The 536,664-nt window shown below is 41.3% G+C and overlaps 4 protein-coding genes and 2 non-coding genes across 6 annotated transcripts; 2 read left to right on the top strand and 4 right to left on the bottom strand.

Annotated features, from left to right (window-relative positions):
* Nucleotides 1-20,863: 20,863 nt before the first annotated feature.
* On the bottom strand, nt 20,864-20,938 carry Trnas-cga (transfer RNA serine (anticodon CGA)). The gene has a single exon. It is a non-coding gene; the product is annotated as a tRNA-Ser (tRNA).
* An 8,411-nt stretch (nt 20,939-29,349) lies between these two features.
* LOC126253355 (striatin-interacting protein 1) lies at nt 29,350-33,052 on the bottom strand. Its single transcript, XM_049954627.1, has one exon. The coding sequence runs from the start codon at nt 32,977-32,979 to the stop codon at nt 30,595-30,597; it is 2,385 nt and encodes a 794-aa protein (XP_049810584.1). The 5' UTR covers nt 32,980-33,052; the 3' UTR covers nt 29,350-30,594.
* Nucleotides 33,053-93,510: 60,458 nt separating this feature from the next.
* On the top strand, nt 93,511-384,526 carry LOC126251913 (galactoside alpha-(1,2)-fucosyltransferase 2-like). Its single transcript, XM_049952645.1, has 7 exons — nt 93,511-93,578; nt 219,222-219,372; nt 222,985-223,313; nt 236,926-237,079; nt 293,805-294,029; nt 382,830-383,078; nt 383,291-384,526. Exons 2-6 carry the CDS (start codon nt 219,223-219,225, stop codon nt 383,064-383,066), a joined length of 1,095 nt encoding a protein of 364 aa, XP_049808602.1. The 5' UTR covers nt 93,511-93,578; nt 219,222; the 3' UTR covers nt 383,067-383,078; nt 383,291-384,526.
* On the bottom strand, nt 208,846-208,918 carry Trnaa-cgc (transfer RNA alanine (anticodon CGC)). The gene has a single exon. It is a non-coding gene; the product is annotated as a tRNA-Ala (tRNA).
* A 22,376-nt stretch (nt 384,527-406,902) lies between the features above and the next one.
* LOC126253354 (palmitoyl-protein thioesterase 1) lies at nt 406,903-453,185 on the top strand. The gene is made up of 6 exons (XM_049954626.1): nt 406,903-407,066; nt 407,156-407,265; nt 407,351-407,478; nt 423,131-423,289; nt 437,721-437,997; nt 452,345-453,185. The coding sequence occupies exons 1-6, from the start codon at nt 406,937-406,939 to the stop codon at nt 452,468-452,470; spliced, it is 930 nt and encodes a 309-aa protein (XP_049810583.1). The 5' UTR covers nt 406,903-406,936; the 3' UTR covers nt 452,471-453,185.
* Nucleotides 453,186-462,626: 9,441 nt separating this feature from the next.
* On the bottom strand, nt 462,627-521,995 carry LOC126253353 (kelch-like protein 12). The gene is made up of 13 exons (XM_049954625.1): nt 521,896-521,995; nt 521,585-521,814; nt 521,377-521,499; nt 517,013-517,314; nt 504,915-505,086; nt 489,748-489,945; nt 489,047-489,159; nt 485,239-485,393; nt 484,166-484,342; nt 481,213-481,359; nt 478,638-478,745; nt 474,349-474,509; nt 462,627-463,051 (listed from the first exon to the last, which is right to left on the bottom strand). The coding sequence occupies exons 2-13, from the start codon at nt 521,768-521,770 to the stop codon at nt 463,016-463,018; spliced, it is 1,878 nt and encodes a 625-aa protein (XP_049810582.1). The 5' UTR covers nt 521,771-521,814; nt 521,896-521,995; the 3' UTR covers nt 462,627-463,015.
* Nucleotides 521,996-536,664: the final 14,669 nt, after the last annotated feature.

Here is a 536,664-nt window from a genome sequence, read left to right as displayed (position 1 = left end):
TCAGTACATCATTCAAAAGTTTAAAAACTTCTCATCATAGAGAGAGCTTATTTTAAATGTCTCAGTGGCTATGCTCCAACTAAGTAAAATTCATGTCATCTCTAACATGTCAGGAGTTCCATTTCTCAGAAAAGTCCATAGTCATGACATGCATAAATGAATTGTGCCTATATTGGGTAGTGAGGATTGTGGTCTGGTTTGAGATACAGCCTCAGTTACCATATCAGTTGAGCCACATCACTGATGATTATCCCTTACTTAAGTGGCTGACAATACTGGAACATTATTATTAAAATGTAGCATTTAACAGATAGCATACATTGACACCATGTTATTCAGATAAATAGGGAATCTCACTAAATAACCACAGAAATTTACCCAAGAAGGGGCAACATTGTCCAGTTGTAATTTTTGATATAGTTGATTCAGTGAGTATGGAAACATGTTAATCCCTAACAGTGAAATTTGACAGGAAGCACAGAAAAAGTTATAGTGTGTCAAAAGATGAATAGTGAATCATTCAATAAATTTGAGGTAGATTATTTTCATACATAAACGGAAAAGACTTTTGCTATTTGAAGAAGCCTCTGTGTGAGTTGTGGTGGAGATACTGATGTGGAGGGGGTATTTATGTGACCACTGGTATAGGAACTAGGCCTAAGCACAATGAGAAACTCAGACAGGAGAGTACTGCAAATGTTAGAATAAGGAAAGGTTCTCATAAAAGTATAATTAAAAATAATGTAAGTATATTTCATCAAAATATTGGGAGTTTAAAGAATAAAATAGACGAGCTTCTGCTTTGTTTAGAAGATTTAGAAGCTGAGGATGAAATAGATATACTATGTCTGTCTGAGCATCACATTGTTACTGATATGGAAAAGGTAAATGTAAGTGGATATAAGCTCTCTGCACATGTAATGAGAGAAAATATGGAGAAAGGAGGAGTTGCCATATATGTCAAAAGTTATCATTGTGCAAAAAGTATAGAAACAAAAAAGTTTTGTGTAGAGAAACATATAGAAGCATGTGCCTGTAAGCTTAAATTAAAGAAAGGCACATTTATAATTGTAACTGTATATAGGTCCACATCAGGAAATTTTCATCTATTTCTGAAAAAATTGGACTCCTTGTTGTGCTATCTGTCAGACAGGGGGAAGCATATTATTATTTGTGGGGACTTCAATGTAGATTCTCTGAAAGAGGGTAATAGGAAAAATGACCTTGAAGTATTACTCGGTTCTTTCAATTTGACACCTGTTATTGATTTTCCTACTTGGGTGGTAAAGGATAGCAGCTCACTGATAGATAACTTCTTTATAGACCAAGATAAGTTTAACCAGATAAATGCTCAGCCTGTTGAGAATGGTCTTTCTGATCATGGTGCACAGCTAGTTACAATATATGACATAGCTCCATTCAGCAATACTAAACAGTCCTCCAAAGTAGTACGTTCAGTCAACGATTTAACAATTGCAAATTTCAGGGAAAACCTACAGCAGTTAGACTGGGATGAGGTGTACCGTGAACCTGATGCCAATTTAAAATATAATTTATTTCATGACATTTTTGTAAATGCATTTGAAAACTGCTTCCCCAAGAAAATAGTTAAATATACTCGTAAGAAACCTTGTAACAAACCATGGCTTACTAAAGGTATAAAAATATCTTGTAACCGGAAAAGGGAAATGTATCTGACAGCAAGAAAGAGTAGTGACCCAGAAACTATCAAACATTATAAAAACTACTGTGTTATATTAAGAAAAGTTATTAAAAAATCCAGGAGTATGTGTATCATGTCTGAAATCAGCAACTCTGATAATAAAATTAAAACAATTTGGAATATTATTAAAAGAGAAACAGGTCAACCAAGAGCACAGGAAGACAGTATTACCATCAAATTGAATGAAAACTTTACGAACAAAAAGTCAGAAGTTGACAATATTTTTAATAATCATTTTCTAAATGTTGTGGATATAGTAGGATCCAGGTGTTCATTAGAAGATGCTAGGCTGTTAATGGAAGAGGCCATACCTATGCAATTTGATACAATTGAAATCTCACCCACTTCTCCCTCTGAAATTAGGAAAATAATAAACTTGCTTAAAAGCAAAAACTCACATGGAATTGATGGCATTTCCAGCAAAATACTAAAAGCTTATTCTCAACAGATAAGTAAGATTCTCAGCCACCTGTGTAATAGCTCTCTGGAACTGGGCATTTTCCCTGATAGACTGAATTATGCTATTGTTATACCTTTGCATAAAAAGGGGGATAGATCTGATGTCAACAATTACCGTCCAATCTCCCTTCTAACAGCTTTATCCAATTCAAAAGTAATAGCAGTGTGCATAACTACAATACTAGGAGAAAGGATGATCTTCACTATTCAAGATTAAATCTAACTTTGGCACAGAAATGGGTGAATTATACTGGCACTAAAGTCTTTGGTCACTTACCAAATAGTATCAAAAGTCTGACAGATAACCAACAAGTATTTAAGAAGAAATTAAAAGAATTTCTGAATGACAACTCCTTCTACTCCATAGAGGAATTTTTAGATATAAATTAAGAAAAAAAAAATATTTAAAATATAATAAATAAATAAATAAACATAAAAAATAAAAAAGTTGTTATATTAACTTAAGTATGTTGTTAAATTAACTTAATTATGTCATGTATTGGAAAATTTGACTCGTTCCACATCATTACGAAATATCGTATTCATGATCCATGGAACTAGTATTAATCTAATCTAATCTAATCAATAGTGGTGTATGTGCCATTTTCAGTAGGTGCAAAGGCTTGGCTAACTGAGCATCATACATCTGTTGTGAAGGAGTGTATTTGTAATGGTGATTCTGTGATTACTACTCAGTGAGCATTTCGCATTAGGTTCGAACTTGGCTGACATGATTCTGTTCTCTATAGAAAAGCAATTTCAGTTTGAATATCAGACTTTAGAGTATCAGGTTCTGCACTGAAAAGAAAATCTGCTGGCTGACCTCAGACTATAACAACACCAGAAAATGTGATGCATGTGATAGCTTCCATCCAGCAATCTCCAAAGTGTTCAGCACTTAAACATGCAGCTGTCCTGCGATTGTCTGACAGGAGTGTAAGGAGAATCCTGCACAGAGATCTTCATATCCATCTGTACAGAATGACAGTTACCCATGAATTAAATGTGAGATAGTTTGAAACTCACAGAACTGTGTGTGGGGACATTCTTCAGAACATTCCCTGTCACACTGTTTTGATTTTTTCTGATCGGGCCCTCTTCCAGTTGTAAGGTACTGTAAATAAACAAAATACCCACTACTGGGTAGCAGAAAACCCTCAGGAACATCACCACTGACCACTTCACATGCATTGTGTGACAGTTTGGTGCACCAATACTTAATTTGGTGTGTGGGGTCCGTATTTTTTTGAAGAAGATGGTGTAGTGGTTAATTCAAATCACTACTGTCATATGATAGAGACCTCCCTCTGACCTAAGTTAGCCAGTTTATTGGGGATGATGAGGAGGGAGAAATTTGGTTCCAACAAGGTGGAGCCACATGTCACACTTCTCGATGTTCTTGAGAAATTTTGAGAAAGTTGTTAACTGAATGCCTTCTCCCTTCATGGGGAGACATCGCCTGCCTCCCTCCCCCCAAGATCACCCAATTTATCACCTCATGATGTTTATTCTTTGGGGGCACATAGAGGCTCAAGCGTACAAATATCACTTCGCTACCCTGTCTGCACTTAAGTAGGCAATCACCCAGATAGTGGCTGGTGTTCCAGAAATAACATGAAGAACTGTGGAAAACTTCCAGGAAATGCTTTGACAGGGTGTCAAAGGGACACCATTTACTGGACATAATTTTTTACAACCAGCTAGTGTAAAATGATGTAGTGTTCATTGTTCACAAATAAATGTAAATTCTCTGTATCTTTCTTTGTTTCTTTCTAACCACCTTTTGACATTCAGTAGGTCTTTTTGCCAGACACTCTATATGATGCTAGTGCAAGTGAAGTACATGTTTTTATATTAATAATATGATTATACATGAATACTTTTTGAGTTAATTATGTGTCATATGATTAAATACAGTTATATGCACCAAGTTCAGAAATAAAACGAGAAAATATTTTTAAAAAACTGTGTGTTGTTGTCTTCAGTCAGAAGACTGGCTTGATGCAGCTCTCCATGCTACTGTATCCTGTGCACGTCTGTTCATCTCCAAATGAGTACTGTAACTTACACTCTTCTTTATCTGCTTATTGTATTCATTTCTTGGTCTCCCTGTCCAATTTTTACCCCCCCCCTTACCCCACCCCCCACTTTCTTCCCTCCAGTACATAATTTGTGCCCTCTTGATGTCTCGGAATGTGTCCTATCAACCAATCAAGTTGTGCCACAAATTTCCTGTCTCCCCAATTCCATTCAGTGCCTCTTCATTAGTTATGCAATCTACCCATCTAATTTTCAGCATTCTTTTGTAGCACCACATTTCAAAAGTTTCTCTTCTCTCCAGACAAAAACCTTCAGAAAAGACTTTCTAGCACTTAATTCTATATTCGATGATAATTATCTTCTTTAGAAATGCTTTTCTTGTAATTTACAGTCTACATTTTATATTCTCTCTACTTCGGCCATCATAAGTTATTTTGCTGCCCAAATAACTAAACTCAGCTACTACTTTATGTGTTTCATTTCTTAATCTAATTCCCTTAGCATCACCTGATTTAATGTGACTACATTCCATTATCCTTGTTTTGTGTTTGTTGCTGTTCATCTTACATGTCCTATCAAGACACTGTTCAATTCATTCAACTGCTCTTCCAAGTCCTGACAGAATTACAATGTCATTGGCAAACCTCAAAGTTTTTATTTCTTCTGCCTGGATGTTAACTCCTACTCCAAATTTTTCTTTGGTTTCATTTACTGCTAGCTCAATGTATGTATCGAATAACTTCAGGGATAGGCTACAACCCTGTCTCACTCCCTTCTCAACCACTGCTTCCATTTCATGCCCTACAACTTATAAGTGCCGTCTGGTTTCTGTATACGTTGAAATAGCCTTTTGCTATGTGCATTTTACCCATGCTACAGACAGAATTTTGAAATATAGTGTTCCAGTCAATGTTGTCAAAACCTTTCTCTAAGTCCACAAATGCTATTAACGTAGGTTTGCCTCAACCTATCTTCTGAGGTAAGTCGTAGGGTCAGTATAGCTCTTTGCATGTTCCTACATTCCTCCAGAATCCAAACTGATCTTCCTTGAGATCAGCATCTAGCAGTTCTCCCAATCTCCTGTAAAAAATTCGAGTTTATATTTTGCAACCATGATTTATCAAACTGATTGCTCGGTAATATTTGCGCCTGTCAGCATCTAGTTTCTTTAGAATTCTAATTATTACATTCTTCTTGAAGTCTGAGGGTATTTCACCTGTCTCATACATCTTGCACACCATACAGAAGAGTTGTGTCATGGCTGCCTCTCCCAAGGCTATCACTAGTTCTGACAGAATGCCGTCTACTCCCAAGGCCATGTTTCAACTTAGGTCTTTCAGCACTCTGTTGGATTCTTATCGCAGTATCATATCTCCCATATCATCTTCATCTATGCCCTCTTCAAGTTCTATAATATTACCATCAAGTTCATCTCCCTTGTATAGACTCTCTATATACTCCTTCCACCTTTCGGCTTCCCCTTCTTTGCTTAGCACTGGTTTTCCACCTGATCTCTTGATCTCTGAGCTGTGTCTCTTTCCTCCAAAGGTATCTTTAATTTTCCTGTAGGTAATATCTACCTTTCATGTAGTGAAACATGCTTCTAAATCCTTAAATTTGCGCTCTAGCCATTCCTCCTTAGCCATTTTGGACTTCCTGTCAATCACATTTTGTACATGTTTGCTTTCAATTTCACCTGCTTCATATGCTGAATTGTTATATTTTCTCCTTTCAGAATTTAAATTCCATATCTCCTGTGTTATCCAAGGATTTTTACTAGGTCTTGTACATTTACGTATTAGATCTTGTGCTGCCTTCACTGTTTCATCTCTTGGAGCTACCCATTCATCTTCTATTGTACTCCTTTCCCCTGTTCTAGTCAACTGTTGCCTAATGCTCTCTCTGAAACTCCCAACAATATCTTGTTCTTTCAACTTATCCAGATCCCATCTCCTTAATTTCCTATCTTTTTGTAATTTATTTAGTTTTAATCTCCAGTTCATAACCAATAAATTGTGGACAGAGTCCACATCTGCCCCTGGCAATGTCTTGCAGTTTAAAATCTGGTTCCGGTATCTCTGCATCAAAAGAAAATTTCACTCAAGAAACTTATAAAGTAATGACAGAATTTCTGATAGCTACTTACCTTCAAGAGGCTGAATTTCAGTTCTGCTGATTACCAAATACTAAAATACATGACACCATCCTAGCTTTCGAAACCTCTGGGATTGGAGTGACCTGCCCCTCCTTTTTAAACTTCCCCCAACCTACCCTCCTGTCCTCCCCGAGGAATGAACTATTAGTTCCAAACTACTGATAGTATTTAAATTTTGCCTTCTGAAGGTAAGTAATGGCTAGAAATGCTATCTGAATATTTTTAAATTTTCACAAAGTATGTTTTATTCATATATCCATAATGTTAGAATAACACTGAAAATAAATATCTGAAATGGGGAAAATCAGAGCTGAGAAAATTGTTATGGATATCAACCAAAATAATCAGCATGAAATGTCGAGAATGAGGAAATTAACTTGTGAACACTTTTTCAACTTTGATGGTGTTGTAACACTTTTCTACATAAAAAGCTCCATATGTAATCATGTTACTGGATTTATTGAATAGTTTCTTCCCTTGTCTTTTTTAAAGATGACTGGAATAATGCAAATTGAAAAATGTGTGTACAGTGTAACCTAGGCCCAATATCTGACTAGATGAATATTGGAAACAACCCTCAAATTAGTCAATAGAGCTGGCACTTGAACAGCATAGAACTGAAACCAAGATGGGCCTCACTACCCCAGTTCGATACTTCATTATGCAGTGATGCTAACTGAATATGCAACTTTGTTTACTCTATACCTCCATGTTGCACACTCTGACAACTGAACAAAGCTCCAGGGCCCCATGGAATGCCTGTCAGATTCTGTACTGAATTTGCAGTTGAGTTAGCCCCTCTTGCAATTATAATCTATTGTAGATCCCTCAAAAAACCATGTCCAATAATTGGAAGAAAGCACAGGTCACAGTCATCTACAAGAAGGATAGTAGACATGGTCCACAAAACTACCATCCAGTACCCTTGACACTGATTTGCTGTAGAATCTTAGAACTTATTCTGACTCCAAACATAATCAGGTATCTCAAACAGAGTGATTTCCTGCATGTTAACCTGCACTGATTCTGAAAAAATCTATCATCCAAAACCCAACCACACTTTTCTCACATGACATACTGAAAGCTTTGGATCAAGGCAGTCAGGTAGGTGCAATGTTCCTTGATTGCTGAAAACCATTTGACTCAGTACCACTATCTATGCGTATTGTCAAAATTACAAGATTTGTGACTGGATTGAGGATTTTTTGGTAGGGAGGATGCAGCACATTATTTTGGATGGAGAATCATTGTCAGGTGTAGAAGTAATTTCAAGGGTGTCCCAGGGATGTTTGTTGGGACCCTTGCTGCTCGTTCACAACAGTATCCTGTCACATTTGGAATCAACCAACTCATACAAATACCTGACTGTGACAGCTTGTAGGGATATGAAATGGAATGATCACATAGGCTTTGTTAGGAGTAGAGCAGGCAGTGAAGTGCCATGTATTGGTAGAATACTGGGGAAATGCATCAGTCAACAAAGGAGATTGCTTAAAAATCACTTGTGCAACCGATTCTAGAAAACTGTTTAAGTGTGTGGGATCCACACCAAATAGAGCTAACTGGGGATATTGAATGTATACAGAGAAGGTCAGCCTGAATGTTCACAAGTTTGTTTGATCTGCAGAAGAGTGTCACAGATATGCTGAAGAAAATGAACTGGCAGACTCCTGAAGGTAGGTGTAAACTATCCCAAGAAAGCTTATTTAACAAAGTTTCAAGAGCCATCTTTAAATGATGACTCTAGGAATATATTACAACCTCCTTTGTGTTGCTCACATGGGGATTGTGAGGATAAGGTTAGATTAATTATGGTACACACAAGGAATTTAAACAACCATTCTTTGCACACTCCATACATGAGTGAAATGGGGCGGAAATCCTAATAACCAGTACAGTGGGATGTACCCTCCGCCATGCACTTCAGCTGTCTGCAGAGTATAGATATAGCTGTAAGGAGTGAAAAGATGCCGATAGCTGGAGAGGATGTCTTTTCAACCACAAAATTTCACACTTTTTTTTGTTCTAAATAAAAATGGCATTTTCTTTTTCTGAATGATGCACTTGGGTCCAAAAATATAGCTTAGTTGACTGCAAGTACAGAGTAAATTGATCACTTTCTTCAGGTTTAGCTACAAGCAGTTTATGAATAAAACTGAATGTGGTCAAGTGAGCCACCACAATCATTGCGTCTCCACAGACAAAAGGTAAGCTCCAGTGTTGATTAAGCTGTGCAACATGGAGAGGAGGTATCCTTGAGTAAACTGAGGCTGGGTGATGGTTAAGTAAATTGCCGCCATTTACTTGTGTTACTGAGGGAACACAAAAATGTCACAGAATTTCTGACCAACTCTGCACAACAGTGTATTGGATTGATCCTTCACTGTAGCTCATGCACTGTCCAGGAAGGGATCTTGGTAGAAAGTTTGGGAAAAGTTATGAAAATTCTTTCTCCCCTTCATCATCTGCTACCAGTCCTACCATGTGAACATGAATTCTCATTAGTTATTCTTGTTCTTTTATTCAGTGTTTTACATTCACTGGTTGTTCTGGAAAGTAGTTCTGAAAAAAGTGCTAATTTTGATGTGTTTTACTTGTGGTAATGTGTTGCAGGATGATGGTGGGTTGAAGAGTGGAAGTAAAGTGACAAAACTGAAAAAAAATTTTGGAAGCATGTTATAAAGTAAGTTAAAAGAGGGGTTAACAGTGCTCACCTAAGAAGTCAACATTAGCAACAGTATACAACAAAATTCACAATCAACATATCAATGAAAAGTAGATTATACTGCAAATGTAAAAGGGATTCACCCAAGAGATTAGGGCCAACAGTTCTGCTCATCTATATCTGATATTGCAGTCAACACTAGCTTTTGTGTAGTTCGGCAATAATACTGCAGTTTCTGGATGATCAGAGTCAGCTCCATACGGTTAAAAGTGATTTAATGTATAGTGTTTGGAAAATGAAAGTGTAGAATAACATACTGGAACAAGTGTTGCACAGCAGATCCAATTCCCAGGTGCACATACAGCAAAGAATCAGATCCGGTCCATACCATGTGACAATCAATATGTGGGGCACAAAAAGAATGCCACTGTCAAAGAAGGCAGGGTGCTGCTCGTGACATATTACGACACCAAGCTGATCCATAATCAAGGAATGCAAATTGTGCAGTATGACAGTACCTAATATACCATTCTGTGAGCCTTGCAATTCAGAGCCATAACATGTAGCATCCAAACTCACCTGTCCCACAGCATTCTAGCAATGACAGGAAATGTGAAGGCAAGGGGAGCACTACAGTGGGTAAAAGCCCAGGATGACATTACATCCAGCTTGATTACCCCCATTTCAAAAGCTTCAGTCTCAGTGTCTGGTCATCCCATCTGCATCTCTGCTTCCAACAGAATGACAGCTTTGCTAGTTACACGATAATGTGGCTGGCGAATCGTGATGTGCTGCCTGTTCCAAAGAAAAGACTTCACCTCTGAACACACAGCCAGCTGCCTGTGATAGAACTTAGCCACTTCAAGTTGCCACTGCTGTTTGGTCACCTCTGTGACTCATAGAAAATGTGGACCCATGGTTAAGAGCCATACCAAGTGACCCAAACTACCACCTAGAACCTGTTGGGTGAGACATGTTTGTACCGTCTCCCCTGCTGAAAATAGTACCACCACCTTGGCTGTACGCTGTGTCATTGACTGGGATCCTGGACTTACACCTTCAAGACGCCTGCCATCTGCAATATACTGTCGGCACCTGCTTAAGTGCACATCTGTCTTTGAGAGTGCTGGGGCAGGTCACACGAGTTATTGCTGAGCCATGGAAGGCTTGCACCTACAGACTCCTTTTGAGAGAGTATGAGATTTTATGCTATTTTATCAGTAAGAATTAAAAAAAAAAGCCATTTTATTAATAGAAAAATTCCGTACTAGCTTGATGTATGAGGGTTAGTTATTCAGGAACTAAGATCCAAATCGCTATACCTATAGTTAATGGATTGTGGTATCAACATTCAAACACAGATGTGGACAGACTCCCAGCATGCCTTGCCCACGAAACAACACTAATTTCACTGGTATGTCACAGCATGCTGTTTACAGTGTCAGTTGAAAATCTTTGAAACAACTGACTAGCCCACCAACTGTGAAATACAGTCAGTGATTACGTTTTTGACAGCAAGGAACGTTGCAGCACCAGAAATTCCTACAGATAAGTGAGATGTATGATCCCAATGTGATGAGTACAGCAAACTGCTTATAAGCTTCCAAGGATGGATGGGAAATGTCAATGATGAAATGCAATCAGGCCAACCACCAGTAACCTCAGAAGATTCGGTCAAAGCAATGGACGAAAAGATTTGTGAAGACCGGTGATTCACAGTTTCAACTTTAGTGCTGGAATTTCTCAATCTGGTAGAACAACTTTGTGTAAAAGTGTTTCTGAAAAGTTGTAATTTCGCAAATTATCAGCATGGTGGGTTCCCAGGCTGCTTACTGAGAGACATAAAATGTAAACAATGGCTTGTGCTCTTGATCTTTTAGACTGATATCATAAGGAAGAGGATAAATTTTTAGAGAACATTGTCACAGGGGATGACAGTGCATTTCTCACATGACTTCAGAGTGTAAACACCACTCAGTGGAATGCTGCCACATGACTCACCGTCAGTTTCACGGCCAAGCACACAATCTCAACAAACAAGGTAATGGCAGCCATGTTTTGGGATAGACATGGCGTCTTGTTAGTCAATTTTATACAGCAAGGGACAACAATAAATGCAACTGCTTACAACACAACCCTGACTAAACTTTGATGTTCAATACAGAATAAGCGACATGGCCTTCTGACATCTGGAGTTTTGTTGCTGCATGACAATGCCAGACGCTGTTCTGCCATTCACACCCAAAATCTGATCTGATCTACTAGATGGGAATAGACTGTCCCCAACCGTACAGTTCAGACTTGGTGCTGAGTGATTTTCACTTGTTCTACTACCTAAAGCAATTTCTCAGCAGCAAGTGCTTCGCAACAGATGTCGAGGCAAAAAAAAAGCAGTTAAAAGACTGGTTATCCTCACAGGCTGCAGATGTCTATGACTTGGGGTATAGAAGCTTGTACAATGTTATGGTAAATGTTTAAACAAATATGGAAACTATGTCAAGAAATAGAGAAACATGTAAGAAATTAAATTAAAATAGTTTTTTGAAAAAATCTGTGGTAGTTTATATTTTATAATAAATCAGACCGTATTATCCGAATAACACTAGTATAAATGGAGAAGTGTACATTGTTGTCCATTTTGGGGAAGCTGAACAGACAGGTCATTTTGATGGTTAGAACTATATTTATTATATACAAAGTTTCGTCATGGAGCACTTTCTGTTGTGGTTGTTCTATTAATTTGCCTAAGGTATTCCTCATGGGCTTTGTGTGACACGAGAGCTGTAGTGCTGCACTTGACATCATTGCAAGTGCTGCAAAGCAACTGCTGTGCCATATGCAGCTCCAGGGAGTACCAGTGACTGAAACATGATATATTGCAATAATGTCAATATACAGGGTGTTCGGAAATTCCCATTACAAACTTCTAGGTCTTATAGAGGGGAATGAATACATTAAATTTTGAATAGGAACCCATGACCAGAAACAGTTTCCATTCTACAATGGTTGCAATTCAGATTTTTAACTCATCCACCCCCTCCTGAGAAACTGAATTAGACATTATGCAGTACAATTATTAGGTAACAAATTGAAAGCAAACATAACAAAATAATGTTGGTGGTCACCATGTCAAGGTGCTGTTGTAATGCATCAGTACTGTTCTGTACTTACAGTGTGCTGGGTTCTTTTTTTGTTTTGAAATAATGTAAACAAATAATGTTTAAGAGTTAATACAAACAAATGAGCTTAAGTAATGGATGTTTTGTTATGTTTCCTTCTGAATTGTTACCTAATAATTGTACTGTGTCATGCCTAATTCAGTTCCTCAAACAGAACTGGATGAGTTAAACATCTGAATTCAAACCATCATAGAACAGAAATGGTACATTTCCAGACATGGGTTCCTATTCAAAATATTATGTACTCATTCCCCTCTACAAGTCCTAGATGTTTCTAATGGGAATTTCTGAACACCCTGTATATTGAATCTTTTTGTGATAGCATTTAACTTACTTGGTGGAACATCTGAGTCTGAACTGGAACATGAAGACAGAGAGGCTAGTGACTAATCTCTTGTTTGATGTATAGTGAATATATAATAAATTCTGACTGTAACTCCATGTTGTTGGAATGCGGATTTAGTAGATGTCGGTATTGAATCAAGATTTAAAAAGATTTTATTTAGTCAGGAGTTTGACAATTATTACAGAGCAGATGTTTACTAGTGACACACATATTGACTGAACTCTTGCATGTGGTGACCCACAAGGCTGCAGCTGACAAAGTGCTGTGTTGACATTCCTTATCGACATTCCCTATTGAGTGTGCGAATCAGCACGCCTTCTGCCACACTGAAGAAGGCAATCCATATTCGACATAAAAGTTTTCTGGGTTTGGTACCGCGTCATAATGTAAAAACTACTGCTGCTATAGAAAAGCCAACGTTTCGGCCACGATTGCAGCGGCCTTCTTCTTGGTCTAATGGTGCGTTCTAGCTACGCAGTGTCCTTTATATTTTGTTGTTAATGTTCACTGCGCATGCCATTACGTCATAATTTTAAAAAGGTAGATAGTTTATTGGTCACTTAAGGAAGAAGGAGAGGGAACTTTATTTTAATAGGTTATTGCGGTGGAGGGAGAACATGACCTCTGTTGTCCATTGGCTCTTGTGTTATGTGCCATGATTGGTGGCCATAGTCGAATGAGAAGTTTGCTGTTGTTTACCAACTGCTGGACGTCGGCTGCGCGGCGGCAGTTACTCGCCGGTAGTGCTCGTGCCTCATGTTGACAGTGCGGTCTGTTGGGCTCTGATTGCTGGCAGCCAAGATGGGGCAAGCCTGAGTCCATCCTCCCTGTTCATGTTGTTAGGGTGTTTGAGTATTTTGATGGTCTCTCTGATTTTGCGTTTCGTCATAATTGGCTGCTTGGCCAACACACAGGCTTCGCTGAATTTTATTTCTTTTCCGCAGTCATGGTGATGTTCTGCCACTGCGGATTTATTGTGTTGCCCTAGACGAATGTGATGCTCGTGCTCCCGAATGCGCGTTGCTATTGGCCTACCAGTCTCGCTGATGTATGCCTCTCCACATTCGCATTCCACCTTGTAAACGCCTGCAGTGTGTAATGCATCCACCTTGTCCTTGGAGGAGCCTAGCACATCCTGGATCCTACGACCACTATAGAAGACAGGCTGCACTCCAACGTGGCGAAGGTGTTTGCCTATTCGGTCAGTGACGTTTTTCACATACGGTAAGCGTACTGTTGGCTGCAGTTTGTCTATTTCCTGCTTATCTTTCTTGCTTGTGTTGGTGGACAAGGCTGTGTTTATCGACTTATGGCTGTAGCCATTGGCTAAAAACGTTGGCCTCATGGTGAAACGGAGCTACACAAGTTCCACGAATATCTGAACAGTATGCACGGGAAGATACAGTTCACGCTGGAAGTAGAAAAGAATGGTACTATCCCGTTTCCAGACGTCGAAGTGTACAGGAGAACGGAGGGCACACTGGGGCACAGAGTATATCGTAAGCCTACACATACTGACAGGTATCTGCACGCCCAATCCTACCACCACCCAGCGCAGAAGAACTCTGTCATCCGCTCTTTGGCAATCCGTGCTCAGCGCCTAAGTGATGCTCAAAACATCACACCTGAGCTCAAAAGGTTACGCACAATGTTTTTAGCCAATGGCTACAGCCATGAGTTGATAAACACAGCCTTGTCCACCAACACAAGCAAGAAAGATAAGCAGGAAATAGACAAACTGCAGCCAACAGTACGCTTACCGTATGTGAAAAACGTCACTGACCGAATAGGTAAACACCTTCGCCACGTTGGAGTGCAGCCTGTCTTCTATAGTGGTCATAGGATCCAGGACGTGCTAGGCTCCACCAAGGACAAGGTGGATGCATTACACACTGCAGGCGTTTACAAGGTGGAATGCGAATGTGGAGAGCCATACATCGGCGAGACTGGTAGGCCAATAGCAACGCGCATTCGGGAGCACGAGCATTACATTCGTCTAGGGCAACACAATAAATCCGCAGTGGCAGAACATCACCATGACTGCGGAAAAGAAATAAAATTCAGCGAAGCCTGTGTGTTGGCCTAGCAGCCAATTATGACGAAACGCAAAATCAGAGAGACCATCGAAATACTCAAACACCCTAACAACATGAACAGGGAGGATGGACTCAGGCTTGCCCCATCTTGGCTGCCAACAATCAGAGCCCAACAGACCGCACTGTCAACACGAGGCACGAGCACTACCGGCGAGTAACTGCCGCCGCGCAGCCGACGTCCAGCAGTTGGTAAACAACAGCAAACTTCTCATTCGACTATGGCCACCAATCATGGCACATAACACAAGAGCCAATGGACAACAGAGGTCATGTTCTCCCTCCACCGCAATAACCTATTAAAATAAAGTTCCCTCTCCTTCTTCCTTAAGTGACCAATAAACTATCTACCTTTTTTAAAATTATGACGTAATGGCATGCGCAGTGAACACTAACAACAAAAGATAAAGGACACTGCGTAGCTAGAACGCACCATTAGACCCAGAAGAAAGCCGCTGCAATCGTGGCCGAAACGTTGGCTTTTCTATAGCAGCAGTAGTTTTTACATTATGACGCAGTACCAAACCCAGAAAACTTTTATGTCGACTGACTCTGGCCGCGGAAGCCTACGCAATTATACAATCCATATTGTAAAAGCACAAGTAATAAATATATTTGCGGACAACACTGTTTCACTGATGTCTTAGGGTGCATGACAGCCACCTGCACCAGGTCCTGAGATCGGCTTCCTGCACCTGCAGTATGACCACCTCACCTGCTCAGCCTCCAAGCTCACTAAAAATCCTGACCCAAGGGGTGGCCATAACAGGTGAGTTTAGACGAGCCATAATACATGTTAACCTGTTTGGATGTTTATAGAATCAAATGGGAAGTATTATTTTTGGAAAAAAAGCCTTTATAGTCAAATACAGGGTAAAGAGAGAAAAGAAACTAGACCTCTTGGAAATGAAACTGAAGCAGATATTAATTTTTCTTCTCTCAAAAACAATGACAAAAGTGTTAATTATCATTGGACAAACAGATGGGCACAATTAAAGAAGACCTTCATCCATGCATAAAAACTTTGAAAGCTCAGATTCATAAAAAGTGTGAAAATAACATACTGGAATCCAAAAGTTGAACAAAACTATCAGTTGAATTCCTGGTACCAGGAAAAATCTTCATGTCAGTTCAGAAGGCATCTGAGACTATTGTTCAAGACACAGTCTCACATTTTCACTCACAAACAATATCCACTATGTGATCATTATTTTAGTACACAGGGAGGATGTTCTTGGCATTCTTTGATACTGTTGTACAAAAGAAAAAGCATAGGGACATCGACAAATTCAATCACTGTTCAATGCAGGTTTATGCATGATATGAAAATTCATTTCCTTCTTTGGATTTTGTTCAACTTACAATAAAGTTTTATGCTTTGAGCCATCAGCTACCATAAGTCAATCTCTGCAAGTTCAAAGGCAAAAACTTCTCTCAATTTGTGTACAGTAGTGTGGCCTATCACAACAAAGTATGATTAAATCAACCAGTGGCTTCAGCTGCCAGAGGCTGCAGCAGTCATGTGTGTGAGTGTGTGTGTGTGTGTGTGTGTGTGTGTGTGTGTGTGTGTGTGTGTGTGTGTGTGTATGTGTGTGTGTGTGTGTTTTCACCAAAGGCCTTATTGGCCAAAAGCTTGTATTGTGACGGTCTTTTGGTTGTACCTATCTGCGACTCAGCATCTCCGCTATATGGTGAGTAGCAAATTTCCTTTTCATAATATTGTTACATTCCATCCTGGATTTTCCATTGTTTGAAAAATCAAGATACATTCATAGGATGTGTTGACATGAAAAAAACATTCAACAGTGTAAAGTGGTGCAAGATGTTCGAAATCCTGAGTAAAATAGGGGTAAACTATAGGGAGAGACGGGTAATATACAATATGTACAAGAGTCATAATTGGCTGCTTGGCCAACACACAGGCTTCGCTGAATTTTATTTCTTTTCCGCAATCATGGTGATGTTCTGCCACTGCGGATTTATTGTGTTGCCCTAGACGAATGTAATGCTCGTGCTCCCGACAGTGTAAAGTGGTGCAAGATGTTCGAAATCCTGAGTAAAATAGGGGTAAACTATAGGGAGAGACGGGTAATATACAATATGTACAAGAGTGGACGACCAAGAACGAAGTGCTCGGATTAAAAATGGTGTTCAATCTGTACATCGAAGAAGCAATGATAGAAATAAAAGAAAGGTTCAGGAGGGGAATTAAAATTCAATGTGAAAGGATATCAATGACAAGATTCGCTGATGACATTGCTATCCTGAGTGAAAGTGATGAAGAATCGCATGATCTGCTGAATAGAATGAACAGTCTAATGAGTACTTCTGCACATCAGGTTGGACTAAGCAGTGACAACATAAATAAATGTATAAAAAATAATTGAAAAACCCCTCAGCACTTAACAGTGTTACTGAAACTTGTGCCTTTCCAGCTGTACTAAACATAGCCCAGCGAATCTCAGTTCTTAAGACAGCTGCCACACAGGGAATAGAAATTTCAGGCTGATCTTCAATCTTATCCAATATAACAGAAAAGGTGATCCGCAATATAACGAAAATTTTCTGAACCACCAGTTTTTTCCTTTAAAACAAAATAGCTTGTAAACTATTATGTCCATCAGTGTAGCAGCTGTAAAGGGAAAAAGTTACAACAGGACTTGGAGCCAGCAATGGAGTGCCAGGTCACTGTGGAGTCAATCCACTCCAGAAAGCAACACTCATGCTGAACGGATCAACATCTCTTTCACGTTACAGTATTCTGTGTCATAAGACCGAGCCAGTCACCAGGATGAACGACAGCTGACCCGCTGCCAGTTACAACCTTGTCTCTTTTCAAGATAATTTGGTGTGACACACAATCACCATGACTAAACCCTGCCAAAACCAACCTGTCGACATTCAAATAGCTGAGCTGTTATGAGATGCTAAGCCTGTGCTGTTCAGCGATATGTCGATCATGCAGATGCATTTACCTCTGCCAGCAAGCGAACTGCTGTCTGCCGCCTAAACCTCTGGATGCCTGGGCGGCCCTGCACTTTGTCGCTGCCCCGGGAGTATGATGTGGGTGTCCAGCCAACCCTGCCCTCGCCAGATATTGACAGAAGACTTCCACACTCTGGATACTGGAGTATGATGCAGCCAGAACTTCTGGCAGCAACCACAGCCGGTCAAAATGTGGCTCCAACAATGCATCAGCATCAGCAGGGTGTGTGGTCAGCAGCCGGGCACCAATGCTTTGGGAAAATCCATGATATTCAGTTTGCTCGCTATTGTTACTGGCAGTTCTGAGCCAACGATTGTAAACAAACTGCAATAAAGGAGATATTGTAACTTTGACTGAAACTTCTTTGGCTGCATACACCATCCTTCCTCAGCAGAGAACGTCAGCCCACAACTAGCCATCCTGGAAACCCCACTGTAACTGATGGTGCAGGAGCCAACCACCCTCAGCACTGTTATAGTGTTTAGTTCCTTAAGAAGTGAAAAGTGCTATGGAAAATGAGGAACATGTCATAGATATACAACAGATAAATTATGAAATATTGGGTTTAGAGGTACTGTTGCGACTTAATAAAATATTGCCTAGTTAATAGGATAGTATGTAGTTCTCAAAACTGAAATTGACTTATATGGATCTGATACCACTAACTTTAAACATGATAGGCCTTAACACCTGATACTGAGACATGCCGCTTTCTTATTTTGCTACCATGTTATTCAAGGCTGTTGTAATTTTCAAAACAACTTTGCATTAAGACAGTATGTCTGCTGTTTGCAAATACAAATACAATGACTTACGAAATCTGCAGTTTGTGTTGTAAGTCAAACAGAACAGTACTTTACTGAAAGCCATACCAGAGTACACAGCAACCTCTTATCTTGAACTTAAAAATAAAAACACACAAAGGCACTGTGAGGAAGTATACATAGGCAGTGGAATTATACTAAAGGAATAGAGTGTAAAATTTACGGGAATAACTACTTAAGACAACCTGAAGTATGACCTGCTGGAAGATTCTTTGACAGAAAACTATCTGAGAGCATATATTTTTTTAATAACTACATTATGTAAATAGAGTAAAGCCTCTGTTATACTTAAGACTGCATGTTATTCTCTTCATTTTTCTCAAGTTATAATTAGAAGACAGAACACAAATACTTTGTAGGCTACAACAAACTGTGATAACTTAAATATAGCACTGGTTCTCCAAAAAAAGAGCTATGAGAATTATCAGTGGAGTGGAACCCAAAGAGTTTTGCCAAAGTTTATTCTTGGAAACTGATATTTCCACAGTAATAAACATGAACATACACTGTAACACAAAAGAAAAAAAAATGATGCACCATGAAGGATTCATCCAAATGGGACATAAATCAGTAGATGTCATGTACATGTACAGACAGAAATGATACAGTTTCAGAAAAAAATGGATGGTTTGTTCAAGAGAAACAGCCTCACAAATTGAGCAAGTCAATAATGTGCTAGTCCACCTCTGGCCCTCATGTAAGCAGTTATTTGGTTGTTACTGATTGATAGAGTTGTTGGACGTCATCAAGAGGCATATCATGCCAAATTCTGTCCACTTGACATTTTAGATCATCAAGATCCGGAACTGATCTGAGGGCCCTGCCCGTAATGCTCCAAACATTCTCAATTGACAAGAGATCCAGCGATCTTGCTGACCAAGGTTGGCTTTGGCAAGCATGAAGACAACCAGTAAAAACTCTCACAGAGTGCAGGCAGACATTACCTTACTGAAATGGAACCCCAGGGTGGCCTGCCGTGCAGAATATTGTTGACTTACTGCTGTGATGTAATGGTGCCGTGGATGAAAATCGGTCATGCTAGGAAAAGAAATAGGACCTCACATCATTACTCATGGCTGTCAGGCCATATGACCAGTGACAGTGAGGTTGGTATTCTACAGCTGTCCAAGGCATCTGCACACACATCTTTGGCCTGGAGTTTCATTTACTGGAATAGAATTGTCTTCAGCGATGAGCCCCACGTTGAACTGTGACCAGATGACCACTAAACACATATCTGGAGATGCCCCAGACAACAGTGGGATACCATGCTGACTGTCACCTGCCATATGGCCCGACAATCAGGAGTGGTGAGCTGGGGTATCATTTCTTTTCACAGCAAGACCCCTTTAGTTGTCATCCACAGCAACCTTACAGCACAGTGGTACATCCATGATAGTCTATGTGCCGTTTTAGTGCCCTTCACAGCAAGCCATCCTGGGCTCACATTTCAGTAAGATAATAGCCTCCCACACACAGTGAGAGTTTCTACTCCCTGTCTTCATGCTGGACAAACCCTACCTTGGCCAGCAAGATCACCAGATTTCTCCCCAACTGATAATGTTTGGAGCTTTATGGGCAGGGGCCTAGAACTATCTCAAGATTTTGAGACAATACCAGAGAAGGAAAGTTGCTACTTACCATATAGCGGAGATGCTGAGACGCGATAGGCACAACAAAAAGATTCACACAATTATAGCTTTCGGCCATTAAGGCCAAGAATTTAACATGCCAATTGGACAGAATTTGGTATGATACCCCATCAGGCGGGCATCCAACAACTCTGTCAATCAATGCCAAGCAAAACAGCTGCTTTCATAAGAGCCAGAGGTGGATCAATGCGTTACTGACTAGCTCAGTTTGTTCAGCTTTTTCTCTTGAATAAATCATCCAATTTTGTCTGAAATTGCAATCATTCATTTCTCAGAACATGTACATTATCACATCTACCAATTTCTGTCCCATTTCGATAAAATGTTAACTCCAGTCTACACCAACATTACCTTATAATATTAAGTTGGTTGGTTGGTTTTTGGGGGAAGAGACCAAACAGCGAGGTCATCGGTCTCATCGGATTAGGGAAGGAAGTCGGCCGTGCCCTTTCAGAGGAACTATCCCGGCATTTGCCTGGAGCGATTTAGGGAAATCACGGAAAACCTAAATCAGGATGGCCGGACGCGGGATTGAACCATCGTCCTCCCGAATGCGAGTCCAGTGTGCTAACCACTGCGCCACCTCACTCGGTCTATAATATTAAGTGCCTTATTAATAGTACAGGACAGCACTGCAAAATTAGAATAGCAAATATACAACAATAGAAATACTCCAGAATGAGATTTTCACTCTGCAGCGGAGTGTGCGCTGGTATGAAATTTCCTGGCAGATTAAAACTGTGCGCCCGACCGAGACTCGAACTCGGGACCTTTGCCTTTCGCGGGCAAGTGCTCTACCAACTGAGCTACCGAAGCACGACTCACGCCCGGTACTCACAGCTTTACTTCTGCCAGTACCTCGTCTCCTACCTTCCAAACTTTACAGAAGCTCTCCCCAATAGAAATACTATTTATCAGTGAACCTTTTTACCCTATTGACAAGTATTATTATTTAATTCACAGTAAATAAAAGTATCTTACGAAGTAAAATGTGTCATTTTATTACAACAATAAAAAATAACAATAAGTCGTACATATATGAAATAAATTAAAAGAGAAATTTTAAGTAAATTAAAAATAACACTTTTAAGAAATGTACTGGTATTTAGAAAAGCAGCTTCTAATGTGTGTGTTTTAATGTGTCCATCATATTTTCTGCTTTTGGGCATAATCAGATACATTATTTGTTTAATAAAGCATTATTATTATTATTTATTATTATTATTTCTTTCTTTTCTCAGGCGTTATGTCTGGTCAAAAATGGAAAGTGGCGCGGACCTTGATCAAGCGTAACATCCTTTTAACTGTACGGTATATGTTATATTGCATTTAGGAACTTTCGGGTAATTGAACAAGTGTCAATAATTACGGATTTCTGTAGTTGTATATATAAGTTTGGATGTAGCTGTATTGCGATGATGTACTGGTGGATATTTTGTGTGGTATGACTCCTGTAGTTGATAGTATAATTGGTATAATGTCAACTTTATCCTGATGCCACATGTCCTTGACTTCCTCAGCCAGTTGGATGTATTTTTCAATTTTTTCTCCTGTTTTCTTTTGTATATTTGTTGTATTGGGTATGGATATTTCGATTAGTTGTGTTAATTTCTTCTTTTTATTGGTGAGTATGATGTCAGGTTTGTTATGTGGCGTTGTTTTATCTGTTATAATGGTTCTGTTCCAGTATAATTTGTATTCATCATTCTCCAGTACATTTTGTGGTGCATACTTGTATGTGGGAACGTGTTGTTTTATAAGTTTGTATTCTGTATTTGCTAGTATTGTACATCTGCTTGTGATGTGATCTACTGTTTCTATTTGTTGTTTGCAAAGTCTGCATTTATCTGTTGTGGTATTGGGATCTTTAATAATATGCTTGCTGTAATATCTGGTGTTTATTGTTTGATCCTGTATTGCAATCATGAATCCTTCCGTCTCACTATATATATTGCCTTTTCTTAGCCATGTGTTGGATGCGTCTTGATCGATGTGTGGCTGTGTTAGATGATACGGGTGCTTGCCATGTAGTGTTTTCTTTTTCCAATTTACTTTCTTCGTTATCTGTTGATGTTATGTGATCTAAAGGGTTGTAGAAGTGGTTATGATATTGCAGTGGTGTAGCCGATGTATTTATATGAGTCATTGCTTTGTGTATTTTGCTAGTTTCTGCTCGTTCTAGAAAGAATTTTCTTAAATTGTCTACCTGTCCATAATGTAGGTTTTTTATGCTGATAAATCCCCTTCCTCCTTTCTTTCTGCTTAATGTGAATCTTTCTGTTGCTGAATGTATGTGATGTATTCTATATTTGTGGCATTGTGATCGTGTAAGTGTATTGAGTGCTTCTAGGTCTGTGTTACTCCATTTCACTACTCCAAATGAGTAGGTCAATATTGGTATAGCATAAGTATTTATAGCTTTTGTCTTGTTTCTTGCTGTCAATTCTATTTTCAGTATTTTTGTTAGTCTCTGTCTATATTTTTCTTTTAGTTCTTCTTTAATATTTGTATTATCTATTCCTATTTTTTGTCTGTATCCTAGATATTTATAGGCACCTGTTTTTTCCATCGCTTCTATGCAGTCGCTGTGGTTATCCAATATGTACTCTTCTTGTTTAGTGTGTTTTCCCTTGACTATGCTATTTTTCTTACATTTGTCACATTTGTCTGTTCCAAAAGCCATATTTATATCTTTTGGAACAGATATTATTATTATTATTATTATTACTATCAACATCATCACAATGATTATTGTTATATGACTGTTATTGTGGGGAAAATAAATTTGCAGATTCCAAAGTAATCTCTTGCTAATGGTACAAACACACATGCACACTTTATCTCACTAACACCCAACATAATCACTGGCAACAAAAACACAGCTGATCAACAATGTTCACAACTTGAGAGTTTAGTATTTTTTGCATCACGTTGTACTCCAGGTTATGTTAGAATGTTATGATGTTAGGAGAAAAGTTCATCAATTATTCATTTCTTGCCTAGACAACAGAAAATACAAAGCAGTGGTTCAGGATCAACAAATGAGGGACTAATTAGATTTGTAGATATGCCCCTTTGATATCATGGGATGAAATTTAAATGATTAAGGAAATGAGCTGGAGGGAATACAGTAAACAGATTAGCACTGAATTGCAACAGCAACATATGCTATTTTTCATAAAAAAAAACTCTTATAAAAACAACATATTACTATTATAAGTTGATCATAATCTGTGAATTTAAGTATTTTAAATTCCTGATCATGTGGATAACTGGAAAACATCCCTGCACCTAAAATGTTCTGAGTCATGGACAGAAACCAAGTGCTTCACCAAAAAATTATCTCCTCTAGCACAGGTGCTGATACCTAAAAATTAAAGGTAGAATTCAATAACACATCTAGGATGAGATAATAAGAGATTGTGGCCCATAGAACTTTTGTGGACAAAAAAAGGGTTCAAATGGCTCTGAGCACTATGGGACTTAACATCTGAGGTCATCAGTCCCATAGAACTTAGAACTACTTAAACCTAACTAACCTAAGGACATCACACACATCCATGCCTGAGGCAGGATTCGAACCTGCGACCGTAGCGGTCGCGCGGTTCCAGACTGAAGCGCTTAGAACCGCTCGGCCACACCGGCCGGCTTTTGTGGACAGAGATTGCATGTGGCGAAGCCACTCAGAATGCTCTTTCAACCAAACAAAGAATGTGAGTGGAATAAAATTAATACAGTAAATCCAGTTACGAAGTTCATAATGCTGACGAGGTGATGAATTTATTGGTACTGAGCTCCAAGCTGCTAACTGCATAATTAAATATCTCACACCAATTAAATCAATCAATTTGAGTATCAAAACTAATCTGCTTCAGCCAACGAATGCCTGTTAGGTAGACTATCAGCTGGAGGGGGATAATCATTGTTCAGGTTCACCATTCAATCAATATTAATATCACTCAAGATGGCAAAGTTTCTTAAAGTTGGAGCCATTACTTTCAAATCGAGCATACAGGTGCTTAAGGGCACCAACTGTCCATGAGTTGGAAGAATTGGTGCCCAGACTAACTTCAAATGGCCGAGCCACTCTGCCGGTCTGGGGCGACAAGAATCATTAGTGCCTCCTCTCCAAGTTATTTTGGCATCAGGCACCTCTTTGCCTCTCACAGAAGTATACTGAGAGGCGGCACCCGAAGTAACAAAAGAACTAAGAACCATTCTCCGGGTCTCAGTTGTATGCAGTTGCTAGAAGATGTAGGACACATCTCTCCGTTAAGTAGCCACAATGTGGAAGTTACTGCTACCTGAACATGACTGTCTCTCCGTAGCCTTGGAAGCAGCAATGTGTGTGGAGCAACTAGCAGCCTGGTAACAATGTAGGTGCTCAGGAACTTTAGTAACTACAGTAAAGCAGTGAGCTCCAACATGCTGCCCCTGTTTCTGGTATCTTGATTCCCGTGGTTTACACTTCTCATTTTCAAGATTCAACTCTTGACGTAACATCTCTCTCTCTCTCTCTCTCTCTCTCTCTCTCTCTCTAGGTATTGATTTTCAATTTCATTGAACTTTGAAGTTTTATTTTCCATTGGGCTTGCAGCATAGTATATGTTAGTGTACAACATAATGTAAAGGAAAGCTCCAAAACTAGCTGCAATAAGGGAATATTTTTTTGGCCTGTTTCAGCCATTGTTAAGTCAAATATTATTCTTACAAAGATTTGACAGAAAAAATTACTATAAATGCAATATGCTCATCATTTCCAATTAGACGTAAGTACCAATGCAAATGTAAACATAAAACAGCCACCATCTATGTGTGGATAACCTTACCAATGTTATTTTCGCAGGTCACTTGATAGTGGCAATTAGCCAAAACGGGCCTGTCATGTAAAATATTAAAAATATATTACCTTATTGCAGCTGCTTTTGGAGCTTTCATTTTCAACCTATGATCTGTTAGTCTGATGTACTACCTGGTCTACAGTAGGGAGACACCTCACCTAACATGGTAAATGCTAGTAGGCAAGTATAGATGTGTGACAGGGCAACCTCTATTTGTCTTTTTTTGTGTTTACAATACACTTTCATGATGATGATTTTGGTTTGTTGGATGCTCAACGGCATGATTATCAGTGCCCGTACAAATTCCCAATCTTTTCACTGTCCAGTCTTGCCATTTTCCTGAACCCCACATGAAAACCTAGTCATTTGACTTAAGCTGTTGGAAATTATGAGCATATCATCAAAATTATGTCCTTTGATTAGCTATTGATGTCTTATACCACTAGGCCTCACTGCAACAAGTCGAGTTCATCAAGTGAAGCTATGGAACTGATTTAAAAGGCTCTTGGGCTAGGTGTAGGATTGTGTATGTCTGCAATTATCAGGCTCTAATGCAAAGGAATGGCACAAACTTTTGCAAATTATCGTTCAGACTCTTTTGTGGATATGTAACCACACCAATAAGATTGTTTCTAATATGTCAGTTAGAGAATGTTCACCTGTGTCTAGGTTTCACTCAGTATCCTGCAATACATGTTCACATGCAGTTTATGACCTGTTGAAAGAACTATCAATACTAGCTAAAGCTGTCATGTCATTCCTTAAGGCAAGCTGTTATTTTAAGCAGAATCCCAAGCTTTGACAAGATTAAAGCCCAAATCCTGCTAAAAAACGATATCCACATTACATATTTCAACATCTTCAAAAAATAACCTCACAATGTTTTGGTTTATTCCAGAGTTCTAGTTCTATTACATTCTACTGTATGATCCACTTGCATTGTAAAAGCAACATTACTGTCCCACCATGTGCCTATGCATCCCTGAATGTGTTTGAACAGTAATGTGTAGCAGCTCAACAGTTATGTCACCATCTGATAATGGCAGATAGATGATCCTGTGAAATATTGAGCAGTGTTTACAACAAAATCCTAGGTTTAACCAAGAACCTTTATATAACTGGTTCATCAGGAAGAATTACAACCAATAAAAACACGAGTAGGTATTATTACAATACAAATTTCAATCCCATGGTGTCCTAAATGTAAGATTTATTTCCACTCAAGACGAGGCAGCATTTGATTGAAATTCTTTGTTCATTTACTAAATCTCTGCAGATTGTGGGATGTTATTTGCACCTGACCATGCACACTAGTGTGCCTTGTATGTGTGTGTCTCCCCCCCCCCCCCCCACACACACAAGCACTAAATTAGAATAAATTTCCTTTATTTCTGTCAATGATCACAAAACATTTGGTCCTTACACTACCAGTTTTGGTCAGCAGTGACCATCTTCAGATCTGCAGCAAAACATCAGAAATGAAATACAACTGGTGGACAAATTACATCTTAAAACAATGAAGTATATCATAATAAAAAATTATTACTTTCATGGGGGTGGAAAATTGGATAAAATAAACAAAATAGTTACACATAACATCAAAATGTACTGTAATGGCACAATAAATTAATTATTTTAGATTTTGCTTTATGAGCAGTGGTGGTTTTTGCTTCAAGTATGGTGTACTTCACTTAAAAGAACCAGTGATCTAATAAGAATGCCCCTAGGGATTTTTGAAACAATGAAAAGTAGGAAATAACTTTTAGGTTATGTGACAAATCATTGTACATTTGTATGGCACTATCCGTAATGGAGGTTTTAAAGCTGTTGTCCTTACTGACTGGACATAGAGTTCCTCTCTTTGTCTGGTACCATGCTCATGAGGCTTCTGAAAGAGAGGCCTGCAGGAATCTGTCTGTCATGCATGGTGCATTGCTCTTTCTTGGTTCAAGATGATGACTGAGCTAGCAGTTGTTCTAGCCCAGCATACAATACCATACTACAGAATGATGTGGAAATGTGCAAAGCCTGCAGTTCCAACACTATGGAAGCTTGCTTTGTGTGCAGGTTAATGTACCCTGTAGCATACTTTCTTCAGTGTTGCATTTGTTTTTGAAATGTGTGTCTGCCATTCAAAATCATGTTGAAGTCATATGCCTAAAAATTGTTTCCAGTCAGGCTGCTAATAATGCTGCACTTTATTGTCATGGAGATGTTGGAGGCTTCCCCCTTTAAACAGAATTTTAGAGAACTTTTCTCGGATTATTTATTACTAGCTTATTTCCTTCAACCAGTCATTTAGCTGGTCTGTAGCTTTATTTACCTCTGCTTGTAGTTGTCCTGAGGTTCTCCCTGTACGAAGGATGCTCTTGTCACCTGCAAAAAAAGTATTTATTTGTGACTCAGTTCTTAGATCTTGGTTGATCACGTACAGGAGGAAAATAATATGCTGAACAATGGATCCTTGAGGGACTCCACTTTTTATTATTCCTGAATCTGAAAAAAAGGTTCTAGTGCTATCATTTAGTTCATGTGTTATTACTACTTTCTGTTTCTGATTTGTTAAGTATGAAGAGGTCCATGTTAATGCAGTGTCTTAAATGCCATACTTTTGGAGCTTTTCCAAGAGGGTTCTGTAGTACAAGATGTCAAACGCTTTGCTTAGATTTTGTCCACTGCTTCTATAGCATTTTGAAAATTGTAGATGGCACAAGTCAGATTTATTTTTCTAGAAACTATCAGTGAGGATTTTGCTCTTGGCCAGGAATTTCATTAATCTGCTGCACATGACTCCTTCAGTATTTTGGCAAAACCTGATAATAAAGTGACTGATCTATAGTTTTTTAACTTTGCTTTTCACCTTTTTTATGAACAGGGATCACTCTGGCAAATTTAAAACAGTCTGGAAAGGTTCCTGTTGAAAAGAATGCAATGTGTTTTGTAATATTTATAATTATTTCTTTATGATGAAGTTTGAATACCACCCATTCACCATTTACTACTTTAACCAATAATTCTGGATGAAGAACTTTCCCTTCAACATGTATGATTCATAAGACAATAAAACAAAGAGCAATGTAAGTTGTGCTGCTTTAATGCTTGTCAATAAATTAAATCTCAATCTTACAAATATATTACAATCTTGAATACAACAGTTACAATTACTTCAGTAACATGGGATTCCATCTATACATATAAAACATCATTACAAGGATTACAGTTAGGATCTCAGATTATTTTCTATAGTTCTCCATGGTGTAAATTTTAGCTTATTTCAGCTGATTTTTTTAAAAGTGAAAAGTAAAATTTTTCCACAAATTTAAGATTTTATATAATAGGAGAAATTTTATAACAGAGAAATTTAGAAAACATTACGAAACTGATACGTTTGCCCCTGCAGGTATGGTGGACACATCCTTACATCCTTTAAAAATACTTTTTTGCTCACCAGTGAGCTACTGTGTTTTGTCTATGATACACTTAAAAAATCATATAAGCAATGAAGAAGTCTACATATGCTATCTGCAAATGTTTGTTGATTTAAAGAGTAAAACAGACGGTTTGTATATGGTCCTTCAAGAGTGTAAGATATTAATTTCCATGTGCATGAAAGTGTTGGTCTTAACAATGTTTATTAAATGTATTTTGTACTCTATTTTTTGCATACTTTCTAATGTCATTTATGACCCATATAAAATGGTTTAAATTAGAGTCTACTAAAATGTAAATTCAATTACAACAAATGTGAGGCAATAAACACAGAATCTTGCTTAAAATACAAAGGAACCTGTATTGAAATTTGTATCAAGTACTTTTTTTAACAGAAACAATACATAGTTTTCGTTTTTTACATGTTTTCTAAATAGTGATACTATTAAAAACATACAGCGGTCAATATCTCCTCATACCAGCTGGAGATGTAAAATCAACACAGTCCCACGAAAAAGATAACAGAAAGTTGATAGCGAGTACAGCTTGTGCATTGTGGCTGCTTCACATATGCATTACATCTTCCTGTTTGTTGTTCATTAGCACCCCATCGTTTGACATTCTCACCATTTTGTTATATTTCTTATATGTAGTCTTCCAATCATAATGTCTTCATTCCGAAGATATATCAGTTATAAATGCTGTTGAGGAGGCCTATGTCCCTGCCAGGTACATTCATGAGTATCACTTGTGAGATTTTTGTGCACTTTTGTATTTATATCTGAGAAACAAATGGCTAAATAAAGTAATGCAATAAAGTGAAGAAGTTCCAGGCACATGCTTTACTGCTAGACCACTAGGTCCAACAGAGATCAATATATATATATATATATATATATATATATATATATATATATATATATATATATATATATATATATATATATATATATATATATATATATAAACAGGACACCCAAAAGTAGGACTTAGAAGCTACATTACAGGAATACAGCCACACAAAATGCAGAGAAAAAAATTATTGGCTTGAATGTGGTATAGTTTCACACATCTACACTTTTCTGTTGCCACCAGATAATAAATCATGTTATAGGAAAACTTGCTGTTCAATTACTGCTGTCTGAGACTGTAGTGTACTGAGACTGCAGCGTAAGAAATGGAAAGAGAGAAACATACAACATGTGTTCCACAATTTCATGCGATGAGGTTTTTGTGTGTGTGTGGGGGGGGGGGGGGGGAGGAAGAGTTTCATGTGGCATCATGGTCATCAGGCTACACCTATGTCTGCATTTCACATTATGTTTTGTGGATGTGATCAGAATCAAATCAAACTTGATCCTGCACAAAACAATGACTGACTCAACTTAAAGAGTAGGTCAGAGAGTGAAATATAACTGCTCTAATGATTTTAATATAATCCTTACCATGTTACATGACAGGGTTTAATTCATCATAAAACCACAGTCAGGTAAAATTGCGATAAAGGAAAACAAATACTTCCTTTTGTGGTTAGCCTCAATAGCTATTCGTAAGAAAATATTTATGGTTTCCAAGGGGGGCAATCAATCATCAACTGTTAGGTGGTATTTGGAGAATACTGCATTACAGTATCATGAACGGGTATCTAGAGATCACTGCATGTGTCACTTAGTTAATGTTCACTGATTAATAAAAGTAAAACAGTGTCAGTATTATTTCAGTTTTGTTCACAGTTACATTATCAAAAAAAGTTTCATCTAAATGCACATGTAATGCATCCGAAAGAAAGCTTGGTAGTATGAACTATTGCAAGGAAGTGCCCATGAGTAATAAATTTAATCACTATTATTATTCAATGAATTTCCAATAATATTAAAACATTTTCTGAATCTTCTCCAGATGGCACATGTGAATGAACATGTCGAATGCGAGAGCAGAAGAAACAGATATAACCTACCTGAGAAGCAGTATAACAGACATGGCAAACTTGATATTCATATCAGTGCAATAAGATTACAGATTTTGAAATCCATCACTGGTATTCATTTCCCTCATTTCAAAAAGAAATTTGAAAACTAATTACCATGCTTCTTCCAAACACATAATGACATATGAATGGAAAAATGAATGTATATTTTTTTAACATGATGTTTCAATTTCATTCATTTTGATATTATGATGACACAGAATAATTCTTTGCTGTCAGAAGAAATCTCCAAATGATCTGTCAAAAACTTCACTCTGTAGCCACACTTCGTAATGCTGCTTAAAATAGTCAGTGAGTTCAAAGGGCTGTCCAAGCACACTTGTTACACAGTGATCCATGGGTTCAAATTCAGGGTCACTTGATCCTGAGCCATATCGTCTACTATTAAACCTGTCAACACAAGAGCGTAAAGCACATTCTTCTGCTTGGAAGTCCCAGGGACGTGCATCTTGATCATTCCCATACGCCCAATCATCATTTAACCGATGTCGAACCTTCTGATAAATTGCACTCATTGTTTTCATGTTTGACTTTCTCCACTGTCTACCCAGATATTTTGTTTGCATCTTCAGCAATTTTAAAACATACAGCTGCATCATTGCATGGCGAACTTTTAGGGTACGCCTTAAGATTGGTGCTGATTTAAACACGACAAGCATCATGATACGCGAGTGTTTCCATTTTGTTAGTTTATTAAGTATCCTGAGGAGATTGATGCACGAAAATATATTGCGCCATGAATACTGCTGATTCTCTCCAATTTCAAGACTCTCTATAGTCAATTCTGGTTGGTCGCCAATGACACATGCTGGAAAGTCCAAAATAGGAATTGAATTTCTTGCACTTACATACGCAATAATGTTTTGGTTAAAAAATTTCAATACGAGAGGTATACAGTTGGCAAAAACTAAATGCTGTGACATAAATTCAAACTGGTAGATATGATTGATTTTAAAATGTTTTAATAACAAAAGGAGTACTGCTGAAACAGCTTTCACTATGATCTCTTTGTGTCTACTAACATCCATGCCAAGTTTCATGGATTGCAACACAGTCATTGGCATCTCTTCTGGAAGAACATCTGCTAAAATATTTATAGAGTCAGTTTTGGTTTTTGATGTTGGAGCTGCAGCGAGCAGAATTTTAAGTAATGCAATCATGTACTGGGGCAAATTTGGTAACATTCCTTGATATAACACCTCTGTTGGTGTCATTGGAATAGGGGGTTCCATAGTTGATAAAGGATTTCTTGCAATTTCTTCTTCTTTCTGTATCTGTATCTCCGCCAGCGAAGTATACATGTTATGTTTCAGAACCTCAACACCTTCGTGTATTGGATGGGGCAGTCCAGCTAGTGATTCTCTATCGCCTTGTAATGGGAAACCTACAAATTTAACTCTTGTATTTTCAAGAAACATATCGAGATCCTTCTGCCGAGCTTTTGGTGCCCACGGAAGGCCCTTGTTCTTTGATGGAATTGGTGTGCTCGGTCTTGGGCTTGGTGGTTGTGGAACTTCTCCTGCTTCTTCCATTGCCTGTCTTTCTTCAAAGTCACGTACTTCCTCGTCTGCTTGATATGAGGATTCAAATTCCATCCCAGATATTTCATCAAGTGAACTCTGTTTCATTAGACTCCTGCGGAATGGTCGATTGTTTCTTTTTTGATTCTGTGCTTCCAGCAAGTCTGCAGCACTAGCAGGTGGTGACGATGCTCTCATTGTGCGAACTACTTCCATTGTATCTTGTGTTGCACTTAGGCCAGCCTGCTCACGATACTGCTGTTTAAGTTGCCTTAATGTGTCCATACCACCCAACGAAACTAGTATTGTTTTCCACAGCACCAGGAGTACTTTCTTCATAGGAAAATGTGGTGCAGAGCCACTACAGAAACGTGTCACCATACCAAGAAGTTTTACAACGAGCAGCTCGTCCCCCAGGGGATTTCCCAACTCACCTCTGAATGCTTCACGATTTATTTTCCACTGTTCACAATCGTCATCTTGATCCACACGCATAACTTCTATCATTAAATACAAAACGCTTAGTATAATTCTCAAATCTGTTGAATCCGCTAAACTTACTGTAAGTTTTCTGGAGTCCGTTGCAGCCGAAGTACAGTTTTCTATTTCTATATTTAATAGTTCCACAAACGTGCTTAAAACCCCACATTCATAGAGTAACATGATGTTCTTCAAAGACCACTCTTGCTGTTCAGCGTCTGACTGTAGCTCTGCCCAGCAACCCTGCGCCAAATACAATATACATCGTGCAGCCTTCATACGCAAAGATTTATTTGAAACTTCCAACTGGTCTAGCAATTTCATTACAACAGATCTTTGCTGGACTTCCGATAACTTCTGCCAAAATGGAGCTAACTTATATTCCTTCATTTGATCTTCAAACGCCTTGATATTATGTTGAAATTCAGGTTGTTCTGTGTAGCTGTATAGTTCCGCGATTTCGTTGATCATATTATCCGCATCGTCGTACACAAAATCAAGATCTGGACATTCAGGACCTCCCTCTGAATCTTGCCGTTGTCTATTTAGCAAGTCTCTAAACTTCGTAACTATGCGTTTTCCATTACCGTTTGCATCCATAGCCTCGATTAATACATACAAACAATCACAATCACAATTCAAAACATTAACTTAGGATCTTGACACTCCATAATACTTCAAAACATTGCCAAAGATTTTGACTGTCGAGCAATCGACTTTTCATAAGAGACTTTAAATTTAGAACAGAAATAACGTAAGATATTTAGTAAAATTTTCACCATACCGACGTAAATACTGCTGATTTAATTCAACAGAAAACTGTCAAAACCTATTTAAGTGTACAGCTTCCTTTTTCACAGAAGCGTAGAATTCATTATTATCACAGAAAAATATTTGTGTCGAAAAGTTGTGCAACGGCTAACAATTAATAAATTGATGGCATATTTAAATTGTTTACTGTTCTCTGTCATCACCAAGTTTGAATAAAATTAGGGAACCGTAGATTAATAAGACGAATTACTGGTATTCTGTTGTACGTATTTAAGTGCCATGGCGCCAGTGATGTCTTCCAGTTCTTTACCAGAAACGTTTACGTTTTTGTATAACTTAAAATATGATTTATGTTACATTTATACTGTAACATCTGCTTTTAGCAGCACAGTCACAGTGTAAAATATCAAACTGCATTGTATGTGCAGTTCAAAACTGTAAAAAAAAGCTCACAGTGTCACATGTTTCAACATAAACTGATGACGAGAGAGGCGCTTTTAGTTCTGTGACTGCGCTGGTAAAAAGCAGTTATTACACTGAAAAGGCCAAGTATTACGTAGCGTGATCTGTGGAAAAAATAATTTTCAAGTAGCTTTCACTGACAATAATTCTTCATATTAGTGTACTGCAGCCATTTGATTCCGATAGTCTCGCACAGAACTGGTTTTGGCAAATAACAATATAGTTTTTAAAGATGTCAATACAGTGGCTGATAGTTATTGTACCATATAACCACAGTATCCTCATCATGACTTCCATTGCCAAAATAGACGCATTTGTGTGCACTACATACAGGATCTACAGTATATATGACTCTGCAATTCACAATTAAGTGCCTGGCAGGGGGTTCATCGAACCACTTCCAAGCTACTTCTCTACCGTTCCACTCTCGAAGAACACGTGGGGAGACAAACGTTTATATATTTCTTTGAGAACTCTGATTCCTCTTATTTTATTATACTGATCATTCCTTCTTATGAAAACGGGCGCCAACAAAATATTTTCACACTCTGAAGGGAAAACTGGTGATCGAAATTTCATGAGAAAGTTCTGCCACAACAAAAAACGCCTTTGTTTTAATGATTGTCAAGCCAATTGGCTTATCATATTAGTGGCACTGTCTATGCTGTTTCACGATAGCACAAAACGAGTTGCCTCCCTTTGAACTTTTTTTATGTCCTCTGTCGATCCTAACTGAGGCGGATCCCACACCATACAGCCATACTACACAAGAGGGCGGACAAGCGTAGTGTAAGCAGTCTGTTTAGTGGACCTGTTGCATTTTCTAAGTGTTCTGCTAATGAATTGCAGTCTTCGGTTTGCTTTCCCCCACAACATTACCTATGCGATCGTTCCAATTTAAGTTATTCATAATTGCAGTCCTCAAATATTTAGTTGAATTTACATCCTTTAGTCTGGGAGGTAAAATAGTCCCCCATTCGGATCTCCGGGCGGGGACTACTCAAGAGGATGTCGTTATCAGGAGAAAGAAAACTGGCGTTCTACGGATCGGAGCGTGGAATGTCAGGTCCCTTAATCGGGCAGGTAGGTTAGAAAATTTGAAAAGGGAAATGGATAGGTTAAAGTTAGATATAGTGGGAATTAGTGAAGTTCGGTGGAAGGAGGAACAAGACTTCTGGTCAGGTGACTACAGGGTTATAAACACAAAGTCAAATAGGGGTAATGCAGGAGTAGGTTTAATAATGAATAGGAAAATAGGAACGCGGGTAAGCTACTACAAACAGCTTAGTGAACGCATTATTGTGGCCAAGATAGATACGAAGCCCACACCTACTACAGTAGTACAAGTTTATATGCCAACTAGCTCTGCAGATGACGAAGAAATTGAAGAAATGTATGATGAAATAAAAGAAATTATTCAGATAGTGAAGGGAGACGAAAATTTAATAGTCATGGGTGACTGGAATTCGTCAGTAGGGAAAGGGAGAGAAGGAAACGTAGTAGGTGAATATGGATTGGGGCTAAGAAATGAAAGAGGAAGCCGCCTGGTAGAATTTTGCACAGAGCACAACTTAATCATAGCTAATACTTGGTTTAAGAATCATGATAGAAGGTTGTATACATGGAAGAACCCTGGAGATACTAAAAGGTATCAGATAGATTATATAATGGTAAGACAGAGATATAATCTATCTGATACCTTTTAGTATCTCCAGGGTTCTTCCATGTATACAACCTTCTATCATGATTCTTAAACCAAGTATTAGCTATGATTAAGTTGTGCTCTGTGCAAAATTCTACCAGGCGGCTTCCTCTTTCATTTCTTAGCCCCAATCCATATATATATATATATATATATATATATATATATATATATAATGGTAAGACAGAGATACCCCCCCATGAACCATGGACCTTGCCGTTGGTGGGGAGGCTTGCGTGCCTCAGCGATACAGATGGCCGTACCGTAGGTGCAACCACAACGGAGGGGTATCTGTTGAGAGGCCAGACAAACATGTGGTTCCTGAAGAGGGGCAGCAGCCTTTTCAGTAGTTGCAGGGGCAACAGTCTGGATGATTGACTGATCTGGCCTTGTAACATTAACCAAAACGGCCTTGCTGTGCTGGTACTGCGAACGGCTGAAAGCAAGGGGAAACTACAGCCGTAATTTTTCCCGAGGACATGCAGCTCTACTGTATGATTAAATGATGATGGCGTCCTCTTGGGTAAAATATTCCGGAGGTAAAATAGTCCCCCATTCGGATCTCCGGGCGGGGACTACCCAAGAGGACGTCGTTATCAGGAGAAAGAAAACTGGCGTTCTACGGATCGGAGCGTGGAATGTCAGATCACTTAATCGGGCAGGTAGGTTAGAAAATTTGAAAAGAGAAATGGATAGGTTAAAGTTAGATATAGTGGGAATTAGTGAAGTTCGGTGGCAGGAGGAACAAGACTTTTGGTCAGGTGATTACAGGGTTATAAATACAAAATCAAATAGGGGTAATGCAGGAGTAGGTTTCATAATGAATAAAAAAATAGGAGTGCGGGTTAGCTACTACAAACAGCATAGTGAACGCATTATTGTGGCCAAGATAGACACAAAGCCCATGCCTACTACAGTAGTACAAGTTTATATGCCAACTAGCTCTGCAGATGAAGAAGAAATAGATGAAATGTATGACGAGATAAAAGAAATTATTCAGGTAGTGAAAGGAGACGAAAATTTAATAGTCATGGGTGACTGGAATTCGTCAGTAGGAAAAGGGAGAGAAGGAAACATAGTAGGTGAATATGGATTGGGGGGAAGGAATGAAAGAGGAAGCCGCCTTGTAGAATTTTGCACAGAGCATAACTTAATCATAGCTAACACTTGGTTCAAGAATCATGAAAGGAGGCTGTATACATGGAAGAAGCCAGGAGATACTGACAGGTTTCAGATAGATTATATAATGGTAAGACAGAGATTTAGGAACCAGGTTTTAAATTGTAAGACATTTCCTGGGGCAGATGTGGATTCTGACCACAATCTATTGGTTATGAACTGCAGATTGAAACTGAAGAAACTGCAAAAAGGTGGGAATTTAAGGAGATGGGACCTGGATAAACTGAAAGAACCAGAGGTTGTACAGAGTTTCAGGGAGAGCATAAGGGGACAATTGACAGGAATGGGGGAAAGAAATACAGTAGAAGAAGAATGGGTAGCTCTGAGGGATGAAGTGGTGAAGGCAGCAGACGATCAAGTAGGTAAAAAGACGAGGGCTAATAGAAATCCTTGGGTAACAGAAGAAATATTGAATTTAATTGATGAAAGGAGAAAATATAAAAATGCAGTAAATGAAGCAGGCAAAAAGGAATACAAACGTCTCAAAAATGAAATCGACAGGAAGTGCAAAATGGCTAAGCAGGGATGGCTAGAGGACAAATGTAAGGATGTAGAGATTTGTCTCACTAGGGGTAAGGTAGATACTGCCTACAGGAAAATTAAAGACACCTTTGGAGAGAAGAGAACCACTTGTATGAATATCAAGAGCTCAGATGGAAACCCAGTTCTAAGCAAAGAAGGGAAGGCAGAAAGGTGGAAGGAGTATATAGAGGGTTTATACAAGGGAGATGTACTCGAGGACAATATTATGGAAATGGAAGAGAATGTAGATGAAGACGAAATGGGAGATAAGATACTGCGTGAAGAGTTTGACAGAGCACTGAAAGACCTGAGTCGAAACAAGGCCCCGGGAGTAGACAACATTCCACTAGAACTACTGATGGCCTCGGGAGAGCCAGTCATGACAAAACTCTACCATCTAGTGAGCACGATGTATGAGACAGGCGAAACACCCTCAGACTTCAAGAAGAATATAATAATTCCAATCCCAAAGAAAGCAGGTGTTGACAGATGTGAAAATTACCGAACTATCAGTTTAATAAGTCACAGCTGCAAAATACTAACGCGAATTCTTTACAGACGAATGGTAAAACTGGTAGAAGCCGACCTCGGGGAAGATCAGTTTGGATTCCGTAGAAATGTTGGAACACGTGAGGCAATACTGACCTTACGACTTATCTTGGAAGAAAGATTAAGAAAAGGCAAACCTACGTTTCTAGCATTTGTAGACTTAGAGAAAGCTTTTGACAATGTTGACTGGAATACTCTCTTTCAAATTCTGAAGGTGGCAGGGGTAAAATACAGGGAGCGAAAGGCTATTTACAATTTGTACAGAAACCAGATGGCAGTTATAAGAGTCGAGGGGCATGAAAGGGAAGCAGTGGTTGGGAAAGGAGTGAGACAGGGTTGTAGCCTCTCCCCGATGTTATTCAATCTGTATATTGAGCAAGCAGTAAAGGAAACAAAAGAAAAATTCGGAGTAGGTATTAAAATTCATGGAGAAGAAGTAAAAACTTTGAGGTTCGCCGATGACATTGTAATTCTGTCAGAGACAGCAAAGGACTTGGAAGAGCAGTTGAACGGAATGGACAGTGTCTTGAAAGGAGGATATAAGATGAACATCAACAAAAGCAAAACGAGGATAATGGAATGTAGTCAAATTAAATCGGGTGATGCTGAGGGGATTAGATTAGGAAATGAGACACTTAAAGTAGTAAAGGAGTTTTGCTATTTAGGGAGTAAAATAACCGATGATGGTCGAAGTAGAGAGGATATAAAATGTAGACTGGCAATGGCAAGGAAAGCGTTTCTCAAGAAGAGAAATTTGTTAACATCGAGTATAGATTTAGGTGTCAGGAAGTCGTTTCTGAAAGTATTTGTATGGAGTGTAGCCATGTATGGAAGTGAGACATGGACGATAACTAGTTTGGACAAGAAGAGAATAGAAGCTTTCGAAATGTGGTGCTACAGAAGAATGCTGAAGATAAGGTGGGTAGATCACGTAACTAATGAGGAGGTATTGAATAGGATTGGGGAGAAGAGAAGTTTGTGGCACAACTTGACTAAAAGAAGGGATCGGTTGGTAGGACATGTTTTGAGGCATCAAGGGATCACAAATTTAGCATTGGAGGGCAGCGTGGAGGGTAAAAATCGTAGAGGGAGACCAAGAGATCAATACACTAAGCAGATTCAGAAGGATGTAGGTTGCAGTAGGTACTGGGAGATGAAGAAGCTTGCACAGGATAGAGTAGCATGGAGAGCTGCATCAAACCAGTCTCAGGACTGAAGACCACAACAACAACAAGACAGAGATTTAGGAACCAGGTTTTAAATTGTAAGACATTTCCAGGGGCAGATGTGGACTCTGACCACAATCTATTGGTTATGACCTGTAGATTAAAACTGAAGAAACTGCAAAAAGGTGGGAATTTAAGGAGATGGGACCTGGATAAACTGAAAGAACCAGAGGTTGTACAGAGTTTCAGGGAGAGCATAAGGGAACAATTGACGGGAATGGGGGAAAGAAATACAGTAGAAGAAGAATGGGTAGCTTTGAGGGATGAAGTAGTGAAGGCAGCAGAGGATCAAGTAGGTAAAAAGACGAGGGCTAGTAGAAATCCTTGGGTAACAGAAGAAATATTGAATTTAATTGATGAAAGGAGAAAATATAAAAATGCAGTAAATGAAGCAGGCAAAAAGGAATACAAACGTCTCAAAAATGAGATCGACAGGAAGTGCAAAATGGCTAAGCAGGGATGGCTAGAGGACAAATGTAAGGATGTAGAGGCTTATCTCACTAGGGGTAAGATAGATACTGCCTACAGGAAAATTAAAGAGACCTTTGGAGATAAGAGAACCACTTGTATGAACATCAAGAGCTCAGATGGAAACCCAGTTCTAAGCAAAGAAGGGAAAGCAGAAAGGTGGAAGGAGTATATAGAGGGTCTATACAAGGGCGATGTACTTGAGGACAATATTATGGAAATGGAAGAGGATGTAGATGAAGATGAAATGGGAGATACGATACTGCGTGAAGAATTTGACAGAGCACTGAAAGACCTGAGTCGAAACAAGGCCCCCGGAGTAGACAACATTCCATTGGAACTACTGACGGCTTTGGGAGAGCCAGCCCTGACGAAACTCTACCATCTGGTAAGCAAGATGTATGACACAGGCGAAATACCCTCAGACTTCAAGAAGAATATAATAATTCCAATTCCAAAGAAAGCAGGTGTTGACAGATGTGAGAATTACCGGACAATCAGTTTAATAAGCCACAGCTGCAAAATACTAACACGAATTCTTTACAGACGAATGGAAAAACTAGTAGAAGCCGACCTCGGGGAAGATCAGTTTGGATTCCGTAGAAATACTGGAACACGTGAGGCAATACTGACCTTACGACTTATCTTAGAAGAAAGATTAAGGAAAGGCAAACCTACGTTTCTAGCATTTGTAGACTTAGAGAAGGCTTTTGACAATGTTGACTGGAATACTCTCTTTCAAATTCTAAAGGTGGCAGGGGTAAAATACAGGGAGCGAAAGGCTATTTACAATTTGTACAGAAACCAGATGGCAGTTATAAGAGTCGAGGGGCATGAAAGGGAAGCAGTGGTTGGGAAGGGAGTAAGACAGGGTTGTAGCCTCTCCCCGATGTTATTCAATCTGTATATTGAGCAAGCAGTAAAGGAAACAAAAGAAAAATTCGGAGTAGGTATTAAAATCCATGGAGAAGAAATAAAAACTTTGAGGTTCGCCGATGACATTGTAATTCTGTCAGAGACAGCAAAGGACTTGGAAGAGCAGTTGAACGGAATGGACAGTGTCTTGAAAGGAGGGTATAAGATGAACACCAACAAAAGCAAAACGAGGATAATGGAATGTAGTCGAATTAAGTCGGGTGATGTTGAAGGTATTAGATTAGGAAATTAGACACTTAAAGTAGTAAAGGAGTTTTGCTATTTGGGGAGCAAAATAACTGATGATGGTCGAAGTAGAGAGGATATAAAATGTAGACTGGCAATGGCAAGGAAAGCGTTTCTGAAGAAGAGAAATTTGTTAACATCGAGTATAGATTTAAGTGTCAGGAAGTCTTTTCTGAAAGTATTTGTATGGAGTGTAGCCATGTATGGAAGTGAAACATGGACGATAAATAGTTTGGACAAGAAGAGAATAGAAGCTTTCGAAATGTGGTGCTACAGAAGAATGCTGAAGATTATATGGGTAGATCACATAACTAATGAGGAGGTGCTGAATAGGATTGGGGAGAAGAGGAGTTTGTGGCACAACTTGACCAGAAGAAGGGATCGGTTTGTAGGACATGTTCTGAGGCATCAAGGGATCACCAATTTAGTATTGGAGGGCAGCGTGGAGGGTAAAAATCGTAGGGGGAGACCAAGAGATGCATACACTAAGCAGATTCAGAAGGATGTAGGTTGCAGTAGGTACTGGGAGATGAAGAAGCTTGCACAGGATAGAGTAGCATGGAGAGCTGCATCAAACCAGTCTCAGGACTGAAGACCACAACAACAACAACAGTCTGGGTGATTTATTCTGTAACCGAAATTTAGCTGATTCCCTTTAGTACTCAAGAGGACGACTTCACACTTTTCATTATTTAGAGTCAATTGCCACTTTTCGCACCACACAGATATTTTGTCTGAATCGCTTTGCAATTTGTTTTGATCATCTGATGAATTCATAATACGGCAAATGACAGCATCATCTGCAAACAATCGAAGACAGCTACTCAGATTGTCTACTAACTCGTTTATGTAGATCAGGAATGGCAGAGGGCCAATAACACTTCGATGGAGGACGCCAGATATTACTTGTGTTTTACTTTTCATAAATTACTGTGAACTGTGAGCTTTCTGACAGTAAATCACAAATCCATTCGGACAACAGATATTATACATCATAGGCACAAATTTGATTAGAAGGCGCTTGTAAGGAATGGTGCTAAAAGCCTTCTTGATATCTAAAAATATGCCATCAATTAGACATCTCTTGTCAATAGCACTCATTGCTTTGTGAGAATAAAGAGATAATTGAGTCTGACAAGAATGATATTTTCTGCCAGACACTTAAGTGTGGTTTCCAGAGTATCCATGTAGATACAGATAAACCTATGTTGACTGTTTGTCAATAAATCATTTTCTTCAAAATTATTCACAATGTTTGGGCACAGTATATTTTCCAAATCCTACTGCAGATTAGATTAGATTTACTTTCGTTCCAATTGATCCGTAGTGAGGAGGTACTCCAGGATGTAGAACATGTCAGAAAAATAACAATACATGACAAATATTTACAACAATACATGGCAAATATTTACAACAGCAAATCGACATTAGCGGTAAGGGTCCGTAATTCAGCGAATTACTCCTATTACTTTCCTTCCTGTTGCGCACTGTGCAAGCAGTTGTATATGATTGACAAATATGGAGCTATTGCATCAGTGTATGCTGAAAGGAACCTGAGTGGTATACGACTTGGACTGGAGACCCTGTCTTTATTAAGTGCTTTAAGCTGCTGTAGAGGACAAGGGGTTATTTTTAGGAACTATGGTGAGAAATTGTGATTTAGTGTGTTTCAGTGCACGATGCGCCAGCCTTACGGCAGGCGGCGGACGAAGGCTGGCTGGCGCGTTATGCAGGTGACATAGTTTTGCAACGAGCTTCGGTATGTGTGTACGTGCGCGGCAGCCATCAACAGCCAGAACGCAGCATTAGCAGAATTACGCAAGTGCGGGCCGCGTGTGGCGCGGTTGCGTTAGACAATTCTTCGAGAACCTTCTAATAAATACGGCGCTGCGTAACCGGCGGATTCAGCAGTGGTCTGCACTATTTAAGGGCATCAGAGGTGGGCGTCGGCATTCGGTTCGACCGATTGGGCGTTTGCTCGCTGTTACCTCGTCGTCATCAGTGACGCTGTCCCCGAGCACCGGCCGGCGGAGGGCATTGCCGCCGCTGCACCGGCGACTCCTGGCGTCGTCACGAGCCGCAGCGTCTGGAGGAGGCATGCTAGGCCGGGCCTCATGCTGCTAACGTCCTACCGCCTGTGCAGCCGCTGACCGAGCACGGCGTTGCGTTTCCCGGGCTGCGTGCATCAGCACGTCTGCATCACGACACGAGTGGTGGGGCTGAGCTACCAGAAAATGTATTGGAAGAACCAACAATAAAGAGGAAGATTGCTAAAAACAGCCACCTTCTTCTACCCAGCCATGCCTTACAACCCCGACCACGTCAACCGCTCCGGTCATCCTATTACAAGTGGTGTCACTCGGGCAACCTGCGTATCACACACTCCTGTTACAATTGGTGACAGTAGTGGTCTTCTCCCTGGATTTGGAGTAAATTGTGGCTGGTAATCGACGAGGATATGTGGCACCTGAGAAGGGCGACAATGGATTAGCAACTTCTGCAACATCACACGTAAGTGCCAATTTTTCGTTTGGTGGTTTGTCTGAACCCGTAGCATAGTCCGTCTTCCCTCCCTGTTCTTCTTTCTGGGCTTACTGCAGTCTTGATTCGATAGCTCGTAGTGATGGAACAGTCTGTGTCAGGTGACGTGGCTATTCAACAGCCACTTGAACAAGTGTCAGAATTAGAGATAGAGCTTGCTCGGTCTAAAGAAGCGAGCAAGAAACGGTTTCCTGTTATTGCAGTAATTCTTGACACTAACGCTGCGTCTTTGGTCATCCCTTTCTCGGGAAAAGCTGGGGACGATGTTATGATTTTTTTTTGAGAACCTTAGCACAGCCTCTAAATTGGGAAATTGGGGTGCAGAAACACTTTTGCATGTGACTAAGTTGAAAGCAACTGGGGATGCCAGAGCGTACGTTACATGCCATGAAGAATTGAGGGATGCTCGGACATGTGAAGTATTCAAAAAAGGGTAGCTGGAAAGATATCGGAGGAAAAATACGTCTAGATATTATCAGGAACAACTGAATAGAATGTATCAAAAGAATTCATAAAATTAATGTTAATACCTATGAGCTAACGTATTCCGATAGGGTCAATGAAGTCATTCTGCAGGAAGCTGAGCAGAGGACACTAGACGCATTTTTGCGGGGTATATTACCCAAAACCTCCCGCAAGATTAGGATGGAATTCCCTAAGACTCTCAATGAGGCAGTCGGAATCGCTGTGGCGTTAGAGGAAGTTGAAGCAGTAACAAAGACGCGGGACAGGAAAGCAGGGTTTAATGGAGAAATAAAATGTTTTCAGATGTGTTCGGATGGGACACATTAGACGCGATTGCAAGGAAGTGCAGTGCAGGAAATGCAGACGTTGGGGTCATCGGGAGCGTAATTGCAATGGGTCCTGGCAGAAACATGATAGGAAACCGCAAGGTGGGCCTCACTCCCCTCAGTTAAATGGGGCAGGGGGTGGTGTGTCCACTGTGCAACACCTCCGGTAAGGATTAATGCTAGTGCAGAATCAGTGGCAGACTTTTTTCTGACCGGCTTGGTGAGGGGCAGACCGTGCAAATGTTTTTTGGATACCGGGTCTCAGGTCTCCGTGGCGAGTAGAAATGTACTCGGTAAAGTGGAATTAAAACCACCATGGTGGGCGTTAAGTAGCGTGGGTGGGGGACAGGTGAAGTCACTTGGATCAGCGGTGTTAAACTTCCGAGTGGAAATGAGGAATTTCTAGGTGAAGGTAGAAGTTCTTCCAGTTGTTGGCAGCAGCTATAATTTCATGCTCGGATCGGATATCCTGGTTGCGCATCATGCAAAAGTTAACCTGGAACAGCGTACAGTAGAACTGGACGGAATACAATTTCGCCTAGGTTCTGCGGCCGAAAAACCATTACTGTCGCAAGGAACCGCGCAGACGTCAGGCGGGCCACGTAAACTGTGTACAAGGTCCCTTAGGGTTAACTAGCAGGATGCTATACAGAAGGGTACAGGGAAAATAATCTGGGCAGATGTTGGAGCTAGCGTGCTGGAAAAAGCGTTGTGTGTCGTTGAACCTTTGTCTGAGAATGAGCCGCTGGATAAAATCAAGTGTTTTACGCGCCATAGAGTGTCCTACATGCGGGAGATAAAAGGAAAAAAGGTTGTGCCTGTCAGTATTGATAATTTTGGCCTTGAAGAGGTGCAGTCAGCACGAGGTACCATAATAATAGGGGAAGATGAACTGGATAAGGATTTCGCAGCAGATTACACAATGCCGGGAGAGTCTGTTCAAATGGTTCAAATGGCTCTGAGCACTATGGGACTCAACTGCCGTGGTCATAAGTCCCCTAGAACTTAGAACTAGTTAAACCTAACTAACCTAAGGACAGCACACAACACCCAGCCATCACGAGGCAGAGAAAATCCCTGACCCCGCCGGGAATCGAACCCGGGAACCCGGGCGTGGGAAGCGAGAACGCTACCGCACGACCACGAGATGCGGGCCGGGAGAGTCTGTCAGCTGGTCCGCACTGAGGGGTAAAGTAGCACATTTAGAAGGGCAAGACAGAGAAGTCATGGAGAACCTTGTGATGGAATACAAAGAGTTATTTAATTCTCATGGTCCACCGTCCGCCACACCGTTAGTTCAACATTACATCCCCACTGGGAATGAAGCACCAGTGTATAAATGTCCATATCGTGTTCCAGAAAGTTTACAGCCTGTCATGGAAGAATTTATTAATCAACAGCTTAGGGATGGGATAATAGAAACCAATAGTAGTCCCTGGTCCGCTCCTGTCGTAATAGTGGGTAAAAAATCACCTGATGGGGGCAAGGAATATCGTTTTTGTTGTGATTATCGTTTCCTGAATCAAAAAACTGTATCGAATGCATACCCAATGCCTAATATCACTGAAGCTCTGGATAATTTGGGTCAGTGTCGGCACTTCACGACCTTGGATCTTCGAAGCGGGTACCACCAGTTGGAGCTCGCCCCGGAAGACCGACCGAAGACAGCTTTTTCAACACCTACAGGTCATTTTCAGTATTGGCGAATGCCTCTCGGACTCAAAAATGCTCCGGCAACCTTCCAACGGTTACTAAATAGCGTGTTATGAGGGCTGAAACCTAATCAGTGTATGGTATATTTGGACGACATAATTGTTTTCTCAAAGGAAATGCAAGAACATGTGCGCCGTTTGCTCGAAGTTTTTGATCGTCTGAAAGCAGCGCGGTTAACTCTTCATATGGAAAAATGTCATTTTTTGTTGCAAGAAGTTCGTTATTTAGGTCATATTATAGGACAGGAGGGTGTCTGCACGGATCCAAAACTTGTAGACGCGGTAATGAATTTTCCGACACCTACAAAAGTAAAAGTGTAGCAGTCTTATTTAGGCCTCACCAATTTTTACGGGGGGTATATTCCAAAATTTGCGGAAATTGGAAGGCCCCTCATGCAGTTGTTGAAGAAGGGAGCAAAATTTCACTGGTCAGCAGAATGCAAAGAGGCTTTTCAAAAGTTAAAAAATTTGTTAACATTTAGTCTGGTTTTGGCTTTTCCAGACTTTAGTAAACAGTTTACATTACCTTGTGACTCTAGCAATTTTGCTTTGGTTGTTGTATTATCTCAGGAAATAGATGGGCAGGAACACCCAATAGCATATGTGTCCAGACAGCTAAACAACGCAGACAACAAACACTCAACAACCGAAAAGGAGTTATTGGCATTAATTTTCGGAATAACCTATTTCCGATGTTATTTGTATGGACGACGTTTCGAGGTGATTACTGACCATGGAGCACTTAAGCGGTTGTTAGGGCTTAAAGACCCAACGAGTAGATTAACTAATTGGGCTTTCCATATTAGTGAGAACGATTTTGAAGTGATTCATCGACCGGGTAAATCGCATGGAAACACGGATGGTCTGAGTCGTAAAGTATGCGCCATGGAATGCACAGGAATAAGTGAGAACGAATGGAAGGAGGCACAAACCGCCGACGCAGATTGTCAATGATTTACCTCGCAGCGACAGTTCGTCGTGGAAGACGGGACATTGTACAGTAAAACTAGGAACGGTCCACGCATAGTCGTACCAGAAATATTGCGAAGCGAAATTTTAAGGCAAGCTCATGATTCAATGTTTTCTGGTCATTTGGGTCGAAGACCAACGGAGAGGAGGGTAGCACAGAGTTATTGGTGGTCAACGTGTAGGCAAGATGTCGATCAGTATGTAAAGAATTGCATTCCATTTGCTCAACGGGCGGAATTGAGTCATCAGAAAATTGTGTTGCAACGACTACCGGAAGCGGAGAGACCTCTCCAATTACTTGGCGTAGATGTCTTGGGACCATTTGTGCAAACACCAGCGGGTGATCGCTATGTTTTAACAATAATAGATAATTTTTCGCGCTATGTGTCTATGACAGCTATTACGGACCTTCAAGCCGAATCAGTGGCTCACGCCATGGTACATCAATGGATATTGAAATTCAGAACACCTGTAACTACAAACTTTATGCCCGATTTGATGAAACAGTTATGCAAGTTGTTGCATGTAAAGAAATTGAGAACGAGCGCGTTACACCAGCAGGCTAATGGTCGGACCAAGAGAGTTCATTGTACAATAGCCAAGATATTAAGTTATGTAAATTCGCAACACTACAATTGGGATACCCTATTGGCGTTTGTAACAGCGGCGTATAACTCAATAGTGCATGAAAGTACAGGGTTATCTCTGTAGGAAGTACTGTTCGGTCAGAAGATGCCATCTCTGTTTGAATTGCTCAAGACCCCCACCAGGAACCGATATTTTGGCTGTTAAGGATTTATCCACAAAGTTGAAAACAATCTGGCGACAGGTGAAAAAAATGAACACTAAAGCATTAGAGAGACAGGACAAAGTTCACAACAGAAAGGCAGCTTTACCGAAATATCATGTAGGACAATGGGTGATGATGACTAATCCGTATGTGCCAAAAAGGGAAAACGAAAAAATTTGTATCCCATTACCAAGGTCCTTTCCAGGTGATCGAGATGACATCGCCGGTGTATGTAAAATTACAGCTTCCAACTCGCCCTACTATTGTGCGTGTGAGCCGAATTAGGCCTTTCAAGGGGAATTTTGAGGAACTTCCTTCATTGTCTGCAGTAACTTCTAGTGGAGAGAAAGATGAATCTAGGAAAAAGAATAAGAAAGGAGTAGATAAACAAGAGAACCAAATTAATTGTGGAAGCGATCAGACATGCTATTATGCTCTTAGGCCACGTGTAAAAAGGAAGAGCTAAAGTGAGTTGTTTTTCTTTTGTTTCTCAGGAGGCGTGACGTTCTGGTAAGACCAGTAGTTCCAGCATCATGGTTTGCGCTGAAGGGGGAAGAGGGAAGGTGTGCACTATCCCTCAGCATAGTTATTCTGTTTTGCTGTTGCAACTTAGCTGAAGCCTTGAAGGTACGTCCAATATGAAGTGGTGTTTTGTTCTCGCGACAAGTGGACGTAATTATGTCCAGACATCAATGGACCTTAAGGGTGGACTGTAATATTTGGGCGGTTGAAGACGAAATCTGTAAATTAGAGGATATATTTAATGAACTTCATTCCAGGATGGCTAATCAGTCAAGGTTTAATGACACACAGGGGGAATATCAGCTACTACGATCAGCTTTTGCACACTTACAAGCTCAGTTGCGGCAAACTGCAGGGTTAATCCCGCATGTCCTTAGGAAAAGAGGATGGTTAGACACAGGTGGCCGTATCCTAAAAACTTTTTTTGGGACTACTGACGCGGAAGATATTAAAAGTATTAATGAAACGCTACGGCAGGTACAGAATAATGTGAATAGCAACCAGGGAATGCTAGATCTTCACACAATCCAGCTAGAGAGTTTGGAGAAAGATGTAGTTAATAATACGCGCCCATTGCGAGCTTTGGCCGCGACCTTGATGTCCCACATTAAGACCACAGCCGGCAACCAATCACGACTTGGGTATAAACAAGTACCGGTTGGATAACATCGATTCACAGCTGGTAATCGCTAAGCTGCTCCGTTTTCTTGCTGATAGTATTACAGAAGCACACATAGAAGCCACGGAACTACAGGAGGCTTTGTTGCACACAATGTGCGGTCACCTAACCATGGTACTGTTACCTTCAGAACAACTTCGGGAAGGATTATGGAAAGTTTAATCGGAACTGCCCGCATCCCTGGAGCTACTGACGACATTAACAAACGACCACTTATCTCTGTACTACAAAATGACCACTGTTACCAGTATACGGATAGGTACCCTGCTGAGAATTCATATAATAATACCATTAACATGTAAGCATTGTAAATTTGAATGTTACTCCTTGCATACGTATCCAGTGAAGTGGGAAATTTTGCAGAAATTCGTACAATTAACTGTATAGGAAATACTGTTAGTGGCACGTAACAGACAAGCTCATGCGTTCTTCACTGCACAAGACTTGCTGCGTTGTCGAACAGGTCCAGTTACCATCTGCCCCGAGAAATTGTTACACACTGTTCCCAAATCTTGTGAGTATTCTCTATTCCGCTCTCAAGAACCAGTCGCGGAATGCCCTAAGGAAATTATAGCAGGCACGGTGCAGTTCTTTCAGCAAGTGGGTCCACATTGTGAATTTTCAGTAATGGAAAACACGGTCGTTATTTGCGTTTATTACGAGCAGGGTAAGCAAGGGAGTACGCAAAGAATAGAATTGCAGGGCAGGGACTGTTATTTAGCGGCACACAGTGTGACATTTCAGGGCCAACTTTCCGTTTACCAGCTGTGATTACTGGAACTACAATCATGAACATAACACGCACATTGATCTACGTACCCGACGAACCGGTGCAATTCGTCACGGAAGAAAACCTTTGAATAGCACATTAAACCCGACTTTGCTCGCCTCTTTGGACTGGATGCTAGCAGCTCAGGATGGACGTATAACTATGGAACATCTCTTTCAACGAGTGCATGAGTACCGTAATGAGCATAAGCAACGCTTACTAGTTATTGCATCATCAACCACCGCCACCTGTATTTTTATCTTTGTCGTATGATTAGTGTACTATAGGCTTAAGAGGAAGGTAGCCCAAATCCCGCCCATTCCAACCTTTAACCTAAGGGTGCAGACAAAATCACTGAACAGTTGTGAGGCACTGCAGCAGAACATTGAGTAATGTTTATGGACAAAGATTAGACTGAGGATAGAAGTGAATGAACACAGTGTAAATAGTGAATCAATCGCATTTTGTGGTGTTTGTGAAGTGAACTGTAGTTGTTTTGACTTTTTGGTTGAATTCGGGGACTCATTCTTTTCGTACGAGGGAGGAATTGTAGAGGACAAGGGGTTATTTTTAGGAAATATGGTGAGAAATTGTGATTTAGTGTGTTTCAATGCGCGATGCGCCAGCCTCGCGGCAGATGGCGGACGAAGGCTGGCCGGCGCGTTATGCAGGTGACACAGTTTTGCAACGAGCGTCGGTATGTGGGTACATGCGCTGCAGCCATCAGAACGCAGCATTAGCAGAATTACGCAGGCGCGGGCCGCGTGTGGCGCGGTTGCGTTAGCCAACTCATCGAGAACCTTCTAATAAACACGCCGCCGCGTAACTGGCGGATTCAGCAGCGGTCTGCACGATTTAACGGCATCAGAGGTGGGCGTCGGCATTCGGTTCGACCGATTGGGCGTTCGGTCCCTGTTACGTCGTCGTCATCAGTGACGCTGTCCCTGAGGATCGGCCGGCGGAGTTCGTTGCCCGCTGCTGCACCGGCGACTCCCGGCGTCGTCAAGAGCCGCAGGGTCTGCGAGCCTGGCCGGGCCTCGTGCCGCTAACCTCCTACCGCCTGCACAGCCGCTGACCGAACGCAGCATCACATTCCCCGGGCTGTGTGCATCAGCACGTCTCCACCACGACACGAGCGGTGGGGCTGAGCTACCGGAAAATGTATTGGAAGAACCAACAATAAAGAGGAAGATTGCCGAAAACAGCCACCTTCTTCTACCCAGCCACGCCCTACAACCCCGACCACATCACCTGCTTCGGTCATCCTATTACACATTTGCAGGAACAAGAAATGTTGGACAGTGCTTCCACACCACCAGCAGCAGCAGTTCAGTGAGAGCCAATCAGAATGCTCCATTCATTCACAATACATCCTTTGCGCTGGAATGTAGGAGCCTGAACATAGTGGTGAGAACGTTTACCGTTTCTGAGACGTATGTTGAAAGCAGGACATTGCAATTTCGAGATAGGGTAGGACGTGCCACATTAGGAGCATAAGCACGAATGCATTTGGCGTTATTCTGGGCTATTTCCGCTAACAGTTTCTGTTAGGACAAGAATTTCCATGCGGACAACCTGCGACATCATGAAAGCTCCTACAAAAGCGACCATTAACTATTTCTGCAACACTTTACAATTTCCGAGAGGTATACCTGGCTGTTATTTACATAGCCACGTGAAGGCAGTATAACATTGAAAACGTTTTATATGCACCTGCGATGGTGAGTCGCTATGTGGACGTTTCACGGTGTTGTGTCAGCCATGTTGGGCAGGTGAATGCGTGCACGGCTAGATGCAAGTCGCATATTCTGTCAGGCTCACTAGGAACAATGCACCCTCTTCTGTCCTGGGAAGCATTGCAACACATTTACATAGCGTGACCTGTGATGTCAGTATAACATTGAGAACCTTTTAGCTGCGTTTGCAAGGGTGAGTTGCTCAGCAATTAAGTCTTCGCTGGACCGCAGGTAGAGAGGCATCGCGACTGCAACGGTAAATACGTGCGCGTCCAGAGGGTTACTTGGCTCTTACTTATATAGACAACTGATGTCAGTATAACACTCAAAGAACTCTAACTGTATAATTAAAAATAGACGTAACTTACACTTGCTGGCTGCAGTCTGCAAAGTGCCTGTGCGATGTTGGCGGAGTCAGCATGTGCACGGGTTGGAGCCTCTGATATGTTGCAGTTGACGATAGTTCGAAAGCGTTTCTTATGTGCATTGAGTGTTTGTGCACAGTATTATTTTCGACTGTTTAAGCATTGTGAGCATGTTTCCAGAGCCTTTTACACACACAATTTTCTGACAATTTACGAGTTATTTGTGTGTCTGTAAATCAGTGTTCTGCATTATTTCGGTGATTTACGAGTAGTTTGCAGGTCTGTAGGGTGTGAAATGCTTTATTTCGGTAATTTACGAGTTGTTTACGTGTCTGCACATCAGTGTATTGCATTATTTCGGTGATTTACGAGTAGTTTTCAGCTCTCTGTACTGTGCATTGTGAACCAAAGCATGTCAGGGCGAGAGTTTTGTATGAGAGTAAAAAATGAACCACGTGAAATCCATCCCTAAATAAATTATTCGAAATTAAACAAAGTACACTCCTTCCTCTCACCAGCAGCCAAGAACACGCCAAGTCCGTTTCCTGCCATTTTTCCTCCAAACCACCATGGGACGACACTGCCCTCTGATGGCAGTACTGTGTACTAGGTCAGTTGTACTCCGGTCCTCATGGTGAACACACTGGATGGAGCTACTGCCTCAAACTGTTTAAATAAAGAGTGCCTGCAAAATAAAGACTTAGGTCCATCATATCTAGCAGCCCAGCACAGGCTGAGTCCTTTTCCCATCAAGGAACTGGTGGCAGGCGGAAGACTTAGGTTAGTGGAGGTAGCCCAAGTGACCTATTTTCCAGCCATTGTCTTAGGTTAGTGGAGGTAGCCCGAGTGACCTTTTTTCCTCCTAAATTTGAACTTCTCGCAATTTTCTGGGGGAGTGGGGAGGGGGAGGAAGGGGGTTAGGATAGTGGAGGTAGCCCAACTGACCTATTTTCCCGCCAAAATGTGAACTTCCCGCCATGACGTCATTGCGACATTGTAATATCTATCGCCGCCATTCTGGATACGCCATCTTGAATAAATGTGGCAACAATGCAGAGGTGGATTTACCGCCCTTGACCCCCCCTTGTGTTCATTTCAATTTTGCGTATTTGTAACTGAAATCCCTAAGTATTTAGTTGAATTTACAGCCTTCAGATTTGTGAGTCATCGTGTAATCGATATTTAGCGGAATTCTTTTAGTACTTATGTGAATAACTTCACATTTTTCTTTATTCAGGGTCAATTTCCACTTTTCCCACGGTACAGATATCTTATCTAAATCGTTTTCCAATTCGTTTTGGCCACCTGATGACTTTAGAAGCCAGTAAATGACAGCATCATATGCAATCAGCCTAAGATGGCTACTGAAATTGTCTCCTATGTCGTCAATAAAGATTAGGAACAATAGAGGGCCTATAAGACGTCCTTGGGGAATGCTGCATGTTACTTCTGTTTTACTCGATGACTTTCCGTCTATTACTACGAACTGTGACCTTTCTGACAGAAAATCACAAATCAAGTCGCACAACTAAGGCGATATTCCATAGGCATGCAGTTTGGTTAGAAGACACATGTGAAGAACAGTGTCGGAAGCCTTCTGGAAATGTAAATATATGGAATCAATTTGATATCCCCTGTCGATAGCACTCATACTTCATGAGTAATTGTGTTTCTCAAGAATGATATTTTCTGAATCTGTGCTGACTATGTGTCAATAAATCGTTTTCTTCAAGGTACTTCATAATGTTCAAATACAGTATATGTTCCAAAACCCTACTGCAAATCAACGTTAGTGATATGAACCCTTAATTCAGCTTCCCTTTTTGGGTATTGGTGTGACTTGAGCAATTTTCCAGTCTTTAGGTACGGAGCGAGTGGTTGTGTATATAAGTGCTAAATATGGAGCTATTGTATCAGCATTCTCTGAATGGAACCTGACAAGTATACAATGTGGACTGGAGGCCTTGCCTTTATGGGTGATTTAAGCTGCTTTACTAAGTCAAGGGTATGTACCTCTATTTTCGTATTTTGGCAATTGTTGTTGATTGGAATTCAGAATTATTTACTTTGTCTTCTTTGGTGAAGGAGTTTTGGAAAACCGTGTTTAATAACTCTGCTTTAATGGCACTGTCATCAGTGACATCACCATTGTTATCGCCCAGTGAAGGTATTGATTGTGTCTTGCCACTGGTGTGCTTTATGGGTTTTCTACCAGATTCAGAGACAGAATCTCGTTGTGTAAATTAATAAAAGCATCTTGCATTGAAGTACACACTACATTTCGAACTTCCGCAAAACTTTGCCAATCTTGGGGATTTTCCGTTCTTTTAAATTTGGCATGCTTTTTTCGTTGCTTCTGCAACAGCAATCTGACCCGTTTTGTGCGCCTTGGGGGATCAGTACTATCACTTATTAAATTATGTGGTATATATCTCTCAACAGCTGTCGATCTATCTCTTTGAAATCATTCCACATCTTTTCTACACTTACATGACCAGATTGGAAGGGGTGAAGACTGTCTCTTTAATAGGCGTTAAGATCATTTGTATCAGCTTTCTTAAACAGATAGACTTTGTGTTTCTTTTTGATGGCTGTAGGTGTTACAGTATTCAGCCTAGCAGCAACTGCCTTGTGGTCGCTAATCCCTGTATTCGTCGGAATACTCCATATTTGTCCAAGATTATTTGTTGCTAAGAGATCAAGTATGTTTTCGCAACCATTTACACTTCGAGTGGACTCATCAGCTAATTGTTCAAAATAACTTTTTGAGAAAGTATTCAGTACAACTTTGGATGACCTTTTATGCCTGCCACCTGTTTTAAATGTATAATTTTTTCAGCATATCGAGGGTAGATTGAAGTCACCACCAACTATAATTGTATGAGTGGGGTACCTATTTGTAATGAGACTCAAGGTTTCTTTGAACTGTAGAGCAACTATCTCTTCTGAGTAGGGGGGGGGCATAAATCAATCCAATTGATAGTTTAGTCTGACTGTCAAGTACAAACTCTACAAATACTATTTTACAGGAGCTATCTACTTCAATTTCACTGCTGCATGGGGTAGCTGCGTTGTCTAAGGCGTCTTATCACGGTCCACGGGGCTACCCCTGTCAGAGGTTCGAGTCCTCTCTCGGGCATGGGTGTGTGTGTGTTGTCTGTAGCGTAAGTTAGTTTAAATAGTGTGTGAGCTTAGGGACTGATGACCAAACTAGTTTGGTCCCATAAGATCTTACCATAAATTAATAAATATCAATTTCACTATAATGTGAAATACTTCTGACAGCACCAGATAAAAAATTATCAATACTATGTAAGTGATCGATACTGAGTTTCATTTTAATTGATCTTGATTTAGTTTTGCCACTAGGTAGTGAAGTATAATCAATGGTGAAGTTATTCATTTATATAGATAAAAACTTTAAAAGGAATAATATTTTTATAGTCACCAACAATTATCATCAACATCTAAACACATACCAAATTTTCCCTTTCCATACATTATGCCTCCAAGTGCATATGGTGCTAATTTTTCTCCAACTGAATTATCAGATGCTTGCATTCTTTCTTTTGCAACTAAATTAAATTCTTGATCTGCTCCATATTTTTTATCTAAATCTTTATTATCTCTATAACCATTATCTCGTTTTTTGCAAGCATCATCAAATGGATTTCTAGCTAATCTTTCTTCTAATGTTATTCCTGGACCACAATAATTATAATCAGGGAGAAGCATTTCTTATATTAATTTATTAATTAAAGTATTAAGTGATACTTTTCAATATTTTTCAGTTTACCAAAACATCTGTGGCAAGTTATTAAAAATCTCATAAAATACTGAATTCCTTTAGGATTGTTTATAATAGAAACACTCTGTGTTATTCCCTCTTTTCCATTATGATAATTTTTTATATTTCCAGCCAGTTTGCCCATGAATAACTGATAATCTACCGACTAAATTTAATGTCATTCATTCAAATATATGCAGCTGGGTTTTCTGTATATTTTTATTCAGCCTACACATCTTTTTTCATCCTCATTTTTGAGTGAGTCAGGTAGATTTCTTTGCCTCAATGCTGGAAAAAATCATCGACGATTTCTTAATCAAATGTTTATATTTGTCACCTTCGCTTGATGTTAATTTATTTGGTGTATTATCAGATTATAATGCCCTGAATGGTACAATATATCATCATTATTTAATAAATCAGTACCAGTAAATCTTGTATTCATGTCATCTACAGTGATCTGTTTTAGTTAAGAGATTCATTATTCATCTGATTTCTTCATATGTCTTATTACAAACTGTTAATTATCTTTATCAATTTTTACTGGCACTTTACCAACAAATATAAAGGCACCAACAGGTCTTAGCCCAAAATCTCTGTTTTCACTGTTGTTGATATATATTAGCATCCTTTCACTTTTATTTATTTTTCTAACATCACCCTGCTTTATTTTCTTAGCAGCACCCTAGCTTGAGTATCTCTTTCTATCTTTAACCTCTTATTCACATCTTGTCAATAAATGTTGCATTTATGATTCTCCTAATGTATAGTCATGTTGAAGACTATCACATTGTTTAATTTGTGGCATATCTCCAAATTCAACTTGATAATGATGAATGTATGGAACAATCTCTTTTTCAGCTTTTCTATTTTCGTCCAAAGCTTTTGGGATATTATCGCCTACTCTTTCAGTTCCTTCTTTAGCTTTTTCAATTGCATCAATAACAGTATGTTCTTGTTTATATTTTTCATATTATGTTATTGATTGTTTTTTTCAAAATGTGAACCTTTCTTTCAATTCTTCAAATTTTTTTCCATTTTGGTTAGCATTTTTACAACCTCTGGATAATATTAACAAAATATTTATTAAAAATAAAAATCATTGATGAAATTTAATTTTTATGTAGGACTTATAAAAATTAATAATTCTACTTTTACACTAATTTAAAAAGTGGCAACCAAAACTATCTGGTCCACATGTAACTTCATCACTAGACCATGAATAATTTGTATTATGTTGACCATACTTGGGTTCAAATATTTCTAATTTTTCATATTTTTTCAAATAATGAAGAGTTTTTTTAAATTTATTTATATGTTGAGGTGAAATACCATCATTCATAGTCTAATAGATTTACAATATCATCTTTTAAAGAACTCATTTAATATAGAAATCTTTTATACAATATCTGTATTTCCCTTCATTAGAATTCCTAGTCATATATGTTGCAAAATATCCAAACTGATCATTCAACATTCACTACAAATTTCTTTAGAATCATCAAGTTTTAAATCACTACCAAGAAAATCATTGTAGGTATGATTTAAATTTGTAACATCTTGTCTAAAAATAGTTAAAAATTTAGATTAACCCTTACTAACTATTTGGTATTTTTGAATATATCTGAGCTCAATAAAACAATTTACTCCTTTATGTCTTCCTCTAGTAAAATATTCACTAACTAGATCTTGATTTTCGAGAGTGAAATCATCGAATACTATAAGTGAATTATCTTGGCATTGGTCTAGTAGTACGATATCATCATTGTTTCCAATAAATCTAATAACCCCCTGATTATTTTTATCTTGAACTTTTTTCACATTTTATACAGTCTTGAAGATTCTTTTGATCTAAACTTTTTCAGTAACATTACAAGTGATTTATTTTCATTCAGTTTAAACATCCTGGAGCTGGAATAACATTGTCAGTCATTAATAATGTTTTTCCACAACCATTTGGACTATTATAGGACATGAAACAGATTTAGTTAAAAGCTTACCATGTTTATTTTTTGTTTATTCTCTGGAATTCTTATTTTTGGTTCCCTTTTTTCACTTTATTAAATAAAATTTTGTTAATAGTAAATCGGTTGCTTATTTCAGTTGAGTGGGAAGTCATCTGTTCTCAAAAAATGACTGTACCTATTGAGAAAGTTTCAATAATGTTGTATGAGTTGGTTTTTATAGATTTCTTACTCCAAATGTTGCACAGAAAATAATAAATTCTATTGTGAGGGAGAAAGGACAGAAATTTCTGCTCATCAATATAGCTGAAAAGGTTGGAAAAATTTATCGATTCAGGAAGGTCAATTCTTGACATTAAAGCAAAGAAAATTTAGTATTGCAGATGCTGTGAACTATATGTGGGCAACTAAGAGCTGTTATTGTATTAATAGCTTTAGTATTGTATTACTTATTGTTCCTGCATATATTCGTTTGGGACCATGGCATTCTGTTGAATGCAATTATTGACACTCGCAAATAATGAAATAGGCATAATATTTTGAAGAAGGACACTAAGTGCCTGAAACCAATGAATTAATTAAATTTCTTTCATGGAACTGGTTGCTTATTATTTTATTATAGTTAAAATTTAAATAGAATTATTATTGATCAGTGATGTTAGGAAAAATGTACTTAATAATGGTAAAGTAAAGAGCAAGTAAGATGAAGTGCTTTATCCACTGAATATGCTTGGTGGTTTCTGTAGGGCCAAAAAGAAATTTTATGGGAAGGGCATCTTACTATAATTTTTACTTGGAATATAAGTGATGGAGATGCTCTTCTTAGATGACCTGACTACGATAATGCTGAAGTTGAAGTAAAAGATACACTTCCAAAAGAAGGTAAAATTGTAGTAGAATGTATGGAAGCTCATGTACCTTTTGTTAAATATGAAGCGAATTGTGAGCATGAAAAACTTGAAAATATACTGAAAAATCGTAAAATTCCATTATTTTTCTATGAACTACAAACAGTTGCAGGTAGCAGGATTAAGAGGGCAGAAAATTTACAGCTAGAAACAAAAAAAAACTGTAATTCACTATTGTTTGATATGCCTTCTTTTATATTTGTTATGTTTCAAACCAATCGAAAAAATAATCAGTTAAGTGGTTCTGCGTGATATAATCATGTTAACTTCAGAATATTTAATTAAAAAGGGAAGGAATGAATATTTCCTCAAGAAATTTGGAATTTCGATCCACCAAATAATTATCTGAAGTTATGTAGTTGAAGGCCCATGTAAATATCACTCTCTTTAATTTTGCAACGAACTATCATATCTGTATGATTAACATGACTTACAGAAAGAATCTTGTTGCTACTAGACGACTACCACGAAATTATAAGCTACATTCAACGATAAAATACTGAAGGACACAACCACCTACATATGGCACATCCAAATACCTATTTCGTCTCAGCATTTCCTGATAGCACGACACTGGATCTCTTATACCACCTTCGTTACAATTTGGCATCATCAATATGCTTTGCTTAACCTGGTCCTGCTTACTTTTCGACCAGACTTCATTTAAAAACTTGTCACAAAATATCTTGTAGCTACTACAGTCTTTAATAACTTCCTGCATTTTCGCTCTAGCCTCGTCCCTCGAATGGTTACACGCAAACTTCATTTTGAGGAGCGGTCCCCACAATGAAGGTAATGAATCTTGAAATTGAGAGAGCCACAGGCATGGATGTTGGTAATTATCAGGGTCCGGAAAACAAGTGTGCGTTTGTACTGACACTAAGTGCCTCCTACATTCTTCTTCCGCATTTATGTTTTCCCACCTTGGACTATACCCAGTTGGGTTTGCCACCTGTTTTATCTGACACAACCGTTCTTCTCTCTGAGTTCGTCTTCCTCTTTCTGCCTATTTTCGTTTTTTGAATTTATCTCACTCTCCCTCTGCAATCTACCTGGTGGTGTGTCACATTCGCTACTGCACGCTAATTGCAACTGTGCTAGATCTTCCCTATGTTTCCTACTTATTTCTAAATGCGCCTCTTTAAGCTGTAATAGTGATTGTATCTCCTCCTGGTCGGCATAAACCTCTCGCTGTGTACTGTCAGAGCCTGTTTCGCCTCTTATACTGATCTTTTCTATGTCTGCGCTAATCGTATTCATTCTGACCACTATCTCCGCAACTTCATCCCTGTGTTTATTTAGCGCCACTTCCTGCCGGGTGACTTGAGCTTCCACGCTTTCTAATGCCCCTTGTTTATCTGCAAGTAAGTCCTCCACTACCTCTTTGATTCGCTCATCCGGCAACACGTCCCTACGTTCTGTAATATCACTCTCTATTGCAATTATTCGTACCTCCAAATTATTGGCTTTTTCTTTCACGGCGTCACATACTTGCTTCAACACACCCAGATTCTTCTCCCCCTTATCTAACCGATTATCAACTGCGGACAGACGCTCATCGATAACTGTGTGTAGCTTCCTCATTGCCTCTTTATTTACCTTATCCATTGCTTCCAATCTTTCCTTATTATCTCTATCCATCCTCTGTAAAAACTGCAGTAGCACATTGTCATTTGCTACTTTCGACGCTCTCACCTCGTTCGCCTGAGAAACCGTAGCTTCGCTAAGGGTAGCTGCACTTTCACTGCATACCTGACCTAGTCCCGGCTCGCCCGCGTCGTCGGGAAAAGCCCCCGATTGTGGACAAAGCCCGCTGCTTAAAGGATCACCTAGCCGCGGTCCACTGAACAATTCAGCCCCTTCCGAGTGTTTGCCGTTCTCGCTCATTAGCCCATGGTCGACACCTACTTCCTGCTGCACTGCTACGTTCACCCCAGAAACACTATTCTCCATGGTGACTACACTTTTTGACTGCGACCTAGTTACTACGGACATTACGCAAAAAAAATTATACAACGATCTTCCAACCTTAGATGACGTAGCAAGCGATTACATAAAAAAAAATAAAAGATCCTCACCAATCCAGGAAGAAATTGCAAACAAAAAAAAATTTTACTTCTTAGCGCTATCACAATACATTCCATAAAAAAATCTTAACAGCAAACCCTAACAGCAAAAAAAATCCTGGCAGAATATCCTGGCAAAAAAATCCTGGCAGGGTCGAAATTATGAGAATCACCCACATGCCTTGCTCATACTGTGGCATCAAGCAGTCAGGCCTGCAAGATGAGTGGTCTGCCAAGCGAGTGGATTCATTCTTGTTTATCGAGTAACATGAACTCTCGTACTTACAATTAAGTTACAAATTATCCTCCTGTATGAATAATACGCAACGGAAACGCACATCTGACTATCAGTAATTTACAGAACTCTGACTGTTCACTACGCACTGGCAATACCACATTTTCTTTTTGTCTTTTATTTAACGGCTTTTATCAACACGTGGCCACCGCACTGAATATGAATGGCGCACACATTATAAATTCGGGACATCATGACAACATACAATTCGAAGGAAAAGTCCACCAATCTTTTTCTTTTCACTATCTTATTTATTCCGATAAATTCTATAACCTAAACACACAAATTCTATAACCTACAACAATAACACATGAGAAATTCCGCCCAGTGGGCATGGCTTCACATTGGTGATTCTCTACCTTATGGTCTCATAATTATTTAACGCTACAGTGCACTTTCTGGCTAGGATGGTGGATCTTTTATTATATCTCACACTTCGACTCTCACAATCATCATCACGAAACTTTCCTCCAGATCGAGCGGTACAGAAGGAACAAGCATAACCCACTAATCTTTTGAAACTACCTTGCTACTCTCCCATGCAAACCACACATACCCAAATTACATGACATACACCACACTACAACATGGAATACAATACAATAAATAGTCACAACACTATCACTTTCAGCTTTCCCACTTCAATTAGTATTTATCCCAGTTTCACACGACACTGCCCCACTTCGTAATTCTACTTTCCTACTATGAACTCTGGAGATATAAGCACGTCTTCCTGTGCAATGCAAGCCAAGTGGCGTTGCTGGATAGACGGCCGACTCACCTTGCTTCTCTCTCAGAGTTTGAATCTAGCGTCACACGGAATCATATCACGCAAAGTAATATTAAGAACATATTCATCACACACACTAGTCCTCAACTGATACCATGGACGAGTACTTCTCTTTATCCTTTGTCTCATACACAGATTGAGACTCACACAGTACTCACCACGTGGAAGTACTCGTCTCTAATTTCAAGTCCTGCACACGCCATTTCTTAAATATTTCAACTTGTGGTACACGCGCTATTTCTTAAATATTTCAACTTATTGTACACACGCTAGTAATTCAGGTTAACTTAAGCACACGGAAGTATTTCAACTTATTGCTACACGTGGTTTCATTGTGACCGTTGGTCACTTCCGAAGATTACTACAATCCCATTAATATTTCCTGCCTGACATTTAATTCTCCCCACAAAAGTTCCTGAAATAGAGAAATTATTATTTCAAACTACTCTTAAATATTCCACATGCATACCATGTCTCCACTCTTTTGTCTTTACGGAGCACACCTAAGACAGGTCTTAACAACACAAGATCCAACGGCAGAGTGCCGAAACATGGCCGTTCTTCAGGTCCTCTCGCACCTCTGCTGAAGTGGGGGAGCACCTTGCTATCGTATTGGTCAGCCACATTTCAGGCGCTCAAAGCTCAGGTAAATTTCATCTCTTTGGTCCCACCAAAGGTGGCCAAAGGATCGTCTCAAAAATTATCATATATTCACATTCACTATCTGCAGTTAGCAGACGACCATACATTCATTCATTTCACAGATCTCACCAAACTGGATGTAGGGATTTATTTTGTGGGAGTGCACATGTGATCAATTAAATAAATAAATTGTCATTCTTTCCTACACTGGTATCCGGCTTCGCTGTATAAATCGAAATTGAGTTATTTTACAAAAAAATGTGTTGTTCTGACGAAAATAATGAAGTATGTTATACCTATTTTCAATGTTGGGAGGTACTGTACCCTTTCAACATGACTGTTTCAAAGTGAAATACTAGATGCTGGCCCTGTGACAAGAAGAGGGGATATGTTTTAATGTATCGCTCTGCATGTTGTTTATATTGCACTTTCGATCGAAAAATGAAATCTGTTCATACATATGGACAATTGCTAACATATTGCCTAATTTTCACAGGATATGTATGTATACACTCCATAATTATGAAACTTTGCCAGGATCCAGCACATGTCTGTATTGTTCAGAAGCATTATTTGCTTTTGTTTAGATGTAACAAATTTGATGTATGGGCAAATATTTTAATCAAATCTAGCATTTACATAAATGTTCAAAAATAATAAACTCAGCAATGACTACCTATTCAATGACCAGATTACACTGAAAAACAAATTTTCCCTTCAGAATTTCGAAGAGTTACACTAGTTCAAAACAGGTAATCAGTCAACCAACTTCCTGCCCCCTTCAATGCTCCCTCCACCACTATCCTTCTCTTCATGTGCTAACTGCACTGACATCAATGTAAATATACTACTACATATTATAAATCCTGTACTATATGTGTAAATGTCCAAGCCCTCGACTGTTAAAATAAATCACTACTTATACACATTCTGCATTTAGGTGAAATAAACAGAAACTGCTTTTATTAATATTCCAGATCATGTTAACATAAGAACAGAAATAAGTCAGCACTTCATTTGAAGTTTTGTTCTTCTTGTTTTTAAATGTAAAGTTCTTGATCATTGAAACACCTAGAATTCTCTGCAAAAACTATTACTTTACTTTATTTATGGGTATTCATGTTCACGGCAGTTTTGGGTAAAGTCGGTATGGCAGTGCATGTGTTATTCAGAAATACGATGGAAACTTCCTTGGACATGGATGCATGCATGCATGCATCCATGCATGCATGCAATGGAATAACGAAAATGAGAACTCTGCTAGACTGGGACCTGAACCAGGCATTCCGAATATCGCTGGGACTCGAATTAGATATCCCACTTGTCGTCTTAGCATTTGGCGATTTACACTGAGATGCAAACTTCCATGTGTCGTCAACCGTGTGTATATATCCTGTACTCATACACCAATTATGTATATTCTCATACAGGGGAGATGTGTCCTTCAAAAAATATTTCTTGGAAGTCGATTGCCCGGTGTAAGCCGATAAATACGATATTGTAGTCTCTGTGTTATTCAGAAATGCAATGCAAGGTTCCTTCAGACATGCATGGTTGACGACATATGGAAGTTTAATTCCGGCTGTAAATTGTCCTTTGATAGCCAGATGGTAAGCCGACTGTTCGCGATAAACAGGAAATCCGAGTTAGGATCCTGGTCTGGCACAAATTTTCAATGTTGTCATTCCATTGTACAGCTGATGGATATTCATATTTGCAACTGTGAATATATTTTAAGTATTTGGGTAAAGTATTTGCCAATAAACTGACTGTATTATATGTTAATGTAAGAATAGAAATAAGACACCAGATCATTTGCAATGACTTCTTGTAATAATTTGTTTAGATATTTTATTTTTAGGCATTCACGTTAACGCCAATACTGATTAAATTATTTGCCCAAGCGTTGGCTTTATTACATGCAAACAAAACCAAGCAATGTCTCTGAACAAAGTAGGCCTATGTTATTTCTTCGTTTGAAGATCTGTGTAACAAGGAACCATTGGACAGCACATGCTGGATGTGGGCAAAGTTTAGTAACTATGGTGTATTATGATGGAAGCTGAGACATGGATATTAACAACAACAAAGCCGCACATGCTTTTGCACTAAGTAATTCATATTTTGATCCAAATCGCGATATAAACAATACTCATGGCGGTGCATTAAGGAATGTACCATCTTCTTGTCACACAGCCAGCAGCTAGCATTACGCTTCGAAATAGTCGTGTAACCACTTGTGTAACATTTGCAAATGAGCACGATGAGTTTCTTATACCTGATTATGGAATAAATAGCTATTTCGAAAAGTACTGGAGCTGTAAGTTGATGTAGCAGTCTTGTTGGAAGATCCGTTTGAAATCTACACTTAATTTCCATTAGTATTCCATCGTAGAAGACGAGAAGATGGTTTTCTTTTATTTATTTTACACTAGTTCCGTAGGACTAAATTGATGAGCAAATATCCACGGTTATGGAACGAGTCAATAAATGAAATTTAAGCATGAAAGTAATAACAGATAAAGGGTAAGCTGAGAGATCAGTATGTGTGAATGTGAAATTGCAGAATGGTAGTGCGCTCTGTTATGAACAGTCGACAGTTGTATGGTTATAAATCATTCGCCGTAGTTATTGATTGCCAAAAGCGTCTCCCTTATCATAGGATATGTGAAGTTGCTGGCTTGCAGCACCAGTTTTTTGTGATAGCAGCTGATATCTCTCCAGTGGACCAACGCCACTTTCTGCTCGAAGGGCGTAAACGTCGCAACGCTCATTTGGAGGGCTGTGTTTGGAGGGACGTGGCTTGCTTGCGTGGTTCAGCTACCTGGGCTTGCAGTGCTTCCAGAGAAGTCTCTGTTCTGGTGGAGACGGTTGCGACGCTTGTCGATGGAGATGTCTTGAGTATCCGTCAACAATTTGAACATTAGTGTCGAGATCAAACGCGCAAACTGTGAGTATTTTCTGTGCATCTTCAGGAAAGTACGATAGCTGTAGCAGCGTTGAAAAGTATTTTGTAGAAAGCATTAGGTAAAATTACGTAAAGATAAATGTGTAATACGAAAAAACTGCTAGCGGATAATTGAAGAGTGTGTAATTATAATCCATTTGGTACAAAACTACTTTTAGTTAAAACTAAATTATCTTCAAAACAGAAATAACAGATCTTCTGGCTCAAAAATAATTTTTAGGTCTAAGTATGTAAGAATTTAACGAAAATATACTGGAATATAAAGAATAAATCAGTACTTCGTTGCATAACAATGGGCTTTGATCACAGGTGCACATCTTTTTGCACTTAATTCACAAGCTTTCGTGACGAAATGTAGCGTTTCTCAATAATTTTTTTTTAATTTTTCAATTTTTTATTTTACAAGTGTAAGGGCCTTATCGACCATACACCCGCTCTGCAAGCCTCTTCCATTTCCTTCTATTGAGTGCACTGTTCGTCCATTCAGTGTTTGTGTTCATCCAGTTGTGTCCTCCTGGCTGTTATCTCTCCACCTACTTCTGGGTCTTCCTCTTCCTCTCGTTCCATCTATTGTTTTTCTGAATGCTATTTTAAGTAGTCTGTTTTCTGTCATTCTTGCTATATGGCCTGCCAAGTTCAGCCTTCTCTTCTTCAGCACGATGTTGCAGTGTTTATGCAACTCTCTTGATTCTTCATTTTTTCTTATCCTCCATTCCATGTTATCTTCATCATATACTAAACCAAAAATTTTTCTTAGGATTTTTCTTTTATTATATTAACAGTTTTTCTTCGTATTTCTTCCTGAATATTAATGCTTCACATCTGTATATGTTACTGGTATAATGGTCTACTGATGCAAGCGGATTTTGAAGTTAGTACTAAATGATCTTTTCCGTATGATTTTGCTAAAACTAAAGAGCGTTTTGTTCACTGTTGCTAGATGGGCATCTACTTCTATATCAATTCCATTATTGCAACAGAACAAACTCTCCAAGTTCTTGCAGCAGTCAACTGTTTTGAAAGTGAATCCATCTACAGCCAAAGGTGCATCCCCTTTCAATATAATCAAGAACTTTTATCTACTTGTTTCAGTTGTTGTTGAATATAATTTATATAATTCCTCAAAAGCTAATTTTCAAAATTATAAATAATCACTGCAACAATTTTTCCTCTCCTAGTTTAGAACATCCTTTAATTCCTAAATCTTTCACTTTAGCTTTTAGTTCCTTTATATTAGAAGCTGTCTCTGCACAGTGTGCAACCTCCAAATTGTTGATGTTATTTTGGATAAGATCTGTTGTTTGTTGTTTTCCAAATTTAGAGTAACCTCTTATTCCTAATTGTTTTGTTCTAGATTTTAATTCACTTACTTTCAGGCTGATCATTTATAAGAAATATTTTTGTCAGAAAAATATAAGACTGTCTATTTCTTATTTGGGGAAAAATATATTGATTATTAATGATAAACTGTCATTAATTTTACTAAAGAAATATTTGGGAATAGAGTGGAATACAAAATTTAGTTCTAAACAATACATATTTCTTCTTCACTTAGATAGTATAAATAATTCACATTTTAATCAGCTAATTGATCTAGGAATGATGATACACCATCACGAGGATATACAACAGAAACTATGGAAGTGTTACTTTTCTCATTCACATTGTATGATACACTTATATATATAAATAAAAATAAAAATTTTATTAAATATTGTTTTTTATTAAATGGAACAAGTTCCAAATACATCTGCTTCAGCTGTCACACCATTAACGAATACATTTAACAGAATGGTTTATACAATGCAGAAGTGTTTGTGATACCTGACAAAGAGAATAATCCATGGTTTAATGGTAAGGATGCTGCAGAGATATTGGAATATGAAAATCTGCAAAAATATTCTACACCATACTGGAGAAAAACACGTAATATTTATGAAAATTTAAAGGTGAACTATTCGTCCAAATTATCAAATTTGCATCCTCATTCTGTTTTTATTAATGAATCAAGTTTATATTCGTTGATCATGAAATCAAAAATTCAGCAAATTGAGCGGTCCCTCTACATTGGGTAACCTAAGAAATGTGTGTTGAAGAAAAGAAGAGAAGAAACTCAAAGCTTAAGGATACAAAAAGAATTGCTTGTTGAACAAATTATCGAAATGCAGCCAAGTGTCATTGTACCAACTGAGAATACTGATTTGAGAACAATGTTTGTTATTCTACAATTAGTTGGTAATCAATTTGAGTATGCTTACTATGTGATCAGCTGTAAAAGAAGAAAGGTACAGGTTGGATTATACACACATCAAAAAAAGTTTTGCATCACCTAGGTTACGAGAGTTCCAGAACCTGTACAGAAAATTGGAATAGAGATCAACATAAACATCATTTCCACCCTTTTTATTGCTCATGAAAACCACACATTGCATGTTGTACCACCACACAGCGAGACCTTCAGAGGTGGTGGTCAAGAGTGCTGTACACACTGGTACCTGTAATACCCAGTAGCACGTCCTCTTGCATTCATCCATGACTGTATTTGTTGTGGCATACTATCCACAAGTTCAGCAATGCAGTGTTGGTCCACATTGTCCCACACCTCAACTGCGAATCGCCGCACATTACTCAGAGTGGTTGGCGGGTCACGTCGTCCATAAACAGCCATTTTCAAACTATCCCAGGCATGTTCCATAGGGTTCATGTCCGGAGAACGTGCTGGCCACTCTAGTCGAGCGATGTCATTATCCTGAAGGAATCCATTCACAAGATGTGCACAACGGGGCACGATTTGTCGTCCATAAAAACTAATTCCTCACCAGTATGCTGCCAACACGGTTGCACTATCTGTCAGAGGATGGCATTCATGCATCGTACATCCGTTACAACGCCTTCCATGACCACCAACAGAGTATGCCGGCCGCACATAATGCCACCTCAAAACAACAGGCAACCTCCAACTTTCTGCACTCACTGGACAGTGTATCTAAGGCATTCAGCCTAACCGGGTGCCTTCAAACATCTCTTCGGCGATTGTGTGGTTGAAGGCATATGCGACACTCATAGGTGAAGAGAACGTGATGCCAATTCTGAGGGGTCCATTTGGCATATTGTTGGGCCCATCTGTACCGTGAATGGTATTGTGCTTGCAAAGATGGACCTTGCTATGGACGTCGGGCGTGAAGCTGCGCATCATGCAGCCTGTTTGCACAGTTTGGGTAGTAACACGAAATCCTGTGGCTGCACGAAAAGCATTATTCACCATTGTGGCGTTGCTGTCAGGGTTCCTCCGAGCCACAATCCGTAGGTAGCGGTCATACACTGCAGCAGTAGCACAAACAATAATAAATTATATTGTGAGGGAGAAATGGTAGAAATTTCTGTTCATCAATATAGCTGATAAGGTTGAAAAAATTAATTGATTCAAAAAGGTCAAATATTCACATTAAAGCAAAGAAAATTTAGTATTGCAGACGCCGTGAACTACATGTGGGCATCTAAGAACTGTTATTGTATTAATAGCTTCAGTACTGTATTACTTATTGGTCCTGCATATATTTGTTTGGGACCATGGGATTCTGCTGAACTCAATTTATTATTGACACTCGCAAATAATGCAATAGGCATAATATCCTGATGAAGGGCACTAAATGCCTGAAACTAATGTAGAAATTAAAGTTCCTTTTTGCAACTGGTTGCTTATTATTTCATTATATCTAAATTTTGAACAAAATTTTTATTGAGAGTGATATTAAATTATATATGGAAAAAGATAGTATTTCAGGTGCACATCGATTTAGTAACCAAATTATTGAAGCTGAAAAAAGAATTGTTGCTAATGATGTTCCTAAATTTAATCAATTTGAATTAATCAATAAAAATTTTAATCTAGTTGATGGAATGTTTATGAGGCATACTGATAATTTTCATAGACAAACCAATGTTATTGCTTCATTCAAATGTAATGCTGAATTCAGTGGACCGATCATTCGTGAATGATATTATCTTGCATATATTCCAATTGAAGTAATACACAGGAAATAGAAATAACTGTAACTGATGAATATGATAATTTGATTGACTTCAATGGTGTTACTGCGACAGTCGTTTTAGAAATTGTTTAATAAGTTTTATCTTTAATAAATAACAGACAAAATAGAGACCTATCAGTTCTACTCATTCCCTGTGAATGAGAAATCAAAAAATAATCTAAATATTCCTAACAAGGATACAGAAATTAACATTAATATAGGAGATGGATGACTTCCTCCTAATCATGCTCAGTTGTACATGAGTTTCAGTATTATAGGAACTGATGGTACAGTTTATACAACCTATAATGGAAAATATAAGAAAAATTTGTTGATTTACCTGGAAAAACAATTTTATTTCCTTCCACAAACGAGGGAACTACTGTTATATCTAGAACAGAGCATTCTTTCATTTCATCATCAGTTTTGTTGTATTTGACTTCATCTCTTAATCATAAAATTTGTATGGAGGTGCATATACTTAATAATGGTAACGTTAAAAGCAAGAAAAATGAAGTGCTTTATCCATATGAATATTCTTGGTGGTTTCTTTAGGGCCATAAGGTAATTTAACGGGTAGGAAATATTACTACGATTTTTACTTGGAGTATAAGTGATAGAGATGCTCTTCTTAGATGGCCTGATTACAATAACGCTGGAGTTGAAGTAAAAGATACACTTCTAAAAGAAGGTGAAATTGTAGTAGCATCTATAGCAACTCATGCGCCTATTGTTAAACATGAACCGAATTATGAGCTTGAAAATCTAGAAAATTTGCTGAAAAATCATAAAATTTAATTATCTTTCTATGAATTACAAATAGTTGCGGTAGCAGGATTAACAGGGCAGAAAAATTTAGAGCTAGACACCACAAATTACTATAATTCAGTAGTGTTTGATATGCCTCCTTTTATTTTTGTTGGATTCCAAACTAATCGAAAAATAATCAGTAAATTGATTCTTAATTATATGATCATGTTAAGCTTCAGAATACTTAATTAAAATGGGAAAGAATGAATATTTACTCAAGAAATGTATAATTTCGCTCCACAAATTATTTATCTAAAGGCATATAATGCATTTCTTGTTCTTATAGGAGTTTCACAGTTGAAGGGCAATGTGAGTTTCACTCTGTTTAATTTCATAACGAACTACCTATCTATGTGATTAAATGATACAGAAACAATATTGTTGCTGTTAAGAGGACTACTAAGAAATTATGTGCAACATTCGACAATAAAATACCGAAGGACACAATCGGTTAAGTAATTGTGTATGGAAACAAGAATCTCACATTTGATGCACAACACAGAATATTAACTGAGAATTTTTAAATTGAAAAATTGAGTATCTAATGATTTCTGATTTTATTCATTATTATTTTTCTCAATAGCCATAATGGATGTTTAAGAACCAACGACTGTTTTTCCAATATAAATACAGAAAATTGCCACAAGTCATTCTTTCAAATAGTTATTTATTGCATAAACCGGTTTTCGAACCTCTTCAGATGCACCTTCAGTTGGGGCGCTTTAGGTTACATGACTGTTTGAAAGCGAAATGCTAGATACTGACTCTGTGACAAGATAGTGGATCAAACTTCAATGCATCACCATGAGTGTTGCTTATATTGCGATTTGGATCCAAAAATGAATTCGGTACATTCTGTGACAGTATGGGTGGCATGTTGTTAGTACACATCAATCAGCTTCCATTGTGATGGACAGTTGGTAATATATTGCCCACTTTGCACATGATGTATATGTATATACTCCATAGTTATGCCAGCATCCGGCGCATGTCTACTTTGCTCATACTCATTAATTGTTTTTCTTTGCATGTAATAAAGTCAATGTATGGGCAAATATTTTAATCAAATCCGGCGTTTACATGAATGTCCAAAAATAAGAAAACAGCACATGACTACCTACTCGACAATCAGACTAAACTGAGAAACAAATTTTTCCTTCTGAATTTCGAAGAGTTACCAGTTCAAAACAGCTAATCAGTCAACCAACCACCAGCCCCCTCCAATGCTTCCACTCCTCTCACCTCTGTCCCTCTCTTCATTTGCTAATTACACTGACCCCAACATAAATATCCTACAACAGAATAAATCCTGTACTCTATGTCCTACTGTCCAAGCCCTCGACTGTTAACGTTAATGGCAGTTTTGGGTAAAGTCGATATTTCAGAACATGTGTTATACGGAAATACGATACAAAGTTTCTTTGGAGATTCATGCATGCATGTCCAATGGAACAGGCTCTGTGGCCACTACAGCCGTTATGAAATCCGTTAAATGTATTCACGGTTAAAAATATGGACAATAATCAGCTGTACAATGGAATAAAGGCAGTGGAACTCCAACTCGGATTTTCCACTTATTGCTAGGACTTGAACCCGAATCTCCCGCTTATCGCCTAAGCATTTGGTGACTCACACCCAGTTGCAGACTTCCATGTGTCGTCAAACATGTGTCTATATCCTGTACTCGTAATCCCATTATGTATATTTCCATACAGGGGAGACAATTTACTTGGAAGTCGCTTTCCCAGTGTAGGCGGATAAATACGATATTACACAGTCTGTGTTATTTATAAATACGATGCAAAGTTCCTTCGGACATGCATGGTTGACGAAATACGGAAGTTTAATTCCGGCTGCGAGTCGAGCATGAATAGGCAGATGGTAAGGCGACCGCTCGCGATAAACGGGAAATCCAAGTTAGAGTCCAGGTCCACCACAAATTTTCAATGTCGTCACTGCGTTGTACAGCTGATGGATATCCATATTCACAACTGCGAATGCATTTAATTTATTTGGATAAAGTATTTGCCAATAAACGGACTGTATTATATGTTAATGTAAGAATAGAAATAAGACACTAGATCGTTTACAACTATTTCTTGTAGTAACTTGTTAACTTATTTAATTTTTAGGCATTCACATTAACGCCAATATTGATTAAAGTATTTGTCCAAGTGTTGGCTTTATTACATGCAAACAAAACCAAGAAATGTCTCTGAGTAAAGTAGGCCTATGTTATTTCTTCGTTTGAAGATCTGTGTAAGAAGGAATCATTGGACAGCACATGCTGGATGCTGGCAAAGTTTCGTAACTACGGTGTGTGTACATACATATCCAGTGAAAAGTGATGATGTGTTACCAACTTTACATCACAGTGGAAGCTGAGAGACAGATATTAACAAAAACAAAGCCACATATACTTCTGCAGTAAGTAATTCATTTTTTGATAGAAATCGCAATATAAACAATACTCATGGCGATGCATTAAGGAATGTTCCATCTTCTTGTAACATAGCCAGCAGCCAGCATAACGCTTCAAAATAGTGGTGTAACGACTTGTGTGACATCTGAAAATGAGCTTTTCGAAATGTGGTGCTACAGAAGAATGCTGAAGATTAGATGGGTAGATCATATAACTAATGCGGAGGTATTGAATAGGATTGGGGGGAAGAGAAGTTTGTGGCACAACTTGACTAGAAGAAGGGATCAGTTGGTAGGACATGTTCTGAGGCATCAAGGGATCACCAATTTAGTATTGGAGGGCAGGGTGGAGGGTAAAAATTCTAGAGGGAGACCAAGAGATGAATACACTAAGCAGATACAAAAGGATGTAGGTTGCAGTAGGTACTGGGAGATGAAGAAGCTAGCACAGGATAGAGTAGCGTGGAGAGCTGCATCAAACCAGTCTCAGGACTGAAGAACACAACAACAACAACAAGGTTCGTAAACCTGTTTATGGAATAAACAGCTATTTCGGAAAAGTGTCTGGTTGCAGATTATATGTATTTATAAAAGAACTTTAGATGTAAGTTGATGTAGCTGTAAGTCTACATCTACATCTACATCTACATCTACATTGATACTCCGCAAATCACATTTAAGTGCCTGGCAGAGGATTCATCGAACCACCTTCACAATTCTCTATTGTTCCAATCTCGTATAGCGCGTGGAAAGAACGAACACCTATATATTTCCGTAGGAGCTCTAATCTCCCTTATTTTAGCATGGTGATCGTTTCTCCCTATGTAGGTTGGTGTCAACAAAATAGGTGGTGATTGTAATTTTGTGAGAAGTTTCCGCCACAACGAAAAACGCCTTTGTTTTAATGATGTCCACCCCAAATCCTGTGTCATTTCAGTGACACTCTCTTCCCTATTTCGCGATAATACAAAAAGTGCTGCCCTTCTTTGAACTTTTTCGATGTACTCTGTCAATCCTATCTGGTAAGGACCCCACACTGTGCAGCAGTATTCTAAAAGAGGACGGACGAGCGTAGTGTAGGCCGTTCCCCTATAGATCTGTTACATTTTCTAAGTGTTCTACCAATAAAACACAGTCTTTAGTTAGCCTTCCCCACAACATTTTCTATGTGTTCCTTCCAATTTAATTGTTCATAATTGTAATTCCTAGGTATTTAGGTGAATTTATGGCCTTTAAATTTGACTGATTTATCGTGTAACCGAAGTTTAACAGATTCGTTGTAGCACTCATGTTTCACACCAACAGATATATTTTCTAAATCGTTTTGCAATTTGGTTTGATTTTCTGATGACTTTATTAGTCGATGAACGACAGCGTCATCTGCAAACAACATAAGATGGCTGCTCAGATAATCGCCCAAATCGTTTATACAGACAAGGAACAGCAAAGGTCCTATAACACTACCTTGGGGAACGCCAGAAATCACTTCTGTTTCAGTAGATGACTTTCCGTCTATTACTACGAACTGTGACCTCTCCGACAGGAAATCACAAATCCAGTCACATAACTGAGACGGTATTCCAAAAGCACCCAATTTCACAACAAGCTCTTGTGTGGTACAGTGTCAAAGGCCTTCCGGAAATCCAGAAATACGGGATCAGTCTGAAATCCCTTGTCAATAGCACTCAACACTTCATGCGAGTAAAGAGCTAGTTGTGTTTCACAAGAACAATGTTTTCTAAATCCATGTTGACTGTGTGTCAAAAATGTTCAAATGTGTGTGAAATCTTATGGGACTTAACTGCTAAGGTCATCAGTCCCTAAGCTTAAACACTACTTAACCTAAATTATCCTAAGTATAAACACACACACCCATGCCCAAGGGAGGACTCGAACCTCCGGCAGGACCAGCCCCACAGTCCACGACTGCAGCGCCTTAGACCGCTCGGCTGAATGTGTGTCAGTAGACTGTTTTCTTTGAGGTAATATTCATAATGTTCGAACACAATATATGTTCCAAAATCCTGCTGCATATAGACGTTAATGATATGGGCCTGTAATTTAGGGGATTACTCCTACTACCGTTCTTGAATATTGGTGTGACCTGTGCAACTTTCCAGTCTTTGGGTACGGATCTTTCGTCGAGCCAACGGTTGTATATGATTGTTAAGTCTGGAGCTATTGCATCACCATACTCTGAAAGGAAGCTAATTGGTAATACAGTCTGGGCTAGAAGACTTGCTATTATTAAGTAATTTAAGTTGCTTCACTACTCCAAGGATATTTCCTTCTACGTTACTCATGTTGGCAACTGTTCTTGATTCGAATTCTGGATTATTTACTTCGTCTTCTTTTGTGAAGGCATTTTCGGAGGCTATGTTTAGTAATTCTGCTTTGGCAGCACAGTCTTCGATAGTATCTGCATTTCTATCGCGCAGAGAAGTCGTTTATTGTGTCTTGCCGCTAACATACTTCTCATACTACCAGAATCTCTTTGGATTTTTCTGGCAGATTCGAGACAAAGTTTTGTTGTGAAAACTATTATAAGCATCTCGCATTGAAGTCCGCACTAAATTTTGATCTTTTGTGAAAGATCGCCAATCTTGGGGATTTTGCGTCTGTTTAAATTTGGCATGTTGGTTTCGTTGTTTCCGCAACGGTGTTCTGACCCGTTTTGTGTACCAATGAGGATCAGCTCCGTCGTTTGTTAATTTATTTGGTATAAATCTCTCAATTGCTGCCGATACTATTTCTCTGAATTCAAACCACATCTGGTCTACACCTATATTTTTAATTTGGATGGGGTGGAGATTGTCTCTGAGAAAGGCGCCAAGTGAATTTTTAACCGCTTCTTTGAATAGATATATTTTTCGGTTATTTTTGGAGGATATGGGAGTTACAATATTCAATCTCTCTATGACAACGCTGTGTTCACTAAGCCCTGTATCCGTTTTGATGTTCGTTATTAGCTTAGGATTATTTGTTGCTAAGAGATCAAGTGTGTTTTCACAGCCGTTTACTATTCTCGTGGGCTCATAAACTAACTGCTAGAAATAATTTTCAGAGAATGCGTTTAGCACTATTTCGGATGATGTTTTGTGCGTACTTCCGGAATTAAACATGTATTTTCGCCAACATATCGAGCGTAAATTAAAGTTACCACCAACTACACTCCTGGAAATTGAAATAAGAACACCGTGAATTCATTGTCCCAGGAAGGGGAAACTTTATTGACACATTCCTGGGGTCAGATACATCACATGATCACACTGACAGAACCACAGGCACATAGACACAGGCAACAGAGCATGCACAATGTCGGAACTAGTACAGTGTATATCCACCTTTCGCAGCAATGCAGGCTGCTATTCTCCCATGGAGACGATCGTAGAGATGCTGGATGTAGTCCTGTGGAACGGCTTGCCATGCCATTTCCACCTGGCGCCTCAGCTGGACCAGCGTTCGTGCTGGACGTGCAGACCGCGTGAGACGACGCTTCATCCAGTCCCAAACATGCTCAATGGGGGACAGATCCGGAGATCTTGCTGGCCAGGGTAGTTGACTTACACCTTCTAGAGCACGTTGGGTGGCACGGGATACATGCGGACGTGCATTGTCCTGTTGGAACAGCAAGTTCCCTTGCCGGTCTAGGAATGGTAGAACGATGGGTTCGATGACGGTTTGGATGTACCGTGCACTATTCAGTGTCCCCTCGACGATCACCAGTGGTGTACGGCCAGTGTAGGAGATCGCTCCCCACACCATGATGCCGGGTGTTGGCCCTGTGTGCCTCGGTCGTATGCAGTCCTGATTGTGGCGCTCACCTGCACGGCGCCAAACACGCATACGACCATCATTGGCACCAAGGCAGAAGCGACTCTCATCGCTGAAGACGACACGTCTCCATTCGTCCCTCCATTCACGCCTGTCGTGACACCACTGGAGGCGGGCTGCACGATGTTGGGGCGTGAGCGGAAGACGGCCTAATGGTGTGCGGGAACGTAGCCCAGCTTCATGGAGACGGTTGCGAATGGTCCTCGCCGATACCCCAGGAGCAACAGTGTCCCTAATTTGCTGGGAAGTGACGGTGCGGTCCCCTACGGCACTGCGTAGGATCCTACGGTCTTGGCGTGCATCCGTGCGTCGCTGCGGTCCGGTCCCAGGTCGACGGGCACGTGCACCTTCCACCGACCACTGGCGACAACATCGATGTACTGTGGAGACCTCACGCCCCACGTGTTGAGCAATTCGGCGGTACGTCCACCCGGCCTCCCGCATGCCCACTATACGCCCTCGCTCAAAGTCCGTCAACTGCACATACGGTTCACGTCCACGCTGTCGCGGCATGCTACCAGTGTTAAAGACTGCGATGGAGCTCCGTATGCCACGGCAAACTGGCTGACACTGACGGCGGCGGTGCACAAATGCTGCGCAGCTAGCGCCATTCGACGGCCAACACCGCGGTTCCTGGTGTGTCCGCTGTGCCGTGCGTGTGATCATTGCTTGTACAGCCCTCTTGCAGTGTCCGGAGCAAGTATGGTGGGTCTGACACACCGGTGTCAATGTGTTCTTTTTTCCATTTTCAGGAGTGTATAATCGTATGAGTAGGGTACATGTTTGAAATCAGACTCAAGTTTTCTTTGAACCTTTCAGCAACTGTATCATGTGAATTGGGAGGTCGGTAAAAGGATCCAATGATTATTGTATTCTGGTTGCTAACAATGATCTCTGCCCATACTAACTCACAGGATCTATCTATTTGAATTTCGCGACCAAGATAAACCACTTCTGACAGCAACAAACATGCCACCGCCAACTGTGTTTAGCCTATCCTTTCGGTACACCGTTAGGTTCTTCGCAAAAATTTCGGCTGAGCTTAACTCCGGCTTTAGCCAGCTTTCAGTGCCTATAACGATTTGAGCGTCAGTGCTTTCTATTAGTGCTTGGAGCTCTGGTACTTTCCCAAAACAGATACGACAATTTATACCATGATTACTGTATCTACGTTCTTCCTGTGTTCGGCCTGCACCCTTTGTGACTGAAGCCCTTTATGTGTTTCAACGAGACTCTCTAACCTAAAAAACCGCCCAGTCCACGCCACAAAGCCCCTGCCCCCCATGGAATGGACTCCTGACCTATTCAGCGGAACCCAAAACCCAACCACCGTTTGGCGCAAGTCAAGGATTTTTACAGCCTACACTGTCGCAGACCCGTCTGAGCCTCTGATTCAGACCCTCCACTCTGCTCTGTACCAGAGATCCGCAATCAGTCCTGTCGACTATACTGCAAATGGTCAACACTGCTTTCATCTCACAAACAAGACTGGCAGCCTTTACCACTTCTGTTAGCCGCTCGAAACCAGAGAGAATCTCTTCTGATTCAAAGTGACACACATAATTGATACCGATGTGAGTCACCACCTGCAGTTGGCTGCACCATGTGCCCATCATGGCATTTGGGAGGACCCGTTCCACGTCTGGAATGACTCCTCCCGGTATGCATAATGAGTGCACATTGGTTTTCTTAGCCTTCTTGATGAAACATCCATTTTAAATCTACATTTTACTTCCATTAGTATTTCGCCGTGGGAGACGAGGAGAAGGGGAAACTGAGAACTCAGCCACCTGTGTTAGTGAGAAATTGCAGCTCGGTAGTGTGGTCTGCTATAAGCAGTCGACGGTTACGTGGTTATAAATCGTTCGCCTTAGCTGTTAACTGTCGGCAGCATTTCCTTATTACAGGGTAGGCGACGTTGCCGAGTTGCAGCTCCAATTTTTTTTTCTTTTTTTTCTTTGCGACAGCAGCTGATATTCTCCCGCTCTGCTGGAAGGGCGTCGACGTAGCGACGCACACGTGGTCCAGGTGCTTGGGCTTGCAGTGCTTCCATAGAAGTCTCTGTTCTGGCGGAGACAGTTGTCACGCCCTTCGATGTACACATCTGCATTATCCCGTTTGGGGACAAGTGTCGAGATCAAACGCGCAAACTGTGAGTATTTTCTGTGCGTCTTCAGGCAAGCGCGACAGCTGCAGTAGCATTCAAAAGTATTTTGTAGAAAGCATTAGTTGTTGTTGTTGTGGTCTTCAGTCCAGAGACTGGTTTGATGCAGCTCTCCATACTACTCTATCCTGTGCAAGCTTCTTCATCTCCCAGTACCTACTGCAACCTACATCCTTCTGAATCTGCTTAGTGTATTCATCTCTTGGTCTCCCTTTACGATTTTTACCCTCCACGCTGCCTTCCAATACTAAATTGGTGATCCCTTGATGCCTCAGAACATGTCCTACCAACCGATCCTTTCTCTTAGGTTGTACCACAAATTTCTCTTTTCCCCAATTTTCTTCAGTACCTCCTTATTAGTTACGTGATCTCCCTATCTAAACTTCCGCATTCTCCTGTAGCACCACATTTCAAAAGCTTCTATTCTCTTTTTGTCTAAACTGTGTATCGTTCATATTTCACTTCCATACAGGGCTACACTCCATGCAAGCGCTTTCAGAAAGGACTTTCTGACACTTAAATCTATACCCAATGTTAACGAATTTATCTTCTTCAGAAACTCTTTTCTTGCCATTGCCAATGTACATTTTATATCCTCTCTACTTCGCCCATCAGTTATTTTGATTCCCAAATAGCAGAAATCACTTACTACTTTAAGTGTCTCATTTCCTAATCTAATTCTCTCAGCATCACCTGACTTAATTCGACTACATTCCATTCCCTCCTTTCGCTTTTGTTAATGTTCGTCTTACATCCTCCTTTCAGGATACTGTCTATTCTGTTCAACTGCTCTCCCAAGTCCTTTGCTGTCTCTGACAGAATTACAACGTCATCGGCAAACCTGAAAGTTTTTATTTCTTCTCCCAGCATTTTAAATCCAGGCTACAACCCTGTCTCACTCCCTCCTCAACAACTGCTTCCTTTCGTGCCCCTTGACTCTTATAACTGCCATCCGGTTTCTGTACAAATTGTAAATAGCCTTCCGCTTCCTGTGTTTTACCCCTGACACCTTTAGAATTTGAAAGAGAGTATTCCAGTCAACTTTGTCGAAAGCATTTTCTAAGTGCCATAAACGTAGGTTTGCCTTTCCTTAATCTGTCTTCTATGAGAAGTTGTAGGGTCAGTATTGCCTCGCGTGTTTCTGCATTTCTCCAGAATCCAAACTGGTTATTCCCGAGGTTGGCTTCTACCAGGTTTTCCATCCTTCTGTAAAGGATTCGTGTTAGTATTTTGCAGCCGTCACTAATTAAATTGATAGTTCGGTAATTTTCACACCTGTCAGCACCTGCTTTCTTGCCAATTGGAATTATTATATTCTTCTTGAAGTCTGAGGGTAGCAGTTAAAATTAGATAAAGTTAAGGGTGTATAACGGAAAGACTGCCGTGGATAATTGAAAAGTATGCAATTACAATCCATTTGGTAGAAAATTACATTTAGTTTAAACAAAGTTATCTTACATCAAAATAGAAATAACAGACCTTCTTGCTCAAAAGCAGTTTTTAGGTCTGAGTATGTAAGAAAAAACGAAACTATATTGGAACCTAAAGAATAAATCAGTATTTCGTTGCATAACAATGGGTTTTGATCACAGGTGCACATCTGTTTGGCTCTGAATCCACAAGCTTTTGTTACAGTGTGTAGCGTTTCTCAGTTAAAAAAATAATAAAAATAAGAGATAAGATAATTTTTACATAACTATTCTTTGGTTAGATAGATAGAATTAATTAATTAAAATGGAATGTTAATAGATTTTATTTCTGCTAGTAAACATGAGTTTTAAGAAAGCACTGAATAATTAATAAGTACTGGTTGAGAAGACTACATGAATGTTTCTTGCTTTGATGGAAGCAATGCTATTGAAAAGATTAAACATCACACAGACAAATTTTGCCCCCTCTTCTAATTACGTTGAACTCTGCCTTAGAGCATCGCAAGTACAACGAACCAGCGAGTGCGTTGGTAGAAGACATTGTTTGGAGGCCAATGACCGATCTGAATATTATGCCGTTCGCGTAGTGACATTGCCCGGATTTTGAGGGGAAAAAGCTCGATAAAAAATGATCTCAGGGACGTATGAATTATAATCTGATGGACTAAACGGCCGATGAACACTAACAGTTTTCGGCCGTGCCTACCAAACAACGCGCAACGAACTTCTTTTCGATGCAGCTTGAAACTGGACCAAAAAGAGTGCTTCATAAAATCAAATATAACATGAATACCAACAAGGTTACTTAACATCAAATTAACATAATTATTCGATGAAAGAGCACAAATCACACTTACACAGCTCATCTCGATAGCGGAGTACAAAATAGAGAGAGAGAGGGAGGGAGGTAGGGAGACGGAGAGAGAGAGAGAAAGCCAGTTAATCGCATTCCGCTGGCTTACTGCGCTTTGTTTCACAGAGTTTTTTTTTTTTTACACATTTTAACTCAGATACTTTTTCTTATAAAATAACTCATGAATAATTAAAAATACACCCTCTCATTAGTACATTGTTTCTTTCAATTAGCATACGAATTTCTTTTATATACGTAACATTATTTGTAATATTTTCGGGCGTTAATTAAAATTGGGACTACTTTTTATACAGTAACATTTCTAGGCCAAAGCGGGGATTTCGTCTATTCGTCCGATAAGGCAGTAGCAAATTGATCCCTGTTTGAATACTTTCTACTACATTCACGTCGATCTAGTGAGTGCATCCCAGGGATGTTCGGTTGGATTCAGATACGGGCTCTGGCTTGGCCACTTCTGAAGTTTGATATTTTTATCTGAAAAATATTATTTTTAAATAGCCAGCGGTGTGTTTTGGATCTTTATCCTGCTGAAATATCCAGTTACGTGGCATATTCTTTCTCCCATGTGGAACTATATTCTTTTCTAAAATGTCGCTGTACAGATCGATTTGCCTTCTATACACATCAAAAAAAGTTTTGCATCATCCCGGCTCCGAGAACTCCTGAAGATAGACGTTAACTGTGAATATTGTATCACAGACACAGTCCCTTTGACTGTTAAATGACGTCACTCATACCATCCAAAGATGTAAAAAAAACATACATGAGCAGCGCCTATTAGATGGAGTGGGTCCAATAGCCGATCACTTCCAATCATTCCACCAGGAAGGAGGTTCACGGCTCTTGTTGTCTGTAGTTCAACAATGCCTAGACGGTCAACACCGTGGTTCGATCGCGCCCGCATAGTTACTTTGTGTAAGGAAGGGCTCTCAACCAGGGAAGTGTCCAGACGTCTCGGAGCGAAAGAAAGCGATGCTGTTCGGACATGGAGGAGATACAGAGAGACAGGAACTGTCGATGACATGCCTCGCTCAGGCCGCCCAAGTGCTACTACTGTAGTGGATGACCGCTACCTACGCTCGGAGGAAACCTAACAGCAACGTCACCATGTTGAATAATGCTTTTCGTGCAGCCACAGGACGTCGTGTTACGACCCAAACTGGGCGTAATAGGCTGTATGATGCGCAACTTCACTCCCGACGTCCATGGCGAGGTTTATCTTTGCAACCACGACACCACGCAGCACCGTACAGAGGGGCCACACAACATGCCGAATGAACCGCTCAGGATTGGCATCACGTTCTCTTCACCGATGAGTGTCGCATATGCCTTCAACCAGACAATCGTCGGAGACGTGTTTGGTGGCACCCCGGTTACGCTGAACGCCTTAGACACACTGCCCAGCGAGTGCTGCAAGGTGGAGCTTCCCTGTTGTTTTGGGGTGGCATTATGTGGAGCCGACATACGCCGCTGGTAGTCATGGAAGGCGCCGTAACTGCTGTATGATACGTGAATGCCATCCTCCGACAGATAATGCATCCATATCGACAGCATATTGGCGAGGAACTCGTCTTCATGGACGACAAATCGCGCCCCCATCGCGCACCATCTTGTGATGACTTCCTTCAGGATAACGACATCACTCGACTAGAGTGGCCAGCATGTTCTCCAGACAAGAATCCTATCGAACATGCCTGAGATAGATTAAAAAGTTCTGGACGACGTGAGCGACCAACCACTCTGAGGGTTCTGCGCAGGATCGCCATTGAGGAGTGGGACAATGTGGACCAACAGTGCCTTGATGAACTTGTGTATAGTATGCCGCGACGAATTCAGGCATGTATCAATGCAAGAGGACGTGCTACTGGGTATCAGAGGTACGGGTGTGTACAGCAATCTCGACCACCACCTCTGAAGGTCTCGCTGTATGGTGGTGCGACGTGCTAAGTGTGGTTTTCATGAGCAATAAAAAGGGCGGAAATGATGTTTATGTTGATCTCTATTCCAGTTTTCTGTACAGGTTCCGGAACTCTCGGAAGTGAGGTGATGCAAAACTTCTTTTGATGTGTGTATTTGGACTAGAGTACCAGCTTCCCCACACCATCACGCTGTTACTACCGTGTTTGATGGTCTGTACCTAGGATTTTTTGTTGTACCTTTTGGTTTTTTAGTTCACGTGTATGCTACACACCTGGAGAAGAAAATGCATTAAATTTACTTTCATCACTCCATACAACCTTAGACCAATCTGTGGCATTCCAAGTTTGATGTTTCTTCACAAATTCTATCCTGGTTTCCTATCTTTTTAAGTCATGAGTGGTTTATGTGATGGTCGTCTACCATTTAAATCACCTGCTGCTAGTCGACGTTTAACAGTAGATACCTGTAGGTTCAGTCCATAATGGCTACTCCATATCATCCCCAATTTGTCGAGCCGACTTTCATGGATCATCAGCTGGTTGTTTACAAATCATTCCGTCCTCGCACCTTGTTTTTCGAGGGTGACCTCACCTTGCCTTACTGGCTACTGCTCCTTCCTGTTTCTGCCATCGACTCCACACCATTATCAATTGTTGTGGTATGTCACAGTCTCCAGCAACGTTAGACTGCGACTTCCCTTTCTTCAAAGGATACAGAACCGCTTTTCTCACATCAACTGAATATTCTTTGTCGTTTGGCATGTTTGTCGTCATCTCTGCTAACAAACAAACACTGTCTGAAGCCGTAGGTAACAATATTTAATGAATTCCATACCACCTACGCAAATCTGTACGCCTACACAAGTCTTTATTTGCTTAAAGAATGTCAGACGTAGGATATATAAATATAAAAAACTTGCTTTCTTTCACTCTATTATGTCATACGGGTCATATCCTGGGATAACTCATCAAACTGTTCAAAAGTTTTTAGCATGTAATAGGAATCATTTCTGGTGTAAATTCAAGAACATCATGTAGAAACCTGTTCAAGGAACTTGGTATTCTAATCACTGCTTCTCAGTATATTTATTTCGTAATTAAGTTTGTTGCACATAATATATCTTTATTTCCAACCAATAGCTCAATACATAGTATCAATACTAGGAATAAGAACAATCTATATAAAGACTTAAAATCACTTACCTTGGTCCAAAAATGGGTCCAATATTCAGCAACACACAATTTCAATAAATTGCTGGCAACCATTAAAAAGTTGGCTTCAAATAAAACACAGTTTAAACAGAGTTTGAAAGACTTTTTGATAGGCAACTCCTTCTGCTCTGTAGATGAATATCTTATCAGGCTCTGTTAGATCAGTTTAAGTAAAAATGTCTGTTAGATTTTAGTTTTGACAGTACTGCGTTACAACAGTTAAGTTTAGGTATTTTGCGTATGATAAATTTATTAAAAGCGCATAACTATGTTTCATTCTAACAGTGTATTAATTCTTTAAATATTGGCAGTTTCACTTTATTGTATTGAATTCACCTATTTTGACGATCTGACAAATGATCAAGGTAGTGAGTATTACATTCAAATGTTTTACGTTTTTTTTTCTATAGTTTCTGATATGTCCCACGCCCACGAGAATCATCTCATATTTGGGTCTATGGAACGAAAACTGACTCTAATCTAACCAAAGCAAAGGAAATTAGAAAATACTTTTGAGCTCTAGGAATATATACTTTCATTGTTACTGGACGACCTTGCAAGTTTCTTGTGGAGTGACGTAGTTACATGTGTTGCTCTGTTGTGACTGCACGCAACCAGTACTGACGACATTAACATCGCAGCTACTTAATACTTTTGAGCTGTACTGCATATATTCCACAGAATATTGTCATTAATTGCCTGAGAGTGTGCGAAGACGACCAACTAGTTGAAATGGCGTGCGGTCTCAGACTTCCTCAATGCGAAGCAATTTTTCAGGTCGGTTTTCTTCTGTCTGCGACAAACATTTTACAAACCCATGCTCGATAGAGGTGTACTTTTGAGTGGTTGACGGTGAAGCTAAAATGTCTTGTACTTCCGTAGCCATTTGCTCATTAAGTGAATCCAGCGTATAATTATATTTACTTTCGTCTGGGGCTATGTGGGATGAGACAAACTGGCTCTAAAGCTGGGCGAACCACAGTACTGGACTATCCTACCAGAATGGCATGAGTTTCACCGCAGTTACACTAAGGACCACGTTTGCTGCTAGTAAGTCACTGCTTGCAGCATTCTGTACGTTTATTGCGTATTGTGTATTGTGGTAGGCGACGATTACATGGCGCAGTTTTTCACGAATGATTCTACGCTACGCAGAACGGTTGGTGTGCAATTTTACGCAAAGGCGCCTGTACATGATCAACAAATCTTTGCCAAATATCTGAACGCGAAAAGTGCTGTTTGATGTATTCGTCAAACATCAGCGTGTCTGACGACTTTGCCAGAAATTCTGACTGACAGAAAATTCGATAAGATGGTGGACACCGTTTGTATCGATGTTTAGCCGCATCGCCTTCCCTCCAGAGATTCCCATTTCATTTCCCGAAGCAACTCCACAACACTCACGGTTGTTTGAACCTACCGGTAACAAATCTAGTAACCCGCCTCTATATTGTTTCGATATCTTCCTTCAGTCTGATCTGGTACGGATCCCAAACACTCGAGCAGTACTCAAGAATAGGTCGCACCAGCGTGCTAGGTGCGGTCTTCTTTACAGCTGAGCCTCTCCCAATAAACCGAAGTTGACCATTCGCCTTCTCTACCACAGTCCTGAAATACATTTTTCCACATTAAGAACTAGCTGCCATTCATCACACCAACTGGAATTTTTACCGGTAATATGTGAACGTGAGCCGGTCGGAGTGGCCGAGCGGTTCTAGGCGCTACAGTCTGGAACCGCGCGACCGGTACGGTCGCAGGTTCGAATCCTGCCTCGGGCATGGATGTGTGTGCTGTCCTTAGGTTAGTAAGGTTTAAGTAGTTCTAAGTTCTAGGGGACTGATGACCTCAGAAGTTAAGTCCGATAGTGCTCAGAGCCATTTGAACCAATGTGAACGTGAGATAGATATACAGGGTGTTACAAAAAGGTACGGCCAAACTTACAGGAAACATTCCTCACGCACAAATAAAGAAAAGATGTTATGTGGACATGTGTCCGAAAACGCTTAATTTCCATGTTAGAGCTCATTTTAGTTTCGTCAGTATGTACTGTACTTCCTCGATTCACCGCCAGTTGGCCCAATTGAAGGAAGGTAGTGTTGACTTCGGTGCTTGTGTTGACATGCGACTCATAGCTCTACAGTACTAGCATCAAGCACATCAGTACGTAGCATCAACAGGTTAGTGTTCATCACGAACGTGGTTTTGCATTCAGTGCAATGTTTACAAATGCGGAGTTGGCAGATGCCCATTTGATGTATGGATTAGCATGGGGCAATAGCCGTGGCGCGGTACGTTTGTATCGAGACAGATTTCCAGAACGAAGGTGTCCCGACAGGAAGACGTTCGAAGCAATTGATCGGCGTCTTAGGGAGCACGGAACATTCCAGCCTATGACTCGCGACTGGGGAAGACCTAGAACGACGAGGACACCTGCAATGTACGAGGCAATTCTTCGTGCAGTTGACGATAACCCTAATATCAGCGTCAGAGATGTTGCTTCTGTACAAGGTAACGTTGACCACGTCACTGTATGGAGAGTGCTACGGGAGAACCAGTTGTTTCCGCACCATGTACAGCGTATGCAGGCACTATCAGCAGCTGATTGGCCTCCACGGGTACACTTCTGCGAATGGTTCATCCAACAATGTGTCAATCCTCATTTCAGTGCAAATGTCCTCTTTACGGATGAGGCTTCATTCCAACGTGATCAAATTGTAAATTTTCACAATCAATATGTGTGGGCTGACGAGAATCCGCACGCAATTGTGCAATCACGTCATCAACACAGATTTTCTGTGAACGTTTGGGCAGCCATTGCTGGTGATGTCTTGATTGGGCCCCATGTTCTTCCACCTACGCTCAATGGAGCACGTTATCATGATTTCATACGGGATACTCTACCTGTGCTGCTACAACATGTGCCTTTACAAGTACGACACAACATGTGTTCATGCGCGATGGAGCTCCTGCACATTTCAGGCGAAGCGGTCGTAGGCTTCTCAACAACAGATTCGGTGACCGATGGATTGGTAGAGGCGGACCAGTTCCATGGCCTCCACGCTCTCCTGACCTCAACCCTCTTGACTTTCATTTATGGGGGCATTTGAAAGCTCTTGTCTACGCAACCCCGGTACCAAATGTAGAGACTCTTCGTGCTCGTATTGTGGACGGCTGTGATACAATACGCCATTCTCCAGGGCTGCATCAGCGCATCAGGGATTCCATGCGACGGAGGGTGGATGCATGTATCCTCGCTAACGGAGGACATTTTGAACATTTCCTGTAACAAAGTGTTTGAAGTCACGCTGGTACGTTCTGTTGCTGTGTGTTTCCATTCCATGATTAATGTGATTTGAAGAGAAGTAATAAAATGAGCTCCAACATGGAAAGTAAGCGTTTCCGGACACATGTCCACATAAGATATTTTCTTTCTTTGTGTGTGAGGAGTGTTTGCTGAAAGTTTGGCCGTACCTTTTTATAACACCCTGTATATATTTTACAGAAAGTTTCATAACAGCAAAAACTCCGACTGTCTAACTTGTATTTACTTTCTGACACAGACTGGCAGTCACGTTAAGATTTCTGGCGACGGGGAAAACATTCCACTCGTTGGTGTTCCCAAAAAAAACTGCACATTATTTATAACAAACAACATCGGCTTTTGAGACAGTACTTCTATCAAATGAATAAGAAGGACCCAGAATCTTTGAGAAAACAAAAGGTGAAAATGTTGAAAGGAGGCGGACGCGAACCTGCTACCTTCCTCTTCACAGGATACAACCCTATCTTTTTTTTTTATCAAATGTGCTAAGGCTTCAAGACAAGAGCGAGGCTTCCATATACAGGGTGTCCCATTTATCTTTACCACCCTAACTGTTTGTCCAGATGCAAATTACAAAATGTTTCAAGCAAATGTTCTTTAGCCGTCAGGGGGACATCCATCAGCATGATTGCCTTCTTTGTAGTTTTGTTTTTTACAAAGATATGAATAGCGGTATGACTTTTTTAAATGGCACCCTGTATTTTTTATTCGGTAATGTATTTCCTCTTCTAAAGACCTATTCAATAGTGTATCACAGTGTACCATTCATACCTCGCACAAATTGATAAAGAAAACACACCAAATACGTAGTCTAACGCAATTCAATACAGTGTTTTCACGTCCCGTGAGAGGACTGCTTTAGCCCCCAGGATCATATGAACTGAAACCTCTGGATTTTTCTGTCTGGGGTCATCTCAAAAGTGAAGTGTACTGCACATTCACTAATGCGGCTGAAGAACTGGAGGACCGAATTTTATCGCCTAGGAGAGATTTACGAGACAGTCGGAGAGTGCTTTAAGGAATTCATGTAATTCAGTGCGGAGACGAATGAATAATGCATCCAAATGCGAGGGTGACATATCGGACAACTCCTTTAACAGATAGGGCTGTACAGAAAATTATGACGTGTAACCTGCTGAACTAGTAGTGTACTGTATTTCTTGTTGAGGTGGACCGTGAGCAAAATTGAGCCCAATTAGACGTTACTTAATCAATTACATTCACACTAACTGTGACAATATTTCATACTAAAGTCCGTGGTGAGTCTATTGCGGATTCATGTTTACAGAAACGGTAGGATGGGCTACAGATAAAACATACACTGAAGGTGAAAGAAGAAAGTGCGAAAGCTGGTCTAATGCTGAACGTCAAGAAAACGAAAAGTAAGGTAACCACACCAACCCCTTATGGCATATAAGAGAAAAAACAATGGAGGTAGTTTCTATGTTTAGTTATCTCGCCTTCCAGGCTTCTGCTGATGCTGAATGCAGCCACGAAATCAAGAGGGGCTAGTTAGCTGGTGGAAAAGCAATGTCCAACCTTGACAATGTTTTAACCCACGCAATACCAAGGAGGTAGGAGGTACTTTATGCCCACCTTATGAAAATATCGGCACATGCTTGAAAATTGAAATTATAATCTTGTACTCTACATTTTAAAATTTAAAACACGAATTATTGGTTTTAATGATTTCTTATGCCAGATACCGCAATGGTTTTAAATTTTTCACTAAAGCGTGACCCAAAAATTTAAGTCGTATTAGAATCCGATCCACGAAAGACGGCGGTTCGCGCCTGTCGAGGCACCGACGGGGATTGTATTGTTGCCGATTCCAAGCGACAGTTGCGGTACGCGCATGCGCGTGCTTTTCGCTTGAAGAAAGCGTATATCCTGCAAATTACGTTTCTTTCTTCCTTGTGCAGGATTTTTCGATTGCCACCACCATCAGCGATGACAGCTCGCAACATATCGAACAGAAGTTACCTTTAACAACTCGCTACGATCACGTTCAATGCTCGCATTAGCAAACGGCAATCACAGTAGGGCGCTCATAACACTGCTGATCGCTTATTCATTGTCGGAGAATGCGTGACGTAGGTGCACCGAACAAGCCTAACTCGACCGCTATCTTTCGTGACTCCAACTATAGTGACTGCGAGTCTTCGAAACAATTGTCATATTCATATTTTCAGGTGCTTGGGCCCTTCTTACACACCTTTGTATCTTTAAAAAGTATGTAGGGAATAAAAGTATAGGACGATTAACGAAATTTGAATTTTTAAAAAATTGTTTTGATGGTCTTATAGTACCCCTTCCCTCTATACAGGGTGATCGGAGATTCCCGTTACAAACGTTTAGGACATGGAGAGGGTAGTGAGTACATAACGTTTTGAATAGGAACCCATGTCCGGAAACGTATCGTTTCCGTTCTACGACAGTTTCAATGCAGATGATTATCTCATCCACACCCACGTCAGGAATGTACGTAAGCGTGACCCAGTACAATTGTTGCAATCCATTTGAAAAGAATACTGACTCGTTCTGTTATTACTTACGCATTTGCATTACAACTTACACCTTTTGGTTTACATTAGTCGACAACAACAAGAACCCAGCATCTACGGCACCAGCCGCAACGTACCGATGCATTACAGCAGCGGCTCGATGTGGCGACCACCAACGTTGTTACACACGTTGTACCTCCGAAGCATGTTCTGGTACACTCTCTCCATCCCACCTGGTGTCTCTTCAGTGTCTTGTACAGCGGCCAGCACTCGTTCCAGCAGATCTTCCTCTGTCTCTACAGGTGTCTCATAAATTAGGCTCTTCATACGACCCCACAAGAAGTAGTCCGTAGGGGTTAAATCCGGCGATCGTGGCGGCCACGCGGTTGGACCACCACGGCCTAGCCATCTTTCACCATACCGTCTGTTGAGACATCCCCGGACAGCCAGTGAAATGTGAGGTGGTGCTCCATCATGATGAAACCACTTTTCCTGACTGACATTCAATGGCACAACTTCCAAGAACGGGTCCATTACGTGTCGTAGGAAGACTTAGTAGACCCGTGAGCTTGGATGGAAGGAGGTATGGTCCAATCACATGACCGTCCAGAATACCTGCCCACGCGTTAATTCCACACCTGCGTGGCGTGAGGATTTTCGTCCGCCCAGACATGGCTATTTCGAGCATTCATAACACAATCCCTCGTGAATCTACGAGGGCAGTTCAATAAGTAATGCAACACATTTTTTTTCTGAAACAGGGGTTGTTTTATTCAGCATTGAAATACACCAGGTTATTCCCCAATCTTTTAGCTACACAACACTATTTTTCAGCGTAATCTCCATTCAATGCTACGGCCTTACGCCACCTTGAAATGAGGGCCTGTATGCCTGCACGGTACCATTCCACTGGTCGATGTCGGAGCCAACGTCGTACTGCATCAATAACTTCTTCATCATCCGCGTAGTGCCTCCCACGGATTGCGTCCTTCATTGGGCCAAACATATGGAAATCCGACGGTGCGAGATCGGGGCTGTAGGGTGCATGAGGAAGAACAGTCCACTGAAGTTTTGTGAGCTCCTCTCGGGTGCGAAGACTTGTGTGAGGTCTTGCGTTGTCATGAAGAAGGAGAAGTTCGTTCAGATTTTTGTGCCTACGAACACGCTGAAGTCGTTCCTTCAATTTCTGAAGAGTAGCACAATACACTTCAGAGTTGATCGTTTGGCCATGGGGAAGGACATCGAACAGAATAACCCCTTCAGCGTCCCAGAAGACTGTAACCATGACTTTACCGGCTGAGGGTATGGCTTTAAACTTTTTCTTGGTAGGGGAGTGGGTGTGGCGCCACTCCATTGATTGCCGTTTTGTTTCAGGTTCGAAGTGATGAACCCATGTTTCATCGCCTGTAACAATCTTTGACAAGAAATTGTCACCCTCAGCCACATGACGAGCAAGCAATTCCGCACAGATGGTTCTCCTTTGCTCTTTATAGTGTTCGGTTAGACAACGAGGGACCCAGCGGGAACAAACCTTTGAATATCCCAACTGGTGAACAACTGTGACAGCACTACCAACAGAGATGTCAAGTTGAGCACTGAGTTGTTTGATGGTGATCCGTCGATCATCTCGAACGAGTGTGTTCGCACGCTCCGCCATTGCAGGAGTCACAGCTGTGCACGGCCGGCCCGCACGCGGGAGATCAGACAGTCTTGCTTGACCTTGCGGCGATGATGACACACGCTTTGCCCAACGACTCACCGTGCTTTTATCCACTGCCAGATTACCGTAGACATTCTGCAAGCCCCTATGAATATCTGAGATGCCCTGGTTTTCCGCCAAAAGAAACTCGATCACTGCCCGTTGTTTGCAACGCACATCCGTTACAGACGCCATTTTAACAGCTCCGTACAGCGCTGCCACGTGTCGGAAGTCAATGAAACTATACGAGACGAAGCGGGAATGTTTGAAAATATTCCACAAGAAATTTCCGGTTTTTTCAACCAAAATTGGCCGAGAAAAAAAATGTGTTGCATTACTTATTGAACTGCCCTCGTACATTCATCTGTGAAGAGAACTCGACGTGGAAACAGGGCGCGCGTCGATGCAACGGTACAGGAACCATGAGCAGAAGGTGACGCGTTGTGGAAAGTCTGCTGGACCCATAGCGAGTACCCTTTGTAAGTGGTACGGATGTAATTGTTGCTCGTGCAGGACGTCCACAGACGGTACTGTGACTAACAGCCATTGCACACGCAATTGTTCGCGAACTCGTTGACAAGCTATCCTCAATGCGACGCAGTACACCTTCTCCAAATTCGGGAGTGCGTCGTCGCCGTGGAGCACCACAGTTCTGCCTCCTCACGGTGAAGGTACCCGTTTCTCGTAGCCGTTGTGTAACTTGGGCAAACAGTTTGTGCGATGGGGTGTGACGGTGTGGAAAACGTTCGTGATACAGCCGACTAGCAGCTCTTCCGTTACCTCCAGCTTCGCCATACACAAGGAGCATGTCTGTGTATTCCGCTAACGTGTACGGCACCATGTTCCCTCTATCGGTGATGCACAGGTATTGATTTGGTCTCACAGCAAAGCGGACAATAAGTGACATCTGGGGATCGTTTGACGTACTACATGTCATCGTGTCTACCCTGTTGCATACCAGGACAGGGAACTCTTGAGACGTTTCTCTTGCCTTTAGCAGACGTTGACGATGTACACATCTGAATTGAAACTGTCGTAGAATGGAAACGATACGATACCGGACATGGGTTTCTATTCAAAATGTTCTGTACTCACCACCCTCTGCATGTCCTAGAAGTCTATAACGAGAATTTCCGACCACCCTGTGTACATATTACGGAAAATGCCTTCACATTGATAAGATTGTACTAAAAGTATTATTAGGTTCTGAACTCTACGTGTACGTTAGTACCTATTTGAAAAGTATGTTGTCAATAAAAGTTAGCAACAATTACCGTAATTGATTTTTTAACATTTTTGTGATGGGCACAAAGCACTTCCTTTGGTAATACAAGTTATGGCAAATACCTTGTTACGGCTAGAGAGATAACTTTAACAATAAAAAATCCGTTGAGTAAGAGCTATGGTCTTTCCAGTTGTGATGTTGGGACGTGGAAACTGGATCATAAGAAAGGCTAACGTCGTAGAATAGACTCGTCTAAATTTTGGTGCTGGATGAAATTCCGAACAGTTCCATCGACCGCAAAGAGGCCGAATACCTCAGCATTACAGTAAATAAAACTAGATTTCTTCTTGGAAGGTCTGATATTGAAACAAACACTGAACTACTTTTGAATCTTTATGAGGGTATTTTTGTTCCGTCAGTACAACTACAAGAACATGCGTGCTTAACTCACTACACGCGCTTCGTTTTATTGAAGTAAAGAACCATCAGTGATAAGTAATTAAAGATTTGTTTTCTAGATCGAAAATCAGTTCGTTAACAAACTACTGGTTTTTACTTACGGTAATTTCTGCTTGGTTTTTCCTCTACATCAGGAAATGTCGTAGTGCGTTTTTGGTTCCTTTCTACTTTAGACGCTGGTTATTGCGGTCTAATTTTATGCTGCTTTGCAGAACTAGGCATTTTTTAAATTTAACACAGCACAATTTCGTACACAACTGTTTTTAGATCTAGAAAACAAATCAAAATGTCTTTTAAAGGACACCATGTACATCGTTTCACCACGAAAACAGGATGAGATTTCTAATATGAACCTTGCAACCTACTAGTTACACAGTCTATTTAGTGACTGATACACTTTATGCTCGTCGAAAATAATATTGTGATATGCACAGCAAAATGTCTTAGATATAGTGCAAAAAATCCCAGCAGCTGAATTGCTTTTTACCCACATATTTTGATACAGGGACGGTGAAACAGTTGCTGGAACGTTCAGTAGAGGCGCTATTCTGGATTCTCAATTGTGAGTAATTCAGAATTCCATATTTGCAACTGTGCTTAGCCGTTCTCTAAGACATTACCTAGTCCGAAAAGCGTGCGAAGGAAATTAATGTTGTAATGGGCCGACACTTATTAAATTGTCCAACAGGTAGGATGATTAACTCGACATACCGTAGCTGCTTCTGCTCAGATAAGCGCAGCAGAACTGCAGTTCTGCTGGAGGGGTATTTCCGAATTTTGTGATCCACAGTGGTTATCACCGCCCCTCACCACCTTACGTGCCATGACGTAAAATGCGAGCTTATTTGGCGTGAGATATCGCGGTCACGCCGGCCCGCGGTTTTATCAGTCCATCTGACGAGTCGCCAGCGGCCGCTCACGACAGCTGTACACCTGTACACCTCTGCAGCAACTCTTATAGGTGCGTCCCGCCTTCTCTACACCGTACCACTGTTGTTTAATTTCGTAACTAGCTTTGCGTACCCCTCACTTATCCACATCGAACCCTTACTATCTCTATTTTCGAAGAGCACATCTGAAGGTACAGACAATACAGGACCTACATGTACTCCTTAAGCCAGCTTACAGTGTGTTGCGGAGGGTACACTTCGCAACATCATTGTTTCTCCCGCATTTGCCGTGCTGTCTAGGAATGGTGCGTGGGAATATCGACTGTCTGTCAACCGCTGTGTGAGCTGCAGATGTCTGATTCTTCCCGTGGTGGTTATTTCGCGAGATGTATGTGAGGGGGAGTAGTATGTAGACTGTCTCTTCTTGCAACTTACATTCTGGTAATGTTAGCGGCAATCATTCCCATGCTGGGCCATACCTCCACCGTGGAGTTCACGCCACCGCTGTTTGATCAGTCTCTCCCGCTGACTAAACCAGCACTCATGACACGCAAACCTCTTCTTTGGAAATTCTCTGTTTATTTCGTTAGTAGCACCTCACAGAAGCCTCACAGTGATGTACTCAGACGAATGAGGGGTTTCTAAGCTACTGTATTCGTGAGTGGCGTTCTGCAGTTACTCATCGCTAATATCGCAATCGCATGCTATCGCTATCTTTTTCCTTGTAGTGGAACTTATCTCGAATTTATCTACAGGTAAAGAGAACTGCCGCTTATCAGACAAAACGAAAATGATGTCCAACTTTTCCTGTAGTCGCTTCCTACAGTCAACGGTGATATTCGCTCGTAGACAACTGTGTCGTCGTCGCACGTTGTGTATTGGACTACATATTCAAAGTGGTCTCGAATTTTTGCTGTTGCATCTTTCGTTCCCTTCTGGGCAAAACATAGTAGAATTCTTTTTACTTAAATCCCATTGAGATAGTGGTGGTGGAAAGCGGTTCCCCATCGAGGACAGATTACAAGAAAACTCCCGAAATTCGTGATTTAAAGCTGTGAAAGTAATTACCATTATCGTCAGGGATTAAGTTCAGAAGCGATGTGTTCAATTAAACAAAAAAAAATTTGTAAAAATGGTCAAGTCTTTTGCGAAGTATTTGCGCAAAAATAAGAAATAAAATAGATTAGAGAAACATGTAACGTGCCTTTGAATGATGGTCCAAATTACGTACAGCAGATGATGCGTTCATTGAGAATTTAAAGTTCAACGTTTAAAGTGGAATGAAGGCATAGATAATAGAAATAAGTCACGGCCACATAACAGCAAACTGTACTGTCTATACAGGGTGTTCGGAAATTACTGATGCAAACTTCGAAGCTTCATAGAAGGGAGTGAGTACATAATATTTTAAAATAGGAACCCATGTCCGTCAACATACCGTTTCCATGCGATTTAGAATTCTAAGATTTGCAGTTAAACAATCGTCAGCCCATCATGTTTTGTATATCAATTAGAGCATATCTAAAAACCGCATCAAATGCTTCTCTGGCCTATTTTACTTCTTGTTTTCAGACAAATCATGTCACAAAATACCTGACCGCTCTTTTCAGTTTTTTTCAGAAAGAAGAGAGTGAAAAGATAAACTTTTTCGTACCTCACTCGTCTTCCTGATGACAACTGCTCCCGATATGTTCTAAATTTAGTAGCTGGTTCGAAGCAAACCATTTTAAAAATACAATGTCGCAAGAATGAGACTTTATGCACATGAAGTAGCTACGCCTTGAAGAGAGAAACTTTTTCTCGCATCATCTGCTATTTCAGCTTCTTCTGTTTTCAAAATATCCTTAATTTAGGGCTTGATTCTAGGGAAGCAATTTTGATAATTAACTATCAATCCCATGTAACTTCCACGGCAAAAATAGCTAAACGATAAAGACATGAACTATCTGATATTTTGTTAATTACTCTGATTACTTTCATACAATTAAATATTTAGACCTCCTGTGGGTCTACTTTCTTTCTTTCATTCTTATGTTATGCATTTCTTTGTTTCCTTTGTAAAGTGAGAGATTTCTTTCCTGCTTGCGTCTGGAAGTCTTGTTGCGAGAGTGTGTCAATTTTGCAAGGCTGTTATAAAAATTCTGACATTAGATCCGGATTCAAAACAGGTTAATATTGTACATGTAACTGCAAAAAAAATTTTTTGTTGATTGTTGTAGGTTTTCTGAAGAGTTCATTTATTAATTTCTTCATGTATGTATCCACAGCTTCAATGTATCGTCTAATTAATAGAACCACGTAAACCACTGCAGACTGTCATTTAATTTCTGTAATGCACCATGCACATAAATTACATTAGAAGCCAGTTTCCGCATTAGGCCATTTTCGAATGAAACAAGTTTTTTGAATGTGCCACTCAAATCACCAATATCACACGTTTGAAAATAGCCTAAAGCCTTCTAGTTTATATGCATGGTGCATTAAAGGAATAAAACTGACAGCATACAGTGGTTAAAATGGTTCTATCATTTAGACTTCATTTATTATTTCATGTTTTGTTACATCTCTGTTAGGATTGCTTTAATAATCACCATGTGTCGCTTTTTGTTGTTTGTTTGAGTGAGAAGGGGGCAATTTGCATGAAACAGAAACACAAAAGGTCTCAATATTGATCCCCATGGAACACCAGTATTCACTTTTTCCCGCTCAGGAGAAGTTTCACCACGAAAACAGGATGAGATTTCTAATATGAACCTTGAAACCTGTCAGTTACACAGGTAGGGGCACTAAGTATGTACCAGGACACGCTGCATCGTTGCCAAATTTATTCAAGATGGCAGCGATGACGTCATCCAAGATGGCGGCATGTAGACTTCGCAACATCGCATGACGTCTTCCAAGATGGCGGATTTTGGCGGGAAAATAGTCCAATTGTGGTATGTCCACTAACCTAACCTTCAGAAAAAATGGCGGGAAGGTTGAATTTTGGCGGGAAAATAGGTCAATTGTGCTATGTCCACTAACCTAAGCGTGCAGAAGAAAAAATGGCGGGAAGTTTGAATTCCATCAGGATAATGCATGCAAAGACCGTACTTGTCTTTATTATTATTACTGATTATCATTCATTATCATTTATTAACATTCATTATCATTCATTGTCATTCATTATCATTCATTATCGTTTATTATTATTTATTATCATTTATTATTATTTATTATTATTGACCTGCCTCCACCAGCAAATTCCCTCCAAATTCAAATTCCAACATGATAATGGCTGCAAAATCTTACTTTTGTTTATTATTTATTAACATTCATTATCATTCATTGTCATTCATTGTCATTCATTATCATTCAATATCATTCATTATCATTCATTATCATTTATGATCATTCATTATCATTTATTATTATAGGTCTACCTCCACTAGAAAATTGCGCCAAATTCAAATTCCAGCACGATATTCTCTCGAAAACTGTACATCTATGTATTATTATCATTTATTATTTATTCAAGATTTCCGATTTTCTCGGTGAGAAAGCCATTCTCCTTACATCCATAACAAAAATCTGTCACAAGTTCAAATCCCCAACACCATAATTGATCACATGTACGAGCTTTCTCCGTAACTTATCTTTTTTCACTGGTAACCATTCGTAATCGCGTCAAATAATAAACTAAACTTATAGTAATGTGATTCATGTCCTTTGATTTTGCAGGGGGAAAGGACTGAAGACTTTATTTCAAGCAGTACGGTCATCACTTGTTCTCCAACACAGTCAGCACACACATCTTTGATATCGCAGTGCAGTAACCACGACGTCCGCACTCCAACTGAATTAGTTCAAATCTTCACCATCCCCTGGCCAGCATCCGGAGACACTGCCTACACCTGTCACATGAGGCGTCCAGCCTCTTTGCTTAGAAAGTGAGTTTTGACAGAATTGTCGGCGCAACGTGAATGACGACGGGTTCGCTGGCTGGGAGAGACACTGTTTACATGTCGAGTTGGAGATGCAGGGGAGGACAGAGATCTGCGCTATTCAGGAATTCGTCTGTGCAGTGTATGTCGTTAGACAATAGCTGGAGAGCAGGTATAGAGAGAGAGCCCACTACAGCATGCTGGGGCTTAGTGGATGGCTGTTTAGATGGACAGATATGTGGCTTTGACCTGCCGCCGGCGGCGCTTGAATTTCAGGCGAATGGTCAAGACAAGGTCCTGTTGCAGTAACTGAGGTCATTCTGCTTGTAGACAGGCTGCAGAAGGTAACTGATATGTCTTTCTCTGACTTAAATTGCATATATCAGATGCGCAAAGATCTGGAAATGGGATCTGTTGAACGATGTGTAGGGTGTGACTAAAGCCAAGTTGGAATTTTAATGTAGCATGCAGGTTCGGGAAAGGTGACATGTTTCGCGCTGGGTGCAGCTGTCTTGAATAATGGTAATTGCGTAATCAACTTACGTGATGACAGAGCGCTCTGGTGGTTGTCATAGGAGCTAAACACAGTTGAGCTTGGAGCCATTTTTGTTAGGTAACATGATATAAATAATAATAAATAATAAATCATAATAAATAATAATAATTGATCATAAATGATAATAAATAACTGGAGTAGCTGTCCGAATGCAGATACCTGTTGGGGTGTATGGATCTGTAAGAGCGAACTTTGATGTCCTCTAGATGACCGAATAGCGAAGTAATATTATGTGTTGGGCGGCTTTGGTGATCAAGTCAGAATTTGAGAAGATGATTGATTTGGGTTGGAGTGTTATCAGATGGGATGTAGATTGTTCCGTTGACTACTTCTGCACATTTGCTTCCTTTATTTAGCTGAGTGAAGATCGATTTTGGTGTGCTGGATACATGCTTGTCTGTTCTCTAGACCTGGGACAGACCTTAGTTGATGTGTAAATTATAGCCAAGATCTCGAAAATGTTACATGACTGAGACCGGTATTCGAGAGTGGAAATATCATTTTGCGTATGTTTGTTTCTACACTCCTGGCAATGGAAAAAAGAACACATTGACACCGGTGTGTCAGACCCACCATACTTGCTCCGGACACTGCGAGAGGGCTGTACAAGCAATGATCACACGCACGGCACAGCGGACACACCAGGAACCGCGGTGTTGGCCGTCGAATGGCGCTAGCTGCGCAGCATTTGTGCACCGCCGCCGTCAGTATCAGCCAGTTTGCCGTGGCATACGGAGCTCCATCGCAGTCTTTAACACTGGTAGCATGCCGCGACAGCGTGGACGTGAACCGTATGTGCAGTTGACGGACTTTGAGCGAGGGCGTATAGTGGGCATGCGGGAGGCCGGGTGGACGTACCGCCGAATTGCTCAACACGTGGGGCGTGAGGTCTCCACAGTACTTCGATGTTGTCGCCAGTGGTCGGCGGAAGGTGCACGTGCCCGTCGACCTGGGACCGGACCGCAGCGACGCACGGATGCACGCCAAGACCGTAGGATCCTACGCAGTGCCGTAGGGGACCGCACCGCCACTTCCCAGCAAATTAGGGATACTGTTGCTCCTGGGGTATCGGCGAGGACCATTCGCAACCGTCTCCATGAAGCTGGGCTACGGTCCCGCACACCGTTAGGCCGTCTTCCGCTCACGCCCCAACATCGTGCAGCCCGCCTCCAGTGGTGTCGCGACAGGCGTGAATGGAGGGACGAATGGAGACGTGTCGTCTTCAGCGATGAGAGTCGCTTCTGCCTTGGTGCCAATGATGGTCGTATGCGTGTTTGGCGCCGCGCAGGTGAGCGCCACAATCAGGACTGCATACGACCGAGGCACACAGGTCCAACACCCGGCATCATGGTGTGGGGAGCGATCTCCTACACTGGCCGTACACCACTGGTGATCGTCGAGGGGACACTGAATAGTGCACGGTACATCCAAACCGTCATCGAACCCATCGTTCTACCATTCCTAGACCGGCAAGGGAACTTGCTGTTCCAACAGGACAATGCACGTCCGCATGTATCCCGTGCCACCCAACGTGCTCTAGAAGGTGTAAGTCAACTACCCTGGCCAGCAAGATCTCCGGATCTGTCCCCCATTGAGCATGTTTGGGACTGGATGAAGCGTCGTCGCACGCGGTCTGCACGTCCAGCACGAACGCTGGTCCAACTGAGGCGCCAGGTGGAAATGGCATGGCAAGCCGTTCCACAGGACTACATCCAGCATCTCTACGATCGTCTCCATGGGAGAATAGCAGCCTGCATTGCTGCGAAAGGTGGATATACACTGTACTAGTGCCGACATTGTGCATGCTCTGTTGCCTGTGTCTATGTGCCTGTGGTTCTGTCAGTGTGATCATGTGATGTATCTGACCCCAGGAATGTGTCAATAAAGTTTCCCCTTCCTGGGACAATGAATTCACGGTGTTCTTATTTCAATTTCCAGGAGTGTATGTCCGTTCGTCCATCAAATCGTTCAACAGTTATTCTCTGCAAACTTCCCAGATATCTTCACAATACACCGTAACATGTTATTATACAGGCTAGATCTTAATCAGCAGTAATTTCAACTTTCTATACAGCTTCATTTTACTAATTTTCATCCATATAAGCCTATTTACAGTATTCCTAGATAGTGCAATAATCGTCATGGGAACATTGAGACTGATTTGTTGATGGCGTCCATAAAGTTTGTTTATTGTGTCTATTTCTTTTGCCCTGGACGATTATGGTCTTCAGGCCCTCTCATACAGGTTATCAAGCACCCATAGTAAATAAAAAATTATAATATGTGTCGAAAAAAAGGTTCAAATGGCTCTGAGCACTATGCGACTTAACTTCTGAGGTCATCAGTCGCCTACAACTTAAAACTAATTAAACCTAACTAACCTAAGGACATCACACACATCCATGCCCGAGGCAGGATTCGAACCTGCGACCGTAGCGGTCACTCGGTTCCAGACTGTAGCGCCTAGAACCGCACGGCCACTCCGGCCGGCTGTGTCGTAGATAAGTAGTACAAATCAATAACAGTATAGTACACTACTGGCCATTAAAATTGCTACACCACGAAGATGACGTGCTACAGACGCGAAATTTAGCCGACAGGAAGAAGATGCTGTGATATGCAAATGATTAGCTTTTCAGAGCATTCACACAAGGTTGGCGCCGGTGGCGACACCTACAACTTGCTGACATGAGGAAAGTTTCCAACCGATTTCTCATACACAAACAGCAGCTGACCGGCGTTGCCTGGTGAAACGTTGTTCTGACGCCTCGTGTAAGGAGGAGAAATGCGTACCATCACGTTTCGGACTTTGATAAAGGTCGGATTGTAGCCTATCGCGATTGCGGTTTATCGTATCGCGACACTGCTGCTCGCGTTGGTCGAGATCCAATGATTGTTAGCAGAATATGGAATCGGTGGGTTTAGGAAGGTAACGCGGAACGCCGTGCTGAATCCCAACGGCGTCGTATCACTAGCAGTTGAGATGATAGGCATCTTATCCGCATGGCTCTAACGGATCGTGCAGCCACGTCTCGATCCCCGAGTCAACAGAAGGGGGCCTTTGCAAGACAACAACCATCTGCACGAACAGTTCGACGACGTTTGCAGCAGCATGGACTATCAGCCCGGAGACCATGGCTGCGGTTACCCTTAACGCTGCATCACAGACAGGAGCGCCTGCGATGGTGTACTCAACGACGAAGCTGGGTGCACGAATGGCAAAACGTCCATTTTTTCGGGTGAATCCAGATTCTGTTTACAGCATCATGATAGTCGCATCCGTGTTTTTCGACATCGCGGTGAACTCACATTGGAAGCGTGTATTCATCGCCATACTGGCGTATCACCTGGCGTGATGGTATGAGGTGCCACTGGTTACACGTCTCGATCACCTCTTGTTCGCATTGACGGCACTTTGAACAGTGGACGTTACATTGCAGATTTCTTACGATCCGTGGCTCTACCCTTCATTCGATCCCTGCGAAACCCTACATTTAGTCCCACAGTGCTCAGAGCAGTTTGAACCAAACCCTACATTTCAGCAGGATAATGCACGACCACATGTTGCAGGTCCTGTACGGGCCTTTCTGGATGCAGAAAATGTTCGACTGCTGCCCTGGCCAGCACATTCTCCAGATCTCTCACCATTTGAAAACGTCTGGTCAATGGTGGCCGAGCAACTGGCGCGTCACAATACGCCAATCACTACTCTTGATGAACTGTGGTATCGTGTTGAAGATGCATGGGCAGCTGTACCTGTACACGCCATCCAAGCTCTGTTTGACTCAATGCCCAGGCGTATCAAGGCCGTTATTATGGCCAGAGGTGGTTGTTCTAGGTACTGATTTCTCAGGATCTATGCACCCAAATTGCGTGAAAATGTAATCACATGTCAGTTCTAGTATAATATATTTGTCCAATGAATACCCGTTTATCATCTGCGTTTCTTTTTGGTGTAGCAATTTTAATGGCCAGTAGTGTAATAATGATAATGAAAGCAGGTATAGGAATCATAACATTATGCATAGTGTATGAGCTGTACATAACAGTAATAATAGATTTTTTTGAGTCATCAGTGTTCTGACTGGTTTGATGCGGCCAGCCATGAATTCCTCTCCTGTGCTAACCTCTTAATCTCAGAGTAGCACTTGAAACCTATGCCCTCAACTATTTGCTGGATGTGCTCCAATCTCTGTCTTCCTCTACAGTTTTTGCCCTCTGCAGCTCCCTCTAATGCCATGGAAGTCACTTCCCTCTTGTCTTAACTGATGTCCTACCATCCTCTCCCTTCTCCTTATCACTGTTTTCCATATTTTCCTTTCCTCTTCGATTTTGTGCAGAACGTCGTCATTCCTTACCTTATCAGTCCACCTAATTTTCGTCTGTAGCATCACATCTCAAATGCTTCGATTCTCTTCTGTTCTGGTTTTCCCACAGTCCATGTTTCACTGCCATTCGATGCTGTGGTCCAAACGTACATTCTCAGAAATTTCTTCCTTAAATTAAGACCTATCTTTGATTGTAGTAGACTTCTCTTGGCCAGGGATGCCCTTTTTGTCAGTGCTAGTCTGCTTTTGATGTTCTCCTTGCTCCATCGGTCGTTGGTTATTTTGCTGCCTAGGTAGTAGAATTCCTTAACTTCATCTACTTCATGATCAACAATGTTGATGTTAAGTTTCTCCTGTTCTCATTTCTGCTACTTCTTCGTCTTTCTTCGATTAACTCTCAATCCATATTCTGTACTCATTAGACTGTTGCTTCCATTCAGCAGATCATGTAATTCGTCTTTACTTTCACACAGGATATCAATGTCTTCAGTGATATCCCTTCACCTTGAATTTTAATTTCACTCCTGAATCCTCCTGTTGTTTTCATCTTTGTTTCTTTGATGAACAGATTGAACAGCAGGGGCGAAAGACTACATCCCCGTCTTACACACTTTTTAATCCGAGCACTTCGTTCTTGGCCGTGCACACTCTTATTATTCCCTTTTGGCTCTTGTACATATTGTATATCACCCGGCTCGTCCTATAACTTACTCTTATTTTTCTCAGAATTTCGAACATCTTGGACCATTTTACATTGTCGAATGCTTTTTGCAGGTCGACAAATCCTATGAACGTGTCTTGATTTTTCTTTAGTCTTGCTTCCATTATCAACCGCAACGTCAGAATTGCCTCTCAGTTACCTTTATCTTTCCTAAAGCCTAACTGGTCGTCATCTAACACATCCTCAATTTTCTTTTCCATTCTCGTGTATGTTATTCGTGCGAGCAGCTTGGATGCATGAGCTGTTAAGCTGATTGTGCGATAATTCTCACACTTGTCAGCTCTTGCAGTCTTTTGAATTGTGTGTTAAAATTAAAAGCAAGGGTGGTAACATTAAGAGTACAACGGCAATTCCACTGTTAAATGCAAACGAGAGAGCGGATAGGAGTACTGAATACATTGACAGCCTCAGTGAGGGGGAAGACTTGTCTGATGTGATAGAAGACGAAACAGAAGTCGATTCAGAAGAGATAGGGGATTCAGTATTAGAATCAGAATTTAAGAGACCTTTGGAGGACTTAACATCAAATGAGGCAAATGGGATAGGTAACATTCCATCAAAATTTCTAAAATCATTGGGGGAAGTGGCAACAAAACGTCTAGTCATGTTGGTGTGTAGAATGTATGAATCTGACGACATACCATCTGACTTTCGGAAATCATCCACACAATTCCGAATAATAGGTACAGTAATGAATATATGGTATTTCGGAAAACTCATTCTGATTAACAGTGTGTTGAGTGATTTAGGAATTATGATTTTGTCGAGTGTGAATAATGGCATGCAACGGATGTTGTCTGCGGGTATAGACAAAATGGATTATACAGTGTGGAAGTTTGGGGTCTCTTAAAAAGCGTCTGCTAGTTGCATTTTCCGATAAGAGGATAGTAGTGACACTACGGAGGAATTGGCGTTTCAACTATCTTTGTCTTGGACACAGTTACTTTCTTACCGCGTTAAGTTCTCACCCTGTATGCTGTTGCTCCGACAACTGTGATCCTCAACTGAGTAGTGATTAGTCGTCAGCGACCACACATTTCCACGTGCATGTAACGTTCATGAGATCTATTCTAGAAGTAATCGTCCTAACTTACAAGTGCAGGCGTCACAGCATTAACACCTTCACTGGATAATACAATTTCTTCATAAACTGTACAGTTGCAAACAATGCTGGCGAAATAAATGTTGTTTAATTACACGCAGTTGCAAGTGCTCAAGTACTAGCTGGGTCAGCTCATATAAAGTTTAGATTACACAAACTGATTCTAAAATATCAGCATCTCCTCACCCCCTCATAGCCCAAATTCTTTAAGGAATCACACTCTCATGCAAAAGGCAGCGTCGTAGGTCTGGTTACTTTATAGATGACCAAATGTCTTAAATATTAAAAGTTTGTTGGAAATCGTTAAGTGTTGCCATTATCAAAAATGTTAAGGAGAGCTAGTTTTTCACGCATTTCAATGTTTATAGTGTAGTATCTCCTGCATTATATGTTGAACAGAGGTATATTTGATATAATTAAATTTCCCTCGAGACATTTGAGTTTCATCTTTATCTACAATAATGACGAAAGTTGAAGATAGAAATTAAAACTTGAGCCATGGCGAGGAACTGAACCCACTTCTCCTGGCTTACCAAGCAGGCATTCTAGCTAGCACACCACCACAGCACTACAAATGACGTAGCTGCGTAGATTATTGTGCACCAGTGCCCTCAGCTCACATCTTCAGCTTAGTTTACGCTTCCTCGATGGCCGCTGCTGCCGAAGGTCTCCTGCATAGGAATAGCACCCCAGCTTTGGATGTAATGAGAAAATCCTGCCTTTACGGCATGCAGAGGTGATCTATAGATCTGATATAATTAAATTTTCCTCGAGACATTTGAGCCTCATCATTATCTATGACAAGATTAGAATTGGAGTTTTTGTTGCAGAGGCCACTGGTTTAGTGTAGTGCGTGCAGTGCTCTTGGCTATAGTACTGTGTTCGTGTAATGACTAGCATACGTGCCTAATAAGCGAAAAGGCCTGCGAGCAATTTCCAGCTATGACACAAATTTTAACTCATATCTTTATATTACATCATTAATGTAGATAAAGATGAGACCCAAGTGTCTCAAGGACAGTTTAATTATATCGGATCTATAGATCACCAACACTTAAGTTACAGGCAGGATTTCTCCATTGCGTCCAACGTTGGGGTGCTATTCCAATATCAGAGAGCCTTGGCAATAGTGACGACCTAAGAAGAAGGGAAGGAAAGCTGAAGATGTGAATTGAAGTTTGTATTAGAGAGGGGACTAGAATACAGTAGTCTGTGGTGGTGTGATGGGTAGCATCCCTGCGTAGTGAGCAACAAGACCAGCGTTCAATTACTGGCCATGGCAGAAATTTTAATTCGTATCTTCTGCTTCCAACATTATCGTAGATAAAGGTATAATTTCACAGGTACATTCAGTGCTGTATGTGAATACTAACTGCGAAATATGTTGCTAATAGAATCAGTAGTTTAGAAGTAATAAATGCAAACATCATGCCTGGTGTTCATGTTTTACCTGATGAATAGCGAAAACGCAGTAAGCAGTAAACATTTAATTTTGAAGGAGAGAGTGGGAGGGAGGGGGGGGGGGAGGCGGGGGTTGACGAGAAAAAATTCCGGAAAGGTTTGAAATTATGTGTAAAGTTTCTTGGAAGTAGCAAAGTTCCTTTCATTCCCATACACTGGCTGAATATACACCGCGTAACAAAACTAAGGGGCCAACAAACTTCCTCTGTAAGGGTCTTAAAGCGTGGCGCCGTGTGATGCCACCCCTGTGTTCTTCAAACAGAGAGGTTTCAACATAAGCACAAAAAAGACCACAGTTCAGAAGTTCATTGAAGTATAATGCGGGTTAATGACGTCACATTGGCACCAAATTTCACCACAATTCTGAGCAACGCCACCGTGGACATGTCACATGACGGGTAGGTCATCACACCGCCCTCTTACTTACATTTCAGCCCTTGTTTTGACACCTCTGCTAACCACGGCGCCCAGCGATTAAATCGTGTGGCTTTCTTATGGGTGTCCGTTGCCAACTGCTGCTGGTCTCCGATCAACGTTGCGCTATGACACAGGACGTTGCAGGCAGTCCGTTACTTGTACTCAGACGCAAAGGTGTTTCGGCGATCCTCCCTCGTGGTGGTCACACGGGATCGACCGGAATCTCGTCGGCGAGTATGTCTGCCGTCATATTCCTACTATACGACAAGCTGGCCAAATGGAGACCCAGAATGAGGCTCCTTTGGAACTCTGTGCAGTGCTGATAATTCTGCCCGGCACGCGTGTCTAGCATCCCAGTGTAATGATCTTTCAAAATCTGATCCTGTTCGCGCCACTTGTGTATTCCACCACGCCTGGCAACAACACTAAACACTAAAAACACTCCAACATGACACACAGAATTGCAATTCTTATCACTTACATACCCACTGATGGCGCTGTAACATTACCGCCCGCAATAACATGAAATTGACCTTATACAGGGTGTTTCAGGAGGAATGGTAAATATTTTAGGAGGTGGTAGTACAGACGATTTGCATTTTTATTGAGTACAGAGATACAGCTGTTAGTATGTAATGCAAACAAACTTGAAGCAAAGTCAAATGAGGATATTCACAGTTGATTTTCAAAAATTCCACCGCTAACTTCAAAGCACTTTTGACTTCTGATAACATTACGTGTAGCTCTTCTGAGGTCGTCTATGTGCTCTTTTATGAGGGCTGCACTACTCATAATCCGAACGATCAAATCGGCTCTAGTGGTTACTTTTCCTTGGCAGACTTCGGCTTTCAACCATCCTCACAGCCAAAATTCCAAAGGGGTAAGGACTGAGGACCTTGGTGACAAAGAAACGTGTCCATATTACCGATCCATCTTCTGAGGAATGTTAGGTACAGATGGTATGTCACCTCATGATTACAGTGCACAGGGACCCCGTCATGCTGGATAATCATACGCATTCTTGTAACGAAAGGAAACTCTTCCGATAATGCTGGAAGATCATTTTCAAGAAAGTGTAGATAACGGGGTTCTGTAAAACGATGCGGTAACACAGCAGGCCCAGTCAGCTGATTGTCCATCAAATCGCACGACACATTTACAGAGAAGCGTTCTTGAAAATGTGATTCTACAATGGATTTTGGTTTTCTTCAGACTACTGATGTGAATTACCAGTATTACTATTCCGTCACGAATGAAAGTGGCTTCATCAGTGAAGAGTAAAAATGGGATAAGCTGGCGATTTTCAAGTTTCCAATAACAAAATTCCAACAGTCTATCTTCATCTCCGGCTCGAAGGTGTTGAATGAGCTGTAAATGATAAGGATGGAACCCGTGGTTACGTAATGTCCGCCATACTCTTGTTTGATGATCACCGACACGTGAAGAAATTCTACGTGTCCTTGTTGAAGGACTACGTTCTGCCGACTGAATAATATCTTCCACTTCTTACTCAGTCTGATCATTTACATGTTCAGATACAATATGACTCCTGGGCACTGTACCGGCGTCACGGAGTGTATAGAACATACGAGTAAACACTCTCTAATCTAGGAGTTTGCGGTTGGGAAGAAGGATGCCGTATTCTCTACAAGCAGCAGTAGCGTTTCCATTACAAAACCCATACACAAATACCATATCAGCATACTCAGAATATGTTAATGATTGCGGCATGTTTACCCGCTACAGTAGAGTACACTTGGCCAACAAATCACAATGAAAACTTAAATGAAAACTAAAGCACAACTTCACAACGTGAACTTCAACGCTTTATTGCTGTCATTCGATAAATACTCCCATAGCAACTCATAGCAACCGGTGTACCAACACACGAAATGAAAATGCGTTGAACTCAGCCGTATCCTTGTGCTCAATAAAAATTGCACATGTCATATGAATTTTTTTACTGCAGTTCGTCTATCGTACTACCTCCTAAAATATTTACCATTTCTCTTGAAACACACAGTGCTCTGAACCTGATAATCAACAGCATTTACTGTTACCTAAAATTATTTATTGGAACTTTGTCTTTGGCAGTAGCCTTATAAGAAAACTGGCGCCAAATTATATCTTTGGATTAATATCGATTATTTTCGTAGAAGTCAAGACTTGTAGTAATACTGTTAAATTTCATTTACTTCAAAACTGCAAAATAGCTACGGTCCTCAGTTGTCTTGAAAACTATTCGTTTGATATTCTACAGACCATGATAAGAAATGAAGTTTCGTTTCGTAATAATTGCACTCTTAAAAGTTAGCGGTCTTGCTAGAAAAATAAATGTTTGCCGGTTCTAATGAAATTAATGCGCAAATTGTAATTACAGACAAATGACTTTTGAAGTAGTCGCGACCAAACGGAAAGCCTCCGTATTTAATTATATTACTTTCTCCGAATGAAATTATCTTATCTTTTTATCTAAAATGAAAGAAGTTCTTCAAATGACGTAGTAAAAGATATCTTTCACACTTTTGATGAACATTGGATATACAAACACGGGTAAGACTTACAGTAAGTAAAACAGCTCAGTGAAAGCTATTAAGAAAGATCTAGTTCCTAGAGAGACCTAAAAGAAGTAGGTGCAAGAAAGATCTAATCGTAAGAGATATGTGTAATCATAAGAGAGCTTTTTTACACGGGACAATTGTATTTATAATTGTTCTATAGACACTAACTTCTTTGTCATTCACAAGGGATATCAATGATTACACAATTCACATTTCGCCGCCTTTTACAGACGATAAATTGTCAATACATTAAGTATTGTTTTTATTACACTTACTTGATGGTGCCATTATACGAGGGTTGGACCTTTGATAGTGGCAACTATTTATTTACAGCTCTTACAAAATAGACACGAGTTTCAAAGTTTTACTGACCTTAAAAGTAGTCACCAGCATTATGTATAACCCGTTGCCAGAGATGTGGAAGTCGTAGGATACTCTTAGCAGTGCCAGTTGTGTTGACAGTTCGAGCGGCGCGGTCTACTGCCCGACGAATTTGTAGCAGTTCTGAAGCGAATGCCGTGAAGTTATTCCTTCGGCTTAGAAATCGAGTTGAACTCACAAGGGCTTAAGACATGGGAGTGCAGTACGTGGTATAGCACTTAGCAGCCCCATCAGTCAAACAAATCAGTAACAACTTGCACTGTACGTGCTTGAGCATTGTCCTGCAAAATGATGGTCAGGTCCTACAGAAAGTGTCATCACTTCTGACTCTAAGCTGGTCGTAGGTTGTGTTCCAAAAATGAGCAGCATAGAGACAGAAGTGATGACACTTTCTGCAGGACCTGACCATCATTTTACAGGACAGTGCTCAAGCACGTACAGTGCAAGCTGTTACTGTATAGTTTGACTGATGGGGCTGCTTAGTGCTATACCACCTACTGCTCTCCCCTCGTGAGTTCAACTCGTTTCCTAAACTGAAGGAAACACTTCACGGCATTCGCTTCACAACTGCTACAAATTCGTCGGGCAATAGACTGCGCCGCTCGAACTGTCAACACAACTGGCACTGCTAAGAGTATCGAAAGACTTCCATATTGCTGGCAACGGGTTGCTGGTGACTACTTTGAAGGTCAGAAAAAATTTGAAACACATATCTATTTTGTACGAGCTGTAAATAAATAGTTGCCACTATTAAAGTTCCAACCCTCGTATAGTCATCTTAGTAAAAGGGGGAAAATATTTAAATACCGCTGTCACGCCACAGCGCGTACGTGTACGGAGTTACATATGGTACACATCCTATAATGACTTTTGGGTTCTTAAAATTTTTGTCAGACGGCGTAGTGTGGGTAATTTGCGCTTTAATACCTGACTTACTGTGTTAAACCTTGAATATAAGATCACACCTGTTAACGACTAGATTATGGTTTCATTTCAATTTTTTAAATTTGGTCATCAGTTACGAGCACTGAAAATCAAATTTTTGTTGCCCTTGGAAGCGAGTAGGTAGGTAACCTGTAACCAGTATTGGGAGACGATTTCAGCCGTTAAGCGGTGTGTGCTCGGAGTCCTTCGCGGTGGCTGGCCTGCAATAAATCTACTTTGTTTTCAAGCCGCGTTATTTCGAGCAAAATTTTGGAGTTTTCGACAGCTCTAAAAAATGGTGCAAATGGCTCTAAGCACTATGGGACTTAACATCTGCGGTCATCAGTCCCCTAGACTTAGAACTACTTAAACCTAACTCACCTAAGGACATCACACACACCCATGCCTGAGGCAGGATTCGAACTTGAGACCGTAGCAGCAGCGCGGTTCCGGATTGAAGCGCCTAGAACCGCTCGGTCACAGCGGCCGGCTTTCGACAGCTCTCTCCGCCATCGCCGTCAGGAGTAAAAACCTAGTGACTGCCGGGCCAGAGACCGTACTGCGCCACACTAGCGGCTGGAGAATTCCCGAGGAATGCGAGTCGCGGAGGGGACCCCCTGACGTCAGTTGGCGCTAGAGGGAGGTGTGCCGCCGTGCCTGGAACTCTCGCTGCCGCCTCCGTACTAGAGTCAGGCGTCCGTTTTGGCTTCCGCTGAGGATCCAAGACCACGCCGACCCCCTTCCTCTCCTGCCTTATGAAGTCTGTACCCTATCTCGATTAAAACTATAATAGTTAATTCCATTCTTGGATGCCTCTATTATAACGAAGTCCCAGCATGATGCACGAGACAACGTATTTTCAAATTGAGTGTTGTGCCCGTTCTCCGAGCAGTGTCGAGGCGTAGTCGACTTCTCAAGCACCTTTTAGAATGACGAGTCATGTGTGCCCAGCACAATGCTCGACAAATGGTTCAAATGGCTCTGAGCACTATGGGACTTAACGTCTGAGGTCATCAGTCCCCTAGAACTTAGAACTACTTAAACCTAACTAAGCTAAGGACATCACACACATCCAAGGCCCGAGGCAGGATTCGAACCTGCGACCGTAGCGGTCGCGCGGTTCCAGACTGTAGCGCCTAGAACCGCTCGGCCACTCCGACCGGCAATGCTCGACAAAAGCGGCAGTTGTTTGGCCTACATACATGATGCCGCATTCGTAGGGTACACCGCACGTACGTGCTTAAATCCGGACAAATTTCAATTTGAATTTCCCGCCACATCGTAGTTCCCCCGGAGGTCACAATTTGCGGTCTAGAAAGCCATAGGCATGCAGCAGACAGTCAGAACCTCAAAATGGCCGAGATGTTACGGACAAGTGCGGAGTATATCGGAGAGCCACGACTATCGAAAGTCTTCTCTCTGGACGTTCGCCCACTGGAATAGTCCGATTCTTCGGGTACCCGAGATCAACTGTTTACGATGTTGTGGTCAAGTATAATGCTTCGGAGATGTCTGGGGTTTACGTACTAGGTCTTGTGTCCAGGGAAGGTAACATCATGACGCGACTTTTCTTTGAAAAGGGACAAACTGATCTGCAAGTTTCGACGAACGTTGTCACACTGTGGATGCTAACTGTGGCCTCCGGGAGACAACATGTCTTTCAACAGGACGGTGCATCGGCGCATACGAGCCATTTAGCTCAAACCTGGCTCTCGGATAAAGTTTAACGTTCTGGTGAAAGGAGTTCTGGCCCCCGAATAGCCCGGATCTGGACCCTCTCGACTACTGTTTAGAGCGTAGTGGGGAGAGTTACCGATAAGGCGGGCCACCCTAATGTCGCATCTCTCCGCTATCGAAGCAGCATTCGCGAATATGGACAGCATGTGCGGTCGCTTCAGGACAATATTGCAGGAAATCATTGCTGCTGAAGGGGGTTAAATTAATGTTAACCTTGAAAGGTTGTTGTTGTTGTGGTCCTCAGTCCTGAGACTGGTTTGATGCAGCTCTCCATGCTACTCTATCCTGTGCAAGCTTCTTCATCTCCCAGTACCTACTGCTACCTACATCCTTCTGAATCTGCTTAGTGTATTGATCTCTTGGTCTCCCTCTACGATTTTTACCCTCCACGCTGCCCTCCAATGCTAAATTTGTGATCCCTTGATGCCTCAAAACATGTCCTACCAACCGATCCCTTCTTCTAGTCAAGTTGTGCCACAAACTTCTCTTCTCCCCAATCCTATTCAATACCTCCTCATTAGTTACGTGATCTACCCACCTTATCTTCAGCATTCGTCTGTAGCACCACATTTCGAAAGCTTCTATTCTCTTCTTGTCCAAACTGGTTATCGTCCATGTTTCACTTCCATACATGGCTACACTTCATACAAATACTTTCAGAAACGACTTCCTGACATTTAAATCTATACTCGATGTTAACAAATTTCTCTTCTTCAGAAACGATTTCCTTGCCATTGCCAGTCTACATTTTATATCCTCTCTACTTCGACCATCATCAGTTATGTTGCTCCCCAAATAGCAAAACTCCTTTACTACTTTAAGTGTCTCATTTCCTAATCTAATCCCCTCAGCATCACCCGATTTAATTTGACTACATTCCATTATCCTCGTTTTGCTTTTGTTGATGTTCATCTTATATCCTCCTTTCAAGACACTGTCCATTCCGTTCAACTGCTCTTCCAAGTCCTTTGCTGTCTCTGACAGAATTACAATGTCATCGGCGAACCTCAAAGTTTTTACTTCTTCTCCATGAATTTTAATACCTACTCCGAATTTTTCTTTTGTTTCCTTTACTGCTTGCTCAATATACAGATTGAATAACATCGGGGAGAGGCTACAATCCTGTCTCACTCCTTTCCCAACCACTGCTTCCCTTTTATGCCCCTCGACTCTTATAACTGCCATCTGGTTTCTGTACAAATTGTAAATAGCCTTTCGCTCCCTGTATTTTACCCCTGCCACCTTCAGAATTTGAAAGAGAGTATTCCAGTTAACGTTGTCAAAAGCTTTCTCTAAGTCTACAAATGCTAGAAACGTAGGTTTGCCTTTTCTTAATCTTTCTTCTGAGATAAGTCGTAAGGTTAGTATTGCCTCACGTGTTCCAACATTTCTACGGAATCCAAACTGATCTTCCCCGAGGTCGGCTTCTACCAGTTTTTCCATTCGTCTGTAAAGAATTCGCGTTAGTATTTTGCAGCTGTGACTTATTAAACTGATTGTTCGGTAATTTTCACATCTGTCAACACCTGCTTTCTTTGGGATTGGAATTATTATATTCTTCTTGAAGTCTGTGGATATTCCGCCTGTCTCATACATCTTGCTCACCAGATGGTAGAGTTTTGTCATGACTGGCTCTCCCAAGGCCATCAGTAGTTCTAATGGAATGTTGTCTACTCCCGGGGCCTTGTTTCGACTCAGGTCTCTCAGTGCTCTGTCAAACTCCCTTGAAAGGTACCACTACTTATATGTGAAAGGATTTTCATTTGTATTTTGCTGTAATAACTTTTCTTTTTTTAAAAAAAGTTTGACTTGTCAGGATTTAAGTACCGCGCCCTGTATAAACACACACACACACACACGCACACACACATATCTAGCACTCAAAGACCTACGTCGTCTTTAACTGCGCGTAACACATCTAGTATTTTTCAAGCGGGGCAGAGCACTGCTGTCAATCCGTCTCCTTCCCTCAAAATAAACCAGCTAGAAAGCTGACATGATTATAAAATGCTAAAGAGCGTAATTATTGTAACACCATCAAGTTTCTGATGTAGTGAAGTGAGTTTAACATACAGTATCGTAAAAGTTCACCTACACCATTGTTCACACAGTGCAGTACACCACCACCTGAGAAGTCAAATTAACATTAGCGACAAATTTTTCCCTGGCTGCGAATGTGGCCAACTCCAAATCTTGCCTTCAGAATACAAAATCGCTCACAGTATAAGAGTCTCTTGCCTTCGTAAAGTTCATTTCTCCAGAAAATTTCAGATTCCGGCATTCACACGCGCTGGTCTAAGTCTAACAGCGACACTCGTGGAAAACTCTTTACTACGCAGTGATCCTCACAGTGACAGAGATCCACTGTCTGTTTCGGCTTAAATTTTCCCAAGTCCCGATGCTGAAGCTGTTATGCCACTGACACAGTGTGTGCTGCCCCATAAGAGAAGATATTTGTTTTCGTTACGTCCTGTAAGATTAAAATTCTATGCCAGAGTGGGTCTCGAACCAATAACATTGTCCTTTCGCTGGCAACTGTTCTGCCGACTGAGCTATCCATCACGACACACGGCCGGCTTCAGAGTGAGAATTCAGTCCGGAAGCAGTCTCCTGGATTCTGGCTAAGACGTTTCTTGCAGCAGTGCTAGTAGCGAAAGATATGCAGGAGAAATTCTGAGAAGTTCGTAACGTAGTGAAAGAGCTACTGACGAAACTAAAGTTGTGAGGGCGTATCGTGGGTCGTGTTTCGGTAGCTCAGTTCTCAGAGCATTCGCCAGTGAAACGCTAAGCTATCGGGTTCGAATCCCGGTTAGGCACGCAGTTTCATCTCCCAGCACGTTTGAAACTAGTTCACACTTCTCTGCAGAGTGAAAATTCATTCTGGATATTCTGTTTTTGTTGTACATACTTTCATTCCGTATTCCAAAGAGCTGCGCAAGATGTTGTAGAACAAACCTGGGTCTTTTTAGCCAAATATGCCAGGGTATCAGACGGGCTCACAATTGGGAATATTTGCGAGGCGATTTCTAGTTCCAACATTCGTCTGATAATCAAGGGAAATTTCCCGAAAACTGCGGTCCGACAAGGGGAATCGGAGCTATTTTAATTTTTTTCGGGTTAGTGTTTAATGTTGTCACAATCAAAAACTCAAACTGTGTGTGTGTGTGTGTGTGTGTTCAGAGTTTAGAACACGAGATGGGTAATTCGTTTCCGTGAACAGTCTCGCTTCCTCTCCACTACTGGCCTGCTATAATCGACGTGTAAAATTTGTAAAACGGTCATTCATTCAAATTCACACAACCAAGACGAAGGCTACTACAACAGTTTTTCTGCCTTTCCACGGCCGTCATTCTGAGACATTACAGTCAGTTCTACATCTGCCGATTGTCTTTCAATACCAAAAATAGTAAATCTATAAAAATAGTAAAATATAGTACTACAATTTAATGGAGACACCACAATGATCCGTGTATTCTAACTCTCTAAATAGCACAGTCTAGGTCACGACTTTTTGCCATATTTTCGACGACTGGTTTCAACCAGTATAGGCCATCTTCAGATCTAGAAACTCGTCGCAGCGACTGTTGTGCGTCGTCAAGTTCACAGCTGATTGTTGCGCGACGTATTTTTAGGTCTGAAGCGTCCAATACTACCAAAAAACAGTAACCGAAAGTATAGTACAACATCGTGATCTATAAGGGGCGGTCAAAAAGTTCCCACCTGAGGCCGTTGCTGGAGCGTATATGCATCGTGGCCTGACTCCGATGCCTGGTATACAGGGGGTTTCAGAAGTGGTGGTCAGTATATGAGAGGAATGATCATTCGAAACAAAAAAGTCAACTAAACATGGGCGCTAAAACGCATACCTTAAGATCTGTGAGCAATTCTTAATCTTCGATACTGTGAAACAAATCTCTTCTACTGCAAGCTCTTTGCTTTCCACATTTTAGGAAGTGGTAGTGTCGATCAAAACAAGGAAAATATGTCCAGTAAACATGTGCTCTAAAACGCATACCTTGAGAGGTATGAGCACTTGTTCATCCTCGCTACTTTGAAACACAACTCTTCCAATGAATAAGTGCTCATGACTTTTAAGGTATGCGTTTTAGAGCACATGTTTATGGACATTTTTGCTTGTTTTGGTCCATACTACCACTTCCCAAAATATGGAAGGCAAAGAGCTTGCAGTAGAAGAGATTTGTTTAAGGGCATAGAAGATCAAGAATTGCTGATAGCTCTTAATGTATGAGTTTTACAGCCCATGTTTACTTGACTGTTTTGTTTCGAATGATCATTCCTGTCATATCCCCGAACACTGACCACCACTTCTGAAATACGCTGTATTAACATCGAAATCGAGGCAGGAGGTTAGTATAGCATTCTTGTGCTTCCGACGTGCGCGCGGGAAATGTGGAGACGTGAACTGTAGCGACGTTATTAGCAAAGGCTTCCGAGCAGGATTAGCACGATGTTCTTTTCTTGGCTGCCGAAGGGCAAATACCGGCAGACAACCACAGGAGAATGAGACTGTGTATGGGGCAGGATGTCCGTCGAAAACCACCATTGTGAAATGGAGTGCCAAGGAAAGTTGCTGCTTCATGATGACGCATGTCCCCATGTCGCAAATGTCATAAGGCGGATGTTACGCCAGCTATAATGGGAGAAAGATACTCGAGTCCCCGCCCTATAGTACACATCTCTCCCCATGCAAATATTGCGCGTACGGTCCTTTAAAAAAGTCATTGAATGGTCGACGATTCCAGTCGGACCAAGATGTGCAGCGAGCACTTCTTCGTGCATCAGGACACGGTGTCTTACCAAATGGGTATCTTCAAACTGGTGTGTCGATGTGGTGATTGGCTCAAGACTCACAGCGATTTTGCCCGACTGGTATACATTACAGTAAATAGGAACTGCCAATATTTACATAATTAATACACTGTCCGAATGAAAGATACTTACACACATTTAATAATGCTATCATACAAAAAATACCTAATCTTAACTGTTGAGACCAAGTGATGTCCAAACTGAAATCTAACAGACTAACTCAAGCTTGTCTAATAGTACCTGTTAAGATATTCATCCATAGAGTAAACGAAATTGCCTATCAAAAAGTCTTTCAAACTCTGTTTAAATTGTGCTTTATCTGAAGCCAACTTCTGTGCTTGCTGGCAATTGATTGAAAATGTGTGTTCCTGAATATTGGACCGCTTTTTGGAGCAAGGTAAGTGATTTTACGTCTTTATTTAGATTGTTTTTATTCCTAGTATTGATACTATGTATTGAGCTATTAACTGGAAATAGATACATATTATTTGCAACAAATTTCATTAAAGGAGTAAATATATTGAGACGCAGTGGTTACAATACATAATACCTTGAGCAGGTTTCTACATGAAGTTCTTGAATATACACTACAGATGGGTCTTCTTACACGCTTTTGCACGCTAAAAACGTTTTCTCGGTTTTACTAGTTACCCCAAAATATGATCCAGTATGACATAATAGAATGAAAGCAAGCAAAATAAGCAAGTTTTTTTATAACTATATCTCCTAAATCTGACACCATTCTCACTGCAAAAATAAGACTTCTTTAGGCGCTACAGCAATTCCCAACTAAATTTATTATTGAGCTGTAATCCCAGAAATTCAACAGTGTCAACCTCTTCGATCTACACGTCTCCATATGTTATCACATGCTGGAAGGAAATCTCTTAAAGGTACTGAACTGCATATAATAGGTCTTTTAAAAGTTTAATGACAGTGAATTAGCTTCAAACCATTTATCAGTGTCAGTGAAAATTTGATTAGCAGCTATTTCTAAATATTTACTTGACTTGCTACTTATTGCAATGTTTGCATCATTTTAAAACAAAACAAACTTAGCATCTGGCAATATAACAGATGAGAGGTCATTAAGGTACACAAGAAAAGTCAACAGACCCAAGATGGAACCTTGAGGAACACCAAATATAATTAACTCTCAGTCAGATGAAGACTGACTGCTTACTGCACAGTTATTTCGCAGCAACACCCTTTGTTGCCTGTTAGTTGGGTAAGACTCGAACCATTTCACAGCATTGCCGGTGACACCATAATATTCTAATTTACTTAAGAGAATGCTGTGGTTCACACTGTCAAAGGCTTTTGACAGGTCGCAGAAAATGCCAGTAGCCTCTAATTTATTATCTAATGAATTAAGTACATCCTCACTGTAAGTGTAAATAGCTTTCTCTGTAACAGAACCCGTAACAAATCCAAATTGTGACGTGGACAATATACTATTTGCAGTTAGATGCTTTAGGAGACACTTGAACACAACTTTTTCAAACATTTTTTAAAAAAACGGCAAAAGAGAAACTGGTCGATAGTTTGATGATATTCTTTATCCCCCTCTTGTAAAGAGGCTTAACTGCAGCATATTTTAGCCAGTCTGGAAATGGTTCCGCTAATAAGAGACTGAATACACAAATAGCTTAAGACAGAACTCAACCCACATGAGGACTCTTTTATTAACTTCATCGATGTATTATCATACCCACTAGAATACTTGGATTTTAAAGGTTTCATGGTGGATGCTAGTTCTTTGTGAGATGTGAGTATCGTTTCCATTTTACTGTAGTTATTTGTAAAGACTGGTCTCAGATAGTCCATTGCACTATTTAGTGAAACTGATAACCCCAAGCTGGCAGTAACAGAAAGAAAGTACTTGTTTAAGAGGTTTGCAACACTGCATGCACTTGTTACCAATGTCTCATTTATTTTTAGAGCTATTTGTTGCTCTTCCTTTTTGGCCTCACCTGTCTCTGTCTTCACTACATCCCATATAGCTTTTATTTTGTTGCCTGAGGTAATTACCTTTTTCTCATAATAAAACTGATTAGATTTTGGGATTACCTGCTTCAACATTTTGCAGTATTCTTTGTACTGCATTACAATGCTAACATCAGAGCTGTTCATAGATAGTAGATACAGTCTCTTTTTTGTCCCATTTGATATCTTTATTCCTTCTGTAATCCATGGCTTATTTTTAGACTTCTATTTGATTTGAGCTACCTTTAGGGAAACACAATTTCCAAAAGTAGATGTGTCGTATACTCTTTATGCACTTTTATGTCGTCTCGTTGTCTCCATTGAGCTGTACCATGGGACGTTGGTTGGTGGCCGGTATCCTCATTCTATAACACAAACTGCACACAATTAATAACTGGGTTCTTTATTCATAAACAAAGAGCTATTTAACCTTTAGTTTCCATGTACTGTGGCACAAGCTCTCTTTTGTACAGCCCATGTAGCCTCAATGCTGTTGAAGTAGAAGTCCGCTATGTTCACTATAAGGTTGCTATGTGCTGCCTATATCTGTGCTAGATGCTAAGTCTGTGGCTGGAACTCCACTGCATATGGACTCGAACTGACTGACGTAACAGGCTCGAACTATCTGGCTAAACTGACTGGCTAAACAACTGTAAATACTGATGGCTGAGAGGGCGTTGATGGCGCGTTTCCAGCGAGTCTTGTCGTTGGCCTATATCGATACTCTCATAACCTCTATGCTGCATGATGTGCTGGCGCCAGCATACGCCAGCACAAGTAACTTTATTAAGGAATGCTTTGTATTTTCCATTTGAGTCAGAAGTATTGTACACATCTATCCAGTTCATGTCTTTGAGCAATCTCCTAAAATTCTCAGTTTTTGATTGATTTGTTACCTTCCTGTACTCAGGTTTAATAGACTTTTGTATCCTGACCAGTTTGAACATTTAACACAAGATGCTGCATGTCATGTTCAGATAGCCGATTTACTATTGGTTTTGTGGTATGAATCTTTTTCCTAAAGTTATCTACAAAGATATTGTCAATAGCAGTCTCAGAGCACTTACATACTCTAGTTGCAAAGTTACACTGGGCATTAAATTGAATGATAGTGTTACCGATTGCAATAATTGTCCACTTTTATTTTATTTATTTATTCACATGGCTAGGGCCCCCCATTGGGCAGACCGTTCGCTGGGTGCCGGTCTTTCAATCTGACGCCACTTCGGCGACCTGCAGTTGATGAGGATGATGATGAGGACAGCACAACACCCAGTCCCTGGGCGAAGAAAATTCCCCGACCCAGCCAGGAACTGAACCCGGGCTCAGAGGATTGACAATCTGTCATGCTGACCATTCAGCTACCGGGGGCAGACAATTGTTCACTGACAGTGCTTTTCAATAAATCCACATTAAAAACAGCAGCAACTACTATTTCCTTGTTTTTTACTGTGAAGTGGGACAACAGACCTTGCAGATTTTTTATGAGGATGTCAAAGTTTCCTGGAAGTGCTCTGTATATACTTACTACTTTAAAGGACTTTTTATGAAATACTACTTCTGTTGCACAAGCTTCTAAGTGCTGCTCTGAGCAAAATTTATTAATATCAGTAGTCTGGAAATTAAAACAGTTTCCGACAAATGTAGCTACTCCTCTTTTTCCATATTTTCTCTGCAGAAGTAAGAAGCTAACTTGAATCGTACAACATTTAACATACCTATACTAGAGGTCGCATGATGTTAACAGAGGCAGATTACATCAACTGGTTTGCTCAACTCTAATTCTTCAACACAAATAAGCAACTAATTAAGCTTACCCCTTAGTCTTCAGATATTCTGATGCGATAAGGATAACTGATTTTGTGCACTGGCTGAATTACGACTGGATGAACCTAATTTGTCTGTCAGTCTTTTAGTATCTCTAGTTTCAGTCAGAGGCCGTCTGGATGAATTGTATACATTAAAATTTGCTTTCTGGCTGCCTGTTTTATCAATGTGAATGTTATTTTCCGCCTATTTCTGAAAGTATTTTCTTTTCGCCCTCTGTACCCTAAAAAATTGCTGTTCTGTCACAGAGTCAACAGGAACCACTGCGATATACCCTATACCTGATCCAAGCAGCCATTCCATCTCTAAATTAACTCTCCCAACAGAAGAGTTTAAATGAGGCCGGTCATGACGTCTCAGAATAGATATAAGCCCAACATCAGTATATCTCGTTGCTGGAGCTATCGTTACTGGTCACCCACAATTGAATAATTGGAGTCCGTGTCTATGCTGTTGCCTGCCCCATCCACTATTACCATGGTGTCTTCCTTTGTGAAGTCTTTGCAAAGTGGATGTACAACCTCTATTACCTGACCAAGACTTGCACTAGGTTTAAAAAAAAACTTGTGACCTGGTAACCTGACCCTAGTTCATCCTGCAACAGTTGGCAAACACCACTATTATGTGAATTACCTACCAACAAAACTTTCTTCTTCTTCATACGTTTTTCTCACTTCTTACTTCTAAAATACTTTGCATCCGCCAATGGAAGTCGGATGGTGCGAGATCTGGGTTGTAGGGTGGTTGAGGAAGAGCAGTCCAATGAATTTTTGTGGGCTCCTCTCGGGTCTGCAGACTTATGTGATGTCTTGCATTGTCATGGAGAAGGAGAAGTTCGTTTGTATTTTTATCGCGACGAACACACTAAAGTCGTTTCTTCAATTTCCTAAGGGTAGCACAGTACGCTTCAAAGCTGATCGTTGTAGCATGAGGGAAGATATCAGGCAAAATAATCCCTTCATGGACTGACGTTTTGTTGCCGGTTCGAAGTGATGAATCCATGGTTCATCGCCTGTGACAATATTCCACAAAAAATTGTCACAATCAGCTTCGAACGCACAAGCAATTCCGCATAGATGGTCATTCGTTCCTCCTTATGGTCTTCTGTTAAGCGGCGACGAACTCGACGGACACGCATCTTTGAGTACCCTAACTGGTGGACGAGTGTGTCAGTACTACCAACAGAGGCGTCCAGATGTGCAGCGAGATGTTTGGTTATGATCCCCCTGTCACCTCGAAAGCAGGATAATCGGACCCCTTTGCGTGACTTTGTTGCGCGCCCAACGGTTCATCGTACTTTTGTTCAGTGCTAGGTCTCCGTAGACATTACGCAAGCGCTTATAAATATCTGCGACGCTTTGGTTTTCCGCCAAAATGAACTCAGTGACAGCTATCTACTTGGAACACACCTCCGTTATAGACGCCATTTTGAATGCTATGTATAGCGACACCACCTATCGGAATTTCATGAAACTATAGTGGCTAAAACGGAAATATTCCCGGTGTCTCACAACAAATTCCGCGTTTCTTCAACCGAAACTGGCCGAGAAAAAAAAAAGTGTTGCAAGACTTACTGAACTGCAGTCGTAATATCGGCAGTCAATAGACCAGTACTTACTTTACTTTTTCGTGTCCGGAAACTACAATTTGTTTGCCCAATATTGGGCGATGTCCAATGCTTCTTCTTTAGCCAGCCATAGATCGTCGAGGGTGCATCTATGCGGGCAGGCTGGGCATTGTAGGAGATGTTCCATGTCCTGTCGAGTGCCGCAGTCGTATTTGTCGGCATTTTCGTCCAACAAACCCTATTTGATCAGATTAGATTTCACAGGAGCCACCCCAGTTCTGATGCGTTTAAGCATTCTCCAGGTTTTCCAATCACCAGAAACGCCGCTTGGTGGGTCCTCTCTTAGTGGATAGTAGATGGGGGGCTCATCTAAGGCGCAACTTAGGAAACGGCGTCTGGATTTGAGTCTGCTGGGGCCACACTCTAGGCCAAATATTGAGTGACGAGCATCAAGGGTTTGTTTTAGATTCTCGGTATGTTCATGGGCTTTCCTACGTGAGTCAGGGTTTGTGAAACCTGCGGCCCTGTAAAGATTTTCTATGGGGGTAGGTTTCATGCAGCCTGTCACTATCCTGCATGTTTCATTCAAGCTAATATCTACCTTTTTTGCGTGGGCGGATCTGCACCATACCGGGCAGGCATATTCTGCAGTTGAGAAGCACAAAGCTTGGGCTGAAGTTCTGACCACGGTAGGTTTGGCACCCCATTTGCTGTTGGACAGCTTTCTTATTAGGGAATTTCGTGCTTCTACTTTTTTGCGTGTTTTTTCGCAATGACATTTGTATGTCAATGTTCTGTCCAGCACGACGCCAAGGTAGGTGTGAGTATCTGTGTGTTCTAGTAATGTTCCATCCCAGGTAACATTGAGCCTGTACTTTGCCTGCCTCGAGTTCAGATGGAATGCACTCACTTGAGTTTTGGAGGGATTGGGTTTTAGAGAATTCTTTTTGTAGTAGGTTGACATTATAGAAAGGGCGGTTTCTAGTTTCTCCTCGATGGCTTCAAACCTGTTGCCTTGAACTGTTATTGCCAGGTCGTCTGCATATACAAAAGTTTTGGTTTTGTCTGGAGTTGGTTGGTGATTTGTATATATGTTGAATAGGATCGGCGCCAACACGCTCCCTTAGGCGAGCCCATTTTTCTGATTCCGCCATCGACTCTTTTTCCCCTCAAGCATTACGAAGAACTGTCTATTTTGGAGCAGGGATTCGATTATCTTGACTAGGTGGTAGTCTTTCAGGGTCTCGTAGATTTTATGCAGTAGTGTCCGGTGATGTAATAGACCAGTAATATGGAGAGACTGAAGCCTTCACGTTATGAACGTAATGCAGAAGGTGGTTGAGTTACATCAATACTGAAGCTCGACTAACTTGCACTGCATATCACCGCACTACGTCACCCAGCAATACGTGTTCGTGCACCTATTTTCAAAAGGCAGATCGGACTTATTTCCACTTCAATGCATTCGACCACATGCTAATGACGTGTGTGTGGCTCCTGATATATTCCTTACTTTTTTAATCCTGCGTAACCTTCCTTCCTAGTTAGGGAAAGTCTTTAACTCATTCCGCTAATGTGTCGTTCCTAGTTCTGTTCCAAGCAAGTCGCTAATCTCCTTTCTGCTTTTCTGCTTTTTCACCCTTTAGACAAATTCTCTCCGAACTATTCCGTCAGTTACTACCTTCATGTCTCCTAAGTTTTCTCATACCCGGCCAGAGGGGCATTTTACAATCTGGATATAATGGGGAGCTACATTTCCTCTCTGTCCCTTTCAATACTGGTATCGAAGCGCTCCAACACTGTTTCTTCCGCATCCGACGGGAAGTCCTATTTTAGAATGGAACCACGAACTGCGCAAGAAGAACAGCAGTGCAAAGAATAATAGTTTCTCGTAAACTTCTGCTCGGATTGCAGTGAATCAAACGTCATTCAGCTTCTTCCTCTCAGGTCCCATTACTTCTTTCACAATTTGCGACATGGTCGCGAAAGGAACACTGACCCGAAAATGTAGAATAAATTTCTTTTATTTCGCGTCTATGGTTACAAACCTGTAGGTCCTCAGACTGCCGGTTTCGGTCAGCAGTGACTATCTTCAGATCTGTTTTAAAGGAAAACATGTCCTAATGTACTGGAGCCATAGTCGCATCGACATATGCTAAACACAAAATCGGCGCCAACATCGTGATACACATATAAATTATAGTATATGCAAGTCATCTTGTCAGCAGCGCTACTGTTCAAAACAAATTGTAATTTTGAACAGTAGTAGTGCTGACAAGATGACTTGTATATACTAGAATTTATACACTCCTGGAAATTGAAATAAGAACACCGTGAATTCATTGTCCCAGAAAGGGGAAACTTTATTGACACATTCCTGGGGTCAGATACATCACATGATCACACTGACAGAACCACAGGCACATAGACACAGGCAACAGAGCATGCACAATGTCGGCACTAGTACAGTGTATATCCACCTTTCGCAGCAATGCAGGCTGCTATTCTCCCATGGAGACGATCGTAGAGATGCTGGATGTAGTCCTGTGGAACGGCTTGCCATGCCATTTCCACCTGGCGCCTCAGTTGGACCAGCGTTCGTGCTGGACGTGCAGACCGCGTGAGACGACGCTTCATCCGGTCCCAAACATGCTCAATGGGGGACAGATCCGGAGATCTTGCTGGCCAGGGTAGTTGACTTACACCTTCTAGAGCACGTTGGGTGGCACGGGATACATGCGGACGTGCATTGTCCTGTTGGAACAGCAAGTTCCCTTGCCGGTCTAGGAATGGTAGAACGATGGGTTCGATGACGGTTTGGATGTACCGTGCACTATTCAGTGTCCCCTCGACGATCACCAGTGGTGTACGGCCAGTGTAGGAGATCGCTCCCCACACCATGATGCCGGGTGTTGGCCCTGTGTGCCTCGGTCGTATGCAGTCCTGATTGTGGCGCTCACCTGCACGGCGCCAAACACGCATACGACCATCATTGGCACCAAGGCAGAAGCGACTCTCATCGCTGAAGACGACACGTCTCCATTCGTCCCTCCATTCACGCCTGTCGCGACACCACTGGAGGCGGGCTGCACGATGTTGGGGCGTGAGCGGAAGACGGCCTAACGGTGTGCGGGACCGTAGCCCAGCTTCATGGAGACGGTTGCGAATGGTCCTCGCCGATACCCCAGGAGCAACAGTGTCCCTAATTTGCTGGGAAGTGGCGGTGCGGTCCCCTACGGCACTGCGTAGGATTCTACGGTCTTGGCGTGCATCCGTGCGTCGCTGCGGTCCGGTCCCAGGTCGACGGGCACGTGCACCTTCCGCCGACCACTGGCGACAACATCGATGTACTGTGGAGACCTCACGCCCCACGTGTTGAGCAATTCGGCGGTACGTCCACCCGGCCTCCCGCATGCCCACTATACACCCCCGCTCAAAGTCCGTCAACTGCGCATACGGTTCACGTCCACGCTGTCGCGGCATGCTACCAGTGTTAAAGACTGCGATGGAGCTCCGTATGCCACGGCAAACTGGCTGACACTGACGGCGGCCGTGCACAAATGCTGCGCAGCTAGCGCTATTTGACGGCCAACACCGCGGTTCCTGGTGTGTCCGCTGTGCCGTGCGTGTGATCATTGCTTGTACAGCCCTCTGGCAGTGTCCGGAGCAAGTATGGTGGGTCTGACACACCGGTGTCAATGTGTTCTTTTTTCCATTTCCAGGAGTGTATGTGTATCACGATGCTGGCGCCGATTTCGTGTTTAGCATTTGACGATGCCACTATGGCTCCAATATATTAGGACATGTTTTTTTCATAAAACAGATCTGAAGATGGTCACTGCTGACCGAAACCGGCAGAATGAGGACCTACAAGTTCGTGACCATAGACGTGAAATAGAAAAAAAATTATTCTAGAGTCCAAAAATAGGAATTACACAGCCAACCGATTGCAAATAACTGTTTGGTACATTGATCTGGTTTTCGACACCTCTAAGGGTGTCTTCAACAGAATGAAATTTCGAGGAACCGTAAAATTACGCCGGCCGAAGTGGCCGCGCGGTTCTGGCGCTGCAGTCTGGAACCGCGAGACCGCTACGGTCGCAGGTTCGAATCCTGCCTCGGGCATGGATGTGTGTGATGTCCTTAGGTTAGTTAGGTTTAACTAGTTCTAAGTTCTAGGGGACTAATGACCTCAGCAGTTGAGTCCCATAGTGCTCAGAGCCATTCGTAAAATTACATTGCGAAAAAGCAGTGGTCAGAGTTTAGAGAAGCTATGCTAAAATCAAAAATAAAATAAAACACGTTCCAGCCTTTTGACTTGAGCATAGCTGCTCTAAACTCTAACCATTGCTTTCTTGCAATGTAATCTTACGGTTTCTCGAAATTTCATTCCGCGGAAGACACCCTTAGAGGTGTCGAAAGCTGGATCAATGTACCACAGTTATTTGCAACCTGTTGACTGTGTAATTCCTATGTTTGAAAATAACAGTCAGTGTATGTTTGAAAATTACAGTCAGTTCCCCAAGAAAGTGTACAAAATAAAAGACACTATTATAGGTATATGTTTACATGAAAATACATGTTATTACTATTGGGTTAGATAGAGCAGCAATCAGTCGTAGAATTAAGTTGTTTTAATATGACATTTATAGTCACAACGCAGATCAGATTTCGTTGTGACCATAAATGCCATATTAAAGCAACTTCATTCTACAACTGATTGCTGCTCTATCTAACCCAATATAACCACAGTCGTTGCGTGCACCCACCCCATGGAGGGCAACCTGATGTTATTACTAATTTCAAAATTACCTAATAGTTAATCCAATCGCCACCATTATCGATTATAGCTTGCACCTTAGCTCTCTCTTTGGTAAATCGTCTACGTTTCCAACCTCTTATTATCGTTTGACCAACTTCGCAACGAAAGTCTTTGACTTTGTAAGGGTTTTAGCACCAGCTCCATATGAAAGCTTCGGTCCCTTTGGATGATTTACAAGGAACACTGCCTCATGACGCTTCAGATACCTTGCACTCATTTTTAACCGCGACCGACAAAACAAGACATTCAACTCTCACACTGTTGATCTATACACTGTGCAAAAGCACACTGATTACAGATTCGAGAACACTACCAGAGATGTAGCAGCGGACGTTAAATATAAAATCCACAGTTTCTTGTGGAACTGACTGTGTATACGGTTGCTGAGAGACATCCATGCTTAAAACAGTTATTCTACATTACTGCTTCTTCTTTCTTCTTCCGCTTCCTTAATTGTCCATTTGCCTTGGAAGACCATGTACCTTCTCTACATTCTTCATCAATCATTTCTATTCCTGGCTTTCGCTGTCCATTCTCCTTCTCTCAGGCCCGACTCCTCCGTATCACTGTTGACGTCACCCTTCCAGCTTGGATGTAGTCTTACTGGGCCCCTTCTCCCATCCACTGATGCTGAGAATGGTACCCCCTGTAGACTTCCTCCTTCCATTCTGTCCTGCCCGGATCAGTTCTCTTTTCTTCATCCTTCAGTCAATATCAGCTTGAGAGTATAGGTCTGGCAGTTTCTGGTGTTTCGTTGTCCTCCATCCCTGTGACTGGGTGTCCCTCTTGGGTCCAAATATTTCCGTTAATATTTCTCTCGGTGTCTAGCCCTCTTTGTTCGTCTGCTTTCCTTAATGTAATGTCTCAGACCCATACAGAACTACACTCTGCTAGAGTCTGATTTTAAAACTTTTCGAGACTGCTCTATTGCACAACACGTCCAGTAAGCCAAAATATGCTCTATTTTGCAGTTGCGATCCTTGCCTTAAGTCTGTTTTAATTGTACTCCGTTAGCTAAAAATGCTTCCCAGATATTTAATTGTGTCTGCTCTTTTAAAAGTGATTTCATCGTCAGTGGGATTGTGTGCCTTGTTCAACACTGGCTACTCATTATTCTCACTGTTAATTTGTAACTCTGCTTTCCTTGCTATATTTCTCCAAGAACTTGGCATGTGCTGCCAGTCCTCTTTGTTATCACTTTTTAGAACAACATCGTCCGCACATGCAAGCCGATCACCGAGGCTTATACCAGATGGGTTCAATTTTTTGAATTCTCTAAGTCCAAACACTAAGTCAACACAAAATACCCACCCACCATCCCCACACCTACTAATGACCACCCAACAGCACAGCATTTATTTAAGTAACTAATTTAATCACCCTGATAAGGAGACCTCGCTTACCGTGAGGCCATTTTCTAGGATGGCCTACGACTGTGTGTCTGAGAAGGAATACTGGATCTCGGAATACTGGATTCCCTAACGATTTACGAAATGTAACAACGTAACCGACCAGCTCCAACTACAATTCTGCGTTCAGAGTCTTTTAATTCCCATCGTGCGGCGATAATAACGGCGGAAATCTTTTCAGATGAATCAGCCGAGCACAAATGACAGCTCCGCCAGTCCACTGCCCTTTTATACCTTGCGTACGTGATACTACAGCCATCTGTAAATGTGCATATGGCTATCCTACGATTTGTGTCGCCTCGGTGTACGTACCGTATGACGCTCCCGTAGGCACATGAAAATATGCTCGTTTCGGAATGCAACCTTGTGTCAAAATTTCAAAGGAACAGGTGAAAAAGTTTCGGAGATTTAAGATTTTGAACAAATTAACGTAAGATTTTTGTTAACAACGTATCCCATTTACACTGAAGAGCCAAAGAAACTGGTACCATTGCCTAAGATCATGTAGAACCCCCGCGAGCACGAAGAAGTGCCGCAAGAAGACGTGGCATGGACTCCACTAATGTCTGAAGAAGTGCTGGAGGGAACGGACGCCATGAATCCTGCAGGACTGTATTTAAATCCGTAAGAGTACGACGGGGTGGAGATCTCTTCTGAACAGCACGTTGCAACACATCCCATATATCCTCAATAATGTTCATGTCTGGGGAGTTTGGTGGCCAGCGGAAGTATTTAAACTCAGAAGTGTGTTCCTGGAACCACTCTGTAGCAATTCTAGACGTGTGGGATGTCACATTGCCCTGCTGGAATTGCCTAAGTCCGTCGGAATGCACAATGGGCATGAATGGATGCAGGTGATCAGACAGGATGCTTACGTACGTGTTACCTGTCAAAGTTGTTTCTCGACGTATCAGGGGTCTCATATCACTCCAAATTCACACGCCCCGCATCATTACAGAGCCTAAACCAGCTTGAACAGTCCCCTTAAAAAATGGTTCTGAGCACTATGGGACTTAACTGCTGAGGTCATTAGTCCCCTAGAACTTAGAACTACTTCAATCTAACTAACCTAAGGACATTACACACATCCATGCCCGAGGCAGGATTCGAACCTGCGACCGTAGCGGTCGCGCGGTTCCAGATTTTAGTGCCTAGAACCGCTCGGCCACCCCGGCCGGCGAACAGTCCCCTAGCTGGTGTGCAGGGTCAATGGATTCATGAGGTTGTTTCCAGACCCATACAGGTCCATCCGATCGATACACTTTGAAACGAGGCTCGTCCAACCAGGGAAGATGTTTCCAGTCATCAACAGCCCAATGTCGGTTTTGACGGGTCCAGGCGAGGTGTAAAGCTTTGTGCCGTGCAGTCATCAAGGGTACATATGCGGGCCTTCGGCTTCAAAAGCCCATATCGATGATGTTTCGGTGAATGATTCGCAAGTTGACACTTGTTGATGGTGCAACATGGAAATCTGTTCCAATTTGCAGAAGAGTTGCACTTCTGTCACGTTGAACGATTCTCTTCAGTCGTCGTTGCTTCCGTTCTTGCAGGATCTTTTTCCGGCCGCAGCCATGTCGGACATCTGACGTTTTACCGGATTCCTGATAATCACAGTACACTCGTGAAATGGTCGTACGGGAAAATCCCCACTTCATCGCTACCTCGGAGATGCTGTGTCCCATCGCTGGTGCGCCTATTATAACACCACGTTCAAAATCACTTAAATCTTGATAACCTGCCATTGTAGCAACAGTAACCGATCTAACAACTGCAATAGACACTTGTTGTCGTGTATAGCCGTTGCCGACTGCAGTGCTCTATTCTGCCTGTTTACATATATCTGTATTTGAATACGCATGCATATACCAATTTCTTCGACGCTTCATTGTAACTTTATTTCATGCCTTAACACATCTGTGTGGGTCAAACGGTCTCCTGGTAAGGGAAATATATTATACGTCACACATACTTCTATTACGCCATTTCTTTCTTCACTATTTAAGTGCTCAACTCTAAGATTCTCTTTTAACTTACTTGCCCTGAATATTGTCTCTGGTGTTACTCTTTTCACTTGTCTTATTGTAAATTCCTCTGCAGGTGGCGATTCCTCAGGGACCAGTAACGAACACTTCGTGACAGGCTGTCTTCTGCTGCGTCTGAAACTCACATGGAATTGATGGCATTTTCAGCAAAATACTAAAAGCTTGTTCTCAACAGATAAGTGAGATTCTCAGCCACCTGTGTAATAGCTCTCTGGAACAGGGCATTTTCCCTGATAGACTGAAATATGCTATTGTTATACCTTTGCATAAAAAGGGGGATAGATCTGATGTCAACAATTACCGTCCAATCTCCCTTCTAACAGATTTATCCAAAATTTTTGAGAAAGTAATGTATTCAAGAGTAGCTTCACATATCTGTAAAAATGAAGTACTAACAAAATGTCAGTTTGGTTTCCAGAAAGGTTTTTCAACAGAAAATGCCATATATGCTTTCACCAGTCAAATTTTGAATGATCTGAATAACCGAACACCACCCATTGGGATTTTTTGTGATCTCTCAAAGGCTTTTGATTGTGTAAATCATGAAATTCTGCTAGACAAGCTCAAGTATTGTGGCATGAGTGGGACAGTGCACAAATGGTTTAATTCGTACCTAACTGGAAGAGTGCAGAAAGTTGAAATAAGTAGTTCTCGTAACATGCAAAGATCAGCACATTCCTCAAACTGGGGGACTATCAAGAATGGGGTTCCACAAGGGTCAGTCTTGGGTCCTTTGTTGTTCTTATTATACACTCCTGGAAATGGAAAAAAGAACACATTGACACCGGTGTGTCAGACCCACCATACTTGCTCCGGACACTGCGAGAGGGCTGTACAAGCAATGATCACACGCACGGCACAGCGGACACACCAGGAACCGCAGTGTTGGCCGTCGAATGGCGCTAGCTGCGCAGCATTTGTGCACCGCCGCCGTCAGTGTCAGCCAGTTTGCCGTGGCATACGGAGCTCCATCGCAGTCTTTAACACTGGTAGCATGCCGCGACAGCGTGGACGTGAACCGTATGTGCAGTTGACGGACTTTGAGAGAGGGCGTATAGTGGGCATGCGGGAGGCCGGGTGGACGTACCGCCGAATTGCTCAACACGTGGGGCGTGAGGTCTCCACAGTACATCGATGTTGTCGCCAGTGGTCGGCGGAAGGTGCACGTGCCCGTCGACCTGGGACCGGACCGCAGCGACGCACGGATGCACGCCAAGACCGTAGGATCCTACGCAGTGCCGTAGGGGACCGCACCGCCACTTCCCAGCAAATTAGGGACACTGTTGCTCCTGGGGTATCGGCGAGGACCATTCGCAACCGTCTCCATGAAGCTGGGCTACGGTCCCGTACACCGTTAGGCCGTCTTCCGCTCACGCCCCAACATCGTGCAGCCCGCCTCCAGTGGTGTCGCGACAGGCGTGAATGGAGGGACGAATGGAGACGTGTCGTCTTCAGCGATGAGAGTCGCTTCTGCCTTGGTGCCAATGATGGTCGTATGCGTGTTTGGCGCCGTGCAGGTGAGCGCCACAATCAGGACTGCATACGACCGAGGCACACAGGGCCAACACCCGGCATCATGGTGTGGGGAGCGATCTCCTACACTGGCCGTACACCACTGGTGATCGTCGAGGGGACACTGAATAGTGCACGGTACATCCAAACCGTCATCGAACCCATTGTTCTACCATTCCTAGACAGGCAAGGGAACTTGCTGTTCCAACAGGACAATGCACGTCCGCATGTATCCCGTGCCACCCAACGTGCTCTAGAAGGTGTAAGTCAACTACCCTGGCCAGCAAGATCTCCGGATCTGTCCCCCATTGAGCATGTTTGGGACTGGATGAAGCGTCGTCTCACGCGGTCTGCACGTCCAGCACGAACGCTGGTCCAACTGAGGCGCCAGGTGGAAATGGCATGGCAAGCCGTTCCACAGGACTACATCCAGCATCTCTACGATCGTCTCCATGGGAGAATAGCAGCCTGCATTGCTGCGAAAGGTGGATATACACTGTACTAGTGCCGACATTGTGCATGCTCTGTTGCCTGTGTCTATGTGCCTGTGGTTCTGTCAGTGTGATCATGTGATGTATCTGACCCCAGGAATGTGTCAATAAAGTTTCCCCTTCCTGGGACAATGAATTCACGGTGTTCTTATTTCAATTTCCAGGAGTGTATATTAATGACTTGCCATTCTGTATTCATGAAGAGGCAAAGTTAGTTCTCTTTGCTGATGATACAAGTATAGTAATCACACCTCACAAACAAGAATTAACTGATGAAATTGTCAATACTGTCTTTCAGAAAATTACTAAGTGGTTCCTTGTAAACGGACTCTCACTGAATTTTGATAAGACACAGTACATACAGTTCCGTACAGTGAATGGAATGACGCCATTAATAAATATAGACCTTAATCAGAAGCATATAGCTAAGGTAGAATATTGCAAATTTTTAGGTGTGTCCATTGCTGAGAGATTAAATTGGAAGAAACACATTGATGATCTGCTGAAACGTTTGAGTTCAGCTACTTATGCAATAAGGGTCATTGCAAATTTTGGTGATAAACATCTTAGTAAATTAGCTTACTACGCCTATTTTCACTCATTGCTTTCATATGGCATCATATTTTGGGGTAATTCATCACTGAGGAATAAAGTATTTATTGCACAAAAGCGTGTAATCAGAATAATAGCTGGAGTCCACCCAAGATCATCCTGCAGACATTTATTTAAGGATCTAGGGATATTCACAGTAGCTTCTCAGTATATATACTCTCTTATGAAATTTGTTATTAACAACCAAACCCAATTCAAAAGTAATAGCAGTGTGCATAACTACAATACTAGGAGAGAGGATGATGTTCACTATTCAAGATTAAATCTAACTTTGGCACAGAAAGGGGTGAATTATACTGGCACTAAAGTCTTTGGTCACTTACCAAATAGTATCAAAAGTCTGACAGATAACCAACAAGTATTTAAGAAGAAATTAAAAGAATTTCTGAATGACAACTCCTTCTACTCCATAGAGGAATTTTTAGATATAAATTAAGAAAATAAATATTTAAAAAATTAAAAAAAATAAAGAAAAACAAAAAAACACAATAAAATAAAGTTGTTATATTAACTTAAGTATGTTGTTAAATTAACCTAATTATGTCATGTATTGGAAAATTCGACTCGTTCCACATCATTACGAAATATCGTATTCATGATCCATGGAACTAGTATTAATCTAATCTAATCTAATCTAATCTAGCACACTCGTTATTCGTATGCCATCTTCTACTGATACCAGTGCTTCTAGTATATACACTCCTCGTCTAATTTCTTGCTTAGGAATAACCGCTGCTGAAACGTTCCTTATGTCTACATTCACATCAAAAATTCGTTCTTCTCTTGGACCTATTATTATTCTTTGCCCTTTTTTTTCATCTCCCCTCATGCGGATTTTCTCCCGCACTATTTCCCTACTTTCGCCGCTTCAACAGCAATTGAATCATCAGCTTGTTTGGCAGCATCTGCTGTCAAATTACTGGCTCCAGCCGTACTTGATTGCCCTATTCTCTGCCTTGTGGCTCCAACCACAATTGGTCCAACACATTGCTCTATATTGGCTTCAACCACTTCTATGTTGAGTTTTCGTTTTTCCGCTGCTCCTACCGCCCCCATCGTTCAAAAATGGTTCAAATGGCTCTGAGCACTATGGGACTTAACATCTGGGGTCATCAGTCCCCTAGAACTTACAACTACTTAAATCTAACTAACCTAAGGACATCACACACATCCATGCCCGAGGCAGGATTCGAACCTGCGACCGTAGCGGTTGCGCGTTTCCAGACTGAAGAGCCTATAACCGCTCGGTCACACTGGCCGGCACTCCCACCGCCTTCGACACACCTTTCCCTCGCTCTGCGACTCCGACTCTCATCGAACCGGCACCTACCGTGTTCGACACACACCTTTTCATCGTTCTGCAGTTCCGACCACAAACAAACAAACAAACACATCGCCATCTCGCGGCTCCTATCTCGCCTGCACTAAAGTAACTCTTTCTTGTTTACGTTTTTTCTTTGAAATTCTCTCTTTGGGAACCGGTCCCCTGTAGTTCGCACTGTGACGTTCTCCTGCTTTATTCCTTCGTTAACGGTCCTCGGTTTCGACATACTGCGTTGTGATACTGGCTGAAAAAATAGGGGGTGGAAGAGCACTACTGACTACAGTAAATGATGTAGCCGACAGGTGCACAGTTGCGTTTCACAGTTCTTTATTTTCACTGTTCACAACCCCCAGTATCAGTATTACGCAGTTATATGGCCAGTGCACTATTGTTTAACATTCGATAAGCCTCATCAATAGATTGCAGGCAAACATGCACATACTGCTACAATAGCTTACCGTTGAACATCTACCAGCAGTAAAAGCATAACCACACAGTTCACAGTCTTTCAAATAAATTTAACAGACACTGTCATTGTTTTAACACACGGCCTATTTTTGTTACATTTATTCCACGGTTAAGTTGCTGCATTGTTGTTGTTCTAACCAACACAGGTTTCTTGGCTGAAACTCGGCCGTGACTCACTGTCTTGTGACCAAAAACTGGGTCTTATCAGCACAATAATAGGTACTGAAACTACACATTGTTTGACGTTTAATTTACACAAATTACGATTAAAACTTAACTCATTAAATTAACTGAATACATCGAAAAATTTGTTCTTTTAAATAGTTTCTTCTGCTACAAGAGTTAGGCTGAATTATTTGTTTAAATGATGAAATTAACAGATATCGTTACGCAAACAATACTTCTGACAAAACTGATAATTACTTTGGAATTAATTAAGGGCTGGCTTTGCTAACATGTTTTCGAATACAGCCAAATAGTTCCTTTAAGAATACTATCAGTTGCTCCTCCAAATGTTTATAATTAGTACAGAATTTATATTTGTTTATAAGTCAACAATAGAATTTAAGTTACGAAACAATTACTGATTGCACCCTGTAAGAAAAGATACTAACTAGGAATAGCCAAAATAAATTAGAAAATCAATTACATACATAAAACTAAGTAGAAAATTAGATCTGGTGTTATATTCCTTAAAACTGAGGGCCAACCCTTCTCTTTCGTGAAAATGCAGATTATTCTCACGTATGTTAATGGTAATCGTTAAAAGTGAAAGGAGCAGATGGCAAAACAAGAGAGGAAGTGAAAATATCCCAGCTTGCTTCGTTACAGCACCTCCATTCGTTTCCCATGAATCCCAGGCCCGGATCTAGTAGTAAGGGGAGGATGGAGGGGGGGGGGGGGGGTGAACAGGGGTATCTGCCCGGGCGGCAATTTCAGGGGGGCGCCAAACTCATATTCTTCAAGAAAAACAAACCATGTTTCACAAAGCCTCAGTCTGTCGATTGTTCATATGGTTTTGAAACGCATCCCTATTGGTTTTTGAATATTTTTGAACACATTCTAAGTTGATATCTGAACGAACCATAAGCTGATTTTCGAATGCGTGTGTAGTGTATTGAAGCATCTGCCAGGGGAATCCCCGTCGCATCTAGAAATAAAAAGCTTTCCCGCGGACAAAAGGGGACGGGGCTATACGAGCTGAGCCAAATAAACCCGAACGAGTGAATGCCAGTAGCTGTTTATGTGGTTGGTTGAGTGTGCGATTGGTTAGCGTTGTTATCATTACTAGCGAAATCCACAGTTTCAGACCGCAAGAATGGAAATAAATGACTAACAGGAATAACAAGTAAGGAAAGTTACATATTATCTTCTCGGTGTATCCAAGAAAATGAAATTCTGACAGAAAATTTTTGCCAGGTCGTTGCACTACCAAGGGCCAGTCGTTAGAGTCTCCGGTTACACCCATATCGAAGAATCTTACGATTCCAAATTTATATAAAAATTTCGTACTACTGCTACTTTTCAGTCTCATTCTTGAGAAGCTAGAATATATGAACGAAATGTGAAACTATTTTCTAATATCAAAATTTTTGTTTCTCGTAGGCCTAATAGGCATTTGATATTGGTACTTCACGAATTATATCCTGTCATGTTATTTATGTAAATGAGGTAGATAAAAATTACCATTTGTGCCAACACAGTCTCGCTTATTTGGCGTGCGTTACAGTTGCTGCAATATTAGAAAGGCCTGTTTCGTTTTATCTAGTGAACATTTGCAAAACAGATGTAATCAAAAAAAAAAAGTACCAGTCTTGGTTACTATACGTGTTAACAGTTTTCTCAGTATTAAACAACTGTATTTTGATTTCTCATGTAGCAAAACGTTTGACAAACTTTGGTGAAGTAATAGATTCTTTCGCAGAAAGGAAAGCACGCCGTGTAGCAAGATTAAAGAGAGGAAAAAAAACCACTGGGATCTAAGAATCTAACAAATGTGTACTGCCTTATTTGTCTATTGTCTTTACTGTTTTTATGTTTCGTATATTTAATATTACGTCACACGGAGGAGAAAGTTATCAGCTAATGGCCAATAAGGAGTGCCAATTACTAAAGAGTTCTTATTCTCCCCGTCACAAATAATCCCACCCATTATTAACTGTGAGTTTTTTTAAGGGGGTAGGATGTCAAACCGGTTGAGGGGGAGCAGGAGAGACACCACAGGACATTTTAATTTCCACTGTGCTGAATATAGGTTTTGATGGCTTCCATTACAAAATATACACGTTTGAACTCCACAGAGCGAAATACAGTGACGTGCGATGGAAGAATGCTGTGTGAAGAGGCGTGGCACTACACTTGTAGCACACTTAAGACCAAATAACATGTCTTACATTTCCTCGAGCATATATGTTTTTATATCAAACTCTTCAGAAATATGTGTGCTACAAAATGGACCTGTTTTTGAAAAACCGTTTATTTTTAAACTTTTGACATTTTATCTCAAACGCTCGAGGGGAAGGGATGGGGCGCAACCATAAAGTTTTTGCCCGGCTCGGAAATATCGTAGATCTGGGGCTGACGAATTCATACACTTTTCGTATCATAATTTATCACAGCATTTTATCTGATTTAGGAAATCTCTTCCTAGTAGACACTCAAATGGCAAAGCTACCTCTATACCTGTAACATGAACTGTATGGCTTACTAAGAGATCACTTGCGAAGTGTAATTCAATGTCTGTAGTACCTTCCGTCTTAGCAACGGTAATAGCGATCTCTCTGATCTTAATACTTGTCTCTGGATTGCACATTCCAACATTCCATAAATTTTCCTTTTTAACTAAACTGATTTGTGCGCCTCTGTCTATTAAAAACCTCATCGGATTCCGTTTTTCTCTCGTACACCACAATTTTACAAAATCATCCTTATTTGTGCAGTCGACCGTAAACACACTATATGATCAAAAGTATCCGGACACCTAGCTGAAGATGACATACAAGTTCGTTGTGCCCTCCATCGTTAATGCTCGAATTCAATATGGTGTTGGCCTACCCTTAGCCTTGATGACAGCTTCCACTCTCGCAGGCATACGTTCAGTCAGGTGCTGGAAGGTTTCTTGGAGAATGGCAGCCCATTCTTCACGGAGTGCTGCAATGAGGAGAGGTATATTTGTCGGTCGGTGAGACCTGGCACGAAATCGGTGTTCCAAAGCATCCCAAAAGTGTTCTATAGAATTCAGGTAAGGACACTGTGCAGGCAAGTCCATTACAGGGATGTTATTGTCGTGTAACCACTCCACCACAGACCGTGCTTATGAACAGGGACTCGATCGTGTTGAAAGATGTGCTCTTTAACAGTGGGAAGCAAGAACTTGCTTAAAACATCAATGTAGGCCTGTGCTTTCATAGTGACACGCAAAACAACAAGGGGTGCAAGCCCCCTCCATGAAAAATACGACCACACAATAACAGAATCGCCTCCGAATTATAGTGTTGGCACTACACACGCTGGCAGATGATGTTCACCGAGCATTCGCCATACCTAGCCGCATGGGATTAGCCGACCGGTCTCAGGCACTGCAGTCAGGGACTGAGCGGCTGGTCCCGGCGGAGGTTCAAGTTCTCCCTCGGGCATGGGTGTGTGTGTTTGTCCTTAGGATAATTTACGTTAAGTAGTGTGTAAGCTTAGGGACTGATGACATTAGCAGTTAAGTCCCAGAGGATTTCACACACATTTGAACCTTTTTTTTTAAAAAATTTCGCCATACCCACGCCCTGCCATCGGTTCACCACATTGTGTACCGTGATACGTCACTCCACACAACATTTTTCCCTGTTCAGTCGTCCATTGTTTAGGCTCCTTACACCAAGCGAGGCGTCGTTTGGAATTTACCGGCGTGATGTGTGGCTTATGAGCAGCCGCTCGACCATGAAGTTTTCTCACCTCCCGCCTAACAGTCATAGTACTTGCAGTGGATCCTAAAACAGTTCGGAATTCTTGTGTGACGGTCTGGATAGATGTCTGTCTGTTACACATTACGACCCTCTTCTACTGTCGGCGGTCTCTGTCAGTCAACAGATGAGGTCGGCCTGTGAGCTTTTGTGCTGTACGTGTCTCTTCACGTTTTCACTTCACTATCACATCGGAAACAGTGGATCTAGGGATGTTTAGGAGTGTGGAAATCTCGCGTACAGACGTATGACACAAGAGACACCCAATCACCCGACCACGTTCGAAGTCCATGAGTTCTGCAGAGCGCTCCATTCTGCTCTCTCACGATGTCTAATGACTACTGAGATCGCTGATATCGAGTACCTGGCAGTAGGTGGCAGCACAATGTACCTAATATCGAAAACGTATGTTTTTGGGGGTATCCGGATACTTTTGATCACATCTTGCCTGATAAGACGCAATAAGAGTGTCTCATTACGCCTCTTTTTAGTTTTCTGGTCTCTTATTCTTTCTTTTTGCTAATCACCCACATTCATAGAACTGTTTGGTTACACTTTCTGGTTACACTTATAGGATATTAAGTTACTTCATTCTGCACATGAAGAACTGTGTCCCGATAATTTTCACTGAAAACATCTTACTGGCTTTAGACAGTCCGTTTCCCTACAATGCCCTTTCAATTCTAGTTCAGTTTCTGCTGGCGTTTCCGCGTTCTCGTCCTAATTTCGCTAGCCATCCTTGTGTTATCTTTTTGCTTTTGTCTCAGTTACTGTTACACTTTTTGCAGACGACAACTTTTCACTTCGTCACATGGCTTATGGAAAGTCAGGTTTTTCTGTCCTCGGTATCCTAACTACAGTTCTCCCTATCGGCTTTTCCTTAGCTGATGCAATAACACTTTCCTCTGTAGAGGCAATATGGACGGCTACGAGAACGTTACTGTCTCTCCTCTAGCCCTTGTTTCTGTTTTAGTACTTTCATCATACAGTCTTTGTAAGAATACGGCCCTGCCCAATTTCAGAACCAGAGCAAAACTACCAGCTAACTCAGCTTCGGTCATTACACCTGTAACTGCGTCTCTAAAATGGTGCTGCAAAGCATCAATGCGCGAACCCCACTTTACAATAGTTTCTCCACGCTCCTGTCTACTTGCAAACAGTTTACAAGTGTAGTAATCTAAAGTCCGTTTGCAGCAATAGCTTTCCACTAAAAAAACTGAAGAGCCAAAGGATCTGGTACGCCTGCCTAATATCGCGTAGGGCCACGGCGAGCACGCTGAAGTGCCGCAACACGATGTGGCATGGACTCCGCTAATGTCTGAAGCAGCGCTGGAGGGAACTGACACCATGAATCCTGCAGCATTGCCCATAAATCCTGAAACGTCACCTTAGAAAAATTATGAATGCAATTATGTATGCAATTCCTGTGAAGGGGAATGTCTATTTGTGCTCCCTTTTTTTTAAGAAAGTAGATCAGTACAGCTAGAAACTAGATATTAAACAAAATAGGCAAATATAAGTAGTGAAGGCAGCAGAGTATCAAGTAGGTAAAAAGACGAGGGCTAGTAGAACTCCTTGGGTAACAGAAGAAATATTGAATTTAATTGATGAAAGGAGAAAGTATACAAATGCAGTAAATGAAGCAGGCAAAAAGGAATACAAAGGTCTCAAAAATGAGATCGACAGGAAGTGCAAAATGGCTAATCAGGCTTGGCTAGAGGACAAATGTAAGGGTGTAGAGGCTTCTCTCACTAGGGGTAAGATAGATACTGCCTACAGGAAAATTAAAGAGACCTTTGGAGAGAAGAGAACCACTTGTGTGAATATAAAGAGCTCAGATGGAAACTCAGTTCTAAGCAAAGAAAGGAAAGCAGAAAGGTGGAAGGAGTATATAGAGGGTCTATACAAGGGCAATGTACTTGAGGACAATATTATGGAAATGGAAGAGGAGGTAGATGATGATGAAATGGGAGGTATGATACTGCGTGAAGAGTTTGACAGAGCACTGAAAGACCTAAGTCGAAACAAGGCCCTGGGAGTAGACAACATTCCATTAGAACTACTGACAGCCTTGGGGGAGCCAGTCCTGACAAAACTCTACCATCTGGTGAGCAAAATGTATGAACCAGGCGAAATACTCTCAGACTTCAAGAATATAATAATTCCAATCCCAAACAAAGCAGCTGTTGACAGATGTGAAAATTACCGAACTATCAGCTTAATAATTCACGGCTGCAAAATATTAACGCGAATTCTTTACAGACGAATGGAAAAACTGGTAGAAGCCGACCTCGGTGAAGATCAGTTTGGATTCCGTAGAAATATTGGAACACATGAGGCAATACTGACCCTACGACTTATCTTAGAAGAAAGATTAAGGAAGGGCAAACCTACGTTTCTAGAATTTGTAGACTTAGAGAAAGCTTTTGACAATGTTGACTGGAATACTCTCAAATTCTAAAGGTGGCAGGGGTAAAATACAGGGAGGGAAGGGCTATTTACAATTTGTACAGAAACCAGATGGCAGTTATAATAGTCGAGGGGCATGAAAGGGAAGCAGTGGTTTGGAAGGGAGTGAGACAGGGTTGTAGCCTATCCCTGATGTTATTCAATCTGTATATTGAGCAAGCAGTAAAGGAAACAAAAGAAAAATTCAGAGTAGGTATTAAAATCCATGGAGAAGAAACAAAAACTTTAAGGTTCGCCGATGACATTGTAATTCTGTCAGAGACAGCAAAGGACTTGGAAGAGCATTTGAACGGAATGGACAGTGTCTTGAAAGGAGGATATAAGATGAACATCAACAAAAGCAAAACGAGGATAATGGAATGTAGTCGAGTTAACTCGTGTGATGCTGAGGGAATTTGGGGAGCAAAATAACTGATGATGGTCGAAGTAGAGAGGATATAAAATGTAGACTGGCAATGGCAAGGAAAGCGTTCCTGAAGAACAGAAATTTGTTAACATCGAGTATGGATTTAAGTGCCAGGAAGTCGTTTCTGAAATTATTTGTATGGAGTGTAGCCATGTATGGAAGTGAAACATGGACGATTAAATAGTTTGGACAAGAAGAGAATAGGAGCTTTCGAAATGTGGTGCTACAGAAGAATGCTGAAAATTAGATGGGTAGATCACATAACTAATGATGAAGTATTGAACAGAATTGGGGAGAAGAGGAGTATGTGGCACAACTTGACAAAAAGAAGGAACCGGTTAATAGGACATGTTCTGAGGCATCAAGGGATTACAAATTTAGCATTGGGGGGGGGGGGGGGGCATGTGGAGGGTAAAAATCGTAGAGGGAGACCAAGAGATGAATACAGTAAGCAGATTCAGAAGGATGTAGGCTGCAGTAGGTACTGGGAGATAAAGCAGCTTGCACAGGATAGAGTAGCATGGAGAGCTGCATCAAACCAGTCTAAGGACGGAAGACCACAACAACAACAACATAAATAAAGCAAGGTATGAAACATCATTCACTTGTCATATGGCATTTCATAAGGCAGTAAAATATCTCTCAACTACGAAGACAATAGACGTAAAATGTTTCCTATAATTTCATTAGGCATTTCAGTAAATATCAGAAATTACGAGTTCCAAAGTGTAATAATATTTTTTAAGTATGAAAGTGTCGTATTTGCTATGCTTTCTACAAAGACATGTCAACAGCGAGGTTAATGGCCTCTTTTTTCTCCAATGGTTTTTTTCCAAGCGACTGTCGTGCAGATGGGCGCCTACAGTGCATTACGTCAAGGTCACTTACATTCCTTACCAAAATATTTACGAGAGCAGTTTCTGTTACAGTGTCAGTCTCATATAAAAATTTCACAGGTTGAAAATTTACATTAGAATTGTGTAGAAACAAAATCTCATATATAACAGTGTCCAAAAATTTCCGACGGCATTGTGATACATTCTCGCATGTACACACATTTCATAACTCTTCATGTATGATTCTTGGTTTCCAACGTCCTTTTCACAAATCAGAGTCCCTAACTACTACTCATCATTCATATACATATAAACATGTAATCGCATTCCTCATACAGCATCATCTTATTGATCATAAACATATCTCACCAGCAAAATACACATCATTGCACATAATAACATCATCATAACAGATCAATCACATCTCAAAATCGTCACAGCTTCTTTCATAATTTCAAAACCTTCAATAAAGTCATCTACCTCAAACGTACTTCAAAAATCATGATCCCACACCAAATACATCATTCAAAGCTCTCATAGTATCATAATGGTTCCTAAAAAATATGAAGAGTTCACAAAGTACAGACAAAATACAATTTCATAAGTGTGAAGTTATCCAACTGTGTAACTGCGTAAACATCTGTCACTGACACAGTAAAAAAAACGTTTGTTTCTCTGTTAAATGATCAGATAGCTGTGTAATTCTGTATTAGAGAAATATGGTACTGAGGTGTAAAGTTATATAAGCAAATACCATATCAGCTAGGGCTCCTAGCGCTTGCCACACGCTTAGTACACAAAGTAGGCGTGTACCCCCTGAGGATTAATGTAATTAGACCCTCAGGTATTACAGATTACAGTAATGGAACGAAATGTATCATCGAAAACCTTCTTTGTATCTTTGTAATTCAAAAATCTTTAAAAATAAATGTTTTAAGTACAAAAATTAATCATTCAAATGCATGTCCAGTAGCGCTGAACTGTGTGTCTTGCTGTAAGATAATTTTTTTCATTACTTAACGGTAAAAATGTGCCAAGTGTCGTAATTATCGTCGTCTGTAAGCGAAGTTCTGCAGAAGTCAGTGTACTTACCTTGTCATATACAAAAGTGAAATGCTACGCATATAGATATCGTAGTTATTACGTACATTACCGTGACCAATAAAGTACTGTACTGTAACGTATTATTGTGTTACGGAAAAGGCTGTCTCATTGTAGCTATACTAGGGTGACCAAATTATTTTCAGTGAGAACCGGGACACATTCACCCGGGTGCCAATGGACACCTCATTCCACATGTACCCAGGTTTCTTAGTTTTAAATATTAATGTTTTATTGATACACATTGTTAACCCAATTATTATAACTAATAAGAGGATACAAAAGATTGATATAATCTAGATTATCTGTATAATTAATGACATTTAATAAACGTATACAGTAATAAAGAAATGTATTACGATTTTACAAAATTTTACAGCCATTCAACTTTTAATCAATTAATATTAACATGAGCTTTAATATTACTGAGCACTTGTAGATGGAATTGACTGTCCTTGGAGAAAAGGGTATTTTTCACTGCCTTCAGCTTTCTTGATCATGTCTTTGTTCTTTGAGACACAGTGATACAACTCGGCGCAATCCATTTTGTAGTTGTACAGGATCTGCAGGATTGCTTCAAGAGAGTCCACCTCCATTCTGTTTCTTTCATAAGTCCACTGGATATTCATGAAAGAAAATATTCTTTCCACATTGGCATTATGGGCTGGGATTGCAAATAAATATCTTGCAGTTATTACGAACTCAGAGTAATGCTGAAGACAGTCACAGCTTTTAAAAAAAAACTCACCCACTCCTTATGACATTCCAATAGTGGTTTTTTTTCATCATTCCACTTGTGAAGACTTTCTTCAACAAAATTTGTCAGTTAGCCTAACTGATCAAAGAGAATGGAATCATCGATTTCAATCTCTTTACTCTTCAAATAAGAAACTGTGTCTTCAACACTTTCCCATTTTGGCACTCTCTTCAGTAACATCCAATCAGCCACCGGCGATGAGGGTAAATATGAGGCGCTCCACTTGCTGAGATATTCTACTCAAGTGTCATAAAACTTGTTAACTTCTTCTCTAAAACTCCTTTCCGCTGCTTCTGATACTTCTGCTCTTTTAAGGACAGATTTAACATTAAAAGAAATGAACTGCTGTTCTCTCCAAATAGTAACTGTTTCCAGAGTATTTTTCAAAACATCATTTACCTCTATTACACTTTTCGTGCTTCTCTCAATTTCCTTTATCCCATGCTGCAAAGTGCTAAGCTGACTGTGAATGAACCATAAGTAGGCTTCACTTAAAGGGTTACTGGAAAACTGAACCAATATTTTGGGGGCTTTGTCTTCATTTAGGAAAAAATATTTTAACGGTTCAAACAGGCGGATTACTCTTTCAACTGCTGGAAACAGTGATAACCAGCGAGTTTTCGAGTGACACATTACATTCATATATTCAGTTCCCACATAATCACAGAACTCCTTAAGCCTCTCTGTTCTAACAGTATATATGTAAAAGTGTGAGTATACCTTCATGACGATAGTTTCAACAACACAGCTTAAACTGTCAGCAGATGTCTGCACGCTATTGTGTAAAACATGTGCAGGGCACCCTATGCCTTCAATGTTTTCATGCAATGTTGCCTTTAATTTGGTAAATACGTTGCATTTGCCTTGTCTTTTTAAACCACAAAAGTTTGTGTTGGTGTTGTCTCCACAAAATTCCGCACATTTATTTTTCTCAAGATCAAACATTTCGATAGTATTCATACAAAATCTTGAAATTTCGTGAGATGTTTCATTAGGTAGGGAACTCACCTTCAAAAGTTTGGTCTGAATGCCCTGATTAATATCGAAAAACTGAACAACAAACGGAAATTTTTAGTGGCCTTATGATTGCTGGCATCAGTGGATATCCCGTAGAAAGAAGACTTTTTGATGTATCCAAGGCTTTTTTTTTACACTCTGGGGAGCAATAACATCTTTCACTAAGGCTGACACTTTAGTTCTTGCTGAACTAAACTTTTTTGCAATGGAAGAATCATCAAACATAATGCTGTTAAGCTTATTAGTACAACCACTAGATCTATAAGTTTCGTGATGTTTTACCGTGTGGTAGGCTAGTGTAAGCTCGGCTACTCGAACTTTCGTCTCCTCACTTGACTGATGTTTCACAAAATAATTTTGTAGAGTTTTACTGCAGCTCAGTGCACTGTATCTGTTAGTGTTTCTTTGACCTGATGTGATCAACTATGTCGGAACGTCCACCATGACTTATACTAATAAAACAGTTACATATGGAACACTCTGCTTCGTAATCAAAACGACCTTTCTTAATGAAATTCCATTCCTTGGAATAACAGTCACTGAACTTGCAGGCACGTTTCGGCATTGCGTTTCACAGTACTGCAGCGATAATACCACTAATATGAGAAAAAACTATTGCAGTTTGTCTGACAAAACATCAACTACTACACTGTTCTGACAATGAGTGTGTGAGTAAGTGGCGCGACAATCGGACGGTTTCATAGCTCTGTTACATTAATACAACTTACTACTTGTTGGCCAAAAATACCGCTCAAAGTAAATTATTGCCTGAGTGTATCAATACTGATACTGTGATTACTAGTATGGGACAATGGAGGTTTTAGACAAATAAGCAAAAATATATTATTTTCTTGTGTTGTATTTCCTTCAATATAGCGAAATCCCAAAAATTTGAGAAAGTTTCATGAAATGTATTTAAAAACTGAATTCCGGGACGTTTGGTCACCCTAAGCTATACCACAGAAGTTACTAATAAAACATGTTTTACTTTCCAGAAGAATACAGAAAAACTGTGCAGATATAAAACAGATACAGCGCAAAAGCAACAATGTAAATTGTGTTACTCATTAATAGCATCGTGATATAATTGTGTAGCTGTCAAATAAACTAACCACTGTGTCATCTGGTATCTTTCAGAAAGTACTTTAAATCCAGAATGTATTTTCAAGTAAACCAAAATGTTGCATTTAAGTCTCATTAGCAGTATATGTTCTAAGTATGTAAGCCTTATAGTTGTTACGTAATCATGCAACAAACAAGCAAGAATGTACACACAATAACACTGTGTCGTCTGTTCTCTACAAAGATGTATTCGTAATTACTGTTTAAATAAGTTCCCTTGGTTCTTGACTGGATAGTTGACTTCAAAACATTGTTGCGTGTTAAGAGTTTCTAAGAGTGACAAAGTGTACTAGTAATGTGAAGTGAAAAATTTTATGGGAAAGACTAGGTTAAAAAGCAGATTATCTCTCAATTAACGGTTTTACATGTGAAATGTGGTGTAAACCTTTACTCCTCCTAGTACGCAGAGTTTCAACTTGAACGCAATTATCATACGGTATACGTGGGTAAAGAATACTGGAATTTTTCTCGAGGTAAGCTTATGTTATTTTTCTCAAGTCCAGCCAGCGCACATGCCTGCCTGCGGCGCGAGTCATTGTTTACTGCTTCTTTGTTGGCGCGCGTCGTTACTGGGGTTAGGAGACCTAACTTCTACAAATTCACCTTGCCGAGAGGGCCCTGCCCTGTTTGAATCCCGCCAGTTCTGATGATATTCAGGTCTGTCATTATGATTATATCGTCTGTCGTCATGTCGGTAGTTTCTTTAGTTTCTTTCGTGTCGGTTAAGTGGTGGAGATTTTCTCCCTGAATTGTAACTGCACAGTGGACCGTTGCTTCTGAAGTTATTCTGTCTCCCTTGATAATAATTATTTTGGTTCCCATATTGTCTGTTTCTCTGATTGTCTCTGTCATAGTCATTACCACGGAGGGGTGATCTTTCCCTGTAATTATTATTACTCTGCCAACGGTTGTCTTATGGGTGATGTCTGTTTTGGTCACAATTTGCGTTGTAAGAATATCCTTGTTGAGTCCAGTTATTATTTCTGTCGTCACAGTATTGTGACGGATGTGACCTGTAATTGTTGTTCTCCTGGTTTTGCGACCCACGATTGTCAGTGTCAATTTCCAATTCTTATAAAACTCCCGGATAAGCTTCAATGTCGTCTTTGCAACGTCCTGCCAAAATAATATGTCGTAAATTTACAGGCAATTTGGTTAAGCATATGCGGATGAGTTCTGAGGGCTGTATGGGTTTGCCAGGTACTGATTCTTGTGCAACATGTCTTCAAAATATTTGACAAGACTGGAGAATTCATATTGTTCGAAACGTTTCATCATTATGATGCTATGTTTTCCTCAGTCTTGAGTAGCTTGAGACCAATATTCTGAGAGTAAGGGATGATAAAATTCTCCTTCACTGTGACAGTCATGAATGACTGATCGCATTCTTACAGCTGGTCCATTCTCTAAGTAGCGACACGTAAATTCTAATCTGTGCTCTAATGACCAGTTGGGAGGAAAACAATGAGAGAATTGATGAAGCCATACTTGTGGATGAATGTCGTTGCCGGAATTCTTAAATGTTTTGAATTTACATGTAGTAATGACCAGCTTATAGTCAAAATCATCACGACGGCAAGTCGCATATCGGTCATTCTTACGTCATGTCTGCGGTTCCATCTCAAAATTCGGTGCACCTTGCCAATTTCTTTCATAATTTACGAATGCCCTGTGTTATTATTTTGTGGCTTTTACGTATTTCTATGTCCCTCTTCTCTTATTGGAGCGCGAGTGTCCTCTGAAATATGTAATTGTCGTGTTACTTGTGCCAACTGATCTTGTACTTCCCGGATTTCTATTTTGTGTTGCATATTAATTTGATTCTGATTTGGTTTGAATTTCCTAATTTGTTCGTACTCTTCTGTGTCAATGAAGACTACCGGTCTTGCGTCATTCAGATTGTCATCTACCTTCGTAGATAAATTATTTAGCTGATCCGAAAGGTCGACTTCTTTCTCTGATAATGAACTGATTTCCTCCATTTATCTTTCTGAACCAAGTTTCAGAGTATCAACTGTGTCCTTAAAGTTTTCCTGAGTTTTTGCAAATTTCGTAACCGAACCAATAGATGCAACTGAGTCAATTTTAGCCCACAAGGTGTCGTGATTTTCATGCAAAATGGTTTGCAGTTCTTTTATGGCTGCTTCGTGATTCTGTAATGCATTTTTATAGGTTGAAAATGCTCACAAATTTGTGTTTTTACGTCATTACAGACTTTTTGACATTTAGATTCAATGTTATGTTACTCAGTAGTTAAATTTTCATGTGTTTGTTGAAGTGTTTCTTTGTTTCTGATTTTTTTGCATTTGTTGTTGTGACTGTTTTTCATTTTGTTCCTTTGCGTCCAACTTTTGAAACTGTTGTCCCATTTGTTGCATTAATTGTAATAACAATGCACTGGTGTCTGGAACTTGTTCCTTGTGCCTATTGGCAGTGCATTTGCACTGGCAGAATTCGTATTCTGAAAAGCAGAAAATGTGTCTTGAAGTAATTGACAAAAAGGTGAGGATGCAAAACCTGAAGCTACAGTATTTGCAAAATTTTGTTCTGTCATTTAGGATTACTGAGGCGAGCTGTTGCCGATCAACAGTACTACCCTGTTCACTATCTGTTTCACTGTCTTCACCATTATTTAGAGCTTGGTCCATTTCCCTATGCACAATTACCAAATTAGTATGTTGAACATTAGTTAATTCATTACACGGTGGCGCGAACACACTACTTTCGTCTTCACTGTCATTTCTGAGTTTACTTTGGAGCCTAGTATTACGTTTTTCGCACATCATAATTGTCACAATATTTTATACGACAACACAAAAAAGCACAATTTGAAGAGTAAAATAAGAAAACACATTAACATAACACTGAAAATAATATCTAATTAATTGCAAGCACAGCTGCGAAATGTCTGGTGCAAATCTACATGCATGCCACAACTGTTTTACTGTACACCAATGAAAAACTACAACTACAAAAGAGATTCTTTCTACAATTACGCGCTAGCAATAAACAATAACTACACAAACTACAAGAAGAAATCAGAAGCTTCTAGTGAGGTGTCCTCGGCTAAGGGTCGACATATGAAACGTCCCCTTAGAAAAATTATAAATGACTGTGCTGATAAGCCTCTTACGTTATTTGATTTACAAACAGCTGAGCAAAACTCAACGTACTCAAACAGATTCTCTTTACTTATTCTGATCATCACTAAACTGACACACAACAACGCAATCTGACTCTCAATAATCCCTACAAAAGAATGGCCCTGACTAACGATAACCTATATCTTTCATGAATCACGTACCTCACAAAAATCTTCGTTACTCGAACTACTGCAATACTGCTTGCGCCAAACTGCCAGCTACATAAAAGGTTGTAACTACTGAAGGCGCTAACTACTGATAGGCATAGTTAGCAAATGAAAGATTTTGATAGAGAACGAACAATGTATTTACCTTAAAGATGTTCAAAAGTCATCAGATATATATATCTATCAATTTATGACATCCATCTTTACAAATTTGCTTTTTCTGGCGGACGCACGTCCAGATCGTCCGCGTATAGTGACCTCTCCAAACTCTGGCATCTCTCCCTCCACATCCACCACTGATGGCGGCTCACCTCCAATTGCGCAACGCTATGCGCTGTTCCCATCCAACTGCCCAACACTACACAAGCGAATATGCCAACAATGAGTCCAACCAGCCACAGACTGCACACAGCACCGTCAGTGATTTTCATACAGAGCGCCACTTGGCGTTACCAACATAAAAACCTAAACAGCCTACTACTTACAATCCGTAATAACAGCAGCTTGGACGGCATTCCAGATACGCTCAATAATGTTCATGTCTGGGGAGTCTGGTGGCCAGCGGAAGTGTTTAAACTCAGAAGTGTGTTCCTCGAGGCGCTCTGTAGCAATTCTGGACGTGTAGCGTGTCGCATTGTCCTGCTGGAATTTCCAAAGTCCGTTAGAATGCACGATGGACATGAATGGATGCAGATGATCATACAGGATGCTTACGTACGTGTCACACGTCAGAGTCGTATTTACACATGTCAGGGGTCCAGTATTACTCCAACTTCACACGCCTCACACCATTGCAGAGCCTCCACCAGCTCTAACAGTCCCTTGATGACATGCAGGGTCCTTGGATTCACGAGGTCGTCTCCATGCTCGTAAACGTCTATCCGCTCGATACAACTTGAAACGAGTATTCTGCCAGTTTACGTATGCCTATACCAGTTTCTTTGGCGCTTCAGTGTATATACGAGGTCTGTTCAAAAAACTCCGGAACACTGTCCACAAAATATTTCTACACTTACCTTTTACTTATTGTGTATGGTCTCCTTCGAAATATTCTCCTCCACAATTGATACACCTCTCCCTACACCGTTTCCACATCCTGGAGCGATCTTGTTACAACTCACACTGGGTCTGCGATATTTTTTATCTCGTCTATCGCTGCAAATTTTCGTCCTTTCAATGAGGTTTTCAACTCAGAAGAAAAACTCCACAGAGGCCAGGTCTGGAGAAGGCGGAGAACGAGGCAGGCAGCACAGTGATTTCGTTTTTTGTGCAATAACCACGCACCAACCGGGATGAATGCGCGCGTGCCTTGCCGTGATGCAAGAGCCATGGACTGTCTCGCCACATTTCAGGCCGTTTCCTTATCACATTTTCTCGCAGGCGTCGCAACACGCCCCGATAGTACCATCGCTTAACAGTTTATGCCTGTGACACGACTTCTTGATGAGCTAACCCTTCAGAGTCGGTGAAAACTATCAGCACGGCTTTGGCATTTGACCTTACAGCGTATGTGTCGCGAACGAGTAGCGAATGTATAGCTAAGGGGGTAATGCTGCACAAGGTGAGCCGGTAAAGGAGTAACCGAGTGTTAGCTGGGACGCTAGGAAGCAGGAGCGTTTTTGTGGTAAGGGTACCGTGGGCTACATGACCAGCAGCATAGAAGCTTCTGGAAGGAGATAAGGTCAGGAAAACAGCGCGTGATCGTGTGGGAGGCACGTGACCTCTGTCTGCCTCAGACACTGGATTTGAGTTACTCTGCCTCCGGAAGGGGGCATAAGTTTCTCGCGGCACTTACCTGCACAGGGTACATGCAGGATTGCACGGCATAGTCAATGTGTTAGTGCCTCATAGGATTCGACAGTAGTTTCCAATCATACTTTGTTCTTCAGTGCCGGCCGAAGTGGCCGCGCGGTTCTGGCGCTGCAGTCTGGAACCGCGAGACCGCTACGGTCGCAGGTTCGAATCCTGCCTCGGGCATGGATGTGTGTGATGTCCTTAGGTTAGTTAGGTTTAACTAGTTCTAAGTTCTAGGGGAGTAATGACCTCAGCAGTTGAGTCCCATAGTGCTCAGAGCCATTTGAACCATTTTTTTGTTCTTCAGTGTCACTTATTATTCAGAGTTCCTTGTCATTATTCCCACCGAGTTCCATTATCTGAAAATATTCTAGCTCGTATGCTGTGGCATGAAGTCTAGAACATGAACGAGCCACTTCACAACCGGAGATAGCATCAGCTCCCATCCTGATACCGCAGGACACTACATACTAAAACAAATTCAATTTTGGTGCCAGGTGTGGGGTTGGCAAAAATAGGCATTCCTATTCTGTGCTTGTTGGCATACATTAGGCACCCTTTCTCTCAGGTTCTGGTTGCAGATAGCCACTGACTTACTGTGTTCCTGCATAGTACTGGGGTTAGCCAGGCCAGAGATTTGAGAAATACAGGGTGTTTCAAAAAGGACTTTGCAACTTTGAAAATTCATATAAAATAATTCATAGTACCTACAGAGGTGATTGCAGTGTCAATTCGTAGGGAAATATATCAAGTTGTGTCTCGCGTAGTTCGCTAGTGCCGAATCGCACCGTAAATAGCGCTAGCGGCAGCTGCGTTAAACATGGCTGCCTTCATTGGACCCGATCGTGATTGCTGTGTGTTTTGGTTTGAAGAATCGAAGTCGGCCACAGCAGTTGAGCGTAATTTCCGTACCAAGTACGCTAAAGATGCTCCTGGTAGGCATACAAATTTATGAGTGGCATAAATGTTTTGTAGAAACAGGGTGCTCGGTAAGACATGGGAAATCATCACGTCGTCCAAGCACATCTGACGACGTCATACATCGGGTTGTAACCTCCCAACAGTTTACTTCCGCAACCTCGCAATAAAAATGTGACCAACCTCCCAATGAAAATGTGACTCATATATAACCTTTCAATAATTAACTGACTGTGAACCTAAACTGGTAAATCTGGCGGTCAGCAATGCTGCGTCATGGCCCTGAAAAATCATTCTGAATAAATTGAAAATTCTTACCTCCGTGACGTCGCCGGATAACTTGTATATACCTGCACCTATAAGAAATTTTTCTGGCAGAGCCCAGTGCAATGGTGGCCGCTAGATTTGTCATGTATAAAAGAAACAACTGATTTTTCTTTACGATAATCGGGATGACCATGGATAGGAGAAATTAGTAAAATCTTTAAATTCAGATGAATGATTGTCAAAAGTTATTTTTATAAGAAAGATTATTATTAAAAGATTTTTAAAGACCTTTACATGGGACCTGATATAACAATAATACAAAATCAGTTGATACAAATTACATATGCGCACGGCTGTTTTTTCCTTATACTATATCGCTCAGGCACTGCCGTTGCTCTCCACGACCAGCCCCGGCAACTCCACACAGGACACAAGTGCTCTCTGTGAGCTATATAACTCGAAAACTGCTCTCTAAGAGCGACCTGACTCAACCGCCTGACTGCGAGTTACTACTACTACTACTACTGACACTACTCTCTGGTCTGTGATTCTATTGTAGCTTACATATCGCAGGCAGCGCATGAGCAATCCATCGAAGTTTCATCTGCTCAAGTGCGCTAGCAATAAATTCCTTATACGTGGACCTCTTACATAACCCTCCACTGGGGGGTAAAAAATTGGCAGCGATGGTGAGTCAACTGGACTTGCCATGAGCAACACTTTTTTCTATAACCTATTCAGTTTACTAAGTCTACAGTCACAGAATATATATATATATATATATATATATATATATATATATATATATAATATTATTGATAAATAATATAAGTACAGAAAATATTAAGAAATGAAATAGAGTGTACACGCAATAAGTACAGAACATATTAAGAAATGAAAAAAATGAAATAATGTGCACAAGCACTGCAAAAGTCTTTATCATGTTTAGGAGAACTGATCATATTAACAAATGAAATAAAGTCCACATGCACTGTATAAGTCTTCAGCATGTTAAGAGAACTGATCATATTAAGAAATGAAACGAAGTGCACATGCACTGTAAAAGTCTTTAGCATTTTTACAAGAACTGAACACATTAAGAAATGAAATAAAGTACACACGCACTGTATAAGTCTTTAGCATTTTTACAGGAACTGATTATATTAACAAATGCAATGAAGTGCACACGCACTGTATAAGTCTTTAGCGTTTTACAAGAACTGAACACATTGAGTAGTGAAATAAGGTGCACACGCACTGTAAAAGTCTTTAGCGTTTTACAAGAACTGGGAAAGGAATGGGAAGGATAGCATTATGGTTGTAGCACAGTAGGTTGCACATAGCTGCACTAAAAGTCGATATCTTTCTACAGAAGCACAACACCAAGTGAGACAATCTGAAGTTCTCTTCCCTGAAGTATTTATCAGTGTAGCTAAGACACCGAAATGTATGAATATTGTACGTTATCATTTTGGTAGTACATTAGGTGCACCAAACAGTAGGACCATAATAACATCTCTGTCGTTCAAGGTGGTGGACAGCTTGATATGTCAACATCACATTCTTGTAGAATCCATAATCCTATATCAACATAGAATTAGTGCAAAAACCAAATAGAGTGCTCCATGATCATGAGGATGGACAGGACGTAAGGATATCGCAGTAATTGATGGCAATTAGGTCAGAAGTTGAAGGATACATTAAGCCTTATGCTAGTCATCATTCAGAATTACACTAATGTATCATCTCATTTGATTAATTATTGGCAGTCATTGGCCAGTTGCAAAGCATTTATGTAGTTTTACAATACATTATTCATACGTCATCTCATTACAGTAATTATTGGCGCTCATTGGCTAGTTACAAAGCATTTATGTAGTATGCATTATTCAGGAGGCATCATTCAAAACAGGAGTTATTGTGTGTAGCAACAAGCTACTATTGACTATATTTGATATCATGTATATTTAAAATGTAAGACATTGGAACTAGTACTCAAGGTGTTCAGTCCAATAATACATAGACATAATGGAATCAATACATCAGAAAAATCTGCATTATATTTAGGACTATCAATATATCTTAAACTGGTAGCATTATTTAGTTGTATACTGGCAATAGTTAGGGCTAGTAATAATTTTCTTTGTGCTAGCAATGCATTGCGTAGGAATCAGTAGTCAATTGCTGGGGCATGAAAATATTTGCTTTTGACTTATTGGTGGAAATAAGGATCATCAATGCCATTAGTCACGAGTCAGCTGTAGCAAGGTTATCAAACAAGTATAGTATACGTGATCACATTCATGAATGATAGAGACAACTGGTAAAAAATAAATGCAAGTACTAGAACAGGTTTAATAAGTAAGTGCTTGTAGCATATAACATAACGACATATTTCAGAAATCATTTTAATGTCATGTAAAGCTTCTCCTGGAAAAAATACAAACTGGATTATTAAGCTAAAAGAAGAAATATATATTATGTTGAAAAGTAGTAAACTTCTAATTAACAGGTAATGACACATCTGCTTAATATGCATGTACTTTATCTGTCCCTTTAGAAAACATTCAATCATTATACTATGATATATGGCACACCGTCAAATAGAACTACAACAAATACTTAAATAACTACATAAACTTCATCATTAGCTTCATCTGAAAAAAAGAAACAATACTTCATTACTCATTACCATTTTCTTCATAATAACTAAACACCATCATTTATTATCCTCTTCAAAAATAATTCATTATTCATTATCTTATTTATCAGCATCATTCATCAGTGTCATCAGTTCATATATTACTAAGTTTCTTACTTCTAGCATACTTCATCACTAAAATTAACATACACAACTCTGCTGCAATTGCTTCATAATCTGAAAGAAATGTAATTAGACAAGGTTGTTATAACATGGTGTATGTACAATATTTTTGTAATCTTTGTTAATTCTGAACCATTTACTCTTCATGACAAGGTATTGCATTTTCTTTCGTTCATACTTATGGTGAAATTTCCATTTCATAGTAAACCACTGTGGTTGTTTAATTTATTTGTTTTACACGTTATTGCTTTCTGAAAATTATGAATATGGAATAATATCTTGCATTTAAATCATATACCCATTACATAAAAACTTGTTTCTAGTGATATAACTAAGCATACAGCATAGCATGACAGAAAACGTATTAGGTCAAAACCATAGACAATTTTCAAGTGCAAAACTGTACACACAATGTCAGTAGCAGTAGCAAAAAAATGTAAAATAGTCAAGATATTGGGATATCATAAGGCAAAACCATCATACATAAAATAAAAAATAGAAAATGTGCCGGTCTGATATATAACGATAAGAAAAGCGACCTGTTAACCTTACTTTGCCGGGCACTTGCCAAGAAAAAAATATGATCATCATCAATAAGTAGTCACATAGATATAAATGCATAAGTGGTCATATAAATATCAGGAAACGGCATTACAGTGTGATAAATCATAAAGTATGTTCATTCAATAAAGGGTTTAATATTGGAAATATGGTGATTTCCCTTGGTTTTTCTGGTTCACAAAATTACATGTACTACATTGGGGTGAGGAATGCTGCGAATTCTATATGGACCAGCGTATAGAAGCTCAAATTTGCTGCATCTACTCTTTCCTCTGTTGGATAAATAGTGTGTGCGTACTAATATCTTCTGTCCTATGTGAAATTCACGGCGTGTACAAACCTGTTTTTGCTTTCAATATAACAGTCGGAGATAGCATAGTAGATTCATTTGGTATGGAGTTAATTACATCCTGGAATGAAAGTACATGTGTGTCCCAATGAATATGTCTTTTATGATAGTATATTCTATACAGTTTACCAATTTCTTTCATCAATAGTTCAGAAGGGTTCGAAGAAGCGTGATACCTGGATATATAGATCGGAGAAATGTTTCTAGCTCGTAACATATGTGTCCATATCGCAGATCGAAATTGTGGCCCATTGTCGGAAATTACTTTGAAACATCCCCTTTTAACAATTTTTTTACAACTGTGCTTAACCTGACACACAATATTTTTTTTTTTTTTAGCGCAACGCAATCTGACTTTCAAAATCTCTAGAAGAGAATGGCCCTGACTAACATTAAACTATCTCTTTCACAAATCACTTACCTCACAAAAATCTTCGCTGCTCAAGCTACTGCAATACAGCGAGCGCCACTACTGCCAGCTAAATAAAAGATTCAAACTATGGAAGGCACTAACTACTGATAGGGATAGTTAGCAAATGAAAGATATTAATAGAGAACAAACAATGTATTTACCTTGATATCATGACAAATTACAAAACTGCGCCATCTCTCTCCCCACATCCACCACTGCTGGCGGCACACCTCCAACTGCCCAACGCTACGCGCTGTTTACAGCCAGCTGCCTAGCACTACAATGGCGAGTATTACAACAATGCAAAGCAGCCACAGACTGCACACAGCACAGCCAGTGATTTTCATACAGAGGTGGCGTTACCAATAAAAAAACCTAAACAGCCTACTTACAACTTTCAATACATGCCCTACATGAAGTAAAAAATGTTTTACAAATGCATTTGGAACAGATTTAGCAGTAGCTTTGCGTAACGGAGTGAAGGTAAGAAATTTCGAAGTGAGTTCAATAGCGACAAAAATGTACAAAAACTTCTATTAGATCTGGAAATCAGTCCAAAAATATCTACAGCGGCCACATGTCTCAATTTATTAGGTACAGTGGGATGTAACGGAGGAATATGTGAAGTCGTGTGTGATTTAGCTTTCTGGCAGATTTTACATGACGCTGAAACTCGTCGAATACGTTTCTCCATGTTGGCAAAATAACAGTTATGTCTCAGTATAAGAAAACATTTTCTGGGTCCATAATGTGCGTAACTTAAATGAGTATACCAAATTAATTTGTTAACAAGCTCGTCAGGAATACATAATAACCAGTTGTTGCTGTCAGGGTGAGAGCGGCGAAACAGAATGTTGTTGCGTACAGTATAATTGTTTCTAAGTCCGCCCGGTTGGCCGTGCGATCTAACGCAGGGCTTTCCGGGCGGGAAGGAGCGCCTGGTCTCCGACACGAATCCGCCCGGCGGACTTGTGTCGAGGTCCGTTGAGACGGCCAGTCCGTGTTTGCATTTGAAACCGACGATCGTACAAGCAATAAAAGACACTGATAAAATTGCTCGCAAGAAAATCTGTGTGGGTATGTTACATCGATTATATGAGGATGAACATATCTGGGACAAAATCGACTTTTCACTTAAGTGGCAAGGTAAACACATAACTGTAAGATTTGGGGCAGTGAAAATCGACATTAAACATTGCCAAATGTTCGTGATAGCCCCTTTTTTTCGTGAGAGAACCATCAACGGATTAGTGTACCTGGATATGATACAAGAATTTTTGATACCGCAGTTGGATGAGGATGACCAAGAACGAAATGTTTGCTTCATGTAGGATGGTGCACCACCCCACTACCTGGTTGACGTCCGGGATATTCTCAGAGACCGCTTTCCATGTCAATGGATTGGCCGTGATGCGCCAATTGCATGGCCCCCAAGTTCCCCAGACCTGACACCAATCGATTTTTTTAAATTTTTTTATTTTTTATTTTTTTTTTTTTGGTGGGGAATGGAATTCCCTGTATCAATACAATGTTCGGCCACAGCTATCTTGTCTGGCTATGATGAGCGTGTGTATCTACGACGTTCCACATATCTATCATAAACAGTGCGTGTTGTTTGACCTACGTATGACTTCTCAAAATTTCCGCAAGGAATCTAATACACACCCGTCTTACGAAGCAATAGATCGTCCTTTACAGAGCCGAGTAAAGCTGCAATCTTCGTGGGAGGCCGAAAGATCACCTTAACACAGTTTCTCGAGAATACAGCTTATCTTCGAGGAAAGAGCACCCACATAGGGCAAAAACTCATTTGAACTGAAGGAGTTGATATCTTGTTCCCCACCACATACCAGCATCCTAGGTTTTTACACTGAATGCTCTACGAGTTTGTTGCGGAGAAACTCCATTCGATTTAGAAATGCTCTTGAGGTATATCAGCTCTCCTTGCAAATTATCTTTATCGGATATACAGAGCGCCCTATGCACTAAGGTCTTAAGGATAGCTATGGTCTGTGAAGGGCGATAGGGCGATGGCAGCTACTGTCGTGTAGATATAGATTTGTATGTTTAAGTTTACGATATACGGCATGCCATCAACTCTACGGCTAACGACAACATTCAACAAGGGGGAGGCACCGTCTTTTTCTATTTGCATAGCAAATTTGGTACTGACATGGATAGAATTCAAATCCTCAAGAAATCGATGTACTTCATCCATTCCGTGCGGCCATGTACCTCCAGAAGACCGTTGGTTTAAAACTTGCTGAGTCCAGTGCCTTGTCCTCGAAGTCTTCCGTGAATAAATTAGCTACCAGAGGGGAGAGTCGGCTTCCCATAGCAACTCCATCTGCTCATAAAACTCACCATTAAACTGAAAATAAGATGACAAAAGCAAATGTTCAGATGTGTCGAACATCGGAGGTACACACGCTTATCACACCCAGACAAGTCAGCTGTGGCCGAACATTGTACTGATACAGGGTAATCCATGAACTACAGTGCTGTGAAGATTTCAACATCCACCTCTTTCTATTGGGATTCTGTCTTCAAGGATGCTATAGAGATTAGAAATAGAGATAATGGTTTCAATTTGGGCAAAGGGTGGAACCCGGCTCTTGGGATAATTAAACTGAAGAGAAGTCGTCGTTGTGTCACCGCTGCCGAACGCATATCGATGTTGTTGTTGTTGTGGTCTTCAACCCTGAGACTGATTTGATGCAGCTCTCCATGCTACCCTATCCTGTGAAAGCTTCTTCATCTCCCAGTACTTACTGCAACCCACATCCTTCTGAATCTGCTTAGTGTATTCATCTCTTGGTCTCCCTCTACGATTTTTACCCTCCACGCTGCCCTCCAATGCTAAATTTGTAATCCCTTGATGCCTCAGAACATGTCCTATTAACCGGTTCCTTCTTTTTGTCAAGTTGTGCCACATACTCCTCTTCTCCCCAATTCTGTTCAATACTTCATCATTAGTTATGTGATCTACCCATCTAATTTTCAGCATTCTTCTGTAGCACCACATTTCGAAAGCTTCTAATGGCTCTGAGCACTATGGGACTCAACTGCTGAGGTCATTAGTCCCCTAGAACTTAGAACTAGTTAAACTTAACTAACCTAAGGATATTCACAAACATCCATGCCCGAGGCAGGATTCGAACCTGCGACCGTAGCGGTCTTGCGGTTCCAGATTGCAGCGCCTTTAACCGCACAGCCACTTCGGCCGGCCGAAAGCTTCTATTCTCTTCTTGTCCAAACTATTTAATCGTCCATGTTTCACTTCCATACATGGCTACACTCCATGCAAATACTTTCAGAAACGATTTCCTGACACTTAAATCTATACTCGATGTTAACAAATTCCTGTTCTTCGGAAACACTTTCCTTGCCATTGCCAGTCTACATTTTATATCTTCTCTACTTCGACCATCATCAGTTATTTTGCTCCCCAAATAGCAAAACTCCTTTACTACTTCAAGTATCTCATTTCCTAATCTAATCCCCTCAGCATCACACGAGTTAACTCGACTACATTCCATTATCCTCGTTTTGCTTTTGTTGATGTTCATCTTATAACCTTCTTTCAAGACACTGTCCATTCCGTTCAACTGCTCTTCCAAGTCCTTTGCTGACTCTGATAGAATTACAATTTCAGCGACGAAACTCAAAGTTTTTATTTCTTCTCCATGGATTTTAATACCTACTCCGAATTTTTCTTTTGTTTCCTTTACTGCTTGCTCAATATACAGATTGAATAACATCGGGGAGAGGCTACAACCCTGTCTCACGCCCTTCCCAACCACTGCTTCCCTTTCATGCCCCTCGACTCTTATAACTGCCATCTGGTTTCTGTACAAGTTGTAAATAGCCTTTCGCTCCCTGTATTTTACCCCTGCCACCATTATAATTTGAAAGAGAGTATTCCAGTCAACATTGTCAAAAGCTTTCTCTAAGTCTACAAATGATAGAAACGTAGGTTTGCCTTTCCCTAATCTTTCTTCTAAGATCAGTCGTAAGGTCAGTATTGCTTCACGTGTTCCAATATTTCTATGGAATCCAAATTGATCTTCCCCGAGGTCGGCTTCTACCAGTTTTTCCATTTGTCTGTAAAGAATTCGCGTTAGTATTTTGCAGCTGTGACTTATTAAACTGATAGTTCGGTAATTTTCACATCTGTCAACACCTGCTTTCTTTGGGATTGGAATTATTATATTCTTCTTGAAGTCTGAGGGTATTTCGCCTGTCTCATACATCTTGCTCACCAGATGGTAGAGTTTTGTCAGGACTGGCTCTCCCAAGGCCATCAGTAGATCTACGACGTGCATTCAAGTTCTAAGGCCTCCGATTTTTTTTCTAATTAACTACTCACCCGAAATCGATGAAACTGGCGTTACTTCTCGACGGAACCACCCTGCAGACGTACACATTTTTCACAACGCTGACGCCATGATTCCATGGCAGCGGCGAAGGCTTCTTTAGGAGTCTGTTTTGACCACTGGAAAATCGCTGAGGCAACAGCAGCACGGCTGGTGAATGTGCGACCACGGAGAGTGTCTTTCACTGTTGGAAAAAGCCAAGAGTCACTAGGAGCCAGGTCAGGTGAGTAGGGAGCATGAGGAATCACTTCAATGTTGTTATCACGAAGAAACTGTTGCGTAACGTTAGCTCGATGTGCGGGTGCGTGGTCTTGGTGAAACAGCACACGCGCAGCCCTTCCCAGACGTTTTTGTTGCAGTGCAGGAAGGAATATGTTCTTCAAAACATTTTCATAGGATGCACCTGTCACCATAGTGCCCTTTGGAACGCAAAGGGTAAGGATTACGTCCTCGCTGTACCAGAACATGGACACCATCATTTTTTCAGCACTGGCGGTTACCCGAAATTTTTTTGGTGGCAGTGAATCTGTGTGCTTCCATTGAGCTGACTGGCACTTTGTTTCTGGATTGAAAAATGACATCCACGTCTCATCCATTGTCACAACCGACGAAAAGAAAGTCCCATTCGTGCTGTCGTTGCGCGTCAACATTGCTTGGCAACATGCCACACGGGCAGCCATGTGGTCGTCCGTCAGCATTCGTGGCACCCACCTGTATGACACTTTTCGCATTTTCAGGTCGTCATGCAGGATTGTGTGCACAGAACCCACAGAAATGCCAACTCTGGAGGCGATCTGTTCAACAGTCATTCGGCGATCCCCCAAAACAATTCTCTCCACTTTCTCGATCATGTCGTCAGACCGGCTTGTGCGAGCCCGAGATTGTTTCGGTTTGTTGTCACGCGATGTTCTGCTTTCATTTAACTGTCGCACCTATGAACGCACTTTCGACACATCCATAACTCCATCACCACATGTCTCCTTCAACTGTCGATGAATTTCAATTGGTTTCACACCACGCAGATTCAGAAAACGAATGATTGCACGCTGTTCAAGTAAGGAAAACGTCGCCATTTTAAGTATTTAAAGCAGTTCTCATTCCCGCCGCTGGCGGTAAAATTCCATCTGCCGTACGGTGCTGCCATCTCTGGGACGTATTGACAATGAACGCGGCCTCATTTTAAAACAATGTGCATGTTTCTATCTCTTTCCAGTCCGGAGAAAAAAATCGGAGGCCTTAGAACTTGAATGCACCTCGTAATGGAATGTTGTGTACTCCCGGGGCCTTGTTTCGATGCAGGTCTTTCAGTGCTCTGTCAAACTCTTCACGCAATATCGTATCTCCTATTTCATCTTTATCTACATCCTCTTCCATTTCCATAATATTGTCCTCAAGTACATCGCCCTTGTGTAGACCCTCTATATACTTCTTCCATCTTTCTGCTTTCTCTTCTTTGCTTAGAACTGGGTTTCCATCTGAGCTCTTGATATTCATACAAGTGCTTCTCTTTTCTCCAAAGGTCTCTTTAATTTTCCTGTAGGCAGTATCTATCTTACCCCTAGTGAGATAAGCCTCTACATCCTTACATTTGTCCTCTAGCCATGCCTGCTTAGTCATTTTGCACTTCCTGTCGATCTCATTTTTGAGACGTCTGTATTTCTTTTGCCTGCTTCATTTACTGCATTTTTATATTTTCTCCTTTCGTCAATTAAGTTCAACATTTCTTCTGTTACCCAAGGAGTTCTACTAGCCCTCGTCTTTTTACCTACTTGATCCTCTGCTGCCTTCACTACTTCATCCCTCAGAGTTACCCATTCTTCGTCTACTGTACTTCTGTCTCCCATTCCTTATGCTCTCCCTGAAACTCTGTACAACCTCTGGTTTAGTCAATTTATTCAAGTCCCACCTCCTTAAATTCCCACCTTTTTTGCCGTTTCTTCAGTTTTCATAACTATTAGATTGTGGCCAGAGTCCACATCTGCCCCTGGAAATGTCTTACAATTGAAAACCTGGTTCCTAAATTTCTGTCTTACCATTATATAATCTATCTGATACCTTCTAGTATCTCCAGGATTCTTCCATGTATACAACCGTCTTTCATGATTCTTGAACCAAGTGTTAGCTATGGCCGGCCGGAGTGGCCGAGCGGTTAAATGCGCTACAGTCTGGAACCGCACGACCGCTATGGTCGCAGGTTCGAATCCTGCCTCGGTCATGGATTTGTGTGATGTCCTTAGGTTAGTTCGGTTTAAGTAGTTCTAAGTTCTAGGGGACTGATGACCACAGCAGGTAAGTCCCATAGTGCTCAGAGCCATTTTGTTAGCTATGATTAAGTTATGCTCTGTACAAAACTCTACCAGGTGGCTTCCTCTTTCATTTCTTAGCCCCAATCCATATTCACCAACTATGTTTCCTTCTCCCCCTTTTCCTACTCTCGAATTCCAGTCACCCATGACTATTAAATTTTCGTCTCCCTTCACTACCTAAATAATTTCTTTTATCTCATCATACATTTCCTCAATTTCTTCATCATCTGCAGAGCTAGTTGGCATATAAACTTGTAGTACTATAGTAGGCGTGGGCTTCGTGTCTATCTTGGCCACAATAATGCATTCACTATGTTGTTTGTAGTAGCTTACCCGCACACCAATCTTTTTTATTCATTATTAAACCTACTCCTGCATTACCCATATTTGCTTTTGTGTTTATAACCCTGTATTCACCTGACCAAAAGTCTTGTTCCTCCTGCCACCGAACTTCACTAATTCCCACTATATCTAACTTTAACCTATCCATTTCCCTTTTTAAATTTTCTAATCTACCTGCCCGGTTAAGCGATCTGACATTCCACACTCCGATCCGTAGAACGCCAGTTTTCTTTTTCCTGGTAACAACGTCCTTTTGAGTAGTCCCCGCCCGGAGATCCGAATGGAGGACTATTTTACCTCCGGAATATTTTACCCAAGAGGACGCCATCATCATTTATCCATACAGTAAAGCTGCATGCCCTCGGGAAAAATTACGGCGGTAGTTTCCCCTTGCTTTCAGCTGTTCGCAGTACCAGCACAGCAAGGCCGTTTTGGTTAATGTTGCAAGGCCAGGTCAGTCAATCATCCAGACTGTTGCCCCTGCAACTACTGAAAAGGCTACTGCCCCTCTTCCGGAACCACACATTTGTCTGGCCTCTCAACAGATACCCTTCCATTGTGGTTGCACCTACGGTACGGCCATCTGTATCGCTGACTGCACGCAAGCCTCCCCATCAACGGCAAGGTCCATGGTTCATGGGGAAGGCGCATATCGATAAGCAAATCGAATGTCTGTACGCCTTCGCCACAGGCGGCGTTTGTGTAAGCGTATTTCTCTGCTGCGGACCAGCGTCTCTGACTGGCAGTCGCGTACAGCCGCGGCCGAGCATATAACGCCGTGCTTGGCATCAGGTCGTTCGTCTTGTGATTTTCTCTGTAGGTGGGAAACTCATTTGCGGGCGGAACGATAGTGTGATAAACATTGTCCAGAGCGAACGCATGCCCGAAAAGATGAAAGCAGGTGTCAACCTCTGGCGGTATGCAGCCCAATGTCAGAAAACGACTGTCGGCTTTGTGAAACAGAGCCAAGACGAGGTGTAGTAGGCGTGTGAAACAGAGCCAAGACGAGGTGTAGTAGGCGTCTTGAGTCGGAGAAGAAAGAAGAAGACGATTCGGGCAAGTCAGGATGGTCCGTTACGGCGCGAGACGGGGTAAGTTAGTAGCAGGCAAGGGAGAATGCCGTACCAAAGAGGGTGGCGGCATTACTCCATAAATGGGCCAGAGGCGTCCGTCATCTGCAAGGATGGAGATAGCGTAATCGGGGGCGGGTGGCAGCCGGGTATGAGCCGGCAGCGTTAACAGTACGGCTGGGAGGCGACACAGCGAGAGTGAAGCGGCGCAGAAGTCAGCGGGGATTCCAGGAAAAGGAACAGAAAAACCAAGTAAGGTAAGAAAAATTGTTGGCACAGCGTGCAGTCACACGAACAGGCAGAAGTAAGTGGTAGTAATGTCACGCAGTCGTCACCAGTTAGGCAAAACATTAGTTTCAGTCATGCTCTGCCATGATGGTAATAAAGCACAGTTAAATGAATTTCTTGATAATTGGGGCGGTGCATTGGAGTTAGTGGCCCCTGATCAGCTGCCAGTAGTGAATTATTAGTCAGCGATCTGACAAGCACTTGGCCAACCGTATGTGCTACACTGAAACGTCAAGGAAACGGATACATGCATGCGTATTCAAATACAGAGATATGTAAACAGGCAGAATACGGCACTACGGTCGGCAACGCCTATATAAGACAACATGTGTGTGGCGCATTTGTTTGATCGGTTACTGCTGCTACAATTGTTAGGTTATCAAGATTTAAGTGAGTTTGAAAGTGGTGTTATAGTCGACGCACGAGCGATGGGACACAGCATCTCAGAGATAGCGATGAAATGGGGATTTTCAAGTACGACCATTTCACAAGTGTATCGTGAATATCAGGAATCCGTAAAGCATCAAATCTCCGATATCGCTGCGGCAGAAAAAAGATCCTGCAAGAACGGGAGCAACGGCGACTGAAGAGAATCGTTACATAATTCCATTTGTTACATAATACTAATACGGTACACAACAGCACATCTTTTTACATATACTAGACACATACTAAAGCGTATGTAAACAAAAAAATGGTTCAAATCGCTCTGAGCACTATGGGATTTAACATATGTGGTCATCAGTCCCCTAGAACTCAGAACTACTTAAACCTAACTAACCTAAGGACATCACTCACATCCATGCCCGAGGCAGGATTCGAACCTGCGACCGCAGCAGTCGCGCGGTTCCGGACTGAGCGCCTAGAACCGCTAGACCACCGCGGCCGGCGTATGTAAACAGATATGCTACTGTGTTCCGTATTTGCAGCATGTAACAAGCATCTGTTAGCAATATATCTACGGATATGGCCTTTTGGACAAGATGCTGTGTGTTTTTAAATAGTTTAACGCTAACAAACGTTTATAATGTGTTGAGTTTTATCAACTTGACATCTTGTGCACGAGGTCAGCGTAAAATCAACACATTTTGAAACTTCTTTTGTAACACCCCACCTGTCACTTATCTGGTTTTGGCGTGTGTTCGCCCCAGGTAATTGACTAACAGATCAACGGAGAGTGCAAAACTGCCGCAATATCGGATAAGGCAAAGAAAGTAATAAGGCCCTGTGACTCCTGACTGAACTGCGGTGGCAGTGTTGACATTAATTGATTCAGAATTTATCCCTTGTAATTAAAAAGGGGTGCACATTGATGTCATATTCAGCTATTGAACACCAGATGCATATGTTGAACATAAAATTAATTAAGAAAGTGACTTGGGATTTCAACTACTTGATTGAAACCGGATGCGGTCGATTAGCACAAATTTATTTTAACTCACGACCTTCAATCATCACATTACATGACTCTCCTAACAGGCAGTGGTAATAAATTGCGTTTGCGTGGAGTAAAGCACGATAAATCAAAAGTAATTCCTATCGACTGACCCAGGCGTAATGTGAAGTGCGAGAAGAATTCTACAATACATGGCCCATGAAACCCTCGTGCAACCTTTGCCAACGTGATCCAACAAATTAATCAGTGGCCTAACTCAAGCCGGAGCGGGCACAATATCACCGAATTCAAGTGGCGTGGCGTCGTTGTTGTACGGACGTCGGCCGACCTCATGGTGCTGCAAGGCTGCGCTCGTCTATTCACTCCTAGCTATCTTGCTCAGTTCATAGCTGATCGAAAACTTTCTATCTCCAAGCTCAATCGTTCCGTTTGCTAAGTCCTAAACTGCAGAGATGCTCACTCTCTCTCAAGCAAGCTGAGTAAAGAAAGCCACGTCCGCACTCTAGGCAAGCTGGGAAGACCTCTATGGAGACTTCTGCCAGTCTGCTCTTCGCCTCGGTTTTCCCTCCAGCAAAATCACTTACGCCAATTGCAGTGCAAGTCGCGTTAATTATGCATCGCTTCTCAGCGCCAACGAATGCCTGCTCTGGGAAGTGAACAAATTCCCACAAAATTTCCCTTCCTCTCAACTTCTACTATTTAGCTCCTCCCAGGCCACCCATCAAGGTTAGCGTCTGCACAAAACACCAATTTTTCCGGAATTCTGACTCCCAGGAGAGTACTTCAAATTCCTTGGTCGTATCTTCCCATCAGAGGCTGGCGTATTTCATTCTGTCGCTCTTCACCTGATTTACTTCAGACTCTGTGGACCGTAAATTCAGCGTGAAGTTGCTATAGTCACGAACACGCATGTTTTGGCCGCTGTTGACCACTCCACCGTAGCTTTGCGCGGCTTTCTCGCATGTTTCACTGAAAATGGAACGACGGACATTTATCAACAGGTGTACAAGTTCTCTGTCTACTTCCCGGTACACCAGCATTGGGCCAACCACCTCCCCTCACTGTCACTCATCTTAAGGCAGCTGGAGGCCGCACCCCGTTACCACTTTCTCAGAGTTTGAGCCGTCCTAAGCTGCCTACTGTCACTTCCCTTCGCCGCACCCCAGCCTGGCCACAGTCAACTCTGAATACTTCCTTGGGATAAACTAGCCTCCAGTCAATCGACGCATTTCCACAAAGTTTTCATGATGCGTGAATTACTTTAAAACCATCACCCAACATTAATTATTCCAATACGTCCATACTATACCCTCTACAAGATGCATTGTGCCTTGTCAGTCATTTTTGTTCAGCCCTACTGTTCACTCAACGTTCTTGCCACCTTACACTTTATTTAAATGTGTGTGTCTGTACTTAAATTACTGAACGACTGAGAAGATGAAACTTCTACGTTATTTGATTCTGGAACAGCTGAGTAAAACTGAATGTATTGGGCCTATTTTCTCTTTACTTTTCCTTATCACGTCAAGACTGACCCACAATATTCTAGCGCAATGCAATCTGACTGCTCAAAAAAAATTACAACCTAACTTCAAATAATTAATACAAAAGAATGACCCCGAATAAGAAGAAAGCCTTACAATAACCTATACATTTCATTAAGCACTTAACTCACAAAAATCTTCATTACGCGAACTACTGCAGTAGAGCGAGTGTTGATACTGCCAGCTAAATAAAAGATTCAAACTACTAAAGCTACTAACAACTAAAAGGCATGTGGTTAGCAAAGGAGAGGTTTTGTTGCAAACCAAATAATGTACACTCCTGGAAATTTAAATAAGAACACCGTGAATTCATTGTCCCAGGAAGGGGAAACTTTATTGACACATTCCTGGGGTCAGATACATCACATGATCACACTGACAGAACCACAGGCACATAGACACAGGCAACAGAGCATGCACAATGTCGGCACTAGTACAGTGTATATCCACCTTTCGCAGCAATGCAGGCTGCTATTCTCCCATAGAGACGATCGTAGAGATGCTGGATGTAATCCTGTGGAACGGCTTGCCATGCCATTTCCACCTGGCGCCTCAGTTGGACCAGCGTTCGTGCTGGACGTGCAGACCGCGTGAGACGACGCTTCATCCAGTCCCAAACATGCTCAATGGGGGACAGATCCGGAGATCTTGCTGGCCAGGGTAGTTGACTTACACCTTCTAGAGCACGTTGGGTGGCACGGGATACATGCGGACGTGCATTGTCCTGTTGGAACAGCAAGTTCCCTTGCCGGTCTAGGAATGGTAGAACGATGGGTTCGATGACAGTTTGGATGTACCGTGCACTATTCAGTGTCCCCTCGACGATCACCAGTGGTGTACGGCCAGTGTAGGAGATCGCTCCCCACACCATGATGCCGGGTGTTGGCCCTGTGTGCCTCGGTCGTATGCAGTGCTGATTGTGGCGCTCACCTGCACGGCGCCAAACACGCATACGACCATCATTGGCACCAAGGCAGAAGCGACTCTCATCGCTGAAGACGACACGTCTCCATTCGTCCCTCCATTCATGCCTGTCGCGACACCACTGGAGGCGGGCTGCACGATGTTGGGGCGTGAGCGGAAGACGGCCTAACGGTGTGCGGGACCGTAGCCCAGCTTCATGGAGACGGTTGCGAATGGTCCTCGCCGATACCCCAGGAGCAACAGTGTCCCTAATTTGCTGGGAAGTGGCGGTGCGGTCCCCTACGGCACTGCGTAGGATCCTACGGTCTTGGCGTGCATCCGTGCGTCGCTGCGGTCCGGTCCCAGGTCGACGGGCACGTGCACCTTCCGCCGACCACTGGCGACAACATCGATGTACTGTGGAGACCTCACGCCCCACGTGTTGAGCAATTCGGCGGTACGTCCACCCGGCCTCCCGCATGCCCACTATACGCCCTCGCTCAAAGTCCGTCAACTGCACATACGGTTCACATCCATGCTTCGCGGCATGCTACCAATGTTAAAGACTGCGATGGAGCTCCGTATGCCACGGCAAACTGGCTGACACTGACGGCGGCGGTGCACAAATGCTGCGCAGCTAGCGCCATTCGACGGCCAACACCGCGGTTCCTGGTGTGTCCGCTGTGCCGTGCGTGTGATCATTGCTTGTACAGCCCTCTCGCAGTGTCCGGAGCAAGTATGGTGGATCTGACACACCGGTGTCAATGTGTTCTTTTTTCCATTTCCAGGAGTGTATTTTGTTTACCTTAATAATGTGACATCCAGTTGAAACACGAATATAAATCGTCATTGACATCCAGTACAAAGATATATAATCAATAATAATTTTCAATCTCCGCATACTTCCAGTTCGTTAACCTACGCTAACACTTCAGACCTCTACCCTCCATCAATGATAACTTCTTGCATTTAACATCCATCACTGCTGGCTGTTCATCTCCAACTGCACAATAGTACTTCCATTATTGCAGGCGACTAACTTCCAACAGCCCAACACACTAGCAGCGATTAACGTCCAACAAGTCCAACCAGCCACAGAGTCTCTTACAAAAAAGGGCAGTCAGAGATCCAATGCAAAGCGCTACACAGCGCTGCCAACACAGAGGCAGCCCACTTACAATTTTACTGCAGAAACATGTTTAAGACCTGAAGATGACAGCTAAGATGGTTGAAATGGTTGTCTCAATGAAAAAATATTGTGTGCGATCTTTGCTTTTAAATGACTTTTGACAATTAAAACAGATCGCCCTTTAGTACTCTCATAATGAGAAAATTCAGTTGATTTTCAGAGTTTTTAGATGTCCCCCTGAGGGATGTCATGCCACATTCTGCACAATTGGTGCGTTAGATTGTCAAAATCCTGAGCAAGTTGGAGGGCTCAGTTCATAACGTTCCAAACGTTCTCAATTGGGGAGAGATCCGTTGATCTCCCAGGCCAAGGTTGCATTTGACAAGCATGAACAGTAGAAACTCTCGCCATGTGCAGACAGACATTATCTTGCTGAAATGTAGGCCCAGGATTGTTGGCTGTGAAAGGCAACAAAATGGAAAGTAGACTCTCTCCGACATACCGCTCTGCTGTAAGGGTGCTGCAGATGATAACCAAAGCGGTCCTGCTATGAAAAGAAATGGCACCCCAGACCATCCATCACTTCTGGCTGTCAGACAGTGTGGTGGGCGACAGTGAGGTTAGCATCCCACCGCTCTCCGGATCGTCTCCAGACCTGTCTTCATAGGTCAATAGGGCTGTCCGAAGCAGGACTCCTTAGTGACATGTTCCTGGGTCGCTGCTCATCGGGGTTCAATTAGGACAATTAGGCCAGTATTGCACTATCAAATTTCTTTCTCAAAGATTTGATCAAAGATGTGATCAAATATTCGTCAAATATATTTGACAAAGGTCTTTGACGTGGCGCTAAAAAAGGGTATTACACTGTCATCATATTTTTCGTCCAAGTTCAAGATGGCTGACAACAACAACTTGTTATTAACCGCAACAGTTGCATGTACCACAATTGCAATGTGTGCACATGCAGAAGAGAAATGGAGAATAAAAAAGGAAACGTACCTGGGTGAAGCCGAGGTTTTTTGACGACACGATAAAAGCATTCAACAAAACTTGTTACGTGAGCTTACAGTGGAGGATGTCAAGTCGTACATCAATTACTTAAGAATGGATGAGTATACATGTCTGCATGTGCTCAGTGAAGTGTATCCTCATATCATAAAGGACAATACTCACTTAAGAACTGCTATATCTGCAGAAGACAGGCTCACTGTAACACTCCGATTCCTTGCTACAGGAGAGGGTTAGGTTAGGATAGGTTAGGTCAGGTCAGGTCAGGTCAGGTCAGGTCAGGTCAGGTCTCCAATCTTCTTAATCTATTTTTGTATTCAGGGTGCCTCACGTTGTAAAGCTCCTCATCAGCTTCAACATCTCTATTAATTTTGTAGTTGTCAATACACACCAGCCGGCCGCAGTGGTCTCGCGGTTAAGGCGCTCAGTCCGGAACCGCACGACTGCTACGGTCGCAGGTTCGAATCCTGCCTCGGGCATGGATGTGTGTGATGTCCTTAGGTTAGTTAGGTTTAAGTAGTTCTAAGTTCTAGGGGACTGATGACCACAGATGTTAAGTCCCATAGTGCTCAGAGCCATTTGAATCAATACACACCAATTGTATTTTCCAGCAATGTTTATGAAAACACCACAGATGACAGAACGCTGCAGCGATGCTAGCGCTCCACATGGTAACATGTCACATTGCAGTGAACAGAAGACAAGCGACTTCTTTGACCAAATCTACAGCGAGGCCCTAGATTTGATCAAATATTTGACGACATTTGACAAATTCCCCATTACACCATCAAATTTCTTTGACAAAGATATTGGACAAAAATATTTGATAGTGTAATACCAGCCTTAGGAGGAGAACTCTTCAGAATAAGTCATGCTTCGAACTGAGGCCCGATGGCCATCAAAGCTGTGTCTGGAGATGCTCCGGACAGCACTGGATACCAACCTGACTGCCGCTCACCATGCGACCCGACAACCGGAGTGATGGTCTGGGGCACCGTTTCTTTCCATAGCAGGACGTCTTTGGTTATCATTCGCGGCATCTGTACAGCCCGGTGGGACGTCGACGTTATCCTACGCCCTGTTTTGTTGCCCTTCATGGGAAACAACCCTGGGCTTATGTTTCAGCAAGATAAAGCCGGCCCGGACGTGCTCATCAAACCCTACTTCGGTACGCAAGGTCGCCGGATCTCTCCCCAATTGAGAACGTTTGGAGCATTATGGACAGGGTCCCATGTCAATCTAACGGACCAGTTGTGCAGAATATGGCATATCTCTCACGAGGACATCGAACCATCCATTGTTCAATGGCAAGCCAAATAACTGCTTGGCTAAGGGCCAGAAGTGGACCGACGCATTATTGACTTGCTGGATTTGTGACGTCATTCTCTTGAATAATAAATTATCAAACTTTTCTGGAAATGCAAATCATTTGTTTGTCTGTCCACGTACATGAAATTGACAGGTTTCCCTCCCATACCTTCGTGGTGCGTCGTTTTTTGTTTGTCTTAGAGTGTATATACACTCCTGGTAATTGAAATAAGAACACCGTGAATTAATTGTCCCAGGAAGGGGAAACTTCATTGACACATTCCTGGGGTCAGATACATCACATGATCACACTGACAGAACCACAGGCACATAGACACAGGCAACAGAGCATGCACAATGTCGGCACTAGTACAGTGTATATCCACCTTTCGCAGCAATGCAGGCTGCTATTCTCCCATGGAGACGATCGTAGAGATGCTGGATGTAGTCCTGTGGAACGGCTTGCCATGCCATTTCCACCTGGCGCCTCAGTTGGACCAGCGTTCGTGCTGGACGTGCAGACCGCGTGAGACGACGCTTCATCCAGCCCCAAACGTGCTCAATGGGGGACAGATCCGGAGATCTTGCTGGCCAGGGTAGTTGACTTACACCTTCTAGAGCACGTTGGGTGGCACGGGATACATGCGGACGTGCATTGTCCTGTTGGAACAGCAAGTTCCCTTGCCGGTCTAGGAATGGTAGAACGATGGGTTCGATGACAGTTTGGATGTACCGTGCACTATTCAGTGTCCCCTCGACGATCACCAGTGGTGTACGGCCAGTGTAGGAGATCGCTCCCCACACCATTATGCCGGGTGTTGGCCCTGTGTGCCTCGGTCGTATGCAGTCCTGATTGTGGCGCTCACCTGCACGGCGCCAACCCCGCATACGACCATCATTGACACCAAGGCAGAAGCGACTCTCATCGCTGAAGACGACACGTCTCCATTCGTCCCTCCATTCACGCCTGTCGCGACACCACTGGAGGCGGGCTGCACGATGTTGGGGCGTGAGCGGAAGACGGCCTAACGGTGTGCGGGACCGTAGCCCAGCTTCATGGAGACGGTTGCGAATGGTCCTCGCCGATACCCCAGGAGCAACAGTGTCCCTGATTTGCTGGGAAGTGGCGGTGCGGTCCCCTACGGCACTGCGTAGGATCCTACGGTCTTGGCGTGCATCCGTGCGTCGCTGCGGTCCGGTCCCAGGTCGACGGGCACGTGCACCTTCCGCCGACCACTGGCGACAACATCGATGTACTGTGGAGACCTCACGCCCCACGTGTTGAGCAATTCGGCGGTACGTCCACCCGGCCTCCCGCATGCCCACCATACGCCCTCGCTCAAAGTCCGTCAACTGCACATACGGTTCACGTCCACGCTGTCGCGGCATGCTACCAGTGTTAAAGACTGCGATGGAGCTCCGTATGCCACGGCAAACTGGCTGACACTGACGGCGGCGGTGCACAAATGCTGCGCAGCTAGCGCCATTCGACGGCCAACACCGCGGTTCCTGGTGTGTCCGCTGTGCCGTGCGTGTGATCATTGCTTGTACAGCCCTCTCGCAGTGTCCGGAGCAAGTATGGTGGGTCTGACACACCGGTGTCAATGTGTTCTTTTTTCCATTTCCAGGAGTGTAATAGTAAAACGTTGTTGGCAAATGGGACGTTGTATTTAAGGCTTATCGGCTTATGATTAGATGTGAAGTTGCAGTAGCAATAAAAAAGCTCAAAGTCAGAGAGATGGGGGAGCAGGAAACGGCTAACGGTGGGAGTAAATGGACATACAACCGGAAAGGAGGAGATCGACAGAAAGAGAGAGAGAGGCAGGAGGAGATGGAGAGGGATGGGGGGAGGAGAAGATTAGGATGTACATCCAATTTCCGTACATATTACAAACGCGTGCTTTCCTTTTTTTCTTTTTCTTTTTGATTTACCAGAATCAGGCACAGCAACACGTGTCCGTGAACAGCTAGTAAGGAATAAAAACCTTGCACTTCAGATTCCTGCGGGTGGGTTCAAGTGCCCCTCTTTTGTGCCGTGACCGTTGATGTATCTCGATCTATACGAGAATAAATACAACTGTGCGGTAGATTTGGCCACTGTTTCTATGTTTCGATACAGTGTATCGATACGTGGAACTGTTTTAGTGTTTCGGAACGGCTGCGGTTCACTGTTTCGAAACAGTGGTGTTTCATTCCGACCCTGTCTCGGATAACCGCAGCAGATTCGATCTCGAGCCGGACACAGAAACTGTATCGTTGTTTCAAAATAAGGCTGTTTCAGTCCACCTGCGCTTGGAACGGACTAATTGTATCGCAACAGTGATGTTTCATTCCGCTCTGTGTCGTACGAGATTCGGGCTCGGCACAGACACTAAAACACAACATAACACTTAATGAATCACTTTCAAGAGTGGCGAAATATTTTTGACAAGCAATAGAATGAAGCTTAAGATATCCGAAAATAAAGCTTCGTTTCTAGCTGACTGTCCTATTACGAAATGGCGTAACATCTGCTTTACAAACACTAACCAAACAATGAAACAACGCATACTATTCACATTCAAAATAATAAATATGTGAAAATCATTCGGTTAAATTACACTTTTTTTATAACATACGCTTCTCTTTTCATGTACAGTAATCGTATTAAGAAACGCAACATTCTGAATAAAAAAAGGCGTAGAGTGACAGTTATTAGATATATACATAAATTTGATCTAGGTATAATTGCAAGCAATCTGTTTGACATATCACTGATAGTGCAGTGGTGAACGGGGAGGGCTGGGTTCGAAACACGTTGAAAGGCAAAATTTTTTCTGTTATATTTTGTTATTTATTCGAATTATATGGTGTTATCTGTGAGTCTATAGTCACTGTGCCTATTATCCAAAATGGTTCCCTTTATGTGCATGGAAATTAGCAGGATGGGTATATTACCCATACTAACGGAATGTGGGAATCCCAGTAGCATATTCGTTGTTTCTGCAGTTTGCTCCCACCTCCAGTTCCGTTCGTGGTGGTTCTTCTGTCTTCAGCTATGGCTGTCCTCAGCCAATTGAAAAGTATGTATGTCACACAACACGAAAGCAGCGCATTTGCTGCAGGAAATACGAAACTGCCAAGACTCTCAAGTGATAGTTCCATACTTTCTGCGAAATGTATAGCGCTCTCGCACCTCATTTGTGTTTATATGGACATACTTATACAGTAGGCATTCAAGATGATAAAATGTGTAGGTTTATTAGATTAGAAAACACAAACTGTTTCACTGTTTCGAAACACCGTATCGAAACATTACATTGTACTGTTTCATTTGTTTCGAAACAGTTAAGTGTTTCAGTTTGCCCATCTCTACTGTGCGGTGAGCTACAATGCCCGGTTAAGCCTCTCTGCACTCAACAATGGATTTCATGTTTGTCTGGTTTCCAGCGTGCGCGGTTGAAGTATTGCACTGAATTTTACGTTCGCGTGTCGGAAGAATATTGAACAATAATTCGCAAGTAGGGAATGCCGCCCAATATTGGAACATACATGAAAATTGTAGTACTATTCCGATCTCGTGGCTTGATTTTGTCGCTATAATTCTATAATACCTTTCGACTAAGGGCGTAATAAACTAATAATGGCTCACTTTGCTGATAATTTCTCCAATTCTTGCCGCTGACGGATTGTTTCATCGTCAGTATTAATTGATGGTCATTTCCGTGAAGTTCATTAAGCACAATGGACTTAAGAGAAACCTCACGGAGATCCAGGCGAGCATCATATGACGGCGCATCCGAAAGCGACCATCGACTTGTTGTAACGAGAAACGTAAAGCATCCGGCAAGGCGACATCTTTCCATTGATCCATTACTCATTACTTAGGGGAGAAGTAACCAGGCAACGCTAGTGTTGTTACGAAACGGCACGGGATTATTGGTTATGGTAGTGTCAGAGACTGATGTGCCTTCGTTCTCACATCGCTGTCTCCCTCTCCGCGCAGCTACGTCCTTCGTCGCATATCACGTGTCCTGGTTTGTACAGCTGTTTCTATTGTTGCTGAAGATACCGCACACTTTGCGTCTCTGAATTTAAGTGTTCGCAATGCATTCTGCAGCTATTTAGTAGACCTTTCGTGCTTATGTTTACTGTCCGTAACCAGCATGTTTTATTAGTCTTCGTAGCAGCACTTCACAAGTCGCAAGCCATGTTTCTAGGCCACTAGTTAAGTCTTTCCCTGGATATTCTGTGGAATGTTTCCGTCCTCGCTCTGTGTTAATCATACACCCTTTTACTTGAATCCGGGCACAGTATTTGTCCTTCGTGCTGAAAATGGAAATGTTATTTTTTAAGCACAGCAAAGGAGCATTAATAAGGAAAATAGTAAATACCGTTCTTGTTTTCTAAAGTTATTAACCGATTTTGCACTAATGAACTAGCTTTAAATTTTAAATCCACTGTTCATACAATTTTGTGGAGTCAAAAGTACCACATCTCCTATAAATCTTGAAAAATAAAAGCCGCAGAGAGTTATAATTCTTGGATGTGCCATTGATGAAAACTTGAACTCAGAAAAAACGGTTAGTAGGCGCGTCATTACGTTTGTATTCGGTTACTTTTGCCACAAGAATAATGTTGCCAGCCACGCACACTTTCATGTTCGTAAGTTACGTTGCCCCCCCCCCCCCCCCCCCCCATGAACCATGGACCTTGCCGTTGGTGGGGAGGCTTGCGTGCCTCAACGATACAGATGGCCGTACCGGAGGTACAACCACAACGGAGGGGTATCTGTTGAGAGGCCAGACAAACATGTGGTTCCTGAAGAGGGGCAGCAACCATTTCAGTAGTTGCAGGGGCAACAGTCTGGATGATTGACTGATCTGGCCTTGTAACATTAACCAAAACGGCCTTGCTGTGCTGGTACTGCGAACGGCTGAAAGCAAGGGGAAACTACAGCCGTAATTTTTCCTGAGGACATGCAGCTTTACTGTATGATTAAATGATGATGGCGTCCTCTTGGGTAAAATATTCTGGAGGTAAAATAGTCCCCCATTCGGATCTCCGGGCGGGGACTACTCAAGAGGACGTCGTTATCAGGAGAAAGAAAACTGGCATTCTATGGATCGGTGCGTGGAAGGTCAGATCCCTTAATCGGGCAGGTAGGTTAGAAAATTTAAAAAGGGAAATGGATAGGTTAAATTTAGATATAGTGGGAATTAGTGAAGTTCGGTGGCAGGAGGAACAAGACTTTTGGTCAGGTGATTATAGGGTTATAAATACAAAATCAAATAGGGGTAATGCAGGAGTAGGTTTAATAATGAATAAAAAAATAGGAGTGCGGGTTAGCTACTACAAACAGCATAGTGAACGCATTATTGTAGCCAAGATAGACACAAAGCCCATGCCTACTACAGTAGTACAAGTTTATATGCCAACTAGCTCTGCAGATGATGAAGAAATTGATGAAATGTATGACGAGATAAAAGAAATTATTCAGGTAGTGAAGGGAGACGAAAATTTAATAGTCATGGGTGACTGGAATTCGTCAGTAGAAATAGGGAGAGAAGGAAACATAGTAGGTGAATATGGATTGGGGGGAAGAAATGCAAGAGGAAGCCGCCTGGTAGAATTTTGCACAGAGCATAACTTAATCATAGCTAACACTTGGTTCAAGAATCATAAAGGAAGGTTGTATACCAGGAAGAACCCTGGAGATACTAAAAGGTATCAGATAGATTATATAATGGTAAGACAGAAATTTAGGAACCAGGTTTTCAATTGTAAGACATTTCCAGGGGCAGATGTGGATTCTGACCACAATCTATTGGTTATGAACTGCAGATTGAAACTGAAGAAACTGCAAAAAGGTGGGAATTTAAGGAGATGGGACCTGGATAAACTGAAAGAACCAGAGGTTGTAGAGAGTTTCAGGGAGAGCATAAGGCAGCAATTGACAGGAATGGGTGAAAGAAATACAGTAGAAGAAGAATGGGTAGCTCTGAGGGATGAAGTAGTGAAGGCAGCAGAGGATCAAGTAGGTAAAAAGACGAGGGCTAATAGAAATCCTTGGGTAACAGAAGAAATATTGAATTTAATTGATGAAAGGAGAAAATATAAAAATGCAGTAAATGAAGCAGGCAAAAAGGAATACAAACGTCTCAAAAATGAAATCGACAGGAAGTGCAAAATGGCTAAGCAGGGATGGCTAGAGGACAAATGTAAGGATGTAGAGGCTTGTCTCTCTAGGGGTAAGATAGATACTGCCTACAGGAAAATTAAAGAGACCTTTGGTGAAAAGAGAACCACTTGCATGAATATCAAGAGCTCAGATGGCAACCCAGTTCTAAGCAAAGAAGGGAAGGCAGAAAGGTGGAAGGAGTATATAGAGGGTTTATACAAGGGCGATGTACTTGAGGACAATATTATGGAAATGGAAGAGGATGTAGATGAAGATGAAATGGGAGATAAGATACTGCGTGAAGAGTTTGACAGAGCACTGAAAGATCTGAGTCGAAACAAGGCCCCGGGAGTAGACAACATTCCATTAGAACTACTGATGGCCTTGGGAGAGCCAGTCCTGACAAAACTCTACCATCTGGTGAGCAAAATGTATGAACCAAGCGAAATACTCTCAGACTTCAAGAATATAATAATTCCAATCCCAAACAAAGCAGCTGTTGACAGATGTGAAAATTACCGAACTATCAGCTTAATAATTCACGGCTGCAAAATATTAACGCGAATTCTTTACAGACGAATGGAAAAACTGGTAGAAGCCGACCTCGGTGAAGATCAGTTTGGATTCCGTAGAAATATTGGAACACATGAGGCAATACTGACCCTACGACTTATCTTAGAAGAAAGATTAAGGAAGGGCAAACCTACGTTTCTAGAATTTGTAGACTTAGAGAAAGCTTTTGACAATATCGACTGGAATACTCTCAAATTCTAAAGGTGGCAGGGGTAAAATACAGGGAGGGAAGGGCTATTTACAATTTGTACAGAAACCAGATGTCAGTTATAAGAGTCGAGGGGTATGAAAGGGAAGCAGTGGTTGGGAAAGGAGTGAGACAGGGTTGTAGCCTCTCCCCGATGTTATTCAATCTGTATATTGAGCAAGCAGTAAAGGAAACAAAAGAAAAATTCGGAGTAGGTATTAAAATTCATGGAGAAGAAATAAAAACTTCGAGGTTCGCCGATGACATTGTAATTCTGTCAGAGACAGCAAAGGACTTGGAAGAGCAGTTGAACGGAATGGACAGTGTCTTGAAAGGAGGATATAAAATGAACATCAACAAAAGCAAAACGAGGATAATGGAATGTAGTCAAATTAAATCGGGTGATGCTGAGGGGATTAGATTAGGAAATGAGACACTTAAAGTAGTAAAGGAGTTTTGCTATTTAGGGAGCAAAATAACTGATGATGGTCGAAGTAGAGAGGATATAAAATGTAGACTGGCAATGGCAAGGAAATCGTTTCTGAAGAAGAGAAATTTGTTAACATCGAGTATTGATTTAAGTGTTAGGAAGTCGTTTCTGAAAGTATTTGTATGGAGTGTAGCCATGTATGGAAGTGAAACATGGACGATAAATAGTTTAGACGAGAAGAGAATAGAAGCTTTCGAAATGTGGTGCTACAGAAGAATGCTGAAGATAAGGTGGGTAGATCACGTAACTAATGAGGAGGTATTGAATAGGATTGGGGAGAAGAGAAGTTTGTGGCACAACTTGACTAGAAGAAGGGATCGGTTGGTAGGACATGTTTTGAGACATCAAGGGATTACAAATTTAGCATTGGAGGGCAGCGTGGAGGGTACAAATCGTAGAGGGAGACCAAGAGATGAATACACTAAGCAGATTCAGAAGGATGTAGGTTGCAGTAGGTACTGGGAAATGAAGAAGCTTGCACAGGATAGAGTAGCATGGAGAGCTGCATCAAACCAATCTCAGGACTGAAGACCACAACAACAACAAGTTGCTTTGCATATTGCGGTTCACTAATTTACTACGTGAAAATATTCTGGCATAATTTCTCACTTCGGGAAAAAATACTGATTGTACGAAAGAAACCGCTTAGAATTATTGCGTATCGTTTACAAAAGTATATATCTGAAAGAGTACACTGACTGGAAAAAAAATTGAAACACCAAGAAGGAGTTGCGCGTCATAAACGAAAGTTGGTAGGCTTGCTTCTTCATCTGAAATATGATGATTATTCAAATTTCGCGTCAGTTTCATATCAGGACTGCTTTAAATACACGCTGTAATAGTCTTCGGCGAAGGTTACCTTTGAGACAGGGTTTGGTGAGTTAATGTTAGTCACGAATATCTTTCAGGCGACAAAACGCCATTGTCAACAGCTCACTGAGTTTGAACGAGGTCTTGTAATGGCGCTACAAGAAGCTTCCATCATATTACAGAAAGGTTTGGCAGGAATGTACCCAACTTACATGATTTCTGGCAGCCGTGGTCACGAGAATTAGCAAGAAGACCAGGTTCCGTAAGATCACGTGACACTACCGAGAGGGAAGACAATTGTGGTTGGCGTATGGCTCTGGCGCGTCGTACTGTATCTGCAGCAGCAATTTGAACGGCACATGGCACGTAGAATTAGTGCAAAAACCAAATATAGTGCTCCATGATCATGAAGATATACAGGACAAACGGATATTGCAGTAATTCCAGGTAATTAGGTTAGAAGGTGAAGGACATTAAGTCACATACTAGTCTTCATTGAGAATTACACTAGTAATGGGTGGCACTCATTGCCCAGTTATTGAACATTTCTGTACTATGTATGTAGTGTTACAGAATAATGTTCATGAGTAACTTTACAGAGAACATTGGCACTCATTGCCTAATTGTAAACCATCAGAAGTCATTTACAGAGAACATTGGTACTCATTGCCTAATTACAAACCATCAGAAGTCATTTACAGAGAACATTAGCACTCATTGCCTAATTACAAACCATCAGAAGTCATCATAGTATTACAGAATAATGTTTACAAAATAATATTCATTAATTGTTTTTACAGAGAACATTGGCACTCATTGCCTAATTGCAAACCATCATAAGTCATTTACAGAGAACATTAGCACTCATTGCCTAATTACAAACCATCAGAAGTCATCATAGTATTACAGAATAATGTTTACATAATAATATTCATGAATTGTTTTTTACAGAGAACATTGGCACTCATTGTCTAATTGCAAACCATCAGAAGTCATCATAGTATTACAGAATAATGTTTACATAATAATATTCATTAATTGTTTTTACAGAGAACATTGGCACTCATTGTCTAATTGCAAACCATCATAAGTCATTTACAGAGAACATTGGCACTCATTATCTAATTACAAACCATCAGAAGTCGTCATAGTATTACAGAATAATGTTTACATAATAATATTCATGAATTGTTTTTACAGAGAACATTGGCACTCATTGTCTAATTGCAAACCATCAGAAGTCATTTACAGAGAACATTGGCACTCATTGTCTAATTACAAACCATCAGAAGTCATCATAGTATTACAGAATAATGTTTACATAATAATATTCATGAATTGTTTTTTACAGAGAACATTGGCACTCATTGCCTAATTGCAAACCATCAGAAGTGATCATAGTATTACAGAATAATGCACATAATTAATCTAATTAAAGTAATCATTGCCATTAATTTTTTTTTGCTACCAATTCATTGCGTTAGGTAATTACTGGGGAATGAAAATATTTGCTTTTAAATTATTGCTGCAAATGAAGATGTGTAACGTCATTCGTCTTGAGTCAGCTGTAGCAAGATTATGAAACAAGTAGAGTATATGTAATCACATTCATAAATGACATGGGTTTAATGAACAACTGCTTATAGCACATTAATTTCATAAATAATTTCTCCTGCAAAATATACAAAAATGGATTATTAAACTGAAAGAAGAAACGCATTTTATGCTGAAAAGTAGTGAACTTCGAATTAACAGGTAGTAAAATGTGTATAAAAATATGTGTGTTCCCTAGCTGTCCTTTCCAAAACCTTCAGTCATCCTACTATGCAATATAACACATACTGTCAAAACGAACTGCAACAAATACTTAAATAACTACATAGCATAAATACATAAACTTCAACATCACCCTCATCTGTAAAGAAAAAACTTCATTATCCATATTATCATAACTTCATTATTATCATCACCTGTAAAGAAAAACTTCATTATTCATAGTAGCATATTCTTCATCATTATTCATCATCATTCATTATCATCTGCAAAAAAGTACTTCATTATTCATTATACAATTATTCCTTATTTCTATCATATTTCATCGCTAAAACTAAGATGTGAAGTTCTGTCTGACAGCCTGCATCAATCGCTTCGTATTCTGAAAGAAAAAATCAGTTAAGACTGCTATTCTACGATGTGTATAGTATATTCTTGTTAATGCTTGTTAATCTTGATCCATTTACTCTTCTTCATAAGGTTTTTGCATCTTCTTTCGTTCATTCTGAAGGTGAAATTCCCATTTCTGTTTAATTTATTTCTTTTACACGTTATTTCTTTCTGAAAATGATGAACAAAGATTAATGTCTTGCATTTAAATCATATACCCATTAAATAAAAACTGGTTTATAGTAACATAATTGAGCATACAGCATACCATGACAGAAAACGTAATATGTCAAAAATATAGATAGTGTTCAGAGGCAAAAATGTACCCAGTGTATCACAATGTAGCAGCAAAAAAAAAAAGAAGTAAAGTAGTCACGATATTGAGATATCATAAGGCAAAAATGTCAAAGTCAACTGGTGTTTGCTATATCTTAACTAATTCATAGTGCATACAAACAAAACAGGAAAACAATCGTACATACATAAAAAATGATGACAAGAAATGTGACTTTCTTTGTGTTCAGCTTGTATGTTGTGTAGTTGATAGAGGCGAGAATTAAAGACTTTAATGGAGAGAGAATTTAATAAAATTAATATGTCATTAGATAAAATTGAATAATTGTTCATAAGATACGTAAGTTTATCTGGAAAAAATGTGCACGGTCTGATGTGTAACGACAGGAAGAGCGACTTGCTAACCTTACCTTGCCGGGCACTTCCCAAGAAAAATATGACAATCATCAGTAAGTATTCACATGAATATAATTGCATAAGTGGTCATAAAAATTAGGAAATTGCACTAAGCATGTTAAATCATAAAGTATCTTCATTCAATAAAAGGTTTAATATTCAATATGTGGTGGTTTCCTTTGGATTTTCTGGTTGTCGAAGTTTCGACGTGTACAACATTGGGGTGAGGAATGGTGCGAATCCGATATGGACCTGCGCATAGAAGTTCAAATTTACTGCACCTACCTTTTATTTTGTTGGATAAATAGTGTGTACGTACTAATATCTTCCGTCCAACGTGAAAGTCACGGCGTATACAAACCTGTTTTTGCTGTCTTCTCCGGCGCTCTGCGGCACGTTTGATGTTGTTCAGCGCAATGTCAATTATTTCATGGTGTCGTAGTCGACGAGATGTAGGAAATGTTACTAATTCTTTAATTTTGTTAGGTGGTTCAACGTTTTTCAGTATAACAGACGGAGATAGCATAGTAGATTCATTCGGTATGGAATTAATTACATCTTGGAATGAGAGTATGTGTGTGTCCCAATCAATATGTTTTTTATGGCAGTAAATTCTACACAGTTTACCAATTTCTTTCATTAATCGTTCACAGGGGTTCGAAGAAGCATGGTACCTGGATATATATATCAGAGAAATGTTTCTAGCTCGTAACATATGTGTCCATATAGCAGATCGAAACTGTGGTCCATTGTCGGAAATTACTTTCAACACATGCCCTACATGAAATAGAAAATGTTTTACAAATGCTTTCGAAACAGTTTTAGCAGTAGCTTTGCGTAACGGAGTGAAGGTAACAAATTTTGAAGTAAGTTCAACAGCGACAAAGATGTAGCAAAAACCTCTATTAGTTCTGGGAATCGGACCAAAAATGTCTACAGCGGCCATATGTCTTAATTTAACAGGTACAATGGGATGTAATGGAGGAATATGAGAAGTTGTGTCTGACTTAGCTTTCTGGCAGATTTTACATGACGCTAAAACTCGTCGTATACGTTTCTCCATGTTGGCAAAATAACAGTTCTGTCTCAGTATAAGAAAACATTTTCTAGCTCCGTAATGTGCGTAACTTAAATGAGTATACCAGATTAATTTGTTAACAAGTTCATCAGGAATGCATAATAACCAATTGTTGCTGTCAGGATGAGAGCGGCGAAACAGAATATTATTGCGAACAGTGTAATGGTTTCTAATCGTAACATTATTCCTATCTTGCCAGAGGTGTTTAATCTCTTTCCACACGTTGTCTTTACTTTGCTCTTGTGCTATGTCTTGTAATGACGACGAAATGAAATTTTCAAATTGTTGAATGTACATGACGCTGAAATTTGCTTTGCAGAAGTTGGTTGCGATGTCTTGCTGATTGTTGCTAAGAGAACGAGATAGTGCGTCTGCTACAACATTTTGTGTGCCGGGAATGTGAACAATTGCAAAATTAAATTCCTGTAGATAAAGTTTCCATCTGCTTAATCTGTCGTGTGTAAATTTAGCCGAAAGTAACAATTGTATTGCTCTATGGTCTGTGTAGACGGTGGTGTGTCTTCCATAAAGAAAATGCCTAAATCTTGTAAAAGCCCAAACAACACATAATGTTTCCAGTTCTGTAACAGAATAATTTCGTTCAGCAGGTGACAGAGTGCGACTTGCAAATGCGATGTTTTTAATTACTGTAGAGCCATCTTCTTCAATTTCCTGGAAAATATGTACGCCTAAAGCGGTGTTAGAACTGTCGGTGGCAATGGAAAAATTTCTAGTAAGATCTGGGTGCGATAAAAGTGGTGCATTCAACAAAGCATGTTTCAGATAACATTTTCGTGAACAAGATACTGCGTGTCAAAATTGTTGCTTGCGTTACTGGAATATACAACCTGTACTGTATTTAATCAAATTCCATCTGACGTGCTATTATTTTCAGGAGGATGCTGTGGCATTTCCACTATTTGTACTGTTCTGTTAATTCTTCCTGACGTATTACGTTCTGGATGATACCTACTGTCGGGTTCATTCACGAGAATATGTTGTTGCTGATCATTTTGCTGCTGGTAAGACCGACTGTTATTAAACGTATGTTGATAATTGTGCTCATTGTTTTTACGTCTGTCGTGATAGTCATTGCTATACGGCGCATTGCGATAGGAATTGAAGTACTGTGTTTTCTGCACGTAGTTATTTCCTTGCTGCCGTGCGTTACTGTTGGAGCTGAGACTATACGTGCACGCGGCGAAACATTAAAGTTTGGTTGACCTTGTAGACTGCATTGTTGGTTAGGTATGCTAACCGGCTGGCTTTGATGCTATTGCGGAGAAAAACCTCTATTGTTACCAAAATGTGTTTGCTGTTGCTGATAATTTTGTACATACTGATGATTAAAATTTTCTCTGATATTAAAGTTCTCGTAGTTGTCATTTCTGGAGCGTCTAATGAAAAATTGTCACTTTCGGTATAACTTGTCGTATCGGGTTTTCTTGACTCATTTCTTAATCCTAGGTAGAGCAATAGTTAAAGAGCTGTTTTGATAGATATAAAGGATAGTAGAAGAAAAGGCAGCAGTGCAGAAAACTAAAGATGAAACAGCACTACTACAGCTCGGGGCCCTGTGCACGCTACGGCACATACTCATTAAAGCGTAATGAATCCCCTGAGGTCAATTACGCGCTACAAATAAATTTCAGCTTTTGTGTTACAGGCAATGGCGGTAAAAATTCAGAAGCAAATTGCTGTATCTTTGCTAATTCTAGTTTCTGCATTACATGTAATGGCAGTGAAAGTACAAAAATAAATCGACGTATCCAGTTCAAAGTGTGTACTTGTGCTCTGTCATTATTAAATTCCTTAGATTTTCTTACGGATAAAAATTGCTTACAATCTACGTTACCGTCTCTGAATTTGAGAACACGTTCAGGTTTGTGTGAGAATCTGTTTGTCTATGTCTTTTCGGATTTTCAGTCGCTAGCTTTTCGGATTTTAAGTCGCGTACTCTCTGTAAATTATCCAAATTACACTGTCTGTGTGAGTGTGACAAATGCTCGGAACGTGGAGTATGCTGTGACGTGTTAGTGACTGAAACAATTTTCATTTCTGTCACTTTAATACATTCGTCAATTTGGCTGATCTGTTGTTCACATTTCTTATCGACTTCCTTATCCACAGTGTGTGAAAGTTCTGGTGACTTTAAATTAAACTCGTCGCGTAACTGTGTTGCGTTTTCAGAACATTGTTCAGTGACTGCATTAATTTCATCTCTATGTGATTCTGTTGTGGCTGCATGTCTATTACCTAATTCTTGTGCAACAGATCTAGTTTCTTCACTATTGTTCGTAGCACAAGTCTTAATTTCGTCACGTAACTGTTCTTTAGTATCATGACATTGCGCGGCAACGGCTGTAATCTGTTCACTAAGTTGTTTATTCTGTTCGTTAAGGTTGTCGTGTTTTTCGTTCGGCTGTTTAAAACTTTCATTAAATTGTTTGTTCTGTTCCCTAAGTTTTTTGAGAAAGTCGTCTTGTTCTTTAATAACTTGTTTGAAATTTTCATTAAGTTGTTTGTTCTGTTCACTAAGTTGTTTGAAATGGTTTTCCTGTACTTCATTGAATTGTATTAAAAATGCGATAACTTGATCCACAGTAACATTACCTACTCTATTCTCTGTCCTATTTGATGACGTATCTGCAATTGTCACGTTTTGTGTAACCATTTGGTTATTCTGTGATTCTTGAAAAGGTTTGCCAGTCGGATGTGCACTGTTAGTCACTACCTCAGAATCAAATAAATCTGCCGTACTTTGAGTACACTGTTCATTTTCATTAGAAAAATTTATCTGTTTGTCACGTAAAACCTGCAAACCGGGTGTGTCAAGCTGGGCAGCGCTCATTGCAACAGAACGCCCCGCGTCATCAATTGTCGTCAAATTAACAGAGGACACAATTGAATTCGTTTGCTCAACGTTAAGATAAAAATCATTATTAATGGTCGGTACGCACTGATTGTCAGTAAACGGAGGATTGTCATCATTACACTGTGTGTCACAAGTACTATCGTTCAAATTATTAGAATCGGCTATTTTATTCATTACACATCGCGATGTACTGTTAACAGTTTTTCGCGGCATTTTTCTCAAAACAAATTAATCACAAATGAAATAAGCACAATGCAAAAAGCAACAAACACAAATACAACAAAGAGCAACAAATTGCCGATGATCTGTGGAAGAAAGTGACAAAGTTAGTAAAAGCGTTGCGCCAAATGCTAATTATATTAAGTAAATAAGAGCAGATATCTGACTACTTATCAGAAGATTCTCAAAGAAATACGATCCTGGTCCGGATGTCGCCAAGTGTAACCTCCCCGCAGGAAATTAGAAAGTCAATGATTATAAAAAAATGTGCCATATGTTGTCTTCGCACAAAACTGAATAATAAAAATGAGCCAAGCGTAACCTCCTTGCAAAATTAAAAAATAATAATGGCCCAAATGTAAACTCCCCACAAAATTAACGTTAAGGAATGAAGATTGATCACAAACCCACACAATAATATTAATTAAATAATGAACCATATGGGAAATGTTACTTCCTAACAGAAATAATAATGTCTGGTAAATTTTATAAGGGCAGCAGCGCTGACCTTCGGCCCTGTGAAATAATTAAACCTGATAAATTCTTACTTCAGTAAAACTGCCTCTATATCTGCTCTTATTTTTCGGCACAGCTTCGTGCAATGCTGGCGTATATTTAATTCTGATTCTTGGAGGAAATGCATAGGAAATACTCTTTAAATTGAAATGAATGCTTTTTCTTCAAAAGAGTGGAAAAAATTCTTTAAATTGAAATGATTACTTTTCTTTAAAAGATTTACTTTATAAAAAAATTATTATTGGGGCATTTCTTGAACAAATTAATTACAATTACCATACATTAGTAGATGTGCGCAATACTGCTTCATTACCTTCTACAATAATACTCATCGTCCACCACAATCCTGACCAGATTCGGAAGAACAGCACGCCGTCGACGCATGCTGACTCCCGCAGACTAGCACCGACTACTACACCAGACTGCTACTACTCTCCAACTGACTACTCTCTCTGCTCACTCGCCACACACTACTGAACTCTCGCGCGGTCAAGCGCAGACTAGCAACGATAAATAACTCTCTGTTCAGAGATTCTGTCATGCCTCGCCATCGCTGGTAATGAATACATACGTGTTTCAACACACCCATGCCCGAGGGAGGACTCTAACCTCCGCCGGGACCAGCCACACAGTCCAGACTGCAGCGCCTGAGACTGCTCGGCTAATCCCGCAGGCAAGCCGCCTGAGATCGTACGGCTACCCTGCTCAGTGCCAATTGTGTGGTGTGGCTGTGCGTCGAAGTTGTTACCGACAGCAGCAACTGCAGAATGTTGTGGCGACTCGCAACTTCCTGATTATCGGATGCTAGTCCAGCAAAAGTCCTTAAATGAATCAGAATGTGGTGGAGGGAGGCTCCGTCCCGATAAGCCAGCCGAGACGCCTACTCGTCGAACAGTTAAGTGCGCTAACAGCGCCAACACTACTTTTTAGCGCTGCTGAATAAAACGACGACGCTGCAACAGCTAATGCGAGAGGCCATGGAAGCGTTCCAGACCGAAGCCGATCAAACGCAGTTATGCCAGGGATTACATCTACATCTACATACAAACACTCCTGGAAATGGAAAAAGGAACACATTGACACCGGTGTGTCAGATCCACCATACTTGCTCCGGACACTGCGAGAGGGCTGTACAAGCAATGATCACACGCACGGCACAGCGGACACACCAGGAACCGCGGTGTTGGCCGTCGAATGGCGCTAGCTGCGCAGCATTTGTGCACCGCCGCCGTCAGTGTCAGCCAGTTTGCCGTGGCATACGGAGCTCCATCGCAGTCTTTAACACTGGTAGCATGCCGCGACAGCGTGGACGTGAACCGTATGTGCAGTTGACGGACTTTGAGCGAGGGCGTGTAGTGGGCATGCGGGAGGCCGGGTGGACGTACCGCCGAATTGCTCAACACGTGGGGCGTGAGGTCTCCACAGTACATCGATGTTGTCGCCAGTGGTCGGCGGAAGGTGCACGTGCCCGTCGACCTGGGACCGGACCGCAGCGACGCACGGATGCACGCCAAGACCGTAGGATCCTACGCAGTGCCGTAGGGGACCGCACCGCCACTTCCCAGCAAATTAGGGACACTGTTGCTCCTGGGGTATCGGCGAGGACCATTCGCAACCGTCTCCATGAAGCTGGGCTACGGTCCCGCACACCGTTAGGCCGTCTTCCGCTCACGCCCCAACATCGTGCAGCCCGCCTCCAGTGGTGTCGCGACAGGCGTGAATGGAGGGACGAATGGAGACGTGTCGTCTTCAGCGATGAGAGTCGCTTCTGCCTTGGTGCCAATGATGGTCGTATGCGTGTTTGGCGCCGTGCAGGTGAGCGCCACAATCAGGACTGCATACGACCGAGGCACACAGGGCCAACACCCGGCATCATGGTGTGGGGAGCGATCTCCTACACTGGCCGTACACCACTGGTGATCGTCGAGGGGCACTGAATAGTGCACGGTACATCCAAACCGTCATCGAACCCATCGTTCTACCATTCCTAGACCGGCAAGGGAACTTGCTGTTCCAACAGGACAATGCACGTCCGCATGTATCCCGTGCCACCCAACGTGCTCTAGAAGGTGTAAGTCAACTACCCTGGCCCGCAAGATCTCCGGATCTGTCCCTCATTGAGCATGTTTGGGACTGGATGAAGCGTCGTCTCACGCGGTCTCACGTCCAGCACGAACGCTGGTCCAACTGAGGCGCCAGGTGGAAATGGCATGGCAAGCCGTTCCACAGGACTACATCCAGCATCTCTACGATCGTCTCCATGGGAGAATAGCAGCCTGCATTGCTGCGAAAGGTGGATATACACTGTACTAGTGCCGACATTGTGCATGCTCTGTTGCCTGTGTCTATGTGCCTGTGGTTCTGTCAGTGTGATCATGTGATGTATCTGAACCCAGGAATGTGTCAATAAAGTTTCCCCTTCCTGGGACAATGAATTCACGGTGTTCTTATTTCAATTTCCAGGAGTGTATTCCGCAAGCACAGTACGGTGCGTGGCGGAGGGAACACTGCACCACTACCAGCCATTTCCTTTCCTGTTACACTCGCAAACAGAGCGATGGAAAACAACTATTATATGCCTTCGAATGAGCCCTAATTTCTCGTATCTTATCTTCGTGGTCCTTGCGCGAATTGTATGTTGGCGGCAGTAGAATCGTTTTACAGTCAGCTTCAAATGCGGGTTCTCTAAATTTTCTCGGTAGTGTTCCTCGAAAAGAACGTCGCCTTCTCTCCAGGGATTTCCACTTGAGTTCCCGAAGCATCAACGTAATGCGTGCATGTAGTTCGAGCCCACCGCTAAGAAATCATGCAGCCTGCTTCTGAAATACTTCAGTGTCTCTTTTTAATCCGATCTGGTACGGGTCCAAAACACTTAAGCAGTACTCAAGAATAGGTCGCACTAACGACTTCTATGCGGTCGTGTTTACAGGTGAACAACACTTTCCCAAAATGCTCCCGATGAACCGAAGCGGACCATTCGCCTTCCCTACCACAATCCTCACCTGCTCGTTACATTCATATCGCTTTGCGACGTTACAATGAGATATTTAAACGGCGTGACTGCGACAAGTGGGGCACCACTAATGCTGCATCCGAACATTAAGAGTTTGTTTTTCCTACTCATCCACATTATCTCACATTTTTCTACATTTAGAGCTAGCTCCGTTCATCACACCAACTAGAAATGTTGTGTAAGTCATCTTTTATCCTCCAACAGACACCCAACTTCGACACCTTCCTGTCCCTCACAACATCATTAGCAAACATCCGCTGATTGCTGCCCATCCTGTCTGCTAAACCATTTATGTACGCAGAGAGTAGTACCTGCCCTATCACCCCTCCCTGGAGCACTTCTGATGATACCATTCTCTGCTGAACACTCGCCGTCGAGGACAACATCCTGGGTTCTATAACTTCAGAAGTCTTCGAGTCATTCATATATCTGTGACCTTATGATCGTACCTTCGTTAACAGTCTGTAGTGGGGCACCGTGTCAAATACCTTCCGGAAATCTAGAAGTATGGAATCTGCCTGTTCCCCTTCATCCATTTCGCATGTCAGAAAAATGGCAAGCTGAGCTTCGCACGAGCGATGCCTTCTAAAACCATGCTGACTCGTGGTCATAAGCTTCTCGGGATCAAGAAAAACTGTTATTTTCCAACTGAGAATATGTTTAAGGATTCTGCAGCAAACTGATGTAAGGGATATTGGTCTGTAATTCAGCTCTTTAGGCATATTTATATACTGGAGACACCTGCGCTTATTTCTAATCGCTTGGGACTGAGCGCTGGGCAAGACATTCGCGTTAAATGCAAGCAACGTAAGAGGCTAATGCCGTTGAGTACACTTTGTAAAACCGAGCTGGCAACTTATTTATTTTCAATTCTTTCAATCGTTTCTCTTAGCAGGGGATGCTTACTACTATGTCATTCTTACGGGTTCGAAGGTCAAAGGGAGATATGTTAGTACGATTCGTCTCCGTGACCGATTTCTTAAAAGCGATATTTAAAACTTCGGCTTTCGTTTTGCTATCTTCAACTACCACACAAGACTGGTCAACAAGTAACTGCATGAATGCCTTAGACCCGATTAGCGATTTTACATAGGACCAGAATTTTCTCGGGTTCTCCAACTGACGGTGGTAGTTGTATGCTTTGCGCACGAATCTCTACTAATCTACTAACCTCTAATAACCTTTGCTTGTCGTCATTTGCACGTTCTCTTTTGAACCGAGAGTGCAACAGCCTCTGCTTCCTTAGCGTGTTTCGAATTTCGTTTTTAAACCATAACGGGTCTTTTCCGTCCTCAATCCGCTTACAAGGCCCATAATTTGCAGACCACGATTTACAGGGTGTTTCAAAAATGACCGGTATATTTGAAACGGCAATAAAAACTAAACGAGCAGCGATAGAAATACACCGTTTGTTGCAATATGCTTGGGACAACAGTACATTTTCAGGCGGACAAACTTTCGAAATTACAGTAGTTACAATTTTCAACAACAGATGGCGCTGCAAGTGATGTGAAAGATATAGAAGACAACGCAGTCTGTGGGTGCGCCATTCTGTACGTCGTCTTTCTGCTGTAAGCGTGTGCTGTTCACAACATGCAAGTGTGCTGTGGACAACATGGTTTATTCCTTAGAACAGAGGATTTTTCTGGTGTTGGAATTCCACCGCCTAGAACACAGTGTTGTTGCAACAAGACGAAGTTTTCAACGGAGGTTTAATGTAACCAAAGGACCGAAAAGCGATACAATAAAGGATCTGTTTGCCAAATTTCAACGGACTGGGAACGTGACGGATGAACGTGCTGGAAAGGTAGGGCGACCGCGTACGGCAACCACAGAGGGCAACGCGCTGCTAGTGCAGCAGGTGATCCAACAGCGGCCTCGGGTTTCCGTTCGCCGTGTTGCAGCTGCTGTCCAAATGACGCCAACGTCCACGTATCGTCGCATGCGCCAGAGTTTACACCTCTATCCATACAAAATTCAAACGCGGCAACCCCTCAGCACCGGTACCATTGCTGCACGAGAGACATTCGATAACGATATAGTGCACAGGATTGATGACGGTGATATGCATGTGGGCAGCATTTGGTTTACTGACGAAGCTTATTTTTACCTGGACGGCTTCGTCAATAAACAGAACTGGCGCATATGGGGAACCGAAAAGCCCCATGTTGCAGTCCCATCGTCCCTGCATCCTCAAAAAGTACTGGTCTGGGCCGCCATTTCTTCCAAAGGAATCATTGGCCCATTTTTCAGATCCGAAACGATTACTGCATCACGCTATCTGGACATTCTTCGTGAATTTGGCTATCTGGACATTCTTCGTGAATTTGTGGCGGTACAAACTGCCTTAGACGACACTGTGAACACCTCGTAGTTTATGCAAGATGGTGCCTGGCCACATCGCACGGCCGACGTCTTTAATTTCCTGAATGAATATTTCGATGATCGTGTGATTGCTTTGGGCTATCCGAAACATACAGGAGGCGGCGTGGATTGGCCTCCCTATTCGCCAGACAAGAACCCCTGTGACTTCTTTCTGTGGGGACACTTGAAAGACCAGGTGTACCGCCAGAATCCAGAAACAATTGAACAGCTGAAGCAGTACATCTCATCTGCATGTGAAGCCATTCCGCCAGACACGTTGCCAAAGGTTTCGGGTAATTTAATTCAGAGACTACGCCATATTATTGCTACGCATGGTGGATATGTGGAAAATATCGTACTATAGAGTTTCCCAGACCGCAGCGCCATGTGTTGTTGACAATTGTAACTACTGTAATTTCGAAAGTTTGTCTGCCTGAAAATGTACTGTTGTCCCAAGCATATTGCAACAAACGGGTGTATTTCTATCGCTGCTCGTTTAGTTTGTATTGCCGTTTCAAATATATCGGTCATTTTTGAAACACCCTGTACAATCTGCTTTAACTTTGCCCATAATTCTCTACGTCTGTCTTACTGGAACTAAGTTATCTCAGTTCACTGTCTCATTGAGGTGTTAACAATTGCCTATCTGCTCTATCTAGCATAAACACTCTTCTAGCGTTCTTGACTGATTTATTAACTTTCGTATCGATAGTTGCTATAATGACATCATCATCAGTAATCTCCATCTCTACACCGACGCTGCCGTTAAGGTCCGGTCTGTTTGTATCTATAGGGTGATAATTATTGATCTATATGAAATAAAATCTACATCTACATCATGCTCCGCAAGCCACGTAATGGTTTGCGTTAGGACATTCAAACTGCACGGTTGGGCGTGGGGCATGATGGGAATTAGTATGCACTGTTTGGTTGATTTAGCGACGAAGCCCACTTTCATTTGGATAGGTTCGTCAACAAGCAAAATCGGTGCGTTTGGGAGACTGAGAATCCGTATTTTGCGATCTAGAAGTCTCTTCACCTCAACAGGTGACTGCGTGGCGTGCAGTGTCCAGTCACGTAATAATCAGTGTGATATTCCTTGATGGCACGGTAACTACCGAACGGTATGTGGAGGTTTTGGAAGATGATTTCGTCCCCATTATCCAAAGTCACCCTAATTTCGACAAGTTGTGGTTCATGCTAGATGGAGCTGGACCCCATCGAAGCAGGAGGGTGTTTGATGTCCTGGGGGAGCACTCTGGGGACCGCATTCTGGCTCTGGGGTACCCAGAGATGACTGGCACGGGCCTCGATTGGCCGCCATATTTTCTGGATCTGAACAAATGCGCCTCTTTTTGTGGGCTATATTAAAGACAAGGTGTACAGCAGTAATCCGTAAACCATTGCTGAGCTGAAAACAGCCATTCAGGAGGTCGTCGACAGCATCGATGTTCCGACACTTCAGCGGGTCATGCAGAATTTCCCTATTCGTCTGTGCCACATCATCCCCAGTGATGACAGGCATATCGAACATGTCATAACATGTTGTATGCGTATCTATTTTTCCAAGGGTACCTTTGTAATTTTTTATTCCACTTTTTGTAGTAGATGTAGTTTTAAATGTCTACTAAAATATATGAAAGCAAAATAAGTAGAATGTCTCGTTAGATGTAAGAGACGGCCTGATGGCCGTAATCGTGCCAGGTTAAATACGTAAATAAATAAATAATGTAAATCCGAATATACGAGGGCGGTTCAGAAAGTAACCTCCGATTGGTCACAGTGCGGGTTGTGAGGGGAGTAGCGACGCCATCTGTGCGTTCACGCACTCAACACGTCAGTCGGCATCAAGCCGTGGTCGAGTGAACGTCGTACCTGCGCTAGTTTAGTTTTTGTGGCAGTTTGAAATGTGTGCTGCAATAGAAAACCCCGCCAAATGTGAAGTGCATGCTGTCATAAGGTTTTTTACAGCCAAAGGATATTCTGCAGCAGCTATTCATCGTGAGCTTTGTGCCGTGTACGGACCAAGAGTTATGAGTGAAGGAGTTGTCCGTGAATGGGTACGTTTATTTAAAAGTGGACGAGAAAACGTTCATGATGAAGAGAGGAGTGGTAGACCATCATTGGTGACTGACGAACTCGTTCAGACAGTTGTTGAGTCCTTCAAGTGGGACGTTATCAACCATCCACCTTACAGCCCAGACCTGGCGCCAAGTGATTATCACCTCTTCATGCATTTGAAGAAATGGCTCGGGTCACAGCGGTTTGATGACGACGAAGAGCTCAAAGATGCGGTCACAGGCTGGCTCCAGGCACAAGCGGGTGATTTTTATGCAGAAGGAATTTCAAAGCTTGTGAAGAGATACGATAAGTGCCTCAATCGCTATGGAGACTATGTAGAAAAATAGTGCAAAGATGTAGTTGTAAGATGTATATATTAAAATATTTTTATTTAACTTGGTGTATTTTTTTAATCAACCGGAGGTTACTTTCTGAACGGCCCTCGTATATAGTGACGTTTACATGTTGAAAAAGTGTGTACACGCCCTAGTTTGTAACTAAGTTACGTTTTTCTGTACAATTCAATAATTGTCACCATGTACAGGGTCTAAAATATTTCCATTGCGTGTGGACTGCCGAACTAGCTGCTCAAGACAGTTTTCAGGAAACATGTTAAAAAGTACTTCGCACGACTGTCTGTCTGTACCCATCGCAATGAACCCATAGACATCCCAGTCTATACTCGATAGGTTAAAGTAGCCTCCAACTAGTTCTGCGTTACCTGGGTATTTACCCGCTACTGACCGCTGGCCAATGATTCCACAGAAGCTGCTACCATGAAGTCAGGCGATTACCACGTCGCTGGCTAGGCCGAGGGATCAGGTATGTAACAGCTAGGTCCCGGATTTTAATGACAACTCAGTTTTCTTTCTGAACTTCAGGGTGAATTTTACAACAATTTATGCACAAATCCAGGAACCGTAGTGAACCGTAAATTTACTTTTAAAAATCTTTCCTTAAAAAAAATACTTTATTTACTGGCGATTCATCAAGAACATTGACACATTTAATCACACTAGGTGAGCGTGGAAGTAATTGCCAGGAAGTAACTGATGGAAAATTACTTTTAACAAATGTGAATTTTATTCCTAAAAGCTTTATCGAAACAGATTTAAAATTACAAGCAGAAAAGCACCCTCGAAATATCAAGTTACAGTTTTATTTAGAGGCGAAGAACAATATTAACAGTAGGAGCCTTCGGGCTGAGAAGCTTGCCTGCTCCCTTTCAACACGGCTGTAGTCATGACCGCTCACAACAACCTCTGAAAAAGTACACTGGTGCAAATCTGCAACACACCAGATTACTTTAAACAAAAAAATTTTTAACACCTCACACAAACATGTAAACTATGCACCCCGTAAAAGGAATGGAAATGGTACAACCCTCAAATTATTTGCCACCGAAAGAGCAATTTGTTTTTTTTTTTTTTTTTTTTTTAAGGACTCTTACGGTGGAAGGGTGGCAAGCTTATAGCCTAAACTGACTATTTAAATAAAATCCATAAAATGCAATCTTACATAAAATGTACAACATGCTCTACATTACAGATATACCACCTCGCAAGATGATATGCAAGATAGAAACATATTTCAAGAATTCGGCCTTTAAGCAATAAATTCGTTAACACCGAATCCGACAAACATGACAGAGGCAGCTCCGAACGACAGACATATTAGCACTCCGACCGACAATCCGACCGATTTCCAACCGTCAGATCCCACTGCACAAACAACAGAGAATATCGGCCGATGTCGAGTAAACCACTTTCTAACTCGGCCTGACCAAGATCAAGGCATCAAACACCACTCAAGACAAGTTTAAAAGAATACAGAAAACACAAGTCACAACTGTCAAATCACTACGGGAGAAGGCTGCGGGTTCTAGACAGCAACACCCACCAGTTGTTATCACACGCGTGAACTGCTGACGAAACAACAATCCACAAATAACGAACAAGTCGTAACAGTCGAGATTTTAAAAGAAGTCACTAATTACTCAACTTGAGGATCCTGCTTCGGAGGAAAGCGAAGTGTCGTTCTCGCAGCTAGTGCCTCCACATGCAACAGCGCGTGCCCACCGCCAAAAGCCCTGGCCTGGCTTCGCGCTGTGGAGACTACGTCGCTGCTCATTTCCAACGAACCAACAAGGTCCAACCACATCCCGACTCGAAAAATGGTGTTCATCCTGAGGATCCGAGACGTCGTCGACTAAGACGATCGGCCGAGGCAACGACCAACGGCAGACCGCTTTCGCCGACAGTGGTCCCGGCGAATACTAACACCATACGGTTGCGACTGTTGCTGGCTGCCAACTCTTCCCGACTGATCCTGGTGTCAGTGCTCAGCAGACCACACGTTGCCATCCGACGACCAGCCGACCGATAGACCAACGGCCTTCCGTCTGCGTCGACCACGGTCCCGGCGCGTACCTGCACCGTGCCGACCTGCCTGCTGCTGACTGCCAACTCGCCCAACAGCGGAGTAACGACGAACCCGACTCAGTCCACAACCCAACAGCAACTGAGACATAGAGCCGGCCGGCTAACATGACTCTGTCGCCTCACTACACCGACTCCCAGACTGACCGACTGACCAGACTGCCTGAGACTGACAGACTAACCACCGCCGAGTGTTTCTTTTTTCTTTATTGTTATCTTGAAACCTGTATTACAGGCAGGCGTGCAGCAGCATACGACGCCGCTCTTTAGCCGCAGAGAAACACAAATATACAAATGAAGACGTTTAAAGAAAAAACATGGTGGACATATAAACGGAGACAAACACTTTTTAAAATACAAGGTGCCGTTCACGGGCGTAGAGTCAAAGATAAAATTGCTCAGACACTTCGACACAGACAGAGACAAAAATTGTCACACGTGAACGTAGGGGCACAAAACGAATAACACTGAATCACTTAAGCACAAAACGACGGCACACACAGAACACGAGGCGTTGATCTCCGGCGCGCGAATGTTCACTATCCGTGTACGAGTCCGGGGACCTGCCAAGAGAGGAGGACGGGGGGGGGGGGGGGAGAGGGGGGAGAGCAGATGCCATGGGCAGGGGAGATAGGGGGAAGGGAGGAAGGGGGAGGGGAAGCCCGGGGGAAGAGGGAAGGAGGGAGGGGATGGGGAAAAAGGAAAAAGAAGGGAGGGAGGGTGCCTAATAGAAAGGACACAGGATGTGGGGGGGGAGGATCAAAGTTGATAGGAGGGGTAAATGGAGGGGAGGAGGACATCATCAGGGAGGGGGAGCTGGCGGAAGCCACTTTGGGAGAGAGTGAGGAGGGTGGAGAGATGGAGACCGGGTGGGACGTGGGAATACAGGCGCGGCAGTTGGTGGGGATGGGAGAGGATGAGTGAGACAAGCGGATGAGGAGGATCGAGTTTGCGGGAGGTGTACAGGATCCGTATCCTTTCAAGGAAAAGGAGGAGGTGGGGGAAGGGGACGAGATCATACAGAATCCACGTGGGGGAGGGGAGACGGATGCGATAGGCGAGGCGGAGAGAATGGCGTTCAAGGATTTGGAGGGATTTATAAAAGGTAGGGGGGCGGAGATCCAGGCTGGATGGGCGTAACAAAGGATAGGGCGGATGAGGGATTTATAGGTGTGGAGGATGGTGTAGGGGTCCAGACCCCACGTACGGCCGGAAAGGAGCTTGAGGAGACGGAGTCGGGAGCGTGCCTTGGCTTGGATTGTCCGGAGATGGGGAGTCCAGGAGAGGCGACGGTCGAGGTACTTAAGGGTGGGAGTGAGGGCGATAGGACAGCCATAGATGGTGAGATAGAAATCAAGGAGGCGGAAGGAAAGGGTGGTTTTGCCTACAATGATCGCCTGGGTTTTGGAGGGATTGACCTTGAGCAACCACTGGTTGCACCAAGCGGTGAACCGGTCAAGATGGGATTGGAGAAGGTGGTGGGAGCGCTGCAGGACCGCCGAGCTCATAGCGCCCCTTAAATGCAGTTGAACAGGCAACTTTTCCCCTTCCCCACCAGAGGGAGACACCAAAGCTGCGATTGCCACAGCGGCGCAACCGCCAGAAACGGAAGGCGACTGCTTCACACTACACGCTGCAGCGTGCCCTTCAAAACAGCCATTTTTCCACGGTTCACGTAGTGAAGAAAAATGTATTTTTATTGCACCTATAAGTCATAGTTATTTACACCTTTTTTTAGTAATGGGTCGTATTTCGGCCAACTTTTGCCAAATGACGCATGTATTTGTCGTACCTTTACATACACAAGAATAAAAACACGAAAATGTTACTCACATGACAATGTTTCAGGGGATATTGTCACAAATAAACACAACAATTATTCATTAGGACTATAGTAGACAAGCAACGAAACAGACCGGTCGGTTCGCTGACTTAAGACATTGTTGGCTTCGAGAGCGCTTCGTCGACCCTGCGCAACAAAGGGGGCTTTCGACGTAATAAACATCGCACGCTATTCAGTTTGAATACGAACTCAGTCTGGTTCAACATGCCGAAAGTAAAGTATTGCATGAAGTTGCTAGGTTTTGTTCGTGATTTTGTAGAGAAGTTCTTCAGTACTGAGGAGGATGTATTATTTTGTAAACTACGTGAAGTTAAAGTTAGTGCAGAAAAGCTCTTTAATGTACAACACTGCAATACCGCCAAACACAGCAGTTGAGAGAAGTGTCGAAAATGACAGCAGACAAATGCTGTTAGTTGAGCAGACAGGTCCTTCTTCAACAGTGCACTCATTCTTCAAGGACTTGGTTGAGATGATGCTGTTTTACAGCATCCCATGGGAGGAGCTGAAGAATCCATGCTTCAGGCAGTTCGTGGAGAAATACACAACCCAGATGAATCTACAGTGAAAAAGAACTGAATATCCGCGTGCTACAAGGAGGAGCTGAAGAAAAATACAAGTTACTGTTGCTGACGAAAGGGTCTGAGTGGCCATAGGTGAAACCACCGGTGTCTGTGGGCGTTACGTTGGAAATGTTGTTGTTGGTGTTCTAAAGGCTGATGGCCATAAAGAAATGGTCCTCCTAACCTATGGAACACTCGAGAGAGTGAAGAACTTGTCATCTGCCGTTTTGTTGGACAACTCTATGAAGCTGCTGTGGCTGGATGGCGTGAACAGAGATAATGTTTTGCTGCTAGTAACAGATGGTGGTCCATACATTGCTAAAGCAGACAAGGACTTGAGATTCTCTATCCCAGTATGGTTGCCTTGCTCATGCGTTACACAGCCAAAGTGGGTCTGCATAGACCTCGCCACTTTCGAATTTGCTCCTGTGATGTGGAGAGGAGCTTTTCCAGGTATGAAACTATTCTCAGCGATAACCGTAGATCTTTGAAAATAGGAAACCTAAAAATGCACCTTGTGATCTAGTGCAACTCTGCAGAAACTGAAGATTGACAGTACATGTTAACTAATCTGGAATACTTTAAACAAGTGGTATAAAGTAGGCAAAAATGGTTTTATTGTTTGGATATGTGTTATTGTTATCACTATAACTTGTGTTTTTTTAAACATAAGCAGACATTTTTAAACACTACAAAAAGTGAGTACTACACTCACAGTTTGTTCAGAAGAGAATTTTTTATTACATGGTATATAAAAAAATCTACAGGAGTGTTTATTTAATAACTTATACATCGAAGAGCCAAAGAAACTGGTACACCTGCCTAATATCACGTAGGGCCCCCGCGAGCACGCAGAAGTGCCGCAACATGACGTGACATGGACTCACATAATGTCTGAAGTAGTGCTGGAGGGAATTGACACCATGGGTCCTGCAGGGCTGTCACAAATCCGTAAGAGTACGAGGCCGTGGAGATCTCTTCTGAGCAGCACGTTGCAAGGTGTCCCAGATATGCTCAAAAATGTTCATGTCTGAGGAATTTGATGGCCAGCGGAAGTTTTTAAGCTTAGAGGACTGTCCCTGAAGCCGTCCTGTAGCAATTCTAGCCCTGTGGGGTGTCGCATTGTCCTGCTGGAATTGCCCAAGTTCGTCGGAATGCACAATGGACATGAAGAAATGCAGGTGATCAGACAGGATGCTTATGTACGTGTCACCTGTCAGAGTCGTATCTAGACGTATCAGAGGTCCCATATCGCTCAAACCTCACATGCCCCACGCCATTAAAGGGCCTCCACCAGCTCGAACAGTCCCTTGCTGACATGGAGGGTCCATGGATTCATGAGGTTGTCTCCATACCCGTACACGCCCATCCGCTCGATACAATTTGACTCATGCGACCAGCCGACATGTTTCCAGTCATCAACAGTCCAATGTCGGTGTGGACGGGCCCAGGCGAGGCGTAAAGCTTTCTGACGTGCACTCATCAAGGGTTCAAGAGTGTTTATTGAAAGGTTTCCCCGCTGACACTTGTTGCTGGCCCAACACTGAAGTCTGCAGCAATTTGCGAAGGGTTGCACTTCTGTCACGTTGAACGATTCTCTTCAGTCGTAGTTGGTCCCACGCTTGCAAAATCTTTTTCCGGCAGCAGCGATGTCGGACATTTGATGTTTTACCGGATTCCTGATATTCACGGTACACTCGTGAAATACTCGTACGGGAAAATGCCCATTTCACCGCTACCTCGTAGATGCTGTGTCCCATCGCTCGTGCGCCGACTATAACACCACGTTGAAACTCACTTATATCTCGATAACCTGCCGTTGTAGCAGTAGTAACTGATGTAACAACTGCGCCAGACACTTGTTGTCTTACGTAGGCGTTGCCGACAGCAGCCGTCTTCCGCCTGTTTACATATCTCTGTATACCTATACAAGTTTCTTTGGCCTTTCAGTGTATAAAACAATATCCAATTTTTAAGGTCATATTTACATTAGTTTTAGGTCATAACTGCTTGATAATTCGTTGTTCTTCAGGTCATAACGACACACCAGAAAGACAGGGCCAATGTGACACAGTGGTCTGACAAATTCACACCTGAGATCACGCTCTGCTTGGGGCTATTTGACAAGTATACCGCTCATTTTTAGATGGTTGCATGCAGTCCAGCTGCTGCAAGCTCCGAGGAGAAGCCCACACCAGTCTGCAAGTCGGCACAAATCAATAAGATGCCACCACGCGACTTAGCCTCCACTAAAGGCAGGCCTATTGCTGGCTCTGAGTCCGATGTTGTGGACTTAGTACTGCCCTACCTGCAGGTCTGTTTCCATCACCGCCAGCCTCCTAACTTGGAGGTTGGATGTTCGAGGCCAGGACGGTCTACCCGCCCAGTCACCTTTGCCTCTGTGGGCATCTTGTCACTGTCCGATCATCTGACTCTGCTTGCAATGATGGGCACTACTGCTGGGAGCTGTTTTCCACTACAGCGTCCACAGTAGGGTTCCACACCTTCTGATGCGTCCTGACCTAAGCTATGAAGCGCCCATGAGAACTACAGTCGAGACAGCGTAAGAAGATTCCTGGCAGCTGCAGAGGACTGGGTGTGGCAGATTGGCACGCCTACCTCAACCACACGCCTACCTCAACCACTCACGTAACACGATTCTGTAAGTCTCTATGGCAGCGCCGCAGCGTTGTCACGGGTCTACAGAAGGTTGTTGTCTCGCCTGGAGCCGTTTGCACTTCATAACTGAAAGCTGGCAACAGCATACCCAGTTGTCGGCGATCTGCTTACGCCATCTCGATTATAGGACGCCATAGGTACCTCACGTCAGGATTCCCACTGAGCCGCTGGTATCACCATTCTGTGGGGAGGGTGGTGACACAGATAATTGCTGGAGACCACAGGCAGACAATTTAGCTGAGTGCTTCCACACCCACTGTCCTTAGCATACGCCCGGAGGGTGTTGCCACCACAAGGCATCGTTAACGGTAGTTGTAGTGTGTTAACTAATAAAATATATTTTTAATCAATGATGTTTTAAAGTTGATATGTCAGATAGCTACCAGGCTTCTACATCCCGTTCCACTGTTACCCCGCCCCGAATGGTGAACCACTGTTTTCTGACGCTACCACCTCAGTTCCACCACCCATCGTAGTGGCCGCCCACCCCATAGCCATAAAAAATGTGAGTGGCAGGCAAAAAAAATGGTTCAAATGGCTCTGAGCAGTATGGGACTTAACATCTATGGTCATCAGTCCCCTAGAACTTAGAACTACTTAAACCTAACTAACCTAAGGACAGCACACAACACCCAGTCATCACGAGGCAGAGAAAATCCCTGACCCCGCCGGGAATCGAACCCGGGAACCCGGGCGTGGGAAGCGAGAACGCTACCGCACGACCACGAGCTGCGGACAGTGGCAGGCAGTGACCATCGCTGTTGTGAGCCAGGCGTCCCAGGTTCGAGGCCAGGGACCTATGACATAGCTCCATTCAGCAATACTAAACAGTCTTCCAAAGTAGTACGTTCAGTCAACGCTTTAACAATTGCAAATTTCAGGGAAAGCCTACAGCGGTTAGACTGGGATGAGGTGTACCATGAACCTGATGCCAATTTAAAATATAATTTATTTCATGACATTTTTGTAAATGCATTTGAAAACTGCTTCCCCAAGAAAATAGTTAAATATACTCGTAAGAAACCTTGTAACAAACCATGGCTTACTAAGGGTATAAAAATATCTTGTAACCGGAAAAGGGAAATGTATCTGACAGCAAGAAAGAGTAGTGACCCAGAAACTATCAAACATTATAAAAACTACTGTGTTATATTAAGAAAAGTTATTAAAAAATCCAGGAGTATGTGTATCATGTCTGAAATCAGCAACTCTGGTAATAATTTGGAATATTATTAAAAGAGAAACAGGTCAACCAAGAGCAGAGGAAGGCAGTATTACCATCAAATTGAATGAAAACTTTTCGAACAAAAAGTCGGAAGTTGAAAATATTTTTAATAATCATTTTCTAAATGTTGTGGATATAGTAGGATCCAGGTGTTCATTAGAAGATGCTAGGCTGTTAATGGAAGAGGCCATACCTATGCAATTTGATACAATTGAAATCTCACCCACTTCTCCCTCTGAAATTAGGAAAATAATAAACTTGCTTAAAAGCAAAAACTCACATGGAATTGATGGCATTTCCAGCAAAATACTAAAAGCTTGTTCTCAACAGATAAGTAAGATTCTCAGCCACCTGTGTAATAGCTCTCTGGAACAGGGCATTTTCCCTGATAGACTGAAATATGCTATTGTTATACCTTTGCATAAAAAGGGGGATAGATCTGATGTCAACAATTACCGTTCAATCTCCCTTCTAACAGCTTTATCCAAAATTTTTGAGAACGTAATGTATTCAAGAGTAGCTTCACATATCTGTAAAAATGAAGCACTAACAAAATGTCAGTTTGCTTTCCAGAAAGGTTTTTCAACAGAAAATGCCATATATGCTTTCACCAGTCAAATTTTGAATGATCTGAATAACCGAACACCACCCATTGGGATTTTTTGTGATCTCTCAAAGGCTTTTGATTGTGTAAATCATGAAATTCTGCTAGACAAGCTCAAGTATTGTGGCATGAGTGGGACAGTGCACAAATGGTTTAATTCGTACCTAACTGGAAGAGTGCAGAAAGTTGAAATAAGTAGTTCTCATAACATGCAAAGATCAGCACATTCCTCAAACTGGGGAACTATCAAGAATGGGGTTCCACAAAGGTCAGTCTTGGGTCCTTTGTTGTTCTTATTATATATTAATGACTTGCCATTCTATATTCATGAAGAGGCAAAGTTAGTTCTCTTTGCTGATGATACAAGTATAGTAATCACACCTGACAAACAAGAATTAACTGATGAAATTGTCAATACTGTCTTTCAGAAAATTACTAAGTGGTTCCTTGTAAACGGACTCTCACTGAATTTTGATAAGACACAGTACATACAGTTCCGTACAGTGAATGGTATGACGCCATTAATAAATATAGACCTTAATCAGAAGCATACAGCTAAGGTAGAATATTCCAAATTTTTAGGTGTGTCCATTGATGAGAGATTAAATTGCAAGAAACACATTGATGATCTACTGAAACGTTTGAGTTCAGCTACTTATGCAATAAGGGTCATTGCAAATTTTGGTGATAAACATCTTAGTAAATTAGCTTACTACGCCTATTTTCACTCATTGCTTTCATATGGCATCATATTTTGGGGTAATTCATCACTGAGGAATAAAGTATTTATTGCACAAAAGCGTGTAATCAGAATAATAGCTGGAGTCCACCCAAGATCATCCTGCAGACATTTATTTAAGGATCTAGGGATATTCACAGTAGCTTCTCAGTATATACACTCTCTTATGAAATTTGTTATTAACAACCAAACCCAATTCAAAAGTAATAGCAGTGTGCATAACTACAATACTAGGAGAAAGGATGATGTTCACTATTCAAGATTAAATCTAACTTTGGCACAGAAAGGGGTGAATTATACTGGCACTAAAGTCTTTGGTCACTTACCAAATAGTATCAAAAGTCTGACAGATAACCAACAAGTATTTAAGAAGAAATTAAAGGAATTTCTGAATGACAACTCCTTCTACTCCATAGAGGAAATTTTAGATATAAATTAAGAAAAAAAAATATTAAAAAAATAAAAGAAATAAAAATAAAAAATAAAGAAAAACAAAAAACACAAAATATAAAGTTGTTATATTAACTTAAGTATGTTGTTAAATTAACCTAATTATGTCATGTATTGGAAAATTCGACTCGTTCCACATCATTACGAAATATCGTATTCATGATCCATGGAACTAGTATTAATCTAATCTAATCTAATCTAATCTAATCGGATTTCGCAGCAACAGCAGCAAGTTACAGGGTTGTCGCAGTCCAAGAGGTGCAGAGATCAATGCATTACATAGTGCAGCGACACAGCTCAATCCAGTGGAATTTCTAGTTAGTGTGATAAGTACAGCTTGCTTTGAATGCAGAAAAAATATAAGTTATGCAGATGAGTAGGTAGAACAATTTTGTGATGTTCGAATGCAGCATTAGTAATTTGCTGCTTGACATCGTCGCAGTTGGTTGTAGGGAAAGCAAATGGTCGACTTCGTTTTATTGGGGGAATTTTGGAAAGTGTAGTTCATCTATAAAGGAGACGGAATACAGAACTCTAGTTCGACCATTCTTGAAACTGCTCAAGTGTTTGGGATCTCCATCACGTTGGATTAAACGAAGACATTGAAAAAGATCATAAGCGCGGTGCCAAATTTGTTATTGAAGGGTTCAATCAGCATGCAGTATTACGGAGATGCTTCATGAAATCGAATGGGAATCCCTAAAGACGACGTTCTTTTAGCGAGGCACTGGCAAGGAAATTTAGAGAACTGGCATTTGAGACCGACTGCAGCACAATTCAACTGCCGCCAACGTGCATTTTGCGTAAGGACCATGAAGACAAGATAGGAGAAATTAAGTTTCTTACGGAAGCTTATAGACAGTCATTTTTCCCTCACTCTGTTTGCGTGTGGAACACGAAAGGAAACGAGCAGTAGTGGTATGTCGTATCCTCCACGAAGAACTGTAGGGTGCCTCGCGGAGTACATATGTACACGTAGATGAATGCAGCTCAGCGTGACTCGTTTAAAGGCGACACAGTAAGGAGGTAACATAAAAAGTGGTAACCTGACGGAACGCTATTTCGTCTGACCGAAATGGCTCCTAATAGAGAAGTAAGCTCGTCAACAGACGATGAAATTAGTGTTAATGATGTATTGTGTATCATAGCGAAATCTTTTTATGGTAATAAGAGGGCCTTAGAGGTTCTTGATTCCGCATTTGACCTATTGAAGCCGATGGAACACAAAATTTTGTTCAAATTCATAAAGGCAAAAATTGCCTCAGAGGGGAGGGAAGTATTACGACCAGATGAAACTACAATTATCCGAATATAACTATAGGTTCTTTGCTTACTCTGGGAGATGACTCATCGGAATTACAACATATGAAATATTATATATAACTGATTGAAAATTCACACTGTACATAAGGTGTTTAAATACAGGCATTAAAACTATTAAAATATAGAACTGAATGAAAAGTCCAATAGACTGCAGCAGCTGTATTTGTTGAAGTTGATTTAGAGTCCCACGCAACACGTTTCGCAAATTTTCAGTTGCATCTTCTAATGTATATGAATTCTATGTCATATGGTATAAAGAGTTGTTACAGAATGCCACAGAGTAACAGGTGGCGTTTCTAGGCAAAGTTCTCAGCTTCCTCAATTGATGAAAACCATCAACAATGACAAATGTCCAGTCTGTGTTAAAATCACGAACCGACATCGCTTTACCGATTAGAATAGGTTTTTGTCAGCCTGTGTCAAGCTACAGAGAATGTCCCTCGTAAATGTTATCCAGGAAAGTACTGGGCCCGGAAGCCGACACCCTTATGCGTGTTTGTCACCAACAAAATAATAATCGTAGCAGCTAACAACACAATCCTGTGTGTTGTTGGAGCATGTGCGGTGGCTACCATCGGGCTACTGAAATATTATATACGAAATATTAGTTCACTTTATTACAAGAATGATAAAGTAATTTACTTAACTTGATACAATCCTTTGCCAGAGGAGTGCTTGATAGTTTACAACTGCCATCACTTGATGCACTAATTAACAAGTTGTTCTCTTGAAGTACATTACTCAACATTTACAAAGGTACATGTCCATCAGAGGTTTGAGTAACCCTTTAGTCGTACTCGATGATGTTGACTGCTTCAGCTGAGTTCACGAACTTGGAAGGACACTTCCAAGCTCAGCTCCAAATTGACATCCATGCGAGGGTGCTGCAGAGCTCAGAGAGGGCATGCATTCTTCAGCCACTGCCATTCGTCGTTTGCAGATTGCAGCGAGACATCGCTGATTTCTGTGGTACCGACGTGCATTGCAGACTTTGGCGTGGCGCCGCGATCTTTGGACTATACAACAGTAAGGGTTGCAAGTACTGGAATGTACAGGTGCTTGGATTGGAGTGAAACAGATTATTGAGTGAAAAAACGAGACTGTCGAAATGTAAAGAGAAATCAAAGAAGCTGTCCGCAGACTGACAAGCAAGGAGGAGGGGATCAGTGTTTAACGAATGGTTCGAATGGCTCTGAGCACTATGGGACTTAACATCTGTGGTCATTAGTCCCCTAGAACTTAGAACTACTTAAACCTAACTAACCTAAGGACATCACACACATCCATGCCCGGGGCAGGATTAGAACCTACGACCGTAGCGGCCACACGGTTCCAGGCTGAAGCGACTAGAACCGCACGGCCACACCGGCCGGCTCAGTGTTTAACGTCCCGCCGACAATGAGGTCATTAGAGACGGAGTACCAGCTCGGATTAGGGAAGGATGGCAAAGGAAACCGATCGTGCCATTTCAAAGGAAGATTTAGGGAAATCACGGAAAACCTAAGTCAGGATGGCTGGAGACGGGTTTGAACCGTCGTCCTCCCGAATGCGAGTCCAGTGTGCTAACCACTGCACCACCTCGCTCGGTGACAAGCAAGGAGGGTCTAAATGGGCAATGAGATAGTTGACTCTCTAGACCGAGCTTGTTTCGTACAGGGGTTAAGTAACGATGGTGTCCAAATAGTCGTGAGATATTTAGGACATGATTGAGTCGTCGGCTGCAGTGGAACAACAACTACAAGAAGAAAGTGCTTTAGTCCTCCCAATAAAATTTGGGCGTGAGAACGCTAAGATGCAAGTACTCGTATTTTACATGTGGCGTACGAGGGAATTCAAAAAGAATCATCTGATTTCGCAGCTCTGCATCTCTGAAACTAATGAACATATACAATGAATTTTGTTTTTTGATGTATGGAAAACTCAATTTTTATTTTTCATATCTTTTCATAGGTGTTCAATATGCCCCCCTTGAGATGCGGAGTATATGTCAATGTGGTATTCAAATTGTTCCCCCACTGTAGCGAGCATGTCTCGAGTTACAGCTTCCACAGCTGCTGTTATGAGATGTCTCAGTCCATTAATTGTTGTTGGTAACGGAGGCACATAAACAGAGTCTTTTATAAATCTCCACGAGAAATGTAAATGGAAATGAGCGTTATCGTCATTGGCCGTGAGACCCCTTGGGGGTCAGGTCTGGCCGCCTTGGTGCACGTCTTATTACATTCGATGCTACATTGGGCGACCTGCGCTCCGGATGGGAATGAAATGATGATGAAGACAGCACAACACCCAGTCCCTGAGCGCAGGAAATCTCCGACCCAGCCGGGAATCGAACCCGGGCCCGTAGGACGTCAATCCATCACGCTGACCACTCAGCTATCGGGGCGGACACCACATGAAATAATCACACATAGTCAGGTCCGGTGACCTTGGAGGCCAGTAATGTAAGGATGAATCATTTGGTCCAGTGCGACCGATCCATCATTCAGTAATCCTTTGATTTAAAAAATCCCACATTTCCAGACGCCAGTGTGGCGGTGCTCCATCCTGTTTGTAAATGAAGTCGTTCGATTCAGTCTCCAACTGTGGGAAAAGAAAGTTCTCAAGCATATCGAGATATGTGCTTCCTGTAACAGTGTTCTTGGCAACGATAAATGGGTCATATATCATTTCCCGTGAAACTGCACAAAACACATTAAATTTTGGAGAGTCCCTCTCATGTTGTACAACTTCATGTGGTTGTTCCACACCCCATATTCTCACCTTATAACAGTTCACCTTTCCATTTAAATGAAATGTTGCCTCGTCACTAAACACTAAGTGTGGAAGAAAACTGTCATCCTCCATCTTGGAAAGAAAGAAATTACAGAACTCCACACGTTGTTGTTTGTCACCTTCGCGAAGGGCCTGCAGTAGCTGAGCTTTGTATGGTTTCACGTGTAAATGTCGACGCAGTACACGCCAGACGGACATCACGGGGCATGTTGAGCTGTCGAGCTGCACCGCTAAAGGATTTTTGCGGACTCCCTGTAAAACTATGGCGGATGCGTTCGAGGTCTGTGTCAGACACTGGGGGACGGCTCGGCGATTTGCCTTTACACAAACAACCTGTTTCTCGGAATTGTTCACGCCATCTGTGCTGTTGGCGGATCCGCACCATACCTAGTACGAAAGTCACGCTGAACAGTTGTTACAGACCAGCAGTACCCAAAATATAAAACACAAAACGCTTTTTGTTGTTCCGACACCATTTTTACTAGAACTGAAGTTGGCGCACACTGCTGCTACCTAGCGGGAACCATATAAAACTCGAGTGTTTGCTCTTTCCAACAGTACGTGGTTCACGCACGTATCTCAAATAACATAATAGTTATGATTTTTTTTTAAACCGGATGATTCTCGTTGATACACCCTCTATCGTCAGAAAGTGTCGAAGGAATAAACTGGAAGACAGAGTCCACGTACTGACAGCCAGAAAGTTCTCAGATTTTTATCATCGTATGGCAAGATAGGGCACACCGGCGCAGAGCGTAAAGTGATATTAACGGAAGCGACTGGTATTGATCTCAGCACTTTCAAAGGGAACTGTAGGCAGAGCGACGGATAACGGATGGTAACATTCTCCCAGTGCAATCTGCAGACTTATAGTGGAATGTGTATGACAATAACACGTGTCACATGCTTTAAGTGTAAGCGAACAGGGCACCAAGCCAAAGACTGCAACGATGGTACGTGGCATGCACTGAGAAAAACGAAGGTGCCAGTGCCAATCAGAAATGGAAAGAATCAGGGGCAGGTCACATAACTGTGAAGTCGGGCATTTTCGCGTTAAATAAGCTCACGTAAGATAGGGTAACAGACAATGCCACAGGGATATATTAATAATGTACTATATAGAAACAAGGAAGCAACTAAAGCTATTAACAGACAAATTGGCACAGATATGCCTATTAAGGAAGACGAGTATTCCTGTAAATAGTAATGTAACACTAAATCAAGAAGAAGTGCTTCGTCTGACAGTCGTCATCAACTAAGCAGTAAGTTCTACACGTGCAGTGAACACATACCTAAGTGTGGAAGGGGCCGGGAAAGCAGGGCACAAGTTTCTTGTGTAAGGGTCGCGATGAAATATTCCATACGATGGGTTGATCGGTAGAGATTTTTTGACACACTGTAAGGTCAAATTAGACTCTTCGGGTAAAGTATTAAGGACCAAGGGACCCGTGCGAAACTTCGTCACTTTTACCGTGTAAAATACTGATAGTGTTTGGAAGAAGTATGACAGGGGTAGTCGTGGTACCGTTATACATTACCACACTGGCAGTACCGTATACAGTATAATTGGTGTCAATGAAGCCAGTACTCTAGAATCGTAATATGGCAACGAGCGCAAAGGACGTGTAAACAGCTGTTTATTTACTGTTAAAACTGTCGTACGGAATTGAAGAAACTGATGTAACTAAGTTACCTAGTTTTGACACAATGGTCAATACATGCGCCGTGTTTCGCTGTAATTTTTCGTACAGTAGACAGTACTTAAACGGAAAGAAACCTGTCTCAATGCAAGCATAACAAGAAACATCCTATGTACTTTTGCTCTCGTACTGTGACTGAAATGAATGCCGCGCGGTGGCCGGCCGGAGTGGCCGTGCGGTTCTAGGCGCTATAGTCTGGAACCGCATGACCGCTACGGTCGCAGGTTCGAATCCTGCCTCGGGCATGGATGTGGGTGATGTCCTTAGGTTAGTTAGGTTTAAGTGGTTCTAAGTTCTAGGGGACTGATGACCACAGCAGTTAAGTCCCATATTTTTAAAAAAAAACCGCGCGGGATTAGCCGAGCGGTCTTCGGCGCTGCAGTCATGGACTGTGTGGCTGGTCCCGGCGGCGGTTCGAGTCCGCCCTCGGGCATGGGTGTGTGTGAGTGTTTGTCCTTAGGATAATTTAGGTTAAGTAGTGTGTAAGCTTAGGGACTGATGACCTTAGCAGTTAAGTCCCATAATATTCCACATACATTTGAACTGAAATGAAGTCCCATGCTTCTTGACAGAACGTAGGGGAACGATGCGGGAGACCCGCACCGCCGTACTAGGCAAAGTCCAAATGGAGGTGGTTTGCCGTTGCCTTCCCCCGACCGTAATGAATATGAATGATGATGATGAACACGACACCGCAACACCCAGTCATCTCGGGGCAGGTGAAAATCCCCCCCGGGAATCGAAACTGGGACCCCTGTCTCCGGGAACCGATAACACTACCGCACAATCATTAGCGGCGGACTCTCGTACTCTACGTAAGCCTAGATAGTTATCATTAAAGTTTGTCTCATCTCCAATACTGGCAGTGTTTAGATAGTTATTTTATGGTATTTAATAAATCCAGAAAAGACGTAGCTTAATGGTGTGTTTCTAACCAGTTTTGATCAACTTTAGCTTTTCTTCGACTAGTATGCTCGTTGTAAAAGTGCTCCTACGAGTAGAATGTGGTATTTGTTGTTGATAACAAGTGTCCTTATTCATCTAAGCATTCTTACGAAAGCTACAGTCTGTTTCAAATGTGTGTATATGTAACTTGATATTCTCCTCATGACACGATTCTACTATGGGGTGCATTCAACTTCTAAGGCCTCCGATTTTTTTTCTGCGGACTGGAAAGAGATAGAAACATGCGCATTGTTTTAAAATGAGGCCGCGTTCATTGTCAATACGTCCCAGAGATGGCAGCACCATACGGCAGATGGAATTTTACCGCCAGCGGCGAGAATGAGAACTGTTTTAAATACTTAAAATGGCGACGTTTTTCTTACTTGAACAGCGTGCAATCATTCGTTTTCTGAATTTGCGTGGTGTGAAACCAATTGAAATTCATCGACAGTTGAAGGAGACATGTGGTGATGGAGTTATGGATGTGTCAAAAGTGTGTTCGTGGGTGCGACAATTTAAAGAAAGCAGAACATCGTGTGACAACAAACCGAAACAACCTCGGGCTTGCACAAGCCGGTCTGACGACACGATCGAGAAAGTGGAGAGAATTGTTTTGGGGGATCGCCGAATGACTGTTGAACAGATCGCCTCCAGAGTTGGCATTTCTGTGGGTTCTGTGCACACAATCCTGCATGACGACCTGAAAATGCGAAAAGTGTCATACAGGTGGGTGCCACGAATGCTGACGGACGACCACATGGCTGCCCGTGTGGCATGTTGCCAAGCAATGTTGACGCGCAACGACAGCACGAATGGGACTTTCTTTTCGTCGGTTGTGACAATGGATGAGACGTGGATGCCATTTTTCAATCCAGAAACAAAGCGCCAGTCAGCTCAATGGAACCACACAGATTCACCGCCACCAAAAAAATTTCGGGTAACGGCCAGTGCTGAAAAAATGATGGTGTCCATGTTCTGGGACAGCGAGGGCGTAATCCTTACCCACTGCGTTCCAAAGGGCACTACGGTAACAGGTGCATCCTACGTAAATGTTTTGAAGAACAAATTCCTTCCTGCACTGCAACAAAAACGTCTGGGAAGGGCTGCGCGTGTGCTGTTTCACCAAGACAACGCACCCGCACATCGAGCTAACGTTACGCAACAGTTTCTTCGTGATAACAACTTTGAAGTGATTCCTCATGCTCCCTACTCACCTGACCTGGCTCCTAGTGACTTTTGGCTTTTTCCAACAATGAAAGACACTCTCCGTGGCCGCACATTCACCAGCTGTGCTGCTATTGCCTCAGCGATTTTCCAGTGGTCAAAACAGACTCCTAAAGAAGCCTTCGCCGCTGCCATGGAATCATGGCGTCAGCGTTGTGAAAAATGTGTACGTCTGCAGGGCGATTACGTCGAGAAGTAACGCCAGTTTCATCGATTTCGGGTGAGTAGTTAATTAGAAAAAAAATCGGAGGCCTTAGAACTTGAATGCACCTCGTATGTATTGAACTCACTAGTGCACAAATATCTGATTAACTCCAGAACTTGTTTGGACTACCTAGTGAGGCTCATTTCGTTTCAGAAAATCGTAGCAGTACCATACACATACTTCCTGATGCCTCCATCTTACCTCATCAAACGTCATACCTCAGTAGCTAAAAGATGCATCTTTGCCAGTCTAGTAATGTATGTGAGGTGTGGGAATGAAGAGAATACATCGTCGGCAAGTGAAATTACAATGAACTCCAGACCTCTTCGAGAGCTGCAAGATCACCAATGGTATCTGTAAAGATAGTACCTTCATATCTTTGACAAGTGTTTTACACGACAACTGGGCCCATGCTAGACGCTTTCACAGTTCAACCAAGTAAGTTTAAAGTTTACTCACCTGTTAGCGATATTACCCCCGCTACGTTCACGTATTTGAGCTGTAATTATTTCCTTTTTGTTCCACTCTGATGACGCGCTAACCACATTCAACGCCTAGCTGGAATTAACAAGCAATTACATAGCAGGAACAGAGAGACTGTTCATGCATTCAAATTAGTATTTTGTGGTTGGTTGGCTTATTAGAGGGAGGGGACCAAACAGCGAGGTCATCGGTCCCATTGGATTGGGAAAGGATGCAGATGGAAGTCGGCCGTGCCCTTTCAAAGGAACCATCCCGGCATTTGCCCGAAACGATTTAGGCAAATCACGGAAAACCTAAATCAGGATGGCCGGACGCGGGTTTGAATCGTCGTCTTCCCGAATGCGAGCCCACTGTGCTAACTGCTGCGCCACCTCGCTCGGTAGTATTTTGTGCCTTTCACTTATCTGGCGGATTGTGCAGCGGCTTTCTCATTCGGAAATCGCGTTTGAACGTTGTTAGTTAGTGAGAAGATCGTTTTATGACTCGAGCTGCTCGCATTGGTCAGGGTCCTTCAACTACCATGCGAATATGGAATCGATGGGTTCAGGAGACCCATACACAACCACACGCAGAATATCAACGATCCCACGCGACTATCGCCCGAGAGGACAGTGAAATCTCTTTTTTGTCCATAGAGGACGATACAGGAATGGGCTTGTTTGCGGCAAGACTTTGATACAGACAGATGACAGTACGAAGACGTCTGGTGTGTCACAGCTTCCACAGCTGCGGCTTCCCTCTGCTTAGTGGAAGACAGAGGTGCGGCGACAGAGGTCCAATAACGGCAGCTCTGAACACAGGACTCACGTGGCCTTCTCAGGCGAGTACCGGTACTAAGTGAAGCATCCCGATGAACGTACCCAAGCATGCGGGCCCCAGTGACAGTGAACGTTAACAGACTGCGGTTTTTACTGTCACACGGCACCAGCATCGGGCGCGATAGTGTAGAGTATCATGGATACACAGGGCCGTCACCTCTGCTTTGCACAGTCAGTAGTTTGGACAGCAGCTCTTGCGCTTCTGACGTGTTAGGGCCGTTGGCTGTGCCCGATCTTCCAGTTCTTCGTGTCGTTATCCTTCTGGTGTTTCTTCCGTTTGGGTTGTAGGGATATAATTTAAACTGTTTCCACATTCCCAATCCTGAGTGCAAAAGGATAACTCATCTCCGACTCGGGTGAAACTATCCACATCCATTCATAATGGAAGCTGAAAAGGATGGAAAACTTCCGTTTTTAGATGTCTTGGTCTACAAGAGGGATGATGGGACATGATGACCTACTGTTTATCGTAAGCCCACGCATATGGTTCAATATCTTCATGCATGTCATCCATCTCATCAATGCAAAGGGATCCTACGTACATTGGTAAAAAGAGCTTACGCCATCTCGGATGCAGATAGTTCGAAACAAGAACTGCAGCATCTAAAAGCTGTTATACTGACAATCAGATACGTCAATGCTCTACAGACTGGACCTTCGCGCGAACCGACAGAAGAAACAAGCAAATCGGTGGCATTCCTGCCTTTCGCGGGGAGCATATCTTCAAAAATAAGAAGAAATTTAAAGAAATTTGGTATTACAACTATATTCCATCCGCCAGCTAAGACCAGAGCACTGCTGGGATAACTGGAGTTTGAGAAAGCCCGAGGTCTACAAGATTCCCTGCCATTGCGGGGAAGCTTATATTGGACAAACGATTCATACGGTCCAGGATCGTTGCGTGGAGCATCATCGCCACAAGCGTTTATTTCAGCCAGAAAAATATGCAGAAAAATCCTTGTCTTACTGAAGGACGTATGTTATGCGATGAGCCAAAAGTGGTTGCCCCTGCGTCGTGGGACTGGGACTGTGCAGTGAAAGAAGCCATTCAAATCCGGTTGTCTGACAATATTATAAACAGAGATAAGGGGTATCCTTTTAGTAAGAGTTGGAACCTTGTTCTGTTTGACATTAAGAAACAACGGTTCTTGTTTCGGTCATTAAAAACTCTCAGTAGTGTTTGATATTGATTCATCGTTTCCGCGAACTTTCACCAACGGTGCGCTGCTGTGTCTGTCGCTAGAGGGCAGTTATTTTCGCTACGCACTATGTACCCGCGGTCGGTGTATAAGGGAGCCACCGCGTTTGATTTCAGTTCCGGTGCGGGACAGTGCGACGGCCTACTCACATGAAGATGACGGCCAAGTGGGCCACCGAAATATTGTGCCCAGATGAAATGTTCCTGCTGGAGATCAGACATGAATACAACCAATTACTGCGCCGGGAAAGCTTACGGAGCCACAACCAGTAAGGTCATCCGAAGACCAGTATCAGTTGCAAAGCGATTTAGAAAAGATTGCTGTATGGTGTGGCAGGTGGCAGCTGACGCTAAATAACGAAAAGTGTGAGGTGATCCACATGAGTTCCAAAAGAAATACGTTGGAATTTGATTACTCGATAAATAGTACAATTCTCAAGGCTGTCAATTCAACTAAGTACCTGGGTGTAAAAATTACGAACAACTTCAGTTGGAAAGACCACATAGATAATATTGTGGGGAAGGCGAGCCAAAGGTTGCGTTTCATTGGCAGGACACTTAGAAGATGCAACAGTTCCACTAAAGAGAAAGCTTACACTACACTCGTTCGTCCTCTGTTAGAATATTGCTGCGCTGTGTGGGATCCTTACCAGGTGGGATTGACGGAGGACATCGAAAGGGTGCAAAAAAGGGCAGCTCGTTTTGTATTATCACGTAATAGGGGAGAGAGTGTGGCAGATATGATACGCGAGTTGGGATGGAAGTCATTAAAGCAAAGACGTTTTTCGTAGCGGCGACATCTATTTACGAAACTTTCTCTTCCGAACGCGAAAATATTTTGTTGAGTCCAACCTACATAGGTAGGAATGATCACCAAAATAAAATAAGAGTAATCAGAGCTCGAACAGAAAGGTTTAGGTGTTCGTTTTTCCCGCGCGCTGTTCGGGAGTGGAATGGTAGGGAGATAGTATGATTGTGGTTCGATGAATCCTGTGCCAAGCACTTAAATGTGAATTGCGGAGTAATCATGTAGATGTAGATGTAGATGTATGCACGGTTGGTTCTCTGCATGAACTTAAATAACGGCCAACAACACGTGGGCAGACGGTAAACGCCCTCCACGGTGACCAATGGTAGTTACATGCTTAAGCAAAAAATCGTAAATTTTAAAGTTTGTTCCAGTTGTAATATAAAACATAATACATAATAATAATAAATATAGCAGCAGCAGAAGAGCACATGGATTGACAAAAACATGGTGGAGGAATGATTATGGTACGCTGTTACCATAACTTCGAACGCCACACAAAGTTGGTATTACAGCAGACGACTCATACGAAGCGGCTACCATGACGACAGAGTCCCAACCACACAGGCTAGAGGGCGCTTGATATATACTATCGCCCATGCCAACGGCGTCCCTACCACAAAAGATAGGGGGTTCTGCTCTATCCACAAATTATGTGAAAAATGAATGGGACAACAGTTACCTGAATTTTAAATAATTGTAAATTTCTCGAAGTCTAATTAGCTATATTTACTATTATTATTTATCATGTTTTATATTACAACTGGAACAAACTTTAAAATTTACGATTTCTTGCTTGAACATATAACTACCGTTGGTCACCGTGGAGGTGCGTTTACCGTCTGCCCACGTGTTGTTGGCCGTTATTTAAGCTCATGCAGAGAGCCAACTATGCATAGTTACCAACCGTACACAGGCAGGGTGACGACTCCAGCGAGCGACCAAATGGGTATAAAAATCTGTTTATTTATGTAACTTTGTCTAATTGCTAGTAGATTACGTACATGATTACTTACTAATATTATAACTTTACAGTGTAAATTGCCCTGAAGATGACCCCATCGCGGGTTGAAACCGATTGGCGGCAAAATAAATAATGCGATTGTGACTGTCATTTTGAATAATTGATTTATCAGAGGGATTAAAGAAGGTGTATGAATGGTCGGCCTAGGTGAACTATTATATGTTTCAGCATGCTGCCCGTGCTGCCCCGACCTATCTCGATACAGAGTGTGGCCGACATCTGGCCTGGCCTGCATATTCTGCAGATCTTACATCCACTAAAGGCATCTGGTCACGGGTAGTGTAGAGACTAACACTCACATTACGTCAGTCATTATGACTGTCGAACTCTGGCACAGTGTCGAAGCTACATGGAATGACGTACCCGTATCTGTCGTCAAGGCACATTTGGAGTCGATTCCTAACCGAGCTACAGTCATTCTTGTTGCTACAGGTGACAGTTTTATGTACAGAACTGTATATATCCCCAAATCCCGTTCAAATCTAACCATGTATTCTTGCTACTGTTCTGCGCACGCACAATAAGTAGTTTCGTTAGTCGCTTTCAATTATGGTGTTGCAATTTTAACAACCAGCAATGCTCATCACACCAGTCAACATGGTACGCACGTCTGAACACCTGGTGCTTCGTAACAATTTGGAGACAGGTATCCATCCACTTGGAGCTTGCCAGACCAGCGATGCAGGATTTTCCTTGTCTCCTTGCAGGATGCCGCCACCGACCACGTCATATATTCGCCAAGGTTGGTGGCGCGTGCCAGCCGTCTTGATACCTCTGCTGCTACTGTTGATCGTCAGCTACAATTTAGGAGACACCGCACAGACCATCACTGCGTTCGTCAGGTCGCCACAAATAAAGGTCAGTTCCTTTATGTTGCTTCCATACTTCTGCAAATATTAGCGTCAGCTATTAAACATAGTGCTTAGAGCCGTTTGAAAGGGGATGGGCAAAATAATGTGAACAGTGTTAGTAATGGGATGGTTGTGTTTACCGATCAACAACGCAGGTAAGGCACGTGTCGTGCTCGACTGTGCTTGTTCAGTACGGACTAGGCAACAGTGCAGGTTGTTTACGAGTAGTGCACACTTCGTATCCGCATTTAGAAGCCGAGATCGACGTGCAATGAAAGACCTAACTGAGTTCCAAAGAGCGCAGATTGTGGGGACCCCATTAGCTGCAGCATCAGTAATCAAGACGGCCAACTTATTGAATGTTTCAAGAGCAACTGTTTCAACAGTCGTGACAGCCTACACAAAACATGGAAAGACACCATCGTGTAAACGTAATAGTAATAATGACAGAGATAGTCTTATGCTGACACGAATTGTGCCAAAACAACACAAAACCATGGCGGATAAAGTGACTTCAGAGCTCAATATCCATCTTCGAGACTGTATCTGTCGACACTGTTCGCCGAGAACTCCATAAAGCGAATGTTTATGGACGGACTGCTACACCGAAACGATAAGTGGCGACAAACAACGCAAAGAAGCGTAAGACATGGTGTCAGGAGCATAAATCCTGGACGGATGATCAGTGGAAACATGACATATGGTCCGACGAGTCAAGGTTTCCGTTATTTCCAACATCGGGGCGGGTTTACGCCTGGAGAACGCTAAACGAAGCCTACAATCCTGATTGCTTCATTCCACCTGTTAAGCGTGGAGGTGGATGTGTGATAGTGTGGGCAGCCATATGATGGTATACTGCTAGTCACATCATTACTGCCAAAGTTTATGTAAATATTTTAGATGATCAGGCGCACCATATGATGGAAATGTTGTTTCCCAACAATAATCCCATATTTCAGGACGATAATGCACCCATTCACGTAGTCAGGACAGTACAATCGCGGTATGAGGAGCCTGCAACTGAACTGCAGCGACTTCCATGGCCAGCATAGCCCACAGACTCGAAAATTATCCAACCCTTGTGATCGGTATCGGAGCGTAGACTCCGGAACAGATATCCGCCTCCCTTTTCGCTACAGGAGTCAGAAAAGGCTCTGATCGAAGAGTGGCCTAACATTCTATTGGAGACTATACAGTTATTCATTATATGCCAGTATTCCAAGAAGAATTGCAGCTGTATTACGGGAAAATGGAGGTCCAACCCCTTGTTAATAAACCATTCCCAAGTAAGTACAGGTGTTCACATTATTTTGCCTATCCCCTGTAGATCCGATTAATGTAATCCAGAATCGTATGGCGTAGTCACCACACGACTCAGTGAGTCGTGGATGCTGCATTAAAGATACCGGATATACTTGTGGTGCTAGTCATCGATTGCTAACCTAAAGCACTCAAAGAGGAACTCTTTGAGCTTCTAAATCGGTAGCAAGCAGACAAAAAAGGAAGATAACAAGCAGTCCTTATTCTGCATAGTATAAATTCAGTTCCTTCTCGTCCGCAGCTCGTGGTCTCGCAGTAGCGTTCTCGCTTCCCGAGCACGGGGTCCCGGGTTCGATTCCCGGCGGGGTCAGGGATATTCTCTGCCTCGTGATGACTGGGTGTTGTGTGACGTCCTTAGGTTAGTTAGGTTTAAGTAGTTCTAAGTTCTAGGGAACTGATGACCATAGATGTTAAGCGCTCAGAGCCATTTGAACCATTTTTGAAGTTCCTTCTCGTATCTATTTGTGTTCAAAAGGTTGAGTACCCTTTATTTTTTAAACCTTTTTTCACCAGTCCTGTGACTGATTTGAAGTGTCTCACAACGGCTACCTGTCCTACGCAAATCTCGTCAATCAGAGCAGCACCTACGCCGAACATCCTCAATTATTTGTTGGATGTGCTCCAAACGCTTTTCTCCCGTACGTTCTTTACCCTTCTCGAACTCAATCTAGCGCCACGGAAGTTATTCCCTAATATGTTAACACACTGTCGGGCGGCGGGTAACAATCAAATGATCGTTACTTTGTTATGTCATTATGAAAAGACTAAGAGTCTGTGCGTGCTTTCCACGTACCTTCGCCATCTACAAGTGCCTGAAAATTATTTTCGCCGTCAGCCAAAATGCGATGGAGAACATACTGATCATAATTTCCAGTCTGCAAGTCCCCATTACTCTTTGTGTTTACTGAAATACTATATTGCTATTTTCTCAGCGGGATCGTCAGCTATGACTATAAATAAAATTTTTGAGTTTTACCTGATTGATATATTCTGTAAACGTTCACTTGCACAAAATATAAGTCTTAACATTGTAACTAATATCCCTATCGAAAACAGCACTATTAACGGTTCAGAGGTGATCTCTATGGGAAGTTCCAAATAAATTGGTCTATCGCCCTGACTTCTAACCACCAAAAGTTAATTGCTCGCCTTAAAAGTGGAAAATAATCTCGCCACTTGCCACGTGGTTTTGTCAACATAACGGGCGACACACTAAAAGGTACTCCCGTGAAATCAAAGATGGTGCACAGTACTTGCGAGTTCACTTCCTACTTTTACCGAAAACGCATTCAACACTACCCAGCTGCGACGTCATCCGAGGCACAACATACGTGGGCATTTGACTGACGTGGACAATTTGATATCTTGGTGCAAAGCGTCTCCTCGTATTGCATCTCTAGCTGTATTTATATAGGGGTGCAGCGGACCGCCAAATGGAACATCTGCTATCAACTGCCCTAGGTGTAGGTAGAAGTATCTAAATGGCCCCTTTCTTGGAATTAATAACTCTGTCGTTTAACACTTTACAATCTCCTTAATTTTCATTCTGACGACCCATGCATGTGCCACACCACAACATCGGCAACTACGACTGAAATGGGCACGTGATCATAGACACTGGATGTTGGTGCAGTGGCAGGGCGTTGCTTGGTCAGATGAATCCCGATGCTTTTTCATGACGACGATAGGAGGACGCGAATTCGTCGTCTTCCAAGGTGACAGTTCCTCAACATCCGTACAGCAGGACGGAGACAAGCTGGCAGCGGCTCCATTATGCTCTGGGGAACATTCACGTGGGCATCCACGGGTCCAGTAGGCCTTGCATAAGGGGCCACGATGATCGACGAGTATTGTACAGAGGTTGCAGACCACGTACACCCCTTCATGACGATTATGTTTTCTGATGCCAATGGTATGTTCTGACAAGATAATGTGTCATGTCACAGTGGTGAGTTACAATTGATGTGCTGGCCCCACAACTCGCCACATCTGGGTTGTGACTGAATGTGTATTCAAGAGCTGATCGCCTCCCTCTCCCATATTTATGGAAATTGGGCAGCTAGTGTGTGCAGATATGGTGCCAACTCCCTATAGTGACCTACCAAGGCATCATTGCTTCCATGCCACGATTCATCGCTGCTACTATTCGTGCCCATGATGCGGACATACTCACTATTATGTAGGTGGTCTTACTGTTCTTGCTGATCAGTGTACATATGGCCAGTGTCATCACCATTTACAGGCAACCATAATTGCAGTAATATGTCATGTTTAACATCTTATGCTTTATGTATTATAGGAAACAGGAGCCTGCATGGACGGTGTGGTGACAGCGCAGCCTGGTGGCAGACTGGGGAACCTGCTGGTGGAGTATGCGTGCTCCGCCATTTTGGCGAACCGGCACCACCTACGGCTGGCCATGCCTGCCAGGATCCTCGAGCCACTGTCCGCCATCTTCCACAACCTCAGTGCAGAACCGCTGGGCCGAGTTTTGCAGCAGCCGCCATGTGAAGGAAACCACACAGAGGAGGGGTTCCTGGACGACCCGAAGCACCAGCTCCTGACGTGGGAATCTGTAGAGAAGACACTGAGCCACCTGAGGAGCAAACACTTGCCGCTCATTTTCAAGTACGTGAAATAAAGTGCCTTCCTATACAGTGTGGTTCACAGCTATTTATAAGGCTTGCCTCAAGTGTAGGGACTACAATGTATCCCTCGTGAGTTCACCTCTTGTGTAAACTATACTCTTTTCACTCTGACCAGGCAGCTCAAGGTCACGTACCTTTTTGCCCACTCTATACGCTCCCCTCTACTTCCTTGCAAGAACACGGTACAGTCAACAGCTTTTGGTGCATAAGCAAGGTACCAACAAGAATAAGCATCGTCGGTGTGTAGAATTAATTCATTACATTTTAGTGAACTTTGTTTCGCATATTAATAAAGGGAAAGAAAAGGAAAAGTTTAAATTTAACCTATCAATGGAAATCATAGCAGGCAGACATCATCTTCACTGTGTAGTCACTGCAACTGTGGTCACTGTCTTCATGTAGACTTATTACAATCTTCTGATTGCATTCATCTCGAAGTTCTTCCTTCACGAATTCTTCTTCCTGCAGTCGCTCCACACGGGCAATACATTTCTGCCAATCTTCTGTTGTTTCGTGTTTAATGGCGTCCTTCAATAATTTTCTCTCTTCTCCATATTTCAATGCACAATTCTTGTCTGCTACTTCTCACTTTATCTTAGCCCATATCAGTTCAATGAGATTATACTGACAGGAAGCCATATTACTTCAAGTCCCAGTTCTGCAGCTAGATCATCAGACTCATAACTTCTCCCGAACAGGCTATGAAGGCCCAACGGTACAGACCGGCCACCGTGTCATCATCCTCAGTCCACAGGCGTCACTGGATGCAGATATGGAGGGGCATGTGGTCAGTACACCTCTTTCCTGGCCGTATGTCAGTTTCCGAGACCGGAGCCGCTACTTTCAATCAAGTAGCTCCTCAGTTTGCCTCACAAGGGATGAGTGCACCTAGCTTGCCAACAGCACTCGGCAGACTGGATGGTCACCCATCCAAGTGCTAGCCCAGCCCGGCAGCACTTAACTTCGCTGTTCTGACGGGAACCGGTGTTACCAAAGCGGCAAGGCAATGGCTCATCAAGCTCATACCGCCTACAAATGCAGCTGCGATGCCTAACAAGGAAATCAATTCGCCCATCATGTGTGTGGGATCATGGGGTATGCTTTTGCTCTGCAGACATTCCAAAATGTCAGCTTTATTGGAATTTGTGTTGGGAATTTTTTCGTTAACCATGGAACGATAGTTTGCATTGTTCATGACTATCACACACCCTTCTTCCAGGCTTTGAAGGAGATCGGTGAACCATTCCCCAAATACTACATTATTCATCTCTTGATGATAATCAGCACTGCTTTTAGACTGAAACACCAATTCCGCTCCTCTATAAAAAGGTATTTGGCCGATCGGACATGGCAGATTATCAGACATGGTCCTTTACCTAAAAGGACCTTTAGACCACAGTTTCTGTTAGAATCCTGCCAGATAATAGTTTTTTAAGTGTTGGGTATTCACTATTATCATAAAATTCGTGATCTGAGCAATGGATTACGTCTTTCTGGAAATAATCCAACCCTACGACAGGTTTTTGGTGTGCAATGTTTTTTACTTTGCCCTAGGTCATCTTCATTTTCGATTATACTTTTATTGGATTCCTCACAGATACGTTGCACTATTCTTGCCGAGACCTGACATGCTATCTCTCAAAAAACCACAAACCTATTCCTTGGCAGCTTTCCAGCGCTTTGAAGAAATTAAACACATTATGCCCAGTGTCCTTAGACTGGCGCCTAATACCTCTCAGGCTCATCATCATGCACAGTTTGAATGTAAACGCATAGATTCACTCACGCACTTTTGTTGCATAACTGCAGAAGGCATGGTTACTGCACTGGGAGAGAGTGCAAAAGCTACTGTGGAGGGATGGTCGCGTGAGGTGGGGAGAGCGGGACAAATGACCTTGAGCTGCCTGGCCAGATTGAGAAGAGTATAGAGAACACTCACATTACTCATAGTCCACCACGCTCATCGACTGGGAGTTTTAAGGTCTCTGGAAGTATACCCTACTCATGATCTGTTTCTTTTCCTTTTATTATGTCTGTAAAAATGCAAGCATCCTTTCTCAATAATTACGCTTGTTTACTTTCTCAGTAAGAACAATTACTTCTCAACTATTACAATTGAATATTATTTTGATAAAATACTCTCGAGCTGCCAGCGGCGTCAAGTGGTTCAATATCCACGAGCTTCTAGCAGAGTACTCCTCGGCCATTGTCGATTGTCTTTTGGTTTCTATACAGCTGCACTGCCTTCTGTGACGTCACTGGTGCTCGATCCAACGCCATATACAGCAATGTATCCGTTGTCGCTCGCTGCGATCGCTTCAATCTTCCGCCGTGCTTAGCTGCTGAAAGCCACCTTTACTGAGGATGATGTCATAAATTGTTATCTCGATCGCTTCTATTATTACTCAACCTCAGAACCTACTAGTATTTGTCCGTGTAATTACAGGCGTTTCGCCGAGTGTAATACGATTTCCATTTTCTAGAGAGTAATCTGCTACCACTGATTTCTCATGGTACTCAAGGAGAAAATATCTCTCTCGTTCTAGACAACGCTGTTTAATAGAACTCACAGTATGTCCGACATAAAGCTGCCCACACCAACACAGTATTTTACACTGAAGAGCCAAAAAACAGGTATGTCTGAATAATATCGTGTAGCGCCCCCGGGAGCACACTGAGGTGCCGCAACACGACGTAGTATGGACTCGACTAATGTCTGATGTAGTGCTGGAGGGAACTGACACCATGAATCCTGCAGGGCTGTCAATCTGTAAGAGTACGAGGGGGTAGAGATCTCTTCTGAGCAGCACATTGCGAGGCATCCCAGATATGCAAATAATATTCATGTCTGTAAGTGTTTAAACTTAGAAGAGCGTTCCTGGAGCTACTCTGTGGCAACTCTGGACGTGTGGGGTGTCGCATTGTCCTACTGGAATTGCTCAAGTCTGTCAGAATGCGCAATGGACATGAATGGATGCAGGTGACTAGATGGGATGCGTACCTATGTGTCACATGCCAAAGTCGTATCTAGACATATCAGGGGTCTCATATCACTCCAACTGCACATGCCCCACACCTTTACAGAGCCTCCACCAGCTCAAATGGCTTTGAGCACTATGGGACTTAACTTCTGAGGCCATCAGTCCCCTAGAACTTAGAACTACTTAAACCTAACTAACCTAAGAACATCACACACATCCATGCCCGAGGCAGGATTCGAACCTGCGACCATAGCGGTCACGCAGTTCCAGACTGTAGCGCCTAGAACCGCTCGGCCACTCTGGCCGGCCAGCTTGAACAGTCCCCTGCAGACATGCATGGGACTGTTGTCAGTAGGGGAACAAGGTCTGCTCTGGTGCATTTTGTTAGTGTAGGTTGCCTACATCACAGGCAGGTATGCACTCAGGGGCAAACCTTTGATTCACAGGTACTTAACCTATCATTCTCCTTTAATTGACAGGTACGTAACCTATTGTTCTCCTTTGATTGACAGCTCCTTAACCTATTGTTCTACTAAAAGGATCCTTTCTTTTGATTGACAGGCATTTATCCTATTGTTTCTGCACCCCCTCCACTCCCCTCCCCCCTCAAGAAACCTCCCCCCTCGCTGCTACAGGTACACTTTCAGGTCTGAGTTATTGGAATAGCCCTTCTCACTCTTATCAATTTGATTGACTATTTAATTAAATTGATCAGTTAATTAACCTCTCCCCTTCTGGTAAACCACCTCACCTGCCACCCTCCCTCCTAGAAATTGGTGGGAAAAAGACTCATCACACCCTCCCTCCCAGAAGTTGGTGGGAAAAGACTCAGTTGATTGGTCATTTGGAGGGAATTCGATTGTAGTGTATGGAATATTGTTTAAATAATTTAAACAATGTATGGAATATTTTCATTTAAACAATTTATGGGATTCAAAGCAATGTATGAATTATATGGAAAATGGTGGCCCTGTGGTAGAGAGGAAGGGTCTCATAACAGGAAATTCAAGGACATATTGTTTATCTATAAACAATTCAGTTTGCAGAGGTTGGAAATCTATTCCTCTTCATTCTCAGCTGTTTGGAAAGATGTAGATCTCGTAAGAAGTAATTTAATGGGGCAAACATGTTGCATAACCTAATGTTTGGCACTGCACTCTGGGTGCCTTAACCAAATGTTTGGCCATTTGTCAGCACTTAACCTATTGTTCTGTTAACTGGATTTACATGTCACCTCCATAACCTTAAACTATATTACCCCCTTTGATACCATATTAAATTATTAGTTATGTCCTCCCACCATTTTCTTGTACACTTTTCGAATTTCACACACTTTTGAACGCCATTTCTGGCGCACTCTTCTCTGTCACCCACCCCCACCCTCTTAAACTATTGTACTGCATTTTACATAAAAATTATGCAAATTAACCTAGTGGTCTGCACCTAACCTGCTCCTCTGCTCCATGTCAGACAACCACCCACACCCTCCCGTTATGTACCGCTAACACCATGTTGATATAAAAAATTTATACAAATTAATTAACCCTTTCATGGATAAAATTCATTTTTTACAGATTTTTAAAATATTTAGGTGATAACAGTTTCTTTTCAGTCCCATTATTTTATTGTCACCACCAAAATATTTTTTAAGTTCTCCATTTTTTCACAACAGGAAGTGGGACACACATGTCCCATGAACCAACGCAAGATACCTTTTCTGCTGACTGACTGATTTTGTAATTTTATTTTTTTAGCCATAAACAGGATTTTGCCGAGAATAAAATAACTACAAATTCTACATGCATATAATCTTTTTATTTGTGTAGAGCAAGTGTAAAAAATATTCATTACATTTAAGTTTTCATGATACATGATCAATACTTACAAAACTTTACATGCCATGAAACTTGGACAAACATGGTGTGGCACAGAGTGGTACACCACAAGCAGTGCAAACAACTTTTGTTCTCTTCTCTTTAGAGTTTGTGCTGCAGAATCTGCATCGCTTCCTAGTGCCACTGTCTTTCGGTACATGTTCGCCTACGTTCACGGGCCGGAAGTCATCTGGCACACTAGAGACTCCTCTCTTTGCTGGGAAGAAAGTGGGCATTGATCCCCTCTTTTTCCTGGATGAATAGCCATTAATCAATTGTCTTGCTAATCTTTACAAATAATGTCTACTGGGACACATGTGTCCCACTAATTTTATTTCGATTATAGGATAGTACAGTCGCTGAGAAGTACATTCCACACTGTATTTGTACTAAAAAATGATTATTAAGTTAATAATAAGATGAATTACTTACTTCAGACATCGCTGGAAAGTGAGAAATGATGAAAACTGAAGAATGACACAAATAAGTGGCGTTGCAGCGGCCATATATACACGCCAGTCAACAAAAGTAGTCACCGCTTCTCTATTGCTTTGCAGTGCAGTCCCGATCTTTTTCTTAGGTTCAGTATAGTCGTCCCTAGATGGCAGCACCGTGCAGAGCTGGGTAACATATATCCCGACACTCGAACTGGCGCTCAAAGTTAGTGGGACATATATGACCCATCAACCACGAAAGGGTTAAATCGATATCATTCACATGTATGGGGTAGTTTATTAACTCCCGGCATCATACTGGTAGGGGAAATCGATGGAATATAGTTTAAACAAAAGATCGCTACTAAATAACACATCCCCATAACCGACACGCGACGTCGACGTCGACAACGCCGCACACGCTGCCAGGAGTCGGGAGGCACCACGGTTGCTGCGGAGTGATGAACGCTGGAGTGCGAGCAACCGCCCTCACGCCACTATCACCTACAGCCAGCAGGTGAAAGTCACGTCTATTTTCGGATATACAGTTAGAATTCTTCGAGTGTTGTACTGACATCACATCTCTATGTAAATAAGAACCAAGTCATCCTCTGGCTGCTGGGGCAATACCTCTCAACCTGTGGTTAGTGACATCACAGGTCGTGCTATAGAAATCTGTTCCAATGCTTCCTAGAATAGCAGAGGGTGCATTGTTCCTAGCGATCCTAACCGACATGCAAGCTGCGTCTTGCCTTGCACGCATGCTTACTTGCCTAGCGTGGCTGATGCATCGCCGCAAAATGTTCGTCCTGCTGCCAACATGTTGTTGTTGTTGTGGTCTTCAGTCCTGAGACTGGTTTGATGCAGCTCTCCATGCTACTCTATCCTGTGCAAGCTTCTTCATCTCCCAGTATTTACTGCAACCTACATCCTTCTGAATCTGCTTAGTGTATTCATCTATAAGATTTTTAGCGTCCACGCTGCCCTCTAATGCTAAATTTGTAATCCCTTGATGCCTCAGAACATGTCCTAAAAACCGGTCCCTTCTTCTAGTCAAGTTGTGCCACAAACTCCTCTTCTCCCCAATTCTATTCAATACCTCCTCGTTAGTTATGTGATCTACCCATCTAATCTTCAGCATTCTTCTGTAGCACCACATTTCGAAAGCTTCTATTCTCTTCTTGTCCAAACTATTTATCGTCCATGTTTCACTTCCATACATTGCTACACTCCATACAAATACTTTCAGAAAAGACTTCCTGACACTTAAATCTATATTCGATGTTAACAAATTTCTCTTCTTCAGAAACGCTTTCCTTGCCATTGCCAGTCTACATTTTATATCCTCTCTACTTCGACCATCATCAGTTATTTTGCTTCACAAATAGCAAAACTCCTTTACTACTTTAAGTGTCTCATTTCCAAATCTAATTCCCTCAGCATCACCAGACTTAATTCGACTACATTCCATTATCCTCGTTTTGCTTCTGTTGATGTTCATCTTTTATCCTCCTTTCAAGACACTGTCCATTCCGTCCAACTGCTCTTCCAAGTCCTTTGCTGTCTCTGACAGAATTAAAATGTCATCGGCGAACCTCACAGTTTTTATTTCTTCTTCATGGATTTTAATACCTACTCCGAATTTTTCTTTTGTTTCCTTTATTACTTGCTCGATATACAGATTGAATACCATCGGGGAGAGGCTACAACCCTGTCTCACTCCCTTCCCAATCGCTGCTTCCCTTTCATGTCCTTCGATTCTTATAACTGCCATCTGGTTTCTGTACAAATTGTAAATAGCCTTTCGCTCCCCGTATTTTACCCCTGCCACTTTCAGAATTTGAAAGAGAGTATTCCAGTCAACATTGTCAAAAGCTTTCTCTAAGTCTACAAATGCTAGAAATGTAAGTTTGCCCTTCCTTAATCTTTCTTCTAAGACAAGTCGTAAGGTCAGTATTGCCTCACGTGTTCCAACATTTCTACGGAATCCAAACTGATCTTCCCCGAAGTCGGCTTCTACTAGTTTTTCCATTCGTCTGTAAAGAATTCGCGTTAGTATTTTGCAGCTGTGGCTTATTAAACTGATTGTTCGGTAATTATCACATCTGTCAACACCTGCTTTCTTTGAGATTGGAATTATTATATTCTTCTTGAAGTCTGAGGGTAATTCGCCTGTCTCATACATTTTGCTCACCAGATGGTAGAGTTTTGTCAGGACTGGCTCTCCCAAGGCCGTCAGTAGTTCTAATGGAATGTTTTCTACTCATGGGGCCTTGTTTCGACTCAGGTCTTTCAGTGCTCTGTCAAACTCTTCACGCAGTATCGTATCTCCCATTTCGTCTTCATCTACATTCTCTTCTATTTCCAGAATATTGTCCTGAAGTACGTCGCCATTGTACAGACCCTCTATATACTCTTTCCACCTTTCTGCTTTCCCTTCTTTGCTTAGAACTGGGTTTCCATCTGAGCTCTTGATATTCATACAAGTGGTTCTCTTTTCCCCAAAGGTCTCTTTAATTTTCCTGTAGGCATTATCTATCTTACCCCTAGTGAGATAAGTCTCTACATCCTTACATTTGTCCTCTAGCCATCCCTGCTTAGCCATTTTGCACTTCCTGTCGATCTCATTTTTGAGACGTTTATATTCCTTTTTGCCTGCTTCATTTACTGCATTTTTATATTTTCTCCTTTCATCAATTAAATTCAATATTTCTTCTGTTACCCAAGGATTTCTACTAGCCCTCGTCTTTTTACCTACTTGATTCTCTGCTGCCTTCACTACTTCATCCCTTAGAGCTACCCACTCTTCTTCTACTGTATTTCTTTCCCCCATTTGTGACAATTGTTCCCTTATGCTCTCCCTGAAACTCTGTACAACCTCTGGTTTAATCAGTTTGTCCAGGTCCCATCTCCTTAAATTCCCACCTTTTTGCAGTTTCGTCAGTTTTAATCTACAGTTCATAACCAATAGATTGTGGTCAGTGTCCACATCTGCCCCTGGAAATGTCTTACAATTTAAAACCTGTTTCCTAAATCTCTGTCTTACCATTATATAATCTATCTGATACCTTCTAGTAGCCGGCTGGGGTGGTCAAGCGGTTCTAGGCGCTACAGTCTGGAACCGCGCGGCCGCTACGGTCGCAGGTTCGAATCCTGCCTCGGGCATGGATGTGTTTGATGTACTTAGGTTAGTTAGGCGTAAGTAGTTCTAAGTTCTAGGGGACTGATGACCTTAAAAGTTAAGTCCCATAGTGCTCAGAGCCATTTGAACCATTTGAACCTTCTGGTATTTCCAGGATTCTTCCATGTGTACCACCTTCTTTTATGATTCCTGAACCAAGTGTTAGCTATGATTAAGTTGTGCTCTATGTAAAATTCTACCAGATGGCTTCCTCTTTCATTTCTTTCCCCGAATCCATATTCACCTACTATGTTTCCTTCTCTCCCTTTTCCTACTCTCGAATTCCAGTCACCTATCACCATTAAATTTTCGTCTCCCTTCACTACCTGAATAATTTCTTTTATCTCATCATACATTTCATCAATTCTTCATCATCTGCAGAGCTAGTTGGCATATAAACTTGTACTACTGTAGTAGGTATGGGCTTCGTGTCTATCTTGGCCCCAATAATGCGTTCACTATGCTGTTTGTAGTAGCTTACCTGCACTCCTATTTTTTTATTCATTATTAAACCTACTCCTGCATTACCCCTATTTGATTTTGTATTTATAACCCTGTATTCACCTGACCAAAAGTCTTGTTCCTCCTTCCACCGAACTTCACTAATTCCCACTATATCTAACTTTAACCTATCCATCTCCCTTTTTAAGTTTTCTAACCTACCTGCCCGATTAAGGGATCTGACATTCCACGCTCCGATCTGCAGAATGCCAGTTTTCTTTCTCCTGATAATGACGTCCTCTTGAGTAGTCCCCATCCGGAGATCCGAATGGGGGACTATTTTACCTCCGGAATATTGTACCCAAGAGGACGCCATCATCATTTAACCATACAGTAAAGCTGCATGTCCTCGGGAAAAATTATGGCTGTAGTTTCCCCTTGCTTTCAGCCGTTCACAGTACCAGCACAGCAAGGCCGTTTTGGTTAGCGTTACAAGGCCAGATCAGTCAATCATCCAGACTGTTGCCCCTGCAACTACTAAAATGGCTGCTGCCCCTCTTCAGGAGCTGCACCTTTGTCTGGCCTCTCAACAGATACCCCTCCGTTGTGGTTGCACCTACGATACGGCCATCTGTATCACTGAGGCATGCAAGCCTCCCCACCAACGGCAAGGTCCATGGTTCATGGTCAACATACATCTCAGAAACGTTAATCGTTCTCACCACTAAAAGCTTTCATCATGTCTGTGCACGCTCGCAAAAACACCATTAATCATAGAATCATTCTTCTAAGCACAGACAGTGGGAAATCAGAACAATTACGCAAACAGAATTCGAAGGACTGTCTTACAGAAGAGAAAAGTTATGGGAATTTTTTGATATCCTACAGCTACTGGTCTGGAGATGTCCTAATGCCACAGTGGTGGATGAGTGAGGGCATCCCAACCAGAGATGGGTGGTCTGCTTCAACTTGTCTTTGAACACTTGCTTTCTCAGAGTGAGTGTTATCAGTGTAATAAATATACTATGTCAAATCTGTCCCAAATCAAATGGTTCCAAAAATAAATAAAGTACACTCCTTCCTCTCTCCAGCAGCCCAGTGCAGGCTGAGTCCTGTTCCCACCATTTTCCCCTCCAGACCACCATCTTGGATTACATCCCGAGAGGGACGACAGTGCCCTCTGGTGATGGTACTGTGTACTAGGTCAGTTGGACTCCAGACCTCGTGGTTAACACACTTGATGGTGGTACTGCCTCTAAACTGAAAATAGACTTATGTCCATCCTGTCCAGCATAGGCTCAGTCCTTTTTCCGCCAATTCCTAGGAAGAGGTGGCAGTCGGATGAGTTAGTTTAGTGGAGGTAGCCCAAGTGACCTATTTTCCCACCATTTTCTTAGGTTAGTCGAGGTATCCTTGATGTGTTGCATTGTCGTGCTGGAATGTTAACTTCCCGCCATTTTCCAGGGGAGGGGGTTATTTTAGTGGAGGTAGCCCAATTGACCTATTTTCCTGCCAAAATTTGAACTTCCCACCATGACGTCATTGCGACATTGCCACAGTATCGCTGCCATCTTGAATACGCCATTTTGAATAAATTTGCCAACAATGCAATGTGGGGTGGTGCTCTCTTTGTTCTACTACTAAGGTCAGTCCATACACTTTCGAGTATATACCTGTCAATGTTCCCCAGCCCAACAGTGATACGATCTTGAAGTTCAAGCAATATTGTCGGAAAAGGTGGAACGTACACATTGCCTTTCACTTATCCCCAATGAAGAAAACAAACTGTGAGGTTGGGAGACCTTGCGGACTACCTGTTCGGAAGTTCATTGCTCATATGGCGATGCAGTTCTCTATGTCAATGAGGCAGAGCTCCGTCTTGTTGGAATATGAAGTGTGCATTGCAACCACTCTTGTAACATGTGTAGGTGCATCATATCCGTGAAAGGTTTCCCAGGGAAGAAGTAGGGTTCTTAAACGTTGCTACATGACACAGTACAGAAGACATTCGCCTTTGGAGGACCTCTTTCAATCTCCACTGTAACACTGGGATTTTCCGTTCTCCCTGTGAGGACGCCGTGACGATTCACTTTACCGTTTAGGCAGAACATCACCTCACCACTGAACACGTCATCTTCCATTGCTTTCTAGGAACGTTCCTAAAATTCGAATCTAATGGTGCGGTCGTTCGGCCGTAAACGTTGCAGCAGTTGTGCGCGATACGGTTCCTGACGTAATCGCTTCCACAGAATCTCGCACACAGTTGCCTGAGGAATGCCCAGTTCGCGACTTGCTCGCCACGTCGATTCGTTTGGGCTACGACGGAATACATCTCGTGCCCTCTCCACCGTTTACTCTTTGGCAGGTGGTGGCCCAGAGCTTTTCCTTTAACGGAGGCAGTTTGTGTCCTTGAACTGTCGATGCTATCGCAGAATACTTTGTTCGGTCAGTGGCTCTATCTTGTACTGTCTTCAGAATGCACAGATTCTGTTCACACATACTGCAACACAAAAATTGCTTTCTGTTGATATAGTCACCATTTTGCAAGCTATTATCGCCCTGCCATCTGGTGAGTCAAAATGAAACCTGCGATGACATAAACAAAACAATAAAATATGCTCTTTCGATTGGTTATTAGTTATTGGGCATTATACAGGGTGGTCCATTGATCGTGACCGGGCCAGATATCTTACGAAATAAGCGTCAAACGAAAAAACTACAAAGAACGAAACTTGTCTAGCTTGAAGGGGGAAACCAGATGGCGCTATGGTTGGCCCGCTAGGTGGCTCTACCATAGGTCAAACGGATATCAACTGCGTTTTTTTAAAAATAGGAACCCCTATTTTTTTATTACATATTCGTGTAGTACGTAAAGAAATATGAATGTTTTAGTTGGATCACTTTTTTCGCTTTGTGATAGATGGCGCTGTAATAGTCACAATTTTAGACGAACAGTTGGTAACAGGTCGGTTTTTTAAATTAAAATACAGAACTTAGGTACGTTTGAACACTTTATTTCGATTGTTCCAATGTGATACATGTACCTTTGTGAAGTTATCATTTCTGAGAACGCATGCTGTTACTGCGTGATTACCTGTCAATACCACATTAATGCAATAAATGCTCAAAATGATGTCCGTCAACCTCAATGCATTTGGCAATATGTGTAACGACATTCCTCTCAACAGCGAGTATTTCGCCTTCCGTAATGTTCGCACATGCATTGACAATGCGCTGACGCATGTTGTCAGGCGTTGTCGGTGGATCACGATAGCAAATATCCTTCAACTGTCCCAACAGAAAGAAATTCGGGGACGTCAGATCCGTTGAACGTGCGGGCCATGGTATGGTGCTTCGACGGCCAATCCACTTGTCATGAAATATGCTATTCAATACCGCTTCAACAGCACGCGAGCTATGTACCGGACATCCATCATGTTGGAAGTACATCGCCTTTCTGTCATGCAGCATACATTGCACCATTCAGATTGCCATCGATAAAATGGGGGCCAATTAGCCTTCCTCCCATAATGGCGCACCATACATTAATCCGCCAAGGTCGCTGATGTTCCACTTGTCGCAGCCATCGTGGATTTTCCGTTGCCCAATAGTGCATATTATGCCAGTTTACGTTACCGCTGTTGGTGAATGACGCTTCGTCGCTAAATAGAACGCGTGCAATAAATCTGTCATCGTCCCGTAATTTCTCTTGTGCCCAGTGGCAGAACTGTACACGACGTTCAAACTCGTCGCCATGCAATTCCTGGTGCATAGAAATATGATACGGGTGCAATCAATGTGATGTAGCATTCTCAACACCGACGTTTTTGAGATTCCAGATTCTCGCGCAATTTGTCTGCTACTGATGTGCGGATTAACCGCGACAGCAGCTAAAACACCTACTTGGGCATCATCATTTGTTGCAGGTCGTGGTTGACGTTTCACATGTGGCTGAACACTTTCTGTTTCCTTAAATAACGTAACTATCCGGCGAACGGTCCGGACACTTGGATGATATCGTCCAGGATACCGAGCAGCATACATGGCACACGCCCGTTGGGCGTTTTGATCACAATAGCCATACATCAAAACGATGTTGACCTTTTCCGCAATTGGTAAACGGTCCATTTTAACACGGGTAATGTATCAAGAAACAAATACCTTCCGCACTGGCGGAATCGGAATGTTACGTGATACCACGTACTTATACGTTTGTGCCATCTATCACAAAGCGAAAAAAGTGGTCCAACTAAAACGTTCATATTTCTTTACATACTACACGAAAATGTAATAAAAAATATGGGTTCCTATTTTAAATAACGCAGTTGATATCCGTTTGACCTATGGCAGAAACATCTAGCGGGCCAACCATAGCGCCATCTGGTTTCCCCCTTCAAGCTAGACGACTTTCGTTCTTTGTAGTTTTTTCGTTTCATGAGATATTTGACCTGGTCACTATCAATGGACCACCCTGTATATTTGAAACTATGAGATGTCAAAACATTAAAATATTCTCTTTCGATTGCTTGTTAGTACAAATAGGTGGGCATTATATACTCGAAGCTATAAGACGCCAAAATCTGATGAATCACTTGTAATTACGCTGCATTTTGTTATCGGTCGTTTTATGAAAGATGTATGCTACTACTAATACGAATCTTCTTATGCTGTGTTTTTTCAGGAGGTACATGTTTCTACCAGAGTATCTCGCACCCTCCTTGGAATTTTTGCGACAAGAATTCCGTTTTCGGCCGGAATTGCAGAGTGTCGCAAGCGAAAAGTTACACAGGATTAGATTGGAGACAGCGAGCGCCACTGGCACAAACTACACCCAGGTAACTAAGTGTTTGTAAAGGGAACATACATATGATTTTACGGTTGGGTGTCCATTGTTTAGATACATAATACATTATTTTATAATTTTTAGAAACTGAAATCTTCTAAAAAGCTGCTAGTAGCCGCATTAGCTGTTAATAGTTCCTTTATTTATACAATCATAAACGACTCGTTTCCTGATGATTTAATCGTATCCTCAGGTGTGTACATTTATGAAAAATATAATGAGAATTAGAACGTATAATAATGCGAAAAAATAATGCAATTAAAGCAGAAAAACAGGGGAGCAAATGCTCACATAACTAATTTAACTATGGTTCATTGAAGATGCACGGTCTCCTAACGTTTGGATGGTGTTCGTGATCTCCCCTCTCATTCCTAATTTCTGTTATTGCCCACAGTAAGCAAAGCCTTTTATGAAAAATTTGAGAGGAGTGAAGATTATAATAAACTTTCTAGTTTACATAGATTTTCGGTTCGAGATGGCTCCAGTTCTTCTTGTCTAGGGGTCTGATTCTTGAAGCTGAAATTATCACATTTCAGGTCGTCATGGTTGAATTGATCTAAATAAAAAATGGTTTAAATGACTCTAATCACTATGGGACTTAACATCTGAGGTCATCAGTGTCCTAGACTTAGAACAACTTAAACCTAACTAACCTAAAGACATCACACACATCCATGCACGAGGCAGGATTCGAACCTGCGACCGTAGCAGTCGCGCGATTCCGGACTGAAGCGCCTAGAACTGCCCTGCCACAGCGGCCGGTAATCGATCTAAATAAATTTGAAGACTGTTGTTGCAGAATTTTTGTTGTTACGTTAAAATATTTTGTCACGTTTTAGTCTATCACACAGTCTTTTGAATTTTCACATTAACAAAGCCGAAATTACGTTATTCGCCCAAAATACAAAAATACTTCCGATCACATCAAAGTCATGCTTAGTACTGTTCACTCAGCGGAAATAAGGGTTTACAATTTTTCTTGACAAATGAATTTCTGTTAAGTTCGATTATTATTTCATAAACGAATCCAGAAATAAACATAGTAAACAGTACTATATTGCTTAATTAATAATAGAAATCTTAAGTGTGCCAAATAATTCACAATTTCAAATGTTTCTAAGAAATGATTTTAACTGTACATTCAGAGTGTAATACCGAAAAAAAAAGTAATTCTTTTTCTTAAATTTTAGGTTAAAATAGAACATATTGTGTATAAAATTATACGAAAATTTTCAGGAAAGGAGCTGAGGTAATACTGACCTGTCCAAAATTCGAAAAATAATACTGGTATCGACAACTACTGTTGAGGAAAAGTAATGCTAGAGGAGGACATCCAAAATTCCAGTGGGTAACCGCGTACAGTCGTGGACAAAACGAGCGAGACCCCTCGCCTTTTCGTTATGCTGATCCGCACGGCTTTAAAGTCTGCTACACAGCATAACAGGCAAGGCGACGAAGTGCTACCAACATACTATGCGCAGGCGTGAAATTGACAAACTATCTGAACTTTTTTAGACTGTATTCCATAATTTCTAAGACTATATTAATGCTGATTAGTGTGTTAAATACAACACGTAAACATAGGACAGAACTGAAAGAAGAAACGCTAATTTGTATGAAACGGACGAATAAAAATGAATTTCAGCTTATCCAGATAACAGACAAAGAACCCCAGACCGTTACGAATTAGCAAAATATTATCCGCATTCGCCCGCGAAACGGTCTGTGTCAACGTTCAGACCAGTCATACTGGATTACCATTGCTGACCTACCATGAAAGTGTGCAAATTTAGCAATGCGTGAAGATTCATAATGAAATTCACTTAAACATCATTCAGTGCCACACTTAAGTCAATTCCATTATTGACAGAAGCGGAAAAAGGAGGCAGTATCATGTATGAAATTCTACAAGAGTGTCATATTGACATCCACAGAGCGCCAGTACAGAATAAAGGTAGCGATAAATCGTATTGGGTGCGCGAGAATTTCTTAAAATTGCTTTACTGATATTCTACCTGCCTCCATAGAGATTAGAACCGAAAACAAACCAGACCTTCCTTTCACTATGCTAGCAGACAACCTAGGCAAACAGCCCTCTATTATTATCCCAGACATGAACAAGCCGGCAATTTCGCAATAAAAATCTGCAGTTTCTGTTGCATAGAGCTTTCTGGACTCAAAAACATGAATTTTCTTCCTTTATGTCACCACTTATGCGACAATCATTCGGGATGATTATCGAAATAACAAATTACTGTTATTAGAGAGTAAATTTTGTAGGATAATTCTGCACCACCCCAGGAAATAAACGGCTACATAGCTGCCAAACGTATTCTGCATTGTTTCGAATTCTCCACTAGACTCGCCACAGCCAGAAAACGTTCATTAGCAGAAGTGTTTCTTAAGCTAGCTAGCAATGAGAATGTTCGTACTTCTAAAACGCGGTGGCATTAATACTGGGATGTGAATTACCACGTGTATAGGCAAATACATTCTATTTGCATTCCTGTAAACGTGATTTGGATCGAAAACGTAGCTACGACTAATATGCTTATGTATCGACAGCAACTAGAACATTTCGAATAAAGAGTAGCGGGTGTTATTTATGCGGCCCTCATCTTCAGTGTTTTCGTTGTTAGGATTTCGTCACCTAAACCGGTAAAAACGGAACCCTACTAGTCTCACTTTCTTGACCGTCTATCGGTCTACCCAACCCTTAAAACCCGTTTACCTCCAGAACGGGTGGACATAATAAGCGGAAATGTATCGCACTTCTTGCTGTAACCGGTCCCTTGCTGGTGTAAAAAAGTGAGCTTCTATGTCAACGCAATCAAAAGATACGACGGTTTATGTAAAGAAAATTTACGCGAAAGGTCAAAAAATGGCTTCAAGAACTATGCGACCTAACTGCTTAGGTCATCAGCCCCTAGACCTAGAACTACTTAAACCTAGCTAGCCTAAGGGCATCACAGACATCTATGCCCGAGGTAGAATTCCAACCTGCGACTGAAGCAGCCGTGCGGTTCGTCACTGAAGCGCCTGGAACCGCTCGGCCACCGCAACGCGGCGAAACCCTACTCACCTCATGTATAATGATAATATATACTGTCTAGTGAGAATAAACTGTATTCTCCAGCAACTCAGATCGTTTGCTCACGGAACTTTTACGAAGCTACATTCAAACTTTGTCGAAGTCGTCTGCAATATCCATTACAAACACCCTAGGAACTTCGTATGCGATATCCACTTCTGAATACGCTGGCAGATAATGCAGTACTATAACAAGTAGGTGGGAACTTATTGTTATTGGTCCATGCATGACACTTTATTTCAATATCACTTTAACGCGCCTAGGTGTTCGTATATGGCTGAAATTAATGAACAAAAAGTAAATAAACAGTAAACAACTTCGATGTTCAGATCAAGTGAAAGTCACATGTCGTAATTACAACATAATTTCGTTGTTACATCTACATGACTACATCAACAGGATTTCTTTGCAATCCGGACTTACGTGCCTGGCAGAAGGTTCGGATTATTTCTCTACCGTCCCACTCATTAACAGTGTGCGGGAAAAGGGACTACTTAAATCTTTTCTTGCGAGCCTTGAATTACATTATTACTATGGTTTCTTCTTGTGTAAGTACCCTAGGAAATAATGTTTTGGCATTCAGAACATATGGTGGTGATTGAAATTTCGTGAAAAGATCTCGTGGCAACGAAAAACGCATATGTTTTCATGAATGTTACCCCAACTCGATTATCAAATCTGGGATCCTCTCTCCCCTATTTCGTGACATTACAAAGCGTGCTACCGTTCCTGGACGTTTTTGCGTGCACAGTCAATCACGTCTGTCAAGGATATTATAGCAGTGGACGGACAAACGTAGTGTAGGCAGTGTTTTCAGTTGGCCTGTTGCGTATTCTTAGTGTGCGGCCAATAAAACGCAGTCATTCGTTTGCCTTCCCCACAAAAGTATGTTTTCGATCTTTCCAGTTTAAGTTTTACTGGGTACTGAGATGAACTGACAGTGCTTCGACTTGTGTTTTGTCATGTAACCGAAAGTTAATTATTGTTATTGGACGCAGCTTTCGTGTTTAATGTATTCCTCAGTCAACAACAGTAGACTCCTCGTACACCACACATAACTGTTTCAAAGTATTAAATTGTTACTGATCTTACCATGTTGCAGTGGTCATCTTAACTTGCCGTTTTGAAAAAAAGGAAAATATTTTAGCGAAATGTAGCAACTAAGAAGCGGAGTATCCAAACAAACAAACGTTTCCGGTTTAAGTAGTTGCAGTAGGTCTACTACACAGTAACGTAAATTAGGAGCAAAGTCCATAAGTAGATCCTCATCAGGAAAACCAGCCCTCATAATGCAAAGTGCAACTACAACAAAGAAAGTTTCCAAACATGTCAATGAGTAGTCGAGGAAAGTGGACGCATTCTGTCTACTGAATCCCAACGCACGCAATTTACGAGGGGGCACGCCAAGTGTCAGATCCCGATCTTGCTTTTAACTACGCTCATTGAAAGAGGGGACAAAATAAGCTTAAACTCTACCGCTTCTGAGAAAACGACGGTCAAAGTGTTCAATGCGTTGTTGCTATAGTGTAGATACCGCTTAGCGGTTAAGGATTCAACTGAAGCGGTGGCTCTGCGGCTACCATAGCGACTTCGGAACTTTGCGCTGCGAGTTCGAAACCCGGTTTTTCCTTTTTTCCCCCCTCACTCTCTGAATTATCTACGAATGTTTATTCCAATTTATGATGAAACACTGTTGTCGTTATTCGTCAGTTAATTTACTGTGTAAAGAAATAAGTTAAAAAGGGAACACACAGTGCGTAGTGGGGCGATCACTCTGTTGTAGAAATAATTCAGAAGCCAAGATCGCTTAAATACTGTCTACTGGATAACCGGTTTCAACACACTAAAGGTGCCATTATCGGATCTAAATGTAGATTAACATTGATAAACCATTTGGATATAACGATACATGAGGCAGACGAGATGATTTTATATCAGCTTGTCTCATTCGTTTATTATTTTTTTAATTCATTAATTACACATAAAGTTAATTGTCGAGTAATGACAACATTATTTCAACATAAATTAGAAAAAAAACATACGAAGATAATTCTGGTAGAGAGGCAGGAAAATAAAATAATTAAAAAACCCAATATGGTCTCGAACACGGGAATCAATGCTAAGAAGGAACGACGGTAGCCACTGAGCCACCGCTTCAATTGCGTTCTCGGCTGCAGAAGGTATCTACACTAGAGCAACAGCGCGTTGATAACTTTGGCCGTCGTTTTCTCGGAAACGGTCGAGTGTCTGCAGATAAGCCGAAACACAAGTTCGCTTATTTTGTCCTCTCCTTCACTGACAAGGGGAGGCCGCCAATTGTGAAATTCAGATTCGATTCATACTGCGCATAATAAAAGCTCATGGCCAGAGGTGTAATGTGGCAAAGCACCAAGATGCACTTCTCAGCCGTTGTCGAGAAAATCGACAGTTAGAAGAAACCGCTGCGGTGAAATACTCTCTACGATTCATAATTTTCTACAGCGTCGTGGCGCAGCGGTAAGCGCTCGAGTTCGTAATCCGAAGGTCGGCGGATCGAATCTCGTTCCATGCAACTTTTTTTTTTTTTAGTATTTGTATTTTGTAATTCAAATGTGTGTATAAACACACACACACACACACACACACATATATATATATATATATATATATATATATATATATATATAATTCCCGGCAACAGGTTGCAACAATTATGCATATAATAAGTTGTTGAAAGTCGTTTGTCGTGGAAAAACTGGCGACTTCGAACATCATTATGTTTTCCGCAAACAAATTTGTATTTCACAAATGTTATTAATTGTCTTCATAATGTTAACCACGTATAGTTAGCGGAAGACGTAGAAACGATATTCCGAAACGAATACGTATAGCGTAAGTCAAACGTTCGAATTAGAATAGAAACCCCACGAACACAAATTTGCTGTGGCAGGTATGAAATATAAACTCCGTTAATCGCTCGTTACACTTGAAGGACAGATGTTGAATGGGCCGAAACGAGCCGCCGCATAACAGCGTAGTTGCCTGCTAACTTCGAAAGAAGGTAGATGCGGTCCCTAGCACAACTTATAACACCGTCGAAAATCAGTGCGGACGTGAGAGCTTTGGTACACCCTGTTAAACAAACGGTAAAATGGAGGCGGTACAATTGGAGAGCGATCCGCCTTCACCAACACGCATAAGCAATTCATTAATAGTTTATATATATATATATATATATATATATATATATATATATTTGAATTACAAAAAAATAATAATAATAAAAAAATGTTGCATGGCGTGATGGCGTGAGATTCGATCCGGCGACCTTCGGATTACGAACTCGAGCGCTTACCGCTGCGCCACGACGCTGTAGAAAATTATTAATCGTAGAGAGTATTTCACCGCAACGGTTTCTTCTAACTGTCGATTTTCTCGACAACAGCTGAGAAGTGCATCTTGGTGCTTTGCCACATTACACCTCTGGCCATGAGCTTTTATTATGCGCAGTATGAATCGAATCTGAATTTCACTTTTGGCGGCCTCCCCTTGTGAGCAAAGTTTCGGGACAATCAGCCTATGACACTTGGCGAGTTCCCCTCGCTCGTCGAGTCGCTTCTTACGCCCGGCGAGAATTATGTATGCCTCCGAGTAAACTGCGCCACCTGGAAACACGGCGAGCGGGGATAAACACGTTTTCCTTCTTATAAGGCAACCCTCTACAGATAAAATTCATGAAGTGTTCTTCAGGTTGCCTCAGATATTTCAGAAATGTTTCTTGCGTCAGGCCTGCCGCATATGCAAAACGTAAACATTTCATTTCATGTAATATTTATCAGGATAAGACATGACAAGAGTGGACCAGTCCCTTCTGAGAAAAATTAGAGATTTTAAGTTGCTCCACTATGTAATGACACGGGTATGGGCTTGCGATCTCTCTTTTATGCCATCGATTTCCGTGTTACACATACTTGGCCACTGCGTTGTGGCTGCCATCGTGGAGGAGGCAGTCTGTTTCCTGCCAGCGCTGTTTCCGCAGCCAATATTAACCGCGACGAATCATTCAGTCAACGCTAAATGGCCCATCTGGCTGAGGCAGACAAGGGCGCTATAATAGAACTCCATGCAGAGGGATCTTCAAATGCCGACATAGCAAGAACTATGGGTCTTCACAAGTCGACGGTAGCCAGGTGGATCAGACGAAAGGAAGAGAGTGGTAACTTGAATGGGAGGCCTCATGGCCGTCGCCGCAAAACAACAGCAGCTCAGGATCAGCAGATACGCCGTTTCAGTGAGAACCACCCATTTGTCAACGCACGACAAATTCAGCAAACTTTGGGTCTCAATGTTAGCAGTAAGACCGTCACTCCTCGTGTAAGGGAAGGTGGACTGAGAGCAAGAAGCGCTGCTGTGAAAGAGACATTGACTGTTTCCCAAAGAGAAGCTTGCCTTGCTTTTGCTACTGAAAATGGCGACAAACCTCTCCAGTTTTGGAGGCGAGTGATTTTCACGCACCAAAAAGTTTTCTCTACGGCATCATCCGGAAAAGTACTAGTTTACCGGCCTAAATGTGCTAGGTATAATCGAAAATATATTTACAGTTGCCGAAGGAGTGGCAGGTTGTCGGTGCCGGCCGGTGTGGCCGTGCGGTTCGAGGCGCTTCAGTCTGGAACCGCGTGACCGCTACGGTCGCAGGTTCGAATCCTGCCTCGCGCATGGATGTGTGTGATGTCCTTAGGTTAGTTAGGTTTAAGTAGTTCTACGTTCTAGGGGACTGATGACCACAGATGTTAAGTCCAACAGTGCTCACAGCCATTTGTAGTCGGTAACGGTATGGGCGTGGATATCGGCCGAAGGGTGTGGGCTCCTGTGGGAAGTGGAAGGAAGATTCGATGCGCGCAATTACATATCAATTCTGGAGAACGTGATGTTGCCTGCTGTGGCAGCAAGATTTGGCGATGATCAGATCATGTTCCAACAAGATCGCTCGTCTATTCATATGGCACGTGTGGTTAAGAGGCGGGTCGACGACCATAGTAATATTACTGTAACGGAATGGCCACCTAAAGGAGCTGACACGAATCCCATTGAGAATATCTGGGCAGAAATGGTCAGAGTAATACGAGAAAAGGGCAGTCACCGTCGACTCGCCGACAGCTTTCTGATGTGATTCATGACGCTTGGAATGAGTTACTTGAATCTCCTAGTTATGTGGCTCGAGTTGTGGGCTCAATGCCCAACAGACTTCGAGCTGTTGTGGAAGCCAAAGGAGGCTTCACCAATCAGCTGTTTCAAGCTTTGTTTCTTTCTTCTTCGTCTTTTTTTTTTTTTACTTACAGACGTATATTTTATATAATTTCAAGGAAACGCAGTAAATGGAATGTGGACTGATTTTTGAGGCTTCATTTTGTGACGGCTAAACAGTGCTGCATCATGGGACCCGCTATTTGTCCACATGTGGCTGAACATCAGAGGTGTAAAAAATTTTGAGGTGCCGAAGTTCTCTGGAAGAATAACGTCTTTTAGACAAGGAGATGATTTTTAGTTCATTTCATTTTAACCATTCACACTATGATTTGACATTCTAATCTTTGATTTCATTTTATTATTATGTATCTTTTCTCCAGTGAAAGTCAACGGTAGTAAGTTTCAAGATATGAAGAATAACTGGAAGTTTCTAATTTGTGGAAAGCGTATTTAACAGTTAATATTTTCGACAAATCTGTAGTTATAGGACATATTAAGAAGCGAGTCAAAAATGGCATTGTGGAATGATCAGGTTGGTCTCTAAAGGGTAACGACGATAAAATAGCAAATATGAAACTATGGGTAACAACTATTGTTGATGGTGAGGAGCCATAATCGATATGTCACTTTTCCGTAATTGTATTTCTGAAGTTTATCGTCAATCCTAGGACTGACACCGATACTCTGTTTTACGTAAAGAATACAAACTTCAAAATTTATTTAGCAGCGCAGAATATTAAATCACAGTTTATAGATCAGGAACCTAATCCAACTGCCTTTAATTTTATTTTCACGGATGACATTGAGACAGTAAATAACAAGAGAAATAAGAAAACTCTCAGAATCAATATAGAGACTTCAAGTATCATGTGAATTCAAAAGTTTGCTATAATAGCGATTAATTGCTTTTTACAGACCCCTTCATGCCTACGTTTTCCGTCAGACAGACAATGTTTGAAACTAGGACTAACGAGGTAAACAATTTTTCCACAAATTGTCAAATTGGAAGTCGGAGAGCCAGTTACATAAATTACGATGACAACAAACGTTTTTCAAGTAAACTGATCACAGGAGGCATCCAACGCATTTATTGTGAGTTACATGCACAGTATGCAAACTGGCAACGCCACCAACACACAATACCACTAACAAGGGAACATCCCCATCGCACCGCCCTCAGATTTAGTTATAAGTTGATACAGGGGATAGGCCTTGAAAAACTGAACACAGATCAATCGAGAAAACAGGAAGAAGTTGTGTGGAAGTATGAAAAAATAAGCAAAATATACAAACTGAGTAGTCCATGCGCAAGATAGGCAACATCAAGGATAGGGTGAGCTCAGGAGCGCCGTGATCCCGTGGTTAGCGCACGCAGCTGCGGAACAAGAGGTCCTTCCGTCAAATTTTCCCAGGAGTGAAAAGTTTAATTTTTATTTTCAGACAATTATTATCTGTCCGTCCGTCCGTCCGATGCGAGGTAACCGCGCCGTAGTATGATGACGCTACACCTAAAAAACATCGAAAGACATGACGTCAGTCGACTATAGCGCACGGAAGAGAGAGTATTCCTGCTAATGAGGCTCCCTGGCTGGCAGTTAACTGTTCGCTACTTTGGACGAGAGTGCATTAAATACGTGCGATGCATTGCGTGGGCAATATGAATCCAGCAAATATAGCTCGTGACTCCAATAACAATGTCAATGAATATTTTCCGAACTGTAAGGCATCGGAAAGTTCCTTAAGGGATCGAACGATTGTCGAACATTTGTATGATTATTTCCTACATTTGTTGAATAACAGTACGTGTGGTGATGATTGTCTGAAAATAAAAAAAATCAAACAACTAACCCGAGGGAAGACTTAAACCAACGACCTCTCGTTGTGCAGCTCCTCACGCTAACCACGCGACCACTGCGCTCCCGTGCTCAAGCTATCCTTGATGTTGCTTATCATGCACACGGACTACTCAGTTTGTTTGGTTTGAATATTTTTTTCATAGGTCCACACAACTTCTTCCTGTTTTTCGAATGATCTGTGTTCAGTTTTCAAGGCCTATCCACTGTGTCAACTTATAACTAAATCTGAGGAGGGTGCGATGGGGAGGTTCCCTTGTTAGCTATGAAACAACTGTAGCAAAACGGAGCATCCTCGTTATCCATGTGATGGATAAGACGACTAATTCGCAACATAAATGTCAATGTAAGCATCAGTTTCTGTTGGAACGTGCTTCCCGCACCAAATAACATACATTTCCTACGTCTTCAATGCGAATCATGTAGCAAATGTAATTTAAAGGACATAAAAATATCGAGTGAATTTACTAAAATAATTATGAACCACTTGAATTTGCATTCAACAGGCAATGTTCAGAAGTCTGGTGTAGGAGTACTGCATGCTCTAATTCGAAACAACAAAAATCAACAGAGTAACTATTATTGAACGTCATCAGGTCACTCATCGAGCATTCCTATGCAGTACTGTTACTGGTGACGTGTTATGATGCCTTTATCGTTAACTTCCTAAGAAGAAATGAAAGGCTGAGCCCCACCAAAAGACGTAAACTCGAGGAAAGAGTTGCGTGAACATATTATTTTACATCTGATAAATCCAAAAGTGTGTTTTGGGCTACGAATTCTGCCCCCAGGGTGTGTGCAACACAGCTGGAATTTGTTGCCAACAATTGAGACACCTTTCGGTCACAGTGTAAGAAAATCGAGCAACAAAACTACATCACCTGTGCTACTGCATGATAACGCACTATGTTGATTTGAGAAACAAAACTATCCAGGAGATTGATAGGAAAGTCGTCTCTCGGGCACATTTGTATTGATAGGGAAGTCCTCTCTCAAGCACTTGTCCCTCTCGTCATATATTTGTAAAATTTTACCTTTCCCACTCTAGATCGATCAACCGTCAAGGCAATTCATTTCTAGACGAAAATACTTTTAAAACTACTCTGGTTTATTGACATCGTTAGAACAAGTAGGTTTCTACAGGCGTAGAATTTGTAAACAACTTTACCATTGTCATATCGTTTTAGATATCGTGAAAGAAAATTCTGCTGCTAATTAATTTCTCTTTGATAATTACTGTTGCGTTTAGTAAACTAATGGAAAATGCAATTAAAATATTCACTGTACTAATACAAACTAAAGTCAGCTTAATACAGAAACATCACGACGGCAGTCTATCTTAATAAAGCATTAAGTTTCTGTGAGACAATTGGGCTTATTTTAACACGAATTAGTAGGATATTACAGACTTTACACTTAGAAAAGATCTGTATTTATTTCATTTCCTGTACCATTCGTAAGTGTTATGAAAATGGGGCTTTTCATAGATAAAATTATGTATTCACAACAACAAAAAAATGTCGGCAGAAAACAAAAGTGGCATTATGAATCTGGCAGTACCGTAAGGTTTTCACTCTGACACTAAGAGTTACTGAAAGTAGCAAGAAGAATTTTGCTCGAGCGTTGTCTTACGATTCCCTTATTAAGTTTTTATCTGCCTGCTTGTAGCTGTGCTACAAAAGAATTAAAAATCTGGCTTTCAGCAAGTCTCGAAAGGCGAACAAAAGCAGCTTGCACCTGGTTACTAAGCATGTTACCTGGGGTGGTTCAATTGGCAAATGTCAGTCAGACGTGTGACGTTAGTCTAAGCGTTTCGGTGTGTTGAATTTGTACCAATGATTTTTCTACACGTTTTTTCTGTCCCAAATAGAGTTGAAGTCTCCCATTAGTATTTTCACGTCATCTTGGTGAATTTTGCTCATGGTATTTTCGAGTGTGTTCCAGAATTTTTCAACATTGTCGGTGTTTTTCTTATTTTCGATGTTGGTGGGTTCAAATGGCTCTGAGCACTATGGGACTTAACTGCTGTGGTCATCAGTCCCCTAGAACTTAGAACTAGTTAAACCTAACTAACCTAAGGACATCGCACACATCCATGCCCGAGGCAGGATGCGAACCTGCGACCGTAGCGGTCGCGCGGTTCCAGACTGTAGCGCCTAGAACCTCTCGAACACTCCGGCCGTCGATGTTGGTGGGGACACGTGCATTGATGAGTGTATATGTTTTACTGGGGCTCTGAATGACCATAGTCATAAGTCGCTTGTTGACGGGCCAGCCGCGGTGGCCGAGCGGTTCTTGGCTCTTCAGTCCGGAACCGCGCGACTGCTACGGTCGCAGGTTCGAATCCAGCCTTGGGCATGAATTTGTGTGATGTCCTTAGATTAGCTAGGTATAAGTAGTTCTAAGTTCTAGGAGACTGATGACCTCCACTGTTAAGTTCCATAGTGCTCAGAGCCATTGGAACCTTTTGATTGTCGATCGGTGTGATTTCTTTGACAGAGTTGATAGATCGGTGTTCGAGAAATGCAATGCCGAAGATTGGTACGCCTTTCGTTACCTTTTGTTGTATTCTGCTCTTGAAGATGCAATGGTTTCCCTAATGCACGGTTTCATTGTCAGTTAGTCGTGGTTCTTGAAGTGCAAGGATGAGAATTTTTTGTCGGTCCATTTCTTTTGTGAGATTATTTAGTTTTCGTGTTTGGATCAAGGTATCGATGTTTACTTTTAAATGCATGTTTTTTGCTTGTAGGGAAATTTACCAGAGATCTTCGATATTCTCTGTCGTGCTAACCTGGACTCCCCAGAATCCGAAAATCCAACTGCCGCCTGTCGACAGCCGGGTTGTGTACCACCTGGGATAAAGTTGACTTTGCTTGCATAGTTTACGTTTGCTTGTGTTTCATTGGTTGTGCTTGGGTGATACCAGGACCGGACAGGACCAGAGGGTGTTGAAGCCTTTGAAAGCAAATATTTTCAGCCAAGCTCATTGAGCTAACACGGTGACCAGAGTAACGGTGATTTTCACTCAGACGTGTCTGGATTTTGCGTTCAACGGATTGAGTAGCCGTTCAGGATTGTGTTAGTATTTGGTTCACCCCTAGTATTTGATTTCCTCGGTACCACCCATATGGGGGAGGGTTTCCACTATCCGCCACACGCGATTATTATTATTATTATTATTATTGTCATTATGTCTCAGCAAATCCCATATGGTGTATCTTCCCACCACTGAAATAGATGTGTATTGTTCGATTCAGTATTTCCATCACATAAATGTGGTTTATAATTACGTTACATTGCTACTAGTAGACATATTTCTCACTTTTTCTTAGACAGTTGCTACCTGTTACTCCATCATAGGAATTTATGTGCGAAGCATTGTTGAAATACAGACGTTCAAATTATCCGATTTCTGTAATTTCATTTCGATACCAGATCGTTCTAATCGGATTCAGCCAGGTAGTCTTAATGTGGATATCCGACCACGACTGTCATCATATGATAGACTGTGTAAACCACATTCTTTATCGGACTGTTGAATATAGATCACTTATCTATGACAGGACCTGAATTCTTAAACACTGTGGAAAATAATAATCCGATGTGCTTATTACAAATACGTTATTCCAATATAAATATGTGAACTAACGAGATAACAGTTTATTTACAGGAGCAGAACTAATGTTCAAATGTTCAAATGTGTGTGAAATCGTATGGGACTTAACTGCTAAGGTCATCAGTACCTAAGCTTACACACTACTTAACCTAAATCATCCTAAGGACAAACACACACACCCATGCCCGAGGGAGGACTCGAACCTCCGCCGGGATCAGCCACGCAGCTCATGACTGCAGCGCCCCTGACCGCTCGGCTAATCCCGCGCGGCTACTAAAAGTATACTCGTCCACAAAACCCATGTGGACAATTATCTGATAATCGGTCAAGCTTTGCTTTGTCGCAGCTCTTTAGGACAAAAGAATGGACAGCTCCCTGCTTTTTGCGTTTCCGATAGCGCCTACGATAAGAATCTGGTGTCATATTATGTTTCAGAGCCGTAAACTGTTTATTTTTTCACCTCATACTAAAACAAAAGCTATGATATGAGACGAGGAAATGACTTATATGCTTCTCAGGAACTTAAGTTTTTCGCGTTAATTTTCTCACTTCATTCTAAAACAAGGACGTTAATATGAGAAGAGGAAATGAAATATACGCTTCCAAGACATATTATTTCCTTGTGTGCTACTACTGCATACATGAAAGCCCTGCAGTTAATTTTTGTATGTTGGATAAATTTTGATATCACCTCACATTCCTTTGTGAGAAGGTTCCTATTTTCTTAGGATTCAAATAGAGTGGACATTTCATCACTGGTTAATATTCTCATGACTAATGACATGATACCCGTTGCAATTGCTCCATGGCACCTGTGAGTAGAGTCTCACGTTGGTTACTATAAGAACACGCAGGCAGTGATATCCGCTCACTGCAGTCAGAGCCAAGGTGATTTCTTTCTGTTTATGGCGAAGCGTCTGCTGCAGTGTCCACGCTCAGCCAACATAAACAAATCGCGGCGGCATTGGGCAGTGCTGATCGCTGCGCTTGTCGCAGGCCTCGACAACAAGAGCGCACTCTCTGCTAACGATACTATGGAGTTAATACATCTTACTTAACGTAATATGCAGGACGTGGGTTAGGTGAAAATTCAGTTTGTAACTTCCCATCGCATTAACATACTTTACAGTCATATTTGATGCCCGGTTGTCTGTCTGATGTTAATAGTATTGATTCAGATTGTGCATTAACACGAAAACTCACTCACACACACACACACACACACACACACACACACGCACGCAAACACTCATTGATTCCAGTGAGGGTGACAACTACTGTGTGTTGAACAACACATGCACCAGTCAGTTCCTCAGTTGGCGTCGAGTGGATGAGTTTTTTCAATTACCTTGCATTGCAAGAATTGTATGTAAGAGCCTGAAAGTAAATGGACTTGTATCCTAAAGAGCTGCGACAAAGCAAAGCTTGACCGATTATCAGATAATTGTCCACATGGGTTTTGTGGACGAGTATACTTTTAGTAGCCGCGCGGGATTAGCCGAGCGGTCAGGGGCGCTGCAGTCATGAGCTGCGTGGCTGATCCCGGCGGAGGTTCGAGTCCTCCCTCGGGCATGGGTGTGTGTGTTTGTCCTTAGGATGATTTAGGTTAAGTAGTGTGTAAGCTTAGGTACTGATGACCTTAGCAGTTAAGTCCCATACGATTTCACACACATTTGAACATTTGAACATTAGTTCTGCTCCTGTAAATAAACTGTTATCTCGTTAGTTCACATATTTATATTGGAATAACGTATTTGTAATAAGCACATCGGATTATTATTTTCCACAGTGTTTAAGAATTCAGGTCCTGTCATAGATAAGTGATCTATATTCAACAGTCCGATAAAGAATGTGGTTTACACAGTCTATCATATGATGACAGTCGTGGTCGGATATCCACATTAAGACTACCTGGCTGAATCCGATTAGAACGATCTGGTATCGAAATGAAATTACAGAAATCGGATAATTTGAACGTCTGTATTTCAACAATGCTTCGCACATAAATTCCTATGATGGAGTAACAGGTAGCAACTGTCTAAGAAAAAGTGAGAAATATGTCTACTAGTAGCAATGTAACGTAATTATAAACCACATTTATGTGATGGAAATACTGAATCGAACAATACACATCTATTTCAGTGGTGGGAAGATACACCATATGGGATTTGCTGAGACATAATGACAATAATAATAATAATAATAATAATCGCGTGTGGCGGATAGTGGAAACCCTCCCCCATATGGGTGGTACCGAGGAAATCAAATACTAGGGGTGAACCAAATACTAACACAATCCTGAACGGCTACTCAATCCGTTGAACGCAAAATCCAGACACGTCTGAGTGAAAATCACCGTTACTCTGGTCACCGTGTTAGCTCAATGAGCTTGGCTGAAAATATTTGCTTTCAAAGGCTTCAACACCCTCTGGTCCTGTCCGGTCCTGGTATCACCCAAGCACAACCAATGAAACACAAGCAAACGTAAACTATGCAAGCAAAGTCAACTTTATCCCAGGTGGTACACAACCCGGCTGTCGACAGGCGGCAGTTGGATTTTCGGATTCTGGGGAGTCCAGGTTAGCACGACAGAGAATATCGAAGATCTCTGGTAAATTTCCCTACAAGCAAAAAACATGCATTTAAAAGTAAACATCGATACCTTGATCCAAACACGAAAACTAAATAATTTCACAAAAGAAATGGACCGACAAAAAATTCTCATCCTTGCACTTCAAGAACCACGACTAACTGACAATGAAACCGTGTATTAGGGAAACCATTGCATCTTCAAGAGCAGAATACAACAAAAGGTAACGAAAGGCGTACCAATCTTCGGCATTGCATTTCTCGAACACCGATCTATCAACTCTGCCAAAGAATTCACACCGATCGACAATCAAAAGGTTCCAATGGCTCTGAGCACTATGGAACTTAACAGTGGAGGTCATCAGTCTCCTAGAACTTAGAACTACTTATACCTAGCTAATCTAAGGACATCACACAAATTCATGCCCAAGGCTGGATTCGAACCTGCGACCGTAGCAGTCGCGCGGTTCCAGACTGAAGAGCCAAGAACCGCTCGGCCACCGCGGCTGGCCCGTCAACAAGCGACTTATGACTATGGTCATTCAGAGCCCCAGTAAAACATATACACTCATCAATGCACGTGTCCCCACCAACATCGACGGCCGGAGTGTTCGAGAGGTTCTAGGCGCTACAGTCTGGAACCGCGCGACCGCTACGGTCGCAGGTTCGCATCCTGCCTCGGGCATGGATGTGTGCGATGTCCTTAGGTTAGTTAGGTTTAACTAGTTCTAAGTTCTAGGGGACTGATGACCACAGCAGTTAAGTCCCATAGTGCTCAGAGCCATTTGAACCATTTGAACCCACCAACATCGAAAATAAGAAAAACACCGACAATGTTGAAAAATTCTGGAACACACTCGAAAATACCATGAGCAAAATTCACCAAGATGACGTGAAAATACTAATGGGAGACTTCAACTCTATTTGGGACAGAAAAAACGTGTAGAAAAATCATTGGTACAAATTCAACACACCGAAACGCTTAGACTAACGTCACACGTCTGACTGACATTTGCCAATTGAACCACAAAAGGATGTCTTCCCGCTTTAAGAAAAAACCAGTCCCCGGGTAACATGCTTAGTAACCAGGTGCAAGCTGCTTTTGTTCGCCTTTCGAGACTTGCTGAAAGCCAGATTTTTAATTCTTTTGTAGCACAGCTACAAGCAGGCAGATAAAAACTTAATAAGGGAATCGTAAGACAACGCTCGAGCAAAATTCTTCTTGCTACTTTCAGTAACTCTTAGTGTCAGAGTGAAAACCTTACGGTACTGCCAGATTCATAATGCCACTTTTGTTTTCTGCCGACATTTTTTTGTTGTTGTGAATACATAATTTTATCTATGAAAAGCCCCATTTTCATAACACTTACGAATGGTACAGGAAACGAAATAAATACAGATCTTTTCTAAGTGTAAAGTCTGTAATATCCTACTAATTCGTGTTAAAATAAGCCCAATTGTCTCACAGAAACTTAATGCTTTATTAAGATAGACTGCCGTCGTGATGTTTCTGTATTAAGCTGACTTTAGTTTGTATTAGTACAGTGAATATTTTAATTGCATTTTCCATTAGTTTACTAAACGCAACAGTAATTATCAAAGAGAAATTAATTAGCAGCAGAATTTTCTTTCACGATATCTAAAACGATATGACAATGGTAAAGTTGTTTACAAATTCTACGCCTGTAGAAACCTACTTGTTCTAACGATGTCAATAAACCAGAGTAGTTTTAAAAGTATTTTCGTCTAGAAATGAATTGCCTTGACGGTTGATCGATCTAGAGTGGGAAAGGTAAAATTTTACAAATATATGACGAGAGGGACAAGTGCCTGAGAGAGGACTTCCCTATCAATACAAATGTGCCTGAGAGACGACTTTCCTATCAATCTCCTGGATAGTTTTGTTTCTCAAATCAACATAGTGCGTTATCATGCAGTAGCACAGGTGATGTAGTTTTGTTGCTCGATTTTCTTACACTGTGACCGAAAGGTGACTCAGTTGTTGGCAACAAATTCCAGCTGTGTTGCACACACCCTGGGGGCAGAATTCGTAGCCCAAAACACACGTTTGGATTTATCAGATGTAAAATAATATGTTCACGCAACTCTTTCCTCGAGTTTACGTCTTTTGGTGGGGCTCAGCCTTTCATTTCTTCTTAGGAAGTTAACGATAAAGGCATCATAACACGTCACCAGTAACAGTACTGCATAGGAATGCTCGATGAGTGACCTGATGACGTTCAATAATAGTTACTCTGTTGATTTTTGTTGTTTCGAATTAGAGCATGCAGTACTCCTACACCAGACTTCTGAACATTGCCTGTTGAATGCAAATTCAAGTGGTTCATAATTATTTTAGTAAATTCACTCGATATTTTTATGTCCTTTAAATTACATTTGCTACATGATTCGCATTGAAGACGTAGGAAATGTATGTTATTTGGTCCGGGAAGCACGTTCCAACAGAAACTGATGCTTACATTGACATTTATGTTGCGAATTAGTCGTCTTATCCATCACATGGATAACGAGGATGCTCCGTTTTGCTACAGTTGTTTCATAGCTAACAAGGGAACCTCCCCATCGCACCCTCCTCAGATTTAGTTATAAGTTGACACAGTGGATAGGCCTTGAAAACTGAACACAGATCATTCGAAAAACAGGAAGAAGTTGTGTGGACCTATGAAAAAAATATTCAAACCAAACAAACTGAGTAGTCCGTGTGCATGATAAGCAACATCAAGGATAGCTTGAGCACGGGAGCGCAGTGGTCGCGTGGTTAGCGTGAGGAGCTGCACAACGAGAGGTCGTTGGTTTAAGTCTTCCCTCGGGTTAGTTGTTTGATTTTTTTTATTTTCAGACAATCATCACCACACGTACTGTTATTCAACAAATGTAGGAAATAATCATACAAATGTTCGACAATCGTTCGATCCCTTAAGGAACTTTCCGATGCCTTACAGTTCGGAAAATATTCATTGACATTGTTATTGGAGTCACGAGCTATATTTGCTGGATTCATATTGCCCACGCAATGCATCGCACGTATTTAATGCACTCTCGTCCAAAGTAGCGAACAGTTAACTGCCAGCCAGGGAGCCTCATTAGCAGGAATACTCTCTCTTCCGTGCGCTATAGTCGACTGACGTCATGTCTTTCGATGTTTTTTAGGTGTAGCGTCATCATACTACGGCGCGGTTACCTCGCATCGGACAGACGGACGGACAGATAATAATTGTCTGAAAATAAAAATTAAACTTTTCACTCCTGGGAAAATTTGACGGAAGGACCTCTCGTTCCGCAGCTGCGTGCGCTAACCACGGGATCACGGCGCTCCTGAGCTCACCCTATCCTTGATGTTGCCTATCTTGCGCATGGACTACTCAGTTTGTATATTTTGCTTATTTTTTCATACTTCCACACAACTTCTTCCTGTTTTCTCGATTGATCTGTGTTCAGTTTTTCAAGGCCTATCCCCTGTATCAACTTATAACTAAATCTGAGGGCGGTGCGATGGGGATGTTCCCTTGTTAGTGGTATTGTGTGTTGGTGGCGTTGCCAGTTTACATACTGTGCATGTAACTCACAATAAATGCGTTGGATTCCTCCTGTGATCAGTTTACTTGAAAAACGTTTGTTGTCATCGTAATTTGTGTAACTGTCTCTCCGACTTCCAATTTGACAATTTGTGGAAAAATTGTTTACCTTCTTAGTCCTAGTTTCAAACATTGTCTGATAGAAAATGTAGGCATGAAGGAGTCTGTAAAAGCAATTAATCGCTATTATAGCAAACTTTTGAATCCACTGGACACTTGAATTCTATATATTGATTCTGAGAGTTTTGTTATTTCTCTTGTTATTTACTGTCCCAAAGTCATCCGTGAGAATAAAATTAAAGGCAGTTGGATTAGGTTCCTGATCTATAAACTGTGATTTAATATTCTGCGCTGCTAAATAAATTTTGAAGGTTGTATTCTTTACGTAAAACAGAGTATCGATGTCAGTCCTAGGATTGACGATAAACTTCAGAAATACAATTACGGAAAAGTGACATATCGATTACGGCTACTCACCATCAACAATAGTTGTTACCCATTGTTTAGTATTTGCTATTTTACCGTCGTTACCCTTTAGAGGCCAACCTGATCTTTCCACAGTGCCATTTTTACTTGCTTCTTAATATGTCCTATAACTACAGATTTGTTGAAAATATGAACTGTTAAATACGCTATTCCACAAATTAAAAGCTTCCAGTTATTCTTCATATCTTGAAACTTACTACCGTTGACTTTCACTGAAGGAAAGATACGTAATAATAAAATGAAATCAAAGATTAGAATGTCGAAGCATAGTGTGAATGGTTAAAATGAAATGAACTAAAAATCATCTTCTTGTCTAAAACACTTTACTCTTCCAGAGAACTTCGGTACCTCTCAAATTTTTTTCAGCTCTGATGTTTAGCCACATGTGGAAAAATAGCGGGTCTCATGATGCAGCACTGTTTAGCCGTCACAAAATAAAGCCTCAAAAATCAGTAAATAAAACTATTCTTGTACAGTTGCTCCGAATCGCATATACCAACCGCCCTTTGCTGCGACAACTACTCAAAGTCTATTGGGTATTTGATTTTGTTCTGCTTTTTCGGGCCTCCTTACCTCTCCTTCTAGCCCAACCTTTGTTCTGCAATTACGTCTTCATCGGGGAGCTTCTCCTCAACATTTTTATTTTGTGCTGAACTGTTTTGTACCCTTCTTGCATACACACGTGTGTCACGTATTTTATAGAGACTGAATGAATATATAAGGTGAGTATTTCTTCTCTTATCAAATTAAATATTACATATCTTGCTGTGAATTAATTAGTTTGTCCCCATTCCACTTATTGCGTTTCCTTGAAATTATATAAAACATAAGTCTGTAAAAAAAAATCGCGTATAGCCTCCTTTGGCTTCCACAACAGCTGGAAGTCTGTTGGGCATTGAGCCCACAACTCGAGCCACAGAACTAGGAGATTCAAGTAACTCATTCCAAGCTTCATGAATTTGCTGATTTGTCGTGCGTTGACAAATGGGTGGTTCTCACTGAAACGGCGTATCTGCTGATCCTGAGCTTGCGTTGTTTTGCGGCGACGGCCATGAGGCCTCCCATTCAAGTTACCACTCTCTTCCTTTCGTCTGATCCACCTGGCTACCGTCGACTTGTGAAGACCCATAGTTCTCGCTATGTCGGCATTTGAAGATCCCTCTGCATGGAGTATTATAGCGCCCTTGTCTGCCTCAGCCAGATGGGCCATTTAGCGTTGACTGAATGATTCGTCGCGGTTAATATTGGCTGCGGAAACAGCGCTGGCAGGAAACAGACTGCCTCCTCCAAGATGGCAGCCGCAACGCAGTGACCAAGTATGTGTAACACGGAAATCGATGGCATAAAAGACAGATCGCAAGCCCGTGCCCATGTCATTACATAGTGGAGCAACTTAGAATCTCTAATTTTTCTCAGAAGTGACTGGTCCACTCTTGTCATGTCTTATCCTGATAAATATTACATGAAATGAAATGTTTACGTTTTGCATATGCGGCAGGCCTGAGGCAAGAAACATTTCTGAAATATCTGAGGCAACCTGAAGAACACTTCGTGAATATTATCTGTAGAAGGTTGCCTTATAAGAAGGAAAACGTGTTTATCCCCGCTCGCCGTGTTTCCAGGTGGCGCAGTTTACTCGGAGGCATACATAATTCTCGCCGGGCGTAAGAAGCGACTCGACGAGCGAGGGGAACTCGCCAAATGTCATAGGCTGATTGTCCCGAAACTTTGCTCAGTGAAGGAGAGGACAAAATAAGCGAACATGTGTTTCGGCTTATCTGCAGACACTCGACCGTTTCCGAGAAAATGACGGTCAAAGTTATCAACGCGCTGTTGCTCTAGTGTAGATACCTTCTGCAGCCGAGAACGCAATTGAAGCGGTGGCTACCGTCGTTCCTTCTTAACACTGATTCCCGTGTTCGATACCATATTGGGTTTTTTAATTATTTTATTTTCCTGCCTCTCTATCAGAATTATCTACGAATGTTTTTTTCTAAGTTATGTTGAAATAATGTTGTCATTATTCGCCAATTAACTTTATGTGTAATTAATGAATTAAAAAGTAATAAACGAATGAGACAAGCTGATCTAACATCATCTGGGCTGCCTCATGTATCGTTATAACCAAATATTTTATAAATGTTAATCTACATTCAGATCCGATGATGGCACCTTTAGTGTGTTGAAACCGGTTATCCAGTAAACAATATTTAAGCGATCTTGGCTTCTGAATTATTTCTACAACAGAGTGATCGCCCCACTACGCACTGTGTGTTCCCTTTTTAACTTATTTCTTTACACAGTAAATTAACTGACGAATAACGACAACAGTGTTTCAACATAAATTGGAATAAACATTCGTAGATAATTCAAAGAGTGAGGGGAAAAAAAAGGAAAAACCGGGTTTCGAACTCGCAGCGCAAAGTTCAGAAATCGCTATGGTAGCCGCAGAGCCACCGCTCCAGTTGAATGCTTACCCGCTAAGAGGTGTCTACACTATAGTAACAGCGCATTGAAAACTTTGACCGTCGTTTTCTCAAAAGCGGTAGAGTGTAAGCAGATAAGCCGAGACACGTGTTCGCTTATTTTGTCCCCGCTTTCACTGAGCGAAGTTTCAGCAAGATCGGGGTATTTCCTCGGGAACACAGGAAGAAACCATAGTAATAATGTAATTCAAGGCTCGCAAGAAAAGATTTAAGTGGTCCTTTTCCCCAAAAAAATGGTTCAAATGGCTCTGAGCACTATGGGACTCAACTGCTGAGGTCATTAGTCCCCTAGAACTTAGAACTAGTTAAACCTAACTAACCTAAGGACATCACACACATCCATGCCCCAGGCAGGATTCGAACCAGCGACCGTAGCAGTCGCACGGTTCCGGACTGCGCGCCTAGAACCGCGAGACCACCGCGGCCGGCTCGTTTGTTGTTTATTTACTTTTTGTTCAATAGTTTCAGGCATATACAAACACCTAGGCGCGTTAAATTGATATTGAAATAAAGTGTCATGCGTGGACCAATAACAATAAATTCCCACCTACTTGTTATAGTACTGCAGTATCTGCCAGCGTCTTCAGAAGTGGATATCGCATACGAAGTTCCTAGGGTGTTTGTAATGGATATTGCAGACGACTTCGACAAAGTTTGAATGTAGCTTCGTAAAAGTTCCGTGAGCAAACGATCTGAGTTGCTGGCGAATACAGTTTATCCTCACTAGACAGTATATATTATCATTATACATGAGGTGAGTAGGGTTTCGCCGCGTTGCGGTGGCCGAGCGGTTCCAGGCGCTTCAGTGACGAACCGCACGGATGCTTCAGTCGCAGGTTGGAATTCTACCTCGGGCATAGATGTCTGTGATGCCCGCTAGGTTTAAGTAGTTCTAGGTCTAGGGGCTGATGACCTAAGCAGTTAGGTCGCATAGTTCTTGAAGCCATTTTTTGACCTTTCGCGTAAATTTTCTTTACATAAACCGTCGTATCTTTTGATTGCGTTGACATAGAAGCTCACTTTTTTACACCAGCATGGGACCGGTTACAGCAAGAAGTGCGATACATTTCCGCTTATTATGTCCACCCGTTCTGGAGGTAAACGGGTTTTAAGGGTTGGGTAGACCGATAGACGGTCAAGAAAGTGAGACTAGTAGGGTTCCGTTTTTACCGGTTTAGGTGACGAAATCCTAACAACGAAAACACTGAAGATGAGGGCCGCATAAATAACACCCGCTACTCTTTATTCGAAATGTTCTAGTTGCTGTCGATACATAAGCATATTAGTCGTAGCTACGTTTTCGATCCAAATCACGTTTACAGGAATGCAAATAGAATGTATTTGCCTATACACGTGGTAATTTACATGCCAGTATTAATGCCACCGCGTTTTAGAAGTACGAACATTCTCATTGCTAGCTAGCTTAAGAAACACTTCTGCTAATGAACGTTTTCTGGCTGTGGCGAGTCTAGTGGAGAATTCGAAACAATGCAGAATACGTTTGGCAGCTATGTAGCCGTTTATTTCCTGGGGTGGTGCAGAATTATCCTACAAAATTTACTCTCTAATAACAGTAATTTGTTATTTCGATAAACATCCCGAATGATTGTCACATAAGCGGTGACATAAAGGAAGAAAATTCATGTTTTTGAGTCCAGAAAGCTCTATGCAACAGAAACTGCAGATTTTCATTTCGAAATTGCCTGCTTGTTCATGTCTGGGGTAATAATAGAGGGCTGTTTGCCTAGGTTGTCTGCTAGCATAGTGAAAGGAAGGTCTGGTTTGTTTTCGGTTCTAATCTCTATGGAGGCAGGTAGAATATCAGTAAAGCAATTTTAAGAAATTCTCGCGCACCCAATACGTTTTATCGCTACCTTTATTCTGTACTGGCGCCCTGTGCATGTCAATATGACACTCTTGTAGAATTTCATACATGTTACTGCCTACTTCTTCCGCTTCTGTCAATAATGGAATTGACTTAAGCGTGGCACTGAATGATTTTTAACTGAATTTCGTTATGAATCTTCACGCATTGCTAAATTTGCACACTTTCATGGTAGGTCAGCAACGGTAATCCAGTATGACTGGTCTGAACGTTGACACAGACCGTTTCGCGGCCGAATGCGGATAATATTTTGCTACTTCGTAACGATCTGGGGTTCTTTGTCTTACTGAAACAGTTAAGTCATCTTGATAAGTTGAAATTCATTTTTATTTGTCCAGTTCATACCAATTAGCGTTTGTTCTTTCAGTTCTGTCTTATATTTACGTGTTGTATTTAACACACTAATCAGCATTAATATAGTCTTACAAATTATGGAATACAGTCTAAAAAAGTTCAGATAGTTTGTCAATTTCACGCCTGCGCATAGTATGTTGGTAGCACTTCGTCGCCTTGCCTGTTATGCTGTGTAGCAGACTTTAAAGCCGTGCGGATCAGCATAACGAAAAGGCGAGGGGTCTCGCTCGTTTTGTCCACGACTGTACATGATTACTGGAGATGGGGTTACGGATCTAAAAAGGAGTTCAAATAAAATCCCGGAAGAAAACTGTTTGGAATGAACGTGTTTTGGATAGGGGATGGGTTTTGTTGCAATTTTTAATCATTTTTGTAGGTCACCCGGCTAATCTTTTTATATTAGGTGACCTAATATTTGATCGCAGGAAGTTTTTATATTGTACTTTTAATTTTATCTTAGCAGCTCTTAGCGCGAGCCTTGTAATTTCCCTCTACATACTGTTATACCACTCACCGTCTTTCTCTTCCTTAATTTATTTTTTAACGGTCTGCAGCCTTCTGTGGGTACGTAACCGTGATTCTTCTGTCTCCATCTTTGCACCCTCTAGCAGCATATTCCCACATTTCTTAGCCGGCCGCTGTGGCCGAGCGGTTCTAGGCGCTTCAGTCTGGAACCGCGCGAAACGGTCGCAGGTTCGAATCCTGCCTCGGGCATGGATGTGTGTGATGCCCTTAGGTTGGTAAGGTTTAAGTAGTTCTAAGTTCTAGGGGACTGATGACCTCAGATGTTAAGTCCCATAGTGCTCAGAGCCATTTGAACCATTTTGAAACACACTTCTTGTTGGCCACCTCTCTAGGGAAGATGCCACGCTCTGGTAGTTTCGATAACACCACGTGAAGTGGGCTGTTTGGTGGCCCGGCCTTCCTGCTTCACGCAAAGTCACGTCTCCACCAAGTGCCTTTTGCGATCATCTATTAATTTTTCGTCACTGCTGAGTCTTCATATTTTTCTATCCAACGCATGTTCATTCCGTATAGTTTTATTCCGGGGACTTTATTCGGACTTCTTTGTAGGTCACTGCCCGCGACTCACAGTGCTCATGTACCCGCTACCCACCGAAATTTTGGATGTTTCATTTTGTAACCATCCAATTTAAGCGGCTCTGACAATTCGAACCTCATCCAAACGTTGGGAGACCGTTTGTCTTACACTGAAAAGTCAAAGAAACTGGTATTGGCGTGCGTATTCAAATACAAAGTAAACAGCCAGAATACGGCGCTGCCGTCGGCACCGCCTATGTAACACAACAAGTGCCTGGCGCAGTTGTTAGATTGGTTGCTGCTGCAACAATGGCAGGTTATCAAGATTTAAGTGAGTTTGAACGTGGTGTTATAGTCGGCGCACGAGAGATGGGACACAGTATCTCAGAGGGGGACGATGAAGTAGGGATTTTCCTGTACGACCATTTCACGAGTGTACCGTGAATATCAGGAATCCGGTAAAACATTAAATCTCCGACATCGCTGCGGCCGGAGGAAGCTCCTGCAAGAACGGGACCAACGACGAATGAAGAGAATCTTTCAGCGTGACAGAAGTGCAACCCTTCCGCAAATTGCTGCAGATTTCAACGCTGGGTCATCAACAAGTGTCAGTGTGCAAACCATTCAACGAAACATCATCGATATGGGCTTTCGGAGGCGAAGGTCCACCCGTCCACCCTTGATGACTGCACGACTCAAAGCTTTACACCTCGCCTGGGCCCGTCAACACCTAAATTGGACTGTTGATTGCAAACATGTTGCCTGGTCGAACGAGTCTCGTTTCAAATTATATCGAGCGGATGGATGTGTACGGGTATGGGGACAACCTTATGAATCCATGGACCCTGCATGTAGGAGGTGGAGTCTCCGTAATGGTGTGGGGCGTGTACAGTTGGGCTGATATGGGACTGCTGATACGTCTAGATACGAACTCTGACAGATGACACGCAGCATCCTGTCTCATCGCCTGCATCCACTCATGTCCATTGTGCATTTCGACAGACTTGGGTAATTCCAGGAGGACAATGCGACACCCCACACATACATAATTACTACATAGTGGCTCCATGAATACTCTTTTGAGTTTAAACACTTCCGCTGGCCACCAGACTCCCCACATATGAATATTATAGTGCATATCTGGTATGCCTTGGAACGTGCTGTTCAGATGAGATCTCCACTCCTTCGTACTCTTACGGATTTACGGCCAGCCCTGCAGGATTGATGGTGTCAATTCCCTGCAGCAATACTTCAGACATTAATGCCACGCCATGTTGCAGCACTTCTGCGTGCTCGCGGCGGCCCTACACGATATCAGGCAAGTGTACCAGTTTCTCTGGTTCTTCAGTGTCTAACCCGTTGTTAAGTTAGGTCAGTGAGAGTTTGGAATGAAATTTTCACTCTGCGCCGTAGTGTGCGCCGATGTGTTCTACCGACTAAGCTACCCAAGCACGATTCACGACCTGTCCTCACAGCTTTTCATCCGCCAGTACCTCGTCGCCTAGCTTCCATTATCCTTTCTGTCAGGAGTGCTAGTCTTGCAAGGTCCGCAGGAGAACTTCTGTGAAGTTTGGAAGCTTAACGACGAGGTACGTGTGGAAGTGAAGCTGTGACGACAGGTCGTGCGTCATGCTTGGGTAGCTCAGTCGGTAGAGAACTTGTCGGCGAAAGGCACAGGTGTCGAGTACGAATGTCGGTCCAGCACACAGTTTTAATCTGTCAGGAAGTTTCATGTGAGTATTTTTTCCTCCGTTTTTCTGATTTAATTGTCTTATTTTTCCACATTATTATACTTCCTAATTCTGATTACATTTTGCCATAGTTTTTATACCAGAGGGCGCGATTAAATCATGGCGAAACCGGTCGTGTATGACCCTATAATAAAGGAGCTATTAGCAGCTGATGCATCTAGCAGAAGTTTTTTAGAAGATTTCAATAGTTTTTTTAATTTGAATATTTCTGTTATCTGTAACTGACACTTTCTCGCACATTAAAACTGTGTGTGGAACAGGGACCCGAACCTGTGACCTGTGCCTTTCGTGGGCGAGAGCTGTACTGATCAAGCTAACCAAGCGCGACTCACGAACACCCTGTCCGCCCCCCCCCCCCCCTTTCCCCCGACCGGTAACAGTTCTACTTCCGCCTCTCCTCCTGCCTTCCAGGCTTCACAGTTCTTCTGCATGCCTTGAGAGAGTAGCTCTCCTGGAGAAAGGGTACGCTGGAGAAATGACTTGGTCACAGCTTAGATGATTGTTCGCGGAATAAAATTTCACTCTGTATTGTAACTTGCGCTGATTTCATACTCGTTGACAAATTAATGTGTGGAGGGCTGGGGTTATGCGTTTCGCGGGCAAGTGATCTACGCACTGAGCTATCCAAGTACGAGACGTGACCCGCGATCCTCAGAGAAGAAATACACTCCTGGAAATGGAAAAAAGAACACATTGACACCGGTGTGTCAGACCCACCATACTTGCTCCGGACACTGCGAGAGGGCTGTACAAGCAATGATCACACGCACGGCACAGCGGACACACCAGGAACCGCGGTGTTGGCCGTCGAATGGCGCTAGCTGCGCAGCATTTGTGCACCGCCGCCGTCAGTGTCAGCCAGTTTGCCGTGGCATACGGAGCTCCATCGCAGTCTTTAACACTGGTAGCATGCCACGACAGCGTGGACGTGAACCGTATGTGCAGCTGACGGACTTTGAGCGAGGGCGTATAGTGGGCATGCGGGAGGCCGGGTGGACGTACCGCCGAATTGCTCAACACGTGGGGCGTGAGGTCTCCACAGTACATCGATGTTGTCGCCAGTGGTCGGCGGAAGGTGCACGTGCCCGTCGACCTGGGACCGGACCGCAGCGACGCACGGATGCACGCCAAGACCGTAGGATCCTACGCAGTGCCGTAGGGGACCGCACCGCCACTTCCCAGCAAATTAGGGACACTGTTGCTCCTGGGGTATCGGCGAGGACCATTCGCAACCGTCTCCATGAAGCTGGGCTACGGTCCCGCACACCGTTAGGCCGTCTTCCGCTCACGCCCCAACATCGTGCAGCCTGCCTCCAGTGGTGTCGCGACAGGCGTGAATGGAGGGACGAATGGAGACGTGTCGTCTTCAGCGATGAGAGTCGCTTCTGCCAATGATGGTCGTATGCGTGTTTGGCGCCGTGCAGGTGAGCGCCACAATCAGGACTGCATACGACCGAGGCACACAGGGCCAACACCCGGCATGATGGTGTGGGGAGCGATCTCCTACACTGGCCGTACACCACTGGTGATCGTCGAGGGGACACTGAATAGTGCACGGTACATCCAAACCGTCATCGAACCCATCGTTCTACCATTCCTAGACCGGCAAGGGAACTTGCTGTTCCAACAGGACAATGCACGTCCGCATGTATCCCGTGCCACCCAACGTGCTCTAGAAGGTGTAAGTCAACTACCCTGGCCAGCAAGATCTCCGGATCTGTCCCCCATTGAGCATGTTTGGGACTGGATGAAGCGTCGTCTTACGCGGTCTGCACGTCCAGCACGAACGCTGGTCCAACTGAGGCGCCAGGTGGAAATGGCATGGCAAGCCGTTCCACAGGACTACATCCAGCATCTCTACGATCGTCTCCATGGGAGAATAGCAGCCTGCATTGCTGCGAAAGGTGGATATACACTGTACTAGTGCCGACATTGTGCATGCTCTGTTGCCTGTGTCTATGTGCCTGTGGTTCTGTCAGTGTGATCATGTGATGTATCTGACCCCAGGAATGTGTCAATAAAGTTTCCCCTTCCTGGGACAATGAATTCACGGTGTTCTTATTTCAATTTCCAGGAGTGTATAATCGGAAGTAAAGCTGTGAGGGCCGGAAGCGATTCGTGCGTTGATAGCTCAGGCGACAGAGCAACTGCCCGCGAAAGAAACAGGTCACAGGTTAGGGTCCTGGCGCAGGACGCATATCTAATCTACCAGACAGTTTAAACTCAGCGCACAGTCCGCTAGGGAGTGAAAATTCATTCTGGAAAAGCTGTAATTGTTCTATGCCTGCCAGCGTTCCCCGTCGGCAGAAACAGACGTAAGTTTCCTCTTATTAGGCCGATCAGTGACAAACAAAACAGTGCGAACAACTAGCTAAAACAGCACCCAACGGCAAACCGCTTTCGATCTGGCACACAGATGGTGTTGATATCCATGCGGTAGTCTGTTTATATGATTGGAATGTTTACGAACAGGACTCTAGTTGATACTCCAAAGCTGAATAAAAACAGCCTCACCGAGCGAGGCGTCAGTGGTTAGCACACTGGACTCGCATTCGGGAGGACGAGGAATCATACCCACGACCGGCCAGCCTGATTTAGGTTCAAATGGTTCAAATGGCTCTAAGCACTATGGGACTTAACATCTGAGGTCATCAGTCCCCTAGACTTAGAACAACTAAAACCTAACGACATCACACACACCCATGCCCGAGGCAAGATTCGAACCTGCGACCATAGCAGCAGCGCGGTTCCGGACTGTGCCTAGAACCGCTCGGCCACAGCAGCCGGCCTGATTTAGGTTCTCCGTGATTTCCCTGCATCGCTTCAGGCGGATACCGGGATCGTTCTTTTGAAAGGCCATGGCCAACTTCATTCCCAATCCTTCCCCAGTCCGACAAGACCGATAAACTCGCTGTTTGGTCCCCTCCCCAAACCGAAAAAACATCCAACCAACCAAAAACAGCCTCTGGCCACTAAATATTTATTGCTGCATAATGGATTTTAAACGCTGTCGATTCTCCTTCAGGAGCTCTGATTACAGGTATCACATTAGTTTCCAGTTACTGACTGAGTGTTAAAAAAATACTGATATGTAGTGTCTATTGTGCCGGACATGTCCGACAAACCTGTCCCCACTAGTGATACAGCAGCCGTAAAGAAACTGTATTACGAGATATCAGGATTTCAGCCAATTGCAGGCATTGAAATAAATCAATGGCGAAGGTCAGAGATCTGTGTCGAACCGGGACTCGAACCCATATGCTCTGCTTCTCTAGAAAGGTTGCCTTAACCACCTTGACCATCTGTACACAAGATGGTACTCAACTTGTCATACGCCAAGCAGCGTCTCCCTCCTCCCCCCCCCCCCTCCCCCCCTCCCCCCCCCCCCCCCCCCAATCCATTAGGTCCACTGCTCGTAGCGTTTACTGAGTCCCACAGGGGTTCGCAAGACATGGAGCATCCACACTGAAGGTACATAGAGCCGAACTCACTCAAAAATTGCTCAAATGGCTCTGAGCACTATGGGACTTAACATCCATGGTCATCAGTCCACTAGAACTTAGAACTACTTAAACCTAACTAACCTAAGGACATCACACACATCCATGCCCGAGGCACGATTCGAACCTACGACCGTAGCGGTCACACGGTTCCAGACTGAAGCGCCTAGAACCATATGGCCACAACGGCCGGCGCCGAACTCACTCATGTAAAGGGCGTTTGTAAATTCGTTATACAAAAGTAATCTCCAGTTTTGAAAAGGGTAAATAATGTACAGAAATGTATGATACAGCACTGAATGCGGTATATCTTCAAGTTTTATTCCCACCTAACACTGCTTGAAGGTGGAGTAGGGAAGATAGGAAAGGAAACGGAAGGGATCACTGCTGTCAACTGCATCGGGACATGACTCAGAATCGGAGGCGACGAGTTAAAATGTGTACTGGGTCAGGATTCGAACCCGGGATCTCCTGCTTACTAGGCAGGTGCGTTAACCATAGCGCCATCTGGGACACAGTGTGAAACGTCCCCTTAGAAAAATTATACATGACTGTGCTTAAACCGACACACAATATTTTTTAGTGCAACGCAATCTGACTTTCAATAATCCCTACAAAAGAATGGCCCTGACTAACATTAACCTATGCCTTTCACAAATCACTTACCTCACAAAAATCTTCGTTACTCGAACTACTGCAATACAGCGAGCGCCACTACTGCCAGCTAAATAAAAGATTCTAACTACTGAAGGCACTAACTACTGATAGGCATAGTTAGCAAATGAAAGATTTTGATAGAGAACAAACAATGTATTTACCACAATAGTGTTCAAAAGTCATAATGTATATAGCAGTTCATGACATCGTCTTACAAATTTCAAAACTCCGCCATCTCTCTCCCCACATCCACCACTGCTGGCGGCTCACCTCCAACTGCGCAACGCTACGCGCTGTTAACATCCAGCTGCCCAACACTACAATGGCAGACAACAATGCAAACTAGCCACAGACTGCACACAGCACAGCCAGTGATTTTCATACAGAGCGCTACGTGGCGTTACCAATAAGAAAACCTAAACAGCCTACTTACATAGCCCCCATGCTCCCCACAAAAAATTTTACAAATTGTTTTGGGCACTGGCCAATACAGATTTGAAAATTTTTTTCATAATTACAGTAAGAAAGATATCAAATGCACACACTTATTAATACAATGTTGGTCAAAAGCTAAAATTTTCTCAAAGTCCATAAAGACAGTCGTGATCATTCATCACAGTAAAACTGCCGTTTGTTTTCTCAAAGTCTGAGCAGTAAAAGACAATGAACATGGAAGTAGTGGATTTCCATGCAGTCTTGAAGAAGTAGTGTTGTCCTTCCAACGGAAAGACAGTGCTGACTCTTGACATGCTGACAGGTAATGGGCCACAACAGAGCAAACCCACCGCAGAGTCAGTCTTGTTTTGAAGAATTATGGTAGGTAGGTCATCACAGAACAGACCACTGTAGTCTTGTTAGAGATTACAGTATTGGTGGGCCACCAGAGAGGCAGACCCACTGCAGTCCTTGTAGAAATAATGGTGTTGGTGAGACATCAAAGGTGTAGACCCACTGTAGTCCTTGTAGAGATAATGGTGTTGGTGAGTCATCAAAGGTGTAGAGCCACTGTAGTCCTTGTAGAGATGGCTAGCAGCCATCCGTTGCGACTGTGCAGGTGCACAATCACCATAGAAGAGTCTTGTGGACAATATAGCAAGTCCATGAACCACCACTTGTGCACTCACAATTTTTTTTTAAATGTCCTTAGAACCGGCAATGCTGTTATCCAGTCCCTTGCTGAATTATTAACACACGTGCAAACACTATCAGTCCCTACTTCTCACATATTGTCCATATACTATGACCAACAGAAACGTGTGCAGTGAAATGTAATTTACAAGTAACTTAATTTGATGAACTGGTCTCAATTACAATTTTATAACGTAAGAATACAATAACAAAGGTATAAAATACATCATTAAAAACATAATAATACAGATAACATTTGTAGTAATACAGGCTTTACAAAAGAATCGAACTAACATATACATCAGTGTTACAGGAATTATGACATAAGTAAATACATAAAAGATCAGAATTACTTTTGAAACATCAATTTCACACATGAGCATTAAAATAAAACAGAATAAATAATGTCTAAGCATCTTTACAAGGTAAATAACATATTATCAGAAAAATTCTACAACATAAATCTTATTAGCTAAACACATACAGACAGGAAAAACACAAATTCACATAGTGTAATAACACAAAAATACAGGACAGGGTTCGTTTTCAGTGTAACATTTGGTACTGCAGTCCAACCCAAAACTTCATTCCATAGATCTTCCGTCTTATTTCAACATTTGTTTCCACCAAAAAAAATCCTATCCAAGCATGCTTTCTGTATTTATATGTTCACATATTTCTTACCTCATTATTTATTTTCCAGTATCTTACTTCATCATTTATTTCCAAGAAAATCCTATCTACTGTATACCTGCTTTCTGTACTTTCTTCGTATAACTTCTCAAGCATTTCTTCCAATTCATCGCAACTCATTCTCTTATATAGACTACCCCCTCTTAAGCTAACTTAAATCTACTGAGCTCAGATGCTAAACTAAGGGACGAGGCAATGCAGCAGCACAAAACAATTAACACAAACAGCAATGACAAAAAAATGGAAATTGGCAAAGCAAGCAGCAGCAAATTCAATAACTTATATCCAAACATGACAAAGCTCAAGCAGAAAAAATATTACAGTGAAAATGGCCATGTTTAATACCTATGTCACATCTTAACGCTAGGGTGATGCATCTCGAGAACTTATGCTAGCAGATAAGTTACCAAATCGTAAAAAAATTATTTATGCAATTCCTGTGAAGGGAAATGCCTATTTATGTGCCCTCGTTTTCTTGGAAGTAGATCATAAATTTATTATTGACTGGATCTGTAGGCATAAAATAACTATATTAGTACATCTATTAAATTTTATTTTAACCAATGCTGCAGTGCAGCTAGAAACTAGATATTAAAAAAATGAGTAAATAAATACAGGGTTATTACAAATGATTGAAGCGATTTCACAGCTCTACAATAACTTTATTATTTGAGATATTTTCACAATGCTGCACACACATACAAAAACTCAAAAAGTTTTTTTAGGCATTCACAAATGTTCAATATGTGCCCCTTTAGTGATTTGGCAGACATCAAGCCGACAATCAAGTTCCTCCCACACTCGGCGCAGAATGTCCCCAGCAATGAGTTCTAAAGCATCGTTGATGTGAGCTCGCAGTTCTGGCACGTTTCTTGGTAGAGGAGGTTTAAACACTGAATCTTTCACATAACCCCACAGAAAGAAATCACATAGGGTTACGTCGGGAGAGCATGGAGGCCATGACATGAATTGCTGATCATGATCTCCACCACGACCAATCCATCGCTTTTCCAATCTCCTGTTTAAGAAATGCCAAACATGATGATGGAAGTGCGGTGGAGCACCATCCTGTTGAAAGATGAAGTCGGCGCTGTCGGTCTCCAGTTGTGGCATGAGCCAATTTTCCAGCATGTCCAGATACACGTGTCCTGTAACGTTTTTTTTGCAGAAGAAAAAGGGGCCGTAAACTTTAAACTGTGAGATTGCACAAAACACGTTAACTTTTGGTGAACTGCGAATTTCCTGCACGAATGCGTGAGGATTCTCTACCGCCCAGATTCGCACACTGTGTCTGTTCACTTCACCATTAAGAAAAAATGTTGCTTCATCACTGAAAACAAGTTTCACACTGAACGCATCCTCTTCCATGAGCTGTTGCAACCGCGCCGAAGATTCAAAGCGTTTGACTTTGTCATCGGGTGTCAGGGCTTGTAGCAATTGTAAACGGTAAGGCTTCTGCTTTAGCCTTTCCCGTAAGATTTTCCAAACCGTCGGCTGTGGTACGTTTAGCTCCCTGCTTGCTTCATTCATCGACTTCCACGGGCTACGCGTGAGACTAGCCCGCACGCATTCAACCGTTTCTTCGCTCACTGCAGGCCGACCCGTTGATTTCCCCTTACAGAGGCATCCAGAAGCTTTAAACTGCGCATACCATCGCCGAATGGAGTTAGCAGTTGGTGGATCTTTGTTGAACTTCGTCCTGAAGTGTCGTTGCACTGTTATGACTGACTGATGTGAGTGCATTTCAAGCACAACATACGCTTTCTCGGCTCCTGTCGCCATTTTGCCTCACTGCGATCTCGAGCGCTCTGGCGGCAGAAACCTGAAGTGCGGCTTCAGCCGAACAAAACTTTATGAGTTTTTCTATGTATCTGTAGTGTGTCGTGACCATATGTCGATGAATGGAGCTACAGTGAATTTATGAAATCGCTTCAATCATTTGTAATAGCCCTGTACATAAAGCAAGCCATATGGCATTTCTCTCAACTAGCAAGACAATAGCCATGAAATGTTTCTCATCGTTTTATTAGGCATTTTAGTAAATATCATAAATTAAGAGTTCCACATTATAATCATATGTTTTCAAGTTTGAACGTGTCGTATTTGCGATGCTTTCTACAAAGGAATGTCAATAGCGATGATAATGGCCTCTTTTTTTTCTCCACCTGTGCCTCTGAAAGGCACACACTAATGGCTTTTTTCCAGGCGACTGTCATGCAGCAAGGTGCCCACGACGCATTACGTGAAGGTGGTCACTTAACTTTCTTACCGAAATATTTACGACACCAGTTTGCACTACAGTGACAGTCTCATATAAAATTTAACAGGTCGAAAATTTGCGTTACAAATGTGTAGAAACAAAATCCTGTAAATATAACAGTGTCCAAAAAATTTTCGCCAGCATAGTGATACATTCACGCATATACACACATTTCATAACTCTTAAAGTACAATTCTCGGTTTCCAACATCCTTTTTCACAAACCAGAGTCCCTAACCACTACTCACTATTCCTTGCTTTATTACACATATACATATTCGTAGACACTTCTTCAATATTTCATCATAATAAATACGTAGCATAATCAAATTCCTCATATAGCATCAGCTTATTGATCATAAACATACCGCAACAGCGTAACACACATCGTCATCATAACATCATAAAACCTCAGTCAAATCTCAAAATCGTCATAGCTTCCTTCAATAATTTCAAAACCTAAAAAAATTCTCTGCTCATGTCAAAAGTGTCATCTACCTCAAACGTACTTTAAAAATCATGATCCCATACCAAATACATCATTCAAAGTTCTCGTAGTATCACAATGGTTCCAAAAAAATATGAACAGTTCACAAAGTACAGACAAAATTTAGTTTCATAAGTGTGAAGTTATTCAACTGTGTAATTACGTAAACATCTGTCACTGATGTAGTAAAATAAATGTTTGTCTCTTCCAGTTAAATGATTAGATAGCTGTGTGATTTTTGTGTTAGAGAAATATGGTACCGATTTGTAAAGTTGTATAAGCAAATACCATATTAGCTAGGGCTCTTTGTGCTTGCCAGACACATGGTACACAAAGTAGGCGTGTACCCCCTTGAGGATTAATGTAATTATACCCTCAGGTGTTACAGATTACAGCAATGGAATGAAATGTATCACGGAAAACCTTTGTATCTTTGTAATTCAAAAATCTTTAAAAATAAATGTTTTAAGTACAAAATTAATCACTCAAATACGTGTACTGTAGCGCTAAACTGTGCGTCTTGTTGTAAGATAATCTCTGTGGAAGTGTCGTAGTTATCGTCCTCCGAAAGCTAAGTTCTGCAGAAGTCAATGTACTTACCTCATGATAAACAAAAGTGAAATGCTTTGCGTATAGATATCTTAGTTATTACGCTTATTGCTGTGATGAAGAAAGTACTGTGCTGTAACGTATTGTTGTGCTATGGAAAAGGCTGTCTCCTTGTAGCTATACCACAAAAGTTACTATTAAAACATGTTTTACTTCCCAGAATAATTCAGAAAAACTGTGCAGATATAAAACGGAAACACCGCAAAAGCAACGTTGTAAATTGTCACTCATTAGTAGCGTCATGATATAATCGTGTAGCTGTCAAAAAAACCAAATACTAAGTCATATTTAATCTCACAGAAAGTACTTCAAATAAAGAATGTATTTTCAAGTAAACCAAAATGTTGCATTAAAATCTCATTAGCAGTATATGTTCTTAAGCCTGATAGTCGTTACGTAATCGTGCAACTAACAAGCAAGAATGTACACACACAATAACACTGTGTCGTCTGTTCACAATAACAATGCATTCGTAATTTCTGTTTAAATAAGTTCTCTTGGTTCTTGACTGGATATTTAACTTCAAACATTGTTGCATGTCAACAGATTCTAAGTCTGACAAAGCATATTAGTAATGTAAAGTGAAAAATTTTATAGCAAAGACGAAGTTAAAAAGCAGATTATCTCTCAATAAACGGTTTTGCATGTGAAATGTGGTGCAATCTTCCTATTACGCAGAGTTTCAGTTTCAACGCAGTTATCATGTGGTTACGTCGGTAAGGAACACTGGAATTTTTCTCAAGGTTAGCTTATGTTATTTTTCTCAAGCCCTGTCGGCGCACGTGGCTGCCTGCCGGTGCGAGTCATTGTCTATTTCTTTGTTGGCGAGCGTCGTTATTAGGATTAGGAGACCCAACTTCTACAAATTCACCTTGTCGAGAGGGCCCTGCTCTGTTCGAATCCCGCCAGTTCTGATGCAATTCAGGTCTGTCGTTACGATCATATCGTCTGTCGTCATGTCGGTAGATTCCATAGTTTCTTTCTTGTCAGTCACGTGGTGGAGAATTTCTCCCTGAATCGTAACTGCGCGCTGGACCGTTGCATCTAAAGTTATTCTGTATCCCTTGATAATAATTATTTTGGTTCCCATATTATCTGTTTCTCTGATTGTCTCTGTGATAGTCATTACCGCAGAGAGGTGATCTTTCCCTGTAATTATTAATACTCTGCCAACGGTTGTCATACGGGTGGTTTCTGTTTTGGTCACGATTTACGTTGTAAGAATAGCCTTGACGTGTACTATTTCTGTCATCATGGAACTGTGACAGATGTGACCTGTAATTGTTGTGCTCCTGTTGTCGCGTTCCGTGATTGCCAGTGTCAATTTCCAGTTCTTGTAACAGTCCCTGAAAAGCTTCAATGTCGTCTTTGCAACGTCCTGCTAAAATAATATGTCGTAAATGTTCAGGCAATTTGATTAAGCAAATGCGGATGAGTTCTGAGGGGCTGTATGGGTTTGAAAGATACTGATTCTTATGCAACATGTCTTCAAAATATTTCATAAGATTGGAAAATTCATATTGTTCGAAACGTTTCATCATTATGATGTTATGTTTTACTCGGTCTTGTGTAGCTTGAGACCAATACGCATTCTTACAGGTGGTTCATTCTCCAAGTAGCCACACATAAATTCTAACCTGTGCTCCAATGACCAGTTGGGAGGAAAACAATGAGAGAATTGATGAAGCTATGCTTGTGGATGAATGTCGTTGTCAGAATTCTTAAGTGTTTTGAATTTACGTGTAGTAATGAACAGCTTATAGTCAAAATCATCGTGTCGGCGAGTCGCACATCGCTCATTGTTACTTCGTTTCAGCGGTTCCATCTAAAATCCAATGTGCCTTGCCAATTTCTTTCATAATTTCCGAAGTGTCCTGTGTTATTATTTTGTGGTTGTTCCGTATTTCTATGTCCCTCTTCCCGTACTGGAGCGCGAGTGTCCTCTGAAATATGTAATTCTTGTATTACTTGTACCAACTGATCTTGTGCTTCCCGGATTTCTCTTTTGTACTGTCTATCGATTTGATTTTGATTTTGTTTGAATTTTCTAATTTGTTCATACTCTTCAGTGTCCGTGAAGGCTACAGGTCTTGTGTCATTCAGATCATCATCTACCTTTGTAGATAAGTTAGTGAACTGATCCGAAAGTTCGGCTACTTTATCCGATAGTGAAATTATTTCCTCTGTGTGTTTTTCGGAACCAAGTTTCAGAGTGTCCATTTGTGTTGAAATCGTATCTACTGTGTCCTTTAAGTTTTCCTGAGTTTTTGCAAGTTGCGTAACCGAATCGGTAGATGCAACTGAGTCAATTTTAGCTTGCAAGGTGTCGTGATTTTCATGAACAATAGTTTGCAGTTCTTTTATGGTTGCTTCGTGATTCTGTAATGCATTTTCATGACGCGAAAAAATAAGTTGGAAATGTTCACAAATTTGTGTTTTTACGTCATTACAGACTTTTTGACATTTCCATTCAATGTTATGCAACTCAGTAGTTAAATCTTCACGTGTTTGTTCAAGTGTGGTGTGTAACTTCTGAAGATTTTATTCCATTGTGTCTAACTTTTGAAGCTTTTGCTGTGTTTGTCTCTGATTTTGTTCCATTGTGTCTAACTGTTGCTGTGTTTGTCTCTGGTGTTGTTCCATTGTGTCTAACTTTTGAAGATTTTGTTCCATTGTGTCTAACTTTTGAAGATTTTGTCCCATTTGTTTCTGATTTTGTTCAAGCGTTGTGTCTAACTTTTGTAGCCTTTGTCCCATTTGTTGCATTAACTGTAATAACAGTACACTGGTGTCTGAAACATGTTCCTCAATGCTATTCGGCAGTGCATTTGAACCGGCAATATTCGCATTTTGAAAAGCAGAAAATGTGTCTTGATTTATTTGAGAAAACGGTGAGGACGCAAAACCTGAATCTACAGTATTTGCAAGATTGTGTCCTGTTATTTCGGAATCCTGAGGCGAGCAGTAGCCGACCGATCAATCGATAATGCTTCCCTGTTCACTAATTGTTTCACTGCCTACACCATTATTTGCAGCCCGCTCCATTTCCCTATGCACAAGTACCAAATTACTACTTTGAACATTAGTTAATTCATTACATGGTGGCGCTAACACACTGCTTTCGTCTTCACTGTCATTTCTCAGTTTACTTTGGAGCCTAGTATTACGTTTTTCACATGCCATTATTGTCAAAATATTTTACACGACAACACAGAAAAACACAATTTGAAGAGCAAAAATAAGAGAACACATTAACATAGCACTGAAAATAATATCTAGTTAATTGCAAACGCAGCTGCGGAATACTTGGAGCAAATTTACATGCGTGCCACACCTGTTTTACTGTACAACAATGAAAGACTGCAACTACAAAGGAGATTCTCTCTACAATTACGCGCTAGCAATAAACAAAATCTACACTAATTACACAAACTACAAGAAAAAAATCAGAAGATTCCAGTGAGGTATCCTCAGCTAAGGGTCGACATATGAAACGTCCCCTTAGAAAAATTATACATGGCTGTGCTTAAACCGACACACAATATTTTTTAGCGCAACGCAATCTGACTTTCAATAATCCCTACAAAAGATTGGCCCTGACTAACATTAAACTATACCTTTCACAAATCACTTACCTCACAAAAATCTTCGTTACTCGAACTACTGCAATACAGCGAGCGCCACTACTGCCAGCTAAATAAAAGATTCTAACTACTGAAGGCACTAACTACTGATAGGCATAGTTAGCAAATGAAAGATTTTGATAGAGAACAAACAATGTATTTACCTCAATAGTGTTCAAAAGTCATAATGTGTATAGCAGTTCATGACATCCCGTCTTACAAATTTCAAAACTCCGCCATCTCTCCCCACATCCACCACTGCTGGCGGCTCACCTCCAACTGCGCAACGCTACGCGCTGTTAACATCCAGCTGCCCAACACTACAATGGCAGACAACAATGCAAACTAGCCACAGACTGCACACAGCACAGCCAGTGATTTTCATACAGAGCGCTACGTGGCGTTACCAATAAGAAAACCTAAACAGCCTACTTACAAGTGTTACTGCTACTGCGCGGACTATCTCGGCACGCCTCCTGGCTGACCCACATTCCCACCAAGTGCCACCTTCCCGCAGCCCCTGCCCATTTTCTCCATGCTCTCTACTCTGAGATTCCTGCAGGAGGACAGACGTATTTGTGTGTCTGCAGTGAAGAAGGTAGATCCATTGCCTATCAAGACGAATTAATTCTGTGAATGCGTGTTTTCCTCACATGGGCAATGGATCCACCTTCTTCAGAGAGGATGCACAAGTACGTCCGACCTCCTGCAGGAATCTCAAGAGTAGAGAGCATCTACATCACTTCTACATCCATACTCCGCAAGCCACCTGACGGTGTGTGGCGGAGGGTACCTTGAGTACCTCTATCGGATCTCCCTTCTATTCCAGTCTCGTGTTTTTCGTGCAAAGAAAGATTGTTGGTATGCCTCTGTGTGGGCTCTAATCTCTCTGATTTTATCCTCATGGTCTCTTCGCGAGATATACGTAGGAGGGAGCAATATACTGCTTGAATCCTCGGTGAAAGTATGTTCTCGAAACTTCAACAAAAGCCGGTACCGAGCTACTGCGCGTCTCTCTTGCAGAGTCTTCCACTGGAGTTTATCTACCACCTCCGTAACGCTTTCGCGGTTACTAAATGATCCACGAAGAGCTCTGCTCGCCATTGGATCTTCTCTATCTCTTCTATCAACCCTATCTGGTACGGATCCCACACCGGTGAGCAGTATTCAAGCAGTGGGCGAACAAGTGTATTGTAACCTACTTCCTTTGTTTTCGGACTGCATTTCCTTAGGATTCTTCCAGTGAATCTCTGTCTGGCATCTGCTTTATCGACGATTAATTTTATATGGTCATTCCATTTTAAATCACTCCTAATCCCTACTCCCAGATAATTTATGGAATTAACTGCTTCCAGTTGCTGATCTGCTATATTGTAGTTAAATGATAAGGGATATTTTTTATATGTATTCGCAGCACATTACACTTGTCTACATTGAGATTCAATTGCCATTCCCTGCACCATGCGTCAATTCGTTGCAGATCCTCCTGCATTTCAGTACAATTTTCCATTGTTACAATCTCTCGATATACTACAGCATCATCCGAAAACAGCCTCAGTGAACTTCCGATGTTATCCACAAGGCCATTTATATATACTGTGAATAGTCACGGTCCTACGACATTCCCCTGCGGCACACCTGAAATCACTCTTACTTCGTAAGACTTCTCCATTGAGAATGACATGCTGAGTTCTGTTATCTAGGAACTCTTCAATCCAATTACACAATTGGTCTGATAGTCCATATGCTCGTACTTTGTTAATTAAACGACTGTCGGGAACTGTATCGAACGCCTTGCGAAAGTCAAGAAACACGGCATCTACCTTGGAACCCGTGTCTTTGGCCCTCTGAGTCTCGTGGACGAATAGCGCGACCTGGGTTTCACACGACCCTCTTTTTCGAAACCCATGTTGATTCCTACAGAATAGATTTCTAGTCTCCAGGAAAGTCATTATACTCAAACATAATACGTGTTCCAAAATTCTACAACTGATAGACGTTAGAGATACAGGTCTATAGTTCTGCACATCTGTTCGACGTCCCTTCTTGAAAACGGGGACGACCTGTGCCCTTTTCCAATCCTTTGGAACGCTACGCTCTTCTAGAGACCTACGGTACACCGCTGCAAGAAGGGGGGCAAGTTCCGTCGCGTACTCTGTGTAAAATCGAACTGGTATCCCATCAGGTCCAGCGGCCTTTCCTCTTTTGAGAGATTTTAATTGCTTTTCTACCCCTCTGTCATTTATTTCGATATCTCCCATTTTGCCATCTGTGCGACAATCTAGAGAAGGAACTACAGTGCAGTCTTCCTCTGTGAAACAGCTGCAACAGCTGCGCACTGGTTGGATGTAACTGAAGAGAGACTCCAACTAGGCTTGTGGTTAAGGGCGAATCCCAAGCTCATGGCTACGAACAATTCGGAACGGAAAATTAAAGTCGTCAGAGCCTTGCTGAAGGACCATAATATGCGATCGTTAGACCGACTGCAGAAAGCTCAGTTAATAAATACATACATTCGTAGCAAAATATATGTCGCAGCAATCTTACCGATAGCGCACATCACCGCACGAAAAATACTAGCTGCAGCGTGTTGGTATGTGTGGAAACAAAATATCTTCAAGGTATCCTTCCACACGCTAACTTTGCAGAGGAACAACGGGGTCTTGGAATTAAAGACGTTAATCTAGATGTGCCGCACTGTTTCTAACTCGTGTTTTTAAATTAACACATGCCACTAAGACAGGCATTACGAAACTTCTATTCCTCTCATTAGATCATGGGGACAAGAACGCTCCTGTTAATGTAGCACATATCGATGGCAGCCTAGATTACGTCGGAAAGTACTATGTCGATTGGAGCTATGTAAGACTTCCACCAGCACAAACCAACACAAGAACAGTCTATGAATGTTACCAGAAAGCATCCTCACAACCCAATTCAGATAAAATATCGTGCTAAAAACTGGATGAACATTTGGAACAATACCAACAGTGAAATTCTACCCACTAGAGCCAGTGCCGTGTGGTATGACGACGTAAACGAAACCATACCCACAGCGGGACTATGGAAAATCAAATTGAGACCATCTCCATACTGCGACAAATGTCAGCTTGTAGAAACTGTAGCGCACATGTTCTTAAGTGGAAATAAAATCAGAATTTGGAACTGGTCTAGGAAGAAATTAGCGCTTATAACAGAACTGCAGAAAGTCATATACCGATAACTGAAGCAATGCAACCCGACTGGAAATGCTACCCGTCCGCAAAGAATAACAGTTATTCGTGGCTTCTGGGACAGTTAGTGTTTTACATGTTAGCAAACAAAACTTCGAACTTAGAAGAGTGCATGTTCTGTATTGCAGAAGAGCATTTTAAGCTGAAGAAGAATAACAAATATTAGTACTAGTTTCAAAATTTTTTATCTGTTGCTTTATGTGAGCTACAAAGACGACAGCCGGCCGCTGGTGGCCGAGCGGTTCTGGCGCTACAGTCTGGAACCGCGCGACCGCTACGGTCGCAGGTTCGAATCCTGCCTCGGGCATGGATGTGTGTGTTGTCCTTAGGTTAGTTAGGTTTAAGTAGTTCTAAGTTCTAGGGGACTTATGACCTCAGCAGTTGAGTCCCATAGTGCTCAGAGCCATTTGAACCATTTTGAACAAAGACGACAGTTTTATTGATTAGAAGCAGAATACTTATTCTTTCTTCTCTATTATTCCTGGAATCTTTTTGATACGTGTTTCCTTAGTCATACCCCACTTGCACAGTATATCTTAAATACCATAAAAGAGGAAGCGGGATGGAATCATAGTTGGTAGTCACACTTTATAATTAAGACACTTTATTGGCATTGCGCCTTTAAAAAAAATAATTTGAGAATTACAAATTGTGGACAAGCCATTCGATAAAACTTTACAAATAAAATTAGAAACCCAACGTACGCATAACTCAAACAATTCCAAATTGCACCAGTTCGCTTCACCTGCGAAGCCACAAGATAAGAAACGCGGAAAGCAAAGATAGCTTACCTCAACCACAATCGATCTCAACGATATATCAACAAAATAAGACTGGCCCCAGCTTGCCACTGTTCACTTTTTATGTTGGCTCTGAAGTGAGACTGTTCTAATTTGGCAAACCCCTCCGACGTTCTAATTTGGCAAACCCCTCCGACTCCGAATTTACTTTCATTTGATGAAAAATATGTGGCTTCCTTACAGACATCATATGTCTCCAGTGCATAATGTCTTACATTGTGAAATGTTTTTGAATGTTATGGATTTTTCTGTCACCTATTTTCCTCTTAAGAGTTATGTCCTACAAGGTGCTCACGCCATTGGAAGTGGCAATCTGGCATGTGGCCAAGCCTCGGATCTTTGACCCCTGCCCTCGTTGCCTCCGCCTACCTGGTGCTGATAGTCTTCGCATTACACAAAATGTGAGTGGATGACTGGTACGGGGGCTGCATCGTGGCCAGGTTTCAGAATTCTTGACCCCTGCCCTCTTTGCCACCATCTGCCTGGCATGCACTCGAACGCCATTGGAAGTAGCAATCTGATAATTATCTTACCTTCATTATTACTTCCGTTTTGTTCTTTTATTTAAGGTATGTATGGGAATACATGGGAATAATGGAGCTGCTCAGTGACAGGTATTGGTTACCGCATCTGCCTTGTAAGCAGGAGATCCCGGGTTCGAATCCTGGTCCAGTAGAAATTTTAACTCGTTGCCGCCGATTCTGCGTAATGCCCTGATGCAGTTGACAGCGGTGATCTCTTCCGTTTCCTTTCCTATCTTCCCTACTCCACCTTCAATTTAAATATAATGTATCACAGCTACGGATTCCGCGAGGTGTCTGTTCTTTCGGACACGTCCAAAATAATAAACCACGCATTCATATAACTGTTCGTTCCCGACGTTCCCACTGGGTACCATGCGCGAATGAGTCACTCCAAGAGTCTAATGACGTAAAATGGTGTAGAGAGTATGCAGTGTTGTTTATGGTTTCATGACTGTAAATCCGCTACTACAGTTCAGAGGGACTATTCACGATTAATTGTAGCAAACAACCAACTCAAACTGTTATTAAGAGGTACAGATGTTTCACTGAAACTGAGTGTGACTCAAGGCTTTTGATTGTGTAAATCATGGAATACTTCTAGATAAGCTCAAGTACTGCGGTATGAATGAGACAGCGCTCAGATGGTTTAAATCATACCTAACTGGAAGAGTGCAGAAAGTTGAAATAAGCAGTTCACATAATATGCAAAAAACTGGTGATTTCTCAAACTGGGGAACAATCAAGAATGGGGTGCCGCAAGGTTCGGTCTTGGGTCCTCTGCTGCTCTTAATATATTAATGACTTGCCATTCTATATTCACGAAGATGCAAAGCTGGTACTTTTTGCCGATGATACAAGTATAGCTAACACACCCAACAGACAAGAATTAACTGGTGAAATTGTAAACCATGTTTTTCAGAAAATCATTAAGTGGTTCTCTGCAAATAGGCTCTCATTAAACTTTGACAAAACACAGTACATAAGTTCCACACAGTAAATGGAATGACACCATTAATAAATATAGACTTGGATCAGAAATCGGTAGCTAAGGTAGAATATTCAAATTTTCTAGGTGTATGCATTGATGAGGGGTTGAACTGGAAAAAACACACTGAATGCTATTAGGGTCATTGCAAATTTTGGTGATATACTTCTCAGTAAATTAGCTTACTACGCCTATTTTCATTCTCTGCTTTCGTATGGCATCATATTCTGGGGTAACTCATCATTGAGTAAAAGAGTGTTCATTGCACAAAAGCGTGTAATCAGAGTAAGTGCTGGAGCTCATCCAAGATCATCCTGCAGATACTTATTTAAAGAGCTAGAGATCTTCACTGTAGCCTCACAAAATATATATATATATATATATATATATATATATATATATATATATATATATATATATATATATATATATATATATATAAGGTTAAATAACTTTGGCTCGGAAAGGGGTAAATTATGCTGCCACAAAAGTCTTTGCTCACTTACCTAATAGCATCAAAAGTCTGACAGATAGCCACATAGCATTTGAAAGGAAATTAAAAGAATGTCTCAATGGCAACTCCTCCTAATCATTAGATGAATTTTTGGATATAGTAAGTGGGTAATTTCCCCAACACCCACAAAAAAATTTAAAAATTAAAATTATTAAGTGTCATGTAATATTTTGTGTTATGTAATATCTTGTATAGACACCTTTTATTAACCTGACACGTTCCACATCATTACGAAGTGTCGTATCATGCTCTCTGGAACACGTATAATCTAATCTAATCTATGACACTTGGTCAGGGTCGGGCAGCACTCTCTGACTCAGTGGTTGAGCAAGTTTGGCAGTATTACATTCGTGGTCCGGGTAAACCAGCGAGACGTGCCAACTCAAACTTAATTACGCCTAGTGTTACAGTGTGGAAGGCATTACGGAAACGCCTATCTTTCAAACCCTACAAATCGGAACAGTTGCAAACTTTAAGAAAAAGCGACAACGAAAAACGAGCTCAGTTTTGAGTAGAAATGGTTAACAGAATGCAGACTGAAGATATTTTCTTAATAAAATTGTGTTCAGTGATGAAGTCACCTTCCATACCTGCGGCAAAGTGAATCAGCGTAATGTTCGGATATGAACTTAATGGAACCTACGTCACGTAATGCAACATGTACGAACTCGCTTTAGGTTAATGGGTTTTGCGCTGTTAGCCGTAACAAGGTTTACCGTCCTTTCTGTTTGTCGAATCAGCTGTAACTGACCTGTCGTACCTTGATATGCCCGAACATTATCTAATGCCTCGATTACAACAGGATAGGGGCACAGAATTTATTTTCCATCAAGGTGACGCGCCACCACATTATCATCGTAAAACTGACGCGTATCTCCGCCTGAATGTGCCGACTTGGATTGGACGTGATGGAATAATATCCTGGCAACGATGATTAACTGATTTAACCCCAGTGGACTTCTGTGTATGGGGTTATATTAAGACAGGGTGTTTGTTCCTCCATTTCGGGCAAACGTCGAAGAGCTGCGACAGGGATAACACAAGCAGTTGCTGCTATACGTCAAGACTTGTTCCGTAGCATCTGACAGGAAACTGGAACATCTGTCGTGTTCCAAAGTTAGCCAAATCGGAAATTTTTAAATAAAACTTGGAAATATTCTACAAGCAGATTAGAGATGGGTAGTTCCCGAACGAACGGGTGCAAAGGAACGGTTCACCTAGATGAACGAAAGGACCGAGGAACGAATTCCAAGGAACGATCGGTTCATATTTCACTTTGGTCGCGGCGGTCTACTTATAGTTCCCGGGAACGAGGAACGATCGGCTCATAGTTCACTTCGGTCGCGGCTGTCTACTTATAGTTCCCGGGAACGAGGAACGATCTGTTCATAGTTCACTAGCTCACTTCGGTCGCGGCGGTCACTTCGGCAGTTCTCGTTCCAGCCTCGGTCACGTGCTCGTCTCAGTCTCGGTCTCCGTCGGCCGCACTCGTCGTTCTTCGCTTGACCACCTGTCTCAGTTACACTGCCGACTGCTCCTAGTTGGTTCAGTATCCAGTTGTTCGTTTCGTCCACTGCGCTCGCCCATTTTACATGTGTTCCAAACTGTTTTTGCACTTGGGTCTGGCTATTCAGCGTCCACGACCGGTAATCAAAAAGTATTTTATAGCCACTTAAATTACATAAAAATTACGTTGTATGTAACAGGTACGTCTTTTCAGGGAACAAAAGGGCATATCATCTCACTTCATTATATCGATGAACAGCAGAAGACATACTTATAACAAGGCAAGTTTTTTCTTTGCTATTCATATATTTTTTGGTTGCATCGACTTGATTTAGCAACTAACTTTCAATAATTTGCTTAATTTTTAGTGTAAGAAAATTCATATAAAACAATTTTCGTGTATCTTTCATATGCAAAACATTACATTTAGGAAGGCTCTAATTATTTTTAAGTTTAGTTGTTTCCAATTTACATTACCTGCTAGTTTGGTTTCTTTGGGAAAAAAGTGGGTTGTGGGTCATTTTGGCTCAGTAGGAAAAGCGGTGGCTCTCCATTTGAAAAGACAGATTGCCATAAAATCGTATTTACTTATTATCTCAAAAACATTTGTTCAGAAGGAGCTTTCAAACCAAAAACTTTATTACTGCGAACTTAATTATTATTATTATTATTATTGCTGCATTAACTTTAATAATGCAACATAAAAACCTAATTTTTACTAAGCGCGTGACGCAAGTATGATGAGAAAACTACATTTTATTTAATGCTTCCATGCAGTCTACTTCGCCTACGAACTCAGAGACAACGTGAAGTATGTATATTGTTTACAACGCAGCATAGCTATGAAGTGGAAGTCGAAACGAAGAATTTTATACAAGTCACTTGTGGTCTATTAAGTTGGGAAAGCCACCAACAGGTTTACAAGACTACAAGTGGTATAGCCCATGTGCGTCGCGTGACATTTTTATGTTCTCTTCTCCAGCTCTCTACACATCGTCATCGATATTTCGCCATTGTTGCTTGCATTAGCTTGTTATTTCTTCACTGCCGAATTATTACATGTTTGTCTGTTTGTTGTATCTGCTCGTAATGGGCAACACATCGTCTGTAACTGGCGAGCAGTCTGTACTCGGGGCCGGTTTACCGTGCGCCACCCTATATTATTTCCCTGCAATCAGCCACACAACGCTGCAGTTGGCTAAACGAGAGGTTCTGCAGAATCACAGAAATTACTTCTAAAAGTGTTTAAGAATTCCGTAATGAATAAAAACCCTATACTCCAGGGGGGAGGCAAGTGCCCCCTCTTGGTGCCCTCCATCCTTCAGTCACCTACACTACTAGTTTTCAGTTTTACATGAGAACCATATACTAAGCACAAATGAACAGTGAACGAGTAAAAATGAACGGTTCCCAAAAAGGAACGATCAGTAGTGAACTAGTTCCCAAGGATGAACGAGTTTGCCCATCTCAAAAGCAGATATCTAACAGTAACTGCTTAAAGTTGACGAGTAGTACTGTCATTGTAAACATATGAGAACACTGACGGGCCAAAGTACATGTGGCGGTGCTGAACGTTACGGGGCTAGGAAAGTACACTGATCCGCAAAACTTAAGTACCATATACACTGAAACGCCAGAGAAACTGGTATAGGTAGGCAAATACAGAGGTACGTGGACAGGCAGAACATGGCGCTGCGGTCGGGAACGCCTATATAAGACAACAAGCGTCTGGCGCAGTTGTTATATCGATTACTGCTGCTACAATGTTATAGTCGGCGCAGGAGCGATGGGACACAGCATCTCAGAGGTAGCGATGAAGTGGGGATTTTCCCGTACAACTACTTCACGAGTGTACCGTGAATATCAGGAAGCTTTTAAAACATCAAATCTCCGAGATCGCTGCGACCGGAAAAAGATCCTGCAAGAACGAGACCGTGACACTAGTGCAAGCCTTCCGCAAATTGCTGCAGATTTCAATGCTGGGTCATCAACAAGTGTCAGCGCGCGAACTATTCAACGAAACGTAATCGATGTGGGCTTTCGAAGCCGAAGGCCTACTCGTGTACCCTTGATGAGTGCCGACACAAAGCTTTACGCCTCGGCTGCTCCCGTCATGACATTGGACTGTTGATGACTGGAAACATGTTGCCCGGCGGGTCGAGTCTCGTTTCAAATTGTATCGAACGGATAGACGTGTACGGGTATGGAGACAACCTCATGAACCCATGGACCCTGTATGTCAGAGCAGGGAACCGTTCAAGCTGGTGGGCGCGGCTCCCCCCACCCCCCCCACCCCACCGTCGGAGGTTCGAGTCCTCCCTCGGGCATTCAAGATTCAAGGTGGTGGGCGCCCCCCCCCCCCCCCCCCCGTCGGAGGTTCGAGTCCTCCCTCGGGCATGGGCGTGTGTGTTGTCCTTAGCGTAAGTTAGTTTAAGTTCGATTCAGTAGTGTGTAAGCCTAGGGACCGATGACCTCAGCAGTTTGGTCCCATAGTCCTTACCACGAATTTCCAATTTTCAAGCTGGAGGAGGTTCTGTAATTGTGTGGGTCGTGTGCAGTTGTAGTGATATGGGACCCCTGATACGTCTAGATACGACTCTGACGGGTGATACGTACGTAAGCATCCTTCCTGATCATCTGCATCCATTCATGTCCACTGTGCATTCCGACGGACTTGGGCAATTCCAGTAGACAACGCCTGTTTACCCTCCAAGTCAAGAATCATACCTTCTGTACCCTAGCCATCACTTCCACCCGCCAGGCAGCACGTCATGGATATCAAATTGATAGTTAATTAATTAAATTGATCATGGGAGTCACTTCGCATGGCGAGTAATTTTTTTCCAACAGTCGGATTACATTCACCAGATAGCTCAAATGGGAATTCCTGAGGGGCACACGATGTGATTTTTTGAGGAACACTACTGGGAACCGGCATTTGAAGCTGACCGCAGAAGGATTCTACCACTGCCAACACACATTTCGCGTAAGGACTGCGCTATTAAAACACGAATACAACGATTATGTTACCCTGCATAAGAGGCGGTCTTGGTTTACAGGCACACGCAAGAGTCGCTGATAGTGTTATTCTTTCTCGTAGAAATGCTATCTCTGTTTCGGAATCAAGTCTATCCATTCAACCACATACTTGCGTTGGATCCTACGGAGATGTATTTTAATGATTACAACCACTGATGAATATATTCGTGACACGCTCATATCTCGAAACGTGTTACCTTTTTTTTTCGAACTATCTGCTGCACCAAAACTACAGCACTGTTTTTTAGACAGCCCCTCTGGATCTTTTAACTGTTCCTCAGTCTCTGCACTTTTGTCCACGTGATCGTTCCAATTTAAGTCGGAACTGAGCAGAAGTCGGAAAGTGCTATATCCATCACCTTCTGCAACGCGTGAGGGAACAGGATGAGCTGAGTTAATGCAACAGGACTGTGTTTTGACCACTCGATGGAGATAGGAACATGTTGTCGTAGCTCTACCGACCAACAGAGATAAGCTATGAACTATAAAAATTTAGCTATCGCATCCGATAGAGAACTCGGTAACATGCAACCACATCCCTCTCTTCAAAAATATCGGAAATACGTACCGTCTGCATGCAGATGTCGAACATATGTGGCGACTCTGTTAAATATGCAGGTATTGGTTCATTGGAGCAGATGACCAGTGGTCGAAGTCGTTCCACAGAACAGTGTAAAGTTTTGTCACCAGTACTCTATGTTGGGGGTTGGGTTGTTTGGGGGAGGAGACCAAATAGCAAGGTCATTGGTCTCATCGGATTAGGGAAAGAAGTCGGCCGTACCATTTCGAAGGAACCATCCCGGCATTTGCCTGGAGCGATTTATGGAAATCAGAGAAAATCTGTCGCCCGTTGTGGCCGAGCGGTTCTAGGTGCTTCAGTCCGGAACCGCGCTGCTGCTACGGTCGCAGGTTGGAATCCTGCCTCGGGCATGGATGTGTGTGATGTTCTTAGGTTGGTTAGGTTTTAGTTCTAAGCCTAGGGGACTGATGACCTCAAATGTTAAGTCGCATAGTGCTTAAAACCATTTGAACAGAAAATCTAAATCAGGATGAGGGTCAGACGCGGGATTGAACCGTCGTCCTCCTGAATGCGAGTTCAGTGTGCTAACCACTGCGCCACCTCGCTCGGTAGTACTGTAGGAGGATCATATTCCACAAACTATTAATTGCAATAGAGGGTCCCTGTGTTGTCGTCTGATACATATATCTAGCACTTCGATCGTATTGCGTAATTTACGATTACGATTGCCCATCGCTCCCTCACATTCTCGCATTCTTAGGATAAAGTTAGAGGCTGAAAGATCTCCCCACATTGTCCTTGACCAACTCTTCCTGCAACACTGTCACCGATTTAATTTGTCGCTGACCAGAATTAGGAGGCTGCATTCCATGTCTCAGGAAGAAACAGACCGATCCGAGTCTGTAACTGCTGTTCCACACCAATCTTACTCAAGGCACCCATCCAAGTGCACGAGATTTCTCCAGATGTGCGCATGTCGAGGAGGTTAGCACCCCTTATCAGTGTATAGCAGATATGAAAGTTTTGTGATGGTATAGCTGATGGTTAAGAAGAGATACATGTGGCTGTCCAAAGAGGAAATGACCAAGAGTGAGAGCAGATCGAGAATTTATCATCAGAGAGAGCACCAAACGGCCTTGAACTCAGACAAGCTTCTGTCTAAGTTAACACTATAGTTAGTTCTTCAAATGTCAGTACTGCATTGTCAATTACACATCTGAGCTGTGACATCTTATATTTGAGTCCTGCTTCCCACAGTCCACCATAGTTATGGGCATGGTGTGGAGTAAAATCCCAATTGATAACCTCTAAGTTCGAAAAGTTCACCACACCTCCTACTACAGCATCATTAGACAAAAAAGTTGAAGTTCTTTGTGCACACCTCCAAATGTAGTGCCATTATCACTGTACATGTGAGTAGCTTGACAGGTAGCAGATTATACTAGATAAGCTGATCTGTCCAGTTTGCAAGATGCCACTAGATGGTACTAGAAGTGACAAAGAGTTGAATAGCTCAACAATGATGGTATTGTTCATTACAACATGACCAACCAAACGTTTGGATGACTTCACATAGGGGAGAATCATCGGCAAACTGTAGCAAGGACGAAGTGTGAGGAGTGTAGCCCTGCAGTTTTATATTGCACACTCCATTCTTTCATTTGACAGGCTGCGACATCGTCGCGAAAAAACAGTGACCCATATGTGTAATAAGTTTGCTTTAATTTACGTCTATGGTCACAAACTTTTTGTTAACAGATTACCGGTTTCGGTCTTTAATGACCATCATTAGATCTGCAGCAAAAATGGGAAAAACCTAAATACACTCGCAAACTGTATACAGCTTAAGAAGAATACATAGACCATAATGAAAAGGAGTACTGACAAAATTTACATATGTGCGCTTTAAATATGAAACGGGTATGCCTCTTCATATTTAAAGCGCACATTTGTAAATTTTGTCAGCACTCCTTTTCATTATGGTCTATGTATTCTTCTTAAGCTGTATACAGTTTGCGAGTGTATTTAGGTTTTTCCCATTTTTGCTGCAGATCTGATGATGGTCATTAAAGACCGAAACCGGTAATCTGTTAACAAAAAGTTTGTGACCATAGACGTAAATTAAAGGAAACTTATTCTTTCATTTGTGTGGGGAGCATTCTGAACCACAGGCACTGCTGCCTAAAGGCGATACAGTTGTCGACCACAGACATCCACCGCAGAAGATGGCCGCTACATTGTCTAGCAATGAAGAAGGACCCACGTCAAACTGCAGGTGCAGTTGCAACCACATTTAACAGTATTGGAAGGCCTACAATCTCATGCTCCACAGTGACACGGCGACTGCATGAGGGTGGTCTCTTTGCCCGACTACAAGTGCTTTGTTTTCCATTGACACCTGGACATTGCCAGCATGGTATCTGATGATGCCAAGAGCACCAATGAAGAGTGAGGTTGTGTGCTGTTTTTGGATGAGAGTAGGTTCAGTCTGAGTAGTGATTCTGGAAGTACCTTCTTATGACGAGAGGTGAGGACAAGTATTGCCCTCAGGAACTTTGTCAAACAAATGGCTTTGGCAGTGCAGGTGTTATGGCGTGGGGAGGTATAACGTTGTATGGGCACACTGACCTCCAGATTTTTGAATATGGTACGCTCGTAAGTCAAAGTTATTGTGACACTCCACTCCTTCCTCATGAGCGTCTTTTCAGGGGTGCATTCAGCCCTGACTTTTTATGGATGACATTGTGCAACTGCACGGTCAGAGCAGATGAGCAACTCTTGGAATGAGAGGGTACTCAGCGAATGGACTGGCCTGCCCGTTTCCCGAAATTAAATTCCATTGAGGACGTGTGGCTGGCATTGGGAAGATGTATTGCAGCACGTCCATATGCTCCAACGGCCATCCAGTAGATGTCAGCTGCCCTGGTAGAGAATGGAAAGCCCTACCACAAGACTGCTTCTTAAGCTTGTGGCCTGCATGGAAGCAAGTTGCAGAGCATGCATTGTCATCCATGGTGATCACTCATACTATTACGAGCCATATGTGGTCTTATGTAATGCCCTGGGGACCATCATAAATCACGGTGACTTTAGTGTGATCATCGTATTTCTTTCAGTTACCTTCTGTACTATGCTGTAGTAGTTGTTTCTATGTACGATCCAAGTTTCGTCAAGCTATGTTACTTGATGGCATCATGAAAAAGTTACTTTTGTCCTCAAGTTTAGCAAATCAGAGTATTTAAATATCTCAATCTCCCTACCATTTTATGGAAAGTGATGTCGCGAAACGAAGCGTAAAAATATTTGTAATAATAGAAATACAATATCTGAAGGCTATCTCCTTCTTATTTTATATATGAATAAACATAACAGAGTTTTTCTGCTCCATATTACATGTGCATGAATATAAGTTAATGTGGTAGCAATCATACCTGAGTCCACTATTATATCCTCAACCTGTCTGCCATATTTCCAAAACAAGTAATTTTTTACCAAATTAAAAAGAATGAGAATATATATAAAGTGTCTCTTCTCAAAGCAATTTTGTTAATGGTTCCACAACTGCTCTTAGATTTTGTGAGATTGTAATATTTTCAATATTATGGGTGATGTAACATTTCGATTTATATTTTGGTTATATTAATTCAGTTGACGTGTATCGATTACAGTTGTACATGTAAATCATGATGTCTTATCCTCTGGTATCTGCTGACCGAATGTTCCTTTTCAAAATTCAATTAATTGAATATTATGCAACAACTTCCACTTTTGAATTAGCCAAATGAGTTGATTCTTCATGAAACCTGTTATCCTACAATGGTCTCTAGTTACAAACGATCCACAGTTTATGGTAATAAAATGTGGAGTAATGTATTAAAGTCGGTTCAATATACAAACTATGGACTTCTTACAGGAATCCTAAAACACAAATTTTGGAAGGATTGCATTGTATCAATGGAATCAGGAAGCAATTTGTAATATGTGATAAATATATTGGACATATAAAAAAACTCAGCCTCTGGCATAAACTAGACGTAACTTATGAAAATATTTTATCCTTGTGATGCTTATTACAATTTTATGTGGACAAGAGCCTCGACCTGTGGGCATTTACTCTTGAGAATTCATTCTGAAGTATGATATATCTAATCTGGCTGCTATCTAAAGTCATGGCTTCCAATGATTCTCGTTTTGTCAATTTTATTTACGACAAGAGCTGCTCGGCTTCATCTAATCTAATGTACCGCCATTTGATGTAACAAGGCCCACTGCTTGTGAAGAAGGTATTTTTACAAATATCGAAACCTAGGTCAAGGGCTAATAAACCTTTATTTGCTGCTGATTGGCTGATTTTTCAACCTCTTCATATAAAAGAGTGATATAAAATTTTTGTAAGTTCAAAGAGATTGTTTTTAAGTGTCGTGATTGACCTTGCTTCGATAATTGATTATGAAATTATGTCATAGTATTAAATGGTGTTATTGGGTGGGAGAGAGGAAGATATTAGAGTAACAAAAGACAAATGCACAAAAGAGCACACAAAGAAACAAAGGGAACATTTTATTTTCAAATGAAGACACTATTCTTCCACCCAGCTTTCTGTTGTTACACACAATAGGGCGTAAGTGACGTCAGTTCGTGGCAGTAAGCGTGACCTTGTTGGCAGGTATGCACGGTGGGGGTGCATGTACGCAGGACGGACTACAAAGAGTTCATGCAGAACATGTTCCAACTGAAGCAGCCGGCCGGCCTCTCATACTACAAGGCAGCGGCGACCGCCATGTTGACAGACCTGCGCCACGAGTGCGCTGCTGTCGCATTCGCCGTAACGAGCGACGACAACCAGTGGTGCCAACAGAACTTGCTGCCCACTCTCACCAGAAATGCGTCTGTGAGTTTTCTCCACGTTTCATTATTAGGATACTTTGGCAGTACGAACACCTGTGAACAAATAAATACTCTTTATTACCTTCTTTTGGGTAATAAGTTGGTCTTATGGTTTTCTGGGGATTGATTCCACATCTAATCTCGTTTCTCTTTTCTAAAGCATACAGTCTTGTCAAAATGTGGCTTCGCTATAAACCAAGAAACTTGCTAAACACATGTTACTGAAATGAGAAGTAATTTAGCTTTTCAATACAGACAAAGATTTTATTTAACACCTTCTTCTTTCCATCACTTGGGAATCTTGATGAAAGTGCTCACCTTCTTCATCATTGATGTAGCCCAAATTTTCCGAGATAAATCAAAATTACCCTTAAAAAAGTACATTGTGAGGCTCATCGTACAGCATAGATTCTTGAAATTATCCTGTATTTTGGCCGTAACAGAATAATGGGTACTTTTCGTTGCCTAAGAAATTAGCAACAACCGCTTTGTATTGTACTCGTCACTCTATCCCACTCGCAGTCATTTTTTATTGGAATCAGACATCAGTTTTCGAATGTCTGGTTGGAACGTTATGCTTACGTAGGTGAGCTAATTGGCTGCCTAGAATTGGTACGACGTGAGGTGAATCTGTCTGTGGAAACTGGGAGAATCTCATTCGGGGAATTTTGGACAACATGTCTATTGCTTAACAGGGCCAGCTATGCTCCAGCAATAGTGAAGTATCAGACAGGATGAAAGATGGCTTCTTCCAGCTCTTTGAAATTCGGTAATAAAACACAGTCTGTTATTAAATTAAATCTAAATACATCTGTGATCTCAGATAAATGTGGTTCATCAAATGACACAACAATATTTTCAATAGCTTAAAAATTACAAACGTTAATATTTCTCAGTGACTAAATATTTTCGCAATGAACCTCTGAATTAACAACTTCATACAGTTTTAACAATCAATATCTCTGATGATAGCATCGCACTATAGCCATTATCCCCGAAAGCTGCATACCTGTATCTGTTTTAATTATTGACTTATGACATCTTTTATACCTTTTTATTACTCAAATGTCTGTCAGGATACCATACTCTCCACCATAACTCAGCAAATGAATACATCAAGAATACCTCATATTTGGTCATACTTGTGTATTTACTTAATGAATAGTTTACTACTTTGCAAGTGACTTTATTTAAATATAATTATAACTGGTAATACAAAATCATAGTAATTTAAGAAGTGGCCTATTGCTTATGTTAACTGACACCACTATTGAAAAAATTGCTGAACTATGATACTATCAAGCAGACATAAATAATTGTTTCAGCAATATTTAGTGACAATCTACTCTCATTTAACATTAACACACCTCCTCAAAATGGCTCTGAGCACTATGGGACTCAACTGCTGTGGTCATAAGTCCCCTAGAACTTAGAACTACTTAAACGTTACTAACCTAAGGACATCACACACATCCATGCCCGAGGAAGGATTCGAACCTGCGACCGTAGCAGTCGCACGATTCCGGACTGCGCGTCTAGAACCGCGACACCACCGCGGCCGACCACACCTCCTCAAAAAATGCTTATTTACTTATGAAAATACTTTCATTTATATTTATTTTGCATGGTCTGAGCATAACTGAATGTATGTAACATTTCTTAATTTAAATACTGTTATAATATATTATTTTAGTGCAAGAAGTGTTCAAATTGGGTTAAATCAAGTCTGTAGAACTTAAGTATGATACATGTTTGGTGGGGACAGTGTTCAGCCAATTGAAAAGCAGACAGTAGGGGAACTACACTGATTCAAGTGAAGACATTCATTTTTTCAAGTGAAGAGCTCAATGGCGCGATACTGAACACTAGAGGTGGGCCAAACGGTTATTCTGGAGTAACCGTTATCACTGTTCCAGTTATTCTTTAATAACCGTTATCGTTAACGGTTATTAATAGCTGCCAAGTTATTTTTCGCTAGGGAATACCAAATACTCCGAGGGGGCTACAGTTAAATAACGACATAGTTGGAATCCATCAGTTTAGTTATCAGTATAACTGCGAGTAGTGTGAAATGGCAGGAATGTCGTATGAATCGTGTCATAATCTTAGCTTATTAACTCCGGGTACATTTTAGTTGATGTTAGAACGATTATTAGTGTTTCATATTATATGTTTGTAGGTTATCGGTCGCTATTAGAAATATTATCTTCGCAGCTGCGACAGAAAGTACGCGGAACTTTGCCAAAGCACTGTTTAAGTAAAATGTTAGCAATGTGCGTTTTTAAGTATGAAGTAATATGTAAACTGAGTACTGTAGGTTAAATTCGAAGCTTAATTTCTTGTGCTGCTCACATAATAGAATAAAGTGTACAGCCTTATAATACAACAAAAAATATACGTAATGTGACAGATTCGTTTACTCCTGTGCTGTAAAAGCTAGTCCTATTGGGGAAAGTGTGAGTACGCTAATCCAAGTTTTATGTCAGATTTGCAAACTGCTCGATTTCTCCAGCTACAGCATGTTTATAACATATGAAGACATGCAGATCGAAAAGGTTGACAGTGTTACATTTCTGGGACTACAACTCGATAATAAATTCAGTTGGGAAGGGCTTACCACATTTTTTCATTCTATTATTTCATAACGAAGCATATTCTGTGGTAAATTATGAAATGTAGCAAAAGTTTTTCGCATGTAAAAGCGTGTAATAAAAATCGTTTGTGGTATAAATTCAAGAACTTCATGTAGGAACCTGTTCAAGGAACTTTGTATTCTAACCACTGCTTCCTAGTATATTTATTCCTTAATGAAATTTGTTACAAGTATTTCCAACCAATAGCTCAATACATAATATCAGTACTAGAAATGGGAACAGCAATCTACATAAAGACCTAAAATCACTTACCTTGGTCAAAACGGGTCCAATATTCAGGAACATGCATTTTCAATAAACTGCCAGCAAGTCAGCAACCATTAAAAACTTGGTTTCAGATAAAGCACGGTTTACAGTGTGTTTGAAACTATATGATACAGAAGTGTCTGATTCCACCCGTCATCAATATGCCGGAAATGGCTGTTTTAAGTGTGTCTATGACGCCACTACATACACATGGCAACAAACACGAAGATACATATAAATAATACAATAACATTTCCCACCAAAAATACAATCAAACCAACGGGACAACTGCGGGAAGTTGGGGGTTTTAGGGTGAGGACATGCTAGTAAAAAAAACACACCATGATCCCAAAACACAAAATGAAGAACAAAAAGAAAAAAATACAGCATTCTGCTACACCAACAAAAATCTGCAGGAATCGGACACTTCCCTTGACCAATATAGGTCAACTATAGGTGACCATACCAAAACACCATTACCCACAACTAAAAGTACGAAAATTGGAATCGGACATTTCCCTTGACCTACAAAAGTCAAACTCAGATGACGATACTAAAACATCAAGACATACAACTATGAAAATGGGAATCGGTCATTTCCGGTAACCTATATAGGTCCACCACAGCTACTGATGCCAAAAAACCAACACCTACAACTGCGAAAAATAAAACCACAATCCCGAAAGTCCACAAATCAATCATCCCTACATAAATTAAATCACATTCAATACTTCATAAATACACAAAACATCACAGCTAGAAAAAAAATTAATTACCACCAGCAAATTCCGGCACTGCAACCTAGATCGACACCCCCCCCCCACCGAGACACACACACAAAAACCAACTCATAAACACCGTGCCGTAATGACATTCACACACCACAACACCTTTCCATCGAAGCAGACGGGTGGAATCAGACGCTTCCATTGACCCATCCTAATCTGTAGATGAATATCGTAACAGAGACTGATAGACCAGCTTAGGTAAAAATTCTGCTATATTTCAGTTTTGACAGCACTTGGTTGCAACAGTCAAGATCGGGTATTCTGTGTATGATAAATTTATTAAAAGTGCGTAACTGTGTTTTATTCTGACAGTGTATCAATTCTGTAAATATTAGCAGTTACTGTGATATATTCACATGTTTTGACAATCTCCCGACAAATGATGAGGATAATAATGATTATATTCAACTGTATTATGTTATACTTTCTGACATGTTATTTGTCATTCGCGATGGCCAGCAGCTATTTCCGAAGAAGTACGTAAATATTTGTTTGCTCCAGTAACTATCGTCTCTGTAATATCACCAGGGTCTAAGACTGGAGTCACTGTATCAGGAACACAGACACACAGTTATTCCGTTACCAACTTCCACGTTACTTGTAGTAATGGTAGCCCGATAACTGCCAGAGAGCGAGAACTATGAGCCAATAACGATAACTGCCAGAGGAAAATACCGATCTCTGACAGTTATTTCCATAGTCGCTCGAATTCCTTATGGTACCTCTCTTTATACAACCCGTCCAAGCTAAATTGATATACGAGGCGGTGGCTTAAGGGAACGACCGTACTTGTTAATGCCTGTACTGCAGCTCCTATCAGCCACCGCTCGGACATTAACTTTATTTAATTGATTGTCCTAAAAGTAACGAAGGCGCACGATATAGTACACAGTTCTTATCAACAGATGGTGCGCAGTCTCACAGTTATTCCCATGGCCTATAGAACGCCTTCCAAATGGTCTACCCTCTCCTTAGTTCCTAGCCAGATCTCCAATGAGTTGACGGGAAAGCGTAGTACGATCTTCGGTCAACAGATGGCGAGAGGCACTGTTGACATTAGACAGTTATTGAAATAACTGCCTGTATCAGAGGAACGGTTATCGCAGTAACCGTTACTTTTCAGTAACCGGTTATTTCTATCAGTTACGTTATTTTTTGCTACCTCTACTGAACACTTCTACATTTGTTCTTGAAGAAGACAGACCTGCTATTCGTTTTTAAACGGAGTTGTGCATTGCCCAATTATCTAATGAGGGAGCAGCATGAGGTAAAGGCGTATATAGTGCTGGTTAGAGAGCAAGTACTCAGCAAGAGAAAACCGCTACATAGCGTCGCGAGGTACTGCAATCAAACCCTCTTTCGATTTTGATGGAGATACTTCAAGAAACGTCTTGCAGAAGTACTTCAAATATTTTTGTTTCTGGATAAGGTTCCCACAGGCTGTTTCATTATAGCCATGTCCATAGGTGTTAGCAGAATATATTCAGATAAATGAATATAATCTTGCACCTGCAACAGAAATTGCAATGGGAATAAAATGATTGTGTCTAAAACATCTCAATACAACAACAATGCTGCGCTCCATTAAATTATAATGAAATAGTGTATGTTCTTGTGACATTACCTAAAACTTTTCTGCTGAATAATTGCTCTCTAATCTGCATTCCATACAGCCAAATCAATTGCGACTTCTCCTGATGTTGCTCCTACCTTAGGTAATTGGACTATAAACAGCTCTGTTTAGCAGAAAAATAGATCGATAGTGTCTTAAGGTGGAGATGCACACATTTGCTTTCATGCCCAATAGTTAGTTTGTTGCAAATAATAACTTGTAGTTGTGATTCTGCGGTCAAATAGTCTATGCATCAGCTAGAATTGCAAATCAATAAAATAAACAGACATATTAAACAAGGGAATAATTTTAAAAAGGGTTATATTCTAAAGTCTGTACTCGAAGTATATGACAGGGAAATATATTCAATAATGTTTGTTGAAGACAGTACATCTCAAATAAACAGAAAAAGTTCCTATGATATCTAATTACAATACAGACAGAAAATAACCTTATAAAATTGAGTAATGTTGCGTTAAGAACATGGTGAGAATGGTAGCAGAACACCCAAACCAAAAAGTCATCCACGATGCTCGAAAATTAAATCCACTTCGTGATCACAATGCACGAAATATACGCTAGCTCAAAATAATTCCGAATTCTGTATAATTTGCACATAACACATGAGAGACAACGAGCAAAAACACGCACTCTTTCTGTTCTCAGTTCGGTATTGAAACTGGAAAACGTTAGAGTTCTGCACTGGAGCACAATCAGCTGTTGCGTATGATAATTCTCTCCAAAAGTTGAAGTATTGTACTGGCCATTCACCGCCCAACATCCGTCACCCACTCATCCAGAAAACGCACCATCTCACCGGCATGTCTGCCTTCTTCAACAACATACGTAAAATTGCCCAGCATCCCTTGCTCGAGCTCTACAGTAACTTCAGTAATGATGCGTCATTCTCTGCTTCTCCACTGGTTGAAGGCTGTTGCCACCAAAACTCATTGTTCTTAAGTTCTGCAGACATAATTTGACTCAACTTGATTGCTTCCACACTAAACTAATACATTACAGTTATATGTAAGTAAAGAAATGATATCAACATTGTCATACTCAGACCATGCATGAGAAATATAAATAAAGGTTTGTTCGTAAATAAATAAGTTAGCATTATTGCATACGTGCACTCACATTAAATGACAACAGACTGTCCTTAAACATTTTTTAAACAATTACTTACATCTGCTTGTTAGTATTGTCTTCCAGCACTCTTTACAATGGTAGTGTAGGCTAACACATGCGGTTGACTGCTTTTTACATTACCATGATTTTATATTAGCAATTGTAATCAGTCTTTAAATAAATACCTGGCAAAATTAGAAACATATTCATTAAGTAAATATGACACTATGACAAGATATGAAGTGTTCATGCTGCACTAATTTTCTGTGTTATTGTGGAGAAAATGATGCTCTGACAAATATTTGCATAGCAAAAAAGATGTAAAAGCCATCGTATGTCAATAAATAAAATAGATGCAGATACATAGCCTTCAGGGATGGTAGCTATAGTGCAGTGCTATCATATGAGCTATGTTTGTTGAAATCGCATGAAATATTTAAAAGTTGTTAATTGTAAGGTTCATTGTGAAAATGTTTAGTCATTGTAAAATATTAACGTCTGTAGTTTTAAAGGTATTGAAAACATTTTTGTGTCAATGGGTACATCTAATTTTTCTGAGATTCCTGATATGTTCAGTTTTGCTCTATTATTTAACTGTGATTTACTACAGAATTTATAAGAGCTGTAAGTATTTCAGACTGTTTGCTGTTGCTGGTGCATCAGCAGGGATCGATTGCTGTCCAGGTTTTCAGATTTTACTTGCTTCCTGTTACTTGCTTCACGTCCCTGCATCTGAGTCAGACCTTAGCAGTCACTCTGCTGGACTATCCACCAGGCCATGTCAGCCAGCGATCTGCTGCACAAATGAATTCACCTCCTTTCATACCAATTCCAACTGGCCAAATAAATCGCCTACACGCCTGTTACATTACAAACTGTATATCACTATTCCACCAATGACACCTTTTTTTAAAAATGCTGTTTGTTAATTATAAAAGATGGCAGTGGTACATCATTTTTGTTATCATAATAGCATGTGTCTCTCTAAAAAAGCCTTTCATTCAAAAAGATCGTTAGTATCTCTAACACAACCAAGAAAGCACAACTAGGATTTCAGATGTTTCTTAAACTTAAAAAACAATATGCACATTCACTCCTGTGAATAAATCTTTGGTACACCTTAGATACCTGTGAGGCTGATGATGTGCTCTGGATTCCAATTTTACCACCACTCCAATATTCATTGCTGCTCTCTGTTTGCTGTCTTTGACTAAGCAGGAACCAATAGAAGAGAGTAATGGTGGTCACATCTACTAGAACTTAATAGAAACTAATGTATGTGATACAGAATGCAAAAAATTGTTCTTAAAATTCAAACAACTTCGGATGGGCAGAAAATTTCAGGCCCACGGGGTTTAATTTTGGGTCTACTTCTATTGCTTATCTATGTGTATTACCTTCCACTTAAACATTTAACAACCAGGATTGGTACTTTTTACACATGATACTAGCTAGTGCTATAATAAATTCCATTAAAGAGAAAGCCACCAAAGAGCTGTTAACGAGATTTTTAAAGAATTATTAAACGTTTCTCTGAAAATAGACTCTCCCTAGAGTTTGGAAAAACTCACTATGTTCATTTTTTCAATGTTTTTGTGATGTCTTCAGTTGCCATTCCCTCTATTTGACGTATGATTATACAATTTTGGCCTTAGACCGTTTTCAGATATCTGAAATAGAAACATTATACACTGGATACCTTAGTCTCACTTATAAATGTAATACAGGAACAAGTCAAACCCAAGATATACTAGGAGGATTATAACTTACTTTATGAACGATTCTGCACTGGTGTATTATGCCATGTATGTCTTTGCTCTTACGGCTGCATGTAATTGTCATAACATAATTTAGAAATAGTTTTTCGCTATTTTTGGAGCATTTTACTTTTGGGAAGTTGTTGCCAAGCTCGTGTTTATAAGTTTTAACGTACTTGCACTAGGAATATTATAATTATTTTTCAGATTTTTTTTGGTTTCAGTATATATGTCCTTGTCCTCAATTATATTTATTTGTCATTCATCATTGCTGTAAATATGACTGTTATCGTGGGAGCATGTCATTTTTGAATAGCTGCTAGAGTCGATCACAGTATTCTAACGAAACAGTAAAAAAACCACAGAAATCGAGTAAACCTTCATGACCTGCTTTATGGTTGCGTGATCTTTTGCATTACAATCATATTTATTAACCAGTATAGCGATAATTATACATTATATGGCTCTATAGTACTTCGTTATAGAGCTGGTAAAAATTTGTCTAGAAATTTCCCACTTCACAGATCTATTTGTTCATTCAAAACTCTGAACGGTCTTTTAGAAAAACGTAAATTTCAGATTCTTCTATCACATCCATCATTTTACCTTTCTGTAACGTATGCTATATTTGTAGTGATTCACCATTATTAGATATTTTGTGGTTGTGTCTTTTAAGTGTAAAGTGACGGTCGATGAGATATTGCCGCTTATTGTCGTGTGTTCTTCAGATTGTGTGCTAACTTTCTTTCCTGTTCATCCAATATAAAAGTTTGTGTATTCTTCACAGTTAATTTTGTAGATTCCTGATGGGAGAACGGCTCTAATTTCCGTAGTATATGTCTCAATAATCGTTGTAGATTGTTAGTGTACCTGTAGCTAGTGTTAGTTGAAGTAGATGAAAATTTGATTGTTAAGGGGGACTGGAATTCGATAGTAGGAAAAGAAAGAGAGGGTTGGTTGGTTGATGTGGGGGAGCGGAGAGGGGACCAAACAGCGAGGTCATCAGTCCCATCAGATGAGGGAAGGGTGGGGAAGAGAAGGAAAAATACTAAGTGAATGATGACTGGGAGAAAGGAATGAACGAGGAAGCTGCCTGGTAAAATTTCCCACAGAGTATAATTTACTTGTCGCTAACATTTAGGTTAAGAATCGGAAAAGAAGGTTGTATACGTGGAAGAGACCTGGAGACACCAGAAGGTTTCAGATTGATTCTGTAATGCTTAGACCGAGTTTTAGGAACCAGATTTTAAACTGTAAAACATTTCCTAGAGCAGCTGGTTTTTGAGAGTTTCAGAGGGAGTGTTAGGAGACAGTTGACTAAAATAGGGGACAGAAATGCAATAAAGTTGAATGGGTAGTTTTAAGAGACGAAATAGTGAAGGAAGCAGAGGATCAAATAGGTGAAAAGACAACGCCTAGTGAAAATCCTTGGATAATACAAGAGATATTGAATTTAACTGATGAAAGGAAGAAATTTAAAAATGCAGCAAATGAAGCTGGAGAAAGGGAATACAAACGTTTAAAAAATCTGATTGACAGGAAGTGCAGAATTGCTAAGCAGGAATGGCTAGAGGGCAAATGTAAGGATTTAGAAGCATACTTCGCTAGAGAAAAGATAGAGACCGCATACAGGAAAATTAAAAGAGACCTTTGGAGAAAGGAGAAGCAGCTGTATGAATATCAAGAGCTCAGATGGTAAACCTGTCCTAAGCAAAGAAGGGAAAGCTCAAAGCTGGAAGGAGTATGTAGAGTGCCTACACAAGGGAGAACAATTTGAATGCAGTAGGGAAGTGGACGTTGAGGGAGATGAGATGGCAGACATGATATTGCGAGAAGAATCTCACAAAGATCTAAACGATCTAAGTCGAAACAAGACCCCGAGAGTAGACAATATTCCGTCAGAACTAATGATACCTTTGCGAGAGCCAGCTATGAGAAAACTCTTCCACCCAAAATGTATGAGACAAGTGAAATACCCTCAGACTTGAAGAAGAATATAGTAATTCCAATTCCAAATAAATTAGTTGCTGACAGATGTGATAATTACCGAACTATAAGTTTAATAAGTTATGGCTGCAAAATACTTATTTATTTATTTATGCATTTATTTTACCTGGCAAGATTAGGGCCTTCAGGCCCTCTCTTACACCTAACCAGGCATACTCAGATTCAACAAATTTCAGTTTCTACAGAACATTAAGGACATATAACATGTTATACAGTATTTATGTTAAAGAAAAAAAATAGAGATATAAAAGTAGTAAAATGATAATTATAGCAATCAAATAATAATAATAATAATAATAATAGTAATGACTATGTATATGAAAGTAAACATATTTTTCTTTTATGAATGTCAGTCCTATTGCTAGTTGAGAATTTTCTTGTTATATTCTTACAACGTGTGAGTTATTCTCATCAAGCAGAGACATAAGACGATAGAATGGGGTGAAAGAGATATAGAAGAGGTAGACAGGTTAGAGGAAGAGAAATAGAATGGTAAAATTCGAAGCTATGATGGAGAGGAGAAAGAAAAAGATGAGAGGGGCACAACAGTGGTGGCTATACCGTCCCTAATATGTAAGTCTTGAGTTCCCTCTTGAATGTTGAGTGGTTCTGGATAAGACGCAGATCACAGGGGAGCACGTTCCATAGTCGTATGGCTGAGATGGAGAATGACATGGAGAAAGATTTTGTGTTATGTAAAGGTACAGCCAAGATGCTAGACGTATCCGATCTGGTATTGCGGTTGTGGAATGATGATAGGTGTTTAATGTGAGAAGATAAGTATTGGGGGCACCAGTGGCTAAGAAATCGATGAAGTAAGCACATCGTGTGGAGATCGCGTGCCTTATGTGGGCGTATCCAACCTAGCTGGGAGTATGAAGGACTGATATGATCATACAACCGTATATTGCATACGTATCTAACGCAAGCATTCATCACTAGCTCGAGGCATCTCGAATTTTCACTATTTGTGCCGTGTTGAACTACATCACAGTAGTAAAGATTAGGCAAGACTAGTGTTTGGATTAATTTTTGTTTAACATGGGTTGGAAATATTTTTCTAAATTTTTGAATTGCATGTAGGGAGGAGAGCGATTTCTGGCAAGCTGTGACTGTTTGTTCTTCCCAGTTTAGGTGTTCATCCAAGATTATTCCAAGGTCTTTTACTGTTTTTTGGTATGGTAGTTGGGTACCATTGACGAGTATTTGAGGGACTGTTTCGCGAAAGTACCGACTGATTAACTTTGGATGAGATATAAGTATGACCTGGGATTTCTTGGGGTTTAGTTTCAGACCTAGGTTCTGTGCCCATCGAGAAACAGAGCAAAGATCTGCGTTCATACTCGCTACTGCGTCAGCAATGTTCTTGGGGCTTGCTCTTTTGTACAGTTGGATGTCGTCGGCATATAGATGGTAGTTGCAGGAGTGAATCACTGACGAAATATCATTAATGTACAGTGAGAAGAGTAATGGACCAAGGACGGAGCCTTGGGGAACTCCAGAGCGCACGTTTTTCCATGATGACTTTTCCGACCCACAAATGACTTGTTGACTTCTGTTTTTGAGGTAGCTGTCGAACCAGTGTATTGCGCTGTTTGAGAAATTCAGCTGCTTCATTTTAATTAGTAATATATCAAAGTCAACTGTATCAAAAGCCTTGCTAAAGTCAAGCAGTGTTAGGATGGTAGCTTCACGTCTGTCCATAGCATGCTTAATGTCATCAGTTACTTTGATTAATGGAGTTGCTGTACTATGGTGCTTTCGAAAGCCTGACTGATATTTGTCGTGGATGTTCTGAGTTTTGAGGTAATCCATCAGCTGTTCATGGACGATGTATTCTAGGGCTTTAGATATTGCAGGTAGTATGCTGATCGGCCTGTAGTTACCTGGTGACTTAGGGTTGTCAGTCTTGGGTATAGGTTGAATTAAACTTTGCTTCCACTCAGTAGGATATGTACTACTGACAAGAGACAGGTTGAAGATGTCTGTGATAACTGGAGTAATAGTGTCTACGACATTCTTAATCATGCCAATGCTCACTCCATCATTTCCTACTGCCTCGGAAGAGATTCTCATAATTGCCTTGTGTACTGTGCCGGTAGTGACATGTTTTAGGAAAAACTTGTCTCTCGAGAGATTGATATCTTGGGGCTGGTAATTTGTCGCTGCATGGCAGTTTACAGCTGTTGAGAAGAAATCGTTTAATTCTTCTGCAGACGCTTGATAAACAGCGTCAGATCTTCGCTTCCCTATACCGAAACTGCGCAGCTTTTTCCACGGTGCAGCAAGTTTTGATATGCCGCATACGACAGAGCGGGCATGTCTGATTTTGGCATTCCTCACACTTTGCTTGGTTCTATTTCGGAGTTTCCTACAAGCTTCGTACGCCTCCGGAGTTGGGTTACGCTTGAAGGCCCTATGTGCAGCATCACGTTTATTCATTAACTGGCGTAATGCAGTGGTGAGCCACGGAGCGGGAGCTCTCTTTATCTTGACAGTGCGTTTAGGAGCATGTTTATCATACAGTGCATAATTTTGCGACATAATTCCCGAATTTTTCCGTCTAAAGTCGGTTCATTGCTTATATCATGCCAAGGGATGCCTGAGCAATCCTTTTGAAGAGCGTCATAGTTAACATTTTTTAGGTTTCTGTAGGTTACCAGGTGAGATTTTTCTTTGGTATTATGCACTGAGTAATTTAAGAATATCACGTCATGAGAAGACAGTCCTGAAGCGGATGTCTGATTGGCGCGAATTATTTTATCTGGTCGCTTTGTTGCTATTATATCTATGAGTGTGTGGCTGTGTGGCGTGTGATGAGTTGGGTCCAGCGGTGTTAAACTCATATCATGGGGAGTGGAACAGTCTCCTTAGTTTTTCTGCAGAGGGAGATTTTAACTGTAAGTCGATGTTTGTGTTGCCCATAATGATTATGAGTTCATACAGTGTCACGAGCGCTGGAGCGGATGTCTGATTGGCGCGAATTATTTTATCTGGTCGCTTTGTTGCTATTATATCTATGAGTGTGTGGCTGTGTAGCGTGTGATGAGTTGGGTCCAGCGGTGTTAAACTCATATCATTGGAGTGGAACAGTCTCCTTAGTTTTTCTGCAGAGGGAGATTTTGACTGTAAGTCGATGTTTGTGTCGCCCATAATGATTATGAGTTCATACAGTGTCACGAGCGAGGACAGGGCAGACTGAAAGGAGGACATAGCACCGACGTTTGGAGGTTTATAGATTACTCCAATTAGCAGTTTCTGATTTGATGTATTTATTTCGAAAAACAAGAACTCTGCTTCTCCTTCGCCCTTTGCATCCGATGTGCATAGTATAGTACGTCTCAGATCAGAGCAAACATAGGCACCCACACCACCCCCGCGTCGTGTTTCACGATCTGCCCTTAGGAGAGAGTAACCAGTAGAGGTGGCAAAAAAAAACGTAACTGATAGAAATTACCAGTTTCTGAAAAGTAACGGTTACTGCGATAACCGTTCATCTGATACAGGCAGTTATTTCAATAACTGTCTAATGTCAACAGTGCCTCGCGCCATCTGTTGACCGAAGATCATACTACGCTTTCCCGTCAACTCATTGGAGATCTGGCTAGGAACTAAGGAGAGGGTAGACCATTTGGAAGGCGTTCTATAGGCCATGGGAATAACTGTGAGACTGCGCGCCATCTGTTGATAAGAACTGTGTACTATATCATGCGCCTTCGTTACTTTTAGCACAAACAATTAAATAAGGTTAATGTCCGAGTGGTGGCTGATAGGAGCTGCAGTACAGGCATTAACAAGTATGGTCGTTCCCTTAAGCCACCGCCTCATATGTCAATTTAGCTTGGACGGGTTGTATAAAGAGAGGTACCATAAGGAATTCGAGCGACTATGGAAATAACTGTCAGAGATCGGTATTTTCCTCTGGCAGTTATCGTTATTGGCTCACAGTTGTCGCTCTCTGGCAGTTATCGGACTACCATTACAAGTAACCTGGAAGTTGGTAATGGAATAACTGTGTGTCTGTGTTCCTGATACAGTGACTCTGGTCTTAGACCCTGGTGATATTACAGAGACGATAGTTACTGGAGCAAACAAATATTTACGTACTTCTTCAGAAATAGCCGCTTGCCATCGCGAATGACAAATAACATGTCAGAAAGTATAACATAATACAGTGGAATATAATCATTATTATCCTCATCATTTGTCAGGAGATTGTCAAAATATGTGAATATATCACAGTAACTGCTAATATTTACAGAATTGGTACACTGTCAGAATAAAACACAGTTACGTACTTTTAATAAATTTATCGTACACAGAAAACCCGATCTTGACTGTTGCAACCAAGTGCTGTCAAAACTGAAATATAGCAGAATTTTTACCTAAGCTGGTCTATCAGTCTCTGTTACGATATTCATCTACAGATTAGGATGGGTCAATGGAAGCGTCTGATTCCACCCGTCTGCTTCGATGGAAAGGTGTTGTGGTGTGTGAATTTCATTACGGCACGGTGTTTATGAGTTGGTTTTTGTGTGTGTGTCTCGGTGGAGGGGGGGGGGGTGTCGATCTAGGTTGCAGTGCCGGAATTTGCTGGTGGTAATTAATTTTTTTTCTAGCTGTGATGTTTTGTGTATTTATGAAGTATTGAATGTGATTTAATTTATGTAGGGATGATTGATTTGTGGACTTTCGGGATTGTGGTTTTATTTTTCGCAGTTGTAGGTGTTGGTTTTTTGGCATCAGTAGCTGTGGTGGACCTATATAGGTCACCGGAAATGACCGATTACCATTTTCATAGTTGTGTGTGTTGATGTTTTAGTATCGTCATCTGAGGTTGACCTATGTAGGTCAAGGGAAATATCCGATTCCAATTTTCGTACTTTTAGTTGTGGGTAATGGTGTTTTGGTATGGTCACCTATAGTTGACCTATATTGGTCAAGGGAAGTGCCCGATTCCTGCAGATTTTTGTTGGTGTAGCAGAATGCTGTATTTTTTTTTCTTTTTGTTCTTCATTTTGTGTTTTGGGATCATGGTGTGTTTTTTTTTACTAGCATGTCCTCACCCTAAAACCCCCAACTTCCCGCAGTTGTCCCCTTTGGTTTGATTGTATTTTTGGTGGGAAATGTTATTGTATTATTTATATGTATCTTCGTGTTTGTTGCCATGTGTATGTAGTGACGTCATAGACACACTTAAAACAGCCATTTCCGGCATATTGATGACGGGTGGAATCAGACACTTCTGTATCATATAGTTTCAAACACACTGTAAACCGTGCCTTATCTGAAACCAAGTTTTTAATGGTTGCTGACTTGCTGGCAGTTTATTGAAAATGCATGTTCCTGAATATTGGACCCCTATTGGACCAAGGTAAGTGATTTTAGGTCTTTATGTAGATTGCTGTTCCCATTCCTAGTACTGATATTATGTATTAAGCTTTTGGTAGGAAATACTTGTAACAAATTTCATTAAGGAATAAATATACTAGGAAGCAGTGGTTAGAATACAAAGTTCCTTGGACAGGTTCCTACATGATGTTCTTGAATTGATACCACAAACGATTTTTATTACACGCTTTTAAATGCGAAAAACTTTTGCTACGTTTGATAATTTACCACAGAATATGCTCCGTAAGAAATAATAGAATGAAAAAATGTGGTATGCCCTTCCCAACTGAATTTATTATCGAGTTGTAGTCCCAGAAATGTAACACTGTCAACCTTTTCGATCTGCATGTCTTCATATGTTATAAACATGCTGTAGCTGGAGAAATCGAGAAGTTTCCAAATCTGACATAAAACTTGGATTAGCGTACTCACACTTTCCCCAATAGGACTAGCTTTTACAGCACAGGAGTAAACGAATCTGTCACATTACGTATATTTTTTGTTGTATTACAAGGCTGTACACTTTATTCTATTATGTGAGCAGCACAAGAAATTAAGCTTCGAATTTAACCTACAGTACTCAGATTACATATTACTTCATACTTAAAAATGCACATTGTTAATATTTTACTTAAACAATGTTGTGGCTACGTTCCGCGTACTTTCTGTCGCAGCTGCGAAGATAATATTTCTAATAGCGACCGATAACCTACAAACATATATGTAACACTAATAATCGTTCTAAGATCAACTACAATGTACCCGGAGTTAATAAGCTAAGGTTATGACACGATTCATACGACATTCCTGCCATTTCACACTACTCGCAGTTATACTGTAGAGGTGGCAAAAAATAACGTAACTGATAGAAATAACCGGTTACTGAGAAGTAACGGTTACTGCGATAACCGTTCCTCTGATTCTGGCAGTTATTTCAATAACTGTTTAGTGTCAACAGTGCCTCGCGCCATCTGTTGAACGAAGATCGTACTGCGCATTTGGAAGGCGTTCTATAGACCATGGGAATAACTGTGAGACTGCGCGCCATCTGTTGATAAGAACTGTGTACTATTTCGTGGGCCTTCGTTACTTTTAGCATAAACAATTAAACAAAGTTAATGACCAAGCCGTGGCTGATAGGAGCTGCAATACAGGCATTAACAAGTACGGTCGTTCCATTAAGCCACCGCCTTACGTGTTAATTAACTTGGACGGGTAGTACAAGGAAAGTTACTAAGGAATTCGAGCGACTATGGAAATAACTGTCAGAGACCGGTATTCTCCTCTGGCAGTTATCGTTATTGGCTCGTAGTTCTAGTTCTCTGGTAGTTATCGGGCTACCACCACAGATAACCTGGAAGCTGGTAACGGAATAACTGTGTGTCTAGACATTCCTGACTCGGTGACTCCAGTTAAAGGTCGTAGTTCCAGGTGATATTTCCAGAGAGGATAGTAACTGGAGCGAACAAATATTTTCGTACTTCTTCAGAAATAGCCGCTGGCCATCGCGAATGACAAATAACATGTCAGAAAGTATAACATAATACAGTGGAATATAATCATTATTATCCTCATCATTTGTCAGGAGATTGTCAAAATATGTGAATATATCACAGTAACTGCTAATATTTACAGAATTGGTACACTGACAGAATAAAACACAGTTACGTACTTTTAATAAATTTATCGTACACAGAATACCCGATCTTGACTGTTGCAACCAAATGCTGTCAAAACTGAAATATAGCAGAATTTTTACCTAAGCTGGTCTCTGAGTCTCTGTTACGATTTTCATCTACAGATTAGGAGGGGTCAATGGAAGCGTCTGATTCCACCCGTCTGCTTCGATGGAAAGGTGTTGTGGTGTGTGAATGTCATTACGGCACGGTGTTTATGAGTTGGTTTTGTGTGTGTGTGGGGTGTGGGAGGGGGGGCTGTCGATCTAGGTTGCAGTGCCGGAATTTGCTGGTGGTAATTAATTTTTTTTTTCTAGCTGTGATGTTTTGTGTATTTATGAAGTATTGAATGTGATTTAATTTATGTAGGGATGATTGATTTGTGGAATTTTGGGACTGTGGTTTTATTTTTCGCAGTTGTAGGTGTTGGTTTTTTGGCATCAGTAGCTGTGGTGGACCTATATAGGTCACCGGAAATGACCGATTACCATTTTCATAGTTGTGTGTGTTGATGTTTTAGTATCGTCATCTGAGGTTGACCTATGTAGGTCAAGGGAAATGTCCGATTCCAATTTTCGTACTTTTAGTTGTGGGTAATGGTGTTTTGGTATGGTCACCTATAGTTGACCTATATTGGTCAAGGGAAGGGTCCGATTCCTGCAGATTTTTGTTGGTGTAGCAGAATGCTGTATTTTTTTTTCTTTTTGTTCTTCATTTTGTGTTTTGGGATCATGGGGTGTTTTTTTTACTAGCTTGTCCTCACCCTAAAACCCCCAACTTCCTGCAGTTGTCCCCTTTGGTTTGATTGTATTTTTGGTGGGAAATGTTATTGTATTATTTATATGTATCTTCGTATTTGTTGCCATGTGTATGTAGTGACGTCATAGACACACTTAAAATAGCCATTTCCGGCATATTGATGATGGGTGGAATCAGACACTTCTGTATCAAATAGTCTTTCAAACACACTGTAAACCGTGCCTTATCTGAAACCAAGTTTTTAATGGTTTCTGACTTGCTGGCAGTTTATTGAAAATGCATGTTCCTGAATATTGGACCCTTTTTGGACCAAGGTAAGTAATTTTAGGTCTTTATGTAGATTGCTGTTCCCATTTCTAATACTGATATTATGTATTAAGCTATTGGTTGGAAATACTTGTAACAAATTTCATTAAGGAATAAATATACTAGGAAGCAGTGGTTAGAATACAATGTTCCTTGAACAGGTTCCTACATGATGTTCTTGAATTGATACCACAAACGATTTTTACTACACGCTTTTAAATGCGAAAAACTTTTGCTACGTTTGATAAGTTAACACAGAATATGCTCCCTTATGAAATAATAGAATGAAAAATTGTGGTATGCCCTTCCCAACTGAATTTATTATCGAGTTGTAGTCCCAGAAATGTAACACTGTCAACCTTTTCGATCTGCATGTCTTCATATGTTATAAACATGCTGTCGCTGGAGAAATCGAGCAGTTTGCAAATCTGACATAAAACTTGGATTAGCGTACTCACACTTTCCCCAATAGGACTAGCTTTTACAGCACAGGAGTAAACGAATCTGTCACATTACGTATATTTTTTGTTGTATTACAAGGCTGTACACTTTATTCTATTATGTGAGCAGCACAAGAAATTAAGCTTCGAATTTAACCTACAGTACTCAGTTTACATATTACTTCATACTTAAAAATGCACGTTGTTAACATTTTACTTAAACAGTGCTTTGGCGAAGTTCCGCGTACTTTTTGTCGCAGCTGCGAAGATAATATTTCTAATAGCGACCGATAACCTACAAACATATAATATGAAACACTAATAATCGTTCTAACATCAACTAAAATGTACCCGGAGTTAATAAGCTAAGGTTATGACACGATTCATACGACATTCCTGCTATTTCACACTACTCGCAGTTATACTGATAACTAAACTGATGGATTCCAACTATGTCGTTATTTAACTGTCGGAGTATTCGGTATTCGCTAGCGAAAAATAACTTGGCAGTTATTAATAACGGTTAACGATAACGGTTATCAAAGAATAACTGGAACTGTGATAACGGTTACTCCAGAATAACCGTTTGGCCCACCTCTATTATACTGATAACTAAACTGATGGATTCCAACTATGTCGTTATTTAACTGTAGCCCCTCGGAGTATTCGGTATTCCCTAGCGAAAAATAACTTGGCAGTTATTAATAACCGTTAACGATAACGGTTATCAAAGATTAACTGGAACAGTGATAACGGTTACTCCAGAATAATCGTTTGGCCCACCTCTAGTAACCAGTGATTCGGATTGTTTGGTTTCAACCAAGTTTCAGAGACGAGGATAATATGGAACAGCGATTGGCAGAACAGGTAACAGAACTCGTCGAAGTGAGCCGTTAGCGACTTAGCGTTCGCGTGGGCCACAAAGAGCCCGCCGCCGGAACCGGTCCGTCCCATTGTGGCCGCCTGTAGGACCGAGCGCGCTCCGTCTACCTGCTGGCCGGAAGAGTGACAAAAGCTGGATTTCGCGGGGGAAGACATATTTACAGGTGTGTCCAAGGTCGTGACTGACTCAAGCGTCTGTGGGCTAAAGGTGAAAGATAAGCTGGAGGTATCGGAGAAGGGAGCGAAAAGAAAGATGGAAAGTGGCAGTAGTGGTTACGAAACAGATAATAGTAGTAGTAGTGGTAGTGACGAGGATGAAAATAACAGATATAGAAAGGCGGTTTTAAGGACATTCCTGTTAATGGAGAATGTTAATTCCCTTTTGACTGACAAAATGAATATACATGAGCACTTATGATAGACAAATAAAGAAGCAATATTTATGTGAAACAATTGACTGATTTGAAATCGAGTACTTATGGTACTTATAGAAATAACGAAGCAATATTTACGTAAAAAAATGAAAAGAAAGAATAAAAATTAACTTATATTAGACAGAGTACAATATGAGACTTTGTGTCTCGCGAGATTTCGCTCAGTCTTTCAGTTCGGACATGTTTTTAATCACCGTTTTCCTCCCTCCTTCCGTCTTGACTACGGTCCTGCCATCCTGGGTCCATACATTTTGAAGGCTGAACTGTGTGATCGCAGTGTTCAAAACTTTTTGTCTTTCTCGCGTCAGATCTTCCCTCAGGGTACCCCCTCTCTTGGCGAGTTTTCTTTTCTGAGCAAACACTTCAGCTCTTTTCCGGTATGACAAAAATTTAATTATTATGGGCCTGGGTTTGAGGGCACCTGGTATCATGCGCCCAACACGGTGGCTTCTGTCAATATCGGCCACGTCGATCTGCACGCCAAGTTTCTCACGCACGAGGCTAATGGCCAGGTCGTCGGTGTTTTCACGATCGTTTTCAGCTACCCCGAACAAGCGCAAGCTGTTCCTTCGCTGATACTGCTCAATTTCATCGGTGGCCGCAGACAGTTTAGCTTCTAGGTCGGCGGCTTTTTTCTCTTGTGCGGCCAGGGACTTTTTAAGAGACTGGATTTCGGTGCTGTTGCGCCCGACAGACTCTTGCAGTTTGTCCATGACCGCGGCCGTCACAGAGTCCGTGATGGATTGCACGATTACGTCTAGCGTGTCTTTACTGTGCAGCGCCGCACTCACCTGGGACCAGACGAGCTCCCCGATGTCGGGAAGCGGGGCCTCACCTGCCGCCGGAGAGCGGGTGCCCGCGCTGCCTGCGCGCGCCCCTGTAGCCTCGCCTGCTGCCGCTTGCTCGTGCTCTTCCCATTTTTCACTCACTTATCACTTGTGGTAATCAACGGAGAACAACACACCACGGCAAGTAACACTTGTTTAGTCGGATGCACACGTTGTGGACTGCCGCACTTCTCTGTAACACCTTCAATGAGCGGAAAAACTCGCGAGCCAAAGAAACGCGCGTCACTCAGTGGCCGCCATACTAACAAGACTTCTTTACAAAAGGATGGTAACACTGATAGAAGCCGACCTCGGGGATGATCAGTTGGCATTCTAGATAAATGTAGGATCACGCGAGGCAATACTGACCCTACGGCCTATCTTAGAAGATACATTAAGGAAAGGCCCACATATATTCATAGGATTTGTAGACTTACGGAAATCTTTTAACGATGTTGATTGGAACACTCTCGTTGAAAGTCTGGAGGCAGCGGGGGTAAAATACAAGAAGCGAAGGGCTATTTACAAAAAAATGGCTCTGAGCACTATGGGACTCAACTGCTGAGGTCATTAGTCCCCTAGAACTTAGAACTAGTTAAACCTAACTAACCTAAGGACATCACAAACATCCATGCCCGAGGCAGGATTCGAACCTGCGACCGTAGCGGTCTTGCGGTTCCAGACTGCAGCGCCTTTAACCGCACGGCCACTTCGGCCGGCGGCTATTTACAACTTGTACAGAAACCAGATGCAGCTATAAGAGTCGAGGGGCACGAAAGGGAAGGAGTGGTTGAAAAGTGAGTCAGGCAGAGTTCTAGCCTATCCCCAATGTTATTCTACATGTACTTTGAACAAGCAGTAAAGGAAACCGAAGAAATATTTGGAATAAAAATTAAAGTTCAGTGAGAAAAAATAAAAACGTTGAGGTTTGCCGATGACACTGTAATTCTGTCATTTCACCATATCCCACACATTTTCGATTGGCGACAAGGTTGGTGATCTGGCGGTAGAGGGACAAAGGCTGATATCCTGTGACACCAAGAAGGCACGGGTTCATGCAGCAACATGTGGTCGTGTATTTGTCTTGCCGAAAAATGGCGTCTGGGGTGTTGTGCAGAAAGGTTATGGCTACGGGCCACTGGATGTCATTCACATAGGTCACACTGCCCTGGACACACACCAACTGTGATTTGTGGTTGTACCCAGTAGAACCCCATACCATAAGGAATTGAGTTGGCGCTATATGTCTTGTGTAAATGCAGTCACTGTGATACCGCTCCCCATGTCTGCGGCAAAGCAAAGTGGGGCCATCATTTTCAAACAGACGGAACCGGGATTCGTCAGAAAACACTATCTGGTGCCATTCCTATCCCCAGTGACGTCGTTCCATGCACCATTGCCGCGTAGCATGTTTCTGCACATTCTTCAAAGGTAGGTTGAGAAATGGACGACGCGCATGTAACCCATGCCGTAACAAACGGTGACGGATTGTCACCCCTTACAGCGTACGATGTTTTACATTGTTCCACTGTTGCGCCGGAGTCGAGGACATATCCGAAAGAACAGACACCATTGATGTCCTGCACCCATCTAGAACGAAATTAGACTTACATTAATACATTCAGCTGATAACGGGCGTTGATATATATAAACTGGGACAGGTGAAAATGTGTGCCCCGACCGGGACTCGAACCCAGAATCTCCTGCTTACTTGGCAGACGCTCCATCCATCTGAGCCACCGAGCACGCAGAGGATAGCGCGACTGCAGGGACTATCTCGGGCACGCACTCCGAGAGACCCACATTCTCACCTTGTATGTCCACACACTACATTCATAGTGTCCCATCCCAGAACTATATACTTATATGGATATGGTGTCTGTTCTTCCCGACATGTCCGAAAGAACAGACACCATTGATGACCTGCATATAATTGATGACCTTCATATAATTCTAATTCCGTTATAGACGGCTGCAAGTCATCAATGGTGTCTGTTCTTTCGGGACTTGGTAAGAATGTCTTCCATGAGTAATGAGCCCGTTAGCAGCTGAAGGTATTCATATAATTTTAATTTCTCAGGGGATGGTCTGATGATACGACCTGGGCCATCTCGTAGTGTTCTTCGGCCTCCCACGGACCATTCTGTACTCACCCATTTTTCTGCCGAAACGCTTCATCCCACATGAGCAGCAATTACCTGGATGGATGCATCACATTTCCTCATGCCAATAATGTTCCCTATTTCAAACTCACTGATTTTGATGGTACAGTTAGAGCACACCAACAACGAGAGCCGCAGCGCCATTTTACCGACAGCTGGTGTTGCGTTGACCTCGAACCCGTGGGCCGACATGGCTCGAATGCTAATCGTTTAGCAGACCTTACTAATGTTAATGTCCTATGAATACGAGCGTTCTATCTCTAGTCATTCATGGTGTTCTGTTTATTGTGAACATGACTGTAGTTTGCAGAAACTCGGGGTGGGTTGGGATTCTCTATCGGAGTTGGATAGTAAATATAACAACTCACACCTGCCAGTAAGAGGTTATATACTCTTGTACATTTACATACAGAATATGGAGAAAAAGTCAGGAAAATTGAGAAATACGGGGAAAACAGAAAAAATAGAAAATCGTGGAAAATACGGAAAAAATGGCAAAAAAGTGTAAACAAAGGTAAAATCCGGATACAAAATATTCGTAAAGAATATCTATATTTATACGCAGGAAGTAGTTGAAATTTGTGACATAAACAGTACATCAAAGTATCCGGAGGTCTCTCGGACACTTTCCTAGAAGATTATAAGTTTGTAGCAAGGAAGTGAACTATTACAATCACAGCACAATCTGCTCCCAAAATGACAGAGATATGGGCTAAAGATTGAAGAATTTGCAGACCACGTGAAGAACAATGGAGTTTGTCATTTATACAGAGGGAGTAGTCGAAATTTTCTGCATAAACACTAAACATGCAGTCAGTTCCACAGGAAAGTATATGTCGTTATCTGTATGAAATAAAAGACATCGTTATAAATATATGTTTACATGTAAATAGGTGCTATTGCTAATTGCACAATTATGTAATGGTTAATCCAATCGCCGTCATTATCGATTATAGCTCGGCACCTTTTTGGCATGCTTTTCACGAGATTTTCTGCATATGCTCTCGGTAACAATCTCCATATCGTCCTGATTTGATACGACAGTTGCTTCGATTAGATTAGATTAGATTTACTTTCATTCCAATTGGTTCGTAGTGAGGAGGTCCTCCAGGATGTAGAACATGTCAGAAAAACAATAATACATGGCAAATATTTACAACTGAAACAAATATCTTCCACAGGTCCCAAGTGGAATGATCGTCATTTTTTAATAAACACGATATGAAAGAATCATTTTACAAACACTAATGCACTGAATTTAAAATAAAAAAGTTTTTTTATTTATAAGGTAATAAACATGTAATAGAACTACTATAATACTTCTTTACAATGAACATATTACTGCACTGAAATGGTGCAGAAGTTAGATTGTCTTTACACACACACACACACACACACACAAACGCACTTATTTACAATGAACACATTAATGTACTGAAATTGTGCAGAAGTTATATTGTACTTATATATACACACACACACACACAAATCAGTTGGTTCTACTGAGAAATTCATCAATGGAGTAGAAGGAGTTGGTCCCCAATAAATCCTTTAGGCTTCTCTTAAACTGAATTTCATTGGTTGTTAAGCTTTTTATGGCTACTGGCAAGTTATTGAAAATGTGTGTTCCTGAATAGTGCACACCTCTTTGTGCAAGAGTAAGTGACTTTAAATCCTTGTGAAGATTATTCTTGTTTCTAGTATTGATTCCATGAAAATATCGGCTTTCCTTTAAACTTCATGTTAATATACAACAAAACATTTTCGATTGGATTTGCATCCGGAGACATTGCAGGCCAATACATTGTGGACACTCCGTTGTCTTGTTTCCACGCAGTACAGAGGCGGCTGCAATGTTTCGGATCATTATCCTCCTGTAGCACCTAGTTTGCCCGTTCGAACCAAACAGCTTCTTGATGCACCTCACAAGGCATTTTGGATAAATATACAAGTATTAATATAAATAAGTGACGCTTCCGATATAATGCACCCATTTTAAACTGAAACCAACAAAACATTCAACTCTCACACTGTTTATCTATACACTGTGCAAAACCGCACTGATTACAGATTCGAGACCAATACCAGAGATGTCGCTGCAAGCGTTACATTTAAAATCATGGCGCACACTTTCGTATGCAACTGACTGTATGTGGGAAATATGTGACCTCACACAGATACACTTAGAAATAAAAAAAAGCAGCACACAGACAGAGTAATAGGAATGTGTTGTAGAGAGGGACTGTATGTCCTTGATGTAACCACTGGATACAGGAGAGGGAATGGCACTACAAATGCGTTAATAGAGAGAAGACGGTGCCTTCTAGAGAGACATAGTAACAAAACGAAATTGTCATATTCCCAATAGTTCTGTGTGTTTGTGTGTGTGAAGAAACAGTAATATTACCCCCAATCTTCATTACAGCTAAAAAAAACTGTATTTTTAAAAATTACCTGGCAGCATTTTTACAATACATTTCCAGCTACAAGATTCTATTGTGGTGTAAACTGTAGGCATCCATTCGGCCTCTAAACTATTAGCTCTATACATAAGAATATAGCGTGGAAAAAAAATTCTGACGTGCGCCAAGTCTTCTTACCTTCGGTCGTTTTATTACTGTGGAATGTGATTTGTACAGTACCCTTTATTTGCATCCTGAATGGTGCGATATTCTCTCCAAATACATGGGAGCTGCAAGTCACATGTATATGGAATTGTACTGTATTTGGGTGTAGTGTAAAGTCGCATGATTCCCGCAACGCAAAGTGATACACGTGGATCACTTATTGACTCTGGTACAGGTGAAATCACGAGAAGTTCGTTGATAGAGGCAAGCATCGGCAGCATGCATTTTATTTGTGTGACTTAGACTAGCACCCAATACTATTTCTCGGCGTTTGTCTCACGTTTTTAAACCATTTATCTCACTTTTAACGATTCTTTCGATTGCTCCCTTTGTCAGTGTCAGTTGCGGAAAATATGCAGCTCTCAACACATATGTAACTGACTACTTAGGAGGAGGGTTAACAAAGTGGAGAGAGAGAGAGAGAGAGAGAGAGAGAGAGAGAGAGAGAGAAATCTGGAGATACTGTGAGTTCGAGTGCTGACCATGTCTCACCACTAGTGTGTAGAAATCTGGAGATACTGTGAGTTCGAGTGCTGACCATGTCTCACCACTAGTGTGTGGAAGGTTAGGTATGCTACTATTGAATTGACAAGGCCTCTCGATAGCTCAATCTGCCAGTCTACGAATTCCTGTCACAGACCTATGTGTAACATTTCACCATCATTCATCATTAATTTTAAAATAAGCGATTACACTCTTGTTTTAAAGTGGATCGGGCCAACGTTAAATGCTTTTTCTCCCTTAGCATGCATTTTGCTTTGTAAAGTAACTCTATGCATGCAAAAAGAAATCACGTCACACCTAACTTCTGGCCATTTCGCATCCACGTCACAGCACACACACACACACACAATAGCGTAACTGGATTGCAAGTACCGGGTGATCAAAAAGTCAGTATAAATTTGAAAACTGAATAAATCACGGAATAATCTGGATAGAGAGATACAAATTGACACACATGCTTGGAATGACATGGGGTTTTATTAGAACCAAAAAAATACAAAAGTTCAAAAAATGTCCGACAGATGGCACTTCATCTGATCAGAATAGGAATAATTAGCATAACAAAGTAAGACAAAGCAAAGATGATGTTCTTTGCAGGAAATGCTCAATATGTCCACCATCATTCCTCAGCAATAGCTGTGGTCGAGGAATAATGTTGTGAATAGCACTGTAAAGCATGTCCGGAGTTATGGTGAGGCATTGGCGTCGGATGTTGTCTGCGACTTCAGGTAACCCCAAAGCCAATAATCGCACGGACGGAGGTCTTGGGGTCTGGGAGGCCAAGCATGACGAAAGTGGCGGCTGAGCACACGATCATCACCAAGAGACGCGCGCAAGAGATCTTTCACGCGTCTAGCAATATTGGGTGGAGCGCCATCCTGCCTAAACATCGTACGTTCCAGCAGGTGTTTATCAGCCAGGCTGGGGATCATGCGATTCTGTAACATATCGGCGTACCTCTCACCCGTCACGGTAGCAGTTACAAAACCAGAATCACGCATTTCCTCGAAGAAAAAAGGCCCGATAACGGTAGATGTGGTAAATCCAACCCATACCGTGACTTTCTCGTCGTGCAATGGAGTTTCCACGACAATTCTAGGATTTTCGGTAGCCCAAATTCTGCATTTGTGGGCGTTGACAGACCCTCGGAGCGTGAAATGAGCTTCGTCGCTCCACAACACGTTATTCAACCAAACGTCATCTTCCGCCATCTTTTGAAACGGCCACACCGCGAATGCCCTCCGCTTCACTAAATCTTCAGGTAACAGTTCATGATGCCGATGGATTTTGTACAGATAGCAGCACCAGAGGGTACGCCTAAGTGCCAACCAAACAGTAGTGTATGGAATGCCGGTGCGACGTGCGACTGCACGAGCGCTGACTTCCCCGTGCGTAGACGAACCCGCTACAGTCTCCATTTCTTCCTGAACTGTCTCAGCAACATTACGCCTTGTGCTCGGTCGGCCACTACGGAGTCTATCGTCTAAACAACCTGTGGCTTCGAACTTCGAAATCACTCTCGCCACAGCTGCATTTGTCAACGGACCTTTACCCGTTCGAATCTCCTTCCTGTGGCGATAGGATCGTAACGCTGAAATAGCACATTCCCCATTCTGATAATACAGCTTCACTAAAAGCGCCTTTTCAGGTAACGTCAACATGCTGTTGGTGCTGGCGCATCTGGTTCTCTCTCTCGTTACAACTCCTTTTATACACGATTGTCATGCGCAGTCACTGACATTTTGCTGTCCAGCGCCATTTGTCGGACATTTTGTGAACTTTTTTCTGTTCTAATAAAACCCCATGTCATTCCAAGCACGTGTGTCAATTTTTACCTCTCTATCTACATTATTCCGTGGTTTATTAAGTTTTCAAATTTATACTGACTTTTTAATCACCCGGTATATTCACACTTAAAGCGTATGACCACAAGTGCTGCCATCTTGTGTCTTTACTCAGAGGCTTTTCCTACTGGTAAGAATAATCGACTAGACTGCGTTTGACAGGTGGGAGTCTAATGCAAAATGTTATCTCTATGTCTATAATTGTAACTACTCAACGTGAAAATCGATTACACAAACTCGTGCTGTAGGTGTACAGAAAGATTTATGAACACTCCTCGCAGAGTGCTACTGGTACGATATTTGGGTTTTTAACATATTGTGGCATATGCCAGAGGTTACTTACGCATTGATACAGACATGCAGATTTTTTTTCCAAATAGCGAGCAGTGTATACATGCTCTTGGGCGAGCTGTGTGTGAAGCAATTGCCCGCTGTTACTGGACGTTGTGCAGTGGTCTTGTTGGTGTAGTACAAATTATTCCTACCACCTTCCCTTACTATTATTGTGGAAGCAGTGCATACTGTGATAGCTACCAAACTCCGAGCAATACTTGATGCTTACACATGCCATTGATGGCTTCTAAACTAGCAGACATCTGCAAAGACGCATTACTAAAATATGCATGGAATTCTTTGAACAGAGCTGACAGTGCTATCTGAGGCATAGGTGGGACTAGCAGATAATGGCCGAGGCGCACTGCAGGTGTCAGAGCGTTGGCAAAATCTTCTTCTCTTTTGTAACTGGATATGTTGCATTCCACCACTGTCCGTGTGATGGACCAGCGTGCGTGCCTGTCCTGAAATACAATCCTATATTTAAGAACTGTGGTGGAAGTGGGGTAAGATAGTGTCACCTATGCACAGCTGCGAGCTGGTGCCGTCCTGCCTAAAAGCATGTGACTATATTACTATTGGCTGAAATAAACAAAGGAAAACGATTTTCTGCTACAAATGTGTGGTGTTTTGGCCCAAAAAGTAATTCCAGTCTGAGACGTGCCAGGGGCAACATCAAGAGTACTGATGGCTTCAGCAGAGATGAAGTGATATAATGGAAATAGTTATGATGGTGGTTCATCGGCGACTAAAAAGTGAGTCCAGTTTGCGGCCAATGATCCTACAGGTATGTATTTAAGGTGATTTTTTTTCTCCATGCTTGTCTGTTTTCGTTATAGCTTGAATCTGATGGTTCATTTCTTCTTCTTCTCTTCCAGATCTGATGGATGCATGCAGCCAGGTTGCACATGCATCACCTCCTCATGACCTACCATGATGATGATGATGCATCCATTGCCCAATCATGATCTGTTGGAGATGTATTTGCCACACCTACAGACACCACCACAGCCTCATCTGTCATCATCAGCATGGTAAGGACTGGTGACACCAGCTCACTTGCCAACGCAGCCACATTCTCACACTCTGGACTATCTCACAGTCATCATGGACTTTCGTTCCTAAATACATTCCGTGATAATGCTGGTATGGTGTTGACCTGCAGGATAAGATATTACAAGACATCACAGCAAATAACATTGTATTAGAGGCTCGTTGAACTTATTCCGATGCTGCTAATTTCATATGTAACTAAAGAAAGACTACAAATTATTATAGATGGCTGCATATATCTTTTTCATGCACAACAGTTGTCCATTTTTATTTTCTTTGTGGATGTGATGGACATGTGTGGACTCATGCTTGCGCATGCAACAACTACTACATGACCTGACATCATGATGATGCATTCGTCACCTCAGCCCAGTTTGTTGATCGTGTATTTACTGCACTTGGGATCTCCACCACAACCCTGTCCATCGTCATCAACATGGTACGGACTGTTGACACCAGCTCCTTTGATAATACAGCGATACTCTCCACACCCCTGGATCATCTCGCAATCGTCACCATTGGACATCACCATAACACTGCAATGAGTCTAGTGGCAGCAGCCCTGGTGCACGCTCAGTTATGGATCATGAGGTAAATCACACAGCCACATTGGACTAATCTGTGGTTTCTGGTGCTTTTAGGGACGAGATTTCACAAGCTCACATTGACAACACTAATGTTAGGTATTGTGATCTTGCGACTTTCCTCAATGCTCGTGAAGCTGTGTTGTAAAGGGAGCTCCCCACATTGGTCAATGACATACAGTAACCTGCCAAAAAGTGTAAAGCAGTTCGGTATTGCGAACTCATGCACCCCCAAAATAATGTAGTGATGCTGTTGAGGAAAAGAGCATTGTACAAATTTGGCAGGCTAACGGTGTGATATCATGAAATGACTCAATTGCAAAGTGGTTTGGTACTTTTACCATTAGTGTCATATGGGGCCATTCTTCCAAAGTGTAGGAATGAGGGTCTGCTAAGGCGCTCAACCATGTACTCCATCTCAGTGTATACCAATTTGTTTTGATCCACTTAATGGTGTGTCCAGTTTGACCTCTCTTCTGTAAGCTGAAGCCACTAAACAGGGACGTATTAATGTCTGCAACACTGAAGATGATGATTAATTCTGCCTTGCATGGTCGCTTTTGGACTGTGATAGAAATTATAGTGTTCAACCTGAGTGTGCAACTGTATACTACAGACATCAAAATGTCTGTGAGTGTTATAGCTTCAAAGACATCTAATTCCTCATAAAACATCAGGATGTACCAAAATTCGTCAGGTAGAACCTGAATTATTCTGTTCACATATACAGCCTGTATGGTGATGATAACAAGCCAGAAGAAATGACCAGGAGCACACCGTGCAGAAAGAAGTAAAGCACAAAGTAGTTGGATACCTCTACCTTTCAAAAATTAGTTGCTCAGCACCCAAAACATGGAGATTTGTTTATATCTCTGAGGATGTGAAATCTGGATCAAAACCAGAAAGGAACAATGTATTTTGGCTGTAGATGCCTCAACTCTTATACCAAGAGAGAGTATCTTGAAATGCATTCATTGACTGCTCGAGCCAGGAGCCGGTACGTGTTAAATTGTGTACTGAGCATGAAAATACGATGGAAATTCAATAAGTAATGCAACACATTTTTTTCGGAAAGCGGACTGGTTATATTCAGGATTCCAATGCACCATATTATTCCCTAGTCTTTTGGCTACAAACCCCTATTTTCAGCATAATCTCTTTTCAAGGCGACAGCCTTATGCCACCTTAGTGGGACGCCCTGTATGCCCACATTGCACCACTCTGCTGGTGGACTTCAGAGCCAACGAGTTGCTGCATCAATAAGCTCTGCATCATCCAGATAGTGCTTCCCGCAGAGTTTATACCTCATTTGGCAAAACAAATGGAAGTTGGAAGGTGCGATATCTGGATTGTAGGGCGGATGAGGAACAACAATCCAATGAAGTTTTATGACAATTGTTGACAAAAAATGGTCATGATCAACCATGTAAGGCACAAGTAATTCCGCACAAATGGTCAATCATTATTCTTTATGGTCATCTGTTAGGTAGTGCGATGGTACTGGCGATTTACCTGCAGTTACTCGTACTTTAGGCACTTGAGCTATTTAAGGCTCTGTTTAAAAGAATAGCTCGATGTATCGACAGGGTCGAGCTGCTGATGTCTGCTTTCATGCTCCACAGCTAATTCGCTGCAAATAATTACTTGTAGCTGTGATCGTGGAGTCAAACAGTTTATGCATTGGCTAGAACTACGAATCAATAAAATACACTGAAATATAAAATAAAAGATAAATGAAAAATTTACTAAAAATGGTTCTATCCTAACGTCTATAATTGATGTAGACGACAGAGAATTATGTTGAATAACGTTGTTCAAGAAATGTCATCTCAAATAAACGGGAAATGATCCTACAATATTTAGTTAAAATACAGACAGAAAATATGCTTATGAAATGCCGTAAAGTTACATTGAGAGCTTTACAAAATGGTAGCAGAATCCTAAAACTAAATTGTAATTTTGTAATCACAATACACGAAACATTCACCAGCTCACTACAGCTCAGAGTTCAACATGATGATTTACAGATTATCAGACGCAGTGCAAAGAATAGTAACTAATTCCTGTATATTCTCAGTTCCGTAATACAAGCAGAAAAAGTCAGAGTACTACACTGGAGTACATTTAGACCTCTCGAATTATAAAGTTCCTTAACAAGTTTAAAGTACAGAAGTGGCTGTCCACCACTCAGAATCAATCACTTACACAATCGAATACCACTCATTACCACTGGCAGGTCTGCGTCCTCCAAGCACAAACCTAAAACTGTAAAAGTTCCCTCTAAAGTCTCATAGTAGCCATTCACCACCCAAAGCCTACCATTCACTTGATCAAATATCAATCGACACTACAGGGAGGCCCACCTTCTTCCAGAACGATTATCCGAATGTCCAGAATCGGTCTCTTGCGTTCCTCACTCGAAAAGTCCCCATCTCCACTTGACTCCCGTAGTGTTCCGTTACTATCTACTTTTCCATTGGCTGAAGGCCGTCCACAGCAAAAATAATGATGCGTAAGCTGTGCAGACACCAAATGACTCAACACGATCACTTCTCAGACAATATTTAAATAAAGAACTGTCATAAACATTCGGCTGAACACAGATCATTTACAACAAATTTAAGAGTTAGTGGGTTCATAAATAAATAAGCCAGCATCCTTGAGCAAGTGTGGTCGCAATAAATACCAACGAATTGTCGTAAATATGTTAAAACAATTATTGATACTTTTTTGACATAAGTGTCTGTTGGTTCTCATTTCAGTGGTGGAATCCGCTAACACATACAATTGACCACTTTTAAATTAGCGCAGGTTTTTAATAGCACTTTCACTCAATATTTAAATAAAGTTACTTGCAAAATAGTAAACTGTTCATAAAATAACTAAACAACTAGAACAATATTTGAGCAATTCATGACGTATCCGTTAGCTGTGTAACTGTGGAGACTAATGTTCTGACAAACATTTGCGTAATAAAAAATGTATAAACGACGTCGTAATAATAAATAAATATATAAAGATACGTAGCATTCAGAGGTGATAGTTACAGTGCAATACTGTCATCTGAGATAAGGTGTGTTGAAATGGCAGGAAACGTTTAAAAGTTGTTAACCAGAGGTTCACTGTGAAAATGTTGGTCACTGCGAAATACAGGGTGGCGCAGGGGAACGGGAAATTTTGAACGTTACAGTTGGCAGCACTGTAGCGCCGGCAGATGTCCGAAACTTTGCACAATTGATGTGAACTCATTGCCATTTAGTAATCATGGAGAAATGGACTGGTGCGGAACGTGCAGTAGCTGTGAGAGCGTTTTACAAAAATGGTGATAGTGCGACTGCCGCGCAGAGAACATGTCGACAGCATTACCAGCTTGGACGTCATGGACGTGTCCCATCTGCGCATGCGATTACAACATGGGTGCGTAATTTTGAAGAAACAGGATCTGCCTTGAAAAAGAAACCTCCAGGTGGCATTCCAACGGTACGTACCCCAGAGAACATTGCAGCTGCTAGAGCTGCAATCGAGAGAAGCCCTCGCCGCTCCGTTCGACAGCATGCATCTTCGCTAGGGATTAAGCGACGAACGTTACAAAGAATTAGACTTCCATCCCTATAAGTTGCAGATTGTGCAACACTTACATGAACGAGACCCGGCGTCACGTATGGAGTTTAGTAGCCAGATATTGGCTAAAATCAACGAGGACGCGAATTTCCTTGGTAACTTATGGATATCAGACGAAGCCCATTTCCACCTGAACGGATTCGTGAACAAACAGAATTTTCGTTATTGGGCACAAGACAATCCTTGTGAATTTCACCAGCGACCACTACATAGCGCCAAGGTCACAATATGGTGTGCTGTATCATGTCATGGTGTTATCGGCCCTTATTTTTTTGAACGTGAGGATGGTAGTGCAGTGACAGTAACATCCGCTCGATATGTTGAAATGCTTCAAACATTCTTTACACCGAGACTGTACGAGCTTAATCTTAACGTCGAAAACATGAAGTTTCAGCAGGGCGGAGCCACGTCATACACTGCTCGACAATCGATGGCAGCAGTTCGTCAATTGTTTGGAAGACGCATTATTTCACGTAACGGTGACATTGCATGGCCTGCGAGATCCCCTGATCTTAGTGTGTGCGACTTCTTCCTGTGGGGATATCTTAAAGGGTGTACCGTACACGTCCTGCAACAATCCATGAACTGGAGGAGAACATTGAAAACGAAATCACTGCCATTCCCCAAGATTTGCTACACCGCGCATTCCAGAGTTTTCATAACAGGCTGTTAGAGTGTGAACGCCGAATGGGAGCACATCTTTCCGATGTCATCTTTAAAAAGTAAAGAGACACTTTTGGACATTTTGATTGTAAAGACATACTGAATAATGGCATACCGAATGCATTCACTGTATGAATATCAAGAGCTCAGATGGGAAACCAGTACTAAGCAAAGAAGGGAATACTAAATGGTGGAAGGAGTACATATAAGATCTATGCAAGGGAGATAAATTTGAAGGCAGTATTATAGAAAGGGAATTGAACTTAGATGAAAATGAGAAAGGAGATATGATACTGCAAGAGGAATTTGAAAGAGTTCTGAAAGATTTAAATCGAACATGGTGCCGAGAGTAGACGATATTCCGTCAGAAGTACTGATAGCCTAGGGAGAGGCAGCCCTGACAAAACTTTTCCATCTGGTATATAAGATGTATGAAACAGGAAAAACACACTCAGATTTCAAGAAGAATGAAATAATTCCAGTTCCAAAGAAAGCACTTGCTGACATGCTGACATCGAACTCTCAGTTTAATACGTCATGGTTGTAAGGTACTAACACGAATTCTTACAGAAGAATAGAAAAACTGATAGGGATCAGTTTGGATTCCGGAGAAACGTAAGAACACGTGAGGCAATACTAACCCGACGACTTATCTTAGAAGGTAGGTAAAGGAAAGACAAACCTACATTTATAGCATTTGCAGACTTAGGGAAAGCTTTTGGCATTGTTGACTGAACTACTCTCTTTGAAATTCTGAAGACAGCAGAGGTAAAATACAGGGCGAGAAATGCTATTTACAACTTGTACAGAAACTAAACGGCATTAATAAGAGTCGAGGGGTATGCAAGGGAAGCAATGGTTGAGAAGGGAGTGAGACAGGGTTGTAGTCTATCGCAGGCGCTATTTAATCTGTACATTGAAAAGGCAGAAAAGGAAATCAAAGAAAAATTTGGAGTAGAAATTTAAGTTCAGGGAGAAGAAGCAAAAACTTTAAAGTTTGCCGATTACATTGTAATTCAGACAGAGACAGCAAAGGACTTGGAAGACCAGTTTAGCGGAATTGACAGTGTCTTCAAAGGAGAATGTAAGATGAACACCAACAAAAGCAAAACAATGGTAATGGAATGCAGTCGAATTAAATCAGGCGATGCTGAGGGAATTAGTTTAAGTAGTAGATTTGAGTGCTGGAAGTCTGTTTTGAAAGTGTTAGTCTGGAGTGTACCCATGTATGGAAGTGAAACATGGACAATAAATAGTTCAAACAAAAAGAGAATAGAAGCTATCGAAATGTTGTGCCACAGAAAAATGTTCGATATTAGATGGGTGGATGACATAAACAATGAGCAGGTGCCGGAGAGAATGGGGAATCAAGAAATCAGTGGCACAACTGACCAAAAGAATGGATCAGTTACAGTAAGGAGAAGCAGAAGGATGTAGGTTGAAATGGTTATTCGGAGATGAAGAGGCTCACACCGGATAGAGTAACATGGAGAGCTGCATCAAACCAGTCTCAGGACTGACGATCACAACAACAACGATGCTTACTTGCTTGTTGAGCACTTGGGTGATTTTGGCTTGACACTGTTGAGTACATTTCATTTTCCAAGCGAGTCAAGCCAAAAATACTGCTCTGCTTTCGTGATTAGCTACATCTCATGTGCATGGGTTTCTTCAAAAACTTGTTAGTGCGTCAGGAGGATATGCATATCACTGGAGCTGCATATCATTATGATGCTACCGAGCGAGGTGGCGCAGTGGTTAGCACACTGGACTCGCATTCGGGAGGACGATGGTTCAATCCCGAGTCCGGCCATCCTGATTTAGGTTTTCCGTGATTTCCCTAAATCGCCCCAGGCAAATGCCGGGATGGTTCCTTTGAAAGGGCACGGCCGCCTTCCTTCCTCGTCATTCCCTAATCCGATGATGGTTCAAATGGCTCTGAGCACTATGGAACTCAACTGCTGAGGTCATTAGTCCCCTAGAACTTAGAACTAGTTAAACCTAACTAACCTAAGGACATCACACACATCCATGCCCGAGGCAGGATTCGAACCTGCGACCGTAGCGGTCTCGCGGTTCCAGACTGCAGCGCCAGAACCGCGCGGCCACTTCGGCCGGCCTAATCCGATGAGACCGATGACCTCGCAGTCTGGTCTCCTCCTCCTCCAAATAAATAAATAAATAATAAATAAATAAAAAATTATAATGCTAAGTTTCAGCTTGTGATGAATGTCTTTCAATATGAATATCCAGGCACTGTCAATGGATGCAGAGCTTGAACACGTGATGAGTCATTGAAGGAGTTCAGCATTACAAGAGGTGCTTGTTCAAAGGCATTTGGACTGCTCTGCATATGGTGCGCCAGATAGTCTTTCAATTGCAAGATCACAAGGTACATGCTGGACTGCAGCTGAAAGTTAGGCTGTCATCTAATGGTGACACACGGTTCATATGGGAGGACGGGATCCAGACCCTCTCTTACTCACATTATTGATGGAACAATTGACTGTGTGGCTGTGTATTTGTTTATTTGTAAATAGTGGTGATGTGTGCAGAATAGTTGGATGCACCACTTCTCATAGCTGTGTGTTTGAGGCTGCTTACCGGATTGGTTGCTATGTGTATATGTACAAGACTGCACTGTGCACACATGTAAATATTGTATCTATTCGTGTGTGTGAGTAGTTATTCTTCAACTGCTGCTATTGGTACTCTTCTAAGATATACACTGCTTGGCACCGTAAATGCAACACCAAGAAAGACAAGAGGTAGCACAACAAGATTTATTTTGTAGGTAACATGTTGACCAAGTATCAAATGATTACGTTTACAGACGTCTGTGACATGTGGTTCCTGCCAGAATCAGTAGCCAGAGTAGCCGCCATTGTTGGAGGTCACCGCTGCCACACGTCTCGGCATTGAGTCAAAGAGACGTTGGATGTGTTCCTGGGGTACAGCAGCCCAAGCAGCTTCCACACGTTGCCAAAGATCATCTGGTGTGGCAGCTGGGGATGTAATCTGGGTCACTCGTTGAGCAACCATGGACCACATGTTTTCTATCGGCGAAAGATCCGGAGAGCGAGCCGGCCAGGGAAGCAATTCAATCTGGTTATTGACGAAGAAGCTTTGGACAATGCGTGCCACGTGTGGTCGCGCATTATCCTGTTGAAATATGGCTGTGGCCGAGCCCTGAAGGTAAGGAAGGACAACTGGCTCCAGCACCTCGGATATGTAGCGCCGGCTGTTTAAAGTACCGGCAATGCGTACTAGAGGCGTGCGAGAGTAATATCCAATACCGCCCCATACCATAATACCCGGTGCAAGACCAGTGTGGCGGTGCATAATGCAGCTGTCCAGCATCCTCTCTCCACGGTGTCTCCACACTCGAATCCGACCATCGTGGTGCCGCAGACAGAAGCGTGCCTCGTCAGTAAAGACAACATTCCATTCTGCCGTCCACATCCGTCTGTCATCACACCATTGGCGACGGAGACGTCTGTGGTTCTGCGTCAATGGTAGACGAAGCAATGGACGTCTTGCGGACAGACCACTCTGCTGTAAACGGCGTCGAATGGTACGCGCAGACACTGGATGATGCGTTACAGACGCAATGTGCTGTGCTATGGTTCGGGATGTCACTGAGCGATCCGTCACTGCCATGCGCACAATTTGCCTATCAGCACGTGCAGTGGTGCACCGAGGTGAATGCGATCGACCACGTCGGTCCGTCGTACCCTCCTGCATCCAACGGTCACATATCCGCATTACAGTTGTTTGGTTTCGTCCAACACGACTAGCGATTTCTCTGTATGATAATCCACAATCTCGGTAAGCCACTATCCTTCCTCTGTCGAACTCGGATACTTGATCAAAAGATGTTCGCTGTTGTCTACGAGGCATAACTGATCGTCTTGTGAAACAACCACAAGGTAAACACACGTGCCGAACGAACACTCGTCGAAGTCGCCAAGCCTTAAATGGCGCTATGAGGTGGCGCCACAGGCGCGCGTGATGTGCGTCTGCGCTGAAATTCTAATCAGTTGCATATCTCATCGCTGCAAACCCATGGTGTAAATTTCACTTGATTCGGATGCTTCCTTCAGGGTGTTGCATTTACGATGGCCAGCAATGTATATTGTACACAGAAAAACGATTAAAATGTAAATATCGTACGCAAGATGAAGAAAACAATTACTAATTTAATGGGATACGTTTTATTTAAGTTGTTCATTTAAAAAATATTTGTGTACATTTCAAACTATATCCATAAAAGAAAATTATTGCTAATAAAGAATACAAAAAATCAATGTAAGAAAATTGTATTGAAAAAAATTATTAATAAATCTTACGTTCATTTGCTATAGCACTGTTATTGTTTCACGGTCTTTTCAGTACAGACAAATATTGTTGCTAATAAAACTTTGTTTACAAGAAACTGGTCTTCTCGTATGGTGATTAGCAGAAGACTGATGCCACCCATGCTATTAACCTATTTATAAGAGATGAGGAGTGAGAGGAGGAACTTGAAGCTAATTGTTCAAGGGGGGGGGGGAGAGGGAGAGAGAGATTTCCCATCACTTTAATGTGTTCCCATTGATCGAGAGAGATAGGGATTATTCGCCAATTTTTATTCACACAAGGTCCTGGTGACCACATGACTGGTATCAGGTTATGTCTTGTACCATCTCAGGTGCATGGATAGGGCGAGGGTTCCCATGGGTAAACTTGCATGTAACTCACACAATTGCCAGTGCTTTCTCCAGGTGGTGAGGGGAGTGGGGGAGGGGGAAGGATGACCTTGAATATACCGAGCCCAAGACTGTAACCTGGCACCAGAAGTCATTACTAGTGACCTTGAGATAAGATCGTGATCTGTTCAAGAGCATGCCATTTATAAGTACTACTTACCAGTTACAGAGCTGTCTTATCACCGGAAATGATGCATCTCGCAATGTTTAGTTGTCTTCATAGTTGCAGTACATAATTACCGTGAGCTACTGCCATGAATGTCAACGACCAAAGTGCCTGAATTAACTCTGGGGGATCCGATACCAATTCTGCCTGCAGCATCACCATTCCACCAGACTTAATTCGATCTCCTTTGGAGGTCCGTGAAGTCGACAAACGGGAGTCGATAAATAAGTCTGCACTGGCCACCTTACGCAGTGCGATGTCACCAAAGACGTGCCGTGCTGGAAATTACAAGATTACTTGTAGAAGACGTCATTTCGAAGCACGGTGCACTTCCTGTGATGGTCCCAGATCTACTTTCTCAAACAACAGTCTGCAAGCTGTGGTTCGAGCAATATGAAGCAGCAGTTAGCGTAACTGTCTAGTATGCGGCCCGACCCCAGTTCAGAACACCACTGCACTTTGTTTTAACTTGAGACAACTAAAATCTCGAAAACGATGCACCGTATGAAAAAAAATGTACTTGACAATTTAACATAATTAAAGGGGTCATCGGTCTGTACTACAACTGGCCACCTCCTGACCACCCCTCCTGTGTTGGCAGAGTTCAAATGGCTCTGAGCACTATGGGACTTAACTTCTGAGGTCATCAGTCCCCTAGAACGTAGAACTACTTAAACCTAACTAACCTAAGGACATCACACACATCCATGCCCGAGGCAGGATTCCAACTTGCGACCGTAGCAGCAGCGCGGTTCCAGACTGTAGCGCCTAGAACCGCTCGGCTACCCCGGCCAGCTGTTGGCAGGGGTCAACTTCGTATTTTCAAATGGGCAACCCCTCGTTTTTATCACATATTCGGATCCTACGCCAAAATATATGTGCTGGGTGTACAAACCATTGTTTCACATTCCTTGTAGGTGACACTGCAGTCGTCATATAGCAAGTGTGCCTGTTTTAGTAATCAACAACCGAAGCATTGGATTCTACATTTCATTTACAATATAACAGTAAATCTATGAGTTCTAACAGTTGATACTGATGTTCAAATGTTACTTGAATGTTGCAAATGTGATTGTAAAAAAAATGGCTCTGAGCACTATGGGACTCAACTGCTGAGGTCATAAGTCCCCTAGAACTTAGAACTACTTAAACCTAACTAACCTAAGGACAACACACACATCCATGCCCGAGGCAGGATTCGAACCTGCGACCGTAGCGGTCGCGCGGTTCCAGACTGTAGCGCCAGAACCGCTCGGCCACCAGCGGCCGGCAATGTGATTGTACAGTACAATCAATAGATCTACACATCGACAATACTCGAAATAAGCTATTTGTATGATGACGTAGATTTCTGTTCCGTGTGGGGTCGACTGTGGTAAGTCCTCAAACCATTGGAATGCTCGATTTCGGTGGCCGCCCTCGAACATCCCGTCCCTTCTCCATCATTTTGGCGAGCGTTTCCATCCAACAGCTAGGCTAGGCGCAAATTGAGACGCGTATATCATGTGTGACGAGACACGACACTACAGCGCGACACGCAGGTGCCGCACGAGTCGCGCGGGTCCAGCGCATATTGCGACGCGTACACCATACTTCGCACGCGCCGACTGGCGACGCTCTGCGCTGACAGAACCGAAGAGCGCGCAACCTGTTATCTTCCTCAAACGATTTTACAGAAACTATTCGCTGAAAATATTTGATTTTTGCCTTACTTGTAGCGTTATATGTCAGCTTCGTGGCGAAGTGCACATGATCTCGCTAATGATCATTCTTATTGTGATGTACACATTTTAGTAAGACACTACGCAAAACTCAAAAAGTTTGCAACGAAAATTAGGGGTCACTATGATTTTGCGTTTGGTGCGTATTACTCCATATGTTGCTGCGTATGAAATTTAGCTAACATGCTGAATTTTTGTTTAGACTTGGCAGGAGGTCTCTATCGGCCTCCGATCTTGAGAAAATGGATCCCATGTAGCGCGCTCACTTCCAGTCTCACGCCCGCGAAAATGAAATACTCGCGACATCTCTCGTATCCCCTAAACCGCTCGAGACTTGGAAACGAAAGTTTGGCGAATGAGTTATCGACAGCTAGCGAAACAAGAGCTTCCTAGTATGAAAATAAACATGAAATTTCTTCTTTTATGCTACCGCAATCCGACACTGTGAGGTAAGCTATTGAGCTCTGTTGATTGCCAATTACTTGTTTAATGAGGCACTCCGTTTCGAAATTTTGTCTCGATAGCTGCTGTGAGATGAGTTTGGCAAATTACACTGTGACAAACGAAGTACAATTAAACTAGTCACCAAGAGAAATGTGGCCGTTACTCACAAACGGTGATGCTTCTTCGAATGAGAAAAGGTTAACAAATCACACAAAAATAGATTGCCAATTCTGTTGGAATTTTGGTGGAATCCCTGTAACCCATCGTATTTTTAACACTGAGCGACTGGAATGGAGACTTACCAAAGAATTTTATTCCTTCTCTTGATCTGAGCAGTATTAAAATAATGACGAGCGTTCCTTCAGGCGGAATGATAGGCAAATGCCAGATACTCGTTACTCACCTACGACTTGCCAGACTGACAATGTGTGATCGCGGATAAAATAGTTGTTATTGAGAAAAATAAACAATTGATCTGTCGCACAGCACAATGGTCAGTATATTGTCAGCAGTGGAGGATAATGCGCGCGACAGGAACGCACAAGCTAGCCATGTGTGCCTTGTGAGTATCAGTTCGCAAAACATTGTCATGAAAGTAGATCTACTTTTGTCAGCAATACATTTCAACAAATTAAATATATCTAATCATAACACTCATTTAGGATATTCCTACTTTCGTAATAATACCGAGCATTTTCTTCATTCGTGTAGCCTGTTATATAATTAGTTTATTAATGTTGATAATGCGCATGCAACAATTGAAATACTTTTTCTCATCACGGCGAACCAATTAAAACATTGTTATTTGTGACTGCTTTTCGACTGTTTCTAGCTTGTGGAAATGTGATGTTCACATGCATGTAGTACAGTGTGTCGTATTACATTATTACATCCATATCAGAGTAACCACAGTGAGACTTCTATACTTCAGATCGTGGACGCTTTTTACCAGGAGCACAAAGGGATCACATCTGTGGAGATTATCCCTTTCTAAATTTTTGTACCAGATAGTACAGATACGCCAGCATACTAGGCAGCGAGAAGATAACCTTGTTTTACTTTCCTGCCTTCATTCTTAATCACATGATTTTATAATATTCCTTGCTTCCTTATTCACTACCCTCTGTCCCTTCTTGCGGTCTGAAAACATCGCGTAGGCGTATGATAAAATTCCAGCGGCCAGTGGCTCATCAGTTACTGAAGTACGCATTTCTCTTGATAGAAGAAAAACAAAACAAAACAAAACTATACAGATATAAATAACAGAAAAGTATAATGTACTAACGGCCGGCCGCGGTGGTCTCGCGGTTCTAGGCGCGCAGTCCGGAACTGTGCGACTGCTACGGTCGCAGGTTCGAATCCTGCCTCGGGCATGGATGTGTGTGATGTCCTTAGGTTAGTTAGGTTTAAGTAGTTCTAAGTTCTAGGGGACTGATGACTACAGCAGTTGAGTCCCATAGTGCTCAGAGCCATTTTTTTATAATGTACTAACGAAGAAAGTTGGAGCGTTTAAATGGGGAGAAACGAAACACTACCCAAAGGCAATAAAATTTAGTACACAGTAAGACAAAGTTTATCGTATGGGCAATACTACCACTACTCATATGCGCCGTTCCGATGTGAGCATATGGCCGGGCTGCTTTTCCGCCCCCCGCCTCAAATTTCCCACGGTGCTAGCGAGGCACGCGCGGCGCGAGAAACTGTGCCTCAACCACAACGCCGCGCGACCTAGCGCAGGCGCGTGTCGCGTCCCAGTCGCGTCGCGTCGCAATTTGCGCGGTCCCATTTGAACCTGTGATGTTACAAAAACGCGCGCTGCTCTGCGTCGCGCCACACGCGCTATACGCGTCTCAATTTGCGCCTAGCAACTCTTGCGCTGGCCCCTACGTCGGTACCGGCGGAATACGAACCACAACCATGGTAGTAAAGTGATGCACTGAAGAGCCAAAGAAAATGGTACATCAGCCTAATATCGTGTAGGGCCCCCGCGAGCATGCAGAAGTGCCGCAACACGACGTGGTATGGACTCGACTAATGTCTAAAGTAGTGCTGCAGGGAACTGACACCATGAATCCTGCAAGGCTGTCTACACATCCGTAAAAGACTACAACAGGGTGGAACTCTCTTCTGAACAGCACGTTCAAGGCATCCCAGATATGCTCAATAATGTTCATGTCTGGGGAGTTTGGTGGCCATTGGAAGTGTTTAAACTTACAAGAGTGTTCCTGAAAGCGCTCTGTAGCAATTCTGGACTTGTGTGGTGCCGCATTGTTCTGCTGGAAATGCCAAGTCCGTCGAAATACACAATGGACATGAATGGAGGTAGGTGATCAGACAGGACGCTTACATACATATCACCTGTTAGAGTCGTATCTAGACTTATCAGGGGTCCCATATCACTCCAACTGCACACGCCCCACATCATTACAGAGCCTCCGCCAGCTTGAACAGCGCCCTGCTGACATGCAGGGTCTTTGGATTCAGGAGGTTCTCTCCATACCCCCCTACACGTCCACTCGCTCGATACAATTTGACAGAAGACTCGTCCGACCAGGCAACATGTTTCCAGTCATCAACAGTATAATGTCAGTGTTGACGGGCCCAGGCGAGGCGTAAAGCTCTGTGTCGTGCAGACATCAAGGATACACGAGTGGGCCTTTGCTCCGAAAGCCCAAATCGATGATGTTTCGTTGAATGATTCACTCTGACACTTGTTGATGCCCCAGCATTGAAATTTGCAGCAATTTGAGGGAGGGCTGCACTTCTGTCACGTTGAACGATTCTCTTCTGGCCGCAGCGATGTCGGAGATATGATGTTTTACAGATTCCTGATTTCACGGTACACTCGTGAAATCGTTGTACGAGGAAAATCCCCACTCCATCGCTACCTGTAAGATGCTGAGCCCATCGCTTGTGCACCGACTATAACACCGCGTTCAAACTCACTTAAATCTTGATAACCTGCCATGTCGCAGCAGTAACCAATTTAACAACTGCGCCAGACACTTGTTGTCTTACATAGGCTTTGCCAACCGCAGCGCCGTATTCTGCATGGAGGTATAAGGAGGGGAGATGGCACTATGACCGTCTGCTGTACGTCTGTTTGAAGCCGGTGGGCCGCCATGTTTGACTGGTCAAAACAGTGACAGAGCTCTTGTTAGAATTGCGTGTTCTTCATATTTAACGTTATGTCTGCGAAATAATTTCAGATGATGAGTGTTACAATGTTTACATGCATAACACAACGTCAGAATAGCTTTTTCAGGTGTTTTCGTTTTGTTTTTAATGCGTTTTTTGCCCCAGCAATACAACTGATTTGGTCTCGTTAACTTAAGGGGATACGGAATCACCTATCCCCGCAATGTTAATATATGCCTACTATAGGGAACATTTTCTCACAAACTACTGGAGACAGAGAGGTAAAAATTTTACTGTATGTGCATTCATATGTTACAACAATACTGAAACAACAGTTTATTGTCAAAGTATTTTCTTACAGAGATATTGTACATTTATTTTTAAGTAAATTTTTTCCATCGCTTTTTACTAGACTATCACCCCTAAGTCTTTTGTAAATCAAGTAATTAAAAAATCGTTGTTTCAGTATGTAATAGGGACCTATGTCACTACGTCATAAAAATTTCAGACTTCTAGGTTGACCAGTACCTGAGATAATGTTCCTAGATGAAGTAAAAAGTAAACTTACGGGAAACGGAGAAAGAAGATTAAAACATTCCTGATCCGTAGCTAATACCCCCTTCACAGTCTTCATAATCATCTTCAAGTCTTCTTTTGGCACCCCTCTGCACCTGTCTTGCTTTTTTCACTAATGTCTTGATTATATTATCAGCATGCCTTAGTCTGTGCTGATCTAAAAAGAACATAGCACGTACCGTACGGGAACCAACACACATACCCAACTTTTGAAGGACCTGGCATTTAGTTATATTTCCAAGATTGAAGGTTGCCACAGCATCATACACACCAAAATGTAGTGTATTAATTCCGACAAACACTGTTTTTGGGAGACGATGCCATATCACACTATTCAAGCACTCGTTGGGGTTCTGCGTTTTTCCGTGAAGACATTTCATCAGAAGACTTCTGTCAGCCAGATCTCTGAAAATGGGCTTTATTTCTGCCATGATGGCTGATGGTAGACTGTGGTGGTGAATGTATTTCTCTCCTGTTGTTAGTCCCCTATTGTATTTACACCAGCTGTTTTCACCTTTGGGGCACAAACCATGTTGTGGATGCTCATCCGTGGATGCGGTGTGGAAATATAAAGCCCATATAGCTCTCCTCATTTCTTCAAGATTGCCTGTATTTTGCCTGATTGCAAGGCCATAGCAGTTCTGAATGTGGTCTATTATGGAATCAGTCAATCTTCCTCTGCCATCCAAGGTTTTCCCATCATCTAGTTTTTTCCCTTTCATAACTGATTTTAACCTTCTCAGCCTGGCACCCATTCTCTTCTGCACATGTCCTATACATTCAAGTTTGCTTATATTTACACTGTTCCCATATGGTTTGCTTTCCAAAACTTCTTTGAATGCTTTAGAGTCACCATCTCCCAGATATTTGACATAGCGAACATTATACCACTGTGAAGAGCGATGAAAAATTTTCTTCACCCCAGCAACCTCCATGCCACCACTACTACCATAATAATTAGCAATACAGTCATCACTGTGTTCATTTTTCAGCCTGCCTGTGCACCTACAGTATTTAGACATTATTGCAACATCAATAACCTTGCCAGTATCAACACTAGTTGCTGTTACAACACCATTGTTGGAGGTGTGGCCCCTTTTCTGCCACGTGCCATCAAACGCCACTGTGAGGTCACGACTGCCGTCATTTTCTTCCACTGCTTCTTCCACAGCAACCTGCATTGACTTCTGTGCTACATCTTCAACTGCAGATCCTAGTACATAATTGTAAGCTTCAAACTTTGAAGGTGCACTTGGAAGATTTAGAACACCACATAGCATATCACCAGCTGCTTTGCCCTTACCAATTGCTCGCAATCCATAAACTAACCTAATATTTACACTATAAAGTTCAGTTTTCTTGTATCCATTATTTACAGTTACTGAAACCGAACTTGGAAACTTACAGCTGTATTTACAAACACTGCATATTAAATTAAACTGGGCAGCCAGGCCAACATGGGATTCTACTTTCAGAGAAACGTTTCCATGACATTTTTTGCAGCACAAACTGTTTTCAAGAGCTTCACACAATATATTCGTATCAATGAGTTCAAAAACTTCATTCCCTCTATCAAGTAAATTATATTTCTCTTCCAAATCTCTTAGTTTTTTATGAGAAGCACTGTTTTCATTTGGTGTAAGTTCGTTCGGCAAATCAGTAATAAGTGGATTCACATTTTCCAACAGTGATGATGATGAACTGCTTTGCTTTGCTAATGAATCATTATTTCTTTTCTTTTGCCAGTTCACACGCTTTTTAAACACTTTTGCTTTAGCTCTAGGCATTTTCACTGCGAAAAATGAAGCACTAAATACGAAATAACTCAACAACAACTACTTTCTTATATCACACTGTTTACAAAACAGTCCCGCCACAAAGTCAAAGAGTAACTTGAGGAAACCAGAGAGAAACATTTTCGGGCAACTAGTGTATAAATAGTCGCTGGAAACCGGGATATTTGAATTCATGTCACTTTAAAGGTACTGCCAAAAAGTTCATGGTCAGCCACGAGAGACGTGTATAACTAAAGCGCAATACCCGATCTCACAAATATATAAAAATAAAATAGTTATAATTGTAGTAGAGCTATGTATGATACGTCATTTTAAAGAGGAAACATGGCAGAATATAATACGCCAATAAAAAAAAATTCGATTTTTTAACCCAAAATCCGATTCCGTATCCCCTTAATTGTTTCTTTTGGATACGAACTTCGAATGATGAAAAATAACAGTGTACAAAGCTCTTTTCAAACTCAAATCACCTTTTACTGTATTTGTGTCGATGTAAACTGAAAGCAGAACCCGAAAGCTATGCTAGTTTACATACCGGATGATATTTCTTACTCGTTTACACATTTATACAAAATTTCATTTGTAAATACTAACATCGTTTGTGCTTTGTCAAGAAAAATAAGCATATGAACCCACAGAGCCCTACGAGCTCCATTGATCGGAAATCTGAAATAAAATAAGAAGAAAACAGTTTCACAAAACGTAAACAAGGCCGCACATCTCACGAATATAAACGACAATATTTTACGAACGGGGCCACTTACGCATGGAACGTGATTCCTTTTAACTTGGTAGCACTATTCCAACGGTTAGTACACCCGTAAACAACGCAAACCGGCATTTTAAAATGAAAAAACCTTCAGCAGCTCTAGACAGTAGCAGAATCGGAAACGAGTCTTCTGATCAAACTGCAATGGCGGAGCTCGGTTTCTGTCGGCTTCAAGTTTGTGACGTCATGGCATCTCCCCTCCTTATACCTCCATGGTATTCTGCCTTTTTACATATCTCTGTATTTGAATACGCATGCCTATACCAGCTTCTTTGGCGCTTCAGTGTATAAACCTTTAGCACACAAGTTTACATTTACATGCTTTATCTACCACGAATGGGAAACAATGGTTAGGGAAACTTGAAGCACTTTTTGGCCTGGAACCCGAATATGGATAGAAATAAGGTTTCCCATCTGCAAATACACCGTTGACCTCGCCTACGCAGAAGAAGAGGTTAGGAGATAGCCAGTTATAGCACAGACGGATGTCTCCCAACACACTTTTTTTTTTTTCGCGCGATGCGTCGTTTTCGAGATATTTAGTTGTCTTAATTAGCATATTTCACTTCTAGAAGGTTCTCGAAATTTCTTATGTTTGTAATGTATGCATTTTCTGGAGTCTTCAGTGTTTGTTCTTATACTAGCTTTCTGGACTATTCGATGCCTGTATAAATAACTGCAGTCTCCTTGCAGGAGGCAGTTCTATTCTGGCTTCACGTTGGTGTCCGCAATAAAAGTGCCTTCAGTGCTAAGTGTTGCAGTTCACTGATTAACCTGCTTTCGCATTTGCACCTTGATTGTGGTTACGACGTGTCAATATAATTTTCTTTTGATAAATCAAAGTTCGTATGTGACCAGTCAGTCTATTTCTAAACGTTTGGTTCGGAAAGAAGCCCTTGTGTTTATTATACCTTAAATTTTCGCATAGTAGATGTTGGTCTCGATTTGTTGACAATTTGACCACTACACAAAATTGCTTGAAATTATCCTTCCCTTTCCATAGGGATCTTTTCACTTGTATTCACTTATCAGCTTTCTTCAAATCGTTCAAGTTTTCATATTTGTTTTTTCTTCCATAAATTATCCCCACTTACATCTACTGGAAGTTAGAACTACGCAGTGAAGCAATATATTTTGTGCAGGATAGACTCCATGTACTGATTCTCGGCCGTCGCCCGATATCAGAGCACTGTACAACTTACTTTTTAGACAGTTTCTTTGAATAGCATTCTGAAATAAGTTTCTGAAATAGCCGAAGTATCACAGGTGATGTACAAGGTCGAAATACGAGGGTTGCGCAGAAAGTAATGCATCGCATTTTTTTCAACAGTTCTTTATTGAACATTACACACACGAAAGAAGGGTGTTTTATCTACACACCCTATTTTTCCACGTAATCTCCATCCTGTTCTATGGCCTCCCTCCAGCGCGAATTAAGGAGGTGTATGACCTGTCGGTACCAATCCTTGTCCTGGTGGCGGAGCCAGGGCTTCACTGTGTGAATCACCTCCTCATCGTCATCAAAATGTCTTCCACGTAATGAGTCTGCCCTCGCGAATGACAACATCAGCTCGCTGCAACATGCCAGGTGTGACAGACGTGGATGGTCTCTCCGCCAAACCGCCTTCTGATGACCTCACCCTCCGTGCCAAGCGACTAACTATACTTCTGTCGACAACAGATGCTCCATAGACTTTGCACAAGCGTTTTCGAATATTCTCCACAGTTTCTTCCTCTGCAGTGAGAAATTCAATGGCGGTACGTTGCTTGTTACACCACCTACAGACGCCATTTCGAAACTGTCCTGCAGCTATGTTATCGGTGAGAAGTGACGGAAACATGGCGCTCACTCAGGAGACTTCAAACAATACTTACATAACGTTTCGCACGTTGAAACATGGACCTTGCCGTTGGTGGGGAGGCTTGCGTGCCTCAACGATACAGATAGCCGTACCGTAGGTGCAACCACAACGGAGGGGTATCTGTTGAGAGGCCAGACAAACACGTGGTTCCTGAAGCGGGGCAGCAGCCTTTTCAGTAGTTGCAGGGGCAACAGTCTGGATGGTTGACTGATCTGGCCTTGAAACATTAACCAAAACGGCCTTGCTGTGCTGGTACTGCGAACGGTTGAAAGCAAGGGGAAACTACGGCCGTAATTTTTCCCGAGGGCATGCAGCTTTACTGTATGGTTAAATGATGATGGCATCCTCTTGGGTAAAATATTCCGGAGGTAAAATAGTCCCCCATTCGGATCTCCGGGCGGGGACTACTCAGGAGGACGTCGTTATCAGGAGAAAGAAAACTGGCATGCTACGGATCGGAGCGTGGAATGTCAGATCCCTTAATCGGGCAGGTAGGTTAGAAAATTTAAAAAAGGAAATGGATAGGTTAAAGTTAGATATAGTGGGAATTGGTGAAGTTCGGTGGCAGGAGGAACAAGACTTTTGGTCAGGCGAATACAGGGTTATAAATACAAAAGCAGGTGTAGGTTTAATAATGAATTAAAAAAATAGGAATGCGGGTAAGCTACTACAAACAGCATAGTGAACGCATTATTGTGGCCAAGATAGACACGAAGCCCACGCCTACTACGGTAGTACAAGTTTATATGCCAACTAGCTCTGCAGATGACGAAGAAATTGAAGAAATGTATGATGAAATAAAATAAATTATTCAGATAGTGAAGGGAGACGAAAACTTAATAGTCATGGGTGACTGGAATTCGGTAGTAGGAAAAGGGAGAGAAGGAAACGTAGTAGGGGAATATGGATTGGGGGTAAGAAATGAAAGAGGAAGCCGCCTGGTAGAATTTTGTGCAGAGCATAACTTAATCATAGCTAACAGTTGGTTCAAGAATCATGAAAGAAGGTTGTATACATGGAAAAATCCTGGAGATACTAAAAGGTATCAGATAGATTATATAATGGTAAGACAGAGATTTAGGAACCAGGTTTTAAATTGTAAGACATTTCCAGGGGCAGCTGTGGACTCTGACCACAATCTATTGGTTATGAACTGTAGATTAAAACTGAAGAAACTGCAAAAAGGTGGGAATTTAAGGAGATGGAACCTGGATAAACTGAAAGAACCAGAGGTTGTACAGAGTTTCAGGGAGAGCGTAAGGGAACAAATGGCAGGAATGGGCGAAAGGAATACAGTAGAAGAAGAATGGGTAGCTTTGAGGGATGAAGTAGTGAAGGCAGCAGACGATCAAGTAGGTAAAAAGACGAGGGCTAGTAGAAATCCTTGGGTAACAGAAGAAATAGTGAATTTAATCGATGAAAGGAGAAAATATAAAAATGCAGTAAATGAAGTAGGCAAAAAGGAATACAAACGTCTCAAAAATGAGATCGACAGGAAGTGCAAAATGGCTAAGCAGGGATGGCTAGAGGATAAATGTAAGGATGTAGAGGCTTATCTCACTAGGGGTAAGATAGATAATGCCTACAGGAAAATTAAAGAGACCTTTGGTGAAAAGAGAACCACTTGCATGAATATCAAGAGCTCAGATGGAAACCCAGTTCTAAGCAAAGAAGGGAAAGCAGAAAGATGGACGGAGTATATAGTGCGTCTATACAAGGGCGATGTACTTGAGGACAATATTATGGAAATGGAAGTGGATGTAGATGAAGATGAAATGGGAGATATGATACTGCGTGAAGAGTTCGACAGAGCACTGAAAGACCTGAGTCGAAACAAGGCCCCGGGAGTAGACAACATTCCATTAGAACTACTGACGGCCTTGGGAGAGCCAGTCCTGAGAAAACTATACCATCTGGTGAGCAAGATGTATGAGACAGGCGAAATACCAAGAAGAATATAATAATCCCAATCCCAAAGAAAGCAGGTGTTGACAGATGTGAAAATTACCGAACTATCAGTTTAATAAGTCACGGTTGCAAAACACTAACGCGAATTCTTTACAGACGGTTGGAAAAACTAGTAGAAGCTGACCTTGGGGAAGATCAGTTTGGATTCCTTAGAAATATTGGAACACGTGAGGCAATACTGACCCTACGGCTTATCTTAGAAGCTAGATTAAGGAAAGGCAAACCTACGTTTCTAGCATTTGTAGACTTAGAGAAAGGTTTTGACAATGTTGACTGGAATACTCTCTTTCAAATTCTGAAGGTGGCAGGGGTAAAATATAGGGAGCGAAAGGCTATTTACAATTTGTATAGAAATCAAATGGCAGTTATAAGAGTTGAGGGGCATGAAAGGGAAGCAGTGGTTGGAAAGGGAGTGAGACAGGGTTGTAGCCTCTCCCCGATGTTATTCAATCTGTATATTGAGCAAGCAGTGAAGGAAACAAAAGAAAAATTCGGTGTAGATATTAAAATCCATGGAGAAGAAATAAAAACTATGAGGTTCGCTGATGACATTGTAATTCTATCAGAGACAGCAAAGGACTTGGAAGAGCAGTTGAACGGAATGGATGGTGTCTTGAAGGTAGGATATAAGATTAACATCAACAAAAGCAAAACGAGGATAATGGAATGTAGTCGAATAGGGTCGGGTGATGTTGAGGGTATTAGATTAGGAAATGAGACACTTAAAGTAGTAAAGGAGTTTTGCTATTTGGGGAGCAAAATAAGTGATGATGGTCGAAGTAGAGAGGATATAAAATGTAGACTGGCAATGGCAAGGAAAGCGTTTCTGAAGAAGAGAAGTTTGTTAACATCGAGTATAGATTTTAAGTGTCAGGAAGACGTTTCTGAAAGTATTAGTATGGAGTGTAGCCATGTATGGAAGTGAAACATGGACGATAAATAGTTTAGACAAGAAGAGAATAGAAGCTTTCGAAATGTGGTGCTACAGAAGAATGCTGAAGGTTAAATGGGTAGATCACATAACTAATGAGGAGGTGTTGAATAGGATTGGGGAGCAGAGAAGTTTGTGGCACAACTTGACTAGAAGAAGGGATCGGTTTGTAGGACATGTTCTGAGGCATCAAGGGATCACCAATTTAGTATTGAAGGACAGCGTGGAGGGTAAAAATCGTAGAGGGAGACCAAGAGATGAATATATCAAGCAGATTCAGAAGGATGTAGGTTGCAGTAGGTACTGGGAGATGAAGAAGCTTGCACAGGATAGAGTAGCATGGAGAGCTGCATCAAACCAGTCTCAGGACTGAAGACCACCACACACACACGCAACACAACGTTTCGCATTCGCAGCAATGCAATGTTTTTGGCTGAGAATAAAAATGCGGTGTATTACTTTCTGGGCAACCATCATACTTTGACAGAGGGTAATTTGTTTCATCTATAAGGCTATGTGTTAATTAATACTAATGAGCTAAAGTATTGGTAACTTTCCTGGCCAGGAAAATACAAGGTTTGTAATCTATGATTAAAACGCAATATTTTGATATATACACTGCCTGACAAAAAAAAGAAAACAGTGGAGCAGCAGAAGGGGGAGGGGTGGGGAAGGATACGTAATGAAGTGTCGCAGATGGATAGGATGCGTGATGTTATTTCTGTCGTGACAATATCAAACGAAATTGACAAAGGATCCAGCAGTATGACGTTGCACACCCTCTGACCTGTGCACTGATTCGGTTAAGAAGGATGTCATACAACCGTTATTCCCTAGTCTGAGGCAATCTGGCCCACAAATGTTGTAAATGGTCCTTTATGTCCTAGATACTGGTACTGGGACCGAGGTGACATCGGAGCTGGTCCCATACGTGTTCTATCAGGGACAGATCTGGTGTTCTTAATTGCCATGGGACTACCTCAACATCACACAGACAGTTCACAGAGTCAACTGAAAGGTGTCGGCGTGTACTGTCCTGCTGAAGAAAGCACCACGATACTATCAGACAGGAGGTAATACATGAGGTCGCTGGATGTCCGTGACGTACCATTCTGACGTCAGAGTTCGCTCGATCACTACCTTCTGTAGCCTAAAGTCATGCCCAATGGCTCCCTACCCCATGACACCAGCAGTAACACTGTCTCTCCACACTGGAAGAACAGTATCCCATTACTGTTAAGTGGTTAGCCATCTCAACATAATGGGATACTTACTAAATCACAGTTCAGATTTCAAAAATGTTGTCCCACTGAGAGAGCAATGTACAATTTCACTGCTCATGCAATAGAGTCTTTAAGTAGTAAAATATCTGCAGTAGGAATTCTCTGCGATTTATCCAAAGCATTTGATTGTGTGAACCATGACACTACATTACAGAAATTACAAATCTGTGGTATAAATGAAACAGTACATGAGTGGTTTAAGTCATATCTACACAACAGGAAGCAAAGAGTTTCTTTACATGATTTAAGTGATTTAAGGAAGTTTGTCACTTCATGTAAGTGTGGTAAAATTACATTAGGTGTTCCACTGCGTTCGATCATGGGCCCACTTCTTTTCTTGATATATGTGAACGACCACCCTTCTTACCTGATAAAATAAGCTAAACTGACACAGTTTGCTGATGATACTAGCATCATTATTAATCCAGTGAAAGAAACTCCAATAGAAAATGATACAAATAATGACTCTGGAAAAGTTACTAATTGGTTTTCTGCGAATGGGCTTGCTCTGAACTTTGAAAAAACACGGTACATCCAATTTTCTCTCCAAGGGGTACAGTTCCTTCAATAAATATAACACATCAATAGAAATCAATTGCCAGGGTAGGTCATAGTAAGTTTTTGGGTGCACATACAGATGAGAATCTTAATTGGAAAATTCCTATTTTGGATCTCCTAAAGCGACTAGGTTCAGCAACTTTCCCAAATCGGAATAATTGCCAATTTTGAGGATATATAAATTAGCAAGCTAACATACTTAACTTTGCATACTTGTACTCTCTGATGTCATACGGAATAATATTTTGGGGTAACTCAACACTTAGGCAAAAAAATTCACTGCTCAAAAGAAAGTGGTTTGAATAATGTGTGGGGCTCACAATTGCACATCTTGTAGGCATGTGTTTAAAAAGTTACGAATTCTTACAACAGCCTCACAGTACATTTACTCAGTAGTGAAATTTGTTCTCAACAACATGGACCATTTTCAAAGCAACAGTGACGTTCATGATTATAATACCAAATGAAAGAAAGACTTACACCGTCCCCTACTCAACTTATCTTTGGCACAGAAATAGGTAAAATATGCTGCTGTAAAACTTTTCGATAAAATATCAGATGAAATAAAATGTCTGACACACAGCAGTAACAATTTCAAAAATAAATTGAAATCATATCTGCTTGACAACTCATTCTGTACCATAGATGAATAAATCTATAGGTATAATATATGCATTTTGTGCCATTGAAGGGAATAGGGTAGGTAATAAAATTTATAAGCTAAAAATAGAACCTTGATTGATGTGTGCATGCCTTATGCACTTGACACGTCCCACATCATAACCGTTACCATGAGACTGATCAATGGAACACATAACTAACTAACTAAAACTCTTCCCAGGTCACTGTCATACCTACCGACGACAGAAACTCCTCGAAGTTCCGTTTATATCGATGATTATTCAGAAGGTCATCTAGGATAGCTGTAACGTATATGCAGGTAATATGTGACGTTCCTACAACAAACATATACCTATGTTCGTCTGTGAAAATGGACTCGATAAGTAACCTGAGCTATCAGTAATCGGAATCTAACCTGCATAACACTGTGTGCGTGTTGTATGAGTTTCAGTTTCACTCTCATTTAAGCCCTCAACAGATCGTCACGTGAAAAACTTGAAACTAACATTTGGATAAGTTATCTGGCTGCGTATTTGAATATGAAAAACTGCAGGAAGAAATTAACCTGTAACAATTAATACCTAAGCTATCTGATTGCGTTTTTGAACAAAAAGTTACAAGTGATACAGAATCTGACTTGTGCAACGGAATTTACAGTATTAGAGTACATGACATGTTATGGTGTGTCAGCGTCTGTTCTGACGCCTTAAGTTTTGCACTTACCTCTTTAAATGACTGCCTTTTTCCATGTGATCTACAGAAATTTGCAGCAGTAGCGGCTAAAGATTATTGTTACTAAGAATGAATTTACTAAAAAGGAGTTTGCTTGGGTCGTGTTAACTACTAAATAACTTGTAAGAAGGGATTTTATAAATTAAGTCTATTTAAAAACTTCAGAAATCATCATGACCAATAATAGACAATGACAATTACATAAGTATCAATAAAGGCTGAGTGCCAGATTAACAAATTATTTCCATTTCGAAGCTACATTTAAATTTAATATTCACAGCATATTATTTAGATTTTGGAGGATAAGGAGGCTTCTTTAACTGACAAGCAAAACATGGGATTATTGCAAAATCGGACTAACAATCACAGCCTAATCCTACAACTACATTTGCGCTATGCTTGCGAATTTTATCTTAATTCCATCTTCAAGCGTAGTTAAGCCATCTAAATATCTCCTGGCTATATAAATGAAATCAGACCTAGTGTGTAGTAAGATCTGCCATCACCGGCGTGAGGGCAGCATGACACGTCTTCTGTCTCCTGGCTCTCGACCGACACTATATGATGGTGTACAGTCCTCGCGAATTCACTATCCGTTTTTACCGCAAAGTACGCGCTTTGTCACAGTTCGGCTCTGACGTCATCCGAGGCAGAGCGCGTTCTGACGTTTGACAGACGTGGATCTTACAGTAGCTGACTGCGAAGTGAACCTTACTACGGCCTCTCGAGCTTTCAGGAAATATTCCTCACACACAAATAAAGAAAAGATGTTATGTGGACGTGTGTCCGGAAACGCTTAATTTCCATGTTAGAGCTCATTTTAGTTTCGTCAGTATGTACTGTACTTCCTCGATTCACCGCCAGTTGGCCCAATTGAAGGAAGGTAATGTTGACTTCGGTGCTTGTGTTGAAATGCGACTCATAGCTCTACAGTACTAGCATCAAGCACATCAGTACGTAGCATCAACAGGTTAGTGTTCATCACGAACGTGGTTTTGCAGTCAGTGCAATGTTTACAAATGCGGAGTTGGAAGATGCCCATTTGATGTATGGATTAGTAGGGGCAATAGCCGTGGCGCGGTACGTTTGTATCGAGACAGATTTCCAGACCGAAGGTGTCCCGACAGGAAGACGTTCGAAGCAATTGATCGGCGTCTTAGAGCGCACGCAACATTCCGGCCTATGACTCGCGACTGGGGAAGACCTAGAACGACGAGTACACCTGCAATCGACGAGGCAATTCTTCGTGCAGTTGACGATAACCCTAATGTCAGTGTCAGAGAAGTTGCTGCTGTACAAGGTAACGTTGACCGCGTCACTGTATGGAGAGTGCTACGGGAGAACCAGTTGTTTCCGTATCATGTACAGCGTGTGCAGGCACTATCAGCAGCTGATTGGCCTCCACGGGTACACTTCTGCGAATGGTTCATCCAACAATGTGTCAATCCTCATTTCAGTGCAAATGTTCTCTTTACGGATGAGGCTTCATTCCAACGTGATCAAATTGTAAATTTTCACAATCAACCTGTGTGGGCTGACGAGAATCCACACGCAATTGTGCAATCACGTCATCAACACAGATTTTCTGTGAACGTTTGGGCAGGCATTGTTGGTGATGTCTTGATTGGGCCCCATGTTCTTCCACTTACGCTCAATGGAGCACGTTATCATGATTTCATACGGTATACTGTACCTGTGCTGCTAGAACATGTGCCTTTACAAGTACGACACAACATGTGGTTCATGCACGATGGAGCTCCTGCACATTTCAGTCGAAGTGTTCGTACGCTTCTCAACAACAGATTCGGTGACCGATGGATTGGTAGTGGCGGACCAATTCCATGGCCTCCACGCTCTCCTTACCTCAACCTTCTTGACTCTCATTTATGGGGGCATTTGAAAGCTCTTGTCTACGCAACCCCGGTATCAAATGTAGAGACTCTTCGTGCTCGTATTATGGACGGCTGTGATACAATACGCCATATTCCAGGGCTGCATCAGCGCATCAGGGATTCCATGCGACGGAGGGTGGATGCATGTATCCTCGCTAACGGAGGACATTTTGAACATTTCCTGTAACAAAGTGTTTGAAGTCACGCTGGTACGTTCTGTTGCTGTGTGTTTCCATTCCATGATTAATGTGATTTGAAGAGGAGTAATAAAATGAGCTCTACCACGAAAAGTAAGCGTTTCCGGACACATGTCCACATAACATATTTTCTTTCTTTGTGTGCGAGGAATGTTTCCTGAAAGTTTGGCCGTACCTTTTTGTAACACCCTGTATAGGTACGAGAGCGGACGGCCGAGGGAACATCCGTTGTCTACGGCTGTCTGCATACTGCAGCAGCCTCCGAACGACCGCTTTCTCGGGCACATAAACTTTAATAATATTGTTACAAATTACTTCAGAATCTTTTTAATTTTTACTTCTGTACAGTTCAGTTGCTTGAAATCACCGAAAAAGTTTCAGCTCACTAGAATGAAAGCTTCGCCTCGTAGAATTTTTATAGTGGAACTAACGGTAGATCGTTACCTCTGGAACATATTTTTACTAAAACTTACATCGGCTGTTATTAATACTACAACTCTCAAATTTAGTACAGCCCTATCACTTGGTATATATAATCATGCACTTTAACCAAATTTCTCTATCATTAAAATTACAGGTACTTAATCTGCAACAATTGGATAAATTTTAGTTACAAAATTGGTTTTTTACTTAATTACTCAAAAACTATAAGAGGTAGCTTAACGTGGTCTTTCAGTTTTTATTTTTGGGTCAACTGAAGCATAAAACAAATTTTCATGTATCTAAGTCCATTATTTAGCGCCTCTGATTTTCCCTAAAAATGTGGATTCCGGTGTTAATTTTTGTTATATGGTTTTGGGAACCTGCACCACTTATTTATGAGCTTTAGCTGCACGTTCTGACCAAATTCAGGCTTTCTAGCTTCATTATTTAGTGCCACTTATTTTTCTCTTAAAACGGCATTTTTACATCAACTATTAATTCTAGAACATAAAGACTTGGTATTTGGAACATTATAACACTAAACTATATTTTAACGAAGTTTTAAACATAAATTTTGATTTTTAATTTCATACTCCCCCCACGAACCATGGACCTTGCCGTTGGTAGGGAGGCTTGCGTGCCTCAGCGATACAGATAGCCGTACTGTAGGTGCAACCACAACGCAGGGGTATCTGTTGAGAGGCCAGACAAACGCGTGGTTCCTGAAGAGGGGCAGCAGCCTTTTCAGTAGTTGCAGGGGCAACAGTCTGGATGGTTGACTGATCTGGCCTTGCAACATTAACCAAAACGGCCTTGCTGTGCTGGTACTGCGAACGGTTGAAAGCAAGGGGAAACTACAGCCGTAATTTTTCCCGAGGGCATGCAGCTTTACTGTATGGTTAAATGATGATGGCATCCTCTTGGGTAAAATATTCCGGAGGTAAAATAGTCCCCCATTCGGATCTCCGGGCGGGACTACTCAAGAGGACATCGTTATCAGGAGAAAGAAAACCGGCGTTACACGGCTCGGAACGTGGAATGTCAGCTCCCTTAATCGGGCAGGTAGGTTAGAAAATTTAAAAGGGAAATGGATAGGTTAAAGTTAGATATAGTGGGAATTAGTGAAGTTCGGTGGCAGGAGGAACAAGACTTTTGGTCAGGTGAATACACGGTTATAAATACAAAAGCAAATAGGGGTAATGCATGTGTAGGTTTAGTAATGAATAAAAAATAGGAGTACGGGTAAGCTACTACAAACAGCATAGTGAACGCATTATTGTGGCCAAGATAGACACGAAGCCAACGCCTACTAACGTAGTACAATTTTATATGCCAACTAGCTCTGCAGATGACGAAGAAATTGATGAAATGTATGATGAGATAAAAGAAATTATTCAGGTAGTGAAGGGCGACGAAAATTTAATAGTCAGTAGGAAAAGAGAGAGAAGGAAACATAGTAGGTGAATATGGATTGGGGCTAAGAAATGAAAGAGGAAGCCGTAGAATTTTGCGCAGACCATAACTTAATCATGGCTAACACTTGGTTCAAGAATCATGAAAGAAGGTTGTATATATGGAAGAACCCTGGAGATACTAAAAGGTATCAGATAGATTATATAATGGTAAGACAGAGATTTAGGAACCAGGTTTTAAATTGTAAGACATTTCCAGGGGCACATGTGGACTCTGACCACAATCTATCGGTTACGAACTGTAGACCAAAACTGAAGAAACTGCAAAAAGGTGGGAATTTAAGGAGATGGGACCTGGATAAACTGAAAGAACCAGAGGTTGTACAGAGTTTCAGGGAGAGCATAAGGGAACAATTGACAGAAATGGGGGAAAGGAATACAGTAGAAGAAGAATGGGTAGCATTGAGGGATGAAATAGTGAAGGCAGCAGAGGATCAAATGAGCAAAAAGACGAGGGCTAGTAGAAACCCTTGGGTAACAGAAGAAATAGTGAATTTAATTGATGATAGGAGAAAATGTAAAAATGCAGTAAATGAAGCAGGCAAAAAGGAATACAAACGTCTCAAAAATTAGATCGACAGGAAGTGCAAAATGGCTAAGCAGGGATGGCTAGAGGATAAATGTAAGGATGTAGAGGCTTATCTCACTAGGGGTAAATAGATACTGCCTACAGGAAAATTAAAGAGACCTTTGGAGAAAGGAGAACCACTTGCATGAATATTAAGAGCTTTGATGGAAAACCAGTTCTGGGCACAGAAGGGAAGGCAGAAGGGTGGAAGGAGTATATAGAGGGTCTATACAAGGGCGACGTACTTGAGGACAATATTATGGAAATGGAAGAGGATGTAGATGAAGATGAAATGGGAGATATGATACTGCGTAAAGAGTTTAACAGAGCACTGAAAGACCTGAGTCGAAACAAGGCCCCCGGAGTAGACAACATTCCATTAGAACTACTGACAGCCTTGGGAGAGCCAGTCCTGACAAAACTCTACCATCTGGTGAGCAAGATGTATGAGACAGGCGAAATACCCTCAGACTTCAAGAAGAATATAATAATTCCAATCCCAAAGAAAGCAGGTGTTGACAGATGTGAAAATTACCGAACAATCAGTTTAATAAGTCACAGCTGCAAAGTACTAACGCGAATTCTTTACAGACGAATGGAAAAATTGATAGAATCCGATCTCGGCGAAGATCAGTTTGGATTCCGTAGAAATGTTGGAACACGTGAAGCAATACTGACCCTACGACTTATCTTAGAAGAAAGATTAAGGAAAGGGAAACCTACGTTTCTAGCATTTGTAGACATAGAGAAAGCTTTTGACAATGTTGATTGGAATACTCTCTTTCCAATTCTGAATGTGACAGGGGTAAATACCGGGAGCGAAAAGCTATTTACAATTTGTACAGAAACCAGATGTCAGTTATAAGAGTGGAGGGGTATGAAAGGGAAGCAGTGGTTGGGAAGGGAGTGAGCAGGGTTGTAGCCTATCCCCGATGTTGTTCAATCTGTATATTGAGCAAGCAATAAAGGAAACAAAAGAAAAGTACGGAGTAGGTACTAAAATCCATGGAGAAGAAATAAAAACTTTGAAGTTCGCCGATGACATAGTAATTCTCTCAGAGACAGCAAAGGACCTGGAAGAGCAGCTGAACGGAATGGACAGTGTCTTGAAAGGAGGATATAAGATCAACATCAACAAAAGCAAAACGAGGATAATGGAATGTAGTCGGGGGATGCTGAGGGAAGTAATTTGGGAAATGAGACACTTAAAGTAGTAAAGGAGTTTTGCTATTTGGGGAGCAAAATAACTGATGATGGTCGAAGTAGAGAGGATATAAAATGTAGACTGGCAATGGCAAGGAAAGCGTTTCTGAAGAAGAAAAAATTGTTAACATCGAGTATAGATTTAAATGTCAGGAAGTCTGAAAGTATTAGTATGGAGTGTAGCCATGTATGGAAGTGACACATGGACGATAAATAGTTTAGACAAGAAAAGAATAGAAGCTTTCGAAATGTGGTGCTACAGAAGAATGCTGAAGGTTAGATGGGTAGATCACATAACTAATGAGGAGGTATTGAATAGAATTGGGGAGGAGCTTGTGGCACAACTTGACTAGAAGAAGAGATCGGTTGGTAGGATATGTTCTGAGACATCGAGGGATCACCAATTTTGTATTGGAGGGCAGCGTGGAGGGTAAAAATCATAGAGGGAGACCAAGAGATGAATACACTAAGCAGATTCAGAAGGATGTACGTTGCAGTAGGTACTGGGAGATGAAGAAGCTTGCACAGGAGAGAGTAGCATGGAGAGCTGCATCAAACCAGTCTCAGGACTGAAGACCACAACAACAACTTAATTGTTGTACAATACTTCCGCGCTACGCGCAGACGCGTTAACGTGACGTGGAGCTACTAACAGTGAACTGGGGTAAGTCCCAGTACACTCGTTCGCCTCTGTATCTCACACACGATACAGCGCTTGCTTTGCTTCAACTACTACTTCCTCTCTCGCAGACAGACCTCGTCTCACAAAAATGCTTAGAATCGCGTTCCCAAGTTTCGCCCTCAGCTTGTTACTATCGATATTTGAGTGCTTATTTACTTTCAATCATACACAATTCAAAGAGTAGCGTTATGTTGGCTATATTGTCTTCAGTGTAGTGGAGAGTTCTCACACACTCCTTACATAGCGTAGAGCTGCGATTCATCACTGAACACAATGCAACGCCATTCGTCAGCAGTCCGTATTTCCCGGGCACGGCACTGTACAGACACAGCCATCTGTGTTATGGCGTTAACTGCAGCTCACGCGTGGGACAGTAATTCCCTGGTCCAGCTGCTCCTAATCTCAGACCTGTGGTCCGGGATGACACAGAATGCTGCAGATAGTCCATTAGGTGTTCTCGGATGGCAGCTGTAGATGTGAGGAGATTACGATCTGCTTGACGCACAGTACGGCGATCCTCCCTTCTGGTGGATAGAACTTTGAGGATTAGTACGCCTGACGAACAGAGTGCCGCTGTCACATCTGAATCCCTCACAAATCTGAACACTGCGCAATTCGACCAGCCAGCCAATCGCAGATGAGCAACGAGACCCCATTCAGACTCTGTCAGTTGCTGACGATGCTATCTCACAAAAGGCCTGGTGATAATACTACATAAGAATATGTACATCTACATGGATACACTGCAAATCACATTTAAGTGCCTGGCAGAGGGTTCATCGAGCTACCTTCACAACAACTCTCTATCATTTCAATCTCGTACAGCGGGGGAAAAAAAACGAACACGTATATCTTTCCGTGCGAGCTCTGATTTCCATTATTTATTATTTACTTATCAATCATTATTATTATTTTATTATGATGATCGTTTCTCCCTATGTAGGCCGGCGACAACAAAATATTTTCGCATTCGGAGGAGAAAGTTGGTGATCGAAATTTCGTGAGAAGATTCCGCTGCAACGAAAAACGCCTTTGTTTCAATGATGTCCACCCCAAATCCTGTATCATTTCAGTGACACTCTCTCCCCTATTTCGCGATAAAACAAAACGTGCTGCCCTTCTTTGAACTTTTTCGATGTACTCCCCGTCTACCCTATCTGGTAAGGGTCACACCGCGCGGCAGTATTCTAAAAGACGACGGACAAGCGTAGTGTAGGCAGTCTCTTTCGTAGATCCGTTACATTTTCTATGTGTTCCTTCCAATGTAAGTTGTTCGTAACTGTAATTCCTAGGTATTTACTTGCATTTACGGCCTTTAGATTTGACTGATTTACCGTGTAATCGGATTCCTTTTAGCACTCATGTGGATGACCTCACAATTTTCGTTATTTAGGGTCAATTTCCAATTTTTGCGCTATACAGGTATCTTTTCTAAATCATTTGCCAATTTGTTTTGATCTGATGATTTTACTACACAGTAAACAACAGCTTCAACTGCAAACAACCTAAGACGGCTGCTCACATTATCTCCTAACTCGTTTATATAGATAAGGAACACCAAAGGGCTTATTTACAACACTACCTTGGGGTACGCCAGAAATCGCTTCTGTTTTACTCGATGACTTTCCATCAATAACTACGAACTATGACCCCTCTGACAGGAAATCACGAATCCTGTCACATAACTGAGACGATATTCCATAAGCACGCAATTTTACTACAAGCCGCTTTGTGCGGTACAGAGTGAAAAGCCTTTCGGAAATCTAGAAATACGGAATTAATATGAAATCCCTTGACAACAGCACTCAAAACTTCGTGTGAGTAAAGAGCTAGTTGTGTTTCACAAGAACGATGTTTTCTAAATCCGTGTTTACTATGTGTCAATACACCGTTCTAAGAAATGGTTCAAATGGCTCTGAGCACTATGGGACTTAACTTCTGAGGTCATCAGTCCCCTAGAACTTAGAACTACTTAAACCTAACTAACCTAAGGACATCACACATCCATGCCCGAGGCAGGATTCGAACCTGCGACCGTAGCGGTCGTGCGGTTCCAGGTTGTAGCGCCTAGAACCGCTCGGTCACTCCGGCCGGCCGACACCGTTCTCTTCGAGGTAATGCATAATGTTCGAATACAACATAAGTTCCAAAATTCTGCTGCATATCGACGTTAATGATATGAGCCTGTAATATAGTGGATTACTCCTACTACATTTCTTGAATATTGGTGTCACCATACAATAACGCAGTCTGCTGGCAGTCCTATCTGTCACAGAGAATTGCTGCTTTAGTCATTTACATACCCACTGTTTGTGTGTACGTGATGACATCTTACTATGTCTTCTACGTACTTAACTTTTCTGTCAAGTAGTACATACGAACTACACTCCTGGAAATTGAAATAAGAACACCGTGAATTCATTGTCCCAGGAAGGGGAAACTTTATTGAAACATTCCTGGGGTCAGATACATCACATGATCACACTGACAGAACCACAAGCACATAGACACAGGCAACAGAGCATGCACAATGTCGGCACTAGTACAGTGTATATCCACCTTTCGCAGCAATGCAGGCTGCTATTCTCCCATGGAGACGATCGTAGAGATGCTGGATGTAGTCCTGTGGAACGGCTTGCCATGCCATTTCCACCTCGCGCCTCAGTTGGACCAGCGTTCGTGCTGGACGTCCAGACCGCGTGAGACGACGCTTCATCCAGTCCCAAACATGCTCAATGGGGGACAGATCCGGAGATCTTGCTGGCCAGGGTAGTTGACTTACACCTTCTAGAGCACGTTGGGTGGCACGGGATACATGCGGACGTGCATTGTCCTGTTGGACTTACACCTTCTAGAGCACGTTGGGTGGCACGGGATACATGCGGACGTGCATTGTCCTGTTGGAACAGCAAGTTCCCTTGCCGGTCTAGGAATGGTAGAACGATGGGTTCGATGACGGTTTGGATGTACCGTGCACTATTCAGTGTCCCCTCGACGATCACCAGTGGTGTACGGCCAGTGTAGGAGATCGCTCCCCACACCATGATGCCGGGTGTTGGCCCTGTGTGCCTCGGTCGTATGCAGTCCTGATTGTGGCGCTCACCTGCACGGCGCCAAACACGCATACGACCATCATTGGCACCAAGGCAGAAGCGACTCTCATCGCTGAAGACGACACGTCTCCATTCGTCCCTCCATTCACGCCTGTCGCGACACCACTGGAGGCGGGCTGCACGATGTTGGGGCGTGAGCGGAAGACGGCCTAACGGTGTGCGGGACCGTAGCCCAGCTTCATGGAGACGGTTGCGAATGGTCCTCGCCGATACCCCAGGAGCAACAGTGTCCCTAATTTGCTGGGAAGTGGCGGTGCGGTCCCCTACGGCACTGCGTAGGATCCTACGGTCTTGGCGTGCATCCGTGCGTCGCTGCGGTCCGGTCCCAGGTCGACGGGCACGTGCACCTTCCGCCGACCACTGGCGACAACATCGATGTACTGTGGAGACCTCACGCCCCACGTGTTGAGCAATTCGGCGGTACGTCCACCCGGCCTCCCGCATGCCCACTATACGCCCTCGCTCAAAGTCCGTCAACTGCACATACGGTTCACGTCCACGCTGTCGCGGCATGCTACCAGTGTTAAAGACTGCGATGGAGCTCCGTATGCCACGGCAAACTGGCTGACACTGACGGCGGCGGTGCACAAATGCTGCGCAGCTAGCGCCATTCGACGGCCAACACCGCGGTTCCTGGTGTGTCCGCTGTGCCGTGCGTGTGATCATTGCTTGTACAGCCCTCTCGCAGTGTCCGGAGCAAGTATGGTGGGTCTGACACACCGGTGTCAATGTGTTCTTTTTTCCATTTCCAGGAGTGTATATTCTTTTTCTATTGAATTTTTGTTTTTGTATGACTTCGCTTTTCTGTCCCCAAGTTAGCGTGAGTCAATCAATATAACATAAACACGATCTGCATGCAGACAGAACCAGCAATCTGTGAAGATTACTGAATGCTATTTCGATCTACTCAAGCATACAGAAAACTGGCCTTCAATGGCATCGGAAAGTGTAAAAATATTCAGTTGATTTATAAGACAGTAATAATGATGTAGAGCTTGTTTGTTGCCATGGGATCGACGCAACAAGGCGCTGTAATAAAACAAGCAGCCTCCACTCTGAATGTGGGTGATGGTGGACAGGTGTGGAAACTGGTGATTTTACAATTACATTTGCTTAAATATGTTTTTTTCTTTGGTACTGAACAATAGTAAACAAACATCACACAATGTTCTTGTTTGTTACCTATAAAGGTAAGACTACCCCAAACATAAAATGGATCTGTGGACGTGCAACATTGGTGCGAACTAGTGACCACAAGATAAGTATATACACAGAAGCTCTGAATTTGAAAATCTCCTGATGGGGTTCGCTTTTTTATAAACTAAATAACAAAGTACATCCTAAATGGTTCAAATGACTCTGAGCGCTATGGGGCTTAACTTCTGAGGTCATCAGTCCCATAGAACTTAGAACTACTTAAATCTAACTAAGCTAAGGACATCACACACATCCATGCCCGAGGCAGGATTCGAACGTGCGACCGTAGTGGTCGCGCGGTTCCCGACTGTAGCGCCTAGAACCGCTCGGCCACCCCGGCCGACAGTACATCCTAACACACAAAACGACGCACACCAAAGAAACTATCCGAATGAGATGGAAATCGGTAGATGTGACGTACATGTATAGACAAACAAATGACTGCAATTTCAGAAAAATTAGATCATTTATTGAAGAGAAAGAGCTCCACAAATTAAGAAAGTCAACAATGCGTTGGTCCACCTCTGGCCCTTATGCAATCATTTATTCGGCTTCGCATTGATTGGCACAGTTGTTGGATGTCCGCCTGAGGGTATCATGCCAAATTCTGCCCTACTGGCGCGTTAGACCGTCAAAATTCCGAGCTGGTTGAAGGGCCCTGCACATAGTGCTCCAAACGTTCTTCATTGGCGAGAGATCTGGCGCCGTTGCTAGCCAAGGCAGGTGGCGAGCACAAAGACAAGCAGTAGAAATTCTCTCCATGTGTGAGGGGACATTATCTTACTGAAATGTAAGCCCAGGACGGTCTGCCATGAAGGGTAACAAAATGACGCATAGAATATCGTCGTCGAACCACTATGCTCGTAGACATACCCCTGTGCCGCAAGGTTACTCCGGATGACAACCAAGGAGGTCTTGCTGTGAAATGATTGTCGTGCCGTATGGTGGGCAATAGTCAGTTTGGTATCCCGCTGCTGTCCGGGCGTCTCCAGACGTGTCTTGGCTGATAATCAGCGCTCAGTTCCAAGTGGCACTCATCATTAAAGACAGTTCTAGTCCAGTGAGTTTCCAGGCCAAAGATGTGTCTACACCCGGAAGTTTCAGTGTAAGAAGCAAAGGAGTGCCTCCTACAGGCGAGTATTAGAATCATAGCGATTAACTGCTGAAGCCTTGGCAACAAAGTGCAGAGTTTGAAGTAGACCTAAACAGCTGTGGAGCTCACGTCGTACTAGGTACAGAAAGCTGGTTCAAACTCCAAACCAATAGCAGTAGATGTTTGGGGAAAATTTAGGTATGTATCGAAAGACCAGGGTAATGGGAAATAGAAACTGCATACTAGATTGTCTGGGGATGACACAGTATCAAGGGAGGGTATAAATTTATAATCGGATCCATCTTTTTAACCGCCAAACTCACCTCCAGATGAAACAAAAACTTTAGAGAAAACTTCAATTCAGTAAGTTCACTGTCATAATTGGAGCAGATCATTATTATCCAACAACCAGCTGGGAAAATTACAGTATTGTAATTGGTTTGATGTGACATCCTGCAAAAATAACTAAATGCGTTACCTGAAAACTACCACGAACAGATTGTTTGGAAGCCCATTTGTGATGGAAATGTGTTGGATCTGACAGGAACACACAAAAAATGGAAAACAGCAATCAAATGTATGGTGAAATGATTTGCCTAAAAGCAAGAAGTAGAGTATATTACAGAAATACTTGATGTGCATTTCAATAATTCAGTCGGCCGCTGAGGCCGAGCTGTTCTAGGCACTTTAGTCCGGAACCGCGCTGCTGGTACGGTCGCAGGTTCGAATCCTGCCTCGGGTATGGATGTGTGTGATGTCCTTAGGTTAGTTAGGTTTAAGTAGTTCTAAGTCTAGGGGACTGATGACCTCAGATGTGAAGTCCCATAGTCCTTAGAGCCATTTGAACCATTTTTTTCAATAGTTCACGAAATTATGAACAGCAAAAGTGTTGACAACCGAGACTGCCTATTTTGTTTCCTGATACTTGAAGAAATCTCCACTGAAAAATTTTTAGGCTAAAAGATTGTTGGAACTTTTTTACACCCTCCATCAAAGCTAATAGAAATATGACCCAATGGTCTACATAACCCACCAGACAAATATTCTCCAGTACTCTTTTAGAATTACCCGCTCATTAACTGAGCGGTCAGCTTGGCTGGCTGCTACGCAGTTAGATCTGAGTTCGAATCGTGGTACTGCCAAGGATTTCTGATCGGTGGGAGGACTGGAACAAGTTTCATTTAGCCTTGTCTTGGTTACTGAGGAGCTACTTGAAACAGAATTAGCGGCCCCCAGGTCTGTTAAAACTACAACAGCTGGTAGAGCGGTGTGCTGACCCCTGCCTGCCTTTACTGCATCCAGATGAGGCCATTGGCTGAGAATGATACCATGGCTGGCCATTCCATCGGCTCATCTACGGCCAGAATGGCAGTACTGACTCTTTAAAATTCTATGCTTCTCATTCAGAAATTGAACTTTACATGCTTAGTTGGCACCTCATTTGGTGTACATGATTTCGAGCATTACTCAAACGTGCATAAATGTATGTGTTATCTATTTTATTTCTTAATTGTAGAGAAATCATTTCACCACACATTTGACCGTTTTTTCATTTTTATTTTTTATTTTGAAGTTCCATTCTTCAAACACTCCTTCAATGACTGGTGGCTAGAATTGTTTATTCACCAGCAGAATGTTTTCTTCAGTCATGGTTCCATCCTCATCAAAAACAAGTATCTCTGCCTTCAATGTTGCTGGCAGACATTCCACATTTATGAGGCATCTTTGGTGATCGACCAGACTGCCTGAGACATTCTACAGGGTATTTCAAAATGACATCGAAAAACTTTGGGGGGGGGGGGGGGTCATAGAGGGTGTCTTTAGGAACAAATTGAAGGCAGGAATCTGTGCCCTGAGAGGTGGCATGAGCCCCCTCTCATATTTCTATCTTACGATTCTCCTCTCTAGTTGCATGCGGTGGAGGTTCCGTTGCTATTCCTTCACACGCGGACTTCCCATGCAGCGTCTCTCGCCACCCGGGTGGTCCAGTGACAGGCGGGCTCTTCTGACTTTGAAAGGGTAGGCCGACAGGTGTGGGGGGTCGAGTGAATACTCTCCGGACGCCGACATTGTCAGGAGACGCGCCCGCGGGAGCCGGAAGTGGCGGCTGGGCTGGAGGTTCCGGTGCTTCGCAGAAGCTTAGCGAAAACACTTTCTGGCGGGCTACCAGCGAGGCGTGGGAATGACTTATGTACCCAGGCAGCTGTGGCGGGAAAATTCCCGCGCTTTCTGCAAAATAGGAACCGTGATTGGCTTGCTCAGGGCATAGCTCCGTGGCGGAGCAAAATCAGCACAGAAATTGGCGCCAAGAATCTCCATTGGTGGAATGGTAGTGCTCCGGCAATGGAGTGGAATTTCCGCCGGTTTTCGAGTTGCTGATTGGAACGTAACCACGGCCACTGTCGTGGGGGCGGGAATGTTGTGTGTTCGGCCTGTACGGGTGCTCTGAGAGTCGGCAGTCGCCTTTCGGTCGAGGACGTCGAAGCAACCAGCCCTCGCCTGCGGTACGCCAGATCGTGTTCTGGGAGATAAGAAGACCGTTTGGTAATGTACGTCCGCAGCACCGGCAGATAGGGATTTTCCTAGGTGACAATCAGAGCTCAGCAGAGCGCGCCTGTTCATCCTTTTCTAACTTTGTTCTGTTTCGAGTAGCAGCAATTACTGTTGGGTTAGCTGTGTGTCTCTCTTGAGATTTGAGTGGAAAGGAATTGGCTCCACATACCACTTCGTCTTAAACCTCACGATCTAAGTTAGGGACAACTTCACCTTTATAGTGTTTGTATGAATCTCCAATTTTAGCCAATTTGATGTTTTATAAATATTTCCTGTATTTCTTTTACTATTCTGTGTTTAATCTTAATGAATCATATTGTTATTTTGGACAGAACTTTCATTCTGTTAATCGATAGAGCAACCCTATCATTCCTCACTATGCTAATGAAACCTTGGTTTATTTAACTTATTTATCAAATTAAATTATTGCAAGTGCCAAACTCTCTTCTACTCCACTAGCAGGGTTGATTAGAGTCAGTTCGCGTATTTCTTTTATCCTTGTGCAACAGCAAAAGTCGGAGTTAGAATAGGGGGGGCTTAGAGCATGATTTACATATGTGGATTCTAGTAGAACTTAGTGATAAATACACTGCTAGCCCCGGCACCTCGCAGCCCCAAAGCGTCATCCAAAGTTGCTACAGAGTGCCGAATTAATAGGCACCAGCGCCTGCCGCTAGGCCATCCCTTTGGCAGGAAATGTGACTCCATGTAGTGATAGATTAAAGGTGGAATGTCTCGCAATTTACCTGACAGTATTCTGGGTGTTAGATGGAGCTGAACATGTCTACACCTTTTGTAACAACACTGTAGAGACCGCTAACAGCAGTGATGGCATACAGGAAAGACAAATGGTGAGGTGAGCTTAGATGTGCATGCAGCTTTATGCTTCTACTGGCAAAGGTATCCATATAGGCATCAGCCACACTATTCTACATTTGCGGCTGTTCATCGGCGTCAGATAGTTTCAAAGTATGACAAAACGCCAGAGGTGGCATGAGAAGCATGCTCACACTACGATCTGAAGAGGACTTATTAGGCAGATCCAGTGGATCATCCACAAGCATTCGTGCCATGGGGCGTGCATTGCAAAGCGATCACTTAGCGGTTTTCAGGGTTTTGGTGAAGACACAGGTGCTGGTAGCCCATGATTTTGCTTCATGTGTGTAGTTCAGGCAGTGGTTTTTGCATCGTTGTGCCACTCATCCGTATTATGCTGCGTGTTTTCGTTCATAGACAAGGCGTTCTTCAACTGTGGGGGTGTCTTCAACACTTACAACTGTCATATTTGGGCGGAAGACAACTCCACGCCACCTGTAAACGAGCTCATCAAGAAGAATTTACTATATTTTATGGGCTGGCATGGAACACGCTTACTTCATTGGCCCCTACGTGCTTCCTCTTTGCTTCATAGGTGTTAGCTATGCAACGTTTGTTCGAGAAGTGCTGCCAGCACTACTGGAGGAAGTGACACGTACGTGTAGTCCATTGACATACGCAGTTCTAGCACGATAGACCAAACACACACTTGGGTCTAGCTGCCAGAACCCAAATTGGACATCTGTTTGCAGATCGCTGGAGTGATCTAGGTGGCTCTGTAACTTAGCCATCTCGATGGCCCTGCAGGCATTTTAAACATCTTCTCTAATTATATTTAAACTACAGTTAAATTAATACAATGAAATGAATACCCTTAGCTGCAAACAGGCGTTGATATACGTCAACGGGGATAGTTGAAAATGTGTGCCCCAACCGGGACTCGAACCCGGGATCTCCCGATTACGTGGCAGACGCTCTACCCATCTGAGCCACCGAAGACACAGAGGATAGTGCGACTGCAAGCACGCCTCCCATGAGACGCAAATTCCCAGCTTATTGTCCCGCACTATATCCGTAGTGCCCCTACCCATCTTCATATATATATATATATATATATATATATATATATATATATATATGGTATCTGTTCTTTCAGACATGTTCGTTTATTCAGAAGGGGAAGCTCGTTTGTTCAGAAGGGGAAGCCGACAGTGTTTTTCCATCTTTCGGCCCGTCGGTGATCATAGGATCGACGCGCAGGCCGCGGTGGTCTAGCGGTTCTAGGCGCGCAGTCCGGAACCGCGCGACTGCTACGGTCGCAGGTTCGAATCCTGTCTCGGGCATGGATGTGTGTGATGTCCTTAGGTTAGTTAGGTTTAAGTAGTTCTAAGTTCTAGGGGACTGATGACCACAGATGTTAAGTCCCATAGTGCTCAGAGCCATTTGAACCATAGAATCGACGCACACATCCTGTAGTCTTTCTCGAACGATTTTACGGAAACTATTGGGTAAAGAAATTTGATTTTTGGTTACTTATAGCTTTATATGTCGGGTTCATGATAATGTGCCGATCATTTCGTTAATGGTCACAGTTATTGTGATATTTGTATGGAAGTGAGACCCTGCACTAAGTACGAAACAGTTCGCAATGAAAAATAGGATGGCTATAATTTTGCGTTTGGTGCATATTACATAATATGTTGTTGCACCCGAAACTTAGCTAACATTTCGAATTTGTCCTTACACTTGGATGGAGATATCTACACTACTGGCCATTAAAATTGCTACACCAAGAAGAAATGCAGATGATAAACGGGTATTCATTGGACAAATTATTATACTAGAACTGACATGTGATTACATTTTCACGCAATTTGGGTGCATACATCCTGAGAAATCAGTACCCATAACAACCATCTCTGGCCACAATAACAGCCTTGATACTCCTGGGCATTGAGTCAAACAGAGCTTGGATGGCGTGTACAGGTACAGCTGCCCATGCATCATCAACACGATACCACAGTTCATCAAGAGTAGTGACTTGCGTATTGTGACGAGCCAGTTGCTCGGCCACAGTTGACCAGACGTTTTCAACTGATGAGAGATCTGGAGAATGTGCTGGCCAGGGCAGCAGTCGAACATATTCTGTATCCAGAAAGGACCGTATAGACCTGCAACATGCAGTCGAGCATTATCCTGCTGAAATGTAGGGTTTCGCAGGGATCGAATGAAGGGTAGAGCCACGGATCGTAACACATCTGAAATGTAACGTCCACTGTTCAAAATGCCATCAATGCGAACAAGAGGTGTTCCACTTGTCGCAGCCATCGTGGATTTTATGTTGCCCAATAGTGCATATTATGCCGCATTACGTTACTGCTGTTGGTGAATGACGCTTCGTCGCTAAATAGAACGCGTGCCAAAAATCTGTCATCGTCCCGTAATTTCTCTTGTGCCCAGTGGCAGAACTGTACACGACGTTCAGAGTCGTCGCCATGCAATTCCTGGTGCATACAAATATGGTACGGGTGCAATCGATGTTGATGTAGCATTCTCAACCCCGACGTTTTTGAGATCCCAGATTCTCGCGCAATTTGTCTGCTACTATTGTGCGGATTAGCCGCGACAGCAGCTAAAACACCTACTTGGGCATCATCATTTGTTGCAGGTCGTGGTTGACGTTTCACATGTGGCTGAACACTTCCTGTTTCCTTAAATAACGTAAATATCCGGCGAACGGTCCGGACACTTGGATGATGTCGTCCAGGATACCGAGCAGCATACATAGCACACGCCCGTTGGGCATTTTGATCACAATAGCCATACATCAACACGATGTTGACCTTTTCCGCAATTGGTAAACGGTCCATTTTAACACGGGTAATGTATCACGAAGCAAATACCGTCCACACTGGCGGAATGTTACGTGATACCACGTACTTATACGTTTGTGACTATTACAGCACCATCTATCACAAAGCGAAAAAAGTGGTCCAACTAAAACATTCATATTTCTTTACGTTCTACACGAAATGTAATAAAAATGGGGGTTCCTATTTTTTAAAAACGCAGTTGATATCCGTTTGACCTATGGCAGCGCCATCTAGCGGGCCAACCATAGCGCCATCTCGTTTCCCTCTTCAAGCTAGACGAATTTCGGTCTTTGTAGTTGTTTAGTTTGATGCTTATTTCGTGAGATATTTGGCCCGGTCACTATCAATGGACCACCTGTATACTTCCGGAACACCAAAAGCTACAGACGTTTTTTTAGACCGATCGCTGCGTGCACTTCATGTTTTGCCTCTGCTACTACTGTCGCGCTGCACTGTACTGCCCCGGTAATAGCAAAATATTCCTCACAGCGCGACGGAAATCAAGTCGCGCCAATCAACCGCACAATACTGCTCTCGTCTAGGGAAAACTGTAGCACCTACCGACTTTCAGTAAACTGTAGAAATAAATTCAAATCTTTCTGAAATTTCTTCTAGCTTTCATCCTCCAACAAAAAGCGTTAAGGGAAAAAATTTGGCCCACACTACATTTCGGATATTTGTTTGCTAAAAATTCTGCGTCATACGTGAAATTTTAATTCATTACTTCACTCTTACTGACTCTATTGGCCAGAAAGCTAGCACGCGTTAACGACTTATGCCGCTGAAGCCAACTCCAAAATTATGTTGTTGTACGACACATAGTTTAGGAGGTATGGTACTGAGCAGCAAGGAAAACCAACTTTTCTTAAAAGCTTTCTTAAAAGCTTTCTCTATTGCCGTGCGGAATAGCCGTCCGGTCTATGGCGACTTGTCACGGTTCACGCGGCTCCCCCCGTCGGAGGTTCGAGTCCTTTCTCGGGCGTGGGTGTGTGTTGTCCTTAGCGTAAGTTAGTTTAAGTTAGATTATATAGTGTGTAAACTTGGAGACCGGTGACCTCAGCAGTTTTATTCCGTAGGATCTTACCACTAAAAAAAGAAAAAATTCTCTGTTTCAATAGCAAATGGCTCAAATGGCTCAAAGCACTATGGGCCTTAACATCTGAGGTCATCAGTCCCCTAGACTTAGAACTACTTAAATCTAACTATCACACACATCCGTGCCCGAGACAGGATTCGAACCTGCGAGCGTAACAGCAGCGTGGTCCCAGACTGAAGCGCCTAGAACCGCTCGGCCACGAGCGGCCGGCTCCTCTCGGAGGTTGGTCCTACTTATGTATGAGAGATATTATTGCTAAGTTACGTTAAATGAAACTTAAGATATTCTAGTGTATTGGCAGTCATCAACGTATTTCATAATTACGCTTTAGTTATATAGTTTTTATTTAAAAAATCGTGTATAGCCACAGCCTCTGCACTGTTGTGCCCTGATTGTCGCGCTGTTAATACGCAGTATCAAAATGGCTGAGGCTGCTTCCCGTTCCGTAGTGCAACACGCGTGTGGAACACGGCTATAAAATGCCGAGAAATAGGTTGTTCATACCTAAATCTCGTAATTGTAAAATTCATCATAATTTTTTTATGAATAATGCTCATCTTGTTGTTTCTAATGACGTATTGCACGCGACATTCCTGTTTTCATTTAAAACATCTTAATTATCGATATTTTGTGAAAGATTGTTAATAAAGGTTGCTTAAATTAAGAAAATATAAGTTTAATTTTTTAAGGCAAAAATGAGGAACCAAATAGTCTTTATTTGGACTATGTCCATTGTTTAATACCACAGATGTAGATAAGTGTCGTAGAAACATGGGAAACAATCATTTACACAGCATCGAGCACACAAACAGATGCTGCATTTTTACATTTGCCACAGAAGCAATACAACATGAACCCAACAGAACTGATCTGGAGCCAAGTTAAGGGATTTATCCTTAGAAATAACACGACTGTTCAGCTGCCAGATGTACTGGAACTAACGCACACAGCTGTTTCACATGCCACTGCCAAACGCTGGCGGGACATAGAACAGCAAGTACATCATTAAAGAAGAGGAGGAAATGCGGCACCTGGGTGGCTTCTATCGTTGATCGACTAGTTATCAACGTAGCAGATGACTGTTCCAGAACTGAAACGTATTTCTCGGATTCGGATAAGGAAGGAGCTGAGAGATTACCAGACGACTGACTGTAAAACCTCTAGTGGCGTCAGCATTCAACATTCGGTGAAATCCCTGCTGTCTGCTTTTGCATCACACATAGCTCGCTCAGAAAAATTACCCTCTATTTAAGTTAGGAATTTTCTTCACTTTTGTTTGTAATTAGCATACTATAAGGTGAGAACGAGAGCACTTTATACTTTCCGTTTGGTCACCTTAGAAGCGCGCGGTAGTACTGGAGTTTTGCCAAATATTATTTCATTCTTTTTAAAAATTAAATGACACTCGAAGCTATATTGTTTCTTTGTTCGTCTCTTTATATGTCTGAACTGAAACTACTGGCTGGCCAGGGCTGTCAAAATTTAATGCGCCGGTAAAGCTGTTGTCCCGCGTTATCGCTCAGTCTATGTGCGTGTTACACACCATAAAACGTATACCTGTGATCGTACATGGTTATACTGGTCACAGTTTGGCTTCCGCTCCAAGTGAAATTAAATCCAATGAGATTCGAGCAAACGCGGAAGAATACATGTTTACAGCAGGTTTATTCTTATGATGAATATAGGAAAACGTAGCTTCTTTGACGTTTTACAGAGTCGTTGGATGACATTTCTGGACACGGGTTCTTATCCTCACGACACCCTCTACGACCGCTCGACGTTCATCGGTATCGTTTTTATAGCACCCTGTACAATCGAGTCGCCATAACTTGATCCCTGAAAGTTAACGCCACTGTTGCCAAGTTTCAACTCTTAACCCCTCACAGCTGTAGGAGAAACAACATTCATCGATAGAGCTGCGACAACACAGGCATTAGCATAGAGACGTTTACAAATTAGCTATCCTGGTGGTTTCTGTTCTCGAAATGTTCTGAATTTATTACCTGCTACATTTTGAATGTTACATATCACATCAACACAGCTTTTTTACGTACAAAATGGCTATACCTTGAAGAGATGAACTTTTTGACACTTCTTTAACATAGATAATAGCAGCTGTTGGTGAAATATTTCAATTTTCCCTCGAATCGCTAATTATATTTTTCTTAATTATCTAGATTTCTCTCAAACGACTGAATTTCTTTCTGCAGAGCTAGACCTCATGCTGGTCAGTTTGACAACACGATTGTCTATTTCCCACTCTTTGTTTAGCTATGGAAATTCAGACAAATAGTTTCCCTTACGCTAGTTATCTTCAAGCAAATCTAGACTTCAGACTGATCAATCTGATACCCAATTTCTCAGTTTCCCATTCTTCATTTGGCTATGAAAGCTCTGCCAAAAACAAACTGTCTAATGTATAGGAAGTCATGTTTTCGTTACACTGTTACATTTCACCAAAAATGGACTTGATCTCTTTGAGGATGACCGCATAGAAATAGGTACCAGTGACAATGAAGCTACTGTAGCAACAATGATTACGACAGTACAACAGATAATTAAAAAATAGAAGAATTTGCATATTCAACAAAGTAGATGAAGAAGCAGTAGTGTCATATCTCAATAAGGAACTCTTAAACATCCAATGCTGGAGAGTAATATGTAGAAGAACTATGGCTCAGGTCTGGCAGAACCGTTGACTGTGCACTTGATAGGTTAGGGTGACAATTATTCAACTATATGAAACAAAAGCGTCATAGCTTCTGAACGGTATGCGTGAGGACGTTCAAACTGTACCTCTTTAATTCAGAAGAATTTTGCATGAGAACGAAACATGTACTCGACCCCCTCCTTATCTACCAGCTGATTAATTATGCGCACAACGGTAACGGAAGGAAATGATGGTGGAACCTGCTAGTTGGTAAAATATGGAGTGCACAGTCACAATAATTGAATAAAAATAGTAATCTACTCAAAAAAGACAACTGTAACATAATAAACAACAGGAAATGGGATTCTGCATAAATCTACGAAATGATATGCGGATTAAATATTACAGTCAGATTTATTATACATCAGAACATAAATGCACATGATGGTTGACACAAACAGTAGATTAAAGGGTAGGATATACTGAACCATTGTGAGAACAAGAGTTGGGTTGAGAACAAGGGGCTCCCACTCTCTGTGATGCAATAGATTGACGATAATGACTGGAGGTCCTAATGAATCAAATATTAATCTCCCAACTATATAGCAGTATCGCAATTAGTAGTGAGAGCTCAAAAGCGATCACATGGAGAAACACGCAAGGTAGACTTGTAGCAAGGCGAGCGCGCGTGCTGTTGAGGGATTCAATGCAAAATTTATAAGGTCCTACAATGCCGGAGCTGCAAAATACTGTACCAGTACTGAAATCTGCAGCACGTCATCGGAAGGCAGCGTCCTGATGATGTAGGCGCCAACTTCTGCCGTGCAGCAACTATGTGTCAACACCTGGCCTCGAAGGCTGTCCGAGAATTCTAAGTTCTTCCAAAAAAGAGCGACCAAGTCGCAAGACCGTCCGACTCTGACGAATATCAGATCTCGAATCCCCCTGCCCGCGCAAGAGTGAAGCCAACATTGCTCAACTCCCTACTCTCCTCGAAAACCGCAAACCAGCATTCAGTTCTGATTCCAAAATTCCCCCACACTGTCTCAGAACATCATTCGCGCCAACAGCGACCGTTCCCTCTAATTTCGAACAGGGCTTTATGACGTCAACTAGCCTCAGTTTAAGTTGACCAATCATGCCTCTGCTATTCAGCTGAGGACACTGAACATGCCGTTTGACCGGCTATGAAAACAACCTGGCTAGACCACCGGCCATCCGGCACCAGACAGTCGCACCCAGCAGGGCACAGTCCACAAGTATTCTCAGAATCAAGAGGACGATGCAGTCGGTCGGTGCCAGGAATCTTCGTTCCGGACGCGCCGAAACGGTAAACACATGAACTGGGGCGACACTCAGACGTCTCGCAGGTCGTCTCGCCCTGCACACAATAGGCGAAAATCGACTGACGTCAGTCGTTCCGCCAGGCACTTAAGCCCATTGTACGAACCCCTCAGAATTCAGGGAATGCAGTATGCCGCGTCCTCCGATGCTTGCCTCGCACAGGCCACCCAGGGAAGTAACTCAACATGCATAGGAATCAAGTGAAAAGTATTTTTTGAGCTCTCGGTACAAATACTCTCATTACAATAACGTTATTCAGTCTGTTACTAACGTGCAATGACATAGAACATTAATAAAATTGATGAAAATGAGAGGTGACACGCAAAAGAGGGCATGGAACCTCTCACTGTTTGGTTCGGTTTAGCAACGGAGCCCACTTTCATTTGAATTGGTTTGTCAATAAGCAAAACTAGGGCATTTGGGATACTGAGAATCCGCATTTCGCGATCGAGAAATCACTTCACCCTCAGCAGGTGACTGTGGTGCACAATGTCCAGTTACAGAATAATCGGTGCGACATTTCTTGATGGCATGATGACTGCTGACAGCACGTGAAGATTTTGGAAGATGATATCATCCCCTTTATCCAAAGTGATTCTGATTTCGACAAGATGTGTTTTATGCAAGATGAAGCTGGACCCCACTGACGCAGCAGAGTTCGATGTCCTGGAGGAGCACTTTGGGGACCGCATTATGGCTCTGGGGTACCCTGAGACCTCTGGCATGGGCCTCGATTGGCTGCCATATTCTCCAGATCTGAACAAATGGCTCTGAGCACTATGGGACGTAACTTCTGAGGTCATCAGTCCCCTAGAACTTAGAACTACTTAAACCTAACTAACCTATGGACATCACACACATCCATGCCCGAGGCAGGATTCGAACCTGCGACCGTAGCGGTCGCGCGGCTCCAGACTGTAGCGCCTGGAACCGTTCGGCCACTCCGGCCGGCAGATCTGAACAATCTCGACTCCTTTTTGTGTGCTATATTAAAGACAAGATGTACAGCAATAACCCCAAGACCATTGTTGAGCTGAAAACAGCCATTCAGGAGGCATCGACAGCATCGACGTTCCAACACTTTGGTGGTCATGCAGAATTTCGCTATTCGTCTACGACACATTATCGGTAATGATGGCAGGCATATCAAACATGTCGTAACCTAAATCCGATTATTGCACAGACGTTTCCATGTTAACTAAAGTGTAATTTTTGTAATCAATTTACGTTTTTTTACATAGTTCAATAATTGTTATCCTGTATGTACCTAATAGGACAGTTCATGATGGGAGGGGTCCTCCATGGTATACAGTCACTGTAAAGAAGCTTCTAAGGAAACAAGACTACTGTATAACAGGTGTGAAGAAAGGCATAGGGCTATAGATAGGGAGATGCTGAATGAAACGAACTTGGCTCTCGAGAGGACAAAGTGCGGAGTCTTCAAAGATACCGTAGTAGGATGTTATAGAACTATCTCCCACAGAAATTCTTGGTGTGTAAAGGCTGTCAGTGGTACCAAAGATAGTGTCCAGTCACTCATGGACGAGACAGGGACTAATATCGACAGTAGCAAAGTAGAAGCAGAAACGCTGAACTCGGTTTACAAATGTTCGTGTACAAATGAAAATCTAAAGGCATTTTCCCAATTTAATTCTTACTCTGTTGGAAAGATGAGTGATATAAATGTTAATGTCAGCCGGGTTGGGAGGTAGCTGAAATCGCTAAAATAGAACAAAACTCCAGGGCTCGATGGAATCCCTGCCAGATTCTGTATCGAATTCGCGGCTGCGTTACCTCTCTTATACCTCTAATTTCTCGTAGATTCCTTGAACAAGAAACCGTGCACAGTAGTTAGAAGAAAGCACATATCACACCCATTTAGAAGAAGGGTGTTGTTGTTGTTGTGGTCTTCAGTCCTGAGACTGGTTTGATGCAGCTCTCCATGCTACTCTATCCTGTGCAAGGTTCTTCATCTCCCAGTACCTACTGCAACCTACATCCTTCTGAATCTGCTTAGTGTATTCATCTCTTGGTCTCCCTCTACGATTTTTACCCTCCACGCTGCCCTCCAATACTAAATTGGTGATCCCTTGATGCCTCAGAACATGTCCTACCAACCAATCCCTTCTTCTGGTCAAGTTGTGCCACAAACTTCTCTTCTCCCCAATCCTATTCAATACTTCCTCATTAGTTATGTGATCTACCCACCTTATCTTCAGCATTCTTCTGTAGCACCACATTTCGAAAGCTTCTATTCTCTTCTTGTCCAAACTATTTATCGCCCATGTTTCACTTCCATACATGGCTACACTCCATACAAATACTTTCAGAAATGACTTCCTGACATCTAAATCTATTCTCGATGTCAACAAATTTCTCTTCTTCAGAAACGCTTTCCTTGCCATTGCCAGTCTACATTTTATATCCTCTCTACTTCAACCGTCATCAGTTATTTTGCTCCCCAAATAGCAAAACTCCTTTACTACTTTAAGTGTCTCATTTCCTAATCGAATTCCCTCAGCATCACCTGACTTAATTCGACTACATTCCATTATCCTCGTTTTCCTTTTGTTGATGGTTGATGTTCATCTTATATCCTCCTTTCAAGACACTATCCATTTCGTTCAACTGCTCTTCCAAGTCCTTTGCTGTCTCTGACAGAATTACGATGTCATCGGCGAACCTCAAAGTTTTCATTTCTTCTCCATGGATTTTAATACCTGCTCCGAATTTTTCTTTTGTTTCCTTTACTGCTTGCTCAATATACAGATTGAACAACATCGGGGAGAGACTACAACCCTGTCTCACTCCCTTCACAACCACTGCTTCCCTTTCATGTCCCTCGACTCTTATAACTGCCATCTCGTTTCTGTACAAATTGTAAATAGCCTTTCGCTCCCTGTATTTTACCCCTGCCGCCTTCAGAATTTGAAAGAGAGTATTCCAGTCAACATTGTCAAAAGATTTCTCTAAGTCTGCAAATGCTAGAAATGTAGGTTTGCCCTCCCTTAATCTAGCTTCTAAGACAAGTCGGAGGGTCAGTATTGCCTCACGTGTTCCAACATTTCTACGGAATCCAAACTGATCTTCCCCGAGGTCGGCTTCTACTAGTTTTTCCATTCGTCTGTAAAGAATTCGGGTTAGTATTTTGCAGCTGTGACTTATTAAACTGACAGTTCGGTAATTTTCACATCTGTCAACACCTGCTTTCTTTGGGATTGGAATTATTATATTCTACTTGAAGTCTGAGGGTATTTCGCCTGTTTCATACATCTTGCTCACCAGATGGTATAGTTTTGTCAGGACTGACTCTCCCAAGGCCGTCAGTAGTTCCAATGGAATGTTGTCTACTCCGGGGGTCTTGTTTCGACATAGGTCTTTCAGTGCTCTATCAAACTCTTCACGCAGTATCGTATCTCCCATTTCATCTTCATCTACATCCTCTTCCATTTCCATAATATTGTCCTCAAGTACATCGCCCTTTTATAGACCCTCTATATACTCCTTCCACCTTTCTGCTTTCCCTTCTTTGCTTAGAACTGGGTTTCCATCTGAGCTCTTGATGTTCATACAAGTGGTTCTCTTATCTCCAAAGGTCTCTTTAATTTTCCTGTAGGCAGTATCTATCTTACCCCTAGTAAGGTAAGCCTCTACATCCTTACATTTGTCCTCTAGCCATCCCTGCTTAGCCATTTTGCACTTCCTGTCGATCTAATTTTTGAGACGTTTGTATTCCTTTTTGCCTGCTTCATTTACTGCATTTTTATATTTTCTCCCTTCATCAATTAAATTCAATATTTCTTCTGTTACCCAAGGATTTCTACTAGCCCTCGTCTTTTTACCTACTTGATCCTCTGCTGCTTTCACTACTTCATCCCTCAATGCTACCCATTCTTCTTCTACCGTATTTCTTTCCCCCATTCCCGTCAATTGTTCCCTTATGCTCTCCCTGAAACTCTGTACAACCTCTGGTTTAGTCAGTTTATCCAGGTCCCATCTCCTTAAATTCCCACCTTTTTGCAGTTTCTTCAGTTTTAATCTACAGTTCATAACCAATAGATTGTGGTCAGAGTCCACATGTGCCCCTGGAAATGTCTTACAATTTAAAACCTGGTTTCTAAATCTCTGTCTTACCATTATATAATCTATCTGATACCTTTTAGTTTCTCCAGGGTTCGTCCATGTATACAACCTTCTTTCATGATTCTTAAACCAAGTGTTAGCTATGATGATGTTGTGCTCTGCACAAAATTCTACCAGGCGGCTTCCTCTTTCATTTCTTAGCCCCAATCCATATTCACCTACTACGTTTCCTTCTCTCCCTTTTCCTACTGCCGAATTCCAGTCACCCATGAAGAAGGGTAGTAGCATTAATCCACAAAACGACGGTTCAGTATCCTTGACATATATTTGTTGTAGAATTTTAGAACATACTCTGAGCTCAGACGTAATGAGGTATCTCGAACAGAACGGCCTCCTCCACGCCAACCAGCATGGATTCAGAAAACATCGTCCACGGGAAACCCAACTCGCTTTTTTCCATATGACATACTGAAAGTCTTGGATCAAGGCAATTAGGTAGACGCAGTATTTCACGATTTCCTAAAAGTATTTCACACAGTACCGCATCTATGCTTATTATCACAAATACGATCTTACTACGGTATCAAGCGAAATTTGTATTGGATTGAGGATATCTTGATAGAGAGGACATAGCATGTTATCTTGGATGGAGAGTTATCGGCAGATGACGAAGCAACTTTTCTAGTGTGCCACAGGGAAGTGTGGTAGAGCCTTTGTTGTTCATGTTGTGTACTGATGACTTTGCGGACAACTTTATAGTAACCTCAGACTTTTTGCGAATGATATGGTTATCTATAACGAAGTACTGTCTGAAAAAAGCTGGAGTAATAGTCACTCGGATCTTCTGAAGGTTTCATAGTTGTGCAAACGTCGCCAGCTTCTTTTAATTGTTCAGAAGTGTAAAATTGTGCAGTTCACAAAACGAAAAAGCGTTGTATACTACAACTACGTAGCAACATGTCACGGTTGCAATCAGTCGCCTCATATATATATATATATATATATATATATATATATATATATATATATATATATATATATCTGGTTGTAACACCATGTAGAGATACGGAATGGAACGATGACATTGGCTCTCTTGTAGCCAAATCAGGTGCACACTTCGGTTTGTTGCTAGAATCTTTTCATTCGCTTATGACATACGGCGTTATATTCTAGGATAACTCTTCCCTTTCACAAAGGATATTTTTGGCTCAGATACGGACAGTTTGACCAATAAGTGGCATAATTTCTCGATCCTCTTGTCCACTGCTCAGGGCTCTGAGAATCCTGACACTGGCCTCCCAGTATATACACTCCTGGAAATTGAAATAAGAACACCGTGAATTCATTGTCCCAGGAAGGGGAAACTTTATTGACACATTCCTGGGGTCAGATACATCACATGATCACACTGACAGAACCACAGGCACATAGACACAGGCAACAGAGCATGAACAATGTCGGCACTAGTACAGTGTATATCCACCTTTCGCAGCAATGCAGGCTGCTATTCTCCCATGGAGACGATCGTAGAGATGCTGGATGTAGTCCTGTGGAACGGCTTGCCATGCCATTTCCACCTGGCGCCTCAGTTGGACCAGCGTTCGTGCTGGACGTGCAGACCGCGTGAGACGACGCTTCATACAGTCCCAAACATGCTCAATGGGGGACAGATCCGGAGATCTTGCTGGCCAGGCTAGTTGACTTACACCTTCTAGAGCACGTTGGGTGGCACGGGATACATGCGGACGTGCATTGTCCTGTTGGAACAGCAAGTTCCCTTGCCGGTCTAGGAATGGTAGAACGATGGGTTCGATGACGGTTTGGATGTACCGTGCACTATTCAGTGTCCCCTCGACGATCACCAGTGGTGTACGGCCAGTGTAGCAGATCGCTCCCCACACCATGATGCCGGGTGTTGGCCCTGTGTGCCTCGGTCGTATGCAGTCCTGATTGTGGTGCTCACCTGCACGGCGTCAAACACGCATACGACCATCATTGGCACCAAGGCAGAAGCGACTCTCATCGCTGAAGACGACACGTCTCCATTCGTCCCTCCATTCACGCCTGTCGCGACACCACTGGAGGCGGGCTGCACGATGTTGGGGAGTGAGCGGAAGACGGCCTAACGGTGTGCGGGACCGTAGCCCAGCTTCATGGAGACGGTTGCGAATGGTCCTCGCCGATACCCCAGGAGCAACAGTGTCCCTAATTTGCTGGGAAGTGGCGGTGCGGTCCCCTACGGCACTGCGTAGGATCCTACGGTCTTGGCGTGCATCCGTGCGTCGCTGCGGTCCGGTCCCAGGTCGACGGGCACGTGCACCTTCCGCCGACCACTGGCGACAACATCGATGTACTGTGGAGACCTCACGCCCCACGTGTTGAGCAATTCGGCGGTACGTCCACCCGGCCTCCCGCATGCCCACTATACGCCCTCGCTCAAAGTCCGTCAACTGCACATACGGTTCACGTCCACGCTGTCGCGGCATGCTACCAGTGTTAAAGACTGCGATGGAGCTCCGTATGCCACGGCAAACTGGCTGACACTGACGGCGGCGGTGCACAAATGCTGCGCAGCTAGCGCCATTCGACGGCCAACACCGCGGTTCCTGGTGTGTCCGCTGTGCCGTGCGTGTGATCATTGCTTGTACAGCCCTCTCGCAGTGTCCGGAGCAAGTATGGTGGGTCTGACACACCGGTGTCAATGTGTTCTTTTTTCCATTTCCAGGAGTGTATTTGCTCTAATGTTATTTATTGTTTACAGCGTGAACTTATTCCCAAGAATTAGCGGCATTCAATCAGTTAGTACCTGGCAGAAATCAGATCTGCATTTGGATCGCACTTCCTTGATTCATGAGCAGAAAGGTGTGCAGTATTCTGCTGCAACAATTTTCAGTAAGCTAAGTCAAGACTAAAAAAAAAATCTTATCAGTAATTCTCGCACTTTCAAGCCTAAATTGACGAATTTCCTCAAAGCTCACTCCACCTATTCTGTCGAGCAGTTCCTGGAAAAAATTAAGCTATTTCCTGTGTTATATTGTTGATTATAATAATTATACTTGCAGCCTGTCGTCTACATAGGATTTAGGTGAATTTATTGTATTTATTATTAACTGTTCTGGTGTTAATTTCGTGTACTGCCTCGTTTCACGACCATGGAGGTTTACTCCTCATTTTGTAACATTTTAATAAAAGAAAAAAAATACACTACTGGCCATTAAAATTGCTACACCAAGAAGAAATGCAGATGATAAACGGTTATTCATTGGACAAATATGTTATACTAGAACTGACATGTGATTACATTTTCACGCAATTTGGGTGCATAGATCCTAAGAAATCAGTACCCAGAACAACCACATTTGGCCGTAATAACGGCCATGATACGCCTGGGCATTGAGTCAAACAGAGCTTGGGTGGCATGTACAGGTACAGCTGCCCATGCAGCTTCAACACGATACCACAGTTCATCAAGAGTAGTGACTGGCGTATTGTGACGAGCCAGTTGCTCGGCCACCATTGACCAGACGTTTTCAATTGGTGAGAGATCTGGAGAATGTGCTGGCCAGGGCAGCAGTCGAACATTTTCTGTATCCAGAAAGACCCGTACAGGACCTGCAACATGCGGTCGTGCATTATCCTGCTGAAATGTAGGGTTTCGCAGGGATCGAATGAAGGGTAGAGCCATGGGTCGAACACATCTGAAATGTAACATCCACTGTTCATAGTGCCGTCAATGCGAACAGGTGACCGAGACGTGTAACCAATGGCACCCCATACCATCACGCCGGGTGATACGCCAGTATGGCGATGACGAGTACACGCTTCCAATGTGCGTTCATCGCGATGTCGCCAAACACGGATGCGACCATCATGATGCTGTAAACAAAACCTGGATTCATCCGAAAAAATGACGTTTTGCCATTCGTGCAGCCAGGTTCGTCATGGAGTACACCATCGCACGCGCTCCTGTCTGTGATGCAGCGTCACGGGTAACCGCAGCCATGATCTCAGAGCTGACAGTCCATGCTGCTGCAAACGTCGTCGAACTGTTCGTGCAGATGGTTGTTGTCTTGCAAACGTCCTCATCTGCTGACTCAGGGATCGAGACGTGGCTGCATGATCCATTACAGCCATGCGGATAGGATGCCTGTGATCGCCACTGTTAGTGATACGAGGCCGTTGGGATGCAGTACGGCGTTCCGTATTACCCTCCTGAACCCACCGATTCCATTTTCTGCTAACAGTCATTGGATCTCGAGCAGCAGCAATGTCGCGATATGATAAACCGCAATCGCGATAGGCTACAATCCGACCTTTATCAAAGTCGGAAACGTGATGGTACGCATTTCTCCTCCTTACACGAGGCATCACAACAACGTTTCACCAGGCAACGCCGGTCAACTGCTGTTTGTGTATGAGAAATCGGTTGGAAACTAGCCTCATGTCAGCACATGTGAATGCTCTGAAAAGCTAATCATTTGCATATCACAGCATCTTCTTCCTGTCGGTTAAATTTCGCGTCTGTAGCACGTCATCTTCGTGGTGTAGCAATTTTAATGGCCAGTGGTGTACTAGGGAAATGCAGTCAGCTTCATTCGTGCAACCTGTTCTAGAATATTGCTCAAGTGGATGGGACTTGTACCAGATAGGAATAACAGGGGATATCAAACATAATCATATGGAGAAGAGTGGTACGAATGGGCACAGGTTTGTTTGACCTATGGGAGAGTGTCAGAGATATGCTGAAAGAACTGTACTGGCAGACTCTGCAAGATAAACAAGCTATTCCGAGAAAGCCTACTTACAAAGTTCCATAAAACACTATAAATTATGAATCTAGAAATATACTACAACCCCCTACGTATCACTCCCATATGGATCATGAGGACAATATTAGATTAATTACAGTGTGCATGAAAGTATTGATTCATTTATTTTATTTTAATCTGTTACCTGTACTTTAAACACATCCTATACATCAGCATATTGACCACAGACGTATTTAAACAGTCATTCTTCTCGAGCTCCATACATGAGAGGAATGGGAAAAAGCTCTAATAACTGGTACAGTGGGACGCGCCTTCTGCCATGGATTTCACAGTCGTTTGCAGGGTATAGATGTAGATATAGACGCAATATGCTACCAACTTCATAAATTTGTTAGTTGTTAGTCTACCATCAACAATCTGGCCCCCACCAGTCATCAAAACGGCTGATGGGAGAGGAGTTTTTTTAGTGTGTTTCCATTTCCATTCTCTGCTATTTCCATTTCAGTCACATTCCGTTTTGTATCTTGCTATTTCTTTCATTTGTATTATTTTTAAAAAGTGTTTCAATACTGCCGTGAGCTGCTGATAAAGTTATTCTTTATCTACTAACAGCTCAAATCATCTTCAGGTATTACAAAGTTATTTGCATCAGCCTATATAGCAACATTCTTATTGTGGCTTCAAATTAAATAAAAGCCATTTGCCCTCAGTACACTCAATGGTGAAATGTTCTGCTGGAGCTTCAGTAGTAAGTATGTAGAGTGCACTCCACACAAAAGGATGGAACCCGACTTTGATAATACATGAAGATCGGTTAACTCTGTGAGTTCATTTTGCTATTGACTGTATAGTATATTTTACTTTTGATAGTGGTGACCCAGGACTGCTTTCATTTCATTTGTAAGATCATTGCCAGGTAGCCTGCTGTAAATAATTTTATGATAGCTGAAGATGATCAGATGCTCAAAACTGGTAGTTAATGAAGACTTGTTTTATCAGAAGCTCGTGACAGTTTTGAAATTTTCAGATATGAGCTGTGTAGCATCACCTGCACAAAATATATTGTATTGTTTCTATCGATTTTGAATCGTGCCCCAGGTGCACACTCACACACACATTTTAGCGCAGAGCGATGTTAAGAAACCAAGCTGAGACCCATCTCTTTTCAGAAGGACTCGCCAGCCAGTGTGGGGTTCCTGATGACCTCGGACTCTCCAGGAGATGACCTGTGCCTGCTGTCCTCCTGCCAGCACCTCATCATGACCTACGGCACCTTTGGACTGTCAGCCGCCATCTTGTGTGGCGGGAGAACCATCGTATATGATGCGCCCAGCCACGGCGCCAAGGATGGGCCCTCAGCCCACAAGATGGCGACCATGGTGCCTGGATGGCGACTCGTCGCATAACACTGCAGCAACCTACTGCTAGCCGGCCGAAGTGGCCGTGCGGTTAAAGGCGCTGCAGTCTGGAACCGCAAGACCGCTACGGTCGCAGGTTCGAATCCTGCCTCGGGCATGGATGTTTGTGATGTTCTTAGGTTAGTTAGGTTTAACTAGTTCTAAGTTCTAGGGGACTAATGACCTCAGCAGTTGAGTCCCATAGTGCTCAGAGCCATTTGAACCATTTGAACCTACTGCTGAAAGTAGAGCACTCTAGTGGACTGGTATTGTACCTACCTCCTATCTGCGACATTATGCCCAAGTTTTTCTAAAGTTTGAATCCATGTGTTTCAAGGGCAACGTTCATACTGACTGAGCTGTTGAGGCATGGCTCATGGCCAGGCATTACAGCTTCACCACTGACAGTAACTGTTTCAGTGGTGCCCTACAGCAAAAAACGATGGACTATTTTATAGTAAATAAAACTAACAGTGCTTTATAATAACGTAAACAACTTCCTAAGACAATAACTAAATCAGTTTTTTGTGTTATTTGCATCATCCAGTGTCCTCGTATTGCACTGTTGAGTGCTTTCGGTGAGGTACACGTTGCTCCAGATGTCAGGCAACTTTTCACAATATCTGAACTTTTAAAACATAGATAGTGTCGAGCACACACACACACACACACTTTATATTTCAGTCAAGGGATATTTATAAACAAAGATTACTTTATTGTAAGAACCTGTATTTTCACACAGCCAGTCAGAAAAATGCAGGTTTCGACAAAACAGCACTAGGATGATAGTTGAACATCGAGACTAATGCCATGAAATTTAGAATATCAGAAGCTATTAGATGTAAACCAACATTTGCAGATAAACTGGAACAGAAATCATCCAACTTCATAGAAACCACTTTCCTTAAAAAGAAAAACGTTGCTCCTCCACAAACGTTTATATTGGCTATAACAGTTTTTGAACAAATAATACATTCTGGAGTGTGTGTGCTTGTGTGTTTCGTTAATTTATGTCAATATTTAATTAATAATATGTAAATACAGCTTAAAACTTCATGCGATGTGTGAAGAGTGCACGCAAATTTGCACCTAAAAAATGTACCATTTTCGTAAACAGTAGACATGCTCCACAAGGAGACATAATTCACAGACCATGAAAATAGCTGACTACGAAAGTTTCATATTACTTGGCGCTTCTAACCCATCTCTCTGTGTGCACACACATGGGTTTAACACATGTTACCATTTACATAAACTCTATTGCGTAGACTTTTTCGGCGACCTTTACAATCCATTCTCAGAACTGTGTGAAGGAACTATATTGTGCCTGTTACATGAAGTTGTTCGATATTGCTAAGCCAATCAGTATTCTTGTTAATCATAATGTCATTTATTCTTGTTATTATTATTATGTATATGTGTGTTTTATTGTTGGTCCGATCAAAGAGAGGGGCTGGAAGTCTTAATTTGGTCACGTTAAATTAATAATAAATAGACTTTTGTTATCGATTTCATAATTTATTTCCCCAAATGAAACAAAAACAAAAACATAGTGCAGTACTTTCACAACACTTTGATGCCAGTTCCATATACGCGCTTCAAATATTTGGTGACTTTGCCCGAGATGAATGAAACGTAAGATCATGAGTGTGTTATGTGTGTTTAATGGCAAATCCGCTCCACTCCTGCGTGTGCTCCTGCCGCATTGTTGTCGATCCCAAAGTACAGGCCGACGCAGCTAAAAATAGCCTACCTCCCCCTTGAATGCGAATGCAGTGTTTCTCTTCTGAAGTAAACAGCCACAACAATAGGCAGCTTTACGGAATAATCGATTGTTGGCAGTCTTCTGTCAGCATTTCAGTTTATTTCATCGCTGAAGGTTAGACGTTCCTCTTCGCTGTCTGCAAAATGACTTTCTCGATAGAAGGATGAATTGAAACTGTGGAAGCAAGTGTGAAAACGTGTTCTACTGAGGAAACTCGCAAGAATACGGATAAAGGACTACGAACAAAGAGAGCAATACAGAGTCTCTACAAAAATTGGCACACCTACGGATCAGTGCAATGTAAAACGACAAAAAATTCTTCCCGTTCGCACACCAGAAGCTACTGCAGACATTCACCTAAAAATTATTCAGAGTCCAAAGAAGTCTCAAGTAAATTGGCCCAACAGACGCATGTACAGGTAAGTACGAGAAGTTGCCAGCGGATATTGAAACATCGTAATCTGAAGCCATAGCGTGTGATGAGAGGATGACAGTGAGAAACGTGTAGATTACTGAACGTGGCTTTTAAATAACGTCAACGATGGTTTGTTAGACTCTTTCCATTACGTCATGTGTGATAGCACATGGTTTCAGCTTTCCGCTCATGTGAATTCACTGTACACGAGGTAGTGGGTAACGGAGAATCGTAACACTACCTGTCAGCAATCATTCCATTATGAAAAATCGGCATTTGATGCGGTGTAACAGACATACGCATCTTTGAACCAATATTTTTTGGATCTACCCTCAACACGATTGCAAATATGGAAATATTTGATAATTTTTGTGCTCAACTTGAGAGGCACCCACATGCCTTGCTCATACTGTGGCATCAAGCAGTCAGGCCTGCAAGATGAGTGGTCTACCAATCGAGTAATATGAACTCTCGTACTCTCAATTAAGTTACAAATTATCCTCCTGTATGAATAATACGCAACGGAAACGCACATCTGACTATCAGTAATTTACAGAACTCTGACTGTTCACTACACACTGGCAATACCACATTTTCTTTTTGTCTTTTATTTAACGTCTTTTATCAACACGTGTCCACCGCACTGAATATGAATGGCGCACACATTATAAATTCAGGACATCATGACAACATACTATTCGAAGGAAAAGTCCACCAATCTTTTTCTTTTCACTATCTTATTTATTCCGATAAATTCTATAACCTAAACACACAAATTCTATAACCTACAACAATAACACATGAGAAATTCCGCCCAGTGGGCATGGCTTTACATTGGTGATTCTCTACCTTATGGTCTCGTAATTATTTAACGCTACAGTGCACTTTCTGGATAGGATGGTGGATCTTTTATTATATCTCACACTTCGACTCTCACAATCATCATCTCGAAACTTTCCTCCAGACCGAGCGGTACAAAAGGAACACGCATAACCCACTACCTCTGAAACTACCTTGCTACTCTCCCATGCAAACCACGCATACCCAAATTACATGACATACACCACACTACAACATGGAATACAACACAATAAATAGTCACAACACTATCACTTTCAGCTTTCCCACTTCAATTAGTATTTATCCCAGTTTCACACGACACTGCCCCACTTCGTAGTTCTTCTTTCCTACTATGAACTCTGGAGATATATGCACGTCTTCCTGTACAATGCAAGCCAAGTGGCGTTGCTGGATAGACGGCTGACTCACCTTGCTTCTCTCTCAGAGTATTATAGTTTGAATCAAGCGTCACACGGAATCATATCACGCAAAGTAATATTAAGAACATATTCATCACACACACGAGTCCTCAACTGATACCATGGACGAGTACTTCTCTTTATCCTTTGTCTCATACACAGATTGAGACTCACACAGTACTCACCACGTGGAAGTACTCGCCTCTAATTTCAAGTCCTGCACACGCTATTTCTTAAATATTTCAACTTATGGTACACACGCTAGTAATTCAGCTTAACTTAAGCACACGGAAGTATTTCAACTTATTGCTACACGTGGTTTCATTGTGACCGTTGGTCACTTCCGAAGATTACTACGATCCCATTAATATTACCTGCCTGACATTTAATTCTCCCCACAAAAGTTTCTGAAATAGAGAAATTATTATTTCAAACTACTCTTAAATATTCCACATGCATACCATGTCTCCACTCTTTTGTCTTTACGGAGCACAACTCAGACAGGTCTTAACAACACAAGATCCAGCGGCAGAGTCCTGAAACATGGCCGTTCTTCAGGTTCTCTCGCACCTCTGTCGAAGTGGGGGAGCACCTTGCTACCGTATTGGTCAGCCACATTTCAGGCGCTCAAAGCTCAGGTAAATTTCACTCTTTGGTCCCACCAAAGGTGGCCAAAGGATCGTCTCAAAGATGATCATATACTCACATTCACTATCTGCAGTTAGCAGACGACCATACATTCATTCATTTCACAGATCTCACCAAACTGGATGTAGGGATTTATTTTGTGGGAGTGCACATGTGATCAATTAAATAAATAAATTGTCATTCTTTCCCACACTGGTATCCGGCTTCGCTGTATTAATTGAAATTGAGTTATTTTTACCAAAAAGCCGGCCGAAGTGGCCGAGCGGTTCTGGGCGCTACAGTCTGGAACCGTGTGACCGCTACGGTCGCAGGTTCGAATCCTGCTTCGGGCATGGATGTGTGTGATGTCGTTAGGTTAGTTAGGTTTAAGTAGTTCTAAGTTCTAGGGGACTTATGACCTCAGCAGTTGAGTCCCATAGTGCTCAGAGCCATTTGAACCATTTTTTTACCAAAAAAATGTGTTGTTCTGACAAGAATAATGAAGTATGTTGTACCTATTTTCAATGTCGGGTTGTACTGTACCCTTTCAAACTCACGCAACTAAGGTATCCCTGAAACGAATCCATTATATCTTCACTGAGGAACAAGCTGTCAACCAACATTTATGGCCACTACATTCGTCGGATCTAACAACATGTGATTTTTTCCTGTGGGGCACTTGAAGAACAAGGTCTATGAAACAAATCCATACACAATATAGGAACTGAAAGACAGCATCAGTCGTGAAGTTGCCACCATCGAAATCCGAATTTTACCTTGGGTGTATCTGAATATGATCAGATGCGCACAGCTTGATTTTGCAGGGGGTCACTTTCAGCATCTTCTATAAAAGTTTTTTTTCCGCTGTATTTCTCACTGCAGATAAATGGCAGTCCATTTCAGCTTTTCGTTTCTGTAATTTCACTTCATTTCGTTTATACTTACATGGGATACTTCTATTTGCGTCACTGTCTTGAACAGACAGACCATAACAAGCTTTCCTCAAACGGGAAATTTATTTTTCTCTTCTGAGTCATTGCGACTGGACTGTAACGATTCCTGTACTTGCTTCCAAAACAATCATAAAAATGGTAGTACAGCGTTACTGTACTCAATACAGATTTAAATTTGTTCTCACTATTAGTTCTTACACAAACACTCTCTGACAAACAGACATAGCGAGAGAAGTTTCAATGGAAAGTTCACATTCGTGGCCGGCCGCTGTGACCGAGCGGTTCTAGGTGCTTCAGTCCGTAACCGCGCTGCTGCTACAGTCGCAGGTTCGAATCCTGCCTCGGGCATGGATGTGTGTGATGTCCTTAGGTTGGTTAGGTTTAAGTAGTTCTAAGTCTATGGGACTGATGACCTCAGATGTTAAGTCCCATAGTGCTCAGAGCCATTTTTTTGTGACCGGACTCGGTCCTCAACAAAAACCAATTCATAACCCCGTACAGTGAACTGCAATCCACGGCTCGCTGACAAGGGAACCACGATGTCATTTACTTCATTCCTTCCTACCTGCGCACAAATGCTTGGGCGACTCGCTCCAAAATATTTTATTCCTTTACAGATGACACATTCCGAACATGCAATGTTTGCGATGTTTTTCTTTGAGACTCAGTTCCAGAGACTCTCAACTAGCAGCAGCTTGCAGTCATAGCGACAGAATTAACGAATAAACTCGACAATCATCGCTCCTTCATATACTCCAAAGAATGTGATAGAGCCAAGAACCGTATTGAGAACTTCCTAGCAAAGAGTTATGTTCCAGTTGTAACCATATCATAATCTGAATCGTTGAGAAACAATCCCAAACATAAAAAGGAAATACGAACATGCCAAGAATCGAAACTGTGTCAGCATATATATATATATATATATATATATATATATATATATATATATATATATATATATATAATCAGTATTTGTGTATCGCAGGATGGAGCTCTTTCCTGATTTACCTGTAATACTCTCCCCGAATTCAATCGCAAAAACAACGGTCCCAGACTGCCTACAATTTTTTTCACAAATAAGCTAGAATCGCGACGCCGCTACTTTACGCTCTTTCGCTGGTCTGTCCTTACTCTATGCACACAGGGAGCTAGTTCAGACGATGCACTGAGATCTCTGACGGAGATTCTCCGTTTCCGACTCACTATTTTATGAGAGCCACCGCCAAAAAAGATACGTGACACTTGTAATAACTGAAGTGTAAGGGAATGCACATCGTTCCTCAAACTATGTGACTTTCGGTAATATGACTGAATCTTGTCGGTTACACAAACTTGCAGCTCAATTAACTTGTTACTGAGGCTTTTGTAAAGACGTAACTCAGCTGAGAGTTCAAACAGGCCATGCACAGAGATACCTGAAAGACATTCTCCGTTTTCAATTCGCAGTTTTCTTTAGAATCACAACAAAAAAATTACTCTGCACTTGCTTCTGACTAATAACCGAAGTGGAAGGGAATGCACATCCATCCTCAAACTACGTGACCCTATTCTGACTGAATATTGTCGGTAATGTAAACTTGTAGCTCAGCTGACATATCACTGGGGTTTTCATACAGACGTAGTCCAGCCCAGCACTCAAATATATATATAAAATTGCTAACTGAGTATAGTGTACTGAACAACATTACATCAGTATTTGCCTCATTTGCAGACTTATACTCATAGATATTAGCAGTAGTATGTTTCTGGGTTGATTAGTATCTACAAATAAGATGTAGAATAGCAAGCCATTAATGTTTATTTTCTCCTGGCTAGCATGTCAGATGAAGTGTGCTCGCATCGACGTAAAGTGGTTAGTCTATACTGCAGGCGTAGTTCAGTTATGAACGCGCAGAAAATATTAGTACAATTACGAGGGTCGTTCAATATGTAATGCCCCACATTTTTTTCTCAGAACATACGAGGATTGGAACTTAAATAGTGGCAACTATTTATTCACAACCGATACAAAAGAGTTACATGTTTGCACCTGTTACTGTTCTTCAAAGTAGTCACCAGCGTTGTGTAGAACCCGTTGCCAGCGATGTGGGAGGCGTAGTATACCGTTAGCAGAGCCTGTTCTGTTGATGGTGAGAATGGAGCAGTCTACTGCCTGTCGAATCTCTGGAATAGTTCTGAAGCGAATGCCACGAAGTGGTTCCTTCTTCTTCGGAATCAAATCAAAGTCACAAAGACTTAAGTCGGGGGAGTATGATGGATGGTACAGTACTTCCCAGTCCCGTCGACCGAACAGAGCAGCCACAGCTTGCGCTGTCTGCGACCGCGCATTGTCGTGCAAAATGATGGGTGGGTTGCACAGAAAGTGTCGCCGCTTCTTTCGCTAAGCTGGTCGCAGGTGATGCTCCAAAAACGAACAATAATACTGTGAATTGACGATCTGCCGTGGAGGAACGTAATGCGTTAGGATAACACCATCACAGTCGTGCACGAGAATCACCATAACTTTAGACCGCTCCATTCGCGCAAACAACAGAACATGCTCTGCTGACGGTATACTACGCCTTCCACATCGCTGGTAACGGGTTCTACACAATGTTAGTGATTACTTTGAAGGACAGTAACAGGTGCAAACATGTAACTATTTTGTATCGGTTGTGGATAAATAGATGCCACTCTTTAAGTTCCAACCCTCGTATTTATTGTTATGACTAAGAATTTTGTGACAATATATATCACCATGTCCACGTCCTATTTTTCACTCCCTGACTGACACTCTCGTCATCTTCAAAGTATTTTCCCCGTAGAGAATCTTTGAGCAGCCCAAATAGATCGAAGTCCGAGGGTGCCAGGTCTGAACTGTAAGGTAGATGAGGTAATGATGTTCAACCCAATATGGCGATGTGTTTGCGGGTTCTCAGACTTGTGTGTGGGCGTGCATTATCGTGTTGGAACAAGATTACTGCTGGATTCTTATCCGATCTAACACGTCGGAAACGGTTTTCGAGTTTATTCAAAGTCTTCACGTATGACTCTGAATTGATGGTTGACCCTCTTGGCATCATATCCACGAGAATGACGCCATCACAATTCCAGAAGACTGTCATCATGACTTTTCCGGCAGAGGGGGTTGTTTTGAATTTCTTCTTTTGTGGTGAATGAGGATGATGCCACTCCATGGACTGCTTTTTGGTTTCTGGTGCAAAGTGGTGCACCCACCTTTCGTCCCCCGTAACGATCCGTGACAGAAAGGCCCCTCCGTCGGTTTCAAAACGCTCCAACAATTCAGATGAAATGACCTTTCTTTGAATCTTTTGGTCCGCTGTGAGCGTTCGTGGAACCCATCGTGAGCACCTCTTTGAGTCTCGGTCATTGCAGACGCACTTCCATTGTTGACCGACAACTGTAGAGCAAATTGTCGAGTTGTGATGCGCCAGTCGGCACGAATAATGGCATCCGCACGATTCAGCATGTCTGGAGCAGTGACTGCGCCAGTACGTCCAGAGCGTGGCTGATCACAGAGCTCTGTTTCTGCATTTCCCGAGGATGTAACTTTCTTTACCCATCGCCCAGCTGTACTCCTATCAACTGCAGCATCGCCATAAACTGCTCACAAACGTTTATGGATGTTCACCACGGTTTCTTTTTCTGCAGACAAGAATTCAATAACAGCTCGCTGCTTGTAATGTGAGTCGTATGTAGACGCCATTTTGACGCTGTACTACGGCTCTGCCATCTCCCAGGATGGTTCGAAACTTCACCGGTGCACAGAACAAATATCCAACGTGAAGCACCAACAAGGACCTTTGTCTATGTATATGTTTTAAAAAAATATGGGGCGTTACTTACTGAACGACCCTCGAATGTTATGTCTTTGCAGGAAGATTGTTTGATGCAGAGAAAAAACAACCAGCACACTGGTGTGGTACACATTAAGCAACCTCAAACAAAAATATCTGCACTTAAACCAATTACACGAAACACAAGTTACGGCAAATCATCCACAAATCCCACAAATCCATTTGGTCAATTGGATTTCCTACTGATGACACGCAATGACGTGAATTGAAGCGTATCTCAGTGTGTTGTAAACTTCGCAAAAGTATAATACAAGAGTTCCTTAGTATTACTGAATTATTTTTTTTAAATAGCTGATGTAGCCGCTTTACTGGTGTCCCGTAAAGTGTGCCCAGGAAAGGTCGACAAAAGGTTTAGTAATCCACCTGTCCGAACTTGGCTGGCAGGTAGAAAAGTCGAGGGCTCTTATGTGGCGTACTGATGAAGAGGGCTAGAAATGCTAGAACGAGAGTCGTAATGCCAAAATTTTTTCAATCGGAAGTGATCACCATTTATTTTATTTCTGTCTGCCACAGTCGCAAATTTTGTATTTATTAGTGGATGTACACAGCAAATATAAACCAAATTAGAAATACGAATTTTAAAAATCATGTCTCTTTTACCTGGCAAAGCGTACCTTAAAATAAGTATAAAACAGGCCCACACATGAGAATCATCATATGGTGCATATATTGTACATAACATATGCTGTCATACTAACTACACCACATAAGCTATACTCAGCTTCTCCATGCACTTCTAGCTCTACATGGGCGCGTTCTCTATTTGTGACTTCAAAAAAAAAGAAAACAATTTTCCTTGTAATTTGAATTGTGCATATCATTGCCAGTATCGCCAAGTGGGAGGGATATGACCATTATAAAGTTGTATATTAAGAAAGATGTACTTTGAAAGTACAGATGGTTGTCATAAAATAACTTATATTCTTCAAGAAGAATATAATAATTCCAATCCCAAAGAAAGCAGGTGTTGACAGATGTGAAAATTACCGGACAATCGGTTTAATAAGCCACAGCTGCAAAATACTAACACGAATTCTTTACAGACGAATGGAAAAACTAGTAGAAGCTGGCCTCGGGGAAGATCAGTTTGGATTCCGTAGAAATACTGGAACACGTGAGGCAATACTGACCTTACGACTTATCTTAGAAGAAAGATTAAGGAAAGGCAAACTTACGTTTCTAGCATTTGTAGACTTACAGAAAGCTTTTGACAATGTTGACTGGAATACTCTCTTTCAAATTCTAAAGGTGGCAGGGGTAAAATACAGGGAGCGAAAGGCTATTTACATTTTGTACAGAAACCAGATGGCAGTTATAAGAGTCGAGGGACATGAAAGGGAAGCAGTGGTTGGGAAGGGAGTGAGGCAGGGTTGTAGCCTCTCCCCGATGTTATTCAATCTGTATATTGAGCAAGCAGTAAAGGAAACAAAAGAAAAATTCGGAGTAGGTATTAAAATCCATGGAGAAGAAATAAAAACTTTGAGGTTCGCCGATGACATTGTAATTCTGTCAGAGACAGCAAAGGACTTGGAAGAGCAGTTGAACGGAATGGATGGTGTCTTGAAGGGAGGATAATGGAATGTAGTCGAATTAAGTCGGGTGATGTTGAGGGTATTAGATTAGGAAATGAGACACTTAAAGTAGTAAAGGAGTTTTGCTATTTGGGGAGCAAAATAACTGATGATGGTCGAAGTAGAGAGGATATAAAATGTAGACTGGCAATGGCAAGGAAAGCGTTTCTGAAGAAGAGAAATTTGTTAACATCGAGTATAGATTTAAGTTTCAGGAAGTCATTTCTGAAAGTATTTGTATGGAGTGTAGCCATGTATGAAAGTGAAACATGGACGGTAAATAGTTTGGACAAGAACAGAATAGAAGCTTTCGAAATGTGGTGCTACAGAAGAATGCTGAAGATTAGATGGGTAGATCACATAACTAATGAGGAAGTATTGAATAGGATTGGGGAGAAGAGAAGTTTGTGGCACAACTTGACCAGAAGAAGGGATCGGTTGGTAGGACATGTTCTGAGGCATCAAGGGATCACCAATTTAGTATTGGAGGGCAGCGTGGAGGGTAAAAATCGTAGGGGGAGACCAAGACATGAATACACTAAGCAGATTCAGAAGGATGTAGGTTGCAGTAGGTACTGGGAGATGAAGAAGCTTGCACAGGATAGAGTAGCATGGAGAGCTGCATCAAACCAGTCTCAGGACTGAAGACCACAACAACAACAAATGACAAAATATATTTCTTTACGCTGATAATGCATAACAGGATTTTTCGGATTATGGCACAGTACACAATATAAAAGAAGGAACTGCATGCTTTAAACGTTAAAACAACTAGAATCAGAGTAATATTCATATGTAAGAGGGCATATCGTAGAACATCATATCAGCCACTGCCCTGGCACCAAGATGTTTACTACAGGGTGCTGTATATAAAACCAGTACGTCTCACACCCGGGATTCAAGTAGCAATGAGCTAACTGGTAATGTTCTGTTTAAGATCGTCTATTGTGCGAAGAGTGACAGCACACACTTTGTTTTTTAGTGTGCTTCATAAATAAAAATTATACAATGCTGAGGACCTTGTGGGCCAGAAGCCTCTACTGACAAGGCTGTCTTCAGGGAACATGTTAGTGAAGTGGAGCACACTTTAGTTGTATGTGTGAACAGTTGCTCCATCTTGTTGGAATACTGCGTACAGTTTCTCTGCATCTGTTCATTGTGCATGGAAAGAATCAAAGATCTCTAGATATCCGGCACTGTTTAAAGTGCAATTGAAAAATGTGTGGCCAATAATGCTCGTCCTGAACAACACACACCAAATTTCTGTCTTCTGTTAGTGGATAGATTCTTTGTGCACAATATGTAGGTTGTCCTGCGACCAGTATTTGCAATCCTGGGAGTTTACATAACCTGACAAATGGAACCAGCCCTCATCTGACATCAAGTAAAGCAAGGGGGTTAGCAACTGATGTTAACAGCTAGTTACAATAATGTTCTCTTTCTTCGTGATCCTCAGATTTCAACTCTTGCCCCACACTTGTATGATAGGCTTGTAATTTAATATATTTCATTACACGATGACACTATGTACTAGATACATCAACTTGCTCCAGTAACCTCCTTACTGACTGCTCATAATGTCCATGTGAAATCTCTTTATAGTTTCAGGGGTCCTCACGATCAGTCACGTATTCCTCTGCACTTTCTGAACGGTTCCTTAAGTCCTCCATTTCTCAGACAGATCTTGAATAGGCCTGGTCGTGGAGAGTTTCCTAGCAGGATACTTCGCTTGAAACATTTGTTTACATTTCTTGATGGAGCTTGTCTTTATGTAACACTCCACAACATCAATTTGCTGTTATAATGCAGACTACCCCATTTCTGTAACAAATCAACAAAATGAGCTTCGCACAACTGAAGCACGAACACGCAACTGCAATTAACTTTCCAATAAAATGCAGTATAGCCAACTTTCTAGACAGTATTGCTACTTCACAAGCGGTTTTACTAGAGATGATTAACCGGTAAGTGAGGCATAATGGTTTTATGTGGGACACCCTGTATCTGGTCAATTGCAATGCGGCATTAACGCGACTTGGACGAGGCAGCACAGCAACTGAGAGCATACACCAAACCACCCAACTCCAGCAGAAGTGAACCCCAGCACATGGATGAGCTGTGCAGCTATACTGGGGTGGACGCGGTCTTCCAAAGCGCAAATAGGCTATGACTGACAGGGAGCATTCACAGTTGCTGAGGACTGTAGGATGGGCAAAAATTTCACTGGGCACAGTTTTCATATAGCCCCCTTTTCCTCTGTGGCTGCTGGCTGCACAAGTAAATAGGTATGGACGTCTAGTCGCACAGCATCTCTGTAAGGTGCGTGTACAGAAAATGAAACTTGGTTATTTTCTACCAAGTCGGACTTAACATGACACTGTATCAAGACTAAATTATCAGGTTCAAAAACTATATTTTTCCTTTGCTGATCATATCTTTTTTCATCTCTTTTCGTCTAAGTCTCTGCTATGATATCAAATTTTTTTCTCACCTGCTGATCACAGGTCGAGAGGTTAAATCACTGCTCATATTGGAATGTGTATAGTATTATTGAACATCAGCTCAAACGTTCAAACGTGTCTGAAATCTTATGGGACTTAACTGCTAAGGTCATCAGTCCCTAAGCTTTCACTCTACTTAACCTAAATTATCCTAAGGATAAACACACACACCCATGCCCGAGGGAGGACTCGATCGTCCGCCGGGACCAGCCGTACAGTCCATGACTGCAGCGCCTGAGACCGCTCGGCTAATCCCGCGTGGCAGACATCAGCTCTTGCCAGGGTAACCAATAGATAAATGGACTACTGTATTCAAGCCCTCTCGTAACTTCTGAATTGCGGAATGAATTCAGTCCATATGTCATATGTTTATGGGCACACTGCATCTGCTATTCTGAGCTCAAGTACCTTTCGGGGGGTATGTGCTCGAATAGTGACCTCTGCAGGCCGTACTCCCCGTGGGTAATTTCCCTAGGAACAAAACAGCTGGATAGGAGAGGAATACCTCTTACCTGCCATTCCCCACCCATAAGAATGGAGCGTTACACAAATTTGTGTCTCGCTGGACCATCCCTTGTTGTCACGTATGCAGGATTAGAGCAGTGACGTAAGTGTAGCCTCACTCCACCTGTCATATTGAATATCCTAACTGCTCTGTATCGTGGAGTAGTTTGTTGCTCATCGCTTCTTGCCGCGTCATTTCTCCTAACAAGGCAAACAGCTTCATTATTATGCCATGTGCTCCGGTGATCTCTATCAGTTTCGAATTCGTCCAAGGCCAACAGAAGGTCGAGTGACTCTTCCACACACTGTGTAACGTTTGTAGCAAATGGACACAGGACAAATTGAAATGTTTTGCAAAAAAAAGTTGTTATATTAACTTAATTATGTTGTTAAATTAACTTCATTATGTCATGTATCGGAAAATTTGACTCGTTCCACATCATTACGAAATATCGTATTCATGATCCATGGAACTAGTATTAATCTAATCTAATCTAATCTAATCTAATCTGTCTGAAGCCCTACTGTGGGTAGCATATTGCATCATTATTGATCACCTGCTAAGACGCCAATTCACTTGGAGACACCCTCTTGACTTCTCACTGGCTGAGTGTATACACATATATTCCACATGAACAGACCTTGGAAGGCCCAACGGTACCGACCGACCACCGGGTCATCCTCAGGCGATAGGCGTCACTGTATGTGGAATGGAAGGGTATGTAGTCAGCACACTGCTCTTCAGCCATTGTCAGTTTTCGTTGCCAGAGCCACTGCTTCGCAATCAGGTAGCTCCTAAAATGGCCTCAGAAAGGCTGAGTATGTACCACTTGCCATCAGTGCTCAGCAGACCCATCCAAGTGCTATCCAAGCCCAACAGCTCTTAACGTCAGTGATCTGGTGGTAACTGGTGTTACCACTGCACAAAGTCCATTAGCACCTGAGCTTAACATGACCTAATATGGTAGTGTTGATTTTCCAAGTCGCTTATTGGTCAAAACGTACGAGACAGCTACTCCACTGTTGCATATGACAGAGTTATGTGGTGTCCGTCAATGTGAACTATTGTGTGTGTGAGGTCCCAGATGACAATTATTAATAGCATGAGCTGTAGTTGATTCACTACTGCCGGCCGCTGGTGGCCGAGCGGTTCTGGCGCTACAGTCTGGAACCGTGCGACCTCTACGGTCGCAGGTTCGAATCCTGCCTCGGGCATGGATGTGTGTGTTGTCCTTAGGTTAGTTAGGTTTAAGTAGTTCTAAGTTCTAGGGGACTTATGACCTCAGCAGTTGAGTCCCATAGTGCTCAGAGCCATTTGAACCATTTTTTTGATTCACTACTCAAAATATGCTAAATGTGTTATTAAGAAGTAATTGTATTAAGAACTACTGTGGCTGACATAGTAATTAGCGATTTAAGTTTGTGACTTGCTAAGCAGTTAGTCATGGGGAATATAGTGTGACATATCGTGATTGCATTTTTGACAGAGCTGTGGCAAGAACTACAATGTTGAACAAATTAATGTCACCTTTAAATCGAATTTATGTGGTCTTTGCTGGAAAGCAAACCATTTGATAATTTGAGCCACTGTTTCATAAATGTAACCATGGCCATACATGATCTTCTGCAAGGACATCAACTTTAGGAGACACAAGGTGAGCTGTTAGAATCCTGTGGTGTATGCCTGAAAATGCATGCATCCAACAGCAGGCTTCATTGTATTGACAGGCTGTTACAACTAGCTGCCCTAGCACAGCTTTTAGAATTGAGGTGCTCCATCCAGATCAAGACTGTAATTATTTGTCTCTGCACCCAGTCAGGTACTCTATGGCATATTACAGCTGTTAGTGCCTCTGGCTCAAACAGGGGATCTAGGAGACATGCTAATGAGACTAAAAGCCCCATAATTACCATAATTAGCTTTGCAGTCAGGCCCTGTCCTCTGGGAGTTGGCACATTGTTGCTGGCTATACCTACAGTACTGTGCCAAAAATATCTGCTCTGGCTAGGACTCAGTGTTTTCGTGTAATGTCCCACCATACCATAGTTTCGTTTCTCCCATAAGGTGTTGTTGCAACTGCAGATTTTCTGTTGATTGGGTAATGGCATAGTTGTAAACCACTCTTTGAAGTTCTCAACAAACACTATTGGGTATGGGGTATAACGATCCTGTATTACTCCTGGCCCGCTACATTAAGTCACAGTCTCTCCTTACTTTTCCAACAAACTTTCCATACAGCTAATCTCATTAAATAATTCCTCCAGGGATACTATGATGACTGTTTCAAGTGATAACATCAATTGTTAAGGAGTCAAGAATTGTAATGAATTCTAACACTCAGTAAAAATTAACACTTTTGATAACATTGAGCATTTCAATCCACATGCCACAATTTGCTACTGATCCCATCCACACTGAAGCTTAAGCAATGACTGATCATGTCACAGGCATGGTATAAAATCCTTAAGAAGACTGCCGAGCAGTACTGATGAATGCACAATCTAACAGCTGTCCATGATTGTCTGTGGACAGTGGTGCCTTATGGAGTATTGTTGGCATCACCCTACTAAGCCTGTAGACTCTTTGCCATTCCATAAAATATCCAAGGTGTGTGGACCTCGACGTATTCCACAATGTGGACCAGTGTAAGGTGGCTGTAACGGTCGTTTCACTCCTTCAATGCATAGCATGATGTGCATGCACATCTCCATATATGGGGTACATACAATAAGGCGTGTCATGTCGAGAAACTTTCGACGGATGGACTTGTGCAACATGTTCATGAAGCTGGAGCAAGAATTTCAGTTAGTCCTCATTGATATTTAGTGTGTTTGTATCAACAGATTCGCTGGGGAGACGGAATGTTTCTCCATGTACCAGCACTCTGGGTGAGGAATCAGTGTCAGGTTTGTATGTTGTCCTCAGGCCTTACAGAACTAATGGCAAGGCAGTTGTACAAAACATGTTGTGATACATGATTGCTGCTTTCGATGAATGGTGCCAGGACTTCACCACCTCATTACTCACTGTGTGGTAGCTCGGGGTCTTGTGATACCTATAGCCGCAAAACGTGGCTAGTTGATTGAACAGTTCGGATTCGAATTGTCGTCCCCAGCCAGTGGGGACAACTGAATCTCTTTAACCACGTAGAGGCAAATGCAGAGGCTAAACTCTAGGGCGTATTATTGTCTAGAAGAACTGCTTCTGGCCAGTGTGCATACCGATCAATCATCGTGAACAGATATCTGTTCCCGTTTGTGGGCGGCAGTGGTCACACGATGTCCAGATATACAGGTATGTGGGCGAAGCGTGTTGTCATGTCTGAGAACTTACTGATAATGGCATGGACATGACAGGGTATTTTGCTTCTCTGCTTGCCTGCGTAATGTCAGTGGAAGGAATGGACAAGGTCTTCATTTGGAGACATCGCAGTTAGTTTCATCTCTGTCCCAGCGATGTCGGCCAACTACAACTGGAGTGATGAACTGGCGTCTTCTATGAGAGTGTAAAGGTCATCAGCAGTCTGCTGCACCTGCACCAATGCCATAAAATCTATATGGATTTTCACACTGCTGATACATGAAAGGCAGTTTGCTACAATTCTATCTATACCAGATATGTGTCGAATATCTGTGCAGAACTGATGCATGAACTCGAGATGGTTGAAGTGGTGTGCTGAGCAATCTGCGCTGTTCTGTTTGAATATATGGACCGAGGAATTATCATCCAGAAAGAGAGTAAACACGAATCTCGATCTGTGGGCAGAAATACTTAGTGGGCCCATACATTGCTAACAACTCTCAGTCATTAGCACTCCATTTTGTTTGCGATAGTGATAGCTTCCTTGAAAAGAACACTAGCAGCTGCCCAGAGCCTTCTATGTACTGTTGAAGTGCTGTGCCAATAGCAGTCTGATTCGCGTCGATGATCAAAGCTTAGGGCACGTCAAGTTTCGAGTGTGTGAGCAGTTTTGCGTCAGCCATATTCTGTTTGACATTGTCAAAATCAGTGTCATTTCCTCTTTCCATTGTATCGGACAGCTGCCTTTCCTCTTTGGTCCTGCGAGTGCTGCCTTCAGTGGTTCATGAAATTGGGTAGTGTGCAGGAAGTGATGGTGGTAAAAATTTAACATATCTAAAAATCTGCATAATTCTTTGACTGAAGAGAACTTAGGCATGTGCATTATTGTATTTACATTTTCCGTCAGGCGCAGACAACCAGGTGAAGGTATCTTGTCCACAAAAAGTGACTTCTGGCAGTCTGAAAACACACTTTGCTGTGTTAAGAACAATGCCATAATGTTGAAGGCGACTAAATAGGTCTTGCAGGTGTTGGCGGTATGGCTATTTGTCAACCAAGAACACTAGCACATCAGCTAGATACGCGTAGCAGAAAGGAAGGCCTTGAAGGATAGAATCTACAAATCTCTGCCAAGTCTGCCCCGCATTCCTCAAACTGAATGTCGTGAATATACTCTCAAAAAGTCCAAAAGCTCTTATAGTAGTTGTTTTCGGAATGTCCACCTCGGCCAGCCGTATTTGCGCATACGCCTTAGTACAATCCAGGACGCTAAAGATGATTTTGCCTTGCAGAACATGGTTGTAATCTCACAGCAATGGTGTGGGCTATCTATAAGGTACTGTTCTCGCATTTAGTGCATGGTAATCTCTGCAAATACGCCAAACCCCATTATTTTTAGTCACAAGGTGCAAAATGGGGGACCATGGACTGCTAGACAGTCTGATAACGTCTTCGCGCAAAATGATATTAAACTTTGCTTTCAGTATGTCGAGTCGATCAGGTACCAGATGACCTGGCGTGCACGAAATGGGAAGGCATCTGTAGTCTCTATATGGTGTTCCATATTGTGCAACTTCTGTTTTGAAGCGCTTGGCAGCCTGGTTGGATTTCGGTAATCGCAGAGCAGTGTACACACCATCTTCTGTCTGGACTAGCTTCGTACTGTGACAGGTGCTTCTGCAGTAGAACCCAGTGGCAGCAAGCCTGGTGACGCTGTCAACCAGCCAAACGTTTGACGCATCTGGCAGAAGGTTATGTGAGCCAAAAGATCAGCGCCAATGATCGCCTCTGGGACGCCTGCGATGATGAAGTTCCAGGTGACTTGGCGATGTAGTCCTAGATTCAGTTCCAAATTCTTCATACCATACATACATTAATGGCCATTAAAATTGCTACACCACGAAGGTGACATGCTACAGATGCGAAATTTAACCGACAGGAAGAAGATGCTGTGATACGCAAATGATTAGCTTTTCAGTGCATTCACTCAAGGTTGGCGCCAATGGCGACACCTACAACGTCCTGACATGAGGGAAACTTTCCAATCGATTTGTCATACACAAACAGCAGTTGACCACCGTTGCCTGGTGAAACATTGTTGTGATACCTCGTGTAAGGCGGAGAAATGCATACCATCACGTTTCCGACTTTGATAACGGTCGGATTGTAGCCTGTCGCGATTGCGGTTTGTCGTATCGTGACACTGCTGCTCGCGTTGGTCGAGATCCAATGACTGTTAGCAGAATATGGAATTAGTGGGTTCAGGAGAGTAGTACGGAACGCCGTGCTGGATCCCAAAGGCCTCGTATCACTACCAGTCGAGATGACAGGCATCTTATCCGCATGGCTGTAACGGATCGTGCAGCCATGTCTCGATCCCTCTGTCAACAGATGGGGACGTTTGCAAGAGAACAACCATCTGCACGAACAGTTCGACGACGTTTGCAGCAGCATGGACTATCAGCTCAGAGACCATGGCTGCGGTTACCCTTGATGCTGCATCACAGACTGGAGCGCCTGCGATGGTGTACTCAATGACGAACCTGGGTGCACGAATGGCAAAACGTCATTTTTTCGGATGAATCCAGGTTCTGTTTACAGCATCATGATGGTCGCATCCGTGTATGGTGGCATCGTGGTGAACGCACATTGGAAGCGTGTATTAGTCATCGCCATAGTGGCGTATCACCCGGCGTGATGGTATGGGGTGCCAATGGTTACACGTCTCGGTCACCTCTTGTTTGCATTGAAGGCACTTTGAACAATGGACGTTACATTTCAGATGTGTTACAACCCGTGGCTCTACCCTTCATTCGATCCCTGCGAAACCCTACATTTCAGCAGGATAATGCACGACCGCATGTTGCAGGTCCTGTACGGGCCTTTCTGGATACAGAAAATATTCGACTGCTGCTTGGCCAGCACATTCTCCAGATCTCTCACCAATTGAAAATGTCTGGTCAACTGTGGCCGAGCATCTGGCTCGTCACAATACGCAAGTCACTACTCTTGATGAACTGTGGTATCGTGTTGAAGCTGCATGGGCAGCTGTACCTGTACACGCCATCCAAGATCTGTTTGACTCGATGCCCAGGCGTATCAAGGCCGTTATTACGCCCAGAGGTGGTGGTTCTGGGTACTGATTTCTGAGGATCTATGCACCCAAATTGCGTGAAAATGTAATCACATGTCAGTTCTAGTATATTTGTCCAAAGAATACCCGTTTATTATCTGCATTTCTTCTTGGTGTAGCAATTTTAATGGCCAGTAGTGTAGTTGTTGTGTGTCGTTACGCAGAGTACAGTGGATGGCCTGCAGCGATACCTCCAAAATCTTGCGAGAATGCTCAAGTCAGATCCAGTATCAACAAGAAACTTCAAACCAGAATCGCGGTCATTAATAAACAGTCACTTCGATGACAAGCTGCCAGGTATTTCTGGAACTGCCAGTTGCGGGCATTTAGCATAACTGCAGGGAGTTGGGGTACGTTTCCTTGCTTTCTCTCTGAAACGACGATGGTATCAGCACACCAGCCGGTCTCTATGAGTTGACGTGGTACTGCTGGTAGACCGACTCCTAGAACGTCTGTGATAGCGCCTACGATCGTCCTCAGCACTGTTCTGTAACAATTATGTGCTGACCAGCGCGCTTAGTAGTTCCACCTCGGTCATGAGGGCATTATAATAGGTGGGGTTTTGTTACACAATCGATATCACACGAGGTACCGTCATCCTCGAAGACTCCGAAATTGGCAGCACAAGTGCAGCGGCTGTCCACAAACGCTACTGCAATGAGGCGCCACCAGATCTTGAAACTCGAGCGCTTGTAGAGCGCTTGTACAGCGACAATTTCAGTTACTCGCCAGTCACTCCCCATCTAGCCAGTATAGTCCACATCGACACCAACGGAGCCACTTGGCAGTACAGTGACTTACATCGCTATTCAGTGTTTACCCTACATCAGAGACGTTAACTCACAGCTAGAATAGTTAGCTTCATATAACTTTAACCTCAGTCCGGCACAACAGAACTATTGCATGGAGACTTACGACCGTGCATGTCAACGCCATCTATAGGCAAAGAATAGGATACTAGTATTAGCGAAAGAAACCAAGCGACATAAGCAGCAGTGGCATCCTGTACGTCAGTTGAACTATGAAGGTTGTATTCTATTCTTCAGTTGACCTGTAAATGTCAGCTGAAATTCAGAATACAAATTTAAAAACGTTTGTCACTTTTGCCACCTTCACTAGAACTAGTATCCTATTCTTCAGCTGATCTATATATGTCAGCTGAAATAAGTGGTACAAACTTTAGGTTTGTCGCTTTTTTCGCTTTCGCTAGTACTAGTATCCTATTCCTCATCTGACCTATATAGGTCAACTGAAGTACAGGATACAAATTTTACGTTTGTCGCTTTTCACGCCTTTTCTACTACTAGAATCCTGTTCTTCAGTTGATACTAGTACTAGCGAAAAGTCGACAAACATAAAATTTGTAAAGTGTAAACTTTGGTACTCCACGCCATTGTAACGTATATCGCTTTATACTAGAATTTTATACTGTGAAAAAATCGATATGTCACATTATGTTCGAAATGTGGATGTACATAGCATATGATGCATGTCCGCGATCTACTTTCTCTACACTACAATCAATGGTTTCTCAGCATTCGTCTATGCCAAGGTTACTAAATAATAAGGTTGGACGTAAGCGCTCTGCTCTGCCATTGGCTGGCCTAGTGACGTCAGCGTGGAAGCAAGCGCTCACGAGCAGACGACACGGCATGCGCGTTTACGTCAAGTTTTCGGCGGAAGATTTTGTTTATACCAGAATTGAGATGTCTAAACTGCTTTTCTGCTGCTAAAATATTACAGTTAAAACTGATGAGTTATATTCTTTCGCAGATTATGCCTTACACTTCGGTAAAATATCAGATCACAACGACACTGACATATACTTGAAATTCGAAACATCGGCTCAAATAAATCAGAAACTATTCACTTAATCGCATTGAAATGAATTTACTTTAAGAGCTCGAAGTTGCACACACTTGTTTGTAAGAACAGCATTCCTTCTTTCTAATGCCGCTATAGTATTCATCAAAGTAACTTTATCTGTGTCTGAAAAAAAAACTGTCATCTGTACATGTGCTCTTATTATGATGTTTCTTACTTGGTGACAGCTTTTCCAGAGATCTCTTATGTAGTTCTCGTTTCTTATACCGTTTGGTTCTGTCTTCTGTTGCGGGTGACACATTGACAGTCGCACTACTGCACGGCAAATTGCACGAAGGAACTGCATCTGGCTTGAGCATTCTTTTTTGGGGCAAATTAAGCAATTAAAACTGTAAATCCGTTAAGTAATCTGTTTCCGCGAAATGTCGAGAGCATATTTGTGCATGCGCAACATTTACACTGTCTTTCCTACAACATTTCGAAAACCATAGTTTTTGTAATGTTTCATTACGCGGGAAACTGTGATACATTACGTCAGTTCCCTTTGTGCTCCGGTTGTAGGAAAAACAACCCGTAACAGCACAGCCTGGCATTGTAAAAATTATTTGTCCCATTCACTTATAGTTTCTCCAATAAGAATTTCACAGGACGAACCCTAAACTATACAGTTGGCGAACACAATGTTGATCTCGCTGTCCACTATCGCTAACTATTTCAGTTCCGAATCAAATATCAATTACAGCAAAAACCGTAACACTCCCGAATTCCGAATGTTTCCCCTGTTGACTGAGTACCTCAGAAGAAAGAACTCAATCAATAATGCTCCTTCAAACACAACACGACAACAACAATCTCACACAATTCGAACTGTGTACTGTTTGGCACAGCTGCTTCCACTGTGACGTCATGCGCACAACTGAGAAAACACGTTGCTTTCTGCGCATCGATTTCTGCGCCCCCTGGTCTATGCTTTTAAATATTTGCAATGCATCATATGTGGTAACTTGTGATGTCATTGTTCAAAGCAGCTGTATCCCACTCTACAGTATCCCCCAGTTTACACATACCACTCCTTCTTTCACTATTCTTTGGCAACATCAACACTTATCAAGCATTGTAACACAGATTACACACTTAAAATAAAATTACATTTCTTAACACTCTTTACATTACACGAATTTTCGTTATTTACGAGCATCAAAAATGAGGCCTACAGGTCACCGCTTGATGTGTATGATATGACGTAAAAAGTTGTTTACTTTCGCCTCCAATAAGAACTTAGCACTCACTTTACAGCGGTATCCATTAATTAATCACAACAGAATAAAATTTTACCGTACGCAAACTGTATGTAAACCAACGACTATTGCGAAAGTTTCTAAATCAAACAACTTACGATTTACCCTACTTTCCGGAAATATGAACTTAATAGTGAACGGCCAAGCTCAAATTAAATTGTTAGAAAGAAAAACAAGCACTCAAACGGGATTCTCTCAGTTAACTGTGTCAGAACGCACGACTACAATCCGAACATACGATCTTTTGGCGTTTTCTGGACTAATACACAAAGGCAAGTGATACCTTTAATAGTAAACTCAAAAATGCTCTAATACCTAAGTAATTTGTAGTCCACTGTTATTACAATCTAAATACCATATCTTTACCAAAGCGCAAAAACTTGGACATCTCGCCTGGCGCAAGGTTTCTTTGACGTGTATCAACCATTTTAAAATTCAGTGTGCATACAAAGAGGATCAATCTTTTTTTATTGGCTTCTAGCATACAAACTTTTTAGCCACCACAAATAAATGTATTCACACATTTAACAAGGTAAAGGATCAACTCTTGATCGAGCAACAGCTGACTCAGACATTACGCGCAGCAGATTTGCGGCGATCACCGCGGTACACAAAATGCCTGCGCAGATATGATTTGCATCTAGAGACGAGCAATTTGTCTAAATGTTTGCCCATGTATCATAGTGGCGCAAAGCACAGTCCAAACGCTGCAAAGTTTCTGCGCAGATGGTATGTGACGAGATGCTTGGGCAAATAAATCTATGCAGGAGGTCCGACCATTAAAATAAAGCACGTCTCATACGACTTTATTATCTTTGTTAGCGTATGTAATGTTGTTATATCATTGGTCTGAAGCAACCTGCGGTAAATGTTTGTTTTGTTTTTGAAAGCCACAGTGACGCGAATTTTAAATATGTTGCTAATACTAGTAATAGTAGCGTCTTGCAACATTGTGTCTGGCACAACAATAAAACCAATTGTAATGTGGCATGGAATGGGTGAGAATAAATTTTCAGCTATTATTATCGAGCAAAATTAAGATATTTGTATAAATTGACGTTTCCCTTCTTTTGTAATTTTTTTCCAGGTGACAGCTGCTGTAACCCGATTAGCTTAGGGAGAATAAAATTAATAATCGAAGACACGTTTCCAGGTGTCTATGTGAAGAGTATCAAAATTGGGGCCAATATAATTGAGGTATGTTACGGCTTGTGTATTTGACACCTTTATTGTAAACAGATGGTACTTCACGACATTATTAAAATGAACGCTTTATCTCTAGGACACGGAAAACGGATTCTTTTTAAATGCAAATGTGCAAGTTGAAGAAGTGTGCAGTCAGCTAGCAAATGACAGTAAGCTAGCAGACGGATACAATGCGATAGGTTTCTCCCAAGGAGCGCAGTTTTTGTAAGTTATATCTCACCAAGAGCTAAGTTTTACAATTTTGATCGCAAAAAACTCGTTTAAATAATGTTTTAGTACGTAACACTCTTTGAACGATTCGGAAATATTTCTCTTGAGTCACTTCCGCATTGCAATATGTAATGTAATATTGATCACATACTCTTAACTTTGCAGGATAAACGAGAAAATTCAAATTGAATTGGATCATTATTAAAATGAAGACAAGTAAAAGAATCCCACAAGTTATAACGGAATGACTCATCATAAATGATAGCTCATTGGTGCTAGGGATTCCTAGTTCTTGCTCTTCAAAACAAAACCAAATTTACTACAGTCAAATAACCATGCTACATAGCTGGAATATGAAGTAGAATAGTTGACAACAATACTGGTGCTTAACAACTGTGGCCTGTATACTGTCATTTTTCTGGCCTGCACCCAGGATATTATTAATTCTTGTTCCAATATGCTAGTTGACAACCTTTCAGCCATTTCAAAATCTTGCAAGTGACTCACCTTGAGAGTAGTTGAAAAACTGTCGTTCGAAATATCGGAAGAAGAATTAAGAATATCATGGATGAATGCCCACAGGAAAACTTCAAAGTTATGACATGAGCGAAATATTTACCCAATAACTCTTGTTTGTTAAATGTATCTCAGAACTGCCGCAAAATGTAAGTGTAAACGCTTCTGGCGATGCTTTTCATGGTGAGCATTGGGGAGTACAAAGAGGTAAATTTTTTATGTGGTACATCACTGCAGTATAATACATGATTATATGATGAACAACCAAGATGAACAGGCACTTTCTGAGCATTACAGGTAAATTAAATAAAAATTTAGTTTCTACAGGGTATCATATAACTCTCTTGGCAAATGCCTCTGAGATTGTCTGAAATACTCCTCTGTGATAGAGACAAAGAGGAGATTGAGTCAATATTTAAATCACTGCAGACTAAGGACTCTCATGGATATGATTGAGTGCCTAGCATAATGTTAAAGTACCGTGCTGCACATGTTAGCTCTGTATTTAGCCGTATTTGTAATTTTTGCTTTAGGAATGGTCAGTTTCCTAAACGATTAAAGTACTCAGTAGTAAACCCATTTTATAAAAAGGGAGAAACGGATAATGTAGACAATTTTAGATCTACTTCTAGCCATCAGAGTTTGCTAAAGTTATTGAAAAGGCTGTGTATGTAAGGATAATTGATCATTTTATATCACACGATTTGATATCAAATGTACATTTCGGCTTTAGAAGTTGTTTAACAACTGAAAATGTTCGAACTCTATGCATATTTTTTGATTTAATTAAGGTGTTTGATTGTGTTGATCCCAAAATATTGCTCCAGAAGTTGGACCATTACGAAATACGGGGAGTAGCTCACAATTGGTTCATCTCTTACTTTAGCAACAGGCAGCAAAAGGTCGATATTCACAATGTTGAGAATGTCTGTGATGTGGGGTCTGAGTGGGGTATCGTCAAGTGGAGGGTGCCTCAGGGTTCAGTGTTGGGGCCACTCCTGTTCCTTATTTATATAAATGATATGTCCTCTTAGTATTACGGGTAACTCTAAAATATTTGTTTTTGCTGATGACACTAGCTTTGTAGTAAGGGATGTTGTGTGCAACATTTGCTCGGTTTCAAATAGTGCAGTTCATGACATAACTTCATGGCTTGTTGAAAATAAACTAACACTAAGCCACAGTAAGACTCAGTTTATACAGTTTGTAACACACAATTCAACAAAACATAACGTTTTAATTTCACAGAATGGGCATATGATTAGTGAAACTGAACAGTTCAAATTTCTAGGTGTTCAGATAGATTGTAAAGTGTCGTGGAAAGCCCACATTTAGGATCTTGTTCAAAGACTTAATGTTTGCATTTTTACTATTTGAACGGTATCTGAAGTGAGTGATTGTTCGACACGAAAATTAGTCTGCTTTGCTTATTTTCATTTGCTTATGTCGTATGGTATTATATTTTTGGGAAACTCTTCCCATTCTAAAAGTATATTTTTGACTCAGAAAAGGGCAGTTCAGGCAATAAGTGGTGTAAGTTCACGAACCTCTTGTCGACCCCTGTTCACAAGGCTGGGTATTTTGACATTGGCCTCTCTCTCTCTCTCAGTTAATACTCGGAAGTAATCAAACCTGCATTTGGACCGGACTTCCTTAACTCTCATGCAGAAAGATGTGCAGTAAACTTCTGCATCCATTTTCAATGAACTACCACTGGAATTCAAAAATCTTAGCAGTAATCCATGTGCTTTCAAATCGAAACTGATGAGTTTCCTCATGGGTCACTCCTATTCTGTCAAGGAGCTACTTGAAAAATTAAGCAGATTCTTGTTGTATTGTTGATTGCGTTTACTTAAACTTATGGATTGACTTTATTCGGGTTCATAAACATTTTATTTTTATCAGTTATTACTTTTATGTTGTAATTTCATGTACTGACATGTTCCATGAACTTGGAGAGTTGCTCCCAATTTGGTCCTACGAAACTTGACATGTAAATAAATAAATAAATAAATTCTACATTGGTACATATCTATCCAGTGCATGGTCAACTATTCTTTCAAATTTCCTGTCCATGCCCCTGCCTTTTGTTGAAAGCTTCAAGTTCCTCACTCGAGATTTGACATTGCTGATGTTTTATCTAGTGTACTGAACATATATATCTTTCTGCTTAGTTTAGCTGTCTTTTGTACTTTGATAATCATTGTTGCCACAACCATGTCTTGGTCACTGATACCAGTTGTAGTGTGGACATCCTCAAAAAGATCAGGTCTATTTGTTGCCATTAGATCCAATATATTTCCATTGTGAGTGGGGTTCCTAGCTATCTGTTCTAGGTAGTTTTCAGAGATGGCATTTAGTAATGTTCCACAGGATGCCTCATCACGCCCACCACTAACAAAACTGTGATTCTCTCAATTAATTCTTGGATGGTTAAAGTCTCCACCAATGATTGTAGCATGAGTGGGGAACTTACGTACAAGTGAACTGAGGTTTTCTCTAAAGTTTTAGGTTACATCAGGAGATGAGTCTGCTGGGTGATAGAAGGATCCAATTATAATTTTGTGCCTACCCCTCATACTGAGTGTTGCCCAAACAATCTCACTTGCAGCTTCAATTTCTGTCTTGATGGATTTCAGTTTCTTGTCTACTGCAACAAATACATCACCTCCACCTCCCATTTACCTATCCTTTCGATACACACTCAATTTTTACCAAAAATCTCACTGCTGTCAATTTCTGATTTCAACCAGCTTCCTAAGCTAATAGTATGTGAGCTTCACTGTTTTTTATGAGCCCTTCGAACTCTGGCCCTTTGTTGTCAATAGTTCAGCAGTTTACCCTTAGTATTATCATCATCTGGATTGTATGGAGAGTTGCCTAATCTAAAAAAAACTCTTGTGTGCACCCCATGCATAATCAGCTACCTGAGTAGCAGCCTCTTATGTATAGTGCACACCTAGCCTATTTAGGGGGACTCTAAAGTTCTCAACCCTGTGTTGCAAGTCCAGGAAGTTGCAGCCTAGCTTATCCCAGAACCTTTGAAGTCTCTGGTTCAGTCCTTCCACTCGACGCAGAACCAAAGGGTACAGTCAATTCAGGGGACAATGCTGCAAATTGTGAGATTTGTAGAAACTCCTCGCACTAGGTTGGCCTTCTCAACTGACTCTGCCACTCACTGGAATGACCCAAAAATGACCTTGTAGCCCAGACGGCAGGCATCATTTGTTCCATTGTGCCACAATCTGCAGTTGGTTCCACCCTGTTCCCTCAGTGGCTGCCGGAATAGCCTCTTGAATGAGGCCTCCAGGCATACACAGAGTGCACCTGGTGTCATTTCCTGCCCCTTGCTGCCATTTCCCCAAGGGATACCAGCATTCATTGTACATTTGAACTGCTGATGTTTAATAGACTCCTATCTTTTTGTGTTTGCCTTCTGTTGACATCGTACGAAACAGATTTCCCCAAAATAGGTGAAATGAGGCCTACTGGCTCAGTTTCAGTGAAAGACAGACAGATTCTTTCAAAGAAGATTAAAATAGTTGCTTTTAGACATCTAAAAATTGTTATACTGCACCAGTGAAAACTTGAGAAACATACTAAAGTGGTTTAGATAATGAATATGTGTATTCAGATAGTGGAAAGTCAAGGTTGGAGTATCAGCAATCTAAGGATAAGATAGATTGCTTCTTACTTTAAAGATGACACATTAAGTTACAGAAAGGCACAATGAAAAGACATTTACACATTAACCATCTCTGTCAACTCGGACCCACGTCAGAGGTGCATGAGGTGTGCTTGATTGTGTGAATGAATGTGTGTGCATTTCTGATGAAGACTGTGGCTGAAAGGTAATTTGTAAGTGTCTTTTCGTTGTGCCCTTTTACAACTTAACATGTCAGTAAGTGACATACCTAACAACATTCCTACAATATATATATATTGTGAATGTTTTTGTGCAGTAGCAAAATGACTTCTTTATTCCAACCTCATAGTGCAGCTTAAATTCCAAATTCAAGGACAAGTAAATACCACATAGTCACTGTTCCCACCATCACCAGATATTTGAAACCCAAGTTGTGCTATTCGTTGATGAAATCCAGAAACCTTAGGTTGTGGAGCTCATGTTCGTACTGTGTTTCTTGACATCTCGAAAACCTTTGACACAGTTGCACACTGTTGTGTAGTCAACAAAATACATACGTGTGGAATATCTGCACAGAAATGCCATTGGATTGAAGACTTCTGGTGAACAGAACCCAGGCACTGTGAGAATCGAAGGGGATGTCTGGTGCACCTTTAGGTAGTTTATTAGTGTGACTACTGTTCATGGCTTGTAATGCATAAGTACAGGGATATGGCCTGGTGGATAACACCTGTAGCCTTATGAGGTTATTACAGATGATGCAATAGTGTGCAAGGAGGTTATTTCTAATACACATAAAATTAAATAAAAGATTTAATATCATTCACTATGCTGCTGCCGATCATTCACTGTAATCAGGAAAAGTGCACTTATGATGTTGAGAGCTGTTGTTGTGCTGATGTTGGTAACTACTCACGTGGTGAACAATGGGAACTGAATGCAACAAATAGTGAGTTGGTTGTCAATAGTGAATCAGAATGCTCAGCCATAATTTTCTATGGTCGATAAATAAAGGTAGCTACTATTTTGTACTATTTTAAAATTTAATGACATTGTCACAATTTTTGTAAAAATTGAATATAAGACTGACTTGTATGCTACAGCAATGATGAATATTTATCTTGGGCTACACTACGTAGCAATCTGTTACAACAATTATATTGTCATGTTCAGATTTGTTGGCTTTGCCAGCCCACAAGTAGATTGTCACATTCCTACATAACCTAGGTCTCATGCTAACTGTAGGCCAGTCTGTCTGTCTTTCATTCACATTTATTGGCTTCTCCAGCTCATGACCACACTGTTACATTCCCAAACTTGGTCTTCACTACAGGTCAGTTTACAAGCACATCTAGTTGTTTCCATTCACCAAATAATACAAAAATCCGTAACTAGCTACAAAATTCATTATAACCAGATCATCAAAAGTTATTGTGGTGCTCTCCATGTCAAAAACTATCAATTGGGATCTTATGCCAAAAGATTCAGCAATTTTTTATTGCCTATTATGTATTATCGCTCTTTTGACTATGACCATTGTCAGTGAATTACCAACATCCGCAAGCAATGTTTTTGTTGTTGTGGTCTTCAGTCCTGAGACTGGTTTGATGCAGCTCTCCATGCTACTCTATCCTGTGCAAGCATCTTCATCTCCCAGTACCTACTGCAACCTACATCATTCTGAATCTGCTTAGTGTATTGATCTCTTGGTCTCCCTCTACGATTTTTACCCTCCACGCTGCCCTCCAATGCTAAATTTGTGATCCCTTGATGCCTCAAAACATGTCCTACCAACCGATTCCTTCTTCTAGTCAAGTTGTGCCACAAACTTCTTCTCCCCAATCCTATTCAATACCTCCTCATTAGTTATGTGATCTACCCACCTTATCTTCAGCATTCTTCTGTAGCACCACATTTCGAAAGCTTCTATTCTCTTCTTGTCCAAACTATTTATCGTCCATGTTTCACTTCCATACATGGCTACACTCCATACAAATACTTTCAGAAACGACTTCCTGACACTTAAATCTATACTCGATGTTAACCAATTTCTCTTCTTCAGAAACGCTTTCCTTGCCATTGCCAGTCTACATTTTATATCCTCTCTACTTCGACCATCATCAGTTATTTTACTCCCTAAATAGCAAAACTCCTTTACTACTTTAAGTGTCTCATTTCCTAATCTAATCCCCTCAGCATCACCCGATTTAATTTGACTACATTCCATTATCCTCGTTTTGCTTTTGTTGATGTTCATCTTATATCCTCCCCTTTCAAGACACTGTCCATTCCGTTCAACTGCTCTTCCAAGTCCTTTGCTGTCTCTGACAGAATTACAATGTCATCGGCGAACCTCAAAGTTTTTACTTCTTCTCCATGAATATTAATACCTACTCCGAATTTTTCTTTTGTTTCCTTTACTGCTTGCTCAATATACAGATTGAATAACATCGGGGAGAGGCTACAACCCTGTCTCACTCCTTTCCCAACCACTGCTTCCCTTTCATGCCCCTCGACTCTTATAACTGCCATCTGGTTTCTGTAAAAATTGTAAATAGCCTTTCGCTCCTTGTATTTTACCCCTGCCACCTTCAGAATTTGAAAGAGAGTATTCCAGTCAACATTGTCAAAAGCTTTCTCTAAGTCTACAAATGCTAGAAATGTAGGTTTGCCCTTCCTTAATCTAGCTTCTAAGACAAGTCAGAGGGTCAGTATTGCCTCACGTGTTCCAACATTTCTACGGAATCCAAACTGATCTTCCCCGAGGTCGGCTTCTACTAGTTTTTCTCAATCGTCTGTAAAGAATTCGCGTTAGTATTTTGCAGCTGTGACTTATTAAACTGATAGTTCGGTAATTTTCACATCTGTCAACACCTGTTTTCTTTGTGATTGGAATTATTATATTCTTCTTGAAGTGTGAGGGTATTTCGCCTGTCTCATACATCTTGCTCACCAGATGGTAGAGTTTTGTCATGACTGACTCTCCCAAGGCCATCAGTAGTTCTAATGGAATGTTGTCTACTCCCGGGGCCTTGTTTCGACTCAGGTCTTTCAGTGCTCTGTCAAACTCTTCATGTAGTATCTTATCTCCCATTTCATCTTCATCTACATCCTCTTCCATTTCCATAATATTGCCCTCAAGTACATCGCCCTTGTATAAACCCTCTATATACTCCTTCCACCTTTCTGCCTTCCCTTCTTTGCTTAGAACTGGGTTGCCATCTGAGCTCTTGATATTCATACAAGTGGTTCTCTTCTCTCCAAAGGTCTCTTTAATTTTCCTGTAGGCAGTATCTATCTTACCCCTAGTGAGACAAGCCTCTACATCCTTACATTTGTCCTCTAGCCATCCCTGCTTAGCCATTTTGCACTTCCTGCCGATCTCATTTTTGAGACATTTGTATTCCTTTTTGCCTGCTTCATTTACTGCATTTTTATATTTTCTCCTTTCATCAATTAAATTCAATATTTCTTCTGTTACCCAAGGATTTCTATTAGCCCTCGTCTTTTTACCTACTTGATCCTCTGCTGCCTTCACTACTTCATCCCTCAGAGCTACCCATTCTTCTTCTACTGTATTTCTTTCCCCCATTCCTGTCAATTGTTCCCTTATGCTCTCCCTGAAACACTCTACAACCTCTGGTTCTTTCAGTTTATCCAGGTCCCATCTCCTTAAATTCCCACCTTTTTGCAGTTTCTTCAGTTTCAATCTGCAGTTCATAACCAATAGATTGTGGTCAGAATCCACATCTGCCCCTGGAAATGTCTTACAATTTAAAACCTGGTTCCTAAATCTCTGTCTTACCATTATATAATCTATCTGATACCTTTTAGTATCTCCAGGATTCTTCCAGGTATACAACCTTCTTTTATGATTCTTGAACCAAGTGTTAGCTATGATTAAGTTATGCTCTGTGCAAAATTCTACAAGGCGGCTTCCTCTTTCATTTCTTCCCCCCCCCCCCCCCCCCCAATCCATATTCACCTACTATGTTTCCTTCTCTCCCTTTTCTTACTGACGAATTCCAGTCACCCATGACTATTAAATTTTCGTCTCCCTTCACCACCTGAATAATTTCTTTTATCTCGTCATACATTTCATCAATTTCTTCATCATCTGAAGAGCTGGTTGGCATATAAACTTGTACTACTGTAGTAGGCATGGGCTTTGTGTCTATCTTGGCCACAATAATGCGTTCACTATACTGTTTGTAGTAGCTAACCCGCACTCCTATTTTTTTATTCATTATGAAACCTACTCCTGCATTACCCCTATTTGATTTTGTATTTATAAATCTGTAATCACCTGACCAAAAGTCTTGTTCCTCCTGCCACCGAACTTCACTAACTCCCACTATATCTAACTTTAACCTATCCATTTCCCTTTTTAAATTTTCTAACCTACCTGCCCGATTAAGGGCAATGTAAGAGGCACAAACAACATAAGTGCACTTTAGCCACAAGGGGGAACTATCACAAACTTTGGCTGGGAGTGTAATTGCAATTACGATAGATGTTGCTTACAAAATGCTCATTCAACCAATTCTTGACTACTGTTCCTGAGTCAGAGACCCTTAATGAGCTGGATTAATGGGAGATATAGAAAAGATTCCAAAAAGATCTTCACAGTTCATTGCGTGTTTGTCTAATCAGCTCCTATGTCACAGAAATGGTCAGCCTACGCAAGTGGGAAACATTACAAGAAAGACCCTGTGCATCACATCATGCCTTACTAACAAAATTCTGGAAGTTCTCATTCCAAAAATAGCAAAGAAACATATTACTTCCTCTAACATAAGTCTTGCTTTGTGATCACAAATATGAAATTAGAGGAATTTGGTGTGATGCAGAGGTGTACTGTGAATCTTTCTTCCCATGCACCACCCATTCAGTGGAATAGGAAGGAAGAAAGATTATACTGCAACACTTTGTACCCACTGCCCTAAACCATACAACAGCTTGTGGAGTACAGATGTAGACATAAACATAGAACAGTCCTTTGCTGCAGCAGACCCAGAGGATGGAAGTGCTCTTTCCTCATGTGGTAGTACACTCTGCCTTGTTTAATACTTGTTGTGGAGGTTATAATTAAAAAAAAAAGAACCCATCCTCATTGTAATAAAGCTAGGGCTGATAGACATTACCCAGATCTCAAACTTCACCGCTGTTTGTGAAAATCATTACTCCATGGTGGAAGCTTGTAGTAGTAGTAGTAGTAGTAGTAGAAGTAGAAGTAGTAGAAGTAGAAGTAGAAGTAGAAGTAGATTTGAGCTTTCAGTTTTAACCTGTGATGCTTTCAACAATATGGTAATATGTGAACACTATGGTGACTGTCACATGATACAATCACACGTTGAAGCATTGGGACCCCTGCAAGAATGTGGGGGTTTGAACAGGGACATTCTTGTAATTAACGTCTTCAGACATATTGAAAGACCGAGCAAGGTGGCACAGTGGTTAGTACACTGGAGTCGCATTTGGGAGGATGACAGTTCAAACCTGCATCTGGCCATCCTGGTTTAGGTTTTCCGTGATTTCCCTAAATCACTTCAGGCAAATGCCGGGCTAATTCCTTTGAAAGGGCATGGCCAACTTCCTCCCCCATTCTTCCTGCATCCGATGCAGCCTATGACCTCACTGTTTAGTCCCCTTCCCCCAAACCAGCCAACATATTGTTAACTTCGGAAAATACAGGTTTTAGCTGGTACATAAATCCAACTATCAAATGCACAGTGGATGAAAAAAAAAAGTTATTGCCATGACATATTCATTAGATTACCTTCTCACAAGCAAACTATCTAAAGAATCCAACTAACTGAGATGTTATGCTACACTACACATCGGTTGATTACAAAAACCTCCAATAAAAAATTGTACTGTCAATGGTCAAAGGACTATAGCAGTAGTGTAGACTTCACCATACACCATGATAATATATGTATATTACATTCAGAGTTGAGTAAGGTTTGTGAATGGGCAGATGACTAACCTTTATCAATATAATCTGTTGTATTGTGAAATTGCAGTCCATCTGGAGCAAAATGCTGTTACAGTAATGGACATGTGGAAGATATGGAACAAAGAGAACTTCAAGTTGCAAACACAGCAGTGGACTATGGAACATGGCGCGCTCATACCATTGGCAGGTCTAGGACATCATCTTGACAGTTGCCACAACTCCATAGCTCTGCTACAGGTATCATACCACTGAATGAACTTGTATTCTGTTAGTGTCTGCTGCACAAAAGATATCATCTAGAGATTTCTTTGGACAGGGTGCACCTGTTAACAAATCAAAGATAACTTCAATTAAATTGACTCATGAGGACAGCAGAAGGTGTGTTGATTGATAGCAATTATCTTTTCTGGTGGGGCTGTCTAATTTTGTTAACAGTGATTGCCTATTATATGCGAACCACTGTAAAAGTGAAAAACATCTCCAACTGTTCATTACATAGTGTAATTTGAAATCTATGCTTGCCATAAGCTTCTAGTGATCGTGGGTGGTCATGTCTATTAATGTTTGAGTGCTACCAACAGGAAAGATTTGATGTCCAACATGAAGCTAATTCTTCAAAATAGTCACATAGCTTGTTCCAGCAAGATAGTATTTGATATAACACTGTATTCTTCAAAAGAACTTCTCCATTTGTTAATTCACCTGACATGATTGCAATTGAATTTTGCCACTAAGCACGGCAGTATTAGGAAGATTCTCATTAAACGCCAGTGGCAGTGCCCTCACAGAGAGATTTACTGTTGAAATTCTGAAAGTGTGCATTCCAAGATGATTAGGGTACCCTATTGCTTACTTAATTGCACATGCATGCAGGTAACCCCCCCCCCCCCCACACACACACACACACAAAACAAAAAAAAATCCTCACCAAATGACCATGATGGGAAAATGAGAGAAAATAAAACTCATGCAGATGCTTGCCAACAGTCATTCTTGTAATGCACCATTCATAAGTAGAATAGGAACAGTAAAATATAGTTTTGCAGAAGTTAACTCTACTGCACGACATAAGGCAGCGTTTTGAGTACACATGTATGCATGGACTTTGGAGAGGAAGTTACATGTGTCATCCTGTGCTAAGACCATTGCGTAGCAAGAGTGGTGCATTATCAGAAGAGGGTACATGTTTTATGTTTCATGCAGAAACAGTTCTGCTGCAGTACAGATAACAGATGCATCACAGTGTGTGAATGAAATGACATGGCAACTGGAAATTTCCTTCAGAGTTGAAGTACATGCGCAAAACGTCTAACCTGCACGCAGATTCACTATGAAATTCTGGTGGTGTATGGACCAAATGCAATGAAATGTCCAGCTGTAGTGAAGTGCTGCCAACAGTCTGACCTAGTCCAAACAGATATTGGTGATGCTGATTGAGTAGGAAGACTATTGATATTGATCACAGATAACAATGCCTAAACAATAAAGGAACTGATCTGCAGCAATCCAAATGCGACTGTCACAGGCATTGCTCATCAGATGAGCATCTCGATAGGCATTGTTCATTGTACTGTTTGAGATAATCTGCAGTATCGGATTTTATGCTGATGCTGGGTTCCGTGATTACTGTCACCTGGACACAAAAATGCAAGCTTTACACTGTCTGTGGACTTTCTTGAAGATTACTCCAAGGAAGGCAATGATTTCCTAAGCCACATCATTATGGGCAATGAGACCTGTGTCCATCATTTTGTGCTTGCAACAAAGAGTGTACCTGTGGAATGGAGCACCTCTTTGCTTCCACAGAAGAAATGCAAAGTTGTGCGACCTACTTGGAAGGTTATGGCCTCCATTTTCTTCAACAATGAAGGAGTTGTGTACACAGAGTTTATGCCAAAGAAAATAACCATTACTGCCTATTTGTGCTACGCAACATTGGCATTGCAGTGCAGCACCTGAAAGAACAACAGACTTGGAAAATTGAGCAAGGGTAATGTTCTCGTGCAGCGCAATGCAACACCCCCCGTGATGCGTATAGCATTGCCATAGAGTCCAATTCTTGTGCCATGTTGTCCTTTTCAGAAAGGTGAAAGAACATCTGGATAGGAAAGAGATTTTCCAACAATGGCGACGTTCACACAGTGGTTCTGGAATGACTGCATTAGCAAGGAGTGGATTCTAGCATTGAGGAATTGAATGACTGGTAAGACGTTCTGAATGTTGTTTAGAGAGACTGTTGGCTATGTTGAAAAATAATGTCGTGTATCTGTGTCACTTGGAGCTGTAGTGCAGAGTTCAATAAAATTTACTTTGCTTACTATAACGATGTGTAACTTATTTTTTGAAACCCCTCTCAACAGATCTTATGCACAAAATGTTTGTTCAACTGCTTCTTACCTGTAAACAAATTTTCTCTCTTGTGTACTTTATTTGTATTCTGAAATATTAGTTTATGACACACATGATGCTGCAGAACAGCTGATTAGTTCAAATTTTGTCTTCTGATATAACAGTTTTTTTTTAAATGAAGAATCTTGCACTCTGTACAACAGTGTGTGCAGTTCTGAAAGTTCCTGACAGTTTTGAACTGTATGCCTGACCAGAACTTGATGTAAGGACCTTGCCTTTCAGAAAAAAGTTTTTTAACTGATGAAGCTATCCAAGCAGACTCATGAATGCTCTCTCAGCTTCACTTGTGTGAGTATTTGCCACATACTCTCCAAACTTCACAGAAGCTCTGCTGCTGTTTCAAAATGCTGCACACCCCACTGTAGGATGAAAGATTCATTCTGGAAATTAGTTCCTATCCTGTGTCAAAGCCATATCTCCATAATATGCTTTCTTGTTAGAGTACTATTCGTGCAAGGTATACAGGAGAAATTCTGTGAAGTTTGGAAGACAGGAGAAGGTGTACTAGCAGAAGCAAAACAGTGAGGGTGGGTCACAAGTCGTGGCTGGATAACTTAGCCGGTAAGAGCATAGTCCATGAAACGTGAGGCTCCGGGTTCAAGTGTCAGTCCGGCGCACACTATTGATCTGCCAGAAAGTTTCATGACTGCATTTTAACAATTCATGTTTTTTGTGACAAGTTAAAAGTGAGTGCCAGGCCAGGACTAGAACATGCCTGTTGTGAGCAGTGCACTACCGTTAATGCTATTTGACCGTGCCTAGTGGAAGACTCGGAGTGTCAGCTTGCCTTTCATTCATTTCTACACCTTTAATACTCCACAGTTACTCTCCCACAAAACTGACAGAGATAGATACGGCTCTGTGGTCCTATTGGAAGTGATATGCCCGTACGTCTGATTCACTCGCTTGTGATTGTATAATCCACATCATATACAGGCTGAAGAAAAATTCGGACTTCGCAGCATGATTCCTCACGTACTAGCAGTACAAAAATGTCTGTCATAAAATTTTGTCCTGTGCATATTTCAGGCAGTAAATGAACATTAAAAGATCGGCAATCAGGCAACAGTGTAATTACATATATGGTAACTTCCTTTGCCAGGATACAGCAGTATTGATGTGCAGTTGGTGCAGTGGATAGCATTTTGGGTTAGTATGCAGGAGGTCAAGGATTCAATTCTGGGGCATGGATTAGTTATTTTTATTTGCTAAAATAATCTGCATGGTACAGTATCTGGCATCTTAATCGTCATACAACAATTACAGTAGACCTTTTACAAAACATTTGCAGTTGCATATTACGAATACAGAAACAGAAACACAATCGTTTTCGTTGCTCAGGTTTTAAAGAAAGCTTTTGTACCTCATGGGTGTGGATTCTTTTGCATCACTGCATCTACTAGATTCCAACTTATTTTGTGTGTACACTCCCCCAATAGTCCCATCGATTAATGATTAATACTAATTGTTATTATTGCCACGTTCAGGCCCATTACATTTAGGTAGGGTCTTATGTCACCAGTAGGGCTAGCAACATGCTTTCCAAATAATTTTGATGGGACTATTGGGGTAGGGCACACAGATAACAGTTTTGGAATCTAGTAAATGCAGTGGCACGAAGCAGTTCTCGTACACAATGCGCAAAAGGCTTCTTTAAAAGCTGACCAGTGAAAACGATTGTACTTCCATTCCTGTGACGTACTACATAACTGCAAATTTTTTGTTGAAGACGCACTGTATTCACTGTATGACAATTAAGACACCAGATACCATACCACGCAGACTACTTTTAGCAAATAAAAACAAATAAGCCTCAACCCACAATTGAACCCTCAACCTCCAACATGCTAACCCAAAACACTATACACTGCACCTAGCGCACAGCACTGCTCTGTTTGATGACAGAGATGGTTACCGTACATGTGGTTACAGTGGTTCCAGATTGCTAATCATCGACATCCATTTACTGCCCGAAATATGTGCCAGATGACATTTTGTGACATACATTGTAGTATTGCTAGTACGTGTGGAATCGCTCTGTGAAGCTCGAGTGCATGAATTTTTCTTCACCCTGTATAACAACATATGGTGCTTTTCTATTGGAAACTTTGATCTGTATGTTTAAGATAATTTCACAATGTTAACTAAATTCCATTTGTCTTCAATCTCTCTTATTCATGTTCCCTAATACAAGTTTACTAGCCCAATTTGGATTTTGGTGGTTGTCTGCCGTTGTAATGTTTCCTTTATCATTCTAAACAGTTCCTATTTTAGATCACTCCTATCTGTGTATTTTTAACTGTCGTTATTGTTTGTTGGAAAGTAAGCTTGTGTTACGCATAGAGCTACCAGAGACACCGTCAGTTTCATCACCAATAATCATTGACATGGCAGATATAAATTTTTGTTTGAACTTCTTTTTCCTCTCAGAGAAATAGATAATCCCCTGATTAGAATCTGATTTTTCTTTTACAGCAAAAGTAATACTGATTTCATCAAATGTGAAGTCTTGAATGCCTTTCTACCTGGTTCCTGATGCACTAAGATATTCTATTTGATCTTGGAGCAGAATTTCTTTGGAGGACTATGTTAAAAATATGTATCTTTCTCTGTTGTTGTATGTCTGTTAGGACTGATTAAAAGTTTGTGCAAAATGTTTACCTCTTACATATTCAGTTAAAAGGTCATTAATTTGTATATAATGGAATGAGTAAATGTAATGTCTTACCATGTAGTCCAGCTGCAATGCCAATTCAGTGTCATTGGCTGAGATGTGTAGGTGTGTAAGTGTATGATTACTCTGTTTGCTCTGAAGGAAGATTCATCCAAAAGCTCAGCAAAGGTCTCACTCTTTTGTATGTGCCTCTTGATAGTTCAACGATATGGTGAGTTGTTACTCCTTCCATTATGTATATTCCGCTAAGGACTTTCTGTTATTGCATTCATTTACATGCATATCTGCCATGAGAGCTGAATGTAATAAAGAAAGATGTCATTTAAAAAATTTTGTCAGGGTATCTGGTATTTCTTGTTCTTTTTTTATAACATGACTTGCATCAAATACCAGTCCCTGAATAGTTACGAATAATCTTTCTTTTTATGTTCCATGCCAACAGGAGAGCTGTTGCTCAACGCTGCCCATCTCCTCCTATGATTAATCTTGTGTCACTGGGAGGGCAACATCAAGGAGTATATGGTCTTCCAAACTGTGGATACCCAGCACATAAATGGTGTGATTACATAAGGAAAATATTGAATGTAGGGGCATACTGGAGGTAAATTCAGTTTTTGTGGTATTTACAAGAATTGATAAAGGTAAAGGTGGTGTTACCTTTGTTGTTAAGTGATTTGATGCAATTGAAGCTTTCCCTTGCGGAGACAGATTGCAAAACAAGGGAAGTTTCAAATAAAAAGATGAGGACTCTGGAATCTCTTAAGTTCTGCTCTTTAAGGATTTAATATATAAAGGGTTTGTGGAGCTCTTTCAGAGAGGTTTGGGCTCGGGTACTACTGCCATAAGAAGAACTGCCAACTTTGGGAACAAAGAAACCAGTGTGATAACAATTTTGCATATTTTTGTTCACTGATGTCCTACAGGATAACATTCTGGGGCAGCAGCTCACTTAGACAAAACATTTCCATTGCACAAGAAAAGTAGTGACGATTATGTACTGGTTTACACACACAAATATCCTGCAGATATCTACATCCGTACTTTACGGACTGCTCTGAAGTGCATGGCAGAGGGTAATTCCCACTATACCAATTATTAGGGCTTCTTCCCATTCCATTCACACATGGAATGCAGGAAGAATGGGTGGTTAAATGCCTTTGTGCATGCTGTAAGTAATCTAAACTTATGAGAACGTTATGTAGGTGGTTGCAGTGTACTCCTAGAGTGACATTTACAGCTGTTTCTGAAACTTTGTAAGCAGGCTTACTCTGGCTAGTTTGCATCTATGTTCAAGTGTTTGCAAGTTCAGCTTCTTCAGTATCTGTGGGATTCTCTCCCAGGGGTCAAACAAACATGTAACCATTTATCCTACCCATTTCTGTGTATGTTCGATATACCATGCCAGTTCTATATAGTACAGGGACCACACACATGTTCTAGCATAAGTGACTTGAATGATTTGTAAGCAATTTCCTTTTTAAATTGAATGCATTTCCCTCATATTTTACCGATAAACTGAAGTCTGCCAGCTGACTTAACCTACTACTGAGCCTATGTGATTTATTCATCTCATTACGTACAATTTTCAAATCATCATGTCAAGGTTTACAAAAAGAAACTTTTTTCTCTTTTTTAAAGAAATACAAAAGTTTACATTATATTTTACATTTCTAAGTTACAGCTACACAAGTACATAAAATAGTACATGTAAAACAATCCCTGTGTTCAGACTGTGTAGCTGTCTTCAATGAATTCTTTGACAGAATAATAACACTTGTCCACTAGAAGAGTATCCCTACAAATTTTTACACCCAGGTATTTGTATGAGTTGACCTATTCCAGCTGTGACTCATTGATACTGTGGTCATAGGACACTACAGTTTTTCATTTTGTGAAGCTCACAATTTTACATTTTTGAATATTTAAAGCAAGCTGCCAATCTTACACAACTGGGAAATCTTATCAAGATATGACTTCATATTTGTGCAGTTTAATTGGATATATAAAAATTCTACTTACCAAGCAATGGTGGGAGAACACACGCACAAAGGTACAAAAATTTGAAAATTTCTGGATTTCCAGAAAGCATTTGACATGCTGCTCCACTGCAAGCTGTTAACAAAGGTCTGAGCACATGGAATAAGTTCACAGATATGTGAGTGTCTCGAAGGCTTCTAAATAATAGAACCCAGTATGTTGTTCTAGATAGTGAGTATTCCTCAGAGACAAGGGCATCGTCGTGAGTGTCCCAGGGAAGTGTGACAGGACTGCTGTTGTTGTCTATATACATAAATGATTACAGTAATGTGGAGTTGAGTGACTGTAGGAAGATACAAGGGCAACTTAGACAAAATTTCCAGTTGGTGTGATGAGTGGTAGCTAGCCCTAAATGTGGAAAAATGTATGGCAATGCAGATGAGTAAGAAGGAAAAACCTGTAATGTTCAGATACAGTATTAGTAGTGTCCTGCTTGACACAGTCAAGGTGTTTAAATATTTCGGCGTAACATTGCAAGGCAAAGTGAGGTGAAACAAGCGTGTGAAAACTGTAATAAGAAAGGCAAATGATCCCCTTTGGTTTACTGGGAGAATTTTAGGAAAGAGTGGTTCACTTGTAAAGGAGACTGCATATAGGAAATTGGTGTGACCTATTCTTGAGTAGTGCTTGAGTGAGTGTTTGGGATCTGTACCAGATTGGATTGAAGAAAGACATCGAAGCAATTCAAAGGCGGGCAACTTGGTTTGTTACCAGTACGTTCGTGCAACAAATAAGTGTTACCGGGATGCTTCGGAAACTCAAATGGGAATCCCTTGAGGGAAGGAGAAGTTCTTTACGAGAAACACTCTTGAGAAAATTGAGAGAACCAGCATTTGGAGCCGTCTACTGAACGATTGTACTTCCACCAACATAACATTGTGCATAAGGACCATGAAGATAAGATACAAGAAATTAGGACTCATATGGAGGTGTATAGACAGTCGTTTTTCTCTCGCTCTATTTGCGAGTGGAACAGGAGGGGAAATGACAAGTAGTGGTACAGGGTACCCTCCGGTCCGCACTGTATGGGGCTTGTGGAGCATCTCTGTAGATGTAGATGTAGATCCCAATATTCTTCCGTGGACACACTCAAATTTACTTTTACCTTTGTCAATGACTTTCTGTCCAAGGTAACATACTGCATCCTCCCTACCATAAAATTCTCAATCCAGTAACAAATTTCACTTGGTACTCCAGACGATTATGTTTTTGAAAATAAGCATAGATGTGGCACTGAGTCAAGTGCTTTTTGGAAATCGAGATAAGCATTTAGGAATGTTCACCAGAGACTTTCATTCATGCACTTCTGAATAATATACACAGCTGTAATTTGATAATCTGTCCAACATAATAATGTCAAAAATAATCAATTATTATATTGAAACTTCCTGGCAGATTAAAACTGTGTGCTGGACCGAGACTCGAACTTGGAACCTTTGCCTTTCGCGGGCAAGTGCTCTACTGACTGAGCTATCCAAGCACGACTCACGCCCCCTCCCTACAGCTTTACTTGCCAGTACCTCGTCACCTACTTTCCAAACTTTCCAGAAGCTTCTGTAAAGTTTGGAAAGTAGGAGACGAGGTACTGGCAGAAGTAAAGCTGTGAGGACAGGGCGTGAGTCGTGCTTGGGTAGCTCAGTCGGTAGAGCACTTGTCCGCGAAAGGCAAAGGTCCCGAGTTCAAGTCTCGGTCCGGCACACAATTTTAATCTGCCAGGAAGTTTCATATCAGCGCACACTCCGCTGCAGAGTGAAAATCTCATTCTGGAATTATTATATTGATGAGGTGAAATGAAATGTCATGTCCTGTGGCTAGGGCCTCCCATCAGGTAGACCGTTTGCCTGATGCAAGTCTTTTGAGTTGACACCACTTTGGCGACTTGCATGTTGATGAGGATGAGATGATGATGATGATGATGATGATGATGATGATGAAGATGAAGATGAAGATGATTAGGACAACATAATACCCAGTCCCTAAGCGGAGGAAATCTTTGACCCAGCCGGGAATCAAACCCGAACCCCTTGGCATGACATTCCGTCTTGGTGACTACTCAGCTACTGGGGCACACATTGTCAAGTTAATAATGTGCTTGAGAGATAGTAAAAATATTTTCAAATGTTGATTAAAGTTGTTTCTCCATAACAGTTCCTTCTGTGCCATAGACAAATTCTTTAGTAGAAATGAGTAGACTATTATAAATCAGTAAATGGCCAGCATGTAGCCACATAAATTTGTATTTCGTAACTTGTCAATACAGTCATTTCCTTCATCAATTTGATGTGCTTCACATCATAATATTTCTTGTGTTTGTGATCTGTGGAACTTGAAAATAGCTGTATTAACATCAGGAAAGAAGACTGAGATCTAGAAAGTAAGACATCATCAAGTAGATTTCTGAATTTGAATTAACTGTTGAAGATAAATACAGCTCCATATTTGGAGACCAGTTAATGTTGCTGAATATGAACCCAACAAAAGGCTGTTTTCCTGGTAGTTCAGAATGTCCATTTGAGAAAGGAAAACTTGGACAGAATGGATTACAGTTAAATGATTGTAGACATTGAAAAGGAACAGTCACAGAAATTTAAAAAATGTATTTGAATATATAGCTTCACTATTTTTGAAAAATGGACCAGAGTGCATGTGGAAGCAGAGAAAAGAAAGGTGTTCATAGGAAGTCATAGTTATTCCTGTATATGTATATGGAGACACATTAGGTGCATGAAACAATTAGAAAGCAGTAGCAGGAGAACTGTAATAGATTTGGAGGTTGTTCTACTCCTCCTCTTACAATTATAATTATAATAATAATAATAATTATTATTTTTTTTTTTTTACTCATTTATTTTCAGTGGTACAGATACAGAAGAAATGTGTGTAGTTTGCTTCTACCAAAACTGGAGCAGTTGATGTGGGATGAAAGACATCTAGGAAGGAAGGCTAAGCTACATATTCTTAAAAATAATAATAATAATAATAAACTTTTGAACTAAAGTACACATATGGAGTCCACAGCTCTTGAGCTGCATGCTGATTCTAATGATTTCTTTCAGCAGATGTTACATTGATTACATTTGTTTTTTATACGGAGAGCAGAAAGGAAACTAGATGTTCTGGCAGACTGACCCGTAGTGTAGCCCAAGGCCTTGGTTAGGTTGAAAAGTGACAGTTTGGTTGTGAGTTGGCGAAGCCATTGGATGTGAATGGAAGAAAACTAGATGTGCTGGTAGACCGACCCATAGGAAAGCCTGAGCCCTAGGTTAAGTTGGAATGTGACTGTGTGGTTGTGAGATGGCAAAACCAACAAATTTCAACACAAAAATAAAATTGCCATAATAGAGTGATGTGTAACATAGCCTGAGATATACATTTGTCTGTCTTACTCTGATTTTCCAAAAATTTTGACAGCATGGTTAAATAATAACCTAAATAATAGAACCAAATGCCAGCTACCTTTATTTACAAATGATTGAAATTATAAAAGAACATTCTGATTGGCTACCGATAACTGACTCACGATTCATGATTTTCAGCTCCCATTGTTCATCATGTGAGTTTTTACCAGTTTCCACCAGCAATGCAACAGTCGCTGACAACATAAGTGTACTTTTACCAGTTTTTGTGTTTTAATAAGATAAGGTAGATGGCATACTGGTCATTTATAGCATGATTTTTTTGTGTGTTATTTCATTGTGTTTGTTTGAAGGTATTGTAAAATGTGATGTGAATGAGAAGTGCACAAATTGTTATAGGTTATTGAGATGTGGGGTATGTTGCGAACAGTGTATCAACTCATTTCAGTGGGGTGAATGTAGTGAGAAGCTAATGTGAAATCTAGCAATTACTCTCCTGTATCTGCAGGACATGTGGTAGAAATAGATCACTAGCAGTTCAGGAATTGAGAATATTATGCTATACAGGTGTAGTTAGAGGATGCTAGGCAATAATTAGACAGGCTACGGAGGAGACGGTGGCGAAATGGGAACTGACATTCAGCAATGAGGCCTTAGGAAGAGAATGTACTCATAGTTTTCCTTTAGCCAGCTGTCAGTCATGTGGAGAGGAGCTTTCAGTAACTGTCGGGGCAAGTAAAATAAAGGAGATAACTCAGGTTGTTAGAAAACCTAAGTTAAATAGGAACAGTAAGAAGAAGAGGATTCTGCTGGTAGGTAGTTGTCGTAGATGTGGTGTAGACCCACAGTTGCAGGAGACGCTAGGTACGGAATACCAAGTCAGCAGTATTTAAAAGCAAGTTATAGGCTCAATAAGATGACAGAATACTTACAAGCTTTGTGTAAGGATTTTACTAAAGAGAATCAGGTACTGACAGTGTGAGAGTTTGAGAATAGTCTTGGTGGGGACTGGACTTGTGATGTAAGTGGTGAGTTGGACTGGATTGGTACTCAAACCTAGACTCAGTTGAGAGTATCTGTAGATTAGTCTGTAGTAGACAAAGCCTGCACCTGAATGGGACTGGGAAGGGATCATTGATGAAGCTTATTAATGACAGTATGGTAGGTGGATCTGGGGTCAGTGAGGGCCAAGTTATGGTGATAACACATAAAAAGAATTATTATTTATTAGAATGTAGCCAGGTTGGAGATATCTTTGCTTGAGGGAGATTCATTTAATGCTAGAAGTTAGTTAAAAAAGTGAGGAATGCAGATCGGAAGGAGCAGTAAGCTTATTTAATAAAAAAAAACTAGGGCACTTAAAGGTAGAGTAGATGGATTGCTAATAATTATTGACACTGGTATTACTTTTATCTCAGAGCATAATATACATAGTGAAGAAATGCTAAGGTTTCCTTTGTGTTCTATGTAAGGTACTTGTTGCAGAAGAGAGGTGTGCCCATTTATACCAAGTGTAATGTTTGATTCAAAAGTGTTGACATACCAAAATACTGTAAAGAGCAAATATTTGAATGTTGGGCGGAGAGTCTGGATTTTCAGGAAGAAAATTAGTCTTAGTGGCCTCTACAGCTCCCCCACTTCAGACTACGGATTTCCCCTTCAGACTTATGCTGTGCTAGGCTCTGTTCTTAACAAAGACGTAAGGTGGTTTTTATGTATGATTTCAATGTAACGTTTGTGATTGATTCCCCAGGGAAAAAATGTGACTGGATTTGCTTATATCTTACAGCCTAGTACAGACAATATACTTTCCAATTGGAATTCAAGGAAACAGCTGCATGATCATAGACAACATCTTCATAGATTATTCTCTAGTTGATGGGCACAGTGTGAGACAAATTAGTAATGGCCTGTCATATGATGATGCACACCTAGTAACATTTAAAGGAATCAAGGCAGATCCATATCCCAAAGTCATAAACAAAATATTTAGAGATGTGAGTCCTCTTGCACTGCAGACATTTGAAGCCAGTCTTGAAGAAGTAGTCTACATACATAAAAATTATGACAAATATAATACATTTCTTCAAACTTGTATCACTTTCTTTGATGTCTCATTCCCAGGCAGGTAAGCAGTGATAACATTAGCAATTGATTTTGATAAATAACAGCAGTAGACTATTATACAGGAGGAAACAAGAACTGCACCATAATACAAAGGACAGTCAGAGCCCGGTAACAGAATTTCACTTGAGGCAATATTGCAGAATACTGAAGAGTGTCTTGAGACAGGCTAAAACAATGCATTACACTACACCATGAAAGTAGAAAACTCTTGGGACAAAAATATGTGGTCAGTTGTGAAAGAGATATCGGAGCAGAATGTGGGTGCTCTACATGTGAAACCTCTTTTGTGTGAGAATTAAACTTTTACTGATCGACCAGCATCGTGCAAAATATTTAATAATAACTTTATGTAAGTAGTCAGCAGCTTAAATCAAAATTATCTTTGTACAGCTAAATTTGCAAAACTCTTGAAATCTGGTGTTTGGAGACAAATACAGCACATGCACAGGAAACATGCAGAGATGAAAATTGAATCAATTATTAAATCTTTTAAGACAACATTCTCATGAGTATGATAAAATTTTCAAGTAGGGTTATGAAGATCAGTATGCCTTATATTACTTTTGTACTCAGTCATGTGTACAGTGTGTCTTTCACATGTGGTCAGTTTCCTGACAGATTGAAACAGTCATTTATAAAACAGGTGGAAGAAATAATGTAGACTATTGACCAGTTTCTTTGTTGGCAGTGTTTTCAAAAGTTTTTGAGAAAGAATTGTATAACATTGTTGTGGCAAATCTCATAATTTGCTGCTAGACTCAGAGTTTAGCTTCAGGCAGTATACACAGAGATTGCAATTTATTCTTTTGTATGTGAGGCACTAGGAGGGCTGAATGATGTGTCGAGTACAGTAGGTATGTTCTCTGATTTAACAAAAGCATTTGATTGTGTGTGTACCACACAATACTTTTGCTGAGCTGGTTGGAGAGTCCAGCCCATAACTTTCCAAATGTTCTCAGTTGGGGAGAGACACGGCGACCTTACTGGCCAAGGTAGGGTTTGACAGCCACTAGAAACATTCGCTATGTGCGGGCAAGCATTATCTTGCTGAAAATGTAAGCCCAGGATGGGTTGCCATGAAGGATAACAGAATGGGATGTAGAATATCGTTGACATACTGCTGTGCTGTAAGGCTGCCACAGGTGACAACCAAAGAGCTCTTTCTATGAAAAGAAGTAGCACCCCAGACCATCACGCCTGGTTGTCAGACCATATGGTGACAACAATCAGGATGGTATCCCATTGCTGTCCGAGGCGTCCCCAGACAAGTCTTCACTGCCATCAGAGCTCAGTTCGAAGTGGGACTCATCACTGAAGATAACTCTTTTCGAGTCAATGAGATTCCAGGCCGAAGTAAAATGCCGGCACTCCCCGGAAACGTTGCCCAATCGGACAACGGCCAAACCTTCCACCACCGGAAACCAATTATTGTAGTTTCCGGACACGAAAAAGTAAAGTAAGACCAGGCCGAAGATGTAATTGGAGACTCTCTGGACAACAGTGGGATACCGACCTGACAGTCACCTGCCCCACTGCCTGATACCCAGAAATGGATGGTCTGAGGTAGCGTTTGTTTCCGTAGTAGGACCCCTTTGGTTGTCATCTGCGGCTTCCTTACACCACAGCGGTATGTCGACGATATTCTACAACCCATTCTTGCTTGCATACCCTACCTCGGCCAGCAACGTCGTTGGATCTCTTCACAGTTGAGGATTTATATGGAGCATTATGGCCCTCCAACCAGCTCAGGTTTTGACGATCTAACGTGTCAATTGGACAGAATTTGGCACGATATCCTTCAGAATGACATCTAAGAAATCTTATCGATCAATGCCAAGCAGAAAACTGCTTGCATAAAGGCCAAAGGTGGACCAACTTGTTATTGACTTGCTCAGTATGAAGCTCTTTCTGTTGAATAAGTTGTCCAATTTTTCTGAAATTATAATCATTTGTTTGTCTTTACATGTACATCTACCAATTTCCATCCCATTCACATAATTCCTTTGTTGTGAATGATTTTTTTGTGGGTTTTCAGAGAAGAGATTCATGTTTAGCTGCAACAAAACTTAATGCTTTCAGTTTTTGACGTGGAACAGTCATAAAAGTGAAATTTTTTTATCCCAAGGTCGTCAAACAGTCAAAGTCAAGCATTTTCAATTCTTAGGACTGAGGTTAGGCAAAAGGCTTTCTTGGTTGTAAGACATTGAAGATCTTGTGCAGAAACTGGATGCTGTTATCTTCACTGTTAGAATGATCTCCACATGAAGGCTTGTTTACTTTGCTTACTTCCTTCCTGTTATCTTGTACAGTGTTACATTCTGAGGAAACTGTCTTTCTCCAAAAGTACACTCATGCCAAATTAGGGTGGCGAGACTGACCTGCAGTATCATTTCATGAACTTTGTGTAGGTCGTTGTTCAGGTAAGTATCTCAAGATTCTAACTCTGCCCTCCCTGTACATATATTCCATGATGGGATTTATTATTGACAATACTGACTCATACAAAAGAAACTTCAACATTCATTCAGTGAACATAGTGTCAGTTAACATAAAGTGAATCAAAATTAAGTGCAGTAACTGAAGAGTGGAAATGGAAAATGTTCCAAATGCCAAACCTAACATTTGACAGGAGAATGAAAACTGTATATAACCGATTTGTATCCAAAAATTGAGAAGGTATTCTGATACCATAGGATTATGCTGCTCACCACATCACTGCAAAAAATAATGAGACATATTAAAAAAAGTAAATACTGTATCAAGAACAGTCTTAAGTCCCATACCAGGAAACTGTTGCCAATACAATAAAGAAGTTTTTACAAGTTGATTCTTGCAAAGACGAAAGCAGTGACCAACCACTGTTAATAATTCTATATTTACACAGATAGCACTGTTATCACTTTCTAACCACCATGTTCATCTTCAGATGGCATGTCACATTTCTGTTACAGGATGTCAGCAGGTCATCAAAGTCACGAAAAAGTAATGAAAATTAGCGGGTGGTCAGACACGTCCTTATAAAACTTTTGTAAATAATCTCATTTTAAAAGGTGTTAGGTATGATCTGAGTAAAATTGATCTCCTGCTAGCCAAACATTTCCCATCCCACATTAGTAGTACTTGCAAGGTATAACTTAGCACCTGTCAAGTGGAGGAAGTGGGAAGAGTACACAAGTTTGATGCACAGGAAGAGGTGGAGTGCTGGGGGGTGGGACATGCTTTGTGATATAGAAATTGAGGTCACTGTTTGTTTGACATATTTAATAACAAGAAACAGTGGAAACAGCGCAACAAAATATGGATAGTGACAGCACAGTCCAGTGACAAAGCAGATAGCAATGCAACCAACACTGGTTAATAATACACACTTTCTTCTTCTTCTTCTTCTTCTTCTTCTTCTTCTTCTTCTTTATGCCAAATCAGATTTCAGTTTGTTATACCATACAATTAGTATAATAATATTAAGTTATTTTTGGTGTTGTTTACATTAGTTGTTGGCTGTTTTTCTCCGCAACAACTAATGTAAACAACAGTAAATGTAATATAAATGTCAACAGCCATCTGAAGGTGAACCTGTCGGTTGGAAACCGGTGCCGACACTGTTTGTGTAAATAAACAGTATTATTTACAATGGCTGTTTGCTGCATTCTTCTTCACATTAATGAACTTGTATTTTGTGCACAGTCAGTCTCAAAAGTGTCTGTTTGTCACATAATTTTTATTTTTGGTAAAACAAGTACACAAATACAGCATTAAGTTTTATACTGGTACAACTCTAGCTGACAAAAACCACTTCTCATATCTTTTAAATTTTGGAACTCCAGAGGAAAATGTAGCTTGGCACAAAGACTGTTCGCCATCTATCGATAAATATTTGAAATACTTTCCCAATGGTTTGGCACCTGGATCAAGTCTAGAGACATGCAACAGAGTACCGAGAACACAATAGACCTGAAAAACCATCCACAAAACTGGTGCTTGGCTGATCCTGTGACGGTAGGATGTAGCTCCCCCATGGGCCTAGATGCAATCACTGATTGTGTTAGGAAGTGTGTTGTATCATCTGCTACCATGAGTTGGCCCAGAGCTGTTGTAACTGGTCTTCAGTACAATGGATATTGGCTCTGGAATGCGGTTGATCACCAGTTTTGCCCTGCATGTGTTCTGTTGAGGACAAATTGTGGGATCTTGCTGGCCAATGGAATACCCCCACATTGTGTAGCAGTTCGTAAAGACAAGTCATGCGTCAGTGAGTGTTATACTGTGGAAAGATAGCATCAAGATAATGTCTCATGAGAATACAGTATGTGTCATGTACAGTTGTGCCACCATAGTTCCCCAAATATACTACTAACCATTAAAATTGCTACACCACGAAGATGATGTGCTACAGGCGCAAAATTTAACCGACAGGAAGAAGATACTGTGATACGCTAATAGTTAGCTTTTCAGAGCATTCACTCAAGGTTGGCGCCGGTGGTGACACCTACAACGTGCTAACATGAGGAAAGTTTCCAACCAATTTCTCATACACAAACAGCAGTTGACCGGCGTTGCCTGGTGAAACGTTGTTGTGATGCCTCATGTAAGGAGAAGAATTGTGTACCATCACGTTTCCGACTTTGATAAAGGTCGGATTGTAGCCTATCGCAATTGTGGTTTATCGTATCGCGACATTGCTGCTCGTGATGGTCGAGATCCAATGACTGTTAGCAGAATATGGAATCGTTGGGTTCAGGAGGGTAATACGGAACGCCGTGCTGGATCCCAATGGCCTCGTATCACTAGCAGTCGAAGTGACAGGCATCTTATCCACATGGCTGTAACGGATTGTGCAGCCACGTCTCGATCCCTGAGTCAACGGATGGGGACGTTTGCAAGACAACAACCATCTGCACGGACAGTTCAACGACGTTTGCAGCACCATGGACTATCAGCTCGGAGATCATGGCTGCGGTTACCCTTGACGCTGCATCACAGACAGGAGCACCTGCAATGGTGTACTCAATGACAAACCTGGGTGCACAAATGGCAAAACGTCATTTTTTCGGATGAATCCAGGTTCTGTGTACAGCATCATGATGGTCGCATCCGTGTTTGGCGACATTGCGATGAACGCACATTGGAAGCGTGTATTCTTCATCGCCATACTGGCGTATCACCTGGCGTGATGATATGGGGTGCCATTGGTTACACGTCTCGGTCACCTCTTGTTCGCATTGACGGCACTTTGAACAGTGGACGTTACATTTCATATGTGTTACGACCAGTGGCTCCACCCTTCATTCAATCCCTGCGAAACCCTACATTTCAGAAGGATAATGCACGACCGCATGTTGCAGGTCCTGTACGGGCCTTTCTGGATACAGAAAATGTTCGACTGTTGCCCTGGCCAGCACATTGTCCAGATCTCTCACCAACTGAAAACGTCTGGTCAATGGTGGCCTTGCAACTGGCTCGTCACAATACGCCAGTCACTATTCTTGATGAACTGTGGTATCGTGTTGAAGCTGCATGGGTAGCATGTACCTGTACACGCCACCCAAGCTCTGTTTGACTCAATGTCCAGGGATATCAAGGCCATTATTATGGCCAGAGGTGGTCGTTCTGGGTACTGATTTCTCAGGATCTATGCACCCAAATTGCGTGAAAATGTAATCACATGTCAGTTCTAGCATAATATATTTTTCCAATGAATACCCATTTATCATGTGCTTTTCTTTTTGGTTTAGCAATTTTAATGGCCAATAGTATAATTGCCAGCTATGATCTGAACTTATACATGATGGCTTCCCACACTATGACACTAGGGTTAACACTGGCGTGTGTCTCCAAAACATTGGCAGAATGTGTCCCCTCACATCAGGTCACCAATACTTGCAGATGATGGTCATCCAATGTCGTTCAGCACCAAACCAAATGTCATCATGGGAAATGGTGTGACACCACTCTTCAGCTTTTCATGTTTCCCAGATACAGCACCACTTTAAATGACACTATTGTGGCCCCTGGCAAATGGTGCAGGATATCATGGAATTATTATATAAATTCGATTACATGTGCTTGGATGGCTGATGCAGATATGAAGGGGCTGTGAGGCACAAACAATACAGCAATCCTCCTTTGACGGAGTCAGACTTGGATCAACTAGAGTTGTGACAATGCCTGTGATATTCACCACAACTCCATTCAGTCCAATATGAGACCTCTGCACGTGCCACACTCCTGGATATTGTTTAATTTGATCGACTGACTGTATGCAGACACACTATGATGTCCTTTCCATTTCCTGTCCAGTTCTTGTAAGACTGACTCACAAGCTCATGTGGTATCCTCCATGATTCTTAGTATTACTTACTATCTGTCTGATGCAGTGCAAGCCCATTATATACCCTGTTGGGGCGATGACATGGTAAAACAACGGTGCACTCTGGTGGCTGTTTTAGTTGTCATAGATCAATCTATCTCTAATCATTCATATATCTGCTGATGGTATGTATGTGTCTACGTTGGATCATTCCGTTTGGTGCTCAGTGCCTTTGTTAATTAGTTCAGGATGTTTGTGGTGTCTTTTTCCTTCTGGCACTGGTTAAACATATTTCCATCCAGACAATTGGTGGTTACAAAGTATTAAACATTATCATTAATGTTAGGGAATTGTGCTGTATCCTTAGTGGATAAGCAGCACAAAAGTGTGGGTTCAATTCGAGGAAGTTTTCCAGGATGTGAGGATATGCAACACAAAGCAAACAATTAGTAATAACTTGTTTTAAGAGGAATAAACAGATTACATAACTTCTGACATGTTGAGCGAAGTAAAGTACAGGATACAATGTTCATAGATAATTTGTTCTTCTCCACTGGCTAGCTGGTGTACGTCTGCTGTATGGCTCGTCATCTTCTCAGCAGGAAGACTCGTTGCTCTTCTTCTATTGGCTGCCACGTGACGGGGCGCCCTCGTTGCGGCCCGCAGCAACTTTGTTGCCAACCTGCGTTTCTTCTCGTGGCAGATGCAGTATCGCAGCTATCGATATTGCAAAATGAACTATTGCTTTGGCTAATTAAAAATTTGGCGTAGATGATGGAGTAAAATGCCATGCAGAGCAGGATGACAATACTGTGCAGATTTGGAGAGATTTTGAGTGTCTTGTGCACTATCAGTCTATTCAGTAATCATGTGCATGCATTCAGAGCAAAAAATGTTGCTGACTTGTAATTTTCTGGTAAACAATAGATTACTGGGTATTCTAGTATTCAAATATATCTTAATTAGGCATTAATGTGTTTCATCATAGAGTACAAATATATTTTAATTATTTTTTCTAGACAGCAGAGTGGCTAATTAGATCCATTGATGTTATGGACCACTGACATGTTTTCAGAGAATGTTTTGGTAATTGTGCATTAGGTCTGCACTATTTCATAATGCCTTACATTTTTTATGTTGTTAATAATTATTGTTGTCAGAAATATTTACAACATTGATGAGGTAACAATTAAATGTTTTCACAGTTGGGTGCAGCGTGAATTAGTACAGGCAGAATACTGGCATGATCCACTGAACGAAGAAGAGTATCGCCAGAGAAGTATCTTCCTGGCTGACATAAACAATGAACGACAACTGAACGAGACCTACAGAACTAATTTACTGAAGCTAAAGAACCTTATCCTGGTGCGCTTTAACAATGACACAATTGTGGAGCCCCGAGAGACGGAATGGTTTGGCTTCTATCGTCCAGGACAGGCCAAAGAAGTGTACTCATTGAGGGAGAGCCCACTGTACATTGAGGTAAGCCTGATACATGCACTGTTGCGGGATATTACAAAGAGTAAGGATTCAATTTCAGTTGTAACAGGTACACAGTTTTCAACTAAATAGTTTCTGAATTTCATAATTCTCTGGGTCTTACATGTTGTAGTTCTTGTTAAGGCTTTCACGTGAAGCATATGAGAGCAGTTCATAAAGCTCATGTGTTAAAAGACAGAAATTAATGCTAAACCAACTTGGTGTTGTTACTGTTTGTCACCATTTGGCATATAACACTAAAATAAAAATTACAAAATTCATAAGTGAGTTTGGATTTGGCAGCCATTTTATTAAAATGTGTTTCATGATTTTTGTTGAGACAAAATAAGTGCAGTATCATTCAATGATTTATGTTTTGTTTTTGCATGGGAAAACGTGACAAGATGAACGGAAAATTGGAAGCTGTTCATGGTGACACTTTGTCATCAGTGACAACAGTTACATAATGGTTCAACAAGTTTAAACAGAATCGAACATCAGCTTTTGATGAGAATCACACAGAATGTTGAATGTATGAACTGAGAAATAATTGATGTAGTCCATTACAAGATTTTTCCTAATTATTGAACAAGGGTGCACAAAGTAGCGAAAGTCATAGATTTGTTGCCAGGAATGTCAGTTAATAATTTACATGGTAGTTGGCCATGAAAAAATTATGAGCCCGATATGTACTGCTGTTGTTGACTGAACAACAGATATGGCTTTCAATACAAAGGACATTTTGTGTCAAGTTGTCACTGTTTATGATACCTGAATTCATCATTATACCCCACAAACCAACCAGCAATCAAGTCAATGGATTGCGTATGGTGAATCTGCTCCAGAGATGGTGAAGACATTCCCACCAGCTGGACATAATACGTTTGGCAAGGATTTCTTGTGATGTAAATCATGACAGACTAATAAAAGTCCTAGAACAACAAGAAATTATTGGTGAGCAATACTACAACCATTTCATCAGTGAAGTATTCAGTTTAGATGAACACCACACACACACACACACACACACACACACACACACACAGAGCTACACACCTAGAGGTTGTAAACAGTAACTGTTTACAATGTATCACAGAGGTGTTAGGAGAAGTGGAGATGAACAATTTGATGTAAGGCACCTGTGGTCTGTCAAGCTAGGAAACAGCTTCAGACCTAGAAAACTACCTAATTTACAGTGCACATATGCCACACAAGGTTGTTAGTATCATCTCACCCTATTTTCCGCAGCTCATGGTCTAGTGGTTAGCATTGCAGCCTCTGGATCAGGGGTCTCAGGTTTGATTCCCGGCCAGGTCAGGGATTTTCTCTACCTGGGAACTGGGTGTTTGTGTTGTCCTCATCATTCAGGAAAATGGTGAGACTGGGCAATGAAAAGATTGGAAATTTGTAAGGGCGCCAATAACCACACTGTTGAGTGTCCCAAAAATCAAAATCAACTTCTCACCCTACCAGCTGCCAGCTTTTGTTAACATAAATAAGTTAATCTTTCCTGTGAGGGTAATGAAAGTAGAATACTTTTGAACATGTTATGCAAAAACTAATTAGGTTTCAAATTCCATCTAAACTTAACTCTTACAAGCACAGTAGTCTCGTAGTAAGAAGGCAAGAGAAACAAAAGATGTAACTATTAATTTTATGTGCTTAAAATTCACAAAATTGCGAGATACAAAGTTACACCCATCACCAGTTTTACAATTTTAAATACACAACTAAGCCAGAGACATAAAAGGGTGAGAAGACCTTGTAAAATTTCTCCCTTAGGTGGCTTTTTCTGTTCAATTTAAGGATGTTTCTCCAACTTATTAGACCACAAGTGTCTTATATTTAATTGTTCATCTCAGTATCCCCTACACCACTGTGATATGTTGTAAAGTTATTATTTACACCATATATAGGTTTATACAACCAACTAACTTCACTAGAATCTCAGGAAGTCATGGGTCATTTTGAAAGAATGACACTGTTCTGGCCCATTGGTGTACTTGCATTAAAGAAAACTGGTGTTGCATTTCATTTTAATTGGTTGTTGCAAGTGTCACAAATGTCTGGCGGTTAGAAGCAGTTATCTGTGTGTTGGAAAATCAACTGTTATTCCTTAGCAATGGAAAGGACACCTGTGATATTCTATACAAATTATGCATAAGAACTTTCTAATGTTATAGCAACAGTTTATTTTAGGTTGCTGGAACAACAAACAATACTAAGCAATTAGAAAGACGATTCATTCCCATTTTCAGGAATGATTGTAGGACATGTAAACACGATTATAGCCCTATATTACTGACATCTGTCTGTTGTAGAATTTCACACTACATTTTTTGTTTATGTGTTGTGGTCTTGTTGGAGAATGAAAGTCAGCTCTATAGTTATCAACATCGATTCTGTAAAGAGAGATCTTGTGAAACCTGGCTTGCTGTGTTCATCCATGTGATACAGGGTACCTCATAATTGGCACAATGTTTTAGGAACAGTGGCCCTTTTGTTATAATAAATACATACATACCATCTGGATAACAACTTTATTTACTGTCTACCAGTATCAATCTGTGCTGAGGATCGTCTTCAGGTCTCGGTTGGAACAAAAAGGAAGTTACAATGATTTTACATAAGTGCAATATTATGAACACTTGTCTCATAGATAGTACAAATAACACCAAAATATTATGAACTCACACACAGATGGCACCACAAAGTGGAGTTTTGTCAACAGCTGTTTGAAGCTAACTTTAAAAAAAAGTGACAGTGAAAAAAATTTTTATAGTAACATGACATAAGTCGTATAGGAGTATGTTAAAACAGTATAAAACTATATCTTCATGTATAATTAAATAAAAATTAATAAAAATTCAGACTTACAGGAGACATTAATTTAGTACATTTCAGTATAAGTGATGCATCATACTTTAGTACATTAAAAAAAAGTTATAAACATACTAACACCACCCTGTGCATCGTACATTTTTGTTGTTTACATATTTTAAAAAACCAGGGGAAAGTATCTGAGACCAAGAATGTGCCTTCATTTTAATATACAAGGTGAGTCACTAACTATTGCCACAAAAAATAACTCGAAACGTATGATAGGAGCTGAAAAGTTTGTGGGACAGAAGTTGCATGGGACAACGGGGGCCATAATATGACATTGGTTTTTTGTTGCTGGGTGGGGTTGCTTCAGAGATATGAAGGTCAGCTTTGTTTTTTTAAATGGGATGCTATTGAGACGAATCCAATGATGTGTAACAGTAAGGTCTTTGAAGGTCAACGAAGGTCAAAAAGGTGGCATGAACATCCATTTACAGAAGGTGTTTGAAGTGATGACCATTGGTATCAGTGCGGTGCTGCAATCTTCCTATCATGGATTGAGTGGTATTCCGTAGCACATTATGCTCTGACAATTCTCTCTTGTATATATTCAGGTGTAGTTGGATCGTCTTTATAAACAATCTCTTTTACGAAACCCCGCAAGAAAAAGTCCAGAGGCATCAAGTCTGGTGAATGAGCCGGCCACGACACTTCTCCTCTGCGTCCAATCCAAAGATTTGGGAATTGTCTCCGCAACCCATTTGTAGCCATCAGCAAAAAATGTGCTGGACATCCATTGTGTTGATACCACATTCTGTTCCTTGATCCTAAAGGTATTTCTTCCAATAACAGACCTAATGTTTCTTGCAGAAATGTGGTGTACTTCCTACCAATAAGATTTCCTTTGATGAAATAGGGGCCTATAATTCTGTCCTCCAGAATCCCACACCATACATTCATTGACCATGGTTTTTTGTGTGCAACTTGCCGCAGTCAGCATGGATTTTCAGTTGCCCAATAATGCATGTTATGAAAATCAACATTTCTGTGGTTTGTGAATGTAGTCTCATCAGTCTGTGAATGTAGTCTGTCTAAATAAAATCAAATTAATAAATGTTTCATCCCTCTGAATCTGAAGTTGAGCCTATCAGCAGAATTCAATGTGACGCATACACTCCGTACCAGTTAATTCTTGGTGGAGACTGATATGGTAAGGATGATATTTATGGCAATGCAGAAAACAAACAACACTACTCTGGCTCATGCCATATTCCCTTGCGATTTGACACGAACTAACGCGAGGATCTCAAATCACAGCGGCAAGAGTGACAATTACCGTTTCCTCGTTAGTAACTTTCCTTTGCCGGACTTGTTTCCGATGCAATAAAGATCCAGTTGTTCTCGATTTATCATACACATATTTAAATGTACGAAGTGAAAGGTGAGTACATTGATGATATCTTTCAGCGTATAAGTCTCTAGCTCTCACTGAATTTCATTGGCATTCTCCATAAATGAGAAACATATCAACTTGTTCTTCAAAGGAATATATGGAATGCATCATTCACATTCGCTTGATTTAATGATACTAATCTTACCGTTCCTGTTAGTGTTATATTGCAAAACTGTTGAACGGTGTTTACATGTCAATGGCATGTTAGATGGATATGCCGTATTTGGCGAATATTTACTATTTGCACGATATATGAGAGAGAATTGTCAGAGCATGTGCTTTAATAAGTGTTGAAGTGATAAGGAATACCACTGAATCCATGATAAGAAGATTGCAGCACTGCATTGATACCAATGGTCGATCACTGCGAACACCTTCTGTAAATGGATGTTCATGCCACCTTTTTGACCTTCAACGACCTTACTGTTACACATCATTGGATTCGTCACTATGGCCGCTATCAGAAAATAAGTACCAAACTGTAGCATCCCATTAAAAAAAAAAAAAAAAAAAAGTTGACTTTCATATCTATGACGCGACCCGACCTAGCAACAAAAAACCAACGTCATATTATGGCCCCCATTGTCCCATGCAACTTTTGTCCCACAAACAGTTCAGCTACTATCATACCTTTGGAGTTATTCTTGGTGGCAATAGTTAGTGACTTAACCTATATAAGAATAGGAATACACTCAGAACTCTTACTGTGAGGTAAAAAGGGAGGAGGGAGGGGGGAGGAACAATAACTGCATTAATGCAGTACATTTCAGCATGGATGACGCATTAGACAGCACACTGTGTGTTTACTTATTTTAAAAGGCAGTGTAAAATTATGGAAGATATCTGAAACTTTTTGAATTTGCCTTCACTTTATTGAATAAGAACAGAAATGCACAGGACCCTTACTGTAAGTTATAAAAGGGGAAGAAAAAATGTGTTTATGCATGTAACAGACTACAGTCTGTGCCGACCACCTTCTGTAAAGGTCAACTAACATGATGAATACATTCCTGTTTGTGGAACAAGGCAGAACATCAGGCATTATGCATGTACTGGAGGATATCATCATAAATATTCAACTAAACGTTATGAGAAAATTCATTCTGGATTTCCAGCATGCTGGATTAATTGCAGGACAGCAAATTGTGTTAACTAGTTTAATATAGAAACAGCCAAAGTTGCAGTACTAACTTTTTACATAATTGGTAACTACTTTTGGGTTACCTGAATCCATTGTCAAAACATACAAAACAGTATTTTCCAAAATAGCATATAAACCATATCAAGGTTATACACATACATGTAGCAGACTCAAGTTTAACTATGAACAGTGAACAGAGGTATATGTTTGTTCTTGCAGTGCTCATTGTTAAATTTGACTTTGTTATACGTATATGTATAATCTTAACATGGTTGATATGCTATTTTAGAAAATACTGTTTTGTCCGTTTGGATGGTTTGAAAATGGGTTCGTGTGATCCGAAACTAGTTGTCAATTAAATAATAAGTTAATGTTGCCAACTGTAACTGTGTCTGTATCAAGCTGAAAAATTTGTTCTGTTCGTTAATATTCTTGTCGGTTTCTTTTGAAATCGATACTGCCAAGAGAATAGAACTTTACTAGAATGTTAATGGACAGAATGAATATTCCCATTGCACTTACTGTAATATTTATTACGATGTTGTCCAGTAGTTGTATAATGCCTGATGTTCTTCCTTGTTCCATGAACATGAACATATTTATTATGTTATGTGGCTGCAATGGAAGGTGGTCGGCATGGATTGCAGCCTATGACATGCATAAACACACTACTGCATCGCCCCTCCCTGGGCCTGCTTTGGTAGATGGTGCACTCTAGCGGCCACTCACTCCTCAGACTGATATTACTCAGGGTTCATACGTATCTCAAAAGTGCTTAAAGATACTTAATTTTTATACTGTGCTATAAAAGTCCTTATAAATGCCTTATTTTGTCCTTTTTTGAAAAAAATTACTGTCCTTACAAGTTCTTGTTTTTGCCTTGGCAGTTATATTCAAACTTAAAAATCACTTAACGTATCAAACTTAAAAGGAGAAGGAAAAAAAGGCTGCATGTATAGGTCAAAGGCCAAAGCAGTTATGAGGCTTGCTCAAATGCTTGACATGTGGGGTGAGATGGGTAATGCCTCAGGCTTGTAGATTAAAGTGGGTGTATGATTACATGCTCTGGAAGTTTTGGACAACATTTCTCTGTTTGTTGCTTGTAGAAAAGCGGAAAATCACCAAGGCAGTTTCCAATTCCTATAGGGTTGTTTCATCAGCAGTAAAGGATAAGTTACTAAAAATAAAACTTCATTTTTTCACATCTCACAAAGTAAATCATTATCTTCTCAATTTTCATATACTGAAGAATGAGAATGTCAAGAAAATTGATCTCTCAGATAAGCTTGCTACTTATGAAGTGGGGTCATCTTCACTCAGTAGATTTAGGCTCTGTTGGAGACAAAATTTTGTCTAGCATGATTAAGGAGGAAAAGATTACCAAGAAAAATGTTTTAGCCGTAAAACATGAAGCACAGTCATTTAATTTGAAAATGGTTGGAAGTTTTCCTGAAAAATCTCCATTACGATATTACTTTGTACGTAGTTCAGTCTATCTTGGTCCAGAAGTTATTCTTGAAATTAGAGATGCTTGAAAGAAAAAAATGAAATTAATACTGAATAATCTGCTCGAAAGTGGTCATGTTTTGGTGGAAAATTGTGATTCCCTCATATTGAGTTTGGAGATTTTGTACAGAAAATTCTGTATCAAGAATGTAGAGATTTTGACATTAAAATTTCGAGATTAGATGACTTCTTGTACCTTAGAAGAAAGATTAAGGAAAGGCAAACTTACGTTTCTAGCATTTGTAGACTTAGAGAAAGCTTTTGACAATGTTGATTGGAATACTCTCTTTCAAATTCTGAAGGTGGCAGGGGTAAAATACAGGGAGCGAAAGACTATTTACAATTTGTACAGAAACCAGATGGCAGTTATAAGAGTCGAGGGGTATGAAAGAGAAGCAGTGGTTGGGAAGGGAGTGAGACAGGGTCGTAGCCTATCCCCGATGTTATTCAATCTGTATATTGAGCAAGCAATAAAGGAAACAAAAGAAAAGTTTGAAGTAGGTATTAAAATCCATGGAGAAGAAATAAAAACTTTGAGGTTCGCCGATGACATGGTAATTCTGTCAGAGACAGCAAAGGACTTGGAAGAGCAGTTGAATGGAATGGACAGTGTCTTGAAAGGAGGGTATAAGATGAACATCAACAAAAGCAAAAAGAGGATAATGGAATGTAGTCGAATTAAGTTGGGTGATGCTGAGGGAATTAGATTAGGAAACGAGACACTTAAAGTAGTAAAGGAGTTTTGCTATTTGGGGAGCAAAATAACTGATGATGGTCGAAGTAGAGAGGATATAAAATGTAGACTGGCAATGGCAAGGAAAGTGTTTCTGGAGAAGAAAAATTTGTTAACATCAAGTATAGATATTTGTATGGAGTGTAGCCATGTATGGAAGTGAAATGTGGACGATAAATAGTTTAGACAAGAAGAAAATAGAAGCTTTCGAAATGTGGTGCTACAGAAGAATGCTGAAGATTAGATGGGTAGATCACATAGCTAATGAGGAGGTATTGAATAGAATTGGGGAGAAGAGGAGCTTGTGGCACAACTTGACTAGAAGAAGGGATCGGTTGGTAGGACATGTTCTGAGACATCGAGGGATCACCAATTTAGTATTGGAGGGCAGCGTGGAGGGTAAAAATCGTAGAGGGAGACCAAGAGATGAATACACTAAGCAGATTCAGAAGGATGTAGGCTGCAGTAGGTACTGGGAGATGAAGAAGCTTGCACAGGATAGAGTAACATGGAGAGCTGCATTAAACCAGTCTCTCAGGACTGAAGACCACAACAACAACAATGACTTCTTGTACAAGAAATGTAATCAAGATGTTTCAAAGAAATCTTGGAGGTTTGCAAGAATATTTTAATCTGGTCACATGGTCAGGCAACAGTATAGTGTGGATTCTCAATCAACAATGCTCTAGAAGTAAAGAATTTGAAAGAAAGGGCCTCTGTTGCTACGCTGCAAGTTAAAGACCTTTTTAAATTTTGTGGGGAGTGCAGAATGTACAAATTACTAAGGATTGGTTGGCATGTGCATCTTCTGTCAGAAAAAAATATGTGGCTTATCTTGAAGAACAAAAACAAGTGCAGAAGATCAAGACACTATCAGAAAGAAAGCATGGATTGCAAGAGAGTTGGGCTGTTAGAGCAGAATGCACCTCAATTCTAACATTTCTTTATTGCTAAAATCAGCTGATGAACTTTCAGAGGTTGCAGAAAAGACAAGGATCATTTCTCACTACTCACAATCTAATCACTATTTCACAATCTAATGTACTAAGGAAAAAGACTTGTGAAAAGAAAGAAGTGGTTCAAACATTAGACCACCAGATTAAGGAAAAAACAAATGAACTTAAAAACATTATATGATTTACTGTTTTTTTGTCTATACTGTGGCTGTTTTTAATTAATTTATTTTTTAGTTCTTATAAGATTTTCTTATTGATAATTCGTTCTCAGTGTCATTAAAACTCACACACTTGGAATCACTTGTGTGTGTTGTTGCATGATAGAAACTGCAGAGAGGACTATAAAATGTGACATACTTACTTTAATTGCTTTAATAAGAAAAGCATTTATCGAAGATCAAGCAGATGTGTAGTGAAGAATATTGTTGGTAAGGTTTTAAAGAATTTCCCTTATTTCTGTTAAGTTGAGACTGTTCAGCTTTATTATAGTAATGCTATATTGAAAATATCATCTGCTTGTGCATTTTTGTTTTATTCTTGACCTCACTACAGCATGGAGTGCAACTGTTGTCAGTAAAGAAATGGTGCTTAAAAAATTCCATAATTTTTATTTCGTAAGTTCAGTATGTACCCTTTGACACTTAAAACTTTCATTCATTTGTATTAATAGTATGCTAAGAAATAGCTGTGGTTATCTCATAACTAAGTTCCATTTTCATCAGTTTTTCTATGGCTATTTTTTAACTAATTTCATTTATCATTCCCTTTTCTAACTTGCAATAAGAGTCCTCAGTTTATTTCTATTCTTATTCATTTGAATGAAGGCAAATTCATTAGTTTCAGATCCGTTTGTTTATTTTACTGTATTTTAAAATATGTAAACAAGAATGAAAATGTACGATACACAGTGTGCTTGTAACATTTATTTATTATCTATTACGCATCATTCATGCTGAAATCTACCACATTAATGCACTTATATTTTGTAACTAGACTCCTATCCCCCCCCCCCCCTTATTACCTTTTTATAGTAAGAATCATCAGCATATCTCTATTCTTATTCATTAAAATGAAAGTAAATTCTTGGTCTAGGATTTGTACAGTAATTTTGCACTGCCTTTTTAAAATATGTGAACAAAAATGGAAATGTATGACTCAAATTGTGCTGTCAGTTCTTTTAAATTTATTATTGTACAATGCATCCATCATTCATGCTAAAATCCACTACATTAACATGTCCTGCGAGTTTGAATTTATATTAATTTTTCTTTTTTTATTTAATGATATACCACATGGAAAAATAATTTTACACTGTTTTAATGTACTCTACTATGAGTGATGTCATGTAAATATAAGAGAATTTTTCTCCACCACATCCTTATTTTTTACTTTAGTTTTACAAAACTGTTGACAAACTGCACTTTGCAGTATGTGTGAGTTCATATTTTTTATTTATTTCTAATACCCCTGAGACAAATTTTCTTAATATCGTACTTCTGTAAAGCCATTATTGTTAAATTAAAGGTTGTGATTGTGATAGTGTTTGTTTATTTAATACAGAGTATCATAGACAACATTATCCAGTTTGATGCCATCTAACTTGCCTTCCAGAAGCAATTCTATACAGTTCCACACTGTCGTTTAGTGAACAAAATGTTAGCTTACGAGTGCTGGACCAGGTATGGGATTGGATTCAGGACTTCTTAGTTGATAGAAATCACCACATCATTCTTCACAGTAAAAAATCATGAGACATGAAAATAGCTTCAGCTGTACCACAAGGGGGTGTTATATATGACTGTTACTGTTCATGATATAAATAAACGATGTAGTGGATAATGTTTGATTCTCTGTGAAGATGTTCATTTATGATGATGTCATCTACAGGAAGTTCACAATGGCAGACTGTAGTGAACTACAGGAACAAAAGCAGAGGGTTAGCAATTGTTGCTTGGACTGGCAATTAATCCTGACTGTAAATAAACATGACATATTGCTGAGAACCTGTTGACGAGATCCAGTGCTACAACTCAACTGGCAATAAATCAGTGGAAACAGAAACCGTAAAATATCTAGGAGTAATGTCCAGAATGATCTAATAATCCCACAGAACTACTTGTAGAAAATGCAGATGACAGTGTAGATCCACTGGGAAAAACCTTAAGGAAATGAAATCATCTGTGAAAGAAGTGGTTTACAGAACTCTCGTTTCACTGAATCTCCAAACGGTTATCAGTTTGGGTCCCTTACAGATAGGATTAATAATGGAGTGGGGGTTCATCATAGACTTGTTTAATAAATGCAAGAGTGTTAGGGGGATGCTCAACAAACTCCAGGAGCAGGCACTACAAGAGAGATGATGTTCCTTCATGTAGAGGTTTGCTGTTGAAAATCTCAATGTGTACATTCCTACACACACAATGTAAAATGAGTATGACGGGAAAATCAGAGATATTAGAACTCATATATAGATTTAACAACAGTCATCCTTCCCATGCATCATTTGCAAATGGAACAAGAAAATAGGGAAATGATAGTAGTACCCAAATTATCTTCACCACACACTGTATTGGTGGCTTACAGAATGTAGATGTAAATGTAGATGACAGCCATACTGGCAATGAACTTGAAATGAAGGACTTTAATGGAATTACTTTTACTTTTTTTTTTCTTTCTTTCAAATTTGTTATATCGCCTTACGATAAAGGTAACTAGATGAATTGAGAGTGATAGTTACAAATTGTAATTTAATGTAAATTCGTAGTGTAAAAATTGGCTATATTGGTTGAGTGTGTATAGCAATAGAAAGAGATTTGAGTATGGGAGATGTACATGTTGAGAAGACTGGGCAAAATGTTTTGTAACATTATACTAAATATATTTTGTGAAAATATCCTTGCACAGTAGATTACATGACCCATACATGAAGAGAACATTCAGTGCACTGAATTGAAAAGCTGAAGTATATCAGTTTCTAGTATATCTTAAGATAGGAAATGGTAACCGCAGTGTTATGTTAACATCATTGTTTGCTAGAAGGTATATTATTCATTTAAGACTGTCACATAACATTTCATACTTTTGACTGTCCCCTCAGGGTGCCAGAACTATAGATCTATTTCTTTTATGTCAATTCATGATGGAACATTTTTGTGGTTAAAAATTCATTACAAAAAGCAGCATGGAGGAGGGAAACTGTGTAGAGGAGGGTGAGAGTATGGAGTGAGTGAAGTGGGGAACATAGGGAAAGAGGTGGAAGAGGGTGTGGGAGAGGCTAGCAGGCATTGAGGCCAAGAGGATAGTGAGATTGAAGGATGTGTCATGAAGACAATTTCCATCTACATAGTGTGGAGCAGCTGGTATCAGTGGCAAAAATTCAAATGACAAGGTTTGTGAAGCAGCCATTGAAGTAAGCATGTTGTGCTCAGCAGCTTATTCTACCACTGAGTGATCAATTCTGGTCTTGGCCATAATTTGGAGCTTGTCATTAATTCAGATGAACATCTGATTGATAGTCATGTCCATATAGAAGGCCGTGCAAAAGGCAAAAGTTACAGCAGAACTGCTGTATGATATGACTGGTTACACGTGTGTCGCCCCTCCCGTCATAAATGGAATAGGACAGGCTCTGAGGTGGAGCCACCCCAGCATATATTAAAATAAATTTCTCAGTAACATATTGCAGAATTTAAATTATCAAAAGCCATTTTGCATATTTCCCACGTGGATTTAAATAGCGCCAGTCAACATTTTGAGAACTGTTGATATGCGATATCGCACAATGTTTTTTGAACAGGTAGTAGCTAATCTTAGGCTGCACCTAGAAACAGGGCTTAGCTCTGCATGGCATAGGTTTAGGGGGGGGGGGGAGGTGGCTTCCTTAGAGTAAAGGTCTTATGGGTGTGTCCAAGGCTCTGGTATTTCAGTCTAAGGATGTCCTGCCAACCAGCACACCATTTTCACATTCCATTGCTTACATCAGAGTTGCCGAAACTTTGCTATCGAATCCCTGTGTCTTTATATCTCTGTTAGCTGTCATGTGTCATTAATCAATGTTTAGTATTATTGTTTTGATAGTTTTTAGAGAGTTTTTTTTGTTTCTGCCATTGGCTATTAGTTCACAGATGTCTCACCAGAGAATGGCAACATAAGTATCACCACCTTAACGAGAGTTTCACAAATGATTAGGGGAAAAAAAGCGCAAAATATACACCTATTCGAAATACATTGTGTTACTTTAGTTCCCTTCCTAGCTCACTGCAGGTAATGTGTGTTATTAGAAAGTTTCTTTTTGGGAGTGTATTATACATGATTTTAGTCATGTTTTACTTTCTTGCTAATAACAGCAGCATACCATGAATCTGGAAACAATGCAATATAAATCCATTGTGCAAGGTATCAGGTAAAATTTTGAAACTTGTAATTAGGAAGAAAGTGAAGGAACTTGGTTTTCCCAGACCTAATGTAAACATGAATCAAGGACCAAACTAGTGTAAATCCAGGCTAGGGTATACATGCAATTTTAACACAGCAGTGTACAATGCAGCTGGATGGTTGCATGTGCTATGCCACTTAAAATGAATGTTATTGTAATATACGGTGTGTAAATTACAATGGCGAATGCTCCGGTAGCTCATGTCAGCCAGTCACAGCATAAGATCTGCGACGTCACGGAAGCATCCCTAGTCCATCACATGAAATCAAAATGTCATGATTTGACCACACAAAATATTGAAGTTTAGAAATGAAAATACAAGAAACATCAAGCATGCAGCAAAGCTAATATACACCGCATTAAAGATCTCTCCAAAACGCGTCTTTTAGTTCGATTTGTTGGGAAATGTAACGTTGGGGGATAATTTAGCTTCCTATATATTTTATTTTGCATTTAGTTTTTCATGGTATTTAGTAGTTCGTTATGAAACGGAAAAAACATACGGTATGTAAGTGCTTGGCTAGAGTATGATGTTGCTCTCACTCCTCCTGTAATTTTGGTTGTGGTGACAGACTGATTTGTAGCATAGCCCAACATCTAGGTTAGCTCCAGTCGATAAAGGTTGCAACCTCCCCCAGCATGGAAACAATGAGCCACGCCTGGAATAGGACATTCATGTGATAGAACTCTAATATGATGTGCTGCGGCCAAGAGTAGGGTTAACCACTCAGTGATAGAAAATACAGTTGTGCGCAGCATGCTTGACAATGCCTGCTTCAAAACCTTTAGCATTTGCATCCTCATCCTGTATGGAAATTGCTCCTGACCCACACCCAATTCCACTCCTATCCCCAATGAACCATACCCCGCTCCACTCCACTCACTTCTTCCTGTAAAGAAACTACTCCTTTGTTTGCCATTTTACCATCCTTGTCCACTCCTCCATCCGTTTTACATCACATGGAAATTCCACAGCCTACACAAGAGTAAACTCTCTGGTGCTGGAGTCCAGTCCTGTGCACTTGCCTTCCCCTCCCAGATGTTAGCCACTCTTCCCTCCTACCTTTTGTACCTCTCCACACCTCCTTTATCCCCTGAGCCAGTTCACCTGATAAAAGCCCTCATCCCATTCAAGCTTCGTGGCTGGTACAATATAGTCCTGTGGGACTTCTAACTATACAATGAGCTGATGCCTTTACTCGTTTCATTATGTATATTCCACCAAGAACTTTCCCTGATTGATAATAGTTATGTGGAGTAGTGTGTGGGATATAATTTATCACTTGTTTTTAAATTGTTACAGGACCGTATAGGCCTAAAACAGATGGATAAAGAGGGCCGCCTAAAACTGATTGCAATTGATGGTAATCATCTGCAGTTTAGTGAAGAATGGTTTGTTAGTACAATTCTTCATGGTTTTCTGGAATGATACTTTATCATTACTGGGAAATATTGCTGAGCATAGGATATTTTTCCTGCAAGTTTCTGAAAAAGTACAGTAGACTAAAAATATTTGTTTTTGGTTACCAACATTGTTTCCAGCAGAAAAAAGTATGATTTTTAACTGCCAATGAATGCTAGAATGATGAATGTGAGAAATAGTAGACAAAAAACTCAACACATATGCATATCATTTTCTAACAAACTAGTTAACTTAACTGTTCGGTATACTTCATTTTAAAAACAGGAATAATTGTGCAAACTGGGATAGTGTGTGTGTTGTTCTTATTCTTACTTTTCACTTCTGGTATGCATGTTGTATGTATTAATTATCATATTTAATTATGCCCAAATACTGTCTGCTTCAATTCAGAGAATCACCCTCAAAGCAAATATAGTTTTACTTGTACTGTTTTTGGGAACACATCTATCCCCATTATTTATAAGACTTGTTTTCTGAATCCTGGACAAATTTTGTGTGTTAATCTTGGCAGCTAAATGCACACTTTGTATTCATCTTAATTCAGTGTAGACAATATGAAGTCTAATCTCAAGATTTTTGTAATCCTCTGTAATTTTATTATTGGCCCTTCTGGATTCCTTAGTGGCTGTGATATATGACATTCTGAAATCAGATTTTTTTTGTACTTCTGTGACAATGCTCTTTTTGTAATTTGATGAAAATAAAAATAATGTGATGGCAAATATGAAAATGCACTGCTTTATACCTTTGTTTCGGACATTAAAGGCTTAGTGAAATGGAAGAAATGAAGACTGACTAGTGACAGAGCAGAAAAAAAATTAACATCTTTAGATAAGTTTCATGTCACTGATAAGTATATACATGGTTGAATATTCTATACATATGATGTAACAGGCTGGTATACAAATTACTATTTATTGGTTTATTTATTTATGTATTATTTATTTTATTCATTTATTAACAATTGCAGCCCACTATCTAAGAAGCTGTAACAGACTTTGCAACCTGTGTTTTTGCATGTAATAAAAGTGTAGATAATAATTATTACTCTTTAGTAATTACAAATAACATATATAAGTGATTATTTAAGGATGTACAGCAGGTGATTTACTGTATTATTTTTTCTGTGTATGTTACAAAGTAATGCGAGATAACTGGACTTAAAAACTTCTTTCTAGACCCTCTTAATTTCCCTAATTTGGGCCATTTGTGACATCTATTCAGAGAGACATAGGATGATTCGTGTATTCTCAGTCATTGTGTAAAGATATGATTTAAGAGTTATCTTATTTGAGAAATAACTTTTGCTACTTATTTTTCACATATTTTTAAATCTCATTTTTGGTACTTCCAGTCTATCTTACATTTGCATGCAAACATTTAGGTGTAATGTCTTAGTTCACTATTCCTGGATACACATTTTTTTATAGCAGTTCTTACACTATTTTACTGTACATCATCATACTCCACTTTGTAGTGTGCTTTGTCCAAGACAAGCATAATTTCCTGACGTATATGAGAACACGTGGAAACAGAAATGTCGAAATCTGATAGCTTCCTCAAATTATTCACTTCTGTACTTGCAAAACAATTTAGGAGCCTGGCATTTATAAGGTACTTTTGAACAGTCTGGGCATAAATTAACCCTTGTCTTAGACCAGCCTTCATACATTTTACATTATTATTCACTGACTAAAGATCTGTAGTTTGAAAATCACAACTTGGATCCATGGCTTCATGGTGCCTGCGCCACACTCTAACCCTATTGTAAGCTCTTACCAACTGTTTTCCAGTTGTCAAGGGTACAGAGACACTAACATCAGCCATATCCCAATAACGTCAAATTTTGCCACACTGTCCAAATGGATATGTTCATCGTACATCTCACATTGGTTTCTGCAGTTATTTCATTCAGTACTGCTTGTCTGTTAGCACTGACAACTACGCTAATGCCTCTGCTCTCGGTTGTTAAATTTAGGACATCAGCCGTTGCATTGTCTGTCGTGAGAGCTAATACCTGAAATTTGGTATCCTCGGCACACTCCTGACACTGTGGACCTCAGAATATTGAATTCCCTAATGATTTCCTAAATGAAATATCCCATGTTTCTAGCTCCAACTACCATTCTGCATTCAAAGTCTGTTAATTCCCATCGTGCGACCATAATCGTGTCAGACACCTTTTCACATGAATCACCTGAGTACAAATGACAGCTCGACCAATGCACTGCCCTCTTATATCTTGTCTAGGCGATACTGCCACCATCCCTATATGTGCATATTGCTACTCCATCTCAGAGCTAAAATAGGCAATAAATAAAAAGCTGAAAGACAGAAGGAATATATAAATGGACTATACAAGGGAAATGAACTTGAAGGCAAATGGAAGAGGAAGTAGACGAAGATGAGATAGGAAATAAGATACTGCAAGAAGAATTTGACAGGGCACAGAAGACCTAAGGCGAATCACTGCCCCTGGAGTAGATAGACATTCCCTCAGAACTGCTGATGTTCTTGTGAGAGTCAGCCATGACAAAACTCTTCCATCTGCGTCATGATTACAAGATACATATATGAATTATTTACAGAAAAATAAAAGAACTGGTAGAGGCCGACCTCAGGGATGATCAGTCTGGATTCTGGAGAAATGTTAGAACATGTGAAACAATACTGACTCCATGGATTAGCTTTGAAGATTGCTCAAAGAAAGGGAAATCAGTTTACAGCTTTTGTAGGTTTAGAGAAAGCTTTCGACAATGTTGCAGTTCTGAAGGTAGCAGGGGTAAAATACAGGGAGCGAAAGGCTGTATATGACTTGTACACAACCCAGACAGCAATTATAAGACTCTACGGGCATGAAGAGGAAGAAATGGTTGAGAAGAGTGTTAGATGTGGCCAAAGCCTATCCTCAATGTTGTTAAATCTATACACAGGGTAAGGAAACCAAAGAATAGTTTGCAGAAGGAATTAAAGTTCAGGAAGAAGCAATAAAAACTTCAAGGTTTGCAGATGACATTATAATCCTGTCTGAGACAACGAAGGAATTGAAAGAGCAGTTGAATGGAATGGACAGTGTCTTGAAAGGAGGATATAAGATGAACATCAACGAAAGCAAAACAGTACTAATGGAATGTAGTCCAATTACATCAGGCAATATCGAGGGAATTAGATTAGGACATGAGACACTAAAAGGAGTAAATGAGTTTTGCTATTTGGGCTGTAAAATAACTTCTGATGGCTGAAGTAGAGATGGTATAAAAAGTAGGCTGATAATGGCAAGAAAAGTGTTTCTGCAACAGAAATTTGTTAATCTTAAATATAAATTAAGTGCTGAGAATTCTTTTCAGAAGGCATTTGTCTGGAGTGTAGCCTTGAACCAGTGAAATGCGGACAATACACAGTTTGGACAAAAAGGAAACTGAATCTTTTGAAATATGGCGTTACAGAAAAATGCTGAAGATTAGATGGGTACTGAATAGCATTAGGGAGAAAGAAATTTGTGGCGTAACTTGACTAAAAGGAGAGATCAGTAGTTAGGACACATTCTGAGACATCAAGGAATCGTCTGTTTAGTATTGGGGTGAGGAGTGCGGGTGTAAAAATTCCAGGAGGCGGCCAAGAGAAGAGTACAATAAGCAGATTCAAATGAATGTGGGTAATAGAACTTATTTGGAGATGAAAAGGCTTGCACAGGATAGAGCAGTATAGAGAGATGCTTCAAACCAGTCTTCATACTGAAGATCACAGCAGCAGCAGCAACTACTACTACTACTACTACTACTACTGCATTATTCAATCACACAATCAGAATATTTATATTAAAATCATGTTATATTTTTAAGGTAACTTTTAAATTTCAAATAAGATGCCAATTGTACTTGACCAAAAAATGAAAATGTTTCATGAAAGCCTATCGACTTACTGGTTGCACATCTATATCTCCATCTACATTATTACAATTCACAATTAAGTGCGTGAAGAGGGTTCATCAAACCACCTTCAAGCTATTTCTCTACCATTCCACTCTTGAACAGCGTGTGGGAAAAATGAGCTCGTAAATTTTTCTGTGAAAGCTATGATTTTATCATGGTGATCATTTCTCCCTCTGTGTGCAGGCACCAACAGCATATTCTCTCAATCAGAGGAGAAAGTTGGTGACTGAAATTTCACAAGAACTTCCTACCACAATGAAAAACACCTTTTAATTATTGCCACCCCAATTCACATATCACGTCTGTGGTACTTTCTCACATATTTCACGAGCTGTCCTTCTTCGAACTTTTTCAGCATATTCCTTCAGTCCCATCTGATGCGGATCCTACACCACACTGCAATACTCCAGAAGAGGGCAGATGTGTGGTGTAAGCAGTCTCTTTAGTAGACCTGTTGCATTTTCTAAGTGTTCGGAGTTTTGTTTTGCTTTATCCACAGCATTATCTAGTTTAAGTTATTTGTAATTGTAATCACTAAGAGCTTAGTTAAATTTACAGCTTTTAGACTTGTGTGATTTATCATGTGAACAAAATTTAGCAGGTTTCTTTTAGTACTTATGTGAATGACATCACACATTTCATTATTTAGAATCAGTTGCCACTTTTTGCATCATAAAGATATCTTGTCTACTTCAGTTTGCAATTGGTTTTGATAATCTAATAACTTTAAGGAATGGTAAATGACTGTCATCTGCAAACAATCTAAGAGGGCTGCCCAGATTGTCTCCTATGTCGTGTATGTAGATCAGAAAGAGTGGAGGGTCTATAACACTTCCTTGGGGAATGCCAGATATTACTTCTGTTTCACTCAATGATTTTCGATCAGTTACTATGAACTGTGACCTCTGTGAAAGGAACTCATAACTGAGGCGATATTCCATATGCACACAATTTGATTAGAAGACGCTCGTGAGGAATGGTGGCAAAAGCCTTCTGAAAATCTAATAATATGGAATGAATTTGACATCTCCAGTCAATAGCACTCATTACTTCATGAGAATAAAGAGCTAGTTGTGTGTCACAAGCAAAATATTTTTTCAATCTGTGCTGTCTGTTTGTCAATAAATCATTTTCTCCGAGGTAATTCACAATGTTTGAACACAGTATATGTTCCAAACCCACTGCAAATTGATGTTAGTGATATGGGTCTGCAATTCAACAGATTAACTCCCATTTCCTTTCTTGAGTATTGGTATGACTTGAGCAACTTTACAATCTTTAGGTGCTGAACTTTCGGTAAGTGAGCAGTATGAAACTTATGCAAAGTATGAAACTTTTAAAAATTTTGTGGAGTCATGTTGGGTGTCGGATAGCACATTTTTTGTCTGAAAAAATGATCTTGCTGCATCTACAGAGGTAACTGGAGCAAATCTAACACCTTTAACTTCTGTAGGATTCATTTCTGCTGCAATAGAATTGTCACATGGTAGAACTTTTGAGAGTTTTTGAAGTTTGTTACGGAGATGCTAAACAAACTCCACTGGCAGATGTTACAAGAGAGGCGTTGTGCATCACGGAGAGATTTACTACTGAAATTTCGGGACAGCACTTTTCAGTAGTAGTCAGACAACATATTACCCCCCCCCCCCCCCCCCACATACATCTCACGTAATGACCACGAGGAGATGATTTGAGAAATCAGAGCCAATATGGAGGCTTACCAACAATCATTCTTCCCACGCACTATTCGCGAGTGGAACAGGGTTGGAGGGATGAGATAGTGGTATTGAAAGTACCCCCCACCACACACCATTAGGTGGCTTGCAGAGTATGATGTAGATGTAAAGTATACACCATAATAAATATTGAAAAATTTTAATGAGATAGCTTTACATATTGTTGGCAAGTTTATAATAATCTGGAGAGTAATTTGTCAGAGCCAACATTATAGAGTCTGAAACATGAGGATCAATCAATTTATTTATTTATTTTCATGCTAAGTTCATCATTGAAAACACACTCATACCGATAAGTTGATAAAAAAAAATTATTAAAACATATGACACCACTTTCACACTTCTAGGGCTGGGAAATTTCATATAATAATAATAATAGTAGTACTCATTTTACTTGAAATAGTTTCCACATCCACTTTTTGGAAAGATATGGAAGCTAGAACAAGTTCCATTGCCCTGAAATTTGAAAATCCGTTTTCAAACTGTCTCGATTGTTGTAAAGCTGGCCGTTCACTTCTTTGCAGCTTCTTGACCCACTGCTGTTTTTTGAGATCAGACTGTATCAAGGAAACTGTTCCCCATTTAATTTCTGTAATTATGCTATTCAAAGGTCAAGTTTTGCCTGAAACACGTTATAGAAGAAGTAGCTGCTGTAACTACCAAATTGGTGTGTGTGCCACTTCATACTTCGCGTGTGAAGTTTGTGCTCGATTCGGCCACTAGAGGCCAGTCAGCCTGCTAGTACAACAACAGTTGCTTGTGCAGCCTGCTGCCTGTGTCCCCTGTTAGAACTAATGACTATACAGGACGGAGTGCAAGGCTCTGCTAGCCACTTATGTTGTATGTACTTTCTTCCTCATCTATAAATGCTTTCTTCATGTAAAAGTTAGTGTTCTTGGGGTAGAACACTTTGACAATGAGTACAGTATTCGGCTTCATGTGCTCCACTTCAATCATTGGTCCTTTGAGTTTAATTTCCATGAAGGCAGTGCTTCAATCTGCAACAACAGGCACAGACAGTTAATACTTCCCTTTTAATGACCACATTGGCAGAACATGCAGCCGGCTGTCCGGTTCTTCTAATAGCACTCTAAATGTTCTTCTCTGTAGTGATTGCAAGAATTTTGAATTCACAATTTTTGTAAGAATATTCATAACATGTGTTACAGAAGATGTCCACAAAGCATTTGCTTATGCATGATACAATGAAACTTAAAGGCAATAAAGATACGTCGTTCGCACACAATGTGACAAATCCTTTGTGTTTGCCATCAATAGTAATAGATGCAAGTTTCTGAATAGATAAATCATATTCATAAATGAAGGATTTGAATGCATTGTAAACATTCTCTCCTCATGTAGCATTTTTGGAGGTCAAACTGTAAGCAGGTCTTTTACAGTGAAATCCGAAAATATCAACCTTACAAAAACCATAACTTCAGGTGAATCGACTATCTACTGATTCGTCTAACTACAATCTGAAACACAATCTGTTATCAGTTGACGGTTTATTATATTTTCTGCTATTAATCGTACTTTCATTGTCACAGTAGGTCTTGACAGAGAGAAGTCTCTGTTGGCCAATACTATCTCTAATTTGTTTTTCAATGTGGAAAACAAGGACACTCTAGCTGCCAGAAAGCACTCCTTAACAACTGTGCCATTGTCAAATGGTTTTGCACCTGTTCATCAGTACTTCTGCTACACGAAATGATCCTATGTTTGATGAGAGACTTCTTATACAGACTTTACAAAAATACTGCTGCAATTGTAATTTACTTTTAAGGTTAGAAAGTGTCTTCCTTCTCAGCTATCAGCAGCCACTTCCAATTTGAAGTCTTTGTGAACTGTTCTAAATTGACATTCATTATTTCCCTTTTCAGGTATTACATATCAAAGACATACACCTGTCTTTATGCAGCGTATATAAAACTGTTCTTCCCACCCACCACAGAAGTGGCATGTTTCACAAACACCTAGTGAGAACTATAACTTGGCACATGGACTCCTTAGTTTGTATGAGTGGGACTATTAGGTGAATGTGTTGTCAGACATACCACCTACAAATACCATGCGAAACACTCATTGTCAACAAACTGGTATGTCATGAAAACAGTTCATTTCAACAGATTTTGGACATAGGTTTTGAAAGATCTCAAAGCCTTGACAATCTACCAGTTGACCACGATCGATGGGTTGAGCCCCCCTGGTCTATGGAGATACTAAAAAAAATTTCAACAGAGGAAGTGTAAGGTTTATTTACATCATCATATTGACATGTGGTGAAACTGATATTTATACAAGCTGGAAACTGAGCGGTGCAAAACCATCAAAATTGTTTCATTCCCAAAGCACTTCCAAGAAGACAGTGGCTTGTTTCTTTGGTACTCCAGCCATGTGCTTTCGAGAATCAAAGCAATCTATGTGCCCCAAGTCATCAGTGAAATCAGGAAAAGGTAACCAAAAATCATATCGTTCTTTATGTTTACAATGCAAGTTGTCTAAACACATAGAACAATTTATTATTTGACAAAGAAAACAATGAATATATATATGTATTGCCGAATAACTTTTCTGTTTCCTTGAGTGATTTTCGTCACATCAAGAACCTGTCAAACCCTACCAAAACTATGTTTTTGAGATACTAACATTGAAGAGGAAAATGTTTCCAGAATTGTCTTGAACACGTGCAAAAGTGGATAAATGAGACACAAATATTTTGAGAAATAGTAAAATGTTTGTACAAAAGAGAGATTATCTTTCACTGTTTTTGTTAACAACCCTGGAGCATGAAAGTTTGGCTCAACTTTCCACTGCCACAGCTTCTATGGTTCCTTCTAATTTATGTAAATGAAGTTTGAGGTAAAAGATGGATCTGTAGCATTGCACGAGGTCAATGCTAGGTCAGAAGATGAGAGATGTGAGTTGGGGAAGCCAATAGATGTGATGTCATATGAAAAAGTTCAGCTGTTAGTTATTCCACAGGAAAAAAATCTGCTAGTGTTACTGAACAGTTCAAGTAGTGTTGGCTGGTTATCATTTTTATTGCCTCGGCAAAATATACAGTGGGGTACACAAGATGTAGACACTCTTTGATAGTCAATATTAATGGAACAAAGTGACATACCATTACAAATGGCTCTGAGCACTATGGGACTCAACATCTTAGGTCATAAGTCCCCTAGAACTTAGAACTACTTAAACCTAACTAACCTAAGGACATCACACACACCCATGCCCGAGGCAGGATTCGAACCTGCGACCGTAGCAGTCCCGCGGTTCCGGACTGCAGCGCCAGAACCGCTAGACCACCGCGGCCGGCATATACCATTACAATTCTTGCGTGAGCAGAAGATATTTTGTGTGTTCAAAGTGACCCCCCCATTACTGCAGTGGGTAGTGATCTCAGTTGGGGTGGATAGTTAAGGCACAGAAGAGGCAAGGTGGGAGGGACAGCAGGATAAGTGTGGGGAAGTGCTGCCTGTGGGAGTGTGCAGAATATGTCATTACTTATTTTTGAATGACAAAAAAGGTACACAAACAACCACAAAATATGAAACGAAAGTCCAAATGGTGACAAGAAGGCCAGTGTACAAAGTTTTGTGTGCTAAGCTAAAGTTCATAGCAACCAGAAACAAGGGAAAATCAGTGCAGAGTCCTACATTGTCCTGTTGTTTCCATTAGCCCCCACACCAAGTCTTTTAAGTATTTGTGGAGTGCACGTGCAGTAAACCTTTTGTTCACTCGCAGATAATATCAAAATACAATTTCTTAATTTCTCTGTACAATGTGAAGAAAAAAAAAGCACTCCGTCAGGCCAACCGGGACCATCTGACTGCCGTATCATCCTCAGAGGAGGATGCGGATAGGAGGGGCGTAGGGTCAGCACAACGCTCTCCCGGTCGTTGTGATGGTATTCTTGACCGAAGCTGCTACTATTCGGTCGAGTAGCTCCTCAACTGGCATCACAAGGTTGAGTGCACCCCGAAAAATGGCAACAGTGCATGGCGGCTGGATGGTCACCCATCCAAGTGCCGGCCACGCCCAACAGCGCTTAACTTTGGTGATCTCACGGGAACCAGTGTATCCACTGCAGCAAGGCCGTTGCCCTACAATGTGAAGAAACAAACACAGGGGAAAAAAAAGGGCCCCTGAGGGGGGGGGGGGGGGGGGGGCATTTGATACACAAAAGTGGAAATCTTAGATGTTAAAAATTGTGCGTAATATTTATCTCCATACAAAATGATTGAGGTAAATAGATCTAAATATCTCGCTTGAATCATCCAGCATTACAACCTTCCAGGACCTCAGCATTGTCATCTCTCCAATTTTTAATTTGTAAAAGATAGGCAAATTTTCCAGTACAGATTTCATATTTTGGCTCCAACAATTTATTTCCTGAGAGAGAGCCATGTGAAAAGTAACATCAATTATGTATACTACACGGTACAAATGTTTACATAAAAAAGTATGTAACAATCTGATTGCTTGCACATTGCAAACAACACATTGTAGCTTTTGCATTTATTAATACAATCTTTCACAACAGACAAAAACACATAACAAATATAGAAAGAATAAATAGAGCAATGTGTGCATGCACTTTTTCATTCTTACCATTACTGATTCATTTATTCTACTGTGGATACATACTCAATTTCACTTTGGTAACTAATATTCAATCAATATGATGAAAAACGTTAGTAGACTGTATACAGAATACAATGAAATAAATTCAGCAATACTGTATTGAAAGCATTTCAAGTCATCACTGTCAATTTTACACCTGTACTTAGGCAGCAGAGTACAGGCACTTGGGATACAAGACCCAAGGACCTTCATTCACTCTTCAGTCTTATACTAGTCTTCCTCTTCAACACCTGTCAGGATCCATCTTTGACTGGATTATACTTCTTCACCTGCAAACAATAATAATGCACAGTCATCAAGTGATGTGATTGTTCTGTGTCAACATGACTAATGTTCTTAAGCTTGCTCATTCATTGCCCTGAAGTTGCTGTCTACAATGTCAAACAATTAGGCTGTCCCAATTTTGCTTTCCTTAACAATATTTTTTAACCGATTATTGCTTAGTACTGTAATTTTACCACATACTACTAATTAAATATAATTTCCAATGCACTAGTTGCATCTTTTATCCTTCAACACCATTCACCAAACCTTTCAGATAACCTGCACTTATGGAAACATGGCAAAGTGGATATGTGACTGCCAGAATCAGGTCTACATGGATGACCATCTAAGGCAGATGGTTCTGGCAGGCACTGTTTTGTGTACCATTTCCCCTTACAATGAAGGAAACAGTGATCACTCACTATCTTCTTGACAAGTATATTATATCACAGTCTTAAATTTTTTGGTACCAAATCCGAATTCAGAGAACTGTTGGGTTTTGACTGGCTAATAGAAAATAAGGCCTCTTGATTTTTTTCTTTTTTTCCAAACAATACGTTATTCTTGTCAGTCTTCACATAGCAGTAGAAGAAGAAATACAGAAAACTGTATTATAGAATGTAGCCTAAATGCATATAATGACCCCTTATTAGTAGTTAGAAAACAGAATGGAGACACTCATTTGGTTTTAGATGCTATGACTTTGAATAAACAATCTGAGATGGAAAGGGATAGACCTGTCGGTACAAAAGAATTACTGTCCAAGTTTGAATAAGCAAAGTTTTTTAGTTCAGTGGATTTTACAGCTAGATACAAGGCAGGTGCCCCTCCACAAGGGTTCTAGACCCTGCACGACATTCCTGTTTGATGGAAAGTCTTACCAGTAAAGATTACTTCCCTTTGGTTTAAATATATCTGTAGAAGTTTTTAAATGGGGCTAAGAAAAAGCTTTGGGTAATGACTTATTTGATAATCATGTATGTGGGTAATATACTCTCAGTTTCTAAATCACAAAAAGAACATTGCACTCTGTCTATTAAACATTAAAAAGATTGCAGGACAGAGGGCTAATAATAAGACTAAGTAACTCGCATTTTTAGAAGAGAGGAATTAAAGTTTTGTAGGAATAAAAGACACACAACTTGAGCCAGAATGAATTCGGGCAATAAAAGGTTGTCCAGTTCCCCGAAATATAAAACAGTTGAATTCTTTTCTAGGATTAGCTGGCTTCTATTACCAGTTTACAAATGATCATCTATGAACAACCAATGACTTTTGAAGCAATCTCAATGGATCTGGGATGATGGGGAAATGGAAGTGTTAAACAAAATTTTTGTTGTGGTCTTCAGTCCAGAGACTGGTTTGATGCAGCTCTCCATGCTACTCTATCCTGTGCAAGCTTCTTCATCTCCCAGTTCCTACTGCAACCTACATCCTTCTGAATCTGTTTACTGTATTCATCTCTTGGTCTCCCTCTATGATTTTCACCCTCCATGCTGCCCTCCAATACTAAATTGGTGATCCCTTGATGCCTCAGAATATGCACTACCAACTGATCACTTCTAGTCAAGTAGTGCCACAAATTTCTCTTCTCTGCAATTCTATTCAATACATCCTCATTAGTTATGTGGCCTACCCATCTAATCTTCAGCATTCTTCTGTAGCACCACATTTCGAAAGCTTCTATTCTCTTACTGTCCAAACTATTTATCGTCCATGTTTCACTTCCATTCATGGCTACACTCCATAAAAATACTTTCAGAAACGACTTCCTGACACTTAAATCTATACTAGATGTTAACAAATTTCTCTTCTTCAGAAACGCTTTCCTTGCCATTGCCAGTCTACATATTATATCCTCTCTACTTTGACCATCATCAGTTATTTTGCTCCCCAAATAGCAAAACTCCTTTACTACTTTAAGTATTATCCTCATTTTGCTTTTGCTGATGTTCATCTTATATCCTCCTTTCAAGACACTGTCCATTCCGTTCAACTGCTCTTCCAAGTCCTTTGCTGTCTCTGACAGAATTACAATGTCATCGGCGAATCTCAAAGTTTTTATTTCTTCTCCCTGGATTTTAATACCTACTCCAAATTTTTCTTTTTTTTTCCTTTACTGCTTGCGCAATATACACATTGAATAACATTGGGGAGATGCTACAACCCTGTCTCACTCCCTTCCCAACCACTGCTTCCCTTTCATGCCCCTCGACTCTTGTAACTGCCATCTGGTTTCTGTACAAATTGTAAATAGCCTTTCACTCCCTGTATTTTACCCCTGCCACCTTTAGAATTTGAAAGAGAGTATTCCAGTCAACATTGTCAAAAGCTTTCTCTAAGTCTACAAATGCTAGAAACGTAGGTTTGCCTATCCTTAATCTTTCTTCCAAGATAAGTCGTAAGGTCAGTATTGCCTCATGTGTTCCAACATTTCTACAGAATCCCAACTGATCTTACCAAGGTTGGCGTCTACTAGTTTTTCCATTCGTCTGTAAATAATTCGTGTTAGTATTTTGCAGCTGTGACTTATTAAACTGATAGTTCGGTAATTTTCACATCTGTCAACACCTGCTTTCTTTGGGATTGGAATTATTATATTCTTCTTGAAGTCTGAGGGTATTTCGCCTGTCTCGTACATCTTGCTCACCAGATGGTAGAGTTTTGTCAGGACTGGCTCTCCCAAGGCTGTCAGTAGTTCTAATGGAATGTTGTCTACTCCCGTGGCCTTATTTCGACTTAGGTCTTTCAGTGCTCTGTCAAACGCTTCACACAGTATCATATCTCCTATTTCATCTTCATCTACATTCATCTTCATCTACATTCTCTTCCATTTCCATAATATCGTCCTCAAGAACATCGCCCTTGTATAGACCCTCTATATACTCCGAAGCAAGCTTTATTGCAAGCCAAAATTCTGACCCATCCTCTGATGCATCAAACCTTTAAATTGACAAATATGCATCAAAATGTGGACTTGGATGTGGATTTTCAGGGGGAATGGGATACCAATAAAGGAGAAAGTAATACTATATCTTGCACCAGTCAAAGTCTCAATAAACACGAATTAAATGTGCAGCTACAGAAACAGTATTATTATCCATAGTTTGTGGTTTCCAAAACCCTTAGCTGGGAATCACAAACTGAAATATATACAGATAATCAAACTTTATTATTTTAATGGAGAGTAAGACTACTACACAGTAAATTAATGTGATGGATACTTTTTTTTTTACAATCATTTAAATAAAATTAAATTAAATTATGTGAAGAGTTCGTAAAATTTAGTGGCCAATATGCTCTCATGACTACCTGTGGGGATGAATACGGGAGGCCCTGGGAGTATATTTAGAGTAAATTGTTAGCTATAAGTTACGTGAACAACCAAGCAAGGATATCAGCTAAGAAAATACAAAATGAGCTGAAAATGGATATTTTAACAGGGGCAGGGATTAGAATAAAACGTTTTTCCAAGGGGGTACGTTATTTTGAAGACAACATGAATAATCATAGCATTGGAAGTTGTGTATGCCTAAACTACTAGTCCAGTCTAGGATCTGATTTGGTTCGTACACAAGGGATATGGACATTTTGGTATACGAAAGTGCGTCCAACATATTTGAGTAGCAGAGAAATAAAAAGGATGGTCTGTGGTTGTGATCTTAATCAGAAAGTTAAAGAAAATAATGGACAAATAAAATATTCATGATATGATTTTTTTCAGTTCTCTGCCAAAGGGCAGAGGTGATTTTTCTCATTTTTGTTTTGGTAGCATGTTGGCCTAAATATGTAAAGCTATATCCTATTAAACTAGCTTAGATAAACGTATGGAGAAGAAATAAAAACCTTGAGGTTTGCCAATGACATTGTAACTCTGTCAGAGACAGCAAAGGACCCGGAAGAGCAGTTGAACAGAACGGACAGTGTACTGAAAGGAGGATACCAGAAGAAAATAAACAAAAGCAAAACGAGGATAATGGAATGCAGTCAAATTAAATCAGGTGATGCCAAGGGAATTATATTAGGAAATGAGACACTTATAGTAGTAGATGAGTTTTTCTACTTGGGGAGCAAAATTACTGATGGCGGTCGAAATAAAGAGGGTATAAAATGTAGACTGGAAATGGCAAAGAAAGCGTTTCTGAAAAAGAGAATTTGTTAACATCGAGTATAGACGTAAGTGTCAGGAAGTCTTTTCTGAAAGTACACTATGTGACCAAAAGTTTTCAGACACCCCAAAAACATACTATTTTCATATTAGGTGTATTGTGCTGCCAGGTACTCCATATCAGCGACCTCAGTAGTCATTAGACATCGTGAGAGAGCAGAATGGGGTGCTCCGAAGAACTCAGACTTCGAACATGGTCAGGTGATTGGGTGTCGCTTGTGTCATACGTCTGTATGCGAGATTTCCACACTCCTAAACATCCCTAGGTCTACTGTTAGTGAAGTGGAAACGTGAAGGGACACATACAGCACAAAATCGTACAGGCCAACCTCGTCTGTTGACTGACAGACACCACCGACAGTTGAAGAGGGTTGTAATGTGTAATAGGCAGACGTCTATCTAGACCGTCACACAGGAATTCCAAACTGCACCAGGATCCACTGCAAGTACTATGACAGTTAGGCTAGAGGTGACAAAAGTGGATTTCATGGTCGAGCGGCTGCTTATAAGCCACACATCATGCCGGTAAATGCCAAACAACACCTCGCTTGGTGTAAGAAGCATAAACATTCGATGATTGAACAATGGAAAAATGTTGCGTGGAGTGACAAATCACAGTACACAATGTGGAGATCCGATAGCACAATGAATGCCTGGTGAACCGTCATCTGCCAATGGATGTAGTGACAACAGTATAATTCAGAGGCAGTGGTGTTATGGTGAGGTTGTATTTCTCATGGAGGCAGCTTGCACCCCTTGTTGTTTTGCATGGCACTATCAGAGCACAGGTCTACGTTGATATTTTAAGCACCTTCTTGCTTCCCACAGTTGAAGAGCAATTCGAGGGTAGGGACTGTATCTTTCAACACGATCAAGCACCTGCTCATAACACACGGCCTGTGGTGGAGTGGTTACACGACAACAACATCCCTGTAATGGACTGGCCTACAGAGAGTCCTGACCTGAATCCTACAGAACATCTTTGGGATGTTTTCGAAGACCGACTTCGTGCCAGGCCTCACCTACCAACATCGATACCCCTCCTCAGTGCAGCACTCCATGAAGACTGGGCTGCCATTCCCCAAGACACCTTCCAGCCTCTGACTGAACGTAATGTCTGCCAGAGTGGAAGCTGTCATCAAGGCTAAGGGTGGGGCAACACCATACTGAATTCCAGCATTACCGATGGAGGGCACCATGAAATCATTTTCAGCCAGGTGTCTGGATACTTTTGATCACATAGTGTATTTGTATGGAATGTAGCCCTGTATGGAAGTGAAACATGGATAATAAATAGTTTAGTCAAGAAGAGAATATAAGCTTTCGAAATGTGGTGCTACAGAAGAATGCTTAAGATGAGATAGGTAGATAATGTAACTAATGAGGAGGTACTTAATAGAATTGGGGAGAAGAGGAATTTGTGCCACAACTTGACTAGAAGAAGGGATCGGTTGGTAGGACATGTTCTGAGGCACCAAGAAATCACCAATTTAGTATTGGAGAGCAGTGTGGGGGGTACAAATCATAAAGGGAGACTAAGAAATGAATACACTAAGCACATTATGAAGGATGTAGCTTGCAGAAGTTACTTGGAGATGAAGAAGCTTGCACAGGATATAGTAGCATGGAGAGCTGCAACAAACCAGTCTCTGGACTGAAGATGACAACAGTAACCAGTTGCTTATGAGATTATTTTGTGGATGTAAGTAAACCAAATCTCTTACTTACCGATAATGGAACTCAATTTGCAAGTAGCAATTTTAAAGGGTTTTTAGCATGGGAAGGTGTAAAACATGTACTCATTTCAAAATCCAATCCCTCTAAAAGAATTATGCAAGAGCTGTGTGTTTCAAGAAATACACAACTTAGGCATCAATGATTTTGGAGACTTTACCTGGTAGAAATTCTGAATACAAAGTTCATAAGAGAACCACTGTTAAAACTTTTTTCTTGGCCTCAAACAGAAGAATACCAACTAGCAAGGTACAAGAACAGAAAAACGAGATTAAATAGACACACCCAATGTCAAGTACAATATAATTTAAAAGCAAGCGCCCCTAATTTTAAACTATGATATGAGGCTAGTAAAGGTTGTCATCACAGTTCAGAATTAAAGAAAAAAAACAAGCAAGTTTTTCCATTGTTATGAGGGTCCATACAAAATTATAAGAGATTCCACATCAGAAAGATGCTTTCCTAGTAGACCCAGTGAATGGTAAAGAAAAAGGCTTCCATAATATAGATATGATTAAAAAATGTGTGTCTTAAGAAACATCTAGTACAACAAAATTAACAAACTTTAAACGGCAAAGAGACTGCGGAGCCTAGAAGAGTTCTTTCTTTTTCTACTTCGAGCTGGATGTTAGATCCATCACTTTTGAAAGGAGGAAATGAAGGAGGATATGCCCTTAAATATAAGTGTAGACACAACAGGCAAACATTCAGATATTGATTGTTGCACCATCTAATAGGAGTACGTTCATTCTAACACATGAGGACATTCAGAGTTACAGTAGTGAGTATGTAAAGAGGTATAAGACAAATATAGCACCAGAAGATGATTAAAAAACTGGTGTGAATAAGAGTTACGGCACGAGTGTGATACCTGAACATATATGTATCAAAGGAGGAGGTAGAGTTTTAAATGTTATTAACAGGATATTATACCCTAATCTGTATTTATGGTGTGATCGAAAGATAGGTGGACCTAGAGGAAAACAATGACCTTTTCCTGAGAGAAAAGAAAGATGCATAAAAGGGACAGTATCACTGTGGATATTTACATGAGATTAGTGATAATCTATCTGTGGAAAGAGGTGTATCTTTACACTTACTGCACATGTTGGAAGCATCAGTTTCAAAGTTTCTCCAAAGTAGCAAAGTAGGTGAATTTACCCGAGTTGGTCTGTTCCACAAGCTAATTTAAAGATGTCATAATATAGAGACAAATGTCCCAGTTTTGTATGCTATTCTCCACGTTTGGTTAAATAGGAAACCTACTACAGAATGCCTGCTGACAAATCTTTTTCAAGTGTTCAAGACATGTAACTGTTCTGATTCGGTGGCAGTTTATAAAGGGTGTAAATGGTTCTAGAGGGAGCTTTATTTATTTATTTATTTTTTAATTTTTGTTGGAGATAATTAATATGGTTGGGTTTATAAGAATTTTCTGTGGGAGGAATTTGCACACATAAAGGTTATTATTGTGTCATGTTAACTTCTCCACTTGGCGTCAACAGTGATGTCTTAGGACCACTTTTCAGGGCCCATGCGGGTGAAACCGGGGAAGTCTGTTCTGTAGGATATGCTGATCATCATCCTGCTCCCTGGCACAGAACTTGCCAGGAAGGGAATCCTGGGGTGGGTATCAATCTTTGGGGTTCTCCTCTTTACCATATACAATAGTCTGCTGTGGAACCTTTTTTATCTCTGTTTGGATAGTACATACCCAATGATTTCCAATAGTTTTATGAGCTGGGCTAGAAAAGCCTGGATTCTGGAATAAACACACTCAATTACATGATAAATGAACAATTCAACTAAATGGCTTCTGGACTGTACGTCCTAGTAATGAGTGGTGCAAGAGCAAAAACCACAACATTTTGTAAAAAAAAAAAACACCTGTTATTGACCCTTATGGGTAATAAATGTTTGTTACCTGAGATCTCATGTTCATAGTAAGGGTGATTATCTGGTAGAAATGTTATGGAACTTGGTCAAAGTGAACCATGTACCTACGATTAGTAGTTTCCACACTACTGTGGAGTTTTGTGCAGTTAATAAACATGAATAAATAAATTAATTGAAAATGAGATATAATTACAACTATAATAATTTTTAACACTTGTAGTGAAGTTGTAACTTTAATTATTTGTTGTTTAGTTAATGGTTCAAAGTAGTGATGACATCATCCATATAAGGGGAGGAATCTGTAGTGCAATATACCACTTTGATGATATGATGTGTTGCACACTCATTTTTCGAACCAATGAATGGTGCTGCCACTATAAAAAGTCAATTTTCTTAATGTAATAGATAATATATTGTTTGGATGTATGTTTTATTTATGCACATGTATCATGAGATAGATGGGCACAGCCTATCTGCATGCTGAGACGACGATAAGCATTGTACAATGTTCACAGTAACTGCTGGTCAGGCAGCGTATTCCATGTCATCAGTTCCTGCCTTTGAGATATGGTGCAAGCCACAGAGGAAGAGTGGTCTCAAATGCCTGTGACTTCACAGGTTCAAGAAAATACTTATTACACAGAAACATTTTTGGACTGTTCTTATCAATTTTTTTGTGATGTTCAGCATAATGCAACAACTTTGTAAACCACAGTTATTGTAAAGAAGAGTACAATATATGAGAGGCTGTTAATGAGAAACCTCTCATTTATTTTAAGAGCTGCATGATGGATTTGTACTATTAACTTCCAGCAGTAACTGCAGTACTTCAAGAAAAGAAGGTTGAGCCGAAGAGGTTGGTGAGTGTGCTCAAATAATAAAGCGAGCCAGATTAAATAACATGAAGTCTTGGCTCTCTAACATACTTTACTTCACCACCCAATATCACAGTAAAGAACCACCGGACTGTCACACTAACTATATTTCCATTAATACACAAGGCGAGACCAGTTTCACCAAATTTAGTATATCTTCTTGTAACCAATAATAAAAACAGATTTTCTTGGTTTACTTTCAGTTTCTATCTACAAATTGATTTTATTTTCAGTTTTAACTACAAATTTTGCAAAATATGATTACTGGTGAACAGTGAATACTCAATCTGAATACTAGCTGTTAGCAGCCATTTCCTCCACCTTTGTTTCACTCAGGATTTGCAGTCTCTTTTCTTCTTTTCCGTCATTCTCATTTGATTTATTTACCTATTTATTTATTTTTATATGTTGTCTAAATGCTTACTGATTTAACCAACTAAATTGTAGCTTAATATGTTTTAATACTGGATAGTTATTTTATTTGGTTACATCATGTTTTCAATACAATGTTCTCTCGTTCTTAACACCAGCACGATGAAAAATGAATGTTGTTCTGAAACTCTTGATAACTGTCAATCATGTACGACTCATAATAAGTATTATTGGATTCATCATTGGAAATACATAAGAAAGACAAAGATTAATTACGTTATTCATAGTTGTAATTTTCAGCAGCTGCAGTATATATTTCAGAGCAAAATTCGGTCATAAGTTTCTGTAATATACTACTTATACTTCACATAAATGTATAGCCAAGGTCTAAATATTTAAAATATCCCTAATTTTTTAAGCTTCTGAAGATGACAAATTAATTCATCAAAATTGGTAAAATGAAGGAAAAAAACATATTTGCAACTGACAACTGAATTTTATTCTGAAATGAAAGATTAACACTAACATAAATAATCATCTAACGAGTAGAGTAAGTTACTGCAGATATTTTATTACTAGCACTTATTTTGGAGTCATTCAAATAATTAATCATAATGCAACTGTTGTGCCTCAGCGTCTTCCTTTCTTGGAATTTATGGACTAATGTTAATTTCTCGAAAATATCTTGCTCTGTGGACATAGACTTTCAGTTGTCAAACTAATGTATGTGACACTTTTGGGTAGACCAATGTGATGATTGTCTTATCGAGTTTGACTGGCTATCTGGCATATCAGAAGGACCTGGCCACTAGGTGGTTTAGATATGCCAACTCTGAAGGATGACCTCCGCAATGTGGAAAGATTAAAACTTTGATTCTGTGGAAATGTGTATATAATATACATGTCAATTTTACTTTCTTATTAATTAATAGAGGGAAACATTCCACATGGGAAAAATATATCTAAAACCAAAGATGATGTGACTTACCAAACGAAAGCGCTGGCATGTCGATAGACACACAAACAAACACAAACATACACACAAAATTCAAGCTTTCGCAACAAACTGTTGCCTCATCAGGAAAGAGGGAAGGAGAGGGAAAGACGAAAGGATGTGGGTTTTAGGGGAGAGGGTAAGGAGTCATTCCAATCCCGGGAGCGGAAAGACTTACCTTAGGGTCTGCTTGTGAGATGTCTGCTTGTGTCTGTATATGTGTGGATGGATATGTGTGTGTGTGCGCGAGTGTATACCAGTCCTTTTTTCCCCCTAAGGTAAGTCTTTCCACTCCCGGGATTGGAATGACTCCTTACCCTCTCCCTTAAAACCCACATCCTTTCGTCCTTCCCTCTCCTTCCCTCTTTCCTGATGAGGCAACAGTTTGTTGCGAAAGCTTGAATTTTGTGTGTATGTTTGTGTTTGTTTGTGTGTCTATCGACGTGCCAGCGCTTTCGTTTGGTAAGTCACATCATCTTTGTTTTTACTTTCTTATTAATTATTGATATTACATGATCCCCAGAAAGTTTAAACTCTGAACACCCTCTTTTAGGAATCAATTGTTAAATCTTTGCAAAGTGTCATCCTGTCACACTACAACATTTTCCGGTAACGGCACTTTTCATCAAATACCCAATCTTATTCTTCCAGCTGGTGTAGTACGTTCATCCTGTCACATGTTCTACACAAAAAATGACATGTTCATCTCTGAAAATATTATGAAAAGGATAGTTGCTACTTACCATATAGCAGAAATACTGAGTTGCACGTAGTCAGAACAAAGACTGTCAAACAAAGCTTTCAGCCAAAGAGGCCTTCATCAGGACACACACACACACACACACACACACACACACACACACACACACACACACGAGACCACAATCTCTGGCTGCCAAGATGGCATCAAGCACAATGTTCTCACTGCCAAGTTCATGTTAATAAGTTAGTGTTCTTATGTGATCATATAGCTGCTTCTCAGAGATAAAATCATAAATGGCCTTCAAGTAGCATGACACTAGAAGAACTTTTCTACCCATCAAATACCAAGAAAACAATGCATTGAAACTAATGATAAATAAAACAAAGTAACTCAACAAGTTGTATTTTACTCTTTGGAAAGTGGGAAAAAGTCGCTGATAAACATTTGAGTCTCATTGTTACATATAAGGTAGTGTGACAATTTTTCCTTCCAATAGAACACCCAGTTACATCAAAGCATGTGGCCAACAGCTTGTGCGACACACAGTATCTGGCACTAACCTGCAGAGACACACAGCTGAGCCAGGAGCGAGAGGTCGGCATGTCACCAGTCAGCTGCCACGTGTCAGTCACAGCTGAGTAGCATTCTATTGTGTCATGGTAGCGGTCCCAGCCCTCTTCGCCACCCAGGACGTATATGTGCTCATCAATTACAGCAATACCTTTGACAAAATTGTGATATTAGATAAAACACAACACATGCAATTCTGTACTGCGCAAGGCCTGGTCGCACCATCAGGCCCTTGACCTATATAGGTCAACCACAGATGACGACACCAAAACATCAACACCTACACCTACACTATGAAAATGGGAATCGGTCATTTCCGGTGACCTATATAGGTCCACCACAACTACTGATGCCAAAAAACCAACACCTACAACTGCGAAAAATAAAGCCAAAACCACAACCTCAACCTCAAAAATCCACAAATCAAACATCCCTACATAAATTAAAACACATTCAATATTCCATAAATATACAAAACATCACAACTGGGGAGGGGGGGGGGGGGGGGGGGGAGTTACTTACCACCAGCAAATTCCGGCAGTGCAAACTAGATCGGGCAGCCCAACTCCAACTCCCCCCCCCCCCCCACACACACACACACATTAAACGTCTTACCACACTACAAATAACAAACCAATAACACCTAACGGAAACGCCAAACACATAACCAAAAAAACTTGACAATTCATTGAAAAAACTTCCAAATTTTACATTTGGAATTACAATCACTGCTGCCAACGACTTCACACATCCAACACCAAGGCTCAAATAAACCCAGTACAAAACACACACACACACACACACACACACACACACACACACACACACACACACACACACACACCAGCTCGTAAACATCGTGCCGTAATGATATTCACACACCACAACACCTTTACGTCAAATCAGAAGGGTGGAATTGGTCGCTTCCATTGACCACTCCATCTACTCTGTAGATGAATATCTTAGCAGAGACTGTTAGACAGCTTACATAAAAATTCTGCTATATTTCAGTTTTGACAGCACTTGGTCGCAACAGTCAAGATTGGGTATTCTGTGCATGATAAATATATTAAAAGTGCGGAACTGTGTTTTATTCTGACAATGTATCAATTCTGTAAATACTAGCAGTTACTGTAATATATTCACATATTTTGACAATCTACTGGCAAATGATGAGGATGATAATTATTATATTCAATGTTTTATGTTATACTTTCTGACATGTTATTTGTCATTTGCAATGGCCAGCGGCTATTTCCGAAGCAGTACGAAAATATTTGTTCACTCCAGTAACTATCCTCTCCGGAAATATCACAGGAGTCTACGATTCGAGTCACTGAGTAAGGAACACAGACACACAGTTATTCCGTTACCAACTTCCAGGTTACCTGTAGCGGTAGCCTGATAACTGCCAGAGAACGAGAACTGTGGCCAATAACGATAACTGCCAGAGGAAAATACAGAGCTCTGACAGTTATTTCCAGAGTCGCTCGAATTCCTTATGGTAACTCTCTTTATACTACCCCTCCAAGCTAAACTGACATATAACGCTGTGGCTCAAGGAAACAACTGTACTTGTTAATGCCTGTACTGCAGCTCCCATCAGCCACCGCGCTAACAGTAACTTTGTTTAATTGTTTCTGCTAAAAGTAACGAAGGCGCACGAAGTAGTACACAGTTATTATCAACAGATGGCGCACAGTATCACAGTTATTCTCATGATCTATAGAATGCCTTCCAAATGGCCAATCCCTCTCCTTTGTAGCCAGATCTCCGATGAGTTGACGCGAATGTGTAGTACGATATTCGGTCAACAGATGGCGCGAAGCACTGTTGGCAGTTATTGAAATAACTGCCAGTAACAGATCAGCGGTTATCACAGTAACTGTTACTTCTCAGTAACCGGTTATTTCTATCAGTTGCGTTATTTTTTGCCGCCCCTACTCTGCAAGCTATCACACAGTGCATGGAAGGACGTACCTGCTATCACTGCGTGTCATTCACATTCCTGTTCCACTAGCAAAAAGAGAGGGGGGAAAAGCAACTGTCTACATGTCTCCATACAATCCCTAACTTCTCTTGTCTTCGTGGTCTTTACAAGAGATGAACATTGTCGGCAGCAGAATCTTACCGAGGTCAATTGCAAATACTGGTTCTCTAAACTTTGCAATAACGTTATGGAAAAAATTCATCTTCCCTCCAGGGATTTCCATTTGAGTTCATAGTTACCTTAATACTTGCATGTTGATCAAACATTTCACTGTTCTACGTACAATGGCCAACTATATCTTACCAATTTTGGTGGGAGCACTACTCCCTCTACTTATGTAAGTTCTGATATATTATGCTGCTACACCATTATTAGCTAACATCAGTACAGAAACACTGGTTATTGTACATTACTGCATGCATAAATTAATGAGAAAGTAATACATATTTGATAGCATAATATGAGTCCTTAATTTTAGCAGTTATCAACTTTTTCCATGCGAGCTGGTAAGAACAAGCAGCCAGAAGCACCAAAAGACTAAAAGGTCTGCTAATATGTTAACAATAAGATTAATTTCTAAGAAGCACTTTTTGCTCCATGTTCTGAATTTGGTCCACATTCTAGTGTATTATTTTGTTTTTAAATATACCACAATTTTTATTAAAGTCCCACCAGTTGATTTCTCCACATCACTGATAATGTTACTGGAAGAGGAGGAGGAGGAGGAGAAAACGCTGCTTGGTTTACAAATTAATTGAGACAGAAACATCATTTCAATAACCAAAAAGGCCACAGCTGTAACTGGTAGGTATAAGGAGGCAAAAAATAGTTATTGCTACTGTTTCTTAAGTTTTCATGAGAGATCTAATAGTCCATCTTTTGTCAGGAGTGCTCAAAGATGTTATTAATTAATATTTTGGATAACAACCTTTCAGTCATTCTCACATTGTCAATGTGTCGCTAGCTAGACTTTTAAAGCACTTTACCTCTCATTTTCATCTGCACTATCAAAGGAAATATTGGCTGGCATTCCAATGTATGTCGTCCATAATGATCAACCAAATACTTTGTAAGCACTGTGGCTTTGTTGAATTTGCACTTGCACCGATTTACTCTTAGAGGCATCAAGTTTTATCTATGACACTCTTGTTACCAACAGTGTTATCTCTGACATGTGTGTGTTGGCTCCACAGGGTAAAGTGCTTTAAAAATCTTGCTAGCTGCTCACCTTGAGAATGACAAAGGTCGCCAGCTGAAATATTGATACAAGTGTTAATTATATCCCAGCTACATTCCTCAAAATGATATAATGTAGTTATTGCTACTTATCATCCCAGCTCCAGTTTTCCCGAGTGTGCTGTACAAGTGCCTGCCGTCTCCTCCTTCCTTCATAGATCTTCGGTTCCTGGACATCTTCCCACTGGAATCCTCTCTCTCCATGTACGATTTTACTGTATCTGTCCAGTGTTTTCTGGACCTCCCTCACTGTCTTTCATCTAAGATTTATTTTGAAATATTTTCTGCCTGATCTTTTCTCACCCATTCTCTTAACTTGCCCAAACCACTCAGTCTGTGTTTTTTATTACAGTAGTAATAGGTACTCCAATGCTGGATAAATTCCTATTCACCTCAGTTTTTATCTTTATATTTCTAGTAATTTGGTTCATAGCTCTTGTAAATCTCATTTCTGTCATTTGAAGTCTGCTGTAGTCTTTTTTTAGTAGGGTATACATGTATCTCCAAACCAGAAGTATGTGTGGTACATGGTTGGTTTTGCTTATTGTTGTATTTTGTAGGCCCATGAAAGGTTTCTGAACTGACTGTAAAAACTGAATGCTTTTTCTGTCCTGCTTAGTATTCCCTGATTAACAGTGCTATGTTTGGATGTTGTGCATCTGAGGCATTTGAAATGGAAAACTGATTCTAATATAGTTTCTTTCAAATAAAAGTCCAGACTTGTTCCTTTCCTATTGATGGTCATTGCTATAGTCTTTGTCTACCTTAATGACTAAAAAGTGCTGTTGTGGTCATCCTGAAGGAATATGTGTGGCGTATAGATCTTCCTGATAGGTAACTCGGTAAGTAAGGCAATGTCTCTGAAAAGCGAGGTTCTGGGATTGACTCCTAGTCCAGTACACAGTTTCGATTCATCGGCAAGTTTCAAGACAGTACATACTCTGCTGCAGAGTGATTAATTACATGGTTTAGTTGTTTCCTAACATTTTGATAAAACAATATAACGAACAGCATGCAAAAAGCAAAGAAAAATAAGACAAGCTGAGCACTTACCTGGTCTATATCTTCTTTCAATCATCGATGCCTTAAATTCCCAGCAGTTTGCTTGAACATCATACCGCTCGACCTTGTTGGTGTTCTCTGTAGATGCATGCCACCCTCCTGTATAGATCAACATGACTAAATATTGGCAATCACAATATAAACACTACAAAGTCAGTCTCTCTCTCTCTCTCTCTCTCTCTCTCTCTCTCTCTCACTCACACACACACACACACACACACACCAGGGAACACTCACTTGCTCAAATATCTTACACCCTAACATGACAAGATCAAATATTTGATCTTTTTCCCCCTTAATCTATGATCTTATGTTTTTAGATTTAGTACTAGGAAGGGAGAAGGCATACAACTTTAAAAGTAGAACAGCTGAAGTTATGTGATCCAAGTTTGCAACACGGAAATCCATTTCACTTAATGTGTCTTACTGACAAATATGCATGAAACTTTTTATTTTAAATAAAATACCCACAATATACAGCAAAGTGTATCTCCTTCCCATTCTATTTTTGGATGTCACACAGTGTTTAACTACGGATGTTTTAATTATTGTCAAAGTACATCTCTCAATGGAAGTTCATAAGATTTAGTTTCCAATCATGTAGTTTCAACTTCAACTGGATAAGATTTCAGATTAACACTCTGTGGATTGCTGAAATGTGAAATTTAATAAATCATCTTGAAATCTGGAACACACAAAAATTATAATGCAATGGGTATCACATACAGCTTTTATTCAGTGAGTAAGAGGACAGGAATTCTGGAACTACATACATACTCCACAAGCATGCTCAGTGGCAAAGGGTGCTCTTTGTAGCACTACAATTCCCAACACCATCCATTAATGGAACATGAAAGTGGGGAAGAACATGTAATTCCAATTTTACTATTGTGGTCACTTCACAAAATCTGTGTGGCAAGAAGGAATATGTTTTCAGAACGAAATTTTAACTCTGCAGCAGAGTGAGCACTGATATGAAACTTCCTGGCAGATTAAAACTGTGTTCCAGACTGAGACTCTAACTTGGGACTTTTGCCTTTTGTGAGCAAGTGCTCTATTGACGAGCTACCCAAGCATGACTCACAACCCATCCTCACAGCTTTACTTCCGCCAGTATCTCGTCTCCTACCTTCCAAACTTCACAGGAGAACTTCTGTGGAGTTTGGAAGGTAGGAGACAAGGTACTGGCAGAAGTAATGCTGTGAGTCATGCTTGGGTAGCTCAGTGATAGAGCATTTGACCACAAAAGGCAAAGGTCCCGAGTTCGAGTCTCGTCCACCACACTGTTTTAATCTGCCGGAAGTTTCAAGGAATATATTGTTATTTATTTGTTTGTTTGTCTGTTTCTTTCTTCTTGGAGCATCTGCTCTCTGAATTTAACAGTGAACCTTTCCATGATGCACAGTGCCCCAAAGCATCTGCCACTGGAATTTGACAAACATCTCTGTAAAGCTCTACTGTTTATTAAATGAACCCATGATACAACATAGTGCTATTGTTTGGATCTCTCTCTCTCTCTCTCAACTGATCAAGTAAGGGTTTTGTAAGTCACTTATTTTGTGGAAAAATCACATTTCCTTAGGATTCTTCTGTAGAGGACTTGTCATTTGCTAGTTTTACGAGGTTATTCCACTTTGATCTCTCGGGGCACTTACTCCCAGATACTGCAGCTGGACGGAGCACTAGGCACATAATTTTGCCTTTGTGAACAAATTAAAGAGTGATCAAGTTGTACAGCTAAAAGCTTCCATCTGGTTTAATAAGGTCTTCTGCCAAATATATTTCCACTGATCCCAACAGGATCTCACTGAAGCCACAAGTTTTGTTTTTGATGTAAACATTGCGATGCACACTATACACTATAGTGGTGTGTATGGAAGAATAGGCAACATGGTACACTCTGCCAAGAGAGAGAGAGAGAGAGAGAGAGAGAGAGAGAGAGAGAGAGAGAGAGAGTACTTTGTACTTTGCAGCAGCACAAGTGTCCTATGCGTCTGGACCATGTCTAAAGCTCTAGCCGCTGCCTACCCTGCAAGTGGCCATGCCAGGGTAAGCACTACAATGGGCCACTGTTTCTGCTTCTCTCTCTCTCACTAGTGGAATTTATAAGCCCGGAAAACTATCGCTGTCACTTCTTAATGTTGTGTTTTTGTTACACCACACATAATTAACAATCTAGGGGCTATGTAACCTCAGCATGCTTAAACTACCATGAAAATCAATGCTAAATTCTCCATGTGCACCACGGAGAACCAGCTACAGTCAGACACAGCTAAGTGAGGCTATTGGCTGAAACATCACATGGTACACTGCTCCTTGCCACTGCATATTGTCCCCCATCACCCACCTTCTTTAAATTCAACTGAAGATGGCTGCCTGGTTATCAGCAAATATATCAAGACACACGGTCAACATTATCTGGTAGCAATTCTTAAATGGATTATTTAAATGGAATTTCAATGATCTAGGAAACCTTAAAGATATACAGGAATCACACACTACAAAATTATATGAAAATATGTTAATTATTATTAAGGAGAAAAGAAAAATAATATATTTGACGTACCAACAACATATATGTGACCGTCGAGAACACAAGCAGCGGACCCACTGCGAGGAATTAACATAGGTGCAAGTTCTGTCCAAGTGTTTGTCCTTGGGTCGTATCTCTGGACTAACTCAATTCCATCACCATCTTCCAACACAGCTCCACCTAGCAAAGTAAAATGCAAACAAGGTCTAGAGCAACAAAGTTTAACAAAAATATAAATCTATTCTGTTTCTCACAATGCAACTAATTAATTTTCAACACCATCACTGACAAAATTGTCACAGAAGCACGAATGTTACCAGGTTTCACTCTCTGTAAGCAACCTATGCAATCTTTTGTCTCTACTGTTAAATCTGTGAATCACAACGTAATTAAGGAAATAAAAAATTATCTAAAAAATAAAAAAGATCTAAGTATTGAGAAGTAGCCAAAATGAAATTAGCAACGAATTATTGGGGGCTACTGGTAAATAAAGTGAAAGATTTCTGCTGCCTCGAAGACAAATAGTAAATTACTGGCAAATGCGAGGAGGACATAAAAGAACATCAGCACGAGCGAAGAGCACACGCTTGCCAAATGAAGTTTGGAACTATCAAACACAGCTTTTAACTCACTTTTAACTGACTGATGGGTTGCACATAGACACACAGAGTGGAACATGAGCCTACCAATCTGATCCAACCCCACATAACTCCCCGAGCATGTCTTTATGACTTAGTCCGCCTTCCAAGTTCCAAAAACTTACTTCACCCTCTGTGAAACACGCTGCTCATGAACACCCATCCTGCAACAGAGTTGCCAACCTTTCTGCCAAAACTTAAATGAGTGCTGTAGAAGTCTCAGTACCTTTCAGAGGCCTCACCTTTAGCCCAAAACTCAAGTCCAGCTGTGCTCGACTTGTAAAGGATTTTCTTTGTTCATTCTTTTCAGTGGAGACATTTCTTTGTCACACACCCCACTGAAAACAGCCAACCAAAATCTCACATCGAACCTCGTTTAAAACACTTCCAAGCTCCCCCCAAACTGTGACCCTCCTCCCTTTCCACCAAATCATCCCCTGATAATATTTCAAGAATTCCTCACTTCTAACTTGGCCTCACATTCCTTCCCTAAACCCTTCTCCAGAGAGTCCAACATCAGGTCTATGGAACACACTGTTATCCGTACCCTGAAAACCAATCCAGAAATTTTTATCCTCCCTACAGACAAAGGCTCCACTACTATAATCATGTTTTTGCTTTGAAGATCTTAGCAGAATTTTTAAAGAAAAAAAGATAACTTAAGATAATTTTTTGTTGAGAAAGTGTTACTACTGTAAACATGACGACATATTCCCCATCACAGTGAGAGGTGATAACCAGCAACCATCAAACAAGCAAATACATAAAAAGCTCAGCACTACCAGTCATACAATCCTGAACTAAGTAACGCCATTTGTTTTCTTTGGCATCTTCCTATTGACATTTTGTTTTCTCCAACAGCCACTGTCTGCCAACAAAGCAAATGTACTTTCTGAAAGCTCAAGACACGAGTTTGTTTTTTTCCAAATTGGTGATACTGTGGAGATACCAGTATGTGCCAACACGTGACATGACTCAACCATTCAATAGACTTTTCCTACACTTCAAGTACTGCATTGTGATGTCTCTACACCAATGCTAATATTTGCCTCGTGATGCGTAATGCAGAGAGGGATGCATGTGGGCAGTGGCCTTTGTATGCCTTAGCAGGGTGGTGGTACCGGATAGTACATCTATTCACCAATTATTTTTGTTCAGCTTTGAATCAACAAGTAGTCCGCTGCACTTTGTGTGGCTGGTGAATTTGCTGTTAAATTCCATGATAACTAACAATGACCACTGTCATCAACACATCATCAACCACAGCAGGTGACTCTGGCAATGGTGGTTTTCTTCCTGCTGAGGCACTCTTATATCCTTGACATGGGTGCAATGAAAAGCAGTGCTAGCATGATCAATGAGATGGAGTATCCCACGTGCCAGCTATTATCATGATCAAATGCACTTTTATCAAGCAACTTCCCACTCTTTTGCTCTATCACATTGTACAACAGCCAGTACAAGATCTGATGGCTTCCCAAGTGACACACACACACACACACACACACACACACACACACACACACACACATGCAATATTTGTGGCAACAGACCTCTCCTCTCTGTCTAACAAACCAGCTGTCTCCAATTCCAATGCTTATGATTATGCTTATAAACAGAACTGTCTATTTTTAACATAAAACTGGAATCAATTGTGATTTGAAACACAATTACGTTTAGGGAGTTCCATCATGATGTTGGCTTAAGCATCAGCACCAATTACTGACTTCACTGTTTTTACTTTCTATCATGATTTCATTAACACTTAAATTCCTTGTTGACTAGATTTCAATCTGATGGTATCCCAAACTATTCAACAATAAATAATCAAATTTATTACAGGGTTCTCATTCAACAGTTCATGAAGTATCACCACCACCACCACCACCACCACCACCACACACGCCGACTGTTGAATACCCTGTCTCCACAGCACTGTATCTGTCACTAATGCAGCTATGTCCTTCTAGTGGGCTAATAAAAGATGAGAACCCAATATAATACAATTCTAGTACTACTCACAATAGCTGTCTATCACATGGTATATGAGACAATGTCTGCACAGGATGCTTTGATTCAGCAGTTCTTCTTCTTCTTCTTCTTCTTCTTCGCCCCACCCCAATTCTGGCGGCATCATCAGAATCTGCCTGTAGCTTTTTATGGAAGTATGCCTTGCTGGCTTCCATCTGCACCAACTCTGACACTTCTTGCATCATCCTCTGGTAACATTTCCTGCTAACCCATCCACAGGTTTTCTACTGCCAAGTAAAAAGCCATGCCACGACAGCACACACTGCCCCAAAAAGTGAATGAAACAGAGCCCGTGTCAAATAAAATAATACATTTACCTGTGACATACAGCATGCCTTCGTGCGCTACAACAGCTGGACTTGTAACAGCCATCTTCATAGGTGCTATCATCTGCCAGGAATTGCTTTCCGGATCATACCGTTCTACGGAATCGAGGCGGAAGGAACCCTCCCATCCACCGACAGCGTACACACATCCATCGAGCATAGCTAACCCTGTAATGCATTTAAAGTACTGATACATTCTCTTGTCAACACCTTGACCACATCAACAACATGGGATATATTAGTTCAAACCAGTTCATCATAACTGACAAGTGATCACATTGATTACATTATGCTTGCTGAATGGCGACAACTAATCTTTTGAGAACACAATTTACATACTGCTACCTGTTTACTGCTTTCCTCAGCACAACAATAAGTATATAAATTAACAATGTCCTCCACATATGAAGAGGTCGACATGAAAAGTAAAGATCATCAACCTGTAGACATGATGACGACGATGACATTTTATGGGCACTTGCCATCTTTTTGTTTAGCACTTATATTAAATATTTATATCTAAGTTGGTTGAAAAATATAACATCTTTCAATGCAATTACCATAATATATAGTGCACATAATAAACATAGATTGGAGGGTAATGAATGTGTTAATCTGTGGTTTAAGGGCTGTGGATGTGAAAACTTTAGTGTAACAGGTGATTCTGAAACCTTACGGCATCCCACAATTTAAATAATAATAATAATAATAATAATAATAATAATAATATGATCTTGCCAAAAGCCACAAAGCAATTCTTCTTCATGGTATAGCTCCCTGGGGCACCCTAGGATGCTCTGTGTGTGAGGAACCCCTGTGTTACTCAGTAGCTCTGCACTCGTTTGATTTTTATGCCTAAAAGCAGTCTAGGTCCACTACCCACCCCTTCGAATTTAGGCTCTGCACTCCCCCCCCCCCTCCCCCCCACACACACATCGTATCTCACGTCATTCCACGTTCATGTCAACAATCATCAGCATGCTCAATGATCAGCAGTAAATATGTGCCCACGTGTAAGAACATTGTTCTGCTAACTGTCATCATTATTTTAGTCTATGACATACCTAACTCTGAACGTGGCACAAGCATGGGTGCCATTTCTTGCCAGTGGTCAAGAATTGGGTCGTATCTCCACACAGAACGAGATGCATTGCCATCAGGGAATTCTCCACCAGCCAGGTAGAGAGTGTTCTTGCCAGATGCTACCAAACCATGCTTACTGAAACACATTCAATAGCACACACACACACCATAGATAACAATATAAATTTGGCAGTTAAGTCTCTTTACTTAGATGAACAGTTCTATTAAAATTATAAGGAATAATCAACTCACACTGGCATAAGATGAAGGGGGGAAAATGTTATAACTCAGTAAATGCAAAAACATGCAGCATTTAGATGAGGAAACAACAAACTCAGAATCATTTACAGTAACCTTCATAACAACTGAACATCCCCACTGACACTGAATCAGGTCTACAGTATAAATGTAGATTAATGTTGTTGTTGTTGCTGCTGTGTCTTCTTCTTCTTCTTCTTCTTCTTCTTCTTCAGTCCAAAGACTGGTTTGATGCAGCTCTCCATGCTACTCTGTCCTGTGCAAGCCTCCATCTCCAAATAACTACTGCAACCTATATTCTTCTGAATATGCTTATTGTATTCATCTCTTGGTCTCCCTCTATGATTTTTACCCTCCCCCATGCTTCCCTCCAGTACTAAATTGGTGATTCCTTGATGCCTCAGCATGTGTCCTACCAACCAATCCCTTCTTCTACTTAGGTTGTGCCACAAATTTCTCTTCTCTCCAATTCTAATCAGTGCCTCCTCGTTAGTTACGTATCTACACATTTTATCTTGAGCATTCTTTTGCACCACCATATTTCAAAAGCTTCTATTCTCTTCTTTTCTAAACTGTTTATTGTCCATGTTTCACTTCCATACATGACTACACTCCATACAGACACTTTCAGAAAGGACTTCCTGACACTTAAATCAGTACTCGATGTTAACAAATCTCTTCCTTCAGGAAAGTTTTTCTTACCATTACCAGTCTACATTCTATATCCTCCCTACTTCGAGCGTCATCAGTTATTTTGCTTCCCAAATAGCAAAATTCATCTATTACTTTAAGTGTCTCATTTGCTAATCTAATTCCTCAGCATAACCTAATTTAATTTGACTATATTCCAGTATCCTCATTTTCCTTTTGTTGATGGTCATCTTATATCATCTTTTCAAGACACTGCCCATTCTGCTCACTTGCTCTTCCAAGTCCTTGTAAGTCTGACAGAATTACAATGTCACCGGCATACCTCAAAGTTTTTATTGCTTTTCCCTGAATTTTAATCCCCACTCCAAATTTTTCTTTCATTTCCTGTACTGCTTGCTCAATACACAGATTAAATAACCCTGGGGATAGGCTACAACTCTGTCTCACTCTCTTCTCAACCACCACCTCCCTGTGCCATCTGGTTTCTGTACAAATTGTGCTCCCCGTATTTTACCCCTGTCGCCTTCAGAATTTGAAAGAGAGTATTCCAGTCAACATTGTCAAAAGCTTTAAGTCTACAAATGCTATAAACATAGTTTTGTCTTTCCTTAACCTATCTTCTACGAGAAGTCAAAGGGTTACTGTTACCTCGCATGTCCCTATATTTCTCCTGAACCCAAACTCATCTACCCAAAGGTCGGCTTCTACCAGCTTTTTCATTCTTCTGTAAAGGATGTGTGTTTGTATTACACAGCTGTAACTCATTAAACTGATAGTCTGGTAATTTTCACATGTCAGAACCTGCTTTCTTTGAAATTGAAATTATTATATTCTTCTTTAAGTCTAAAGGTATTTCGCGTGTGCCTGTCTCCTACATCTTGCTCACCAGATGGTAGAGTTTTGTCACAGCTGGCTTTCCCAAGGCTATCAGTAGCTGTAACGGAATGTTGTCTACTTCCGGAGCCATGTTTCGACTTAGGTCTTCCAGTGCTTTGTCAAATTCTTCACACAGTATGATATCTCCCATTTCATCTTCATCTATGTCCTCTTCCATTTCCATAATATTGCCCTCAATTACAATGCCCTTGTATAGACCCTCTATATTCTCCTTCCAGCTTTCTGCTTTTCCTTCTTTGCTTAGGACTGGTTTTCCATCTGAGCTCTTAATATTCATACAGGAGGTTCTCTTTTCTCCAAAGGTCTCTAATTTTTTAATTCATTCATTAGTAGGCCTAGATTTTTAGGTGTATAATGTCACTAAAATGGTGCAACATTTTGGGCAAAAAAGGTGCTAATTCTAAATGGGAAACTTTACTATGGAAAGTGTATAAGTCATTAAACCACACACCTGCCAAAAGAATATGGTATTGCAGAGCCTCTGTTGTTCAGAATTACGATGCAATGTACCTTTGGATATGCATGCAAGAATGTACAAGTGCAGGTTGTAGACACATGGTTGATGACTTACGCAGGTTTGGCTCTGGCCATTAGGTGTGCTCAGATAGCCTAATGGTAAATCCGGGTTCGAGTCCCGGTCTGGTACAAATTTTCATTTTCATCATTCGATTATACAGCTGATGGTTGTCCATATTCACAACTACATATACGTTTAATGTCTTCCCAACAGAACTCACTTAAACATTGAAAAATCTAATGAAACACATCACTGGACAAACTGATCTCTTTCAGTCACTCATTGAGTAAAGGGTTCAAACAAATAACAATAAACATTTTGATGTGTTTGAGTGTTTCAATCTGCCATCACTCTGCAAATAGAAACAAACATTCTAAATTAATATCCATGAGAGATGTGCATTTAATTTTCAAACAGTACTCAATATTCATGTTCACTGATATGAAGTGGATCTGTAACTAGACTAGGGCCATGCGATACTTCACTATAGTAATGTTATCGCTTTTTACAAGACTTCATGAAGTGTAAAACTGATAAGAAACAGTGTTGTTTATCATTAGCAAAGTAAAAATTCTTATCAATGATAGAACACTTCCATATGTTATAAATTGTATTTTTGTATCTATGAAGTTATACCACAATTTTTTTAGTCTCCTGTACCCTAATCAAATTACAGGAAAGTGTATGCTATGTGATGAATAAATCACTATTCACAAAAATTTTGGTGACAAATCATCTCCAGCCAATATACATAAAAATAAATATACGATGGCAGAAAATTGGCACCCATTAAACAGCATTTAAAAAAAAAAAAAAATTAAGTTCATCTGAACCGTTGTAATAAACTTCACCACCAATACTGACATACTGGGAGTACGTGCATTTCAGTTTACATTCAAGAAATGGCTGACCACTTGTCTACAGTAAGACGTAGGTTGCAGCAGTCACAGAAAGATTATGAGACTTTTCCAGGACAGACTAGCATGGTGAGTTGCATCAAACCAGTCTTTTGATCTCAAGACCACAAGAAAAACTTTATGCTATTGGGTTTCTTGTCAAATGCTCATATTCTGAAATGTAGGGGAATGACCTCTGTTGTTTATCAATTGATATTTCCAAACAGCTTGCTATGGTTCGTGTCTATTCCCATACAGGGCTTGAGAAGGCTTTTGCTTTCCTTCAACAACTGTTCACACACCATTTCATTTTTGCGCAGCTTCATTTTTATGCTGATGAAATAATTTTATAAAATTAGTGCAAACTAGAAATCAAATTGTATTTTTTATTTGTTGGCTTTAGAATGTCTCTAGAAATCCAGTTTTAGAAATTGACGTGGGTATCCAGCTTTTGTTACTTTTTTTTTTTTTTTTTTTTTTTTTTTTTTTTTTTTTTTTTTTTACAGAATTTATAATAAGAAGAGATCACAAACAGCACTAGGAGGAATGACAGCAGTGGAAGGAACATACCTGACAGCAAAAGGCAAGCACGCCAGTGTGCGCCACTCGTGCGATGCCGGGTTGTAGCATTCCACTGACCTCAAGACAACCTTGTCATCCTCACCACCAACTGCGACAATCACCTGAAGCAAATATCTGACAATGTAGGGCAACAGCATGCCACTTCTTGAATATTCTACAGCAAAATTAGGTAAGATAAAGATAGGAAACAGAGGAAAATGTGATGGTAAAACACACACACACACACACACACACACACACACACAAATTAAAATAGATTTTTCAGCATATTTATTCATTTACACATCATATTCCACAAACCCGATTATGAGAAAAAAAAAAAGACTTTAGCTATGTGGACAGGGTCAAATTATTTATAAATATGCACTAGTAGCTACTTCTGGCAACTTCTGAAAAGTACACTAACAAAAAATTATGACTCGCACTAACCCAGTTGCTACGACAATAAACTTCTCGATTAATTTATTACCATATATACAACAGATTTTTATAAAAGAAGGTCATTTATCTTTTGTACAACATTCTTCTTGTAAATGTCACAAAAATCATTTTATTTTATACATCTAGTTCTGTAGGATCAGTGACTCAGCTTCTCCATTAAGCAGATATTTCAAATCCGAGGAATACAAGAGCCTGAGTTGCATTCATTTACAAAACCGCTTCTTCTGAACAAACTTTACACCTCCTACCTGTACTGTGCCGGCACAAGAGCGGTGTCGTGTGCGAGGTGTCTGCAGCTCGGAGCGGCGGTCGGGTAAGAGATGGAACATTTTGGCTTCTTCGACCAGTGCTCTGCACTCTGGAGACTGCCGCACCACTGGCTGGCTTTCCACACAGTCATGTAGGAAGTAGGGGCTCAAGAGGGGTAGTCGAACGTGTTCCAGAACCTATAAGAGGAATAGCGAAAACCTACAGTCTTGGTGTTCACTAAACTTCAGTCTTACAGCTTATTATATCTACGAAATAATTATTAATCATGTCGCACAATTATAGTTTAAGCAGTTGGCCTCCAATACTTACACAATCTACTTATCTAATCAACATTTTTCTGTAGGACCACATTTCAAAAGCTTTTATTCTCATCTTGTCTAAGCTGTATATCATCCACAATTCACTTCCGTACAAGGCTACACTCCCAAAAAATGCCTTCAGAAAAGATTTCATAGCACTTAAACATATATTAATTTATACTTTTTATATTAACTGAAACTTGTATTAGATGTTAGCAAATTTCTTTCTCAGAAACACTTTCCTTGCCACTTCAGCCACAAGTTATTTTACTGTCAAAATAGCAAAACTCATTTACCACTTTTAGTGTCTTGTTTCCTAATTTAATTCCCTCAGCATTGCCAGATTTAATTTAGCTACATTCCATTATCATTGTTTTGTTTTTGTTTACATTAATCTTATAACATCCTTTCAATACACAAACTATTCTGATAAACACCACTTCCAAGTCCTTTGCTGTCTCTGACAGAATTACAGAGTAATCAGCAAGCCTTAAAGGTTTTACTTGTTCTCTCTGAGCTCTAATTCCCCTTCTAAATTTCTCCTTGATTTCCTGTACTGCCTTCTTAACGTACAGGTATAACAGTATCAGGATAGGCTACAACCTTGTCTCACTCCCTTCTCAACTACTGGTTCACTTTCATGCCCCTTGACTCTTATCACAGCCATCTGATTTCTGCACAAGTTGTAAATAGCCTTTCACTCACAGTATTTTACTCCTGTTTCCTTCACAACTTCAAACAGCGCCCTAGTCAACACTGTCAAAAGCCATAATTTAACATCCATTCTAAGGTAAGGCATAGGGTCATAATTGCCGCTCATGTTCCACCATTTCCCTGGAATTTTAACTGATCTACCTCAAGGTGGCTTCTTCAAGTTTTTCCATTCTTATCAACATAATTCATGCCAGTATTTTACAACCATGATCTGTTAAACTGATAGTTCAGTAATATCACATCTGCTTTCTTTGGAATTAGAATTATTACATTTATTCTGAAGTCTGCAGGGATTTCCGTCTCATACATCTAGTATCTCAGGTGAAATAGTTTTGCCCATGGTTTTGACTCACAAGGATACCAGGAGTTCTGAGAGAACGTTATGAACTCCAGGGGCCTTGTTTCGACTTAGGTCTTTCAGTGCTCTGCCAAATTCTACTCTAGTATTATATTTCCAATCTCGTCTTCATTTACTTTCTCTTCCGTATCAATAAATCTGCCTTCACTTCATATCCCTTGTATAGTCCCTCTAGACATTCCTTTCACTTTTCCCCTGCTTTGCTTAGTAGTGATTTTCCATGTAAGCTCTTGACATTCAAACAGCTTCTTGCTTAAGCATTTTGCACTTCCTGTAAATCTTATTTTTTGGAAGTTTGTATTTCCTTTCACCTGCCTCATTTGCTGCATTTTTATATTTTCTCCTTTCACCAATTAAATTCAATGTCTCCTGTGACATCCAAGGATTTCTACAGGCCTTGTCTTTTTACCTACTTGATACTCTGCAGCCTTCAGTATTTCATCTCTCAAAGCTACCCCATTCTTCTTGTACTGTATTCCTTTCCCCTCCTCTTGTCAATCGTTCCCTAATGCTTCCTCTCAAATGGTCAGTTTATCCAGGTCCCATCTCCTTAATTTGCTACCTCTCCACAATTTCTTCAGTTTTATTCTTAAGTTAATAACCAATAAATTGTCAGAGACCACATCTGCCTTTGGAAATGTCTTAAAATTTAAAATCTGTTTCCGAAATCTTTATCTTACCATTATATAATAAACCTGAAACCTTCTGGTCTCTCCAGGTCTCTTCCGTGTATACAGTCTTCTTCAGGATGCTTAAACCAAGAGTCCGTGATAATCAAATTATGCTCTGTGCAAAATTCTACCAGGCGGCTTCCTCTTTCATTCCTTTCCTCCCCAATTCCATAATCTCCTATCATTTTTCCTTCTCTTCCTACAACCAAATCCCAGTCCCCCATCACAATTACATTTTGCTCTCCCTTAACAATCTGAATAATTTCTTTTATCTCTTCATACATTCTTTCAATCTCTTCATCATTAGTGGAGCTAGTTGGCATATAAACTTTTACTACTATTGTGGGTGCTGGCTTCATTCACTACGCTTCCTATAGTATCTTACCCACTTCCTTATTCATTATTAGACCAACCCCTGCATTACCTCTATATGATTTTGTATTTGTAACCCTGTATTCACCTGACCAGAAATCTTGTTCATCCTTTCACCAAGCTTCACTACCCTCACGATATGCAACTTATTGATTTTACTTTTTATTTTCTAACCTACCTAACCTGTGGTTTGATGGGCAGAAGAGTCACACAAAAAGCTCAAATTCATGTATTATGAAGAGGACTGATTGCTACTCAGCACTGAGTTGCAGAAAAGCACAATGAAAAGACTGCTGCATATTAATAGCTTTGTCACTAAAGCCTTTTCCAAAAAGACTTGTGTCATCTCTCTCTCTCTCTCTCTCTCTCTCTCTCTCTCTCTCTCACACACACACACACACACACACACACACACACACACACACACACACACACACGACTGCTACCACCAGCAGCTCTGACCAGAATGCGACTGTCATGTAAATAACAGTCTGGAATGGGGCAAGGAAGGGGGAGGGATAGTAGGGTACGGATGGGAGGAGGGAAGAGTGCTGTCTAGGGAGGTGTGCAGGGACTAGAGATTACCACCAAGTGCAGTACTGGGAGGAGGTGGGGTGGGGTGGGGTGTGGTGTGGTGTGGTGTGTGTGGAGGGGGGCGGCGGAGGTGGAGAAGGGAAGGAGAAAGAACAGGTGGGTACACTGGCAGAGAGTGGCACACAAAGAGGGTGACGGAATGTGAAACGCGAGGAGGTGATTGGACAAAGGGGTGGAAATTGCTGCATGGAGGGTGTGGGAAGGATAAGTTGCTATAGGCCAAGGCCTTGATAATTTCAGGAGTGGAGAATGTGTTTTAAGGATAGCTCCCATTTGCGGCGTTTGGAAAAACTGGTGGTGGAGGGGAGAATCCAGATGGTCAGGTTTTTGAAGTGGCCATTGAAATCAAGTATGTTATATCCAGCTGCATTTTGTGTCTTGCAATGGTTGCATCAGGGCTGGTACACAACATGGCTCCTTTCACAGGTGGCCCGGCCTTCAATGGGGGTAAGATAAGCCTGTGACAGAACTGGGATAGGAAATGCTGGGTGGGTGGATTGGGCAAGTTTTGCACCTGTGTCATCCACAGGGATATGATCCCTGTAGCACGTGGTTGGGATTGGGGATAACATACAAATGAACTAAGATGATGTGGAGGTTGAGTAGGTGACAGAACATCACTTTAGAAGGTATTGAAAGGATCCTGGTAGGATGTCCCTCATTTCAGGGCATCATGATACATAATCAAACCCCTGATGAAGGATGTGGTTCAACTGTTCCAGTCTGAGGTGGGGTTGGGTGACGTAACGGGCTCTCTTTTGTAGCTGGCTCTTTGGGATAGTGGGAGGATTGTGTGTGTGTGGGGGGGGGGGGGGGGCATAATGGCTTGGGAAGTCTGTTTGCAGACCAGGTCCAGGGCAGGGGACAGTGCCTGTCTGAAGGCTTCGGTGAGACCTCCAGCATACTGGCAAAGATACACGTCATCTCCAGGTGGTGAGGCTGCATGGGAGGGATTTTTTGGGGTTGAATGGACGACAGCTGCCACAATGCAGGTACTGTCGAGTGTTCGGTGGGTTTAATGCAGCCAGGCATGGGGATGGAGCCAGCAGAGAGGAGGTGAACATCTAGGTCGATGGCAAGCAGGGTTGAAGGGAACCCGGTGAAGTGGATGGGGGGGGGGGGGGGGGGAGGATGTTGGGTCTGTGAAGGGATAAGAATAGGGTGTCTTGCCCCTGAGTGCTGATCATGAATATACTATCTATGAACCTGAATCAAAGCAGGGTTTGGGGAGGCTAGCAAGGTTTCCTCTAGATTGCCAACAAACAGGTGGAATAGGAGGGTGCCATGCAGATGCCCATGGCTGAGACATTTTTTGAGTATCTTCCCTTCAAAGAAGAAGTAGTTTTTTTATTTCTTTTTTTAGATATAGGTAGTTAGGTGAATGAGAAATTAAGTAGTGGGTCTGGAGTCTGAAGGACATTGGAAAAGGTAGTATTCAATTGCAGCAAGACCATGGACATTGAAGAGTGTTGGCCTATAGGAAAATGGTGTCAATAGTGACCAGTAGGGAACCAGGAGGTAAAGGGGTGGGGATGGTGGAGAGTCAGTTGGAGACTAGACCACATGTTGGAGGTGTTGGTCAATGAGGACCGAAATTCTTTCAGTGAGGACACAATAACCAACTACAATGGGGTGGCCAGGACTGTTGTGAGTGTGAGTTTTGGGGAACATGTAGAAGGTGGGTAGGAAGGGTGTTGTAAAGGTGAGGAGGGAGACTGATTCAGGGGAGAGGTTCTGGGAAGGGCCTAAGGCTTTAAGCATGGATTGGAGGTTGTGTTGGACCTCTGGGGTGGATAACTCTGGTACAGTTTAGAGGTGGACAGGTCACACAATTGGCAGACGGCTTCTGCCAGGTAGTCTCTGTGATTCATCACAACAGTTGTGGAGCCTTTGTATGCAGGGAGGATGATTATGTGAGGATCGATTTTGAGACTGTATGGCTGTCCTTCCCTCTGATGAAGGTTAGCGTTCTTAGGAAAGAACCTGGGTAATGATGGTGAGGCCAAGTTGGAGATAAGGAAATCATGGAAGGTGACAATGGGGTGGTTACATGGGAGGAGGGGGAGGACCTCAGACCACAGCTGGATGGTACTATGAACTGCCAGGATTCAATGTCGGAAATAGATTGGCCTGGGTTGGAGGGACTGGTGATAAAGAAGTATTTCCATTTCAGGGTTCAGGAGGAGAGTAGGGCTAAAGGTGGGGCTTGTGGATAGGACTGAAACTTCTGTGGCGTTGAGGATTTTGGTGGAAAGGTTCACATTGACGAGGAGGAACACAGAGTAGGACAGGGGAAGGATAGTTGCGCCCCAAGGCAGCAGCAGAATGTCAGCAGGTTCAATAACTTACAGAGAGGGTGACTGACATACTCTTCCAGGTGCTGGAGAGTGAAGGATTCAATTTCGGAGATGTGATGTATGTAGTACAGATTGCAGAGTAGTAGTATCTTGTGGAGGGAGAGATGGTTCTGAGATGCTTGTGCCATGAAAATGTGTTTCTGCAATGCCAGTTTTAAGAGGGACAGGGATTGGTGGAATAAAAAAAGGTGAAGGTCATTGTGAGAGATTGAATGGTTTAGACACAGTATAACTACCAACCAACTGTCCAACGGGATGGACGACCACTGCCAAACTGTGGCCAAGAGCAAAATAGCCCACACGTGGCACAACAAGTAGCTGAAAATAACATGCTTGACTTCAATGGCTGCTTTACAACTGTCTATTTTCCTAATATTGTTGATCTTCCAACCGGGAGTTTCTATCATTTGAAATTCATGTGTGGCATAGATCTCGAGTTTTTCTAGGCACATCAAAACTCTCTTCTCAGTTTTAATTAAAAATGGAGATACACACTTTCCTGATACATGTGAAATTTTCACATCCGAGAATGCTACTTGTGAACTGGCAGGTACCACCTTCTGCATGATGGAAGTGGCAGCAGAGTGGGGGACAGTAAGGGCAGTACTTCAACCTGAGAAATGTCAAATGCCAACTACTCTGATTCAAACTATTCCTTTTGTATATAAATCAAGTCAAGTTTTGTGTAACTCAAGACAAATGTTTAGTGATACATGATGTAAAACAAATATTCATAGCCAGCGTTTCTTTCATACACTGGGTCATTGGCATCTGACTGAGGAAAGCCAGATGAAGTACTGATACTGGAGGATGACCAGCAAGAGAAAGTTCCCAATGGCCCCACTTCGAGCCATTTCTCTGATTAATTTCCAATCCTCTCATGTGCCTTACAATATGAGAGAATGTGACCCCAATCCATCTATTGTAGGGCGATGTTAAGCCTGGCAACACCTTGGTGCTATTTGAGAAGAGCAGGCAGTAAGGGCGCTGAAATTCACTCTCTCTTTTCACCTCATGTACGGCAAGCGAAGCATGCCAGTCATCCACACTTCGTAACAGATTGGAGGACGGCAACGTCAAACCAATTCTACTAGGACCTTGTCCAGGGCAGCAGTACTGGAGTCCCGTATTCGTCTACAACAGCTATTCCCCATGAAGTACGACATATTTACTTAAAAGGTATGGCTGGTACATCCTGCACCTACTCTTGTGATGTTGAACAATGTTCCAAAATATTGATCGTATGAGCACATATGAATAACAATTATGGGGAGCAGCAGTCATCTGTGTGGCCAACACACACACACACACACACACACACACACACACACACACACTACCAGTAACCAGTGCTTATGATGAAAAATCCCTACAACACCATGTGCAACAAATTAACACCAGTGTGGAAAGCAGTTACATGTATTTTATGGCCTATACTCTTTATACAATGTACATTTAGTTCTAGTTTATATTTGCTACTGTTGTAGCAGTCCCGTTTTGTTTTCAAAGAGAGAGAAGTTCTGTTCATACAAGTTCAATTAAGACACTCACATGGTCTTTGTATCAAGTTGTCATATTCTATCTTTGTTTTCCTCAAAATCACTTGATTAGCACAGCAGAGAAGCTGTGAAATAATGCAAACTGTCCTAACTTACCGTTCTGCTTGGAAGTATACCATATCCTGGGAAACATGAGTGAAGGGCAACAGGCAGATTCCATATTTCTAGATTTCTGGAAAACATCTGACATGGTGCCCCACTGCTGACTTAATGAAAATCTGGACATACAGAATAGGTTCCCAGGTACTCGAGTTGCTCAAAGACTTATTACGTAATAGAACACAATACATTGTCCTGAATGGCAAGTGTCCATCAAAGACAAGGGTATTGTCACAAGTGCCCCAGCAATGTGTGACAGGACTGCTCGTTTTCTATGTACGTAATCACTTTGATGGATAGGGCAAGTAACAACCAGCAATTGATTGCTGATGACAGGAAAGCATCATCATTGAGTGACTATAGGGTACTGGATGAAAGATTTATAATTAGTGTGATGAATGGCAGCTTGCTCTAAATGTAAAAAAATACCAGTTAATGCAGATGAGTAGGGAAAACAACCCTGTAATGTTAGAATACAATATTAGTGGTATGCTGCTCGACAGTCTGATCAGTTAGATATCTACCCACGATGTTGCAAAGCAATATCAAATGGAATGGGCATGCAAGGACAGGAGTAGGGAAGGCAAATGGTTGGCTTCAGTTTATTGGGAGATTTTTAGGATTTCTAGCTCATCTGTAAAGAATACCACATAAAGAATACACCCGCAACCACTAGTTGAGTACTGCTTAAGTGTTTAGAATCACACCAAGTCAGATTAATGAAATATGTTGAAGCAATTGAGAGGCATGCCACTAGATTCGTTACTGGTGGATTCAATCGACAAGCAAATGTTACAAGTGTTACACAGATGCTTCACGACTTCAAATGAGAATCCCTGGAGGGAAGATGATCTTTTTGTGAAACACTATTGAGAATATTTGGAGAACAGATATTTGCAGCTAACTGCAGAATAACTCTACTACCACCAACATAAGAGAAATTTTGGCTTGTATGATGTTTTTCTCTCACCCAGTTTGAAAGTGGAAAAGGAAAGGAGATGACTAGTAGAGGTACAGGGTACCCTCTGCCATAAACTATACGAAGGCTTGCAGAGTATGTATGTACATATGTAGATGTGGATGTGACTGAATATTTTAGTTTCTTCAACAACATTCATGTATTATTGGTTGCATTTTCTTATGAGGTACAGAATCACCTTCGGTTTCGTGCAACAGGCAGAGCCAGAGTGGAGATATAAATTTTAGACAATTCATGCAATTACACAACCATTTATTGTACGTTAAAAGGAACCTGTAAATGGGCATTTAACTTACTTTCTGCAGAGAATCTCAATGTAAATGCATGCGTTTATCTTCAACTACTTCAACACGAAACCTTCAAAGAGAGGGACAGTAGCTGCTAAAGTGGTGTAAACTGTGAAATTGACAAAGAGACAGATGAACAGGTTATGATTTACCTTCAGGAGGCATGGCTCCTAGTATAGGGAATAGAAAAACACAAATCAATAACAATATTCAAACTTCAGAACCACAGGGTCTCTTTTAGGCAACAAAAGGGGAGCATACTGCCACCTAACCAGTGTTTGTGTCACCCCATGCAGTATCTCCAGTTCTGGAGGTACGCAGTGCCTGAGCCAGGCAACGTCCAACACAGTGTTCATGCAAGTACTATTTACTAATTAGTAGCAAGCTATTTAAAAGATGAAAGTGGAGTGTACCTTGCATGGCAGTCCAGGGCAAGACAAGCTGGCTCTGCACACTGCAGGTTACTGGTGCAGATAACTCAACTTATGCTGTATATGGGAGGAAGACTAAAACAGAGAGGGGATCAGATGGAGGAGTAGTCCTGTAAATTGCTGACATTTGTATTATGGACATTAGGCTGTTGTCCAAGACATAGCTCTCTACCAAACATTACATATTCCAGTCCTGGAGATATCACTGGATGCTTTAATGACACAGAAAGCGGTTACAGATTCAAACAAGCTCAGCAAGCAGAACTGTTTGTATTAGATTTAGAAATTTAGAGTGGCTTTTTTTTCCTTCCATGAGACCATTCTATATAATATTTATATTAAAATTAAGTTCGGCAGAGAAAGAGACAAAATAGACCAAATTTGGTGTTTTGATATACAGGTACCTAGAAAATGTGCTGCAACTTCAGGACATAATGTTTACAGGAAGACCACTCACAGAGAGATACCTTCACAGAAATTCCAATTAACATACCAAGCAGAGAACAGGAGTGACCAAAACAATGATGGACTGGACCAAATGAATCTGTGAACCACAGTACTTTGAATATGAGCTCAATCACTTACAAACAGCATTCCAAAAAAATTAAAACTCTGACAGAGGTAAATAAGGCACTACACCCTAAAGGGTCTAGAGCTTCTAACAAAAAGGAACCAACTAAAGAGAAAGTTGTCTTCAATTTGTAAAAACTGTCACAGATAGCATCAGCAAAGCATCGGGAACACGCAGTATTGATACAATGCTTAAACCAGTAAGAAAAGTGCACGAACATTTGAACACTGCAAAGGACCTAAACCCGTTGCTTGCCACATTAGTAGTATACAGAGTCCTTTGCACTTGCGGCCAAGTGTACAGAAGGACTACACAAAGAAGTGTTAACACCTGCCTTTAGAAACACGAGAGCAATAGTTGCTTGGGCAAGACGGATAAATCGGCAGTAGCAGATCACGCACTAGCATGGAAAACCGTCAAATTTGTTTCTGTGACACACTGGTTTCAGCAAGATCTAATAGTCACTACACTAAGATGTATAGAGAGGCTGCAGAAACATGAACCTTAAAAACAATTTCAACAGCAAAGAAGAAGGACTGAAATTAGACTAGTTGTGGGCCTTAGTGCTAAAGAAAACAAACAGCACTGACTCTCCCCCACAACAAGCTTCAAAGTACATGTCAGGGCAACTCGGTGATCTTAGGCAGCAGTTGATATCACAAACTGACCGTTGTGTGGACATTTACAGTTTGACTTCGCTTTCAGAGTTGTTAAAGCCTCTGATGCCTCTGGCATTGGAGGATGACACATTAGGCATAAAGCTATGCTTTGGACAATGGCCAAATGCTCATAATACTGGGTGGTTATACTTAAACTGACAGTATACAGAGTGCTGCAGTGCGGGGTACTGAAACATTGTTGTTATGTCCATTAATCGGTGCGCTCAAGGAGTATCCTGGGAGGGGAAAAACAAGGTTCTACTTTCTGCCACCAGGTGAGGATATGGCACTGTAAGCAGACAGGCGGTGTGGATGCAGGAAAAGGGGAGGAACAATCAAACACTTGATAATGGTGGTTACAGCATTTTTTTGGTCACAAGTTACATGTAATCAATACGTGTCTCCTGACTCATCAACATGCTGTGCCCATAACACGGCATTGTTGACAGTTGCGCACAGCATATCCACCGTCATTAGAGAGATATGTTGTCGTACGATAGCCTTCAGATCAAGAAGAGGTGGGATACATCCCTGGTAGACACAATCTTTCAGGTACCCCCACAACCAGAAGTCACTAATTTAGGTCACAGGATCTGGAAGGTCACACATCTTGAAATTGCCTAGATATGACACAATCATTACAAAAGCTTTCTAGAAGCAAATCTTTCACCTCGCAAGCGACGTGTGGCGTCACCCGATCTTGCATGAAAACAGTAGTGTGGACACAGTTGCATTCTTGCAAAGCTGGAATTGTGTGCTGCACAAGACAGTCCTTATATCGTGCAGATGTCACTGTACACCTAACAGGCCTGTGATGTGTCATCTTCGAGAATGAGAGCTTGTGAAAACATACCACACATTCACATAAGCTGAGTGCAGTGGATGTTCCTGCACAACATGTGGCAGAGTGGAACCCCTTTCATAGCCCCATCCAGAGTAAAATGTGACTCTTCTGCCCAAATAATATTCCTCAGCCACATGTTCTCCATTTACATGCACGTCAAAAAATGGGAGGCAAAGTCACAGCATGACAGCCTATTTGGGGCTTCATTTAGTGCACATTTCGAATCTTGTGTAGAGATAACAGTGTAAAATGTGCCACAATATCTTTTGAACTGTTAACTAGGAAAGAGAGAATTCTCATGACATCTCTAGCACTGGCTGCAGGACAAACGTTTGCTGCTCAGTGGCTATAGCTACAGCAGCTTCATCAATAACTGCCATGGGAAATGAGCTGAAGTTCCTCTCTACTGCACCACCTAAGTCACCTGTTTCTTCAACTTTCTTCTTCATATTCTGTAGCTCATTTATTGACATGGGTCTTGTCCACAGCTGTTTCTGTTGACAATATTCCTGCAATTCAGTGCTACTATTGCTCCTCTTCTGACTGCTATTGCTGACATTCTGATAAAACAACTTTACCAGCAGTGCACTGCCTTCTCAATAGCTACTGCATTTCATACAAAACACCTCAACCTTCTTAACCCTTTACACCAATAGTCACTTCACAAAAGAAGTCAAGTGACGAAACAGCATATCGACATGAAAACAGGAAACATTTTACATTTTGACTGATTACAGCATCATATTTTCACCTGGTGGCAGAAACTGAAGGCTACTCTGAGTGCACTGATTAATAAACACACCCATGATGTTTCAGCATCCTGAGATATATACAGCGCACACTGCACTACCCTGTAAACGTATTTCAAATACCTGCTGTGAAAGGCTACCTCCTCCTGTAAATTGTCAGCACTGATATTTGAGGAAAGAATATTTAATTTCATTGTATTTGTAAGTCATTTGATGACATGTAGTTTATTAGATGATGTGATAGTAAATGTATATAGCCTAACAATGACAACTGCTTCAATGTCTGCAACATTAAATTATTTAAATGCAATACTGTTTTAATGGGACAAAACTATAGAAGAATTTTGAACAGATGTTGGAGCATAGAACTGCAAGGAGGCCACAGCCAGACAGCAGGTGCTGGTCAGTGAACTGCGTTATCAGCTCCCATATCATAATACCACCTGTGCTGAAACTGGGTCAAAAGTCACAGACATCAGCTGCAGCCGGCCATCACCCATGCTTGATCAGCATCCTTCAGCAGCAGCACAACTTCCATGACACTGTTCTAGGTATCAGTGTCTCGGGACCAGCTTTTGAGAAGCCACTCCGGCTCAACTGACTTACGCGTCCTCAACGGGCAGACCACGGGCATTACCCTGTTCCAGATGGTTGACAGTGGCCCACAAATGCAGCCCTACTGCAAATTCAGTGCTGAGCACCAGCATTTAAATGGCGGCCCAGGTGACTACGCCACATTCGGCACGGCAGGACCACGCATGACACTTGCCATACGTTGGCTGGGAGTCTCCATAGTGAACTCTGCCACCACCACCTGCCTGTCTACTCAGCCCCGATACCCAACATCAGACCAGCCCCCAGCCCTTGCTCTTCAGCGTCGATCCACACTTTGAATCCAGGCAATGCAATCTCCACGCCACTGGGAGTGCTGCAGCCAGCCGTAGAAATAGAAGACTGCTGCCTGGCCTCGCTCCATGCCACAACCACACTGTGGCTCAAGTAGTGAATGACTGTACTAGATGGATGGGATAATTAAAGACTTTCATTTTCATGGAGAAATTAAGTTGAATAATTGAATAAAGGACTGTGTATATGTTCTCTACTGGTCAGATTGCCACTTCCCCACAACCCTCCCATCTCCCAAAACATCTACAGATGTTACCATATCCACAGGAAGACTAACCTCTCCTAACAAGCAATACCTGCTTGTGTTTCACTCTGGATTTTCAGCAGCTGTTCCTTGGTCCACTACACTGCCAAATGAAAAGTGATTATCAATTTCAAATATTCCAGTAAGCACCAAACAATGGAAACAAATACGATGGAACGAGGACAAATTATGAAAAGGATATATTGCTACTCGCCACCAAGTGGAGAAGTCAAGTTCGCAGACAGGTGCGACAACAAGACTGCTGAACTAGTAGCTTTGAGCCAAATGGCTTTAGGGAGAAAAACAAACACACACACACACACACACACACACACACACACACACACACACACACACAAAAACAACACAAAAACCACTGTATCTGGCTGCCAAGGCCAGACTGCAAAAACCTGTGCAGGATGGAAGAAGCAATCATGGTGATGGAGGTAAGTCTTTTTTACTTATCTCCTTCTCCACTCCCCCCCCCCCCCCCCACCACTTCCCTCTGCCATCCATATAACTTCCCAACTGCACCTAGCTGCCCTACCCTCTCACCACCTCGTACCTGTATTTTCCCCACAAGCAGCACTTACTGTCCCCCACCCTTATCTTGCTATCCCTCCCCATCTGCCCAACACCCAGATTGCTTCTCCCATTACGCACAGCTGCTCCGAGTCTGGCCTCAGCAACCATCTCGTGTGTGTGTGTGTGTGTGTGTGTGTGTGTGTGTGTGTGTGTGTGTGTGTGTGTGTTGTCTAATTCAGAAGAAGACCTTCTGGCCAAAAGTTTACTTGTGCAGCAGTCCTTTTGTTGTGTGTCTGCAACTCAACGTCTCCACCATATGGTGGATAGCCAGTAAGCATCAATGTCTATACAGATACCATTCCTTTACTTCAACATTCATCGTAGAAGACACATGCAATGTAATATGCTCAGCTTAACGCTGGAGGTACTGCAACATCTTTAGTGATTAAGTTGGGTGTTTGTCAAATGCTTATTAAAAAACAAGTGCCATTTAAAACAAATTATATGTCCATCTAATGTGTCCACAATAGAGTTTACCATTGTTTATATTTTGTGACTGCTTATCAAAGATAGGGTGTTATTGGGCAAAGGGACTTTTAGACACACATTTAATGTGTTGTGCAGTGTATGTAGCACACAGGCATCTAATCAATTTTTAACAGAGAAATGTTTTGTAACAAGAGTTATCCAAATTCTAAGAAATTTATCATTGAAATTAGAAACTTATGAGAAAGTTGTCAACACGGAGCTGTTCAAACAGTAAAATTTGAGAAGTAGTGTAGTACTGTGTGGGGCAATATTCATCAATACACAACTGTCAACTTGTCCTTGAAATACACACTTCCTAGGGTGCAGTACAGAGAATGCAGGTGGAACAGCAATTACAACCTTCTCATGTACAATATTTGCTAGCAATGGAACCTAATCATTTTAAATCCAGTGTCCAGTCCCGTTGATGGATTATGTAGTAATACATACGTTAAAACTGATAGTCATCACTGTCAACAGTTGGTATGAGCTTTAGTTGTTGCCATAAAGTGCAAGCTGTTTATGTCACTAAGAAACTAAATATTCATTTTTGACCATTAGTCTCTTATCTCAAAGCACTCTGTTTAGGATCCTCTATAATCTAGATAATTTTGACTCTACAGGTTTGGGACATACTGTATATGGTAATAGGGCCAATAATAATTTAGTGTTCAAGCTGACATGCTGAAACAGGACAGAACAATTTGTTTTATCCTTGGATCACTTGGCAAACAGAACAGCTTTGTAACTGTCTTAACATGTTTATGTACAGGACACTGGAAAAGAGAATCTAAGTGGTTGAGATATGGTGTTACGGAAGGATATTCAAAATTAGGTGGGCTGATAAGAAATGAGGTGGTTCTCTGCAGATCGACAATAGGAGGAGTGTGTCAGTAACACTGATAAGAAGGGATGGAATAATGAGACATGTCTTGCATCAAGGTATAAGTTCCACAGTTATCAAGGGAGTTGCAGAGCGTAACAGAGACTGGAATATATCCAACAAATAAATGATGGCACTGGATGTAAGTGCTTCTCTGAAACAAGGAGTCTGGCACAGGAGAGGAAGACTCACATATTACATTTAACAAAAGGTGGGTGTGGGTGTAAGTGGGTGGGTACGCACGCTCGTGTCTAATAAATTATCATAGAACCAAAAGGAGTTGCATTCCTAATACTGTACAGCACAAGTTACAAAAAAGACCTTTATCTCCACTGTCTACCAATTGCCAATAAAAGCCATTACAGCTTTGTGAAGACCCAAAGCATATTACAAATGTTGTGTGAAAGTAAATAGCACAAGTTTCATGGATCACATGCAAGTGCTATGTTGCAGAGTTATTTGTTTTGCAAACAGAATTATATAATTTCTGGATAAATATTTCAGAGCACTACAGACCTTATGAAACTCCTGCCTCCTGAGCTCTGGACTATGGTTGAACCACCGCATGATCGCCTGGAACACAGTGTCTTCTCCCTCCACTTCAAGGTTGTCACTGCTCACAAATTCCACCAGCTTTGCTGCAGAGAGGTTTAGAAATTCTTCACTACGACTGACCTCACGAAAATTTCTGTCAGGAAGAACATATTAAATTATTACTACAGTATTCACATTTTCTTGAAGCCTTAACACCAAACTCGACAATGTTTTACCATGAAGCCCAGCAAAGTCACATTTTCATTCTACCGACGTAAAAACATTCAGACAACTTTCCTCAAATATAGCTGTGTTGTTACACTCAGAATTAATCATACACTCTATAGTGTGCATCAAACCTATCTAACATCCATATTTACACTCAAACTGTGATTACCTTTAACCTGTACCAAATAATGCTGTCCTCAATCCAGAGGTTGGTTTGAACATTACGGTCCTTCACTAAGCATGGTCCTTTTGGAGGAGGTGGTATACTTTTGTCTTCAGCTGAACTTTGAATTGACTGACAGCCCATTCTAAGTGCACATACTGTTCAGCACAGATTCCAAACCCTGATGCTAATCACTGCCACAGGTGAATGACACAAGCCAGGAAAAAGTACTAGGATTGACTGAGCATCAAATCCCTCTTTGTTTAGTCCAACACTTAAGTAGTTAACCTTGGAGCCATATACCTTAAAGACAAGTGATTAAAATATGAAGCTCACATGAAAGGTTAATTGAAATCCTCACAAAGATAACCATGTTGATGGATAAAACCCACTGACAAACTTTCATTGTCCAATTTGGAAGGATGGACTTATTGAACAAAGGGACAGTGACCTTTTTCTGCAGGCCCCTGGTGGAATGATACAAACTGGAGACAAAGATAACATGTAGTTGCTCTGCCTAGACACCTGTAGGAAGGATGAGTCCACCTGTACCTATTTCTCTTCTGTACCAGTATGATCATGATGTACAACAAAGTATTGCTGTAAACCATTTCCTCCACTAGGAAGAGATTTTGGACTTATGATTAAACACAGGAAAATATAACACAGAAAGGAATGTAAAATCAACAAAAGGATGAAAAGCTTACTTACAAGGGAACCTCTCCATCGCACCCCCCCCCCCCACCCCCCCCAGATTTAGTTATAAGTTGGCACAGTGGATAGGCCTTGAAAAACTGAACACAGATCACTCGAGAAAACAGGAAGAAGTTGTATGGAACTATGAAAAAAATAAGCAAAATATACAAACTGAGTAGTCCATGCGCAAGATAGGCAACATCAAGAATAGTGTAAGCTGAGGAGCGCCGTGGTCCCGTGGTTAGCGTGAGCAGCTGCGGAATGAGAGGTCCTTCAATCAACTCTTCCCTCCAGTGAAAAGTTTAATTTTTTATCTTCACTTATTTTGCGAAGCTGCACAGGCACACAGAGCAGTGTTGTTTACGTGATCGTGTGTCAATTATCAAGTTCAAGCACTCACACAAAATCAACTTCTCTCTCCAAAATTCCAGGACATGTTCAGATTTGCTTGGACATATGCAGGATTTGACGGTCTACACACGGAAAAATTTGGAAATGTTAAAAACATGTTTTGAAAGAGCACAGGGAAAACTGTGCAACTGTGAAACTGTTGCATTCATTTGTTGCAGTTTATGTGACAAACTCTTATGTTTTCCATCACTTTTTTGGGAGTGATTATCACATCCACAAGAAAACCTAAATTGGGCAAGGTAGAAGAATCTTTTTACCCTTTCGCCAAGTGTACAAGTTAGGTGGGTTGACAACATATTCCTGTCATGTGACACACATGCCATCACCAGTGTCGTATAAAATATATCAGACGTGTTTTCCTGTGGAAGAATCTGTTGACCTATGACCTTGCGATCAAATGTTTTCGGTTCCCATTGGAGAGGCACATCCTTTCGTCTACTAATCGCACGGTTTTGCGGTGCGGTCGCAAAACACAGACACTAAACTTATTACAGTGAACAGAGATGTCAATGAACGAATGGACAGATCATAACTTTGCGAAAATAAAAATTTTCACTCAGGGAAGACTTAAACCAAGGACCTCTCGTTCCGCAGTTGCTCACGCTACCACTGGACCACGGCGCTCCTGAGCTCACACTATCCTTGATGTTGCCTATGTTAGACATGGACTACTCAGTTTGTATATTTTGCTTATTTTTTTCGTAGTTCCACACAACTTCTTCCTGTTTTCTCGATTGCTCTGTGTTCAGTTTTTCAAGGCCTATCCACTGTGCCAACTTATAACTAAATCTGAGGGGGGTGCGATGGGGTGGTTCCCTTGTTAGTACTAGAGCCATGCACCACGGGGAAAGAACAGAGCCAATCATTAACAAATTAAGTCTCCCATGCCACAATACCGAACTCCACTGTCAACTCCCCACAGCTCACCATTCACGTGGGGCATGATCGGAACATGCTACTAACAGGTAAGAAATTGTTTTGCAGTCATGGCCCTTATAAATCACAATTTCCACGCTGAATGATACGCTAAGATGGCATAAGGGATCCCTCTCATGAAACAGTGGCACAAGTACTTTTTCAAACAATATTCGTACTGGTAAGTTATAGCCCAATCCCATTTTAATGAGATCAAGTAATCTACCATTCTTAAAAGTCCAACTAAGAAGACTGTATCAAGTATTTTTCAGGAAAGATTATTCATGTCAAATAAATGAATGTTTACATAGAATACCAACGTCCACAATATTCCTCCCCTCCTCGTACCACCTCTTTTGGCTTTCCCGAGTAATAGGGGACGTGACTGTTGTTACAATCTTTTGCCACTGCATTGATAGTCAAGAAGAGTAAGCAGAGATCAGTATCTACATTGAGTAGAGGTAATACTGCCTCTCTTTCAGTTTTCTGTTATGCAGCATCACCCGTACAGATACACAAAATTTTGTAGAGATCTGTGAGCCGGTGAGTACACTGCTAGTGGAGTACATCGAGATAATATATGATACTTGGCACAGAGATTAAAACTTACCACTTGATTAAGACCTGACTTCACAGTGATTTGCAGAATATTGATGTAGAGGTAGGCTTGTACACAGACTCCTACTTTTCCCATGAAACTAACTGGGGGTCATACCCATTTCATTGTACAGCTAAAAGCTTCAGTCTGCTAGTAACTCTCTCCTACTTCCCAACTTCTATTTTTAAATGTTGAGTTTTTTACCAACACAGCACAAATATTTTTTCATCAGAAACACACAAAAAGGAAGAGGACAACTGAGCCCTAGATGCTGAATCTATGACACTGACAATTACTTTTCTTATTACGAAACAAGACAAGGAATACCATCCCATGGAATGTATGCCACACTCAAAATTCAATTGATGGAAATTTAGTAAAACACACACACACAGAGAGAGAGAGAGAGAGAGAGAGAGAGAGAGAGAGAGAGAGAGACCACAGTCTCTAGCTGCCAAGGCCACACAGAGCCAGCATCTCTGCCATATAACAAACAATTCCATTTTTTATGCTAGATATATATATGTGCAGAATCTGTACAGAAATTTATTGAACTCTTTTACTGCTATGTGTGAGACCATCTGTCTCAACCAAATTGTGCCACTGGTGCTAAAGTCGAGATAACTTGACACTGGATCATATCAGTTACTTCTGCTAGAATGTGCACAGAATAACTTGGTGCATTCTTGCACAGACAATGCAGCAGGGGAAAGAACAATGGTAATGGTGGGGGATGTCTCTGAGAACAGCCACCACACAGTAGGGGAGGCCCAGGCTGCAGCTGAAGCCTATTCATACACTCATATCACATATTACTTAAGCTACAGCTAGAGAGTCTGTAAATGACTACATTAACAGGTTATGTCTGTACGACCTACTATTCAATGAATATAGATGTTTCAACTACCTTGTTTCTTACCAGAGTAAAAAATCACATACACAAAGGCTCAACCAAAGCAAAACTAGCCCAACTATGAGCAGAAAAAAAAATAGTAAAAAAAAATGTAGCATAGCAAACAACATCCTTTATTATGACACTGACAATGTAAAATAAAGACCATGTCGCACAGAAACTGTGTGTCAGTCCCTTGAAAACCTGTTCATCAATATTAACTAAATATAAAATTTTCCTTCTCTTTTCTCAGTCTCCTTCCTAAAGTACCGAATCCATGAGAAGTACTTTTAGCTATGCAAAGCAGAAGACTGTAGAAAGAGAGATGTTGAATGAAACAAATTTAGCTACCAAGAGAGCAATGCATGAAGCTTTCAGTGACTACCGTAGCAAAATATTATCTAAGGATCTCTCACAAAACACAAAGACAGATAATTCAGTTACAGCATAAAGAAATTCCGGTCATTTGTAAAGGCTTTTATGGTATCCAAGTTAGTGTGCAGTCACAGAGTAGATAGAAACTGAAATTGTGGAAGCAAAGCAAAAGCAGATATGCTTAACTCTGTTTTTAAATGGTTCTTTACAAAGGAAAACCCAGTAGAACTGTTCCAATTTAATTCTCATACCACAGAAGAAATGACAAATAGATATTAGCGACAGTGGCATTGGGGAACAGCTGAAATTGTCAAAATTGAATGAAGCTCCATGGTCTGATGGGATCCTTATCAGATTCTATACCAAATCTGCAGCTGAATTAGCCACTCTAATTATAACCTTTCACAGATCCTTCAAACAAAGGACTGCACCCAGTTGGAAAAAGCACAGGTCACACCCGTCTACAAGAAGGGTAGCAGAAGTGATCCACAAAACTACAGGCCTATCTCACTGATTTTTATCTGTTGTATAATCTTGGACAAAATTATCTCCTCTACACTAACCAGCAAGGATTCTGGGAACACAGGTCATGTAAGCCCAACTTGTACTTTTTTCACATGACATACTGGATCAAGGCAGTCAGACAGATGCAGTGCTTGATTTCCATAGTACATTTGACTCAGTATCACACATGTTTATTACTGGGTATGAGTTCATATGGGGGTATCAACTCAGATTTGGGACCGGACACATGATTTTTTTGGTGCAGAGGATTCGGCATGTCATCTCGAATGGAGAAAAATTGACAGGTGTTGAAGCAATTTTAGGTGCACCCCAGGGAGTTGTGTGGGGAGACTTCCTGTCAGTGTTGTATATTTATGACCTCACTTGCAATATTAACAGTAACCTCAGACTTTTCACATATAATTCAGTTATCTACAACTGAGTATTGTCTGTGAGAAACCACAGAAATATTCAGTCAGATCCTGATAAGATTTCAAAGTGGTGCCAAGACAGACAACTTACTTTAAATGCTCGGAAATGTAAAACTGTACAGTTCACAAAATGAAAAAAAAAAGTTGTATCCTATAGATATGTCAAAGAATCACTGTTTGAGTCGGTTAACTGATATAAATACCTGTGTGTAACAATTTGGGGGGTTATGAAATGGGACGATCATATAGCCTCAGATATAGGTAAGGAAGGTGGCAGACTGGTTTATTGGTAGAATGCTAGGAAAATGCAATGAATCTACAAAGGAGACTGCACACGAAACACTTGTGCGGCCCATCCTAGATCCAGGGACTTGTACCAAATATGACTAACAGGGGATATTGAGCATATACAAAGAGCAGTGGCACAAATGGTCATAGGTTTGTTTGACTTGTGAGAGTGTATCATGAAGCTGCTAAAACAACTGAACTGGCAGAATCTTGAAGATAGATGTAAACTATTGTGTTGGCAGAAGAGCCAACACCGTGTTATCGTAGCGGCCGAAATGCAAGCGTTTTATCTCACGCAGGCTGGCGTGAGGTGGGAAGAACTATACTGACGTGAGGTCTGGAACATGACAAGGAATTAGAATTCAGAAAGCGGATGTAATTAGTTTGATACTTAACTTTAATCCATTAATGATGAACGTCGCTCTTGATGGTACACGATTCACAATATTGTCTGTTCAGAATTCATTCTAACTACTGAATACAGCGCCTTGCTAGGTCATAGCAAATGACGTAGCTGAAGGCTATGCTAAACTATCGTCTCTACAAATGAGAGCGTGTGTAGGCAGTGAACCATCGCTAGCAAAGTCGTCTGTACAACTGGGGAGAGTGCTAGGGAATCTCTAGACTAGACCTGCCGTGTGGTGCCGCTCGGTCTGCAATCACTGATAGTGGCGACACGCGGGTCCGACGTATACTAATGGGCCGCGGCCGATTTAAAGGCTACCACCTAGCAAGTGTGGTATCTGGCAGTGACACCACATAAACTATCCTGTGAAAACCTACTAAGAAAGTTTCTAGATCAACTTTAAGTGATGGTAAATATTTAAAATTTCTGTTGCAGTTGTGTGTAGTACTTTATACTGGTAATTAGTTTTGAATGTAGCCGTTCCTTTTCAAATCAGACCTGCACTGAAATTCTTATCTAAGTAAAACCTCACTGACATACTTTAGTAACAACACAGTCTTACAACAGATATTGTGGTAAACATATTACAACGTGATACTTTCAACAGATGAAACAGTGCACAAAGTACCGAGGTGGAGTGTGATTACCACACTACCTCTCATAAGATTGTGTTATGTTACCGTTAGCAAGGTTTTACTTTGACAGGCACTTCAGTGCAGATCTGATTTGAAAATGAACGGCTACATTATAAACTAGTCACCAGTATAAATCACACGCAACTTTGACAAAAATTTTAAATAAGATATTATGAAATCTAAGTTGATGGTGCTTTCCCATCAAAATGTTGGAACTACATACATTTTTAAGTGATTAATCTACGAAACTGCACGGACATGACATAAATCATGGGATAGTGATATGCACATACACAAATGGTGGTAGTACATGTACCACAGGTATAAAAGGGCAGTGCATTGGCGAAGCTGTCATTTGTACTCAGGAGATTCATATAAAAAGGTGTTCAACATGATCATGGACACATGATGGGAATTAACAGATTCTGAACACAGAATGGTAGTTGGGGCTAGAAACTTGGGATATTCTGTTTCAAAAATCATTAGGGAATTCAATATTTCATGATTCACATAGTTATGTGTGTGCCGAGAATAACAAATTTCAGGCATTACCACTCACTACAGACAATGCAGTGGCCAACAAAGACCAAAGCAGCGGCATTTGCAGAGAGCTCTCAATGCTAACAGACAACCAACACTGTGTGAACCAACCACAGAATTCAATGTGGGACACACCAACATATCTGTTAGGACAGTGCTGTGAAATTTGGCATCACTCTGTTGTGGTAACATGACGACCGACACAACTGCCTTTGCTAACAGCACAAGATTGCCTGCAGTGCCTCTCCTGAGTTTGTGACCATATCAGTTGGACATTAGATGATTGGAAAACTGTGGCCTGGTCAGATGAGTCCCGTTTTCAGTTGGTAACAGCTGATGGGTCCTCTGCCACATTTGAACCCAATCGAGTTGTCAACAAGGCCCTGTGCATGCTGGTGGTGGCTCCATAATGATGGAGGCTGTGTTTATATGGGATGGACTGGGTCTCCTGGTCCAACTGACTGGAAATCATTATGTTTGGCTACATGGAGACATTGCAGCCATTCATAGACTCCATGTTCTCGCACAATGCTGGAATTTTTATGAGACCACAATTGTTTGTGATTGGTTTGAAGAACATTCTGGACAATTTGAGCAAATGATCTGGCCACCCAGATCGCCCAACTAGAATCCTATCAAATATTTATGGGACACCACTGAGGTCAGTTCATGAACAACATTCTGCACTGGCAACGTATTCGCAATTACAGATGACAATAGAGGCAGCATGGCTCAATATTTCTGAAGGGGACTTCCAACAACTTGCCGAGTTGACACAATGTCGAACTGCTGCATTATGCCACACAAAAAGGTGTCCCATGACTTTTGTCACCATGACTTGTCACCTCAGTGGGACAATGGAACGTACTCTCAGACATACACTTCACAGTGGTTTGCAGAGTATATACATAAATTTAGATATAAAGTTATATAAGAAACCAAATTGTGGCACCAAATACAACAAATTCTTGGAATTAAGTGACAAAACTCTTAAAATTTTAAATTCAATAGCCAAAGAAAAACTTAACAAGGATTGCACGGAAAAATGTGCGAACCACAGGCAAGTCTGGAAAACATAGGCATGTTCCTAGGAGTGAGGAAGGATGCAGTGACAACAATAAGATGGACCAGAATAAAGTGGATGAAGCAGGAAATGGACAAGATTGAAGAAAACTTTTAAAAAGTAACATAATTTTTGGGAGGAATCTTAAAAAAAACTGACAGGATACAGGACAGAAAACTGTTTGTACGAAACGTGAATAGGAGAACCGTAGACTTGCAGAACACTTTCACATACTGTTGAACTGTGAACCACCTAGAGACTACTGGAACTGGATACAGGAGAGAGAGAGAGAGGGAGAGGGAGAGAGAGAGAGAGGGAGAGAGAGAGAGAGAGGGAGAGAGAGAGAGAGGGAGAGAGAGAGAGAGAGGGAGAGAGAGAGAGAGGGAGAGAGGGAGAGAGAGAGAGAGGGAGAGAGAGAGAGGGAGAGAGAGAGAGGGAGAGAGAGAGATAATCTAATCTGGGATGAAGTTGTATAGGCCATAATAGACCTAAAGAGTAATAAGGCCACGGAATAAGATGAAATGACATCAGATGAAGTTATCTGTCCAATTTGGAGGACAAAGAAGTTAGCAGCATGATCCAAAGAAGCAACGACAGTGCAAGTGCACTCAAGGTGGACAAGAGGGACGCAAACAACTACAGAAGAATATCGCTACTAGAGACCAGCTACAAAGTGCTGTCACTTCTCCTCCTGATAAAGAGAAGAAGAACAACCAAAGTACAGCTAGAGACTATCAAGCCAACTTTAGGAATAGAAGAAGATGCATAGAATGGAGCTTTACCCCGAAACAACTCAAAACACACAGGCTTTAAAGACAGGAAAGACAACAAATAGTAAGCTTCACGCACTACATGAAGGCATACATCACTGTCAAGACACTCTTGGGATGACCCTGAAGAACACAGGGCTACACAGCACTACATGAAAACTAATAACAAAAATCTTGACAGATATAAAGACAAGGGCAATTCATAAAAACTGCCTGAGGGTGGAGAGCAACAAACGAGGAAATGAGAATACCAAAAAGAGAGATGTGGGGACAAAATATGGACAACAGGGCTCCAAAGTGGGCTGCCTAACCTTAGTGGACAAAATAACAGTGAGAGAGCACAAGACACAAACAAACAACTCTACAACCTAAGACAGATTGCCGAAAGGGTGAGACCGAGGATTGCATACAGAAGGCAAAGACAGAATACTACTGTGGATTGATAAACACCACAAGGCACACTGCAAAAGTAGATAAATTTGAATGCCTGTGAGAATATATAACAGGTAGAAAGACAATTAGTGATTAATACAAAGGACCAAAATGAAGTCAACAGTGATTGATAGAGTAAAATGAACATACAGTATCTACTCACACAAGTATTCAGTATTGCAAGCCAATGGTGAGGAATAAAGTGTTATGTGTGGCTGGGCCTACAACAATAGGATGACATGGTGCAGAACACCTACGAAAATTCTGAGGAAAATAAACAGATAGTGACGGATGGATGCGAAGACCTAGTGAAGAACTGTACAGGAGCACGAGGACAACACTAGCAGAAATCAGACTGAAAAGGGAAAGACATATGGGGCTTCGTTGAACTCAAGGAGGATTCATCAGAATTAGCTATCAGCGTGCAAGGGATGGAAAACGAGAAGCAAAAATGGGGGGGGGGAGTAGAAAGGATAACAAGGTTTTGCTAGGAGAAGAAAATGCAATCCATGGCACTACATAGGACTTCATGGAAGAAGAACAAGAAGAGTTGGATCTATCTTCCCATGAAGAAATAATTATTTTATAAATTAACCGTTGGCAACAAAATTCCCAGAACCAATTTCCAACTGAAACTGAAGTAAGTTAAAGTTAATCTAGAGTGGTGGTGACCACACAAGCAAAGAAGATGATCTCTCTAAAGATTGCGGAAACCTCCAATGCCATTCCATAAACTTCGATAACAAAATTCTCTATGAGAATATAAAAGACTATGGCATTACTATTCAAGTTTCTTCTCGATTTCAAATATTTCACACAAAATCAATAATAAGTGCAAACTTGTTGCCAAGTAGTCACTTTATGAAAAATAATCATCCCTTTAAACAATAAAGCCTGTGGGAATGCTGCCATGCATCTCAAGCTGGCAAATGACAGTGATAAAAGAAAAAGAATCTGGTAATAATTGGCGTGCAATACACGTAACAGCAAAGGAGTTAAGGTGGAAAATATAGACTTTCATTATTTCACCAATACATATTTTGTTGAAAGTCAGTTTTTAGCTTATGAAATAAAACCTCAAAAACCCAAAACATAAACTGCACACAGTCTAACAGTTGTCAAGCAGTGTCACACCGACAGCTCTTCAGTGTATCAATTAGCATTATGTTTCAAAATACGTTGCAACTAAATTTTTACTTACTTATTAGCAGCTCATAATTGAATTATAGTGGAATGGTGTAAATACACAAAAATACCACATCAAAGAGTGGAGGAGGTAAGAATTACAGTGTCAACATATTAGGCCACAACCTCCTCCCTCTTTATTGAAAAGCTGGATAAAGAGAAATGAAAAACAACAACGCTTACATACTAAGATATTTGCAAAAGTATGTTAGATGTGCCCGACAGTTATTTCTTAAGAGTAAAATCAGTTTATAACTAAATAAGTACTACAAAAACAATCCCTGTCTATGAACTTTTCACCATTAACAACGAAAATACAGCAGTTCATTAACAAAGAAATTTATGTTTATATCTTTTATTGTTGACTTGTGTACAACAGTTAATTTGTAACCAACTGATTTCTCACAAATAACATTACAGGATAAGTATACTGGCATACACAAAATTACAATGAAAACTACTTCACAACTATTCCTCTCAAAATAGCTGAAAAATAATGAGTCATAAGCATGAACAATGGGAGTAGTTTTGTGAAGAGGCTCATACATGAAAGAATAGAAAGGTATTCATTAGAAACTATGAAATATTAATGAAGGTAATGAAGTACAGTAAGAAGGATGAGCTCTCATTCCTCTGCAATACTAAATCAATAGTGAAAAATGAATACAAAATAAATAGTGACAAATGAAGCACAGTGAACACAGCTGTATCGCAATTAAAATGAAAAAGATTACATGAAATAAGGGAAAGGCAAACACGTACCTAAAGCATATCAACACGTGCTGCATGGTAACGTGTAACAGCAAACACGGCAAGGCCACTGTGTGTGTGTGTGTGTGTGTGTGTGTGTGTGTGTGTGTGTGTGTGTACACACTACTGATGGAAAAGGAGCTAGTGTGAACGCTGTTTTCTGTTACGTGTTAACAAGCAACATGCACTGATCTGCTGTAGGTGAGTTGTTACCTTTCCCTTATTTTATGTACTGTTCCGTCTGGGAACTTACTAAAAACTAAAATAAAGAGAAAGAAAAGGGATGGAGGGAGGGGAAGGGCAGAGAGAGAGAGAGAGAGAGAGAGAGAGAGAGAGAGAATTTATTAACACCAGCAAAAATAGGATATGAATTAATAATATGCAATTTAATTACAATAAACACTATTGAAAAGTTCTCTTACTGAATCTATGCTTTGCTAGCACATAATGTAGATATTAATAGAGGTAATAGGTAAACAATCGATTTGCCATCAACTGCCATGGAAATCATTTTGGGACTGCATCGAAAGGCGATGCTATATACCATCTGGATTGGACTTACTCCAGTTTGTAGAATCACAAAAGCAGTCAGTCTGCCCCCAACTCCATCCATGAACAAAATGAGAAAAACAATACACGGTGCAATAAAAAAAATCCACTGCACACTTCACAGCAATTCGTGGAGGAGAGCAGTAGAACAAATGGCAGCATATAATTTAATATCTCTGACATGCAATTTAATTTTCACATCTCCCACTGAAACACTAAACTGGCTTTGAGGGAATCCACAGCACTTACTTGAGCGTATAGTTGTAAGCTTTTTCCTGCAGCTCTGTGCATGCGTGAGTTTCTGCAAAGCAGTGTATTCCTACACAGTTCGTGGTGTCCATGTGGCTTTCAAGATACTGACATGCAGCGTCACGGACTGGGAGAACCTGGAGCAAGTTGGCAGCGGCGAGCAGAGACTGGACGTTGTTGCGTGTGACTGTGACAGAGCTAGTGTATGCGTAGTCCAGCAGCAGTGCCATTGTGGATGGCTCCACACCATTCACCACTACAACAGACTGCTTTGACTCTGCCAGTGTTGTGGTAAACATAGCCTGCATAAATAAATCTCTCAATAGTACATCAACAATACAAGAAGGAAAACTTTACTCCACACATTTCATGTGGACTAAACGCAAAAATTAATTTGTTCACCAAACTAGTTCATCTTCCACTTATTAAAATGGAATCAATACCATCTCTTCCACTGGGTCTACCTTTGCATTACACTACATGAATCATGTTCCATGGGTCCTGCAGAGGGTAGTTTCCGGGATGTGGAAAGAAAACTTAGGATTATTTACAACGAAATGGCTTAAAATTATGAAATATTATTATGTCACAGTACTAATATTAATTGCATAATAATCCTAAACAATTTTAAGAGTTTTTGTGAAGATACTCTTAATGGAGTAAGAGTTGCTCAACGAAGATTCTAATTAGTCAAACTCCAATATATTAGCAACAAGACACGTAATATTATTTAGCACATTGTGTGTGTGTGTGGTGGGGGTGGGGGGTCCACATAACCAAACCCTGGTCACCTTCCAGGAATTCCTTGCCTCCAAATTGGTCTCACCATCCTTCCTCAGATCCCTTCCTAAGAACACCAACCTTTCACCAGAAGAAAGGACAGCCACACACAGCCTCAAAACGGATCGTGACCTAATGATCAAACCTGCAGACAAAGGTTCCCCAAATGTTGTGCTGAATCTCAGTGACTACCTGGAGAAAGGCCTCTGCCAACTGTTTGACTCAACCTACAAACTTTGCCAGAGTGATCCCATCCCAGATGTCCAATATAGCCTCCAATCCCAGCTGAAAGCCTTAGACCCTTCCCATAACACTCCCTGAATCTGCTTCCTCCTCACCCCTATGACACTCTGCACACCAACAATCCTGGACACCCCATTGCAGACACCTACCCCCCCCCCCCCCCGAAAGAATTTTGCACTCTCTGGCCAACACCTCCAAGCAGTTGTTCAAAATCTAGCCTTCCACATCAAAGATACCAACCACATCCTTCACTGACTCTCCACCATCCTCAATTCTTTCACCTCCTGGATCCCTACTCATCACGGTTGACATCACTTCCCCATATAGCAACATTTCTCATGTCTATGATCTTTCTGCTATCAAACACCACCGCCTCTGACATAATCTTTGAACTCTAAACCCACTATCTCATATACCTAGCTAACTTCACCCTACAACCCAACTACCACTCCTTTGAAGGATAGGTACACCAACAAATCTGCACAACAATCATGGCCGCCCACATGGCACCCACCTGCGCCAACTTATTTAAGGGCATCTAAAGTCTTCCAAACCCCTCATCTGGTTCAGATTCATTGATGATACTTTCATGATCTGGACTCAGGTCCAAGACACCTTATCCTTGTTGCTTCACTTCACTTGGTCCTTCTCAACCCAAAGTTGCACACTGACCTCCTCTCTGATGGCTCCATCAACACCTCAGTCCACAATAAACCCACCAACAGTACCCGAATTTCGACAGCTGCCATTTCTTCCATACCAAAAAATCCTTCTCATACAGCCTGTCCACCTGAGGACGGCATATCTGTAGTGACGAACTCCCTTGGCCCGTATGCTGAAGGTTTCACAAAGGCTTTCACAGGCACTCACTACCCCCTGACTTAGCTCCAAACAGATTTCCCATGCAATATTTCCCCACAGCCTCAATCCTTCCACTACCCTCAAGAACCAGCTACAAAGGAGTGCCCCGTACATCACCCAGCATCATACTGGACTGGAACAACTTAATCACATTCTTTGTTAAGGCTTTGATTACCTATCATCACGCCCTGAAATGTGGGGTATCCTACCCAAAGATCCTTCCCACCTCTATTAATTGGTGTTCCATCGCCCACCCAACCTCCACAACATCCTAGTCCATCACCCATGGCCACCCACATGGCACTCACCTACACCACTGAACATAAACCCTTACTCCGCTCCACGGCCAGCTTTTCTGAACTGCACAGATGGGAGTTATCCTCGCAACACATTCTCTGCTCACAAAATTATCCCAGCCTCAACCTACCCCCAACAGTTTTTGCCCCCTCTGTCCTAATCACCACCTCATAATTCGTGTCTCCAACCCTTATTGCGCACTGCTTTCTGCCAATGTACCCACTGGTGTTTTCCCCTTCTCTGCTTCTCTCCTATTCTGCTCCCCGAGCCCTACATCCCCAACAGCCTGCTAATGTTGCCTTTGGCAGCCTTGTCGTGCCGATTTCTGTTCCCTGCGCACACTGCCTGACAGCACTTTTCTCTCCTCCGACTCGTACTCTGCTATCCCTCCCCTTTCCTGCACCACTCCCGACTGCTGCTTTCATTCAATACAAAAGTTGCAGTCTGGTCAGAGCAGCCGGAGGCAGCGACTGTGTGTGTGCGCATCTGACCCGCAGTTCTAGGTGACTTTTCCGAAATCTACCCTTTTTTCTAAAAGTCTCCCGTTCTTTTCCTTCACTCCTCTTCCTTCCCCTTCTGCCAGTCAATGGAGCCACTGGCTCTGAAAGCTTGTGTAAGTACGACCTTCTTTTATGCATATGTACTGCCACCACTTGAAGAGTAGATTTTTTTATCCCTCCAGTTATATTAGTGTCAAAAATTGATTATTTTCTGCCATTTTCTTGTATACAATGTATCTCCCCTGTAAACTGAAACTTGCTGTTTCACAGTCTCGCATATCAGGGGCTTCAAAGTTGATACTCAATAAATGGGATGTTCAAATTGATAACAGAGGATTTTAGCTCCCAAGTTCCAAAACACTGGTTCTTAGACACAGTTGTTATTAAATGTACCAGTTGATTTGGATAATATAAAAACAGCATAAACACACTGCAGTGCAACAGATGCTCAAGGGACAACTAAATTTATAGAACATTTTCAGAAGATCCTGTAAACAGCTGAAATCCAAATTTTCCTACTTCATATTAGCAGCTCCTGAATAACAAAACAGTGCACGATAAAGGAATTTCAAAAAATGTAACAATACACAACTGGTGATCTAGTCCCTCTGCTTTTCTTTCTTGTGCACGAACTACCCAGTTACACACATAAGCAAATAAGTATTTTGACCTTTTTTTGGCACATACAAATCTGAGCCACATAGCTTAATCCAGTGCCAAACACTCAGTAATGAATAAACTCTGGCAAACAGTTGCTCTAGTGCTACTAAAAAAGTTTTATGATTACATTCCAACTGCTTGTCAAAACATGTAGGCTATATTGTAGGTCTTGTAATAAATGAGAGAAAAAGAAAGCTTTTGAAGTCTGGGTTGAGACATACCCTTCTGTGTAAACTACTAACATGAAACAAGAACACATCAATCAGATTACTTAACAAAGTATGAAATATTTGATGGTACTTGCCTATATTTACTCACACACAGCTTATAGGCCACTCTTTAAAAATGTGGATATCCTCTCACTTCCATGTAGCTATTTGTACTGTATGATAACTTTTCGTGAAAAAATATGGAGCTGAAAAATTTAATCCAATAAAATAAAAATATTCACGCCCCCCCCCCCCACACACACACACACAACAACAAGCAAAAATAATATTTTCATACATAGGCACCGAACTCTAACCTAAATTTTTAAAAAAGGGACCCTAGATTGCGAGAACATTATTTATATTAAGCTCTCCTAGAAATTAAATCAATAAATGTCCTGTCAAGCCTCAAGCCATCTTCTGAGGGATATTTGCCTCTCCACTGCTTTTATAGCATGCATAAGTTCCTTCAGAAAGTACACTAAATACTTGTATCTGTACCTTGGCGATATACTATATAAACATTACTGGCTCTTAGGTAGCTTAAATGATTTACCACGTAAATGGTACTGTAATATAAAAATCAATATCCATTGATAATAGTTATCAGTGGCTGCCAATTCCGCCCATCAAACAACTACGCAAGTTATAAAGGGAGAAAAAATGGAAGAAGTTGTCATCTCATTAACAAGAAGTTCGCAATACGACTGCAAACTAGTAACAAACAACGTGCACAGACACTACTGTAGGTTATTATTATAAAATTTTCGAATCTTATTTAGGCCTATACAAACTACAAGTTACGCCCGCTTACCTTAAAATATGGACTGAACGACGCCAAAACATTTCTGTGCGCTGGGAACTTTACACCATCAACTGACAGGCTAACGTCGCAGAAATATCCCTCATTCCTCAAATCATTTAAACCAAGAAGGACCTAGAGACAATTACAAACGTCACTCCACCATATAAACAAAATCGCTGCATGCTTTCGATAAATAAGTATAATCAAATGGTTATACCTCTTGAGAATGAGAGGTTTCCACGAACTTATATTCGTCTGCTCCTGGTCCGTCAGAATTGTCAGCTGTTGACGTACTGTCACTGTCAGAACTGGGCTTCCTTTGTCTATTATTGTAAGGCAAACGATTTGTCGGAATAGTACCGTCGCCTCCTACGGCTGGTTGGCCTATTGGTACTAATAACATGCTGTGGAACGCCTACATTCGTTGTCTGAGTCCTACTGCTGTCACTGTAACCATTGTCTTTATATAAAAGTGACATCAAATATAGATTGTTGATATCGATTAATAATGTGAGCTTAATTCATTACTTGTGTCTGGCAGAAAGCAGCCTGCAGCATTTTTTAAAAAAAATTACATCAACACAACTCCTCTCATTTTATTCAATGCATGTCCCACCCTCCACTCACGCTCAAAGATATAAGGTATACGGGTTACAACAAAACGGTGAAAACACGGACTTGTCAGAGACTTTGCATCAACTATATCTCTGCGTTCAATCATGGCCACCTCTATTACAGGCGACCGTGGTTCAATGATAACGGAAAATCACATTCTGTGACTCACAGTATGTTATATCGAATAGCCAGATGTGAGGAATGAGCCGAATTTATTATACTTAAACATTCAGCTCTCGCGCATCGTTACGATAGCGCAGAAACCACAATTAAGCGTCACACAAGAAGGTCCTAATTACAGCAAATCCAGTCTATACTTTGCAAGTACCGGTAAAATACATTTAAAATATTATTTTCTATATTGTATCAATCATAAATTGCAAATTGTAGAAAATGTCTAGATATTCTACAGTCATTAAGTAAATAAAAATTATAGTGTGCAAAATTTTACACTGTAAGAGTAATCTCAGCAGTTCTTTAAGCAACAGCATAGACTGTTAAACTGTTCCTGGGTTTCTTTTGTGAACAATAGGTTGTCTATACGTCTGCTTTCGGTAACTAGGTCCAACAATTTAGTTGTAACCTTGTATATATTCGTCCACGCAGTTTTTCTTCTCCTGTTATCCACGTAGGAAAAATAATGTAACTATCTACTGTAGTACCTAACTCATTTATGTGAGATATTATCGTCAAGTCGATGACCATACTATTATGGTTATGGGATAATTCTTTTTATATGTGAGTACGTATATTCCTTTGTTATATATAAGTCCTACAAGTTACCAAGTTGAAATCAGTCGCCCGCATCTCGTGGTCGTGCGGTAGCGTTCTCGCTTCCCACGCCCGGGTTCCCGGGTTCGATTCCCGGCGGGGTCAGGGATTTACTCTGCCTCGTGATGGCTGGGTGTTGTGTGATTTCCTTAGGTTAGTTAGGTTTAAGTAGTTCTAAGTTCTAGGGGACTGATGACCATAGCTGTTAAGTCCCATAGTGCTCAGAGCCATTTTTTGAAATCAGTCAATAACAGAAGCAGTTGGGAGAATAAAAATTTTCTCTGGAAAGTAACAATAAAGTAATTTCTACCTAGTACTTCACAAAATTGGGAAGCTGGAGAAACAGTAATACATGGTAATTATCTCTCGCAGACCAAAGAAAAATTGAAGCACAGTAATGGTGGTCCTTTTTTGACTTAGGTAATACCTGATGTTCCCCTGGTATGTATTTATTTCATTAGTCCATCTCTTCGTTTCCCCTCTCTCTGTCCAACTTCTCCACCCCCTCTCTGTTCACCCCCTTCCCTCCATTTTCCTCTATCTGCCTCCTCCATCCCTCCCACTCTCTGTCCATCCTGTCCCACCCCTCCCTCTATTTGCTCACTTCCTCCTACCTCTCTCTCTACCCATCTGCTCCTTCCCTCACAACTCGTGACCTAAGTTCCGTACAATGATATAATTTTGTAGGTACATTCAGCTACATATGTGGTAACTGCCTGTTAAATGAGTTGCAAATAGAATTAGTAACAAAGAAGTAAGAATTTCTAGCATCATGATGTTATGCATGATTTACTGCACTGACAGAAAAAATGCAGTAAGCGATAGTTTTCTCCTTGCATATACTGAGGGGTTGCCAGTGAGAAAAAAATTCATCCAGGTTTGAAATTAAATGTGAAGTTTTTACAAGTCATTAAATGCTCTTGTTCTGGATTCAAATCTGGGTATTCGCACATCATTCCCTACATTTTTTTTCAGCCCCACAATTACTCCTTTGATAAGCACTCATGCTCATAAATTAAGGATAATTGCAGAATATGGTGCCACACAACGTGGCACTACACAAAACTGGCGTTAATATCATAGGCACATAGGGAACACACACGACACAGATCTGTAAGTCCACGGTATTGGTGATAAGTTGAGAAAACCGTCCCGAAACACATGTGCTACAAAACGCCACTATTTCCTGCGCATGTATCCCGACATCAATATGAGATATGATCACCATGCACACATACAAAAGCCCCACAACGGGTTGGCATAGTCTGGATCAGGTGGTCGAGCAGCTGCTAGGGTATAGTCTCCCATTCTTGCACCAGTACCTGTCGGAGCTTCTGAAGTGTCCTAGGGCTTTGAAGACGTGCAGTGATACGTCAACCGAGAGCATCCCAGACGTGCTCGATGGGGTTTAGGTCTGGAGGACAGGCAGGCCACTTCGTTCACCTGATATCTTCTGTTTCAAGGTACTCCTCCACGATGGCAGCTCGGTGGGGCCGTGCATTATCATCCATCAGGAGGAAGGTGGGACCCACTGCACCCTTGAAAAGATGGACATACTGATGCAAAATGATGTCCCGACACACCTGATCTGTTACAGTTCCTCTGTCAAAGACATGCAGGGGTACAAGAACCAATCATAATCCCATTCCACATCATCAAATCACGACGTCCACACAGGTCCCTTTCAAGGACATTAAGGGGTTGGTATCTGGTTCTTGGTTCACGCCATATGAAAACCCAGCGAGAATCACTGTTCAGACTATACCTGGCCTCGTCCATGAACATAATGTGGGCCCACTGTTCCAATGACCATGTACTGTGTTCTTGACATCAGGCTTTACGGGCTCTCCTGTGACCAGGGGTCAGTGGAATGCACCTTGCAGGTCTCCGGGCGCATATACCATGTCTGTTCAGTCGTCTGTAGGCTGTGTATCTGGAGACAAATGTTCCAGTGGCTGCGGGTGCTGATGGTGAGATATCGGTCTTCTCGTGGTGTTGTACACTGTGGACGTCCCGTATTTTAGCACCTGGACACGTTTCCTGTCTGCTGGAATTGATGCCATGATGCTGAGATCACACTTTGTGGCACACAGAGAGCCCGTGCTATGACCTGCTGCGTTTGACCAGCCTCCAGTCGCCCTAGTATTCTACCCCTCATAACGTCATCAATATGTGTTCTTTGAGCCATTTTCAACACACAGTCACCATTAGCATGTCTGGCAGCGTCTGAACACTTACTCGCTGCACTCTACTCTGACATGCACCAACAAACCACCGCACGACGACCGCAGGTCAAATGCACCTCATGGTCATACCCTGAGGTGATTTAAACCCGCAAACCGCCCACCAGAGCGTTGTTTCACCATGTATCAGCATTATCCTTAATTTATGAGTATGAGGGTATATATATATATATATATATATATATATATATATATATATATATATAATATCTCTGAATATCTTTTTTTTCGTGATATGATCTTGATGAAATGTAGCCTATATGTCACTAACTACACTGACATAACAAGTGAAAACGCCACAAAAATCCGTCTAGTATTTTTTGAGATTATCATGTTAAGATAGACAGACAAGAAAGTATTAGCGAAACTTTACGATATCTTTTTCTTCCCTGGTCCAATTTTGATTAATTACAGTCTATAGAATGCCCCCAACTAAGTTCAAGTTACTTGCAAAAACCCTGTAAAAACTCGTCTAATAATTTTGGGGATTAGTACATTCGGTGATAAATACATGGACAGATTTATTGTATGTATAGCCAGATGAAGATTTATGAACATAATTATAGCTTTTGAACTGTAACGGTATATGTCCAATAAGGTTGGTATATATATATTTTAATTACATCACCATTACAGACATACATACATACATACATACACACACACACAGACACACACACACACACACACACACACAGACACACAGACACACAGACACACCCACCCACACGCACACACCCACACACACCCACACACACACCCACACCCACACACACCCACACCCACACCCACACCCACACCCACACACACACACACACACACACATATATATATATATATATATATATATATATATATATATATATATATATATATATATATATATATATATCTGTGTGTGTGTGTGTGTGTGTGTGTATGTCTGTAATGGTGATGTAATTAAAACCTCTACCTCTCTAAAATGTTGTCTACCATAAGTTGGAACGATCACATAGCCAGTTCTGTGGGTAGAGCAAACCAAAGACTATGATTCATTGGCAGAACACTAAGAAAATACAAGAAATCTATTGAAAAGACTGCCCACAGTACACTTGTATGGTGTACTACTATGTGGCACAGGATCTGTATCACATAGGACTGAGGGAGACGTCGAAAAAAATTCAAAGAAGGGCAGCACGTTTTGTACTGTTGGAAAATCGGGGAGAGAGTGCCACATGTATAATATATGAATTGGGGTGGCAATCATAAAAACAAAGGCATTTTTCGTTGTGGCAGGATTGTCTCATGAAATTTCAATAACCAGCTTCTACTCAGTGTATTAAAATATTTTGTTGGCGCCTACCCACGTAGAGAGGAATGATCATCATAATAAAATAAGAGAAATCAGAGCTCACACAGAAATATTTAAGCATTCCTTTCTCCTGTGCACTGTTTGAGAGTTGGGTGGCAGAGAAATAGCTTGCAGGTGGTTCGATGATCCCTCTGCCACGCACGTAATTGTGAACTGCAGAGTGTGGATGTAGATGTAGATGCAGATGTACGTTTATTCAGTAAAAATTTTCTTTCTAAAACAACAGCTTAAAATTTGATAGATTCTGCCCTACTTGCTAACCTCTGTCAACAAGGCACAAAAAATAATAAAAATTAGAACCATTATAACTTCAATTCTGCACCTGGAGGAGATTAAATGTTTCTAATAACATTTTCTGAATCTCAGATCTGTATATTGGCACATTACTTGAATGTCTGCTTTGTGACATGTAATGAAATCAATGTCGAGTTTTTAATGAAGAAAATTTACTAGAAATTTGTGTTCTTAACTGTATATCACACTTAATGCTATTGTCAGTCATTACAGATTGAAATGAGGAGAAATTGATGTTTTTTATTGAAAACAATATTTTCATTTATTATGTAGATCACAAATAAAAATCTGGGTAAGTGTACATAGGATTCGCACACTGAGAGTTCTGTACAAACTTAATTGTTTATATAGGTAGCCCAGCCACCCTGAGAATCGAGAAGCTGAACAATGTTTTACTTTTATCAATATCGATACTGGCATGATATCAGTCTCAGGGAATCCCAGACTTTCGAGATTGTATTGATTTTAAGTTTACATTTTTTGTATAATTTCACACTTTCTTTTGTAGATTTTTATTTATTTTATTTAATTTGGAGTCATTAATATGACATATTCATGTGGTATGCTAGCTGGCAATTGCAAACTGAATTCACCTGTTCTTGTCCCTGTTGCAATTACTGGTTAAGATTTGATGCAAATCTCCAGAGAAGAATATGGTACAGCAAGTCATAGGGCTACTGCTGTTATGCCAATTGAATGCCTCAATGAATATTTTATGGGATATCAGAACCTCCTCCCAAAGATGGAAGTATAGTCCTGAATGAATTTTGAGTATTACTTTGCTGTGAAATATTGCAGATGCTGTATATATCAGGTGCTATTGTTGTTGTCTTCAGTCCTGAGACTGGTTTGATTCAGCTCTCCATGCTACTCTATCCTGTGCAAGCTTCTTCATCTCCCAGTACTTACTGCAACCTACATCCTTCTGAATCTGCTTTGTTTATTCATCTCTTGGTCTCCCTCTACGATTTTTACCCTCCACGTTGCCCACCAGTACTTACTGCAACCTACATCCTTCTGAATCTGCTTTGTTTATTCATCTCTTGGTCTCCCTCTACGATTTTTACCCTCCACGTTGCCCACCAATGCTAAATTTGAAACCCCATTAATATGTCATAGCCAATATGAAGTTGGTAACATGCAATGTGTTTATTTCCCTATAAAATGAGAAACTATGCATTAACATACATAACAGAGAAAATTACTCAGTTGAGTACACTATAAATTGATAGGTCAAATGAAAAGCCCAAAATAGATAACAGAGAAGAACTATGTGATGTAATTACTATATAGGAAAATTTTCATTGTAATACAAATGTAAGACATTGAACTTTAATGTACCTTTATATGTAAAGTCTGCACAGAAGGCAAACTTAATTATGATTGTTATTCCAACACTGAAGGAGGGATAAATAGGACTTAGATAAAGTAAAAAGAAAAAAAATGATACAATTTTATAATGAATATCTGTAAATGGTTTCAAAGAAAGTTAGAAAGTGACTTTGGCAGTGAAGTGTAGGCTTTGAAGCAGAGTTTCAAATATCAGTGAAGTTAAGTGTGTGGTGTGCACCAATGGAACAGCAACCAGAACTAATGAAAATTTATGATTTTTCTCCCTAATAAATAATCAAAAGACATTTTATACAGGAATTGCTCTCCTATAAAAAACAAAAAACTGTTCAAAAACAATAACCTTTGCGTAGTCTCAAGTATTTTATAATTGTTCTTTGTATATTTTGTGTCTGTAGAATTCAGGTTTTAACTTTCACTATGGGTAGCACATGACAATAATGAAGAAAAAGTAAAAAACAATCCCTGATAACCCCATATCTATCATTGGTCCAATAACAAAAGATTCATATCCTTGGACCGTGATTCTAACACAGTGGTATTGAAGGACATATAAAGGAAAAATCATACCTTGCAAATATAAAAACTAACTTGAAACCTATGTCAGTGTATTATGGCTTTGTGACTGTAGATGCAAAAATTGGTAATTTTGTCCATTCAGAGAGGTATGTAACTACTATCTGCTGTCATCAACAGGTACTGAGGTTTTTGCTTCCAGCAGACAGTGGGAGCATATGTGATGTAATGTATGTATTGGAAAAACGAGATGAAAATTTTAATGACATATGATACAAGGACTAATAATACAAAGAAATTTTTAGTGACAATCTGTAATTACACTGTCTAAAGATGTACAGGAAAGTTAAAAGTTAAGATATAATATCACAGACAAGGTCAAAGAATTCTCAATTAAAATAGAACAATTTCGATCTCTTTTATATTCTGTCATCTGTTTTGTTTTCTTGTATGAGCTGTAAGGTAAAGAGTGCTTATCTGAGTAATTCATGATAAAATTTGTAATTTTCATGTAATATACCTTAAGGAGGTTGACAGTTATTTATAACCAGTATGCAAATATTAACCAGCAACAAAAGAGAAGAAAGCACAACAAAAATGTCTGTCGCCTTCCATTAGGACCGCACATAAAATAATTATTGGAAGAATGCTGAGAACCACAACATACAGGGAAAATGAAAACTTCAAATGGGTAATCTTTATTGCAATCCAGTTATCCTGCTGCCTATGTCAGGTGTTAAAATATGGCAAGGAGTGTGAAATCTAACAATAAAGAGATTTGTCAAATATACATATTTTATTTAATATTAATCTCCCCTGTGAGGAAAGCCATTTCTTTCTTTCTACACAAAATATTAAAAATACTGCAGATGCCGCCCACTCTATGGTCAAAACTGTGTTATTGTTAATCTTTTCTAAAATTTAAACTGTATATGAACATCACTTTCTGTGAAGACAGAAATATTTTTTTCCCCTGGAAATTATTTGGAACTATTGGTATACAGTCATCTGAAAGTGTACATTCCGGGAGCACAACCACAAATCAGTGTCCAAGGGAGTTATGATTTAATTACAGGTGATAGTTATGAACTTATCTAACAGTCAGTAACCTACGACACAATTTATGTTATTTGATGCAAGTGTCAAGGGAATGACATGAAAATTGAAGACTGAGTGACGTATTAGACTAGGAGGGCAGAGAGATTATATCAAAATGTTCCCACAAAACAGAACAAGGCAACTTTCAAGAACATAAAAATAAAAGGAGAAACATATAATATGATTATAATAAGACAAGGAATTTGCACTACAGTGCAATGATAGTTTCAGTGTTGTGGTTTAGAGAGCCAAAAAGGATAGTCTTCACTGCCATCACATAAGTAATTATGTGCTTGTAGGACATAAATTACATATTAAATTAAATAGAATTTTAAAAAATAGAAAAATAACATCAGTTACATAAACACTATCAGTAAAAAAGTAAAACAGGTTTGTAAATATAAAGTACATAAAAACCTGCCGAAAATACTAAAATTAGCTACAGAATGGGAAATATGAAATGACTGGTTGCCAAAATCAACTGGAGTGCTAAACCTACATTCCAAGTAGGAGTCGTGTTGTCAAATGTAATTTCATAATGCACTTTAGCATTTGAGTGACCTCACTCAAAAGAGAATCAGCCTGACCACGCTATGTGCTTTCAATTAGAAAAAATCACTTAGTCTTCCAATAAGTAATCTGCAGACAGTTTTTCACCCCATGGTTCACAAATTGGCTTGTTTATTCCTTCGAGAATGAATCCACATCTCATCCAGAGGCGTGTTAAAATGTTTTCATACCACCTAGATGGTTTGAAGGAGCTGTGCAATGGCTGGTTGGTAGATTCTACCGATTAAAGATAGCTGTTCCTCACTTCCAACCAGTTTTCTTCCCAATGATATGTGATCCTGTACATCAACAGTGATGTCACTATGTATAAAATGACTTCATACTGTGCTGCAGTGGGTATTTTTGTTTTGTTACTAACACAGGATTATAAATATGCTAGCATGGTTGCTTAAGAAGAGTCATAACAATTGAATATAACACAATGTCTTGAACTGTAAGATTCTCATGGGGTAGGTCACTAGCTGATGTAAGGAAATTTAAGTTCCTTGAAAAAAATCTAGCAGCCAATAAAACACAATCTAGCTGAAGACATTAATTTCTGTAGGTGCAGTTCATGCTGGAGAAGCGAGTAGGAATGTTACCACACACAGCCAACAAAGCACTGACGAGATGGACAAATATTGTACATGTTAAACGTGGCCATCAGCATTGGCCATGACAGATGCTGAGGGAGCTACTTGTCGGAAAACTTGGAGTTATACATTCATTGCAAGGTTGATTATTTTTGTAAACCCTCGTCGCCAGTTTTGTAAAGGCCTCGTCACTACTGCTATGGAGGCCTTGTTGCCACTGTAGTTGCGGTAGGCCGAGTTTGTGAGTTCATGAAACGGCTTTTTGTGAAGTACACCACTAACAAGGGGAGGCCGCCAATTGTGAAATTCAGATTCGATTCATACTGCGCATAATAAAAGCTCATGGCCAGAGGTGTAAGGTGGCAAAGCACAAAGATGCACTTCTCAGCCGTTGTCGAGAAAATCGACAGTTAAAAGAAACCGTTGCGGTGAAATACTCTCTACCATTAATAGTTTTCCACAGCATCGTGGCGCAGCGGTAAGCGCTCGGGTTTGTAATCCGAAAGTCGCCGGATCGAATCTCGCACCATGCAACTTTTTTTTAGTATTTCTTTATATATACAATAATTACAAAAAACAAATACTAAAAAAAAATTGCATGGTGCGAGATTCGATCCGGCGACCTTCGGATTACAAACCCAAGCGCATATATAATTCCCGGCAATCAGTTGCAACAATTATGCATATAATAAGTTGTTGAAAGTCGTTTGTCGTGGAAAAACTGGCGACTTCGAACATCATTATGTTTTCCGCAAAGAAAGTTGTATTTCACAAATGTTATTAATTGTCTTCATAATGTTAACCACGTATAGTTAACGGAAGACGTACAAACGATATTCCGAAACGAATACGTATAGCGTAAGTCAAACGTTCGAATTAGGATAGAGACCCCACGAACACAAATTCGCTGTGGCAGGTATGAAATATAAACTCCGTTACTCGCTCGTTACACTTGAAGGACAGATGTTGAATGGGCCGAAACGACCCGCCACATAACAGCGTAGTTGCCTGCTAACTTCGAAAGAAGGTAGATGCGGTCCCTAGCGCAACTTATAACATCGTCGAAAATCAGTGCGGACGGGAGAGCTTCGGTACACCTTGTTAAAAAAACGGAAAAATGGAGGCGGTACAATTGGAGAGCGATCCGCCTTCAGCAACATGCATAAGCAATTCATTAATAGTATATATATATATATATATATATATATATATATATATATATATATATATATATATATATACAGGAAGTACATCCTGTTCTGAGGCAGCTGCAGGCTCATTCGACTCGAGGCAGCCGCACGAAGCACACAGCCATGGGTTACCGTCGCAGAAGATACGTGAGGAGGAGCAGAATTCCAGTGTACAAGACAGTGGATACATTTTCAATTACACCAAATGAGACTGGTCAACAGGAGTTACTACAAGGACCTATTACTTTTGTTGGTTGCAAGATTCAATTTTCTTGTACTACGACAGAAGTAGTTAGTGGCAATGCATGGTTAACAATTGCTGTTTTGAGAGGTACTGAGAAACCTCTTGAAGGATTGGAAGCCTACAATGAGAGAGACATTATTTCTTATCGCACTTTTGCAATTGGAGTTATACCTAACCGTAATTATGGTACATGTGTTGTTACAACAGACAAGCCATTTTCACTTTACACAAGGAATCGTAGGAGGATTAATGCAAATGAGAAGTTGAATGTTTGGTGCAAACTGTCATATATGAATTACAAAAAACTAATAATAAAAAAAATTGCATGGGGCGAGATTCGATCCAGCGACCTTCGGATTACGAACCCGAGCGCTTACCGCTGTGCCACGACGCTATGGAGAATTATTTATCGTAGAGAGTATTTCACGACAATGGTTTCTTTTAACTGTCGATTTTCTCGACAACGGCTGAGAAGTGCATCTTGGTGCAGTATGAATCGAATCTGAATTTCACAATTGGCGGCCTCCCCTTGTAAGGCAATTTCTCCCTACTACTATTACACAGCTATGACCGAGGGTCAGGTAACGGGATAGGAGAACGAAGGTTCTAAAATACTCCAGCAAATTAGTAACGAAGTCACACAAATGAGTTAAAAGGGTTTACTTATCTTTGTGACTTGTTGAATTGGCCGAGGTGAAAGTGATATCTTCATCCACAGAGCCGCCCGTGACGCTGGTAGAACTCGCGTAAGTGGCGAGTCTCCATGGCACCGGCACCAGCTCGCATCTTTGCGCCTGTGGTGCTCTTGCCTGGCTTTGTCTTGTTCGGACGACAAAGCACTTATTGCCATATATTCCACGTCATTGTGTGATCGATGTACTGATCCCTCCTATAGTGGCAGTTAAGTTCAGAATGAAACGTGTGCTCAAGAGGGTTGGGACAAAGGGATGGGCGCTGCTCAAATCTCCGGCAGTAGGTCACGTACGGTAGGAGTCGAATATTTGTCAGTCGATGTCGACTCTGATTTGTGAGGTTGAGTGTTGACACTGTGTGAATGGTTTCACTGCCAGAAGCAGTTGGGGTGCTGGAGACACTGGCAAAGGTTTGCACCGAAGTGAAGGATCCTGTGTTTGCTGTGCACAACAACAATTGTGTCACGATTTCGCGTCAACGTCACATGATGTCTTGTCGATGTCGTGATGCTCTCAACCAGCCACAGTGCTGAATGGATCCGATTTATTTATCATTGCTAAGCCACCACTTCATTACTAGCGTGTGTGGCATCGTAGTGTATGTATACACTTAGATTGTAATGATGAAGTCACATCATATTAATGACATTACAGTAAATTCTACAACCAAAGTTAGTTTATGCATAAGAAATACGACATCGCTACAGATAAACCCCTTGCCAAGTCATCACTATAACACTAGATTGTGTGATATCATAGCAAAAATTCTGAGGGTTATTGATTTCTAACCAAAGATGCTGTGTAATAAGAAACACACAGCACAATAGATAAACTGCCTACTAAGTTACCAGCAAATTACTATATTACGTGACACTATAGTAAAATTCTGATGCTTCGAACAAATATGCTGTGTGTGTAGCATAGCGCTACATTAAGCCGCTATTAAATACTAAAGGATCCATGCACACTTCTCCCCAAGAAAGTAATGCGGCTATGAACAACGTATGGATCTTCTCCTGGGAGTCAAGTTCTCTTTTCCGATGCACCACTGACGAGTATCTGAAACCGCTCCAGCCAAAGCACATCACCTGTAGGGTAGCCCACGCTTAGGTGCGGAGTATAGCCGCGACAGCGAACACTGATGCTTGGCATATGGTCGTGAACACACTGACACGAAGGCAGTAATGACCGAGGAATGTGCACAGTACATACGTAATCATCTCCGCCATGGTGGCTGACGCAAAGCATTCAGGGAAGAAGCATAAAATCTAGGTAAACGAGTCATAACTTGCAGACACCTACAGTCATAAATTGCAGGGACATACTCGCTCATCAGAGGAAATCTGTGGACTCATTTTTGGATAGACGTTACTAATAGTTTCGACGACAAGCACTCCTCACCCCTTCAGCCTTTCTCTCTGGACTAATCAGAAACAAGATTCCCCTCCTTCCCCTACCATCATTCTTTTAAAACTATTGCTTATGCGTGGGCGACGCCATTTTCAGCTAGACAGCATTACCAGGTGGAATGAAGACACCTAATTATAATTTCGATATCAAAACAAAACAAAAAAACCGAAACTTTCTGACAGATTAAAACTGTGTGCTGACCGAGACTCGAACTCGGGACCTTTGCCTTTTGTGGGTAAATGCTCTAACTGGAAGTTTCATATCAGCGCACACTCCGCTGCAGAGTGAAAATTTCATTCTTGTAACATCCCTCAGGCTGTGGCTAAGCGATGTCTCTGCAATATCCTTGCTTCCAGGTGTGTCAGTCTTGCAAAATTTTGCAGGAGAGCTTCTGTGAAGTTTGGGAGGTAGGAGACGAGGAACTGGCGGAAGCAAAGCTGTGAGGATGAGTTGTGAGTCATGCTTTGGTAGCTCAGTCGGTAAAGCACTTGCCCATGAAAAGCAAAGGTACCGAGTTTGAGCCTCTGTCCGGTACACAGATTTTATCTTCCAGGAAGTTTCATATCAGCTCACAGTCCACTGCGGAGTGAAAGTTTCAGTTTGAAAATAAACCATGCAATTTCGTTACAGCACGGAAGCGCTATAACAGATATGTCTGCTAAGGCCACGTGCAAAATCGCGGTTTGGGGGCGGGTAATGGTGCTTGGTTCCTATTTGAGCTAGGAAGACGGGATGAAAATTTTCTGGTTTAGCCCGGGCTAGCGGCCATTTCCACACCATTCGAACATATCTTATAGTACCTATGTTACAGTATATTAAGCAAGGTTTGAAAGACAAACCGCAGCTGGTGCCCAGGCAAACTGAACGAATCGATGAATTCCTCTTGCAAAAGGTGTTAATTGGGCTGAAAGTATTATTCAGCTAATGGGACCATTTGCGTGTGCACCATTCGAATTTTACATGCAAATACGTGCCAAAAATACGTTTTTCTGGGAGTTTTTTGAAGTACAGCACTTCTATATTTTAAACTTGCATGAATCGGCTCAAACGTTGCTCTAAGGTAGATAAATGTATAAAGTCAAAACAAAATTTTTGCTATCCCATAATCTTTATCCGTTGTTGAGATACGATAGATTATATTTGAGCTAAATGTAACACGTAAAATTCATTCTTGTGTGAATCGAATGCGTTAAATCGGTTTTAAGTTGCTCAAATGAATAATTCATTGTTACACTAAAACTGAAAACTCGGATTTTACGTGCAAAAAACACGTTTTTTATTTTTCTATGAGCTATACTTCTACCCTACAAATTACGGGCAAAAAAAAACACATTTTTCTGGGAGATTTTTGAAGTGTGCTACTTATGTACTTTAAATTGGTACGGCTCGGTTCAAACTCTGCACTAATGTAGATAAATGGATACAGTCAAAACGAAGTTTTAGTTATCGACTAATCTTTATCCGTTGCCGAGATACGATTTAAAGTCGAGGTAAACATAGCACGTAAAATTCATTCTCATGTGAACTGAATGGGTGAAATGGTTTAAACTGATTCAAATAAACAAAAAAAAACACTTTTACGATAAAACTGAACACTAGCTTATAAAAAATCTAGCTTCATTCGGTGTTTACGTGCAAAAACCACAATTTTTACGAATTTTTTATGAATTTTTTTACGTCTGTTTCAGATTTCTGTAAATCGGCTCAAATTTTGTGTGAAGGTAGACAAATACACGTAATTAATGGCGGGCTTGTTGTTTTTGTGAAAGATTTATCCGTTGCCACGATATAAGCAACACGGTTCGAACGACAATACAGAAACCTACCTACATCTACATCATACTCCGCAAGCCACCTAATGGTGTGTGGCGGGGCTACTTTTTGTACCACTATTTGATCCCTCCAACCCTGTTCCACTTGCAAATAGTGCGTGGGAAGAATGATTGTCGGTAAGCCCCTGTATTCGCTCTAATTTGTCGAATTTCCTCCTCATAGTCATTACGCGAAATGTATATGGGCGGGAAGTAGTGTGTTGTCCGACTCTTCCCGGAAAAGTGTTCTCTCGAAATTTCAATAGCAAATCTCTCCATGATGCACAATGCCTCTCTTGTAACGTCTGCGAATTGAGATTGTTGAGCATCTCCGTAACGCTCTCGCGCCGACTAAACGATCGAGTGACGAAACGTGCTGCTCTCCGTTGGATCTTCTCTGTCTCTTCTATCAGTCCTATCTGATAGGGATCCCAGACAGATGAACAGTACACAAGAACCGGCCGAACAAGCGCCTTATAAGCAACTTATTTCGTGGGTGAGTTACATTTCTTTAAGATTCTTCCTATGAATGTGAGTCTGGCATCTGCTTTTCCCACTATTTGTTTTATG

This window comes from Schistocerca nitens, chromosome 4 (genome assembly GCF_023898315.1).
Source record: "Schistocerca nitens isolate TAMUIC-IGC-003100 chromosome 4, iqSchNite1.1, whole genome shotgun sequence".
NCBI lineage: Eukaryota > Metazoa > Arthropoda > Insecta > Orthoptera > Acrididae > Schistocerca > Schistocerca nitens.
The sequence above is the reverse complement of the archived record's forward strand: the minus strand, read 5'-3'. Positions and strand labels throughout refer to the sequence as shown.

Bases quoted from the DNA above. Each gene is read 5' to 3' on its own strand.
- LOC126253353 (XM_049954625.1), bottom strand. From the start codon at position 521,770: ATGTTATTAGTACCAATAGGCCAACCAGCCGTAGGAGGCGACGGTACT. The intron at 517,315-521,376 runs GTAAGCGGGCGT...TTATTTATGCAG, and splicing joins CGTTCAGTCCATATTTTAAG to GCTATGTTTACCACAACACT. The intron at 481,360-484,165 runs GTAAATGTATTA...TTACTTTGCTAG, and splicing joins AGGCATGCTGTATGTCACAG to GTGGAGCTGTGTTGGAAGAT.
- LOC126253355 (XM_049954627.1), bottom strand. From the start codon at position 32,979: ATGGATGCAAACGGTAATGGAAAACGCATAGTTACGAAGTTTAGAGAC.
- LOC126251913 (XM_049952645.1), top strand. From the start codon at position 219,223: ATGCCGCCACCGACCACGTCATATATTCGCCAAGGTTGGTGGCGCGTG. The intron at 223,314-236,925 runs GTACGTGAAATA...GTGTTTTTTCAG, and splicing joins CACTTGCCGCTCATTTTCAA to GAGGTACATGTTTCTACCAG. The intron at 237,080-293,804 runs GTAACTAAGTGT...CCTTGTTGGCAG, and splicing joins CTGGCACAAACTACACCCAG to GTATGCACGGTGGGGGTGCA.
- LOC126253354 (XM_049954626.1), top strand. From the start codon at position 406,937: ATGTTTGTTTTGTTTTTGAAAGCCACAGTGACGCGAATTTTAAATATG. The intron at 407,266-407,350 runs GTATGTTACGGC...CTTTATCTCTAG, and splicing joins TTGGGGCCAATATAATTGAG to GACACGGAAAACGGATTCTT. The intron at 423,290-437,720 runs GTAAATTCAGTT...ATGTTTTCACAG, and splicing joins AATGTAGGGGCATACTGGAG to TTGGGTGCAGCGTGAATTAG.